This window comes from Pectinophora gossypiella, chromosome 1 (genome assembly GCF_024362695.1).
Source record: "Pectinophora gossypiella chromosome 1, ilPecGoss1.1, whole genome shotgun sequence".
In the NCBI taxonomy this organism is placed as follows: domain Eukaryota; kingdom Metazoa; phylum Arthropoda; class Insecta; order Lepidoptera; family Gelechiidae; genus Pectinophora; species Pectinophora gossypiella.
This window is the reverse complement of record NC_065404.1, coordinates 17606912-18183627: the sequence shown is the minus strand read 5'-3', so window position 1 is coordinate 18183627 and position 576716 is coordinate 17606912. Positions and strand designations below refer to the sequence as shown.

The window sequence follows — 576716 nt, the reverse complement described above, 5'->3', positions numbered from 1 at the left end:
TATTCAATGGTCCAAGAGATTTTGGATGGATTTAGGACGGAAATGGAAATACACTTTACAAATGGAATAGTAAGTCATATCGAGGTGCAATAGATGAACTAGGCATGGTATAAGAAAACCAGGTATATGCTCAATTCTATGACAAGCCGCCATTGCTAGCCCATTGATGACGTAAGTGTTACCACTGTGTTACCATTAAGTTGTTTTGGGGTAAGGTCAGAATAGTGAGTAAAAACTCCAATTTTATAATCACACTGTATATTTTAAACTTCTCCAACTCTCGTCACACTGTATTTGCGAACTTGGACATCCGACACCGTTCGAAGCCACCATCCGAATGCCCGTACAAATTTGCTCGTGCAAGATGGCCGACTCATCCTTTGATCGTATTCCGGTATAAACTTTGACGGACTTTTAAATATTTAATACGTTGACTAAACTTAAAATATTAATAAATAATTTAGTATATTTGTAAAATTGTATATAACTATAATTAAATTATGTAATTTAGTATATTTCATATATTATAATCATAAGTAATATTCAATAACCCTAACAGTTCGGCCATCCTGTTCAAAGCGTGTCCTCGCGCTTTTAGCATACTTATTACAATATTTTACTTACGACTACATTTATCATTTACAGAATAGAGATGTATAATTCCTTAAATTTGATTAGTAACTATTTATCCTATAAGAAAAATAAACATAATGATTGTTCGTGAATTACTATTTGTAAATTTGATTTAGAATCATTGTCACAAAATACATATACCTAAGTAAGTATACTAAATACATTATGTAAACAAAAGCATTGAAATAAACCAACCAATATAAGTAACAAATGTTCTCATGGATATGCATTCTATATTACACTTTTTTAATCATGAATAATAATGTATAATTTAAAATTATGATTTACACCTTTACTTCATAAATTTGATTACTTATTAAAACATTCAGCAAACAAACAAAAATGTACTATAACAGAGATTATTATTGCCCTTCATTTTCGCTAGAGCTACAAATAGAGTCTTCTTCGGCACTACTCTCAAAATTCCTGTTAAAAGTCATCCAAGGCTGAATTTTATCTATTGATACTACCGCTTCATATCTTCTACCGTTTTTACGTGATATAGGGGTATCTTCTATCATAAACCTATCATTCGGGAGCACTTTCATTATGCGATATGGTCCTTGGTACTTAACCACGAGTTTTTGGGATTTGCCGTCATGTGGGATCTGCCGTTCTACGCGCACCAAGTCGCCCTCATTATATTGCCTCGACGGCTTCCTACGCTTCTTATACCTCTCTGCGTCTTTGATCTGTTGTTGTCTAATTTTCTCACTAGCTTCGAGCCTTACGTCTTCCAATTCTTCAGGAGGAATCTGGTTTAAGGTTTCATTAATTACTGAGCTTAAGATCCCCTCTGACCTACTTGTTATATTGAATCCAAATAGCAATTCAGAAGGACTTTTCTGGGTCGTTTTGTGTTTTGTAGTGTTGATTCCAACTTGTATATCAGGGATATAGTCGTCCCATGATCTATCATCCTTCCCGTGGCCTGAGGTCGAAAGAGCGTCTAGAATGGTGCGGTTGAATCTTTCAACTTGGCCATTAGCTCTGGGAGTTGCGACAGCATTTATGACATGTTTTATGCCATAAAAAGTAATTAGATCTTTAAACGTCCTGCTTGTGAAGCTTGAACCTTTATCAGTGATGAGGCGGGTTGGTACGCCAAAGTAACTGATATGCTCTTTTATGACTCGAACAGATGTCGCAGATTTAGTGTTTTTAACCGGTGTTATATTAATATATTTAGTGAATCCATCAATCAACACAAGTAAGTAGCAATTACCTTTCTTACTTGTAACGAAAGGTCCTAAGTGGTCCGCATGGACTGTGTGAAAAGGTACGCTTACCTTTTCTATTGGATGGAGTTCACCTTCTCGTCTGCCGCCGGGGGTTTTGTGATGGGCGCACTCAAGACAGGAAGAAACATATTTCTTTACGAATCGCCGCATCTTCGCAAACCAATAGTGCCCTTGAATGCGCTGTAAAGTCTTCTCAAACCCTTGATGACCAACATCATCATGGTTCATTTTTAGTATCTGCCAACGCACGGCTTTCGGAACCAACCACTTGATTCCATCACCTACTATACGATAGACACGGTCATTCTTCAATTTGTAGTTTTTTAAAATATCTACTGCCTGGGATGATTCAGGGTCACTGAGAACATCTCTAATTTTTTTGACTTCGTCATCAGCCGATTGAACTGTAGTGATCCAGTCCTGCTCGATGTTTTGTACCGGTAAAACATCTAGCACATGTGTCTCTGTAGGAACCGTATCTACAGGATTTCGACTTAGTGCGTCCACGTGCGACATGCGTGTTCCAGGTCGGTAGTCAATGGTACAGTCATACTCTTGGAGCTGCACCCACCAACGAGCGATTCGAGGCACTAAGTCTCGCTTAGTTAGCGTAGACCTGAGAGCATTACAATCCGTGAGAATTTTAAACGGCACTCCTATTAGATATACCCTGAAACGGTTTAAGGAAGCTATAACTGCCAGCGTCTCAAGTTCGAAGGAATGAAATTTGCGCTCGTCCGCGCTAGTTTTGCGGCTGAAGTAAGACACTGGTTGTTGTATGCCATTTTCATTCCGCTGAAGTAATATCCCAGCTACTCCTTCCTTACTAGCGTCTGTGTGCAACTGAATCTCGGCTTTGGGGTCGTAGAGTGCCAGTAAAGGGCGCTCCGTGAGTAGGGTTTTAAGTTTTATAAGAGCCTGTTCTTGAGATTGGTCCCATTTCCAAACACGGTCCTTTTTAAGAAGATCTGTCAAAGGCGCAGCAATGATCGCGTACCCTTTTATAAATCTTCTGAAGAATCCAGACAAACCCAGGAATTGACGCAACTCATGCTGGTTAGTAGGCCTTGGGAACTGTGAGACTGCTTCAGTTTTCTTGTTTCCGGTCGGATCCCGTCGGCACTAACTTCAAATCCCAAGAAATCAATAGAGTTGAGGAAAAAGTTACACTTGCTCAGTTTAAGGGTTAACCCTCCCTCTCTGAGAAGCTTTAGAACTTCTTCCAGTCTCTGTTTTCCTTCAGCAAAGTCCTTGGAGGGGATCAACACGTCATCCATGTAGACTATGGCATATTTAATCTTTGCCTCCCTTAGTATTTTATTAATAGTTCTCTGAAACACAGAAGGCGCGTTGACCAGACCAAAGGGCATGCGGTTGTACTCAAACTGCCCGTCTGGCGTGACGAAAGCAGTTTTGCATCGGGACTCTTCCGAAATGGGAATCTGATAATAGCCAGAGGCTAAGTCTAGGGAGGTAAACATGGTGTTACCCGCCAGCAGATCCAATTGATCCTCCACACGTGGCAAAGGATAATGTTCCTTTTTAGTTTTTCTGTTTAAGGCACGGTAATCCACACACAGGCGTTTGTCACCGGTCTTCTTTTGGACTAAAACGATTGGGCTCGCATAGGGAGATGAGGATTCTCTTACTACCCCGCTTTCGATCATTTCCTGTACCATTTCCCTGACTAAGGATCTTTCGCTAACGGACATGCGATAAGGACGATAAACGACTGGTTCTTTATCTTCCAATTCAATAACCATCTCTGTGGCATTTGTATACCCCAGATCATTAAGTCCGCTCGAGAAACAGTCGTTATAATCAGACAATAACTGTTGTAGCTCCAAGCGTTCGTGTTGACTCAAGTTAGGGTTACACTTAATCGTCTCATCAATCTCAGTTTCTTTAAATGACACGCTACAAGCGTCCAACACGTGGACAGGAGTTGTTTTATCCATCTGAAGAGCACGTGTCAAGAGGGTGCCTTCGTCGATCTGGATCGTCTCTGGTGAAGTATTATGTATCAACAGGGCACCGCGGCCGTTCTTAACCTCGTATCCCCCAGGGAGGAGATAGTAGTCCTTACCTTCAGCACCCCTTAACGACCCATTAACGTACACATCGGAATTAATTTGAACGTTTGCAGTAACTTCAATAGCTCGCAGTGTGTTACTCGGGATATCATTACTAACACTAGCAATTAGGTGTACTTTATTTTTCAAAATTCTTTGAAATATAATTTCATTCGGTGTTTTGGTTATCAAAATGTCGGGTTTCTCTGTAAAAGAGTGTCCTAATAACATGGGGTGGTTCATAACATAATCATCCACTACGTACACGTCTATGATTTCCTTTAAACCCTGGACTTCTACCGTTGCATTTACTACTCCTAACGGCCGGATCAAATTGGCTCCTATACCCCTAAGTACAGGTAAGTCATCACGTGAAACAATTTTAAGACCTAAGGTTTCAGCGTCGCTATACCTCAGCAACGAGCACTGACTACCAAGATCAACATGACATTCAATTGGTAATTCATTGACCTTTACTGTCAATATATACTTGGCATTCATGCCGTTATCCGTGGTCAACTCCGATACTTGCTTTTCATTGCGGTCTCTATCTTGATTTTGATCTTTGTTTTGTCCCATTGCAGTCCTGTTTTTAAAGCAGTTAACAGAAGTATGTCCCATTCTATCACATGTCGTACATTTAATTAAAGGTTTATCGCATCGGAAACTAGGATGCCCAATCTCGTTGCAGTTGTAGCAACGGATGGCACTATTGACCGCGCTGGTCCTAGATGTACCAAAACGATTGGCTATGTGTATCGGTTTACGTTCGTTCCTATTACGCGACGGCGCGTCCTGGCTTTCCCGAGTATGGCCAACTTTGACGGTTCTAAAATATTTTAGGACTTGTTCTGGTTCAGTAAACTGAGCCGCCTGAGCTCCCACCTTCACCGCGCGATCCTCCACTCCGTACAGAATACAATCCACAGCTGATTTACCATAAATTTTGCATCGATTTAGCAGATTGACCTTAATATAATAGTAGTGCTCCAGAGACTCTCCATATTTTACTCGTTTAGCTAACATTTCGATCAAAAGCTCAGCATAGTCCTCGCGACACGGAAAAGACTCGATTAGCTTTTTCTTCCATTCCGTCCAAGTGCGGAAAAGAGTAGACAGACCATGATACCATGTTTTTGCAACCCCACTTAACTTAGGTAACGCATAGTGGATGATTTCCCTATCTTCCCACCCATAAATGTCAGCACACTCTTCTACTTTAGTTATCCAGGTAATTACGGTCTGATCTTTCGACATTGGGTCAAATTCTGGTACGACGTTAGTGTTAAAATTCAGTTTGGACTTGTCTGAGCTTTTGACTTGATTCAAAATACTAAGAAATTTATCTAAAATTACATTCGTATCAATCTCCGTACTCCTTGCTGGTGATCTCCTGCTCCTGCTCCTAGCTAGTCGGCGCATATCATCTCCTGACCCGGAAGAGGGACGGTAGCGCCGTCTCCTTCGCCTAGGTTCTTCACTAACTTCTGTTCTGTGTCTTTTATCACAATCGTCATTGTCACCGCTATCAGAATTGCTAACAACGCGACGTCGTTTTCTACCACGGTCTCTCCTTGATTCCCTTTCATCATCCATTCCATTCAATGGCTCTACCCTATGACCATATCCTTCCCTTGAACTGGATGCCCGTGGCACATGTATGCTATCAATAGAACCTTGACCCTCTAACCTGGGTACTCCTTGGTCGATTGCAAGCGGCAGTCCTTCCTCTCGACTGCTCGCAAGCTGCGCCAGTCCTTCCCCTCGACTGGTCGCAGGCTCCTCAATGTCGCTCAACCCTGATCCTCGGGTTATCCTGCGACTATGCCCTCCACCTCGGGCGTCCATTCCATCATCCATTTCAGCGGACTATCTGAAACTTGACAACGCGCAGCTTAGAAAGTGTTTATAACAGATGAACATTATGAACTATAACGAAGTATAGCTACTGTACCTACGTGATAAATTAATTTATAAAGACATCTTACGGAAATAAAAATAAGGTAGGAAAGATTAATATCAACCTATCCCAGTGGTACCAGTATTTTCATATCAAGTCAAAACAGTCCCCGGTAGTAAATTGATATAGGTACCTACTTCTACAAGACGGAAACAAAAGAAGAGTAAGAAATTGTAATTCCTATAATTGTTGTAATCTCCAATTGCACATCACTATAATTGGTTACCCCAATTCGGTATGCAGTCATAAACTTATTATGTTGTACCGAAACTAAGTTTGAATATTAAAAGATACCAATTACAAAAGCTTGCCTACTTATAAGACTTCCCCACGCATTCGAAATTCCAAATATATCATAAAATCATAGGGTCTTTTGTGTATTTATCGTATGTAAAGTATTATACGACGTTTAAGGTCGTTATATTTCGAAATTTGTGGCAAAATAAAACATTCCGTATCGACAGTACATGCCACAAATAACAATAACAACAAAAAAAAAGTACGTATATATATTTTTTTTTTCTACCGTAATTACAATCTGGAATTTCTTAAATTTTGATAATTTACGTAGAATGATAGCAAAATAACGGTACTTACGTTTTATGTTGTGTTTGTGGACGTGGCGAGAACAATTTGGTTGTTCTCGTTATCCCACTTCTGACCTTTTGGGGTAAGGTCAGAATAGTGAGTAAAAACTCCAATTTTATAATCACACTGTATATTTTAAACTTCTCCAACTCTCGTCACACTGTATTTGCGAACTTGGACATCCGACACCGTTCGAAGCCACCATCCGAATGCCCGTACAAATTTGCTCGTGCAAGATGGCCGACTCACCCCCCCTCCTTTGATCGTATTCCGGTATAAACTTTGACGGACTTTTAAATATTTAATACGTTGACTAAACTTAAAATATTAATAAATAATTTAGTATATTTGTAAAATTGTATATAACTATAATTAAATTATGTAATTTAGTATATTTCATATATTATAATCATAAGTAATATTCAATAACCCTAACAGTTGGTATCTGCAATATTCCAAGGACGTAAATTTTACTATAAAATTAAGTGAATTACTGAACAATGTATTTAATTACTATTACTTGTCACATATATAAAAATCATTAAAACTGTAAGTAAATCTTTTACTTAAACTTCGAAAATTCTTTACAAAGTAAATATAATAACATTGGTTGTGGGTAATTTATTTTTTAGGAAATGGTAATGCTGGGCTAACCTTGAAATATAAGCTGTCAGTTTAGTTAGAACATACCTGGTTTTCTTATACCATGGAACTAAGTTCCTGTAGGTGCGCGAAGTGCGCGTGTCTCACCGAGCTTTCTGTTAAGCAAACATGACAAGTCTACAATGACATCCCTCTCTGTTCATAGAATATTAATTCAAATGTTGTAAGATAGGCTGGTGGTATCTCTCGGGCTTGTTCGTGTGAGACTGTGACAAATATAGTAGGTATTGAGGTAAACCGAGACGATGTCACCGTTGAATGCATCATGAGAATGTTGGAGTGATTTCCCTGGAGGATTTGAGACGTTGCAGGATTCAGGTGACGTCACAAAGGTATACACTGCTCAGTCTGCGTTTGTGCATGTGCAATTGTCGATACGGGTTGCGTAGTTTACTTACCTTACATTAACACTCGGAGGTACAATCGCATAGTCATATCACATGGCAAGGTACGGGTTGAGGACCCCTAAAGTCACAAAAAATAGTAAAATTTTAGTTCAGTGCGGGACGTGTAACACAAGCCTGACTAACAAACACTTTATCTGTTTTTATTATTTTTTGATTCGTTTTTTCGTGTATCTTTTATCTTGTTATTTTTTTTTAAATTCGAAGCAATAAAAATAACACATAAAATCACCAATTTCCAAAACCACCAGGAAAACTTACTTAGAAATTAATCATTCCCAAATTACTGCGCTGTGAGACAAAACGTGAAACACCCATATTCTAAGATCGACTGCAAAGGTTTTAATATTTTGCTTTTGTCGGCGGTGTCAGATGGCTTTTCCTTTTTTTTATTGTCAGTTTTCCTTGTCCACTGTCGGTTGGTATTGTAAAATATAATATTCAATTCTAAAAATATCGTGTTTCCATCTTTCTCACAGTCCACACGTTTCCCTCGCTATTGTTTTGGCACTCGAGCCTTCCTTGAGCCCGTCCTGAGTTGAGGTGACCTCGAGGAAGACCTCAAACTCAGCTCAAATTCGGTGTTCTTAGTCACTCAACCTTATCTCGAATCTACTCCAGTGAAGTTGAATGGAGGTATGACGTCATACTTTTCGTATTATTTTGTTGGTAGTATGATATTCTCGACTCCAGTGAGTAAGGCTACGTTTCTATTGACGCGGAGCTGTGCGGAGATGTGCAGGAATCGAGCAATCACCGTGAGGGAGAGAGTGACAGAGCGTCTTCGTTTTTCGCTCGCTCGAACGCTGTGGTTGGTCAAATCCGCACATCTCCGCTCTTCTCCGCGTCAGTGGAAACCCGGCCTAAAGTCCTCACGCTGAGTCGAGTCGAGCCGAGAACGTAAATGTCAATCTAAAATACCAAAATCCTTGGGTTATTTTTCATTGAGTATCACCAAATACTGCCTTTTCAGGCATACACACAGATTATTTAAAAACAATAACAAATAATAATATCAATTTTACAAATAATCTACACACTTAATACATACTTTCAATTATACACTTAAAACCTGTTATTTGTAATCTAAATATTCTTTTACGCTGTAAAAGTCGAAACTTATTGAGTTTGCAGTCTTTGAAAGTATCCGGTAATTTATTAAATATTTTTATACACATGGGAAAGCAGTTATTAGAGGCAAGCGTTAATTTTGACAATGGCTTATACAACTTATGCCTGTATTGAGACCGCAGAACACGAGTACTGACCTCTTGGCATTGTTGAAAGAGACTTTCGTATTTATAAACAAAAATACAGAATCTAAATGTAAAGACTTGGTAAAGTTAGTAATTTATATTGTCTAACATGAATGAATCGTTATTAATACGAAGGTAACTTGTGAAGAGGTAACGGATTGACACTCTCAGATACCTTAACCCATAACCTATTACGAGGAGTGTACCCGGATATGGCCTAAATATTGCTCCAGTACAACTGTGAGGGATAGTTGGAGGGCCTGCCTTCAAGAGTGCAGGGTCGCGGTGATGCCCTCTTATCCCATTTGACGAGGGTCAATGTGGAGGTACGAACGTGGAAATAAGTATCTTAAAAGCCTCTGTTACCTTTGTCAGAAGTTGGAAACTTTCGAAGATTCCATAACAATACTTAAAGTAGGTACCTACATAATCCGGCCAAGTAGTTAATTCCGTCTGAGGCAAACCTACATTAAGTCATGTCAGAAAAAGAAAGTACTCATCTCTGATGTTAAGTGTTGTGTGTGTAGATGTCCTTAGAAAAGGTTCAGTACGATCTACTCTGAACAGGCGTGCGTGTGGAGGAAGCAAGAGAAGTGTGTCAAGGTCGAAGCAAATGGAAGTCCATAGTCTCTGCTTATCCCGGTGGGAAATAGGCGTGAGTTTATGTATGTATGTGTTATGTTAAGTCTTCAGACGGGAGTTACTAGCTTTACACGACATTTGTTCTGCTACTTTTAAGACGGGATCTATACACGTACAGCACACAACTATTGTCTGCCACACACTCGTAAAAATATCAACTTACCTATATGCGTATACCAAAACAAAAGCGTCACACAAATAAAAAAAACACGAACGGATCGTTCATATACTTTGACAGATGGGAACACGTGTGCTTGGGAACTCCCGTCATAGAATCTTCTCTAAATATATAAAAGGGAAAACTGACTGACTGATATATCAACGCACAGCCTAAACGGCTACACGTAGGCACTTGAAATTTGGAAGGGACGTAGCTTAGGTACCGTAGAGGTGCACTAAGAAACGAATTCCCGGAATTCCCACGGGAACGGGAATTAGCGGGAAAATCCTTTTGTATGAAAAATCTAAACCGCTTAAGTTAGACGCTTGAAATTTGGCATGCAGGTACCTTAGTTAACTTAAAGCTTAGTTGCAACAGGATATTGCAAAATTCCCACGGAAACGGGAGTTAGCGGGAAAAAAAATTGTATGAAAAAATCGAAACCGCGTAAGATAGATGTTTTCAATCTAGCATGCATGCATACCTTAGTAAATATAAAGTTTAGCTATGGCTGTATTTTGAAAAATGGGAGTTAGCGGGAAAAAAAATTGTATGAAAAAATCTAAACTGCATAAGTTACATGCTTGAACTTTGATATGCACTCCCACACACACACAAAGATCTCTCTTTTATAACACGCCACGCGGACGAAGTTGCAGGCAAAAGCTAGTAAGGAATAATAGGTACTACGTATAGAACGGCATCTCCGCTCCCCACCAGCTTCTGAGCTAGGTTTACCTCACCCCCCTCGAACATAGTTTATACTTGAATCGTACGGCGTCAGACGTCACACACAGATGCGCGTGTACGATAACGTCAATGTGTGTTGTCTGTGTAAAACGAGGTTGTTTGTATGAAGTGTTCGGGTTGTGCTCCCGTCTACAATTGCTCTGAGGGTTAAGTCTGGCAAAGCTATTATTAATATTCAAAAATATCTTTATTCAATAGGTAACATAGTTACACTTTGAATCGTCAATTTTACATAACGAACGTCTCATCCGCCTAAAACTACTACAGCTTCTCACAACCTGTATAGCCGGGGAAAAGAAGCTGCAAGAAAAACCTCGGCACAGGGCCCTATCGTACTTTTAAAAAAAAAAACAAAATATTTTAATACAATTGATTAATTTAGCTGCCTAATATCAGTTCTCAGGCAGTTAATCCCATGTATTCATATCTTCTAAATAATCCCAAACCTTAATAGCGGAGTACAGCTCTCGACACCCTGAGCTACTCCAGTCGTATGAGCTAGATAGGTTGTAGATAGGTAGGCTGCTTATTTTAGCCATGTTTAACATTGGATGAGCAAGCGCCATAGTTCTCCAATACTCAGAATTCCGGTCCATAGCCCAGTACCCTTTTTTCCCATAATCTGCTATAGTCCTACTCGGACCGGGGGTTGTCGTGCTGTACTCCCATAGTGTTGTGTTGTGTTGTGATGTAGGTTAGGTACCATCACATTTACATTAAAATGTTTTAAGGGGCCTCTACGTGTTGGCTTCGGCCCCACACACGCCTTCCAAACGTCCGGGACTCTATAGTCCTGGGATATGAAAAAACATTACAAGTAGGTAATAATAAAGGTGTTTTTTTCTGTTTTCTTTGTATGTTCCTTGTGTCTGTTTTATTGTGTAAAAATAAATGAATAACTTTATTTCAGAAAAAAATCCATAAGTATGTACAAAATACAACACACGTAAAATATCATCATCATTAATATTTAAGAGCCACGCTCTTGTCGGTGTAGCATTTTGTCTTGCTACTTTTACACAAACAAACATCAACATAATTCGTGGATAATGTGGTTGATTGTACATGTACTTATGTGAAAAAATCATACACCTGTTGTTAATATATCATGTATAATTGTTTATTATCAAATGAAAATAAATAAATAAACATAAAATATACAAAAATAAAATTAACTCGTATTGTCTTAACGTCCTAAAATTCGAAGTAATTATAATATTAAATCCCCATCGTTAACTGTTGGGTCTGTAATTTATATTACGAGGTACAAACCCGATTTAAATAAATAATTTGTCGTCAAATAACATACAGAAGTGTTTATTTGATGTAGGTAATGAATAAACTTGTCAAACGTGTTTAATCAAATCAGTGCTGGGTGGTTTAACTTAGGAGAATGTATTTAAACATAAACTCGGTCCGTAATGCTATTGGGGTGGGCAGGACCACATACAGGGTATTAGTGACATCGTAACGAAAACTTTACGACGCTTTCACTCTTGGCGGAAGGCAAGAGGAAGAAGGGAAACCACTGCCCTATTTTTTCCTAAAAAAGTAGCATGGAAAATGCTGCACCGACAAGAGCGTGGCTCTTAAATTGATGTTGATGAACGAAATCTTTGAGGGATAATTCAGACTATGATTCTGAGTTAATATCAAGTGGAATTTTCCATCGCAAAAGTATAGAAATGAAAATAATTAAAAAGAAACTAAAAAAAAATCATGAATTTTGCGATGGAAAAATTCCACTTGATATTAACTCAGAATCATAGGCTGAATCATCCCTCAAAGTTTTCGTTACGATGTCACTAACACCCTGTATAATCAGAAGCCTAACTGCAACCACTTGTGATACGGAGTTCTAAGATGAATATGATGAGAGATGATCAGTCCAACGCCCATTAATATTTATAATAATTCAACATTTAGAAAGGAGAAGTAGTCTGTCTGTTTCTACGACATGCCCGAAAAGACAAGTTAATCGCTATTAACCTCACAATGAGTGTATAAACGTCTACTCGTTATTATGACATAAATTCTTCCGCAAAAAGTTTTACGACGAAAATAATCGTTTCATTGTAAACGCTATGTATAATGATACGACGACAAAATGGCTGAGGAGACATTTAACAGGGCGCAATTTTACGCCCGCCATAAGTTGGGTTACGCGTTCCGAACGCGCGGTTTTATAGCCGCGAACGTTCGTCTCTTTCACGAGCGTATTTTAGCATCTGGCATAGCAAAGAGAAGACAGTAGGTACATTCCATAACGCCGTTTTGACGTTCGGCTATACAGTGCGCCTTTTAACTTGTACCAAAACAGTGCAGTTTAATTTTCAACTCGAACGAATACCAGGATAATTATATGCAGGTTAGATTACAATACATGATTCCTAATGTGTTTTTCTCAGCCGTGTGAATGTCCTCATGCTATCCTTTACCACATTTAAGTACTATAATTACGCTCCATAAAATTATTCTTACCGTGTGCAGCCTAATCATGCGCAGCCTTACTGTGTGCGGCCTTACCGTGTGCGGCCTTACCGTGTGCGGCCTTACCCTGTGCGGCCTTACCGTGTGCGGCCTTACCGTGTGCGGCCTTACCGTGTGCGGCCTTACCGTGTGCGGCCTTACCGTGTGCGGCCTTACTGTGTGGGGCCTTACCGTATAAGTACGAGTGAGACAAACGGTCTGCGCGCGCTTCCCCTTACTCCTTAGCGGTTTACGGCCATTTAATCTGTAGTAAGACGATACGAATTGGTGCGGGCGAACAGTTACCGATCTATACGAGGTGAAGCATCAATTTCTGATTACCAGACTATCGGCTCTAGGACTATTGTTCTTCATATACTATGTCATCTTTCCCAGGGACATCTTTTATCCCGTAGTATAAAGACCTGCTTTAATTATAAGTGGGTAGTCAAAAAACCATCTGCATTGTAAGGTCAGTTTTGTGGCCCAAGTTTGTATGACTTTTAATGCTTCTTTTATTTTGTCCTTACATTGTTTCTGTTTTAAAAGTCACAGAGCAGAGAACCTAACAGTCTTCGGATACTGTTAGAAACAGAATTAATTTATGGTTTTTATATTGAGGCCCACAGTAAATTATTAATTTCCCAAAAATACCTTATGTATACATTGTGGTTAGCAGTCTAACGGCCTCCGTGGGCCCATGATTGAGATCACGTGATCCCTAGTTTAGTTAGGACATTACAGGCTGATCACCTAATCAGATGATGAATCAGGTGATAACGCCGCCGTTGCCGTAGCCGTTGGTCCCGGTTACTACCCGGTTACTACCTTTAATGATTTAAATATGTAGTCGTTACATGACCCACGTCAGGGGCCTTTGGCGGCTCAGTAGTAATCCTGACACCAACGCTTATCTGCCCTGCCAATACCTTACCGCACCGCACCTATCTTAGGATTTCAGTTGCAAGTCAAATCAAATCAAAGTAACTTATTCGCCTTACAACTCACACGAGGGAAGAATAGATATAATATATACATGTAAGTACGTAGATACATAACTGATGCCCTTCAGACAGTATACAAAAAAATCCGTGGAAATCTAGCATCCAACAAAAGAATACCTTCAGACTACAGGTAATATTAATATTAAACGCCTAGACATTATTCCAAGAAAGCTATTATGATAACGTGATCAAATTACCCGTAAAATATTGCTATGAGTATTGAATTATGTCATATAACTTTACGTAATAAAGATTCCAAAGTACGTAAAATACTTACCTACAATAAAAGTAAAGGAAAATTACTAAGGTGTTAGCGCCATCGTCATCTACCGCCACTTATCTTTGATTTTCCATAGTTATTAAATTTAAGTATATACGTAAATTAATGTACGAATACTACGTATTTAGTTACTTAGTTATTTTATATTTCAGTTGTTTAATTGATTTTCTAATATGCGAATTGTATTGATGGGTAATTTATTTCTTTTGCTCTGGTAACACTTAAATTGGGTTATATCAAGTTTATAAAAGGCATGACATTTGGTTATTCGCGTTCAGGACCCTGATACCGACCCCGCCGGCGTGGTCGACGATTTCCCTCATTCAGCGCTTATCGCTATCGACCCACTAGGGTCGATTAATTCTTTCAAATATTTTTCCTCTCAGACGACGCCCTGAGCCGAGGTTCGCGCCCAACTGGGCACCCTCAGGCCTGTTGTCTTAAACGTTGTACCGGGTGAGAGCCTTCAGCGCTCCCCATTTGTCCGGCCAAGAAGTTAATGCCATCTGCGGCAAATCTACAATAAGTCACGACAAAAAAAAAAAAAAAGGTTATTCGCGCTCATTCTGTTTTTGTTCTACCAACGATATAAACCGCAAGTTCGTGACAACTTCGTATTTTATTTCTACTACACTTGGAATCCCTTCAACAAAGGCCTGCATGATTATTTTTTCAAGAACAAGAAAAAAAGTGGCTGTGACATACGGACGGACAGATGGACAAAAAGACATGACGAATCCATAAGGGTCCATTTTTGCCATTTCGCTACGGAACCCTAAAAAGGGCAATATCCAAATTTTAATTGCCTTTTCATTTTGAATCATAGATAATTGATAAATAACGGCCTCCGTGGTCCAGTGGTTGAACGTTGTGCTCACGATCCGGAGGTCCCGGGTTCGAATCCCGGTGGGGACAAATCACAAAAACCACTTTGTGATCCCTAGTTTGGTTAAGACATTACTGGCTGATCACCTGATTGTCCGAAAGTAAGATGATCCATGCTTCGGAAGGCACTTTAAGCCGTTGGTCCCGGTTATTACTTGATGTAAGCACGTAGTCGTTACATGAGTCATGTCAGGGGCCTGTGGCGGCTCAGTAATAACCCTGAAACCAGGGTTGACGGGGTTGGTAATCCACCTCACAATCCACACGATAGAAGAAGAATTGATAATCATGTGGTTTCCACGATTTATGCCCGGTAAAGAGCAATAGGCTCGCCCATTATTACATGGGATATACACAGCAGCATGGGATATGACAGCCTCCGTGGTCTAGTGGTTAGAGCGTTAGGCTCACGATCTGGAGGTCCGGGTTCGATTCCCGATGGGGACATTGTCGAAATCACTTTGTGAGAATGTCCTTTGTTTGGTAAGGACTTTTCAGGCGTGAATCACCTGATTGTCCGAAAAAGTAAGATGATTCCGTGCTTCGGAGGGCACGTTAAGCCGTTGGTCCCGGCTATTAGCCGTAAAAACACCTCCACCAACCCGCATTGGAGCAGCGTGGTGGAGTATGCTCCATATCCCCTCCGGTTGATTGAGGGGAGGCCTGTGCCCAGCAGTGGGACGTATATAGGCTGTTGATGATGATGATACGCAGCTGGCGAGAAGTGGGTGTATATACTGCACTCTGCCTACCTCTTCGGGGATACAGGCGTGACTATGTTATATGTTATTGTGCTAAAGTCGATTGTCCTAACATGATCGTCCTTGACCTAAAATTCCATAGTGCTAATTATTTTTTCCTACATTATTAAAGGTCCTAATGGTTCGTTCTACTGTTATTGATCTTATAAAATTAAATATACATACAGGGTGTTAGTGATATCTTGTACGGGGTGTAAGTGACATCGTAACGAATACTGAGAGGGATGATTCAGCTGATTATGCTGAGTTAATATCAAGTGGAATTTTCCATCGCAAATGTATAGAATTGAAAAAGAATAAAAAAAACTAAAAAAAAAATTTTGCGACGGAAAATTCCACATGATATTAACTCAGAATCATGGTCTGAATCATTTCCTGAGTATTTGTTACGATGCCACTAACACCCTGTATATTATCATTGGTAGATTGGTGAAGGCACCAAAACACCTTGGCAAAACACCCATTCTAATCTAATATAATTTATTATGTATGTCTACGTCACAATACAATTAGTTACATTAATTCACCTCGCTTTGAAGTCCCCTTCGGAAACCATAACATTGTTAGCGACAATGCAATCAGCTGTAATAGGATGATGCCGACATCGATTGAGACGTAGTTAGCCTGTTACAGAGTAGTAATAATTAAAGCAATTACTTGTGGTGTGAATTGGCAGTTGCACCTCCGTGGAGCAACTTTGGTAACTGCTGTCACAGTTGAAAAATATCAGAATGTCCGAATATCAAAATGAACGCCATTTTGAAAGATCACATCCGGATTGATTTTTGTCACACAGAATTACAGTTACTTAAAAAATAAATGTTAGAGTACGAATATTATACTCTGATCCCAAGGTAACAGTGACCTTTGTGGAGGACGCATAGCGCCAGTTAAACAATGGCTCACTGTCACGGATTACTTTTATTGGATGTTCTCTGTACGGAGTTCGACACAAGAATGGTACAACTCGTGCGGCTCGCCTTCTTATAAGGGTTGTCCCCACTACCGTACCTTGCACGTGTGTCGTAAACAAGTGCAGGTGTTGTTTGTTTGCTAGCCGCACGTGTTGTTTACAGTTAACATAATATTTAGATTTTCAATATTTCGCTGTCGCGCTATCACGGCCATACTGATACGCAGCTCGTGCTCTGAGCTTGCGTTTATTCTGAAACAAGGGTATCTTTTAGTTCACTGTAGTAGCATATTCAATTTGTAACTAAGTATTTGTGCTGTTAAGTCAGTTGTTGTAAGTCTATATCGGTGCATCGACACGAGCCTACAATTGGCAAATTCAATAATAATCGTTTCATTCTTTAAATTGCATTGTTACGCCCAGTTGTAAGTCTATATCGTTCCATCGATACGATCTCACAAATTAAAAAATAATAGTTTCCTAGTCCGTTATTTGTTCAAAGATCGGATTAAAATGGGTGAAGATGTTAATCAACCAAATAGTTTTTACTTTTCGCCAGACTCAGAGGCTTAAATTTTATAAGCTTGTTCTGGCTGAAGGTTCAGTTGACAAACTCAGCGGCCAAAAATATAGCTTGTTTCAACAACATCACGGTGAAAGGGACGTTTGCCAAACTCAGAGGCTTTAGTTGCTTGGATTAGCAGCAGTTCCAGTCTCAGAAATATTCGATGAACTCAAGAGGCTATTTTGTGGCTTGTTTTGACAAGTGACCTTTACAACCATTTTTTTTTTTATTTCTTGTAAACTGCTATCACGGATCATTCTAAATTCAGGTTTGGTATTAATCTGAGATGTTCATGAGCTATTGTAGTATTTTTTTGGCCAGGACTTTGTATTTCGTATCGATCATTGCCAATAATTTTTACAATTTGATATGGCCCTAAATATTTAGGACCTAGCTTGTTATTAGACCATTGGGTATCTTTACAAAGCACAAAGTCTCCTGGATGAAATAATTTTACTTTAGCACATTTGGAATCGAAACGTTTCTTGCTTTCTGAAGATTGTTCGGTCATTCTGATAATCTATTAAAAGAAATGGCGGTTATTGGCAATCAAGCGCCAGCTTAGTATACAATACGCTGCCACGAAGTCACCACCACACGGTACACACGCGGCACGGCTGCCACGCTCAGACTGTGTCATGCTGTAACGCCTTCGTCGTTTGTCATTCACTCGTCGTCATGTAGCAGTGGTCACATGAAACAAAATAACTAGGTGTATTATCACATTCACATGACTCTTTCAATTGGTTTATAAAGATTTGATTAATGACGGTAGATTAAAAATCACGTTGTAATTTAACGAAAGTTCATTTCTTTATTGCTTGGAGTGAGAAAATACAGCTTAAACCACGCAGCGTTAGCGTGTCTGCACCAAAAAACATTTTTAGACCAAAATACCAAGATTTGACGATGATGAAAACCGATTTGAAAACGCGGTTTGAATTATGATTGACACGTATTGCGGGAATATGTCTCGTCAATTTTGTTTTAAAATTGAGAGAAATAGTACTTTCCAAGTTAATTTGAAATCAATTTCCTCATTATTAAAAATTAAAATACACCCAGCAATGAAGTCAATAACAATAAAGTTCCAGTATGAAAACGACTCACCGTAACAATAGTATTCAAATGCAGGTAGGCACCATTATCCTCGATCCTGACAGTACATAGACATTGTGATGAATATGCCACGGCTCAAGTCCAGGTCCAATTTTTATATTCAGGTCCAATTCCAAGTTTAGCCTTAGTTTTAATTAATTAAACACCTGACTCCATCCACGATTATTATCTTATTAGGATAATACGAGTATTTGAAACTTAGTTTCATCCTTTGTGGCCGTCTTTTTCAATATAATGGGTGGGCAGCAGGACGATCCCACTTCTGATGTTAGAGTACGAATATTATACTCTGATCCCAAGGTAACAGTGACCTTTGTGGAGGACGCATAGCGCCAGTTAAACAATGGCTCACTGTCACGGATTACTTTTATTGGATGTTCTCTGTACGGAGTTCGACACAAGAATGGTACAACTCGTGCGGCTCGCCTTCTTATAAGGGTTGTCCCCACTACCGTACCTTGCACGTGTGTCGTAAACAAGTGCAGGTGTTGTTTGTTTGCTAGCCGCACGTGTTGTTTACAGTTAACATAATATTTAGATTTTCAATATAGTCAAGTTTCGGGAGCTAAGAAAATGTTTTTTTTAAAAACTAATTAAATTAAATGTAGAGTAAAAGAACCGAACAGATTTAGATGTCGTTTATTACTGATTCAAAAATACAGTCTTAAAACTAACGCTAGGCTTATCTTTCTGCAAGCGATGCATCCGCCACCCGTACTGCACATTCAGCCAGACAGACCACCCTGATATGCTGATGTGTCACAATCTTACGTTTACTATACGCTGTGGGGGATCCATAACTCCTCCCTCCCTAAGTTCAGAATTATCGTCTAAATTAGAAGACCGATAATTCTGCCATTTTCTTACTATACATTCTTTAAATTTAACTATGACTACTATTACTACGAATATTAAAATTACATAGAGAATTATGTCACTTAGGCTAATGTAATTGTTTTTCACTTTCACTGCACTGTAATCTTTCACTTCATCACTGATTGACGTTTCCTTTTTCAATATGTATGATAGATGTTTTAAGTCATCTAAATTTATTCCTTTCAGCTGTACTATCTTTTCAGAGGTAAGTTCCGGTTCCTTCAGCTTCAGCTCCGGCAGGGTTATGATTGGTAAGATTTTGAAGTTAACTTTTCCGGTCAAATATTTGTGGCGACGTAATTTTATGTTTTCCAGGTAAACTACACAACCTTCTTCGATAGATAAAAGGTACGTTCCTTGAAGATTCTGCCTCTCGGTGTCATCGGCACATCTGCTTTCCAGAATTATGTTGTTTCTGGTGTGCAGAATCCAGCTAGTGGGGCTAATTTTTTGCACTTTTATGTTCTCTACCTCAGCAGCGTGTGGTGAGCATAAGCTTAAGTTCTGATCGAATTTCATGAGCTGTTCTGCACAGGTGAGTTCTGGATAGGACGCTACATTCTCTTCTGTACACAGGAATTGGCTGGAACTAATCTCGTTACACGGCGTGGCTACCGGCAAGTACTTCGAACCTTTCACCAGCAGGTAAGGATATTTTGGGATAATGATTACTGTTCTGTTTTCTGATATATTAAACATAGGCAGAGGATACAATTTAAAGTAATTATAAGTACCGTTGTCCGTCAAAGGGATTTCTATAATGAAAGTTATTTGGCAATCCTTGATAAAAGCTTTCACAGTCATTATTCGTTCTAAATTAACAAGATTATCGATCGTTGCAGGATATACTAAGTTATCGGTTTTACTTATGCATTCTAACAATTGTAACAACTCCGTAGAATTTACTATAGATTGATGTAATACAGAAATCTTAGTAAAAGCTAATGCAGTTTCCAGTTCATCCAAAATCAAATAAATTGTGCGGAAGTTGTTAATAAACATACTATACATACCTAATATATATGTAGTGTATATGGAATTATTTTCCTTAGTGGCAATATTTTTTACAATTCTTTCAACTCTTTTGAGCCTTTCGTCTAATATCATGGTATTTTCGTGGAGCGATTCGGAACTGTTTATAAGGTTATCCAGCATTTGGGAGATCAAAGTCACCTTTCTGTCTATATGGAATTGCTTGCCTTCCAGTTTAGATATCAAAGAGTCATACTTAATAGCGTCATCGTGATCCAAGTTTCCAGTAACAATTTTGATTAAGGAACCTAAAGGGTTTAGTAGACCTCTTTTTACTCTACTTGTCGGTACTAGTTGCGTGAATTTCTCAGTTGCCATGTCTTGAACATATTCTACTTGGGACTTCAGACTTTGGAATTCATTAACATAGGGTTTATGGATATCGACTAACTTACAAAAATCTCTATATTTTAAAATATTAAATGCTAATTCATTTTTTAAAGAACTTAAATCTAACACCTTAACTATCAGCCACCTATCTTCTTGACGGTAAGCTTGCCCTTCTTTTACAGGAAGGATGCCAGGGTTCCTTTCAATCCTTTGAAGTTGAAGGCCCCGGGCATGGTTCTTCAGCACCACGGTCATCATGACCAAACTCCACCTGCGGGGGACGTTTGACATTTTTAATAGGCGCTTTCGTATCCCTAATGCCAATCGTAATGGGTACAGTGTTTTTCTCTACCTTTCCGCGTACTTTTGCCTTGTGATACCTTGCTTTGTCCTTGCTTTTCCTAGTATTAATATCTTTCACAAATATAGACTGGCCTTCCTCGAAATCTATATCAACTTCGCCTCCCCTCTTTTTCCTAGCTTGCTCCTTTTGATCTAACATTTTATCCGATATATATTTATAAAGATATTTAGTGCGCTTAGCATGATCTGAGATTAACCGCTGCATGTAAGTTTTTTCGAAATCTACATCGAAAGATTTACCTGAATCTGTATGACCAAAACATACCTCAAAGGGTGTTAAACCCGTGGCAGAATGTATAGAATGGTTATAGGCCATAATTGAGTACGTCATGGTAGAAGAGGCATCAGTACATCGTTTTTCATATTTAGCCAATCGGTATATTTCTATAATAGTTGAGTGGAACCTCTCAACAATGCCCGTGGAATTAGGGTTATTTGGTGTCGTTATATGTAAGTTTATTTTATAGAAGGATGTGAGCTCTCTTAAGAGTTCATTATTAAATTCGGTACCCGGGTCGCACGAAATCTTTTTCGGTATGCCATAGAAAGAAAAGTACTTTATAAGGGCGCGTACAACCTCCGGGGTGGAACGGTTTGAGATCTCCAGTGCCTGCCCGAGCTTGCTAAAAGCATCCACCAATGTAAGGTAAGTTTTCCCTTCTATACTAAAGAGGTCTATAAATATTTCTTGGAAGGGTGCATCCTGAGACTGGGTCAACTGTAATACAGGTTTCAAGGGTTTCCTATCATACTTCATCTTTTTACAAGCCTCGCATCCATTAATCACTGCCGCTACGGTTTCTTGCATATTTTCCCAGTAATAATTCCTACGCATTTTGCAAGTGGTTTCCTTAATTCCACGATGGCATTCCTTTCCTTCGTGATGTTTCAATATTATGGCCCTTTGTTCCTTTTCATCCTCTACGTACATTACGCGTTCCGTACATTCATAAAACTGTATTGATCCTTTCTTGAATAGTTCAATAATTATTTTAGAAAAGTCTCGTCTATGCTCTTCATTCTCGAAGTAAATGAAATATTTTATATTGTTCCTTATGTATTCTTTTAAGAATCGTTTAATCAAATCTTCGTTATTTATTGGTAGGAACACCTCTAAAATTTTCTGTTTTCTGTTCGAAAGGTTCTTAACCTGTAATTCGTTTCTAAACCAAGAGAACACTAGAATTTGGTTAGGTTTAGTATCTATTGCTTCTTTTAGTATAGGGATGCCAAGGGATTCTAACTCTTGAGCCGAATGAGCTGTCTCCGTGCCGCTAGAAACTGAAGGCACAGGGTAAGTTGATTCTAGCTCATAGGGGTCCGAAATAGACAAGGTAGCTTCCGAGTCTGATATGGTTATCGTATCAGAATTGCCTATAGGTTTGTTGTTTTTAGCTATTTGGGATATGTCTTGTACTAAACTGTCTATATACTTTTGTAATTCTTCGTCCTTCTTGTCCACATGGACTTTCATTGATACATCATCATTTTCAGAGTCAGATCCAAGAGCATTTACCTTAATTCGAGATAGGGCGTCCGCATTAGTGTTCTGATTGCCCTTTTTATAAATAACTTCAAAATCGAATTCTTGTAAGCGGAGGCGCCAGCGTGTTAATTTGCTATTTGGCTCTTTAAGAGAGTACAACCATGCTAAAGGTCTATGATCTGTATAGATGTAAAATTTATGGCCATACAAATAGGGCCGAAAATGTTTCACAGCCCAGATTATTGCTAGTAGCTCACGTTCTATTGTGCTATAGCGACTCTCCGTGTCACTGAGCGTACGGCTGGCGTACGCGACTGGCTTGTCCGATCCTATCGTGCCCTGGGACAATACGGCACCTAAAGCCACTGAAGACGCATCGGTAGTAAGTATGTATGGTTTTTCTGGGTCAGGATATTGAAGCAAAGGTACAGTCGTTAGCAGTTCTTTACATCTTTCAAATGCGTTGGTATAGGCTTCGTTTATCATAATTTTATTACGTTTCTTCAAACAAGAAGTTAGGGGTTGCGTGACCTTAGCGAAGTCTTTTATGAAGCGACGGTAGTAGCCGATCAGTCCTAAAAAGCTTTTTATTTCTGTTGTAGTTCTTGGTAGTGGATAGTTTAATATACTTCTTATTTTATCGTCGTTAGGCTTCAGTCCGTCTTTGGTAATTGTGTGACCGAGATAAAGCACTTCTTTTCGTAAAAATTCGGATTTGTCCAGTTGCACCTTCAGATTAGTCTGTCTAAGTCTGTCAAATACCAATTTCAATTTTTCGATATGTTCCTGTAAGCTACTGGAATATATTATAATATCATCGAGGTATACTAAGCAGTGAATGCCTTGCAGCCCTCTCAAAATATTATCCATTGCGCGCTGGAAAGTTGCAGGCGCTGTTTTAAGCCCAAATGGCATACGGATGAACTCATAGTGTCCACTAGATGTACTAAACGCTGTTTTCTGTCGGTCGTCTTCGTTGACTTCGATTTGGTGGTACCCACTAGCGAGATCAAGTGTCGTAAAGTAGGAACTCTTCCCAAGCTTGTCAAATAAATCCGTGATGTTAGGAAGTGGGTACTTGTCATCGGTCGTAATCTCGTTAAGCCTTCTGTAGTCGATCACCATGCGATATTTCCTTTCACCTGAGGCATCCATCTTCTTGGGGACCAAGTGTACAGGTGCGCTCCAAGGAGAGAACGATTCCTGTATGACGTTATCATTTAATAGTTTTTCTACCTGTCTCCTGATTTCTTCTGTTTGGGCAGGCGGCTGTCTGTATGGTTTAGTATATATTGGGTCCTCATTTTTTGTACGGATAAAATGTTTCACTTGGTTCGTAAAGGTAAGGGGTAGTTTGTCGCAGTAAAATATGTCTTTATATTCTTCACACAGTTTGGATATACATTGACGCTCTTCAACGTTCATGTGATCTAGTCGCAATTTTGATAGATTTTCTGTAAGTAATTTATCGACTTCTATCTCATTCAGATTAGTTATGGTATTAATTTGACAGTCGGTTTCAGGTTTTTCAGCTACTTTAAAAGGTTTAGTTATAGTTAGCGTCATTTCTTGGTCTAGGGTATTCTGAATCATAGTTGTCGCATATCCATTATTACATGTGACTAAAGCGCTAGGCATACGCACACCTTTACAAAACTGAGTGTAATTCAGAATAGCCTCACCAGAATACAAATCAGTAGGTAACTTCACTTTGAGTTCAGTTCGCGGGGGTAATACTATCGTTTCATTGGTGCACTCATGTATGATAGGTATAGTTGTAGTGTTGGTACGGATTATTAAATTTTTCATATCAATAACAGCTTCCAATTGTTTCAGGAGATCGTTACCTACGAGTCCGTCGTAACGTGAATCTACATTATATATATAAAATTTATGCCACTCAGAGCTGTTAAATGTAGGTGGTAGAGGTATCTTTACCACGTGATCATGGTCACTACTTGCGTGGGTGCTGATAACTTTAAAGGGCTCGTAATTTATTTGAGGTGCAAAGTATTGTTTAGCCTTCTCCGGGCTAAGAAACGAGCGCGTGCTCCCTGTATCAATCATTAGTTTCGCGTCTATCTCCGGTACATAGATATATGGTAATCGTAAGTTCGCATTACAGTTTAGCTCTATGATATGTCTCTCTCTGAGGCCTGTATCTGAAAATTTCCGGTAGGCTCAGCTGGGACATCGTCTCGTTTAGTGGTTTCTATTTCAGACACCGGTGCAGATTGCATATTAACCATCTCGTCGTAAATAGGGTAGTACTCGTAATCACAAGGATAATAATCATTATAACACGCATCGACGTAGGCATACGGTTCATTTTCTTGTAAATCTAGTTCGTTCAAGCGGAACCCCTGTTGAGGTCGCGCTGGTGGTGCTGTTCTCATCGATACGTCCTCAGACACAAAAGGTCGCTGGTTATTAGGCGTATTTGGAATGTTAAAGTTACGTTGCATTCCGAATTGCTGAGGGCGCATTGGAGGTTGTGGTTGGAGGCCGACAGGTCTGTAACCAAAATTCTGGGGGCGGTAACCAAACTGGGGTAACTGTTGTGGGCGATAACCGAAATTATTTTGAGGTTGGTTCTGTGGAGTCGGGTTATTCGCTTGTCTATTCGGAGGAATACCAAAGTTAAACCGTGGTTGTTGTACTGGTACATAATTAGGGATGAGGAACGGTTGTTGCACCGGAGGCCTAAATGTCAAATTTTGCGGAATGGACGGTGGGAGTCCGAATTTAAATGTTGGGGTTACTGGCTTTTGTGTAGAGTTAGAGGGGTTGTGTTGCGACATTTTATTCCTCGCTTGATATTGATCATGGAAGTTTACTTCTTCTAACACAATACCAAGCGCTTCTTCTAAGGTGGTAGGTCCCTTTAGCCGAACTATACGTACCATACTTTCGGGTAAATTGTACAAAAAGACGTTTAGAGAAGTGTGTTCGTAAATAGTCTTTTTACTTGCTCTCATGTTAGGGTCGGCAATCTGATTGACTTTTGACATCAAAACCGAACGAACCGATTGAATTCTATTACAAAAATCCAAAAAGCTTTCTCCTGCACGTATTTTTAAAGTCTCTAGCTCTATGTTTATACATTCCTCGCTCCTTGGATCACCGAAATGCTGGGTAAGTAAAGCTCTTAACTCGTCCCATGTTTCGATGTCTCCGCGTTCACTGATAAGGGAGGCTGCGTTCCCTATTAATCGACTGGTCAGTGTTTGCATTACATACTGATTTTGAGCCTCATTACCGCGAAACCTATCTATTATGTACTCACATTTTCGAATGAACAGGTTTAGATGACGCTTTTCGCCATCAAATAATGGGACGAGTTTAACCATTTCATTAGGAATTAGTCTGATAGATTCCATCGTGAATCAAGTTTATAACTACTAAGCACTAAACACTAAGAATATAATAAACTACTATTAATTAGATAGATTTAACACTCAATAAACGTATATACGTATAAATTTACACTTACTAAGTACCTATACTTAACACATAGGTAGCCCTAATAAAATTAATAAAGAGGAGTATTTATTAATTTTCAAAGATTACCAAATAACGGGAGAAGTTTAATCCCGGGAAAACAGAACACAGAGGCAGGGTAAGGAAGGTGAAAAGTTCTACTCACCAGCCGGCTGCTCGCATGTTCCAATTTTCAGGTCCCAATTTTCGACAAATTTATTTGTTCGCAGGATTCGCTTAGTCCGTATTAGCTCACGCAGTCTTCACAGCATCAGACGATTTCAGTCCAATTTTCGCGAATTATATAGCACGAGCCGCACGGTATAGGAAAGCGAATCCTACCGGCTGCGCCAGTCAAGTTTCGGGAGCTAAGAAAATGTTTTTTTTAAAAACTAATTAAATTAAATGTAGAGTAAAAGAACCGAACAGATTTAGATGTCGTTTATTACTGATTCAAAAATACAGTCTTAAAACTAACGCTAGGCTTATCTTTCTGCAAGCGATGCATCCGCCACCCGTACTGCACATTCAGCCAGACAGACCACCCTGATATGCTGATGTGTCACAATCTTACGTTTACTATACGCTGTGGGGGATCCATAACTATATTTCGCTGTCGCGCTATCATAAATAACATACAACTCACGCCTATTTCCCACCGGGGTAAGCAGAGACTAATGGAATTCCATTTGCTCGCCGGTTTAAAGTACTCTTGACCCGGACTTTCTTTAAAACATAATTAGAACATAACAAATTAACAACATAACGTAAGCTCAAGACTATATCCCAATTAGGGTAATCAGAGACATCCATCGCAAAATGAACTAAGTAAGTACACCTCACCGAACTTTCTGTAAGACCAGCGCGAAAGGTGTTGAGCCGTATCGCCGTCTATAAAAGTCGAGCCTACTGTATTAGTTTAAATCTGATTAGTGTTCTTTTTATGAAATTTTAAAATTACAAAAAAAAAATACTTTATACATTTAAATTTTAAATTAAGCGATAATTTTGTTCTCTCATATGGCATAGAATAAAGAATGATTTGGTCCACTGGTTATATTCATGCTATGCTCTGGTCGTGCTGGCCAGCATCTTACGTGCTTGTGACATGTAGTTTAATGTTGCTAAGACAGGTGTGCGCAGTTTGCCTGAAACGGAACGTTGGTGCTTCCTCCAGCTGCAGACGGTGCAGTTTGCACGTCATCTGCAGCGTCTTGGGATATACATCATAAACTTACACGCCCACAATCCTAATTAAACTTACCCAGGAAGTTAAGTAAAGCTCTCGATCATGCTTACAGTGATTATAGGTATTTTCTTAATGTCTGTCATCAGCTGTAGCATTTCCGAATACAAAGAAATGCTAATCTTCATTTTCATCAATGATTACATACATCAATGCAAAAGCTAAACTTTTTAGTTTTCAGCTACTTTTATTGTAAGTATGTATATTTTTCACACAAAATCCTTAATACAAGGTGATTCAGACCATGATTCTGAGTTGATATCAAATGAAATTTTCCATCGCAAAAGTACGAAACTGAAAATAATAAAAAAAAACTAAACTTTTTATGAATTTTCCGAACGAAAATTCCAATTGATATCAACTGAGAATCATGGTCTGAATCACGCTGTATTATTAAGGATTTTGTGTTGAAAATAAACATACATTTTAATAAAATTAAAGTAGCAGAAAACGAAAAAGTCTAGCTTAATTTGCATTTGCAATTCGGTACAATGCCACTAATACCCTCTAAGTATATAAAACAGAATATAAAATGAGCCGAAAAACATTACATACTTTTTTAAGTACTGAGAAATACATATATTTTAGTTTGAAATCACAGCCGATTAAGGTAACATACAGACGAACAACACATTTATAATATTATATATTAAGTAATGTTCTAATTCCATTCAATTAATTCTCGTTTTTGAAAAGTTTCGGGTCCAGAATGTTCCCAATACTGACGGTCTCTAAGCGTGAAAACCTTAACGTTATCTTCCAAACGAGCCTGAACAAAATTCATACGCAAACCATTATGGAAATTAGCAACGATATGACGCCACATATGTTTACACCAAACAGATTTATAACGACGTGAACAGCCTTCATAGCCGCTGATTGATCACCCTCCCTTGACAGCCTAAACAAAAACGCTAAGAGCCTGAGCTAGGCTTTAGAGGATTTTTCTTCTGAGAGAGAGATTTTGTTGGGAATTAAAATAAAACGTTTGTGAAAAAGTACTTAATTCTTTTTTGTGATTTAAGACAGTGACAGCCTTTTAAGTGGCGTGTCAGCGTAGTTAGTAGAATTCTGTAGTCTCTGCCTACCCCAATAAGAAATAGGCGTGGTCTTATGTATAGTTTTTTTAATGCTCACTACCTCCGACCTCCGTGGTCCAGTGGTTGAGCGTTGGACTCACGATCCGGAGGTCCTGGGGTCGATTCCCGGTGGGGACATAAAACAAAAAATTACTTTGTGGTTCCAAGTTTGGTTAGGACATTGCAGACTGATCACCTGATTGTCCGAAAGTAAGATGACCCGTGCTTCGGAAGGCACGTATAGCCGTTGGTCCCGGTTACTACATACAGATGTAAGTAGTCATGTCAGGGGCCTTTGGCGGTTCAATAGTAACCCTGACACCAGGGTTGATGAGGTTGGTACTCCACCTCACAACCCACACGATAGAAGAGAAGAATGCTCACTCCGCTGGTACGAGCTGCCGGCTTTTGCCGGTGCGGTTTTGCCGACCCCGATTGTGATTATGAGCGCAGATTGCATCTGTCTCTGTCATCAGAGGTGTTATTAACTCTTGGAGTGAGAGGCACGTTATCCTAGGATTATGGAGGGAAATAAATTAAAATGAGCCGTTCCTGTCGACGTTACGGGGAAAAATTTTATAATTACATTCTCATGATATAATGTGATATACTGGTTTTATGTACTTAGACTTTTCATGTGATTTGATGAGAGTGAAAGAAGCGAAAGTCATGAACGTAGTAAGAGTAATCGTGCTCTCTGCCAACCCCAAAGGGATATAGTCGTGAGCTTATGTTATGTTGTTATTATTACTGTTCAAAATGTATTCTGCCCTGTCCGGTCACGAGCATTAATATGTATACATTTTGGTACCATGTCACATTAACTTTTTTGACAAAATGAACTGTAAGTCTCACTAAATGTCAAATATTTTAGTGCGACAGAGTCCTAAAGTGGATACATTATATTGCTCATGACTGTCCATAGGTCGCTGGTTCAAATTCGGCTCGAAACTAGTAGAAGTTTAGTAAAGAGCTAAGAGGTAGCTAGCTAAGGGGTGGTGACTCCGAAGAGAGCTGAATAAAACCGAACCCGTCGAGTGTTGATCGTACACTGATTTATTGTTTCCACCAATTGAACAAAATGCAACGTATGACAAATTGCACGCTACGCTAAATTAAATTATAATTAATTCTAATTTGTAAAGTAACAAAAAATATGAATGTGCGTGCGTTAGATCGTACATCCCCTCCAGATGTAAATCAAGGCATCTACTCTTGTTTTTGCCGCCTCTAAAAAGTAAGGTCGCTAAAACTGATTTATGCCGAGCCGTACGAATATATCGAACAAAACCAGGCGTATCCAACTTCTCTAATATGGCGACGAGAGAACAAAAAGAGTACAAAAGTTGTTATCTGTCATGTAGTGTTGCTAGTGTCCGGATTTTTGTGGGACATTCCAATTTCCAGGAGACCTTTGTCCCGTAGAACCGACAAAAGTCCGGTATTCACAGTTTATAGTCACTGTAGTGTTATTCAAAGTTTATACAAGATTCAAATTCAAAAATATCTTTATTCAATAGGTAACATAGTTACACTTTGAATCGTCAATTTTTACATAACGAACGTCTCATCCGCCTAAAACTACTGCGCTTCTCACAACCTGTATAGCCGGGGAAAAGAAGCTGCAAGAAAAACTTCTGCACAGGGCCCTAGACGTTCTTTTTAAAATAAAAAAGGTGCGGTTATAAATTAAAAACCACCTACTATCAAGTCGTTAAGAAAAAATCTTAAAATCATTTCTCATAAGCAGTGTGTTTGCTAAAGAATGTTAATAAGGTATGTTTGTTTTTTCTTTGACTGTGTCGAGAAAACAACTTATGTAACAAATTGTATTGAATAAAGAACTTTACAAATAAGTCTCTTATTATTTCTTTTTATTTTGGTGCAATAAAGTGTATTTGAAGCACATAATAACAGGTTCTTACCGCGTTTAAATGGGGATATGAGACTCCCGATATTAGTAATCCTTTAAAGGCGGTAAGAACATGACAATAACCGCGTAAACTTAAAACAAAGTGTATTTGTATTGTATTGTATTGTATTGTATTGTGTTGTGTTGTGTTGTGTTGTGTTGTGTTGTGTTGTGTTGTGTTGTGTTGTGTTGTGTTGTGTTGTGTTGTGTTGTGTTGTGTTGTGTTGTGTTGTGTTGTGTTGTGTTGTGTTGTGTTGTGTTGTGTTGTGTTGTGTTGTGTTGTGTTGTGTTGTGTTGTGTTGTGTTGTGTTGTGTTGTGTTGTGTTGTGTTGTGTTGTGTTGTGTTGTGTTGTGTTGTGTTGTGTTGTGTTGTGTTGTGTTGTGTTGTGTTGTGTTGTGTTGTGTTGTGTTGTGTTGTATTGTATTGTATTGTATTGTATTGTATTGTATTGTATTGTATTGTATTGTATTGTATTGTATTGTATTGTATTGTATTGTATTGTATTGTATTGTATTGTAAGTCACTGTAGTCCTGTGGCTGTGGCTTACTTCACAAAAGTGGAGCGCCAGTTCGAACCCCGGTACCGGACGTGCACCAATGAGTTACATAACTGCAGTTTTCACTAACACAGTTGGCTTCGACTTTTACAGGCTCAATACCTATCACGTTGGTCTGACAGAAAGTTCAGTGGGGTATGGATACTTAGTTTATACGTAGTTCATATTACGATATGTAAGGATGGACGATCGGGAGAGCAAAAGAAACAAGTGTTCGGGACTACATCTGATTTATTACTACCCCAAAATGGGTACACAGTATTCATACATAATCAGTACATAATCTACTCCACACTATACGACCCACCGAATATTAAAAAAAAAAAGGTTACAATTAAGTTTTTTTTTTTTTTTAAGTATAACCTAATATTCTTAACTAAAATACATTTTTGTTCTGTTTTTATGAACAGTTTTTTCCCTATTAGACTTATCTAAAATTATAACATTTGTTCCACAATCTTTAACTACTTTAAATGGTCCAATATAAATTGAATCTAACTTACTGGTACAAGCTTCATTTTTCAATAACAAAGAGTCTCCTGGCTTATATGTAATAGGATTAATATAATTATCATAACGCTCTTTTCTTAAATGTTTACTTAACTCTAGATTTTTCTTTGCATCATATTGCGACACTTGCAACTTATACTTCAATTGCAATGGGTAATCAAATGCATTGTATAATGGATCAATAGTATTTGATAGGTTACTTGGTATGGTACACTGTTTACCAAATACCAACTCATAAGGCGTGTATTTGGTTTCAGTATGAACAGTTGTGTTATAAGAGAAGCACCAAAAAGGTATCCACGTGCTCCAACTAGTTGGTTGGTTTTGTGTTTGCATTCTTAGAAACGCAACCAGATGTTTGTGACTGTTCTCTAATGCGCCGATTGTTTGGTGGTGATAGGCTGTGGATGTTAAATGGTTAATGTTCAAGATGTTACATACCTGTTGCATGGTTTTTGAGACGAATTCCTTTCCTCTGTCTGACACAAGGTCGTGTGGGATGCCGTAGCGTAAAATAAAATTATTGACAAATGCCGAAGCTACAGTCTCTGTATCCTTCGATGGTAGTGGATACGCTTCGACGTATTTGGTTAGGTCGCATTGCAAAGTTAAAATATATTGATTATTACTATTATCCCTAACTAACGGACCCACTAAATCTATATACATACGTTCAAATGCTGAGTTACCACAGTTGGTGATGACCATTGGCTCTTTGACGTACTTACTATATTTATGTCGTTGACATTGGTCGCATTTTTTCACATAATTTGTGACGTCCTTTTCAAGTCCTGGCCAGAAGTAGTACTTACGTATATTGCACAACATGCGTCGGATGCCGGCGTGTCCGCTTGTTGGCAGCATATGGAAGTCATTCAATATAATACGTTGCATATCTTTATCTGTAATTTTCCTTACCCCTTTTACAATACATAGTCGTGGACCGGTCCATGTATCCATACTTGTAATCATTTGAGCTAGCTTTTTTATTACTCTGTCGTTCTCTTCATTTTTGAGAACGTACATACAGGGGATTTTTATTTTTTGACATAACAAAGTTAATTCCCTCACGAAGACATCTCGTGTACACCGTGATGGGGTAATTAATTTTGTGCGTATAATTGACTTATCAGGTATATATCCTAAATGTTCCGTTCTTTCCGTCATTTCATTCTCACTCTTCTTCCATTCGCTTTCTTTCATGAAAACTAACTCAGTATAATCCTGCGGCAGTTTAGGCATTTCTACAACTCTTGGGTGATCAGTCCAATTGTTGGTTGTGACCTTGACTGGCGGGGGATTATAACTACCATCCATCATCTTCTTCCGTTGTGCCCTAGTTAATACTGACACTATATGCTCATTCATGTTCTTTAAATCATCGCTTGTAATACGTATACGGGACATAGCGTCAGCAGTCACATTCTCGCTTCCTTTCACGTAATGTATTTCAAAATCGTATTCCTCTAATAGTAATCTGAATTTTGTTAAGCGACTAGAAGGATTCGACATGTTAAATAAATAAACAAGGGGTCTATGATCAGTTTCAATTTTAAACTTTCTTCCGAATAGATATGGTCTGAAATATTTAATTGACCACACGATTGACAACAATTCTTTTTCTATGGTCGGATAATTTTTCTCTGCTTTATTTAGCGTTCGACTTACGTACGCGACTGGCCTGTGATCTTGGTTACATAGCACGGACCCAATTGCAAAGCCCGATGCATCAGTCTTTAATATGAATGTATTGTCACTGTCCAATTTTGGATACTGAAGTACTGGCGGGGACGCAAGTGCATGTTTGATTTTAAGGAATGAATTTTCGCATGCTGTATTCCATTCAAATACTGTATTTTTTCTGCATAAATTATTTAAGGGAATCGTTATTTCGGCAAAGTGGGGAATAAATTTTCTATAATAATTAGCAAAAGCTACAAATCTTTTAACATCATCGGAATTTTCGGGAACGGGGTACTTTTCCAAAGCAATTATTTTATTCGGATCAGGTTTCACACCTTTCGAAGAAACCACATGACCCAAATAAAGTAACTCTTTTTTCAAAAACTCGCATTTAGATGGGTTCAATTTTAAGTTCACTTTCCTTAAACGTGAAAATACATCCATAAGATTTTTGTTATGTTGTTGAAGATTCCTTCCGTAGCAAATCAAATCATCTAAATAAACAAAGACTTTATCGTAATTTAATCCGGCCATAGCAACTGTCATCGCTCGCGAAAAAGCGTTGGGGCTAGTTTTTAACCCCATAGGTAGTCGTTTCATTTGATACTGTCCTGAAGGAGTTGTAAATGCGGTGCATTTCCTACTTTCTTCATTCAATTGTAACTGATAATAAGCCTGGTGTAAATCTAAATGAGTAAAATACATAGCGCCAGAAAGAGAATCCAAAATATCCGTTATATTAGGTAAAGGAAACTTATCGTCAACTATTCTTTCGTTAAGTTTCCGGAAATCTATTACTAAACGCCATCTTTTGTTGACACCCTTGTGTATTTTTTTTGGAACTAAAAGCAATGGACTTGACCATTCACTTCTAGTGGGTTCAATGACGTCATCATTAAGCATTTTAGTCACTTGTTTTTCTAACTCGTCTCTCTGTGAGAATGGTAATCGATACTGCTTAACGTATACAGGGTCTGAATCTGGTTTTATTTGAATGTTTTGTTCGTACAAGTTAGCAGTAGTCAATTTATCGCCAGAAATATAAAATATATCTGAATATTTAGCGCAAATATTTTGGATCCCGTTTCGCTCCTCGTCATTTAAATGTTTTAAATCTAACTCCGATAAGACTTTCTTTACTCTATCAACATCTATGTAATTGGTATCAAATTTACAAATGTCGTAATCTGATAATCGCTCACATTCTGGATTAAAATAAGTTAAGTTTACTTCATCTTCTCGTGTATTTAAAATTTGTATAGCAATTTTATTATTTATTGGTGTTGCTATAGAGCATGCTAAGAAAACTCCATCGCACAACTCTTTTGGTACTACGACACATGTCTCATTCACACTCGTATCGATGTGAAATATTTTTTCGCATCGAGGTGGTATCGATAAATAGTTAGTTAAACAGAATCGACCTAATTTTAATGGGATATTAATTTTGTATTCATCAGACAGAGAGACCGTGTTATTCTCATAATTAATTTGACAGTTATATTTCCTAAGGAAATCTTGCCCTAAAATCCCGGCGTTTTCGCATGATAAGCCTTTTAATACGTGGAACTTATGACTCAGTGATAGGCCATTTATATCAAAGTCTATGTAAACAAAACCTTCCGTTTGTAACTTTCCACCTATACCGTTGATATTAATTATCTCCCTATGAATATATAGATTCCACTGTTGGACAATATCATATTTTATAACACATAAAGATGCGCCTGTGTCAATCAACCAATCATATTTTTTGTCATATATGTTGAGCTCTATCGAATTATCATAATTACAAGAAAATACCCTATTAACCTCGAAAAAAATTAATAGTGTTACCAGTGTCTGAAGTTTCTTCTGCGCTTTCTGGGTTGTTCACGTTGTTGTCACCACTGCTTCCCTCAAGAAAATATGCATGGTTGGAGTTGTTGTAATTACCTCTACCTCTGTAGTTATTATAACCGCGTGCAGGGCGGCCGTATCCATAGCCTCGCGCTCTAGGCGGCTGGCCACCACGTGTCTGATTCTGGTTTCCGTTATGCTGACCATTTCCCCTATATCTCTGACCTTGATTATTTCTCCTGACAAACCTACCTCCACGTCTATTGAAATATACATTACCGTCCGTTTCAGGGCGAATCATCGACATTTCTTCGTCCTTTGCTGCTCTGATGACATCCTTAAGTGAAGAATAGTCACGTGCAGCTAAAATAATACTTAAATTGCGATTTCGCAACCCGTCTGTGAATCGTTTGATGGCGAGTTTTTCATTAATGGGCTTTAGGATTTTATACGCCTCATCATTACCATCAGCTTGCGAAACCGTCAATCTAACAAACAAATCTTCGACTAGCTTACCGTAATCCTCGAGCGTTGCGCTGCTCTGCGTAGCGCGTAGTAGTTCATTTTGTAGCGCTGTGCTTGAATGTTTTGTTAGTAAATGATTTCTCATATCTGCAAGTAAAGCGTCAATGGATACGTAAGCAGGCGATAGTCTCAACTTTGCGCTTTGTGTAAGGCGCGTTTTCAAAACAAAATTAATCAACAGATTATGCTCTTTTTGGTCTATCATGGAACTGTACAAATCAATGGAATCTATCAACTGCTTCGTAACCTCCTCATCACCATTCAATTGGGGCAACAGAGAAACAGCCGTTTTTAAACTAAATTTCTCCATGATGTTTTCAATATCTTCTTGGCTACCTTCTTTTATAACACTACTGTCTTGCGAACCTGAACAAAAAGTTGTTATAGACAAATACACTTTTCTTATGTTACTACTAATCTCTCTGATTGTTTCTATATCAGATTCACTTAAAGTTCCTGCATGTACTGCTTGATGTGCAGTTTTTACTAAGGTGTTAAATTCCTCATAGAAAGTATTAGCTTCTTTTAATTTATATTGAAAATATTCTACCGTTCGTCTTGCTAATGGCAATTTTTTCAAATTTGTGTCAAGTTTAGTTAATTCTTGCAAAATACTTTCTAGAGAATTTATCATTACTAACTAATATTATTAACTATATACGATTATATTTTTATATTTTAGGTATATGTGTCACTTACGCATCTTTTGTATATATTTTTACGTTACGTGACTCACTAAATAATCACATAAACACTCACTTGAATAGATTACACTGACGTCGTGGATCATAGAAAGTGTAGAGTACACGTCGTTTCTTTTTGATCTCAAATGGTGCACTTCGGCCTCGATGGTTCTAGTCTAACGCCCATGTCGCGATCTGGTTCTCGTCCATACTCACGTCGTCCAAAAGATCTACGGAAAATTGCTCTTCCAGCCTCAAAATCTCTTCTGATCTCAGTCCGCATCCATCTCGTATGACATATCTTATAGAGATACGTAACTCCGGCTATAAAAATTATGGCCAATATAATCACGATGACCATCAGCAGTAGGTTGTTGTGCTCCACATGTTCACTTAGCTGTTTCACCGACGCAGTATTAGAACCCGCGGCGTTTTGTGTGAGGAAAACTTCCTCTTTTTCTAGTTTAGCTTGGCACATTTTGAATGTTTTTGGATAACTTTTTCCGATAAACCAATTTCACCACCGCACGAACAAAGGCGTAGAAAGTATATGTCTGTCATGATTGTTCCAAAGTTCACTTCCCTAATACGGAACCAGCGCGTTATCCGACACTTAGCGACAACGAACACGCGACTGGCAGGGTCGCCATGTAAGGATGGACGATCGGGAGAGCAAAAGAAACAAGTGTTCGGGACTACATCTGATTTATTACTACCCCAAAATGGGTACACAGTATTCATACATAATCAGTACATAATCTACTCCACACTATAGATAGATGTACCTCTGACTACCCCAATTGGGATATAGTAGGGAGCTTATGTTATGTTGTGTTAATATCGGGTAATCTAATGCAGTTCTAATAACAATACTCAATATAAAACCAAACACACATTATTTTGACTTAGAACTACTTAGTTTTTTTACGCGGTTATTATCATAATTAAAACACATAATAACGGGTTCTTACCGCCTTTAAAGGATTACTGATCCCGTGATCATGGCACTTGCAACAGTGTCGAAATATCGAGAGTCTCATATCCCTACTTTAAACGCGGTAAGAACCCGTTATTATGTGTTTTAATTAGAACTACTTAGACGCTCACATCTTGGCTTTTTACCCCACTCCCCTTTTTCACCTCCCGGTCCAACTGTCCCGAATTTTAACTCATTATAGACAACACTACGTGACGCAAACTCCCTGACGGAACGTGACGAACTTCACCAATTGGCCGGATCGTCGCGGGCTTAGTGCGACATATTGGAAACTTTCTTACTTTCACAATCTTTTCACTATACAACTCTATATGTATTATATACGAAATATGTTCCAGGACAGTGATGAGGAGGACACGAACAGACATACCAACCTAACACTCGTAATTGTAACCTGTTCATTAAGATAGGCGTAAAGGAACGAACTCGTTGTTACACTCCTCTATCCCGGACACTTTATACAAAAATTTCATTCTTAACGCATGGGCCGCCTAAGGCCAGGTTTCCACTGACGCGGAGATGTGCGGATTTGATCAATCACAGCGTTCGAGAGAGCGAAAACGAAGACGCTCTGTCACTCTCTCCCACGCGGTGATTGGTCGATTCCTGCACATCTCCACTCATCTCCGCACAGCTTCGCGTCAATGGAAACGCAGCGTAAGGTCTCACGCGTAAGTGTGAGCGACACACAGGTCGCGCGCTCTCCCTCTTTTTCTTTAGTGGTTTACGGTCATTTAAGATTAAAGCATGACCCAGAGGGGTGAGGTCGGGGCTTGATACGAATTGGTGCGGGGCGGAGAGTTACCGTTCTATACGTATATAACATAAATAACCTATTAACGTCCCACTGCTGGGCACAGGCCTCCCCTCAATCAACCGGAGGGGGTATGGAGCATACTCCACCACGCTGCTCCAATGCGGGTTGGTGGAGGTATTTTTACGGCTAATAGCCGGGACCAGCGGCTTAACGTGCCCTCCGAAGCACGGAATCAACTTATTTTTTTCAGACTATCAGGTGATTCAAGCCTGTAATGTCCTTACCAAACAAAGGACAGTCTCTCAAAGTGATTTCGATAATGTCCCCATCGGAAATCGAACCCGGATCTCCAGATCGTGAGCCTAACGCTCTAACCACTAGACCACGGAGGCTGTTTCTATACGTATAAGGAATAATAATTCTTTATTCTATGACATGAACCATATCATACTTCTGGCACCTCACACCTTCACACCAGGAGGTCGACGGACCCATACAACAAAAAAAAAAAGAAACATTTAAAAATTACATTCTAACTCAAACACCAACTTAAAAATATCTTCAATATAAAATTACTAAATCAATGAAGTCGAATAATACCTAGGTATATATAAATTATTAGGTACATGTTAAAGCACGTATTTATATAGTAGGTATTTAGAAATATCTTTCTAATATAATTTGTACGCCAGACACCTACCATTTAATTTCAGGACCACAAAACATGAAAACCATTTTAGTGAGTTCTAGAGTAATGTTGTTCTAGATTATAATATAAACCTTAACACTTCTGAGACATTCTACAAGAATATAATAGTATTTTATGCAACAGTTGTATAAGAAGGGTCAAAAAATGCGAGTGGCGTGAGTTGCGATGTGAGCCTTGGCGAACATCGCAATAAGAGACGCCACGAGCATTTTTTGACCTAGTTATACAACGTTGCATACAATACTTTTTCTACGACGACGTAATTTTAAATGAAACAAAAATTTTCCAATTTATTTTCCAACGCGCGGGAAAATGGCGGCAAATGTATACTTTTTTTTTATAGTATATCTATGGCACCAAACAAAGTAAAGGTGCCAGTTTCCAGGTCAAAAAAAAAAAAAAAACAACAACAATGCTTTTTTGGCGACATTATAGTACAGTTACACTTTGTAAACAATGCTTTTATAGGCCATAGAGCATACACTTTTTCAAAGAGTTTAATTATGTATGTACTTATATTAGACTTTTTGGTTATTTAAATGCCAGATTAAAGTAGAGGAGTAGAAAAAAAATACAATAGACAACTTCAGACTTAGTTGAGATGCTTAATGAAGTGCAAACTTAATCAATCTAAAAATAAAAGTAAGATGATCAAAAGTCAATTTCATTTTTCTTTTGGATTTATTTTCGAATTTGAATTACGAACGAATAATGGCCGCTTTTATTGATGACGTCACAGGGACAGTAGACATTTTCATACAAATTTAATAGAAAATTTTTAGACGTTTTGTAAAAAGGAACTCATCTGGTTAAGTTGTAATATAACCTTTTGTACGTATCTTGAGTTTATTTTATTAGGGACAGGTACACTTTTAATCTCACGCCCGTGCTACACTAGTAACGTGTATGGTGACTGGTGATCAACCCACTGCATAATATGGTCCGTCATATTGAAGTGGTGTCAAAGAATAGGCTATACTAAGTATAGAAGTGTGTCCCATGTCACTCATCCCCACGTATACGACCTTGGCTCGAGCTTGATTTACCTCACTTTATAGATAAAATGATTTAATTTTAATATGGCCTTTTAGACCCCCTGTTTTAACTCCCACTCAGCAGTCATCATCATCATCGCCCTAGCGTTATTTTGTTGTTACAGGGTCCGCTTACTTAACCTTAAGTTTGACAGGTCCGGTTTACAAACCTAGATGGGTACTGTTAGGTAGAACAGAATCGATCGGCTTAATCTCGACTGACACATCACTATGCTAATGAACGTCACAACACTAACTTCTGTACTTTGACGTATCTAACTCTTACCGCGTACATACATACATAAACTCATGCCTATTTCCCACCGGGGTAAGCAGAGACTATAGAATTCCATTTGCTTCGATCCTGACACACTTCTCTTGTTTGCTTGTTTTTTTTTTGTAAAACTTTATATATCGTCACTGAAAACGCAAAATTACGTAAGCGCCAAAATGCCATTTCAAGAAAAAGCCTTTAAAGAATTTTTTTTTCGTATTATAACTTTTTACCCGTTTATTTAATTTAGATGACGTCAACGTAAGATTACATTGTTTTCTCAATTTATAATAATATGTCTAGCAATAGAAATCATAATAACATAGATTACTATTTTAGGATATTTTGACACTTATGTAATTTTGCCTTTCCAGTGACAATATATTGAAATACAATCACTAATTGTACCGATCTAGATATTCTCTTTATTAGTACTAACCAAATAACTTTTATTTTGGTGCCTATAGTGTTGAAAGCTAGAAAACGAACCATTTTTATCATTTTCTATTACTCGACTGAACCAGCCTGCACAGTGGCTCGAGTACCGGGCAAACTAAGGCGGAATAAAGGCGGAAAATCACAATTACCCGGCCGCGGCACAATAACCGTTTATTGAGAGCTCGCGTTTACAACTGCAGACTTGGAAACTGCAGTTAAATTTACTATCCGCGCATCAGTTGACTGCCTTTTGAAATGAAGACAGTAGGTGATTACATATTTCGGAAGGCACGTTAAGCCGTTGGTCCCACTAACCTAAACACCTCCACGAACCTACACTGGAACAGCGTAGTGGAGTATGCTCCATACCCCCTCCGGTTGATTAAGGGTGGCCTGTGCGCTGCAGTGGGAGGCATGTAGACTGTTTATGTTATGTTTTATACTTATACGTTATACGTTATCGTCGCCTTATAGGGAAAACCACATAAGCGTATTTTTTAAAAACACATTCTGATGTGATTGGCGAGTATTTTATGGTCTCAATGTTTACCCACAATTAAATTAACTGAAAAACATCGCGGTCGTCGATGGAATTCCATAGTCTCTGCCCCGGTGGGAAGGCGTGAGTTTTACGCACGTAAATCGGCGGTCGTAGCCGAAATAGTTAAATAGTATGATTGATTGATTGAATAGTAATCACGTAAGCGCCTTTTTGTAAAATCACATTCGAATGTGATTTTTGTTAACAAAAAGTCGCAATAGACACAATCCGGGTAAAGAGCTCTCTATTATTATCCGGATTGAAACTAGCTTGGCGAAGTTATGTAAATCAAGAGTAGCAGATACAGATTCGTCTCTTTTTTTTTGACGTGACTTATTGCAGATTTGCCGCAAATGGCATTAACTACTTAGCCGGACAAATGAGTGCTCTCTCACCCGGTACACCATTTAAGACAACAGTCCTGAGGGTGCTTCACTGGGCGCGAAACTCGACTCAGGACGTCGTCTGAATAAATATTAAAACCTGGACTGTATAAAAAGTACACACTTACGTCCAGTTAGACTCAGAGGGGGTGAGGTAAATCTAGCTCGGCACCTGATACCATTTAGTGCGGGGGCGGAGAGGTACCTATAGTGTAGTAAGTATTTCTCTTTATTCTATGTCCCAACATATTTATACAAATCTCTGTAAAAAGAAGATCCTTTTCGACCCAGCGCCGGCCATACAACTAATAATAACGTGGAGAAAATATTAAGACATCTTTTCTTAGGGTAGTGGTACCCATTGAGGGATTACGTTCATAAATCTGTGCTTATACCGCACAGTGGTGTACCTGTGACGTAGACTTGGGACGAAACAGATTATATTGTTATCCAAGCTACCCAACCCGGATTTACTTGTATTAAATAAGATTTGGAACAATGAAATAACATTTAAGATTGGATAGATTAAGTATCAAGTTACTAGCTCTCAAGCAAAAACGATAAACGCTACGGTACAAGGTTTTTTATTTATTTTTATTGTTATTTGTTTTCGAATCCATGTTTGGATCATAAATGCTTGGATCACGTGATCAGCGGTGAAGGAAAACATCGAGAAGAAACAACCCACCCATTTGTGAGAAATGCGTTTCGCAAGTATGTAACCTAACATGTGTTGGGCTGGTTTTCCCTTGGGTTGGAAGTTCAGACAGGCAGTCGCTTCTATTGAAAATCGGACCTGTCGAATCCAGGTTAGGTAAGCGGACTCTATGAGCAACGGGACTAACGGATCTAGGGACTAGTTTGCCCTTGTGCGATATTAATAGATACCCGAAATGAAATGCCACAGAATATTTAATTAGTACTACGACCATTATGTAACTAGACGGCCTCCGCGATCCGGAGGTCCCGGGTTCAAATCTCGGTGGCGGTATCACAAAAATCACTTTGTAATCCCTAGTTTGGTCAGGATATTATAGGCTGATCATTCGAGGGAAGGAACGATTAAGGCACGTTCAGCTGATACTCCTGGTTTCTACTTACTGATGTAAGTACGCAGTCGTTACAATTGAGCCATGACAGGTGCCGTTGGCGGCTCTGTAATAACCCTGACATTAGAATTGCCGGGGTTGGTAATTCACTTCAAACCCCACACTACAAGAGAAGAATTATGTAAATATTTAATAGTCTGTGCCATTACGACTACTGCTAGTCATGCAGAGAAGTTTCTATGAAATAATATAAGCGATAGTGGGAATAAAGTGGGATCATCTCGCGTCGTGTCGCGCTGTGTAAATACTGCAGGCTCCTGCAACGACAGAGGCTGATAAAGTGAATTAACCCGCCAATTGGAGCCGCACTATTGCTTCCTTCCTCTTAACTGTCGGATTTGTCGATTGAACGGGCTTGGAACAATCTCACGACGGCCCACGCTACGAAAAGTAGACATTTGCGCGAGATTGCCTCTAACTCACATAAAACTACGTATTTATGTCTCGAACTGAATTTCCGTTTCGCTGCTAAAACGTCCAGACAGCAACCAACATGCAAACAACAATGTATTTTAAGTCACTCTGCTCCCAAGCGCTCGAAAGTGTTGACTGATGACGTCAAAAGCTCTCCCATCGCGCTGAAAGCCCCATAAACCTACAATTACCCGGCATTTGGCGTAATGATGATCGTGCCTGCGACTCAATCCGCAGCAATAGCGACGAATGAATTTGCCAATAATTTATCCGCAGGCGTTTAGCCTCGCGGCGTTATTATCGGGCCGTTCCGCTAATTTATGCGGCCATAAAAATTTTAATGCATTCTCCGAGCCACAATGCCGCTGTTGGACTGTTTGCCGGCGGCCTGTTGACACTAGAGCGGAGTGACGTAGGAATATTTTATAAAGTTTTTTACCTTTTAAGTGACTTAACTGGCTGGAACATCTTTCTTTAATGTGCAAAATCAGCGAGTTTCAAAGAGTTCTTTGAGTTCAGACGAGTGGCTCACAATTTCCTTTCTAAGCGCTTTTCAATGGGGTGGCCAAATTTTGTTTTCAATTAAGAGTTTCGGAATCAGTTGGTAAATCTTGCAATTCGGGGAATTTATTGGTGATCCGTAATGTAGTGGATTCCGGTGGCGTGTGGGTGTGCAATCAAGGGTAGGATGGGAGATATCCGCACACATCCGCGCCGCGGTCAGGCGGTCGGGCGGTCGGCCGGACAATCCGATTAGTCGGCGGCATTGTCCGGCGAGCGTGTAATCTCAGATATGGAGTTAGACGGGCCATCGAGCGATGCACGTCACGTACACACGTCCAGGAAAACCAATACAAATGAAAAGGACAATTTTAAATCCAGCAGCACAGAATTTCTATTATTACAGGAGGAAGAATCACAACCTCAACACAGGTGGAATACAGTTCCTTAACAGTATTGTGTTTTGTTTGATTGTAAGTTGTGTGTTACTCCGTGTTTTAAATTATATATTTGTTATTTGTTTTGTATTTGTTACTGTGGTGTCCCTTTATAATAAAGGTTTCTTTCTTTTTCTTTATTGAGTCAGTTATTCACACATTAATTGAAACACACATGACATAAATAAAATACCTCCTCCAATGTGTTACGTCGAGGCAAGGTAGTTAAGCGTCCAGACTGCCTGGAGAATGCGCCACGTTGCACATTCACCAAGATAAGCTCATGAAGCGTCTAGACTGCCTAGAGAATGCGCTACGTTGCATAAGATAAGCCGTGATGAGATCAGACGCTTGGTCCCTTCCCATTAGTTTTTAAAGTAGTCTTAAGCTGAACTTCTTTTAGACAATACGTGTGTCTTATTCTAAATAAATAGTTTTAAATTCAATTAAATTGTCTTTTTAAAAACAGTCCTCTCACCCCGGGTGATTTATCTGGCGCAGCCGGTAGGATATTTGCATTAAGGCTGCACCTGAGGACTAGAAAATCGGTCGTCGGGTCAAAAAGTCGCAGATATCCACGAACCAAATAAATAAGTTAAACACAAGTGAGTGAGCGGACAGAGTGAAAATCGTTTTCACATAATACGAGAGACACATAATTCTACGAAGTTCAGTGCAGCTTTATCGTGGAGGATATGGCAGTAAGCAGCTTGTGAGTGACTAATTCGCATTCCACTTCTTATGCTTATCTATTCCTGTTAGTTGCGGGCTCAATTATTAATAAGTGAACTCTATAGCTCTATATAGTTTGTTTCAGTTAACTTCACTGAGATAAAGAATATCTGATTTTCACATATCGCACTAAAATAGGTGATAAGTGAACTTTTAAGTATTTTATTACTTTTGTTTGTTACATTTATTTTATTTTGTGTGTGTTTCGTTATAAAACTATAAATATGGCTCAAGTAACGTTAGTTCCCAAAGAAATGCTGTGTTTGATACCGAAGTTTAGTGGTCAACCTGAACAGCTTAATTTATTCTTATCTAAAGCTCAATATGTACTAGATAGTTACACGATACAGGGTAACCTTGCTCAGAGCACATACCTTTTCCATTGTATAAGTAGTAGGCTTGTAGATAGAGCAGCTACCCTTATCAGTGAGAGACAAGACATAACGTCCTGGGATGCATTGAAATCTGTGTTACTTCAGCATTTCGGTGACCCACGCTCAGAGGAGTGCATTAGTATTGAACTCGAGAGCATGAAAATAAAGTCGGGGGAGTCCTACAATGAGTTCTGTAACCGCATTCAACATGTTCGCAGCGCCTTATTTGCTAAAGTAAACCGGTTGACCGACGAAGGCGTAAAAGCAGCCAAAATGATCATTTACAATAACAGCGCGCTCAATGTTTTTCTATATAACCTTCCGGAAAACCTAATACGTATTGTTCGCCTAAAAGGTTGCTCCACTCTCGAAAATGCGTTAGGCATCGTAACTGAAGAGGTGAATTTCCAGCACCAATATAACTCTAAACACAAACAGTTAACTTCAACACATAATGTACAACCACAAAATTCTCAAAATGTTCAACCCCAGAATTTTAAATTTAATATTCCACAAAATACACCTGTCTTTCGACCAAGTGCTTTACAACAGTTCCGGATGCCATTACCTGGAAATCCTCAATTTAAATTTGGGATTCCACAGCAGATGGGCTATAAGCCAAACCTGACCCAAAACCAAAATAATTTTAAACCAAACCCTCAATTTAAATTCGGTATTCCCCAACCTCAAGGTTTTAGACCCAACTTCAATCAAAACACACAGGGTTTCAAATTCGGGATTCCCAATCAGTATCGGTTCGGGATTCCACCCCAGCCTCAGGGATACAGACCCCCTGTAAACAACTCCAAACCATTGGACACTGATGTCTCTATGCGAACAGCAACAAGACAGTACATGTTAGATGAACCTGAAGGTAATAATAACCTTTTCTATAACTACGAACTTGCGGAAACTTACTGTCATCCAAATGAAGGAGATTATGAAGCATATTACGATCTGTATGAAGAGCCGACCAGCTCGGAAACAACCGAAACTACCCCGGATTTTCACGAGCCGGCCGCACCCAACAACCCGATATAGTAAATCTTAATTGTGATAGCTTATTAAAATTACCACACATTAACTTACCTGAGATAAATGCTCGTTTTATGATAGACACGGGAAGCACTCGATCGTTTATCAGCCCAAGGAAAGTTGACGAGTTCTTCGCCAACTATAAGTTCTTCGAACCCTTCGAGGTTGTAAGCACTCACGCTCGTAGCAGACACGACGAAGTCATCGTCATACCCCTTCTGAAAACTTTTAAGAGCATGTTACAACATAAGTTTTATGTTTATGACGTCGATAATCGCTACGATGGCTTGATCGGTTCCGACCTTCTAAAACAACTAGGCGCCACAATCGATATGCAGAATCAAGTTCTCCGAACGAAAAATGTAGAAATACCAATAATATATAACCCACCATACGAAGTGCAGCTTCAACCACGTACTGAAACACGCGTGACGATTCCTGCGGACCTGAAAGATGGAGAGGCGATTATTAATTTCGTAGATTTCGGTAAAGACGTGCGTATGCCGAGCGCAATAGTGACATGCAAAAATTATTTCGCGACAACTGTAATACAAAACGCCTCTAGAGATATCGTCACATTAACTTTTTCTAAACCGTTGCACGTCGAAAAATTCGAACGAAATGAATGCAACATCAACTTTACCACGACTAATATCGAGATTGACGAATTACTGAAAGACAATTTAAAACGACTCCGGCTTGATCACATGAACAAAGAAGAAAAGGATAAAATATTTAAATTATGCCATGAATTTCGCGACATCTTTTATTGTGAACAACTACCGCTAACTTTTACCAACGAAGTAAAGCATAATATTCGTACAAAAAATGAAGATCCCATCTATATTAAACCATTTAGACAACCACCAGCTCAAAATCTGGAAATAGAAAAGCAAGTGCAAAAACTCCTCAAGGACAATGTTATACAAGAATCCCATTCACCATGGAGTGCCCCAGTCCACCTCGTCCCAAAAAAAATGGATGCCTCAGGCGAGGTCAAATACCGAATGGTAATAGATTACCGTCGCCTGAATGACGTCACCACCGATGATAAATATCCACTGCCCAACATTACCGATCTATTCGATAAGCTGGGAAAGTCTACATATTTCAGCACAATAGACTTAGCAAGTGGATATCATCAAATAGAAGTTGCAGAGCAGGACAGACCGAAAACAGCCTTTTCTACACAATCGGGACATTACGAGTTCACTCGCATGCCGTTTGGACTCAAAACAGCTCCGGCCACGTTCCAGAGGGCCATGGATAGCATTTTAAGAGGATTGCAGGGTATACACTGTATGGTATATCTTGACGATATCATTGTATACTCATGTAGTCTTCAGGAACACATAGAAAAGCTCAGGAAAGTTTTCGAACGGCTCAGAGCAACTAACCTTAAAATAACCCTGGATAAATCCGAGTTCCTCAGGAAGGAAGTTCTCTACCTTGGCCATGTCATTACAAAGGATGGACTACAACCAAACAACGATAAGATAGAGGCTGTTCTCAATTTCCCATTGCCTAAAACACCTACCGAAATTAAGAGTTTCCTTGGCCTCGTGGGATATTACAGGAAATTCCTGAAAGATTTCGCCAAAATTACACGACCCCTAACAGTCTGTCTGAAAAAGAAAAACAAGGTTGAAATCACCGATGAGTTCAAAGCAGCTTTCGAAAGATGCAAAGAGCTCCTCGTAAGCGCCCCTCTACTTCAGTTTCCGGATTTTTCGAAACCATTTGTGTTAACCACCGATGCTTCCAACTTTGCCATCGGTGCAGTACTTTCACAGGGACCAATAGGAAGCGACAAACCCATTGCATACGCGAGCAGAACTCTCAATGACGCAGAAACTAAATATAGCACCATCGAAAAAGAGCTTTTGGCCATTGTATGGGCCGTAAAACACTTTCGTCCGTATCTGTACGGCAGAAAGTTTACAATATACACAGACCACCGACCCCTCGCATGGTTGAATTCCATGAAGGACCCAAATTCCAAATTAACAAGATGGAAGTTGCGACTTTCAGAATTCGATTTTGACATTATATACAAAAATGGCAAACAAAATAGCAACGCGGACGCGTTATCCCGTATAAGGCTAAATGCTTTAGGTAAAGACGATACTGAATCCATGCAGGTGAATGTAGACGAATCTGAAAGACGATTACATTCTTACTTGGATGATGTGGTTTCTGAAATTGAAAGGTTAAGTAACGCGCAACCAAATCGGGAAGACGAAGTAATATCAATAAGCAGTGGAGAGAAAGAAGAAACAACAAAGCATGAGTTAGAAACTGAGTACCCTATATTATCGCCTTCTGAAAGCACCATTACAATACCAGAAGGAACGATGAGTAACATGTCTCTATCACAAACTGTTCATTCGGCACCAGACATGGACACAAATGGCATACCTATTCTAAACGAAGCCATAGACTCTAAACCTAATCAGATGTTAATTTATACATGGAACAGAAACGAAACGGCTGTAAAGAATATCTCTAGTAACAATCAAAAGATATTAGAAGCACATTTACCAACAAATAGGCCAGATTTGGTCACTCAATTCCTAAAAGAATATGTAAAACCGAAAACTAAGCATTTCATATATTTTGAAAATGAAATTCACCGTAAACAGTTTACACAAGCGGCTATAAAACTTTTTAGAAAAGGGACAGTCAAACTATTTGAATGCACTAAAAGAGTTATACATGTAGAGGACGAAGAAGAGCAACGACAAATTGTTTTAAAATACCACGAGAGTAAGACATGTCATCGAGGAATCAACGAAACTCTCATGAAGCTGAAACGCGTATACTACTGGAACAATATGAACATAACAGTCAGTAGCGTGATAAACGCGTGTGAAATTTGTAAAGCAATGAAGTACGACCGCAAACCATACAAACCTGAATTGCAGTTGACACAGACGCAGACAAAACCTTTCCAAGAATTGTTTATGGATTTGTTCTCAATAGAAGGGAAATACTTCCTGACCATCATTGATGCGTTTAGTAAACTAGGACAGGCTTTCGAAATTCCTAATCGCTCTACACCGGAAGTAGTAAGAGCTCTGATAAAATACTTTTCATTCTACGGTGTCCCTGAGAAGATAAGCGCTGATCCCGGATCAGAGTTCAATAATACATTAATGAAAGAAACGTTAAAATTTTATAAAATAAACTTACACATAGGGACACCTCATAACCCGAATTCTATGGGCATGATCGAAAGATTTCACTCTACCATCCTAGAAATTTATCGCCTTGCGAAATACGAGCAGAAAATTACGGACGCAACTTCGATCATGACATACGCAATAATGGCGTACAATCACACCATACATTCGACAACAGGACTTACACCTTTTGAAGTCGTATTTGGACATACCGACTGTACTAATGCTTTTAACGTCGAGTTTGACAAATATTACACGCAAAAACTGGTAGCCGAACACGCGAGACGAACCAAATATCTGTATAAATATATGACGGAGGAAATGCTAGAAAAAAAGGAAAAGGTTAAAGAAAGACGGGGAGGAGAGACAGGGTTTAATCTAGCAGAAGGAGACACGATATTTATAAAAGGGGTAAACACAAGACGCGGTAAAGATAAGCCCCGGTTTCAAAAAGCAGAAGTGGTTGGAGAGATAAGTAGGAATGTAGTACCTGTCGATGTTAGGAACCGTAATACCAATGTACCTATTAAGGACATTCGTCGTCCTCCACAGGGTCGTGCTCCTGCTGGTGGTCCAGTTGAGCCAGAGCCAGGAGGAGGCCAAGCTACAACGGATTGAACACAATCCCGGGATACTTCCTGTAAAAGAGGGAACTGCTATTATAAGTTACGATAAGTGGATAATAATTAAGAATCTAGATTTAAGTTTAGTATACGATGATATAGAGTTTAATTTCAACCGCTATGCGAACCTCAACAAACACGTCCTAAACCATTTTGGCAAGAATGTTTTTAATTTCGAACTCGCGAATGTCAAAAGTCAAACTGATCACCTAAAACACATAACTTTCACTAAACTCAGACAATTAAATCCATCAAAAAGAATAAAACGTGGACTACTAAACCCTTTAGGGTCACTTATAAAAGTAATAACTGGCAACTTGGACAATGAGGATGCTGTGAAGTATGATAAAATGTTAAATGAACTCAAAACTCGACAAATTTCAGAATTAAAGAAAATGAGTCTGGTCACTGAAATGTTGGGGACATTTACGAATAACAGCAATGTAACAAAAAATAATTTCATCCAATTGGATAGGGAAATTTGGGACATTAGAAAAATACTGAATGAGTCAATGACAAATTTTACAAACAATAGATTAATTCATATTTACAATTTATTTTTACATAACTTCCAAATGTTGTATATCAGATTGGATGAAATAGAAACAGCAATAGCATTTAGCAAAATGGGAACTCTCCACCAGTCAATATTAGACACTGACGAATTTGTAACTGTTTTAGGAAAAATTGAACGTAAAGAGAGCCTTGCATATCCCGTAAATTATGTAAATTTAATTAAAATAGAGCAGTGTGTAGAGATTAAGGCATATATCAAAGAAAATCAGATAGTCTTTATCATCGAAGTTCCCTTGGTCAAAAAGGGAATATACGATTATTATCACGTCTTTCCTCTACCTATTACAAACAACCTAAATCAATCCGTCCTAATTATCCCAAAACAACCTTACCTTATTGCGAATGGTTCGAACACATTCTCACTCACCAAACGCTGCAAAGAGTTGGAGAGAGGCTTCTTTATTTGCTACGAAGAACACATTCCCCCAAGATCCATGGAGGATACCTGTGTGGCGGACTTAATGAAGTTTACTATGAATATTACCACCTGTTATCCTATCCTGGTGGAAGTGAAGACAATTAAAGTAGAGCCCATACAACCTAATCGATGGATTCTCTACTCTAAAGCCAACATCCTTTTGAAGACACGCTGTGGAAGTGAGATGAGCAGAATCTACATCAGAGGTACTTACCTGGCTGTGATCGATGATAACTGCGAACTAAAAATCGATGACGTCACACTGAGGCATCATAGTTCCGAAGCATCTCCAATACTATATCCCAAGTTACCTCTTATAAATTTTCCGGAAATCCCAACTTCAGCAGCAGCATCGCCCTGGAAGCCTATCAACTTGGATGAGGTCGACCTGCGACATCTCCAAGTGTTGTCGTACGCCCTAAAAAAAAGCTGACAGTGTTGTGCTAAGTGAAAGTGATAAAAGTGTAAGTGCGGTAAATATAAATAGCATTAGTATAGGAACTCTATTTTTATATATAATCTTAGTTTTAACAATTTTTATCGGTATCTTCATAACTTTAAGAAGACGTCGAAATTCTCAGTCTCAAAAATCATCCCCTGAGAATTTCGAAGTTATGGAGGGAGGAGTTAAGCGTCCAGACTGCCTGGAGAATGCGCCACGTTGCACATTCACCAAGATAAGCTCATGAAGCGTCTAGACTGCCTAGAGAATGCGCTACGTTGCATAAGATAAGCCGTGATGAGATCAGACGCTTGGTCCCTTCCCATTAGTTTTTAAAGTAGTCTTAAGCTGAACTTCTTTTAGACAATACGTGTGTCTTATTCTAAATAAATAGTTTTAAATTCAATTAAATTGTCTTTTTAAAAACAGTCCTCTCACCCCGGGTGATTTATCTAGGTACCCCAGCAGCTGGCAGCATTGCCTTTCCGAATTGCCAAAACTAGATAATGACATCGTAACAAATACTGAGAATCATTCAGACAATGATTCTGAGTTAATATCAAGTGGAATTTCCTGTCAGAAAATCCATGAAAATTTTAACGTCTTTTAAAATATTTTCAGTTCCATACTTTTGCGGAGGAAAATTCCACTTAATATCAACTCAGAATCGGAGTCTTTACGATGTCACTAATATCCTGTGTGCTTAAAATATTACACTAACATTTTACTACGCATCGCAATTGCCTTCTGAGTGATTTGTGATTCTGTCTTACTTTAGTGTTTATTTTATATTAGGTATGGCTAATAGCCCACGCCTCATCGTACAAGGAGGCCGAATCGCAAAGGATCGACAAATTTGGAGCTCTAACCACAAGAACCTAGCTCTTACATTTTGAATGAATGTTCTGTTCGTTATAAAAATGTGAAGCGTCGGTCTTTCATCTCTGTCTATACAATAGGTAATTAATTATATTTGCGAATATCTCTGCTAGCAACAACAACACAGGTTCCATAATTCGTCGTTGTTAGCTGACTACAACAACTTAATTTCACATTCACTGCTACAGAACTTAAAGTTGAAATTTTAATTAACTTGACTAAAAGTTTAAAACTTGTTTTGTTTCATCGTCTCTCGTCGCAGACGAATGTCACTGGATCTTGAAATAAACACTGTCTGTATTTAAATGAGGTTTTGTACGTAAGATAAATATTTATATTGTGCGTTATTATCGATTTTATATACGATATGTTTGTAGTATTTTCATCACCGATTATTTAGGGGCTTAGAAAAGAATCGATTATTAATCACAGTCGATTATCGGGCAACACTAACTTATCTATTACGTTCGTTTTCAAAACGAAATAGTAGAAAAAGATTGGAAAAGCTCTAACGCGCATTTTGTATGAGAACAGCTGTCGCCGGTTCAACCCCGCTCTCTTTTACTACTGCTCCTGCAAACAGATAACTACGAAAGCTTCTCAAATTCCATAGCCACTTTACCAGCAATGTATGTTTTATGTAATACGCTGCAATTTTATCATTACTTTTTGTAAGATACTACAAACAAAAGTCATATTTTTGATAAATTTTGCAATCCTGTGATAAGGAGGGGGGGATCTCCTTGCATGATAGTCGATATTAGATTTTTTTGCCCTGCAGGTTATAATGCTCAACACGACCTTTTGAGATACTACCGCGGAGCTTTGTAGGTCGTAAAGTTTGCTGACGAGTGGAGTGAAAAGTTGAAGTATGAACTATTTGCTCATACTTGTATGGCGCGCGTTTCGCGATCACTTGGTCCATTCCACCCTCCTTTCGTATATTCCGTGGTTTGCAACATACACCCGCTATTATGACTGCGGCTCACTTTATAACTTGGAGGTATATTGAAAACAACTTGAGATACCTCCAAGAACTTTGCAGGTTGAACATTCCTTTCGTGTATAACATAATGCATATTATTTGCAACAGTACAGCCGCCACTCTGACCCACACACCACCACAAAATGCTGCCGTTTTAACGACATTTTCGTCTTCTTCTTCTCTCGTTTGGGTTGAGAGGTGGATTACCAACCTCATCAACGAGAGACATGACTCATGTAACGACTACTTATTATACTTGTACAAAATTTTCCTGTACCCAAAGGTTGCCTGGAAGAAATTGCTGCATGAGTAATAAGGCCTCTGTCTTTCTGTATATGTTGTCCTTATCTCTGTAATTTGTGTCCATTGTGCTCAATAAAGTATTTTATCTATCTATCTTACTTTACTTTACATCAGTAAGTAGTAACCGGGACCAACGGCTTAATGAGATTTTCGTTACATCTAGCGGATTTTTTACGTATTCAGCTACTTTAGTCTTCTGTTTATCTCTAGAAAAGGAACTAGTAATACTATTTTTAGTTATTTTTACTTGTTTATATTTCTGGAACATATTTTCGCGTCGCAGTATACCATATTGATGCTACATTGATGCGATTACACATAATACTCGTAGCTGCAAGCTGAGCCGACAGCTCAGGCATTGAAATGAATTCGCATTAACATGATACAATACACAAACCATTGTTGTACTGTTGTCCGCCATATTATGACTAATTCCTTCATGCTTCATTAATTATAAAAGTATTATTGGTACCTAATAAGTATAGAACAGATTCTATGAAACATTATGCTTTTGTGTAATTTTTTAAGCTTTATTTTATATATTTTTTTGTTTTATTATATACGGCGATACGGCTAACCACCTATCACATGGGCCTAATAGAAAGTTCGGTGCGGTGCGGGTACTTAGTTCACCTTGCGATTAATGTAGGCCTCTGACTATCCCAATTGGGATAGGTCCTTGTGCTGTGGCGTCCTCGCATTATAAACATTCTTTCTAAATTCATATTCATGAATGATAAAAAATTACAAAAGTGTGTCTGTACAATAATAATTTTACTGACGATTTTGTCAACTGATGCCAATAGGGTGTCCCTTTATTCGTACCCAGTCCAGAAGAATTGTCTTCTAGTTTAGACTCTATCCATCGTAATAGGATTTTCTGTATTTATTCATCCGTAAACATATATGGAATCTGAGTAATACAGCAAAACGGCCACAAATTACTAGAACCCCTCCCACCAAGTTTGCAAAACGAGAGACGTCCAAACTCCGTGCTAACTTGATAACGTTGATTGTTACAATATTTCAGGCTGGGGGAACAATAAAAGAAAACTCGCAAGAGTTTTTTATGGATGACATGCCAAGAGTTGCCGCTTGCTTCTCTCGCGGGAGCTCAGCCCGGTCACTCCATACAAAAAACTCGTTCTTCCCGTATACAGCGTTACAGAGACGGACGGTCCGCTCTCTCTTTCACTCTTTAAGAGCTTAAAAGACTAAAATTGGCGTCCGTTGCGGGGAAGAGGTAAATTAAGTTCGCTCTAAGCTGGTATTGGTGCGAAACGGAGTGTCCTGTCTGTACGAAGTACACTGAAACCTGGATAAGTGAGAAACCTCTGTAGCTGGGACTCATACTGAAGTCCATAGACTTATAAACCGAATTACTTATCTCTGTTAGCGTGATACCTCTTTATGTGAAATCGTTTCTTTAGGTTTTACATTGATAATTATCTTTATGATACTTAAGTTTTCGTTTTAATTTAATAATTTCTTTGAGAATATTACAATAATCATCACCTTTTGACCTAGATCTTTTCCGTTTTGGCATGATAAACGCGAAATACAATATAATGGTGAGCGAATTATGTGTGAACTTGATGACACAAAATCACGTAATGATCGGGACGCATGGGCCGCTAGGCGAGGCGGGAGCGAGACGGGAGATCATAGTTTTCTTTCTAGGCTTATACTCTAAATGTGTGATGAAGATGGTACATGCTCATGTACTGCTGCAAGTAAATATGTAATCGTCTTCGGTTGACACCCTCGCATAATTGGAATCAAACATCACTTAACAGGTAAGTTCGTTTGAGTCCTAATTATCTTTATGATTGGGACAACGATGATTTGTTACCTCACTGGGCATTATATTTTAGGTATTTGAAGGTTAAATATAAATGTATATTTTACTGAATAAATAATTTTAAAAAGTATTATTTATTCTATGCCCACGCGTCGTCGCGTGAGTCCACGAGCCTCGCGGAAGCAAAAACAACCTACCTTATTTATGTTTGTTTGCCCCCCGATAAAAGTGTACAAATATTATGGCAGCAGGGGTCGAGAACAAACACGGTGGACAAACGGTTGTATTTGCACAGCCGCCTTTACGGACGGTGTCCGGTGATTTGGCTTTTAACTGACATATTGGGAGTCGTGATGCTTGCGATGTAAATATGCGGGGTAAGGATCCTGTGTCGCCGTAGGGCCGCGCATTGTACGATAGCGCGGTGGCTGACTGTAAACCAGCCGAAGATGATTTCCCCCGCTGTCCGTTGTTTAAAGTCCTTATTACATTACGAGAGACATCAGACATGCATGATGCGTCGGGATCAGGCGCTGTCATTATTACAGCGGCTGTAATAATGGGCGTGGCCCAAATATCGTCGTACATTTAATCTAACTATGCGACGCATCGTACCCGATAAATCGCGAAATGTAATAAGGCCTTCAGTGTGCGGCGTAAACTGTGTCTATGCCTGTCGCGCGACTCAAAGGCCGTATCGCAGCGCAATCTTATGAAATCTCCCTCCGAGTATAACTCGAACGCTGGAGGTGTGTTCACAATTTTTCCTTGCTGTCTCCCAAATGGGACATTTCATAAATTCCCGTCGCTCCCTCCCGGTGAAATATCACGTAATTCCCCGGTTATGAAATCACTCTGATGTATCGTTCACTTCATTCCTGAACCTTTGTTCGGGTTTAACGAGCCTCCGAGAGTAACGGCAACTCGCTCACATCCTGCCAGTAAGTACTCCAGCTGCCGATTACTTTCCAAATATACGGTTCAATAATTCAGCCGGCGAACGTTTTCTTTTTCTCTTAGCACGCGACAGTCGATAAATTCGGGATTAAAACGTGAAAGTTCTTGCATTTTTAAATCTACTTACAGCGAGCATACGCGCGCTCAAACACGCAAGATATATTGGCGTCGCGTCGCCGTGGTGCAAGCCACAGACTGCATGCACTGCCGCTTGTATCTTTTTTTCATTCAGTCGTCTTCTACAAAACATAGCAAAACATTACATCGCAGCTAGTAAACCAACAGGCGGCCATAACTCGGTCAACACCGCAAACAGTCGACGGGACGACATCGTTCGAAGGATTCCCGCCATTACGCCGAAATATTGAAAGGCATAAATCTGGTACCGGGGATACAATATTTTCATGTTGAGTTATGTTGCACTAAAGGAGAAACCCTCCCTTTTACACCCGGTACGAACTGGCAATTGATTGTAAGCTCAATGCACAAGTACCGAGCGTTTCAATGGGTTTTGTAGTAATTTTCGAGTCTTTGTGCATTTGTTCATACAGAAAATCCACACAAAAACGTGTTATCGCGGTTTCATGCATAGGTACTAAAGTAACCATTTTTTTTTTCAAATATGTACTGACTCACCACCTACTTGTCCGGAAAACTAAGATTATTCCGTGCTTCGTAGGACACGTTAAGCCGTTGGTCCCGGTTATTAACCGTCAAAACTCCTCCACCTACCCGCAGTGGAGCAGCGGTTAGAATGTATACCATACACCGGTGGATTGAGGGGAGGCCCGTGCCCAGCGGTGAGACTCCCGTTCTTGCGTTGGAACGCTGTTCCCAGCTCCTGTATTGGCGGAGACTTTATTTTTCCTCTCCGTTTCTTCTTACACCACACTACGAGTCCTTAATTTTAATTTCGTTCTATTCTGTAACACCTGCTTGTCTCATTGAATCGCAAATGTGCTAACTGCTAAGTAATTTTTAACGTCAGTATTCATTATTTCACGTTTCTTTCCGTCCTTTTACAAAGTAAAATCTCTGGTTAGGTATACGTTTTTTACTAAAAAAAAACTGGATAAGTAGTTAGTTTCTTAATTAGTTTCACTTCGACCCTATGGATCTTGAATATTTCTAGAAGTACATACATACATAAACTCACGCCCGTAATCCCAAATGGGGTGGGCAGAGCCACAAGTAATCAAAGACAACTTGCAGCCACTGTTGATTCGAAGTCCTAAGATGGATATGATGAACCTTATGGTGATAAGGGATCAGCCTATCGCTCATAACATTAGTCCATCATGTTAGAGGACGCAATCCCTCTGTCGGTTTTTACGACATGCCCGGGAAGACAAGCAGCTGAACGTGTGCTATGTTTTTTATTTGCTCCCAGAACAGCATAGGAGCACATGAAGAATGCACATGATGTCTAGAAGTACATGTTTCTTCCGAAGCTTTATTGAATTTCCAAGTCACTGTGGTTTTGTGTATTACCGGCTTGCTATTCAAACGGGGAGCGCCGGTTCGAACCCAGTACTAATTTATCTTTTGTGTAATTTTCACTTACACAGCTGACTCGACTATCATAGAGGACGATACGACTCATTACCTATCATCTACGAATAAATAATTATCATATCTGTATATTACTGTGATGTGTGTTACTGGCCGTGAGTTAGTTTATGGTCGGTTTATTTGAATTTTCATATTTGGAATTCTTTCAGAGGAGTCGGTTGTTTTGCTGGCTGACTGAAGCCGTCGACGCCCTGGACACACAGGGCGTCGACGCCTATCAGGGCTATTAAATTATCTTCTGAGGTCTGTCAGACCTTCAGAAGAAGTTTGTTCCCCTACGTCTCCGGTCTCTTATTTTATCTGAATACGTCCCAATTGGAGTTAATTCTTAGGTACACGCAAAATCCATACACGCAATGTTACATTACCTACGAGCTCATGGTCACGGGTTCAAATCCCGGTAGGAACATGTGACAAAAATCACTTTGTGATAACTTGTTTGGTTAAGGCATTACAGGCTGATCACCTGATATCCAAAAGTAGTTCGCTGGTGTTGGTTACTACTTATTGATGTACGTAAATACTTACGTAGGCGTTACATGATATATGTTAGGGGCCAATGGCGGTTCAAAAATGCTTGGTGGATTACCACCTCACAACCCACACGATTGAAGAAAACCTGAAGCTTATATTAGTAATAATATAGCCTATGGCGGCTCAATGATGCTTGGTAATCCACCTCAGAACCCACACGATTAAAGAAGTCCTACGAAAACTTATATAGTAATAATATAATAATAAAAACGTTTATTTTGGACAAACCATTACACACATATACATATACTTAAGTAAATAATTTCATATAACAAAATATAAATGTAGTTGGGTGCTGCAGTCCACCGAAAAAAGACCAGGGTTCAGCGATTATTTGCCCAGAGGGCACACTGACTTTCAACCCTCATCCATTATCGGAGAAACGCAGGTACCATAACAAAATTTTTAAAAAGGTGTTCTCATACCAAAGCGTTCAGTTTTCCTATGACTTCGACTAGCGAACAGGAACACCTAGGAATAGTTCGCGGGCGAGGCGTCTAGTTGGAGACACCGCAACTTTCACGCCGCCATAATGACGCCGAGTTAGCGAAAACGAATGTGCACCGCTCTATACCCACTCTACTTACCAGGATTAAGTTTTACCTACCAGGAGCACAGGAATCACTTGGTAACCAAATAGACGCCTAATCTTTGAATTTTTCGCATAGAATTTGTTCACTGTATTATGAACGACATGACGCAATAACTTTGAAACTCATCCAATATGTGAGGCATATTCTGTCTTTGCCGTAGTGTATCTTATGTACATAAATTCCAATGTGTTTATCGAAAAATAACATTGCACGTGAGGGGTTTATATGTACGTTATCTATTTTCAGTTACATAGTGAACGTGTTAAGAGTACTAACACTGAACCGGCGAGCATGCATGAAGACATTGATGAGAGTGGAAGAAGAAGGAAGAAGCGAAACCGGTGTATCAAAATCCTAGTAAGTGGAATTGGATAGTATCCTAGGTCAAAGATAAATTAAGAAATAAATATACATCTTATACTGACGAAAAATATTTTCTAATTAACTTTTTTAATGAATTTTAATCAATAAAAACGTAATTATAAATGCGACATTTTATCACGTTTCCTCTGACTTCCCAATGTGCTTTTTCATACAAATTCCATTGTAATTTCATGTTTTGACGTTTAGTAAAAAATAACTGGTTTGAATAATTGAAAACTAGCCCATTCCGTGGTCTCTGCCTACCCCAATGGGAAATAAGCGTGATGAAGTAAGGTGAAGATGAGGGCAGTGCACTGATTGGCTCACTCAAGATCCTACTTACGTCCCGGTCACGGAAGCGGTCGCGATTGGTCGAACGTTTCCGAGCGACATCTTATAACTGACGTATTTGTCTGTTGACAGAACTCGTTAATCAGTAATTAGTAGGTAGTCTAGGCGATATGTCGTCGATGCTAGGCACGAAGATAAAACGCTTCAACTCCTGCATATCTGTGTGGGTAACGAGATAATGTCTATTCTCGAAATAGTTTCTACAGATTTATGCGACCCGAACGAATGTAATGGAACTTTATGCCCGTTTGATATATCGACGGTGATAACTGAAAACAATAGGATTTTGTGATACCATATGACGTATTTTCAGTGTTTAGGAATTGGAAATATGCTTTTAAAACTGGTGCTAGTACCTATCAGGTTCAGTTAAATCGATATTTATTTCACATGTTTCGCTCGCAGTTACGTAAGGTAAGATTATTGTTTGTTTGTTTGTTTGGTATCAACCGGAGAGGGTATGTAAATGTTCCATCCATACAGCCTCCGGTTGATTGAGGGAAGGCCTGTGCCCCGCAGTGAACCGTATATATGATATTTTTGTTATATTAGATAATAATAATAATTATAACGTGCGATCTACACGAGCTCATTCCACCATCCCCTTTTTATCTTCGGACTTTCAGACGTGCAGCCGGGTTCCATCCCTATTTGGTGGATATCCCAACTTTTCGCACAAAGGGCTTCGCATCGTCCTTCTTATGCGCACTGTTACGGAGTGGAATTCTCTGCCGTCTTCTGTATTTCCGGGTGCTCTCAAGGCCAGAGTGAACAGGCACCTTCTGGCGAGCTCCATCTTAGACCTCGTCAATGCCTTCGGGCAAGTCTGGGGCCAAAAGCAAACCCATCAAAAGTGAAAAAAAAATGATATCTTGTGGTATTCAGGATCTGTGCTCGGTTAATGGAAATAGGCCCGCCTCCTATCACATGGGATTTAAACATAGTTGGCAAGGAGTGGATGTCTATACCTACTCCTTTGCCTACCCCTTCGGGGCTACAGGCGCGATGCTATGTTATGTTATAACCGTGTCAAGAACAAAAATCTTGATAGAAACAAAAAGTTATGAAGCTTTGTTTAAAAATAATCCAGACTAATTTATTTTTTGTGTTTGACTTGTGAAGCGGGCCGTTCCGCTTCTCGGAGGAATCTTCAATTCTGTGTAACCTCCCTCTCAGTTAGAGGGCTTCGTTTAATATTCCCAGTAAGTACGTTTGAAGTTATTTATGGCTTGAACGCTTGTCACTGCCGTCCGGGTGTCAGTTGTTGCCAGCTACTACTGGACGGTACTGTAGAGTTAGCATCTTATTGATCGCCTCGGCAAAATTAGTTTGAAGCGACGCTTAGCCTTTTAAAAAATATACTTTTTTTTACTTGATGTGTCCCCTAAGGGGTAGGCAGAGACGTATAATATGTACAGTGCAATACAAAACGCTTTACTGCACTTATGTGCACTTATGTGCACTGTTTATACACAACGCTAAATAAACAATTACAGAGTAACAAGAGAAGCAAAATCGCCGGCCTTACTGCTAAATGGCAATTAGTACTTGCTAAATATTGAAGTCGGGGACGGGGCAATAGAGGTATAAGCAAATGATGTATAGGGTAAATTAACATAAATCTATTACATAGGTACCAATATAAACATTTATTTATTTAAAGAAAGAAAGAAAGAAACATTTATTACTTCGGGACACCACAGACACAGACAGACAGTACATTACATTTAACACAGGACAGAAACCACACGGAAATCAATAAGTACACAGACAAGAAAAAAAAATACTTTACATTACATTTACTATTTATTTATTTATTATATGTCCTAGTAATTATCTCTACAGGCTAAACCTAATGCGATAATTACATATTTATGTTATTAATTTAATTGCATTGATTCACTTTTTACATTTCCTTACATAAATTATAAGTAAGAAAGTTGAATTCAGTTGTTTAGGTGTTATTGCAGCACTAGTGAATACCTTAATGATACTGATGTTACAATTTGAAAAGCTTCCTTCTCACTTCTATTTTGTTGTGCCCGAAAGGGTCTATGATGTGAAACTCATATGTAACTTACAAACTTGTACACCATCATAGCATGCAAGTAAAGAATATTGAATTTACAGAGTGTAAGTGACATCGTAACGAATATTGAGAGGGATGCATTATTTATTTTTATTTTATTTTTATTTTATTATTCTGTGTTAATATCCAGTGGAGTTTTCCACCCCGTACAAGTACATACAGATAGCTATGGCTATGGCAGGTAGGTATGGCTGTTCGTGACAGCGCGGCAGCGTAACGAAAACTGTGAGGGATGATTCAGACCATGATTCTGAGTTGAAAGTTCCTGTCAGAAAAATCATAACAATAGAAATTCATGAATATTTTAGAGTTTATTTTTAAATTATTTTAAATTCCATACCGGAAAATTCAAATAGATATCAACTCATAATCATGGGCTGAATCATCCCTCACAGTTTTCGTTACGATGTCACTAACACCTGTATAGGTCCCGGGCTGGGATCCAAATCCGTCACACTATGATCGGCAGCGCACACCATAGCTGCCAAACTGGTGACTCCGACGTGATTAATAAATACCTACTTTGTAAAAAAGCCAAAATATTTTTTGGGAACACATAAAATATGAATGATTTAATCTAGAACAGCAATTTTATTATCCAGGAACACGCTTTCTTGGAACAGGGTTATCACGGTTGCACGGATATCAGGTTCAGGTTATTTCAGTTCTAGGAATAGCGGAATATAACGTAAATCCGAAAATATATTGTAAGTGGGTAGTTTGCTCAAACGCAGCTCATATTCAGTTCAATAGCGAGAATATAGTGCATATTCTCATATCCGTTTGTGAAATATTTCATTTTACAATTTACGAGGCAAAGCTCGAGTTTCCTTCAAAGTTCAAAGAACTGTTGTTGCTCGTTTGAAAGTCTACGTTTCTTAGGAAATATGCATATACGGTAGTTTCAAACTAGAACAGAATATTTATGTGTTATTTAAAGTTATTTCGCTAAGGAAGATAATGATTACGAGTACACATACATAAACTCACGCCTATTTCCCACCGGGGTAAGCAGAGATTACAGAATTCCATTTGCTTCGATCCTGACACACTTCTCTTGCTTCCTCCACATTCATCAATCGCTTCATACACGCACGCCGGTTCAGAGTAGATCGTATGAAACCTTTTCTAAAGACATCTCCAATTTGGTCATCGTAAGTCCTTCTAGGTCTTCCTCTGCCAGCCCTACCATCAACTTTCGCTTTATATACCGCTTTTGCAATTCTATTATCCTTCATCCGCTCTACGTGTAGCGTCTCTGCGTGTGTGTGTCTACGAGTATAATTACAATAAATACATTAACACAAAAACATAGAACACTTTCAGCTGCTTGTCTTCTCCAGCATGTCGTGAAATCCGACAGAGGAATTGTGACCCTCCTAACAAGATGGACATTTGTTATAGGCTTATCTCTTGCCACCATAAGGTTCATCATATCCATCTCAGGACTTCGTATCCACAGGCCTACAAGTTCTTTGATTACTGCGCGAGTTTATGTATGTATTTAATAAATTAACACACTATCTACATCGATATTAATTAATATTAATGCGAAAGTAACAGACAGGACAGACTGTCTGTTATTTTATCACACTTAAACCACTGAACCGACTTAGATTAAATTTAAGGAAAGCCACTAGTATTAGGAAACTCACTGAGTCCAAGCAGAAATGAATTTATTCGCTATACACACGGTACAGCTACCGCACAGAGCTTCGTTTTATAACTCCGTCACCGTCACTTTATTTCACGACACTCGAACACAGCACGAAACACTACACTAGCACTGCACTAACACTGCGCTTAACACTACACTTGACACTGCACTTAACACTGCTTAAAACACTGTCTTTCACTTTCACATGAGATCACGCATATTTCCCTTTGGTAGGCAGAGACGATTGACTACGATCCTGACACACCGCTTTCGCTATGACTCGTAAGAAAAAAGGCATTTTACAGAAAATCAATAAATCTGACCATGATTGGAGTAATAAGGGACTGATGAAGAAGTAGTTTTGAACAAGCATAACATAAAATCACGCTCGTTTTCCTATCGGGATGGGCAGATATAGTAGGCTCGTCAAAATATTCGTCCGAAGATGCCGATCAAACATCCGGTCACCATGACATTGATCGGGTCAACATCCCTTGCTGAAATATCCACGGGCTAAAGACGTCTTTATAAAAGCGATTGCCACATGACCTTCCGACCGGAAAGGGAAACCAGGCCAATTGCAGGTTAGGTCACACACTGGAGAAATATTTTTCCTCGGATATGGAGGTTTTATCACGCGATGTATATGTTTCTCTTTTTATATTCTCTATTTATTGAAAAAATATATAATATAATAAATAATATATAAATATATATATATAATATAAATAAATAAAATAAAAAACCGTATATACATTACAGGCCTTCCCTATGGACGGATAGGGAGATCGGGCCTTAAACCACCACGCGGGCCCAGTGCGGATTGGTGGTTATTAACGACTGCTAATGCAGCCGTGACCAACGGCTTAACGTGCCTTCCGAAGGACGGAGGAGCTCGAGATGAAATCTTTTTTTTATGGTCACCCATCCTAAGACCGGCCTTTGCGAAAGTTGCTTAACTTCAACAATCGCAGACCAAGCGCGTTTACCGCTGCGCCACCGAGCTCCTCAACATACATACAAATATATAAATAAACACAAGTGTAAAAATATATCACTTTTTCTCTAACAAACATTTTTTTTTACTTGCTTATCGTTTTCCAATGTCATTCACAATGTACAAACACTCTCTGTCACACACACACACACACACACACACACACACACACACACACACACATACACGCACACGCATACGCACACGCACACGAACACGGACACGCACACGCACACGCACACGAACACGCACACGCACACATACACGCACTCGCACTCGCACACGCACACGCACACGCCCACGAACACGCACACGAACACGCACAGGCACGCACACACAAGCATTTCTCCTTTTCATCCACCTTAACGTAAGGACTCTTCATCACCACAATTACTTTACTACTTTTTATTTTATTGTTATTTTTATTTTTTATTTATTTTTTTGTTGAATCTCACACATACATAGCTTAAGACCATTTATATTTACCTACAAACTTGTAATATTTTTAGTAAGACCTAAGGGAAGTAGCGGGACATTCCCAACTCAAGTATCCTCATTACTTACTGGGAAGTCCTATCCACGAACAACTGTTAAGTATGTGCTTTCAGAAATAAATGACTTTTTATTTTTTTTATTTATTTTTATTATTTTTTTCCACTGCCGAGCAAAGGCCTCCCCTCTCGTCTGCCACACCTTTATAATCAAAAACGAATTTATTATCTTTGAAATATTAATCACACAAGAAATAAGAACAAAATTGAATTCCCTAGAGAATAGGTCTTTTACACTTCGAGTAACAGATTGGATTACGTTGCGCAGTGTCGCTAATTAGACACGGAGTCTCTATTACTAATTAATACAGTTGCTTAATCTTATTACTATTCCCTTTGCCGATCTCAAGGTCAGCTGGGATCTGACCCTTGTTTAGTTGAGGTCAATTGATGTAGACGACATTCCTAGAATTATGTTCACAGTATAAGATAAGCTTACGACTAAGTCAGAGGTACATCTATCGCTTGATGAAAAGGGGCCTAATTGTAAACAACCCTAAGCCGAAGGAGTTGGGAGTACCCACACCTCAACGAGTTTTCTGCAAGACCAACGTGATAGGTGGTGAGCCGTATCGCCATCTTTAATGGTCAATCCAACCCGGTGTTTTAGTGAGAACTGCAAAAAGTCAAAAGAAAATGAGATATAATTTTGGGATTGTGTCCTCTAACATGATGGACTAATGTTATGGGCGATAGGCTGATCCCTTATCACTATAAGGTTCATCATATCCAGCTTAGGACTTCGTATCAACAGTGGCTGCAAGTTGTCTTTGATTACTTGTGGCTCTGCCCACCCCATTAGGGATAACGGGCGTGAGTTTATGTATGTATGTAAGTAGATATAATGATTTAAATGTATCTGATGCATGTATATATTGTAGTGACTGTTATTATTATTAATAGCCGTCAATGTCCCACTGCAGGGCAAAAGGCCAGGGAGGAGTGGAAGAAGGGAAGAGATTCTTCTACTCCTCCCTGTCCCCAGCTTGTTCGTGCCACCGTTTCGAAAAGCGGTCTAACTCGTCGCGCCATCTTTTTCGTGGCTTCCCCCGACGTCTGACAGCATTTGCAAGAACCCACTCTGTAGCTTTTTTGGTCCAGAGGTCATCGGGCATTCGGGCAACATGTCCAGCCCAGTAACATTTCAGGCAGGCAGTAACTGTTGGTGTGCCAAATAAATAAATAAACTGCACTTCAGATAAATTAATTGGTGCAACTCTGGTATCTGGCTTAGCAACCCGTTTGAGAAGCAAGCCGGTGACCACACTGACCAAAGTATTTTTTTTGGATTATGGTGACAGAATAAACAATAATACTAATACCTACCAGTATAGAGGGGATACTCTCCGCTCCGCACCAATACGAGCTTGGAGCGAGCTTGATTTACCCCACCCCCTCACTTTTATTTAGACTTCTTCTTCTGTCGTGTGTACTGGTATCAGGGTTACTATTGAGCCGCCAAAGGCCCCTGACATGGCTCATGAAACGATTACTAACTTACATTAGTAAGTAGTAACCGAGACCAGCGGCTTTACGTGCCTTCCGAAGCACGGATCATCTTACTTTCGGACAATCAGGTGATCAGCCTGTAATGTCCTAGCCAAACTAGGGATCATAAAGTGATTCTTGTGATGTGTCCTCAGCGGGATTTGAACCCAGGACCTCCGGATCGTGAGCCCAATCAAACTACTGCACCACCGAGGCCGTTTATTTAGTTTATTTAAGCCGTAAGCCAACATGATCGCATTGTAAAAGAAAGCTTACTTATTATTTTTATAACCTTGTCTCCTATAATACCTCTATAAGTAGATAAAATATTTCGAGTGTCCGCCCTTGACAGACGACGTGCCAAAAGTAATATGCAGAAGCTTTGCCTTGAATGACATACACGCGGTCTCAGGGGACGTCTGAAAAATAGACGCTCGTCATGACGTCATGACCCTACTCAACCAGGGTTGCTGGGGCCGATGTTAATTTTCAATTAGGTAAACATTTTCCGGCTAAGAATAACCCTTGAGCGTCATGTGACGTCATATATGTAAAGTGATTTGATTATCAAAATGCTCCGGCCCGCAGAAGTCCGTGTTGCTCTATGTCAAAATGTTACTATAATCAAATCAAATCATTTATTCACGTAGGAATGAATCCTACGGGAATAAATTATAGAATTATGATTTGATTATAGTAACATTTTTTTTAAAGGTTTTAAAAACAGTTGGTAGGTTTTTTCGTTTTGAGTTTGGAAACCCTAAAAAGGTTAAAGTGACGGGTAGCAACAATAAATAATAAAATCCAGCCCAGTTTGAATCGTTCTCGGGCCCATCCCAAACCCAATAAAAGGATATTTTATTCGGTAAATACATAAGTACCTATAAGTCTAAAATATCAATACATTTTACCAAATTCAGTCATGCAGCTTCGCATAACAACCGTTATCATAAAATAAAATGTAACTGACACATAATACCTTATTAATATTCCAAAATTAAGCGTGTATTTAGAAAGTTTTGTAGTCAGCTAGTAATATCTATGCAGATAATATAAAATAATATTGCGTATTCAGGACACGATCGTACTGAATAACGTTAGATAGGGGGGAAATGTTATAATATAATTACTGGAGAATGACGTAACATAGAGATACTTTTAGTGGTGAAATGTACCAACGGACACTGTATGTTACGTTAATTACTTAATTAGGACACGTATTATACTACATTTGCTAGTCCATTAAATGATAAGCCGTAGATAGCGCCCTAGGTTTTGTTTGGCACACAGAAGCGAGTACCGAGGCACATAATATACAATATTACTACTAATAAAAGAGTACTACTTATAAAAGCCGTGATAGCTCAGTTGGAAGAACTCCTTGACTCTAACTGTGAGGTCCCAGGTTTGAATCCCAATGATTTTCGAAGTGGTTTTCGAGTACATGTTGGACCTGAATAATACGTATTTATCACGTGCTCAATCGTGAAAGAAAACATCTCAGAGAAAAGTCAGACAGGCAGTCGCTTCTTTATAAATTTGGACCTTCAAATCTTCTGGTTTGGTAATAATAATCTTCTGCCGACCATGTAGACATATTCACTCTTTTATGAAGGACCCCACACGATACACATTTCAACGTAAACATAAAGTTACAGATAAAATAGTTGACAACATTTTAGTCGTACTATTCGACATCAAAAAGGACCCTGCTCATTTTCATTATCGCGAAAGTATATTGTCGCGTCTAGCCTCCCAATCTGTCGCCGTATGTTTCCCCTTAATGGAGACATGAAAGGTGCTTTTAGGTACAAATTAGGTTCTTTATGTGGCAAGCCGCAGCCTCCGCTAACGAAAACGTCTGGGCCATTGTGTCGCCGCGTTCAAGTCTTGTCTATGATAAAATAACTTTATTTCCCGCGACACTTTGAGCAAGAAGTGCCTTCGATATATGAGTCGTTTAATATATAAGTACTTTTCTTCTATTTTATTGTTAAGTATTATTTATTTAGGACTGTTGTCCAATTTGATAAAGATACGCGGAGGTATTTGTGTCAAGTATTGTGAGAGGTTTCTTTATCAATATGATATTATTGTAAAGAGAGCGAAAATACTAATAATGATTATTATACCAAAACGGAGAAAACCAATCTACCATTTCTATTGCCTTGTAGATAAACATTCGTGGATATTCTCCTCGGTAAGCGATCACTCACAGACGTCTTAATCGTGTCCGTTCAAGTGGTTTACCTAATGTTTTCTTTTTTTGCAATGTTCGACGGTGGCCTTTGCGCATAAGAGATGGCGGGTGAACTCATTGTGAATGAGTTTTTAGCCTTTGTGCAGAATAAGGTGGATATCTTAGACGAGCTCGCTATAGTGCAAATTTGTGCCTCGAATTACACGGATGCCGAGATTGAAAATGGTAAAACCATACTGTTTGACGCGTTCCCCGAAGTGAGACGAACTCAGCGTAAGGGCGAGGAGAAGACAAAGAAGAACGTTAAGGATGTAATTAAACAGCTGAAGGAGACTCCTGTGACACAGCAACCAGTTTTCGTTGCAAAAAACCTCAATCGGCTCCCTCCGGTTTGTTTCGACTATGTTGACGTCTCCCGTCTGTTGAAGGACATACTTATCCTGAAAACTGAGATGCAGAACATCCGTCGCGACCAGGTGAAGATGGAGGATATCGACGCCTTAAAAACCAATTTTGACTCTGAATTGTCTGATCTTCGTTCCGAAGTTAAAAAAATTGACGCATGTTCAACGAATAACAAGTGCCAAAACCCTTCACGTGGAAAGTCATCAACTCCTAAGCATGTAAACAGCAATGATACATTGTTGCTACCGCTTGAGTTTGTACCACAAGACAAGGCTATTGTCCAGTTGTCGGAGCCCGAGCGAACACTATCGTATCGTGATATTGCGAATGCATCCCCGCCGCAACCTAATGTGCGTACCGCGACTGTGACCCGTGTGACTATAGCTCCGACAGGCGATAATCATCTGAATAAAGGACCGGACAACATAATAGGCAAGAAGGCAAAACGGAAGCGTATGAATGTGACTGAGAACGATGGATTTACTACTGTGTCATATAAGAAAAAACTTGTGCGGAGAAATATGCGTGGCTCAATGGAAAACACAGAAACATGTCGCATTAAAGTTAGTTCGCCCAAATTGTCCATGTATCTTTCTAGGGTACAAAAATGTATGACTGAACAAGACATTTTAAACCATATCCAGGACATGGGTGAAGAATGCTTTAGTGTGGAATTGTTAAAACAATTTCGTGAGGTTGACTTTCATTCATTTAAAATTGTGTTTGACAGTAGCAAAGCTGAAAAGTTTTTAGATAAATCATTCTGGCCTAGGGGTCTTGTCTTTCGTATTTTTAAGGAACGTACTTCTACCGCAACTTCTAATAAATAATTATGGATACCAAGATTAAATTAAATATAATTTCGTTCGCTTCATTTAATTGCAAGTCTATAAAGCGGTCATTACATCATGTTAGGCAAATATGTAAGCTAGTAGGTATCGTAGCCCTACAAGAAACATGGCTGCTCCCTTGTGATGTGAATTTTGTAAATGAGATTGACAGTGACTTTGCTTCGTACTCAAAATCTTCAGTTGACACGTCGCTAGGGGTATTAAGGGGGAGACCATATGGGGGCCTAGCCTTACTGTGGCGTAAGTCTTATTTTAAAAATGTCACAATTATTGAATGTAACCATGACCGTATTATATTATATAAAGCTACAAACCCATGTACTGACTGACTGACTGACTGACTGACTGACTGACTCACTGACAGGGTTGTTCTCCCAGAAGGAGCGCCGGGGGGTAAATATGATGTATGGGAGATGTGATCAAGATGTTCCGATGAGTATGGGAAAACTTCCAGATCTTGGAAAACTGCTCCGCATCAGGGAGACACCCTACCGTCTGGCAAAACTATCGCACCTGGAACGATTCTTTTTTCACGAAACCTATTAAAATCTTGGTCAAATTCTATCGTGGGTGAAAAAAAATCAAAATGGCGGATAAACAAGATGGCCGCCATACAAATTTTTGTTTTTCAAGAAAATGTCTTGGGGGTAAAAACTGTGTACGGAGGTGTAACCGGAACGTCTTGTTGAGTATGGAAATACTGCTAGATCTTCGAAAACTGCTCTGCATCAGGGAGACACCCTACGGCCTGGCAAAACTATAGCACCTAGAACTTTTTGGTTTTCACAAGACATATTTAAACCTTGGTCAAATTCAATTGGCAGTGAAAAAAAAAACAAAATGGCGGAAAAACAAGATGGCCGCCATACAAAATTTTCGTTTTTCTCGAAAATGCCTCGGGGTGAATGTGATGTAAGAGTGATGAGATCAAAATGTCATATTGAGTATGGAAATACTTCCCGACCTTCAAAAACTGCTCCTCATCAGGGCGGCACCCTACGGCCTGGGAAAACTATCGCACCTGGAACGATTCTTTTTTCACCAAACCTAATAAAATCTTGGTCAAATTTTATCGCCGGTAAAAAAAAATCAAAATGGCCGAAAAACAAGATGGCCGCCATACAAATTTTTGTTTTTACAGAAAATGTCTCGGATGTAAAAACGATGTATAGGGGTGTTATGGGAACGTCTTGTTGAGTATGGAAATACTGCTAGATCTTCGAAAACTGCTCCGCATCAGGGGTCACCCTACGGCCTGGCAAAACCATAGCACCTAGAACTTTTTTGATTTCACGAGACCAATTCAAGTCTTGGTCAAATTCTATCGCGGTAAAAAAAAAAACAAAATGGCCGAAAAACAAGATGGCCGCCATACAAAATTTTGTTTTTCCAGAAAATGTCACGGGTGTAAAAATTATGTCTAGGGGTGTGATCGGAACGTCATGTAGAGTACGGATATACTTCCAGGTTTTCGAAAACTACTCCGCATCAGGGAGACACCCTAAGGCCTGGCAAAACTATCGCACTTGGAACATTTTTTTTTCCACTTTACCTACGTAAATCTTGGTCAAATTTAATCGCCGGTGAAAAAAAAAACAAAATGGCCGAAAAACAAATTCCTCACTGGTACAAATAATGTATTGGGGTATCATTAAAACATCAAGTCGAATATAGAAATACTTCTCTATTTTCGAAAACTGCTCCGCATCAGGGAGACAACCTACGGCCTGGCAAAACTATCGCTCTCGGAACATTTTTTTTTCCACTTTACCTACGTAAATCTTGGTCAAATTTAATCGCCGGTGAAAATCAAGATGGCCGCCATACAAATTTTTCGTTTTTCCTGAAAATGCCTCGGTGGTAAAAATGATGTATAGGGGTGTGATCGGATCGTCATGTTGAGTATTTCAATACTGCTCGATCTTGAAAAACTGCTCCGCATCAGGGAGACACCCTACGGCCTGGCAAAACTATAAAACCTGGAGCAACTTTTATTTCGCATAACATATTTAAATCTTGGTCAAATTCAATCGCTGGTGACAAAAATCAAAATGGCGGAAAAACAAGATGGCCGCCATACAAATTTTTGTTTGTCCAGAAAATGTCTCGGGTGTAAAAACGATGTAAAGGGGTGTTATCGGAACGTCATCTTGGAAAACTGCTCCGCATCAGGGAGACACCCTACGGCCTGGCAAAACTATAGCACCCGGCCTGGCAAAACTATAGCACCTAGAACTTTTTTGATTTCACGAGACCTATTCAAGTCTTGGTCAAATTATATCGCGGTAAAAAAATGGCGGGAAACAAGACACGCGAGCAGCTTGCTGCGAGCGAACCACGCGACATCTAGTTATAGCTATAAAAGTTAATTGTAATAATCGCACCTTCTTGGTTTTTAGTGTATACTTACCTTATGATAAAAATACGGATGATAGTCTTGTGGAGTTTTCGAATTGTCTAGCCGATATTAATGCAATTATTAATGATAGTGGTGTTGAAGCCGCCTACGTGCTAGGGGATTTCAATGCAAATCTTGGTACGCGCTTTGCTAGCCATCTGTCCGCATTTTGTAATGAGGAACGGTACGTGTGCGTGGATGTGGAGCAGCTTGGGGCGGGGTCCGGCGCTTACACATTCACGTGTGAAGCGACCGGGGCCCGCCGCTGGCTGGACCACTGTCTCGTCACGGAGGCCGCTCTTTCCTCGGTGTGCAGTGCCAGGATTCAGAATGAAGTCTGTTGGTCTGACCATTACCCATTATACGTGGGGATTAATATAGATTTAGTTATAGAAACAACTGTGATACAGGTGTCGAAAACTAAAAAGAGCATGTTGTGGAATAACGAGACTTGTCTACGATATGGTAAATTGTGTTTTGATAGATTTAAGGAGGTAAGCGATGCTAGTCAATGTAAAGATTGTACTTTAGATTGTAATTGTAAAGATGACCATTTTCACAAACGTTTTATTAACGATTTATATAGACTCATAATTAATATTATTGACAGCGTTAGCTCAACGTGCTCCCGTCCTCGAGCCGGTGTATGCAAGGCTCGGCAGGTGCCTGGCTGGAACCACCACGTGATGGAGGCACATGAGATCGCCAAGATGCGCCACAGAATATGGATAGACTGTGGCATGCCTACAGACGGGCCCGTATTTATTGATATGCGTGACAGTAGGAAACGGTTCAAAAATAAAGTAAAATGGTGCCAACGTAACGAAGAGCAAATTAAGTGTGATATCTTAGCTCTGCACCATTCCAAAAAGAACTTTCCGAAATTCTGGAAGACGACGAAAGCAATGAATTCTAGGGACGTTCTCCCTGTGGCTGTAAACGGGGTGCAGGATCCGTTAATGATAGCGGAGTTGTTTGCGAGCCATTTCAGGGTGGAACCTGTGTTGCTGGTGGAGGGTGTGCAACGCGCTGGTTCATCGTCAGACCTGCCGGCTGCTGTGCAGGTTGCCGTACGTTTCACCTCTGAGGACGTGTCTAAGGTGGTGCGCAGTATGGCGCACGGCAAGGCACCGGGTCACGATGGGCTCACCGTTGGGCACATCCTCTTTGCGAGTGATGAGGTTTATCGTGTCCTGGCATTGCTTTTTAATTCCTGTCTGCGGTACTGCATTTTACCCGACGACATGATGAAGACCGTGGTGGTTCCAGTTGCCAAAAATAGGACTGGAGACTTATCTAGCACCAGTAACTATCGTCCTATCTCTCTTGGCACCACTATTGGAAAGATATTTGAGCGTCTGTTGCAGCCCGAACTTGCAAAGAGATTGAAAATTGACGACGCTCAGTTTGGTTTTCGACCAGGGCTGTCAACTGATTCCGCAATAATGAGCTTGAAGTATGCTGTCGACTATTATGTTAATAGGGAGACGACGGTATACGCATGCTTCTTAGATCTTAGCCGCGCCTTCGACCTTGTCAACTATAGTCTCCTCTGGGATAAGTTGGCCAAGGCCGGTATTCCTAGCGATGTGGTAAATCTTTTGAGGTACTGGTACGGGAATCAAACTAACAATGTAAGGTGGGGTGACACGCTGTCTAGCGACTTCAGGTTAGACTGTGGTGTTCGCCAAGGTGGGCTGACCTCTCCGGACCTTTTTAGCCTTTATGTAAATGACCTTATTGAGGAGTTGAGAGGTGCCGGCATCGGTTGCCATATTGGTAACGTGTGTGTTAACAATTTGAGCTACGCAGATGACATGGTACTTCTCAGCCCCTCAATAAATGGTCTCAACAAACTTTTGGGAATTTGTGAAAATTTTAGTAAAATAAATGGTCTTGTCTATAACGTTAAAAAAACCGAAATGATGGTCTTTAGGGCTGGAAAGGGACCGGAGAGGGTTTTGCCAGTTTTTCTGAACGGGTTGCCAGTTCGGGTTGTGAAGAGGTTTAGGTACCTCGGCCACATAATAAACGACAGACGGACAGATGATGATGACATGGAACGGGAGCGCCGGGCTCTCGCGATGCGCTGCAACATGCTCGCTCGCAGGTTCGCACATTGTACAGACGCGGTGAAGGTGACCTTGTTCAGAGCATTCTGTCAATGCTTTTATACGTGCCAATTATGGACAAGGTACACTAAGCGTTCGTATAACGCATTACGGGTGCAATATAACGATGCTTTCCGGATCTTGCTGAAACACCCCCGTTTTTGTAGCGCAAAAAGCATGTTTGCGTCTGCCAGGGTCCCGGACTTCTTTGCAGTTCTTCGCTCTCGGATTGCGTCACACTGGGTCCGGGTGAGTGGTGCCAAGAATGAGATATTGTCGCGTATTAATGATGACCTCGATGAGAGGTTTAAAAAACACTGGTCGAGGGTGCACCGGCTCGGGAACGGTAGATGATGGTACATAATAACCAATTTTATAATGATTTTATAATGATGTTATATTTTTATTGTATTTTTTTATTGTATTTATTTTGTTGTAATGTGGATGATGGGTTTTTACCTAAATAAATAACATATTATATTATTATTATATTATATTATTATAGGTCCTCGTTATTATATTTTTTAAATAGTTTGTGATATTGTATCAGCAAGGATAGGTACTTACTATAACTATATTACTTACATTTCTAACTTATTACCACTATCATTATCCTGTTTTCACAATTTGACCGATTCGGTATGAATCGACTGCCCTCTGCCCTTCCAACCCTAGCCCAATACAGGCTAGGTCGCATACTCCGAAACGCATTTCTCTAGAATGTTTCCTCACGATATTTCCTTCAGTTTTGAGCGCGTGATAATCATTTTATAACTAGACAGCTTAATTGCTGGCGGCTGTTGTCGGCAAGGAGGGTAAGTACCTATTTTAAAATGAAATTAAAAAACAGAAGGCAGTCTGAAGGCAAGAGAATGAAGACAAATTGTTCTAGTAATAATGATGTAAGGGACGGAAGGATGCATAGTGTATAATAAGTTTTAAAAACCCGTCTCCGGTTGACATGAAGTCCCATTATCGATTTCCGTGGTCCAGTGTTTGAGCGCTGGTCTCACGATCCGGACGTCCCGGGTTCGATACCGGTGCCTCCTATTAAACAGCCTAGTAGCAGCAGCTGGGCTATTTTCAATGTAATTCCAATGTAAATATAAATTATACATTTGTACGTGTATAATATTTTTTTTTTTTTATATATATAATTTGGAGAACTTACAGACTAATTATACATTAAATGAACTAAATATACATGAGACAATGCTAATAACAAGTTCCCGCCAATAAATGAAAAGGTAGGAGAGAAATTAAAATAAGATAAGAAAAGTGGCTAGAATGATACATAAAGATAATAGCTAACAAGGAAAAGGAAAACAAAACCCTAAGTCAGTTCGAATGCAGGTGGGTTAGTATACTAATCCAATTTAACTTAACCATTATTATTTTATGAGTATAATTATAACATGAGTAAATTTATTGAGTCTCAAAATATTCTTGTGTTAGAATTCGCTTAATAGATGCAATACTAGTGTGGAATAAATCTATGCTGTTAGATGATTCATTAAAAGAGTTGCTCGCACGTATGAGAAACGCATTAGATCTATAGTTAGTTCTCGATCGTTGTATGTGAAGCAATGGACGCTGCCTTAAGCCTAGAGTGTTAGTCCTCAAATATATTGAAGACAGGAGCTCAGGACTGTCGTACGAGCCATTCGCCAGCCCGACCAGGTAACATATATCACTGATCTTTCGCCTTGTGTGTAGGGGTAAGAAATGATAGCGCCTACAGCGATGAGAGTAGCCAGTAGACCTTTGTCTCGATTTAAAATCTAAGTAACGCAGAAACCTCCTCTGAATGCACTCTATTCTATTCCTATAAACGTCGTATTGCGGATTCCATACGAGAGAAGCATACTCGAGATGACTTCGCACAAACGCACAGTAAAGTATCTTTATTGTCTTTAGTTCCCGAAAATTGGCAGATGTTCTCATTAAGAACCCCATGGCTTTATGTGCTTTTGCTGTAATACTTTCGATTTGCTTATCAAAAAGTAACTGAGTATCAAATATGACTCCCAAGTCTCTGATTGTTTCAGTCTTAGTAATGTTTTTATCTTTTAAAATATATCCCTGATTAAAATTTGTTCTCTTCTGCGAATATGACATGTAAAAACATTTACGTATATTTAGGTCATATTCACATATAAGCAAGCTAGGTACCGTGCCTGCTCAAACTGAAGCACGGAAGAAATTGTTCCTAGCTATTGGCAGTGAGTGGAGGAGCGTGGTGGAGTGAGTGGGATATGGAGCACCGTGCCCCCTGCAGTTGGTTGAGGGCAAACGTATTCTCAGCAGCGGGACGTATCAGCATTAATTTAAGAGTTACGCTCTTGTCGGTGTGTAAAACATTATGAGGAAACTCACATTCACGAGAAGTGTATTTTCGGAGGTATGTGATCTAACTTGCATTGGGCTGGTTATCCTTTCGCGGGTTGGAAGGTCAGACAGGCAGTCGCTTCTATAAAAAGCCGGACCTGTCAAATCTTCCGGTTAGGTAAGCGGACCCTGTGAAAAACGGCATAGTAAAAAAAAAAGATAAAGATGAGTAATATAAATACAGATGACAGTGTTCACATTAAACGTTCTTCATGTTTGCCTTGCGGCGAACAAAATTTTAAGTATCTAGTACATTGTCTATTTAAATACATCATCACCATCATCATCATCAATTTAAGAGCCACGCTCTTATCGGTGTAGCATTTTCCATTCCAGTCTATCAAAGGCCAATTCCATTTAAATACATGCATCATGAGAAATGCGACAATAGGTATATGGAAAGTTATGAGCAATAATTGCAGAATACTTAATAAAAAAAAATGCTAATGCTAGGGAGATGATGCTCTTGTCTGTGCAGCATACCTACTCCTTGGTCATTCTTGTCTCATCATCATCAGCCCATTAACGTCCCCACTGTTGGGGCACGGGCCTTCCCTATGGATGGATAGGGAGATCGGGCCTTAAACCATCACGCGGGCCCAGTGCGGATTGGTGGTTATTAACGACCGCCAATGCAGCCGGGACCAACGGCTTAACGTGCCTTCCGAAGCACGGAGGAGCTCGAAATGAAAACTTTTTTTTTGTGGTCACCCATCCTATGACCGGCCTTTGCGAAAGTTGCTTAACTTCAACAATCGCAGACCGAGCGCGTTTACCGCTGCGCCACCGAGCTCCTCATTCTTGTCTATCGAAGGCCAATTCCTTATCTTCTTTACAAGCCACGGCGTTCATATTATCTTTAGTGGAACGTGAGGTTGTTTAAGAAGCGGATAAAGACTAGTCTATTACATACTCACGTAGTTTCTTTTTATGTTATAACCTCATGGCGGGTAAGATTCCGCAACGGAGAGAGTAGGTATACCTAATATACCTAATGGTCCCTCCGTGGAACAAAGAACTACCTTTGTTGGTATTTTTGTGTTGCGAGCCGTCATTAGGCACGCGATATCACAGATTACTTTTCCTTTTCTTACTTTTTTCTTAATGTTTTCCTTTCATTATTGAGTTCACGAAAAGTAAATGTTGAAATGCGAAAGAGAGAGCGCTATGGAACGACGTGGTCTCATCAAGACCCTCATCTACAGAGCAATAAATATACCAATGTACAATCAAAGAGTAACTAAGCCCGCTAATCTCAGCGAATGATTTGTAAACAGTGGTGAAATTATAAACCATTAAATAGTTGTCATAACTATAAAATTTATGTTTATATAGGTTTTTTTGGACTATTACAGAAACGACTCCTCTCAGACGACGCCCTGAGCCGATATCGCGCCCAACTGGTCACCCTCAGGCCTGTTGTCTTAAACGTTGTACCGGGTGAGAGCCTTCAGCGCTCCCTATTTGTCCGGCCAAGTAGTTAATGTCATCTGTGGCAAATGTATAATAAGTCACGTCAAAAAAAAGATATCACCAATTTATTTTCTTGATGTATTTTCTTGTTTTGAATTTTATTTACAATACATATTTTTGTAAACAAATAAATAAAATGCGGCGTATGCGTCTTATAAATGTCAAAATGCAAAAGTGTGACCATAGAGTAAAAAACACCTCTCGCAGTACGAATATGGTAAATATATTCATTCTGATACTCATGTTTTGTATGTCCAATGTGTTTTATGTCAATAAATGATATCTATATATCATTTATTATATATTCTTCTGATCGTGTGGATTGTAAGGTGGAATACCACCCTGATCAACCCTGGTGTCAGGATCATTATTGAGCCGCGAAAGAGCCCTGACATGATTCATGTGACGACTACATACTAACATGAGTAAGTAATAACCGGGACCAACGGCTTGTGCCTTTTGAAGATCACAAAGTGATTTTTGTGATATGTCCCCACCGGGATTCGAACCCGGAACCTCCAGATCGTGAGCCCAACGCTCAACCATTGGACCACAGAGGCCGTCTATGCACATGTTGAGATATGGCCCTTATCCGCACATCCTCCCAGATACATATTTGCGTCTCTTTCCATGTAAGCAACAGAAAGCATATCGTTAATTATCGTAACGGTGTTTGCGTAACATATTGATATTATCTTAAGACCCGTATTTGCGCTCATATGAGAGTGTTTGTTTGTCTGTTTGTACAGCTATTGGGATTAAGGGCGTAGTGATTGAACGCATTGGAAACCTATGCGCGACTCATCGATGTTACGTAAATATTAATTCGTTTCTATTGAGTAGGTATTCTAAAAAAAATATCGTTCTTTTACGTGCACAGAATTAAAATCATTTATTCAAAACTTCACCAGATCGTCGGTCCACCTTGTAGCGGGCCTACCCACTGAGCGTCGTCCGACACGTGGTCGCCATTCTAGAACCTTTCCGCCCCATCGGCCATCCGGTGGACCGACGATCTGGTGAAGGTCGCGGGAAGCTGCTGGATGCGGGCAGCGCAGGACCGATCGTCGTGGAGATCCTTGGGGGAGGCCTATGCCCAGCAGTGGGCGTCGTACGGCTGATGATGATTCAAAACTTGTTGAACATTTTTGAATCTACGTCATTTCGCAACAGTAGGATAAGAGAGAGATGTGGTGTAAAAGACGATATAGTCACTAAGATTAAGAAGGGAATGTTAGGCTGGTTGGTTTAGCGGATGAAGGATAGGGTTACGAAAACGGTATATAAAGCGAAGGTTGCTGGTAGACTTGGCAGAGAAAGACCCAGAGAAAGACTTATATTGACCAAATTGGAGATGTCCTTAGAAAAGCTTCAGTACGATCTAGTCTGAATCGGCGTGTATGAAACGATTGATGATTGTGGAGGAAGCAAGAGAAGTGTCAGGGTCCATGGAAATGGAATTCCATAGTCTCTGCTTACCTCGGTGGGAAATAGGCGTGAGTTTATGTATGTTATTTCGCAAGGTGTTATGACTGAGCGAGAAGACATGACAAGAAACTGCAACAGCAACACATCTTTTAAATCAATGTAAGTATACATTACAAGTAGTTTAACAAATACAAGCATTATCCTGGGTCCGCTAACCTAACCTAAAAATTTTGACAGGTCCGGTTTTATACAGAAGTGACTGCCTGTCTGACCTTCCAAACCGCGAAGGGACCAGCCCAATACAGGTTATGTCACATACCTTCGAAAATGCATTTCTTGGTTATGTGGGTTTCCTCACGAAACAAACAAAAAAAATACTATCCATAAATAACTTTCTTTTACTTTTTCTTCTTAATATAACTGAATCAGTCTTTAAGCCTTGTTCACTGAATCAATAAACGGCCTCTTTGTTTGAATGGAAATACCATATAATTGACTTTGTGATTCCTAGTTTGGTTAGGACATTATAGGCTGATCATCTGATCGTCCGAAAATAAGATGATCCGTGCTTCAGAAGGCACGTTAAGCCGTTGGTTCCGGTTACTACTTACTAATGTGTGTGCGTAGTCGTTGCTTGAGCCATGTCAGGGGCCTTTGGCGACTCAATAAGAATCCAGACACCAGGAGTTGATGGGATTGGTAATCACTTCACAGCTCACACGATAGAAGAAGACTGAACCAATTTGAATTCAAAAATATCTTTATTCAGTAGGTAACTTAGTTACACTTTGAATACTTAGTATTTTTTACATAACGAACGTCTCATCCGCTTAAAACTACTGCAGCTTCTCACAACCTGTATAGCCGGGGAAAGAAGCTTCAAGAAAAACCTTGCTACAGGGCCTTAGACGTCCTTTAAAAACAAAACATAAAATATTGTTTTACAATTTAGTAATTTGGTTGCCTAATATCATTTCTCAGACAGTTAATCCCATGCATTCATATCTTCTAAATAATCACTAACTTTATAATAACCTTTTTTGTAAAGTTTTTGTTTAACTACTGTCTTAAAGCAGTTGAAAGGCAAATTCTGAATGTCAATGGGAATCTTATTGTAAAAACGTATACATTGCCCCTTAAAAGATTTAGTAATCTTATGTAATCGACTGACTTGTAAAGCAAGTTTATTTTTATTCCGGGTATTAACAATGTGCCGATCGCTATTTTTTGCAAATAATCCTATATGTTTTTTTACATATATTAAGTTTTTAAAGATATATTGTGATGCCAAAGTTAAAATATTAATTTCTTTAAATTTATTTCTAAGTGACATAGAACATAGAAGGATGTTAATTACAATGATCATAAGGTGGTGGTGGACGTCCTGAGATTCACGTCTTCGAAATAATCTTTAACCTTATAACTACTTATCGATAACTTTATCGATAAGATAAGTATATATAAATTGTATCGATATCGACCGCGACTCATCAATATACCTTCATCGTACTCGTACTTCTGCCTACACTCGTAATGGCAGAGCGCAAGTATCATCCACACAGTAAATAGCTGCCCACTCCCGGATTAATTCCAGGCAATTGAATATCATCATTACAGGCACGGATTAAGACACATTTTGGAGAGAGACACTAGTGCTAATTCCTGTCGACACCATCTAATTTTATTTTAAGTTATACCTGTCATTTTCTTATCGGCCGAAAACTTTTGCAATGGAAAAGTTCACTTGATATTAACTGAGAATAATGAGCTGAATCATTCCCCTCAGTATTCGTTACGACGTCACTTGCACCCCGCAAAAGTACGTAAAGGTAGCCATACTAGTAAGTATGGGTGTTAGACAGTTGGTGACACCGTAACAAATACTGAGGGGGATAATTCAGACCATGATTCTGAGTTGACATCAAGTAACCTGTCAAAAAAGGCCTGAAGTTAGTCAATATTTAAGTTGTGGCGGATTAAGGTAGCTTCCTAGTTATAACCTGTCAAGGGCTATAGGTAGATAAGAGTTAAGAGTTGCCGGCCACCCATAATTCCCTTTTAGGTCCATCCCTGTATCATTACCCATCAGATGGAGTGAGCTGGTGAAGTATTAGCAATCACGCTTTGCTTACTCGTAGCTAACTGATGGCGGATAATGTTTGCCTTCATAATTAAAATACTAATGAAGCTAGAATTAGCTGCCAACGGCACTTAGACCGGGCTTCGATGGCGTTTTTTTTTTTTCATTATAATAATGCCCAATGTATCTTATTAGTTATACCTTAGTCACCATTCACCAGGTTTACGTTGACTTCGATCATCGGTTACACAACCCACACACGAAAGAAGGAGACACAAATATTACTTATTGACTCAACACCAGAAACAATTAAACATTCATAAGAAACAACAAGAAGCGGCGTGGTGGAGTATGCTCCATACCCCTCCGGTTGATTGAGGGGAGGCCTGTGCCCAGCAGTGGGACGTATATAGGCTGTTTATGTTATGTAAGAATCAACAGCAAAATTTGCGGGATTATTACGTATTTATTTTAAAATAAAGAAAAAAGATAATAATGTCATACCTATTTATTAAATATAAAAGCACTTTACATACGAAAAGTAAGACAAAACTTTAAAAGATATCTTTCAGTCAACCTTAAGAAAAAGAAACCAAAAAGCCGTCCAATCTTTTACTTTCCCATTTCATCAACACATAGAGTTGCAATAGAACGCAATTCCACCCGGGAACCGCGAAAGGCTTCGCTTGGATCCCGGATAACCCGGATAACTCGGCTTCAACCGGGCACGCTTACCTTCATCACAGAGCGATGAGATTCGTACGATATCAAAGCAATAGGGGAGTGGTAGTCATCTTTTTCTGTCGTATGGGTTGTGAGGTGAATTACCAACCTCATCAACCTGGTATCAGGGTTATTATTGAGCCGCCAAAGGCCCCTGACATGGCTCATGTAACGACTACTCACTTACATCAGTAAATGGTAACCGGGACCAACGGCTCAACGTGCCTTCCGAAGCACGGATCATTTTACTTTCGGACAATCAGGTGATCAGCCTATACTGTTCTAACCAAACTAGAGATCACAAAGTGATTTTTGTGATATGTCCCCCACCGGGATTCGAACACGGGGCCTCCGGATCGTGAGTCCAACGCTCAACCACTGGACCACAGAGGCCGTTATGTGGTGGTGAGTAATGGTGGTTATGACTGATGATAAAAAGATCGACAAGTACCTATAGCAATTGTGACGTTTGTCAAACTCGCCGGCTATAACAGGTATGAACATCAACGTGTTAAGTAATGGGTTGTGTTTATGACGACGTCAAAACGTGGTCACACGTCGCGCGTTGAGCTCTTATTGACATACTGGTCATCATCATCATCAGCCCATTAACGTCCCCACTGCTGGGGCACGGGCCTTCCCTATGGATAGATAGGGAGATCGGGCCTTAAACCATCACGCGGGCCCGGTGCGGATTGATGGTTATTAACGACTGCCAATGCAGCCGGTACCAACGGCTTAACGTGCCTTCCGAAGCACGGAGGAGCTCGAGATGAAAACTTTTTTTGTGGTGACATCCTATGACCGGCCTTTGCGAAAGTTGCTTTACTTCAACAATCACAGACCGAGCGCGTTAACCGCTGCGCCACCGAGCTCCTCAACACATACTGGTTCCTTACTCTAATATCGCAGATCGGTGCGATGTCGAATCGCTTTGTAAGGAAACCCGCTCACAGGATTCCCGGAAAGACTCAAAGAGGGCTCACGCGCGAACGAAAGCCATCCCCTTGCATTCCACTTCAGTGAACTATTTCCAGTCAAAAGAAAAGTTTTACCGACGCAAAAATGTCTTTTTACCGACTTTCAAAAGCAGGTTTGTAAGACTAATGTGAATAATAGTCGTTGGATAAATGTCCTGCGATGATTCATAATAGTTTCCAAATAAACAGCTGGGGGTGTGTAAAGGCCAAATTGAAGCAATGAGAATAAAATCTAAGTACCTATTTCTCCCTATTTGAGGAGCTCGGTGGCACAGCGGTAAACGCGCTCGGTCTGCGATTGTTGAAGTTAAGCAACTTTCGCAAAGGCCGGTCATAAGATGGGTAAGCACAAAAAAAAATGTTTTCATCTCGAGCTCCTCCGTGCTTCGGAAGGCACGTTAAGCCGTTGGTCCCGGCTGCATTAGCAGTCGTTAATAACCATCAATCTGCACTGGGCCCGCGTGATGGTTTAAGGCCCAATCTCCCTATCCATCCATAGAGAAGGCCTTTGCCCCAGCAGTCGGGACGTTAATGGGCTGGTGATGATGATGACCTATTTCTCCCATAACGTGTCGCTATTTGAGTAAACAAACATAATATTGTTTTGGATATATTTTTACACTATGATCCATTGCGCGGCGTTTAACTGCAAAATCATACTAAGTGTTATATTTATTCCCTAAATATTGGACGGAAAGAACTCAGGAAACCTTATTTTCAATCAAAACTGCCTTTTTCCAATTAATGGCTTTTCTTTTACGTAACTCATTCTTCAGACAGAATACACTCCACGTTGCTCCACATTTTATGACAATTTATCACGAACTTTAGCTGGACAGTATGATGAACTGTCAAAATTTAGGAACACTCGACAGTGCTGCCACCTACATTTGAACTTCTAGTGTTTATATCCTCATTCATAAAAAAAAACAATATTGCTATTTGACATTTGTTGACGTTGCGCACTTACTACCGGGTGAGAGCCTTCAGCGCTCCCCATTTGTCCGGCCAAGTAGTTAATGCCATGTGCGGCAAATCTACAATAAATCACGTCAAAAAAAAGAAGCGCACTTACTTTCATATGCGGAAACGTCAAATTGCAATATTATTTTTTTAGATTTTGCTTCAATTGTATAGTGACTAAGATTGAGAAGGGAATGTTAGGTTGGTTTGGATACGTAGAGCGGATGAAGGATAATAGAATTGCGAAAGCGGTATTTAAAGCGAAAGTTGATGGTAGGGCTGGCAGAGGAAGACCTAGAAGGACTTACATTGACCAAATTGGAGATGTCCTTAGAAAATATTTAGTACGATCTACTGTGCGTGTATGAAGCGATTGATGAATGTGGAGGAAGCAAGATAAGTGTGTCAGGATCGAAGCAAATGGAATTCTATAGTCTCTGCGTACCCCGGTGGGAAATAGGCGTGAGTTTATGTATGTATTTATAATGGCAGAAGCATATTAACTGGCAGAAATTGCTGTTTAGCAATAAGGCCGCCTATTGTGCTTATTTTTATTCGTATGTTTGTTTCCTGTGTATATGTCGTTGTGCAATAAAGTATTATTGATTGTATTTACGTGCTTCAATACTGCCGTTTTAGACTCCTTAAACGCGTTATTTGCTTCTTCTCTGCTAGTTTATCAAAGGAGAAATGCTTAGCTTGTAATATGTAATAAGCTGAACAGGGTATTTCATTTTTATTATTTTACTTCAAAGACCCGGTTAATACTCCTCTAAAATATGAGAAGGGAATGCTTCCTGTGCTTTTATCGAAAGAGAATATTACGGACCGTACGATGTACAAGAACAACCGAATAACCCGGACAAAGTGAACCGGATAACCGTATGCCATAATGCACGTGTACAATCATAATATCAATCCTGTAAGGTTGGTTCGTTGCGGAAAAGCTACTGAAATCTCGCTCATAATAGTACCTTAAATACATGCAACTCAAATTCAAAAATATCTTTATTCAGTAGGTAACATAGTTACACTTTGAATCGTAAATTTTTACATAACGAACGTCTCATCCGCCTAAAAGTACTGCAGCTTCTCACAACCTGTATAGCCGGGGAAAAGAAGCTGCAAGAAAAACCTCGGCACAGGGCCCTAGACGTTCTTTAAAAAAATAAACATAAAATATTGATATACAATTGAGTAATTTAGCTGCCTAATATCAGTTCTCAGACAGTTAATCCCATGCATTCATATCTTCTAAATAATCACTAACTTTATAATAACCTTTTTTGTAAAGTTTTTGTTTAACTACTGTCTTAAAGCAGTTTAAAGGCAAATTCTTAATGTCAATGGGAATCTTATTGTAAAAACGTATACATTGCCCCTTAAAAGATTTAGTAATCTTATGTAATCGACTGACTTGTAAAGCAAGTTTATTTTTATTCCTGGTATTAACAATGTGCCGATCGCTATTTTTTGCAAATAATCCTATATGTTTTTTTACATATATTAAGTTTTCAAAGATATATTGTGATGCCAAAGTTAAAATATTAATTTCTTTAAATATATTTCTAAGTGACATCTTGGGTCCCAATTTGTAAATCGCAAAATTCAACAACATTCATATTATAACGTGATGCTCGAAGTAAATAGCTAATCGTTCCGTTTCATATATTCTATAGAGGTACCTCTCTACTAAAAAATCGACTCAAGTTTCCAGACATATAGACATAAACAGCCTATACACGTACCACTACTGGGCACAGGCCTCCCCTCAATCAACTGGCTAAATGAAAAATTGACATTGTATTTTATTGTAATTACTTGAATGTAATTTTATTTCATACATAAATAATTTATTACTCATATTAGCCATGACATTGTATTGATTTATTATCTTTTGACATTTTAATTTAATTTATTGCCTTCTGATTTCATGGATAACAGACATACTCGTATGCATATTTTATCTTTGTTTTTGGGTATATAATGACCCTTGTTATGCCACCCAGGTACAACACATCTTCCACCCATTATTACTCTGATCAGAATTAAGAAAAACAATATAGACAGCAACATAATTATATACACTGTCAGATCCAACTATTAATTATTAAAAGCATAATTATAGAGGCTTCTGCCATTACATTATATCACAGATCATATAATGATTATATTTTTGAATAATTATGTATCCTGAGCAATAAGAAAATATGTAATTTTCTGTACAATTTTCGCATAACATAGCCTGGAAAGTCCCTCATTAATCCACAAATAAGGATTTTCATGCTTGGATCTTCATCATCATCATCAATTTAAGAGCCACGCTCTTGTCGGTGTAGCATTTTCCATTCCAGTCTATCACAGGCCAATTCCTTGACTTCCCTATAAGACACGACGTTAACCTTTTCTTTAATCTGTTTCATGTAAGCTCTTCTTGGTCTTCCCCTTCCTCTCTTTCCTTCCAGCTTTCCTTATACATGATTTTTGGATCTTCATATCTAAATATATAAAAGGAGAAACTGACTGACTGACATATCAACGCACAGCCTAATCGCCTAAACGTAGGCACTTGGAATTTGGAAGGGACGTAGCTTAGGTACCGTAAAGGTGCACTAAGAAAGGAATCCCGGAATTCCCACGGGAACGGGAATTAGCGGGAAAATCCTTTTATATGAAACTCTAAACCGCTTAAGTTAGACGCTTGAAATTTGGCATGCAGGTACCTTAGTTAACTTAAAGCTTAGTTGCAACAGGATTTTGCAAAATTCCCACGGAAACGGGAGTTAGCGGGAAAAAACATAATATATGTATGAAAAAATCGAAACCGCGTAAGATAGATGTCTTCAATCTAGCATGCGTGCATACCTTAGTAAATATAAAGTTTAGTTATGGCTGTATTTTGAAAAATGGGAGTTAGCGAGAAAAAAAAATGTATGAAAAAATCTAAACTGCATAAGTTAGATGCTTGAAATTTGATATGCACTTCCACACACACAAAAATCTCTCTTTTATAACACGCCACGCGGACGAAGTCGCGGGCAAAAGCTAGTACTTATATAATATTTTCGTTTAACTTCTCATTAACAGATTCCCGGTGAGGTGTGGGTACTTAGATCATCCTGCGATGGATGTACCTTTGACTACCCTAATTAGGGTATATAATCGTGAGCTTATGTAATATTGTCATTAACAGAAATCTCTACAGTATTTAATGAAAAAGGAATTACTTATCTAGTTTTTTCACTAGAACTTAATGGCTTGGCTTCTCGGCTTAAGCTACCAGGGGAATAATAGATAGAGTAAGTCTTCCCATTTGGCTCAAGCCCAAATCGTGTTCCTTCAATATTGTCCGCTACTTTATCTACCTGCTTCGTTATATTATAGACAGTCATAATTTATGAAAGTTTTCCTTCTGTTTGTTTACGTCGCGAATGAGAAACGATTCAGTAATAGTATAATATTATGCAATTGTTTTATAGTATAAAAAATAATGTATTCTATAAATGTATATAATTAACAATATCACGTAATATAGGTATATGTACTGACAGAGAAGTATCATTTTAAGTTTACGGTAATGTTAAATCAGTTTTCTTTTTAATAAGAATCAATAAAATGTATTTTGTTTTTTTGTTTATTTTTAAGCTTTGCCTGCTGCCTTTACAGCAGTAAATAGGACCTTTCGTGTGTAAAAAACATACACACGTCAATAAACTCACCCGGTAGGAACCGGGGTAAGCAGAGTAAGTGTTACTGAGATTGTACATCACTTTTTAAACATTTTGTGCTGTAACTTTTCTTCAACTATACCTAAACATTGAGAAGCTGCAATAGTTTTAGATGGAAAAACGTTCAGCAAAAAATATTTACATAAAATAAAATACAATTCAATGAGTAATCGTGTTACCTTCTAAAAGTAATTTTTAAATTGAGTACAATGAGAACATTATGTCATAGTAGGAATTAGGGTTGCTATCCCTCCAAGTTTTCCGGGATTTGTCCTAGTTTAGAAAACGTCCGGGTAGCGTCTGGACTGGGTTTTAATTGTAGTCCAGATTACAAAAAAAAAAAATTGGAATCACCGATGTGGCGCGCAAGATACGTTGCATCTCACGTCTTCAAACTCACGCGCTATCGCTTTCGCCCAAAAGTAGGTAAAACTGCTATTTTTTGTTGTGATGTTGATTTTTTTCTTTTAAGGATAAGAGTAGATATAATTTAACGAAATATTCAACTTGTCCCAGGTTATTGTATGAAAATTAATATAAACTTGATAACAATATTAAAACTTATGTTTTATTTTACTGAGCAGTAGTATCTACGTAGTTGTAAACTGTGATCAAATGTTAGGGTTGAAAGCTCCATAATCCGGGGTTTTCACACTACTTGCCCTGGTTGATTTTAGAGCAGGCAACCCTGGTCGGAATATTCACGTCTAATAAATAACTCATCTACCTAACTTCGTCCGCGGCGTTTACAACCCGCATTCCTGATGCTGTGCAGTGTGATGTAGTTCGCTCACAAATAGGTAGGTATTGGATATTGGTGAATCTCTAACATTGTGCTTTGATAAACCAACGAGAGGTTTAAACATAAACGGCCTTACAAATAAAACTGGTGTAACTTTTTATACCGATCATAACCTAAGAATAAGCACAATCTACAAATAAACTCGGTGTGCAAGATAGCACATCTTTTTATAGAGCTTTACCTCTTTTATATATATATATATATATATATATATATAGTTTATTCTTGTTTTATCTTTGCTTTTGATAATGACTTTTGTTCTTTTGTGCTTCTTGTAAAAAAATATTATATTTCTGTTTGCACGAGAACCGTTTTTAATATTGGTCGTCAATACCCGGAATAACAACAGAATTAACAAATACAAATTCTAGTCTTTAAACCAGTCATGGACAGCAAAAAACAAACATCCAATAATGAACATAACATAGTCAAAATTTAAGACAACGGGCCTGAGGGTGCCCAGTTGGGCTTTTTGAAAGTCAGATGACCCTTGCTTCGTATGGCACGTTAAGCCTTTGGTCCCGGTTACTACATATACTCGTATTGTACGTAGACGTTGTATGACATGCCAGGGGCCTTTGGTGGCTTAACAATAACCTTCATACCAGAGTGATTAGGTTGGTAATCCACCTCACAAACCACACGATAAAAGAAGCAAGCAATTTCTATAAAACTTCATCAAGATTATTGAAGTGACATTCAACTTCTGTAAACTGTAATAACTAGTAATTAAAGTCGTCTTTTAGATTATAAACCAGATTCTAACGCCCGAGATAAACAATCTAACACTTCACCAGCAAGGGATAGACAAAAGAATGGAGCCATTATTCTCGATGCCCCAACACTCTGATCCCACAGGAACAATATCACAAGACGACACGAACACAGTTTGAAATTGAAACAACAAGAGACATAACTGCTACAATGTCTTCACAATATCATTCAAACACCGAGTTATATAGCTAAGAAAGAACAGTAGGTTAGCTCCTGAATGCTTGTAACGCGTGTAACATAAATCAAAATTCTAAACTATCTTCTTTCAGTAGGTAACTTTTTGAAACGTCTCATCCGACTACAACTTCTGTAGCTTCGCACAACATGTGTACCCGAGAAAAAGAAGCTGTGGAAAATCCTCGGCATAGGGCTCTAGACGTTCTTAAAAAACATAAAATATTGATATACAATTCAGTTTAGTTTACATTATATTTTGCGTTGAGACAAACTCATGTCTGGCTTAACAATGCTTCTTAGCGTTTAAGGTATTATGTTTATGTTAACAGCCTCCGTGGTCTAGTGGTTAGAGCATTAGGCTCGGTCCGGGTTCGATTCCCGATGGGGACATCACTTTGTGAGACTGTCCTTTGTTTGGTAAGGACTTTTCAGGCTTGAATCACCTGATTGTCCGAAAAACTAAGATGATTCCGTGCTTCGAAGGGCACGTTAAGCCGTTGGTCCCGGCTATCCGTAAAAACACTTCCACCAACCCGCATTGGAGCAGCGTGGTGGAGTATGCTCCATACCCCCTCCAGTTGATCTAGAGGAGGCCTGTGCCCAGCAATGGGACGTATATAGGCTGGTTATGTTTATGTATGTATGTTTATGTTATGGTTGGTGGAGGTGTTTAGGCTAGTATGTACGTAGTCCAGTGGTTGAATGTTAGGCTCACGATCCTGAGGTCCTGAGTTCGAATCCTCTTGGGGACACATAACGAAAAATATTCCACGATGATCCCTAGTTTGGTTTGGTTATGATTTTGCAGGATTGTCCGATAGTAAGACGGACCGTGCTTCAGAGGTCACATTAAATAGCGTCCCGGCTACTATTTACTTAAGTAAGTGTACTTATAGTTTTTACGCGAGCCATGACAGGGGCCTTTGGCGACTCAGTAGTAGCTCTGACACCAGGGTTGACGACATCTGTCACTGATTTCATAACCCGCATAAGAGAAGAATTTACAGTGAATCTACTGTTCTTTTTATACTATGCTTCAAGTTGTGTGAAGACATTGAAGACAATACACCGACACAATATACAGATACGTGCAGTCATACAACTAAGGTACATATTACAATGGAATGACTATCGCTCTGTGGAGCACGTGAACTGATCAAATAAGACAATTTGCTATTATGTTGCTCCACTGATTTGGAATTATTAATTAATGTGTACATATAAATCACATAGTAGACCCGCATGGAATCTGTCTGAAATTTTGTCATCTAAAAGTTCAATACAAGCGGCCTTTTACACATTCCGCAGTGTTCAGACATGTATCATGTCCGTTATTCTTATTGGGGTAGGCAGAGCCACAAAGCAGTAGAAAACAACGTGCAGTCACTCATGGTGTCACTATACCAAGAATAGCTGCAAACGGTTCATCATTTCCATTTCAGGATAACTATCATAAAATGCTTATAATGAACCGCTTCATTAAAGGTTACCAGCCCATTACCCACAGTGGATAGTCCATCATGTTGGAGGGGAGTAATCCCTGAGTTGACTTTCACGAAATGCCTGGGATAATAAGCTGAACACTTTCTATGATTTTTTTCTTCACTCCCAGCACATCAGAGTAGTAAAAGTAAGTTCACTGTGCTATGATAACAACGAAATAATGTCCAAGTTTGACATTTCTATCCAGTTACTTTACTACAAACATTTGTTCCAATATAACGGTCTTACCCCGTCTAGTAAAGACAAAGCAGAGAATAAACTAACATCTCGTATCTATGCTGAAGGTTTTATCCGAAGATAAACTTGAATGTCATCGTCGAGTGCCAGAGAGGTGGTATTGTCCTCTAATTCCGCGGCACGAGACACAATATCTACGTAGATGCGATAGGTTTCGCAGGTTTGGACTAATAAATGCTGCGTGTTTGCCTTATAATACCCGTGCGATTTAAATTTATTGATTCGACGCAATTTCCAAAAAAATATTTGAAAGAAAAAGAAGAAAATAGATGAATTAATATATTGGACGCCGAATGAATCAATTCACGTACGGACGCAGTGTCTATCTACTAGAATACACCTTAGATTAAGATAGGAGGTTAATGCTAAAGCGGTTAAATGTGTGTGTATGTATGACAAATATTACGAGACTCCGGGGACGGACGCAACTGATGTATTAGATACTCGTAACATATGCTGCGTTTATATCTACTTATTAAATCCCATGATAATTATCGCGTCTACGTCGATGTCGTGTACCGTGCCGCGAGAGCTGATTCTGCAGGTATTATGCAGTTATGTACGTGCAGTGCAGTTTATGTAGTCGGGAGCAGGGGTGCAGTCAATTGACGACAACATCGCATCGATATCTTCTAGACTTTAACCAGGGGCGCTTATGTTACGGCCCGGACAAAAATACTATACTTATTTTATGAAATGTTATAATTACTTATTATACTTATTTACATACTGAGTACGAGAAACTGACAATTGATGCAAATGACAATTATTCAAAGTGATACATTTAAACTAGGAGAGAGCAGATTCAAAAGTGTTAAATTAAAAATACTTGCAAAACTGCTACTAGTTACTTACTTTCGTAATTATACTAATTTAAAATGTACTAGTCTGTAGATTATATTAATATTTTATGTCATGGGATAAAACCCGAGTTTTACTTCACCACGAACCTTTTAAATGCTCATTACAGCAAATAAAATCCAAAATCTTGAGTCATTAGGTGTGTTGTAATATTTATGTAGAAGCAAATTGAGTTTACAAGGGACTATTTCGTTACAGTATTATAAAATACGACAGCTATTTTATGAAAACGAGAATGATGAGTTAATGGTGCCCGACTTATTGCCAAATATTAGTAGTTGATTAATTAGTATTCCTCCCATTTTCCTCTAGACGTGTCCACGTCTCCATGTCACCAAAGAATAAAGAATAATACTACGTATAGAACGGCAACTCTCCGCTCCCCACCAGCAGCTGAGTAGGTTTACCTCACTCCCCTCGGTCTTACTTTAGTCTTCAATCGTATGGGCGTCAGACGTCACGCAAACAGATGCGCGTGTACGATAAGGTCAATGTGTACTGTCTCTGTAAAACGAGGTGTGCTGGGAGGTTTTCTGGGCACGTCTTCTTCTGAGCGATACAGCTTCCGATGTGGTAGTAGTTTTACAGCTAGTTACATAATCATCATCACCTGCCCATTAACGTTCCCACTGCTGGGGCACGGGCCTTCCCTATAAATGGATAGGGAGATCGGGCCTTAAACCACCACGCGGGCACAGTGCGGATTGGTGGTTATTAACGACTGCTAATGCAGCCGGGACCAACGGCTTAACGTGCCTTCCGAAGCACGGAGGAGCTCGAGATGAAAAAAAAGTTACATAATATGTAATTTATTTTTTGACGTTCAAAAAGCGCTGACTCTGTAAGCCAATTTTGAAGAAAGTGTTTTGTATAAAGTGTCCGGGGTGTGACGTCACGGCGCCGTGGAGCACGTTACCAGTGACGTGCGCTCCGCGTAAATAAAATTATGACGTCGTATCGTGGAGATGTGTACACGCCGTTAATTACTTATTAATAATACGCGCCTGTTAACAACTTTTATATTTTACTTTCCATAATAATCACTGAATCGTGACTATTCTTTGAATATCATGATTATGTAACATTTTAAGTTTACACGAACTTCGCTAACATTATAAAGTTTATTTTGGCTATTGATTTGATCTTTGAAAGTCTGTAAATAAATTTCTTCTGTTAAAAATTATCTCTCCGTAAAGTTTATAAATGATGTAAAAATAAATCGAAATTCTCGATACATCAGTCGTTTTTGTTAATATTATTTTCCTACTAAAAGAACGATGTAACGCTAGGGAGTTGATGATGATGTGTGTGTGTGTGTATGTGCAAGTTTTAAAATGTATTTTTTACTGTTGCTTTCTGCAAAAATAAAGAATTTCCTTCTTTATTTGATCTTCAGTGGCCCCAAGATTGTGAACTGCAGACTCCCTGGCAAAGACTGTGCTACCTTAAAACTGCGGCGTACAATGGCAGCGCTATCGGGACATCGGCGCCGATTCGGCGCGGTTAAGGAACAGAATGTAGAAATCTTAGGCATAGATCACGTTCTGAATCGCTCTGGGAAAGGTACAGCCACAAAAAAAAACTTGTATTTACACTTGTGACCAGGGATGTTAGGGAGGAAACTATCGAATATCCGATATAAAAATCATCCGTAACCAAATCTGAAATAAATAAGGGGCGGAGCCTAATTGAGACACGTTATGACAATTGTTTTGATCGGCCGGCCGCTGCCAGTGGCGACACACAAGCCGCGCGCATTGTTTGTTTTTTTTTCTCTTTTGTCGTTTATAACTATATTACTTGTCGTTATGAATAATACCACTTTATTACCTATTTGTATTTTAGTTTGGAATTCCTTAAAAAAATAATATCCGTAACCGAAATTATCCGAAACTAACGGATAATCCGAAATAATGTATTATCCGTATCCGTAACCGGTATAAAAATCATTCTTAAATCTGTATCCAATCCGTATCCGAAATTTCATATACATAACATGGTGCCGTGGTACACAGGCTTGCTTCTCAATCGGGGAGCGCCAGATCGAACCCCGGTACCGGACTTGCTCCAATGAGTTATTAATTCATCGTAAGTGCAGTTTTCACTAATACAGTTAGTTAGTTAGTCAGTATTATAATGACTTACATTTAATTTTAGTAACACAAACTCATTTTGTTTATAACAAACTTACTGTTATAATAATTTGTATCAAACGAAATTCGTAGTCACTTTTATGAATCTCCGTAGCGGCGTTACGAAATGCTACGCTACGGAGCGTAGCTTTTCTTTAATGTAGAATCTAGAACTTTCCTTTAGAGCAACGATAAGTTTTGCTTTAACTTTCCACTAGTATGCTCCTTAACACTGCCACTTGTCTTTGTTGGACGTATATCCCCGGGTATCGACCCCCGAGGGGTGAGGGATACCTACTAGGGGGGAGCCTATCGATAGGGCGCTGTCGATAAAATATTGATAGTCGATTGCAATAATATTGTTATACAGAAATAGCTACTACCGATTAATAAAAGAAAGATAAAGGCAAAAGTCACGCCCGTTACCCCATCGGGGTAGACAGAGACATATCTCAATTGTCGTTTTTTTTAATGAAGTACACGAAAGATTACGGGTACATCGTTCACATATGTAGTTCACCTTGTTGAAATTTTTTACGGTACAGTAATACTTAAATAATACTGTTATCGATATAATATCGGATATTGGTATCGAATTAGATTTAATGAGTTTCACTTCATGGTTGGATCATAGATTTTTTTTATTGTTAAATTGGCAAGTACAATTTTATTTCTTACAATATTAACCCGCCAAACTGCTACGTTTGATGGCGAGATGCGCTTATCTAATAAACATAAATTTCTACTCACCTAGATAAATAATAAAATAGAAAAACCATAACAATCAAGGTAACTTACAATATATAAGGTCCAAGAAACCCATCGCTCAGCTTAGATGCCATTCTACATAGTTCGAACATAACCCAACAAAAACGTTAGGTACTAAATTAGAGAAGTTCTCCGCTAAGCAGTGTGTCCCTTAGCCTTGACTTTAACATTCCTACACTTAATTTAGGATCCTCTCTTAACAATTTTATTTCGTTAAATATTTTCGGCACCATGTATTTTGTGGTTCTTTCCCCATAATAATTAGTCACTCTAGGTTGAATAAGTTTACCCTCTCTTACTCGTCTAGTATTATATTTATTTTCTACATTTGTTTTATCATATAATAATAAATAATTGATATCATAGGTTTTTGCACGGTGAATGGGAATAGGCCACATATTACATGGGACTTAAACATAGCTGGCAAGGAGTGTGTGGCCTAAGTCTTGATGCTAAGTTATATTATTGTAGATTTGGAATCAAAAGTGGCTGCAAATTATCATGTCATAATTATGGATCACGGGGGCAAGTTCGTGTACGTGGATCTTCGATATATCGATAACTCGACAGCACTGCCTCCTCCCTATATCTCCGGTGACTCGTTAGATAAACTGCATCTTTAGCTGTGAATCAAGCAGCTCGCTAGAACTCCTCACGTCCTCCGCGCACCGCGGGGAGGTAAGATGACACTTAGCGCGACAAACAGGACCATAATATCGATGGATTTTTGAAATTCATACGTTTGAAGCAAAGAATGACCGGAGAAATGAACAACAACATAAGCTCACGACTATATCCCAATTGGGGTAGTCAGAGATGGATCCATCTCAAGATGAACTGCTACTCACACCTCACTTTCTGTTAGACCAACGTAATGTCCAGGCGGTGAGCCGTATCGCCGTCCCTTTGGGGCACACTATCTCACACAATACTTTTGTCATTATTTTTTTTTGTGTAAATGTTTGTAGCCTATAAGTGTTATTTCAATGTTATGTTTTGTGTGCTGTTTGTTTGAATAAACGTTTTCTCTCTCTCTCTCTCTCTATAATGGTCGAGCTAAATGTGTGAGTAAAAACTGCACTTAAAATTAATTAAATGTATAAAAACATAAATTCACGTCTGTAATCACTAATTGGGTGGACATAGCCATGAGTTACTAACTTACCAGAAGACAACTTATACAGGGTATTAGTGACATCGTAACGAAAACTTTGAGGGATAATTGATGAACGGTACGGTGGTAAGTGATCTCACCAGCTATATTTTCGTCCCGTGCAATATGCCTATTGCCATTAACCGGGCTTTTGTGCCCAAGAAACCAGGGCATATTTTGAAATACCAGACTAGAGTTATGAAAAACGTCACATTAAATATCGAATCCAAAGCTACGCAACTGTACTGAACCAGACATTATATATAAACAAACACTATCAATATCCGTTAATCCAAACGTTTCACTGCAGATTTAAAAGCTACAAAAAATACACCAACGAAATGCAATCTCAACCTCGCTTCTAACGCTAAACTGCATATACCACAGAGCAAGAAATCTTACGCTCTATTGCTACTAGAAGCGAAATCTGTATTTAGATACATTATAAGTTTTTTTGAAACTAGAGGAATCCATTTAATATCAGGCATTTTTATAATTTAGGCAATCATTAGTTTAAAATAAGCTTTTTTACATAAGGCAAGCTTCATATGAGCTTTAAATTTATCTTCTGACAAATTCACAATATGATCTGGTATTTTTTATTGTAAAAATGTGTACATAACCCTAAAAAAGATGAACTAATTTACCTAATCTAGAATTTTGGATAGCCATTTTATTTGTAGACCTTGTATTATTCGTTCTAATTATTAGTATTTCTAATTAGTTCTTGTATTGTATGTATGTTTGTTGTATTGTAAGTGTTTTATTTTCATGTTATACAAAGTATTTGATGTACTCGTATTGTAATTATCTCCTTACACGCTGTAAGTACTGGTGATAAAAAGCACCTCTGATAGCGGCTGGTCGAATTAATTCCTTGCTCTGTGGACCATGTAGAACCATGCATCAAGCATAGATAGCTCGCAGCCCCAACGAGAGCAACAAATTAATCCGTCAAAGAGCATGGCTAAAGTTTTAACGCGGCCGAGTGCATAGGCGCAGACTCTCGTGGTTCCGCGCAATTCGACAAAATTCCCCGTAATTCGCGCGATTCGCTGAACTTGTCCGTCGACCTGTGCGCCACAGTCTACATAATAACAGTAGAGATTCGGCTCAATTGCAAACTGACTTTTCTGCTGAACTGAGATCACTTAAATAATATAACACTAACAATACTAATAATAGCATCACGCCTATATCCCCAAATTGGTAGGCAGAAGTGTACGTATAGTATATAATACAACCACTTCTCGCCAGCTACGTGTACATCGCATGTAATAGGGGACGAGCCTATTGCCAACGGATACAGATCTCGGAAATCAATTATTTATGGTCCAAACATAAATTCAAACTAAAACACATAATAACGGGTTCTTACCGCGTTTACGATATGAGACCCAATATTATTATTTTTTTTTATTCAAAGTAAAAAATTTGTACAAAAAGTTACTTAAAGCTAAATATGTCGCCAAACTGCAGTGCAGTTTGTTGGCGACGTATGCACTCAATTGTGACATTACGCAATTTAACAAAGATGGCGCAGACCACAGAGTCCCACTTACTACGATCCTAATACACCACATTCAGTTCCGCCACTACCCAGCAAGAACGATTTTAATTTTTTTCGAAGTGCGGTGCTACATAATTTGACATCCTCCCTTAACCAGTCTATTTCATTAAAGATTTTTGGAACCATATAATCTGTGCATTTCGACACTGTTGCAAGTGCCATGATCACGGGATCAGTCATCGCGGTAAGAACCGGTTATTATGTGTTTCAATTATGATAACAACCGCGTAAACTTAAAACAATGTATAAATTCAAACTTATTAAGTCAAATTCAATGGTTTATAACCCGTGACACCACGGTGTATGGCTGAAAGTAGTGACTATTAAATATGTGGGGAAGATTCACTGTCCCTCCTCTATATTTCTATGCTATGCCGCAAGTCTCTAGTGCTATGACTGGCCGCAATAAAACGACGCGCGCGCCGTATGGCGGACCAATCCGCCGAAATCCGACGCCGTTTCCTGCTGCTGATGAAATCAAGTTTCTACTCTATTACAGACTGAGGCTGTGAAAACAACGGATAGTAGAATAAATCTCCCTCACATGTACTGGGAGGACAGACAAAAACATATAACGCGTTCCTCCTCTGCGTGTCGTAAATACCGACTCTGTGATTATGTCGTTTCTAACTCCAAAATCTCGCTGAAAACCTGTAACTACCTTAATAAGCTCTAGCGTCTTCTCGGAAAATAAAGTATTCTAGAATGTTCGCATACAAGTGTTTTCTATTCCAGTGATATGAACAAAGACTTTGTCAATGTACTGGTGAAATATATCAAGATATTACCCGTCGATTTCTGACTTATTTGTCACTTTTATTAAACAGGGTATTAACATAGTTACTTATAAGAAAAACAGTGGCGAACTGTCGATGTGGTCGATAACGGCCTCTGTGGTCCAGTGGTTTGAGCGTTGGGCTCACGATCTGAAGGATTCAAATCCCCGTGGGGACATATCACAAAAATCACTTCCCTAGTTTGGTTCGGACATTACAGGCTGATCACCTGATTGCCCTAAAGTAAGATGATTCGCGCTTCGGTAGGCACGTTAAGCTGTTGGTCTCGGTTACTACTTACTGATGTAAGTAAGTAGTCGTTACATGAGCCATATCAGGGGCCTATGGTGGCTCAATAGTACCCATGACACTAGGGTTGATGAGGTTGGTCATTCACCTGACAACCCACACCTTCAAAAGAAAGAAAGATAAATGACCTTCTTTTTCTTTACTGTCAGTCCAGTAGAAAGCCCCTGCGTAGTAGAGTAGGTATAATAATTCATACACACAATGCATAATAGTATTACACCACTGCCCTATTCCGTTCAACCGTGCGAGGCGCCAGCTACAGAAGATGGAAAATAAACGCGGCGCCGCGTGCATTCAATTTCCAATATACCTCCTACATCGACCATACAACCAAATAGACTCTAACCTCCCTAACACAAAAAGAAGACTAACGATGCTTAATATTAGATTTAAAATTCATAGGAAGCCCGCACGAAATAAGTGCACGGATGTTAATGGAACTGTTTCTTGACGTGATTTATAGTATATCTGCTGCATATAGCATCTTTGTATGCAAGTAGGTACTTGGTCGGAGGAGCTAATTGACCGACCAGTCGTAATAATTCTATGCAGAATCTGCGACACATCTTTCGTGATGCGGACTATCTTTTAGACCGGTTATTATCTTTCAGTCTTCGTTTTGTAATAAGGCTGATAATGTTTGATTTTTCACATGGAATTCATTCTGTCAGCTAGCTCAAGGGGGATGAAGATGAGATAACCTAAACACATAAAAAGGTCCCGAAAGTCGTCGGGATTGTTCGAACGTTGACGGGTGGTATTTTATATCAGATATTTGTCAGATGTGTTACCAGAACCCATTCGTCTGTTACAAGGTGACTAGAGGTTGTATCGTCGATCACCTATTCCAATACCTACTATATGCAGCGTATGGTCCCGGCGCCCACTTCCGATACACTGCTGCACTCTCGTGCAATAATATCACAGCCACTTTAGATCGCGCAGTCGACGATAAAACAAATTTACGGAGCTTTTAAAAGTGAACTTATGAAAAGAGTTATAACATGCTTTTTTCGTGGACCATTACAAACGGCGATACGGCTCACTAGCCATCACGTTGGTCTAATAAAACTTAACGAAAGGTACTCACTTACACGTGCGATTGCTGTACTTATGACTATACCAATTGGGCGGTGAATTACTGTTCTATATGTAGTATTATTCTCTATTTTATGCTTTGGTCGTGCTATAGCCTAACAGACAGCTCCGTGAAGCGTAGGTACAAAGCTCATCTTATGATGGATGTAACTCTGAATTGCCCACTCTTTGCCTAGTTTTGTAGGTAATGTTATATTCATCCTGAAAATATAAATAGATACGGAAACTAACTTGAAACATTTAGCAAAAGACCGTCGTCAAAATATCCAAGGATTTAAAAAACGAAATAAGAACAACAGAAGGAAAGGGTCCCCGTTAAATGTTTCAATTCTTATTCTCAAATAAAATGTACTAAAGAATCTTAAAAAGCTTTCTTAGGGCAGTGATTTTGTACAAAATCCTGATATTACGAAACCCTTTCAGGTTTCATGTTCTTTATGTATATTTAGAGGTCAAAGGGTCTTGCAAGGCGGAGATAGTTTGTGGCGCCTCGTGCGAATATAATCAGGAATTTTGTTTCGATTATACAGGGTGTAGTGAGAGGTAGGCTATCGCATGATGTACTGAGCATCCGCTTTTCACCGAGCTTTATTAGAGAAACGTGAACCACCTGCACCTTTTCTCGCGGAATCGTTCGTATTGCGTGTCTGTTTAACTTATGTCGGTTGTTTTATTCCGTCATCTTATACTGTCTTCAGTATGTGGTCTTCCACATAAGTGCCTTTTTGGAAATAACAAAATCGGATGTGTTTTTTTGTTTAAAACCCCGCAATAGACAAGCTAGTTGCAATCCAGATTAAAATTTGTGGTCTCAATTTAACTAGAAAAAAAAATTAAAATATGGAGGTTTTGTTGCAGAAAATCACATCGAAATGTTTCAAAAAAGCGCTTCCGTGGTATTCACTATAAGGCAACGATATCACTTCTCACTTCTCTTACCGGGGGGAGAAATACCGGTTCAATTGCTTATATCATCAAGTCTAGGCATAGAATAAGGAATAATACTAGTGTAGATAGAAGGGACACTCCGCCCCGCTCCGACACCAGCTTGGAGCAGGCTTTATGTAACCCCCGATCAAAACGTCCACCAGAAATGTAACGACATTCAGACGAATGTACGCGGTGAGGGAGCACCTTAAAGCATTGAATAGGCAGGAAGGAAATGTCTGAATACGGTCCCAGATTTGCTATTAAACATCCTAACAGAAGTCAGATTTGCTATTAAACTAATAGCAGATTCAGTGCAGACAACGGAAGGTATTAAATCTAACCTGTTCCGAACAGAGTCCGAAATGAACCCAATCCCGAACCGAAGTAACTAAGCTCAGCATTGTACGGTCGTTCGGACCGAATACCGAATGTCCATATTTAGTGTAGTGTAATCAAGGATTTTGGTCCAATATCGACAGGAATTAGAGGTGGAATGACAATTTCTGCAGCCGCGCTTGAACGCGCGCTGAATAGAAAATATCACTGAAATAACATTGCACTCCCAGTACGGGAGTACTGATGTTACATAAAATAAAAATCAATACCTGAGCATTCAAACTAGTTCGTGAATAGAGAATGTTATGGGACACTGTTCCCGGGCACGTTATGTGGACGTAATCCCAGTCAAACTGATATTTTCTCTTTCATACCGGCCTTTGCAAATAGATGTTTAAATTTAGATGATGGTTACGAAAGGTAGGATGTATATTATGAAAGTTAACGCCACGTCAACCCTAGTTTGAACATGAAATAGGTATTTACAAAACATAATTGAGTAAATCAACACGTATACTAAACACAGGCGCACAGGCAGGTTCGGGGAGACAGGCGGTTACTATACTTACATAATTATAATTAAAACACATAACACCTGGTTCTTACCGCGTTAATCAGGGATATGAGACTCTCGATATGATTAACGTGGAAAGAACCAGGTATTATGTGTTTTAATTATGATAATAACCGCGTTTACCTCAAACAATGGATATGTCGTGGCCAGATCTTAGAATTGATCATTTCATGATGTGTTCGACCATCAGTTTACAAGTAATTCGTTGCCGTGGGCGGACGTGTCGCATGTTGTCATATCGATTCTTTAATTTTGAATTTTAAATTTATTAATTTAATTCTTGGGCCTAACAGGATAACTTAATATAATTTATAGACTAGTTCACCGCAATTTGCAACGGAATATAATATATGTTAGATACATCGGTGGAAACTGCTTTGGCTTAATGTGTTTAATTATAAGTTTATATCTTTAAGTATCTATTGTGTAAGCTGTTTGTTTCCTTAATAAAGAAAATAAAATAAAATAAATTAATTTCATGAAATGGTCATATTTCATTAAATATAATATCATTCGTTGGCCACATCATGATATAATATTAATGTTAATGTGTGTATATTTTACTGTTGTAAATGTATATGTGTGTCGTAGATTTTACCTAAATAAACTTTTTTATTATTATTATATAGTTTGGCCAGATCAATGAACACAAAAAGTTTAACGATATGAGCAACTAAATGTATGATTACTTCATGATAGATGAGTTAACTTTAACGTTACTATTATGCCACCACAGGCTCTAACATTGACCATGTATTCAGATAAAAAGCTATGGCCGCGTAACCAAAGTAGAACATCTTAAAAACGTAAAAATATCCTAAGCCGCATGAAACACGTGAAATTGTGTCTAAAGATACCCTTTATATAAGATCTCATACTTTGGGAAAATATTGAGAGTTATTGAGAAGAGGCAAGATGATTGGACACTTGATAAGACACGATGAATTTATTAAAAACATCATAGAATGCCTTCTATGACGTAGCTTCCCAGCTACAAGGAAAGAGAGGAAGGGGAAGACCAAGAAGAGCTTACATGGAACAGATCAAAGAGAAGGCGAAAGTCTTGTTTCATGAGGAAGTGAAACAAGGCCTTTGATAGACAAGAATAGAGAATGCTACACCGCACCGACAAGAGCGTGGCTCCTATTATTAGTGATGACTTTGGGGCGCCGTCTGTATGAGAGCGATAAGTTATATAGATAATGGTGCTAATTCCTGTAAACACCATCTAATTTTATTTTAAGTTATATCTGTCATTTTCTTATCTGCCGAAAAGGAAAGGGACGGGTAGTCGACAAGCATAAAATTTATGGAACACACGTCAATTTTAAGCACAAATTTAAAACAACCGTCTAAAAATTTTACATTGGCCAATAACCCGACAGAATTAAGTTGACAGCACACGTCAAACGGTTTGCATACCAGCGAGATGCCTTTTTGATTCGCTCGGGTTATTCATTCATTTACTCATTTGATGAAAATTGGGTATTATTTGCGTAGAATGCTTGTCAAAGTTTAAGTAAAATTCTAAATGGATTTGCCAAGCACATTACTTGCGCCGGTCTGACAGGGCCATTCATACTCGAGAAATAGCCTCAGGGAGGCATCTGGTTACGACCTCTAATTTATGTATAATGTAGGTGTGTTATATTTATCATTGGGTGGCTCCAATTGCTTGGGGAATATGAATCCATAATATAGTTTAATCCATCATCATCATCTCCTTAGGGTTATCCCACTTTCACAGCGTACGTCCTTCACCGCTGAGTACGCAATGTTAATTTATTATCCAAACATGAATTCAAAAACGAATTTGATAATAAGTTAGTTTCTAACTAAACTTCAAAGCACGAATTATTGTGGAATTTGTATGAAAAAGCACATTGTGACGTCATAGAAAAACGTGACAAAATATCGGACTTATTATTACGTTTTTCTTGATTAAAATTCATCAATTAATTACGTAACAAAAAAGAAAATGTTTTTGGTTAGTTTTAGATAACCTAGACACGACCCAATTACTGGTAAAGAGCCGTGCTGGAGATTCGCCGATCACACAATGAGAGTCAAGCGTTCAGTCATGAGTCATGAGCAATATAATGTACCCACTTTAGGACTCCGTCGCACTAACATATTTGACATTTAGTGAGACTTACAGTTTAATTTGTCAAAAAAGTTAATGTGACATGGTACCAAAGTGTATACATATTAATGCTCGTGACCGTACATCTGACCAGGCTACCACGGCGTGACAAAACCGAGTGATTACTTATATATATAACTTTCTAGTATAAGAAAATTAAAGAGCTTATACTTTGTAAATAAAAAAAATCTTATTCACCATACCTTTTATTCAGCGAAAGAATACTTAAATTTAAAGTCACAACCGCTTTATTTAAATTAAGGTTAATTGTTATACTTATGTGTTTTTTTTTTGTATTTAAAATACCATTTTTTTATTTAGATTTTTTTATTTTTTTTTTTATTGATTTATTAAAGATTATATATAAAGCATGTTCATTTAATTATAAATTATTTAATAGTAATATTCGCACGCTATATGGTTGAGTGACAGACTTTTTTGTTACAATATATATTTAAGATTTTTGGTACCACTCTAGAGCGAATAAATATTATTTCATTTCATTTCAAAGGGTCCACAAGTCTGAGTCCGCCTCTGGAAAGCACGTGCGATAGGACAGACATACGAGCATTAATTGCGAGAAAGTTGTTAGCGGTGTTTTGCAAAGGAATTAATTACTGAGTCAAAGCCGACGGCTCTTTTGTGGCGTTAATTGAGAGGCCGCGGCCTAGGCCCCGGGCGGGGACGTTGGGCGGCTCGAGACGCTGGCTGCTGAAAGATACAGAGAATAATAGTCAGATAATGACATATACAAGCGAACATTCAGGTACGACGTACTGCTGTTATACGTCACTGGTTAAATGAAGATTCATCGCGTAATGAAGTAGGGAATGTTTGTAAATCTTATGATAGTTAAGAGGCTTGGGCAAGAGGACAACCTAATCTGAGATACTACTTACGATATGTCAGTTTCTGTGTAATTTGTATAGAAATACCCACGTATGAGGTCATCAATAACCGTGGTCATAAGTCAATTAAACAACCCATAAATAGTAATACACACCCACTTCTCGCGAGCAATATGTTACTCCTTTGTATCTTTTGTAGGGAAATAATTTATCTTATTCTTAATTTAAATTTGTAAAGTGTTCTAAAAGAAAAATGAGATTGATTTTTTAATTATTTAAAACTCGCGTCTATTTCTAGAATAACATTTTATCATTTATTATTGACCCAGTCACCTTACCGTTACAGTTTTTCCTCTCAATGTCTGAAATGACGATTTTGAACCAGAATTAGAATTTACCTAGACTATAACTCTTTCCATTACATCTCGCTGGTCCCGCGGCTTGTGAGATCACTATCAACTTTATGGCACCAACTACAGATTGCACTGAGCCAATTGCCCCCCTCCCTACCCTCAATCCCACATTAACCTCCCAATTTTATCTCTTTACTCCAATCGCTATGCAAATGCAAGAAATCGACTTTTCCCATTTATTTGAATTGAATTTTCCCTAATGTACGCCATTGATAGCCAACCATATTTTCTGGCGAATAATGCATTCTGAGTATTGAAAACTTCATTTTTAATCTCAGTTAGTTGGAAACACTGGTTAGGAAGGAATCAATCAGGAGCTCTAAAACGCCACATTGAGGCAATTCCGCTTAAAAAAAAAAACAATATCGCTATTTGACATTTGTTGATTTGTTGACATTGCACACTTAATGAAAACGGCTAACGCAAAGCTTTATATTTCCTTTCCTAGACGTATTGCTTCATATAGTATAGCTTCAATGTGGCCATTTTAGATCTCCAGAACACTAATAAGCATAATATTATGGCTTCCTTTGCATAAACAGAATTAAGGGTTATGTGTGTAACAGTTTTGAGACAGACAATAATAAAGAGACGTACGAGAGATTAAGTAGGACCATACGAAGTTGAGGTAGGTTCAGTTACTATTTACCATTCTGGTACGGGACCCTAAAAAACAGTTTGTTTCGAAATTGGATAAAACGAAACTTTTTTATTCAAAAGCCTTATCATTTCGACGCGCAACCTGTCGTGCGTAGTTATTGCTATGGTAATAGTGGCAGGCGCTATGTTATTTCCGTGATAAAATCTGAATGTTTTCGCGATGTAAAAGCTAGGGGGAGGCATGGAGGATGTGACGTGATCCCGTCATATGAACAACACGGTGTCAGCTGTCAATAAATCACGAAGATGCTTCCCGTCCGTGCTGTGCTGATGTTCTCTAAACTCCGTGGTGGCCACGAGTTGTGGAAAACTTGGACGTAAGCATAATTCGCTCATTTATTAACCGATAATTTAAATTATATAAAGTGTCAACTTTGCCTGTGCGAGCTGCGGTTCGTCTAACTGGTACGCCAATCAAAAAAAAAATACTGTCTGTCTGTCTGTGGACGTTATTGATCTACCAATATGCCAATTTTATCTAAGTTGATAAAGCAATTTGTGTGTAAAAAAGATTGCAGACAGACAGACTTACTTTCGCGGTTACTTACTTAATATAGTATTGAGAGAAAGAGAGAATTGCGATTTTTACAGTTCCCAAAAACCTCAAACCGCTGGCCACCCTACAGCTAGTAACGAAGTGTCACCCTAGATTTATGAGTCCACAGTGATGCGACGTTTGTTGCCTTCGCCTCTATCACCGCGGAATAAGGTCGGGATTGCTAGTTGATTGGTTATTGACTGAGAGGCTACAAGAGGAAAGGTTATTGTTAGTGATGGTGTCATGTTGCTAATGGGGTGATGAGTAATTACTTTACGAAGAAAAGTGTTGAGGTATGGTAATAAGAAAGAAGATTCTTCTCTAAAATGGGATTCTGGGACTTTTTTTTTTGACGTGACTTATTGTAAATTTGCCGCAGATGGCATTAACTACTTGGCCGGACAAATGGGGAGCGCTGAAGGCTCTCACCCGGTGCAACGGTTACAACAGGCCTGAGGTTGCCCAGTTGGGCGCGAACCTCGGCTCAGGGCGTCGTCTGAGAGGAAAAATATTTGAAAGAATTAATCGACCCTAGCGGGTCGATAGCGATAAGCGCTGAATGAGGGAAATCGTCGACCACGCCGGCGGGGTTGCTATCGGAGTCCTGAAGTGTTTGGTGTCGCGAGCTGATTGGCCGCCTCTATGGCTAGAGTAATCGGGTCGTCGGGATCGTATATTACGTCCGTCGGACGCCGATACTTTTCAGTACCGTCCCTAAGCGGAATGTATTCGGAAGGGGATACTGGGAGTAGGCAAATAAAAAGCATTGTAAGCGTTGATTGTAAAGAAAACGGCCACAGTGGTCTAAAGGAAAGAGCGTTGGTAGGAGCGCCGCTCTGTTTTGAACCCAGGTACCGGACTTACGCGAACGAGTTATTAATTATCTTTAACACAGTTGGCTCGACCATTGTATAATGACTATTATAAATAATAAACAAGATTTCTGCGGAAACAATGTTGTTTTAATAAAAAAATAAAACTAAAGAATATACAGCTCTGTTGTGTCTCGGTTGACATAAGAAACTTACTTTTTTTTTAATACTTTCTAAACAATATTAATGACGAAAGCAAAGGCAGATTTGCATACAGCCTTGTTACAAGATAAAAAATCCAATATTGTAGACGGCGATACGGCTCACCACCAATTACGTTAGTCTAACAGAAAACTCTTGGGTACTAGTTCATCTTGCAATGGATGTACCTTTGACTACCGCAATTGGGAATATAAACGTCACCATAATATTCATCATGTCTATTTTACGACTTCGTAATATTATTCCGACTTACATAAAGTCGGAATAAAACCAGTGACACTACGTTGTAATCATAATCATAATTATAGCGATTAATATAAACGCGCCATAATTATATAACTAACAGTGCAAGGTGTTTTTATTTGAAGGACGGCTATATAATAATCATAAGAATTTATTGATAAGAATTATTACACGTCACATATTTTTTACCATTAAAGTTTCGACATATCAAAAAAATCACTTTGTGATCCCTAGTTTGGTTAGGACATTACAGGCTGATCACCTGATTGTCCGAAAGTAAGACGATCCGTGCTTCGGAAGGCACGTTAAGCTGATGGCCCCGGTTACTACTTACTGAAGTAAGTAATTAGTCGATGTCATGAGCCATGTCAGAGTCCTTCGACGGCTCAATAGTAACCCTGACACCAGGGTTGATGAGGTTTGGGATTTGGGATTATGGACGGAACTTAATGTATGTATGTATATCACGTTCAGCTGCTTGTCTTCCCGGGCATGTCGTAAAAACCGACAGAGGGATTGTGTCCTCTAACATGATGGACTAATGTTATGGGCGATAGGCTGATCCCTTATCACCATAAGGTTCATCATATCCAGCTTCCGACATCGTATCAACAGTGGCTGCAAGTTGTCTTTGATTACTTGTGGCTCTGCCCACCCAATTAGGGATTACGGGCGTGAGTTTATGTATGTATGTATATAAATAAATATTCATAACTTTTTCAAGCTAATGTATAAAAGGTGTCCGTACATGCACATGGAGTAGATAGCCCACGTTCTGGGCTGACATGTTGTGGTGCAGTGAAATTGCACAGTTTTGCATAAAACTGCACTTTGCTATGATGACGTGGACATGATAGCTATGACAGACATATTTCTATGTTAATATTTGTAGCTGTTTTCACAATGTTTACAAATACATACGGCGAATTTGAACTATGAGCCATTTGTAGTTGTTTGGCGACCGTAAAATGTTACTATAGCAACAAACAGGGTGTTAGTGCCACAGTAACAAAAACTTTGAGGGATGATTCAGACATAAAAACCTCGGTCAGTCAATATGTCACTCATGCTTAATGCCAAGTGCCAAAGAAACATGTACTTTCTGAAATATAAAGCGACAGTTGTTATTAGGTACCAATGGAGTCGAAAGTTCTAGAAGGCCGAGAGTTATTTGTAGTCGATCTTTTAGAATAACACGTTCAAAGTGAAATGAAATAAAACATAAAAATTTTCGATAATTTGAACCCGTCTTCCCTGTTGAAATTTTTATGTTTTATTTCATATTTCATTTCACTTTGAACGTGTTATTCTAAAATATCGACTACAAATAACTCTGTCCTCACGTTTTTTCACCACATTAGGCCGTTTCAAGCTTTTTTTTGTAAAAAGGACACAGTGAGTGCGGTTTGTCGTAGTGAGTTTCGTGCGAGTTCAGATGGTTCCGAACATTCCGATATCAAAAGCATAAACAAGCGGCAAAGAAAGAGGGTAGACAGATATGTCTGCCCGTAGAAAATTATGGATCTACCTACTCCACTCCAATTTCATCAGTCATCCCGTGATCATGGCACTTGCAACAGTGTCGAAATATCGGGAGTCTCATATCCCCATTTAAACGCGGTAAGAACCCGTTATTATGTGCTTTAATTATGAAATGAAATATGCATTTCGGAGGTAGGTAGGACCTGTATTCGGCTGATTAAGTCTTCGCGGGTTAGAAGGTCAGTTAGTCCGGCCGGCCTGTCGAATCTTCAGGTTAGGTAAAAGGACCCTTCTTCTTCTATCCAGGGTTGATGAGGTTGGCACTCCACCTCACAACGCACACGATAGAAGAAGAGAGCGGAGACTGTAAAAACGGGATAACGCTAAGGAGATTTTTATTTTACATTGTTTTAAGTTTACGCGATTATTATCATAATTAAAACACATAATAACCCCATATTCATAATCATATCCCTATTTAAGCGCGGTAAGAACCCGTTATTATGTGTTTTAATTATGATTTTTATTTTATTTATTTTATTTTATTTATTTATTCGATGATGATGATGACGCTCAAAATGAGCCACTAGTACGTTTCAAAAGGTATATCAAATGTTTAAAGTGATATATAAATTAGGTGAGGTGGTGTTCAGGTTGAGGAGGATCTGTCAAATACCTACATTTAAAATACGTCTGCACCAAATTATCGTTAGTTCAGCTGTTTAACTACAACTAACTGTTTAATTCAATTCAATTATTTTGTAATCGTTAGTGAAGTTTTAATTTGTTATAAAGTTTTCAATATTAAGATAGTAACTTAGTGTTATTTTTATTGTTTAAGTCAGCGTTTGTCTTTGTACTGTCTTAGGCATCTGTGCATGTCTTAAGACCTTGTCAGTGCGCTCAAATTTTAAGTTTTAACATTTTTATTCCGTTTTATATAGGTGGAAACCTGTTATTGGCTTAGTTTTTAAGTATGATATTTTTGCTATAGTTGTTAAGAGCTGTTGGTCTCCCAAATATTAAATAAATAAATAAAACAATTCACATAACTTCTGTATAATAGAAAGCAGAACCATTAAGGCTTCCTCGCGGCCAATAAAAAGTCAATAAAACTATTGAGAAGATATCGGCGCTCACAATGATAGGAGAAATTGACCCGCAATGGAGCCGGGGTGGTTATAGAATTTATATCGACCGTGGGAAGAGGGTAGTTTAAGCTCACCCTGGACACTCCATAGGAAATCTCGTTCATACCGTCTGCCGCCTTGCACCGTGAGTGCGAGCGAAACAGACAATCCACACTCGGTCCTTTACTGTTTAACGGCCATTTTGATTAAAGTGTCGGCGATCATTTGTCCATAAGTAACTTTCCAGGCTACGGTCACCAAAAACAATACAGATGGGGTAGTTCAGTTTAAACACGATAATTACCTGTTTTCTCATTACTCGAGTATATAGGTAATCTTCTTCTATCGTGTGGGTTCTAAGGTGAATTACCAACCCCATCAAACCTGGTGTCAGGGTTAGTATTAAGCCACCAAAGGCCCCTGACATGGCTCATGTAACGACTACTTACTAACATCAGTATGTAGTAACCGAGACCAACGGCTTAACGTCCCTTCCGAAGCACGGATCATCTTACTTTTTGGACAATCAGGTTATCAGCCTACCTACTCCACACCAATCTCATCAGTCATCCCGTGATCATGGCACTTGCAACAGTGTCGAAATATCGGGAGTCTCATATCCCTGCTTTGAACGCGGAAAGAACCCGTTATTATGTGTTTTAATTTTATAGTATATTATAAGAAACAGCTTGGTGGACGAACACAATTTGAGAATTATATTTTTAGAAAACGAATATCACATGACCTTATGCAAACTGTTTGGCGGTAAATTTTCCTCCTCAGTTCATTGCTGGCACTTCATTCAGACAATGGCACTAACTGGCTCCATTACAGTACAGCACATAACTCTTGAGCGAAGATTCTCTGACATTCGGGACAAAGGCCCATTCTGGACGTCGGCAATTAAAACCGAATTTAGAGCGTAACAAATTTGAGTGAAGGGATCCTCGGATTGTGACGGGGAGTGAGGAAGGGAAGGAGATGAGGTAGATAGGTCATTGGGCTCGTAGCCTCTAGAGGGGTGGTTTCTATTTTTGCTTGTTATTAATTGCCTTTGGAAGGTATAAAAAGCACAAAACTCGAACTTAACTACCGAGAAACAATGCCGCTACGTAATTGACTAAAATTAGCTTACGCGAACTTCTTTTTTCTTTTTTTTTGTGTTTCGGACTCTAATAACTTCATTTTTAAAATGATATACATTATGACATATGATTATTTATGTAGACTAAGTTATTCAGCAAAAAATCTTGAGTCGATTTTTGTCGACCACTGCATTTTATCACATTTTATCCAGGACAAACATGGTAGAAAAAGAACCCCGGGACAGAATCTGATAGAATTTTGCTAGGGAAAGCATAAGCTTTCATTACATGCAAGTCTCATCAGTGGAGATTCTTGGACAAGTTCTCGTCCATTCTCCTTTGTGTGCAATAAGTTTTATTATAATTATTTAGTACCAGGACCGACTGCTTAACATACCATCCGAAGAAAGAATCATCTTACTTTCGTTCGATCGGGTGATCAGCCTGCAACGCCCTAACCGACCCGTCGACTGCGTTGTGTGATGACCACTTTACTACCGCCTTAGATCTTCGATTCCTGATTAGGTATTAAACGAGGCATTTGCCTCATTGTTGAAGTATTTAACTATCTTTGAGCATTCCTCTCGCTTCATCAATTCCTTTGTCAAGTTGTTGTTTCAATAACGTCATAATAACATACATAGCTGAAGTTTACACCCGAACAAACTTCCGATAGGATAACATTCGATACAAATTTACGGTTATTTGATCGTCAAAGGTAATTTCGATCAAAGTGTGAAAGGCGAGGTATGCCGAAGATAATAGCACTTTCTTACATCTCGGAACCGAACCCAGGACGTTTCAGGGCAGTAACCGTTACCATCCGATATTGTTATTGTACTTCCGATAAATATGTCCTTTATGCCACAGACTACATGTCACTAGATGCCACATTTTAAATATTATTATATTATTATTATATTTGTTTATGTACACTAGCAGCTCAGAGCTGATGCGTGTACTTCACTGCACTTGTTTTTAAGATTGTTATTTTCTATTGTAAATGTCTAGTCTGTGTTTAAAGGAGTTCACTGATGGTGCACTAACTATTGATTCTGGGAGCTTATTCCAAGAGTCCACAACGCGATTTGGCAGGAAATTATGTTTTGGGTTACTAGCACACAAAGGCTTGTACAGCTTTAATGAATGTCCTCTCAGATTCACATTTTTGCTGAGTTTAAAGATATCCTTTAATTGTTGCACATCGTAATGGTCATGTAATATTTTATATGTCTCTATAAGATCGCCTCGCTTTCTGCGTTGCTCAAGTGTAGTAAGGTTTAGAAGTGAGAGTCTTTCTTCGTAAGTTTTGTCACGCAGTGAACTGACCATCTTAGTTGCTCGTCTCTGAACCTTTTCAAGTGTAATTATGTCCTTTTTAAAGTACGGACACCATATTTGAAATGCGTATTCCAATAGTGGACGAATATAGGTTTTGTACAGTTTTATAAACAGTTCCTTATCTATAACATAGAATGCCTTTCTGATGATATATAGTAAGGAGTTAGCTTTCTTAGTTATATTCAGTATGTGTTCATCCCATTTCAGATTATGTGTAATAGTCACGCCAAGATCTCTTTGCGATTCCACTGGCTGAATATTCGTAGAGTCAATAGTATAACTAAGTTTAGGATTATTACTGCCTATGTGCAAGACAGTGCACTTCGTAGCATTAAGTGTTATAAGCCAATCCTTAGTCCATTGGGAGATACGATCCAGGTCCCTCTGAATGACGTTGTGACTTACAAGAGGATTTGCAATAAGTTTAGTGTCGTCAGCAAATACCGATAAGTTCGAATTTATAGCACTCTTCAGGTCAGTAACAAAGATACCAAATAAAATTGGCCCGAGCACAGATCCCTGCGGCACCCCGCTATAAACATTATGGGCATCAGACAGCGCTTCTCCTACTCTTACTTTGAATATCCGGTTGGTCAGAAAGTCAGTAATCCATTGTAAAAGTTTGCCCCTGATTCCAAAGTGATCAAGTTTACTTATAAGCCTTTTTATAGGTACTCGATCAAACGCTTTCTCATAATCCAGATAGATGACATCCGTAGGTTGCCGCATGTCCCAGTGTTGTGTCCATTTGTCCATGCACAGTAGTAGGTTGGAAATAGTTGACCTTCTCGGGACAAAGCCGTGCTGTTCTTCAATGAGTACCTTTTCCGTATGAATAAATGTTCTGAGTTCCTTTGCTATTATCTTCTCCATTGCTTTACACACAATGCTAGTTAGGCTAATAGGCCGATAGTTCGCAGCAAGGAATTTGTTACCTTTTTTATAGATAGGTGTGACGTGTGCCTCTTTCCATTCATGTGGAAGTTTCCCATTTATGAGTGATAGGCTCATAATATGCGCCAATGCCGGACTCAAAATGCCGCTACATTTTTTTAACAATATTGCTGGTACATTATCTGGCCCCATTGAAGTTGTGTCACTAAATGTTCTCAGAGCTTTGGCAACAATGTCTGGTGTGAAGTCCACCGATTCTATGGAATTTTGCACTCTGGTCGTAAGAACTGTAGGGATTGGTACATTAAGTGGTTCTAACACAAACGATTTTTCAAATTGTTTAGCGAATAGGTTGGCTACTTCTTTCTGATCGTTTGTTATGTTATCTGAATCATCCTTTAAACACGGCGGTATCGAAACTGTAGATGTAATCTGTTGTCGAATATATGAATAGAAAGACTTTGGACCACTACTCGCTATCCCTCTTTCATATTCCATTCTTGACTTCCGCACCGCAGCTACTAGTTGGTTATTTATTTTCCTATATGACTTGTAGGTTGTGTCTAAGTTGTCGACTTGATATATTCTCCATACACTCAACTTTTTTTCTATCATTTCTAGTATAGTAGCATTAATCCAAGGTTTGTTTATATTTATCCTTTTATTCTGTCTTTTTAATGGTACATGTTGTTCTATTACAGCTTCCGTCTTCATTATGAAGTCCTTCCAAGCATCATCGCTATTTGTATATTCTATGTTCAAATTATTTTTTGAAAGAGCCAATGATATGTCTTCAAAATTAGCCTTAAAGTAATTTCTTCTAGGCAATTGTTTACATTTCTTGTCAAGTGGCTTTGGTTGAATTTGCAATGTTGCTACTATTACCTGGTGATCACTCTTACCTATATTTGGATAGTGTTCTATACTGGTACATAGGTTTTCCTCGCTACATAAAATTAGATCTAGAAGTGACTCTTCTGCATTGCGTTTGCGTGTCACTTTTTCCACAAGTTGGTATAAATTGGTATCGACATACATTTCAATAAATTTTCCGTGTAATGTATTGTAGTTGCCCACATCTAAGTCTTTCAATGGCCATCGCAAGTCTGGCAAATTAAAATCTCCCGCTATGAATAACAAACCATTTTCTTCGGATGCTTGTTTAATAGTTTCAAACAATAATCTGTCAGTTTCCTCAAAGTTATAATGAGTTGGGCGATATACACCGGCTATTGTCAGATTAAAGGTTCCATACTTCAAATTAAGCCATAGTGATTCGACCTGTGCATTCTTATTGTATATTGGGTGTGGTGTAACTTCAATTGGGATTCCATATAGCTTATGACTCACATATATAGCCACACCACCCCATCCTGTTCCCTTAAGTCTGTCATGCCGGTAAACAGCGTACCCTTTTATATCTATTAGACTGTTACTAATTGTAGGTTTTAGATGAGTTTCAGAAATAATAATACAAGTTGGTTTCAGTCTATTAACCTCAGTAATAAGCAAATCTCGTTTAGCCATAAGCGATGCCAAGTTCGTGTAGAAAATCGTAAATTCGACAATTCCGTTGTTAGGTACTTTTTAAATCTTTATTATTGGTACTGACAATTTTTGGTGAATTGTTTATGTATCGAATAGTTAAGTCACTCTCCCCATTATCAATTCTTAGTTTCAGTTCCTCTTGTACGTGCTTTAGGTATTCGCGCTGGTAGAGAGTCAGATCGTTTTTGGCTTTAAAATTCGATGGCAATTTTTTAACATTTTTCAGAACATTCACGGCAGCTTTTTTATTTGAAAAAATAACCTTAATCGGACGAGGAAGAGAATCTTGTTTAGGCTTACCAAGACGAATAACGGTGACCGGTTTTTCCGATTGCGGGATGTTGTTCAGAATTTGTTGTACCTGTGACTTATCGTGTAAAATGCGTTTCTCGCGGTCTCGGTCGACGTCGCCTGACTGCTGCTGACACTCACTGACACCAAACATTATCACATTGCAACTACGCTTTTTACGTTCATTCAACTCCATCAAAATACTTTCCATGTTTACATTATTATTATGCTTCGATTTCAGCGCCTCTATCTCCATTTTAAGGTCTGTAACTGTGTTTCTCAGAGCGGGTAACTGGCGCACTCCCAATTCACAATCAGGACATAGGTATTTCAACGTTGGAGACTGAAGCACAACAACTCTCAACTCTGTAGCTAGCAACCCACTGCATTTCACACAAATTTGTCTATCGCAACCGTAACACTTAACTGCGGGGTTTTTGTCATCAATTTTCGGTACAGGTTTAGCACATTTTAGACAAATAGGCATCTTGAATGTATTATACTTTTAATATTTGTAGGTTATAAATTTTCGCGTTATCACTGATTTACTAATTCGAGTTTGTTTTCGAGAATTACAATGTCACTGTCGGTTCAGATATTGAGTATCATAAATTCACGTTTTTAACTCCGTAATAACTATTCTAACACAGTATTCGTAAAATTGTTAGACTATTTCACTAGAACACAAGTGCACTTTCCAAGTGGCGGTAGAAGAAAAAAAATACCTTAAAGTATAGCATGATTATAGTGACGTATCTGTCGTTCTTGGAATAACATAAACAGCCTATATACGTCCCACTGCTGGGCACAGACCTCCCCTCAATCAACCGGCGGGGATATGGAGCATACTCCACCACGCTGCTCCACTGCGGGTTGGTAAAGGTATTTTTACGGCTAATAGCCGGGACCAACAGCTTAACGTGCCCTTCGAAGCACGGAATCATCTTACTTTTTCAGACAATCAGGTAATTCTAGCCTGAAAAGTCCTTACCAAACAAAGGACAGTCTCACAAAGTGATTTCGACCATGTCCCCATCAATAATCGAACCCGGACCTCCAGATCGTGAGCCTGACGGTCTAACCACTAGACCACGGAGGCGTTCTTGGAATACTTATTGTATATTTTGCGCTTAAGGATACTCAGATTTCGAAGTAAAACACTTTCTAAGTGTGTCTCTTACACATGTTTATTTTGTTACTATCAGGTGTTATTGTATTACGCTAGTACATGGGACGACGGCTTTTGATGGAATGTGGCTTGTCGCTGCGCACGCAGCGATTCTTCTTCTATATTCAAATTTGACTTCCTCGCGCATGTGGCCAGTTCTCTGCGTACTGGCACACAGGCGCTCGTCGAAGGAGTCTTTATTCAACACTCGTCTCTTTCGGTCTAAGCTATATACCGTTAGTGCCGAAAGAAACATATATTTTGTCTATTTCGCGTTAGGTGATTTACTATATCTCTGGCCTGCTGTCATTCTAACCATGCTACGTTTTCATCACAGAAAGCAAAATTGCTATTTGACATTTGTTGACGTTACGCACGCGAGAAGACAACTTGCTTTTGGAGTCCACTCATGCATACACAAATAAACTCACGCTTACGTCCCACCGGAGTAAGTTGAGGCTATGGAATTTCATTTGCCGTACTTTTCTTGCCTCCTCCACATTCGGGAATCATTTCTTACACGCGCACCAGAGTCCAAATAAGAATATTATAATTTATTACATGGTATCTATTGAGTTTAATCTGTGTATGAAGCTGTTACCATTGGCCAAACTTCCCGGACCAACTCCAGAAACAGTGAAAACGATAAATAATACAACACAGTTTGTAAAACATGAAATAGCAGTTGAAAATCCGTTATGCTTTAACTTCGTCGAGTCGTTTAGCTCGATAAAGTACAATCACTTTATTACGTTTCTCGCCGGTCTCGACGACGTATTTGTCGAGACAATTTAGACTTTTCGAGATAAATTCGAGACTCGTTACCCCCGTTTGGAGGAAATGTAACGTCCATGTACACTACAGACAGACACACAGTGGTTCTATTTTATTAATGTCCCTTGGCATCATCACATTGTCGGATACAAACGAATGCTAATTTCCCAATCAAAACACAATAACAATAACGGACTTCTAACCCGGGATCCCGGATCCCAGTGAGGACTTATCACAAAAATCACTTTGTGAGTTAGTTCCTAGTTCCTAGTTCAGTTAGGTTAGGTTAGGTAACATCACAGGCTGATCACCTGATTGTCCGAAAGTAAGGTGATCCGTGCTTCGGAAGGCACTTTAAGCCGTTGGTCCCTGTTACTACTTACTCATGTAAGTATGTATGTATTATTATTATGTAGTCGTTACATGAGCCAGTAATAACCCTGACACCAGGGTTGATGAGGATAAGAAGAATAGACGGACTTCTGAATTCAAATTCCGATAAATCTAATAATTGATGATCATGGAAATGATTAGTATAATGTTTGTATCCGGAATTGACTGTCGAGAGACATTAAGAAAATAGAAGCACTCTCACGCCCGTAAACTCAAGCGGGCTCACACCCTAGCGGGGTGGGTCTCTAGAGGGTAATCTGTATCCACACTTAATGTTGAAGCCCTGAGATGGATATTACGAACCGCATTTTACCGTCACTAGGTTACCGCAAATTAATCGCAAAGCCGTGGTAGCCCAGTTGGTAGAACGCTTGCCTCTCACTTTGAGACCACAGGTTCGAATCCAGCACAGGCCGAATTTGTTTTCGAATTCATGTATGGATCATAAATGATTATCACGTGCTCAGCGGTGTAGGAAAGCATGGTGAGGAAACCCACAATTCCGAGAAATGCATTTTGAGAGGTATTGTGACCTAACCTGTATTGGGCTGGTTTTCCCTTCGCGGGTTGGAAGGTCAGACAGGCAGTCGCTTCTGTAAAAAAGCGGACCTGTCAAATCTTCAGGTTAGGTAAGCGGACCCTGTGACAAACGGGATGACTAGAATATCGCAAATTATAGTCCATCTTGTTGAAGAAGACATACATACTTCGACTTTTAGGACAAGCCAAAAATGATGAACGCGTATTAAATTTGTTCTTTATTAAAGTATTTAAGAGATTTCAAATGTAACTAACTGCAGAATATTCCTCTGCCTACTCCTTCGGAGATGTAGGCGTGATGCTATGTTATGTTTATTCTTATAATATTCTGGAAAAGCTGTCCTTTCATCTCTCACTGTCATTAGATTATTTTACATTAGGGCTGTGTTTTATCTAAGGCCCCTATCACACTAGGACGCCATGCGCCATGGTGATACAAACAAAATGTATGCAGTTGACATTTAGTGTGTTGTTGGTTGCGCAACCAACGAGACATCAGACGAGATGGCGTTTATACAAGTGGATACATTTTACAAGTGGACGCAACTGTGGTGGCGAGATGTGGCCCTAACAGTCAGTCGATGGTTGACAAAAGTTTATTTAGGTAAAACCTACGACACACATATACATTTACAACATTAAAATATACACACATTAATATTTAGTTGGAAAACATAAAGGTATATGGGTGCCGCAGCTCACCAAAAAGGCCAGGGTTCAGTGAAAATTTACCTACGGTATTTAAGGCACCTGACTCCCGACTGTACACAGCAAATTGTCTTCCTATTTGTTGAACACTGCAGGTGGTGAAATATTGGCAAGATACTGGGTTATATATTGTTCAATCTGTGCAGTTTGGAATTTGGCTAAACGGCATTATGTAATCCTAGGTAGCTAGGTATACAGAAACGTTATAAAATTGATTGAATGTGATATCGCGTATACGGTTGATTTTATAACCATAATATTTTAATGATTTTAAATATTTTTACTTAAATAATTTACTGCTTTCTTTCTGTGTTCTTGTTTCCTTGTCACCCCATAAAGAACCCAATAGTACTCCGCTATAGTGACCAAAATTCATTAAAACGCGTGGAATCCCCGCCGCTGCAGTGCACAAATAAAACGTCCGCTTTAATCAAATTTTATAGCAGTTTTAAAAGAATAAAAGCGATTCAATTTAAGTAGAAAGTGTGTCAAATTGCGGGTAGTAATCTATGGTTTCCCGAAAACGGCGTAAAACACATTAGGGTAATATATGGGGAGCAGAAGACATTTATTCAAAGTAGTTGTTAGTGGGTTGCCACCGCAGGGACGCAATCTTTCTTCTACCTGTGTTTGATTTGGGTAGGAATTTCGTTCCGGCACGAGAAAATCTAAACTTTAATACAACAACCATGGAGTCCGCTAGCTCACTTCACTCACTAAATGCTCTATCTCACTAGGATACCACATAAATATACGAATATGTCTTTAATAATACCTTACATGATTGCGCAACTTGTTTTTTGCATATAAATCCTGAATAATTTCCAACCATGATGGTGATAATTCTTTTATTTCACTCCCACTACCACCTTATGATCATTTCGACGAACATTGTTTTAGGTTTATTGTTATTTTGTTAAAATTTCAACCCACTAAGACCAGAATTATATTTTCAATTCTATATTTTTGCGGCGGAAAATTCCACTCATGGTCATCCCCCTCAGTAACGTTACGATATCACTAACATCCTGTATACTTAGGTTAAGGCGTTTACTACACAGGCCTTAGTAGCCTGAAATAATGGTTATTTTTTATTATTATAATGGAATATAGGCATGACAGGGGTTTTTTTAAATATACTACTTACAGCGCTAGTGAAGCAGTTAAAATTGTTTAAGCCCTCTCTTTTAAAAATCTATTTGGTTGACCCTGAAATCTGTCATGTGAAGCCTATGTAACTCCCCAATTTGTACACCATAGAATGCAAATAAAGGAAATTTAATTGAGCTTATGTATGTACGTAAAACCCACATGTATCTAAGCCGTCCATTACAGCCTAGCAAACGGAGACGTTCCCCGCTGCCGGCTGGCCGGAGGCATCCCGGCGAAATCTTGAGAGCCCCTAAGTGCAGCCCTGGCGTCGGCAGAGATTAACGCGGCCGGTAATGGCCACACTGATTTACTCAACACAAATACTATAGCCGGCTGCAAATGCCTCCATGCTGCTCCGACAGATGGAAACTTTAACGTAATCTGTGGGTAAACTTTGTGTTCTATTACCTTAAGTTAACACATTTTTCAACTGGTCTTTGGAACGTATCACTACATAGTATAAAACAAGTCGCTTTTTCTGTCCCTATATCCCTATGTACGCTTAAATCTTTAAAACTACGCAACGGATTTTGATGCGGTTTTTTTTAATAGATAGAGTGATTCAAGAGGAAGGTTTATATATCTAACAAAATCCATTAAATACTGGAGAAATGCTGTTATTTTTGAGGTTTTTAATGTGATGTCGTAAATAACTTATTTTTTCATCATTGCACCCGAGCGAAGCCGGGGCGGGTAGCTAGTCTTTTATAAAATAAGTAGATAACTTTGTTTTATTATCTTGCACTGTCATATCACCCAAGCTAGCCTGGAAAAAAATGACGTATTTAGTTTAAGTCTTACTTGCTTTACATTTTTAGGGTTTCGTAGCCAAATTGCAAAAACGGGACCCTTATGGATTCACAATATTAAAACATTGATCAAAATTACAACCAACTACAAGCACTTTTATAATATGTTACATACTGCTACGGAACCCTTCATGGGCTAGTCCGACTCGCACTTGGCAGCTTTTTGTCAATAAAAAAATTTACAATTAAAATAACATGCATGAATTTTTAAATGTGACTCATACCCTAAAACCTGATGTGGTTGGCAGAACCACAAGTGATAACTCAACCTGCAGTCACTTTTGATACCAAGTCCTAACATTTTATTATGCTTGTCATTTTCTTATCTGTCAAAAAAGGCAGGCTACGGATCACACGATAATACATTGTTTTAAGTTTACGCGGTTATTATCATAATTAAAACACATAATAACGGGTTCTTACCGCGTTTAAATGGGGATATGAGACTCCCGATATTTCGACACTGTTGCAAGTGCCATGATCACGGGATGACTGATGAGATTGGAGTGGAGTAGGTAGATCCATAATTTTCTACTGGCAGACATATCTGTCTACCCTCTTTCTTTGCCGCTTGTTTATGTTTTTGTTATCGGAATGTTCGGAACCATCTGAACTCGCACCAATGTCATGGCACTTGCAACAGTGTCGAAATATCGGGAGTCTCATATCCCCATTTAAACGCGGTAAGAACCCGTTATTATGTGTTTTAATTATCACACGATAATGTTAGACAGAAATCGGCGTACTTGCAACCCGACAGAATTAAGTTGGCTGAACACATCAAACGGGTTGCATTATGCATATCAGCGTTTCATTCCAAATAACAACAAACACAGCATCACATGTTTAAGTGCCAAGTAATTTAGAGGGCGAACTTATTGCCATTGCTAGGCACAAATCCTGGTAACCACGTCATATCAATTATCAATGATCCAAACGCGAGCTGGGATTCGAACCAGTGAGACTAGGGGCCTGTTTAATAAAACTTACAATTGTAACTTACAGTGACAATTTGATGTACATTGCGGAGTTCGTGATCACAAATATTTTGTAGTTTCATATTAGCTACGTAATGAACACCAAATTGTCGTTGTAATTTACAATTGTAAGTTTTATTAAACAGGTTGTAGGATGTAAGTCACACGTTCTCAAAACAGGGCTACGAGAATAAACAGTATGTCGTCCACGTTACTGTATTGGAAGTCCTCGCGAAATAAACACAGTCCAGCAACGCAAAAAGTTTCCGTAAGATATTGAGGGAGTAAAAAACATAATGTGGACCGCAGTGTAAGAAGAACAGTACGTCATTTTCATACTTGCGCCTGAGTAACAGCACATTAGAGAGGTCGACATTTTCCCTCCATCTGCTTACCGTCACTGGCCACTTCTGATCCCTCTTGATGAGAACAGCGAAGGATTGGAACTGTCTGCCGTCGTCTGTTTTTCCAACTCGTTATAATCACGGAGTCATCAAGGTTAGAGAATAGGCAATTGCTAGGTAGGCGTGATCCATCCTAAACCACATCGTCACTTACGGTTAGATTGTGGTCTAACGCGAGACTATATTATAAAAAAAAAACCTAAGTACTGGGTTGGTTCAAAAAGCCACATCAAAGCAATTCATCAAAAAAGCAATATTGCTATTTGACATTTGTTGATATTGCATTGACATTTACATGCGCGAATTGTTTCAATGTGGCATTTTAACCTCCCTATTGTAAAACTATTAGCATGCCATCAGTTCAGTCCGGAATTGAACCAATAAAATCAGTTAATTTAATGGGTAACCGCAAGCGTTGGTTCATATACACGAACGCTCGCTGTGGACACGTTACATAACACCTCGTAACACCAGTCAGTACCCACCTTTACAACCTCGAGCATCTCAGAGACGAAAAAGAGGCAAATAGTCAGCCGCTAACTGTGTGCTCATCTCTCATTATTATAATGAGATTGATACTATTATTTAGAGGCGAGTCACAGGGACTGTAACCTGGAACCTGACAGACGGCAGCAATAACTGTCAGTACTATTCAGCGGAGGACAGGAGTCCTTGTACACATGCCGTCACATTCGCGGGACAAAAGGCAAGAGAGAAGTCCCTAAAAAGTAGCATGGAGAATGCTACACCGACAAGAGCGTGGCTCTTAAATTAGTGATGTGACTATTATTTATTTATATCATAACTACAACATTTCATTAATTTGTCAAGCTTAAAATGTTACAAACCAATATAGACCACGTCATAGTCTGATAACAAATACTAATCATTCTCAATATAAAGTCGTCGCATGGCGCGCGTGACGAGGGCTCTATGCTACGGCTACTGATCGGCGTAATCGCACGGAACACATCCAAAGTACGTCTGTGAACAAGATCTACCCAGACCCTTGAACACATTGGCCCCGATTCCTGCAGACACTGCCTAATTTTATTTTAAATTACTTATATCCGTCATTTTCTTATCCGACGAAAAGGAAAGGGACGAATGATTGTCAATAAGTTAATTTTAAAACGAATGAATAACCCGGGCGAATAAAATAGGCATCTCGCTGGTATGTTATCCGTTTGACGTGCTGTCTACTTAACTCTGTCGGGTTATTGGCCAATGTAAAAATTTTAGACGGTTGTTTTAGATTTCTGCTTAAAATTGACGTGTATTGCATAAATTTTATGCCTGTCGATTACCCGTCCCTTTCTTTTTGAACGGATAAGAAAATGACAGGTATAACTTAAAATAAAATTAGATGGCGTCTGCAGGAATTAGCACCATTATCCACTGTTTCCTGTACACTGTACCATAGAGGCGATCGCAATATGTTCCAAATGGACTAGCCCCTCCCCATACACGTGATATTGCTCTCAATACAACCTCTCTCTACACCGTCTACTCATCGATCCTTTCCCCACTTGGCTGAACAATAAAATATTACAAGAAATAAAGAATGAAAAAGAAGGAAGGAGAGGGATTACCTAAACGCTTCGGGTTTCAGATGATGAGGATGCAAAAATAAAACTGTATTCAAAATATCCGAAAATGTTTTTGTAATTAGACAGTTCGTTGAGAAGTGTCGGACCTTATCATACCCACTGGCGATATGCGAGCTATTTCAAAGCGAAGCGAGCGATAACGCTGCGGGCCGCAACGAGCCCGCTGCGCACTCGGTTCGCTTTCAACACACTCGCAAATAGCCAGTAGGATAACGCCACTCGGGTGAAGAAGTCAGTTTGGTAGCTACCAAACTGTGACGTCCCTTTCACAGGAATGTTCTCATGAGGCAATGTTGCTGTTGTAAAAAAATAATGGTAAGGACACTGGCTGCTTTTTTTCCAATTGTTTCTTTCTGTCTTTTTGTACTCCGATACTGTCAGCCTAAAGGCTTCGTGCATCGCTGCGTGTGGTGCGTATGGTCACGAGCATTAATATGTATACACTTTAGTACCATGTCACATTAACTTTTTTGACAAATTGAACTATAAGTCTCACTAAATGTCAAATATGTTAGTGCGACAGAGTTCTAAAGTGAGTACATTATATTGCTCATGACTGTACGCGCCGCCACCGTCTACAAAAGGGGGCACTCATGTTCTATTGTTATCACGGCGTAGGTCGTAAGTGAGGACATGCGCCAGACCATGAATTCAAGGTCCATGTTCCCCCAGATCCGAGGTTTACCACCGAAGTCCGTCGCCGTGATTCTCAGGTATGAGCATTTGTCATCTTTGTGCGTGTACATGTTGTAGCATGATGTCTGTTTGGAAAATAGAGAGTTGTTTTTTAAACGGGTTTTTAGTCTGAATGCACCAAATTGAAAGGACCGCGGTCGGGAAAGATGTTTTTATTTTTTCCCTTTCATTCTTGACTGTACTTTTATTTTTAAGCCATTGAATTTGTTCACAAAATTTTAACGGTCCTTTAATTGAAATGTAGTCAGTTTTCGTTGACGTCATAGACCGCGGACCTGTCAATTTGACTCATACAGACTAAAAACTCAGTTTGAAGCATCTATTTTTTATTTATTTATTTAGATAAAGTACCTACCACAACAACTGACATGGTGGCATATTAAAATTGTAATGACTGCTAAATGATTAGCGTGATGGAATAGAGTTTGCAGTTGTAATATAGTTGAAATACTTGATAAGCACAAGTTACACTGGGTCCACATTTCTTCCACCAGTGAATACACAACACAAAACAGTTTAATCTTCTATCGTGTGGGTTGTGAGGTGAATTACCAACCTCATCAACCCCGGTGTCAGGGTTACTATACAGCCGCCTAAGGCCCCCGACATGACTCATATAACGACTACGTACTTATATCAGTAAGTAGTAACCGGGACCAATGGCTTAACGTGCCTTCCGAAGCACGGATCGTCTTACTTTCGGACAATCAGGTGATCAGCCTGTAATGTGTAATGAAATACATTGAATAAAGAAAGAAGACATGGAATTCATTCAACCGCTCATCTTTTTCTTATGTTTAAGTGCTTTTCATCATGAATTTAGCGTGTAGGCATAGATTAAGGAATAATACTACGTATGCAACGTCAACTCTCCGCTCTCCACCAGCGGCTGAGCTGGGTTTACCTCACCCTCGGTCACTTTACGATAACGTGTCTGTGTAAAACGAGGTGTTTTGCATGAAGTGTCCGGGTGTGGTGTAGATAAATATTGTTATCAGGGACTTACGTCACTTTTATTAAGATGAATAATATCCTTCCCCGGAGGCATGAACACTAATTTTGGATTACCGTCCATTGTTCTATTTCCTGGAAGAATTTTATTTTGCCGTTAAAGACATTGTGTCATAAAGTAATTAAAGAAATAAAACCATCTTCAAAATATGTGCAATAAAGATTAAGAAATAATATTTTGGGTTTTACTGGTCAAATTGATAACCTCCTTCTTTTTTGAAGACGGTTAAAACCAGAACAAGTGTGATTCAGTATTATATATAACTATGCTGAAATAACATACATAACAAAGCATCAGTATGTATTAACCGGGACCAACGGCTTAACGTGCCTTCCGGAACACGGATCGTCTTACTTTCGGACAATCAGGTGGTCAGCCTGTAATATCCTAATCAAAATAAGGATCACAAATTAATTTTTGCGGTATGTCCCCACCGAGAATCGAACCCGGGACCTCCGGATCGTGAGCCCAACGCTCAACCACTGGACCAAGGAGGTCGCCATGGAATTATGGTGAAATAGTATGAAAAATTATCAGTACCTTCTTCGTATACGGTTGTGTATAGATCTTGTGCGTGTAACGGCACGAGCACGAGCAGAGCGGCGAGCATGCTGGCGAGCATGTTGGTGAGCAGGCAGCGAGACATGGTGTTAGAGTGGTGAGCGCACGCGCCGCTCCCTCTATATACCCCATCTGCAGCCACCCGGATCATTACCGTGAACATTGCTGTTACTAATGCGTGTTAACATAATTATAATAAAAACAGTAGCGAACTGTCGATGTGATCGATGCCGAAATCTGTGGTCCAGTGGTTGAGCGTTGGACACACGATCCGGAGGTCCTGAGTTCGATTCCCGTGGGGACATATCACAAAAATTACTTTGTGGTCCCGAGTTCAGTTAGGACGTCGACAGGCTGATCACCTGATTATCCGAAAGTAAGGTGATCCGTGCTTCGGAAGGCACGTTGGTCCCGGTTACTACTTACTAATGTAAATAAGTACTCGTTACATGAGCCATATCAGGGGCCTTTGTCGGCCCAATAGTATCCCTGATACCAAGGTTGATGAGTTGATGAGGTTGGTATTCCACCTCACAACCCACACGATAGAAGATGTGGTCGATAAATAAAGCAATCTGTGTCCGACTGACGTACAAATCGGTGTGTTGACGCCCCAGGTACAGAGTTGACAACATTGACATTTTGAGAGTCTGCATAACATTGTTGTCAGAAATGGACGAATGATTGATTGTTGCAGTTGGACGGACTTCTGACTTAGTGCACGAACTGCTGGATATCGACTGTCGAATGAGGTTTTAGTCGAGCGATTCTCTCAAGTTTGAACAAAGAGTGGTTCCTAAACGTAGCACCGGGGCTTAAGTTGAAGATATTGTCTAACAAGGCATCAAACATTCTGAAGCGTTAGTTAAACAGTAACGGACTTAAAAATAAACCTGGTGTAGCTTTTTATGCCGAGCATAAACTAAGAATAGGCAAAATCTCTACAAATAAAATCGGTATAACTTTATACCTTGGTGTAATATGTCGTACTATCGCTAAACCAACCCCTACCTTAGTTTAAGTTCCGAATAACCTAAAACTGACTGACTTTGCCAGATGTGACGTTTGATTTGTTGGATCACGGTATTTAAAACTGGCGATATTTTGTAATAATTTGCGATGGCTCTAAGAGCAATGGGTGAGTGGTAATCCCTCCCGGGTAATGAGTGTTGGGCTCACAATCCGGAAGTCCCGGGTTCGAATCCCGGTGGGGACATATCACAAAAATCAGAACATTACAGGCTGATCACCTGATTGTCTAAAAAGTAAGATGATCCGTGTTCCGGAAGGCACGTTAAGCCGTTGGTCCCGGTTACTACTTACTGACGTAAGTAAGTAGTCGTTACATGAGCCATGCCTTCGGCGGTTCAATAGTAACTCTGACACCAGGGTTGATGAGGTTGGTAATCCACCCATACGACAGAAGAAGAATTTTGATATCGTCCTTACTTACCACGAAAAGTTGCCTGATGTCACGAATAACCCACTGATGAAAGTCATGTGCCTTTCTGGTTTCCTCAGAAACATCGTAAGGTATGCTACTATATCTATTTGGTCTACCGCCTAAATGCGGCCCAGGTGTGACGGTGCGTCTTATCGAACAGTAAACAAGCATAAATTCAGTTGATCACAATTTCAGCTAATGGTAAGTAAAGATTTTCCACGCATTTTATCCACGGATATGCCAGTACTTTTGTCGGCAGATTTCTTTATAACTTCATAAGTCTTTTTGATTTAAGTGACCTTCAATTAATTCTAGCACACAGTGTGTTAGTGACATCGTAACGAACTTTGATGGGTGATTCAGACCATCCTCCACACTTGGCTGAAGAACAAAATATTATAGGAAGGAAAGAAGAAAAAAGAAGGACGGAGAGGGATTACCTAAATGCTTTGGGTTTCAGGTGATGAGGATACAAAAATAAAACTGTATTCAAAAAATCCGAAAGTCGTTTATTTCGTGTTTTTGTAATTAGACAGTTCGTTGAGAAGTATCGGACCTTATCATACTGGCGATATGCGAGCTATTTCAAAGCGAAGCGAGCGATAACGCTGCGGGCCGCAACGAGCCCGCTGCGCACTCGCTTCGTTTTCAACACACTCGCAAATAGCTAGTGGGATAATGCCCCTCGGGTGAAGTAGTCAGTTTGGTAGCTACCAAACTGTGACGTCCCTTTCACAGGAATGTTCCCATGAGGGAATGTTGCTGATGTAAAAAAATAATGGTAAGGACACTGGCTGCTTTTTTCCAATTGTTTCGTTCTGTCTTTTTGTACTCCGATACTATCTGCCTAAAGGCTTGGTACATCACTTCGTGTGGTGCGTACGCGCCGCCACCGCCTACAAAACGGGGCACTCCTGATCTATTGTTAACACGGCGCAGGTCGTAAGTGGGGACATGCGCCAGACCAGGAATTCATGGTCCTTGTTCCCCCAGATCCACGGTTTAGCACCGAAGTCCGTCGCCGTAATTCTCAGGTATGCGCATTTGTCATCTGTGTGCGTATACATGTTGTAGCATGATGTCTGTTTAGAAAATAAAGAGTTTGTATAAGGCATTTATTTAAAAATATAATAAAAAAATAATAATTAAAAAACAATATTATGTACATGTAGATAAAGTATCTAACAACAGCTGACATAGTGGCACTTTAATACGAGTATTATAATCGAAGGACGCACTAGCAGATGATTAGCGTGTTGGAATACAGTTGAAATACAATTTTTTAACAGTTGGAATAATAAGCGCAACTTATTTACTCGACTACCACATGGGGAGGTCCCAAGGCCATATCAAAGCAATTCTTTTAAAAATAAATATTGCAATTTGACATTTGCGGATATAAAATAATAAGATGTTGCTTGTTTTAGGTGAATTGCTTCAATGTGGCCTTTTAACTCCCCTGGTCTCTCTTCTACCAGTTAAATGAGCGGTTTATTGAAGTAAATGTAATAAATAAATATTGTTATAACTTTTCTTTCTTTTTTAAAAAAAAAAAGACGATATAGTGACTAAGATTGAGAAAGGAATGTTAGGTTGGTTTGGACACGTAGAGCAGATGAAGGATAATAGAATTGCAAAAGCGGTATATAAAGCAAAAGTTGATGGTAGGGCTGGCAGAGGAAGACCGAGAAGGACTTACGATGACCAAATTGGAGATGTCCTTAGAAAAGGTTTAATACGATCTACTCTGAACCGGCGTGCGTGTATGAAGCGATTGATGAATGTGGAGGAAGCAAGAAAAGTGTGTCAGGATCGAAGCAAATGGAATTCTACAGTCTCTGCTTACCCCGGTGGGAAATAGGTGTGAGTTTATGTATGTATGTATGTCTTAACTTTTCTGCTGAACTAAATAAAACATAGAACGCGTTCAGCTACTAACTACTAACTTCCACCTCCATGGTCTAGTGATTAGAATGGTCTCTCGATTTGAGGAATGTTTTTTTTTTTTTTATAATATAGTTTTGCGGTTGACCACAATCTAAATTGATTGTAAGGGACGATGTGGTCTAGGGAAGATCACGCTTACCTAGCAAATGCCTGTTCACTCTAGCCTTGAAGACTCCCAGATTATAAAGAGTTGGAAAAACAGACGACGGTAGACATATTTACGGGATAAAAACTATCTATGGTCTTCATAGGTATAAAACTATCTCTATAACCAAATCTCATATGTGAAAAGGTAACAGACAGACAGAGTTACCTACCTACTTTCACGTTTATATTAATGTGGTCCGGTGCTGATTCCTGCAGACACCTTCAAACAATGAAACTAAACATTATTGTAAGATCATAATCTCTAATTTAAGAGCCACTCTCTTCTCGGTGTAGCATTCTTCATGCTACTTTTCTAGGGAAAAATAGAGTAGTGATTTCCCTCTTGTCTTCAGCCCCGCAGTACTCTATTTGACGCTAGTGGGATGGCGCCCAGAGTAGTCGGATTAGTAGTGGTAGAGTAGTATTGTAACATAAATGCCTTCAAATTTTATTTAAGTTACTTACCTGTCATTTTCTTATCCGAGGAAAAGGAAATAACGGATAATAATTAATAAAGCGCGTAAGTACTTCTAGTTTAAAATAAAATTAGGCGTCTATAGGATTGCACTAATATCTGCCTTCGTAAATTGTCTTTCATTATGAATTAATATAAAATTTAACAGGTCATATTTTTTTTATAATAATACAATTTGTCGCATAAACAGAAACATACGTAACTTCGTCACGTCCAACTAGGCGTTTAAGTGTTCTGAATCTGACCTGATCCAAACGAACCCATCACACTAGCGGCATTGCCTCGTTGCACAGCCACTGACAGGCGTTGGACCAGGTAAGACTCAGACCTAGAGTCACCCTCTCTGACTTTGAGTCTCCGGCCGATCTCCCTGATCAATTTCCTCGCCTCACTACCCCAAGGACCTGCAGTCTCAAAAGCCACGGGCACAAACACGTATGCAGTTTTCAGTTCCGCGTATCATGAATGTAGTATGTGGGTATAGGAATATTGTTGCAAGTGACTTACATCGGATTTATTAAGGTAAATAACTCCTTTCCCCGGAGGCACGTACACTAATTTTGGTGTAGTCTTCATTGTTTTGGTTCCTGAAAAAAAAAACATAACGAATATTAAAAGCGCTATGTAAAAAAACCGGTCAAGTGCTAGTTTAACTCGTGCAACGAAGGTTCGGAGGTTTCCGTATGGTTCGATTTGGTAATGGGCCCTATTGTAATAAAATCTTGGCTATACTAGCCAACCTAGCTCCTTCCAGAAGCTTAGAAGCATCCTGAGGCCGTTTATTGTCTCCATTAGCGCGATTAGTTTACCAACTGCAAATAATTTTGTAATAGCAAATAAGTACATATTTTTTGTGATTGAACGACTTTACAAGTTTTGGATGTGTCCCTTTACTTGTGCTGTAAGACCTTCCCTTTGGCTAAATTTCCATGACTCTAAATCTATGAGAAGTACCCCATAGCTCCTCTTACGAAAACTTATATGAAAGTGAGCTAAAAATCACCGTATAAGTACGATTTGCGTTGGTTGATTTTGTACAGCTTCAAGGGGCCACTGGTAATTTCAACTAGATACGTCCACGCCTCCCCGAGAAAAAGGGCCTTGACTGACAGGACAGACAACAACATACATAAACACACGCCTATTTCCAACCGGGTTAAGCAGAATCTATGGAATTCAATTTGCTTCGATCCTAACATACTTCTCTCGCTTCACATAAGATACACAAGACAGACAATAAGGGTACCTATTTTTGAAGTTTTGGTTTTTATTTATGAAATTCAGAACCCTAAACACAGATGAAATGCGAATCAGTGAAGTTGTACTTAGTGAAATAACATAATATCCATAACAAAATATCACGCTAGTGTCCCCGAAGAGGTAGGCAGAGGTGTAATATTATATAAAATGAAATGCAATATATATTTCGGATATTTATCCATATTTTGTTAGTAACAGAATATTATACTTATCGAAGTTAGCAAAATTTATAATAGCCTCGGGAGCTATGTTTAAGAAGAAACCACATGATGTCAATTAATTATCTATGATTCAAACATTAATTCAAACTCATTAACTCGAATTCAAAGTTTTGGCCACGCGTTTTATGAACAGCTAGAGCTGTCATGGATTAATGATGAAATGGCAAAAATAATCAGTACCTTCTTCGTAAACTGCTGTGTTCCATACATCTTGAGCGTCCAACGGTAAGAGGACGAGCAGAGCAGCGAGCAAGCTGGCGAACAGACAGCGAGACATGGTGTGAGAGTACCGAGCCGCGCGCCGCGCTGCCTATATACCCCCATTTGCTGCCATCTCGATCATTACCGTGAACATTGCTGTTATCAATGCATTTTAAGATAAGTAAAGCAGTGGCGAACTAAGGCCCAAAATTAGTGCTTCGAGAGGAGCTCGGTGGCGCAGCGGTAAACACGCTCGGTCTGCGATTGTGGAAGTTAAGCAACTTACGCAAAGGCCGGTCATAGGATGGGTGACCACAAAAAAAAGTTTTTATCTCGAGCTCCTCCGTGCTTCGGAAGGCACGTTAAGCCGTTGGTCCCGGCTGCATTAGCAGTCGATAATAACCACCAATCCGCACTGGGCCCGCGTGGTGGTGTAAGGCCCGATCTCCCTATCCATCCATAGGGAAGGCCAGTGCCCCAGCAGTGGGGACGTTAATGGGCTGATGATGATGAAGTCAAATTCAATGGTTTAGAACCCGTGACAACACGATGTATGGCTAAAAGTAGTGACTATTAGATATGTGGGGAAGATTCACTGTCCCTCCTCTATATGTATTTCTATGCTATGCCTTTTTTTTTCTTGACCTGACTTATTGTAGATTTGACGCAGATGGCATTAACTACTTGGCCGGACAAATGGGGAGCGCTGAAGGCTCTCACCCGGTACAACGTTGCTATGCCGCAAGTTTCTAGTGCTATGACTGGACGCAATAAAACGAAGCGCGCCGTATGGCGGACCAAATCCGCCGAAATCCGACGCCGTTTCCTGCTGCAAAATTAGTGCTTCGTAAGGCGTCACGACTACTAAGTATTAAGTCCACCGCCTACATTCGGCCCAGACGTAACGGAGCGTTTTATCGAACTGTTAACTCGCATAAATCCAGTTAGATCAAACCAATTATTGCGTATCTTTTTTTTTATAAAATAGGCTTCTGTTTGACCATAACCTCGCCTGATAGTAAGTGAAGATTTCCCTACAGTTCATTCATAGATATACAAATACATTAATGTTTATTTATATTCATCTTCTCCCTAGCATTATCTCTTCATTCACAGGGTCCGCTTACCTAACCTGAAGATTTGACAGGTCCGGTTTTTTACAGAAGCAACTGCCTGTCTGACCTTCCAACCCGCGAAGGGAAAACCAGCCCATTACAGGTTAGGTCACATACTTCTGAAAAATACATTTCTCGGGAATATGGGTTTTCTCACGATGTTTTCCTTCACCGATGAGCACGAGATATCAATTTATGATCCAACTACGAATTCGTAAACAAATTCGACAATCATTGGTTTAGGCCTCTGCTGGATTCGAACCTGCGACTTCAAAGTGAGAGGCAAGGGGTCTACCAACTGGGCTACCACGGCTCGTTTAATGTTTATTTATAGTCTGTATGTTCATTCTTTTTCTCATAAACCGCTTAAGGAATTTTCATAATTCTTTGGGTAACATAATTACTCTTTGAAGCGTCAATTTTGGAACCTTCCACACCGCGAGAAGAAAACCAGCATCAGGGTAAGTCACATACCTCCGAAACGCATTTCTCGGTAATGTGTGAATGGGACAACTAGAATTAAAAGACAATAATAACGACCTCCGTGGTCCAGTGGTTCATGATCCGGAGGTCCTGGGTTCGATTTCCGGTGGGGACATATCACAAAAATTACTTTGTGGTCCCTAGTTTGGTTAGGACATTACAGGCTGATCACCTGATTGCCCGAAAGTAAGATAATCCGTGCTTTGGAAGGCACGTTCAGCCGTTGGTCCCGGTTACTACGTACTGATGTAAGTAAGTAGTCGATACATGAGCCATGTCAGGGGCCTTTGGCGGCTCAATAGTAACCCTGACCAGGGTTGATGAGGTTGGTACTCCGCCTCACAACCCACACGATAGAAAAAGAAGAAGAAGACAATTTGCAGACGAAATTAAAATAGAATAGAATTCTTTTAAAAATTCTTTCAACTTTGTGACTATAAACACAGAACTGTTTACAAACCACTTAGAGAACAGTTCCGCTATAAATACTGGAACAAACTGAACACAAGTCGGCCGCGGTCGCAGCTGTGGACCCAAGTGTACACAGAGCAACATGAACACAAACAGACTTGCCGACGACACCCGTTACTGTACTTGTTTGAGATACACTATAGGTGATAGTTGGGGAGGAGCTCGGTGGCGCAGCGGTTAACGCGCTCGGTCTGCGATTGTTGAAGTTAAGCAACTTTCGCAAAGGCCGGTTATAGGATGGGTGAACACAAAAAAAAGTTTTCATCTCGAGCTCCTCCGTGCTTCGGAAGGCACGATAAGCCGTTGGTCCCGGCTGCATTAGCAGTTGTTACTAACCATCAATCCGCACTGGGCCCGCGTGATGGTTTAAAGCCCGATCTCCCTATCCATCCTTAGGGAAGGCCCGTGCCCCAACAGTGGGGACGTTAATGGGTTGATGATGATGATGATGATAGTTGGGCGACCAACAAAATGTATGAAATATTTATTATTTTCGGACATAATATTACGGACAGGTATTAAATTCAAAAATGTTACATTGACCTTCAACAAGTTTATCCATGATAATTACATTGAATAAATGATTCTGATTTCTGGTACATTAATTTACGTTAAGCCATTGATCCCGGTTACTACATACTGATGTAAGTACGTAGTCGTTACAAGCCATGTCAAGGGCCTTTGACAGCTCAATAGTAAACCTGACACCAGTGTTGATGAGGTTGGTAATCCCCTCACAACCCACACGATAGATACACAAAGAAGAAAGAGTCCACAAAAAAAAATAATAAACCAAAATCATTATAAAATCGGCCCAATCATCTGATGTATGCAGTTGACACCAGCCGACTTGTTACAAAAAACGAAGAATAACAATAATACAAAATAATTCATAATTCATAATAATTTATTCGCAATAAAAATGGTATTACAATTACTTACTCTAACGGCTTAAATAGAATAAAGTAGCCCCCATCGAGGTGAGGTAAACAAAGCTCGAGTGGGGTCCGTTACGATAGGTACCCTAAAAACATTGAATACGTTCAGCTGCCAGGCACAGGTATCATAAAAGTCGACTACCCCCGAAGTCCTTCCAAACGCGATAGTCAACTAACGCGTTGGTTTAAAACATGATAATAATTTTCATTGACTACATGACTTGCTACGGCGTAGCGTAAGCCTACGCCAGCTACGGTTGCCATGGTAACCTTCTACAGTATCTAAAATAAGTAACTTTTTCGCTTTTTCCCTCTTGACTGTATCAAATGCGCTTGCGCCATTATTCTGCTTCCAAGAACACAAAAAGAGACATTAATATTTCAACGGTCGAAGAATTTAATAGTAATATTTCAAAGGAGCTCTTTGTCCCTCGAGTCCAGTTGAAATAACTGCAGATTTGAGCAGCAACATTAAATAAAGGCTGTTTAAGCGATGGCAACTACAAATGGCCGGCGAAATATCGTAAGTAGAAAATAATGACGTCGTTAGGCGTCCGGCGACCACTCGGAGATATTACAGGGTGGAGGCGAATAATTGGAAATTATTGGCAAACGAGAAAACTGAATGCTCTTGAATATATTATCAAGCTTTATAAGGCACTGGCGGCGTGGAGGAGGCACTCTGGGAGGCTCTGAGTAATTGGACAGTTTTATACGAAATTCGCTGTCAATCACTTTCTGTATTTCCTATACGGGTGGGCAGAGCAACAAGTAATCAGCAGTCAATAGGCAGCCATTCCCCAGTACGAAGTGCTAACATGAGAATCATGTACCTGGTGAGAGTCAACATGTTCTTCTTCTATCGTGTGGGTTGTGAGGTGGATGACCAACCTTATCAACCCTGGTGTCAGGGTTACTATTCAGCCGCCAAAGGCCCTTGGCGTGACTCAAGTAACGACTACGTACTTACATCAGTAATAACCGGGGCCAACGGCTTAACGTGCCTTACGAAAAACGGATCATCTTACTTCTGGACAATCAGGTGATCAGCCTGCAATGTCCTAACCAAACTAGGGATCACAAAGTGATTTGTCAGCCGGGATTCGAACCTGGGACCTCCGGATCGTGAGCAGTACGCTCAACCATCGGACCACGGAGGCCGTGAAAGGACACAGCCCATGTTTCGGTTTTTACGACATATCTGAGGATATATAGCTCAACGCATGTATGCTTTTCTTCTCTTCCCTCGTGTGGGTTGTGAGGTGGACGACCAACCACGGTGTCAGGGTTGCCATTGAGCCGCTGAAAGCCCATATAACGACTACATACTTACATACATACATATAACACCCAATACCACACCCCCACCCACAAAAGATTCCATGGCGATATATCTCAAAAACATATTTTCATAAGTCTTCCAGATAAGACAGAAATAAGAATTGCCAACCGTCTGAAGACTATCTAAGGTCACACTTCGCAGACGTAATATTATCTGAACAAACTCCTGATACTGGCAAAACAAAACACAATCCACTCGGAGTCAAAACTGCTTCATAGACGCACTGGGAATAAATAAAGACAATGCCATAGAGGTGAACTTCTGGAAACGTGAAACCGTTAAAGAAATGAAATGTAAAAAAGAAAAGAAAAGAAAAGAAAAAAAAATTCGAAGGCTCGAAAATTCGCTAAGGAGAAGGAATATAAATTCGTCTGGGTTAAGTTTGGTCAAATATACATACGTAAGAACGAAGGCAGTGACGCTACTCGTATCAAGAGCCTAGAGACACTTAAAAAACTAAATTAACTTAATTACCTATATTCAAATGTTCAATTTATAATTTTTCATGTTAAGTCTATCATTTCCTTTAAAAATGGCATCATTTAGAATAGGTTATCATTTGTTTTATATTATGGTCATATTAGCATGTTTCAACTATTTCTTTTGTGAAATAGTTCCTAAAACTGTGTCATTGTTAGCTCGGGTCGAATTATTTCACCATGTTGTGTTACTGGCAAATGTTTTTTCTAATTTTTCTCATTATTTATCTATTGCGATCATTATAAACATTCTTTTACGTGATCTAAATCACCTTTTTATCTCTACTAGTAAATTAACAGACATAAATATTTTTTACCAATTAAATTTTGCTGTATTTACAATAATGCGGCAATTTTTTGCAGCGGATCTCTTGGATAGTGAACTTTACCTTTTATTTTTATTTCAAATTTATTTTCAATGCTGCTCTGAATACTCAGTATGTAACCTATATAAAAATGCTGCCTTCCAAACTCGATAACCTTAAAGTCTTTTATCAAAATGTTAGAGGCCTTCGTACTAAACTGTTAGAATTTTATCACAATGTTCTTTTATCTGACTCCGATATCATATTAGTTACAGAGTCTTGGCTTCATGACGGAATACTGGATTCAGAGATTTGCGATGGCCGTTTTGATCTTTTTAGAAGTGATCGAATAACAAACACTACGGGAGGAGGTGTAATGATGTGTATTAAAAAATCGCTACAAGCACGAGCACGCCCAGAGTGGTCTTGCACCCCAACCGAGTGTCTATGGATTACCATTCCGCGGACTTCTATCGGTCGTATCCCTCATGACCTACATATATGCCTCTTATATATAGTTGGTGGTGGTCAATCACAAGATGAACATATATACAGAATAATAGACTCCGTCTCCGAAGTAATATCATCTAGTCCCAATGACCTCTTTATGATAGCTGGCGATTTTAATTTACCCGCTCTTAAATGGACTACTACTTTACCATATGTCGAAAAACAGGGCTATACAAGGACACAAGACGCCGCTAATCGTCTTATTCAAGACTTTAAACTGTTTGGTCTCGAGCAATATAATATATTTGTTAACAATTTTGGTAACACTTTGGACCTAGTTTTTTCCAATTTTTACATTGTATGTAATCAATCGTCACATCCGTTGGTTAAGGAGGATATTTCACATACAACTTTAGATTTAGCAGCAAAAGACATTTTCCTTCCACCTTTACCGAAAAATAAATCAACGAAATATCGTTATCATAAGGCAAACTATTCAGTCATTAACATGGAAATACAAAACAATGATTGGTGTTCAATGCTTTCCACCGGTACAGTAGAAGAAGCCGTCGCTACATTTTACAACAAAATAAACGAAATAGTTGCACGTCACGTCCCGGTTTCGGTTGATAGTAGTAGTCAATATTACCCCACATGGTATTCACGTGCATTAATCAAAGTGATACAAGAAAAATCTAAAATGCACCGAAGGTGGAAGACGTTCAGGAACCCTAGGGATTATGATGAGTTTTCACTGTTACGTACGCGGCAGAAGAACATGCAAGTTAATTGTTATAATAAATTCATTCAATTTTCACAACAAAACATAAAACGTAACCCCAAAGAGTTCTGGACATATGTTGGAACACTTCGAGGCAGGCGTGGTAACTCTGGTTACCCTAATAATATGTCGGATGGGTCCACTATTCTAAAGACGGGAATGGATATTTGTCAGAGTTTTAACAATTTCTTTCGTAGTGTCTTCAGTGTCTCAGATGGTGCGCATACTTATGCTAATGTCAAACCAGTTAGTGACAGCGGGTATGTTCACACTGTTCATTTTAATAAAGATCAAGTTCTAAACCTTATTAAAAAACTCGATGTCACTAAAGGCGCTGGTAGTGATGGTTTGCCGACTGTTTTTATAGTTAATACAGCTTCTAGTATATCTGAGCCACTGACGTTTCTCTTTAACCGCTCAATTCAGGAAGGGGTTTTCCCTAATATTTGGAAAGAAGCTCACATTGTGCCAATACACAAAAAAGGATCCAAATCTATTATACAAAATTACAGACCTATATCTATTCTAAACACAATCTCGAAACTTTTTGAAAAGCTAATATATCAAACTATTTATCTCAGCATAACCTCGAATATCAGTGAGGCACAACACGGTTTCCTCAAAGGTAGGTCGGTCCATACGAATCTCTGTGAATTCACCAACTATGTTTTTAGGACTATGGATGCTCGTTCTCAGGTTGATGTGATTTACACGGATTTCGAAAAAGCTTTCGACCGTGTGGATCACATCATCTTGCTTTCTAAATTATATCATCTAGGTATTCGAGGAGATTTGTATAGATGGGTTAAATCTTATATATCTAATAGACGACAGGCGGTTGTCATTGGTGGACACAAATCTGACTACATATATATACCGTCGGGGGTACCCCAGGGTTCCCATTTGGGGCACCTTTTTTATGTTGCGTATTTATATGATATTGACAAATGTTTTAGGTCTTCCAAACATCTGCTGTATGCGGACGACAAAAAGGTATTTTTGAGAATTGACAACATTACGGACTCTGTCAAGTTGCAAAATGATCTTGATTTGTTATCCGAATACTATAAAGAAAACAAAATCAGTGTTAATATAGCTAAATGTTTCCAAATAACTTTTACTCGCAAAATAAAACCTATTAATTTCAATTACAATATAAATAATACCAATCTACAAAAAGTAAATAATGTAAGGGACTTAGGGGTACTTCTTGATTCCAAATTGAGTATGACGGATCATATTGACCTAATTACTAATAAAGCCTATAAAAGTCTCGGCTTTGTCATGAGATCTTGTAAGCCTTTCAAAGATATACAGTGTATCAAAATGGCATATTATGCATATGTGCGTAGTCAGTTAGAGTTTGCTAGCATAATTTGGAATCCTCTTTATAGTGTTCATATTAACAAGATAGAACGTATTCAAAAAATATTTTTAAAACATTTAAATTACCGCGTAAATGCCCGTTTCGATTCATACGAGGAGGCCTGTGGGGGACATGGCCTTGTTACTCTGGCGGATAGACGTATGTTGTTGGATATGTCTTTCTTACATGACGTGGTTAACTCCCGATTGGATGACGCTACACTCACATCTTTAGTCTCACTACATATTCCTCAGCGCCGGCCTAGGTACGCTATCCACAAAGTTTTTCATGTTCCTCAAGGTCATTCCAACTATGGACGAAACGAATTCGTTTCTCGATCAACTTCTAAATATAATACACTTTTTAGTGATTTAGATATTTATGCTTTGTCTAAAACCTCATTTAAGTCACAAATACTGAAAAGACTTTTGCCAAGAAATTAACTAAACTACGTTAAAATTATTAAAATAATCATTTATTTTTAAATAATATTTATTTTTATATTTATTTGTGGTCACGTAAACCAATTTTAGTCGGTGCCTGCTTATAGTGACAATAGTTTATAATATATAGGTTTAAGTTTATAAACAATCTTTTTGTAACATTTACAGTCTTTTTTATAATGTGTGTTTTTTTTTTTTTTTTTTATAATATATATATTTTTATATAAGTACTTTAAGCCTAGCATTGTATCGTTAGTTTTGTTACTGTTCTCATCAAGTTCTACAATTTGTTTTATTTGTGGTATCCTGTGATTGGCGAACAAACATTGTACTTACTGTAATTATTCTTAGTTAATTAATAAGCTGTTGGATATCCTCAATAAATAAATAAATAAATAAATAAAAGAAAAATATTTTAATTATAATAGGACGCCGGACGATACAAAAACATCAGACTTAAAATACACAAAATGACAATTAAAAAAGAAAAATAATGATGCTGATCTGAATGAACATATGAAAATAATTTACAACATAATATTCAAGAATAACGAGCTGAGCGGTGTGTTAGCCCAGTTGGATGGATTCTATTATCTATTACCCTATCCAAAACAATTATCTGACAGATAATAATACTTCTATAACAGCCTTAATAGGCTGTGCCGGCAGATATATGCTGCCAATCCAGTTTACAGCAAGTTATTATTATACATCATACTTTTTTGACTACTTTTGAACCAAACAAATCACTCAATATATCTCATCTTGTTGTGATTACTGTTTGTTTATGTGCCTATAAAATTAGATAAATAAATAAACCAAAATCCTCAGAATGATCAACATATTTTTATGTATATAATAATCACACAGAATACACAAAACTGGTCATAATATAACATCAAAATCTTCACTCCAAAAATCGCGCCTGTCGAATCTAGTGGAAAAACCAATTTAAAAATATCTCTGTAAGTTGCAATAAAAATATTTGTCGTTCAGCACAAGAGGTAGCGAGAGGGCAGACGAGTGTGGACGGTAGAGATGGAGGTTGTATTGAGAGCAATATCACGTCTGTAGAGGCTAGGCCAATATGAACATGTTGCGATTGCCTCTATGGCGAATAGCGTAGATACCTAGTGAAAACAATACAGTAGGTAATCTTGTCGGCCGCCAGACTATACATACATATAACAACATATATGTAGTATTCGAATTACTTATCATAAAAAGCAATATTGCAATTTGAATATTATAAATTTCAATATTGCTTTTTGTACATTATAAATTACAATTTGTACATTATAAAAGTAACGACCTCCGTGGTCCAGTGGTTGGGCGTTAGGCTCACGATCCGGAGGTCCCTGGTTCGATTCCCGGTGGGGACATATCACAAAAATTACTTTGTGGTCGCTAGTTTGGTTAGGACATTAAATGCTTCGCCGCAGTCGGGTAAAAATCAAATCACTCACTAACTGACTGACTCACCATGAAATCTCAGATCTTACAAATGCTAGGACTCTGAAATTCTGCACGGAGGTTCCTTTTAGGAAGTAAGCGCCCACTACGACGGAATTTTGCGAAATTCAACCCCTAAAGGGGTAATAAAGGATGGTAGAGTTTGTATGAAACTTCTATAGTTTTAATGGTTTCACGCGAACGAAGTCACGGGAACAGCTAATACAATCATTTATCGTGCATATTAGTCACGTAAAAAAAATAATAATAGATTGAGCTATTCCGAAGAAACCTAAAGATAAATAAAATATGTCCATGGTTAAACGGCGTGAAAATTCCACGTATTTTATGACCACCTAATCACGGTTTTTAGGTAATATCTAACAACAAATCACATTAAAAATTAATTAAAAAGAAAAATACCCTCGATAACGCACCATAAAACATTATAAATTTTATGTTAAAAAGAATCATAATGCAAGTTAAGTACTTATTGTACGGACGTAATCAATATCAAAGATTAAACAATTAAAACGCGTCGTAAATTAAAGCGCCTTCTGGTTGTTTGGAAGAAATCGCTTTAGCGATAAGGCCACCATTTGTTATGTACCTAGTTAAGTTTCTTTACACATCATCAGCCTATTAACGTCCCCACTGCTGGGGCACGGGCCTTCCCTATGGATGGATAGGGAGACTTTATTTTGGTACAGTAAAGTATATTTTAATTGAATTGAAAATTTAAAAACACAAAGAGGGGCATCGTCAACCACGCCGGCGGGGTCGGTTTTACATATCTACTGAACGTATTTTCTTTTCGGACAATTATTAATGCCATTTGCGGCAATTCTACAACAATTCACGTCAAAAAAAAATATTTTCTTTACTCCTACCCCGGCACAGACGTTGTGGGAATCCCGAAATAAAGTTCCCACACAACTCCCCCCTTTCACCCCTCCCACCCCTGATTAATTAACGCGGTCCCAGCAGACACAAGAAGCGTTTCCCAACTGACACCCTAATTGACAACCTGTAAAAACTTTTGACAAGTTACAAATCTCTAAACTGTTTCCGTTGTAAACTTTGGTGACGCAATTTTAATATAAGTAGATTTACAGAATTTGTAAGCTTGGTTATCTTACTTTTTTTTATTGTAGATTTACCGCCTCCATGGTCTTGTGGTTAGAGCGTTCGGCTCACGATCTGGAGGTCCGGGTTCGATTCCCGATAGGGACATTGTCGAAATCACTTTGTGAGACTGTCCTTTGTTTGGTAAGAAGTTTTCAGGCTTGAATCACCTGATTGTCCGAAAAAGTAAGTTGATTCCGTGCTTCGGAGGGCACGTTAAGCCGTTGGTCCCGGCTATTAGCCGTAAAAACACCTCCACTAACCCGCATTGGAGCAGCGTGGTGGCGTATGCTCCATACCCCCTCCGGTTGATTGAGGGGAGGCCTGTGCCCAGCAGTGGGACGTATATAGGCTGGTTATGTTATGTTGTGTTAGATTTACCGCAAACGCATTAACCACTTGGCCGGATTAGTTACCTTACCTAACACTCTTCTTCTTGTCGTTTTGATGTTATTCAGATTTTTTTCAGCCCAGTATTTACTCATACCTAACACTAATTTGTAGGCATTTATAAGGTCTTCCTATTCTATCACGTGGTGGGTTACCAAATTCAAATTCAAAAATATCTTTATTCGGTAGGTTACATAGTTACACTTTGAATCGTCAATTTTTACAATACATAACGAACGTCTCATCCGCCTAAAACTACTGCAGCTTCTCACAACCTGTATAGCTGGGGAAAAGAAGCTGCAAGAAAAACCTCGGCACAGGGCCCTAGACGTTCTTTAAAAAAATAAACATAAAATATAAAATATTGGTATACAATTGAGTAATTTAGGTGCCTAATATCAGTTCTCAGACAGTTAATCCCATGCATTCATATCTTCTAAATAATCACTAACTTTATAATAACCTTTTTTGTAAAGTTTTTGTTTAACTACTGTCTTAAAACAGTTGAAAGGCAAATTCTGAATTAACCAACCTTATCAACCCTGGTGTCAGAGTTATTATTGAGCCGCCAAGGGCCTTTGAGATGGCTTATGTAACGACTACGTAGGTACTTAATATGTAGTAATCGGGAGTTACAGCTTAACATGCTTTCTCAAGCACCGATCATGTTACTTTTTGACATTGGGTGATCAGTCTGTAATGTCCTAACAAAACTGAAGATTACAAAGTTATTTTTGTGATATGTCTCCACCGGGATTTGAATCCTGGACTGGATTTAGAGGTAAAACTAAACTAGTAACTGTGGTCCTGAAGTTCAAGATCCTCTTATTCAGAGAGTTCCGGTTCGATTCCTGATACCAGACTTCCATCAATGATTACGACTATTAATTTATCTTAAGTGCTTAGAAAAGGTTTAGTACGATCTACTCTGAACCGGCGTGCGTGTATGACGCGATTGAAGAATGTGGAGCAAGCAAGAGAAGTGTGTCAGGGATGAAACAAATGGAATTCTATAGTCTCTGCTTACCCCGGTGGGAAATAGGCGGCAGTTTATGTATGTATGTGTTAAGTGCAATTTCATTAAGTAACTCAGTTGACGTTTATGTTGGACTGAATAACTTGGTTTAATATACAGCCTTCACAATTTGAAATATAGACGTATACAGGATGTTAGTGAAATCGCACCGCATCCCCCGATGATTATGACCGTGATTATTAGTTCATATCAAGTGGAATTTTCCGTCGCATGTATTTTTTATACTTTTGCGATGAAAAATTCCACTTGATATTAAATCAGAATGATGAGACGAATCATCCCCTCAGTATTCATTACGATGTCACTTATTACCATGTATAGGTGCTTATAGGCACCCACACAAGTGCGTGTGGGTGCTAGTGATACCGTAACAAAAAAATTGGGACATGATTCCGGACCATGATTCTGAGTTGATATCAAGTGGAATTTCCTGTCGGAGAAGAGGAATATACATGGAAATTTTGGTGTTTTTTAAAACTATTTTCAAATCCATACTTTTGCGACAGAAAATTCCACTGAATATGATATCAACCATCAACTCAGAATCATAATGTGTCACCCTCAAAGTTTTTGTTACAATGTTACTAACACCCTGTATTTTAGTGACCTCTATTTTTAATTATTAAGCAGTCGGCATTGATGGAAAAATCCGCGATTATTATTCACACATAATCAAGTAAATAGCAAAAGTAATGGCCATTGCCACGTAAATAATCATACCTATTACATCTAACGGCTAACCTTCAGGTTGGAAGGTCATACAGGCAGTCGCTTCTTTAAAAGACCGGACCTATGACATTTTCAAATTAGGTACTTAGGCGGATCCTGTGAAAACAGGATAAGGCTAGGGAGATGATGACGAGGACTTCGGAGGGCTTTAGTCGTACAACGTTTATCTGCGACGATGGCATTCGGTGAGTCTATTGGTCGAAGCCCTCGATATAAATCGCGGCGCGCGCGGCGTGGTTGCTATGCCGCGGGGGCTATAAAGCGTTTGTTACCATGACCGTCTCTATACGCCTATAGCTTGAGTAATTGGGTCAGGATCGTATATTATCTGCGTTCTTTAGACGCTGACATTTTCTGGGATATACCATGGAAATTCTGAAAATACGTGATAAGAATTTGAATTTTGTGATGAAAACGATAATTAAGACGGCATAAAAGAAGTTTGAGTACCATGACCGTCTCTGACTGTTGTTTCAATTACTCTGCAGCCGGCTTGGAAGCGTCACAATTCTTTCGTTTAACTAAAGTTAATAAGTAAATGAAAACCGCCGGCGAGCGAATTGCACCAAGATTGTACGAGTAGAGTGGAGTATCTTTTCTTAGTATTTTCTTTTTCTTTAGTAAATAAAACAGATTGCATTATCCGTAAATAAAGAAAATTGCGTTATTTCGCGAGAGCTCTCAACGCTGCAACTCGAGTGCTGTGTGTTAGTGTAATTTGTATAAAACATAGTTACGGATTAATAAAGAGTGGCGCGACTGGGGTTATAGATGAGCATAGAACACACACACACACACACACACACACACACACACACACACACACACACACAATCACCTATAATTTTTTCACGCATTTTGTTACCTATAGTATGTAAGTTACTTTTGGATGTTTGTTTTACTTATTTGTAGTACAATGTGTTTTCTCGGGAAGAGCGGAGTCTCCTGATACAGGCGCTACGCTTAAAAGGAGGCTCCAATCACCTATAATAGTGTATTGGTTGCCTTTTTTTGTATTTGTATAGAATAGACAGTAATACTACGTGTAAAAGGGACACTTTGCACCCAGCATAGGTCCGAGCTTGAAGCGAGCGGAATTTACCTCACCTCGTATGTCCAGTTTACCAAATATAATCTCCTATAACGTTTGTATAACAGAAAGCTCGATGAGGTGTGGGTACTTATTTCATCTTCCGATGGATGTACCTCTGACTACTCCAATTGGGATAATGTCGTGAGCTGTTATAATAATGATAATAATAAGTCATTTATTTCAGGCAGAAAAAACCCAATACAAAAATAAAAGATACAATAAAATAAAATAAAACTAAAATAAAGCTATACAATAAAATTATATAAAATATGAAATACAATAGTTAATACAATATTATTATTATGTTCTCCCAGGCCGGTGTAGGGACGTCCAATGTTTCGCAAAAGGGTTTGCGAAGTCTTGACTGATAGTCATCAGGATACCGTTCTGGCTGTTACGGAGCCGGTCCCAGAGTTATGTTAACTCCTAATTGTCTAGGGTGCTTTTCCAATTTTCTTATTACTTATAATATTATTATTTATATAAAATAATATACCAAAAACTGGAACGATTGATGAATGTGGAGGAAGCAAGAGAAGTATTTCAGAATCGAAGCAAATAGAATTCCATAGTCTCTGCCTGCCCCGGTGTAAAATAGGCGAGGGTTTATGTATGTAGCAATCTAATCTCTCCAGGCTACGTTCCACAAAAATAATATAGATGGCGCTGTTGAGATTTAACGTGATAATTACGTATTTTCTCATTGTTTAGGTACATAATTATTCAAAAATACAATTTAATGGCAGAAGCATTGTGTAAAAATAATTGTTGCTCCATATTTGGAATACATTAAGTATAGAATTATGTCGTAAAAAATAGCTAGTTGATAAGGAATTTTATGACTTGAATGAATATTTTCAACAACAATGATATTTAAAATTGACAAATTTAATGTTTATAATATTACCAATTATTAGGTACTTACTTAATTCCTTGATGCTTAATACTGACATTATTTGTAATATTATATGTCCGACATGGACATGCTGTTGAGACAATTTAATAATGTTCGACACCTGCATGTATGTGATTCAGCTTCTCAATATTTTTTTTCTTGTTTCTTTGCTATTTATATTGATTCTCTTTATTTTATTCAGAATAATAATGGTTGGAAGATGTATTTGTGCCTGGGTGTAATAAAAAGGGTCGTCATTTATACCCAAAAACAATGTCTGTTAACCGTGAAAATAGAAAGTTAAACGAAGGAAAATATTTACAGCGCCATCTATATTGTTTTTGAGGAACGTAACCTGGAAAGTCGCTCATTAACACTCATCATCATCAGCCCATTAACGTCCCCACTGCTGGGGCATGGGCTTTCCCTATGGATGGATAGGAAGATCGGGCCTTAAACCATCACGCGTGCCCAGTGCGGATTGATGGATGACTGCGAATGCATCCGGGACCAACGGCTTAACGTGCCTTCCGAAGCACGGAGGAGCTCAAGATAAAATTTTTTTTGGTCACCCATCCCATGACCGGCCTTTGCGAAAGTTGCTTAACTTCAACAATCACAGACCGAGCGCGTTTACCGCTGCGCCGAGCTCATCTATTAACACTCGAGATGTAATATTGTTTCTAATGTATTTTCACAGAACGAAGTATAAAGTAAATACTTTATTGTTTACATTTACTTGTAGGTACAATAGCCCAAATGAAGAGTGGATGTTTAGGGCGCAGTGGGATATGAACATTGCATCGACGGTACAACCAACTAGACGCCTAATGCTTGAATGCCAACTAGATAAGGTAAAGCGCTTATTACACAACCCTTACCATAGAGTCCGATGCGTCGGTATCGGGCATTATAATCGCTCACAGGTAGGCGGAGCCACGATTTTGTCATACATTTTATACCTATACCCGATGCATCGGACGCGTTGGATCGGGTAGTGTAATAAGCCCTTAATGGGAAGTAGAGGAACGGGACAGGTCGTAAACAGGTCACAACGTAAACGTAAACAGGTCACAGAAGTGGTCGCGATTGGATGACGGTATAGAGCATACCAGATATATTAGTCAGATGTGGTGACAGAAGCCGTTCATCTGTTATTCAAATTCAAATTCAAATTCAAAAATGTCTTTATTCAGTAGGTAACATAGTTACACTTTGAATCGTCAATTTTACATAACGAACGTCTCATCCGCCTAAAACTACTGCAGCTTCTCACAACCTGTATAGCCGGGGAAAAGAAGCTGCAAGAAAAACCTCGGCACAGGGCCCTAGACGTTCTTTAAAAAAATAAAAATAAACATAAAACATAAAATATTGGTATATAATTGAGTAATTTAGCTGCCTAATATCGGTTCTCAGACAGTTAATCCCATGCATTCATATCTTCTAAATAATCACTAACTTTATAATAACCTTTTTTGTAAAGTTTTTGTTTAACTACTGTCTTAAAACAGTTGAAAGGCAAATTCTGAATGTCAATGGGAATCTTATTGTAAAAACGTATACATTGCCCCTTAAAAGATTTAGTAATCTTATGTAATCGACTGACTTGTAAAGCAAGTTTATTTTTATTCCTGGTATTAACAATGTGCCGATCGCTATTTTTCGCAAATAATCCTATATGTTTTTTTACATATATTAAGTTTTCAAAGATATATTGTGATGCCAAAGTTAAAATATTAATTTCTTTAAATTTATTTCTAAGTGACATCTTGGGTCCCAATTTGTAAATCGCCCGAATGGCCCGCTTTTGCAGAACAAAAATGCTGTTCACATCTGCAGCATGACCCCACAGCAAGATGCCGTACGACATTAGACTGTGGAAATAGGCAAAATAAACTATAGGAGTCTAGAGGTTGCATCGACCATGGAACATTGTTTGTCTGAACAATCGCACGCCGCGGGCAGATTGTATTTTTATGAAAATGTCCGGGACAATCCAACGCGTGACAGCGGGACCAGATGCCCCGGCCGGGACGTCCCGGTAATATGTCGCGGGTTCCGAACACACGCTTTAAAAGGGCATTATGAATTCTGTAAAATGTTTGAAAAATTACGGTTATAATTTACTAATAACATGGTGTGTTATGATTCGTTCCATTTTGTAACGTGACTGCTTTATTTTTAAAAAATAACTTACTTATAAGTAAAATTCAATACAAAAAGTTACTTCACACACATCATAGAATAAGCAATAATACTACGCGTAGAACGTCAACTCTCCGCTCCCCACCAGCGGCTGAGCTAGATTTACCTCACCCCCTGTCGGTCTTACTTTAGTCTTTAATGGTATAAGCATCAGATGTCACACATACGATAACGTCAATGTGTAGTGTCAGTGTAAAACGAGGAGTTTTGTATGAAGTGTCCGAGGTGTGATTTTGTTTTATTTTTTTACGGACAAAAGAAGTAGTTAGTTTTCTATGTCTAGAGTTCGTTAGTCCCTTTTTAAGCCATTGGTCCCGGTTACTACGTAATCGTTACATGAGTCATGTCGACGGCATTTGGCGGCTCATTAATAACCCTGATACTAGGGTTGATGAGGTTGATAACACACCTCACAACTCACACTATAGAAGCGAAAACAAAATCCAGGACAGAAGAATTCTGTCAAAATTACATAGTACACGTGCAACTGAGTTACCTATAAATATTTATAATTACAAACGAAAGCAAGTGCAATATCATTATTATAATATTTCTACTTAAATCAAGAAAAACCCGGAATCACCTTACACGTCCTTCAAGAGGTGGTGTCATTATATATATAAACTGCCTATATACGTCCCACTGCTGGGCACAGGCCTCCTCTCGCACAACCGGAGGGGGTATGGAGCATACTCCACCACGCTGCTCCACTGCCTGGTGCACTGTCTGGTGGTGTCATTATAAAACATAAAAGATTTTACCTACCAATGGATAATATTCATAAAACCCGTACTTTTAGATAAACATTGTGTCAAAATGTTGCCCAAAATAATACTGTATTTTGTGTGGAGTTAAAGCCAAGCGAAGCATGAAATGTCACAATATGGCACGTATCCTCGGATGGTGGAGTAAGCGGCGATAAGACAACATTGTTTCATCCTTGTTACACTGTGAATTTCATGTGGGAACAACCAGAAATAAACTACACATATTGCTTACATAAATGCGTACTTAATTCCTCACCTGGGAATCGTTGGAAGAACGCTTTCAAGAGAACGGTTCCCCAAGATACAGGCACAGCCTAGTTTGGGGACCCCTGTTGAACTGCCGCTGTTTTTACTTAAATTGTAAAATTGCGCATAATTGCTGTAAATTTTAACAAAAATATCTTTGTAATGTGTTTGTGCAATAAAAGTTATTATTATTATTATAAGAACTCTCACTGTGTGAGATCACAGGTTCGTGTCCGCACGTGCCAAAACCAATGATGATGTTTGGATCGTAAATATTATCACTTATCCAGCGGTGAATGGAAACATCCCAGGAAATAAGCATTCCCGAAAAATGCATTTTGGAGTTATGTTACCAACAGTATTGGGCTAGTTTGAAGGTCAGATAGGCAGTCGCTTCTGTAAAAAACCGGATCTGTTACATCTTCAGGTTAGGTAAGCGGACTTTATGCAAAAAGTCGGTTTACAGACTATATATCTCTCGAGTAAACGAGAGAGTATTAGGTATAATAAACATTAAAGGGACATCACAAAGGCAAATGTACCTAAATCAAATGTTCTATTTCGGTAACTAAATCATAAATATGTTATATCTACGTAGTCCAAACTAGACTTCACAGACATCTTTGTGAACCATTTACCCATCATCAGTTCTTAGTCGTTTAATTACTTGTGCTGAGTTGCTCAACCATCTATTCGACACTAACGCAGTTACAGAGGAAATAGTTAGGTCTGGAATCTGAATGGCTCGTGGATGGATCGCTTAACATAGCTGTCGAGAATTACGTGAGTACATCGTGTGCTGTCGTCCTCTTGGTTCTGGTACCGACTCTTAAGTTATGTATATACTATTAAGTCTAGATTTCAAGAGTACCTATATTGGTACATAAATTGGAATGTAAAAGTACCTTATAATTCAAAATTCTGTAGGGTTATTATTGTTATCAAATACGTAATGTGCTTTTTATTTATAAATACACGATGTCCTACTTAAAAATATTAACGGAGATGGGAGCCATCGGTGCAGCAATTCAGGACGGAAGAGGCGAGTCACAGGGACTGTAACTGTCCTGATAGAGGGCAGCAGTGACTGTCAGTACTATTCAGAGGCGGAGGAGGAGTCCTAGTACGGCTTTGAAATAGACTACCAACGCGTCAGATAGAGCGCTAAAGTTTGTAGTTTGTATTTATTGGTAAGTTGTACTTATAATTTGTACCCGCAATCTTTCAATTATTATTATTTTTACATTTTTCCTCACCTTATGGCTGTCTGGAAGAAATCGCTTTAAGCGATAAGGCCGCCATTTGCCATGTACTTAGTTAAGATACTTTTTGTAATTATTTCTTTTTTATTTTGGTGCAATAAAGTGTATTTGTATTGTATTGTGGTGCTGCGGGGCGGAAGGCAAGAGCGAAACCACTTTTTTCCCTATAGATTTCCTAAAAAGTAGCATGGAGAATGCTACACCGACAAGAGCGTGGCTCTTAAATTAATGATGACTAATATTATAAGTGCGAAAGTAACTCTATCTGTGTGTCCTCTCTCTTATATTCCATGCTTAACACCGCTTTATCGCCGTGCTGCGGCATCGTGTGAGAATCGCCTAACTGGGCACAAGTGTACCCATGTAGGCACTAACATAACTCAACGTGCCCTACATAGCAGCGCATCGCCGCCGCAACCCCCATATCTCATCAACATCTATCAACACCCGTCACACAGCGCCAGATCCAATCTCTTGGATGCCCTATAGTTACACACACACACACACGCACACACTTGAGTAAGTGAAGTGTAGTTTATGTGAGTACATAAACTCCAGCCAATAATAATGAGGTGAGCAAAGCCACAAGTAATCAGACGACAACATACAGCCAACTTTTGATACCAAGAAAACATACAAAAACAAAACACAACACACACACATTTTTAGGGTTCCGTAACTCAAAAGGAAAACACAAGATATCACGATTCGTAATCCCAAACGTTAGAAAAGACACAATTCATCTGTCGGTTTTTTAATACAATACCCAGAACATCATATTTCAGCAATCCGAAGGACGTAATATACGATCCCGACGACCCGATTACTCTAGCCATAGAGGCAGCCAATCAGCTCGCGACACCATACACTTCAGGACTCCGATACCGACCCCGCCGGCGTGGTCGACGATTTCCCTCATTCAGCGCTTATCGCTATCGACCCACTAGGGTCGATTAATTCTTTCAAATATTTTTCCTCTCAGACGACGCCCTGAGCCGAGGTTCGCGCCCAACTGGGCACCCTCAGGCCTGTTGTCTTAAACGTTGTACCGGGTGAGAGCCTTCAGCGCTACCCATTTGTCCGGCCAAGTAGTTAATGCCATCTGCGACAAATCTACAATAAGTCACGTCAAAAAAAAAATATATTTCAGCAATTATTTCCTCTGCATAAATAAGCTTCCGTGGCTAGTGTTCTAGAGGTCCGGGTTCGATTCCTGAAGGGGACATCGTCGAAAACACTTTGTGAAACTGTCTTTTGTTGTATATATCTACTTTGATATTTTTATCTGTCTGTGACGTCACAGTGGCGTTATTACGTCACGCAATCAATCTCGGGTGTCGCGTCGTGAAATTATTCAGAAACACAAAGCATTTAATCAACAGCGACTTTCCTGCAGGTGAAAGGAAATGAAAACGTACCATTTTCCTCGTTGAAATATATTGATATCAGGTTTCTTTTTCCTTAGATTAAGAAGGGGAAGTGGAACGTGACCCGTTTGAGCTTTACAACAGATGTTTTTAAGTAAAACATATACCTACATACTTATACAATTATATATTTAATCTAAACCACAGAATTCGACTTAAGTAAATGAATTTGTATTCATGTTGAGATCGTAGATAATTGATTATGATTACTAAGGTACTTATTAATAAACTAATCTCAGCTGAGACTGCCCTCAAGATCATGCTTAAGTCCCTGTTTTTATACATATAAGAACTGTCACATTGGCATGATTTTGAGGGCAGTCTCAAAGCTGAGATTAGTAAGATTCATGTGGTAAGGAGTGGGTACACAAACACATACTACACACCCCTGCCTACTCCTTTGGGGCTACAGGCGTGATGCTGATGTTGTATAAGTACCTACATAATAATTAACTCGAAAAGGATTAAATAGCACTTGGATGGCATCATTTTCAGACATTCTCCATTTACTTAAAACAAAACTGTCAAAAAACGTACGCTCCAAACCCCCTGCGGTTGATTGAGGGTCTATGTCCAGCAGAAGACACACTTATAGGTTATTTATCTAAATTCTAAATCTAAATATACAAAAGGAGAAACTGACTGACTGACATATCAACGCACAGCATTAACGGCTTAACATAGACACTTGAAATTTGGAAGGGACGTAGCTTAGGTACCGTAGAGGTGCACTAAAAAGGAATTCCCGAAATTCCCACGGGAACATCCTTTTGTATGAAAAATCTAAACCACTTAAGTTAGACGCTTGAAGTTTGGCATGCAGGTACCTTAGTAAACCTAAAGCTTAGTTGCAACAGGATATTGCAAAATTCCCACGGGAACTGGAGTTAACAGGAAAAAACATTTGTATGAAAAAATCTAAACCACGTAAAGATACGAGTAGATGTTTTCTATCTAGCATGCATGCATACCTTAGTAAATATAAAGTTTAGTTATTGCTGTATTTTGAAAAATGGGAGTTAGCGGGAAAAAAATGTTGTATCAAAAAAATCTAAACTGCATAAGTTAGATGCTTGAAATTTGACATGCACTCCCACACACACAAAGATCTTTATTTTATAGGTAACACGCCACGCGGATAAAGTCGCGGGCAAAAGCTAGTAATGTATGTAATGTTATTGTTATTAATTTCATTGTTAATATCAATGTGTTCCCACTTAGCGAACATGCAACAGTGTCGAAATATAGAGATTCATGTCGTGTTATCTAAGATACACAGTGTGGTGTGTTTGTGTGCGTGCATGCGTGCGTGCGTGCGTGCGTGCGTGTGTGCGTGTGTGTGTGTGTGTGTGTGTGTGTGTGTGTCTGTAGTGCAGTGTGATATAAACGACCGCAATTAAGTACACAATTGAATCCTTGTTCTCATGTAAGTCATTATTGTATCTTTAATAAGAATAAAATCTCTTTAAACGTAAAATTCCCGGGAACGGAACAAATCTACCGCAAAAGCTGAAGTAATCCGATTATCTCTTTTCTAAAGCTCGATGTGCATTATTTTATGCCGTGTATTGTATGTGTAATCCTTTCCAATGCATTTCCCTCTAGCCACTTGCAAAGGTCCCGTCTGGCTCATCTCTTGACTGCGAGCTAAACTAATAAGTTTACCATCTCATCGTGTGTCCTATCTTCAGTCGAGATCGATTCCCGTCGTGATCGTAATCATCTTGTACGGAGGAAATGACAGCGAGATGTGAATGAGACTGGGTTTATGCCAGTCACAGAGTTTATATTCCGTCTCACATCTTCAGTCTATTAGTCTCAAATCTTTTATTTACAGAGTCATGTCAGAAGTTCCAGCCAAGTAGTTAATACATACACACATACATGCAAGGAGTGGGTGTATACTATACACCTCTGCCTACCCCATCGTGGGACAGACGCGTGATGCTATGTTGTTGTTATGTTGATGATAATTCACAATCGATTTAAATTGAAATTCAATAATATTTATTTATCAAAATTGGCTTACAAAGTTAGAGCTTTTTGAACGTCAAAAATTAAATTACATAATTATGTAACTGACGATCTGGTGAAGGTCGCGGGAATGCAGGCAGCGCAGGACCGATCGTCGTGGAGATCCTTGGGGGAGGCCTATGCCCAGCAGTGGGCGTCGTACGGCTGATGATGATGAATTATGTAACTAGCTGTAAAACTACTACCACATCGGAATCTGTAACGCTGAGGGAAAGACGTGGCCTACTGTTTCGTGTTTTCCTTTCTTTTACAGCTATAGCAACTCAATTCAATTTCAATTTCAAAATATCTTTATTGGCATAATTAATATACATAGTACAATACCAGTGTAAATAAAATTAAGGTCCTAGTAGTACTATACAAAGAAAGTTAACATCGTTTAATGAGTACGTACACTCTTCAAAAACTTTTAGCCGGGATCATATTTAATAGTGGAAATGGAAGGATTTAGCCTGTATGCTAGTCAAATTAACATCAGGATTTGCGACATTATGTAGGTGGGAACAGATGTACCATTACATTTGTAAAGTAGTGATTACAATGAGTTACGAAAACCGGGCGACAGTCGGACAATGATATACAAATACCGTGTAATAGAATTCGCCAGGAAACAGCAAAAACACATCAAAATACCTTCAATCACACGAGCTCACGGGAGCGAGCCGCAGCGACGTGCGCCCACGCGAGTCCAACCCGATACCTAGTGGTAATACGGGCGAAAGTCGCGCGGGCGCCCGCCACAACGTACGAGCTAGCCGGTCGGTGTGCGAATGACTCAACCTATGCATCGCGCGCTAAGAACAAGTGATGGGGCAATTTGTATCGATTATAACTATCGATATAGGTAATATCTTAAATTTTAGTTTGGCATATGTTTTTAATTAAAATGTTTTTGTTGTTGGGAATAGAATGTAAATAGAACTTTTCAGATAATTTATAGATGAATACGTCAATTTTAGGCAGCCCTATTTTTCGATGCAGATGATGCAAGTTTGTCCGAAAGGGAGTATTGAAAGCATACTTTAGTGCTTTATTTTGTATAACTTGGAGTTTATTTATGTTCGATTTGCAAGTGCTGCTCCACACGGGACATGCATACGTGATGCAGGGGCGAACCAAAGTTCGGTATAAGCGAAGTTTTGTGTGGCTACTAAGACATGATCGTCTGTTTAAGAGCGGGTTCAGGGCGTTTAGTGCTTTAGCCCCTTTGATGGAGAGTCTTAAAGTATTTTCTGTCCAGTTGAGCTTAGCATCGAGAGTTGACCCCAAGTATTTCAAAGAGCGACTCCAGGGTATAGAGTAGTCGTTAATTTTTAATTTTCGAGAAGGGAGCTTTCTTTTCGTGGTAAACATGATGGCTTCTGTTTTAGAAGCGTTAATTTTCAGTTTCCACTTTTGGAAATAGTTAAGCAAGAGTTCTAGGGATAATTGTAGGCGACCAATGATTAAATCAATGTCTGTGGAAGAAGTGAGCGAGGCCGTGTCGTCTGCAAAGCAAGCTATACTGGTGCGTGGTTGCACTGGAATGTCGTTCAGGTACAGTAAAAACAGGTAAGGTCCCAAAATTGAACCTTGGGGAACTCCTGCAGGCACGGGCATGGGCTGAGATAAGTGACCGTTGACGTGAACAATAAAGCTGCGATTTTTTAGATAGGAGTCTACGATTTTGACTAGTGGCATAGGCAATTTTATGGAAATCAGCTTATGAAGGAGCGCATCGTGCCAAACCGTATCGAAAGCCTTTTCAATATCGAGCAAGAACATCCCTGTCGAGTGCTTAAGATTAAGGTTATGCGACGCAATTTCGGCTACCCTAGCTAGCTGCTGAACCGTTGAGTGCCCTTGCCGGAAACCGAACTGCTCATTTATCAAAAGATGATCGGATGCACTTAACAACCGTCGATATATAATTTTTTCAAAAAGTTTTGCTAGGCATGGAAGTAAGCTGATCGGTCTGTAACTAGTAGGGTCAGCTGGGTCCTTGCCAGGCTTATGGATCGCGATAACTTTTGCAACTTTCCACTTGCTTGGAAAATAATATTGAAGTAGACAAGCATTGAAAATTTTTGCAAGGAATACTAACCCTTTACGAGGAATGTTCTTAATTAGGATGTTAGTGATATCATCAATGCCCGGGGCTTTTCGAGGTCTCAGGTCAGCGATGTATTTTTGGATTTCACGGGGATGAACTAAGCTAATGCTTTCATTGAAGGTTGGGGAGTCTTTGAGACTTGCTACGGAGAGGCCAACAGAAGGTTGCTCATTACTTTGCCATTCGTGGGTAAGAAGCATGTTGCTTAGGAAAGCATTAGCTAAGGTGTCGCATTGAGATTGCTGATCAGTACTTAGGGAACCATCGGACGAGCGCAGAGCGGGCATAGCCCCTGCTGCTGGGCGCAAGGTTTTAACGAGTCGCCAGAGATCATTTCCGGGGTTATCAACCTTGTTTAATTTGCAATTCCATACTTGGTCTTTATGTAAGTTAATAAGAAGGCTAATTACACTTTTCAGTTGGTTAACTTTGCTATTAAGAAATTTGCGTAAGAACAAATTACTTTCATTTGAAGCATACCTGCGCAAACGATTCTTGACGTTTATTATACGCCTGATGCGCCTTGGTAATGAGCTACTGGTCCATGGTTTTAGTAATGAAGTTGGCACAGCCAGGTCTCTGGCATCTAGCAGAAGGCGCTGCAAGTGAGAAATAGCAGTGTCAATATCTTGCGGAGAAGTGTAAACTTGGGAAGTAAGTTTGAGATTAGAATTGATGCACTTACGGTACTTCAACCAGTCTGCTTTGGCAAAGTTAAATTTAAAAATTGGTGTTCTCGTAATTTTAGTGCGAAATGTGACAAAAACTGGGAAATGGTTAGACGATAAGGCTTGGATTGTTTCTATACTTAGAGGAGGGTGAAAGTTTTTGTTCAGTACCAGGTCAGGAATCGATGGGGAATAGTAAGCGCAGTAATGAACCAGTGTGACATCTCTAGGTGCATGAACGACATATCCGTTATCAAACATGTGCTCGTAAAGGCTCTTGCCGTGTGTATTGCTGGGACCAGGAGACCAAAGAGGATGTTTTGCGTTAAAGTCGCCCATTGCAATTACTTTGGGGCCGGAGTTCATGATTTTCTCGATGTCGCTAAGCCTAAGCGGGAGGTTGGGGGACTGATACACGGAGTATATCGTAATGCTGTCGTTAGCAAGCGGGACTGTAATACCGATAGCTTCTAAATTGTGAGTATCCAGGGCTGGAAGGAGATTATGTGGAAGGTCAGTTCGAACAAGGATAGCTACGCCCTGTCCGTCACCATCACGAAGCCTGTCCTTGCGGTAGCACACAAATCCGGGGATATGTAATGTAAGTCTGTTGGTAAGTCGAGTTTCGCATAATGCAATAATATCTACGTTCAGTCTATTCACTGCTAAATCGGCAAGCTCCTGCTGTTTCCTGGAGACGCCATCAGCGTTCCAATAAATTAAGCGCAAACCACTGGAGCTACACATAATGTCCAAGATGATTAATTATAAGTATTACTTTTTCCATGAATGAATTGCATTTGGAAAATTCTTGCTTTATAGTTTGGATCGTTTATTATGTGCATAAACCACTGAATCGATTTGGATAACATTTGGTAGGAAGATACTTTTAGACACAGGGAAGAACATAGGATAGTTTTTGTGAAGGAAATCACTCTGCTAGGGATTGAAAATGTGTGGAAATAAATTACCAAACTACTCACGTAAAACTATAGGTAGTAAGTTCAATATACAATGCACTGGCTGGTTTTTGTTAAATTATTTATATTTTTACAATACAATACAAATACACTTTATTGCACCAAAATAAAAAGAAATAATTAAAAAAGTCTCTTAACTAAGTACATGGCAAATGGCGGCCTTATCGCTTAAAGCGATTTCTTCCAGACAACCATAAGGTGAGGAAAAAGGTAAAAAAAAAAATTGAAAGATTGCGGGTACAAACTATGCATACAACTTAACAACAAATACATGCAAATAAATATATAACATACTTACAAATATAATATATACCTAACCTATACATAACCTAGCATATATACCTACTTATATAAATAGTACACACAAAATACCTAATAATAAGCAACTCAAGAGATTCAGACGATGACACTTCATTATAAAAACAGAACCATTAACAATTCTTCCTTTAAAAAAAAAATAAAAAAAAAAGGATATAAGAGTAACCTCGGAGTACATTCAAGACAAAAAAAAAGGAAAATAGAAAATCTATAAATATACATATATAAAAGCAGTAAATAATTTTTAATTTTTTTTAATATAGTTTATATCTTATTTTTCTTATTCACTTGATTGTGTGCATGCTGTGACTACTTGTAATTGAGCAATCTTAATCTTTTTTTATTGTCTGTAACTTTCCATGTGCAGAGTGTAGCTTGTGAGTCGTCCATAATATAAATGAAATAAATAAATATGATGTCATGTTTTTATGACGTCACAAGTTGTGTTTCCATACAAATACTGTAGCTGAGGTGTGTTTTTTGTTTAAAGCAAGTTGGAAACATTCAGCGAATTTAATTTCAAGAATTAAGAGAAGGCCGCGCTAAAGAATTTATTTAAAATCCCCTATTACTTAGACGAGCAATATTAAAGTAATAAAAATACTTTTTGCTAAAAAGACGGAATATGAACCTCTTCATTAATTAATTCTGAAAATGTTTTACCTCATTAAGTTGAGGATAAAATAATTATGGACTGATGGTTACCGGGGGGAACGTTTTACTGGGAAAATATTTATTAATCTTTAACCTGATGTTTAAAAGGAACAAAAATCCGGGTAATGCGACTAAATAATTAATTATTAATTCGATTTTCTCAGTCCCTTTAGTAATTGAGGCCTCTAGTATAGGATCCTACTTAGATCTACTCCAACTTTGACTGACTGTATGATGATGACGTCATCCAATTTCGGCTATGACGACTGCTTGAACTCCGAGACATCCATGCGCTCGCGTGTGGCGAAAAAGTCGTTAAAAAAAAGATACTTACTTACTTGTAATTACAACCCAATGATGGTACACGTTTAACAATTAACAGCCTCCGTGGTCTAGTGGTTAGAGCGTTAGGCTCACGATCTGGAGGTCCAGGTTCGATTCCCGATGGGGACATTGTCGAAATCACTTTGTGAGATTGTCCTTTGTTTGGTAAGGACTTTTCAGGCTTGAATCACCTGATTGTCCGAAAGAGTAAGATGATTCCGTGCTTCGGAGGGCACGTTAAGCCGTTGGTCCCGGCTATTAGCCGTAAAAACACCTCCACCAACCCGCAGTGGAGCAGCGTGGTGGAGTATGCTCCATACCCCCTCCGGTTGATTGAGGGGAGGCCTGTGCCCAGCAGTGGGACGTATATAGGCAGTTTATGATATATGATGGTACAGGTGTATGAATATTGGACACTGTCCCATCACTTAATAGGTACGAGTAGTGTCTGCGCAAATGGGTCACCGAATACCAGTAGTGGCACCGACTAGCAGTTGACATGCTTTTTTTAAGCGGCCAGTTGCTGTACTCTCTAGGAATACTAGACCGCACAACCCACAAACAACCAGTTTACAAATCTGCGATACAAGCTGTGCAATCCGTTTGTAGTTTATGTATGCGTTTCTTTTTTTGTGTACTAATTAAAATAGAATAGAATAATTTATTTGCCAGAAAACAGTATTTACAGATGTTATTGTATACAGTAGTCCGTGTTTTCAGCTTACAAGTAAGCATGCATTATGCTGTTGTGCTACACATGCATCTACAATTACATAAGAATCAATCATAAAATAAAAGAAATTCATTAATACTATAAAAGCAATGTTGAAGCAACCATTTTGTCAAATTATTAAGAGCAGCTTTGGTCATATTTTTAAATGCGTTGGGAAGTTTATTGTACCTATTCTTATACATTTACATACATTTTTTAGGTGGCGCAAAAGTTTTAGCGATTGATCCACCGTGGTGTCATACTGAGAGAGAGCCCCAAGAGTCATCCACCAACTTCCTTGCTTCGAAAGTTATCGAAGTGAAAATACGATTATGTTCCGCAGCTTCGATAATAGGAACCCTACAAGTTCAGGCAAGTTAAGACAAAGAGTGTCGTCTACTTTTCATGGTAATATTATATGCCGCCCCCCCGAAGGGGGCGCTAGGAGGTACGAAGAGGGGTAACTGCCTCCTAGAGGACAATAATTCGTAAAAATTTTGGCTTTATGTCCCGCCGCAGTTTATGGGACGCGAGACTGCCTCGCTTCGATTATATCTCTCTTCTGAGGATACTGCAATCTAAACTTCGAAGGTCCTGGTTCGAGGCCCCGGTTGATATACATCTGAATTTGTTATAACGAATAATAAGTAATTTAATTACAACTTCCCGCTGGCCTGGGAATAAAATTCTTGCTGCACACAAAATCAGGAAGGCGGGCGGGAATACGTCATTCTACGTCAAGAGGACGTTTTGCGAATATGACATTGGTGCTAATTCCTGTAAATACCATCTAATTTTATTTTAAATTATATCTGTCATTTTCTTATCCGCCGAAAAGGAAAGGGACGGGTAATCGACAAGCATAAAATTTATGGAACACACGTCAATTTTAAGCACAAATCTAAACCAACCGTCTAAAAATTTTACATCCGCCAATAACCCGACGCAGTTAAGTAGACAGCACGTCAAACGGATTGCATACCAGCGACGTACCTTTTGATTCGCCCGGTTTATTCATTCATTTACTCATTCTTCCTAAAATTAAGAGCTGTGAATCATCCGTCCCTCTCCTATTCGACGGATATGAAAATGACGGATATAACTTAAATAAAATTAGGCGGTGTCTGCAGGAATCGGGGCCATTATGCGTCTAAACCGTTTAGAACGGTAATCCTCGGCCCGCACCAATGCGTATCGGCCTCTGAGCTATATTTACCTCACCCCCTCTGAGTCTTACTTTGGTCATAAGCCGCTAAAGAGTAAGGGAGAACGCGCGCGGAATGTAAATCTCGCTCACACTTAGGTACGCAGTAAGGCGACTCACGTTAAGAATACTAATATTTTTTTTATTGAGTATCCGAGGTGTGGTCAAAGAATAATAAATACTACGTATAGAATGGACACTCTCCGTCCCGCACCAATTCGTATCGGTATCGAACAAAATTTGTCTCACCCCTTCCGGGTCTTACTTTAATCTAAATGGCCGTAAGCCGCTAAGGCCAGGTTTCCACTGACGCGGAGATGGGCGGAGAAGAGTGGACATTTGCGGATTTGACCAATCACAGCGTTCGAGAGAGAGAAAAACGAAGACGGTCTGCCACTCTCTCCCTCACGGTGATTGGTCGATTCCTGCACATCTCCGCTCCTCTTCGCTTCACAGCTCCGCGGCAATGGAAACGCAGCTTAAGGAGTAAGGGTGACCGCGTGCTCAGTCTGTCTCGCTCGCACTTTTGCGGTAAAGCGGCACACTGTATCGATGAGTTTTTGTAATAGTGTCAGGGATGTCGAGTTGCTTACAAGTTATATTCTGATGACTTCTGGCTAAGCCCACCTCACTAGTATTACCTTACAGATTTAAGTAGGTATACTTAGTACATGGGAGGGTTGAAGTAATTTGAAAGCCTTCTAACAGGATCCAATCAAAAGTCACAATACATTTTATTCTATTCAGTCTATTGGTGAAATTGAATAGAATTGAAGCAGACTTCAGACAGCTAAGCTAGGTCTTTGAACGTTTTAAAGTCTAGATTTCTATTCTTATTTGAACTAAGATAGATAATAAGATTTGCTAAAGGAGTCGAGTGTCTGTGTCCTTTATTTTTCTAGAAATGGTGAGATTATTTTCTGCTTTCAACAATGCTATGGAATTGCCTTTGTGTCAAAAATAACAGAAAAATATTAAGATAAAGCATATCTAGGCACTTTCAATGTTATTGTTTTTAACGTAAACTTTTCACAGCAAAGAGAACGAAATATAAACGTATTATATCAATCCTACTATTAAATAAAAATACGATGAGTAAACGAAGATTGTTTTAATAAAAAAATTATTTTATTTTGAGTTCTGTTTTTTGTTTCATATTTTTCAAATATTTTTGTTCTGTAACTGTTTTGTTTATGGTGTAAATAAAGTTGTATTCTTTTTATTTAATAAAATTAAAAATGGTACAAATTTCGAAAACAGTTTTATGTTTCACATTTTTAAAGCGGTAACTTTTTATTTAAAAATATTTTTGCCATTCAAGGAAAAAAACCTTTTTTAGAATTTCGTACTTCATAGGTAATTTCTAGCTTCCAAATTGTTTTTCGAGTAACATTTTAAAAACTGCGCTACGGCGTTGTTTTGTATAGTTTAAATAAACGTTTACTAGACGCTTTTACTTCGTAATTTACTTTTATTTGAGTATATCTAGGTGCTTAAGTAAGTATTTAGAATAATTCACGTTGTCTAATTAGTACTATTTTTTCACTTACTTTGTAGAACTTTGTGAATCTTTTGATAGTTTCTTTTGTTGTTTTCACGTGACTTCTTTTAGATATTTGCCGCATATAGCATTCACTTGGCCGGACAAATGAGGAGGGATCCCACCAGGTCTCTTGCTAGTCCCATCATAACTTACATCAAAGCATTGATGTAGGTATATTATGTTACTATATTAATCATTGCATTAAAAACTAAGTTATCATCATCTGTCAAGATGTTGGCCAATTATGACGATGGTATAAACAAAACAAACAATAAATGTTGTATTTACCTAAATAGACCCACTGGCAGCGACGTGCTCAGTCTCGTACCCCAATCAGTGGGCCCCAATGCGAATAATTGAAAGAAAACAAATTAAACCCTCCCGCTGGCGGCCCGCGACCTCCATCCAATTAATTACAAAATTCAAACAAAAAATAAAGGAAGAAGTTTACGTAATTCGATATGTAAGGGGAAAAAGTTACGATAATTCTAAACCCATTTCGAGATTTCGTCTTAATTGGCTTTATTTCTTTACTTTTAGCGCTCAAATTAGCCGGATGGCGTTTATCAATAACCATGTCTCATAGTCAGGTATTTATAAGACCTATATGTGGCCTCTAAAGGTAATCTGTTTACTCAAACTGTTGTTGCCAAATTCCTTTTATAAATAAATAAAATATAATATAATCTGTAGTCATCACTAGGGTAAGCTGTCCTATGAGTGTGCCGTTAACAAACTTAATAAGATAACTTCAATAATAATAAGGATCACTAACTCCTACTATTTTTATTAGAAGCAGAAACTATGCAAACTAAAATAAATGAAAAATTAACAAATTGTTTTTTATATCCATCAAATTGAGTGCTCTTAGGGGCCGCCCACAATTTGGGCACATTACCCTAACACAATGTCAATATTAAAATTTTTATGCAAACTAAGCAAGGTCAAAAGTATGAACGTCATTCAGTCTACTTTACCGGATATTTTTAACAAGTTGTATTTTTATAAAATTAACAATTTCAAAATATAAAAAGAAATACATACCTTCAAAAATACCTTACCTACTCAATTGCAGTCAATGTTGGCCGCACGGTTGTTACGGTCTCACTTGCGCTCGCATATTCTACCATTTATGGGATTATTCTATATTCCCCCGTAATTGTTGCAACTGCGAAAACCCTGTGAAAATCAAATAATGCTAGCGCACCCCGAGAGCGACGAAACAAAACCGCGCAATAGACAACATTGTGGCCTCAACTTTTACCCGGAAAGAAATTAATTGAAAGAAATCGATATTATGAACTCAATCAGACACAAACAATTTTAAATTAGCTGTCCAGTTCCTAAACTAGCTCTTTCTCATTCTTGTAAGTACTTAAAATAAGTAATTAAAACGGAAAAAAGATTTGTTCGCGCGAATCAGGACCAATTAAATGCATAAAACAGGCGAAATGTTATAAATAATGATGTCTGTTTAAATCATGAATTGTAATAATGTAAATATATTCTTGTGCAACTTGTAAAATATTAATCCCAACCACTACAAAATTGTTTAGTTGGTTTAAAACTCTGTTATCGAAATTCTAAATTTACGAAAATTCAAATCTGTTTTGCAGACCGACGCGCTTTTAATTACAACGAACTTAATCTCAGCGTTTATTTTGGTATTCTCTTAGAAAAGAGAAAATATAGGTATTGAGTTATAAAATCTTTCTGCAACAGTTACTTTGGTGATCAAAAAAAAAACATAGCGAGGATACAATGCCAAAAAAAGTTTCTATGATAAGATTTTAATTACAACAATAACCGAACATATCATTACATAGAGTATACACACCCACCCCTCGCCAGCTATGTTTGAGTTCCATATATGATAGGAGACGAGTTTTTAATCACATAGCAGATTAATTAATTACCAAGACGATTCATACTTAAATAAATTGAGTTTACGACAACATAAAAATACTAGTTTTTTTTTTTGTTTTTTCTAATGGGAATATAACGAGTCTCCTTTTAAAATCCAATCTAAGCGTATTGTATCAATACTGTACCTGGGAAAATACTTTTTCTAAACTAAGTAAGAGCGGACCGTATTTAGCAATCCCGGCTCATCTGGTAGCAAGATGCTAGTGTTACGAGGATATGTTGTTTCCAACCTAAAAGTTAGCAGAATGTCTTCGGTTCATAAGCAGTTTTATTTATGAGCTCAACACTGGGGTTTTGTTTCTTTTCGGCAATATATTCAATGCGCGGGTCATTCCGCGCGGCGCCGCGGGGCAGGCCGATAAATCTCTCCAATATTGTTTCTCCCTTTTTGTCGAACCCTTCCTTCTCATCTTTCACAATTTGCGCGCAATTTCTACTTGATGGAACGCGGTGGACACCCTGATGCCTGATGTGTCAAAGGGATTAGGAAAATTGAACATTCAATTTGGAAAATAATCTAAAAGCTACGCGACAGCTGTCTTTCTAAAAATGTGGTGATCCGCTTAAGATGATTCAAGGGCCAAGGTCAAATGGTTAAAAACTGAAAGAGTAATACCTACCTACGGTTTGATATGTATAAATTTACTGTGGAAACCGTGGTAGCCAGTTGGAAGACTGAATCCCAACAGGCCTAAGCCAATGATATTTGATTATCACGTGTTCAAAGCGGTGAAAGATAACATCGTGAGGAAGGCACATTTTTGAGAAATGCGTGTTGGAGTTATGAGACCTAACCTGTATTGAGCTAGTTTTCCCGTTGCAGGCAGTCGCTTTAGTAAAAATGAGGATCTGTCAAATCTTCAGGTTACGTATTATCAAAGGAAAAATGCATTAAGGACTATGGAGATTCATAAATTACTTATTTAGACATTTTAGTGGCTATTCCGTTACCCTGAAAGTTTGGGAACCGCTGGCCGAAATGATTCGCTTCACGAACATTCGTCGATAATGTAAACACAGCACGGGAGCCACACGGTCCCGTGTAAAGAGTTGAGTTGTTTTAATTGTCTCTTTTGCTCTGTGTCCCGGTTCGTGTCCCGCACTTACGTCTCGTTTCCTGAGAGTGCTCGTAACGGGACAACGTGTTCGGATGGTTCAGAGCAACAACGCATCAGCGATATAACCGCTAGACTCCTAATTGTTATAAGGAGCGGGTTCTGTCAACATATCTGACTAAATATATCAGATATAAAGTAATTTTTGAAATGTATCTTATTTTCTCTAATGAGCACAAAAACAACATGACATAAGCTCACGAGTATATCCCAATTAGGGTAGTCAGAGGTACATCCATCACAAAATGAACCAACTAACCACGCCGGCGCCGTATCGCCGTCATAGAAAGTCTGAAATGAATGATTTATTATTATTCCAGGCAACTACGACCTATCGCAACCACTTTCGAGGCCCTTCCCTTGCACTGTAGCTTATTTGCGCTTAAGGCCGGATTTCCACTGACGCGGAGATGGGCGGAGAAGAGCGGAGATGTGCGGATTTGACCAATCACAGCGTTTGAGAGAGCGAAAAACGAAGACGCTCTGTCACTCTCTCCCTCACGGTGATTGGTTGATTCTTGCACATCTCCGCTCAGCTCCGCGTCAATGGAAACGCAGCCTTAGGAGCATCACGGTTATAAGTAAAGACGATTTGTGATTCTCACGATTATATATACACATCACATTGTATGGTTTATTATAACATTCTTGACGCGAGTGTTCAGTCTGGCGGTTCTTGATGGAATGCCTCTTGTATTTGCACGCAGCCATCAGTCTTCTATATTCAAATTTGACAACTTGACTCGCGCTGGTGGCCAGTTCTCTGTGTACTAGCACATAGGCACTCGTCGAAGGAGTCCTTATTCAACAATTTAGACGTGTTTAGGATCTTGAGGGAGTCAATCAGAAAACAGCGCCCAGCGGGTCGCTGAGGTAGCAGAATGCTCGTTGACAGACTTACTTCTAAAATATCAAACATTAGGCGTCTATTTGGTTGATGCGTCGATTCAACAACGAAACGGTTTAATCGAAACATTTTGAACGGGTTCTCATCCCTGTTTATTAAGTTTAACAATGGTCTTAGCGTTTTTTATAGCTGAGTGTTTTTTTTTTATCTAATTGAAGTGAAGAGAAATTTCGACATCTTTTACTAACAACGACGCAACACAGGGGGTGAGGAGTGTTATAAGTTTCTCTGTCTGCGCCATCGTAAAATATTTTTGCTTATTCAAAGATAAAAGAGAATCGCATAACTCAACACCAAGCGTTGCTTACTTCTCTATCAACTAAAGCAGAGATTCCCAAAGTGGATTTCACAGAATGTAGAATACGCAAAAAGTCATCTGGGCAATGAAAATTGTTTCGCAATTGACCGAATTGCAGATGTTTTCAGAAAAGGCTTAGTACAATCTACTCTGAACCGGTGTGCGTATATGAAAGGAATGAATGTGGAAGAAGCAATAGCGTGTAAGGGTCGAAGCCAATAGAATTCCATAGTCTGCTTACCTCGGTGGGAAACAGGCGTAAGTAAGTAAAATGTTTATTTTTCATAAAAAATACAGAAAATTTTATTACAATAAAAACCCCGTAAGTTTATGTATGTTTCGCGTTTGAAATATTTCTAACAAAAATTTTCGTTTTTTTTTTTATTTACATTACGGAGTCTTTGATTTGCAATCATTTGATATGGGGTTCCTTAAAATGAAGAATGAAGGATTTTTTAATTGGGCGTTTTCTTAAAAGTTTGAGTACCCCTGTCTATGAAGTATATGTGATATAATAACTGTCTCATTCTATTCAGCATCATTTTATTATTATTATTTTTTTTTTTTATTTTTTTTTTTTCATTTTGTTCTCATTTTATTCCCTTCAGCAGATTATTATACAACTATACTTTAAGATATTCTCGCTGTGAAAGTAGAGAAAGAGCTACTAGAAAATTCCGTCGCAAGTTTAATTGAATTTTTAATTATACCCACTTTGAAACAGATTTCTAACTTGAAGGAGAGAGGCTTAAATCACTTATAATGCCATCAGTAGATCTGGCTTTAATATTTATTAAGTAAGTTATTAAACAGAATGTCAATTTTAGTACAGTTACTGATAATATTTCAATATACTTAGATAGGGATACCTCCCTATCCATCCATAGGGAAGGCCCATACCCCAGCAGTGGGGACGTTAATGGCCTGATGATGATGATGATGATGCTGCTTAGATAACAGCCTCCTTGGTCTAGTGGTTAGAGCGTTAGGCTCACGATCTGGCGGTCCGGGTTCGATTCCCGATGGGGACATTGTCGAAGTCACTTTGTGAGACTGTTCTTTGTTTGGTAAGGACTTTTCAGGCTTGAATCACCTGATTGTCCGAAAAAGTAAGATGATTCCGTGCTTCGGAGGGCACGTAAAGCCGTTGGTCCCGGCTATTAGCCGTAAAATCACCGCCACCAACCCGCAGTGGAGCATCGTGGTGGAGTATGCTCCATACCCCCTCCGGTTGATTGAGGCCTGTGCCCAGCAGTGGGACGTATATAGGCTGTAAATGGTATATTCATCAGAGCGCTGATTTATAAGTAAATGTAAATAAATAAATAAATAAGTACTAACATTAAATGTGAAAGTATCAGCAACAAAAAACGTGTGTGGTATAGATATTATCGATTATAACTTACTTACCTACCCAGATCTGAAATAAAACTGTCTTAGGAAAGCACGTCGATAGAAACTTGTGAGAAGTTTCCGAAGATTCCTTGTAATTAAGGAGGTTCATATCCAATACTTGGTAAGTTCAAACGATGGAGATAATCAACTTTCTTTTTGTAAGACTTCTGCCTGAGTTCACGAGGACTTACTAGAATACTATCTGGAAGAAATCTTTAGGTAAGTACTTACTTTATTATTTTTAGAAGAAGGAAAAATGTTTTTTTTTTCTTCTTTCTTTCTACTTTGTTATTTTATCAAGTGCAAAGTTAATGGTAATTGACCTTCAACAAGTTTATCTATTATCGTTGATTTAAAAGATGTGTTGCTTTTTCTTGTCATTTCTTCTCCTCAGCCATAACACCTTGCGAAATTATGTAAATTCAAAAATGTTACATTGACCTTCAACAAGTTTATCCATGATAATTTATCCAAGTAATAGTCTTAATCGGTTTACGGGAGTAGGCTTGTTAATGTCGGATGAAATCCACTGAGGCCTAGATTAAAAAAAATAAATTGTTTATTGTCATAGAAAAAGATCGACACAACATTGGATACTACAGCTAGGACACACAAATGCTACAGAAGTATAACCCTGCTACTTGAACTAGGAGACCTGTATCTCAGGAAGCAGTGTTCAGCAATTACATCTTTTATAACATCGGTTTAGGCAGACCATTGTTAAACTGAATTTATTTGACAATAAACTGTGCTTAAATAAGAACAAATAAACATGCATTTTGTATGTTAATTGGGTTTGTGTGAGATAGTAAGAGTGATACGTAGTAAAACCTTTAGTAATTAGAGAGAGAGAGAGAGAGAGAGAGAGAGAGAAAACGTTTATTCAAACAAACAGCACACAAAATTACTTTATAGGGGACCTTTATAATTTAATAATTGTCCTAGACGTATAGTATAGACCTAATCTAATATACCTAGCTAGTATTGTAGTTTACTCTATAATCTGGATTAGAAAGTTAAGTGACCTACTCATCTTAACATACGACCTCCGTGGTCCAGTGGTTGAGCGCTTTGCTCACGATCCGGAGGTCCCGGGTTCGATTCCCGGTGGGGACATATCACAAAAATCACTTTGTGATCCCTAGTTTGGTTAGGACATTACTGGCTGATCACCTGATTGTCCGAAATTAACATGATCCGTGCTTCGGAAGGCACGTTAAGCCGTTGGTCCCGATTACTACTTACTGATGTAAGTAAGTAGTCGTTACATGAGTCATGTCAGGGGCCTTTGGCGGCTCAATAATACCCTGACACCAGGGTTGATGAGGTTGGTTCTCCACCTCACAACCCACACCATAGAAGAAGAAGATCTTAACATAACAAGCTCAAACCTAGGTATATTCCAATGAGTTTTCAGAGGTACATCCATCACAAGATGAACCAGAGTACCCACACTTCACCGAGCTCTCTTTTAGACCAACGTTACGGGTGAGCCGTAACTGTGTTAGTGGAAACTGCACTTAAGATAAATTAATAACTCATTGGTGCAAGTCCGGTACCGGGGTTCGAACCGGCGCTCCCCGCGCCATAGAGGCAGCCAATCAGCTCGCGACACCAAACACTTCAGAAACCCGATACCGACCCCGCCGGCGTGGTCGACGATTTCCCTCATTCAGCGCTTATCGCTATCGACCCACTAGGGTCGATTAATCCTTTCAATATTCTTCCTCTCAGACGACGCCCTGAGCCGAAGTTCGCGCCCAACTGGGCACCCTCAGGCTTGTTGTCTTTCTTAAACGTTGTACCGGGTGAGAGCCTTCAGCGCTCCCCATTTGTCCGGCCAAGTAGTTAATGCCATCTGCGGCAAATCTACAACAAGTCACGTCAAAAAAAAAATGCGCTCCCCGCTTGAAAAGCAAGCCAGTGTACCACAGGACCACAGAGACCACTCATCTTTCATATTACATACATAATATATAAATAGGTAATGGGGTAGGTAGAGACATGACTACTTACAGCCAATTTAGATAAAATGTCATAAGCGAATAAAGTTTTTTTTTTGTGATTACAATCTGTTAGGAATAACGAAGTATCGTGAGATGTACTTGCCATGCGTGTATTGGAACGTAATCAGTTGTCAACCATTACCGGTGCCGTCTACTGTTGCTACTTATTATTGTGATCTTTTCTCTAATAATAAACGTATATAAAATGCTTAAAACCCGCGTTATTATTCACGATCCAACACAATCACATTATTTTACCTCTCTGAACTGTCTATATGAGATATACTAACCAAATATTAAAAGGAAAAAGCAGATCCGGTTAATCTTCTCGAACAATGTCAGCCCTAAAAACCGTTTGGCTATTGACATTTAAGTACTGTGCTCACGTCCAAAGTGACTTAGCACACTGATCGCGACGAGCAGCCGAAGTCGCGGGATTAAACTAATCCCCCCCAAGCCATACTCCATCACGCCGCTACACCCACCTCGAATCATAATTTACTTCGTATCCGCAAGAAATGAAAGTTCAGATAGACCTCTTACGGCGCGATTTGGGACCTGAATTGATAGGTACTGAAACAAAATTTATTACTTATATCGTAAGGAACAACTACCGAGCAGGTAGGAACAATATCAAAACGGGTATGATATTTTTAATTAAAAATAGAAAACAATATCGCGGTGGTAAATTCTGTACAGCTCGATGAATAATGCCGCCGTTGTCGTAGGTCTTGAATTATCGTCTCCTCTCAAAGCGAGCCCCAACAGTACTCCATCCGATACGAAATTTAAGAAGGAAATTTAATTTTATTTTGTGCAAACTCACGCCGGCCGCGGTGAACTGAACGTGCGTAATTTACGATACAAATGAATTTTAAATTTTATTTTGATACGAACTGCCAGCCACAACAGCAATAAATAAATTCAGACAAGTTTTCAGCCCAAACAATTGGTTAAACCCGATTTAAAACTGCATTTGCCTCCGACGCGAATTTCATATCAATTCGTACTTTTGTCAGTAACTTTATTATGGTCCACTGCACGTGTTTACCGTTTAAATGTTATTGCTCTTGACTAAAAACCCATTTTACTGGATTTGTATCGAATCAGTCCGCTTAACGTTTCACTGCACCATGCGAAATATAATTACTCGATGTCGACGCAGCATAGCTGTAATACAGTTTTCCAATAACTTTACGTCTATTCTTTAACGACCGCCTCGATAAATACTCACCTTTACAAATTAAAAGGATTTTTTGTGCGCAAAGTCATTTTTCAGGCACACTCCGCGTCCTCCGAAACGCATTAGAGTCGGCCCAATAAAGTACCTCGTGAAACGCGCGCGTAAAGAAAAGACGCAATGGGGGCGCAGGGAAATTGTGGCCTTACACACGTACACATTTACAGCTGAGGCGGATAAAATTGAGCCTTGCTATAGAGCGTGTAAGGGCCCGACGATGGAAGCAAGATGGCGCGGATGCGTACGACATTTGGCAAGGGAATTGGGGGAAGTACTCTTGCCTGCTTCCGTCGGATGTGTTAACGGCTCACGACCGCCGCTCGCAGCGGCGGGTAAGATATGGCCTTTATTTTTGCGCACATTGAAAAATCTGCGCCCCGTAATACTTTATGGCACACTAAACCCATGTAAGGAATGTTCTCGCGAAATCGTTTTACCGTCGAAACTTTATTGGAATATCAAAGTGTATGGGACGCTCATTAGGTTAAACGTAACATTGTTTAGTGCGAACATTCAATGAGATAAGGTACCTAATGCAACGTGTTACATTTGCGGTGAAAAACTGCGTCTCATTTGCATGTCCCGCCCGCCACGGCCGCCGGACAAGCACTGCAACTCACATTTGTATTCATATATTCACTTATCGTAAATTCCACATACATATTTTTACCTCTACTCGACCATTTATAAACATGCGGAAAAAGAACCATTTATCTTGATCCGATATTGTATCTGAAGTATCGGACTAATAGCTCGACTGGTGGGAATAAAGTTCCATCTCGGTCGAGAAGTTTGAGAAGTAGTTACTGACTTTCAGTTACTTTTCAAGGTTATTTAACGACTCGTCCTTCTTTTCTAGATTGGAAGAAAATACGTACTACATTTTTTATTAAGAATAGGTTTGCATTTAAAATAACAAAAAAGAAATATTGAGAAAAAAGGTACCTACAAATTTTTTACATAATCAGGATTACATATTTTAGTGTAAGTTTACAATTTTACTGAGTTCACGTTTTTCTGAAACAATATCTATGATTTTTACACTAGGCAAAGTCTGTATCGTAAGAATCGTGTTCATTACGTTTCTATTCACAACATACATACTACCTAAGTCTCCGCTCAGGACAAAAATGGAGACCAACAAATAAAGTTAAAACTAAATTGAAATGTCTAAAATATAATTAAAATAAGTAACAACCGATAAAATACCCTCTGTAAGAGTTCACTTAGAACGAAAGTGATAAAGTACTAGAACTTAAAAAAAATATAGAAAACTACAGTTACAAAAGATCGTTAATTAAAGACATTTTTAAATTTCAGTTAAAACTATAATTAATTACTTGCGCAAAGGCATGATTGGAGATTAAACATCTGGTTGAAACTAATCATCGTTGAGCTAGACTCGTTATTATAATAATTATGTTTCATAAGCGGAGGAGAGGAGCGAGAACTTTCAATTAAAAAGTTTGCAACTATCTCGTAACTGCAGCGAGCTGGCTTAGAGAGCTGAAGTTTTGAACCCGTAGACTTGAAGACACCTCCGTACCGTACGTACTTACTTTGAAGGGAGGTAACTCAACGCACACTGAGGCGGTTCAGCGTTCCGTTTTTTTTTTACGTAACTTTATTTTTTGTCTGAAAATACAGGGCGTTAGTGACATCGTAACGAATACTGAGGGGGATGATTCAGACCGTGATTCTGAGTTAATAACAAGTGGAATTTTCCGTCGCAAAATTCATGATTCTTTTTAGTTTTTTAAAATTATTTTCAATTCTATACTTTTGCGATGGAAAATTCCAATTGATATTAACTCAGAATAATGAGCTGAATCATTCCTCTCAGTATTCGTTACGATTATTGGGCTGGACATGTTTGTCGCATGCAGTTCTTGTGATATGAATATTGTTTGTAACGCAATGGATATATATCTGTAATGTTGCAAATGTAGTGTAATATTTAATAAATAAATAAATAAATAAATGCACCCTGAGCGGTGGGCACGGATCTTCATGGGTGCCTCATGACGGGGATAAGCGACGTGGTAGACCTCGAAAGAGATAGGGTGACGGCTTGGACGCTTGAGTAGATTAGATTAGAAAGGTGACCGGCCATCCTGTTGTCTGGTGACAGGCACTAAGCGGCGCTACCGACCAGATTCAGAACCGCCGGTCGCTCACCGTGTAGGTACCCCGACAATCACCATGATGCTAAATGAAATATTCACGCCAGCAATTGGATATTCACATTTTAATTTAACAAAATGAATAACAAATATAACTGAAAATTGTCATAATATTTCATACAAACGAGCGAGTCATTCGTTTGGGCAATTTATTTTATGAGAAGTGTTGATATGAAAATCGTCATTTTTATTGACACTTTCATGTTTATAACACAGCATCACGCCTGTGTCGTCGAAGGGGTAAGCAGAGTTGTTTAATGTACACCGAGACCAAATCTGCTGGTGTTGGCATTTTAATAATGGTAAGACATCCTATTAGTACTTGGCTGATCGAAATCTAAAGAAAGAAAAAAAGAAAGAAAGAAACATTTATTACTCCCGGACACCACAGACACAAAATGAAAGGTGGTGAGCCGTATCACCATCTACATTAATGATCGAGCCAAGTGTGTTAGTAAACACTACACTTAGGACAAATTAATAACTCATTCGAGAAGCAAGCTCGTCTACCACAGAGGCTTTAAAGAAATATATAAGTACTTACTTAATAAATAACTATCAATTTCACTGAATAATGTCCTTATAAATAGCAAGATAAAACTCTAGCCCTCGTTTAACTTTCGCAAGATTCTTTGTTTTCAGACAAAAGGTGTTTTTTTGTGTCGCTCAAAGTGTCCGCCAGCCGTGAAAGGGAATGGTCGCGCCATTTACATCAGATTATACCCTTTGAAGTTTATTCTCACTGTTATTTACTTTGTCCTTTGTCGTTTAGCCTTTTATTTAAATTATAGCTTATATAGGGATCTCTGCCCGTCTAAAATGAAAGAGTGATTATGAATGTTGGCCTGGTAGTAACCAGCCTTGGTTCTCTAGGTAACCTCACTTTATTACCCGGTTACGACGCGGTCGCGGTTGCGGTGAAGGGGTAATTTTTTTTCTAGAGTTCCGAACCTCAAAAGGAACAACGGAACCCTTCTTGAATCACTTTATTGTCCGTCCGTAATCAGTAGTCCGTTACTTATTGTAGTTACTTATTTATCGCGTTAGACAGAGTACTGCGGGGCGGAAGGCAAGAGGAAAACCACTGCCCTATTTTTCCCTAAAAAAGTAGCATGGAGAATACTACACTGATCAGAACGTGGCTCTTAAATTAATGATAATGATGATTGAAAATTTACATTCACTACTTGGCCGAAAAAGCGGTCGCAGTAAGGTAGTGTGTACGTGTAAGCCGTTGAATCTTATCACACGAGCACCGCCTCACCAAGCGGATGACAATTAAAAAAAAAATGGATGTAAATTACTCTTTTCTAGTCATTAATCATCATCTTGCTTTTCCTAGCGTTATCCCGTTATCACAAGGTCCTCTCACCTCACCTGAAGATTCGATAGGTTCGGTTTTCTGCAGAAACGACTGCCTGTCTGACCAAATACCCAAGAATTCCAGCATCATCAAACAGTTTTTTACAAAACCACCAATATACCTATAGGTACTATGGTGGTTGTGGACTTTTTGGACTCTTCTCTTTTACACCTTTTCAACTCCATAAGGGATTATTACGCAAATGAAAACTACCCTATGTTATTCTTTAGGTTTCAAAATATCCATATCTAATTTCATCAAAAACGTGTAAGTGATTAGTTGAACCATGCCAGGCTTTTGTCAGATTAACAAGAAAAGGTAAGGATAAACAGAGTTACTTTAACATAACATAAGCTCACAAATGTATCCCAATTGGGCTTGTTAGAGATACATCCATCGGTCGCAGTAAGGTAGTATTGACTTGTATCTCTCTCTATTTAAGAGCTGCGCTCTTGTCGGTGGAGTAATCACCATTCCTGTCTTCTTCCCGCCAAAACCTTCACCTCCCGATACGACACGACCTGCACCTTCTCTTTTATTTGTTTCATAAATGTTATCCTAGGTCTACCCCTTCCTCTCTTCCCTTAAATTTTTCTTCTATAATGTTTTTTTATAAATGAATCGTGTCGTATCAGGTGGCCAATCATATTTCCTCTCCGGTTCTCTATAGTCTTCAATATGGTTCTCCTTTCTTCAACTCTTTCCAGCACTTTTTCATTTGACACCATTGACTTGATTGATTGATTGACTTGTATGTATGTGTAATTGTATGTACCGTCGAATCTTATCCTACGAGCACCGCCTTATCGAGCGGATGACAATTAAAAAAAATGGAATTAAATTACCCTTTTCTAGTCACTAAATCATCATCGACCTAAATACCCCCACCTCACCGAGCATTCTATTCAACCAACATAGAGGTACTAAGAGAACTACTTTATATAATAATAGTATAGATAAACTACTAAGTACGGTCACAAGCATTAATATGTATATACACTTTGGTACCATGTCACATTAACTTTTTTGACAAATATGTTAGTGCGACAGAATCCTAAAGTAGGTACATTATATTGCTCATGACTGCGCCAGCCGATTTTCATAATTACCTAACCTAGTAATTCCTTGCAACTATATCTCAGACCTCAGGGTCAAGCCAAGACGGGCAGTGGGCGCTGGGGAAATCACATCGCCCTCACAGCCCTCACTGCATAGATTACCGCTAATACCTCTCCCTCCTCCCTCCGATTGTCACAGCATAGCCAGAACAGTAGATAGCAGCAAGAGCACGTGACGAAATAGCACCTGACCTATTTATTCTACTTTGAGCACTTGATATTTTTCGAAGGTGCTATAAAGCTTGCTTGCTTGCTATAAAGCTATAAGATGCATTGTGCCCTGTATGTATTCATTTATGATCAGTATTCGGATATTCGGGCGCTGATTTGCCTAAACTTCATAAAATGCTGGAAGAAATCTCTTTGTTTAGAGATAAGCTTACCTGTACTATCTTATATTCCTTGTGTCTGTTTTATTGTGTACAAATAAATAAATATATAATTAAATAAATAAATGATGTAAAAGTATGGAAGCAGCTTCTTAAAACTTTTTTTTATAAGTAAATTAATTCAAATTCAAAAATACCTGAAAGGGCGTGTAAATAGCCCAATCTTGGGTGGGTGATTTACCCTAGTAAATTTTTTGAAGATTATGTGGATTGCTTCAAGTAACACAAACAGACTCCCGTGCAAGTACAAAGCCACTCACTCACCTGCTTTGACAAAGTGCCGCCTTCTAGCTGCAGGAGGCGAAGATTCGACTCCTCTTCAAAGTAATTTTAAAGAAAACTCGTCGCACAGTCACAGCGAGTCACAGCGTGGAAGTCGGTGACGAAAAAGTCAGGAAGATTGCGAGGTACCTCGTATAATAACACTTCACACACACGAGCACAAGTTTATAAAGTTATTTGAAAGAAATCCGGTGGCTTTTTAGTCAAAGAACACTAAAAATATTTATTTATTTGACGGAGCTAAAAATTATAATATGCAGCCGCCATGAAGCCGACGAACAATTCGAGAAGGGGCCGCGTCGATCACGACCAATCAGCACGCAGTTTTTCATAGGAAAATGGTGTAACTAGCGCCACCTCTGCGAGCCATCCAGCAACACTCGCTACTCACGGTCAAGCGAGCGCCGTGCACAAACAGCGGGAATCTCAAATGTTTTTACTCGAAGCAATCACAACACACATATTTAATAATTAAATAAATACAAACTTAATGGTGCTTAACCAATACCTTTATTCATTAGGTAAAATAGTTACAGCTTGCATCGTCATTTATATTTATAACGAACGTGGCATCCGCCTAAAACTACCGCAAAAAACGAAGTCGCAGAATAGAATATAGCGTTACGAAGATATAATATTTTTAACTTGATATTGTGGTTACCATGGTTACTCCCCACCAATTCGCTCGAGATTGTGGTTTCCATGGCTACGACTCGCTGACTATTCGATCTGATCGGGAAACGGGAGTTGGTGGGGTAGTTGGACAGGTAGGTGTAATATAAGCATTATGGTGAGAAACTGACGATATTCTACGATCTAAGTACTTCGCTAGCATGATAATCAGCTTAATGCCTTTCATATTTAGGCCCAATCCTTTTTCGAAGTTTACGTACTGATCTCTCCCTACTACATTCCTACCAACTTAAGACGTATTAAATACCTACTAACTACTAAAACGTCAATGCCCTGTACAAACCCATTACGACATCTCAGTTGGAATATTAATGACAAATTCCATTTTATATCTGTGGCTTTCACTTTTAATATTGTCTGTCACTAAGTAAGAGCTATAAAGAGGGACTTTCCAGGCTACGTTCACCAAAAACAACATAGATGGCGTTGTACAGCTTTAAGGTGATAATTACCTACTTTCTCATTACTCAGGTTTAAAGAAATCTTTATTCTCAATAAGAATATATAAATTCACGTATACGTACAAAAGCATTTTGAGGGTATATGATAAATAAGAGCTACAATAACACATTTTTTATTCGAATATGGCATAGCTTGCATCACCAGTGTATTCTGAGTTGAGACATTGCGTTCGCAGCATATTAAATCACGCGGACACATTCCAATATAAACTGGTTGCCCGGTTTGTACAGAGACTAGTATCATGGATGTCTTAAACTGCGATTTGTTAGATATGGCATTATATATTATTACGTTTTAACTTACTCGGGTAAGTTTATAATTAATCCCAAATACAATGTAACAGCCTCCGTAGTCTAGTGGTAAGAGCGTTAGGCTCACGATCAGGAGGTCCGGGTTCGATTCCCGATGGGGACATTGTCGAAATCACTTTGTGTGACTGTTGTTTGTTAAGGACTTTTCAGGCTTGAATCACCTGATTGTCCGAAAAAGTAAGTTGATTCCGTGCTTCGGAGGGCACGTTAAGCCGTTAGTCCCGGCTATTAGCCATAAAAACACCTCCACCAACCCGCAGTGGAGCAGCGTGGTAGAGTATGCTCCATACCCTCTCCGGTTGATTGAGAGGAGGCCTGTGCCCAGCAGTGGGACGTATATAGGCTATTTATGTTATGTATACAATGTAATAGCAGAAGCATATATATAAAAATAATTGTTGCTTGATATGTATGGTCACATTATGTATAGAATTATGTTGTTACCTATATTGCTTCTCTTTATTTTGATCAGAATAATAATGAGTGGAAGATGTAATTGTGCCTGGGTGTAATAAAAAGAGTCATCAATACCCAAAAACAAAGACAAAAGATGCACAATATATGTCTGTTATTCATGAAATTAGAAGATTAAACGAAGGTAAATCTGTACAGCGCCATCTACAAAGTCCCTTATTGTCACAAATTATTTATTAACTTGGTAACAGGTATCTCATTTCAGTTATTACACGAGAAATAATAAAATATAACGCGTTACTGAGTCCAATGACTTTATAAAAGTAAGGTAGGTACCTATTTCATTTTACACAAGAGTCCAAACAAAACAATTATAAGTACTTAACTAGCTTTTGCCCACGACTTCGTCCGCGTGGCGTGTTATAAAAGAGAGATCTTTGTGTGTATGGGAGTGCATATCAAATTTCAAGCATCTAACTTATGCAGTTTAGATTTTTTCATACAATTTTTTTTTTCCCGCTAACTCCCAATTTTCAAAATACAGCCATAACTAAACTTTATATTTACTAAGGTATGCATGCATGCTAGATTAAAAACATCTATCTTACGCGGTTTCGATTTTTTCATACAAATGTTTTTTCCCGCTAACTCCCGTTTCCGTGGGAATTTTGCAATATCCTGTTGCAACTAAGCTTTAAGTTAACTAAGGTACCTGCATGCTAAATTTCAAGCGTCTAACTTAAGTGGTTTAGATTTTTCATACAAAAGGATTTTCCCGCTAATTCCCGTTGCCGTGGGAATTCCGGGAATTCCTTTCTTAGTGCACCTCTACGGTACCTAAGCTACGTCCCTTCCAAATTTCAAGTGCCTACGTTTAGCCGTTTAGGCTGTGCGTTGATATGTCAGTCAGTCAGTTTCTCCTTTTATATATTTATATACTTAAATAAATTAAATAAAGATGTACCTACTCTCAATCCAATAAGTAAATGGAGCTATATTAAGAAATATATATTTCCTTAACAGCGAATATAGTCCCGGAAAAGAATATAAGTTTTGTACGGGACACCGCTGGACGATAGGGAATTACACGCAAGATTCTACCTCAAACATACTAAGTATGGAGGTTTTTCGAACATATTACTTCAGCAGGTTTATATGGCAACCATTAACTAGCGCGAGCAGGATACACCATAAGACACCAGTTTAGTAATACGCAGCTGACACCAGGGTTGATGGGGTTGGTAATCCACCTCACAACCCACACGATAGAAGAAGTAACGCACCAATTAGACTAACACAAGACAGACTTTTTTGACGTAACTTATTGTAGATTTCCTTTTTTTTTATATAAACAGAGATGGGTCTACAAAACACAGTTTTCCTTTCACGTAACTTCGATCTTAACCGACGTTAATAAAGGAGGTTATCAATTTGACTGTATGTCCCACAAACTTGACTGACATTCAACTGTAAACCCACATTCTCGAGAAATGCATATTCGGGGGTTCGTTTTCCCTTCGCGAGTCGTAGGGTCAGGACAGGCAGTCGCTTTTGTAAAAAACCGGACCTGTGAAAAATTGGGACAATGCTAGTGGGACAATTTGACTGTATCTGTGTATTCTATGGTCTAAATTGCACAATATTCGCATTTTACAATATTAAATCTCGGAATAGGTAGACCAACTGAAGCATTCTGTCTCAACCACATGATGTCTTAATTTGGGAGTGTGACGTGCATCGCTCCTGAAGCCGCGTCCGGCCCGGCCCGGGGGAAATCACCGGATGCCGGACTCGACCGCCGGACCGCCGTAATTACACTCACCACATGAAAGGACATTTTTCTTGCTTCCAAATGCTTTTAATTAATACGCCATTGCTACAAATACCTACTTACGTCCCATAACAGTAATTAGAAGCAATGTCCAAGGAACATAACTTTGGAGGTGAGATGGTCTAATATATCATTACTTACACGACTAATTAAGGTACTTAGAAGTACATCCAACTCACGATGAACTAAGTATCCGAGATTTTTATTCAATCAACGTGGTGGTGAGCCGTATCTTCGTTTATAAATAGTCCATAGCCAACTAAACAGTAAAAATTGCACTTAACATAGAATCAGAATCATTTATTCAACGAAATTATCATGGATAAACTTGTTGAAGGTCAATGTAACTTTTTTGAATTTACGTCATTTCGCAAGGTGTTACGGCTGAGGAGAAGAAACTGCAATAGCAACACATCTTTTATATTATTATGTACCTATTATTATGTATGTGTTGTCTGTAAATGTTGTCCTTATCTCTGTATTTTGTGTTCATTCATTGAACTCAATAAAGTATTTTATCTATCTATCTAACTATTTAATTTATTTACAAGTCTAGTACCGGGAATCGAACAGGCGCTCCGCGTTTGAGGAGCAAAAACAACACAACCCGCACTCCGTACAAAAAACAGTCCGCGAGTGCTCCCTCTTACTCCTTAGCGGCTAACGGCCATTTAAAACTAAAGTAAGTCCCCCCGAGGGGGTGAGGTAAATCTAGCTCGGCGCCCGATACGAATTGGTGCGGGGCGCAGAGTTATCGTCCTATAATTATAACACATAATAACGAGTTCTTACCGCGTTCAAAGCAGGCATATGACACTCCCGATATTTCGAAACTGTTGCAAGTGCCATGATCACGGGATGACTGATGAGATTGGAGTGGAGTAGGTAGATCCATAATTTACATACATACCGGTCTACCTTTTTTCTCATCAGTCATCCCGTGATCATGGCACTTGCAACAGTGCCATGATCACGGGATGACTGATGAGATTGGAGTGGAGTAGATAGTTCCATAATTTACATACATACCTGTCTACCCTCTTTCTCATCAGTCATCCCGTGATCATGGCACTTGCAACAGTGTCGAAATATCGGGAGTCTCATATCCCTGCTTTGAACGCGGTAAGAACCCGTTATTATGTGTTTTAATTATGATAATAACCGCGTAAACTTAAAACAATATTCTTCAAAACAATAGTATTCTTCTTCTTCTATCGTGGGGGTTGTGAAGTGGATGACTAACTTCATCAACCCTGGTGTTACGGTTATTATTTCAAGTACGTAGTTACTCAAGTAACGATTACGTACTTACATCAGTAAGTAGTAACCGGGACCAACGGCTTAACGTGCCTTCCGAAGCACGGATCATCATACTTTTGGATAGTCAGGTCATCAGCCTGTAATGTCCTGACCAAACTAGGGAGTGATTTTTGTGATTTGTCCCTCTGGAATTCGAACCCTGGACCTCCGGATCGTGAGCAGAACACTCAACCACTGGACTACGGAGGCTGTTATACGTACATAGTATTATTCTATTATGAGATATTATTATTATTATATACTCTATGAACGGGCCTTCCCTAAGGATGGCCCGTGCCCCAGCAGTGGGAACGTTAATGGGCTAATGATAATGACGATACTCTATGAACACAGTGACTAACCGTTGCTTTTTTTATGAGTGAGCGGCATTTATTTTTTTTGACGTGACTTATTGTAGATTTGCCGCAGATGGCATTAAGTACTTGGCCGGACAAATGGGGAGCGCTGAAGGCTCTCACCCGGTACAATGTTTAACCCTTTCCACCCGATATGAAACGATTGTGAGTTTAAACTTTAAAAAAATCTGTACACAAAAATACTTTGATTTTCCGAACGCAACCGACGTCTTACGATCGTTGCGCTAACTAAAAACGCGGGAAAAAATAGTGCAGGCCCCTGCATGCGAGTTTGTGCCTGTCAGTCGCCCGGAGGCTGCGTCAGGGATGGCTGCGTTTTTTGACCGTCAGACCCGCTCACGTAAGTACCATATTTTTTGTGAAATTATATACATTTTTGTGTTGTTTTTACATTAAATGCACTTATTAATCATGCCTGTATATAGAAACATGCTTATTTACGTACATTTTGTGGTATAATATAAGACAAATCGAGTTTAAAAATGCACTCGCACGATTATGTGGCTTCGGTTGTTAGGTGCATATTTGGTTACTTCTATGTGTATTACCTTTTTATGGTTATAAGGCTTACAAAATACATTTTTTTGTTTTTTAAGGGGGTCATATAACTGACAAACTGATAGCGGCAGTATTAGAAAACGAAAACCTTTCGGATAACGAAGATTTAGATGATGATGACCTCGATTTAGTACAAAACCATCTCTTTAGGGAAATGGATAACTTAGATCTAACAGACGAGGACCCTGAAGAGTAAGTGGTAGTAGAACGATCGCCTGAACCGGAAAATATTTCAACAGTATCTATCGAAGCCGAGTTCTCCAATTTTACCAGGGTCATCAGCTAGACCAACAACAAATTTTCGTCAAAAAGAGTCAGCCTTCGCACCGAGCCGTATGAGCCCAATTAGTCTGTGCCCATCTATTGCAAGTGCACGAGAAAACGTGTCAGCATCCGTATTACGAGGAAGAAGGCCTGCATCAACAACAAGAGGAGGAATGTCCACGCGTGCACTAAGAGGAGAAAGAGGAAGGTCTGCATCTATTATACCTACAGTTCTACGGGGTAAGTAGGTCTACGTTGCGAAAAAGGTTGTGGAAGGAAGCTCAGTTCCAGGATAAATCCCATGACTATCCGACTCTGCCAATAGAACCAGTAAAGCGATCCATTGATTATTTTTACGAATATTTCAATGAGGACTTTCTGGAGGAGATTAGTAGCTGTACAAATACTTATCTATTATTTACGTTCTAATGGGCGTGAACTAAAAACTACTGTCGCTGAGATAGCAAAGCTATTGTCGATTCATATAATCGTGGGCAGCATTCCCTACCCTAGATTGGCGTGGCTTTGGAGAGCTGGTATCAAACTTGATTTAGTTATAGCGGCGTAATGACCAGGGATCGATTTTTAACACTCCGCAAAGCAATACAAGAAGCAAAAATAAAACTGCTATTCAAAATTCTAGATTAAGTAAATTAAATTCATCTTTTTTGGGGTTATGTACACGTTTTTACAATAAAATACCAGATAATATTTTAAATTTGTCAGAAAATTTTAAAGCTCATGTGAAGCTTACTTTATGTAAAAAGCTTATTATAATATTAATGACTACCTAAATGATATAAATGTCTGGTATTGAATGTGTTCCTCCAGTTATTAAATAACTTGTAATGTATATACCTATACCCTCATTGGTTTTTTAAAAGATGTGTTGCTGTTGCAGTTTTTTGTCATTTCTTCTCCTCAGCCATAACAACTTGCGAAATAACGTAAATTCAAAAATGTTACACGAAGACCTGTATTGTGTTACATTTTTCTTAATAAGAAGTGGTCTAAGACTCATTTACTATAACTATAAAACAATTTTCTCATACCAAATGTGTTTTATTTCCACAAATAGGATAAAATATTATGCAAGTCGCATAGACTCACGATCGTGCGACTTACAAATTATTCCTACGGCTCACAATCGTGAGGGTCTGATTGCTGAAGACCAGCTAAGCTGGGATTTTTTTTTGTATTTTTCCCGGGGTCTTTGCATGGCATAAAAAGCTGTCACTAACATTTTATAGGCCTACGAAAGATTTCGTTTCTTCGGTTGGAAAGGGTTAAGAAAACAGGCCTGACGGGTGCACAGTCGGGCGCGAACCTCGGCTCAGGTCGTCGTCTGAGAGCAAAAATATTTGAAAGAATTAATCGAAAGATAGTAGGAAATCGTCGACCACGCCGGCGGGGTCGGTATCGGGGTCCTGAAGTGTTTGGTGTCGCGAGCTGATTGGCTGTCTCTATGGCTAGTGAGCGGCAGTGAACTGATGTGTGCTGTACGTGTATACACAGATACTTACATAGTAATTAGAGGTATTCTCGAAGTATTATTAGAGCACTCTCCCGTCGGGGAAGATGGTTTATGACTTACTTTATTAGAAATTCGGTATTAATGGGCTACGTGATTCATTAGGAAACTCTCAACTTGTTTATGTGCGTTAGGTAATAGTGATGTATTACGAAACTGGAGACGCACAAATTGAAGGAATAGGCCATTAGACTTAGTCAAAATTAGATATTTTATGCGAAAAGTCAAAACAACAATTTTCGGAACGTAAAACGAAAAAAATCAAAAGAAACGAGTGAAAAAACGAAGCGATCGAATTTGAAACGAAATGACGACGCTTTTTTTAAAGGATTTGTTTTTAATACACCCCTGGTCCTCCATTATTTTACGCAATTGGGAATACTTATATCGAAGTAAAGTATGTCGCGTCATGCGGATTGCTCGCCGGCTTGCAAAAACATAAAACCATAAATATTTAAACATAATTTCGTGTTCAAATGGACTGGGAATAAAAAATAAATTTTGCGGGTTGGTCTCATTTGGTTTTGACGACACGGTCCCTCAAATTCGACAAAAAAGATCAAATAAATTAGTCCCGCCATGAAAAATAAACGCGGAGCAAGCGCGAACGCAGCAAGTTAATGTGGCGCCCATAGTGATGTGGTTGATGCGAACAATTACACATTCTTCTTACTTCTTCTAGATTAACATTTTATCTTCTCTCGTGTGTGTTGTAGGGTGGATTACCAACCCCATCAACCCTAGTGTCAGGGTTACTATTGAGCCGCCAAAGGCGCCTGACATGGCTCATGTAACGAATGAGTATAATAAATGTGAGTATACACCCAAGAGGAGCCGACGGGGTCAGAGAAGAGGTATATACTTGCCTACATCACTCGTCATCGTCGTCTGGTCATGGTACAGAGTTACTTGCAGTTCAGAGAGTAAGTAAATGAATTAAAACCTGGCTATCGAAATACCTAGGCCATTGTTCTCGGAGAACTAGGTCAAATTATGAAACTGTAAATCGAATATCACAAACTTTTTGTATTGTTTAGGGCGGAAATTGTGGCATATCAGTTTCATGCCTTTACGCTACATGAAGAAAACCGTTATTTAAAGACAAATGGCGAATCCTAGAATTCAGGATATTGAGGTTCAGGATTTAAAGTAAATCCTACGCCTCCTCCAAAGCATCACACCGAGGCAAAGTGCCCAAAAGACTGGCAACATGTCCCCTTTGAACTGCTAAACTAACGCTTTGACAAAAATAGCTGCCAACCCTACAAAAAACAATTTAAAAAAGAAATACAATTTCAAAATAAGAAACAGAAAACATAACATAGCACGCGCCCAGAGCCTATATCCCCAAGACCACGTGATAGCAATTATCTAAGATCCTAACATGAAGTCAAACTTATAAAGTCGACTTCAGTGGTTTAGAGCCTGGGCCGGGATCCAAACCCGTTACATTACGATGTAAGTCACGCGTTTTCCGAATAGGGCTGTCATGGATTAAGAAACAAAAATAAAATAAAAAAAATAAAAAACCCCTACCAGAAAAAAGTACGCTAACAGCAGAGCAGCTCAGTGGTTCCAGAAGACATTGGTGTTTCAAATGTCAGATCCCACGTATGCTTGCAAGACAGATCTTCATCATCTTCTTTCACCCTAAGGTTGCCTGGCAGAAATTGCTGTTTAGCAATAAGGCCGCCTATTGTGCTTATGTTTTATTCGTATGTTTATGTCCTTTGTTTTGTTGTTGTGCAATAAAGTATTATTGATTGATTGATTGACAGACACATACACATTTACACACACACACAGACACGTCAAACTTATAACACCCCGTCGTTTTTGCTTCGGGGGTTAAAAAATGGATTTAAAAAATATCATATGTGCACATCACTAGAGGAGTACGTTCGTTAGCGAGCGTGATTGCGTCGCCCTAATGGTATTAATAATTTGCAGATCATATGCAGGCCAGCGTACTTGATACAGCCTCCCTTCCAACGAATATATTTTGTGAATTTCACCTCTGTGGTTTCCAAATTCGGTCAAAATTATGTAAAATAATCCCTAGATTTTAAGCCAGACGTTAATTTATTCACCGCTATGACGGATATGCATATGACGCTACAATTGCTCGTGGACACACTCCCGTTGTCTCTATATCGGTCTTGTTATTCTACAGTGGATCAGTGAAATAGCCCTTTTGGTAGAACACGTGACTTAGGTACATCGTAGTATCACGGGTTTGAATCCCGGCTCTGTCCCTAAACCACTGAATTAGACTTTATGGCATTGAATTCATATTCCATTTGTCCTCATATACAATACATCTTTTCCTAATAATTTACACAATTTCTATGAAGCACTTTAATGCCTTCTGATATCCTCACTAAAGCGTTCATTTGCATTATAGATAATTGATATCACGTGGTTTCCAAGATTTTATAAGGCTTAAACCTAGCTGACGAGGAGTATGTGTATACTATATACATATCTACCTAGCCCATGGGGAGACAGGCACGATGCTATATTATGTGAGCTCACATTGTTTCGAGGAAACGTTTCCTATAAATTGTTAAATAAAAGTACTCTTGGTCGCGACCCCCGCTCCGGATCATACCTGGTACAGCACATCTCGCTGGCCATCCAACGCGGCAACGCGGCCAGCGTGATGGCTACATTTGAGCCGGGTATGCTCCGAGGCGGGCTATTTGACTAACTTTCATCATCATCAATTTAAGAGCCACGCTCTTGTCGGTGTAGCATTTTCCATTCCAGTCTATCAAAGGCCAATTCCTTGACTAACTTTAAGTGTAATTAATATCTAGTTTTTAAGCAATGACATGTGTTTTTTGTAACACTTATTTAAAAGTACAGTATAGAAAAATAATATAAAGGTGTACACCTAACTTACATTTAGCTCAGAAAGTTATCCGCTTCGAAGATTATCCGGATCCAGCTTAGTAAACTTCTATACTTAACGTACCATTTTCTGTACACAACATTGCGACATAAGAGACTGTAGATAGGTACCTACTTTAAACGACCTTAATGCATTAGAATTAGGGAGGATAAACGAAAAACTTCCTTAACGCCCTAGCAGGACTATAAAAGCTAGAAAGTTCCTTGTTAGTGAAAATAGCAGTTTTTCCATTCAGCGCACGGCAGGCGCAACGCCTAACAAAACAGCCGCCTTCGCTGCAATCCTTTACAACTTCAACGTAATCTCTAAAGCGGTCATAAAATCTACTTATTCCACGTAGATACCGCCACGAGAGTCCACCAACGAATGGATTCAGTCCGTAATGTCTGCTAACGTAATTATTAGCCTCGCCTTTTATCTGATGGCTGTGGAACGTTGATCTAGAAAACGATATTACCATTTGATACGGAATCGCGTTTGTCGTAACAGGCTTTGGTTAACATTCAGCAAGCTATTAGCCCTTTTGAGAAGAATCTCTTTAACAAATTCATAGGGAAACGGTCCCAAATTAAACGAGCTCTTTGTTTGGGTATGAACGCTGCCGCTGAAATATTAATGAACTCTATACATACTCCCACCCTTGCTTGAATCCGTGATAGCTCTGTTCGGAGAACGAGTAGCTTACATCGTAGTGTCATGGGTTTGTATGTCGGCTGGGGCTCTAAAGCAATAAATTCGACTTTTTGCGTTTGAATTCATCTTTGGGATCGTAGATAAAAATATCGCGTAGTTACCAGGATTTGTGCCAGGATAATGGCAATAGGCTCGCCCCCTATTACACGGAACTTAAACATAGCTGGCGAATTCACCCATGCCTACCCCTTTTGAATTAAACTTATGCGGCAGATCGCAGGCAATACCAAATCAGCTGATCTGAAAGCAGGCTTAGTGTTAGCAAGTAGAGCTAATAACAAAGTAGGTGAGCGCGGCAGTTCCGCACGAGTTCAACGACGACGCCACAGTAATGGCGGCGGCCGAATTCCCGCCAAAATAAAAACACCCGCGTTCGTTACCGCCGGTAATCCAATCGGGCTGATTCCCACCCTTCCACCAAGACCCCGTATTTATTTTTTACAAGACAACCACTACACTGATAGAATAAAATATCTAACCCGATTTTTAGATTCTGATTTCGATCTATGCTACCTCAGCGTCACTCGCTACATCAAGATTCGGTCGCACTAAATAATTCTGTTTGTTCCACAGTATATTTGGCACAGAACGTCTTGCCAAACTAGAAACTGGCAATCACTTCAGGACTGTGCAATTATTAACTATGTTTAGGATTTGTTCTATCTGTATTTGATCCTACATTTTCCGAGAACGTTTTCGCATACCGCAACCCGTAAACACGTTAGGAGAATTCAATTATTACTTAATAGAAAAATATGTCAAATCGAATGCTCTCTTACACTCGGTACGGGCTTTGAATATAGGCAGGTATAAATGGGTGCCGCGGAATAACTCCATTTTTCACGAGACCCCGAAAAAGTATGAAATAAAAACTGGCACACGAGTGTTTGCGGCGCGCCGCCGCCGTAATGAATTTACGCGGATTTTACCAATTTGTCCCCAAATTCCGGGGACGGTGATTAATTCTGCTTGCAGGGGAGTGTTCCCAAATATTATTGGACCTCGGAATTATACGTGCATACGTGATTACCAGGTAATTTATTCAGCCCCATCCATCAACCGCCATGGACACTGTACGCAACTTGGACTGAACAGTGAAATAACTTCCTGCCACAATTTACCAGACTCACCTACTTCCCCGAATCATCCCGGCTTTGCTAACGACTCATAAATTAGGTCCCGGATAAAACGGGCCGATGATAATAAATCAATTAAAATCAAACTTCCCTCATTGTATCCATCATAATGGCTGTCATCAATTATAGGTAGGCGTCTACTGACAGCCAGTCTATCACCAGCACAATTACTAAAACAGTTCCTCCAACGTTCATTTATGTAAAGTTGTAAAGTTCCTCGGCGTCTAATGGGTCTTTTCACTATGATAATGAATAGTTTTCGCTCGGCGAGTGGTTAACTTCAATACATCCATGTTTAAGCTGCGAGCTTGCTGAATACTAACAATGTTTTCGCATTTCCAACTACGCCCGGTTACTACCGCGGGAAAACCTTCACCGCAAGTATCTGTACAATCTAAGCGAGGAGAAACAGTTTTCTATGTACCTACCTGTAGGGACATTTTCGCACTACAGCTAATCCGACGGATACGGATAGTAGAAAAATATTTAGAGATCAGATGACAGGTATCGGATGTAGTATGTAGTAGTACACATAGTTCTACCACTACGGATCCGTTATTCGTATCGATTTCGGATCGGATGTATTGCGAAAACACCCTAATAATAAGTTTCTACTATTGCGCTACGCCATTCTTACGTTAACACGTAGCATATTGCTACGCAGATAATAATCCCTACGCTACGACAACGTTACGCAGTACATTGTTCGTTACGCTTGAGTAAAAAATACATTATAAACAGCATTTCTTAACGTTTCTAGAATGTCCTATTAGTATGACCAATGAGAATAGTCATTGTTGATACTACTACTACTATTTTGGCTGATCGCAATGACGTAACGTATTTTTATTATTTAAGGAAACACATTTCCCGACATAAGTCACAATATTTAATTAAACGTTGCTAGGGCCAATTAAAACTGAGATAGACAAAAAAATTATAATTTGATACGTTTCAGTTATTACTAAAATTGCACAAAGTTTCATGTGATGGTGTGTCTAGTATTAAAGACGTTGAATTTTGTAGAACTTTGTATTTTTGTTTAGTAAGTACTAACACCAACGAAAACAATACATAATAAATTGGCTATTCTATGTAAAATTATGACCCACCTGAACCTCTTGTGGATGTATTTTCCGTGCAAAAGTAATGAAATTTGCACTACGCCGGCCGCCGCCGCCCGCTTCACGTCCGCACTACATTTTATTCCGAGGTGCGAAGCTTTTAAAGTCACACAGAGGTTTAATAATGTTTGAATTTGAATATTTAGGTACTTAGTTACTTACCTTCCTTCCTAGAATATTGTAAAGTTATATTTGTACTGTAAACAAACGAAAATTTTGTCAGAAGGAAAATACGAATTTATTACGTTTCACTAATTATTAGAAACAAAAAAGTTACAAAAATATCTATAAATATTAACTGAAGGGAAAAAAGAATGTTGTTTTCAATTTTTCGTATTACCTTTAAAGGGAAATGTCTTTCATAAATTAAATACAAATTATTAATAAAATACAAATTACCTACCTACACTTCGAAAAATATTAAATATTGAAATTAATTATCAAAAGGTGCTTAAAAATAAGACCTCCATTGTCTTTAGTTGGCAAAGCAAAGGCAAGCACAAAGGGAAAAAGTTGCAAACGACAATGCATAAGGCTGAATAGAGTCGGAAACACGTCGGCGAGTGAAGTGGCTGTGCGCGGGCCGAGCCGCCGCCTCTCCAACGCAATAAGACGAGTAAGAAGTGCCGGTTTTGGCGCGAGTTCAAAATGGAACGTTCAGAACGTTGGACGACGCCCATTCCTTTTACTACCTCCTTATTCTGTTCGAAACTAATAAATATTGCGCCATTAATACGAATTGTAAGATAAAAGTCAGCGATAACAATAATACTGCAGTGCCAACAGCTCTTATGTTTCGCCAACTGCTTAGATGTATGTGGCTGCCGCGGGCTATCGCAACTACTTCTGCTGCTAAGTATAGTTTTGTATCATGTGCATGAAACCCAGTTAGGTATGTGCTGTACCCGGGAATGTTTCCAAAGTGTAAAAACTCTTTGACAGAAAGCAATGGCTGTCGTACTTTCAAATTGTTCTTTCTTGTACTCTGATCCTATCTATTTAAAGGATCATAGAGCTATTTTTACATTACTTTCACGCCTTTTTACGACCGAGAATATTACCAAAGTGGGAAAATTCCCGGGAAAATACCACCATATCCTTTTGTTTTGCAACTATCCAGTTAAAACTTACGAATGTGTATGTCGCTAACTTACGTTAGTTCTGGATATCAGCAAAATAATACAAATTCAAAGATCCTAGGATATTTTTGCGTTGACGGTAATGACATTAATGAATACTAAGAGGGATGATTCAGACCATAATTTTGAGTTAATATCAAGTATAAATTCATGAAAATTTTAGTGTTTTTTTATTATTTTAATTTCCATACTTTTGGGACGGAAAATTCCACTTGATATCAATCAGAATCATGGTCTGAATCATCCCTCAGTTTTATTTACGATGTCACTAACACCCTGTATACCACCCGAACAAAACTTGAAAGAAATTTTATTTCTATAAAAGTAAAGACGTGTGAAATCAGCAATCGTTTGAGAGAATAATACTCTTCAATAACAAATAAACTCGTGTCTCTGTGCAGTCGTAAGTTCGCACGGCCGGCGGTCCTAGCACCGCGCAACACCATTAAAAATTGTAGATAAAAGTCGTTTATTGCTGCAAACAACTGCAAAGGAACAAAAAATAAACATTTTAAAGAACGCTGGGACACGCAGCGCCAAGTCTTGTTTGAATTTATTTTCATTTTACGTTTTCTCAATAGTACTTATGCAGTGTTTTACATTCTTAAATATTTAACTTTCATATTGCATTTAAGTACTTTAAGTATTAATGCAACGAAAGGCTTTTTAACTTGGCGTACTTGCCGTGAATAACTCAGGTCCTTACCTTACATACATTAATATTCTACGATCTACAATAAGAAATTCTAAAGTAGGTTCCTGTTTAACGTAGTTCTTGTCGTCGTTAATTTTTAAGCAAAGTCTATTGCCCAACTGTGTGTAGGTCCATGAATTATGTTGTGTGTACACGATTTGGAGTGGACACACTAAACTTGTCGACTCTTACGAAATGCTCGGAGTGTAAAGCAGCTGAATGCATTCATTAGGTAATTGTTCCCAGTTCGTCAAAGAAGACTCTACCTATTATATTCTATTGGTAAACACTATGTTGCTGATGTAATAGAAATCGCAAAAGAAATAGTAAAAGCGTAGAAATATTTACAATCATATCTGGGTGCTAGAAATTATTGTATGGAAGGTATAAATAGACCAGTAAAGTTAAATTTTATGATGATTTTGTAAAATATAATTCTGTACCGTCGGTGAAAAGTAATACAACTCGAGTTGTATCACTTTTGAGTTATTAGCACACACTTCATGTTCAAAAAATTCTCTTTCTTTCTGTCTAATTCTCGTAACTGTAGCTATTATAAATACGGAGATAATTTTTGTGTCTAGTGATATAAGTACTGTTTGTGAAGGATTCATGCTGTTATAACACGTGTAACATAATTCATCTTAACTTGCATTAAAGTGAAATGAAGATTTTCACTAAATATTTTGGTGTAAGTAAATTCAACTCAACATATATTAAAATACACGCAATCCTTGAATTCTCACAGTCCATGTTTAATGATATAATTTTAGTTGTAACATCAAACACCAAATTTATTTTTTCGTGAAAAGTAATATAAATTAATATATATCAAAATATTTCAGAAAATGCGATCTTAGATATCAATAACGTGTCGTGTATAATGATACATACAAGTTCGATTCCATGTGCCACCAGTGTGTATCCTAGGGTGACCTCCGCATAAACCTGTCTATGGGAAGACCTTTTGTCTAGAACCACAGCAAACCATATCTGATCCGCATTGCGAATGGGTATAGGTTAAGTTAGTACTTCAGACCAAACCGTGTTTTTTCTCTTTCTGCTATAACCACCTTGTAGTACTTAATTACAGTACCTCAATAAGTTGTGGGTCCTGATCGTGGCGTCGTTATCACCATGGCAGGGTTAGTCAAGAGGTATTTGAGATTTGTCATAACTGTCGTTAGTCTCCTTCCCTTAGCTCGAAGCATAGCTGTTTTACATAGTTTTCTTGATTACATGCAGGTTAAGCGGTGGCAGATTGAACGCTGCCTTCATTGCTAAGGAGGTTGTAGACGTGAAATAATGGCTCCAAATATTATCGAGCTCCAATTAACATGCAAGCCATTCAATACACGCTAGTTAGATCTTTTATGCAAGCGCCGGTAGTGGTATTTTTGAACCTATACAGCCGTAGATTACAGCTCGGCATCGGCAGCATCGGGATCTGCCACATCTTCTCAAGAGAAGATTACCAGTTTCTCAAACACGTTGAATGGTGTAAATTTGTCGAGCTTCCTCATTTTTATAAAGGGAATAACTGCTCTGAACTCTTGAGCACCACAAGTAATATTTGTTTTCTGTATTTTGATTACATAAGAGAGAATTACGCACAGGACTGTGAAAAATGGAAAGAGGAAGGGGAGGCCTTTGCCCAGCAGTGGGATCTTGTAGGATAGATTAGATTAGAATAAATAATTGGCAACACTACGGGCACAACCCCTTAATTAAACCAGGTCACAAAGTTTGTAAAAATCCCAGGAGGTATTTGAGCTTCTGAAAGGAGTTAGTTGGCTTACATAGTCAATAAAAGCACGCATAATGGACCACTTGTGTTTATGCGGAAAACTGAGCCCATTAAAATAACATTACATATGGGACATTCGAGTATTCATTGAGTCAAGTCAGGGGCCTATGGCGGCTCAGTTATAACCCTGACACCAGGGTTGATGGGGTTGGTAATTCACCTCACAATCCACACGATAGAAGAAGAAGAAGATGGGATATTTGCCCATACATGTTGTGCCGACCCCACCTAGAGTGAGATAAGGGCAGGAGGATGATGATGATATAGTGGGAAGTTTGCCCACTTCACAATAGTGGTCCATACGCGAGGATACGCGGAAAGTTCCCCACGTGTGCTTACGTGTAGAGTTTTGCGGAAACGAGCTCATTTAGCTTAACCATAACAGACCATGGTCCATGGTGGTCATGGTCATGGTCTGAGGATAGCCCTGTGTAACCTATAGGTTTGGAGGTGAACCAATGATCTTCATTTTCACTACCTATTCTCATCATCAACATTGATTCGACTCCGTTTATCGATCTGTCAATGTTGCGGGCTACCATTAGACCGGGAATTTTGATAATTCGAAATATCGAATTTTACTTTACTTTAGGGGATTTTGATTGTGGAATGAGTTGTGATCTTTTAAATAGTTTCAGCAAGAAAGAAGTAACACTTACCGGTTTGTGTGATTTTGGTTTAAAAGTACGTAGGTACAGCACCTTTATCTCCAGGCCATACTGCCAGGCTAGCCCGAAACATTCCTAATGACTAGTCTTAATATGATTCCTCTTACCTTCATTTGTTAGGGGTGGAAATATTATCATAATTGAATTTGTAAGATTTTGACTGCAAAAATGAACCAAAAGTGGTTTTGATTAGGGGCGTAGTGTAGTGGACAAAATGTGTTTGTAGTGGGCAGCAGTGGTGGTTTTGACCGGTTATTTATGAGTTTTGAGAGTAAAATCATAACAAAAATATCTTATTATCGTCACCTTACACTATATATACGTGTACCATCTTTATATGTATTTATTATTAGAAATTCGTAAAAACATGTATCATTTTACACAATAAAACCGAAAAAATAAGTCATGTTAAACCACTTGACACAAATTCGTTATAGTTTATCGTTTGTGTCAATTGATATAAGTTACGTTTCTTTACTTTTTAAAGAAAATAAATAGAATTTTGCCTTTCTACAACATTATGAAATAAACTTTCTTCCAAGACATTTTGTTTTTTGTAGAATAAGACTGTAAAATTAATAATTGAAATATGATATATCAACGATGACTTTTTTATAGTTATGTGTGTAAAAAGGTATAAGTAGACTTGTATCAATTTACACAATATAAAAGTTGGTGTCAACTGATACATGTAATTTATTTTGATCCTCTACCATTTCTGTTTAGGTTCTAAATATAACTAAATATTAGAAAAGAAACCTTCCATCATCACCTATCGACACATCTAACTTCTGTTCCATTATTCCTTATAAGTCGCGAGCTAGAATGTTTTTAACTTTAAACTCGATTTTCTCAAAACTTGAATTTTGGACTTGTATTACTTTTCACCGACGGTACAGAATTGTTTCAAGGTTTTTGCAAATGGTTGGGAGCACATTTTCTTAGTTACTTTGTAAACATAATTGCTAGTTATTTATTATCTGTGATGTTATTTTTACAGCAGAGGTTCATCGTCATCACTTTTCATCATTTCATTAATTTAATTATCATCAAGAAAAATAAAATAAATACATAAGACATGGCTGAATGGGCATAGCTGTATAGTTTCCTTTGCCTTGCGCTTCGGGGAGAACAAAAAAACATTGCCAGCTGACATTGACAGCATTTTGTGTTCGATTTCTATTTCGCAAACAATACGCAAAACGATGGCGCTTAGCATTTTTACTGAGAGCGAAGCGCCACGGGATTTTCGTGTTTCATCTACTGAGAGTGACGGCCATTATAAGAAATGCCTTTTGTGCTATACAGTGAAGAAAAACTTCTACTGCCCGGATTGTATACGAACTGGGAACTTCGTGCACTCTTCCATGCCTTACTCGGACAGGTGAGTACGCGTATTCCCGCGCTCTTCCGCAGTAGATATCATTGTTTTGATGACTCACTATCTATCTCGTATGACCTGCATAATATTAAGGATAAACACCGAGATTTGAAAGTAAAACAGACCCGCTAATCTCGGGTAAATACCACCATATGCGTGGTATTTTTTATTGTTTATTACCAGCGATATCCAGCAATGAAAACATGTTTACAATAAAACTAATGAATATCTTTTAAAAAAATCACATTAACTATATCAGATAACCATTAAAATGGCATGTTGATGATAAAAAGAACTGGAATCAACATAATTTAATTAATATTTATATAACCCCGATGACGAAACGTCCACCGCTCATTACAAGACATTATGGCAGCATCTTTATCCTATTTTTGAGTTTTAAACAACAAAACTTTACTTACTTTTTTTACTTTCTGATATAAACTTTGATTTGTTTCAGATTTTCAGAAAAACAAGCAAAATCACTTAGGTTAAAGGCAAACAGAAAACATGTTCTTGAACGTTGTGAGAAACTATTGGCACCAAAAATAAAACAAGATGCACTCTTGACAGAGGCTAAACAATCCAGAGATAAAATAGATTTACTTAGACTAGCAATAGAACAAAGGAGAAACAATATAGATGAGAAAAAGAAGGAGCTATCAGAGTTGACAGTGTATAACAATGAGTTACGGTTGAAACTGCCTCGGTACCAAAAGAGGGTGACAAGTTTAGGTAAACACGTGCATAACCAATGTATGGAGTTGCAGAATAAAGTGAGCATGTACAATGACCAGGCGCAAGCGTTGGCAGCACTACGGAGATCTCGGATACGACAGCTCACTAAATATATTTTTCCTGTGTATATGACGTATGATTCTAGGTAAGTGTATTATTTTTAAAAGACAAACTACGTCAACAAATATCTATAAGTAACTAAAAGTTGTTGAAGTTCAAGATTACTTTATTACACTCATAGAATAGTTATGCATGATGTAATTTTTACCTCCACCTACTCAGTGGACCAACGTGGTGGAGTACATGATGTAATTTTGAGCAATAAGTGAATGCCATTCCTCTCTGATGTAGTAATATGTTTAAAATAGTTTTTTGGTGCAATACAATAAAAAATCAAATCAAATATAATTAACGAATTATTTACAACACAAAACGATACATAATTATTATTATACTTAAGATAATACAATCTGTCACATAATCAGAAACATACGTAACTTCGTAATAAAAAATGGTATATTTTTAAAATGAACCCCTGTCTTCAGTGATAGCATAGAAGACATGGAGTTTGTAGGGGATGACTTAGATGAGGAACCGTTGAAGAAGGCGCAGCTGCATATTGTGGCGCCCTGGATCAATGCCGACTGCGACTTCTCCCATCTAGAGGACTATGGTAACATTATTTGCTACTGACTTAAAACTGAATCTTCTTCTTATCGTATATTGTTAAGGTAACGACTACATACTTACATCAGTAAGTAGTAACTTACCATCTTTTAAATCAATGAGCTATAAACTGCTTATCCTTCCCATCATGTTGTGACCGCTGACAAACGAACTGTCTCCTTTCTTGCATGATGGACTATACGGGTCACGGGCTGAAATCCTTACAACATTCAATACATCATCATCACCTTATAGTGAAAACCACGCAAACGCCTCTTTTGAAAAATCACATTCATATGTGAATTTTGTTAACGACACAAAATTTGTGGTCCTAATTTACCTGGAATGAAATCGTGGTTTTGTTGATGAAAAACACACAAAAGGAGCTTACATTGTTTTCACTATAAGGTGGCATTATTCATCTTTAGGCTTTGTATTGAACGCTATGTTGGCACAAAGCGAAATATGCAGGAAATGATGTATATAGCATAGATACAGATTGATTGATTCACTTGGGTGTAATGAGAAATCTCTGGGTAGTCCAGGTTTGATTCTTGTCATATGTTCTGGATGTTTCCAGCTTTTCTAAAATTATTTAAATTACTATTCTTGTAGTATCCCACAATAAGGACTCAGGCAGCGGTCCAGGCGCCGTGACGGGGCCCCCTATCCCGCTGGTCCGTTGGGCGAACGCGCTGGGTTTGTGTGCGCAGCTGGTCGCGTTAATCGCGTACACGCTGGATGCACGGTTGCCGTATGCGCTTGCACTCAAGTTAGTATGCGTTTTATTGTGGGGTTATGTTCGAATTGCAATATTTGAAATAAGGTGATGAGTATAAAATTAAAAAGCTACTTTGTGTCACAAGAGAATAAAACGTGCTTTTAAGTGCATGTTATAACGGTTCGTTGTTAACTGTTAAATACCATGTGCCTGAATTTTGAGTAAAGGATTATTTTTGTGGCTATATCACTATAAAGAGTTTAATTTATTAGTATTTTTGGTACTATTGAACCGATTTTGACAATTCTTTCCTAAGAGAAAATTATATTATTCTTGAGTGTTATTGAACGATGTTAACGACATTAACGAAATTAACGTTATCAAAACAACAATGTTAAAGATGACTATGACGTTAACGATATTAACGTAGACGATGTAAACGATGACGATAACTCTAACTAAAATAATGACGTCGTTGTCAAAATTAACAAGAGTCGTTAACGAAATTAACGATTACATTAAGTTATTTAAGAAATTGAAGCTGACGTTAAAGATGTTAAGATAAAATTAACGAAAGTAACGATCGTTAGTGTTGACGATGTCGTAGATCATATTTGCAAACTAAAGTCGCCGCTTCCCCCGGCAGCGAGTACCTGCTGTGGCGCGGGTCCGCGCGTGCGCTGTCGTGGCGCGCGCGGCGCGTGTGCGCATGCGCAGCGGCGCTGTGCGCGCGCGCCGCGCTGCCGCCCGCCGCGCGGCGCCTGCACCGCCTGCACGCGCTGTGCGCCGCCGCCGCCGCCGACGCCGCGCCGCTGGGACGGTGAGTCGCTGGCACACATCCCGTTGGGCCCCCTTTGGACCACGATCCACCCTAACCTTGTCATCGTTCCAGAGTGGAGGGCTGGATGGGCGCCTCCCTGTCGGAGGCGTGGGCGGCGTGGTCCGAGGCGGCGGGCGAGGAGCCGGCCGCGGAGCCGGAGGACGAGCCGCCGGAGCATCTGCACTGGCCCGAGCCGCAGGAGGTAAACATACTCACATAACCACTAAGAAACTAGCGGACACTTATTGCGTAGTCCTAAAGCAGATGTGATGCTTTCGTACAATTATGGTCCATTTAGTATTGCAAATTTTAGAAAAGAAAATATACTCCCTATGTTTAACTTTGAGTTCTAATTTCTAAATTACTTTTTTGTTTTTTAAATTTTCCACCATAACTAAGCCGAACGTATTTATGATGTAGATGGAGGAGATGAGCAGCTCCCCGCCTGCGCCGGCGCCGTCGCTCGTGACGTCGGCCGCCGCCTCGCTCGTGTCCATGTGGCGCGGGTGGACCAAGTGACCATACATTATACTCAACATTACGTAATAAACTGTCAATATATACCTACTACACATCACAAGACAAAACCTGACACATCGGAATGGCGCATACAGGGTGATAGTGACACAGTAAGGTGATTCAGCTCACGATTCTTATGAGTCTTTAACGACGTCGTTATTTTTCTTAACTTTATCGTCATCGTAACGATAACGTTATCGTAAACGTTCGTTAATATCGTTAACGTCATTGTTAAATTTGTTAAAATTATCATTATCGTTAACATCATTAACCTCTTACCTGGATAGACCAACCGGTAATGCTTGTTAAAATTTTTGTAATTACAATAATTTTTAAATAACGACTAATCTAATTATTGCATTCTAATAAATTAACTAGATAACTGATAATGTTGTCAATATTCTATCTTCAGATACGTATATTAATATTGTTTCTGACTTATTCTCTTACGTTATTTCGTTATCTTAACACTTTCACTGACAACGTCTATAGCCAATGTCCCGATCCTATAAATGAGGTCAATGACTTGTGATCGACATCCGTGAGTGTTAAAATAAAATATGATACAATCAGTGCCCGTTTCTTGCCACTAAAGTTTTCGCACTACTCCGATCCGAGTCCGCCAAATTACCGTAGAACTATTTGTACGGTAGCTTACGAACTACATCCGTCATCTATCCGATATATCAAATTTTCTACTGTCTATTCTCGGACTTGGATCGGATAAGAATCGAGGGCCTTATTTTTGAATCACTCACCTTTAAATTCGAGTTCGAAATATATGCCCATTGTCGCGTACCATACGTAATCATGTAAGATCACGAATTATCTGAATTCTGAATCACACTGTTATTTCTTTTGTGATCTTGGGGGTTAAAATGGTCACATCGAAGCAATTCTTCTAAGAAAGCAATATTGCAATTTGACATTAGCGCATATAAAAGTATGTGCGCAATGCAAACAAATGTCAAATAGCAATATTGCTTTCTTAGATGAATTGTTTCTGAATATTGTCTGTTTTCCGTTCTCTGCTCTTAATGCACTTTCATTTGTTCTCTGAAAATTATTTAGTTTTTTCGTAATGACAGCCCGCCTTAAGCATCAACTTTGTTATTGAAAAGTAAATTGATTTAAAATAAAAGCGAGAACTGATTACAGTTCAAGACACCCATTTTACGTAGCACATCAGAACTTGTCATTTGCAAGATGAGACAGGTATATATTTTCCCACGCGAGTTGAAGGCGAGTGATTCAAAAATAAGGCCCCGGATGTAGAGCCAAAACATTAACGCTAAGAGAACAGGGGGGTTAAAAAGGCCACATCAAAGAAATTAATCTAAAAAAGCAATATTGCAATTTGACATTTGCGCATATAAAAGTGATTGCGCAATGCACACAAATGTCAAATAGCAATTTTGCTTTTTTAGATGAATTGCTTCGATGTGGCGTTTTTAATCCCCCTGAAGTTAATAGACGGACTGTACAGCTGTTATAGACCGAGTGAAGTCCGAATCAGGAATCATCTTTGTCGTTCTGTAGTAGGTATTATATTGTGCACTTTTTTTAATATTTGTGTATATCGGTGAAATTATAGAAGGGAGTTGCCAAGCGCACACGGGTTACGTGCTGAATCTGCCTAAGATAGATAGATAAAATACTTTATTGAGCACAATGGACACAAAATACAGAACCAAAGCCTAAGTACATGAGCGATCGTTCGTATTTTGTTACTTGTGTGACTTCTGATTTCGTATGCGTTTATAGACGTTATTCTTTTCCCTTTAGTGGTAGAAGTCCGGTTGCCTGAACTAGCGCAACTTTTTAGTTCGGTTGGTTCGGTTAGTAAGAAGCACCAAATTTGATACTTATCAAGAAGTAAACCGGACTCGTAACCGGACTTCTGAAGGTTCTTTTCTAACGAGTGTGCGGCAGTGAGGAGATATTGTGTGATGTATATGTAAATGTATACCTCACTTCCCCCGGTGGCAGAAAAATGTATTGTAATTTGTACAGCTATTCCAAAGCCAACTCCCGTCTATAATTTTCTCGGAGTCTGTGATTATAAAATAATGTTCCCAAGTACGAAGTATTATGCGAGTTGTGTTCGAATCGCAATCATACGCGTTTTATCTTATGCGCGTGATTTTCATTTCTTTTTTAATAAATAAATTAGTTTTGTATGAATAAGTTTTTTATTTTCTGCGTTGCCTCACATTTTAGATTGCATCTTACATTGTAGTTCCAATTTAAGATACACTTCATTTACCATCACATAGTACAACTACAATCCGGCGTATAAGTTGAACAATGATCAATGCGCAGTGACAAATTCAATAATTTGTCTCGTCAATTCTCGTATAACTTGGACAAAAAATGGCCGCCGTCCCGCAGGTAGCGTCTCTGGTTGTCATGCTTATTATATGGACCTTGAGACCCTTGCGGTATGAAGGGGACGCGAGGGGAAGTGTTATTATATGGACCTTGAGACCCTTGCGGTATGAAGGGGACGCGAGGGGAAGTGTTATTATATGGACCTTGAGACCCTTGCGGTATGAAGGGGACGCGAGGGGAAGTGCATAACCCTAACCATGACAACCAGAGACGCTACCTGAGGGACCGCGGCCGTTTTTGTTCAAGTTATACGAGAATTTACGGGATTATACCTCTGCTCTAAGCAGGCAAAGGACAATTTCAAAATGAAACAACAAAAATAGTCAACAAAACAAAATTATATTATGTATTAAATTAAATAATGAATAAATTAAATAAATTAGTTATAAAACTACAATACGACTAGCAACAATACTGTTACAATTAAATGCATTATAAAATAAGTCTTTGAGGCAGTATGCAGCGTGTCCATTGCTATGTTTTGCGACCATTTTTTAAATGATTTTTGAACAATCATGTTTCAATTTAAATACTTAAAAACTAGATCATTTACCACTTGTGTTTTCTCTTGTAAAAATGCGTGGGTGATGAGTACGATCCATAAGGGTTCCAGGGTTGATGAGGTCGATTATTGGTGTCAAAACCCATGAGAGAAGAGGATCCTTCGAAACTTTCAGTTTTCTCATAAACAAAAGAAATCAAAGCCATCCAGTGACAAATACGGAGGTATTTGTCACAAAATTGGTGAAAAAAAATATAATTTGTGTCGAAAGACGGACCGTAATATCTCAACTTGATTGTGTTAGTATTTGACGAGAATGGAAAAGCTCAGTGGGATGACTGGTGGTTGGTCATTGCCGGAAAGGATGGTGCAAAATGGAGGATGCCCAACAGTGGGATGATTGATGATAATGCCAGTGTTAAAAATCTGGATTTTGGGAGTTTCTCCTCAGCCATACCGCTCAGAGTTCCGAAGCGCTGGTAAGTGATAGAACGGCTGCATAGAATCTCAATATTGCCTTTCATTATGCTTTATCTACCGTCGTAACTTAACAGCCAATATATCTATAAGCCATTTTGAGAATAGTTCGTTTTAAGAATAAGCCATTGTACGAATAGGTCCTTTTTTAGGGGTAAGGCGTTTTACGAATAAGTCCTTTGTCTATTAAACCCTCGGCCCAGCATTATTCCTATTACTACCTTACACCTTTCCTATCAGTACCTCCAGCACACCCCGAACGTTCTATACAAAATCTCGTGTTTATCAATAGACAGCGAGACACAGTCTTACGTAACGGCTTACGGCCATTTAGACTAAAGTGAGACCAAGCGGGGGTGAAGTAAATCTAAGGTACTGATACGAATTGGTGCGGGGCGAAGTGTCCGTTCTATACGTATTCTTTATTCTATGCGTCCAGTAACCATTATCCTAGTAACCAATCTTATGTAAACATCACGCCATCACCGCGGCGAGGTAGGCAGCTTGGTGCGGGACCACCGTCGTTGACCGTCGGCCAGGGCTTCCGATAGTCGCTCGACGCGGTCGAATAGTTCCTCCGTTGGTGACATCGCTCCCTGTAACGTGAAAGGGTTCGTTGAAATACATAAACAGCCTATATACGTCCCACTGCTGGGCACAGATCTCCCCTCGTTGAAATGTTGTTATGGAATTGATTAACATGTGGGGGGACTTCATTGATACCCATCCAATAGTAAGAACTATTGGGATTCAATTGCCACTTTCTAAGCTTGATATGCATTATTATGTATGTGTCTTGGAAAGTATACTATATATGTAAAAAAAATCAAGCTCGCATGAGTTTCGGAGACTACCTCCTACATCTAAACTTTATTAAGTTCGCGATAGAAGTTATGATGTAGTCCGATTATCGAACACAACATTATCTACATGAAATCCTTTTTAGTTAAGTAAATGGAATTCGGTAGTTACTACCTAACCCAACAGGAACTAATAAATTTTGTTAAAATTCAAAAATATGTATTCTTTAAAATTGGTTTACAAAGTTAGCGCTTTTTGAACGTCAAAAAGTAAGTAAGTCTTTGTTTAAAAGTAAGTAAGTGTAGATACCCACGTTGAACCTCGCAGAGGCGATCCGCGCCACCCTGGCGGGCGCCACCCTGGCGGGCGCCACCCTGGCGGGCGCCGCGCCGGCTGCGGGCGGGCGGGCGCCGGCCCCCGCGTGCGCCCGCGCCGGCTGCTGCACGCCCGCCTCGCGGCCAAGGCCCGCCGCGCCCTGCGGCGCACACGGCGGCCGTTACTCCGGGGACTCGACAACATCAGCAGGTTGGCGAAGTGATCACGAGAGAACGGTGGACGATGCTTGGAGAGCCGTGGGAGCCCACTTGGAGGAACACTTGACTCTCACTCCCACACTCCCTTAATTTAAGAGCCACGCTCTTGTCGATGCAGCATTCTCTATGCTACTTTTTAGAGAAAAATAGGGCAGTGGTTTTCCTCTTGCCTTCCGCCCCGCAGTACTCCCGTACTCTGTCTGACGCGAGTGGGATGGTGCCCAGAGTAGTCTATTTCAAAGCTGTACTGACAGTTGACAGGTGGATGGCCAACCCCATCAACTGGTGTCAGGATTATTATTGAACCGCCAAAAGCCCCTGACGTGGCTCCTATTACTACTACTTACTTTCAAGTAAGTACTACTTAGCACTTAGGGCAGCTGATTCAGCATGTAATGTCCTAACCAAACCAGGAATGTTGAACATATCCCCACCGGTATTCAAACCCGGGACCATCGGCTCATGACCCCAGCGCTCAACTACTTGACCACGGAGGTCATTAACCCACAATGATTTGGGCTAGTTTTTCTTACAAGTTGGAAGAATAAACAGGTAGCTTCTGTAAAAAATCGGACCTATCAAATTAGGTAAAGTGAGCGGACCCTGTGAAAACGGCATAACGATGATGATGAGAAGTCAAGAAGGGATTCTCAAACCGCTTTAAACTCTAGTTAGACCAAATTAATTGACTCTCTGCTCTGCTGGCCAACAAATAACAAGCGACTTACAAAGAGATGTGTGCCCCGGCTGATGCAACTGGCCTTCCGTGGCGGGCGGCGCGGCGCCGGCGTTGCCTCGCGCCCGCACTCGTTGGCTGAACTCTCCGGGGTGGGGCTCGTGCTCTGAGGGTGATTGCGATGTTTGATTAGGTGCTGGTACACGACCTGTGTCAGGTAACTTGATTAACATGACGTATCTTTTGTCTCTTTCGTACTATGCTGTATATCGTTAGTGCGAATGAGACACATCTCTCGTCTCTTTTGCACTTGGCTATGTACTATATCTCTTTTATTTGTATATGTGTGTATCGGGGGTTGGAAGATGAGACAGGTAGTCGCTTCCGTGAAAAACCGGACATGTCAAATTTTCAGGTCAGGTAAGCGGAATCTGTGTAGTGAAAACGAGATAACGCTAGGGATATGACGATGATGGTGAAGTAATCAGGATCATACCACGGTGGGACTCCTGGGGGCACACTTGGAGCATCCCACTTCCACCCGGGACACGTAGCTGTTGGAGCAGGGCCGAGGCCCGCACGGTCGCTCCGCAAGCGACTTCTTAAGACGGACTATGCAAGCCTCTTGTTCTTTTATCTTCTCTTCTTGTTCACTGGAAAAAAGAACCATAACATTACCTTACGACGACCATTATCGTATCGTAACAGAGGTACATCCATGGCAAGATTTAAGTACCCACCGAGCTTTCTGTTAGACCAAAGTGATAGGTGGTGAGTGGGGAATGCAATTCCGATCTCGTCTAATTTTTCGGGATCAATCCCGAAGCATAATATGACGAGATCCCATTCGAGATTGACGGGATTGGGCGAATCTCCTTGAGTTATACTTTTTGTTTTGATTATGCTGAGATCAAAAGAAAACCTAATTATACTTAGTTAGTAATATTGAAGAAATGATCCCGTCTATGTCCTATCAAAAGCAGTCTCGTAAACATACAACAGCAGTACTCACCAGGGGTCTTTGGCGGCTCAATCATAACCCTGACACCAGGGTTGATGAGGCTGGTATTCCACCTCACAACCCACACGATAAGAAGAAGAAGACTCACCAGTTGGTGGCCCGCATGCGCCGCACCCAGCTCCTGACAGCGCTAACGACGCGGCGCGCCTCGGCGCTCAGCTCAATGCCGCGCGCGTGCGCCTCCTCCAGCTGCTCCTGCAGCGCCGCCGCCGCGCGGGCCTTCTCCCTGCAACCGTCACGTACACGTAGACTAGACTACAGATACACGTTGCCAAACAGTCTTCCCAAACTAAAACCCATGAATTCACCAGTTGCATTATCACATTACTGTATACTGAAAGTACAGCATGATGGCAAATCAAATGCCAAAGAATATGACATTCCGTCGCTACAGGTCTTGATATTTCAGCTGCTGCCGCCTGACGCGCAATTTAGACGCGAAAAACAACGTGAATCAAATTAAAATTACCTACATATCTTTTTTTACCAAGTTAGTATGTTACCTGTAGCACTGGTCAATGTTCCTGCAGTGGTCGCGCGCGCGCAGCAGCTCGGCCTCCACGCCGCGCACGCGCGCCTCGCTGTCCGCCAGCTGGCGCCGCCACAGGCACACCTGCTGCGACAGGTAGCTCACCTCGCTGCGCACGCGGCAGTTCTGCAAGTACATGAACACCTCGCTGCTATTATCCTTAAGTAAGTATGTAGTCGTTTTATAAACATGTCAGGGACCTTTGCCACGTACCGCGGCTCAATAGCAACCTCGACATCAGGAGTAGGCCAAGGAGGCAGAGGGTCAACCATATTTGACAAATTATACGATAAGATGAGATATATTCATTACATTCCTGATGTTATTACAGAGAGTTCCAAGGTCAAGTCTTGGGTTGGGGCTCTCTCTGAGAAGATCATATCGAAGAATAGAAGCGACCGAAAATGAGCCCCTGATATAAGCGACAAACGTTGGAAGACAACATCTAATAAATAGGACTAGAATAAGTAGATCACGTTGGAGAAATCATACATTCGCAAGGCATCCCGTCGTATTGTAACCCAAATAAACAGAAAATCGATTGAATTAACAAATACCTCCTTAATGATCTGGTCGGCTCTCTCCAGGTCTTGGCGCAACTCTCTGACAGTCTCTTCCAACTTGTTGCACTGATCTTGCATACGGCATAGCTCCGCGCACTTCTCCTCCAACGCCGCTAGAGTTTTGAGAAATATTAACTACAATTTAATAACAAACTGACGGGAGTTACCAGAAGAACTTCCATCTTTATCTCGTTGGAAGTTCTCGCGTTTGCGCCCAGCATCGTTATCCCGTTTTCACAGGGTCCGCGTATCTAACCTGAAGATTTGACAGATCTGGTCTTTTACAGAAGCAACTGCCTATCTGCCTTCCAACCTTCGAAGTAGTAACCAGACCAATACAGATTTAATACGGTGAAAATGACAGGTCACCATTTCATCGTTCGTTCGTTGTTGTCCTAGTCTCTCTTAGTTTTTATTTTACGATCGAGTCTGGATGATAGACAACTGAGCGCAAAAGAAATCGAAACCTACTTTACAGGGTGTTAGTGATATCGTAACGAATACTCAGGAGGAAGATTCAGACCATGATTTTGAGTTGATATTAAGTGGAATTTCATTTGGAATTCATGAAAATTTTAGTGTTTTTTAAATTATTTTCCATTCCTTACTTTTGCTACAGAAATTACCACTTGATATCAACTCAAAATCATGGTCTGAATCATCCGTCAAAGTTTTCGTTACGATGTCACTAAGGATTTCTGTATACCAAGGATTTCTCAACCTAGACTCCATGGGCCTCCACAAATCCCCATATCTAACCCGAAAAATAAGATAAATGTAAATAAAAGTAACATTTTGATGGTCCCCGGATCACGGAAAAATGCTGCTAGCAAACACTTTCTTGAGAAACGTTGAATGGTGAAGGCATGAAGATGACATTACAGTGCAATAACTCACTAGTGGCTTCCTGTAATTTGAGCTGCAGACATTGACACTCCCGCTGTCTCTCCTCTTCTCTCTGATGAAGACACTGTATCTCCTGGCGCAGGCACTGCATCTGTTACAACAAACAGCTGCTTAACGTGCCCTCCGAAACGCGGAACATTTTAATTTCGGGCAACCAGGTGACCAACCCGCAATGTCTTAATCAAACTAGGGATCACAAAGTGATTCGAACCCCGCTCAACCACGGACGCCGTTATTGATGAGGTCAGTCATTGACCTCACGACCCACAGGACAGAAAAAGAGTAGAAGAAGAAAAAGAAGGAAAAAAGAAAGAAAGTAGTCAAAAATGCAACTAACCTGTTCATTGTTTTCATCTAGCTGCTTTTTAAATTTCCTGATGGCGCCATCTTTCGACTCCAGCGCACACTCCAGCTCGCATGTCTTGCGCTGGTGCTCCCCCACCTCGCACTTGCGTTTGGGAATACATAACAGAAATACATAACGGATTACAAAATGTAAAATAAACCGACGCGTTCTTGTCTGGAAGATGATTTAAAAATGGAATTAAAGATTTATTCAAAAAAAAAAATGGTGTTTTATAAAGTTCACTAAATTTTGTAAAGAGAAATAATTTTATTGCATTTGATGCGCTTTGGATAGAACTAAGTGCATTAATGCGCTTACTTGTAACGCTTACTCTTGATCTTCATGGGGGTGGGCAGAGCTACAAATCATCAGAAGACAACTTGAAGTCACACTTGGTTGTGGACTCCTAAGATGGATAGTTTCTTTTCTTTCTATTTCCAGATTTTTTATTTCTTTTATTAAAAGATTTGAGTGCGTTTGACCACGATTCTGTCTGGTGTTAAGCAGCGTCTAAGGCAGCGATGTGGTCTAAGGTGGAGCAAAAAGTGCCTAGATTAATATATACTCACTTCTAAAGCCTGATTTCTTTCTTTCAGCTTCATGTTTTCTTCTTGGAGCCCACAGTTGCAGTCCGTCTGAAAAAAATAATCATTAAATAGTATACTTACTGCATTGTCAGCCAAATCCAATCACACCATGCCGTGACACAAATAACAGACATTCCAAAAAAACATAAAAGCCACACATTGGAACATATCTACTACACACGTACATACTAAATCTTAAAAAACTGCCAATCACAAGCGATATGCACTATATATGTATAAACAAAAAAAAATGTTTGTTCCACAGACCACGAGTTTAATTCATTTAAAATTAAAATTTAAAACATTAACAGTTATTTATTTTTATTCATTTTTATTTTTCGTATTTAATATTATTCTTTACGAAACAAACATGCGACTCTTTTTGATGAAAAGTATATTCAGGACTAGTTGCTAAGTACCTGTGACTTCATTCGCTACAACTAAGTACTTATAGAAGTCTTGTACAAACATTGCCACCTCTTTTTACCCCGTTAGGTGATGAATTTCGCAAAATCCCGTCTTTATGAGCACCTACGTCCTAAAAATTCCCACCCATGCAAAATTTTAGACTCTTAGCATAAAATTTGTAATTTCTGAGATTTCGTGATTTAGTTCAATAAGATTGGAAATTCAGAAAAAGAACGCACTACCACAATTAAATCACAACAAGCACAAAACACCCCATGCATCTGATCTTGATCTGATCTGATACATATCAGGAGTAGACAGTGCACTCCTTGTGTTGGGCATCTAGGTGTTGGAGATGCTCTTCTCGATGGAATAATACAGCTGAACAATGTTATTAACGGCACTTTTATTAATTTTATATTATAAAGTTTACCACACGATACATGTTATTATGCAGATTCTAGAAGTAGAAAAAAGCAAGTAAGTACTGGTGCTAATTCCTGTTAACACCATCTAATTTTATTTTAAGTTATATCTGTCATTTTCTTATCCGCCGAAAAGGAAAGGGACGGGTAATAGACAAGCATAAAATTTATGGAACACACGTCAATTTTAAGCACAAATCTAAAACAACCGTCTAAAAATTTTACACTGGCCAATAACCCGACAGAATTATGTTGACAGCACACGTCAAACGATTTGCATACCAGCGAGATACCTTTTTGATTCGTCCGAGTTATCTATTAATTTACTCACTCTTCCTAAAATTAAGAGCTGTCAATCATCCGTCCCTTTCCTTTTCAGTAGATAAGAAAATGACAGGTATAACTTTAAGTAAAATTAGGAGGTGTCTGCTGCAGGAATCGGGGCCATTGCCATACTTAAATATAAAATATAATTTTGTTGGGGATGCCAACACTCCTGCTACCTGCAGCAGGTCCCGCAACTGCCGCAGTTGCTGCATGATATCCTGCAGTTCCTCGCCCACCTCCCCCGCCACAGACTGCTCCCACATACCCTAGGATACAATAATAATGCTTTCACAATCAATATCTACATTTATTTATTCATTTAAAAGAACTAGAGCTACTGACAATCTTTGTTCTTCTTTATCTTCTTCATTTTCATACTGATGACGTACTGATGTTCTTTAGAATTTGAATAGCCATGAAGAAGTTGTAAATTAGCCGGGATACTCATTTGTTTGTCGCTTGTTATGTTTATTGGCGACGAGAAGAGTCGATTTATTTAAGGTGTTAGTGACACCGTTCCGAACACTGAGGGAGATGATTCAGCTCATGATTCTAAGTTAATATCAAGTGGAATTTGTAAATGTTTGTTTCCTTTTCTTGGTTGCCTGGAAAAAATTGCTCTAGAGCAATAAGGCCGCCCAAATTGTACTGTATTCATGTGTTTTGTCTGATTGTTGAAAGTTTAGTTCTGTGCAATAAAGTATATTTGATTTGATTTGAAGAGTCAATTTATTTGGTCGAACTGATAAGGTGTTAGTGACACCGTTCCGAATACTGAGGGAGATGATGCAGCTCATGATTCTGAGTTAATATCAAGTGGAAGTTGTAAATGTTTGTTTCCTTTTGTTGGTTGCCTGGAAGAAATTGCTCTAGAGCAACAAGGCCGCCCAAATTGTACTGTATTTATGTGTTATGATGTCTGATTGTTGAAATTTTAGTTCTGTGCAATAAAGTATATTTGATTTGATTTTGGAATTTCCGTTGCAAAAGTTAACGGGATTCATATTCAAGGGAGAGTCCTCATCATGTCCCAATCGTTATCCCGTTGTCAAGGGGCCCGCTTACAAAACCTGAAGATTTGACAGTTTTAAGCATGGTTTAGTTTATTAGCAGATATAAAAATATTACAACAAAGTACCGAGTCGTTGTTGGAATTGTTCAAGAAGTTTGATATTTCCAATTTTAGGTTCTCCACTTCCATCGCAACATCCTGGAAAGAAATAAAACACTTTTACTGCTAGAACTTTACAGTGTCAATTTTGTAGTCTAAATGATGATGACCAGAAACACATGGGAGGTATTTGGAAGGTCTTTTTTGTGGATAAATTTTTCGAGCTAATTCCCAAATAAATAAATAAATTACGAACCTGGCACCGCTCTAGTGACCACTTCTGCGAGTTGATCACGTTCTGCAGCTGGCCAATCTGATCAGCTTTCTCTTTCTCCATTAACCGCACGTCGAGGTATGATTTGCGAAGGTTCTCTATTAATTCCTCTTGTTTTGCTGTCTGTACGTAATAAAAAGGCAGTTGGCAAGTATCAAAACATAACATAAACAGTGTATACCCTCAATCAATCGGAGGGTGTACGGAGCATACTCCACCACGCTTGGCCGGTACCAATGGCTTAACGTGCCCTCCGAAGCACGGAATCATCAAATTTTTTGGGACAATCAGGTAAATAAGTTAAAAGGAAAAAAAGAGATCGTTTTTCGTAATCAGAATTTCATAATTTATCTTTGACCCAGGATAGTACCCAATTTTATGCAGATACTGCGAGGCCATCGCCGCGCCGCGGGACTAGTATCGTGGCGCGGATTCTAGACATCTCTAGTTAGAAACACATGCATGAGATTAAAAATACGTGGGCAAATTAAAATAAAAAGCTCAACAAACGCCAACTTACCTCATAAAAGCATTCTCTGTACAACTCCTCTATAACTGTCAAATTGTTCTGTAATGTTATCACCATGTTTTTCTGGTTTTCCACTTCCTAAAATGACCCCAAATTTCTCAATTACTTCTATAAAAACCATTTTACAAAATACTCTTTTTAGAATTTTAATTTTATGAAACACAAAATCTCCATTAAATATTGAAGTATCTTTTTAAATGTGTACTTAAATAAAAATAATTTTGAGTCGTAACTCTTTTTTATTAATAAATATAGTTACTATTAATATTATCTGTTACTTTTATTTTAGTTTTTATTAAAAATAAAATATTTAGTAACACTGTCAGTGTTATTCTCACCTGTGTCGGGGACTGCGTGCCATTACACACCCCAGTGCGATTAGCATTGGAGGGACAGGAAGACTTGCGCAGAGCTCGTAACTACAAACATAAAGAAAAGATAAATTAAACACATACATAAACTCACGCCTATTTCCCACCGGGGTAAACACAGACTATAGAATTCCATTTGCTTCGATCCTGACACACTTGTCTTGCTTCCACCACATTCATCAATCGCTTCATACACGCACGCCGGTTCAGAGTAGATCATATTAAACCTTTTCTAAGGACATCTCCAATTTGGTCAATGTCCTTCTCGGTCTTCCTCTACCAGCCCTACCATCAACTTTCGCTTTATATACATGATCAAACCAACCTAACATCCCCTTCTCAATCTTAGTCACTATATCGTCTTTTAGACCACATCTCTGTCTTATCACAAATCACAAAAAACACATTGTGATCCCTAGTTTGTTTAGGACATCACAGGCTGATCACCCGATTATCCGAAAAAGTAAGATGATTATTCTGTGCTTCAGAGGGCACGTTAAGCCGTTGGTCCCGGCTATTAGCCGTAAAAAACACCTCCACCAACCCGCAGTGGAGCAGCGTGGTGGAGTATGCTCCAAACCCCCTTCGGTTGATTGAGGTGAGGCCTGTGCCCAGCAGTGGGACGTATATAGGCTGTTTATGTATAAATGTGTCAAGTACCTCACAAGCGTTCCTCTCGAGCTCTCGTCTCATCTGCGCAGCCCGCACGGTCAGCGTGGCGATGCGCTGCTCTGCAACGGCAAGGCTCTCCGCCTGCACGCGTACTGTCTCCTCCTTGTTTTGTAACTGTTCAATCATAACAGGGTATTTCAATGGGTCGTAAATTATAGACCGCGGTACGGCTCACTATCACGTTGGTCTAACAGAAAGCTCGGTGAAGTGTGGGTACTTAGTTCATCTTGCGATGACCTCTGACTAGTAGTATGTCATATGTCAAAGTTTAATTATAAAGTGTTAATGACAATGCCGTAAGCGTGGCCAATTACTTGTCAGCAAAAAATTTATACCGATCGCCATCGACTCGCAAAGAAGAAGTGTTAATGTAGAACAGAAGCCTGTCTAGGATGGTCAAAAATCAGTCTTATTTTTCTTTTAGATTGAATTTAGAATTTTAATTACGAAATAAATCACAATGAGTCATGATGGTCGACTGATTTAATTGATGACGTCGTTAAGGCAGTATGTCCATTCAAATTCAATAAAAAAATCACTTTGACGTTTCGTAAAAAGTATCTCATTTGACTAGGGTGTTGTAAAATAGCTTATTATGTGGGTTATTTACAATTAGGTACATTTATTACATGGAGCCGGTTACCCAGATGTAGGTACGAAGTTGTTGGTCCATTCTTACATCGATCAACAAAATTAAGCAATGTCAGGAGGGAGCAGTTATTGTAGGTATATGGATGACCGTTTAAATTAACGACACGCTATGATGGCTATTGACATAAAGTACAGCAATTCGTTCCGTCAGTATAGTTATAAGTTAATACGAAACTTGATAAACAATAATATTTAGTTATTAATTTCCTCTAATGATCATGTCTTCACATGCGCTCTCTGGTGAAGTTAGAGTACCTAATAAGAATGAATGAAGCAGGTACTCACAACTTGCAGCGTGGCCAGCAGCTTGCTGTGGTAGTAGTGCGCGCGAGCCGCGTCGCAGGCGCCGACGCTGGCCGCGCTGCCCGCGCTCGAACACGCGCCGCTCTCCTGCGACCCACGGATAATTGAACTTGGCTCAAAAGTCACTTTACGAGACTGTCCCTAGTTGCTAGGACATAAATCAGGGTCAATAATCATAATTTTCGAAGATTCTGTGATTTCAAAGGCATGCTGGATATTGATAATCAGTCTTTACTAATCCCCAAACTCCATCATCTCTTTAACCCTGTTTGAAAATGTCATTCCTCTAGTTGGTATCCCTTGTTTTCCTTGAATGTATATAGGATATTATAGTGCAAGAAAGCAATAGACGTAGTATTCTCTATTTTATGGAATTAGTTGGGTTAGACGGCGGCGCCATCGCTAGCGACCCATTTCGCGCGTTTTTTTCTATGACGCAACTTCCTCCGAAGGCAAAAGAATTTGGACAGAATCCAGTCGCTTCTTATTTCTGGTTAAACCGTGAATAAGTTCCCATTTTTTGTCGGGTCACATAGGATGCCATCTGCGATAGTCTACAAACAAAGCTTCATCAGAATAAAGCTTTGCTCTGAGGGGTTAAAAACCCACATTGAAGTAATTGGATTCAAGATAAATATGAAATTCTGATTACTAAATAAAGACAGATCTAAACCTAACGAAACACATTTCCTTTTTTTTCTATTTTACTTATTTATAAATTTTGACGTTTAGTAAAAATTGATTTAACTAGTTGGAAAGTAGCCTATTCGTCTAAAAAAGCAATATTGCTATTTGACATTATTTTGTTGACAATGGTGCTAATTCCTGTAAATACCATCTAATTTTATTTTAAGTTATATCTGTCATTTTCTTATCCGCCGAAAAGGAAAGGGACAGGTAATCGACAAGTATAAAATTTATGGAACACACGTCAATTTTAAGCACAAATCTAAAACAACCGTCTAAATTAACGACACGCTATGATGGCTATCTTGACATAAAGTACAGCAATTCGTTCCGTCAGTATAGTTATAATAAGTTAATACGAAACTTGATAAACAATAATAATTTAGTTATTAATTTCCTCTCATAATCATGTCTTCACATGCGCTCTCTGGTGAAGTTAGAGTAATAAGAATGAATGTAGCAGGTACTCACAACTGGCAGCGTGGCCAGCAGCTTGCTGTGGTAGTAGTGCACTAGTCCAGTATTTGTAAATAGGTTAAGTTATATGTAAAAGTGTTTTTGTCTGTTGGCAAACCTAATAAAATAAATAAATAAAATTTTACATTGGCCAATAACCCTATAGAATTAAGTTGACAGCTCACGTCCAACGGTTTGCGAGCGAGCGAGATACCTTCTGATTCGCCCGGATTATTCATTCATTTACTCATTCTTCCCAAAATTAAGAATTGTCAATCATCCGTCCCTTTCCTTTTCGGCGGATAAGAAAATGACAGATAAGTATAACTTAAAGTAAAATTAGGAGGTGTTTGCAGGAAACGGGGCCATTAAGTACTTATATATGCGCAAATTTCAAATAACAATATTGCTTTTTAAGATGAATTGTTTCAATATGGCCTTTTTATAGCTCAAGGGGGTTGAGTTCTGAAAACTGTACTTCTTGCGGGTTTTCACGATACTTTGGTGTTTTATAATCGATGATATTTAAAATAAGTAGGTATTTCGTGCTTCATTAGTTTGGATATCGTTTTAGAACATTAGTTATGTTGATTTATGTTAATTACAAGGGCTAATAAAACAGGTTGTTAATCTACAAACTGATACTGATACAAATGACTGTTAGCTTACAAACTACTTTTTGATAAACAAACGAATACTTAATATTCTAGAAGTAATTTGTAAAGTCTTCGAGTGAAAGTGAAAAACTAAAGTATCTAATAAGTACTATTTGGTACGTAAATTAAAAAAAGCTTGTAAAATTATTTCAAATAACATCGCGAGCGTAAACCTCTTTCATACAGATATAATATCATGTCTCAGTCATCATGTCTTAGTTAAAACATCTGCTCAGCTCAGTTACTGCAGTCACAAAAAACCTCGAAAGTCGTCGGCATTTCCGTGCCTACATAAAAACCCACAAACAAATAAACATTCCTTAAAACTGGGCCAATGATGATTTACCCAACTTATAAATAAACAAAACTTACTTTTGTAAAATCACTTGTATCCGAATCACCGTAAGTTAAAAGTCCGTTGAACATCATTTTGAGAAAAGCTGGATAATTTGTTTACTTGTTTTTATGGTGTCCATAAACTACACAGCACTAGACACACGAGACGTCTTTACAGGCATATTTACTAGTAAGTACTCCAACTTATAAATAAAGTGCTAATGTTTACTACGTCGGCTGTAAACAGGTCCTCGCTAGACGCGTGCACGTCGAGAGTGCACCAGTGCAGTGTGGGGTTATTTTTGTCGACTAAATATAGTCATTTTGGAAGTGCCGGAAACGTTGCCGCCCTATTTTACCGCGTATTCTTATAGCAAGCTAACCTGACGAGTAAAGCGTGATTTGAATATGGTTAGCTTTTTGAAAGGATTCATCATCATCATCATCAATTTAGAGCCACGCTCTTGTCGGTGCAGCATTTTCCATGCTACTTTAAAAGGGTTATGTTACCTATATTTTATTCTACTTTTAAGATATTGCTTACGTATGCAAGAATTGCGATATCAGTGTCCAATTTCAGTTCCTTTATTTTTATATTTAATAATTTTAATTTTTAGAGCTCTAAACCTCAAAAGGAAAAACGGAACCCTTCTTTTTCTTCTATCGTGTGGGTTCTGAGGTGAATTACCAACCTCATCAACCCTGGTGTCAGGGTTACTATTGAGCCGCCAAAGGCCCCTGACGTGACTCTAGTAACGACTACGTAATGTACGGAACCCTTATTTGATCACTTTCTTGTCCGTTTGTCTGTCTGCCTGTCAAGACCTTTTTGTCCGGAACGCGTGGAGATATAAAGTTGAAATTAACATCTAATACATATACCTATGTTTGCAGACTCTTGAAGCTGTAAATAATCAATCTTCTAAATCAACGAAATCCAAAAATACGGCCAATTTAGACTTATTTTCATACATTTCGTAAGGGAATCAAAACCTATGGGGCACTTCCCATAGACAGAGAATCATGAAACAATAAGGAAGGTCTTATAGTACAAGTGAAGGAAAAAATCCGAAAATCGTTAATTTCTTATAATATGTTTTTGTGATTACAAACTTATTTGCAGTTGGTGCAGTACCTACGAGTATATCGGTGTCAAAGCATACTACGAGTATTTCGCGTATCGAGGTGCGCGAGGCGGACGCAATGGACCGGGTTTTTTTTTTTTTTAATGAAAAAGTTCGTAAAGCAAGCACCCTGTATCACGTTCATTAGAGGAGAGATCAGAGAGCGGTTTCCGCCGCGTTTCGTCACACGGCGCCATTAACGCCGTCACATAACAACAACAGACACTGGGTGGGACTCCTCTACATTTTGTAAATACATAACATAAACTCACGCCGTAATCCCTATTGGGGTGGACAGCATAACATATAACATGGCATCACACCTGTCGTACAGGCAATGTCGCGGACTCTTTAATTGGGCGACTGGCTGGTCTCCGGCCTGTCGTGTGAATGACATTTTTCAATGATTTTTGTTTTTGTAGCACTTACCTGTGCTTAGGGAAACTTATAAATTAAGTTGGTTTGGACAAGCGGTATATAAAGCGAAGGTTGATCGTAGGACTGTCAGAGGAAGACCTAGAAGACCAAATTGGAGATGTCCTTAGAAAAGGTTTAGTACGATCTATTCTGAACCGGCGTGCGTGTATGAAACGAATGATGAATGTGGAGGAGGAAATGTGTCAGGATCGAAGGAAATAGAATTCCATTGTCTCCCCGGCCCCGACCCCGGCGGGAAATAGGCGTGAGTTTATGTATGTATGTACACTTGTGTGCCCAAAGGGGTAGGCAGGGGTACATAGTACATACAATACACCCACTCCTCGCCAGCTTTTTGGTCTAATTACCACAAATATATTGCGTCTACCTCTAAACAAACTCTAGAATTTCAACTACAGTACCACAATAAAGAATACTCACTTACTTGTGGCTGGAGATCTAAGGCCGAAGGACACGGTTCCAACTTCATATCCCTGTTTGACAAGACAAATACTAAATTGCCAAACTTATAACAGACAGACATATAATTCCCAAGAGAATACGCAGCCACACATAGTTTTAAAGACTAAAGATGTATATGATGAACCTTATGGTGACAGTACTAGCATCCATACCCTGTTTTTAAGACTTTCGAATATACTCCAATGTGGACAAGACAGAGGTTTATTCACGGCGGCGCGAATTGCTGCGTCTATAGGTCGAGTCGAAACCCTCTAATTCGCGCGGTTGCGTGTATACCCCGTTGCATGCCTTAGATGTATAACTTATCCTAAGTACGTTCCTTGAATGATAATCAGTACGAAATATCCTAAATATTTCGACATATGTAAAGTTAAAACTTACTTGATAAGTTGGGCACACGGAGGTGACGATTGCTGAAAACAAAAAAAAATATAATCAATAAATTCATAATACCTAGTATTTAAATTCCAAAAATATTGTTAACGATTTTACCTTATCACATTCGTCACACAAGTCACTGAAAAGAAAACAAATGGTAAGAATTTAATAGTTAACAACACACTATTCCATAAATTCCAAAAATATTTTGTTACATTTAGCGACTTTTAATTTAAGTATAATAAATAAAGCCGTGCCCAGATGTCACTTGGTAACGAATTCAGTTAAATTTCGAAGAAGCATTACTTGACCCATACTACATAAGACTAACCAATCGACAGAGGCATCGCTCTTCTTGAGCTCCTGGTTGAAGAACAGTTCCTCAAGATCACGTGCGCAGGAGCGCGGCTGCGGCAGGAAGTGCACGCAGCGGCGCACGGGCCGCGGACACGGCTTAGGGCATGGGTTTGGTGAGCTGAGGGATAGAAGAGACATTAGGTATAGCAATCTATGTCTACAGCTCCTCAAGATATGCGCAGAAACGCGATTGCGGCAGGAAGTAAACGAAGCGGCGGGATGCGGATTTGGCTTCCAAGAGCTTAAGGACAGACATACAATGTCCTTAGTCTGCATAAAGTGACACAAATTAACAGCAAAATCCTCCAACAAAGTACTTGGGCCCTAAGACCTTTTTCCTTATTCTATGCCGTAGGCTTGGGGCATATTGGAAACTCTATCAAGTGTCTTATACTAATGGACTGGTTTGTATCGGAGGCCTAAGTTTAAAGCTATTTACTTGAAGCACATTTTTAGAACTATTAAAAAACCCACCTGCAGCTTTTATCAATTACTTCAATTGTCGTACAGTCTTCTGGTTGGCACTCGGCAGGGCCTGTTGCGTATGAAGCAATCTTGCTGACGATGTCCATCAACGTGGAGGCCACGGACGACTGCTCCGGAGGGTCACGGGGCTCACAGGGGGACGGGGGCTTGGGGCAGCACGAGGGCGGCGGCTTGGGGCAACGAGGCAGTTTGAGACTACAGGGGGATGCTGGCTTGGGGCATACTGATCGCGTCATCAGCGAGCCACACGGAGACCGCGGCCGCGGAGAGCAGCTAGGACTCTTAGCGGGACAAGGAATCTTCGAAGGAGGCGTCTTACAACAAGTCGACCGTGGAGAAGCCGCACAAGGGCGCCGCGGCGACCCTGGACATGCAGGCTTCGGAGAACAAGGACGAGGGATCCTCGAACAAGGAGACCCGGGGGGTGATCTGGGAGGTGACTGCGGAGGAGACGAACATAACCTCAGACGAGGTGACCCCGGACAAGGTGACTTAGGAGGAGTTTTACATTTGGATTGCTTTTTTTTACTAGGAGAACCAGGAGGAGAATTTTTCGGACTGTGAGACCTCGAGAAAAAGGATTTTAAACGACTGCTACTCGACCCACGCTTCGGAGATAAAGGCGGGGAAGATTTTCCTCGAGATTTACGAGGACTGCCCTTTAAAGTGGAACACTTTAGTGGATCAGGAAACTTTTCAAGTAATTCTTCTAAGTAAGATGGGCATGGACTGGGTAGACTTTCAAAAGAGTCTCTCAGGGAACACTGCTCTTCGCACAGTTTGCGGGAGTCGACGCACGGTTTCGGGAACTTGGCGGCGGGGCAGGGAGGGGGCTCGCGAGCGGGGCAAGAGGGTATTAATGCCGGACAGGGCGGAGTCAGGGCCGGACATGGTCCCGTAGTGGTTAAAGCGGGGCAAGAGTCGCGTGACTGTAGCGCACAGCGCGGCGGCGTCAGCGGTGGCGTGCACTCCTCGTCGCATATCCTTGACGAGTCGACACACGGCTTTGGAACTCTGATAGCGGGACAAGGTGGAAACTTCGAGTGGCAGTTGTGCGAGCAAGGCGCTATTCCCGGGCAGTCTGGTGGCCGCTGACAGGTGGTCGCCTGGAACTGCCGCAGGAACGAACTCTCCAGGTCCGCCAACGACTCCGATATCAGGATAGGGGATGAACATGTCTGCGGAAGACGGATCTGTACATTATTGACGAATTATTTCAGAAAACGATCTGAGAATTCTAAACCATCTCCTACTTCATCGTTCGGGCTCGCGCAACATGGTGAGTAGCTATAGTTGTCAATATCCAACTGCAATGCGTTTCCTCTGGACATCCAAATTGCGTTGGCATCCTCTTCAATTGATTGTCAATGAGAAAATTTTATTATTTCGTTATTTATTGACCAAGTGTGACAGTACGTGACGGCCAAATTTTGTACTGTGACAGAAAATAGTTTGACTCAGCTGCCACGGGAAACAAAGAGGTCTCTCTGTATATTATTTCGGCCATAGCAATATTCTGCAAAACTCAGAGCATACTCTGAGGCCGTACGCTAAACCTCGTGAAAGTGAGCATGAGCAGCGTTAGACGGCGCGGGCGCATGCAGCGGGTGCACGGAAAGGTCGTAAGGCGCGTTTTTTGGGAACGACACTCATCAAAGGCCTGCTTGTGGTTTAGCGCAGGAAGAGCCAGTCGATCGATACTATATATTTTTTAGCGATGTTAGTGGCCAAAACAGTTTATAAGTATAGTATGGAAGTGTTGTTCGTAAAATAAAATAAATAAAGTCACACACACGTTCTATGGTCGAGATATCCGGGGTTTCTAGACGTTGGTTCTGCAAACAAGACGCATTCGGGGTAGACGTCTGTTGGCAACACGTTACTGCCTGCAGCGCCTGCGCAACCACAAACGAGACAAACAAGACAACATAAAATCGTGAGCTGTTCGATTTTATCCCAATCGGGGCAGTCAGAGCTACTTCTATCGCTAGATGGACTAAGTACCCGACCCGAGTAGATGATCCGTGCTTCGGAAGGCACGTTAAGCCGTTTTTCGCGGTTATTACTTACTGTTGTAACTACGTAGTCGTTACATGAGTCATGTCAGGGGCCTTTGGCGGCTCAATAATAACCCTGACACCAGGGGTGATGGGGTTGCACTTCACAACCCACACGATAGAAGAAGAACTAAGTACCCACACCTCATCTAGCTTTCTGCTAGACCAAAGTGATAGGTGGCGAGCTGTATCGCCGTCTATAATTGTCGAGCCAACTGTGTTAGTAAAAACTGCACTTAAGATAAATTATTAACTCATATAAAATCCTTACATAACAAAATAACACAGATTAATTCTAATAGACACCGCATCGAGTTTTGTTCTGGTTTGATTTTCGAAAAAATATTGAATAGTAAAGCTAGGAATATGAGGATTGTCCAAAAAATATAGAGCCATTTTTTTATATACGAGGCCGAGGGCGGCGTGATGCGGTTCCTGAATGTACGCTTACATGTTTATCTACAATCTCACCAGATTTTAAAAGAGATTTGTGGTCGAGCAGGATGGAAGACACTTCGCCAATCCGATTGAGCGATTTATTTTTTGCAATTGAATGAAAGGTACGCGCTGAGGTGTCTACTGAGGGTGATCTGTGTACTGCAAACATTGGTCCAAACACAAACAAAATTATAACAAATACTCAGTAAAAGTAAAGTATTTACCTTATGCTTCGGTCTAGGTTTCGGTTTTGATTTCGATTTGGATATTTTACTGATTAGCATGCTACGTCTTGACTGTTGAAGTATAATTTGTCAATAAGCCAACTAGATATAGGTAAAGGTGTTTAAGCTAAAGAAAAAAGGGAAAAATCTACCAATTATTTATTAATACTTAAACACTTTCATATCCAGAGGACGAACAAAGAAATGGCATAAGATATCAATAACAACAGTCACGAATAATATTAAAAATTACATTACTAAACATAAAAATTAAACTATAAAATTAATAATTATTTAAAAGAATACCACCTTTAAATTAGTTAGAACCTCTCAACATAACGTGTACGTTAGAAAAGCCTACGAAAATATTTCATGCAGAGTTAAATACTCTCACTAAAATTGCAAGTCGAAAATTGCATGACAGGTATTCCAGCTGCTTCTAAAATCTCCTGCTAATAAGGCGCCAGCCAGAGCGAGAGCAGGTGAATGATGCGTTTCCACTACAACTAAGCGGAGACTTGTAGATATGACCAATCACAGCAAGCTAGAGAGCTAGAGACAAAATAATTTCAATAAACTTTGTAAGGAAGTTGATCTTGACTTGTTTAACACCGGTTTTGCAGCGGCGAGGAGATTACTCAGTCAAAGGTTTTTTGATGCCTAATCTTCTTTTTATGTTCTTTATTTTAACTTTAATTTGCCTGTGCACAACTCTCTAATATCATATTTACTAGTTTAGGATTATCAGTGGAAACCTGTAATTAGTTTTCAACTGTTATGTTTTTTGTCTACTTTCTGTATTTTATAACTGTTGGTTTTCCTTAAATAAAATAAATAAATAAAATAAATAAATAAAAGAAGAGTGGGAGACTAACGGTGATTGGTCGATTTCTGCACATCTTCGTCGAATAGAAGTGGTCTATAAAAACACCGGAAACCAAGCGGTTTCATCCAAAACTCTAAACAAAACTAGGCTGGCAGGCTGGTTGCTAATGGTCGGGGAGTTTAAAGTCATAGCCATAGCCCACTTACACGACTCTGCTAGCTTTCGCGGCCTTGCGATTTAGCTTATGACAACATAAATCTCTCGGTGTCACCAAGCTTCCCGCCATCAGACTGCTCGGTAGTTGATCGCCAGCAGTCGTTTCAGTTTAGGGCGGTGTTGGAGCAGACTCCTGTAAGTGGACTATGACCTTTAGGACTAATACATTAATCGCCTCGATCAGACAAGACATCATCCCCAGAGCCATCCAATCGTGGACTACGGCAGTCATCAGAATCGGGATGTAGCGGCGAGTCCACCTCGCGGGCGCGAGTGAACGCGGCGTGCGACCGCCGCGGTTGCACACAGTGCACCGACTCGAACGAACGGCTTGAGTTGCGCAACTTCTCGCCAGCGCCGAAGTCGTTGTGGCTCTTCGAGTTGGAGCCTTCGGATTCCTTTAGCTGAAACAAAAGGATATTAGTCTGGATATTCTTAGTTTCTTCAACAAAAGCTATTAAACCAATGGTTGGTGTTTGGGTGAAGCAATACAGGATTCCAACCAACCGTAGTCAGGCTTCAACTGTTACGACAAAGTAATATAAATGTTGTGTTCAACAACCAGTCAGCTTCACTTTCGCTTCATTTATTCTCATGAAAGTTTACACGTATTATGCTCATCAGTTTAGTTAGATTACATTGGATTTCAAGACATCGACATTCAGACACAGTAACTTTCCAGGCCTGCCCTCCGGAGTATATCACTCACATTTCCCACATTGTCTGTAAATATATGACAGCGTACATACATATATACATACATAAGATCACGTTTATTTCCCATTGGGGTATGTTTCTTTCACTCTCATCAAAATATTCATACATGCTCGAGTACTCTTGACCTGGCCTTTGTTTAAACTATCCTGAATATAAGCGTAGTTTTCATTAGCCTTACACGCAACGTCACCTTGGCCTTGGCCTGCTTAAGCTGCCGCCTCATCTCTCGTATGATGTCATCTTTGAAGGACATGCGAGTAGAAGCCGCGCGGCACTGCTCGTCCAAAGCCGCGCAAACGCGTCTTAGCGCGTGCAGCTCTTCGCTCAAAGCTACGTTCACTTTGCGCAGTGCTCGGACGCTGTCGCTTGAACTCTGGAATGGATTAACTGGTTCGTCAACCTATACCTTTTGCGTTATAGCATGGTGGGACAGCTGTCGGAATGGTCTTTTTCTCACTAGACTGTACATGTATTCAAGAACAACACAACAACAATAGCAACAAGTACTCGTAGTAGTATATCTATCTTTCTTTCCTGCTGTTAAACGCACCATGCGAAAACGCACATACTATAGACGTCACCATAATATCCAAATCCATATCTTATTTAAACACTAATAACCTTCTGAGGACTAGATTATCACAACAATAGATAAAATATGGATTAAGCTATCTAAGCCGTAGCTTGAGATGTTCGGCAGGTTATCAACAAAATGGGCTAAGTGCCGCAATGAAGAAGTAGTCTGACCAACAATTTCTGAAAATATGAGTCATATGCCAGTACACATTGGCCGAGCCAGTTCGCCAACGATCCGCCGTCCACGGTCAACGGGCTCAGCCAAATGTTCTGAGAGCAATAGCCAACCTTAAGGTTCGTCTCCATACTACGGATCCTCTCCTGGTACTTGGCAGCGTCGTCAGCGAGCAAGGTCCCGTAGTTGACCGGCTCCAGCACACCGCACTGCGGCGCCGCAAACAGTACGTCAGGTCAGGTCAGGTCAGGTCCCACACCGACTCTTTGCTACGTACAAGAACCTTCGCCTACTTCGACATTGAGTCGTAGTTACAATGAATTTGAGCAGTCACGGTACCGAAGGGGACCCCTATTAGTTTTTTTCTGGATACCATTCAAAGAGTAAGACTCAGATATCCCTTAAAGCCGAAATGATAGAAGCTTAATTTAGAATTTGGCCGTTTTAAGTCCCGGCTAACTGAGATTTAGTGGTTTGAAATTTCGCGTAACTCTGAAAGCAACCTCACGCACTAATGATGTGGAAATAGTAGTATTAGTAGTACGTAGAAGGAGTACGTATTGCACGCTTAGATATCACATTGTTAAAGGAGGATTTTCCCTTAAATGCCTGCAACATAGTTGTGTAACAAAACTATATTATCTATTATATTGTCAGTTTCTCGGAATGCACGATAGTAACAAATCAACAGATCTTGTTCTTTATATTGTGTTTGGACCAATGTTGAACAACTATATTAGTAGTAGTACTAGATAAATAGCGCGTTACCTCAGACGCGAAGCACATTCCAGCCATCACTTCGGCGTCCTTTTTGGGACATTCTCTGTAAATAAGTCAATATTTATCTATGTTTTCAAACCGCACGAAAGTTAGCGCTTTTTAACTTTTGTAAAAAAAATAGGAACTACATACGGTGCACGACAGTTGATTGTAGTCATCTCTGACCGCAGGTTGACTATCGTCTGTTCGTACTTTTGCACGTCCCTGTTCAGTCTTCTTATTTCCCTGGAAGTAGACATTAAAAAAAATATAACTACATATACGTCGTGTCTTTTTCGGGAGTATCTTGCGCTGCATCCTCTCAACCATAGCACGTCCGAATCGATAGCAAAAATATCGAACTGCTACTTCAATACTATTGTACAATACTATTCAATACTGTTCACTTCAATACTACTGTATTGAAGTAGCAGTTCCATATTTATGACGTCGTAACGAAAACTTTGAGGGATGATTCAGACCATGATTCTGAGTATCAAATGGATATTTCCGTCGCAAAGGTTTGGAACTGAAAATAATAAAAAACAACACTCTCATTATTTTTTCTTATTCTTCGGCTGCTGATGATCCATCAGTCGATCACCAAAGACTTCATTCACAAAATTAGCAGAGTGCACCACATTCCACATCACCCATACATAAATTCCAGTAAAGTTTTTCTTACCTTTCCTTAGCAATGTTTTCCTTCTGTAGTACGTCGTTTATACTCATCAAGTCCTTTGAGCTGCAAGGTCGTTTTCTCTAGAAGAACATACTGTTGCTTGATTAAACCATAGACTGTTACAACTTATAGAAGGGTAACACTCCGCCCCGCATCAATTCGTATCAGGCGCCGACCCCACCCCCTCTGGGTCTTACTTTAGTCTAAAACGGTCGTAAGCTGCTAAAGAGTAGTGGGGAGAGCGCGCGGACAACATAGTTTTGATAAGAATACCACTCTTTAACCCCTGTTAGTATCTTAGAATTAGCTGTTAGCTTTGGTATAATTATATGAGACAATTCTGAAAACGCATCGGATTTTTCTAATTTTGTTTCGGCATTTCACAAAACGCCTAGTGTTTGGAAACTGCCAATTATTTAAACACGTTTTATAAAGAATAAAACACTAGAAGAGAAGATCAAAAAATCTGAAAATGTATTCAAAAACCAAAACTGTATAAAATGAATATGTTCAGTACAGAGCTTTGTAGTGCAAGTTTCGTTTGTTTCTGCTCGACTCTCGTCCAATGCTTGAGTCTTCCTTCACCCGCCGCGTGTCTCCTTGGTCTAGCTTTTGTTGGCGCCTGTAAAGGAAATCACTCATTTAAGACTTTTTCACGGCCACCGTGGTCCAGCGGTTGAGCGTTCTGCTCACGATCCGGAGGCCCCGGGTTCGAATCCCGGTGGGGACATATCACTTTGTGATCCCTAGTTTGGTTAGGAAATTTCAGGCTGATCACCTGATTGTCCAGGAGTAAGATGATCCGTGCTTCGGAAGGCACGTTAAGCCGTTGGTCCCGGTTACTACTTACTCACACAACCCACACGAGCGAAGAAGATTGGTAAAGTATAAGTCAGGGGGTTTAGGCAAATCACTACACAATCAATTTAAATCTTTCTTCAGGGTGCCAATACTCACCACTGAACGGACCCGAAGATGTCGGATTCAGTGACTTCAAAGAAGTGTATGCCCTCGAGCGTGCAGTAGTCGAACTCTCGCAGCCTCCGCAGCACTTCCACCAGCCCCCGGAGATCTGACTCCTTGCGGGCCAGCCGCCGGCGCAGCGCCGCTACCTCTGCTCGGAGCTCCAGCTCCATCTGGATATGGCAGGGATTTTTAGGCTTGACCAATTTATTTTGACCTTTAGAAGTCAGGTTGGTTAACATTGTCATTGTTTTCACGTAAATCGTCTTTAGAAAAATAAACTGACATTATGAGTCTTGATTTTACGAATCTCTTGGATTCTGTGTTTGGAAGAATGAAATGGGGAACCAACAAGGGTATGACAGACATGGTGACTCTTAGGTTTAAATAGGATTTTTTTTTAATAAGTAAACGATTTCTTCCTTTCAGTTTCATTTGAACAGTACACGATTATTTTTCAATCATACATGTCATAATATGTAATATCTTCCATTTCACGTCTCATCTTCCATTCTATTCGTTGTCGTGACGCTTCTGATCTTGCACTCTGTCTTTCCAAACTTCACCATCCTTCAGTCATGTTAAAAGTCGGCTTTACACACTCCAAAAGTTTCAATATTTTGCTTACATATTGCCAACAGGCAACAGGAGTCTTCGTTCTCGCTCTTCATTCTGATCCTCACTTCAATTCCAGCGAAATAACAAACTCTACGATACACTAAAACACACCCGAGTATAAATATAAAATTCGGAAAAAACCAGAGCAATTCGCTCATAGACATGAAAGTGTATACGTACATATTCGTCTTATGGCAACTTATGGCATTTCGCTATTAGGCGTGATTCCTTTGCCAAATCTAGCAACTGGAACAGTGCGGTTCACATAATCATTATTGAGTACGTAAAACCAAAAACCAAAACCAACCAAAACCTAGCTTGCTAGCTTTCGGTCCGCAGCGTTAGAGGCCTTGCTAATGCTGATGCCGTTCCTACTGCTCTCCGATCGTAGCGGCTCTCCGTTCCATTGGATACAGGGCGGTAGGGGCAAGAGTGCACCTGTGTTCGCGCGTACACTGTCAAACCATTGTTTCGTGCACTATAATATTTCCTGCGCAAATGGCTCCGCTTCTGATAATGGACTCCGATTATTAAAAGTTCCGCGGCGATATACAGAGGTAGAGAGGTCTGGTTTGATGCAACCGGGCTTTGTCTGATGTCTGCACGCGGGCGGTTCAGAGAGAGTGGTCGCTTCAGCGTAATTGAGTACGTATAGTGAATTTGTGATAGTATTAGGCCGGTTATACCTTGGACGCGTTTTCGTAGGAATTCGACTCGTGCTTACACGTTCGTACACACGAGGTACAATTCCAACGTTACAAATACTATGGAGGCGCACACACTGGATGCGAGTTGGTCGTCGTCTACCATACGTACTATGCAAATTCGTATGCGACAGTACGACCAGCCTAATGCCAACTCCAACGTCATCAACTGCAATGGCTTACCTCTGCATGCCTGGTCCGCTCGAGCAGCAGCCGGTTGGTGGCCTCCGTCTCGAGCTCCTGCACGGCGCGCGCCAGCAGGGTGTTCTGCCCCACCAGGTCGCCCACCCACGCCCGCAGCACTTCCACCTGCATCTGTACCACACATACATAATAATTCTAAAGGTGCTCTGTCTGAGAATGATAGTTGGCACATAAGTACAATCAAAACCCAGGGATAGACCCTTAGACCATATAACCAAGGGTAGGGGTAGGGAGTTACTAAAATTGCCCTAGATATGTTTACGCGGACGAAGTTATAATAGCTCTACTAATACATTCTACTTACTATAGAACTCGATTACTAATTGTTAACAATACTCTGCACTGCCCTCCCCCGTACGAGTACAAGCGTCAGGCAGCTTCAGTTTTTAATATACCACGGCAGAGCACAAAGCACAGTTCGTCCCAAACTTTGTCAACTTCTGCAAATTCATTCTCCCTGCAACCATTTATATTTTTCGACTATCAATCTATAGTAATCTGCCTACTAGCCTGCAGTTTCCTGGCGCCTCCAAGCCGGTCGACGACCTCCATCCGCTCCTCATACGCCCGGTGCACGTCCTGCAGCACCGCCAGGGTCGCGGGTGGGTCTGCGCTCCTGCACCCCGCCGGGCACCGCGGCTCACCCTCACACTCCACCATGTTTGACTCCATCTGAGTTATTGAGGAAGCATAGACTAAGGCTGCCTATCCACCGGAGCAGAGGCAGCGGAGCAGAAACGGAGAAATATATATTAACCAATAGAATTGCACAAACTAGTTCGTAACGTCCTGTCTAATATTTCTCCGTTTCCCCGCTTCGCTGTCTCTTTCCGCTCCGCTGAACAGGCAGCCTAAACCAATAACATGTAACAGAAGATCCAGCATTTCTTGTTTTTAAATATCGAACCGCACTTCGAATATGACTCTGCCGGAAAAATGGGGAGCGCTGAGGACTCTCGAAAGGGTACAAAATTTAGAAGGTAGGAGCGAACTGCTCAAGGCGCATACAGTAGTTTTTGAGAGAAGCATCCCGAATGGGCCAATAGCGATCGAAGGTTTTTTATCACAAGACACATAATAGCCTGTATACGTCCCACTGCTGGGCACAAGCCTCCCCTCAATCAACCGAAAGACAAGATAAAAACATGTTCAAACACAGCGTCGAGCACTCACAATGTTACATTACATGGAAATGTATTTAAAAACTAAGCTTTGACCTGTATCGTATGTATCATTCATACGATCATAATCTCCCTAGAATTATCCTGTATTTCACAGGGTCTGCTTAGCTGACCTGAATATTTGACAGGTCCGGTTTTTTACAGAAGCGCCTGAAAACCAGCCCAATATAGGTTAGGTCACATATCTCCGAAAATGCATTTCTCGGGAATGTGCGTCTCCTCACGATGTTTTCCTTCACTGCTGAGCACGTGGTAATCATTTATGATCCAAACAAATTCGACAATCATTGGTTTGGGCCTGTGCTGGATTCGAACCTGCGACCTCAAAGTAAGAGGCCAGCGTTCTACCAACTGGGATCGTTACGGAAATTTAATGGATTCCAGAAATCTACTATCCACTTACCTTTACAAGGTCCAAGCCTATCGACCACGCTTCATCGCACTTTAAGATCAGCTGTTCTTATAATCTTGCTTATTTGATATACTTGCTCTACGTTCTTCTTTTAAAGAAGTTGATATTATCCCAGAACAATAAATATTAGTTGTTCCAAAGTTGTTCCAAGGTACTGTCGCTCTGGCATTTCATTGACATGCGTTTTACTTCTTCAGTCTTTGATTTGTGCGAAGATTTTAATCAATTAAGAAGTCTGTAATCTTCTTGGACAAAACGACGCCAATGGATCCGTCTTCCTCTAAGTACAATAATCTATCACATAAAACATACATTGCCGGTAAAATTACTTTGGAATTTGCGCCACAGTAACTATTGTAGCTATCTATTTGCACGAGTAGTAGTAAAAAAGAATGGGATTAAGCCGCGGCGAGAGCGGGTCTCAGACAAAATGCGCACTATTTTCAAACAAGGGTAAATAGCAAGCACAAAAATGAAACGTCCTAGTCAACAGTGTATAATTTATTAGTTTAGTAATTTGGCTAATTCTTTGTACATTACATGTTTACATTCACAGTGCGCCTACACTATAAGCATTCTACGACCTTGTATATTTAAAACTCACACACTTAGGTTTAATAATAAGATATATAAAATAACCATGGACCAGGGGATGTCCATAAAAAAGTTCGTCAAAGAGGCACACAGGCAAAGCATCCCTGGTTGCTACAACGAGCCCAGAGCGCGGGGTTTCGTATTTTCATCATCATTATTGGATGTCATAAAAATCTCGCGCCTGGACTTTCCCGAAGACTGTGTGCATATTTCACTGTAAAACAAACCTAAGTGCGTTGATCTTAAAGTCTACTATACTACTACAACATTAGTGGCGACGGCATTAAGATGTTAAGGGCAAACCACACCTATGTGTTTTACCCAGACAAAATAATTTATTTTATCTATCTATCAAGTAAAGCTGCTGATATACAACTTTGTGCTTTGTTTAGTCTACGTAGCGTAAATTTCGAAAGAGCTAAGCCCGAATGGACCGTATCTAAATGAACAGCTCCATAATTCATTGGAACATAGATGCTAGTAAAAGTTGTACCTAAGGGGTTAAGCCCCGAGGCTCCCCGCACCTCCAAAATTTCGAAGCCTAACGGACACATAACGGAGTCTCATAACATTTTGCTGAGCTGATGTCCCCTTCTTAGAGATAAGGTTTAATTACTTATTATGTCTGCTCCCACTGTGTATCTATCTACTTATAGCTAAAATAAATTATTTCTTTCTTTCTAACAATATGACCAAAACCTCAATGTCGTCGCCAAGAGCTATGCTCTGAAGAAGCCGTCCTATGATCACTATACTTACACTACCCTAACTATCCTCCCCTACTGAGATACAATGTATAAAAGCAGGAACATATTACAATTTGGCAGAGTCCCTGGTAGCAAGACGGAATGGTAATATTATAATTCGCAGGGCAGTTAGTACGTCCATAATCGATGTTCAAAACATAATCATATTTAAACGGACATCGTTAAATTTTCATACAATGTTCGTTCCACAGCGGAGCCTCTGTGTACGGTCACGAGCATTAATATGTATACACTTTGGTACCATGTCACATTAACTTTTTTGTCAAATTGAACTGTAAGTCTGACTAAATGTCAAATATGTTAGTGCGATAGAGTCCTAAAGTGGGTACATTATATTGCTCATGACTGTACGGGATAAGTCTGCGTTTTGCGAGGAATGTGTTTGTTAACAACCAACTGACTCGCTTTTAGCTAGCCTCGCTTAGCGCAGCTCCACTTTTCATGCACCCTTGCATATGGAAACGCAACTTAAAGGCGGGAGGGATAATCTTGGTCCCAAAGCGTAAAATACCAGCCAGTGAAAAATGCACTTCTTACTTTTGACTTTGGGACCAAGATAATTGAGTCCAAAATCTACGACGTCCTCTTATTTTTTTAGTAAACCCGATCGAAATACCCAGTTCTTTACTTAAACAAATCTATACAATTTCAATGTTATCTTCATCTATCTCTTTGTGACTCGGAAGATCGCCACAAAAAATAAACCGATTCAATCGGCAATAGCAACAATATTAGTAAACTAATCTCTAACAAAATAAATATTAATAAAAGCAATAGGAGCCTTATAAGGTCGTCGAAAGCTTCAGATTTCAGTAAAACATAGCACGAGTTTGAGAAAACAGCGAATGTCTATAACATCAACAATAAACGTATAGAAAAGCCCACAGCAGGCTGAGATTATAATTATATACAATTGTCTACTTATTCTAGGAGGAAGCAGTCACCAGTTTAGAGACTTCACAATGAGATATTTCTTTGCATTTTATACTGCTCCGTGGTTGCAGTCGACTGAAATTGTCACCTTTGTAAAGCCCCTAACAACATTAAGTGGAACTTGAAAACGTTATCAGATTTCTACTCTACCTACATTTAACTTGAGGTAAGTGAGCCCCAACGCTCCTCAAATGTCTGGACAAGTAGTAAATGCTGCCTGCGACAAATCTACTTCACTCGGACTCGCCTTATTTAGGACCAATCGGGTGATCAGCCTTCAATGTCCTACCAAAATAGGTTCAAGTCATCTGTGATATCTACCACCAAGATATTCAAGGGCCTTTGGCGGCTCAATAATAACACTAATCCAGGGTTGACGAGGTTGATTATTGAAGAGAAGAGAAGAAGAAGAAAAAAAGGAGAGAAAAAAGATACAATAAAAAGATACTCAGTTTTCAAATTCCACGCGAATTATATCGAAATAAAATACGCTTCTATAATTATAAAATAAATAATTATTTAACATGACTGCAATTTATTTCAAGATCAGCACCTTAGGAACTAGTCGGCACTAGGTGCCTTTAATCTCAATGATATGTCAGCTCCACACTTCATTTAACGATTAAGTATCTATTTAAGGAGTTTCGAACGGAAAACGGGAATAAACACGAAAATCGTACCGCGGGAGACGGGGCTTCAAACTCATACCGTCGTATCTGGCGTTTATTGCTCTGTGGCATAAAGGTATAAATCGGCGCGCGCCAGCGACAAAACAGCGTAAGCGCGTTTTTCTTTTTTAATTTTAGTTTACGATTATTTTGCTAACTGTGAGTGTGTTTTGTGTGAGTTTTGGCGTCAATAATGCCTGAAGACTGCTTCCATGTTCATTTCCGTTCACCGCTTTCGATATATTATAATATGAGAAATATTTACGTAGCATAACATAGTATAACGCCTGTATCCCTAGAGGGGTAGGCTGAGAGGTTTTTCCAACCATTGCAAAGTATAATGTGCTTACAAGTCATATACAATTCACAACATAGATTCAATATACAAGTTTATAATTATAACAATATGAACAACTAACTATACGTATAAGACAGTCAGTTCTTAACTAGACTTTACGGAGATAAAGTCTATATTTGAAACAGGTTAGATTCTTGAGAATATATTTCCAATTGATCAAAATTGGCTTTGGACAAATCGGCTGAAAAACCCGATTTTATGCCTTTTTGACTGCCCAATAACATTATTAACAGAAACAACGAATTAACTAATAAACAAGAATCGAAATAAATTATTCCAATAATTTAATCAATATAATTAGACTGACATATCTCTTGTTCCCTTCGCACTAGGTGATGTACTATATCTCTGTCCTGCTCTCATTCTAATCATATCACATTTTACAGTATATTAAGACCCATAGTACTTAAGCCTAATGACTGTACACCTTGCACACAGATCCGGAAAATCATTCTGGCCTCAAAAAAGATCCCGCGCCCCAACCCACCTGGCACGCTTTCAGGCTTTGTTTGTATGTCGATCTAAGCTGCCAGTAGTGCCAACCTTCCCAGGCTAACCGAAGGTACATTATATTTCGAGTCGTCATCTTTTTGGTAAATAATCGATATAAATGCAACGTTATGACGTCATCCGAGTGGCGGAGATTATTCTACTACTTACATTAAGCTCGCGTGCTCGCTGTCGACTTTGAGTCGACAACCTGGAATGTAAATATTTTGGGGTTAAAAAATGAGATTTTATTTATAAAATAATTGAAACAATTAACGATCAAAGCAGTTTCTGTCTTCTTATGGTCCCTAAATAGACACATAAAAATCTATAGGCTCCTCCAGGTCTCTTGGAAGAGATTGTTACTTCAGCAATAAAGTCGCCTTTTGTATCACCTCATTGAATTGAAATTATTTATGTTAATGTTTATTTTGTAACCCCACTGCTGGGCACAGGCTTCCCCTCGGTCAACCGGGGGGATATGGAGAACTCTTCACCACGCTGCTCCAGTGCGGGTTGGTGGCGTTAGGACCAGTAGCTCGGGACCAACAGCTTAACATGACTTCCGAAGCTCGGAATCATCTTTTTCGACCAATCAGCCTGCAATGTCCTCGCAATAGACAAGCTCACAAAGAAATTTCGACAATGTTCCCATAAGGAATCGAATCCGAACTTCCAGATCGTGAGTCTCAGGCGTGGAGTTTTTACTAACTTACTTAACTCAGAGTGTATGAGTCCAACTCACCCATACAATACAATACACCCATCATCATCATCAGCCCATAAACGTCCCCACTGGTGGGGCACGGGCCTTCCCTATGGATGGATAGGGAGATCGGGCCATAAACCATCACGCGGGCCCAGTGCGGATTGATGGTTATTAACGACTGATAATGCAACCGGGACCAACGGTTTAACGTGCCTTCCGAAGCACGGAGGAGCTCCAGATGAAAACTTTTTATTTGTGGTCACCCATCCTATGACCGGCCTTTGCTTAACCGGCGAAAGTTGCTTAACTTCAACAATCGCAGACCGAGCGCGTTTACCGCTGCGCCACCGAGCTCCTCAAAACCAACTCACCCATTCGTTCAGAAATCATCCAGATCATTCTATCCACGATGTCTGGTTCAGTAGAACTGCTTGAGCTGCTCGTACGTGATGAAGAAGATGATGTTCCACGGGCCCATGCGCAGCCACGTCGGGATGAAGCCCTTGTATAGCGCCAGGAAGCCTTCCGTGCGGACCGTCTGTGGAGGCACAGAAGACATAGACAACATAGGACACACGAAAGACAAGTAATAAGGATAAAAACTAGAAGTTGGTGTATATGTGTGTCATAGATTTTACCTAAATAAACTTTTTTTTTAAGTTCAAATGTAGGCGGCAGCACTGTTGTTCAGCTAAAATTCGTTCTAAATTGCTATAAAATGTGGAGCAACGTGGAGTGTATCCCGTTGAAGGATGAGTTGCGAAAAAGAAAAGCCATCAGTCGAAAAGTCAGTTTTGATTGAAAATAAGTTTTTCTAAGCTTTCTTCTTTCCTTTGGGAATAAATATAACACTATGATTTTGCAGTTGAACGCTGCGAAAAGGGTTTTAGTGTAAAAATATAACCAAAACAATGTGTTGTTTACTCAAATTACTCAGATTTGCACACATAGCAACGTTGTACATACACTCACACTACACAGTTACACGTCTCCATAATTTACCTATTATAATGTATTCTTTTATTTTAGTAGTTTTGTTATTATAAGTTTTATTCATTTTGCATATATATTTTTGATAGGAATAATATCTATAATATCAAGTATAAGTAATGCATTATAATCTATGTAAGCATCATAGTATGTTTTCTTTATTGTATATAAGTAGGTACGTAATTGAGTTTGTTGTGTCCGTGGCTCACGTTCGATAGGTCTCCCATAATACCAGCGCCGCGGCCCGTGCTAAGCACGTGTCACGGCATTATGCTGAGGGAGATCCTTTTTTTATTTTGGGCGCCTCCATTGTGTATTTAATGTCTGTATTATTTGTCTTTTTGTCTTTGTTTTTTTTCTATTTTTTTTTTATTTCTGTAATATAAGTTTGTAAATGTGGCGTCCAATATGGAAATAAATATTTTCTTTCTTTCTTTCTTTGTTTCAAATAGTATGGGAAACTGTCAACATTTAACACTCAACAGTAGCGACACCTGACGGAAGAAGTAGGCAGTTTTTATCCTCATTCGTGGAGTATATAGATAAGATACGTGGAGAAAATAAGTCTAAAAATAATATGAGATTGATTTATGATCATCTTAGACTGGCTTCTATTTGCAGATTAGCATTTTATAATTTATCCTTGACCTGGTCAAGTACCCAATTACAAGGTTTTTTACTAATAATAGTTGAACCACATCTGTTAACACCTCATCGCACTCTCCTATGCTTCTATCCTTTTCTGTCACTCAGTTCCATCATTTGCTAGGGCGAGAGAGAACTACCTCACGCGGCAAAATCGACGAGGCGATAGCGTGCGTAAGCGTGCGGTCTCTCTCTCCGACGACCCGATTACTCTAGCCATAGAGACAGCCAATCAGCTCGCGACACCAAACACTTCAGGACCCCGATACCGACCCCGCCGGCGTGGTCGACGATTTCCCTCATTCAGCGCTTATCGCTATCGACCCACTAGGGTTGATTAATTCTTTCAAATATTTTTCCTTTCAGACGACGCCCTGAGCCGAGGTTAGCGCCCAACTGGGCACCCTCAGGCCTGTTGTCTTAAACGTTGTACCGGGTGAGAGCCTTCAGCGCTCCCCATTTGTCCGGCCAAGTAGTTAATGCCATCTGCGGCAAATCTACAATAAGTCACGTCAAAAAAAAAATGGTCTCTCTCTCTCTCTCTCTCTCTAGATTAATTACTTACCCGCATGAAACAGTCGACAGTTCCCTTGTATATCGTCTCGTGTGATTTCGCTAATTGTCCCTTTATTTTTCTTTGGTTCATTAACCGCGTCTGAAACAAAACACATAATCTATTAATATCATTGCTTATCTACCTCGTTGTTATCATACCATTGACCGATTACCCTTTGAGTTGGAAGGTTACTGTACGGTCTACAACCGCACATTGCACTTTCGGCACTTTTGCCACGCTTTGTAATATTTATTTAACGAAATTATCATGGATAGTTGTTGAAGGTCAATTTAATATTTTTGAATCTACGTCATTTCGCAAGGTGAGGCTGAGGAGAAGAAACGACACTGCAACAGCAACACATCTTTAAATCAATGCTTATAAAAAAAAAACAAACAAACAAATTAATACCAGGCATCTACGTAGCCAGGCATTTTTATCATTTAGGTAGTCATTAATCTTATAATAAGCTTTTTTACATAAAGTAAGCTTCACATGAGCTTTAAATTTATTTTCTGACAAATTTAAAATATTATCTGGTATTTTATTGTAAAAACGTATACACAACGCAATTTTATTTTTATTCCGTGTATTGTAAGTATTTAATCAGTTCATGATTTTATTGGTGATAGAGATTGTGGTAGACTAAAACGTGATTAACGACTCCCTTGCAATGTTATACGGTATTTTTATTTTTTTTACTTTTAATTAAAGCACATAATAACGGGTTCTTACCGCGTTTAAATGGGGATATGAGACTCATATCCCCATTTAAACGCGGTAAGAACCCGTTATTATGTGCTTTAATTTTTTACTTTTGTTTTCCTTTCACGTTTTATGGTAATATTGTGACCTAAAATTGTAAAATTACTTATGACTACTTATTCTGTGGCATTTTTATCTAATATTCTTTTATTTTTTATTATGTTAAGTTCATTTATTTTTTGATTGCTTGTTAAAGTTATTTTTTACCATTCTATTTCAGTATTTCGAACACAATTCTTGTAATTGTTATGCGAATAAATACTCATACTCAATCATCATCTCCCTAGCATAATCCCGTTTTTCACAGGGTCTGCTTACCTAATCTGAAGATATGACAGGTCCGGTTTTTTACAGAAGCGACTGCCTGTCTGACATACTAACCCGCGAAGGAAAAACCAGTCCAATACAGGTTAGGTCACATACCTCCTAGAATGCATTTTTCGGTTGTGGGAAATGTTTCCTCACTATGTTTTCCTTCACAGCTGAGCACGTGATAATCATTTATGATCCAAACATGAATTCGAAAACAAATTTGACAATCATTGGTTTAACCCCTGTGCTGGATTCGAACCTGCGACCTCAAAGTGAGAGGCGAACGTTCTACTAACTGGGCTACCACGGCTCCGCTAACCCTAACTGTCATTAATGTATTATAGGTATGTGTTTAAGTTACGTACCCGTATAACATCAAGCGGCGTGCTGGCAACAGCGCTCCCCAGACTAGCCACGAGACTAGACACGAAGTGGTTCAGCGGAGAGTCCCCTAAACTGGCCATCAGTTTCTTCTTACACGCGTCGTACACTGGCAGCTCCACTGCGGCTATGACGGCGGCGCGCTGGGAGGTGGGGCCTACGCCCCGCCAGAGGCCCCGCATGCCTTCCAAGCGGTAGATGTCGATGAAACAACGGACCAGGTTGCGCTTTTCTGAACCTACCTGCAAGGAGATTCATTACGAAAACATTGTTTAATATAGTAATACCTAAAAGGACATCATCATCACTAATTTAAGGGCCGCGCTCTTGTCGGTGTAGCATTCTCCATGCCACTTTTAAAAGGACATAAATTGACTAAATTGCGGGTGTGCTTCCCGAACCGGCGTGGATGTATAAAACGATTAACGAATCTGAAGGAAGCAAGATAAGTGTGTCAGAATCGAAGCAAATGGAACTCCATAGTTTGTGCTTACTCCGATAGGAACTCTGCTATATTTTATTAGTCGAATGGTAGCAGAGTCGCGTAAGTGGGCCTATGCCCACAGTCAGCTTTCATAATCATAATCATTTACTTGCTTAAAACATGGTATTTTAACATGGTAAAAAGTGTAAATAAGTACATCATGTTTTGCTTATAAAAATAGGCATGCAATATTGGTAGTGCGACGGGTAATCTTAACAGTTTTATCGCATAAAATCTTCAATTTTATATTTTTTTTTCATTGAGTCATTTATAAAACTTTGTCTTAAATTGAGTTAAATGTAATTGTTTTATGTCAGATGGTAATTTATTATACAGGGTGCTAACACCCTTTATAATCTTATACACATACACAAACAATTACGGTTATATTTTTCTGTCTATGGTACATCAAAAAAAAATCAGTCTATGGTGATTTCGTTGGCTTCTTGTGCTTACATCAGCAGCTTTAATAAATAAATGCAAGTGTTTTTTTGACAAAAATGCAGGCGTCATATATATATATATATACACTTCTCATCAAAAAAATCGAAACACCTTGCAAGTTTACGTTTTGTCAGGATTATCAGAAAAATGTGTACATTTAGGAATAAATGTTAAATGTCGTTTAATAGTGAGTAATATGAGCTTATCAAATCTTAATGTTAATGTTCTAAATTTAAATGAATTTTTCATAGGTTTCGTATTTTGTTAAATGAGTCATTTTTATTCCGTATGGAGTATAAAGGAAATGGATAAAACAACACACGTAAATGAAAAAAAAAAGCTAAAAAACGTTTATTTAATAACTTGTATTCCCTCCCCGAGCTCTAATTACTGCTTCCATACGGTTCTTCATCGATCGGATGAGAGTCACGATCACATGCTGTGGTATATTGTCCCATTCCTCTTGGATTGCATCTTGCAGCTGGCTAAGTGTTTCTGGGGCAGGATCTCTTGCTCGAATTCGTCTCTTTAATTCATCCCACAGATGTTCAATGGGATTCATGTCCGGGCTTCTTGCTGGCCATTCCATAATAGAGATATCGACTTCGTTAAGATAATCTCGTACGACGCCCGCGGTGTGAGCCCTAGCATTGTCGTGCATGAATATGAAGCCGTTGCCAATAAAATGTGCATAGGGCATCACATGAGGCTCGAGACACTCTTCGACGTACCGATGACAGTTTAGTGCAGGCAGACGTGGCCCAGACACGAAAGCAAGCTCTGTCTTACCGTCGGCGCTGATTCCTCCCCAAACCGTCCACGAACCGCCACCATAGCTGACCTTTTCTTCAATGCAGCATTGTGCATAGCGTTCTCCGTCTCTTCTGTAAACCTTGTTCCTTCCGTCGTTACCATACAGCATAATTTTACACTCATCAGAAAAGAGAACTTTGCTCCACTGTAGGTATGACCAATTTAGGTGCTCACGTGCAAAGTTAAGGCGCGCTCTTCGATGGTCTGCAGTTAATTTCGGCCCATTTGCTGGCTTATGCGGTACCAGTCCACGATCCTTCAACCTTCTTCTAATTGTAGAGTCACTTACAGCCACCCTTCGTACAACACGAAGCCGCTGCTGCAGTTGAAAAGCGTTAAGGCGTCGATTTCTTAAAGAAGTTGTTACAATAAATCGATCATCTCGCTCAGAAGTGACCCGATTCCTGCCAGATCCTGAACGGCGCGTGAACAAACCAGTCTCCCGATAACGTTTATAGACTCTATGAACAGATGACAGGCTTAGATGCAGTCTTGCAGCCACAACACGCTGACTAAGGCCAGAATCCAGCAATGCCACAACTTGGGCGGCTTCTGTGGGCGAAGTATCCATACGTTTTAGAAAAAAAACCTTTTTTCAGACGTCCCAAAGTCACAGTATTGAAATAAAAAACAAAAAGTTTAAGGATAGGCGCCAATTTTTAGTTTTTAATCGCTAAATGTACTCCAACCCTAAACACACATTTGTCTCAAAACAGTGATTCATTTCGTTTATAAGATAAACAAATGAAATTCTAATTATGAATTTAGAATTTTCGCTTATTACTGTAATGGCCAAACTGCCAGCTATACATTTATGTATTTTTTTTCATCGTATGAATTATTTTTTGTGTTAAATTCGGACAGAAACAATGAAAACGGAAGTGTTTCGATTTTTTTGATGAGAAGTGTATATATAGACACGGTAAGGGTAGCTTTAGCACAGAAAATATATAAGTTTATATACTGTAGCTCTAATCGCTAGCGTTTTATGTTTCTTCCATAGTAGACGTTTACTATAGGTCGCCGGTTCAATGCGAACTGCAAACACGCTTGACACACAGGTCGTGACTTTTGGCGCATGCCTTACGTGACTTCGGCCTTCGATTGACAAAACACATCGACGACACAACGGTTAGACTCCTAATAACAGACGAACTGGTTTTATCAACACATCGAACCTCCGTGGTAGGTACAGTGGTTGAGCGTTGTGCTCACGATCCGGAGGTCACGGGTTCGACTCCCAGTGGGGACAAATCATTCTGTGCTGCTGATCTGCAGGCTGATCGCCTGATTGTCGAAAAGTAAGATGATCTGTGCTTCGGAAGGCACGTTAAGCCGTTGGTCCCGGTTGCTGCTTGCTGATGTAAGTACGTAGTCGTTACATGAGTCATGTCAGGGGCCTTTGGAGGCTGAATAATAACCCTGACACCAGGGTTGATGGGGTTGGTAATCCACCTCACAAACCACACGATAGAAGAAGAAGAAGATGATGATTAATGTGCAAAATGTGTAGTTCTTTTTATCTCTGACCATGCATGAGATTACGGGCAATTAGAATATTCCACTTTTTTACCGTATAGGACTTCCCAATTAGTGGCACTATAAAGATTAAATTTTATCAAATGACGTAGTAGATAAACTGTTATACTTCTTTAAATAGTTAATTTTATTTTTTTTCCTGGCTATATCTGCAATCAGTATCTTATTATTATTTTTTTGTTTACTATGAGCAGATTTGGTATAAGTGAATTGTTAATTAAAAATGTTTTCTTATCTTTTTCCTTGTTACCAGTTATTAGCTTAGGCTTAACAACTTGTAGTTATACGACAAATGCTTAAAATAACATACCTATGCGATGTGTAATTAATTTGTCATCGTCGATACAACCAGGTAGACGCCTAGTGTTGGATTTTTCGCATAGAATTAATTCTGTATGACGAACGGTTTGGATTGGGTGTCCTATAAACCTCTACCTACCCTTTCACGACAACAAGCGTGATGCTGTTATGTCATGGATTTCACCTAGTATACTAACATATTAACAAAACTATTTTTTTACATTACAAAACAAATCTTACAGCTAAAATAACAATTTTACAAATAATAATTATATATAAAAAAACAGCACATTAAAAAATGGACTTATTATTTGCGCCTAAAACAGACATGGCAATCCCTTTTTTATTAGGCTATTTATACATACATACATAAACTCAGACCTATTTCGCACCGAAGAAAGCAGAGACTATGGAATTCCAATTGCTTCGATCCTGACACTTCTCTTGCTTCCTCCACATTTATCAATCGTTTCATACACGCAAGCCGGTTATCTATCCTTTGGGAGAAACAGAAGAATGCTATCCGATATTGCGCAATGCAATCAAAGGTCTGGTGGGTTAAAATGGCCACATCGAAGCAATTCATCTAAGAAAACAATATTGCTATTTATTTGACTTTTGTTTGCATTGCGCACTCACTTTTATATGCGCAAATGTCAAATTGCAATATTGCTTTCTTAGATAAATTGCTTCGAGGTGGCCATTTTAACCCCCCAGATAAGAAAATTACCTATCTATTCGTTATGTCTGGCATGTTATTAGTTAGTTGTCTGTATACTTATGATTCTGTCCACATCATTATGGATTTGTCTGACCATTCATGGAACATAATATTGGTTATAATTACAACAGACTTATTTACGTAGTTATTGTTCGAGTGTTATAGATAAACATGTTTTCGATCTCTAAAACGAAACAAACAAAACACGATATTTAAAATAGACGCAATGTATTACAGCAATTGCTATTGAATCAGATATGCAGTCAGATAATAATAGGTATACTATGTTATCTTAGTGTAAATGCATAACATTTAATGACACTAATTTAAGCTTCTTGCGATGGATGTACCTCTCACTTGCCCAATGAGGGACTTCCCAGGCTTCCTTTGTTTAACCTTTTAATTTCATGGATAACAAACAATGATGACCAGTTTTACTATTCACACAGAGACGGGTTTACAGTTTCATACAAAATCCCGCGCATCGGCCCTATTAACCCTGACACCAGGGTTGACGAGTTTGATCATTGACCTCACAACCACACGAGAGAAGATCAGCCCGCTTGATACGCTTTCTCGATTCAACTCGTTCGCCCCCAACTCATCACCTCCCACGTTATCCCCTTTTTCACAGCGGATAAGAAAATGACAGGTATAACTTAAAATAAAATTGAATCGTGTGAATTAGCACCATTGTCTTTTTTTGTTTACATTTTAGCTTGTTAATGAGGCGTTCAATATGGAAATAAATGTTTTCCTTCTTTCAAAGCCAGGTTAGCCTAAATTCTGGTGGCTACATGATGAAGGATATCAACATTGTAAAAAAATAAAAGGATATCAACGTTGTAAAAATAAATAAATGCAGGACGTTTATCCACTTTCAGCGTAGATAAACGTTCGTACGTCTTTTGCTGGAGACCAGCGTTGTTATCCACATCTCGCATGCAACTGGCGTTGCAACCAACTCACCTGCATCCTAACTTTAAGCACATCAGTAGGGTTGGCAATGGCGCTGCTCAGCCCACCCGCCAGCGCCGCACACACCGTGTTGGTGGGCAGATGCTCCACCGAGCCCCCGTCTGCGCGCCGGAGCGCCACCCATTGTTTCAATGAGTAGTATGTTCCAAATTTGATGGTGCCGTATGTCGCTTGCCGGAGCACTGCCGGCCATATTCTGTGGAAATATATAATATAACATACATAAATAGCCTATATACGTCCCACTGCAGGAGGTATGGATCACGCTCCACCACGCGGCTCCCCTGCGGGTTGATGCAGGTGTTTTTAGCCGGGACCAACGGCTTAAAGTGCACTGCGAAGCGCGGAATCATCAGTGGAAATGTTATTATTACTGAGAAGTAACTGCAAGTCCCCTGGTGAAAGCCCTCTGCGCTCCCCATTTGTCTAGCCAAGTAGTGGGCATCCGAGGCGAATCTACGTCATCATCCTCCTACCCTTATCCCACTCTAAGCGAGATCGGCACGACACTTCTTCCACCCAACTCTGTCAGGTGCGATTCCGTAGCGGAAGTCCGTGATGCTGATTCCGATTCCGTAGCACGATATCGGGTGTAGTACGTAAGCTGTCATACAAATACTTGTACGGCCAATTCGGTTCCGTCATTCACGAAATATGACCACGGATCGGAAGTGCTAAGGGCGTCGAAGAATGACGGACAGTCGAAAATTACTTTGAGATATCGGATGACGGATGTACTATACAAATAGTACCACTTCGGATCCGTCTGAGTATATCGGATCGGAGTAGTGCGAAAACGCCGCGTTAGGTCGAATAACGATTAGGACTCTTTATGTCTGGGAATCCCTTGGCATTATGCCATTTTTGACACCCTGTAGTAGTTAAGCCGCATTCTAAGAGTGAAAATACTTTAACGAGTCCTATGTAGGTATTATAGTTCTTGTCAACATCCACTCACGATGTTCTGGCAAACGTTCTGAGATTTTATTTTGATTAAATATTGCAAGAATGCCAAATGCGCCACGTAATTTTGAGAAAAACGTGGGCACTGTTTACATTCTAAGGGTCTTTCGGTGTTCGTTGTTTATTGACGTAGTAGACAGTAGTGTTGCCGAAAAATCGATAGTTTTACTATCGATAGTAAACAACCAAAATCATCTACCCAATCGATAGGCCTATCGATAGTATCGATAGTATCGATAGCTCTTTTTTGGCGATACTATTGATAAGCAACGATAGTATCGATACTATCGATAGTATCGATAGTTAAAAGAAGAAAAACTATCGATAGTATCGATACTATTGATAGTATCGATAGTTGAAAAACGAAAAACTATCAATACTATCGATAGTATCGCTCTTCGATATTGCGCAAGCTATCGATACTATCGATAATATCGATAGTATCGATAGTTTTGTACGATCGATAGGGCCCTTAATTTCGATAGTATTGAATGTAGCATTGTGTGGAACAATTCACACCATTTAAAGCTCGTATTTAATATATTTTATGTTACGTGGGTGTTTTTGCAGTGGACGTTTGGTTTTGAAGTAGGCAATTCTCTAAACTTTAAAGAGACACTGTTAAGTTAGTGGATAGGATTTTTTTTACAATACTATCGAAATTAAGGTCACTATCGATCGTACAAAACTATCGATAGTATCGATACTATCGATAGTATCGATAACTCGATACTATCGATAGTATCGATAGCTTGCTCAATATCGAAGAGCGATACTATCGATAGTATCGATAGTATTTATAGTTTTTTGTTTTTCAACTATCGATACCATCGATAGTATTGATACTATCGATAGTTTTTCATCTTTTAACTATCGATACTATCGATAGTATCGATACTATCGTTGCTTATCAATAGTATCGCCAAAAATGAGCTATCGATACTATCGATACTATCGATAGTATCGATACTATCGATTAATTATCGATACTATCGTTTTTTGGTAAACTATCGATAGTTCGATCGAAAACTATCGATCGGCAACACTAGTAGACAGCTTGCGTCGATGCGCGCGATATTTGTCGCGTGTTGTTTATTTATTGAGAATCATCACCAATCTATACATAGTATAACAACGCAGTGCACCTAGTATGAACTCTTATCTTTTTATGTACGGAATAATCTCGATAACCAATGAATAAATCATACGGTTTTTTTCACCTTTCATGGGTTTGCTCTTGGCCCCAAACTTGCTCGAAGGCATTGACGAGGCCTAAGATGGAGCGAGATCGCCCAGAAGGTGCCTGTTCACTCTGGCCTTCAAAGCACCAGAGTTATATGCATTCGGAAATACTTTTACTGTTAAGCGGACCCCGTGAAGGACTAATGCTAGGGAGCTGAGAACGCAGTATGTGTGAGGACGTAAAATGCGCTCCCTAGCCATTGGTCCTCTGACCTTCCTCTAAAACATTTTCGTGTTCAACTAAAGCTATGGCTGAGAGAGAGGGATTTATATTCTTTGAGTGTGCTATTGCCTCCTAATAATATTACGTAAATCCGATGTAAATATACAGATACCTAAAATTAGTTAATTTGTAGTAAGATTTATAATAATTATTGCATGTCAGAATATGACTGAATGTGCTGAGCCATAATACATACTTCCATCACAATGTATGAGCATATTTACTACAATTAATTTCATTTCATTTTATTTAGATAAGATTAAGATGAGGTGATTCATCAGGGAATGTCAGATTTACAAGACTATTACAATACAAACATAAGGATTACCACTTGTAATCTTTTATGTGATGTTATATGCTGATAACTTTCTGTCAGAAGTTCAAGTCACACATGGATGTTGGACCAAGAGTATAGTAATTATTGGACTGATTCTAAGATAGTACATTTTACATAAAACATAACATACCTAACATATTTTGCTTCTATGCTGTTCTGGGAGCATATAAAAAACATAGAACACGTTCAGCTGCTTCTCTTCCCGGGCATGTCGCAAAAACCGACAGAGGGATTGAGTCCTCTAACATGATGGACTAATGTTATGGGCGATAGGCTGATCCCTTATCACCATAAGGTTCATCATATCCATCTTTGGACTTTGTATCAACAGTGGCTGCAAGTTGTCTTTGATTACTTGTGGCTCTGCCCACCCCATTAGGGATTACGGGCGTGAGTTTATGTATGTATGTACCTAACATATCTCACTACTGGATACATGCCTCCCCTCAATCAACTCAAAGGGGTATAGAGCATGAGTAATGAATTGAGTAGTTTCCTAGGTCAAAGATAAATTAGAAAATTCTAATTACTAAATAAAGACAGATCTAACGGTGACGAAAAATGTTTCCTTTTTTCTATTTAACTTATTTATGAATTTGAATAAAGAAAAATTTAATTATAAGTGCGACATTACGTCACTTTTTCTATGACATCACAGGTTGCTATTTCTTACAAATTCCATAGAAATTCCGTGTTTTGACGTTTAGTAAAAAGTAACTGATTTGACTAGTTGGAAACTAGCTTATTCTTACTAAATAAAGACAGATCTAAAGGTGACACAAAACCTTTTCTTTTTTTCTATTTAATTTATTTATGAATTAATAAAGAAAAATGTAATAAAACGTGCGACATTTTGTCACATTCTTCTATGACGTCGAGATTGCTTGTTTTTTTTATTCTTATTTTTAACGAGGTTTTGAACACCCTGTGTGATCATGCCAGCCTCATAGGTGCTTTCGTGTACCTATCCCTTAGACAAGGGATTGGTCAACCAGATAGTATAAACTAAAAGCGTTATTTGATAGTGGCTCTGCCAACCAGCAATTGACTTCTCCGTTGCCAAGAGAAATCACACCTTGAGAGCGAAAAACCTTTCTTCTCACGTCTATATTCCGGGCACATTCCAACAAAACATGGTAGAGGTCATCGACCCCGAGGTTGCTTTTTAATACAAATTAATTCCATAGAAATTATGTGACGTTTAGTAAAAAGTAACTGATTTGACTAGTAGGAAACTAGCCTATTGGTAATTAATTTAAACAGGCAATCTTACCCACAGTATAAGGCCTTGACCCCCTCTTGCTGAGAGGTCTTGACGAAGCAGTCCACCATGCCTGAGTACCGCAGCTCCACATGATGCGGGTCGATCTTCTGACCTTGCACTTGCAGGCGGGTCTTTGTGGTGTCGATAGGGAATGTCCCTGGTGGAATAGAGGTAGTAAAGTTGGTGAATCCATATAGCAGAATGTTTTATAAGTATGTTTTTTGTAATGATCTAAATTTAAAATAAACAATTATTAATAAATTGTATTATTAAAGTTTCTAAGATTAAATAAAATATTTTCCGGCTATTGTGATTTAGGTGGTTGGAATATGTGATGACTTACTGTTTTTAATTTATTCTTACAGCAAAAAGTTAAAACATGCTTGTTCATTCTTATTGAAATATAGTTGCCTTATTACTCTATATTATCCAGTCTATTTTAGATAAAAGGTACATATATTTTATTATATTTTAATTACACAGTTATAAGAGTTTTTATTGATAACTCATAGGCAGTATCTTTACATAACCATTGCATCATAATCATTTATACTAGACATTGTAATAAGCCCCATATACGGTACTAAACAGTTCTGGGCAATTACCGACAATGTAAATAATCTACATCATACCGCATAATAGGAAACGGGAGAGTCCCCAGTAAAGGAAATTTTTAGCTTAGAGGTTAGGAATTCAATAACTGAAAAATTATAACAAAAACACTCGCTAGGCTTACCAAATTCAGCGACGATCGACGCTAAACCGCCGTAGATGAACGGTCTCCAATCGCTTTCTCCCATTACATACGAAAATCGTCCGAAAAACAAGTATAAATACGGTAAACACAATTTTAAGCACTGGAATATAACCTCGCTTCGTAAACAAGACACAATCAAGAAATCTACACCACACAATACTATGAGAGACGCGAATCAGCGACTGATCGCCAGATTCGCGGAAAATTAAATGAAATTCGAAATTTATCCGTCGCAAAACTCGACACAGATCTCACTATCATGTGTAAACAAGAAAGATAGAATTTGGAAAAGAAAACACATTCCGCACTATATGTGCAAAGTACGTACGTAGTCTTGAATTAAAATTCTTATCATTTCAAACTAATTTCTGACGTCAAAACATCTGTTTGTGCAGTACGCCGGTAATTTTCTATATTCTTCAACGCACCCAACCATCTTAGTTCTAAAATTGTTTCAGAGATGGCAGTAGTAAAAATGTAGAATTTGATTTTGCTAACGATTCCTAAGGCTTTAAAAAAACTTGAATTTATTATTGATATACATTGATTGTTTATCAAAAGAAATATTCGTCAGTTTTATTGATAATACAGCAATGTACTATACCCATGAATTTACTTTGCAACAAAGTTTTTCGTACGTTATCATAATCAGAGTTTTGCTATTCTGTTATACGCAATATTTTAAAGAACTTTTCGCTATTAGAATATAAGAATTCTGAAATAATGGAATGCGATAACGTGATTATTGTCAAAATTCCACGTCCATGCTGAAGTATGTACGAAGGTAGGTGAGAGGGTGACAGGGAGTGAAACTGAGAGCCGTGATTGGTTTCAGTCAAGTTTGACATGAAATCGCACGATGTTCGCATCAGTTTGAATTTCTATTTTGTATTTTTTGCTAGCGTATGGTGTTGTGTTGATTATATTATTTATTTTGTGTTTAGATATTACGGAAAACTTAGCTCCAACAAATTATAGGACAGGAAAACGTATAGTTTAACTGTGCGCGAAAGACTCATGAATAGTGTAAACAGATTTTGTTGTTGAAATTGGTCAGAAGATTTTTCAATTTATAAGAGACTTTGGGTGTGTGTGAAGCGAGTTATACCACCTGTTTGGGTTGTGTTGAGCCTGTTGAGTGCTGCGACCCTACCGGCGGGATATTTAACCTCAATTAAAGGACTACATGACGTCATCGTTCCTCATCTAGGATTAACATTATCTAGGATTTGCAGGTATGCGTATCGAATTCTATGTATATCCAATTAACATGTCGTGGAGTGGTGTGTAATCATAATACTTTCTTGTTTACCAATTATTTATGTACATAAAAATAGTTTATATTACGATGTATGTATATGATTTTATAACATACCTAATTCATGAATAAGTTAAGTTGAATAATAGAATAAGAAACAGTGTCATAGGAGAGAGATATATTGTAAAAGATGATCCACTAATTAAGATAGAGAAGGGAATGTTAAGATCTGATGGATGGACGGACACACAGAGCTGATGAGGGTAATAGGATTATGAAAGCCATATATAAGGCGAACTTTGACCAAATTGGGGATGCCCTTAAAACATGGAGGAAGCAAGAGAAGCCTGTTAGGATTGAAGCAAACAGAATTTCATAGACTCTGCTTACCCCGGTGGAAAATAGGTGTGACTTTATGTATGTGTATGTGCTGCTTAAATAGTTGTGACTCATTTTAGCTAAAAGCTAAGATTTATGTATGGGTGTGTGTGTGTGTGTGTGTGTATTAACTTGTTTGCAACATTGAATTCTTGGGACACCTTAGATAACATGAACCTTATTGTTTAGTTCTTAATAGGTGCTGTGCCTTATCAGTATGTAACCATTAAATATAATGACAATCTATAAATATCATTTTCTACCATATTACTTTGATTTTGAGATGCACTTTTTACTTAATGTTAAAACATTAAAACTGGATTTTGTATGAAAAAGCACACTGAGACATAAAAAAATGTGATAAAATATCAGACTTATTATTATGGAAAAAAGAAAATGTCTTTCATCTTTGTCTTTTCCAATTTGCTAAATACACCATATAATTTCAGATATAAGTGACAATGTTTGACAACTATGGACACAGCCAGCCGCAGACTCCGTCAACTCCACCGGCTCCACAGAAGGTGCTGCGGTTTGACAAGGGCTATGTCACCACTATGCCGGGAATCCTCAAAGTTGTACAGCTGGTAAGTTATTTTTTTTTTAATTTAATTTTTCATCTTTCTTTTTTTTTCGTTTTTGTGCCCAAACATGCGATTGGTCGTAATTTTTCATCTGATCAGTATTATTATCAACAGCACAAGGTGTATCTATAGGTATCCCATACCTAATAAATATAAACCTAAAATCTCAGAAACTACAAGTGCTAGGAGGTTGAAATTTTGCATGGGGGTTCCTTTGAATCCAAAAAGTAAGTGCTCACTATGACAGGTTTTTTTTTAAATAAAATAGGCTCACCTTTGACCACATTGTCACCTGATGGTAAGTGACATTATAATCTAGGATGGTTCCACCCTTACCTACCAAATGCCTAAATGGATTTTGAGAAATCTAACCCCTGAGGATGTAAAAAGGCATGGGAAAGTTTATATGAAATTTCTATAGTTTTAATAGTAGGGTTTCACGCGAAGGAAGTCACGTAACAGCTAGTAATATAATGGTGCTAATTCCTGTAAACACCATCTAATTTTATTTTAAGTTATATCTGTCATTTTCTTATCCGCCGAAAAGGAAAGGGACGGGTAATCGACAAGCATAAAATTTATGGAACACACGTCAATTTTAAGCACAAATCTAAAACAACCGTCTAAAAATTCGCCCGGGTTATTCATTTATTTACTCATTCTTCCTAAAATTAAGAGCTGTCAATCATCCGTCCCTTTCCTTTTCGGCGGATAAGAAAATGACAGATATAACTTAAAGTAAAATTAAGAGATGTCTGCAGGAATCGGGGCCAGTAATGATTTAGATTATTCAAGTAGTAGATAGTACCAAGTTTTTTTTTTAAGTAGTACCAGACATATATGTACCGAACCAATATACCTACCAAAATGTGCATTTGTTATCATTAGTAACAAGTTAAATTGTTAATTAAACACACACTTATGTGCTTATCAAGGATATTGCACTCTTTAAAAGAATTTTAGAAGTGCTTTTGTAGCAAAAGGGGCACTCCCTACCTAAAGACTTATAAAGTCATAAGGCGCAATGTCGTTTTAAAATGTAAACACCATTATTTATCTATTGCATTTTGAAATCTTGGCTTTACAAGGATATGTTTCCAGTTATCTGTCGTGTTAGGTATGGATACTGGACCATCAGTCGTTGATCTCCCAACCGCCATCTCTACTTAAAAATGCCAATTATTATTATTTATTCCTATTGCATATCTTGCAGAAAACAGGTATATCTGTAAACATTTTTATTATCCTCCTAGCATTATCCCGTTTCTCACAGGTCCAAGGGGACCTGTAAGGTAGGTAAGGACCTAACCTGGCGATTTGACAGGTCCGGTTTTTTTATATAAGCACCCCGCGAAGGGAAAACCAGCCCAATACAGCTTAGGTCACATACCCCCGAAAATGCATTTCTCGGGAATGTGGGTTTCCTCACGATGTTTTCCTTGTATTTATGATCCAAACATTCGAAAACAAATTCGGCTATCATTGGTTTGGCCTGTTCTTGATTAGACCCTGCAACCTCAACGTGAGAGGCAAACATTCTACCAACTGGGCTCCATGGCTCTTCTTTTATATCTTTTTTTTTTTCTCTCAGGTATATCTGTAAACAATAAATACATTATACAAGTGGATGTCAGCCACTTCAACGCTTCGCCGTTAAGGATGATCAGGGGCTTTAAAAAGCCGCATCGAAGCAATTTATCTAAAAAAATCAATATTGCAATTTGGCGTTTGCGCATATAAAAGTAAGCGCGTAATGCAAAGAAATGAAAAAAACTTTTTTTACCCCCCTGATCCGGCTTTTGGTGTGGTAAACGCCAATACACTTAAGCCTTATAAATTATTGGGCACTACTCATTACAATGCCAATGCAGTCTATCACAATCTCCTTTTCATTGTATTTAAACCCAACCTCCACCTTTCCAGCTATGCAACCTTATTGGTTTCATCTGTATAAAAGTGGCATGGGGCGTGTGGGTGTCGTCAATCTTCTACAACCTGCTGTACTGGATCGGCATCATCATCACAGGATTCATACTCCTGGCTTACACCTTCCACATGGTGGAGAAGTATGACCGCTGGCCGTGGCTGAAGCTGGAGTTCTTCTACTGCTGCGGTGTCGCTCTGAGCTACATAATATTGAGTATATTTGCCACCACTATCGGGGAAAGCGTTGGATATGCAGTCGGGGTAAGTTTTTGTAGATTTAACGGTATTTTAATACAATACAGACATCCTATCTGGAGAAGACAGCTAGGACAGGTCTGGTTAACATAACATAAGCTCACGACTATATTCCAATTGGGGTAGTCAGAGGTACATCCATTGTGAGATGAACTAAGTACCCACGCAGCACGGAGCTTTCTGTTAGACCAATGTGATAGTGAGCCATATCACCGGCGCGAACCGGCGCGAACTAAGCCCGTGAACCACAGGACCACAGTGACTCCCTTCCCATCTAAAATTTGTAGACTTCGGCCCCCACTCAATGTCCGTTAGAATATATAATAAATTACCTAAATTCATAACTGAAATAGACAAAATACATCTCTTTAAATTGTCGTTAAAAAAATACTTAACTGAAAAAGCATTCGCTGCATGAGTTTTTTAACGAATCTATGAAATACTGATAATTGTAAATGTAGCTTTTATTCTTATTTTATTTTTTAACATAATTTTTACAATCTTTTCTTTGTAGTGCCCTTACAGGGCTCCTGTTTGTACTTTCTTTATTCTTAAGACCTTTGTAAAACATCAGGAATGCAATAAATATCTTATCTTATCTTCTACATCTGGTTACCAGCTCCATATCCCATAATACCTTGTCGGTTTTTACATGTTTGGTAGCCATAAACAGTCGAGTGCATTCCTTGTTTTTTCCACCTATATTTCCAGTCCTAGTCCGGCGGAGAATTAAGGGTTGAACGACATCTGGCCGCACTGCATGGCACTTTCCTATGCGTCTATCCTTTTCTGTCACTAGTAGGAATGGACGTGGCGGAATCGACGAGGGACTCGGCAACTATAGAAAATGCGAAGTGGCCGCAAGCTATGCTATGAGCAAACCAAATGCCTAAAGAACGCGGAAGCTCGTTATAGCGCATGCGGAACAAGCACAGTTCCGTGCTGCCAGATGTCGTGGTCTTAATAGAAAAGAACGAGAACACAATATACGGACGAATACTGAGGTGGATGATTCAGATCATGATTCTGAGTTGATAACAAATGGAATTTCCTGTCTCAAATTTGTTTTCAAAGTTTCTTTAATTATTTTCAGTTCCATATTTTTGCGACGTTAAATTCCATTTGATATCAACTCATGGTCTGAATCATCCCTTAAAGTTTTCGTTACGATATCACTAACACATTGTATATGTTGATCTCCTTATTTTCAGTTCTTCGGTCTCTGCGCGATCATAGCGTACGGATTCGATGGTTTCCTCAAGTACAAGGCATGGAAGCGAGGACTACCACCGCAGTAGACTGCTACACTCTCACCAACCTCACCGAACATACCACATCTAGGATAGCATTAACTTAGGGTAAGGTGAACAGGCATATTCTATGGTCCTGCTTAGATATTGTTATTTGTTTTTAATTTTAACACCATTCTGCCTCTTAAAGCGACATACCGTCCCCTTATTTGAAAAATCACATTCGAATGTGATTTTTGTTAACAAAACCCTGCAATATACAAGTTAGTTTCAATCCAGGTAATAATTTGTGGTGTAAATTTTTACCCACATTGTAATTAATTTAATGAAATCGAAGTTTTGTTGAACAAAATCACATCAGGATGTGTTTATTCAAAGAGGCGCTTACGAGGTTTTCACTATAATGCTACGATAACATAGAATAAGGAATAATAACTAACGTATAGAACGGCAACTGATCCGGCGGACCCCGTCACACGTCACACACACACAGATGCGCGTGAACAATAACGTCAGTGTCTGTGTAAAACGAGGTGTTTTGTATGAAGTGTCCGGGGTGTAACGATAAGCAGCCTTTAATAAACGTCTGACTGCAAGGCACAGACTTCCCCTCATCAAATGAAAAAGTTTGTTGGGGAACCAAACAAATAAAAAAAGACATCAAAATCGCTGAAATATAATATTATTCATGTAGCAATTTCGTTATAATGTTAGCTAAATATATGTAAGTAGGACCATATAAATATGTAACGTATTTGCAACATATTTTTTTAGAGATGTCGGTAAAATATGAACAATCTCTGTTATCTAGGCATGTGATCTACGTTCAAGGTGTAGTAACGCTTCGTATCCACTAGGCAACAGTTGACGGTCAACATGTACGGCAACGTTGCACAACAGCACGCAACCAGCCAGATGAAGCGCAACAATGTACGGCAACGTTGCACAACAGCACGCAACATGCCAGCTGAAGCGCAACATGTCGCGGGGCTTGTTATTTGTTTAGTGAGCATCTTTAGTTGAGCAGCAATTGTTGTCGAGTGGAGACGTGACGCGCAACTACACTAGTATCTCCGGCGACATGTTGTCGACGACAGACGTGTATTAAATGCGTAGACAACGTTGTTAAACAAAAGTTACGCGCTGACTTTCAATATAAGGCGACTATATTTATATTGGCCCTGATTCCTGTAGATACCTCCTAATTTTACTTTAATTTATACCTGTCCTTTTCTTATCCGCCGAAAAGGAGACGGATGATTGACAACTGTTAATTTAAAAATGAATGAGTTAATGAATAACCCGAGCGAATAAAATAGACATCTCGCTGTTTGACGTGTGCTGTCAACCGAATTCTGTCACGAGGCTTTTTTAAATTCCTGCCTAAAATTGACGTTAGCTCCATAAATTTTATGTATCCCTGTCGATTACCCGTCCGTTTCCTTTTCGGCGGATAAGAAAATAACAGATATAACTTAAAAGAAACTTAGATAGTGTGTACTGGAGTCAGCACCATTTGCTACTTAAATATTCACAATTTAAATGATAGAAATGTGTTTTAAGTTTACGCGGTTATTATCATAATTAAAACACATAATAACGGGTTCTTACCGCGTTTAAAATAGGGATATGAGACTCCCGATATTTCGACACTGTTCCAAGTGCCATGATCACGGGATGTCATCCCTATTATACTCGCTCCTTGTTCGAGAGGTTTTTAACAGTGTAGTCTACGTCTTATGCTCCAGCATCGTCACAATTTTCAAAGCTCATATCCAAAGCTAAAAAAAAAAGTTAGTTTCCCGCTTCCGAGCGCACCTGTCAACTAATGTCATTACGGTTTTTGTGCACCGGCGCGTCACTTCGCCTCCGTAAATAAACTAATTGAAAACCAATATTTAATACAAAAACATGATTGATATAGTGCGAAAAATCTGTTACTTACATAATCAAGTGCTTTTTTCTCTAAAAAAGCTAGAAACAGTACCAAAGAAAAAATGTGGATGACGACGAGCGTAAGTTCTTTTTGATAAAACAAAATGTGGATTAAACTGGTAAGTCCTAACATTATCCATCTACTAAAACAAGAGAAGATATAATTATGATCAATTCAATTTAATTCCTTTTATTGTCGAAAACAAATTACTTTTTTGAGGTTATAATTTATAATCCTAACATTCGAAGAAGTAACTTAAGTTGGTACTTATTACTAATAAAAGTAACTAGTTTTATTAACATAAATAATAATATTAAAATTGTATCGTGTTATAACAGTGATTTAAAAGTTATACTTTATTCCGATGTTGATGTTGTTTAAATTCGCCTTATATAAGGCAGGCAAAGATCTGAGGACTATACAGTCTTGACTTTAGTAATTTAATATTCGAAAATCACGATCAAAATAGGCCTAAGCCTTGTCTTCAGTCCCTGATTGCCGCGTTTTTATTTTCATCTGTCAAAAAAAAAAAATTTTTTTTGTTTCTTTTTGTAATTCGTATTCTTGGCTTATGTTGCGGTTGATAACTTACTATCAGCGAATGAAATGAGCAGTTTTATTATAAAACAAAGAGAACCAGTGAAATATAACCGCAGAATGGCATAGAAAAGTAAATAATTAACTCGGAAATAATTTGACAAGTTCAGATAATTAGATGACAGAAGCACTTCATGTTTACCCTGTTCATCAAGAAGTACCCATGACACAGTAGTACTCGATATCACAGAGGTCATCTACACCATTGGTAGACAAGATACATAACTTATTCAAGATAACACTTAAAACATTTAGAGAATTATAATTGGTTTACTACAGGATAACCATACTTAAAAATGATATTATATATATTATAACAGTACATAATCCCTTCTCACAGTCTCTGTTAAGTGGTGTTAATAATGTTATCTTCTCCGAATGATACTTACAATATAAGATGATGATAATATACCCTAACAATAAAAACAGAAAGAGTGTTAAGAGAGTACAGGCAAAAGATAGCCTTATTATAGTAAGCAATTTCTTCCAAATTACTCTAATCTTATTATAATTCAAGCTTCCAACGTATGGGTGATGATTATTGGTACCAACCTAACCAACAAGAGAACACCACTTGGAGAGTCACCTAGTTAAGCACTAGTAGTGAACTGTCTGACTAGAGAATAGACAGACTATTTGTTTCCTTTTAGAGCTATCACAATAGAGGATAGACAATGGACTTGATGTATCAACCCTATTAACATAAAAATCAACCACTAAGACTGTTGCAAAGCGCAAATATACCTATGCCTTATTTTAATACCTAGAGCTATCATTTAGCGGATGGACAGTGGACTTGATGGTACCAACTTAATGTACATAAGAGCTATCACTAGGAAGTTTGCCATTGCTAAGCGCTAATATACCTATTTTACATTTCCATACCTAGAGCTATCACTTAGAGGATAGACAATGGACTTAAAGGCACAATGCACATAAGAGCTACCACTAGGAAGGTCGCCACTGACAAGCGTCATACCTATTTGTCATTTCCATACCTAGAGCTATCACTTAGAGGATAGACAATATACTTGAAGGTATCAATGTAATGAACATAAGAGTTACCACGGAAGGTCGCCACTGACAAGCGCTAACATACCTATTTCTCATTTCCATACTTAGAGCTATCACTTAGAGGATGGACAATGGACTTGATGGTATCAACCTAATTAACAAAAGATCTAGCACCAGGAAGGTCGCCATTGCCAAGCGCTAATATACCTATTTATCATTTCCATGCCTAGAGCTATCACTTAGAGGATAGACAATGGACTTGAAGGTATCAACACAATGAATGTAAGAGCTACCACTAAGAAAGTCGCCATTGACAAGCGCTAACATACCTATTTCTCATTTCCATACTTAGAGCTATCACTTAGAGGATAGACAATGGACTTGATGGTATGAACCCTATTAACATAAGAGCTACCACGATTATGGTCGGCATTGACAAGCGCTATATACCTATTTCTCATTTCCATACTTAGAGCTATCACTTAGAGGATAGACAATGGACTTTATGGTATGAAGCCTATTAATATAAGAGCTACCACGATTATGGTCGGCATTAGCAAGCGCTATATACCTATTTCTCATTTCCATACTTAGAGCTATCACTTAGAGGATAGACAATGGACTTGATGGTATCAACTCAAATAACATAAAGCTACCACTACAAGTATCGCCTTTTGCTAAACGCTAGTAGATAGCAAGAACATAGACCAACTATTTTTATACTTTTATTTCCATGTTTGGTTTGTCACTTGAGGAATCGAAGATAAACCATTGAATTGTCGGGGCTTACCTACCCATGTTGAAACTCAAGATTAGACTAATGCTGAGAAACAATAGACTATTATGTCAAATTGATTATTATAAAATAATGAGAGTACAAATTCTGAAGCATTAACCGACAATTCAAAACCTAAAAGCCTCTGTTCTATTAATCAACCTCATCATCACAGGCCTTTACATCTTTATCAGATAATTCAACTGTGCTAGAAATCAAAGTATTAATAGTATGTAATGTCAGAGATTACTTTCAAAAGAGATAACTGTACACAAGACATGGTTAGAGAATACTGCTATTAAATTCTTTCAACCAACATCATAAAATTCAAATAGCACATAAATAATAATGAATAACATTGCCCGAAGAGTGAGTAAACGAGATAGCAACAGGATCTGTGGAACAGACAACAGTATCAGCAGGCAGCCCCACAGCCAACAGCATGAACAGAAAGCCCACAAGGAACAGTATCAGCAGGCCGCCCCACAGCCAGCAATAAAAGCAGTGATGCAACCAGTCATGATCAGCAGTGCCATAACCAGCAGTACCAGCAGCCCTACAGCCAGCAGTAGTAGCAGAGCTACAACCAGATGTATTAGCAGTCTCACAGCCATTAGTATCAACAGTGGCCCAGGCAGCAAGGCCGTTTAAGAATAGTACCTCATGAGGAGGAAGAATTCCCTATAAAGTTATAATGGGAAAATTTGCACAAGCAAATATACCTACCTTTATGATATTTACTTTTTCAAAATTCTGGTAAAATTAATTCCGAATGTCTATCACTAAAAGTTTTAGCATTATCATTAAGACATGGGATTCAAATCCTGTCTTTGTTAATCAGGAATAACAATACTAATCTCAGTATAAATTGAGGTACCTACCTGATAATATTATAACTTCAATGAAAATTTCCTTCAAGTATTACATTCGAAATTGTAAAATATTGATACCTAGTTCGGTTAGATAGAATAGTTGCCCTTTTTATTATTAACTCATAGGTGAAAAGGAAGGAAAAATAGTTCATTATTAACATATAACTTACATCACCATTAGCGTTTTCTCTAAATTATGTTGTTGTAGATTTATTATGTTGTTGCTGATCAGCCCAAAACACAGTTTACAATTAATATAAAAATTACAACAATAATGTCCCTCCACTTAATCAATCGGAACCAAACTGCAGTGGAGAAGTAACAATAATATTTTCATGATAAATATATGTTTATCCTATTTTTCCAGTAAATAATAGGACGTTACTATTACTGTCCTAAAACAAATTGAATGAAAGAGATAGCTGCGTAAACAATGTTATGTGTGTTAATGTATTGTGTGTACGTTGTTCTATCATCTGATTGGTGGGTGAAAGGTTGCATAGAGGAATAGGAAAAAATTCCACAACAAGTTTTATTTATTATTACCACATAAAAAATTATACTAAATGTTATTACCAAGCCCATATGGTCGATATTAGGTAATACACAATAACGTGGGCTCAGGTAATCTATTTTAATAAAAACAAAATCTTAATTATTCCGAAGATAATTATCACACAAGTACATAATGTAAATGCACTTCCCCTCTTTATACTTTCAGCCTCATTTAACAATATCTTATAATAAAGAGGAAAGTTTAGTTCAGTGGTTCTGAATATTTTAATGAAAAAGGTCATTTGAATAAATGTATCGAAATTCTTACTTGCACTTATATTTGTATTTTCTCTAATCAATTTGACATGTTGTCTTAGGATTCATTTAACTACTCAATGTCGACAACAATTGCCAACTTAGCACAGGATGTTACAATCAATCTTGTGTCTGGGTGCCCTCGTCATTACCCGTTCTTCTTTATGTATTTCTTCTTCTTTTATGTATGTAAACAAATAATGTGTAACTTTGATAATTATTGTAGCCCTTGGTGTGCCAATGAAAAATGAGTGTTATACTATATGATGAAGTCTCACAGTCCTTTCGACTATAACTATCGTTGTTGTTCAAGAGCTTCGGAAATGTGCTCTATGGTGAGGTCCCTGTGAGGCTCTTATAGCCAATCTTGATGTTGAGCTCCATCAGAAATTTATTCTTGTGTAGTTATTTTGTTGTGAAATTGATAGTAATGTGAAATAGGTATTTAATGTACTTGCTCAACTTCAACTTTATTATTTAGAACTATGTATCTATTCTAGTACAGTATAGTATAACCATATATAACATACATAATATCGATTCCATTCTTGAGAACTGGTGAAACTTGTTTAGCGAACAGTTATTATTCTTATTGTTTTTTACATGATAATATCAAAACGTTTGGTGGAACGCAGCGCTGAGTTTATCAGGAGACGGCTGTGCCTCTGACTGCCTTTATTGGGATTAAAGTCATGGGCAGCTTAATTAGCTTTTGTGATAACAATGTATGTACTTTATTCATTAATGAATAATCATATTATTGGTACTCGTTTCAATTTAAATGTTTCATTCCCAACTAAACTTTGAACATCTACACTGTTAAAAACCTCTCGAACAAGGAGCGAGTATAATTATGAGATTAAACGAACTTACCTGTAAGTGAAGTTCTATCTCAATTATACGAAGCTCCTTGTTCGAGAGGACTCCCTCCCTTCAATTTTAATATCCCGCCCTAAAGCTTCCACAGGTGATGGAGTTGTCCTTTTTTTTTTTTTTGGTTTGGTTTTCCCCGAAGGGTAAGGCAAAGGGAACTATGCCCATACAGCCATGTCTGACGTATTTTTTTTCTTGATGATTAATGAAATGGTGAAAGGTGATGAATGATGATGATGAAACCTAAGCCCCCACCCTCGGAGTAGTTTCCTACTCCGAACCCCAAACGAATTAACTCAAAAGTCCGCATAAACTTTTGAGCTATGAAGCGGCTTCCTAGCACGAAGCGAAAATAGGCAGATACACTTTGTTTATTGAATACTCCAATTTAATAACACTCGCGAATGTCTTCCGACTAACTTAATGCGATCATTAACCACAAAACACCACTTCGTATTAATTATTTAGATTATTCAATGAAGAAAGCAACTGTCCCGTTCCCGTTTCCCGCTAAAAAAACGATGGAGTTGTCCATGAAACATGCTTTAAACATAATGACATTAGTTGACAGGTGCGCTCGGAAGCGGGAAACTAACTTTTTTTTTTAGCTTTGGATATGAGCTTTGAAAATTGTGACGATGCTGGAGCATAAGACGTAGACTACACTGTTAAAAACCTCTCGAACAAGGAGCTTCGTATAATTGAGATAGAACTTCACTTACAGGTAAGTTCGTTTAATCTCATAATTTTAAACGCGATAAGAACCCGTTATTGTGTGTTTTAATTATAGAAATCTGCTTCAAAACTAGCTGTAATGTGTGTGCCTTATCATGAATATTTGCGACCATTCTGTGACTGATTATTGAATAGTGTTTACCTATGCGAAGCATTACTGATTCCTGTTATCAACAAACTACTGTTTAATACTAAAATCTTAAAGTGATATAATGGCAGATTTTAACTTTAAAAAGTGTTTTTATATAAAGTTTTGATTTTTGGATTGTTATTATAAATTCTGGACGTTCAGGGTGTTAGTCACACCGTACCGAATACTAGGATGATTCAGCTTATGATATTGAGTTAATATCAAGTGGAATTTTCGTTCGGAAAAGACATCATCATTAATTTAGGAGCCACGGTCCTGTTGGTGTAGCATTCTTCATTTTACTTTTTTATGGAATAATAGGGCAGTCGTTTTCTCTTGCCTTCTGCTCCAAAAAAGCCAAGCATAAGTATGGAACTGAAAATTATTTTAAAAAGAACTATTTATTTTTAAAGTTGTCCAACGGAAAATTCCACTTGATATTAACTTAGTATTCGGTACGGTGTTACTAACACCCTGTATATTGTGCTTTGCTGATGATTTCTTTATATATATTATAAAGTATATTAGCTACTGCATGTTTTAGGTACATAATCTGTAGGTACAGGCCTCCAAATCAACCGCACGTGAGAGTATATTTACCACGCTGCTCCACTGCGGGTTAGTGGAGAAAGTAAAGATTATACAGGGTGTTAGTGACATCGTAACGAAAAAAAAAATGGAACGCCTATTTGATTGTACTAAAAACGATGGTGGGTGTTTTTCTTGTCGCAAATGTCTAATTAAGATTTTCAATTTTTACTGTGCCGCAATGTAAGTCGAACAACGCGCCACACAGACGCTAAACCTACGCGCGGCTACGTTACGCGTGCGTAATACGATGTTGATATCTAGGTAGGAGTTTTCATTCTCTTGTATTTAGATGTTTAGTGGTTCAACGTTTAAAAATTGTTGAGTTTGTTGAAGTAGAACACCTACTACCACGATTTTTCACACATGGTACCTACCTACCAGTTATTAAAATGTTCCTAACTTATTAACAATAAAAACCCTACTCTTACCTTACCTTAATTGTTATTCCTTCGGATGAAGTATCTAGGTAGGTACCTACCCTAGAACATATCACGTCACGTAGGTATGCAACATCGCGTTTCCTCCGCGGTAGGTAGGTATCACACGCACTCACAAACACAAAACCTTGCTCTTTAATAACACATCAACAATCTTCCATACTTTTGCGCAGTAAATGGTGATCCATCATCATAGTCGGCACTACTCATTTACAGAATAAAACAAACACAAAACACTCACAACCACGAAAAAAAATATCCTCGAAAAACATCACGCGATTCGGGTCTAGGTTAGTATTCGACTGAACGGAAGTTTACGGAAGCGCGCGGCGTTAGCGCAAAGCATCAAAGGCGCCGACGACGCGCCGGCCGCGGCCGAGTCGAGCCGACGACTAGAAAGAGAGAGAGAAGTATGTTTATGGCGCAAGTGACAGAGAAAGAAATAGTATCTGTTCGGAATGCCTACTTTATTGGCGCGCGTTGCCCTTGACCCGTGCGCCGGCTATTCACCTGTGCATAGCTGAAGTTGTAGATACGTTATTATTATTATTGATGACATTGATAAAATTTAATAATTAGTAATTTTTATTTGTTTATTTTAAGTGTGGGTTCTATGCAGCTTAAAACACAATATGGGACTGAAAATATCTAAAATTTTTATGAATTTTGCGACAGGAAATTCTACTTGATACCTATCAACTCAAAGAAATACCTAGTATCTGTTCGTAATGCCTACTTTATTGGCGCGCGTTGCCCTTGATCCGTGCGGCTATTCACGGCCGAGTATTCATCAAGATAGATCAAACAAGCCCTAACTCGGAGGTCTTGCGTCCCAGGATCCTTTACTTATGTCTTAGAACCTTCTTGGCCTATGTGGTCCAGTGGTTGAGCGATGGGCTCATGATGTGGAGGGTCCGGGTTCCTATTCCGGTGGGGACATATCATAAAAATCTGTTTATAAGGCCGTTGGTTAGGACGTTACAGGTTGATCACCTGATTGTCCGAAAGTAAAATGATTTGTGCTTCGGAAGGCACGTTAAGCCATTGCTCCCGTCTACTACTTATGTAAGTAGGTACGTAGCCGTTACATGAATAGGTATTGTACACAGAACAGGATAGGTTTAATTAGTTCTTTACTGATGATTTAACAATGAGATTTAAAACCACGAATAACTTAGTACTTATTTACCTCGGTACCAACATGTAACAAGAAAAAATAAGGTCACTCCTCTTGGACAATTTTTTTCTTTGAACATGCCGACATTGCCTACGCGGCGGAGTTGCCGAACTATCGATAGGTAGATTATCAATTGTTGAACTTGAAAATTGTCTAAACTATCGAAAGTAGTGATAGTACATTTAGATCGATACTAGCGATAGTCGATAGTCTTGCTTTGTAACAATAATGGTAGGTATTGATATAAGAGATCTATCGATAGGTACCTACTATTGTTTTTTTTTTAACTAGGTACCTATCGATAGAATATCGATAGGCAACACTCTGGCGGAGTGTCCGCCCAATTCTAGACGCGACCTCGCTCGATTTTTGTGTAGCGAGGTTTTGCGTAGGTACTTACATACTGAGTTGGTGGATGATTGACGTAGTAAGTAACTAATTACCTAATCTGTGGTGGTTGTGTTAGTTGGTTGTTAGGTATTCTAATGACAACAAAGAATACAATTATTTACTGTTTCAACTGTTTTAGGTAGATAATGGCCCCGATTCCTATGAGTAAATGAATGAATAACCCGGCCGAATCAAAAAGGTATCTCGCTGGTATGCAAACCGTTTGACGTGTGCTGTCAACTTAATTCTGTCGGTTGTTTTAGGTTTCTGCTTAAAATTGACGTGTTGTGTGAATTTTATGCCTGTCGATTATCCGTCCATTTAAGAATAAGAATAAAATAAATTTATAATTTACGATAGACAGAGAAAGAAATAGGATCGGTTCGTAGTGCCTACTTTGTAGGCTGCGCCGCCGCTGCGCCGCCGCCGCGCCGCTGCCGGAGTGCGGAGCGGGGCGTGCGGAGTGGGGCGTACGGAGCGGGGCGCACGGCGCGCGGTGCGTGTGGCCGTTGGCCCGTTCGAGCAGCTGATTACGGATACCGCAAAATTGTTGTCTCCATTACATTGAAAATTTTCAAAAATTTGTCATTATTGTTTTTTTTATTGAAATTTGGGTTCTATGCAGCTTAAAGCACAGTATGGAATTGAAAATAATTAAAAACAAAACTCAAAATTTCATGAATTTTGCGACGGAAAATTCCACTTGATATCAACTCAGAATCATGGCCTGAATCAACCCTCAAAGTTTTCGTTACGACGTCACTAACACCCTGTATTTTGAGATTTTGAAATCGTATTGGAGGTTATTCTGTCTATGAGCTATACGGTTATCAACCATATTTTTCTTATTTGATTATATACAGACTAGCCTATCAAAAAAGTATATTTTTACAATGTTTTGTGAAAATGATGTAAAATGGACTACTTAAAGAAGTATAATTTATAAGAATGATTCCGGCAGACATCTACTTAATTTTTAGTTTGGCAATTCTTAAACTAGGTCTGTCTCTTTCTTCAAATATCGTTAGAGAAGGATAGCACTATTATAAGGACTGTCAAATTAAGTTTTATGTGCGCCAGGCGAGCATTTCTAATACCTATTTAATATTTGTAGTAAAACATATTTTATTACTCTATCATATTATTCTCCACTTTTAAACTTTATAAGTGTTATTACAAAACAAAGCCTAAAAGATGAACTAGGTTTAGAATATAGTCCCTGTCGCGAAAGATCCGCGATCGCAGATTCTGCATAGAACAATTATGACTTGTCAATGAGAGTAAAAACTAGTAGCTCAAATGTAGGTGCCAGCACTGTTGAGTGCCCCTAAATTTTGAACATTTGCAAAATGACAGTTCTCCATACTGTCCAGCTAAAAGTCGTAATAAATGGCTATAAAATGAAAAGCAACATGGTGAGTGTATCCCGTCTGAAGTAGGTATGAATTACGAAAAAGAAAAGCACCCATACTTTGAAAAAAGTAGTTTTGATTGAAAATAAGTTTATTTTCTTCTTTTCGAACTTAATGTATAACACTATGATTTTGCATTTAAACGGTGCTCAAAGGGTTATAGTGTAAAAACCAAAACAATTTTTTTGTTTAGTCAAATAGTATAACGAACTGTCAAAATTTAAGGACACTCAACAGTAGCGACACCTGACGGGAGAATTAGGTAGTTTTTATCCTCATTAGTTTTATTAAAATACGTCGACTTCTTTCGTAGCGCGGATAATTACTTTAAACCTAGTTTATCTTTAGACTTTATTTTGTAATTAGGCGGTTATTCTTTGTGAATCTTTAACTGGGTTTATGGGTCCAACCCTAGATACATTTTATACCATTTTACTTACCTATTTATAATCATAATTTGTGGTTTATGTACATAGTATTACTATTTTTATCTTAGTCATCTGAATTAAATTTTCTAACATTATTTAAGATTTTTTTGTGTTTAAGTATTAATTTAGTATAAGTTGTTTTACTTTTTCTTACAAATATACCTCTAACAGGCACTGTATTTTTAATTATTTAATATTGTTACTATAAGAAAAAACGAAACTGTTGAAATTTTACAGAATAAAACATCAGAATCACAGTTAAAGCATTTTATTTAACTTCGCAATAAAATATATAAAGTTAGACAAACAACATCTATCAGTGATTATATTGATTTCCAATGTAAATATATCCAAAGTGCTAAAAGACAGGCACAAATGTAAAAATACTTTGGAAAAGACATTGATTCATAATTGAGCTAAGAGCCATTTAATTAGCTTGCTATCTACATATTTAAAAATGAAGACCTGTTCTTTAGTCCCTCTAAATCTCGAGAACGGCTGTACCTGTATCTGGCTAATTTATGTCTTGAAATATTCGTTAAAGTCCAGGGATAGTTTGAACGGTGAGAAAATATGGAAAAGGGTGATACGAAGTTGACCGGGTCATCTAGTAAGTTTATAGAACAGATGTGTAACCCTTTCAGAAAGTTATCAGTAAAACGATTTCTCAAATCATTACAGTGAAATTGCCAAACTAAGTAGGTGAAACATATTTGCATTTACAATTCATTCCAGTCAAGACAAACAACCAGTTACAACTTTTGACATTTCTTGTGTTCATAATCTGTGTATACCTTTTAAAGGGTTATGATTAGAGTAACATATCTCTCGTCTCTTTCGCGCTAGACGATGTACTATATCTGTCCTGCTGTCATGCAACTGGTATAAATAACCAATGCTTCGAGGTTTGACCACTTAACAAAGAGTGTTTTTAATTGTACTTATTCTACTTATTGCATTTTTAGTAACTATAGTGAACTAAGTATATTTTATTCGATTGATGTACATGTTGCATAACATCATCATCTCCCTAGCATTATCCCGTTTTTTTTTTACAGGATCCGCTTACCTAACCACCGACTACTTAGTGTTGTTGTGGCTTGCTTAGTGCTATGTTACATAACACTAAATAATTGTAAAAAAATGGTTTGTATGAACACCATAGGTTGTTTTTTTTAATTTGACACAAACATGAGCATTTCTAAACAAATTGGACGGAAATAAATTCCCGTAATATGAGCCATGCTTTGAAACATTTTCTAAGTAGAATCTTTATGGGCCCCCCACACTAACGTTTTTCGTGCATGGTCTTCGTGTCAGAGTGCGTTAGTATAGGGGGATAAATAAATAACTTAAGACTAAAATATCGCAATGGAAAGTAAAGTTATTTACAAGATGTACATACAATAAGTTAATGCTTATGTTACTATCACAAGTCTATATCAAGGGTTAAGCTTAGAGCTACTGAGCGGCATTGAACAGTTGAGCCAGTGACGTGGTAGAGCTATTTCCGTAGATTATATTCTAAATACATGTGGTCAAAAAGAGAAAGGATCATATAAAAGATAAATAATACATACAATTGGGTGACATTTATGCTGGACAGTAAAAACAAAACAAAGATAGAGAATTTGTATTACACTATAACTCTTCTTACTTAACATAACATAACAAATACTTTATTGCACAAACAGGAAAAAACAAAATACAAAACAAAAGAGAAATAGAATTAGTACAATAGGCTTACTTATATACTTCTCATCAAAAAAATCGAAACACTTTGGAATTTTTGCTCAACAAAACACGAGCGTAATTAAATTTGAATTTCGAAAAAGCTCTATAATCATTGTAAATTATATATTTTATTCCTAATTCTCGTAGGTATTTAAAATATTTAAATAATCTTTACGAAAAATAAACTTGTGAACTGTTTTCTTTTTATTGTTGATAAGATTTTTTATAACTTACTACATTCTATACCGCCGTCACTGCCTCCTAATATACAATCCGCTTTACACATAAGTAAGTACACTTTGAGGTACACATGATAACATAAAGGTGGGTGTACAATATATAACATATTTAATACAAATGCTGTGATGTGATGAGTGGTTAAATGCACACAAATGACTGCATTCACTTAAACTTACATTCACTACTTACCAGTTAAGTATTGCATTGGTGCTAATTCCTGTAGACACCAATCAAATTTATTTTAAGTTATACCTGTAATTTTCTTATCCGCCGAAAAGGAAAGGGACGGATGGTTGATTTTAAAATGAATGAGCGAATGAATGAATAATCCGGGCGAATCAAATATCTCGTTATATTCAACTCGTTTGCATGTGCTGTCAACTTACTAATTCTATCGACCGATGCAAAAATTTTAGTTGTTTTAGATTTCTATCTAAAAGTGTCGTATGTTCCATAAATATGCCTGTCGATTCCTCTTAATAGCGGATAAGAAAATGACTGGTATAACTTAAAATAAAATGAGACAGTGTGTACAGAAATTAGCACCAATACTTATTCAAATTATTCGAGCCTTCTCTGGCAATGTTGGTACTACGCTTCGCTTCGACCACTAACACTGACTACTTAACATAGATTTCTTTCAGAAAGCATTGTATTTACTTTATTGCCCTCGGAAAATCATTAGTATGGAATTGCCTGTCACAATATTCCAAAAAATACAAATTGGGAGAATCCTTCGACCATGATGGCAAGTCAAATTCCAAGCCATCAGCATGTTTAAAAGAAGAAGCGTAGTGAGCAGAATCGCTTGTATATCCTAACGCGTTCAAGCCCTGGCTTTAAATGTTCCGGGACAGTACACCTACAGGCTTGGTCCTGATTTCAAGTGTCATACTATTATGAATGGAAGGTCAATGACCTATGATTTGTGTATCTGAAAGTTTTAAATAATCACCAGTGCTGAATCTCGCACCACTATTATTTTTCGCTTCGTAACTCACTCGCTTGGCTTGGGCAGACGGCAAGAGGGAAACCACTGCCCTATTTTACCTAAAAAGTAGCATGGAGAGGAATGCTACACCGACAAGAACGTAGCTGTTAAATTAGTGATGATGAACTCACTCGCTATCTACTTCACTTTTTTGTATCTATCTACTCAGCCTGTCTTACAAAGTCTTTATTAGCCTCGAACACTTCCACCATCAGTCTAGTCCCATCCGCCGGTCAACAGTGTGCCCGGTTGCTATGGCAACGCGGGTGGCGTGACCACTTGTTGTTGTTGCACCACGGCGCGCCGCCCCTGCGCCACCTCTCCTTCCCTCACCGCTTTCACTTTTAGGAACGCATCGAAACCGTATACCACCATCGCTATGTAGCCGAAGAACTGGAAAGGAATGACATGATTAGCCAGATTTTTTGACGATTTTCATAGTTTAAAGAATGGTAGGTATGATATCTATCTCAGCAACTAGGTCTATCAACCTCAGCAACCCTGGTGTCAGGGTTGTTATTGAGCCGCCAAAGACCCCTGACACCTCAAGTTACGACAACGTTGGTAAGTAGTAATCTGGACCAACGGCTTAACTTGCCTTTAGAAGCACGGATCGTCTTACTTTCGGGCAATCGGATGATCAGTCTGTAACGTCCTAACAAAACCAGGACACACAAGAGTAATTTTTGTGATATGTCCCCACCGAGATTCGAACCCGGGACCCGGATTGTGAGTCCAATGCTCATCCGCTGGATCAAGGAGGACTTACAGTTCAATAGGTACATACTTCACACAATATAAACGAAAAAAATATTCTTAATAATTATCTGACTTGAGTTTACTCATTTATTTCATTTATAATTAGTCGTAATTGTATTTTCCTTCCCTCAAAAGATATTCAACTCACAATTAAAAACACCTATTCAATGAACGTGTGAACCAACTACTTTGGATCATAAAATTACAGAAACAAAACAAAGGGACATGATCTTTATTTTTGCACTCATGTAAGTACCTATTCGTATAACACAGAATATATAACATATATTATTACTACGTACCTAAAGTATAATATAGTATTAGTCACGCGCTATAAACACCTGCGCGATAAGTCATTAACGTTGTTCTACTGTTTGAACAAGAAAAGGAATGATGATTGCATTGACGTGTGTTGTAAATTGTAATGCGTTTTACACCCACATCTAAGAACCTACACCTCACCTCACCGAGCCGAATCGCCGTCTATGATGGTCGAGCCAACCGTGTTAGTGAAAACTGCGCTTAAGATAAAATTAATAACTCATTGGTGCAAGTCTGGGGATTCGAACCGGTGCTTCCCGATTGAGAGCTGGGTACACAGCACCACAGTGACTTGAAAAGAAGTAGGTACGTAAGATTAGATGGCACTAAGCTGACCCCTATTACATGGCACTTAAACACAACTGGCGAGGAGCGGGTACACTTCTTTTAGACCAATGTGATAGGTGGTGAGCCGTATCGTAGTTTGAGATCTTATTACTTCTTCTATAGTGTGGGTTGTGAGGTGGAGTACCATCGTCATCAACCCTGGTGTCAGGGTTACTATTGAGCCGCCAAAGGCCCCTGACGTGGCTCATGTAACGACTACTTACTTACATCAGTAAGTAGTAACCGGGACCAACGGCTTAACGTGCCTTCCGAAGCACGGATCATCTTACTTTTTGGACAATCAGGTGATCAGCCTGTAATGTCCTAGCCAAACTAGGAATCACAAAGTGATTTTTGTGATATGTCCCCACCGGGATTCGAACCCGGGACCTCCGGATCGTGAGGCCAATGCTCAACCACTGGACCACGGAGGCTGTTATCTTATTACTAATAATTTATGACAAACTACATACCCCAGCAGCGGAATATGCAGCAGAACCAAACGCCACAACGATAGTCGAAGCAATCAGGTACAAAAACGTCAGTAGTACATAAACCACCAACTCAATCCTCAACCATGGTACATTATGGTACTTCTCCACTATATGGTACAGGTACAGTGCCAGCATGATGCCAGAAAACCACAGGCCTAGATGGGCCACTATGTTGAAGTAGACTCCGCGGCCGTTAGACCAGAATGCTGAAGATTGGATGCAGATGAAGCCCAAGAGATCCAATACCTGGAAGTAACACAATTGGCATTATTAAGGGACGGTGAAATGAACCACTAAATTGATAAACGTCTTTGTACCAGATTATATCCTCGGCGGATCGATAAGACGGCAAAAACAACAAATATCCAAAAATCAAACAAACATTACATTTAATGACAGCCTGAAGACCAGCTAGTCGCTGCCCAAGCAAAGAATCCGCGAAAATCTCGATGACCAAGCACACCCCAGACACTTTACACTAAACACCTCGTTTTACATAGACATTACACATATTATCGTGTGCGCATCTGTGTATGGGACTAATGTAGAACTGAAGGGGGATGAGGTAAACCTAGCTTGGCCCCTGATGGAGAGCGGAGAGTTTCCGTTCTATACGTAGTATTATTCTATGCCTAAAGCCTCGTATCCACTAGGCGACAATTAACGCGCAACACGTAAAACGCTCAACATGTACGGCAACGTTGCACAACAGCACGCGACGTTGCCAGCTGACGCGCAACATGTCACGCTGCTTGTTGTTTGTTTAGAGAGCATTGTTAGTTGAGCATCAATTGTTGTCGAAGGCAGACGTGACACGCAACAACACTAGTTCCTCTGGCGACATGTTGTCGACGACAGACGTGTAGTAAATGAGTAGACAGACGACGTTGTTAAACAAAAGGTCCGCGCTAACTTTCAACATGTCGCGCGTCAAATATTCGAAATATTGCCAAGAGGACACGCGGCTTAAACGTTACGCGAAACTTATGAGACTGGCTGAAATAATCGATCATCCAGGGTATTTGCAAAGCCCCATTAAAACAGTAGAATTATTTAAAAAAAAATTAGACAAAATTGTATGAATGCATTATTTATTACAGATTCTGAATGAAATTCAAAAAAAGAAAAATTCAAAGGAAGGAAAGAATGAATTCTGAATCACTACTTAACTCACCTAATTCAAATAATTATATATTAATGTTAGCCTATTTAGTAGTATTGTAACATCACTACCTACCTACTCAGGAGTGTAATATTTCATTATTTGAGTTAATTGTTATTAAATTTCAAATAGGTATATACATAAACAAATTCATTTAATAGTAAATTCATTATTTTCCTTAAACTATTTGCTTGATTTAGTTAATGTTGTAATTGTTCCTGTATTTCTTGCCTAGAATATGAATACCTACATCAGTATAGTTCCCTGAAAACATGCGTGAGGTCATAATGGTTATAGTCTATAAATAAATTGATGAGTTTTCTATGTAACATGTTTACAGAGACTATGAGTTAACAGCATTGGAGCAGTGTGGTGGAGTATGCTCCATACCCCCATCGGTTGATTGAGGAGAGGCCTGTGCCCAGCAGTGGCAGTGGGTAGGCTGTTTATGTTATGTTGTTATGAGTTAACAGTGGTGGCCCGGTGCCTTCAACAAACATCTGTTCACACTAGGTGTCACAGACAGCCCCCTGTGCAGAGCCTGCATGGAGGCGGAGGAGACAGCGGCTCACGTTCTACTGGAGTGTGGAGGAGTCGCCAACTACCGGGCCAGGCACCTCGGCCTGACGGGGTGCCTCCCCGAGGTGGTCAGCAACGTCAAAGGACTGTTAGACTTCCTTGGGGAACTAGGCTGGCTGGAGTAATCCAGCCGCTTCAGGTATCACGCAAAATAGGCGCACAGACGTCGAGTTGCGGAAACCGGCCCGCGAATACCAATACCAATACCAATACCAACAGTGGTGGCCTTAGCAAAATATTTAGGTGGTGCGAGACCACACAGTGGTGCCCCTCAAAATACAGTTTTTTTTTTTTTGTGATTTAATTAGTTTACGGCCACCAAAAAACCTTTCTTAGACTTTCTCTAGTGTGGGTTGCATTTCATCAACCCTGGTGTTATAAAGTTAAGAGGAATAAAGTTTAGATGGTTTAAATGTACTTACAACAACAGCAACTTTAAGCATGCCAGGAATGGTCTTGACGTATGAGGGGTCAAACCAGGGGTCAATGATGAACACAGTGTTCTGTGACCCCATGGTCATTGGAGGCGCTTGCTGTGGAGACCCCATATTGCACATCTACCTGAAATTTTGCTTTAAGGTGTGAAAAATGTTGCAAGAGAATTGGAGAGGCCTTTGTTCCATAACCCCCCTTTTTGCTTTGCTGCAGTTGGGTAAAAAATGAAGCATCTTACAACCTACATTTGCTAAGATAAGACAGACAGGAGTAGTACCAACTATTACTAATGATTTTACTTTCTGTAATAAACTTTAAAGTGCAAAGGAAAACATTTTTAACTTGTTTTAAATTCCCAAATCAGGTGGGCACTCTGACAGTCACATTCACTAGAAAACTACCTACTAATAGACAAACAGCCTCTGAATTAAATTATTAATTAATTTGTATAATATATTATAGAGATTCTTCATGGTTCATACAATAAACAAAACAAAAACATTATGAAAATGTAACAAAAGGTGGGCTAATCTCTAAAAGAGATCGCTTCCAGGCAACTCTATGCCAGATCTTGTAGTGTTATACATAAACAGTGAATGATCTACCCGATTTGGGATACTGGGCGTGTCTTTGCGCTAATTATGGGTGCGAAACAATAGTTATTTCAAAACCTACTTGTTAACAGCCTGATGTACATTTATAATTAAATCATAAAAACTCACCGTGAATCTAGAGATAAACACTGCGTGGAATGAAACAATGAAGCTGAGAACAACTGAACTGATAAAAGATTGGTTTCCGGCTTCCAGATAAGCGAGGATGCTAAGTGCAACGCAACGGTCACCTCTCCTTGACACCAAATTACGTTCTGAACGGCGATAAATGTGTCAGTGAGTCATATTTACTAATAGCAGACCGAACTTCGTGTGTGGTTCTCCGACAGACGACCATCGCTGACCACCGGATTTGTAAACTAATTACGTCTATCAAAAGTTTTTCACACTTGCACACTTCATTGTCTCACAGGTACAACATTTATTACGCGGGAGTTAAACGTTGAATACATAAATAAAACTACGTTTTCTGTTAGTTTTTGATAATAAACGATAACAAAGATAAATAATGTACGATACGATACGTTAACTGTAAAATGATAAGTACGTTCCAATTTTCATATCCAAAAAGTTTTATTCAGCTAAAATCAGTAAAACCGCGAAATATGTGGGAATTACTTTTCTAGAAAAGTTTATGTTTCTGTTATTTGTTTGTAAATTATATAAATACTCTGAATTCGCTAGACAGGTCGCAACGAGTGGCACGATTCCTAAAACATATCGGCGTAAACTGGAACGTAGTCAGATTTCGTTCAGAAAACTCGTAAAAAAAAGCAAGTACAACAAGTATTAAAAATTAAAAAATATTAAATATAACATTACATACATCACTCCTGTATCCCCTAAAGGGTAGGCAGAGTGTATTGTAGAAGAAAAATGTAATGTTATGTAGTGCAGAATGTAGAAGAAACTAAATAAAAACATCAAAAAGAGGAAAATAAGTCAAAATAATAAACGTGGCGCGAAAGAAGAACCGTGGATTTTAATGAAACTTCAGCGACGCTGTGCGGAACTTTTTTCGTCTGGCTCACTCTAGGAAAGTAGTAGAGTGCGTGATGAATATTATTTAACATTGAAAAATATTGTTTGGGCTTGGTGAGCCTTAGAATTAGAAGGTTTGAGCAAAGTACTTCTTTAATTTTTGTATCGCACACGCACACATTACAATCTTGCGTTTTATTGCAACATGAATACGGCGGAGATAATACTAATTTCAGAACGTTAAAAAAGTGGGTGGATGTGTGTGAATGTCACTTTGACATTTTACTTTCAGTCTGTGGGTCAAAGACCTTGTATAGAATAGACGGATAATATTTTAGAGTGACGATCAAACTATCACAGCTCTCTTTCTTCCCTATGGCAACAATCTCTGTGGAAAAAAGAAACAAACATAGACAAACACCGCTGTCTAGAACGTCAGTGTTTACCGTTTTGAGATGTTGTGGTAGTCAGCTGGATACCAAACCTGCCGTTAGTTTTTTGGTGTTTTGGGACATTATTTTAACTTTTTGTATAAACAATCTGTGAAATAGTTATTCATTATGAACCATGGCTTGCGTAGCTATTGGTTGTGAGAGTAGAATGGGTGTTATAATGGAGAACGATCAAACAATGTCTCACCATGGGTAAGTTATCGACCACATAATACATGTTTGTGTGCAAGAAATACATTACCTGGTCTGGTTTTTGTAAAGTTTATTGAGCCCTAAACACGATGCAGACGCATATTTTCAGCAAAGCCGTCACATTTGTACAAATAATTGATTTCACATTTTACGTTAATCAGCTTTGACAGATCATGTACCCAAAGTATTATAAGTAGTGTTGTCCTTTGATATCGATAACATAATATTATGTTTGAATGTAACATCTACATGTTGCGTTATTCTATTCACATTTAATTTATTTTTCGACCTGTTTCCGATTTGGACGAAGATTACATAAAGATATTGTATTTTCCAGATTTCCTAAATATCCTAATTTACGAAACAAGAAATTAAGAAACAATTAGATTCAGACCATGAAACGAGATAATTCTCTCTTCTGAAGGACGCCTTCTCCTTATTTAAGCCTGTGCTAATTACATTTCGATGTATCTTGCTTTCTATCGAGCAGGATACCAAACAAAAATATTACATAGAGATGCAGTACCAACAATATTCACTCACATATCTCACATAAGGTGAGTTTAAGTTTAGTTATAAGTTTATAGATAAATTTGCAGCTATTTCGTTTTTGTATTCTACATTAGCATGGAAAAAATATTTCAATACAATACAAATATTCTCTATTGCACAAAATAATTAGTATGAATAACTATTTTGGTAATTACCTGTGATTATTCCTTCTATAAATAATTAGTATGAATAACTATTTTTGTAATTACCTGTGATTATTCCTTCTATGTGCAATGTGTAAACATGCAATGCTTGTGTATTTGTGTGCTCCACGTTAATATGTGCCATTCTTGCAGGTAAAGTTATAACGACCAGAGCCGACACTATACACTTCTAAAGAAAGTGAACAAGAGGAAATATTTTTTTTATCACCAAAAGTCGGAATTGTTCAGTGCTTCGTAGTCATTGTATTCTAACTATATTGAATAAAAATTTTATAAAGAAGTATTTGCTTTTATTCTTTAATCGCATTGAGATAATCCCCGAAATATACTAGAAGGTCGTCTACTTCTTGTATCGAGAGCCGATTCGATTTCCGGTCAAGTCAATGAAAAACGTGTATTTAATTTTTATAAAAGGGTAGGTATGTGATTTATAGCAACCAAAGGGTGGCCGCAATGTCGTATTAAAATGATACTATAGTATATGTGGACTAGATGGACCGTCCTCGACCTCCTCGGCCATAACACCTTGCGAAATGACATAGATTCAAAAATGATAAATTGACCTTTAACAAGTTTGTCCATGATAATTACGTTGAATAAGTGGTTCTGAATCTGTCACCGCAACGTACGGTTCTTCTTAGGTATCTTTCTATCAGGGTACAAATAGGTATCGTTTTAACTAATTTACTTGTGGTTCTACCCACCCAGGTATGGATACTAGGTCGTTATTTCTGTATTTAATTAATCATTCAATTTGTAATGTATATTTTTTTAGATCTTGGACTAACATGAAATATTTAGCCAATAATAATGTCGATAAAGACATGGAACGGCACTAGTGGTTCTGATACAAAAACATATACTATAGGTACGTTTCTATAACAAACCCGCTACACGAGTACAAAAGACGTTACGACGATAGTATATTTATCTCTTTTTAACTTATGACGGCTCACATGAGTGCGAAAGACAAAACCTATGTTTTTCTTTCGTCTTAAATATGCTCCGTCTATTCTATACAAGGTCTTTGCTGTGGGTCGACTCTATCATCTGTTATTTTACTTTATCATTAGTTTTTATAGCTATTTAAGTGATTACTAGTGTGTGAACAGAACATAAGTTTAAGTGTAAGAAATCTGTGAATATTGTAATAAACAGGTACGAATTTTTAATTAACTTTGTTGCATTCAATGGCTGTGTTTATTTCTGAAGTGTCCTGTGTCCAATAATCGCTATTTTCGGTGATGACGGTGGGCATGGGGGAGTTATAGTATCACATATTAATCGTGTTCGCTGAATTCACATATATTTGGTCCAACAACCCTACATGTAGGTGTTTTATGCCAGTTTTCATCCGTTTCAGTTAAAGCATATTTATATTACATAAAATACCAGTTTTATTGTAATCTTTCCCGCTTCAACACATACATCAAGTGGGCAGTACTGAGATGATTCAAGTGTATTAAGTAATCACTTGGTACATATTAGCTCATGAGGAGAAATTGAATTTCTTACATAAGTTGGAAAGCTGTTAGGTTCCCAGTTATTGTTTGTACAATTTATTTGATACTTATCGGCGACTTGTGAAAGTAACCAATGTCCAAATGTGTCTATCAAGGATGGATCTAGATTCTAGATGAACTGCACACCTAGATCTTTTCTCTAACTTAAGGACATTTCTATTAGATGTTACCTCATTACTATTCTATCCACAAACAGCTCTACATTTACTTATAAAGAGAGTAAGTAACCTGACTGAGTAGTATTTTCTCTAATATGCCTAACTTTTATGTATCAAGGGCAAATTGTAGCTAAACAGTTTATTTTGAGTCTCTCTCTGTCTTTCTGTGTTTGCCTTTGAAATGTGGTGTTGGAGGAGGATGGGAAGAATAATTTGGATAGAAAGGGTTAATAATGAGGAAGTAAGAGTAAGGGAAAAGAGGCAAGATGATTGGACACTTAATAAGATATGAAAAAAATATTAAAAGCATCATAGAAGGGAAGCTACAAGGAAAGAGAGGAAGGGGAAGACCAAGAAGAGCTTACATGGAACAAATTAAAGAGAAGGCAAACATTGTGTCTTATAAGGAAGTGAAAGAATTGGCCTTTGATAGACAAGAATGGAGAATGTTACACCAACAAGAGTGTTGCTCTTAAATGAGTGATGATTAGTTTATTTTGGTCTTATATAGGTGTAGCAATTTTATATACATATAATAAAATAACACAATTAGATAAAAAAACATTCAAATAAAGATGTCATAAAATTACACTACTTAAACTTGCATAGCACACAACAACAACACAACTTGCAAAGTCACACAACTTCCAAAGTCTTAAAATGGATATGATGGCCCCTATTGTGACAAGGGATCAGCCTATTGCCCATAACATTAGCATTAACATTGTGATGTAAATACAACAATGAAAAAACAAAAGTTTTTGTTAAATTGCCCTTATTATATTTAACTTATTTGTTCCCTGATCCTGATAAAGTAGTTATGTTCCTAAATGTAACTTAATTGCATTTACAAATTATTATTTTTTGTATTAGAATAAATTCTCTGATATATATACATTATAAAATGTATTAGTAATTTAGACATCCAAAACCGTTTTTTAAAAATCCTCTAAAAGCAAAGTTTTGGGTGTGTAAATCACTGGTTTATCATTTCATTTCAGATTTACGAATTGTATGAATCACCCTGTTATCAAAGAATTTAATACCTACAGTGTCTTTATCAGAACAGAGCATGTACCATACATTAACTAGTCACTTTGATTTATATTTAATCTGTGAGTCTAAAACAAAATATTACTGGAGTCATAATTAGGGTTGCCACACATACTATATTAATGTAGTTTCATACTGTATTTTTGAGTAAGTTGTCCTAAAAAATAATATGTTTTATTGTCAATCAGTAATTTTCCCAATGAATTGCCTGAATGTGAATTCAAAGCACCCAAATGTGAAATTAGTAATCAAAAAATAAAAAGTAACCAAAAAGAAATATGAGTGGGTATTCTATATTTATCTGCAGTTTTGTAAAAAAACGGTATATTTATACATTGTTTTAAGTTTACGCGGTTATTATCATAATTAAAGCACATAATAACGGGTTCTTACCGCGTAAATTATGGATCTACCTTGTCCACTCCAATCTCATCAGTCATCCCGTGATCATGGCACTTGCAACAGTGTCGAAATATCGGGAGTCTCATATCCCCACTTAAACGCGGTAAGAACCCGTTATTATGTGCTTTAATTACGGTATATTTAGACCATTGTCAAAAAAATACTATGTTGTCCCTTCAAAATAGGTGGCAACCCTAACTGTAATTGGCAATTGACATTCTAGATTACGATTTTTAAGAAGTCTTCGAATTAGGGAAGGTGGTATAGGAGATCTGCCCAGCAATTGGAATCCATCGGCTGTATTAGATGATCTACATAGGCTTAGGAAGAAAGGTAGAAATCGGCCATAAACACACGAGTATAGTCCCATTTGGGCTAGGGCACCCTACCCATGCGTAATTGATCTTTCTATTGTAGTAACCGGGACCAACAGCTTAACGTACCCTCTGAAGCACGGATCATCTTACTTTCGGACAATCAGGTGATCAGCATATAATGTCCTAACCAAACTAGGGATCACAAAGTGAAAATCCACCTCACATTCCACATGATAGAAGAGAAGATCAATAATTACCTTTGGAGATTTTATTTAATTTTAGGCCTTAGATCAGAGAGGTTATAAAAGCACGATCTTCCTCCTCCAGACGCCAGTAATTCAAGATGGCGGAAGTGGGGTTCCCGGGTCAGCACACCACCACCACAACAGTCACCTCGAGCACAACCGTGCAGACCAACATACGCTTCGATCCGGTCTACGCGCGCACCATTCCTGGGATACTCAAAGTTGTTCAAGTTGTAAGTAATACCTTATTTATTAATCATCTCCCTGCGTTATCTCGCATGTATGTCAGTATTACAGACTGCACTTCGGGAAGTGTGCCCGCGATCTACACGAGCTCATTCCACCACCCCCCTTTTATCTTCGGACTTCCAGACGTACGGCCGGGTTCCATCCCTATTTGGTGGATATCCCCACTATTCGCACAAACCGCTTCGCATCGTCCTTCATTACGCGCACTGCTAAGGAGTGGAATTCTCTGCTGTCTTCTGTATTTCCGAATGCATATAACCCGGGTGCTTTCAAGGCCAGAGTGAACAGTCTGGGCTAGCTCGCTCCATCATAGGTCTCGTCAATGCCTTCGGGCAAGTCTGGGCAAACCCATTAAAGGTAAAAAAAACTCGTTTTCACAGGGTCCAGATTGGCAAAGTCACAAATCGGCAGAAGACCTATTTAAGTTTTTTTTTTTGAATATGACCATATGGGGACAAGTTACCAGCTTTATCCCGTTTTCACAGAATCCACTTACCTAACCTGAGATTTGACTTGGTCTTAATGTCTGAATGAATGAATGAATGTTTATGTTATGGTATTCTTGATTGATTTCCCCAATACAGTCCCAAACACGTGACCTATAACAATACGCTGATATGATGGAATTTAATCAAGTCATTGCCTGGACGATAAAGAAAGTGATAAGATTATAACAACACTATAAATAAGACTCCGACGTGGGTATATGTATTTGTGTTTATGTAGGTATTGACATTGTTTGTTATTGGCGTACTGTATATATTAATGTTGTAAATGTATATGTGTGTCGTAGCTTTTACCTAAATAAACTTTTTTTATTATTATTACTATATTGTACTGTCATAGTCTTCTTCTAAGAAGAAGAAAAAAAAAAGGAGAAGAAGCAAAAAGAGAAGAAGAAGAGAAGAGGGGAAGAGAGGAACGGGTAGCCCTACGACAACATTTATGAAACAAATAAAAGATAAGGTGCAGGACGTGTCGTATCAGGAGGTGAAGGATTTGGCGGGAGCAAGAGAGGAATGGCGATTACTCCACCGATAAGAGCGCAGCTCTAAAATAAAGAGAGAGAGAGTCTTCTATCGTGTGGGTTGTAAGGTAGATTACCAACCCCATCAACCCTGGTGTCAGGGTTACTATTGAACCGCCAAAGGCCCCTGATATGGCTCAAGTAACGACTACTAACTTACATCACTAAGTAGTGACCGGGACCAACGGCGTAACGTGCCTTCCGAAGCACGGATCATCTTTCTTTCGGACATTCAGGTGATCAGCCTGTAATGTTATATAACCAAACTAGGGATCACAGTAACTGTTACCTAATCTGTGTTACTGACGGTGGTTTCCAACTAATCTAATCAATTACTTTTTACTAAACATCAAAACACGAAATTACTATGGAATTTGTATGAAAAAGCAACCCGTGACGTATGTTTTTTATTCATTCCCAGTCCAGCAGTTATACTATTTATAATATTAATAAAATACGTACATAACATACATACGTATAGAGCCGTGGTAGCCCAGTTGGTAGAACGCTTGTCTCTCACTTTGTGGTCGCAGGTTCGAATCCAGCACAGGCCTAAACCAATGATTGTCGAATTTGTTTTCGAATTCATGTGTGGATCATAAATGATTATCACTTGCTCAGCGGTGAAAGAAAACATCGTTAGGAAACCCACATTCCCGAAAAATGCATTTTCGATAGTATGTGACCTAAGCTGTGTTGGGCTGGTTTTCCTTTCGCGGGTTGGAAGGTCAGACAGGCGGTCGCTTCTGTAAAAAACCGGACCTGTCAAACCTTCAGGTTAGGTAACCATGTGAAAAAACGGGATAATGCTAGGGAGATGATGATACGTACATACATAACATAAACTCACGACTATGATTCCCAATTGGGGTAGTTAGAGGTACATCTATCGCAATATGAACTAAGTACCCACTGGTATGCGTAACGCATTTTTACATTGGGAAATGCGTTACGCATACCACGCCGCCCGGGGGGGGGGGGGGGGGCGTGGTTATGTGGGACTCCCCGGGTGTCGCCACCCGGTATACCCATTAAAACCCAACGGTGTTCCTCCTTGCCGCCGTGTGGCGGGGATACGGAAACGCAATTAATTGCACACAACCGCGTCCCCGCCGGCGGATGCCCTTTGGGGCCGAGCGCCCATGGGAGGTCTAACAGTCCAACGTGATAGGTGGTGAGCCGTATCGCCGTCTATAATGGGCGACGCAACTGTGTCTAAGTCTTGGTTTTTAATGCTTCTTATTAGTAGCTTTTATACCACAGTTAATTCGTTTCTGTATCGATTGAAGGGTTTTATCGCACCTTGAATCGCGAACGCCGGCGTAAAGTGACGTCATCGACTTGGGTATTACGTAATCTTTGCCGTTTGAAAGGTCAAATAAGTCTTACAACTATGGGCCTAGACCTTATATTAATGTTTTCCTGTTCGGCGCGTCTTTGCCGCGGGGGTGGGCGCCTCTTACTTCAGTAGGCCGGAGTGAGATGGTAGCCGAGTTCGAATAGGGACCCAGATCTACGGGGTATAAGTAGAACCCTTGCCCAGGGACACGGGTGAAGACCTCAACGGTTGCAGAGGCGAAAATGGGAGCCATCGGTACGGCAATGCAGGACGGAAGGGGCAAGTCACAGGGATTGTAACCTGGAACCTGACAGAGAGCAACAGTAACTGTCAGTATAGCAATAGACTACTCTGGGCGCCATCCCACTTGCGTCAGACAGAGTACTGCGGGGCGGAAGGCAAAAGGGAAACCACTGCCCTATTTTTCCCTAAAAAAGTAGTATGGAAAATGCTGCACCGACAAGAGCCTGGCTCTTAAATTGGTGATGATGATTATTGTTTTATTAATATATGAGTCACTATTGTCCTATGGTACATCTGTTTGCTTCTCAAACGGGGAGCGCCGCCGGCGCCGGTTTGAACCAACGCCCCGGTACCTGACTTGCACCAATGAGTTACCTATTAATTTAAGTGCAGTTTTCACTAACACAGTTGTCTCCTAACCTATCACGTCGGTCTAACAGAAAGCTCGGTGAGGTGTGCGTACTTAGGTCATCTTACGATGGATGTACCTCTGACTACCCCATTGGGATTTAGTCGTGAGGTTACGTTATGTTATGGTATACCTAGGCGTGGTAATCGATATTGGATTAACATAACATAGCATCACGCCTGTATCCTTAAAGGGTTAGGCAGATGTGTACAGTATATATACCGATTCCTCGCCATTGCATTGGTAGCTTTTTTTTGACGTAACTTATTGTAGATTTGCCGCAGATGGCATTAACTACTTGCGCTGAAGGCTCTCACCCGGTACAACCTTTAAGACAACAGGCCTGAGGGTGCCCAGAAGGCGCGGACCTCAGCTCAGGGCGTGGTCTGACAGGAAAAATATTTGAAAGAATTAATCAACCCTAGTGGATCGATAGCGATAAGTGCTGATTGAAGGAAATCGTCGACCACGCCGGCGGGGTCGGTATCGGGGTCCTGAAGTGTTTGGTGTCGCGAGCTGATTGGCTGCCTATATGGCTAGCGTACCTAATCGGGTCGTCGGGGTCATGCATTGGTAGCGACAAGATAGAAACCATAGGTATATAAAAACACATGTTTAATTTGTTTTTAAAACGCTTAACAACTCGGTAAATGGCTATAAAACTAGCTAATAATAGTATCAAACACTCGCATAATGTTTGTTTAACCTAGATTTCCCGTGACAATGTTGCGTCTTTCCCACCATTAAATGTAGAGTCAATGTTGTTTTATAAAAAAAAACTTCTTTACTATGGTTTTCACACACTTGATTGTGTAGTGGGTACCTACATATATAACCTACATTGTTTTAAGTTTACGCAGTTATTATCATAATTAAAACACATAATAACGGGTTCTTACCGCGTTTAAAGCAGGGATATGAGACTCCCGATATTTCGACATTGTTGCAAGTGCCATGATTGGTTGGTTGTTGGTTTGGTGGTGGGGTGGAGTGGATCCCGTGATCATGGCACTTGCAACAGTGTCGAAATATCGGGAGTCTCATATCCCTGCTTTAAACGCGGTAAGAACTCGTTATTATGTGTTTTAATTATATATAACCAACTTTGAAATTCGTAACACATCCTTAAAATGTGTGGCTACGCGTTTCACGATCGTTTCATCACGTGGATGCGGTATAAGATGAAGAAATAAATCCTCTAAGGAAAATCTGTACAGCGCCATCTATATTGTTTTTGAGAAACGTAGCCTGGAAATTCGCTCATTCGATCTGTAATTCTACTAAGCCACGCGTTTTCTGAAGAGGGTATCACGGATTTCTAAAGAGTAACGAAAACTTTGAGGGACGATTCAGACCATGATTTTGAGTTGACATAAAGTGGAATTTTCTGTCGTAAAAGTATGGAACTAAAAATTTAAAAAGGCACTAAAATATTAATGAATTTTTCGAGAGGAAATTCCACTCGGAATCATGGTCTGAAAGCTTATCAATTTACACGTCCCGAAATTTCGACACGATTCGTGACATTCTTAAATTGAAGTGTAAATATGTCTGAGTGATCTCATCAATTACCTCCAGACCTCTTATCAGCCATCAATTTTAGGTCAATGTCTCGCATAGTCGGTGTTTTGAACACGCACAATTACCATTAATTAAGTGAGCTATGTATTTGTTATGTTTTATATAAAGTTATGAATTACAAGAAGCACAACAACAATTAAAACACCGCTCACGGCGGCAGCTGCTGCTGTCAGATGTTTGTGTATTGTTACCTCCTTTTATTTAATATAAAATATAATGTATACATTGTTTTAAGTTTACGCGGTTATTATCATAATTAAAACACATAATAACAGGTTCTTGCCGCGTTTAAATCAGGGATATGAGACTTCCGATATTTTGACACTGTTCCAAGTGCCATGATCAGGGGATGACTGATGAGATTGGAGTCCACTCCAGTAGGTAGATCCATAATTTTCTACGGGCAGACATATTTGTCTACCCTCTTTCTTTGCCGCTCGGTGTCTCATATCCCTGATTTAAACGCGGTAAGAACCCGTTATTATGTGTTTTAATTAAAACATAATTTCTTTCTTTTCTTTACTTCTTTCACAGCGATAACAGCTTACAATTATTTCGTCCACAGGTAACCAGCCTCCTCGGGTTTATCTGCATCCAGTTCTCAAGTCTGAGCTACTACTCTAAAGGCTCGTACTTCAGCTGGATATCTATGATTGCCTTCTGGTTCACCGGCATCCTCCTCGGCCTGTACCTGTTCCATATTGTGGAGAAGTTCTATAAGATCCCCTGGTTGAAGATCGAGTTCATTTTCTGTGCGGCGTGGAGCTTCCTCTACATCATTGCTGCGAGTCTCGCGTGCACTGTCAACGATAAGCCGCATTCGGCTGCTGCGGTGAGTTTATTTGTATTATGTTGATATCTAATCTAGCCTACAAGATCCCATCACCAGCCCATTACCGTCCCCACTGCTGGGGCACGGGCCTTCCCTATGGATGGATAGGGAGATCGGGCCTTAAACCACCACGCGGGCCCAGTGCGGATTGGTGGTTATTAACGACTGCTAATGCAGCCAGGACCAACGGTTTAACGTGCCTTCCGAAGCACGGAGGAGCTCGAGATGAAAACTTTTTTTTTGTGGTCACCCATCCTATGACCGGCCATTGCGAAAGTTGCTTAACTTCAACAATCGCAGACCGAGCGCGTTTACCGCTGCGCCACCGAGCTCCTCAACAAGATCCCACTGCTGGGGAAAGGCCTCCCCTTCCTCCAGGACCAAAGGACAACCAAACCACCAAAGCCACCAAACAACCTTCCTCCAAAGGACTTGGACGCTTGCCGGAGGGACTGGCCGGAGTACGCACAGGACCGCGAAAAATGTAAAGAGGATTATGTTGATATATACCACATTAAATAACTAGTTTGATTGAATGATGGCAGAACATAAATAGACTGTATAATAATTATTAATAATATGTATGTTGTCATTCTAACCATAACCAAGCTATAGGTATCTAATGATGTATAGAAACATTGATTTGGAAATTAGGTTGGTATTAGTAGGATTTAGAACCCTGGTGTGTTTTCTGTTTAAATAAAAGTCAACTAGGTTTTACAGATTCTAAAGATAAACTTAGTAACCTTTAGAAGCGTATAAACTTCTAGAGTACTTTTAGAGTTACTAACTAATAACACTACCTAGTGGGTATCAGAAATCAACCAAAGTTTTACATTACATAGAACATCTTCGAACTTAATCCCAATCAAAATAGGATCAAAGGAAGGACTTCCTTTGCCATCATATAAACCTTATTGAACATCAGATTCTATCTTTCTTTACATACATTCCAAGCAGTTTTTAAAATCTGTACCAACTGTTTCTTTTCCAGTTCTTCGGCTTCGTAGCAACAGCTGCGTACGCAATCGATTGCTTCTTAAAATACCGCGCGGTGAAGGCGGGTGGGCTGGCGCAGGGCACTAGAGTGGTGTCCAAGCAGACCACCTCGGCCGTGGAGTCCCCGCCGCCTAGAGAGGGGTATTAAGGACTCAGGAAGTCGTAAGATCATGTAGTACTATAGATCAGTGGTTTTCAATCAGCACGTTACTTTTTACTTATTGTAGATATGCCGCAAATGGTATAAACTACTTGGCTGACAAATGGCGAATTTGCATAAACAGCCTATACATATATGTCCATCTGCTTGGCACAGACCTCCATAAATAAAATAGAGGGGATGCGGAGCACATTCCACCACGCTGCTCTTCTAGTCTCCACTATTTTATCATTACGGCTATTGAGAACCACTCCCGTAGTTAATTTAATTTCTATTCACATGTCGTATTTACGTCACATTTCTATTTAAGTGTATGTTGTGTTCATAGATAATACAGCCTAATAGATTCTTTTATACATGCTATAAAAGGACCGCCATGTTTGTGTTATGCGCAAGCGCAGTCTACGACCACATTAGCGAATTGGGGTCTCTTTTCGGAAATTGCTCTGTAAATTACAAAAAAGATACTACATTTAAAAAAAGTCTATTGGGCTCATATATCTATCATCGATCGTTCGCGGTTAGAATGTTAAAAATGTTAGAAAACACATACTTATATGGTGTTAACTTTGCATATCAATGTTTACCGATATATTTCAAGTTGTATATTCGAACAGGGTGGTTTATAAACATGAATGATGAATTTAGATGATGCACTAATACAATACACACAAACACAAGACACAAAACTCGAAATATCGTCCGTCACCTTATAGAGAATACCACGCAAGCGGCTTTTTTGAATAACTATAAACTACATTCTATTTTTTTTTATTCAACAAAACCTTATTTTTTTTTAATTTAAATTAATTGTAGGAAAAAATATACCACATATTTAGACCTGGATTGAAACTAGCACGATCATGAATGAAAATTATGGATTAATTTTACATCAATACAGTTGTGATAACATTATCAGATATTCAAATTCCGTATTTTATCGATGCAATCGATCAACTGTATCGCTAAAAATATCACTGTGTCTAAAAACCCAACAAAACGCCTTTTGAATTGTTTTATTATAACAGTCTCTATTAATATGGTAAACGCGAAAGACTAACATATCACTTAGAATATTTCAATTATAGATATTCAGAAATACGTTGTTTGAGGTTTAAACGGTTGATATTATAATTAAAACACATAATACAATCATGATAATATGATCATGTGCCGTTCCCGAGAATGTTCCCAAAGCGGTAATATTTCCGTTGTAAAAATTCTTCAAATTCAAATTCAAAAATATCTTTATTCAGTAGGTAACATAGTTACACTTTGAATCGTCAATTTTACATAACGAACGTCTCATCCGCCTAAAACTACTGCAGCTTCTCATAACCTGTATAGCCGGGGAAAAGAAGCTGCAAGAAAAACTTCGGCACAGGGCCCTAGACGTTCTTTAAAAAAATAAAAATAAACATAAAATATTGGTATACAATTGAGTAATTTAGCTGCCTAATATCAGTTCTCAGAAAGTTAATTCCATGCATTCATATCTTCTAAATAATGACTAACTTTATAATAACCTTTTTTGTAAAGTTTTTGTTTAACTACTGTCTTAAAACAGTTGAAAGGCAAATTCTGAATGTCAATGGGAATCTTATTGTAAAAACGTATACATTGCCCCTTAAAAGATTTAGTAATCTTATGTAATCGACTGACTTGTAAAGCAAGTTTATTTTTATTCCTGGTATTAACAATGTGCCGATCGCTATTTTTTGCAAATAATCCTATATGTTTTTTTACATATATTAGGTTTTCAGCTTCAATAGTTAGGTCACTGACTGCTTTTCTTTTTCAAATTGTTCTTGTATTATGGTATAATCTGCCTAAAGGATAGGTAACAAAAGCTCTTGTTACGTAAGTTTTGCGCGTTTTTCCTGCCGGGAACGTTTCCAAAGTGGGAACATTCTCAGGAACAGCACATCACCCGATCATGATCATCATGGTATAATGTCTCACATTGCTGATTTATCGCGATAACACGGTATTATGTGTTTTATTTATGTAGTCATAGTCAAACACTTTAATGTTAATATTAACTTAGTACCTATATTTATTCAGAACAAAACTTGTACTTACTTATGCTACTAATTCCAGTGGATAATGCCCTTTGCAAACGGTGAAAACACTATGATATATTCATCATCATTGGCCTTATACGTCTGTTTCAGACAATTTATGACGTCATTGTCTCGAAGAAATGCACTTTCTTTCATGGCTGTATATGTACATGGCGTTTTGTAGATTAACGCACGGCAGCTCTCATTTCATTCAAAGCCGTTCCAAAATCACGCGCAGACCGTGCCTGTATTCCAAACAAACGGGAGATACTTACAAGCAAGCGTTGCGTCCACGCGCTACGCTGCATCATGCGGGGCAGTGTGAGAATCGCCTAAAATATTATGTTTTTTCACCGTGTGTAATCGGTATGAATCTATAATTAATTTTTATTTAGTTAGGAAATGCTTATAGATGATCTAACAGAAAGCTCGGTGAGGTGTGGGTACTTAGTTCATCTAACGATGGATGTACTGACTACCCCAACTGGGATTTAGTCGCGAGCTTATATTATGTTATGCTTTATAGAGTAACCAAAGAAACGAAGTACCTATGTGAAGGCTCAAGTTAAAGAATGATCTGAATTTGGATGAAGACATGACAAAAATGAATTTATTTTTATTCTTGAGGGACATTAAGAAAATAGAAACACTGTACTATGAAGGATGTTTAGTATAATGACAACGATTAAACCACAATATTTTATATAAAAAGTATATGTTTAAAAAAAATTAACGATTTTTTAAGAGCCATTAATAGCAACGAATTTATTAACTCTATTTTATATCGACAACTTTTATGTACCTACTCTTAGGTTAAGTATAGTTTAATTCAGTTAAATATGTTTATTCATTGTTCTATGTTTATTGCGTCACATTCTGTGTTAAGAAGGCAACATATTTTTTACCTGATTGCTCTAAAAAGAGAGCGTGAAATGTCGCAAAAGGTAGGGATTTTGCAAAATGTCCCCTTTATATTTTTTTCTCAAATTATTGTTTTGGATTTGTTGTAAGTTTATTCTGAGTCTGTGTTAAGAAGGCAAAATATTGTACCCGATTTTTTCAAAAAGAGAGTAGTTGAATTCGTCGCAAAAGTTCGGGAATTCGCAAAACGTCCCCTTCACAAAAGTATTAAATAGACAGTGCTGGACAAAATATCCTAAAGCGTTTGTAATGTAAAGAGGACATTATACGAAAGAGCCCTTTTGCTCGTACGACTAAATGCTGCTTGTTCTACGGCTATTACTTATGGAAATATTTTAAAACTAAGTAATCAATATTATACAAATTCAATGCAAGTTTTAATCTACTCAATGTAAAGGAAACTTGTTTAAGCGACATGTTATTAGTATTTAAGTAGAAAGTATGTTTGCTTGTGTGTTGCTAGTATTGGATGCGATTTTGTCAAACAATTAGGGCGTTTTTGCACTACATCCGATCTGATCAAGTGGCTTTAACTACTTGGCCAGACAAAAGAGCGCTGAGGGCTCTCACCCGGTACAAAATTTAAGACAACATGCATCGGGTTTGTCATTCACGGAATCTTGTGTTAAAAAAGTCCACATAGAAGCAATTCATCTAAAAAATGTGCAATTTGGCATTTGCGCATATAAAAGTTAGTGCGCAATGTTAAGAAATGTCAAATAGCAGTGTTGCTTTTGTAGATGAAATGCTTTGATGTGGCCTTTTTAACCCCCCAAATCGGATTTGGATCGGACGTAGCGCTAAAACGCCCCAATGGGTTATATTTGTTGTCATTTCTATTACTTTATAAGTACATAAAACCTATACGTTCTGAAAGTCGACCTTTCGAATGATAAATGCAATGTTATCTGTATGATGAGAACAGACAAACACCAAAACTATTTAAAAATTGATTCGATTTGTAAAAACAGCTTTAGCGGTATTTTTGCTGTTGATTTAAAAAGAAAACTTGCCCAAATTCTAAATTCAAAGTTGGTGTGTAGAGAAATAGAACTTATAAAATACCTACTTTTTAATTTAGTTTTTAAGAACTTAACCACCTGCCGTTAATTTAGTTTTAAATGTAAATCTGTATATTTCTTTTTTTGCACATACATTAATTAATTATATTTTACAGCCACGACTTCTATGATTATTTTAAAAATATTTACATACAAATATTTTTTATCTTTATATTTTATAAATTTTAATATCGTGTTTATACTAATGTGTTGTCTTTGATTGTACTAATTATATATTAAAGATTTTTTTAAACTTGTTTTATATTCAGGGCTATGGTGCTAATTTGGGCGGACACAAACTTAATTTTAGTTTAACAGTTCTTAAATTAGCTCCGTCCTTCACTTACAATACGTGCAAGAGAGAGATGGAGCCAATTTGAATCCTGACAAATTAAGTAGATGGCTGCCCAAGTCTGCCTCACTGTCACACTTGTAGGGATGATTCAGACCATCATTCTGAGTTGAGTGGATTTTCCATCATAAAAGTATGGAACTCAAAATAATAAAAATAAACCACTAACATTTTAATGAATTTTCCGTCAGGAAATTCCACTAGATATTAACTAAGAATCATGAGCTGAACCACTAACACCAAGTATAAGAAATGAATTTATAAGTCAAAAAATTATGTACGTTATCAATATTTTTTGCCAATTTATCTGATAGATGTGAAGTAATTTTTAACTACTGTTGCATTTTATACAATTTATAACACGCTTTAAATCTATATTTTATATTTCTTGTTACCGTTAAGTATATGTGTACACTGTAAATGTCATTTTTAATATCATAGTGCCTTAGTCGACCACATTACACAGATTATTATCGATACATAAATCATGGATGCGGATTCTGGCAGACATAAAGTTTACTACATTCGATCCTAGTCCACGAATGACGGATAGCAGAATATTACTAACACGTTTATTCTAAGATGTTCTCGAAATTTCCTCCACTCGACTCGGCCTCAGCTGAGCATTTTGGTATTTTAAGGTGACATTGAGGTTGACATTCACGTCTTCGACTTGAGGAGTTTACACTGGAATCGAGCATATCATACTGCCAACATAAAAGTACGAAAATAATGTCATGCCACACCACATCATGTGAGGTTAGGTTGAGGAGATTTTGAGCTGAGTTTGAGGTCTTCCTCGAGGACGAAGTCAAGGAAGATTCGAGGTAACATCTCAGAATACGGGTATAAGAGATATCGGGTGTAGTGCGTGAGTTGCCATACAAATAGTAGTACGACCACTTCGGATCCGTCATTCATGGATAGCCGTTGGTCCCGGTTACTATTTACTGCGGGCTTAGCACCGTAAGCGCGCGACTCTTTCTCGCCTCGACATACGTCACCCGTCACTCTCTCACAGTACTGCACTGAAAGAGACAGACGATCTCTGTCGAGGCGAGAAAGAGTCGCGTGCTTGCGGTGCTAGGCCCGCTGATGTTGGGTGGCCTTTGGCGGCTCAACAATAACCCTGCCACCAGGGTTGATGAGGATGGTATTCCACCTCACAACCCACACAATAAGAAGTTTCACGGATTGTGCGAAAACGCCTTAACCAATCTTTTTCTTGCATTATTTGAAATACAATACTATTTTTTGAGCTGTCAAACTAGGCTTTTGTCCTCCAGACTCCGCAAAAATAAAACATAACACGCTGCATTTTATACTATATTGTTCAGTATTTACACTAATTGTATATTTTAATAGGAATAAAGTTTTATTATGATAATTCTTTTTATTTTTCCGACAGAGGGATTGTGTCTTCTAACATGATGGACTAATGTTATGGGCGATAGGCTGATCCCTTATCACCATAAGGTTTATCATATCCAGCTTATCATCATCATCATCGCGTCCAAGCCGTGTCCGGCGACGGCGACTCCTAAATGTCTATCCCAGGTCGTTTTTATGATAGGCTCTAATGTGGCTAGCAAAACCGAACTCCCATCCAGCTTATGACGTCGTATCAACAGTGGCTGCAAGTTGCCTTCGATTACTTGTGGCTCTTCCCACCCCATTAGGGATTACGGGCGTGAGTTTATGTTTGTATTCTTTTTATTTTCATTTCATCTACACATTTGGCTCGACCGTTATTACAGGTGGCGATACCGGTCACCACCTATCACATTGGTCTAACAGAAAGCGGTGAGGTGAGGGTACTTAGTTCATCTTGCAATGGATGCACTTCTGTCTACCCCAATTGGGATATAGTCGTGAGCTTATTTTATATGTATGCCATTTCACCTTTCGTTAACACCCTTTTAATTACGTGCCGAAGTTTCACCGGTACAGAACTTACTCTATACTGTTAAACAGCTGATGAGGAGTTGGTGTATATACTATATGTAGTACATCTCTAAGGTGTACCTCTGCCTACCCCTGCGGGGATACAGGCGTGATGCTGCTATGTTATAATTATTACCTACTTAAACCCCATTGCTGCGTAGAAACCGCATGTCTTTTTGTGCGAGCTCCGTCTTCTCTTGAGTTTTAGAAAAGAAAATGCGTAAAAACGATATATTTCAATAATTATTATTTGATAACTTTGTTAAATAAGGTGTACATTATGGACTATAGTATTACATGGAATATATTTATCTTACAATGTAGGAATATCTTCGGATCACAATTTCAGGCGCTTTATATCTTCCATCTTGAAATCGGTTCTGAAAGGAAAACGTAATATAAAAATTAATATTTATAATTTTCCACATTTTTCTCACGTACACACCCTCTCATTCACACGCACACACCCTCTCACCCACACGCACCCTCTCACTCACACGCACCCTCTCACTCACACGCACCCTCTCACTCACACGCACCCTCTCACTCACACGCACCCTCTCACTCACACGCACCCTCTCACTCACACGCACCCTCTCACTCACACGCACCCTCTCACTCACACGCACCCTCTCACTCACACGCACCCTTTCACACGCGCCTTCTCACTCCCACGCACCCTCTCACTCCCACGCACCCTCTCACTCCCACGCACCCTCTCACTCCCACGCACCCTCTCACTCCCACGCACCCTCTCACTCCCACGCACCCTCTCACTCCCACGCACCCTCTCACTCCCACGCACCCTCTCACTCCCACGCACCCTCTCGCTCCCACGCACCCTCTCGCTCCCACGCACCCTCTCACTCCCACGCACCCTCTCACTCCCACGCACCCTATCACTCCCACGCACCCTCTCACTCCCACGCACCCTCTCACTCCCACGCACCCTCTCACTCCCACGCACCCTCTCACTCCCACGCACCCTCTCACTCACACGCATTCTTTCACTCACACTCACCCTAATTTGGAACAAAATTTCTGGTCAATAAGTGAAATCACCGGAACTGTTATACATGGTGTTAGAGAGGGATTATTTATTATTTTGAATTGCTATCAAGTGGAATTTTTCATCGCAAAAGTATGATCCGAATCGTCCCTCTTATTATTCAGTATGGTGTCACTAACACCCTGTATAAGGGGAAGGTTATTTTCGGAAGGACTGGCTAGAAGGACGTACACTGATCAAACTATTGATATACTTAGAAAAGGTTTAGGACGATTTACTCTCAACTGGCGCACGTGGAAGAAACGATCAATGAATGTGGAGGAAACAGTCGAGTCAGGATCGAAGCAAATGGGATTTCATGGTCAGCTAATTCCGGGGGAAATGAGTTTGTGTATGTAGGAACGGTAGTCCGAATGAAACGGGATATTAAGGTGCGTGAGAGAGTGACGAGGGAGCGAGAGCGGAGGATTGGGGAACGAGGAAGATGGCGGCGGGTGAGAAAACTTTGAGCACGATTTAGAGTCCACCACCCTACCACCGTTAGGTAAGCCGGCACCCACCTCCGCTTGAGGATGTCCCGCACGTCGGGCGGCGCGAGGCGCGCGGCGGGCGCCAGCGCGTCCCTGGCGTGCGCGGGCCGCTCCAGCGCCAGCAGCGCGGCCGCCTGCGTGAGGCGCGCGCAGCGCTCGCGCGCGCCCGGCGCGCCGCCGCCCGCCCACGCCGCCACGCGCCGCGCGCGACGCTCCACACACAGCGCGCGCGCCTGCGCAACAGCACACCGTGCATACACGCTGCTTGCTATACCACACCGGCGACTAAGGCGAGGACCGAGAGAGCTGACCCTAGTACCGGCATACTCAAATGTGCGCTATTAATACGCGTTATAAAAAAGACTGAATTTGATTGCACAACATATTGACATTTTGCATTGTTCGTGGGCGGATCTCTTGAAATATTGTACAATAATTGATTGAACAATTTTATTTATTTACTTTAAAAATACATATTATAGTGTGACAAGTTACCGAAAGTTGTATTTGTCTCATCGTTCTGAGCAACCGTAATGATAATGTGTAAAGGTAATTAAAGCACATAGTAACGGGTTCCTACCGCGTTTAAACGGAGATATGAGACTCCCGATATTTCGACATTGTTGCAAGTGCCATGAACAATGTATATGTAAAGGTGTTGTAATCATTAATAAATAAATAAATACATAAAATTCCAATCAATCCGCGCTATTGAAAAATCAAAGCCCTTACGAAGTGACTGAACACTGCGTCATAGAATAAGGAATGATCCTACGTATAGAACGATAACTCTCCGATTCCCACCAACGTCAAATTTACATACCCCTCGGTCTTACTTTCATTTTCAATCGTATAGCGTCAGACGTCACACAGATACGCGTGTACGATAATGTCAACGTACAGTGTCTGCATAAAACGAAGTATTTTGTATGAAGTGTTCGGGATGCGACTGCGTCAAAGCTGCATCATCATCATTAACTACATACAAATTCTACAGAAACATTTTAACTTTCGTAACCGTCAACCATTGCGATGTCGCACAAATTGCATCGCATTGTAGAGAAGGTTAAAGACAGTCGACCAGACACAAAATTAAGCTGAAAAAAAAAGAACTCTGTTTGAACTATAGTCGGTTATGACCCTCACCCTATTGTAGTGATGGTGCAGCAAGCGCGCCTGCGCCCTTACACACAGCTCGCTGATCACGGCGCCCAGCAGCTCCTCCCCGGCGGCCGGCGACAGCTGCGCACGCGCACTCTCGCTGAGAATGTCCAGCGCGTGCGGCAGCTGGTCCGCGTCGTCTTCTAGCTCGTCTAGAGAGTGGACATGTCGTGACCAGATCATAGAATTGACCATTTCATGAAATGATCGACCATTTCATGAAATGGTCGTATTTCATGAAATGGCCAACTTCAACTGACCATATCGTTGAAACGTCAGCGTTTAATGATATTTCCATCCACGTTTGGCCATATCATTAATGTAGGGTGTCCATGATAAGTGGTGTAATAAAAACGCGAAATAAGATAGGAAATAATGTATTACTCTAGTACAAAGTACAAAAATGTTGAAAAGTCAATTAAAAATTAAAAAGTCGTTTTCGATTAACGGAGTGTTGATGTAGTTGACATATACGCCGTAACTGCATCTCGCTTTGAAGTCGTCGTCATATTTTTTGACACTATTTCATGCCATTGGTCATCATTCAGTATACTTTTCGTGTGTAAGATAAACATACTGGCGGCGTAGGGGTGGCCCAAGGGCCACCCCCGCCGCACCCTAACCTACTGTTATGCCTTGTAAAAATTATAAAAAAAGGATTATGATAATTTAAATTATGACAAAAACATTTATGCGTTTTAATAGAATCCCGTTTCAAGTAGTTAATGCCATCTGCGGCATATCTACAATAAGTCACGTCAAAAAAAGAAACTTTACGGACAGTAGGATCGTCTATATTTTTCTTTTTTAAAATTAATATCTCTTCATTCGCAGTTTTAATTATATCATATTTTGAAATCCAATAATAGTCCATTGATTTACGTAGCGTGGTCACTCGACCTTCATTATTTGCCATATAACCTAAAAATAAAAATAAAGTTGCTGTCTACTGTTAATACGAGTTTTTCTTTTCACTTTAGTGTCAAAACATTGCTTCAATGCACTTTTATCTTGTATTTGCTCATTATTATTCGTATTATTCGCGTTCACACAAGAATAATTATTGTCCGCCGCCATTATGCAAAACATAAACAAAGCGACACCAGCGCCACTACCGGTGGATAATGTTACTATTTTACGATATGATCGCTAACGTTTGGCCATATCATGAAGTAATCATGCATTTAGTTGGTCATATCGTTAAACGTTTTGTGTTCATTGATCTGGCCAAACCACATCATGATGTGGCCAACGAATGTTGTTCTATTTCATGAAATACGACCATTTCATGAAATGGTCGATCATTTCATGAAATGATCAATTCTATGATATGGCCACGATAGACATATAAGGTAGAACCTTTTGGAATTACCGTTAACATAAACAGTCTATAAGACCCACTGTCGGGCTGGCAGGGGAAGACCTTGAAGGATGTACATTTACCAAATTGAAGAGATGCCCTTAAAGGAGTTAAGAGAGTCTACTCTGAACCGGTTATATGAAACGATTGTGTACTTTACTCACGGGAGGTTCTTACTAATGACATAACGTAGCATATAATACATAGCTGGCGAGAAGTATGTGGACTATACACCTCTGATTGACTAATCTTGCACTCCTACTACCTTGGAATGGACTTCCCATTGAAACTACTCCCGATAACTCGATAAATACAGAAAGTCATTGCAACTCATTTGGAGGCATCATAATGCAGCTTTAGTAGTATATGATTTATTTATTCTTTGTCTATGACAGCGTTCTATATTGCTCGTGACTCTTTCCATGAATGGCGAAAAATGATGTGCTGTGTACCTACATAAGATCATGCCTATTTCCAGTTGGAGTAGGCAGTGACCACATAATTCCACTTACTACAATCCTGACATACCACTTTCCTTCATCAAAAGCTTCTTTCACTGTCATGAACGGCTTCATGCATGATCGCAGGTTTATGCCGGATCATGTACAGTGTGTGAAAAAAAAAATGAAGAGCTGATCCCATTTTTTATGGGTTAGGATCTTTAAGACCACATCTCAATATTTATTTCCATCCTACAACTTTTACTAACCTTCTTCAAATCCAGGATCAGCAAGGAACTCTGCCCAGGCGATGACGCGATGCTTCAGAGCCGCTTTGATCCCTTGCAGCGCCAGGTCGCTGGCGGCGCGGAAGGCGGCGGCCGCGCTGCCCAGCCCGCTGGCGCACGACACCAGCTTGTCCCGCTCGCTGGCGGTCCGCAGCAGCGGCTCCGCCTCGCGGCACGCCTCCGCCGCCAGCCGCTCCGACCACTCCGCGCCCGCCTCCGCCTCGTTCATGTGCGCCTGGTTCAATAAACAACCCTCCTTAGCCATCTATCCCCCTAGCGTTATCCCGTTTTTCACATCGGGCTGAACTAAGCTTCTGGTGTCATTCAAGTGGCTAATGTCAAAAGCTTCTAACATAAGTCATATAATGACTAAGTTTTTAGTCCTGTATCTATCTGGTAACGGGAACCAACAGTGGTTTAAATTCAATACGGAAAACACCAAAAACTTAGCCATATCCTTACCCAACTAGGAAAGTCTTCACCGGGATGCCAAACGAACTTGAGCCGAACTATCAACCACTAGACTGTAGACACCAAGACAACTCACAATAAAGAGCAGCCGCTGCGCATCGACGTCCCTGTTGAGGCGCTGCGCCAGCGAGCCCACGGCGTCCATGGCGGGCGCGGGCGCCGCGGGCGGCGGCAGCGGCAGCGGGTCGGGCGGCGGCGCCCGCAGCCAGCGCCGCAGCGCGCCCGCCGTGTCGCGCTCCAGCAGCGCCGCCGCCTCGTTCAGCACGGCGCAGGCGCCGTCCACGCTGCCTGTTGACAAGCTGCGTCTGGGGACGGAACGAAAGGGATTTTTGGACCAACAGGTTCACCTCTCTACATGGTCGAACCATCATCTTCTATTATGTGGGTTATGAGGTAACGGCTTGTGTGATTCAGTGATTGAGCGTTGAACTCACGATCCGGAGGCCCCGGGTTCGAATCCGGTGGGAATATCACAAAAATCACTTTGTGATCCCTAGATTGGTTAGGACCTTACAGTAAAGTAAGATGATCCGTGCTTTGGAAGGCACGTTAAGCCCTTAGTCACTATATAGCCAAAGGAGGGTAATTAATTCAAACATTTGACGATCCAAAATCAATGAAGTAACATAGTTACACTTTGAATCGTCATTTTACAAACGAACGTCTTATCCGCCTAAAACTACTGCAGCTTCACACAACGTGTATAGCAGGGGAAAAGACTCTGCAAGAAAAATCTCGGCAAAGGGCCCTGGAGGTTCTTAAAAAAGGAACATAAAATTTCATTCAATTCTCAACTGATGATAAGTGACAATGTGGTCGAGGTTGAGACATGATGCTTATCTAGAGTGTCTAACCTGAACATTCTTACCTGATGACCTTTCTAGCGATGAAGAAGACATCATCTACTAAGCTGGAGGTTGTGGCACCATTCTGCGGTGCAGCCATCTTCAGTGCCTTGTTCACGCTCTCTTCCAAGAAGTACCTTGTAAACAAACGAATTATTTTTCTTTTAAACACTTTTCCGTCCTGAGATTTCATTAGAGGAGCGACCTTCCAAAAGTACGTTCGGTGAAGTGTGGGTACTTAGTTCGATGTATCTAGTCTTCTCTTCTTATCGTGTCGATGGCAAACTAAATAGGGTCGGCCCAAAACTTGGCAACAAGTATGGCGCTATCTGCAGCGCTCATTAGATCCTTCTGCGTGCAGGTGTTCGTGCACATAGGACACGATGTAAGATGTTCCATCGTTTGGGGAACAGTGCCGCACTTGCACTTTAAGTCCGAGTCATCCGAGTAACCCCACCTGAACAAATTATCCTTACTTCGGCCCACCTGAGTCCGAAGTCTATTTAGAGACTTCCAGGTAAGCCAAGGCAAATCAAGACCTAGATGTATCTAGTATAACAGCAACACTATGTTCTTCAATAATACTGTTCGATGTATTTACTATAATAGCTGGACATCAATTCCAGGGTTTCATGCTTAGGGCTACAAGCCACACTGCACTTCCCCAGTCTTCCCGGCTACGTGACCTGGGGGGTTAAAGAGGCCACATCAAAGCAATTCACCTCAAAAATCAATATTGATTACCTAAATGATAAAAATGTCTGATATGAATGTGTTCCTCTAGTTATTAAATAACTTGTGATGTACCCTCAATGATTTAAAAGATATGTTGCTGTTGCAGTTTCTTGTCATTTCCTCTCCTCAGCCATAACACCTTGCGAAATGACGTAAATTCAAAAATGTTACATTGACCTTCAACAAGTTTATCCATACATTGTTTTAAGTTTACGCGGTTATTATCATAGTCTCATATCCCCATTTAAACGCGGTAAGAACCCGTTATTATGTGATTTAATTAAGTTTATCCATGATAATTACGTTGAATAAATGATTCTGATTTCTGCTATTTGACATTTGTTTGCCTTGCGCACTCTTTTATATGCGCTAATGTAAAATTGCAATATTGCTTTTTAGATGAGTTGCTTCAATGTGGTTTTTTTAACCCCCCTGTTGCGAGCCGCCATCTCAGCACTAACGAGAAATTTTATCAAAACAAGGAAGTGATGGTAGTGGGCATAATAAAAGTGAGTAGTAAAATATATACCGTTCCAAAGCCAAGTAGTGTCCTAGAATGTCCTGCGCAGTTCGTGTGAGATCACAGTCTGTTATGATCTTCTCTATGGCGGCCATTGCTGCCTTCTTCTCTTCTTCTTTCAAGGGAGCTGCGTCCAGCTGGTACAGAAACACAAGTTGTTGATATCATGTCGTGGGAGATAAAAAGACCACATTGAAACAATTCATCTAAAAAGACACTTGACACTTGCGCATATAAAAGTAAGTGCGCAACGTCGACAAATGTCAAATAGCGATGTTGGTTTCTTAGATTAATTGCTTCAATATAGCGTTGTCCCCCCCCCCCCCCCCAGATTATAGAAATGGCTACTTGACAACCTAGTCAAATGAGAGTGAGCATCAGAATGACTGCCCAATGCGACAGATCAGTTTTAAAATATTACTAACATCCAATACCTATTAGCTACTATTTAATACCTTTGTATAGATATTTTCTACCTAATTAATAAATAAGAAAATTTATTTAAAAAATGGCCAGTCATTCTGATGTCTGAATGACCACCCACATTTAGAATCTCCACAAAAAGACTCCGAAATGTAATTCCGCCTATACACAAATTTAGTACCTATTCAGTACCTACCTAAACAAATATTTTTTTTTAGATTTTTAAAACAACAAATAAAAAAATATGAGCAAAAAAAGTTTTAACGAAAATGTTAATTGTTTATTGTTTACAACTCAATTATGCACATAATACAAATTATAAAAAAGGAACGTATTAATCTTTTATTGCATTTGTTCCTTTTTTTCAAACATCAGAATGACTGGCCATTTTTTAAATAAATTTTCTTATTTATTTAATTAGGTAGAAAATATCTATACAAAGGTATTAAATAGTAGCTAAAAGGTATTGGATGTTAGTAATATTTTAAAGCTGATCTGTCATTTTGGGCAGTCATTCTGATGCTCACCAAATGAGATACATCTGACGAAACGTCAAAACGAAAGTTTTCTTTGTAATTTGTATGGAAATACTGTCCTGTGCCGTCATCAATAAAAGCGGTCAAACGTCGTACTCATTGTCACTTAATTCATAAGCAAAATTCGAAAATAAGTCGAAAAGTAAGATGAGATTCTGCTTCCATCGTGTGGGTTGTGAGGTGGATTACCAACCCCATCAACCTTGATGTCAGGTTACTAGTGAGACGCCAAAGGCCTCTGACATGGCTCGTGTAACGACTACTTACTTACATCCAGTACATACATCAGTAAGTAGTAACCGGGACCAACGACTTAACGTACCTTACGAAGCACGGATCATCATACTTTCGGACAATCAGGTGATCAGTCTGTAATGTCCTAACCAAACTAGGGATCACAAAGTGATTTTTGGGATATGTCCCCATCGGATTTTGAACCCGGGACCTCCGCATCGTGAGCCCAACGCTCAAACTTTGACAAATTGATGTTTGATTATCTTAGATGGGCTTCTATTTCTATTAACATTTTACAATTTATCTTTGACTCGGTCAAATACCATTATACAGTTCAAGAACCTACTAACCTCAGTCTTCCTCCTCAAAAACCCAAAGTACAACTTAAGTCTTGAGTGCGCCAATGCTAGTTCAGCCAACACGGGCTCTGCTGCTAACGGGTTAGGCAGTGAACGACGAGGATCCGAAAGGTCTAATCGCCGCGCCGCTATCAGCTCCGTGTACACACGACGACCTCCTGCGCATATCTAGAGAATGGTATGGTAGTTAGATACATTATGGCCCCGATTCCTGCAGACACCTCCTAATTTTATTTTAAGTTATATCCGTCATTTTCATATCCGCCGAAAAGGAAAGGGACGGATGATTGTCAACAAGTTAATTTTAAAATGAATGAATAACCCGTGCGAATAAAATAGCTGGCTGGCTGGTATGCATTCCGCTTGACGTGCTGTCTACTTAAATCTGTCGAGTTATTGGCTGATGTAAAATTTTTAGCCGGTTGTTTTAGATTTCTGCTTAAAATTGACGTGTATTCCGTAAATTTTATGCCTGTCGATTACCCGTCCCTTCCTTTTTCAACGGATAAGAAAATGACAGGTATTACTTAAAATAAAATTAGATGGCGTCTGCAGGAATCGGGGCCATTGAATAAAAAAATAAGTATGATAGTGTAGAGCACGCTAAGGTAAGGTAGAATCGGGTAAGTTTGAAATGTAAGGTTGGTTGAGATAAGGTAATGGTATGGTAAGTTAGAGTAAAGTAAGGTAAGATAAGGTAAGGTAGAGTCGGGTAAGGTAAGTTAGAAATGTAAAGTTCGGTGGGATAAGGTAATGGTATGGTAAGTTAGAGTAAAGTAAGGTTTTTTTTTTTTTTTTTTGTATTTTCGTCAGTGTGTCCTCCGGCATGGGGCCAGAGACTTTGTACATCCGAAAACTTATGAGACATTCATTTTTTACTCTGGAGAAGCAGATCCATGTTACACTATTGGTGTAACACTTCGTCAGCTTCAGGGTGTGTATTGTTTTTTATTGAAAGTGTTGTGTGGATGTAGTATAAGTATATATGTATATATATATATTGGTATATAACACATTAATATAAACAATGAGCTTACTCTACTGACAGCATAATCTAGGATACTTTTTTTTTTTTTCCTTTTTTTTTATTATATTTTTTTTTTTGTTTTTTTTTTTTTTGTTCCTGTTTACGTATTACATATTTAGTTTTATATCTAGTTAAGTCTACAATACAATTATATCCCATGATATATTTCATTGTAGAGTTTCTTATACATAATTTCTATATTGCTTAATTTCTATTATATTCTATTTAACCTATTTCCTTAATTCTATCATATTTACTTATAATGCTATACCATTCAGCGTACTCAATACACTTATCGGCATACGTTCCGATTATTTGTTTAACGCTGCAATATATTTTACTACGGTCGTACAAAAGTTTGTAAACGGAACTCTACTACTGCTATCCATAAGAATTGCGTTAAGATTCTCTTTTTTGAGATGCATATCTATCTGCATCTCCAAATCGAATCTCTTCCTACCAAATTTTGGGCAATCCAAAAGGATATGCCAGATGTCCTGCTTTGTGTCTGGGTCGCAGAAGCATCCCGCTTCGGTCCTCAATTTAAATCTGCAGAGGTAGTCCGCAAAGCCTCCATGTCCCGTCAGTGCTTGCACCATTGTCGGTGTGAACCTAGCCTTCCTCACGAAGCGGTACGCTGTTTTTGCATCCGGGAGGAAGACCTTCGTGGTCTCTGCTGTTTTACCTTCTTGGTATCTCTGGTCCCACTTCGCGATTGTTAAATGTTTTATCTTATTCTTCACGAATGAGGTAGGGCATCGGTCGTAGTGGGACTTTACCTTCAGTTTGAGCGCAGCTTCCTTGGCCAGCTCATCTGCCCGTTCATTTCCCGCTACCCCCACATGAGCCCTTATCCAGAAGAGTTTTACTGTCTTATCCTTTGCGCGTATTTCTCTTAGAGTTTTCCGTATTTTGACAGCTAAGGGATGGAGCTCTTTCCGGTTTTTCAGGAGTTCAAGGGAGGAGCGGGAGTCGCTGAGGATGTTAGTTACCTCGTGAGCTGATGCCATCTCCACTGCCCTCCACAGCGCGAAGAGTTCCGCTTGAAATACGGAGCAGTAGGGCTCTAGTTTAAATTTTTTGTGCTCTACTTCTCTGCCACCTAGCCAGCGAGAAAGAGCCGCCCCTACCTTACCCCCAATTTTACTTCCATCGGTGAATATCATACTTCCAGTTATATGGTACTCTTCCAATGTCTGGGGGTCGGTATTTTCGAGGCATTGGAATTCTATGTCTTCCTCGCTGGCCGGATGCATGACCTTCAGGAAGCACTCCTTTTCTTCGATTTCCCTATCTGCCAGGTACCCGCCGTCCAGGTGTTCTAGGGGTCTCCCTCGCTTCGCCTCATAGAGTTTCGCCGCCTCTTGCACCCGAAGGTCCAAGGGGAGGATGCCGGCTATAATTAGGGCTGCGCTTAATGAGACCGTGCGGTAACCCCTGCAGATTTTTTGTGCAAATCCCCTTTGTATTGCGTTCAGTTGTTTTTGCACTGTTATTTTTGCCGCCGCCGCGGCCCAGACACTTGCTGCGTAGAGTATGGTTGGCTCAATTACTGCCATGTATATGGTCCTGATCACCTCCGGGTTCAGTCCCCATGATATTTTTGCTGACCTCGCCAACAACTTGTAGAGGTTTGTTGCTTTCCGGCAAATATTTGCAACATGCGTGTTGAAAGTTAATTTGTGGTCTATAGTGAGACCCAGTATTTTTATTTCCTCTACAAGCCGTATGGCGGTGTCGCCCATGTGCAGGGATGGGATTTCAAACTTCATCTTGTTGGTGATGATGATTGCGTTGGTTTTATGTGGGGCAAATTTCAGTTTATTACGCTGTCCCCATCCCTGCACATGTAGTAAAGTAAGGTTGGGTAAGATAAAGTAATGGTGAGGTAAGTTAGAGTAAATTAAGGTAAGGTAGAGTCGGGTAAGTTAGAAATGTAAAGTTGGGTGGGATAGAAAATGGTATGGTAAGTTAGAGTAAAGTAAGGTTGGGTAACATAAGGTAATGGTGAGGTAAGTTAGAGTAAAGTAAGGTAAGATAAGGTAGAGTCGGGTGAGATAAATTATACTAAAGTAAGGCAAGGTCGAGCAAAGTAAGGTAAACTCACAGCGGGCTGTATAAGCCGCACCGCCCGCGGCAGGTGCCCGGGCGCGGCCAGGCTGGCCAGCACCCTGGCTCGCTCTATGCAGGCTCCTCCAGCTTCCAACACCCTGGTCAGGGCGTCCGCGAATACAGCTTCGTCTGAACTTGCGTTCTGGACTATACAGGCGCGACGGATCGATGATTCAGCCTGCAAAAAATATTTTTTATTAATTGAATAATTAGAACATATTAATAAATAGAAATATGTATATTTCTAGATAGCGTTATTACTAAAGAGGCAGGGGTTTCGATGTCGCGCACGACGCGATTAAATACGCAGGTTTTGACTACTTAATAGATGCAGTGAATGTCTACGTAGATAAAAGTCTTGCGCACCCGGCAGTAGAAATATAACTTAACAACACGACTATAATCCATTTGGGGTAGTCAGAGGTACATCCATCTCAAAATGAACTACCCTCATATCTCACCGAGGTTTCTGTTAGACCAACATGATAGGCGGTGAGCCGTATCGCCGTCTATAATGATCAAACCAACTGTGTTAGTGAAAACTGCACTGTACTGTTCACACTGTAGAATATATGCTATTAATAAATCAAGGAAATCACCTGAGTAGCAAGATATTTGGCAAGTAGATCAACTCCCTCGTCTGCGCGTCCAATCTGCGGGAACAGTTTGAACAACCTCTCCACGCTCGCTTCGTCCTCCTTACGGGCAGCCTCTTCGAACCTATTGGGTTTAAATTGATAGCAAATCAAGGGAGTATTTCCTGATTGAAGAAAATTCTGATCTGTATATTTCTTGTTAGTAAGAAAAGTGATCCCTAGTTCGGTTAGAATATTGCAGGTTAATGCGCGATTGTCCGCAAGTAAGAAGATCCCTGCTACATTAAGCAGTTGGTCGACGTCAATTGACAACATTTCAAATTTTTAAGCCGTGGTTTTTTTGTGCTTTTTCGAAAGTACTTATTTAAATAGAAGACACGTATTTTTTCTTTTCAAGATTTTTCCACTAGAAGTTACAAAAAATATTTTTTGAAAATTGGATTCTGCCATTGATAGAATGAAGGCAGTATAATGTAATGTACCTTTGCATGCGTATTTAAAACAAGTCGCAAACAAAGTGTCATGTTATGTATGACATTTACTTTTTTTATAATTTTTATGTAAAGGTCTGAACTTATTATGCCTTCCTCTCTGACCTCGTGGATTTTTCAATATATTTCTATTATTACTGAATTAAAAAATCTGAAAAAATGTGTTTTGTGTAAATCATAGAAATATCTCGAAATGGTTTTCGATTTAAGGCACCTTAGTAAAAATGAAATGTTGTCAATTATTTACTTAGGCAAGTTTGTAATCCTAAGATTTTATGAGTGTAGAATTCATGTTTCGATCGTAGATAATTGTTATCACGTGGATTCTAGGATTAATATTCGGTTCATGGCAATAGATTCGCCCCCTATTACATGGGACTTAAATGTAGTTAGTGAGGAGTGGGTGTGTTACCATGTCAGCTTTTGGCAGCTCAATGACCCTGACACCAGGGGCCTGTTTAATAAAACTTACAATTGTAAATTACAACGACAATTTGGTGTTCATTACGTAGCTAATATGAAACTGCAAAATATTTGTGATCACAAACTCCGCATTGTACATCAAATTGTCATTGTAATTTACAATTGTAAGTTTTATTAAACAGGCCCCTGGGTAGATGACCCACGCGAGAAAAGATCGAGCGCCTGGTTTGTTACTTTTTAGTAGTATACAAGTAGCACTAACTTCTAACTGCGATTACATCCAGGATGTTTTAAAGAAACGCCCGGCCAAGAGTACCCTAAACCGGCGAGCACGCATGAAGTGTTTGATAAGAGTGGTGTGTCGGGTAGTAAGTGGAATTTCGATTCGATTTTTGTTGTTTTTGTTTTTTTTTTTTGGGGGTGGGTATTAATGTGTGTATATTTTAATGTTGTAAATGTATATGTGTGTCGTAAGTTATACCTAAATAAACTTTATCATTATTATTTAGAACTAGTCGTGATGGTATGCACTGACTTGCCGACGAGGTGTTCCCGCAGCGTGTGCGCGGCGCGCGTCATGGCGGCCCTGGGGTCGGGCGCCCCCCGCGCCCGCGCCGCCGCCACCGAGCGCGGGTCCATGCTGAGGAACCGCGCCACGTGGCCCGCGCCTGCCGCACACCCACATACACATCTAATGTATACCTACACTGATTTAAAACATGCGTTGCTGGTGCACTTTCTTGGCACCTTACGAAATGACGTATATTCAAAAAAGTTGAATTTACCTTCAACAAGTTTATCCATGTTATCTACTTTGAATACATGATTTTGATTTGATGAGCAATCACTTTTGTGAGGTTATGATGGAATTAACTTTCGTGTGTATTTTTGGAAAATACATAACATAGCATAGCTTATATGTGACTCACAGCTGGGCACAAGCCTTCCCACGAGGGAGTATGGAGCATACTCTCCCATGCTGCTCTACTGTAAGTTTTTTAAACATAAACATTGACTTTATTCTATTCTCTAGCAGGGCCATCTTCAGCCATTCACTTACTATAAAAGTAAACAAAAGTGATGTAGTAGGTATTAGATTTATGATTTATGCATTACAGACATTAAGTGCCTTTTCAGGTTGGTTACTACATTAATAAGAATATTATGGTAAACAACCATAGAGTTTGAAAATGATATTTGACTACACAATTTATCACAATTGATTGCCTTATTTACACTCCAAAGTAATTTGAATATTATCTGCAAGAAACCTAACATAAAGTTGAACATGATAAAAGTGCAAAAGTGCAGAAAAATTGCTGAAAATATTTGACAAAATAACACAGACTACTACCATAGAATAAAGAATAATTCTACACATAGAATGTTAAGCTCAGAGAGGTTACCCCCTCTTCCAATTAGTATGGAGCGCCAACCTCATCCCCTAAACTCCCTTGTTTTTTTTTTGTTTGAAGTGTCCGGATATATAGAATCTTGTAACAACTTACCGGTCTCATAGTCATGAGCTTTAATAGCAGCTTCAACCCCTGCACTACACAGTTGAAGGTCAATCAAGTCGTGGACACGGCGCTGACATTCTGCCACACGAGACTGGTGTAAAAAGAAAACAAATTTTTACTAAAATTTAAAAAAATATTGTAGAAATTATAGGTAGCTGGTAAACTTTTTTTTAAATTTTTGTGCCCTAACATGCAGGTAGGGCATAAGCAGCTATTATGACTATTTTTAGTGGTGTGTAGGACAGGCCCCCTCAGTCTCAGTGAGCTGCCTTCACTGAAGTGTTACTAAATTTTCAGCACTAGATATCCTATCCCACGTAGAGTGTCTCATTTAAACTCCGATATAAGAAATAAAATGACATTATACCTATCAAAACAGAGAATATTTGAATTTTGAGCACTTACTCTGGCTAGATCAAGCTGCCGGACTTTAGCACTGACGTCTCTGGCCAGCGCCGCTGTCTTGTCCACCATGTCAGCGGCAGTCTGAGCGTCATTTTTCACCTCCCCTAGTCGAGTATACGCGTGACTAGCAGATCGGAGACGACCCTCCAGTGTCACCGCCCGTGACAGGGCTCCTGACAACGCCTCATTTACTTCTTGCTGACATTGAAAAATATAAAATTTTGTAACAAGCTTACCTACTTTATAAACAAAGATTTGAACTTAATTTCTAAAAATTACCCAGTTATATCAGTTGATTAAGTTTTCATAGAGATTTGATTTAATAAAAATACACATTTAGCTTGAATTTATCAGTAATAACAGAGAAATCAGACTGTTAAATAGTGTGGTGAGTTGGCACCGAATGAAAATATTCATATTATTCAATATACTTCACCTCTTCCTTGTCAATCTCGCCAAGGGCCTTCTGCAACCCTTCTTCCGTCGATACGTCATATTTCTCCAACAGGAGAGCAAGAGACATTTTTGCAATTTATTTATTTTATTTACAATAACAATCTCAACTGCTCCAGATCTGACAGAATTTTGACACTAATGATACGAGAGCAACGCTACTACTAAAACATGTAATCGCAGAGGGCTTTTTGGCGGGAGGCGGGAACGGGACAGTTGCTTTCTTCATTGAATAATCTAAATAATTAATACGAAGTGGTGTTTTGTGGTTAATGATCGCATTAAGTTAGTCGGAAGACATTCGCGAGTGTTATTATATTGGAGTATTCAATAAACAAAGTGTATCTGCCTATTTTCGCTTCGTGTCAGAAAGCCGCTTCATAACTCAAAAGTTTATGCGGACTTTTGAGTTAATTCGTTTGGGGTTCGGAGTAGGAGTCTACTCCGAGGGTGGGGGCTTAGGTTTCATCATCATCATTCATCACCTTTCATCATTTCATTAATCATCAAGAAAAAAAAATACATAAGACATGGCTGTATGGGCATAGTTCCCTTTGCCTTACCCTTCGGGGAAAACCAAAACAAAAAAAAAAAAAAAACATGTAATCGCAATGCATGCTTAAACATAAACCTTATCAAAATGGAGTAAAGTTTAAATTATTACTTTTTGACAAACTAGCGTTCGTACTTGTATCTTTACCACAGGTAAGAAAAAGAAAACTGTCAATCAATACCTTATTTTACACAGGCAACATAAGTATTCGCTATTTATGAAACTATGAGAAAATCGAAATTGTTTCAGGTTGAAAAGTTCTTTCATCGTTTTGTATTTTTACAAAATATAACTGGGTAAAGTTGTAACTTGTAAAACTGTTATAAGTTTCGCAACAATATTTTTTGTAATTATTTCACAACTTTTATATGTGGCAACACGATTACATTTGCCCTAAAAACGCACTCTGAAACTTCATGTATTATATTCAATTACTTTGACTATGTTAAAACATTTTATAAAAAAAATAAGTAATACATCTAAAAACAAAGTGAATCAAGAAGTAAAACTATTTTTGTTAATTTGCAAACAATTTGGTTTGTTGTGTGTGTAGAAAAATATTTCTGTGTAGTTTACATGAAATCATTATAAGTTTCATTTGGAAATATTTAGAACGGACGTTTAAAAAATTAATAGTGAGTGAACAAAATCGGGACGATGCATAAGCTTTTGCAACAGTAAACATAAAAATTTCTTTCATTAGAAAATCAATGTGGCGTTAATTATTATATAGACAGTGTCCTCAGGGCGTAATTAACATTATCCACCCTTCAGAGGACAGTTTTCGTGGTACAGTTTATCAAAATCGTCAAAGGTAAGTGAGGGCGAGAGGATTGACATTTACATAAATTATGGTGTATTGGCAAACAGGGCCAGTTTTTGGGCTGTACAGGTGTTTTGCTAGCTTTGCGGTGTGAGCAGAGGGTTGTTTGGTTGCAGATTGACTCCGTGTGGGGTTGGGCTTCGCCCCCGCTGCGTTTGCAGCTGGGAAACGCGCGCGGACACAAGAGGTGAGTGAACTTACCGATCTCGTAATTTTTTTTCAAGTATTCGTAATGTCTGGGTAGTGGAATTTGTGAGTTTTCCGTATATTATTATATTTGAGGTCGTAGTGATGTCATTGGCCGTTTGGAGACATTGTTTTATCAACACAGCTATAGTACTATTGTATGAAAACAATGGAGGTGGTAGATCAGCTGACTATATAATATGGATGTAGTGATAAGATTTGCAAGTACATTTTATTAGTCAAGGCATGATTTTTCCTTTTACCATCTATTTAGTCACCATTGATAGCTATTACTAGCTAATATGTATATTCGACTGATAGCATAATTAGTGTTGTTTAATATTCAGTTAATGACGAAGGTACATATTGAGCATTCCTAATATATATTAATGGAAAAGAACAGTAACAAATTATATGGAAATTTCATTCCATTTGTGGGCAGTGTGTTTGTGGCATATGTTACCGTCAGTTAGCAATATGAGTTTCAAGGCTAACACTTTCAGCTTTGTGTGCTAATCAATTAAAATTCAAAATCACTGTACATTCTAGTACAATCATGTACAATAATTGGGTTCAACATAAATTATGAAACTCTGATTACTAAATAAACATAGATCTAAAACTTAGGAAAACATTTCTTTTTTCTTTTTAACTTCTTTATGAATTTTAATCAAGAGAAATATAATAATAAGTCCGACATTTTATCATGTTTTTCTATGACGTCACAGTGTAATTTTTCATACAATTTCTGTAGTAATTTCGTGTTTTGACGTTTGGTAAATACTAACTGATTTCACTAGTTGGAAACTAGCCTATTTGTGTTGAAATATGCCTTGTTGTCATAGTTATAAGATGTTAACTTTTATACACATGATAATTAAAACTGTTTATTTATTTACTAATATTCCTAATAATGTCGTTATAAATAGCTTCCGATTGCATGATATGGAATTATATACTGTATTTCTTTGTAAATAAAAGTGTTATTACAAAATGGAATAAGTAGATATGGACATGACTTTGTAAAGGTTGTGAGTCTTTTTTGCCTATTTTATGTTGTTTCCTCGTTTTCAAAATATTTCATGATTTAGTAATAACAAGGTACCTAATGGGTACACTAAATATGGTTCAAATATCTTATTCAAATCGTCATTATATTTGCTTTTTGTTGTACTCAAGATGAAAAGCTATTTTAATACTATCAGTATTCAGTATGTGTATAGGCTGAAAACACTTTTGTTTTATGTATTTGTGTTATTACAAAACCATGTAGTTTTCTGATAAGATTTTTTTACATCTCTTTATTTATTTATTTATTTATTTGTACACAATGAAACAGACACAGGAAACATACAAAGAAAACAGATAGTACAGGCAAGCTTATCTCTAAACAAATCTAAAAATCTCTTTAAATTTTATTCTAACAAGATTTATAAGCTTTATAATAAACCAGGCTGTCTTGCTTATAAACTGACTGATGATGCAGCATACTCAACAAACCTATAGATATAAATCATCAAATTCACATATTCTTTCCTTTACGTGGTGGAAACCACATATTATACAATGTCATGATATATCAAATGATTACAAAATAATTACCTATAGTAATATTATATTATGCCACACAGCTTTTTATTATCATTTTATTACACTATTGTCCTTTTCGTTTGTAATCAGATTATCCTCCTGCAGTCCAGATTTCTGGACACAATAGTTAAACAATTTGGATTTTTAAAGGATTATAATAAGGACTATATGACTTTAAGGACTATAAGGCCATTAAGGGCTTTTAGTGGAGAAAATGTTGTTCTTCAATGCGAGGCAGATAAGCAATTGGATTATTGCACTACTTTGAAAGTCCCCTATATTTTCAATATGTATACATAGAGATAACTTTGATGGCATGAGATAGTTAGTGTGATACTTACACTAAAAAACTACTGCTATAGCAGCAGTATTATTTCAAAGGCAACTCCTATGTATAATTTCTCTGAGTCATTAGATATCATCAATCAAAGCGTCTAAGGTTTGACACTTCACCACGCCGTATAAAGCGTATTCTTACTATATCCCATGCGAATTACCTAGGTATCTTGCATCACCTCCACCTCAATAAACATACTAGCGAGGTGTGCAGTTGTTTTAAGTTTACGCGGTTATTATCATAATTAAAACACATAATAACGGGTTCTTACTGCGTTCAACGCAGGGATCCGATATTTCGGGAGTCTCATATACCTGCTTTGAACGCGGTAAGGACCCGTTATTATGTGTTTTAATTAGGTGTGCAGTTAATTCGCACGGGTCACATGGATGTCTGTACAGGATGGGCGAGGGCGGCTCGCCTGGCGGCGGCGGCGGTGGCGGCGCGCGGCTGTCGCATACCTCGGAGAAGCACCCGCGCGCCATCTTGGGAGAGCTGTCTGCGCTGCGCCGCCACCGCGAGCTCTGCGATGTCGTGCTCAACGTCGCCAACAGGAAGCTCTTCGCACACAGGTAGCTAGCAGCTGTCTTTGCACTGCAACGACTTCCTTGGTCCAGTAGTTAAGCGTTTTCCTCGCAATCCCGAGGTCCAGGGTTCGAATCTCGGTGGGGACATATCACAAAAATCACTGTGATCCCTGGTTTTGTCCGAAAACCCGATTGTCCGAAATTAAGATGATCCGTGCTTCGGATCGCACGTTAAGTCGTTGGATTCGGTTATTGTTTACTGATGTAAGTACGTAGTCGTTACATGAGTCTTGGCAGGGGCCTTTGGCGACCCTGTTCTCAATTCCCCTTATTCTTGGCCTGTAAGTGTCTTCAATAAATTGTTTATTTATAAACACCTTCACACCTCAACGCCTCCTTCCCACAGGGTGATCCTGTCAGCATGCAGCCCGTACTTCCGCGCGATGTTCACGGGTGAGCTGGCTGAGTCGCGCGCCACCGAGGTGACCATCCGCGACGTGGACGACACGGCCATGGAGCAGCTGGTAGAGTTCTGCTACACCGCGCACATCGTCGTCGAGGAGAGCAATGTGCAGGTAACTCCTACAGGAAGCTTCTGACGTCCTATTTTCCTCTTTCTTCATCCTTCGGTGCCGTCTCCTACCGGAGGTTGGCTGTCTTCTCTTTGACGAAACAAGAATCCAGCGCTCACCCCGAAACATTCCTGAGTTTCTCTTTATCTTCAGATTACCAGCCACAATCATATTTTTCATCAAACAGACACCTCTAGGGATACAGCCTGATCTCAGGATGGTAAGCAGCAGAATAAATTCTTTTTTTTGTTTGCCACTAAAGATATGAACACCTGTAGTGCCTGTAGGTCAGCTGGGATCAATGCAAGGAGCGAAGGAGCTCGTTCACAGTACACCCGCACTGCTTACAGTGCATCTTGATGCCGTAGAGTTCACCAATACGAAGATCCACCAACAGTGGTTGTCAGATATTGTGTAAAATGTTCATGAAACATGATGTTTAAAAATGTATGTGTAAAATACTTTAGTTTCTGTCCACAGACATTGTGTTCTCCAGTTATCTACTCTAATAATCTATAAAGACACAGTTACAAGTATATTATAATCATCATTTGTTTCAATGTCGCACGAATCGTATTATTCTGTGAGGAAAGTCCCTGATGTAATACAACACAACAATCTAATATCTACGTGTATTAAACTGTGTCCCGCACTATGTCCTGTCAACTAAGCCAATAACCACCAATATCCCTTCCAGGCGTTACTTCCAGCAGCGTGTCTCCTCCAGCTCCAAGAGATCCAGGACGTGTGCTGTGAGTTCCTGAAGCGGCAGCTAGACTGTTCCAACTGCCTCGGCATCCGCGCCTTCGCCGACACACACTCTTGCCGCGAGCTGCTCCGCATCGCAGACAAATTCACGCAACAGAACTTTCCAGAGGTAGTCTTCAGCTGAATTTCGAGTCATGACCCAAAAATTCAAAAAGTAGTCATTATTTAGACTAACACCCGTAATCCAAGATGTCAACTCGAAACTTCTTCCACTCGACTTGGCCTCTAAGTTGACATTTACGTCCACGATTTGAGGACTTGACTCGCTGCAACACTGGAGTCAAGTATATCATACTGCCAACAAAAGAATACGAAAACAATGACAACCCTACTGGCGTAAACTCGAGATAGATTGAGGCGATGTCAAGAATCCCCGTTTTGATCTGAGTTCGAGGTCCCCTTTTAGGTCGTCTCTACTGAGGACAGAGTCGAGGAAAGGTCGTGTTAAAATAGGTGCTCAAGTGATCCATGGTTTGTTCTGAGTTATTGAAGCGGCAGTTTGACTGCTTCTCAAGGTCTCTTATCGGTGGCAGACCATGTTCGAGTAGGCTGGCATGACCAGGAATCAAAGTTGGGACTTATTATTTGGCGGTCAAATCCAACTATTACACCACAGCTGTTGTGATGATGCAAGTAAATATTGTATTTTGAAACCTCATCCCTCTCCCCAGGTGATGGAAAGCGAAGAGTTCCTCCTCCTCCCAGCGGCACAGCTGATCGATATCGTGTCGTCAGATGAGCTCAACGTGCGCTCCGAAGAGCAGACCTTCCAGGCCGTCATGTCCTGGGTCAAGTATAATGTCGCTGAGAGGCGGCAGCATCTTGCACAGGTAAGGCAGATTTTGGAAACATTACTTTACAGAATAGGATTATTGTAGACAAAAGGACATAATCCAAATTGCAATCTTTATTTGAAGTGTCAGTTCAGACACAATTCGTCAGAAGATTTTTTGCAACTACATAAATATGTTTATATATTATTTAGGTATATATTCTGGTACCATATCGCATTAACTTTATTGACAAATTGATGCGACAGGGTTCTAAAGTTCATGATATTGCTCATGACTGTACGTGCATGGTATTAAAATCCTATTTCTTCTTCTTTTTATCTCTCAGGTCCTCCAACACGTACGGCTCCCGCTCCTCTCACCAAAGTTCCTAGTGGGGACAGTATCAGCCGAGCTGCTGGTGCGGGCTGATGACGCCTGCAGAGACCTGCTGGACGAGGCCAAGAACTACCTGCTGCTGCCACAGGAGAGACCGCTCATGCAGGGCCCGCGGACACGACCGAGGAAGCCTACACGGCGAGGTATGTGGACAATCCACAACACCTCTCTCTTCCAATCTCTTCTAAGTCGTACCCAGTGATGTGGCATTTGATGGAACATTCCCTGCAGTCTTCTTCTCTCGTGTGGGTTGTGAGGTGAAGTTGTGAGGTGAATTACCAACCTCATCTACCCTGGTGGCAGGGTTATTATTGAGCCGCCCAAAGGTCCCTGACATGGCTCATGTAACGACTACTTACTTACATCAGTAGGTAGTAACCGGGACCAACGGCTTATCATGCCTTCCGAAGCACGGATCATCTTAATTAAGAAAAAAACCTGCAGTAAAAGGCGCAAAAGTTACGTAAAAAGAGTTTCGTTACCTAACCTTTAGGCAGATAGGATCAGAATACAAGGAAGAACAATAGGGTAGTTTCCAACTAGTCAAATCAGTTACTTTTTACTAAACGTCAAAACACGAAATTACTATGGAATTTGTTGGAAAAAGCACACTGTGACGTCATAGAAAAACGTGATAAAATATCGGACTTATTATTGCGTTTTTCTTGATTAAAATTCCTCCCCCAGGCGAGGTGCTATTCGCAGTAGGCGGGTGGTGTTCAGGCGACGCGATAGCGTCAGTGGAGCGGTTCGACCCTCAGTCCGCCGAGTGGAAGATGGTCGCGCCCATGTCCAAGAGGCGCTGCGGCGTGGGCGTGGCCGTGCTGCATGACCTGCTGTACGCCGTGGGCGGCCACGACGGCCAGAGCTACCTCAACAGCATCGAGCGATACGACCCGCAGACCAACCAGGTGTGGCTTATGGAGATATTGGGTTGCCTAACCTAACGGCGCAAAATCATACAGCACAGTTCCAGCCATGGTATAACAAAACCAGGTATGCTCAAAAGTGACAGCTAACATTTCAAGGTTAGCCCCGCTGACGTCATCTCACGCTGCGTTGCCATTTCGTAAAAAATAATTTACCCACATTCAATATTTTTAATTTACTTTGCAAGGTAATTTTGAACTTTTAGTAAAAGATTTACTTGCAGTTTTAATGATTTTTATTTGTGACAAATGATAGTAATTAAATCGGTAATTCATTTAATTGTCAATAATAAAATTTACATCCTTGGAATGTTGGAGATATGAGCATACCTCGTTTTGTTATACCATGGCTCCAGCGATATAGGTATATCCACAGGTTTTTTTGTAGAAGCTCGCGTTCTTTGGCACTGGTGCAATGAAGGTCTAGTCAAATGACAAGTGTTCCTATTTTCTACTCTCGCTAATGTATAACTCGCGTGCTTGTCTCGCCAAAAATCTAGACCGCCTGGGTTTTTTTGCGCGGGGAAATTTTTTTATACATACCTACCGTATGGTTCCCTATTTTGTTGCATAAAATTTTATGTCATAAATTCGCATGGCATATATATTTACTATTCCTAATAATCGTTACGCATAAAAGGCATTAGGCATAACTATTTACACGTAATATAATAAAGCACAAACACTTTCAGCATAAATTCATATCTATTTAAATAAACATGTTGGCGGCCTAGGGGTGGTCCAATATTACAAAATGGTATCCGAGTTAAATGTGATAAACCTACAAGAATAGGGCAAACATCATTAGGCTTAACAAGCATTATGCTAAGTAAAATAGTATGACAAGTAACCATTATGCCAAAAGACGATTATGATTAAAAAAATATGACTAACCGGTTATGCCTAATTAAAGGACAAACAACATTATGCGAATAAAAGGCTCTATTTAAGAGCTGCGCTCTTGTCGGTGGAGTAATCGCCTCCGTTATCATTACTCCATAGATAGGGCGTGTAGAACGGTGGTTGCCCCAATCGCCTTCCGTTCCGCAGTACACCGAGCAATTTGTCAATCGGTGATGTTCTAGCTAGAGCCGTAGCAGAATCCATTTCCTCGGCCAACCAGTTCTGAGTAGTGGGTACTGTCCCCTGTAGTGCTGTATGCATTGTGGCTCCATGTCCGGCAGTGGTGCGGCGCGGTGGCGCCCACGTCGTCGTGCCGCACGTCGGTGGGCGTGGCCGTGCTGGACGGCGCGCTGTACGCCGTGGGCGGCCAGGACGGCGTGCAGTGCCTCAACCACGTCGAGCGCTACGAGCCCAAGGAGAACCGCTGGACCAAGGTAGCGCCACCAGACACTGCTTCTGCAAACATAACATAACACTTTTTATAATACAACATATTCTTCAGGGTGTTAGTGACACCGTAACGAATACTGAGCGGAATGATTCAGACCATGATTCTGAGTTGATATTAAGTGGAATTTCCTGTCGGAAATTTCATTATTTTTTTTTTATTATATTACGTTCCACAATTTTGCGACGAAAAATTCCACTTTATATCAACTCAGAATAATAGTCTGAATCATCCCTCAAAGTTTTCGTTACGATGACACTAACACCCTGTATATAAGCTCACGACCCACACTCCCGAGAAATGCATTTTCGAAGGTATGTGACCTAACCTGTATTAGGCAGTCGCTTCTGTAAAACTGGACCAATTAAATCTTCAGGTTAGGTAAGCGGATCCTGTGAATAACGGGGTAATGCTAGGAACATGATGATGATGTAAGATCTCGACTATATCAAAATTCAGGTAGTCAGAGTTACATCTATCGCACAAAGAACTCAGTGTCCACATCTCAACGAGCTGCATAACATAACACATAACATAACAACTATTTATAAACTCACTACTAGGGTATTAGGGTTGAGAATGAAGGATTTTGAAATGAATTCAACTCGGTACAAATTTTCCGAATGTTTGGAATGCATAATTTCAAACTAATCGCTTTCTAACTGACAACCTCCGTGGTCTAGTGGTTAGAGCGTTAGGCTCACGATCTGGAGGTCCGGGTTCGATTCCCGATGGGGACATTGTCGAAATCACTTTGTGAGACTGTCCTTTGTTTGGTAAGGACTTTTCAGACTTGAATCACCTGATTGTCCGAAAAAGTAAGATGATTCCGTGCTTCGGAGGGCACGTTAAGCCGTTGGTCCCGGCTATTAGCCGTAAAACACCTCCACCAACACGAATTGGAGCAGCGTGGTGGAGTATGCTCCATACCCCCTCCGGTTGATTGAGGGGAGGCCTGTGCCCAGCAGTGGGACGTATATAGGCTTTCTATGTATGTATGTATGTAATCGCTTTCCGTATGCACCATGCGGTCACTAATCATTCCTTCAACGCGTTTCATCACAATACAGAATTTTAACAAAATTCAAAAATATTTCTTTTTCAACAAACCCGACTAACCTAATCCCTGCTTCGGTTTACAGGTAGCAGCGATGACAACCCGTCGCCTCGGCGTAGCAGTGGCAGTGCTTGGCGGGCACCTCTACGCGGTGGGGGGCTCCGACGGACAGTCTCCCCTCAACACGGTGGAGCGCTACGACCCGCGAGCCAACAAGTGGACGCCCGTAGCCCCCATGTCCACAAGACGCAAGCACCTCGGCTGCGCCGTGTACGATGGACAGATATACGCAGTTGGCGGCCGGGATGACTGCACCGAGCTTTCTTCTGCTGAGAGGTGAGATTACATCCTGAGAGTGTAGCAGAGTACAAACTCGGCACATACTGGCCTTTTCCTTCTTACCGTCAAGGTTAGGTTACACAATGCGAGCAGCTGATGTGACAATAGACAGCTACCTGTGTACTCGGATGACAGTAGCTCGACTCGCCTCCCACGGTCACACTATGCAAACTGCTGGCGTCGCAGAAGACAGCTACTATACCAGTCTTCTTCTTCTTGTCGTTTCGATGGCATTAGATTTCTTCAGCCCAGTATTCCGCCACTCGAACAGCATCCTCGGTGGCACTCATCAGCCCCTCTCGCGTGCAGGTATCAGACTATACCAGTGTACTGGTATAATTCGTTTGTATCATGTCGCCCAAACAAGAAACACTGCCGGCGTGGGCCCGAGCGTACGAGCTACTGTCATTTCGAAAAATCGTGCGAGTTGACCGAGCGGCGTGCGAGTGGTGTGGTGGGGGGAGGCATGTAGCGAGTAAAAACAAAAATGTTGAAGTAAATCGAACGCGAGCGACTGTCCCACTCGCACATGACAGTTTTTCTTTTAATAATAATAATTTTTATTGTCAAAAAAGTAGGTACAGTTCTTTCCTTAAAATACCTTAGTCTTGGACACAGGTATAAATAGGTAGGTACCATAGCTGACTAAGTATATGAATACTTGTATTACAGCCTATGATGCCTCTCTCCTGGATATTTATGTTACTTAAGCTAGCTAGTATACGTGCTTATGTTACCAAAACAAAATAACTCGTATGATGCGGTCACACGTGCGTAGTAGCTGCACCTCAATAACTGACTCGGTCAGCTCGCATGTTAGCTCGCACTGTGTAACCTAGGCTTCAATCATTTTAAATTTCGAAATTCTCATTCCATTTCACAATTCCTTTCATTCTACGCTGACGCATTGCATCCCCGACCTTGATAAGAGCAACACAATAATATACTGCTTAGCTCTGGCCGTGCCCACTAATTTCTTGTTTGTAAAATGCTAATTAATAAACTTTGTATTCCTGTTGATGTTACTATTTTCGTCGTTATTACTACTCAAAAGTAAGGTGATCCGTGCTTCGGAAGGCACGTTAAGCCGTTGGTCCCGGTTACTACTTTCTGATGTAAGTAAGTAGTCGTTACATGAGCCATATCAGGGGCCTTTTGAGGTATGATTCAGACCATGATTCTGTGTTGATATCAAGTGGAATTTTCTGTCCCAAAAGTATGGAACTGAAATTAATTAAAGGAAATTCCACTTGATATCAACTTAGAATCATGGTCTGAATCATTCCCCTTAGTGTTCGCTACGGCGTCACTAACACCTATACCTACTTGTATGGCTACCTGTATGTATTTGTATGGGGTGTAAGTGACATGTCACTAACACTCTACATACTAATTAAAACACATAATAACGGGTTCTTACCGCGTTTATAATATGAGACTCCCGATATTTCGACACTGTTGCAAGTGCCACAGTGATCACGGGATGACTGATGAGATTGGAGTGGAGTGGTTGATCCATAATTTTCTACGGTCAGACATATCTGTTTACCCTCTTTCTTTTTAAACGCGGTAAGAACCCGTTTTTATGTGTTTTGATTATGATAATAACCGCGTAAATTTAAAACAATGTTCCCTGTATGCTGTTGGTGTAACTTTTATAAATATAAAAATAAATACAGATACGAGCCGGCGACGGATACGTGGTCGCCGGTGGTGGCGATGACGTCCCGGCGCTCGGGCGTGGGGCTGGCCGTGGTCAACGGGCAGCTGTATGCCGTCGGAGGCTTCGACGGGACAGCATACCTCAAGAGCATCGAGGTACGTAATAATTGGTCGACATCGATAACGGCCTCAGTGGCCCAGTGGTTGAGCGAGCGAATGTTCTGGAAGTCCCAGGTTCGAATCCCGGTGGGAACATACCACAAATATCACTTTGTGTTCCCTAATTATGGTGCCATTTTACATGCGCAAAGTGAAATATTGGTTTTTGGATGACTTGCTTCAATGCTGGCTTTTTAGATCCCAAATCATCTTAGTGAACAACTTTAGTTCCGAGGATTATTTTTTTCAAATACACGAAAGAAAACCATATAAAGTGTTCAGCTGATTGGCTAAGTTTGTATAAATATTCTTACTTATTATACGAGTATTTCTATAAGTTGTCCGATAAAAATTGCTGTAGTTTGAAGGATAACTGGAGTAAATTCTCTGTTGTAGAAGATATTACTGTGGAGTAACCATATAGAGGGTCCCTCACCATACTAGAAAAGTTGCCGCTAAATTGCCGTACGGATCTCCGGTGGCGAAAATTTGTACTAACTGTCAATGTTCAGAATGATACGACACACTGTCACTAGATGGCGCTTATTTCCATATGTCAGCTTATACGGTTAGCGACATCTAGTTACACCACGAAATAAAGTAACTACGGTACGGTACAAAAAAGTGCGCCAGTAGCTAAATCAACGGAAAATGTATGGAAGAGACATCACATCACTAATTTTAAAGCCACGCTCTTGTCAACATCCTCCATGCTTCTTTTTAGGAAAAAAAATAGGACAGTGGTTTCTCTCTTGCCTTTTTCCCCGTAGTACTCTGTCTGACATCAGTGGGATGGCGCCCAGAGTAGTCGCAAAGGAAGGAAAAGAAGGGAAAGCAAGGAACGTAATATAACGTTAATGATTTGTGTATGTAATCATGTTTGTGGTGCAGGTGTACGACGGGGAGTCGAACCAGTGGCGGCTGTGCGGCGCCATGAACTACCGGCGGCTGGGCGGCGGCGTGGGCGTCATGCGCGCGCCGCACCACGACACACACTACATATGGTGAGGGCGGGACGTCAGTGGGTCACACAACCTTGACAATACACATCGCGTCAAGGTGTATAATAGCAAGTAGTTGACAAGTTAGTTCCACCCATATACAACAGATGGCGCTTATTACTCAACGCAGATAGCCTAGAACGCGCTAACGAAGTTTTCACAGCGCGATGGACTTATAAAACTTCCAACGTAATACCGTAGGATCGTCGATCTGTAGTCACACTACCAACTAGTGGGTAGCGAGGTACTATGCTCTGGTCGGTACCTCGAAAACACGCTGTCAAAGATACATTCGAATAGCCGGGTATTGATATAATAATAAAAAAAATCGAATGCGATTTTTGTATGGAACGAGGTATGCTATTGGGCCCAATTCACCGACTACAACGACCTCTCCTCTGTGGTCTAGTGGCTGAACTTTGGGCTCACGATTCGGACGTCCCGGGTTTGAATCCCGGTGGGGACATTACAGACTGATTACTCAATTGGGCACCGTTGGTACCGGTTACTGCTTACTGATGTAAGTACGTAGTCGTTACATGAGCCATGTCTGGAGCCTTTGGCGGCTCAGTAATAACCCTGACACGAGGGATGTTTGCTAATGTTGGTCATCCACCTCACAACACACACACGATAGAAGACCGACTATGTATTCTCATGTCTAATAGTAGTTTATACATTGTTTTAAGTTTACGCGGTTATTATCATAATTAAAACACATAATAACGGGTTCTTACCGCGTTTAAATGGGGATATGAGACTCCCGATATTTCGACACTGTTGCAAGTGCCATGATCACGGGATGATGAAATATCGGGAGTCTCATATCCCCATTTATACGCGGTAAGAACCCGTTATTATGTATTCTCATGTCTAATAGTAGTTTGTATATTGTTCCAGGAACAGAAAAGACTCGGTGGTGTGAGCGCACGGACCCTAGCGTAGCTGTAAAATATTCCCCCTCCACTCGTATCAGTTAAGTCGTTACTCATTTTATTTTATTGTTAAACTATATATTAATTGATTATTTATAAATAAATGATGAAAATACAAACTTTAGAATATACACTTCAGTCGATTTTATTTCATCTTTATTTTGTTTTAGAGTTCAATAAATAAATAACATACATAACATAACATAAATAGCCTATATACGTCCCACTGCTGGGCACAGGCCTCCTCTCAATCAACCGGACAGGGTATGGAGCATACTCCACCACGCTGCTCCACTGCGGGTTGGTGGAGGTGTTTTTACGGCTAATAGCCGGGACCAACGGCTTAACGTGCCCTCCGAAGCACGGAATCATCTTATTTTTTCGGACAATCAGGTGATTCAAGTCTGAAAAGTCCTTACCAAACAAAGGACAGTCTCACAAAGTGATTTCGACAATGTCCCCATCGGGAATCGAACCCGGACCTCCAGATCGTGAGCCTAACGCTCTTACCACTAGACCACGGAGGCTGTAATAAATAAATTAAATTTAAAAAATGTAGTCGTTACATGAGCTATGTCAGGGTCCATTGGCGGCTCAATAGTACAGTCATGAGCAATATCATGTACCCACTTTAGAACCCTGTCGCACTATCATATTTGACATTTAACGAGACTTACGGTTTAATTTGCCAAAAAAGTTAATGTGACATGGTTTCAAAATGTATACATATTAGTACTCGTGACCGTACTCTGGCACCAGGCCTGCCTCATCAACATGAGGCCGATCATTGACCTCACAACCCACTCGAGAGTAGAAGACGTGACCTATGTGTTAACAACTAAGTAATGAGGAACTTTCCAGGCTACGTTCCCCAAATAAATGTAGATGGCGTTGTAGTTTTAATATGAAAATTATCTATTTTCTCATTGCTCGGGTACATAGTTATTCAAAAATACAATGTTACACTACAATTGGATATACAATGAACTGGCTGATCCCAAAAATAATACAACCGCAATTTACTTGAAGTGTGTATTTCTTACAGATGGTAAGCATCAGACGTCATATATTCAGAAGCCTTTAATTCCTCTTTAACCGAATCCAGTACAAGTTGTGTGTGTGTTAAAGTAAATTGGCTCCATAGTTCGTTCAAAGTCTCTAATCTCGTCTTAAGATACGACTGTGAAATTAGTCGCTCCTTCGGTGATTTTTTAAAGTTTGATCTAGCCTTTTTTATTCTGTCAAATAGGTCGCTTTGAACACAGATACGTGACTCTATTTGCTACGTTGCTTATGTTGCTACCTATATTACTTCTCTTTATTTTGATCAGAATAATAATGGGTGGAAGATGTAATTGTGCCTGGGTGTAATAAAAAGGGTCATCATTTATACCCCAAAAAACAAAGATAAAAGATGCATATGTCTGCTATCCATGAAATTAGACAGTTAAACGAAGGAAAAACTGAACAGCGCCATCTATATGGTTTTTGAAGAACGTAACCTGGAAAATGCCTTAGTAGAGACGTATTAAAAGAATACATTTAGTGAACATTCAAATAAAACATCAAAATCAACATAGAATCCATTTAATCTCTCCAAAGCACCAACACTAATGCGGCGTGAGCGGCGGCGGCGACGTGGCCTTATCCAGCTGCTCTTCCCCTTCTTCCCCCTCCTCCCCTTCGTCCCCCTCGCCCTCCCCGCCGTCTTCCCCTTCTGCCCCCTCCTCCCCTTCACCTCCGTTTTCAATCTCCACGGATTCGGATGGAGGTGCGTCCGTGCTGGAGTCCTCGATCGCTTCTTTGGTCTCGTGACGCTTCTGAAAAGGGATAGTTATCACGATCAGCATGGCATTTTGCTCGTTTGTTCCAGAAAGTTACAATTAGTTAGTTATAGATTTTAAAACAGCCTCCGTGGTCTAGTGGTTAGAGCGTTAGGCTCACGATCTGGAGGTCCGGGTTCGATTCCCGATGGGGACATTGTCGAAATCACTTTGTGAGACTGTCCTTTGTTTGGTAAGGACTTTTCAGGCTTGAATCGCCTGATTGTCTGAAAAAGTAAGATGATTCCGTGCTTCGGAGGGCACGTTAAGCCGTTGGTCCCGGCTATTAGCCGTAAAAAACACCTCCACCAACCCGCAGTGGAGCAGCGTGGTGGAGTATGCTCCATACCTCCTCCGGTTGATTGAGGGGAGGCCTGTGCCCGGCAGTGGGACGTATATAGGCAGTTTATGATAGATTTTAAAAGCCTTTTCTTATTTTGTTAAGATGGTTCTGATCCAGGTCTAGAATTAGATCTGTAATTGATATCACGAATTATTTAGAACATACTTTTCTGGAGCGTTTATTTACATGCATTCCGTAGGTCCGTCTTTTTTTCCCGGAGTCCAGGTTCCGACCCGGGTACCAGAGATACACCAATGAGTTGTTTAGTTGACTCGACCATTACATTACAGCAATACGGCACACCACCTACGATGGTCTAACAGAAAGCTCGATGAAGCTCGGTAAGGCAGAGGACTTCCCCAATTGGGATATAGCTGGCTTATGTTGCTGTTCTTTACTTATTACCTAGTCCTCAAAACCAGGAGTACCAGAGTCTTGATGAATCCAGCATCATAAGTCTATTCACAAAAGTGCGACAAGAGTTCAATTCAAAACCGGAACTAAGTGTTATTGTTAGAGTTCAAAACCCCACCTTCTTCTTCTTCTTGGCCTTGGGCTTAGCCTTGACTTCTGGCTCGTTGTATCCTGGCGGGAAGAACCGCGCGCATTCTTCCACGCCGACCACGGCATCTTCACTCACGTGTAGCGGGCCTAGTGCTAGAAGCGCCGCAGGGGGACCCTCGGGGGGTACCTCATGGGGGTCAGCTAGAGCAGGCTCGGCGAGACCCACTGCTGCTTGCACTACTATTGTCTCGCAGCTGCAGAGAGACCAGATTGAAAGGTGTTTACATTGACATATAAGTAGCGTTGAACATGAGCGCTCACGAAAAGTGGGATGAAAAGTTAGAGAAGGAATAGCGATGCATGCTCTGCAATCCCATAATACTAACATCTGGATTTGTATAACCCGACCGCGTTACGAATCACCACGCGCTATAGCTGCTAAGCTATAGACGCGTTTTATCTTCGGTTATGTATCAATGGGTGTTTGACGTTTGTTTGTATTTATTGGTTTTCAAATAAACATACATTCTCATGATCTATTTGTGGACAACGGACCAGATTTTGAATGCTGAAGCTGAATGAAGTAACCAGCTTCTACGCGGTTCATCCAAAAGTGGTTGTTCAAATGACGTCGTTGATAATTAGGTATTATACGTTCCATTTTAGTCCATTGGGTTGTGGTAGGATGACAGGAATCTTTAGTTTGAATGCCTTATATCTTAACATTGCGCACTTACTTTTAATATAAGTACGCAAATGTCAAATTGAAATATTACTTTTTAGGTGAATTGCTTTTATGTGACCTTTTTAACCCCCGTGTACTTACTAATCCTTCTCCGGCCTCAACTCATACTGATCGATAGTCTTGCACAACAACTTCGGCTCGTCAATATTGCCGTCAGCGAAGAACCCGTAGTTGAGTACGCGAGGAGCCACACGCGGTGCAGCGGCGGCGGCCAGCACCGCGCGCCGCTGCCACGCGCCGAACACCAGCGCCACGTGCGGTGGCTGCACCGGTGGCGGGGGCTCCACTAACGTGCTCACCAACTGCCGAGGGACATATCATGTATCATTTTAATTATTCTCCAAGCCACTATTACTGTACTAACATAATTGGGTCTAACTGGGTCAAAGATAGATTTTCTTCTTGATTTATTTTCGTTATGAATTAAGTGACAATGAGTACTACGAACCAAACCACACTCACAGTAGCAAAATAGTCGTACACTAAATATAATTAAAAAAAAAGTTTTATGTCACTATTTGTCTGTGCTCAGCCCCTTATGCCGTTTTGTAAAGTTGACATACCGGTAAGAGACGAAAGGCGCGCCTATTTATACCTTCATAACATAACACAGCAATAAAGGCCAGGTACGACGGTTTGATTTTAAAGATTTCCGTAGCGTCATTTTGAGCTACAAGAATGCATCCATGTCTATTTCCGTTCACCGGTCTTCACCTTGGGGAACAGCAGATCAAGCGCAGCAGCTCTCTGATGGCGGTCTACCGGCACGAACACTCCCGGCATATTGTCCAACCAGAGTTCTTCAGCTACAGTTTTCTTCGGAGTCTCACCTTCCGGCACCTCTACGCCGTCGCCGAACAAAACGCGACGGGTTATCTCTGAAATTGTAAGTATTATGCCAAGTTATCTCTGATACCAAGGCATATGATGTAATATTTTCTGACGCGCTTAACTCTCACTGTGAAGTCGGAAGTTCGAATCCTAGCAAGAGTCTAACCTAATGATTTTGGAATTCATCTTTGGATCACAATCGTGAAGAAAGCCACAAACCCGCGAAATTCGTTTCGGAGCTATGTGACCTAGCCTATTTTGGACTGGTTTTCGAAAAACAGGATAATGTTAGTTAACACACATACGGTTCTTTTTTTTTAGAAATAGTAGTCCACGTGATGGTAACTGAAGCCCTTACTGAAGCCCATGGACATTGGCAACCCCAAAGCGCAAGAATATTTCAGGTTGCAAATGCGTTGCCAACCCCGGAGGACAGTGCTGATAATGCCTCTTGTGCCCAATCATTTCACCGTCGTTTCACACAAATGGTTCTGAAGTAGTTTTAAAATGTTTTAGAAGCAGAAATATCGTGATTTTGTCCCGTTTTGTTTGTATCTAGCAAATTAGATCCTGGGATAAAATCTTGACGTATAAATTGGTTTTTTTTTTATTACTTTACAAGTGACTGCAACTTCTCTTCTGATGCTCATCCAATGGTGTTGGAGTTAATGGTTACGGTAATGGTACTTTCATAACTTGTTTTCATATTTTGCCTCAGTTACATATTTACCAATGACGTCACCCTCTCGATCAGGTTGTTTCTTCAACAGCAGCGCAAGCGCAGGCCTCTCCGCCAGCACGGCCGTGATCTGCTCCGACCCCATGCTCGGGTCCTCCATTGCTAAGCGCTTCGCTCCGTCCTTGCCCATCACTGTTGGTATCTTGTCTGCTATTATTACTCCTGGAAGATTGATATAAGTATGAATGACACTTGGGATTTGGACAACGGGTATTGTATTTTTTATTGGGCAGTTATTCTAGCAAGATCAGATTATTGTTCAAATGGTCAATCACACTTCCTGTCTCATAATTAGCTGATGTAAGACACTGATTCCCAAGATACAGGCTTAAGCTTAGTTTGGGACTCAGGGTTTAACAATTAATTTGTGCAATCATGTGTAAACCCAAATTGTAAACCTAAAATTGTACAAATCAATTTTATAAATAAATCAATTTATTTATTATTTATTTATTTATTATTGTTTCTTTAAGGGCCAGGAAAGATAAGAATGAACATTTAAATTGCAACTGCCTTGACGCCAACATATATCAAATTATTTAGCAAGGGATATACGTTGTAAGTTGCTAACCATGAGGCTCTAGAGCATCAGAGATCTTCCTCAAGTTCTTCTGCGCATGCGGCGTGACGAGCGCGGGGCACACGTCGAGGAAGTGCGACTCGAGGCGACGCGCGCGCGCCTCCCTCCGCGCCAGCCTCGACGCCTCTGCTGCTGCCTCCTCTTTGGCTTTCCGCTCTGCTTGGAGTTTAGCTTCTCGATCTGCTACTTCCTACAAACATGTTGTGAATAACTTTGTGTTACAAAGGAAAATGAAATGGGCTTCAGCAGCGCGTCAGGGATGTTTGCTGAGGCGCGGGTCGACTGCTTCTACACCACAATGCGTAAACGATGCACATCACTGACTCGTAGGATCCGCGCCAGCCTCAACAGTATCCTGAGCATGATTGTAAGTAGGCTAGACTGTCCGTACATGACTCATTGCTCCATGAGTCACTTGTACAGTAGCAGTAAATAAATGTCTTATTATTTTTATTGTGTATGTGTGTGTATTGTGTATCTGTGTAAGCGAAAGTTGATGGTAGGGCTGGCAGAGGAAGACCGAGAAGGACTTATGATGACCAAATTGGAGATGTCCTTAGAAAAGGTTCAATACGATCTACTCTGAACCGGCGTGCGTGTATGAAGCGATTGATGAATGTGGAGGAAGCAAGAGAAGTGTGTCAGGATCGAAGCAAATGGAATTATATAGTCTCTGCTTACCCCGGTGGGAAATAGGCGTAAGTTTATGTATGTATGTATGTATTATTTATTATAATTATTTATTCTCTGATGGATAGTGTCACACCCCGGACACTCCATATACGAGAGAATGAGGCTCGCAGTGCGAGCGAGATGAATAGCCCGCACGCTTCTGTTTACTCCTTAGCGATTTACGGCTATTTAACACTGAAGTAAGACCGAGAGGGGGGAGGTCGGCGCCCGATGCGAATTGGTGCGGGGCGGAGAGTTACCATTCTATACGTAGTATTATTCAAGAGCAACCGATGTAATTTAGTCACAATGCCATAAGTGATGATGTTAATATTATTGCTAGTGTTGATGAGGTCGGACATTGACCTCACAATCCACACAAGGAAGGAGAATGCCAGGAGATCATATCCTACCTGTTCAGGTGGCGTGAGCTCATGTGGAGCTCGCTTCGGTCGTTCAAGCTCTCCTTTCTTCACGAGCTCTTCATTCTTCAACTCTTGTTCGATGGTGCGCGCGATGCGGGGTGCGTCTGCGCCGAATATCACGTTCACTAGCTGACCACCCTGGATTTGGAAGTGAAGGTTTTTGGAGTCGTTTTCTTCTACCTTCGTTGTCTAGTGGTTAGATCATTGGGCTGACGATTTGCAGGTGGACATTGTCGAAAACCATTTTATGGGACTGTCATTTATTTGGCTAGGAGATTATAGGCTGAAAGATCTGATATGAAGGTACATTAAGCCGTTGGTTCCGTACTACAATGCCAAACACTTTCACTAACCCCCGCTGGAGCAAAGTGGTAGAGTCCATACCCCTTCTGGTTGATTGGGGGAAGCCTGTGCCCAGCAGTAGGACTTATATAGACGATTTTTGTTTTTGTGTATTTTTTCAGGATTAGGAGTAGGGATTTTGGTTGGATAGAGTTTTTGGCAAAGAAAATGTTTGTCTACACTACACTACGTGGTAAGGCGGTATGCTGTAAGAAAGAGATTTTTGTGTGAAGTATCGGGCGCTGCTCCCGTATAGAACATATTTAACGATGTCTTCAATCCATGAGTCTGCTATACCTGCTGTACAATTTATTTTTTGGATCCCATAAAAAAGTGGTTTGTAGCGTGATATTACCAGTTTATTACATGAAATATGCCTTTACGGCAAAGTGCGGGTTTACCGTCTCTTAATCGTATAAGTCACGAATTGCAGCAATGATATGGTGCAAGTCGCGTTCAAAACAACAGACGACGAAAGTTTTCGACTTCCAAACTATGTGGAAACGGCTGGTTTACCGTTCCAACGCTCATGTTTCAAAGCTTGAGGCACACAGAGTGTTGAAGACGGGACAGCCGACAGGGCGCGAGATTTTTTTCGGAAACACCACATAGCTTTGCGCCTGTACCCAGGAAACGTTATGCAGAGGTATAGTACACCCAATTCTCGCCAGCTATGTTCAAATCCCATGTAATATTACCATTAACCGGGCACAAATCCAATGAAGCTTCAAGATTTTTGGGTTTTGTTCGTGATAGCCGAGTTGAAAGGATTCGTGTTAGCCGAGTTGGAAGAACGCTTGAATCTCACTGTGCGGTCGATGATTCGAATTCAGTACCGGTTAATCAATGATTTTCGACTACAGTGAGCTGGTTGTCTCTTCGGATAAGACAGGCAGTCGATTCTGTAAAAATCCGGACCTGTAAAAATCTTCAGTTAGGTAAGCGGACCCTGTGAAAACGGGATAAGGGAGTAGGTCTATCTATATCTATGCATGAATTTCTCCAATTTGTGGACCACAGACAAAACCTTTATACCTATTGTGTTTATTTTTTTTATTCGTTTTTCTCGCTGTCTCGGCTCTGTGTGTAGTATCAAAGTTCTCGTTGCATGACTTTAATGTAATATAGTAAATCCTATCAAATTGCAGTATAAGTATAATTTCCAAACTTTCCTTTGTTTATGGTAATCTCGAATCTTGGCATATAGGAGGTTGGCAAGATTTCGTTAATGTTTACGAAGTAGGTTTGAGCTTATAGTTTAGGACAAGTTAAAAATGAGTAATTATAAGGATGTTCATTAGAGTTTGTAATAATTATATATATAAATAGCACTATTATTCAATATACAATCATATTATATATTGATATAAAGTTTCACGCATTTTACACTCTTTTTACCTTAATTTAATTTTTCGTTGTAATAATTTTAGCCAAGTATGCTATGCTATACTATCTACTCTACTATCTAGGTACAATAAGATTTGCATAAGAAAATAAAAATGGCGGACAAAAAAAATCGCTTTGCTGTTGCAATAAAGAAAGTAAAGGTAGCTATTGTCTGGATGTGGTTGAGACAGTCAAGAGTCGTTTGGTCGATATCCACATTCGTACCATTCCAACACAAAGCCATTTTCTACACATGATATATCTACATATATAAAGTGTGTGTATATGAAAAAACTTAACCTCCACACCCAATCAAAATACGACTTACAACTGTTGACATTCGGTCGAAATTTCAAGTTAACTTCGAATGGAACTACTACTAAGCGTGGAGGGTGTTTTTCATGTCAAACTTTATAGCGTTTCGAACGCGTGAATAATTCGAGTTTTATTCGTGTTTAACTGTATAATTGCTTTATTAATACTCTAAATACAGTAGTTGGCATGCAAATATACCGCTATGAACATCCACGTTGGTTCGCTGCGATTTCTGAATCTCTTCAAACATTCTATCGTGTCTGCTTTTGCCTACAAAAGAAACATTTTTATATTATATATTATTTGAGGTTTACGGGCTTATTATCATAATTAAAACACAATACCGGGTTGGTTTATGAGCCATCCCGTGATCATGGCACTTGCAACAGTGTTGAAATATCGGGAGTTTCATATCCCTGACTTGATAAGAACCCCGTATTATGTGTTTTAATTTTTATGTTCCTTTTCAGTTGTTCAGTCTTGGTACTGCGGATAAACCTGTCTGGTAAGAAATGCAAGATTGGAAGTACTTTAGGGGTAGAAGTCGATTTCCAGGATTACTGAAGGTTCGGATAACCATTCGTCAGACTTTGTTCGGATATGTCTTTTGGTCTTCCACTTTCAGCCAGATCTGTTTTAGTCTAGAGGGTGGTAATCTGCCACGGGCGTGCGCCGATGTCCACTATCGATATGGTTTCTAATAGTCCCACCCTTAATACCATTTGTTCTAAGAGTAAAGATTAAAAACAGGTTGAGAATCTTGGGAAATTCTACTTTAGAATGCAAAGTTCGATTATGTTATTGACAGCGAAGCAGAAGAGGAAGATAGGCTGGTAGAGGTCAGAAATAAATTATGAAACGTTAAAGGAGGTCTTATGTGCAACCTATTAATTTATTACTTTGCAAGAAACTGATTGGACTTTTGCAGCTTATCGTACCTCTGGACTATTGAGCTTATGTTATGTTAGGATGATGGAGTATCAGTTATCTCACCACAGCTAGATGCAAGTTGTCTCCACCGATCTCCACCTTAATCTTCTTGAGGTTTCCCACCATACCGATGCAGGGACCACACCACTCCGTGTACACGTCCACTACTGGGGAACAAAGAAAAATATGGGATATTTGAAGTGGTCAGGAAGCGAAAAAAAAACCTTCAAATGTAAGTACCATGATTTTGCTGTAGATGGTGATCAGGGCGTCTAAAATGGCCACACTATTTGAAATTTGTTGACAATGCGCACTTACTTTAAAAAAAGTGAATGTCAAATTACAATATTGCTTTCTATATTAATTACTGCAATGTGTAGTCGTTACATGAACCGGCTCAGTAGTAACCCTGACACCATGGTTGATGCGGTTGGTAATCCATCTATTCACAACCCACACGACAGAAGAAGACTGCAATGTGGCCTTTTTTAAGACTCCAGATCTCTATGCCCACTTCAGATACCTACCTACAAATCGTACATCATAACGCATGCTCAGAAAAAAGTCCAATTAGTTTTAAAACAGACAAAAGGAACATACAAGTACAGGTAATTTTATGTCTAAGGGTTGAGAATTACGATGAATATTTTTAAATTCTCGCTTGAAGTAATTAGCTTGAGGGGCGGTAAGCAAGAGGGAAACCACTGCCCTATTTTTCCCTAACAAGTAGCATGGAGAATGCTACACAGATAAGAGCGTGGCTCTTAAATTAGTGATGATGATGAGAGATAAGCTTACCTGTACTTGTATGTTCCTTCTGCCTGCTTTATTGTGTACAAATAAAATACATTATTATTAGTCTGTATGATCCCCCACAGCTGGGCAAAGGCCTCCCCCATGTCTTTCCAAGTATCCGGTTCTGTGCGAGATCATCACGCACTGGGTACGGTCACGAGCATTAATATGTATACACTTTGGTACCATGTCACATTAACTTTTTTGACAAATTGAACTGTAAGTCTCACTGGCAAATATGTTAGTGCGACAGAGTCCTAAAGTGGGTACATTATATTGCTCATGACTGTACCACAGGACTGGCACCGTAGACGTGGTAGACCTCGGAAACGATGATCTCGACGGTTATCGAAAAGACTGGATAGAGCTCGTACAGAAATAAAATTAGAAATACTATTTACATGGAAAGGAAGCATATCTATGCTTAAAAGGTGGCTCCAAACCCAGTATAAACTATGTACCAAACAATACTGCTTTTTTTTTTCTTTTTTATAAAATGCACTTACCAAGCAGCCCATCTCTCTGGATGAACTTGTTCCACTCCTCGTCAGTATTTAGTTCCGCCTGCAGTTGTACCTGCGCAGCTTTCTTGCCTTGGCCGGCCGCGGCGGCGGCGGCGGCGTTCGCCACCGCACTCGTCAGTGACATGTCGCGAAGTGCCGCGGGTGCCGCGATGTGCCGAGCATGTGCCGCGGTGTGTGTAGCGTGGGGACAACGCGGCCGATGGATGGTGCCACAAATGTGATGAACGTGTGTGGGAAGTGTGCGAAACAGGCGTGGTAGGTGAAGCGGATGATATGTCCTACTTATCATCATCAGCCCATTAACGTCCTCACTGCTGGGGCACGGGCCTGCCCTATGGATGGATAGGGAGAACGGGCCTTAAACCATCACGCGGGCCAAGTGCGGATTGATGGTTATTAACGACTGCTAATGCAGCCGGGACCAACGGCTTAACGTGCCTTCCGAAGCACGGAGGAGCTCGAGATAAAAACTTTTTTTTTGTGGTCACTCATCCTATGACCGGCCTTTGCAAAAGTTGCTTAACTTCAACAATCGCAGACCGAGCGCATTTATCGCTGCGCCACCGAGCTTCCTCATGTCCTACTTATACCATGCGAATTAATGATGGAAAAGAGAATCGAGAGACGAGGAGCTGGCGAGTAATAGGTGGAATAGGAGTGGGGGAGCCTTAGAGAATCGTGAATAGGCATTTTGTGTGGTTTTAAAGGTGTCAATTTCCAACAATTGATCTGCTATTTTAATAAGCAGACTGGCCATTACAGCGAAGTTGGTGACTCTACGATTATGATTGGTTTTTCCATCTCATGATTGGGTGTGAAAACAATTTGCCTTCCGAGTACTTGTGCCTCCGCCCACCCTGCTTGGGTTGCGAGTGTGAGCATTTTCAATAATTATAATTGTGCTACTAAAGAGACTATAAATAATCATACAGTGACATCTGTACATTTCGTCTTGTACTAGGTAAGAATGAAAGAAGTAAGAACTATTCAACGTAAGGTGGCGCTGTCGCGAATAAACTTGTTTTAGTTTTACTACCCTCCCACAGATGGCGTTTTCTACTAGAATTATGTTAAACGTTACTTAATACAGATGGCGCGCGTGTCTAAAATATAAGTGTGGTTGTGTTGTTTTTGTTTATTACATACATAATTCACGCCTGTTGTCTCTATCGGAGTGGGCAAAGGCAAAAATCATCAGAAAATAACTATAAGCCACACTTGGTGTGGAAGTTTCTTGATGGATGGATGAACGATATGGTGAACCATAATACGGTCATGGGATACCACAATCCAATCTTCTTCTATCGTGTGGTTTTTGAGGTGGATTACCAACCCCGTCAACCCTGGTGTCAGGGTTATTACTGAGCCGCCATAAGCCCCGACACGACTCATGTAATGACTACGCACTTACATCAGTAAGTAGTAACCGGGACCAACAGCTTAACGTGCCTTCCGAAGCACGGATCATCTTACTTACGGACAATCAGGTGATCGGCCTGTAATGTCCTAACCAAACTAGGGATCACAGTGTTTTTTTTGTGATGTGTCTCCACCGGGATTCGAACCCGGGGCCTCCTGATCGTGACCACAACGCTCAACCACTGGACCACGGAGGCCGTCCAATAGCATCGCCCGTTTAAACCCCGAGTCTACTTTTATAACAGGTGGTGTTATCCTAATAATAAGTGATCGTAAGTTATCTACTTATTAATCTTAAGTATCTCACTGTCTACTGAAATAGTATTACAACATTTTCATTTCGAGGTTTTTCTTGCAGCTACTTTTCCTCGGCTATATAGAGAAACTGCGGTAGTTTTATGTATATTAGATGTTCGACAAAATACCTACATATTTTTAATTATTAATTACATAAAAAGGCGATTCAAAGTGAGTGTAACTATGTAGTGAATGAATTATTTTTGAGTTTGACTGTATTCGAAAATAGTGTCTTGATAAATCATGGGCACTGAAAATCTCCAAAAATGTTCAATGTACGTGACTGCAAACAATTTCTCAAGGTATTTACTTCCCGTCCTAGAAATAACTAAATGACAAATGAGTCGGATTACCTAATCTGTGGCATGGCTAAAGGCTAAAGCTAACTGGAGCTAGCGATTTGTTACCGATTACACTGAGTCGAAGCAGTTTACCTAATTTAGCCATCATGGAGCGAGCTCTGAATGTTCCGCAATCTGTTGTTCGCATGACGAGAATAAAAATTCTACAGCGAGTGTGTCGCGCTGGGCCGGAATCGGGGACCCCCATAGCCCATTACAAAAAAAAAAAAAAAACAACGCCATAAAATATTCACGCACTGTATGTATACATAGACAGAAATAAAGCAGAATCCATTTTGGTCGAGTCGATATGTGATTAAAATTACGTGAAAACAACTAAGTACCTTACTTTCTTTTCCGTAAACTTAAAACCTTCCTTGTTTTCCGTGACGTTTCGGTCGCGTTGCAACCACCCTTTTACCCGTGGCCCACCAACATGTAAACGTGGACCACGGGCAAAAGGGGTCAGGAAAAAAGAAGATGTTTGTGTTTACCGAGTGAGCCCTCAGCGCTCTCCATTTGTCCGGCCAAGTAGCTAGTGCCATTTGCGGCGAATCTACAATAAGTCACGTCAAATAAAAAAAGATGTGGAATCAAGTGATAAACAAATTCATATCGAAATCTTGCGAGTTATCTGTGGATACTAAGTGTTGTGTGTCGACAAAAAAATGTAGTGAAATGAGGGTAGTTACAGCTACACTTGCGCAAAGACCAGCACTCGCTTCGCCAGTTATCTCGTTACTACCGACGCTGCAACGCGGCCGATACGTCGAGAAACACAAATTGATAAGGTAAGTAATCATACACAGTTACATATTAAGTGTCTTTTGTGTTGTGTGTAGACAGACACGAGCAGTATTAGTAAGTACTTTTGAGTGAGTTTTGGTATTTTGCAAATACCTAAAACCAGTTCTATGTTAGGAAACCGACAGCGATTCTTTCCAAACTCTTTCTTCTCTTCCGTGGTAGACTACTTAGGACTACTATCCTTAGTTATCCAACAAAAGTGTTAATCCGGGTGTAGGTACTCTGACCCCCAATCCTAAGTCCCTCACCGGATCACACAGCTTGTAAAATTTTACGTCCAAACCAGTGAATTAATAAGCGATATTAAATATGCATGCGGGCCTGTGTAATACAGTCCTAATATGAACGGATTTAGTCCGACCGCCAGCTTTTACTATGGATTCCGTTTTTTGAATAAATAATGTTAAATGCTATTAAGTTTGAAACGCGGAGTCCATTATTTTGATAAAATTACCTACTGTAGATACGCAACCGACCTGGAGGTCTGGGTTCCATTCCCGATGGGGACTAGGGAATGCAATTCCGACTCGAGATCCCGCGGGTTTGGATATATCAGTCTCGCAAGATACCGAAATTTTCGGGATCTCGTCTGGTTCATAAAAAAATGTAATGTTAGGATGGCTGAAAACGATGAAAACTACTTGTTTGTGATAGTGAGATTAACCTCTTAAGGCCGAGATTGCCAGACACAATAGTTAAACAATGAAGTTTGGATTTAAAAAGGAGTTTCGGTCTTACGACTTTAATAATAACAAAATATTTTTGAAAGAAAACAAAAGCCTTTATTCTTCAATATTACTAACTAAATGATTAAGTAGTTTTGAAATCATCATAATCAAAACTAAAAGTATAACTCAACCGTCAATCTCGAATGTGAGGATTGATCCCGAAAAATTTGACTTCTTCTATCGTGTGGATTGTGAGGTGGATTACCAACCCCATCAACCCTGGTGTCAGGGTTATTACTGAGCCGCCATAGGCCCCTGACATGGCTCATGTAACGACTTAAGTATATCAGTAAGTAAGTAATAACCGGGACCAACGGCTTAACGTGCCTTCCGAAGCGAGGATCATCCGTTTTTGGACAATCAGGTGATCAGCCTGTAATGTCCTAACCAAACTGTGTGTTTTTTGTGATTTGTCCCCACTGAGATTCGAACCTGGGACCTCCGGATCGCGAGCATAACGCTCAACCACTGGACCACGGAGGCCGTTGAAAAAAAAGAAAAATTAGACGAGATATTATGAGATCATACGTTCGTATTTCGCTTGATAAAATATAAGCCTGCTATTTAATGGCATGTCTATCTGGAGTCGAAGTAAATCGTCCATCACATTCGATTACCTATTATTATAGGAAACGTTCTAATCTAGCATTTGTATTCAATCGGGTGCGTTCACACGCACGCCTACGTCACATCGGGCCCGTTCACACACGCGATCCGCCCGATTCCGCATTGGGACAAATTCCACTCATTATTGATTTAGTAACTCATCTATAACCCGTGATGGTGTACTAGACAGAATGCGCGGTTGTAACTCTAAAGGTTCCAGGTTCGAAATCCGGATTTGGCGCTTATTTTTATTCTAAAAAAGTTCACGTACGTACATGTATCATCAATTTAAGAGCCACGCCTTTGTCGGTGTAGCATTCTCCATTGTCTATCAAGGGCCAATTCTTTCACTTCCTTATAAGATACGACGTTCGCCTTCTCTTTAATTTGTACCACGTAAGCTCTTCTTGGTCTTCCCTTCCTTTCTTTCCTTCTATCTTCCCATCTATGATGTTTTTAATAAATTGGTCGTGTCGAATCATCTTGCCTCTTCTGTCCTCAATAACTCTCAATACTTGTCTCCCACTCTTGCTTAGATTTTTTGACGTGACTTATAGTTATTTGCCGCATATGGTATTCACTCATAGGCCGGAAAAAATGGAGAGCGTTGAGGGCTCTCACTCGGAATACTTAGTAAATGCCTATTCACTGGAGTTTTGAGGAAAAGTAAATACGGACAAAGCAGCGGGGCGAGGTTATAGCGTGTTTTAAACAAATGAATGGTCGTGGTGTAGAAGTTACAAATTGTTTATTAAAGTGTTAAAAGTTTTAACGAGAATTTGACTAGAGTTTTAGAGATGGAGCGCGATTTGATTTGGGTGAGATAGACAGATGTATAGACGGAAATAACTAACGCCTTATGGGGGTGGGCTGATCATGTGTAAGCGGGTAATTTTACTCAAATTCATAATCATTTTTATTTGCTTAAAAACATGGCGTTTTAACATGGTAACAAGTAAATCAGTAAATTAGTAGTTTTGCTTATAAAAATAGGCATCCAATATTGGTAGAGTGACGGGTGCTCTTAATCGGTACTGCACTTGTATACTTAAATTAACACTAACGAACTCACCCTCCTAATATTCAAAAATATCTTTATTCAGTAGGTAACATAGATACACTTTGAATCGTCATTTTTTACATATGGAACGTCACATCCACCTAAAACTAGTGCAGCTTCTCACAACCTGTATAGCCGGGGAAAAGGAGCTGCAAGAAAAACCTCGGCATACGGACCTAGACGATCTTTAAAAAATAAACAATATATTATAACACAACACAACATTATACACACGTTCTTGCACACACACACTCACTTTGTTGTGTGTAAACTCACTATTTTGTGGTATTTAATAAAACTCTACTTCTGACTTTTTGCAATCACAAAGTGATTTTGTGGTTATATAGTGTTATACATAGGACGGGAAAACAGAAATACACTTATCGATCGCTATAAAATGGCTTTTTGCGTGTGAGCAACCGAAGAGCGTGGTGCGCGGCGTAGAGGTTAGCCAGAGAGAGAATTTTTAAATCAAAATCGAAAAGAAGTGACGCGCAGGCGCGGCGAGCGCCATCTAGCGCCGAGTCGGTTGCCCGCACCAAATACTTGCCGCTTTATTTTAAAATGTTACATGGCAATTCGTGTCGCTAACATGCCCCACCCCAGTGCGTCAGCACTCTTCTGTCTGAATTCTAGCGACGCGCGTTGCAGACCTCTGAAGGATACCAGTCTTGGTATTTATCTCGACAACTCTGACTCGTCCGTCTTTGCCAGGCATAACTTTCTGAATGCGTCCTCGTGGCCAAACGTTACGAGGGGAGGTCGGATCCACAATCAGTACTAGGTCTCCTACTTGTAGCTGTCTCTGATCTTCATGCCATTTTCTTCTCGGTCTCATTTCAGGCAGGACCTCCTTCACCCAGCGTTGCCAAAATAAATCAGCAAGGCGTTGCGAGGTTCGCCACTGCTTTCGGAGATGTACATCTGTGTCGTCATAGGTTCCGAGTACAGGTAGCTTAGATGATGACCCGAGTAAAAAATGGTTTGGGGTCAGAGATTCGTCGCTGTGGGGCTCTACTGATACGTGCGACAGTGGGCGGCTGTTCACCATCTGCTCGACTTCAGCCATCAGCGTGCTCAATACTTCGTCTCGGGGAGCTCGCTCGCGTAAAACGACTTTAAGCGATTCTTTTACGCTTCGAATCATTCGTTCCTATGCCCCACCCCAGTGTGGGCTGATGGGAGGGATGAAATTCCATACAGTGCCATAGTTGATGGCCTCTCGTTTCAACATGTCCTCGTCGAGTTCTTTAATTGAGCGTTTCAACTCCGTGTCTGCACCTCTCAGGTTTGTGCCATTGTCTGAAAACAGTTGTACAGGCCATCCACGTCTAGAAGCCCGAAGCTCGAAGGACTTTGTTATATATAGGACGGGAAAACAGAAATACACTTATCGATCGCTATAAAATGGCTTTTTGCGTGTGAGCAACCGAAGAGCGTGGTGCGCGGCGTAGAGGTTAGCCAGAGAGAGAATTTTTAAATCAAAATCGAAAAGAAGTGACGCGCAGGCGCGGCGAGCGCCATCTAGCGCCGAGTCGGTTGCCCGCACCAAATACTTGCCGCTTTATTTTAAAATGTTACATGGCAATTCGTGTCGCTAACATATAGTTTTACGGGATTCGAACCCGGGACCTTCGGATCGTGAGCCCGACGCTCAACCACTGGACCACAGACGCCGTCGTTACATGAAATCATCGTTTTACGTCATGGTTATAATGAAGGTAGTTAAGTTGGTCGAACTTTAAAACAAGTTGATGTAAGGCCCTCTGCCCCTCGGCGAGGTACTAATAAACTAAGTATCCTACTCTCTTAATCTCGTGCTATGAACTTTAAAGGTCACTTAATACATTAAACAATTCAAAGTTCTCTTGTAAGTTTACAGTAGATTACATTTTTAAATTCTCGAGTTTGTTTTGGGAGTTTTTTGGAAGAATAAAGTAAGTATGTATCTACTTATCATGGCGATGCTCTTGGTATTCCGGCGAAGTAGTTATTGCCATAGTATAAGAAGACCAGGGAGACTAAAATGGCCACTTTAGCAATTCATTTAAATACAAATAATTTCCTGAATTCCAAGCAATTCTGCTATTTTTGGTAAAATGGTCGCATTCTGAGGAGCTCGGTGGCTCAGCGGTAAACGCGCTCGGTCTACGATTGTTGAAGTAAAGCGACTTTCGCAAAGGCCGGTCATAGGATGGGTGACCACAAAAAAAAAAATAGTTTTTATCTCGAGCTCCTCCGTGCTTCGGAAGGCACGATAAGCCGTTAGTCCCGGCTGGATTAGCAGTCGTTAATAACCATCAATCCGCACTGAGCCCGCGTGATGGTTTAAGGCCCGATCTCCCTATCCATCCATAGGGAAGGCCCGTGCCCCAGCAGTGGGGACGTTAATGGGATGATGATGATGATGGTCGCATTCTTAAGGCTACTCCGGGCTACTAAAGTAAGTGGCGCCCACTCCCACGGCAAGGACGCGCCGAACAGGAAAGTTGAGCTGGATTTTTCACTTGTTCATAATTTCGTATTGGTTTGCAAATTGGTACCTACGTAGGCCTACCTAAGTAATCATCAAAACATTACAGCAAAAGAAAAAACAGTTTGTGATGGGTAGTTTTTTTGTTTAAGAACATAAGTCAAAGCGAGGACGCTTTGAACTAATACAAAATACGACTAGAAACTTAAACAGCTGCCAAAAATATTAAACAAGATATAAATTCTAAAACTTAACATGTTTGTATTGTAAAAGTTTGTGTGACAAAGTTTTAATGTTCAAAAATTTGGCTTCGTAACTGAATTATATTTAAACACGCAACACGTGTAGGTCGGTTGAGAACGAAAATAAAACTAAAGAATGTTCCAACAACCTCCGTGGCCTAGTGGTTAGAGTGTTGGGCTCACGATCTGGATGTCCGGGTTTGATTCCCAATGCGTTCACAGTCGAAATCACTTTGTGAGACCCCTTTGTTTGGTTAGGACATCGCAGGCTTGAATTATCCGATTGTCCTAAAAAGTAACAGGATTCCGTGCTTCGTAGAGCACGTTATCACGTTGGTCTTGTCTATTTGCCATGTTGGCTTCGGCCCTACCAAAAGTCCGGGACTACATATGTCCGAGATATGGAAACGACATAGAATTAAAGTATACCTGCTTAATTAAAGCACATAATAACGGGTTCTTACCGCGTTTAAATGGGGATATGAGACTCCCGATACGAACCCGCGGTAAGAACCCATTATTATGTGCTTTAATTATGATAATAACCGCGTATACCTGCTTACCTAAGTACTTATAGGGAAAGTTCTCCGTACCAAGTCCGTCTGAAAATCCGTTCAAAACACCTTTAAATAATATAGTGGGCAGCATCCCTTGTATAATTAAGAGGGTCATTAGCCCATGATCCGTCCTCCCCGGGGACCGTTTATGTACCTCACAACAATCCACACGGCATTTATGCTTTAACGTTTTTCTTTTTCGAATGAATAATTTCGGAACATTTTTTTCCTTGAGCCTTTGATGTAGGTATTAGTGTGGGGCTGTGGTATACATGTCGTGGCCAGATCTTAGAATTGATCATTTCATGATGTGTTCGACCATTTCATGAAATGGTCACATTTCAAGAAATAGCCAACTTAAGTTGACCATATCGTTGATATTTCAATCAACGTTTGGCCATATCATTAATGTAAGCTGTCTCCATGTGGTGTGATAAAAATGCGAATAGTCGGTTAATTTCTTAGGTTCAAAATGATTTACCTAATCAATACTGTCGATATGGAAAATTGTACAATTACATTGATTCATTGATTATAATATCGATCAAGTTTTAAATATATTCGACACCAGCGCCACTACCGGTGGATAATGTTACTAATTTTACGATATGATTGCTGACGTTTGGCCATATCATGAAGTAATCATGAATTTAGTTGCTCATATCGTTAAACGTTTTGTGTTCATTGATCTGGCCAAACTACATCATGATGTGGCCAACGAATGATATTCTATTTCTGTCGAGTACATCATGAAATGATCAATTCTAATATCTGGCCACGACATAGACATTTTCGCATACCTTCGTGGTATAAACATGGTATTACCATGATTCACTGAATGACAATGAAACAACGAGGTGGTACGCGCCATGACATAAAAAAGAAATAAACAAAATTGTTTTTTTTTTACAAAATATCTCGCAACAATGACGACGCGTTTCCACAAATCGTTTAAATGCGACGGCAAATTAGATCGTCTTTTAATTCAATTTGTCACTGGTTTTCCATACTAAGTATGTTACGTTTCCGGTACCATAGAGTAGTACTGTGTCACATTAACTTTTTTGACAAATTGTGCTGTAAGTCTCACTAAAATGTCAAATAAGTTTATGCGATAGGGTTCTAATTCTAAAGCGGTACAGTCCTGAGCGATATCATGTAACCACTTTAGAACCCTGTAGCACTATCATATTTGACATTTAATGAGACTTACGGTGTAATTTGTCAAAAAAGTTAATGTGAAATGGTTTCTAAGTGTATACTTAGGTATTAGTATTCGTGACCGTACATGATACTGTTCATGATTGTACCTTGTAGGGGGATCGTATCACTTCACTACGTTGGTACAATATCTTTTTGTCTCTCTGGCTGAAGATTATAATGTAATAGTCGGGACGTGGGGACCCACATAGGACCTGGTAAGGGGCTCGTTACCACGATATGTGGGACCTTGTAGGAATGGCACTAATTTCTAACCGTAATCGGTTCAAAAGGTGTTAGGAATATCTCATTTTGAACTACGACCTCTAAGTAAGTTATTTGAGTGGCGCGTTTAGATTTGAGAGGCTCACGATCTGGAGGTCCGTATTCGATTGCCGGTAGGTACATTGTCGAAAGCACTATGGGATTGTCCTTTGTTGGCAGGTTGAATCACCTGATAGTCCGAAAAAGTGGTTCCGTGCTTCGGAAGGCATGTAAAGCCGTTGATCCTGGGTTACTAGCCTAAATGCCTTCACCAACCCGCAGTGGAGCAGCGTGGTGGAGTATGCTCCATACCCTCTCCAGTTGGTTGAGGAGAGGTCTGTGCCCAGCGTCCCGTATATAGGCTGTTTATGTTTGTCATGTTGGTGTTGAATTCAGCAACTCCCTAATTTTATTTCAAGTTATACCTGTCATTTTCTTATCCGCCGAAAAGGAAAGGGACGGGTAATGCATGGAACACACTGCATCAGGTTTGGACAGAAATTATAAACAATCGTTTAATAGGCATGTTATATACGTGAGTTTATATACCTGTCCTGGCCCTTAGAATTGATTATTTCATGATGTGTTTGAACATTTCGTGAAGTGGTCATATTTCATGAAATAAAATATCACTCGTTGGGGAAATCATGCTGTAGTTTGGCTCGATCAATGACACTGACCACGACATATCTATTTGCTATGAATGTGTGAAATTTATTGATTGAGATAGTACTTAATGCTTAGGTTTAATATTATACCGGCGAGCATGCATAAGTCTTTGCTGAGAATGAAAGAAGCGAAAGTGGCGTGTCAGATTCGTAGTAAGTGGAATTGTCTCTGCCTACCCCAAAGGGAAATAGGTGATCTAATCTAGCCTACAAAATCCCACTGCTGGGCAAAGGCCTCCCCTTCCTCTTTCCATTTTTCGCGGTCCTGTGCGTATTCCGGCCAGTCCCTCCGGCATGCGTCCAAGTCGTCACGCCATCTTTTTCGAGGTCTGCCACGTCATGAGGCACCCAATGCGTGACGATCGGTGCCCACCGCTCAAATAAAGGTAAAAAAAAAAGAAATAAATAAATAAGGAAGGAAATAGGTGTTAGCTTATATATTGCACATCTAGTTCTTTAAGGCCATAAATGTAATTTTTTAAATTTTACAGTAGAGCGCTTTATCGACTTTTGTTTTGCCATATCTACGTTAATTACTAAGTTAACTCAATTTCAGATATTTTTTGACATTTATGACTTTTAAGAATTAGATGTGCGAAATTATAATGATAGGATATCGAAGCAAGCAGTGTATCTATGTATATATGATCTATAGCTACGTGCATCAATTACAAGCTACTTGCTACTTCACTGACGAGAGAGGCGCATTGTCACCGGCGTTTGTTATCACTTCACTATCGCATTGGTCCTGAAAAGGGGGGGGGGGGGGATTTATCTATATGTGCTATATCTTACCATCATCATCATTTCCCTAGCGCAAAGTTACTCCGTCTTCACAGAGCCCGCTTACCAAACCTGAACATTTGACAGGTCCGGCTTTTTATAGAAGCCACTGCCTGTCTGACCATCCAACCCGTGAAGGGAAAACCAGACTAATACAGGGTCACACACCTCCGAAATGCATTTCTCGGGAATGTGGGTGTCCTCACGATGTTTCTCTTAACCTCTTGCGGCATGTTGGGGTGGTGATTGGAGTCCTAACGTGCCGGCAGAGTAGTAGCAGGAGAATATGATGAGTAGTCTCTTCTTCTATCGTGTGGGTTGTGAAACCTCATCAACCCTAGTGTCAGGGTTATTATTGAGCCGCCAAAGGCGGGCTTCCCTTACGATATTTTCCTTCACCGCTAAGCACATCATAATAATTTAGGTATGATCCAAACATGAATTCGAAAATCATTGGATTACTCTTACTGGGATTCGAACGTGCGACCTTTCGTCTGTGATCGTCAAGTGTTCTTCCGAAGGACTACCGCGGGTATGTGGTGTGCCACACCATAAGAACCCAGTATACATTCTGACGATTTGTGGTAATTACCTACTGCCCACCTCTTTAAGTATCTAAGTATGTTTAATTGTTTAGGTGTAATAGTATGTGTGTTCCTGTTCAGTCATGAGCAATATAATGTACCCACTTTAGGACTCTGTCGTACTGACATATTTGACATTTAGACTTGAGACTTACAGTTCAATTTGTCTAAAAAGTTAATGTGACATGGTACCAAAGTGTATACATATTAATGCTCGTGACCGTTCATACCACTTATAATTTTAGACACCTAAGATAAATCGTTTAAACGCGTGAATAAAGTATATAAAATACATTTATTCAATTATTAATTAATCGTAGACAATTCTCATAACAATTAAAACTTTTTGAACGATTTAAATTTAAACACTTTAGTTTTATGAAGTTTAAAATTAAGAACTTCCTTGGAACTTTTGCTTGTATCGCGATTTATGAACAAGTCTTGTTGTTATTTTAATTTTATTTAACACATAACTATTTGTTAGGTAAGTAGGTAGTTATACATGCTTATTACACGTGTTTGTCACTTTAGTATTAGGTACCTACTTCTATATAACCTAACTACTACTACTAACTACTATAACCTAACCTAAACACTGTCTTCCTACTTACATGAATATAAACACACCAATTTATTTATTGCAAAACAGTTAAACATTTATTTTCAGTAAGTTTAAATAATATTAAACATTATTTAATTTTTTAATTGTAAAAAAATATATCTAGATTTAATTTTTTAAAATTGAATATTAAAATTTACCGAATATTTCCGTTTGTCAAGCCATGTCGGCTGCAGTGAGTTTCGCCGGTTACTGCCGGCTGCCGGTTGCTGGTATACGCCGTCGCTCGCCAATTAGCTGTTACCGAACACGCGATTGTCGGTGCCAGAGCCCTGCGACGTCGTGGCATTACCGGTTGTTGAATAAATTACCGATTGTTAAATAAATTATAATAAATAATCATTTATTTCGGAATCATAATCTTCCATAGTTTGTTAGTATTGACAAAGAAAAATTACTTGTATATCTAGTGTTAGTAAAGCATGTAGTTTATTTTACAAATTACCGATTGTTATTTATTTATATTTTCGTTAATAGTTAGCTCGTGATAGTCGCCAATTATTTTCCAATTTTATTTTAATACCAAACGACAGATAAAATTAATAGGCTGCGAATAAAAAAAAAATCATTAAAACTCCAAACCGAAGGAATTAAATAAATACCCGACGCAATTTAAAAACGTTTAACGCGAAACCACGGACTGCAATTAGCGGGTTCATAATATTCATTCAACCATTTCGGTAAGCCTATTATACCAATCGGGAGATCCAACCTTTTATGGTGGCGCGTTGTCAGTGCGAGCATTCGCTACTGATGATCGTTTGACGCAGTGTGGTGACAGTTGTTTTTTTTTTATAACATATGTTTACGACTATATCCTAATTGGGGTAGTAGGTAAGATGAACTAAGTACACATGCCGCAACAAGCTTTCTGTTAGACCAACGTCGTTATCCATAGTGGTCGAAGCAACTATGTTTGTCAAAACCGCAAAACTTAAGATAAATTAATAACTCATTGGTACAAGTCCGGTACCAGGGTTTGAACTGACGCTCCCCGCTTTTATTATTGCTTTGTATATTACTGATCAAACTATTTAACTGATTACTGCATCCAGTAGTAAGATTGATTTTATAGATTGAGCGATAATATTCAGGGCTTTATGAATATTAAACGCGAGGTGAGCATTCGTTCACAGTTTTGAAAAGTTCCTTTACAAGCAGTATTTTTTACCAGAGACTTCTAGTAAAGATTTAAATTCTGTTGCTCGCTTCGAATTTTCGTTTTAAACAATCTCAGTGGTTCAAAAAAGAACTATAATATTCATTTCGCGAACAAATACTTTCGTTTACTTGCGTAAGCTCGCGAACGAATTTTTCCAATGAGTGCGATCCGTAATACAGTGGCTGAAAAACTGTCGGTCCGATGGTCTGTCCAATTAGGAGGGCCAACAGCCCGCCTGCATCCGAGAGGACCCCGCATCACACTCTGTCAGCGGCAGAGATTAGCGTCCCTCCGGCAGGCAGGGACGGACGCGGTGTGTCGGGGTTTGCTTGAATAAATTAGATAGACAACCATTTTTTTATATAGCGTCTTTTGGTTTTTATTGTATTAATCATTTTCGCAATACTTGCCCATGCTACGAAAACCTTACAAAGGGGAAAAACAACGATAAATTCTGATCTCGGATGGGATCCAAACTCGTGAACTCTATGAGTCTTGAATTTTTTATTTTATTAATATTTTATATTATTATATATTTTTTCTGAGTAGGTATATTGATGTTGGAATTATCTCTACTCTACATTAAATACATAGTTAAACGTAAATTTACGAGTAGATAAAATATACAGTAGGAATATGTAACAGTAAGAAATAATTGCATAATTATATTCTTCTCTTCGTACCTTTTCACTTCTCGTATAAGATTCATTATTTTGAATGTAGAATTGTTATAGTATTTCTTTCATTGGCTGTGTTTTAATTCACAAATTGTTTTAGTTACAAAACGGGGCCACAAAGTAATCGTAACTCCACCCCTGCGCCATCGTTTCCGTCGGCCCAAGCAACATTAATCACGACGGGACGTGGACCAAATTACTGTTTAGATGCACGTTCCCTGATGAACTATTGTCGCAATCAATATCCTCACTACAGCTTCTACCTTGAATGGTTCAGGCCTATTGGAAGTGCTGCTGCTTCGAATTCGTGTCAGCGTTCGATCAATTTGTGATTCAATGGGGGAATCGCAAAGTTTTATCTTCGGTTTCTCTAGTCTTTGCTCAAGGATGGCAAAGATTCTGATTCTGCTTCAGAGATAGTTAGAGAAGTAATTAGTACTGGTAAGTAAATGTTGGGATTGGCATCGTTATGTTAAAAACATGCTTTAGTATTTATATATTTGCTTCTTTTTTCTGATGAAATTTTGAAAGTAATACTATCAATACCAGGTAGCTACTGCTGCTGGAAATACTCAGATTTTAATTTTAGATAAGTTTATTTCAGGCCGCAGTATTCGGAATCTGCAAAAAAAAATTCGATTGTTTCCTAAATATAAACTTGCTGAAGGTCAAGTTTTGATCTTATAATTTTATCAAACTTCTTGTCGGATACTACTTAATGACATGACACATTTTCTCAGTATTGCAGACTGTAAGTTTCACTGTAAGTAAACAAGATATGGTATGAACAATAGTATGGAAGTAAATGAAACAAGGAAACAATGAATATGTTTATATTCAGCCAAGCACAAGACAGATCACGTTACAGCCACAGTTTATATACCCGGTACTTACAGCTACTTAATATTTAGTGACTAACAACTTATAGAATAGGATAAAGAAACTATTATGGTATCGATATTGAAGAAAATGACTTATGCTAATGGTTAAGAAATCATTTTTGTGTAAGAAATAGTTTCTTTATGAGTATCGTAAATATTTTGAAATGTTGATCTTTGTTATTTTATATACTGAGATAGGTTAGGCAAGTATTTAACAGTAGATTTAAGTCGTATCATAAATCATTTTATAAACATATAAGATAACAATGATGACGGCTTTAAGCTACGCTAAATGTAATTTGGAAAGATGTGTGAATTAAGGATGTTTATAACTTATTCTTTATAAAAATCAAATTAGCTAACTTTGGCCTAATAATTCTAATGTAGCAGTACTAAATTACCAGACTTCTTTCTTATATTACAAAATAATTATTGATTACTTAATAAACTCCTGTTACATAAAATACTAATTTCACTAACCATAAGATAGATTCAGTCGCAATAACTTGAGTATAATTGAGATTATACTTACCTAATTATAAACTTACAGTACTAACGACTCTTTAGACGACTTTTTATATGTTTGAAAAATAGATCTCAGTATTCATCATACTTTTTAGATACTAATTGATATAGTAACACTTTGTCTCTTTTTTTTTCATTAACAATGTTTATAATCTCCGGGTCAAAATTATTAAAATAATCGTCATCTGGTCATGTACAATAAAAGCTTTATAATAAACACAAAACTTGTTGTATATCTAAGTAATAGACTGCTGCTACATTTAAAAACCTTCGCAATGAACCTAATCTTTGTTATTTTATTTGGCTATAACAGGAAATAATTTTCGATGTTATTATGAGTAATTGTTTAAAGTGGGCTGTCCCAGCGTAAAGGCAGAAACAAACATTTGGAGAAACACACGCAGTGTACTTTTATATCCTTGATTAGGCATATGGTACGCACGTATAATACATAGTAAGGCGTGCCCTCTTCAGCGAGCGGAGCACATGCTTAGCAATCACGGAACATAGAAATAAGGGAGGACCCTCAGCACTAAATTACATCAGTCGGCATGTCGCCTGTTAACTGACGTCGGCGCGTGAAGCGGCCGCACCAAAACATGTCTGGGTGGACAGCCACATCGATTTACCCCTCATTCATTGCGTAGTAACACAAGTGCGGGTTGTATTTGAGCGATACCAAGAAAGGAATGAATGATATGAAAAGTTTTATAATGCGATCGTTGCCTCGTATAACATGCTCGTTTTGTGCATATTTCGGTCCAATGGCTATGCTCCCTCGGCATTTTGTTATAATAACAACTCTGCTTCTTGCAATGGTTGTAACTGCCTATCTGGAACGTACGCTTGCTCAAAATAGACTTAAAAAGTTTGTAAAAATATAAATTACTCAAACTAACAGGTCTGGTAAACAACCTAGTAACCTAAAGTCACTTCTCACCAGATATAACAAGTACTTATTATATGTCGTAACATTGGTTATCGCTGACATATCTCGGTCACCTTTGCGATGTCAGAAGTCATCTCCTGCAACAAACAAACGGACACGTTTCTTTATAAAATTCTATATAACATATACTTAGTAAGTGAGACTGCGTACCCTAATGGGAAATAGAAATAGAATGAAACACACACATGCATACATGATTGTTATCCCCAGCAGAAGACTATTTACAGTCGCAGTCACTTTTGGGATTAGAGTTTTATCGCTTTAGCAATTAAAATAATAATCAAGTATTTGACAGCCAAACAAAGTTCAATCGAATTATTTGGTAATTGAATTTGATTTTGCTTGGCTGTCAAACTATTGTACATACGTTTATTTTCTATTGGTAAGACGGTTAAGGTGAATGATGAGGAACCAGAATACCCCCAGTCTACTACCACCCAATGGATAGTTTATCATGTCGGGGAGGGAAGTCCTTTTGCTGTTGTTAATACATTAAGTGCGATTTATGAGTCTCCTGTTAGTGTTAGACAGGATTCTAAGTTAACTTCTAGGGAGATGAAAAACTGTTAGATACTAAAAATATATTTATTTTCTACATTCAGTAGCCGGAAGAATGAAAGGTCGATCAAGTTATAAATAATATCAGATAAGATTCTACCTACATTTATGCAGTCAAAATACAGAGTTCATTTATCAGTTTAATAAGTACACGTTTAATAGATTATTTAGGCGTACCATATCGGTCACGTCTCATGATTCGTTTTTGTATTTCTTATCTTTATTGTTCACATGTTCTAGATTTTGATAAAAATCTCAACTCAATAAAGCCCGGATATTACTTGTAAATTATTTAATTTGATTCCATTTCTACATATATATGGATTTGATTCATATGTAAGCTACATTTTTGTAGAATTGCCTTAGATGAATTTAACTGCTTGGCTAGACAAATGAAGGCGCTGAGGGCCCAATAGTATAAAAATGAAAACCCTGACACAAAAAAACGTGCCTTTATAAAACGAAAAATAATGATTGTCTACTTATGCTTACCAGAGTATGTGTTTATTTGCGCAACGGGGACCATCGAGAGCTGATATATATAGTATAATGACAATTAATTATGAATTTGGTGCGGTGGGCGAGCTATTTGATAACTCGTCTATATTAATAAGTACGTCCCTTCAATCAGTCAAAAAGAGATAAATTGACAAATTGATTTGAAAAAAGGTAACCTTTGCAAGTCGTCAATCATGCTGTTAAAAATGCGAGGAGATCGGGGTCCCACAGCGGTGTTTAATTAGCGCGATAATTGAGGTCGACCGCAGCGATTAATTAGTTCGAGCTCAACACAGGTGACATAGCACCGGTAACCTGTGTTTATGTGGAGCTGTGATATTAATTGTTGATGCTAGTTTTCTGGGACGAATTTCTTTATAGCCACCTCTTGGCACTTATTTTGTGTGACCTATTGAATTGTTGTGTTCTGTTGTTGTAAAAAAGTAAGTACATTAAAAAAGAAACAATGTTCTTTTAGCGTTATTTTTTAATTAATTTCAGTTCCAAACTTTTGCGACGGAAAATTCCGCTTGATATTCACTCAGAATCATGGTCTGAATCATTCCCCTCAGTATTCGTTACGATGTCACTAACACCCTGTATATATGTTTATTTTTTAATTTGTTTACATTTAAGAGTCATTTTATTAACGCCATGGGCAACTATAATGTTGTAAATAATACATTAATAAATTCCTAAACTAAGTGTTGCGTACGGTCACGAGTACTTGAAACCATGTCACATTAACTTTTATGACAAATTAAACCGTAAGTCTCATTAAATGTGAAATATGATAGAGCGACAAGGTTCTAAAGTGGGTATATGATATTGCTCATGACTACTCAGTACAAATATAACGCGTCAGATAGCGTGTTAAAATGCCGAAATCTACGTACCACATTGATAGATACGAGCAAAATCAAATAATGTTTTTATTTATAACCTTATAAACACACGTCAAAATCAAATGGTAAAATCAAATTATTAAACAAATATTTATTTCTTCTCCAACTTGGACTGTCCTCAAGAACCGGTTTTCCTATAAGTATTTTTATAAAATTGCGGAAATTAAATTCATGAATCATTCAGCAGTTTCATCGTTTATCGAATATATTGAAAATCCACGAGCGAATACTAATAAAGAAACAGATCAGAGGGGTTAAAATAACCACATCGAAGCAATTCGTCTAAAAAGCAATATTGCAATTTGACATTTGCGCATAAAAAGTAAGTGCGCAATTCAAACAAATGTCAAATAGCAATATTGCTTTCTTAGATGAATTGCTTCGATGTGGCCATTTTAACTCTCCAGATCAGAATACTTATATGAAAATATTCGTCTCAGGTAAATAGTGGGGTTATATTGCTACTAGGTTTTTTTAAACAATATAGGCTCGTGTTTGACCACAATTTCACTTGATGGTAAGTGACGCTGTGGTCTAGGGTGAATCACCATCACATCATCACCACTAATTTAAGAGCCACGCTCTTGTCGGTGTAGCATTCTCCATTCTTGTTTATCAAAGACCAATTCCTTCACTTCCTTATAACCAAACCACCAAACCTACCAAATACCTATTCACTCTAGCCTTGAAGACTCCCAGATTATAACGAGTCGGAAAAACAGACGATGGCAGACAGTTCCAATCCTTCGCTGTTCGCATCAAAAAGAGCCAAAACGTATATTTTCCTATTAATGTAATTAATAATTATCTTCGTGTCGGCATCACACAAATGTATATATTTATTGGTCACATCATATGTTATATATAATGTTTAATAATCAAAATAAAACAAGATCAAAAAATAACAGTTTCATTTCGGAAAAAAAAATATTACCGAAAAAACCGTACCTTGCAGCGCAGGGCTCTAACCGGTTGAATTTCGTGATGGTTTGGTAAGACCGTGCCCGGTCGGTCCCGTAACCGTGCCGGGCCCGTGACGGTAATTAGCGGGTCGTACCGTCGCTGTACTGCACATTTACATAACTGAATCTGTAACTCTGTCATTTTTGAATTTACTTTATTGTTTAGAATTAGGACGCTCAATATTATTTGTTGTTTAGCTTTCTGTTTGTAGACGTTCGAATTTAAATTACTTTCAAGTTATTTATGATTTGATATTGTTTTGCCTTTTGGAATTGTTTTAGAGTTAATTTGAATAAATGTAGGTATAATAATAATTCAGAAAAAATATCAATAAACTTTACTACATACATAAACGCACGCCTATTTCCCACCGGGGTAAGCAGAGACTAGAATTCCATTTGCTTCGATCCTTGCACACTTCTCTTGCTTCCTCTACATTCATCAATCGCTAAACAGCCCTAACCTCACTTAATTAACGGAAAAGGCTTACAGCCTGGTCACCCTATCACTACAGTGTCCATGCGAATTTTTCGATCTAAGTATATCGTCATAATTGCGTCGTCCCGTCTCGTCCATCAGACATTTTCGATTTAATTTTCTCTTTTCCTAAATACAGGTGAGTGATATATAAACAAAATTCTCAAAATAGTGTTGTTTTTTAAGTCTTTTATTTTACTGTAGAGTTACTTACATAAACTGCCTATATACGTCCCACTGCTGGGCACAGGCCTCCCCTCAATCAATCGGAGGGGGTATGGAGCATACTCCACCACGCTGCTCCACTGCGGGTTGGTGGAGGTGTTTTTACGGCTAATAGCCGGGACCAACGGCTTAACGTGCCTTCCGAAGCACGGAATCATCTTACTTTTTCGGACAATCAGGTGATTCAAGCCTGAAAAGTCCTTACCAAACAAAGGACAGTCTCACAAAGTGATTTCGACAATGTCCCCATCGGGAATCGAACCCGGACCTCCAGATCTTGAGCCTAACGCTCTAACCACTAGACCACGGAGGCTGTAGAGTTACTTCTGACTCTACAATCTACAATGAAGTACTTTCCAGACTACGTTCCCCAGAAACAGTACAGATGGCGTTGCACAGTTTTATTCAAAAATAGAATGTAAATGACAGAACCATTATAAAAATAACTGTTGCTTAATATTTGGATAAGATTATGTACAGAATTATGTTGCTACCTATATTGTGTCTATTTATTTTGATCAGAATAATAATGGGTGGAAGATGTAATTGTGCCTGGGTGTAATATAAACAAGGGTCATCATTGATACCCAAAACCAATGATAAAAGATGCATAATTATGTCTGTTACCTATGAAATTAGAAGGTTAAACGAAGAATAAACTGTACAGCGCCATCTATATTATATAATAATAGATAATTAAATGAGTTGAACCTGAGTAGGCCATCTACGGGGGCTACAGATGGCGGATAGTGGAATGGCCATCAGATATGAGGGTTAGCTGCGAATATAAAAAATACACACCAAACAACGTGTGGAAACCCAAATTCTCGAGAAATACGTTTTCGGAGGTATGTGACCTAACCTGTATTGGGCTGGTTTTCCCTTCGCTGGTTGGAAGGTCAGGCAGGCAGTCGCTTCTGTAAAAAATCGGACCTGTCAAATTTTCAGGTTAGGTACGCTTACCTAACCTACCTAACCTAAATTTGACCCTGTGACGGGATAATGCTAGAGGGATGATGATGATATGTATGTAAAAAAAAAACCTCAAGCATAACCGCATGAGAGCTTTAACTTCGCTAACCTTTTGACAATACATGTTTATATTGATTGTGGCAAAGTTGCCGTTTAACCGCCAGCCCGTAAAAATTGGGTTAGTTACGACAATAATTTGTAGTTTACCAAGTTCACCTTGTATTTGCGATGTTGCGACGTGTCCTAATATGATTGATGCATTTCTTTATAACGATGTAAGGGTAATTTATGCAGATATTTGCAGAAAACTGCGCAGATATTATGATGTTTTATGGTTTTATAGGTTAACGATTAGTTTTTTTTAGTTGTGAGCTCTGAAGGTCGCATTATAGGTACCCTAGCTATTGCCCGCGGATTCGCTCGCGTTAAATTCGGGGTAACACGATTCTCCTTTCCTAATGTACTTTTTTTTTTTTTTGACGTGACTTATTGTAGATTTGCCGCAGATGGCATTAACTACTTGGCCGGACAAATGGGGAGCGCTGAAGGCTCTCACCCATCCTAATGTACCAATTTTTAGTTTCCTACCTTGAAAACTGCGAAAAGCCCATTATACATTTTTTCCCCATCTTTGAAGGGATTAGGAGCAGATATCCGCAAAATGATGTACGATTTTTTTTGTTAGTCGCAAATTGTTATTAGTTTTATGTATTATTTTTTAGGGGTCTGGCTGAAAATCGGCGTCGTATTGTCCTTCATGTGGGTCGACACGACATTAGCCGAGCTAGTACCCTTTTTAGTTTAAGTCTTACATATTAAAAAGTTTATGTAACGTCTTAAACCTAAATAAAGATTCTATCTATTTATTCTGTGGCATCGTCCGGTCTACTGGAACCGCCAGCACATAATTTATACAGAGAGCTTCCTAACACTTAGTATGGGTGCGGCGTGACGCGACAAATCCTACGATTTATACCGAGGACATGACCCTCACCACCTCATAGACTGTCTATCCATCCTATCTACAGCACTGGTGCCAGTAAAACTCGTTAACTGCAGTTTAACACTACCATCTGTTTAACTACTGGTTTCTAGATAGCAAACTGCAGTTTTGAATGATACTTATAATAAGTAAGAACAACGGCCTCCGCGGTCCAGTGGTTGAGCGTTGGGCTCACGATCCGGAGGCCCCGGGTTCGGATCCCGGTGGGGACATATCACAAAAATCACTTTGTGATCCCTAGTTCGGTTAGGACATTACAGGCTGATCACCTGATTGTCCGAAAGTGAGATGATCCGTGCTTCGGAAGGCACGTTAAGTCGTTGGTCCCGGTTATTACTTGTCACGTCAGGGGCCTTTGGCGGCTCAATAATAACCCTGACACCAGGGGTGATAAGGCTGGTATTCCACCTCACAACCTACACGATAAGAAGATAAGTAAGAACTAGCTACTTTACCCAAAATCCGTAACAACGAGTTTGGAGAATGTGTGACTAGCATCGTATCACGCCTATAACCTGGAAGGGGTAGGCAGAAGTGTAATAGTATATAATATACACCCACTTCTCGCCAGCTGTGTTTAAGTCCCATGTAATAATGGGCGACCCGCACCAACCCGCAGTGGAGCAGCGTGGTGGAGTATGCTCCATACCCCCTCCTGATTGAGGGGAGGCCTGTGCCCAGCAGTGGGACGTATATAGGCTATTTATGTATGTATGTAATAATGGGCGAGCTTATTGCCTATATTGTAGTTAACAGGGCACAAATCTTGGAAACCACATAATCCAAGCATGAATTTAAACTCATAAAGTCGGAATTCAGTGGTTTAGAGCCAGCCAGGATTCGAACCCGTGACACTGAGATGTAAGTCATGCGATCTCCGAACAGGGTTATGACTGATTATAACGGTATGTTTTGGTGAGATATAATTATTATGTGTTTCCAGAGATCACATACTCCATACCTTTACCTCTATCCCTTTCTTGCACTTATTGTAAGTGCAAGACGGCACTCATTTGGGAGCTGTCGAACTGAAATTGGGTTGGGTTTGTGTGCACCCGAATGGGCACCAATGTATTTTATTTTATTTCGTGTAATTTCATTTTTATTAATAATATTAATTTTATTTGATTTTTTATTTAATTTAATTTTAATTTATCTAATCTAATCTGATGTACTTACTTATAATTATGGATATTAATCTGAAAATAAATCATTTGAATTTGAATTTACCAACCACGCAGTGGAGCAGCGTGGTCGAGCGATACGGGTTGATTGAGGGGAGGCCTGTGCCCAGCAGTGGGACTTATATTTTGTTTATGTATGGTATATTGTTACCTGAGATCAGACAACGTAACTCCTCGCAGGATCCCGCCTGCCCAGCGCGAAGGGCCACTTGCGCGCGTTGTGCGCAGCATGCACGTTCCCGCGCAGCAGCGCCACCACGTCGTCGAGGTAGCGCACCGCGCGGGACTCTGCTCCCAGCGCGCGCGCTGCCGCCGCGCAACGCCCGGCGCGGGCGCACTGCAACTGAAATGGACACAGTAAGAGGTTAGTCAATTTGAGTTTTACACCCGTGACCTGTGACTAGTTTTCCCTCGCGGGTTGGAAGGTCAGACAGGCAGTTACATGAGCCACGTCAGGGACCTTTGGCGGCTCAGTAGTAACCCTGACACCAGGGTTGATAATCCACCTCACAACCCACACGATAGAAGAAGAACGTAATTATCACGGATAAACTTGTTGAAGGTCAATGTAACATTTTGAATTTACGTGATTTCGGTGTTATGGCTGAGGAGAAGAAATGACAAGAAACTGCAACAGCAACACATCTTTTAAATCAATACCATTTACCCGTATACCCATACATTACAAGTTACCTATTTAATATCTAGAGGAATATATAAATATACATACTTAGTCCCGGTATTTTGTAAAGTGGGATAAGGGAAGATTATATTTATGTAGATTAACATAAGTAATAAGATTAACATAACAGCCTCCGTGGTCTAGTTGTTAAAGCGTTAGGCTTACGATCTGGAGGTCCGGGTTCGAAAAAACACAAATTGTCAAAATCACTTTGTGAGACTGTCCTTTGTTTGGTAAGGACTTTTCAGGCTTGAATCACGTGATTGTCCGAAAAAGTAAGATGATTCCGTGCTTCGGAGGGCACGTTATGCTGTTGGTCCCGGCTATTAGCCGTAAAAACACCTCCACCAACCCGCATTGGAGCAGCGTGGTGGAGTATGCTCCATACCCCCTCCGGTTGATTGAGGGGAGGTCTGTGCCCACAGTGGGACGTATATAGGCGGTTTATGTATAGATTAACATAACATGGCCTCACGCCTGTGTCCCTGAAGGGGTAGGTTGAGTTGTCTACTATATTCATCCAATTCGTCATCTATGTTCAAGTGCCATATACCTATAGGGGGCGAGCCCTGTCTATACTGTTTAGGGTTTAAGCCTTTAAGTGCGTAAATTATGCGCATTATACTACCATTTTAAGAAGGAAGATGGACTGCCGTGCATTCTAATCTAGTCCATTGAAACCTTGACAAACAGGAAAATAATTATTTTCCTCGGTATTTGTTCCTATTTTAACGCGGTATGTAAGTACGCCTTTGTAATAAAATATTAAGATTAATTAATATTGTTATTCAGTATAATAAAAACCCGCAACCCGCGGTGGAGCAGCGTGGTAGAGTATGCTCCATATCCCTTCGCGTTGATTGAGGGGAGGCCTGTGCCCAGCTGTTGGACGTAAGTATATAGGCTGTTTATATGTATAATAAATGCCCTCCGAAGCACGAATCATCTTACTTTCGGGGAATCTGGTGATCAACCTGCGATGTCCTAACCAAAGAACCTAGGGATCACAAAGCGATTTTTGTGGTAAGTTTCAACCGAGATTTGAACCCGGGACCTCCGGATCATGAGCCCAATGCCCAACCACTGAACCACGGAGGTCTTGGTGACTTATAAGTCACGTTGTAAGAGTTAATTATTATTACAATATAATTTCGCACAGCTGTCATCACTAATTTAAGAGCCACGCTCTTGTCGGCGTAGCATTCTCCATGCTACTTTTTCAGGGAAAAATAGGGCAGTGGATTCCCTCTTGCCTTGCGCCCCGCAATACTCTGTCTGACGCGAATGGGATGTCGCACAGAGTAGTCTATTACAAAGCCGTACTAGGACTCCTGTCTTCCGCCTCTAAATAGTACTGACAATTACTGCTGCCCAGGTTCCAGGTTACAGTCCCATACACACACATACACACACACACACACACACACATACGCACGCACGCACGCACGCACGCATGCACGCACGCACGCACGCGCGCACACACACAGGGCACAGCTCTAGGTCCTAATTAATAACAACAACAAAGTCATAAAAAGCAGTAACACTTAACTAATGACGCGGCAAATGACAACACATTGTAATCACCGCGATAATTACGAAATAACCCGTAAACTTATTACTGTAATTAATTAAGAACTCACTGTGGTCCTGTGGTGCATCGGCTTGCCTCTCAAACGGGGAGCGCCAGTTCGAACCCTGGTACCGGACTTGCACCAATGAGTTATTAATTTATCTTAAGTGCAGTTTTCACTAACACAGTTGGCTGTACCATTATAGACGGCGATACGGCACACCACATATCACGCTGGTCTAACAGAAAGCTCAGTGAGGTGTGGGTACTTGGTTCTTCTTGCGATGGATGTACCTCTGACAAGCCCAATTGGGAATAGAGCTCTGACTAGCCCAAGTGAGCTTATGAGCTCAGTAATTACTACAAACATCACGGTGCAAGGAAGAAGTGGGTGCCGAGACAAACCTCTGTGGTTTAACGGCATCATTCAAACCATGTATTTAGATTAAGGATATAATGAAAATAAATAAAAAAAAGTCATGACTATTTTGAGAACAGTTACCTACATAAAGGACACCACCACCATCGTTGACCAGTCCATACACTCAATTATTTGTATTTCTCGTGTATGTTGTTTTTATTATGTGTTTTGTTTGATTGTAAGTTGTGTGTTACTCCGTGTTTTAAATTATATATTTGTTTTGTATTTGTTACTGTGGTGTCCCTTTATAATAAACGTTTCTTTCTTTCTTTCTTTCTTACATACATATATAAACAGCCTATATCTCTACGCCCCACTTCTGGGCACAGATCGCCCCTCAATCAACCGGAGGGGGAATGGACCATACTCTACCACATTGCTCTACTGCGAGTTGGTGTTACGCGCCGAATTCTTCTGATGCCATCATCAGAATTTCAAATTAAGAAAATAAGATTCTACCTTATGCTTTCTGATATATCACTTAGTGATTAGAAAATCATAAAAAACTGAAAATTGAGTAGTTTCCTAGGCCAAAGATTAATTATGTGATTACTTACTAAATAAAGACAGATGTATAGATGACAAAAAACGTTTTCTTTTTTCTGTTTAACTTAATATCATCATCATCATCATCAGCCCATTAAAGTCCCCACTGCTGGGGCACGGGCCTTCCCTATGGATGGATAGAGAGATCGGGCCTTAAGCCACCACGCGGGCGCAGTGCGGATGGGTGGTTATTAACGACTGCTAATGCAGCCGGGACCAACGACTTAACGTGCCTTACGAAGCACGGAGGAGCTCGAGATGAAAACTTTTTTTTCTGTGGTCACCCATCCTATGACCGGCCTTTGCGAAAGTCGCTTAACTTCAACAATCGCAGACCGAGCGCGTTAACCGCTGCGCCACCGAGCTCCTCAATAAATAAATTATTTAATTTGATTTAATTCCTATGTGGATTTGATTCATATGTAAGCTACATTTTTAAATTAAATTGAAATTAAAAAAGAAAAATGTAATGATATGTGCGACATTTTGTCACGTTTTTCTATGACGTCACAGGTTGCTTGTTTATGCAAGTTAGCAGTAGTAGTTTTATTAATTACGAAGTTAGTTTTGGAAAATCATTTTCCGTTCATCAAAATTCTTTGGTTACATCTAGGCACGTCCCTCTAAAATATTAACCGTACACCCATAAAACTACTTTGCTACAAAAAAATAACTCTGCCAATAAATTATGTAGCACCAACAAGTTCAAAGCTAGCACCAAAATTTAACACTTTATTATTTATACCTCGCAGAAAATATTAGAATATTACAACAAATATATTATTCGTGCACTAAACATACTAATCTTGCACCAAATATTCCAGTTCTGTTCTCAAATACCCAATGTGTGTCCTAGAATTTTATATTAAATAATATGTTATATAAATAAAAGTACATTAATATTTAATTGGTGTCCGATTAGAATATACTTAGAAGTAAATTGTTTGATTTGAAGCAAAAATATTAGGTGTTCCTTCAATATTAAAGACTACATTTAATTTTTACAAGAATTCATTAGTTAATAAATAGGTGCTCGTTACGAACTATTTTAGTTATCATATTTTGGTGCACAATTAGTATTTTAGGTGGAACAAAGATATAATTTGATGAAGATAATGGGAATAATTTGAGGTACGGTTAAATACTTACTATCCGTTAGTTTTTATGAAAGTCCATAGTAATTTCGTGATTTGACGTTTAGTAAAAAGTAACTGATTTGACTAGTTGGATTGGAAACTATAGTCTCTGCTTACCCCGGTGGGAAATAGGCGTGAGTTTATGTATGTATGTATTGGAAACTACCGTATTCTGACAGCGCGCACGATCCGGGAGAATATCCCTTTAGTCAACTTGTAGTATGCTTTCTGTTTCATTGTTTAGCTGCGTTTCAGCTTAAAAGCCAATGAGTAGCTGTATTTTTTTTTAATAATAAAATATTAGCAACAAATAACAGCATAACATAAGCATACGCCTATATTCCTAATTGGGTTAGAGGCTCTTACAATAAAATAATATTATTGTAATTATTTATAGAACAAGGGCAGGGTAATGAACTTAATATTACGCCCGCTGTGATAAGGCCCGTTAATGACTCCTTATGATAAAAATGCATTTCAATAACATAATAATATACATAGATACATACATACATACATAAACTCACGCCTATTTCCCACCGGGGTAAGCAGAGACTATAGAATTCCATTTGCTTCGATCCTGACACACTTCTCTTGCTTCCTCCACATTCATCAATCGCTTCATACACGCACGCCGGTTCAGAGTAGATCGTATTGAACCTTTTCTAAGGACATCTCCAATTTGGTCATCGTAAGTCCTTCTCGGTCTTCCTCTGCCAGCCCTACCATCAACTTTCGCTTTATATACCGCTTTTGCAATATACACATATATACATAGATATACATACATTATATATTATTAACGTCTTGTAACTTAATATACAGAGAAAACTTCGTAAGCGACATTTCGACTTGCTGTCAGGTTTTAATTAATCATCATCATCAGCCCATTAACGTCCCCACTGCTGGGGCACGGGCCTTCCCTATGGATGGATAGGGAGATCGGGCCTTAAGTGCGCATTGATGGTTTTATTAACAATTGCTAATGCAGCCGGGACCAACGGCTTGACGTGCCTTCCGAAGCACGGAGGAGCTCGAGATGAAAACTTATTTTTTTGTGTTCATCTATCCTATGATCGGTCTTTGCGAAACTTGCTTAACTTCAACAATCGCAGACCGAGCGCGTTTACCGCTGCGCCACCGAGCTCCTCTTTTCGTTTTAATTAATATCACGTGGTTTCTAAGATTTATGCCCAGTTTGTAGCAATCAACCCTATTAGGTACATGGGAATTAAATATAGTAGGTATACACCGCTGCCTATCCATTAATGGGGATAATATTCATCATCTCCCTAGCGTTATCCCGTTTTCACAGGGTCCGCTTACCTAACCTGAATATTTGACAGGTCTGGTTTTTTACAGTAGCGACTGCCTGTGTTACCGTCCAACTCGCGAAAGGAAAGCCAGCCCAATACAGGTTAGGTCACACACCTCCGAAACGCATTTCTCGGGTATGTGGGTTTCTTCACCGCTGAGTACGTGATAATCAGGTTGTGATCCAAACATGAATTCGAAAACGATTTTGTAAATCATAAGATTAGGCTTGTGCTGGATTCGAACCTGCGACCTTATATTGAGAGTCAAGCGTTCTTCCAACTGGGCTACCCCGGCTTAATAAATGGGCATAAATATTGTGTTATGTAATTCAAAATATGAAGTAAAAAGAAATACAGAGTAATGCCCGAAACAGAAACGTCACATCTATCAGGAATTCCGCAAGTGACTTTTTTATTTGCATGTCATGCCTTGGTGAGGCATTTTGACAGCTATAATTACTTAAGTATGAGTAACATCGCGTCACGGTATTTTAAAAAAATACACAACTTTATATACCTACTTACTTATACAAGGTATTAATGACACCGTACTGAATACTGAGGATGATTCGGCTAATTTTCCATCGCAAAAGTATAGAATTAAAAATTAAACGCAATAACGTCATGAATTTCCGACAGAAAATTTCACTTGAAATAAACTCTGAATCATAAGCTGAACACCCCCAGTGTTCAACAAAAACTTTACAAAAAAGGTTATTATAAAGTTAGTGATTATTTAGAAGATATGAATGCATGGGATTAACTGTCTGAGAACTGTTAGGCAGCTAAATTACTCAATTGTATACCAATATTTTATGTTTATTTTTTTTTAAAGAACGTCTAGGGCCCTGTGCCGAGGTTTTTCTTGCAGCTTCTTTTCCCCGGCTATACAGGTTGTGAGAAGCTGCAGTAGTTTTAGGCGGATGAGACGTTCGTTATGTAAAAGTTGACGATTCAAAGTGTAACTATGTTACCTACTGAATAAAGATATTTTTGAATTTGAATTTGGTCCTAACATCCTGTATATAAAAAACTTTGCCCTCTATCAATAAAGTATGTTGTAAATCACTACGATTATAACACATGAAATAATTAAAAAAAGAAATCGCTCGTTCGTTATGCATGATAGCTTCTGTTATTTATAGGTGACTTTTATTTGCTGATTGCAAAGACGGCAAACCAGAATTCCGTACCTATCTCCTTAAACCACTTTCCAATTTTCATTCAATTTCACAATACGTATTGGAATAGACATTGTCGATACGTGAGGTTTCGCACAAAAAACGTTACAAGCATCGTCCACACTACTGGAAACTTGAAAAGATATTGAATTAGATTTAGGTGCAAGTTTAGGTGATAAAGAACCAATGCATATGTTGATTAGACGTGGGTAAGTTAAATTGTAGGGCAGATAAACGGCGATGAATACTGCGTTTTATGTATTGCAATAAAATGCCCGGTATGTCTTGGCACAGCACATGCATTGGTTCGTCAAGAGTGCAGTGCGGTGACGCTAGGAGGTACGAACGCGTCAGTCGCGGCGCGCCACGCGCCGGGCCAGCACCTGGATGTCTTCGTGTATGTTGGCCAGCTCGTCGTGCAGCTCTCGCGACTCCGCCAGCAGCGCGTCCAGCCTCCTTGCAGCCGCTGACAGCCCCCCGCACTCCTCCCCTTCATCATCCTCCACAGACAGCGCCAGCTTCCCCAACCGTTCCCGCTCGAACGCCTCCCTTATCCCTCCCCCTCGTCTCCTGAACTCTCTCAACAGATCCCGGCGTATACTCCCCCCTGATCGCTCCTCCTCCTCAGCTTCTCTCAACTCGTCAGCTAGAGATCTCTCCTTCGAGTTCTGATTGTTTGCTTGCCGACAGTCTTCATCGACGTTGTCGTTCTGAGCTTCAGTTCGTTCGGTCCGTTCGCGTTCGGAACTCAACTGTGTGTGCACTTGTGGTTCGGGAGTGGCGCCGTTCGACGAGTTCTGTGGGCTCGGCGAGAGGAGCGCTCGCTGCAGGAAGCGCCGCGCGTCCTCGTCGAGGGGCCGCGCGAGGCCGCGGCGCGGCGCGGGCCGCACGATGGCCTCCAGCGCGGCCCGGCCTGGGTCCGTCGGCCGCACCAGCTCGAGGATCCTCGCCCGCGGGGGCGACAGCGAACCCCACACGTCAAACTTCGACACTAGCTTCCCCTTCGTCGGCGAAGTATGAATATCACCGGTCGGCGTGTACGCGCGTAGGTTTTCACTCAACAAACGGTAGTTGCGCAATTTGACGTTTCCTTCAGGCGGAAGGGAAGCGAGGCAGTCCTCGGCGGCGGGCTCTACTATTTCGATGCAGTTAGCGACGCGCGCCATTGGCAGCGCCTGGTCGGCGAGTGTGCGCGCGTCCATGTCGCGTCGCGCTCGGCCGCCGCGCGCGCACTGAGGAAAGCGGCACGCACGCGACGATAAGTGATTAGTAATTGTCGAATCTTCGTTACGTATAGGGAATGCGATATGGTTGTTATGATTGCAGTTAAGCGAGACGTATGCCCGGCCGCCGCGCCGGGAGTGCAGGGCGGCGCGGCGTGGTAATCCAATTGTGTGGCTTAGAATAAATCAGTTGCAACTCGAGCGCGTTCCATTTTATAAAAGGCTTTTTGTTGTGTGGAACTGGGTTGTTGCAGTAATGTGTTGGTATCCGGAGCGTTTCTCTCGTCGAGTGAGCGCGCGTTGTTTCACTTTTATTGAGTTCTATTCACCCAAATGCATTTTATCGAGCATTGTTCGGATGCTACGTCGCTCTTACACGTCATTTTGTTGGTTCACTTGAGATACTCTTGACTTTTATTTCATTTGGATTTTCCAGTTCGCATGCTTTGTTTACAGGGTTCTTTTGTGTGTGGAATTAAACAATACAAAAGGACCTGGTCTACTTTGCACATTATTACTTACTACATTCTTTTAAAAGTGTTGCTGTTGAGGTTGCATTTCTTGTAAGCTCCTCAGATTCACCTTGCGAAATGACTAGAGTCAATTATACCTACCCACTTACTAATTATAACATGCCCTCAACAACAATTTGATCCTCGATTATTAAGTAGACTTTTCATTTATCCTATGAGTAGTGAGGTGGAGTACCAACCTCATCAACCCTGTTGTCAGGGTTACCTACTATTGAGCCGCCAAAGGCCCCTGACATGGCTCATGTAACGACTACTTACTTACATCAGTAAGTAGTAACCGGGACCAACGGCTTAACGTGCATTCCGAAGCACGGATCATCTTACTTTCGGACAATCAGGTGATCAGCCTGTAATGTCTTAACCAAACTAGGGACCACAAAGTATTTTTTGTGATATGTCCCCACCGGAAATCGAACTCAGGACCTCCGGATCGCGAGCCCAACGCTCAACCATTGGACCACGGAGATCGTTCGGAAGTAGACTGAATAAATGTTTTGGATTAAGTATGTTCTTTTGTGTAGTTTACCGTTTAGCAATCAATTTATGACGCCCATAATATATTATTTCGTGTCTTTACAACTATGGTGTTTGCAATTTTGGTGTAATCTGATGCAACATTACAACCGCTGGAATGTGTATTGTGTAGGTGTAACCAAAGTGATTTGTGGTCAACCAACTCAATTAATAATAGCGGCCGCAATATGTTCCACAGTAGTACTGCTAATGTGGAAGACTAATTGCTTGTTCCGAGGTTCCTTGTTAATATCAATTATTTGAAGATAAGTTCGAAATCCACACTAATTATTATACAGGGTGTTAGTGAAATCGTAACGAATACTTTAATTAGGTATAATTAAATATTTTAAAAATGGCGTTTACGGCCGCCCATTAAATGTATGAGTTTTAAAGAAAGAAAGAAACGTTTATTATAAAGGGACACCACAGTAACAAATATAAATCAAATAACAAATATATAATATAAAACACGGAGTAACACACAACTTACAATCAAAACACATAATAAAAACAACTTACACGAGAAATACCGACCGACGATCTGGTGAAGGTCGCGGGAAGCCGCTGGATGCGGGCAGCGCAGGACCGATCGTCGTGGAGATCCTTGGGGGAGGCCTATGCCCAGCAGTGGGCGTCATACGGCTGATGATGATGATGATGACACGAGAAATACAAATAATTGAGTGTATGGACTGGTCAACGATGGTGTGGTGGTGTCCTTTATAAAAGGGCCTTATTCAGCATAAGCCGTGGCGCGAGCCACGACGCTGGTATTCTATGGACCTTGCTAAGTGAGGCAGGCTAAGGTTTTAGGTCCAATTCACAGGGCAGGTGTGCCCAATCCAGTTACTCCCCTGTAGTTCTGGGGATGCCAGCCAGGGTGGTCCCATCTTGACTGATTTCGGCGCTCCCCCTAAACTGTGCCTATTTATCAGACCAAGAAGTCAATGTGATTTGAGGACTTTACAGTAAGCCAATTAAAAAACGGACGTATAAAACGAATCACAGAACATTAACGTGATTAAAAGAACAGTCATAGAAATGTGACGTATAACGATTAGCGGGATCGCTTCGAGCGTTTATCAGTGATAGCACGATAACGCGCGAAACAATGTTGATATCTAGCGATATGCCGAATAAGACCGAAATTTCGCCGCTTTTTTATCATCAGCGGTGGTCTGGGGTACCTACGAGAGCCCACCCTTTGCGGCTGAATGGTATTCGAGACCTCTGCTGATCCTGAAGGTTCATGCTTTTTATCTTCAATCCCCTTTTTGCAGCTAATCTTGATTGATTTGAGCAATTAATCGACTGATAAACGTAAAGAGAACTGGTTTATATAATTTTCAATGTATTTGGTTCATTTTGTTGCGATGTCTTTTTTTGTCAGTGATGCCTCTGATATCTCGGGTAGATTAGGTTTGACCTGTTTTATGGAATGGGGGTTGTTGGTATTAAATTGTATTGATTATTACCGTATATTCATGTAACTGTACGTTTATGATATAAAGATTGTTATGATATGTTCGTTGTTGAACTAGTCATTCCTGTACAAAGAAGATAAGATAGTTTATGTAATAGTCTTACTAATAATCACTATTACAGAATAGATAACATCGATTTTCGTATTCCTAATTTGAAAAAATCTGATGACGTCAAATGAATTTGGCGCGCATTGCGAGTAGTGATGTGCAGTTCTTCCCGGCGTAACAAGGCACAAACAAAAAAAGCCTTTTTACGTAACATTTCAGCAGAAAAGACCAAGAAAGAACAAATTGAAACAGAAAAGCAGCCAGTGTTCTTACTATTAAAGAGATTTTACAACGGGAACATTCTCGGGGACGGACATCACTTATTGCGAGCCTATACTGGCTGCCTATACCCCGATTTTTCAAATTGACAAAACAATAAATAAATTAATAAAGTTTTGAATAATAATCGTTATTGCAAATGACAGCTGAAAATGCATGAACTTACGTACGCAAATAAAAATTACCATTATTGAATTTTATTTATGTCGATTCGACGATAATCACAGAAACTATGGTTCTCAAACAGTGTTTTAATAACTGCTATTTGACGAGTAGGTCTATAGAGAACCGGAGGGGAAATATGATTGCCCACCTGATACGATACGATTCATTTATAACAAACATCATTGAAGGAAAAATTAAGGGAAGAGAGGAAGGGGTAGACCTAGGAGAACATTTATGAAACAAATAAGAGAAAAGGTGCAGGTCGTGTCGTATCGGGAGGTGAAGGTTTTGGCGGGAAGAAGAGAGGAATGGCGATTACTCCACCGACAAGAGCGCAGCTCTTAAATAGAGAGAGAGACGTGTAGGTAAGTGTAGTTGTCAAATACCTACACCTATTCTAAGATGCTCAGTCGACTCTTCTTCCACTCCACTCGGCTTCAGCTGAGCATTTTGGTATTTTATGTTGGCATTTCCTCGACCTGTGGATTTTACTCACTGGATTCGAGCATAATACACTGCCAACTATTAAACAGGACGACTAATTCAGTACAATAAGTGATTATAATTCAATAAGATAACATTTTACAATAACCTCATTGCGCGGTAAGAATCAGATCTGTCAAATCATGGTAAAAGAAGACCAGGTATGCTCAAAAGTGTCAGCTAACATTTCAAGGTTAGCCCAGCTGACGTCATCCCACCTCGCGTTGCCATTTCGTAAAAAATAAATTATTGTTTTTATATTTACTTTGCAAGGAAATTTTGAACATTTAGTAAAAAAGTTACTAAATGATTTTTATGTGTGTGACAAGTAATAGTAATTAAATGGGATTCTCTTAAAATGCATAAATGGTTTTGTCATAATTTTAATTATCATAATCCTTTTCGCACAACGTTTTTAAGCATAATAGTACTTTCCTATAATAACATCTAAGAATACTGGTTTGTTAGGTATAACTTATTTTTGGACTAATATTTGTTGGTATAAATTTGATTCGCATATAAATAGGTATTCATAATTATTTTTTAGAATATTAGTGTTTTATCATAACAGTAGGTTAGGGTGCGGCGGGGGTGGCTCCTGTGCCTACCCCTACCCTTTATCTTACACACGAGAAGTATTCTGAATGATGACCAACAGCATGAAATAGAATCAAAAAATATAAAAAGTCACAATCATGAACCAAATGCAGCCAAGGAAAAAGTAAGTTTCGGAAGTGTTCAAAGCTGTGCCAAAACTTTTCTTATTCGGAGTATAGTTTTTATGCTTATAATAATTATGCTTATATGTCATTATTGTCATTAATTATTATGCTTAAAGTAGTTATGAGTTTCAAAATTATGCTTAAAAATAATAGGGCGTAACTAATAATAGGACAAGTAACATTATGCCATGGTAAATTATTACATAAAAATTTATGCGTAAAAATAGAGAACCTAATTAAATACATTCGTCAGTAATGTCCTTATTTTCAATAATATTTACGTCCTTGAAATGTTGGAGATACCAATTTAATGAGTAAAATCATCAAAGGGCTAGCAATGGCGGCTTGTCATAGGATTGAGCATAGGTTTTCTTATACCATGTGTACGTCCGCTAGTGTTGTTACGTTCATCATCAGAGTGATGATCAGGTAGATCGATTCTTCTGTATCCAACACAACATAAATACACGAAAATAATGACGCAACCGCGATAATAACAGCGTAAACTTAAAACAATGTATAATAATATAAAAAAATAAAATAAAAAAAATGACCACCATAAGGTTCATCATATCCATCTTAGGACTTCGTATCAACAGTGGCTGCAAGTTGTCTTTGATTACTTGTGGCTCTGCCCACCCCATTTGGGATTATGGGCGTGAGTTTATGTATGTATGTATGTAAAAAAATGACGTCATGCCATACTAGAGTAAACTCGGGTTAAGGTCCAAAAAAATTCGCAGTAGTACCATCATGGGACTAAGCAATGGAACTAATGCGAACGAAGGCAGGCGCCGCGCCGTCTAAGAATACCGATTTTGTGCTTAAGTTCTTGGTAGAGCTTTGGGTTCGAGGTAGGCCGTGACGTCACCATAACTGAGGCTGGAATTCAGGATGGTTGGAGTTAACATCATCACCATAGTCTACGTATCATGTCACCGTAGCCTAGGTTTACCTGAAAATTTTACACGATTTTTTTTCACAGAAGCTACTGCCAATTTGACTTTCCAACTTAAAGTAACCCTTAAGTAGTTAAAGGCCCAATTCCTGACCTAAACAATATAAAATCTATTCTTTTTTCGGTTAGAGTAGGCGACGAGTACTTACTTAGGTTACTAGATACACCTCTGCCTACTCCCATTGGGATACAAGTGTGATGCTATGTTAAGTTGTTTTTCTCGGTTTCCATCTTGTACAGTCATGAGAAATATAATGCACCAACTTTAGAACCCTTTTGCACTATCATATTTGACATTTAATGAGACTTACGGTCTAATTTGTCAAAAAAGTTAATGTGACATGGTTTCAAAGTGTATACATATTACCTAGTACTCGTGAACGTACACACAAATGGGATGTCTTTCCATACGATTAATTTAGGACAACCCTCACTTAAAAACCGATGGAAATCCTTTGAATGCAGATCAACCAGCTAATCCCACCCTTTTTGTCGTGCTATAGGTAAGACTTGTCAAAAAGATACCTTTATGGCTGAAGGGTACTCCAGTTGTGGAGTGGCACTTGTGGCGAGTGCGCGTGAGTGGTGTGGGGGGGGGGGGAAGGAACCTTCCTCACGGCGCGATCGGATATCGGATCGGGCAAGTTGTCTTAAAGCTTGTACCGGGTGAGAACCGTCAGCGCTCCCTATTTGTCCGGCCAAGTACTTAATTCTTAATTCTTCTTCTATCGTGTGGGTTGTGAGGTGATTTACCAACCTAATCAACCCTGGTGTCAGGGTTATTATTGAGCCGCCAAACGCCCCTGACGTGGCTCATGTAACGATTACTTACTTACATCAGTAAGTAGTGACCGGGACCAATAGCTTATCGTGCCTTCCGAAGCACGGATCATTTACTTTTTGGACAACCAGGTGATCAGCCTGCAATGTCCTAACCAGACTAGGGATCACAAAGTGATTTTTGTGACTCCACCGGGATTCGAATCCGGGACTTCCGGATCGTGAGCCCAGCGCTCAACTACTGGACCACGGAGGTCGTTCATCGGACTGTGTTAGTGAAAATTGCACTTACGTGTAGACCTTGCCACTCTTGCATTGGCTTCATCATCACCAGCCCATTAACGTCCCCACTGCTGGGGCGCGGACCTTCCCTACGGATGGATAGGGAGATCGGGCCTTAAACCACCACGCGGGCCCAGTGCGGATTGGTGGTTATTAACGACTGCTAATACAGCCGGGACCAACGACTTAACGTGCCTTCCGAAGCACGGAGGAGCTCGAGATGAAAACTTTTTTTTTCTGTGGTCACCCATCCTATGACCGGCCTTTGCGAAAGTCGCTTAACTTCAACAATCGCAGACCGAGCGCGTTTACCGCTGCGCCACCGAGCTCCTCAATTGCATTGGCTTATAGTCATGAAAAAAGTGCCTTCTAGACACTATAAGTCGTCTGAATAAAAGATGAATGAGATCGAATCGGCGCGCCCCGTTTGAGATCCAGTGACTCATAAGGTCACAGTGACCTCTATGTCCGACGTCGAACTTATTAGTTTTTTTTTTGACGTGACTTATTGTAGATTTGCCGCAGATGGCATTAACTACTTGGCCGGACAATGGGGAGCGCTGAAGGCTCTCACCCGGTACAACGTTTAAGACAACAGGCCTGAGGGTGCCCAGTTGGGCGCGAATCTCGGCTCAGGGCGTCGTCTGAGAGGAAAAAATATTTGAAAGAATTAATCGATCGGTCTATAGCGATAAGCGCTGATTGAGGGAAATCGTCGACCACGCCGGCGGGGTCGGTATCGGGGTCCTGAAGTGTTTGGTATCGCGAGCTGATTGGCTGCCTCTAATGCTGTAATCGGGTTTCGGACGCACTTATTGGTACTTACATGTAATCTCCAGCAACCTTACTTTAAAATCGCATATGCATGCGATAACCGATCGCGCCATGAGGAAGGTGCTTAGAAGGCAATGGGGAGCGGAGGGGGAGGTGTACGCTGCAAGGGAACGGTTCTGGCGTCAACTTGACAAGTCGGTCTCAGTCGAGCAGACCTAATGATCCCTGGTTCGAGACCTGATACCGACTTTAGGGTAACAAGTCACTCTTATCTGAGTACCACTTTTTGGATTTTTAACTAGCGTTTGACATATTTTGGCACGTATTGCGGAATCCTGCGAAGGTTTTTCGGGTTTCTGTGTATAAATGTTTTACACACATACATAAACTCACGCGCGTATTCCCTAACGGGGTAGGCAAGGCAGAGCAAAACAAAAGTTGCAGCCAGTTTTGATACGAAATACTACTACTAAGTAAGTACTACACAACAGATATGATCGTGGTATAAGAAAACCAGGTATGTTCAAAAGTGACAGCTAACATTTCAAGGTTAGCCCAGCTGACGTCATTCCACCCTACGTTGACATTTCGTAAAAAAAAAAATTAACCACGACCAATGTTTTTAATTTACTTTGCAAGGCAATTTTGAACTTTTAGTAAAAGATTTACTTACAGTTTTAATGATTTTTATGTGACAAGTAATAGTAATTTGATACTCTCTCTCTCTCTCTCTATTTAAGAGCTGCGCTCTTGTCGGGCTTGTCGGTAATTTGATACATTCATCAGTAATTCACCTAATTTTAAATAATAAAATTTACGTCCTTGAGTGTTGGAAATACCAATTTAATGGTAACACTTACGTCATCAAAGGGCTAGCGATGGCGGCTTATCATAGAGCATACTTACCTGGTTTTCGTATACCATGGATATGTTCATTGCGATGACAAGGGATCAGCCTATCGCCCATATAACGATCGAACATTTTAGAAAGGACAAATCCCTCTGTCGGATTTTTCGACATGCCTGTTATGACAAGCAGCTGAACGTATTTTATCTTAAGATATAATCTATTTTTTTATTCGCTCGCAGTCCAGTATACTCGTAGATACTTTATTAAGTAAGTAAGTAAAATGTTTATTGTTCATAAAAAAATACAGAAAATATTGGTACAATAAAAACCCAACAAAACCAATTCCTCGGTTTGTCTGTGGGAGTGGAGTTCGCTTAGTTATTATGTTTTAAAATACTTACAGTTAACTTACAGCTAAGAGATCTTTTGCATAAGATGTTTAAATAAAGATTTACTAAATTTATTTATATTGCACTCCTGACGTATGTCGACCGGCAGCATGTTGTACAGATACGGTATTCGTTTACGAAGTGTTCTGTCACCGAAGTACTTGATAGTAATATTCCATTAAAACATTAATTATAGTTTGGTCTGGTTTCCAGGATTTCTGCCCGGTTAATGGCAATAGGCTCGCCCCCTATTAAATATATGTATATGGGACTTAACACTTTCAAGGACAGAACGTCTAATGACGTTCCGATTCCAAGGTGTCATACTATCTGTTATGAACCATCAATGACCCATGGTCTCTGCACGTGAAAGGGTAAAGATAGCTGGCGAAGTGTGGGTATACATTATACCTCTGCTTACCCCATCGTGTACAAGTATGATGCTATGTTATGTTATAAGATGCAGTACTTTAAATCGATCCGATTTTTCACAAGGCTCCATTACATTATCTCCCAGACGTTGTATACATTCGTCTCAATTTTGCGCGGCCTTAGAGGTCGGGTCGTTGGCCTTTCGTCCTTAGTCTACAAGCGATGCATATAAAGTAGCTACGAATAAAACTTTAGAGTAGACCTTCACGAATTCGCAACCTACGCAAGGTTGTAATAGATATCTTAAATGTGGAACGTACATAGTTTGTTTGAGGTTTACGCGGTTACTATCATAATTAAAACACATAGTACTAGGTTCTTACCGCGTTAAAATCAGGGATAACGAGACTCCCAATATTTCAACACTAGTTTCGCACTTTACGCCTTACTTGAACACTGCAGGAACTTACCACTTCTGACCGTCATCATGACACCTGCACCAATGTTGAAATGTCGGGAGTCTCATATCCATGATTTGAACGCGGTAAGAACCCAGTATTATGTGTTTTATTACGTACCTACATTGTGATCAGACATTGTAAGAGCGCACTCGCCAACCTGTTTTGGCGAGAGAATAACTTTTGTAAAAATGTATAAGTTTTGCTTCAAATAAATTAAAAATAAACATAGATTTATGTAGCTCCAGGGCAGCGGTTCCATAGGTCAAACTGAAAGCCTTAAGGCGTTATTACATTACACGATTCATCGGGCTTGACGCGCCGTGTCGTATAAAATGTATAGCGAAATCATGTCCCCGCTTACTTGATGAACTTATTACACCATCCGATCTCTGCACATCGTGACGATGACTTCAAAATGTAGATACCATGCTGCTTTTCTTACGGCTATTTTCTACTGGCGTAAGCGGAGATTATGATTCCGTCTGCTTGGATCCTGCTTGCCATTTTTTTCACCCAATTCTAAGAAAGCACTTCGCATTGTAGGAGAAAGTACCTCAAAAGAAAAGTGCACTAACCGGCGAGCATGTACGAAGATTTTGATTAGAGTGAAAGAAGCCGATAGTGGTGTAACAGGATCCTAAAAAGCGGCTGAAAATACTCCTACACACATAAACTCACGACTATATCCCAATTGGGATAGTCAGAGGTACATCCATCACAAGATGAACTATAGGTAGGTACTCTTCTACTCAACTCTGTTTTTCTATCTTCTGTTTATTTGTTTATGCATGATTGTTCAGATTTTATGTATGAAACTAGGCCGCGTGGTGGTACTGGGTACCAAGGTAACAGCATTGATTGAGAGGTGGAATTAGTGCATTCATTCAACCAGGCCACGCGAGGAGTGAGTGAGTCATCAGACGTGTGTACGCTCTACGCTGTACTACCCGGGGTTGCAAACTTTGGGGAGAATTTACCCCAAAATTTTATTTTTTATCAATTTATTGGCTATTTGAGGTCTGGGGAGATTTTACTAGAGATTTCTTTTCATGGGAATTTTTGGGAGTACTCGTTTTCGATTAGGGTGTTATGTTTAGCATTGGAAGAGTTGGATCAGGTTGGTGTTAATAGATCGATAGTTCTAAATATTGTTATTATGTTTGTTTGTCATTGGGAAGATAAATATATTATTTTCAACTTGATTAAGAGGTCTGGTTTGAACAACGCAGCGCAATGAGGTTAAACGTGATAACAGTAACCTATCCTTTCGATAAACTTGACATTGATGTAAACAAAATTATTTCACAATATTTGCATTATTTGGCAGGCCCGGATTGACCTTAAACCGGCTCGGGCATTTGAGAGACGATCGTTGGCCCAGGTCAGCTTTTTCAGTTCAGGTCGGCTTTTTACGTGGGAGGGTGATAGCCAGGCAGCCTTTTCGGGGGCGACCCTACCACCGTGGTGGGATGTTCCAGCTAATACCACAAGCATGAACTAGTGGTGACCTAAACCACCCCAAAACTGAAAACTTTTACTGAAATGAAGTAATGACGCGGACGGATTAGTTGCAGTTTTTTTTATAATAGGTAGATATAGTAGAATAGTCGATGGTCAAATGAGCCAGCATTCAGACCAGCTGGACGGCGGGGACCGGCCCTCCGGGCGTCCGGTCCATCGAGCGTCTGCTTGATCTAGCCACCAATAACAGGCCAGGTTATAGCTAGTCTCTGAGAGAACCGCTATCTCGAAATTTCATTAGATGCTGATTACTTTTTCTATTTATGATCTTCCTAATTATTAGGTAGTAGTATGTGGGTATGTACACGACTCCATTCACAAGCATCATAAACTCGCATCACACTGGACTAGCTGAAAGCTCAAAAGCTCCCTAATTTTCGCGTCGCTGTTGTTGGCAGCAACCCTCAACCCTCGGTGGCGTGGGTCCGGCGGCGGCGCATGCGCGCTGCGTGCAGGCGCGGTCGATAGGCGCGCGGGCGGCGGCGCGCGGCGGGCGGCGGCAGTCCGCGGCGCGCCGCGCCGGAGACAGCCCGCCGCGCCATGAGGGCGCGCGCGCTGCTGCCACTGCTCGCGATCCTCGCCACCGCCTCCAGGAGCCATGCCGAGAAAAGCAAGTTCTGTAAGTAACCTTTATTTTAACTCCCCCTTGTCTATTACTCCGTTTCCAAAAAAATTAAACTACGAAAATTTGAATTTAGAACACCGGCTCGCCGCGTCAATGGCGGTTTTAACACACGCTACTTTACGACGTCTTAAACCTTTTCAATTTTGTCGAATTTCGCCCCTTTTCACTGTTTAGACGAAAATATTATCGAGTTTTGTCATCAAGTTTGTAAATTCCGCGGGTTTGATGGCTAAACCACTGTTTAGCGCGTCCTATTTTAAAGTGTCGATCAATTCGGATATTAACCGTGTTGTTTGAACGTGTGAGTTGAAGGAAGTCGTCGAAAACGATCGTTAGCATATCGTAATTTCGCTGGTACTGCTATTACGTTTGCGTGTATGTAATCTGTTAGTTTCCAGAACTAGGCTGTGCAGGTAGGTTATGTAAAATTTTCTCTTATTACGGCCGAAATAGGTCAGGGAGACAATAGTGGAAATAGCGGGGAGGGAGTAGGTAATTCCGTATTCAATTCATTATGTCCTAGTTTGGGGTTCCGTACGGTGGATCCGCGGTGGCAATCTATACTAAGCACTTGTAATAAAGCTGTTACGAGCCTTTCTCTAGTGGCGCTAAAGAAACATTTCATGGAGAGTTTCTTACGCCTTTCTATACAGCCTATACATTCAGGAAGAAGCTTTAGTACTTGTAATTTACAACACTTACAGAATAATAATTATTAAATTATAATACTGACGTTCGATAAGTGTCCGATACGGTGTTCTGTAATGTTAAATCTTATATTGAAAATAAAAGTTCTTTGCCTGTGGTAGTTTTCACTACTCTGTAATCTATAGTAATAGGTATTTGGGCGGGACTATCTGTAGATATATTTGATAACTTTCATGTCTAATTTTTGTCTGGATACCTATCTATAGTCTCGTCTGAATGAAGACGAGTTTAATTTATTTATTAATAACTAAGTAAACTTTTTTCTTTAAAAAAATTGTCTTCGTTTGTTAAACATTTTTAAAATGAAAGTTTACTTTTTTAGGTAGGTACTCAAATACATGTATATTCAAAAACAACTTATTAAACACTGACAAAACTACTACACACTACTTACATCTAACAACCTTACTCTCTTAGTGTCTAAGTTTGGACCTTAAGTCCGAACCTAGATGTCCTAGATATTACTAAAGTACTTATTCAACTTCTGCTGCACTGTGGGACGCCGGAGTTGTGGAGTTAAATAAGAGACGTGTGTCTTCTAAGACGGTCGTTTATTGTCTGACTGTTGGATCTGATATATAACACAGATATGTATATAACATAGGTGTGGAGGTACACACTACACCTCCCTCCTTTTAGAGAAAAAAAATTAATACAAGTTATTTTTTTTTACACATTCATACTTATATAAAGGCAAATGTTACTATGACTTACAAATTTAAGTTCAGTACAATATATATTTTTTCTAATTTACCTTTTTTTATAACCTCATTTGTATTATTGTCACCTAAATTTCATTTAACAAATCACAATATTATGCAGTATTACGTGTATATTATGAAAGTGTATTTTTGTTCGTACATAATCAATTCTAATTCATTTTATAAAAATAATCCTTAGTAACGAAAACAATAATATGATATCGATGATAAGTATCATTTTTAAAAATTACACATACAAAGCAATTACTTAAAGCAATTTTAATAACTGTAATGACAACTGTTTCTTATGAAAATTGTATTATTATATTTGTTTCCATACGATACATTATGCCTATAAAAACTTTATCTATCATTAAGACCTGATTTTGTTTAAAGTAAAATTAACTGGTCTATCGGAAAAATAATGGAAATGTCCTTTAACCGCCTTAAAATCTTAACACTATCATAATTATCTTAACATTTGATTACAATAATATTCTTACAATGTAATAATAACAACAATGCATAGGTATTTATTTTTATTTATTTTATTTCTAATGGTGTTTTTTTATTTATTTATTTAATTACTATATTTTTATTCATATTTATCATATTGTTTTCATTTTAATGTATATATACTTATTAAGATTATAGTACTTATTAGGATTACAAAAGACGTAGGTACGTACCGTTCATGATCTGTTAATTTATTTTGTCAAATCTAAAATCAGATTGAACACTTTTTCATTTTAAACAATTCTCTTATTCTGTCCCTTGCTGCTTATTCAACTTTTTCTTTCATTTTTAATATTCATTATTTACTTAATACTTCTTTATCGCTACTTTATGCATTATCGCAACTTGCACAGTCTCTCCTTCTAATGCAGTATCGCACAACCAACTCACACAACCTGGCCTTTTAATACAGTTGGCAAATTCCACAACCTCGCCTTCTAATACAGTATCGCAACTCACACAACAACCAACACACACAACTTACAAAAACAACTTCCAAATGCCTTTTAATGATTCCTATCAAAACCTTTTAATGTAATATCTCCTCCTACCAAATTCTTTAATGCAATATCTCCTCCTACCAAACCTTTTGATGCAATATCGTTACTTACAATACCTCTTTTGATGCAATATCGGTACACTTAATACCATCCCTTTGGTATTTTATTTTGAGTAGCCGGCTACTTACTCTTATTATATTTATTCATTTATTTATATTAATATATTTATATGAGGTACTCTTCTTTCATTTAATATAATTATTCATTCATTTATTGGCAACATAGTGCTCAATATGGATTGTGCGCACATCCTTATTTACAATTGTGGTCATTTTTAAGTCTCATTTGGACACCAACTTATCTCACGGAGAATACTCGATTACACCATGATCGAATGGAAGGATCTGACCCACAATGTATTATCTATAGGGTCAGAATTAAGACAACTATATAAAGGTCTCCAACAGTATTCTCAGAGGAAGCCCGTTCACACTGTGACAAACAGAAGGACCTGAACCCTATGTACCTCATACGTGTACCGCATATTGAATATCACTTACTTTCTTTTTACGTTTTACTCTCATTCCTATTTTGAGCTTTCAATTTCATATCATAACTTTTTTCAATACATTCTTTCCATTAATTTTAAATAACGCTTTGGCTAACAAAACATTCGTGTTGCATTTGGGTGATCAGTCCAGTTGCTTACGTAAGCTTATCTACCAAAGTTACCTTTAATACCACTTTTTTTTTTAAGTTTTTCATAATTCCGCTTATATTTTGTGTGAAAACATATACATTCTTAAATTGGTAAAGAATCTCTACTAATTGAATGGACGAACGGTACCTACTAAATAAACACAATAAACATTCAAATCTAAAAAAAAATTAAATATTATATATATTATCTACTGATCACGAATACACATCATGATTACGTTCCCAGTTACTTGAGCTGGAGCGAAGTAGAAATATTTGAGATCGTCAGCTAAAATCAAATTGCGACGTTACTAAGCTCTATCCTTTATACAGGTGAGTAATTGTACATATACAATACACACTAAACTGATATATTCTTACTTGTAGACCTTCTTGTCCTGACTTATGAATTTGATAATGCTGCTCAGTTCGAAGTGAGTACCATTTTTTACAGAATATTAATGGATAACTAAATCAACTAGTTAATTGAAATAATTCTTTAAGTGTAAACATTTAACTAGAAAAAGTAACTGTTCTCAAAAATGAAGAGCTGAAAGATAAACGACACTGATCAAATATAATAATTATTGACTGTGAACAGGAATCGAACCTGTAACGTGTAGCCATTTGCAGGGCTATTTTAATCAACCAGCCATTCGAGCTTCTATGCAACAACTGCAACGTAAGCGAATTGTTCTATTGCAATAACAAGTATCCAGTGACGCTTTAAGCAGAATGATAAACGATGATATATTTTTGTATCATTGTACCTACTTATCATGTTTTTTTTCTAATTTTACGACTTTTACCTGCTTAATAGTTTTATTGTTTCCTAAGGTTCTTCTTGCGTTTTATTGCTATACGTGTTTAATTAATAGATCAAGTTATCTACGTATGGTTTTCTGTAGTTAAAATAATAATTAATGGATAAGTTAATAATCAATCACGAAATAACGTATATAATATTATTTAATGTAATAAAGTGAAATTGAATTTATCTATTCGTCATGTTTAAGTTTACATAATAGATTTGTTTATATCTACAATTTTAACTGTGAATCAGAAAATACTGGATAGCTCCCAATAGTAGTAGTTGTATGGAAAATTAGGAATGTTTTTATATTGTTTCTATTATTATTCGCTACTAAAATAATAATCATTAAACATTGTATCAAAACAACACTCAATGGTATAAAAATGTAATTGCATATTATTGAAATTATTTACTTCATTACGAATTAGAAGTGAATGAAATCTATGTGTGCTAAAAAGTTATTTAGTCACATAAAATATGTTAATATATTTAGGATAACATTTATTAATCGTCACTTATAAATGAAAATGCCAATTCTAAACAAAATGATGAGCAGCTGAATATCTACTGTTTACACTTACCTTTTCAGGAAATACTGTTAGCCTGTAACTTAAAACACAAGATTACATAAGTGATCAAATCAATGTGCCTAGACTGATAATCTGATAATTGATAAAACTCTTTCCTATATTACTTACTCCACTGCTAATTGGTTCTGAATTGGTATTACTTCGTAAATTATCGAAATTGAGAGAGAGAGAAAAAGAAAATACAGTCATAATTATGTTAAAATATTCAATTCTGTAGTTTACGTTTTGAAAGTAATTCCATACTACGTGTATATATTTATTAACGTGTAACGATTGTTAATTCTATATAAAGTTTTACCGTTTTTAAACCGCCTACAAAAGCAAATAAATCGTCAAATCGTAAAGTACATATTCGAATTGAGTTTCTAATATCTGAAAATAAAATGAGTTAAGACACTGAAAATACATATAAGTAAGTACAATTATTAACGAAAAATAGATTTATACTTAGATAGTAATAGCATAAAATTTTAATAACGTTATGAATTAAAACTATGCATTGTTATTATAAACGCTAAGCACGGAGGCTTATAGTACGTATTAGACTTATATTTAAAATAAGAAATGATTATATGAATAAATGCAAATTAGTCTTCAAATGCCCTTAATAGGGTCAGGTGCGCACCTATTTAGATTAATTTTATAAATGCTTAAAAATAATTCGATTAACTTCAAGCTTAAACATACATTACATCATATTTTACTAAGTGAGTTAAAAAAAAATGTTCGATAATAGTAGTGATTTTCAAACCAAGAGTCACTTTCATATATTTTTAAAATAAATCGTAAATAGCTAAATACCTTTTTTTTCATTCTTGACAAAATTTAAAATAATGTGGTAGCCGCATCTGAACCGAATTTTTAAAATGTTGTTAACCACCTTTCCGTAATGACAAACTCTCAAGCCGATGATTTCGCACAACTCCCGGCTGCCTCCTCATCAGACACCATCTACACCATCACCCGGCTGCCTGCATCTTATCTCCTCTTATATCCGAACTATTCTCCGCTGGGTGGCTCTTTGATCTTGCTTAATTCCATCTTCCATCACCATAAGTTGATTACCGCACCACATTTTCACTTGTTATATTTATTTAATTTTGCCGATAGTCCAAATCTTCTTGTATTTATTTGGTATTTTAACGCTTTTCATTATATTTAATTTCTTGATTAGTAGCTATGTTATTTGATTTTACGTAATTTAAAGTATTAGTATCCTATATTATCTTACGTATTAAAACTTAATTTTAAGTGCACTTTATATTTTAATTGTTCTTTGTGGGTCCCATATTTGTTTTTTCTTTTTTAATATTTAGTATTTACTATTTTATGTTTTTTTTTTAAGTCCTTTTTTCTTGCACAAATCACTTTTCTAACTCGTGCGCAGCGCCGCCGTAAGGCAGCACTGGCAGGGTCGCCATGCACTGTGGGACGCCGGAGTTGTGGAGTTAAATAAGAGACGTGTGTCTTCTAAGACGGTCGTTTATTGTCTGACTGTTGGATCTGATATATAACACAGATATGTATATAACATAGGTGTGGAGGTACACACTACACTGCCACCCTTCGTTCAGCTTGTTGGCTATCTTATCGACGGGGCCTGGCCCACCACAATGCCTTGGAGGTCCTGCCAGAAGCACAGTCTCTCCTGAAGCCAACTTGAGGGTTTTCTCTGTAGCGACATGGGAGCCAATAGCAAAGCTGGATCCTGAGGAGCTAGCTGCTACGGTCATCTCTGGAGGGATTCCCGGGATCCTCGTCAGTTCCACATCAGTTGGTGCTGTAGCCACATTGGCCACAGCTAGCAGGGACCCTGTGTTCCCCCATCTTAGCACTGCTACGGCATCGTTTAGGCGTTTGATCTGGAAGAGACATCAAATTTTACGCCTTTTATACGTTACTTTGGTCATAGTATAAGGAATAATACTACGTATAGAACGGCAGCTCTCCGCTCCCCACCAGCGTCTGAGCGGTAATGAGCAGTGGATTTCGCTAATCATTCTAGTTACAAACCTCTGCGTGAGGCCCCATAGCCGGCGACTTCCTCATAGCTCCAGCGATCCTTACCACGCCAACGTGACTGATATCATTCGCGAACTCTGTCTTCGCATTCGCGTATCTATAGTTTGGTGTCAACGGCAACCAGGGTTCTCCAGTGGAAAATCCTCCATTGGTAGTATCATCCCAGGGGAACGGGGCATATGATGGGGTTGCAGGATTTGGCCAGCAGCCTGATGTAGCCCATTCAAGGATGGTATCAGCAGCTCCAAGTTCGTCTCCCTGGTTGATGATCGCCGCTCCCGGCAGCATCAAGGTCAGCAGGTTGATCGCGTCAACCATGTCTGTTCCGTAGCGGGATGTGATCCGGGTCTTATCTGGGATGCTCGTCTGAAATTTATATGACATTGGTAAGGACGCATCTCCACTGTCCATTCCATCATGATGGATAAAAAGTGCTGATAAGTGACAATACAGTTAATTGAGATCCCTTTCAGACTTTCAGTGCCAAGGTATTTTTTTGACTTATCGTAGGTTTGCATCAGATGTCATTAACTACTTGGCCAGACAAATGGAGTCTGGTGTCTTGTGTTTCCTATCAGTTTGTCTTTGTAAAATGGCTTCATTATCACTTACCACCCAAGTTGGCACAGTATCTTGAGGGGCGTTCAACAAGGCTGCTTGGAAAGCCAGAGCCAACCCTGCAGCAGACCTTCGAGTGGGAAAGGTCATGGCATTGCTAATCACACTGGTGGCTCCCATATTGCCATCAGCATAGTACCTCGCTGCCGCTTCTGGGCTCAGGGACGACTCTACTAGAATGACCCTGAAACGAGTTGTCCTAATTTTTGACACATACAATTTTTCCATGAATAGAATAATAATCATCTCATATCGCGTCTGCGGTGTTAAATTGAGAGAGAAACAGAGAGAGATGTGGTGTAAAAGACGTTATAGTGACTAAGATTGAGAAAGGAATGTTAAGTTGGTTTGGACACGTAGCGCGGGTGAAGGATAATTGGATTACGAAAGCAGTGTATAAAGCGAAGGTTGGTGGTAGGGCTGACAGAGGAAGACCTTAAAGGACGTACATTGATCAAATTGGAGATGTCCTTAGAAAAGGTTCAGTATGATCTACTCTGAACCGGCGTGCGTGTATGAAACGATTGATGAATGTGGGGGAAGCAAAATAAGTGTGTCCGGATTGAAGCAAATGGAATTCTATAGTCTCTGTTTACCCCGGTGGGAAATCGGCGTAAGTTTATGTATGTATGTATGTACCAGCTGGAAACCCTCATAAAGACAAAGGCATTCAAGCACTAGTAGGTACTTTATCAAATTGATTTTAAAACCCCTCAAAGACCGGTTGAAACCCTTTCGAGTAATTAGGTGGTTTTGTAAAAATTGTACCATTTTTTTTAATCAAGTGATAATAGGAACGGTAAAATCATTAAAAAGTATAACATTTATACCATTTTAGAATCTCTAATAAACAAAGTTGTAAAACATTCCGCACATCATGCATAGCACGTTATTTTTTTAACACATAGGTATGGCTAAAAGTTGGGGCTTGGAGGCAATTTTTTTTTTGGTCGGATTATATTTGACAAACTGTTTTTTTTTTAAATACAAAATGTAGTATTATTAGAAATTTTCTAAACATCACGTAGGTATTTAGGCGCTAACGCAGTTATACAAGATAAATTATCAAAAAAGCTAATCCCGAAAAACTTTTCATTTGCAGATCGCATGTAAAAAATCGGGCGTGCAAAGATATATTTTTTTTAAAGTATTAAAATAAATATATCTCGTAATCTTTAAATCTTTATTGAGGCCGAAATCTCGTAATTAGTAGGTAAAGAGAGTTAGTTATCCATGACTTATTAGGTGTATGTACTTATTAGACAACATTGTATTGCTTGTATATTTTAGTTCCATAAAAATCCGCCGGATGTCGCTGTTCGAGTTGCTACATTTTCTACATCGCGGTGTTAAGATTTGCTCTCCGTCTGGTTGGGGTAAATTATTTCGCCAAGTTGGTTAACTCTGGTTTCCCTTCAAAACGTATAAATCTTTCGCCTTTTACTAAAGATTTCCGTGGAGGGGAACACTCAAATGAGTCTAAAGACTATTTTTTAACGCTTTGCTTCGGCGGAGCTTTATAAACACCATTGCAAAAACGTAGGAAGTTTTCTACCTTGTGCTGAGTTAACGGGTGCAGGACAGCCAGGACATCTTGTTAGGTTCAAGGTTGTGTAATTGTGCCAATTGCCAGTTTATCTATAAGCGCCATGTGTAAGTATGATTTATGATACATAGTAGTGTTGCCGAAAAATCGATAGTTTTACTATCGATTGTAAACAGCCAAAATCATCTACCCAACCGTTAGGCCTATCGATACTATCGATAGTTGAAAAACAAAAAACTACTATCGATAGTTTTTCATCTTTTAACTATCGATACTATCATTGCTTACCAATAGTGTCGCCAAAAAAGAGCTATCGATTAATTATCGATACTATCGTTTTTTTGGTAAACTATCGATAGTTCGATCGAAAACTATCGATAGGGGCGCTATCGAGCGGCAACACTAATCCATAGTATATAAAAAATCAGAATGCTACTCACGGCGTTTCCAAGTTAGCTGCTCTCGCACAGCTCACGGCTTCGGAAGCCATTTTCTTCAACAACTTTTCCCCGCACTCTTGATTAATTGGAAAATCTGGATATAGCAGTACTCCTGCCACTCCTCGACTAAGCCAAGCACATTGGGCTGAGGATAGTGCAGCGGCCACGGCATCTGAGCACAGGTTTAGGAGAGTTTCGTTGTTCCTAACGGCGTAGAAGGCACCTCGGTCCTCATTCCATGTCCAAGTGACATCGTCTTCTGCCTGTAGGTAGGAACGGTTTTCTATATTTGTCTAGGTGAAATGACCTAATAGCTTCTGATGTCCTGGTACTCCTGGTAGTAGTGATAGTAGCTTTACGATATTTGATTACTATTTTAATTGACGAAATGTTAACAATACGTGGGGTTATATTTAAAATAAATCTCTTCCAACCAATCCCACATGGTATGAGTGACTTTAGATGGGAAGGGTCTATATTCCAGAGTCGATTCTGCAGATTAGTAAGGAGGGATATTCCAGGCTAGGTTCCAAAAAAAAACTATAGATGGCGCTGTACAGATTTGTCTTCGTTTAACCTTCTAATTTCATGGATAACAGACATTTGCATCGTTTTGCTTTGTTTTTGGGTATAAATGATGAACCTTTTTATGACACCCAGGCACAGTTACATCTTCCATCCATTATTATCCTGATAAAAATAAAGAGAAGAAATATAAGGAGCAATATAACTCTATACGTATCTGATCCAAATATCAAGCAAGAATTGTTTTGTATATTTGATGTCTGTCGTTATAATTGTATTTTTTAGTATTTTTGTGAAAATTTCAAGTGATGTTTTTGTTCTTTTATCGAGTGGATTGTGAGCTGAATTACCAACCCCATCAACCCTGGTGTCAGGGTTATTACTGAGTCGCCATGACTCATGTAACGACTACGTACTTACATCAGTAATAACCGGGACCAACGGCTTAACGAGCCTTCCGAAACACGGATCTTTTAACTTTTTGGACAATCAGGTGATCAGCCTGTAATGACCTAACCAAACTAGGGATCACAAAGTGATTTTTGTGATTTGTCCCCACCGGGATTCGAACCCGGGACCTCCGGATCTTAAGCACACAACGTTCAACCACTGGACCACGAAGGCCGTTTTTTGTTTTTGTTTGTAGCATGCTTTTATAGTAAACAATGTCTATTCTATTCTACAAATTATTCGTGATTTGGTTGTCGGCAACATATTGGTTGCGCAACCAAGTTAAGTCCCCTTTATGCCACCATGGTGTACATTAACTCTTCAGTAAGTACTAAGTGTGGCTACAATGTGTTTTCTGGTGTCTCTTGTCTCTGCCCAGCCTGGTAAGGCGTGAGTTGCATGTTTACTATACAGACGACCTAAACCATCTAAAATGTACACCTAAACTGTAGTATAACCGTTTACATTACAATACATGGTTTAGCACTCGGACAGAGCAAATGTATTTATGTCCTCCAGCATAATATATATTTTACTTTTTTATGTATTTTTTTAATTATCTGTTTTTTAAATTTTATTATTTAATTTTCTAATAAACGATTACGCTGTCCTACTTTGCAAATGTTGTGTGCACCTATAATTGGCTTATGTAACAGTCTAATTCCTGATGTAACTTTTATTTTATTTAATGTTTTATTATATAAGCTGTTGGTGTACCTTTTTTTATAAATAAATAAATAAATAAATGTATCTACTATACAGGGTGTTAGTGACATCGTAACGAAAACTTTGAGGGATGATTCAGACCATGGTTCTGATATCGAGTGGAATTTTTCGTCGTAAAAATATAATATAGAATATAGAATTGAAAATAATTTAAATAAACACTAAAATTTTCATGAATGTTTCCGACAGGTTTCACTTAATATTAACTCAGAATCGTGGTCTAAATCATCCCTGTCTGGAATTGAAACTAATTTAAACAAATTCAAATTTTATATTTTCAAAAGTTTTGTCACTGAGAATTCCACTTGATATTAACTCTGAATCATCCTCTTTAGTATACGTTACGATGTCACTTACACCCCGTCCTTTTTTTTTTTTTTTTGACGTGACTTATTGTAGATTTGCCGCAGATGGCATTAACTACTTGGCCTGACAAATGGGGAGCGCTGAAGGCTCTCACCCGGAACACCCCGTCCCAACGTAAAGGCACATATGGGTGTTAGTGATATTAACTCAGAATCATGAACTGAATCACCCCCTCAGTATTCGGTACGGTATCACTAACACCCTGTATAATATAGACAGGTCACGCTAGATCTGGGTTAAAAGCTATGTCCTAGTTACTCCTTTTCCTCGGTTATGCAGGTTGTGGGAAGCTGCACTTGTTTTAGGCGGATGAGACATTCAATAAAAAATAAGTATATTATGTAAAAATTGACGATTCAAAGTGTGAATAGAATATCATCATCATCAGCCCATTAACGTCCCCACTGCTGGGGCACGGGCCTTCCCTATGGATGGATAGGGAGATCGGGCCTTAAACCATCACGCGGGCCCAGTGCGGATTGATGGTTATTAACGACTGCTAATGCAACCGGGATCAACGGCTTAACGTGCCTTCCGAAGCACGGAGGAGCTCGAGATGAAAACTTTTTTTTTGTGGTCACCCATCCTATGACCGGCCTTTGCGAAAGTTGCTTTACTTCAACAATCGCAGACCGAGCGCGTTAACCGCTGCGCCACCGAGCTCCTCAAAAGAATAGAATATAATAGAATATAAATAGGTTTATCAATAAAAGGACGCCACACACAAATACAAGACAATAACATCAATTACATTTTCCACAAAACAATTACATTAAAGCAAAAAGGATGTTTGTCAGAATCATGGTTGAGGAGCTCGGTGGTGCAGCGGTAAACGCGCTCGGCCTGCGATTGTTGAAGTTAAGCAACTTTCGCAAAGGCCGGTCATAGGATGGGTGACCACAAAAAAAATGGCCCCGGCTGCATTAGCAGTCGTTAATAACCACCAATCCGCACTGGGCCCGCGTGGTGGTTTAAGGCCCGATCTCCCTATTCATCCATAGGGAAGGCCCGTGCCCCAGCAGTGGGGACGTTAATGGGCTGATGATGATGATGATGGATGTTTGTCGAAATGATCATAAGGTGGTGGTGGACGTCCTGAGATGAAAGGGCCTCACTCAGCACTAGTCGCGGCGTGAACTACGACGCTGGTATTATGTGGACCCTGCTGGGTGAGGCACAAACGTCGTGGTCCATAAATATCCGTTAATAGTGTACATAGATTACATGTAACTATTACTAATGAATAAATATTTTTTATGAGTTTGTTTTCGAGTTCTATCGTTACGGGCTAAACGAGTAACTAACAGCTTGTCAGTCTATGTATATACTTACTCTTACCTATGGGCAGTTAGGCTACAGAACGTAACTTTAATGGCCTATTATACCCGAACATGGCCAAGACTCCATTATAAAACTTTCGGAAGACATTAAAACCTTTACGACCCCTCAAAGTTCATGAGATGGCCTGATTAAAACCAGCAATAGGTGTACGTTTTAAATATTGTTACAATCGTCTCTCTAGACCTATCTAGTCTTTTTCTGTTTTCCTGGGGTCCGCTTACCTAACCTGATGATTTGACAGGTCCAGTTTTTTTATAGAAGCACTTATAACAGCTTTTATCGCCGGGCCAGATTACGTACCGTACGATTTACATAATTGACACATGGATTACCTACTGAATTTTGTAATGGACATCTTCGCAGCCGGACTTTATATAAGTTATACGTTTGTGTAAAATTACGTCTGATTTAAAAAAAGAAATTCATTTCGTACGAGATAGTTTTTTTTTTTTTTGACGTGACTTATTGTAGATTTGCCGCAGATGGCATTAACTACTTGGCCGGACAAATGGGGAGCGCTGAAGGCTCTCACCCGTACGAGATAGAAGAGTCCAATACTTGTACGTAATATTCAGAATTTCCCCATTGTTAAGTTGAACAATGACCATCACGTTTAAATTCAAAACTCGTGTTTCTTAAGAAGTTAATTTGTGTGGTGTTTCTTTATGTTCCAAGGTTGTTAGGAAAAAATGTTACTTGGCAACAAAGTAACCTTTTGTTTTCTTGTTTTATCTGAATTTGTTTGAGAGAGATTGTCCTTTATTTTACTATCACTAGCTTACTGCCTGCGACTTTTGAGGGGGTGATTTCCGGGGTAAAAACTATCCTATATTCTTCTCTAGGACCCAAACTATCTTCACAGCAAATTTCATCTAAATCGGTTCAGCAGTTTAACAACATGTAACAGACAGAGTTACTTTTGCATTTATAATATTAACGTGGATTGGTAATACACAGATAACATACATAACATAAACAGCCTATATTCGTCTCATTCTTGGGTGGATAGAGCTTTCGCGGATTGGAAAGTGGACAGGCACTCGCTTCCCAAAAAAGGGGACTTGTCAAATTTCGTGGGATCGTGAAAACGGAATAGCGCTAGGGAGGTGATGAGGTTATTTTACCATAGGTGGGTTGTCAGCGCTGCCTTCCCTCCATAGTATTCTGTCTTCGAAGCCGGTGACTCTCCCAACGCTGGATTTGAACCATTCTGAAGCTGCACTCACAGTCTGGAGAGGCAGCGTAATCACCAGCTTTAGTTCTGTTAATGAGAACTTAAAATAATTATACAGCTCGAATTGAGAACTTTATTTTATTATACGACAGGACAAGTATTACATAAAATAACGTATTATGACACCTGTATCCCCGAAGAGGTAGAAGAGATATACAGGTGTTAGTGACATCGTAACAAATACTGAGAGGATGATTCAAGCCGTGATTCTGAGTTAATATTAAGTGAAATTTCCTGTCGGAAAATTCATGAAAATTTTAGTCCTTTTTTTACTAATTTTAGTTCTTTTTGACGGAAAATTCCTCTTGATATCAACTCAGAATCATGGTCTAAATCTACCCTCGAAGGTTTTGTTACGGTGTCGCTAACACCATGTATAACCCTACATTTGCTCATTTAAAACACATCATGAAACTCACTTTTATTGAAAAACAAAATATAAACCTCCTTTTTTTATTTATGTCGGTAAATTATGTGTATATTTCTCCTATTTTTTCTTTTTAATTTTTTTTTTCATTTTATTGTTTTGCACCATCCCGCGCTCCAATGCAAAAACACACTCACTCACACACTCACTCACACACACTCACTCACACACACACACACACACTCACACTAACACACTCACTCTAAGGTTGCCTTGCAGAAATTGTGTTTATTTTATTCGTCTGCGCATGTCCTGTGTTTCTGTTTTTGTGCAATAAAGAATTATTGATTGATTGAAACACCTCACCCAATTTCTTAGCTTTCTCCAGCAGCTCATTAAACTCATCCAGGTTACCAAATCTCTTGTCGACCTCGGTGAGGTCAATGACCCCAGGTGTGGTACAGTCTGGGCTCCTGGCGCTGATAGGAGACAGGATCACCGCATCAGCTCCCAGGGCCTTCACGTAGCTCAGCTGTTTTGTTAGTCCTGTTAGGTTAATGATGGGAAATATCCATGTTAAATAAAAAAAAACTTTGAGAATAAACTTTTTACAATTCTTTTTTTAGTATGATGTTAAAAAAGTATTTATTTATTTATTATGGTGCATCAACAACAGTACATACACAAACACACAAAATAAAATACAGATAGGAAATGTTCCGGTACGCCTGCCTAAATTATAGACGCACACTGACTAAAAAAAAATATGATAGGAAACATTTTTTGTATTATTTTTTATTTTCATTGAAAAGTACCCTACTGTACGTAATATATTTTTTTAATTCTCATTTTTTTTTGATTAACTTTACGAAAGATAAACTTCCGAGATGTTTCTATTTTTTTTTATGAGAAGCTTATTCCCCTCATCCAGTGCAAATAATGTACCACCGCACTCCTGGTCGTTTTAATCTTCTCAGGCAGTGCCCTGACAAATTGCGTTCAACCTTTGATGGGTTTGGTCTTGGCCCCAGACTTGCCCGAAGGCATAGACGAGGCCTAAGATGGAGCTCGCCCAGAAGGTGCCTGTTCACTCTGGCCTTGAAAGCACCCGGGTTATATGTATTCGGAAATACAGAAGACGGCAGAGAATTCCACTCCTTAGCAGTGCGCATAATGAAGGACGAAGCGAAGCCAACCAGGTTATCGGACCCTTTGGAATACGGGTTTTAATGCTAGGGAAATGATGATGCTTGCTCTCCATTTATCCAGGCAAGTAGCGAAGAAGACATTATACAAAAAGTGACGTTCTAAGAAAAAAAAAAGATTTTTTTCCTAATAAAACAAATAGCCTAATTTAATATTACAGTTCTGAGTAGCAAAGTTTCATTACGCCTATTAGGTCACGATCAATAATTCATATCAAGCCCAAAAACTAATATACCCTTAATATTTTTTTATATTTTTCTTGGTCTGCATGGGTGTAATGGCCCCTGTCATTACCTTTAACATCCCCAAGTCCGTCACCATCGCTGTCCTTGAAGGAGTCCACAACGATCCTGTAGTAGACCGGCGACCCGCCCCACTGCGCCGCACCACTGTGCACCACTGTTACCACCGCGACCACAGCCCACCACAACATCATGCATACTGATGCTAGTATGGTTTTTAATGGTATTAGATTAGAGATGGGAAGATACTAACTAGTATTCTACGTCAATATAAAATGTCAACCCTATTGTTATCTTCTTCTATCGTGTGAGTTGTGAGGTGGACTACCAACCCCATTAACCCTGGTGTCAGGGTTACTATTGAGCCGCCAAAGGCCCCAGACATCTAACCTAGTAACCGGGACAACCGGCTTAACGTGCCTTCCGATGCACGGATCATCTTAGTAAACGTATTAATCGTTACATGAGCCATGTTAGGGGCCTTTGGCGGCTCAATCATTTATTTATTTATTTATTTGTACACAATGAAACAGACACGAGAAACATACAAAGAAAACAGATAGTACAGGCAAGCTTATCTCTAACATAATATCTCTAACATAATCATAACCATGACACCAGGGTTGATGAGATTGGTATTCCATCTCACAAGTCACACGATAAGAAGATTAGCCCATCGTTTTTATAATGACCCATTTATTTTTTTATTTATGTATATTAAGAAACAAACGGTCATTTACATGAAAGTATTACATTATGGTAATTAGTTTAGACCTATAGTTTCCTTAATTAATTATAATTAACAACAATGTGGCCTGTAACTTAAATTACTTACTACTTCCATTTTAATTTATCTAGGGTAGTTTACTTTAATAAAAAATAATAAACATACAATAACAAAAGATTAAAGAACAAACAATATGGATGATTCCAAGGTCAAATATAAACATTAAAGATGCAGATTACTGAATATCAAAATTGAAAGAGCTCAATCCCTCAAACGATTTTTAGCTGAAGATATTTCTTATTCGCTCTCAATCCAGTATCGTCATCTCCCTAGCGTTATCCTTACTTTCACGGGGTCCGCTTACCTAGCCTGAAGGTCCGATCTTTTACAGAGGCGACTGCCCGTCTGTGCGAAAGGAAAACTGGCCGAATCAAGGTTAGGTGATACATCATCATCACCAGCCCATTAACGTCCCCACTGCTGGGGCACGGGCCTTCCCTATGGATGGATAAGGAGATCGGACCTTAAACCACCACGCGGGCCCAGTGCGGATTGGTGGTTATTAACGACTGCTAATGCAGCCGGGACCAACGACTTAACGTGCCTTCCGAAGCACGGAGGAGCTCGAGATGAAAACTTTTTTTTTTTTGTTGTCACCCATCCTATGACCGGCCTTTGCGAAAGTCGCTTAACTTCAACAATCGCAGACCGAGCGCGTTAACCGCTGCGCCACCGAGCTCCTCAATGTTGATACATATCCTGAATTAATATTACTTAATAAATAATGACATAGTAATTATAATTAAGTGCCATGATCACAGGATGTCAGGAGTCATCCCGTGATCATGGCACTTGCAACATTGACGTGTCGAAATATTGGGAGTCTCATATCCCTGCTTTAAACGCGGTAAGAACCCGTTATTATGATAATGGTGCTAATTCCTGTAAATACCATCTAATTTTATTTTAAGTTATATCTGTCCTTTTCTTATCCGCCGAAAAGGAAAGGGACGGGTAATCGACAAGCATAAAATTTATGGAACACACGTCAATTTTAAGCACAAATCTAAACCAACCGTCTAAAAATTTTACGTCAGTCAATAACCCGACACATTAATTTACTCATTCTTCCTAAAATTAAGAGCTGTGAATCATCCGTCCCTTTCCTTTTCGACGGATACGAAAATGACGGATATAACCTAAAATAAAATTAGGCGGTGTTTGCAGGAATCGGGGCCAATAATCGCCTAAACTTAAAACATACATAGTAGGTATTCTATGTCGATCGATTCGTAAATGTTTTATCACTTAATTATATTGTCCAGTGTACAAATAAAGTAATAATAATCGTATATTTCTTCGTCTGCCATACAATAACAAACCCAATTCTGGTTGCTTTGCCAGAATTCTTCCCGTATAAGATTTATCAGCGCCTGCTATTGGCATGTTAGCAATTTCTCCTCAACGTAGTAATGCTATTGTCAAATTAATAGGTATTTTGATTCGAAGCTTTCCGCGCCGACTGAGTGAACAATTTGAAATGTTACTTGCGGTAGTAGCAAAACACTTTGTAGGGTACGTATTTAATTACTCTTTCGTCGTACGCTTCATTGCAAGTGCCTTTAATGGATAGGTTTAAAATATAGTCCGCACCACTATAGAAGTCCACGGATTTTAATGGAAGTGAATATAATAGTTCTATGCAGAGCTATTATGTATTCTATTATGTATTATACTTAAGTGGCGACGATTAGATTTAAATATAGTTTTATCTTATTATTTAGTTTTCTCACGAGCTGGAGGTCCGGGTTCGATTCCCGATGGGGACATTGTCAAAATCACTTTGTTAGACTGTCCTTTGTTTGGTAAGGACATTACAGGCTTGAATCACCTGATTGTTTGAAAAATAAGTTGATTCCGTGCTTCGGAGGGCACGTTAAGCCGTTGGTCCCGGCTATTAGCTAACAGACGTAAAAATACCTCCACCAATCCGCAATGGAGCAGCGTGGTGGAGTATGCTCCGTACCGGTTGATTGAGGGGAGGCCTGTGCCCAGCAGTGGGACATATATAGGCTATTTATGTTTATGTTATTTAGTTTTCGTTTCGTAATAAGGCTGCTAGTGGTTGTTATATGATAGATATGATGAACTGTGCGGCAGTAGGTAGTCAGCTAACCGCTTAAATAGATAATTCGTTTTTAAAATAGGGCCGGCCTATAGGGCATTGGACTGAGGCTATAATTTCTTATTCATCAAGGTTGTTATTGATTTTCTTGATTACTTATTTAAATGACCGCTATCAATACTGGTGACTGGCCTTCAAGGAGTCAAAAGTTCGAACATGTCCTATTCAAAGTATTTAAGACAGTAATTCAAAAGAAACTTTGCAAAAAGAGTTATAATAATAACCGTCTGGGAACCAATTTTAGGCAGTCAAATTAATTAGGTACTCTTTTTAAGAACGTCTAGGGCCCTGTGCCGAAGAGGTTTTCTAGCAGCTACTTTTCCTAAGCGGATGAGACGTTCAACAAAAAATATTATTTACTTATGTAAAAATTGACGAGTCAACCTCACCTGGTACAAAGTTTAAGAGAGTTTGAGTTTACTATACGCAGCGTGCCATCAACTCTCTGCGCGTCCAGTATAATAATGCTTTCAGGATTCTCGTGGGTCTTTCTAGGTACTGCATTAGGGATGTTTGCGGCAGCGCGTGTTGATGGATTCACGCTATCATTCGCAGACGAATCGCTTCCCTGATGCGCAGAGTGAGATGTAGCCCGAACGGCATTCTGAAGACATTATCAGATAAGCCAGATTGCCCTTTTTGGGGGCACTGGAATGCGATCTACGTGGCCTTTTAATTGTTTTTTTTAATTGATGTGTTTTTTTTGTCTGTGTGTATGTTGTCTGTGTGTAACTTTTTATGGGCATCGCCTGAAATAAATGCTTTTTTTAAGACAACAAGCCTGAGGGTCATACATAATGTAAAAAATATATAATCAACTCTGCAACAACCGCATTTCTGCATTCCCACTAGTATCTAGTATCATAAATAACAGTGAAATATCCATTTTATTAGGCAGTTAACGTTACCAAAAACGCGATCCATCACTAGCGGATGTGACGTCACCCATTGTGGTTGTACTTTTCGAGACAAATTACAGAATGCACAGTTTGTAATTAGAATGTGAATCGTATGGATTATATGTCAGTGGTAGTATGGATAATAGGTTGGCTATAATGTGCTGTAATCTCTGGTATTACCTATTGCTCATTACTAGGTTGTTTCTGAAGGCCTAGGTCATGAGCAGGGGTGCTCAAACGTAGTATAGTGACGGGCAATCACTAACAACAACAACCACTAAGCGCTCTTCCTGCAGGCATAACTTGGAAGTGTTTTTCTTATTCTTCTTATATGTAATATGTAAATGTATATATGTGTAAATATATGTGTGTATGTATGTGTGTGTGTCTCTCTCTCTCATCATCATCATCAGCCCATTAACGTCCACGCTGCCAGGGCACGGGCCTTCCCTATGGATGGATAGGGAGATCGGGCCTTAAACCATCACGCGGGCCCAGTGCGGATCGATGGTTATTAACGACTGCTAATGCAGCCGGGACCAACTGCTTAACGTGCCTCTCTCTCTCTCTCTCTGAAATGCTGTGTCTACGCTTACGCCATCTATTGTCGTCGAAACGTATATAGAATAAAAGCAACGTAATTTTGCAATTTGGTTTTTAATTCTAATTAAATGTTCCAAATTCAAATGACAATGGGCACTTTTGTATGAAACTTGGTCCAAGAACCTCCACTGATGAGACTTATATGTAATGAAAGCTTATGCTTTCCCTATGATTCTGGCAAAGTTCTATCAGATTCTGTCCCGGGGTTCTTTTTTTACGGCCATGTTTGTCCTGGCTAAAAATGTGATAAAATACAGTGGGAGCTAAAATCAGCTCAAGATTTGTTGCTGGATAACTAAGTCTACATAAATAATTATGTATCATATTGTATATCATTTTAAAGAGGATCTTTTCCAGAATCCTCTTTAAAATGATTACATTGTAAAATTATAACCTATAATAGGAAAAAAAACATAGCATCACGTTTGTATATCTAGAGGTGTAGGCAGAGGTGTATAAATAATAAATACACCCCAAAAAATAGTACATAACAAAAAATAAACACACGCTAGCCATCCTTAATGGTGTAGGTAGAGCCGCAAGCAGACAAAGAAAACTTGCGGCCTTAAAAAAATACAAAATACTATGGAAAATTCTCATTCATTCATCAAAATATAACATTCAATAGACAATAGACAAATTCAATAGACAAAAGACCTAAATAATTTAGTACACCGACAAAACCCACGCTCGTTGTCATATTGAGGTGAGCAGAGCCACAAGTCGCTTTAAACTATTAATTAAGCCCTATTAACTTATGTAGGTGGAGCCTTTAGTACTAGTGCCTCTCCCGATTGTAAAGTTATACTGCCCAGGGGTATCGAGGTCCTGAAAAAAAAAAGTTAATATAAGTAATAATTGCAAACACATTGAACATTGCAGTCTGAATCAATTGGTTGTATGAAAAAGTAATACGATTCCGTGCTTAGGAATGTTAAGCCCATGGTCCCGGGCTTAGCCCAAATGCCTCCTTCAACCCGAGCGAGATACAATTCAAATTCAAATTCAAAATTCAGGGAGGGCCCTGTGCCGAGGTTTTTCTAAAGACGGTCTAGAGAGACCGTCTTTAAAAAAATAAAAATAAACATAAAATATTGTTATACAATTGAGTAATTTACCTGCCTAATATCAATTCTCAGACAGTTAATCTCATGCATTCATATCTTCTAAATCTGCGCGTTCTCTCCCTTACTTAGTGACTTACGACCATTTGAAACTAACGTAAAACCAAGGGGGTGAGGTCGGCGTCCAATACGAACCGGTGCGGGGCAGAGAGTTACCATTCTATACATTCTACACGCCTTTATTCTTTGCCACGATCACTATGAGTGAAATATTACAGTCCTATCCTTAACCAGCGAAATAAATTGACATCATAAAGACCCCCATAATAATCGCTATTCCAACGATAACAATAATTCTCGAGATATTTATGATAAATATTATTATTATTATTTTATCAGTCTTTTGAAGTCATTGGCTATTTTCAAATCTAAATTGCACTATTATTTCTTGGCTAAATCATCGTCTTGCAACTAATATTGTATTTTTACTTATATGTATCATTGTATGTATATATTTATAGTGATATATATATTATATATATATATATATATATATATTTTTATTTATTTATTTTTTCTTTCTCTTATTTTATTTTACTTTTTTGCGCGCTACACTGCAGCTGTACAAGTGTACTATATCCTCTGCCGAAGGTTGTCTGGAAGAGATCGCTCTTAGCGATAAGGCCGCCTTTGCCCACCTTAGAATAAGTTTATCCTGTAAATGTTTTGTGAATTTGTGTGCAATAAAGTGTTTTATTATTATTATTATCAGTCGTAGGTATACATGATATTTGTTATTTTTTTATTGTACTTTGGACGTTTATTGATACTATTTTGTGTTAAGCAGGATCATATAACATTATCTGATAAAACAAGTTCAATTAGACCACCATACGGATGTATGAAAGAGCGATGTCATGGTGTTATTTTGATAATTATACCTTTAATGATTCATCAATTTGTGTTTATAGACATACATATTCAGTAATTTAGCCGTGGTAGCCCAGTTGGTAGAACGCTTGCCTCTTACTTTGAGGTCGCAGGTTCGAATCCAGCACAGGCCTAAACCAATGATTGTCGATTTGTTTTCGAATTCATGTTTGGATCATAAATGATTATCACGTGCTCAGCGGTGAAGGAAAACATCGAGAGGAAACCCACATCCCGGGAAAGGCTGGACAGGCAGTCGCTTCTGTAAAAAACCGGACCTGTCAAATCTTTAGGTTAGGTAAGCGGACCCCGTGAAAAACGGGATAATGCTAGGGAGATCATGATGACATATTCGAAATTTGTCGTGTTTTGCAACATTCATACATAGAACTATTTCCCGTTGGTGTGGGCAAAGACCACATAATTCCATTTACTACTATCCTAAGACCACTTTTGCTTCTTCCACTCTCATCAAAGTCTTCATGCATGCTCGCAGGTTTAGAGTACTCTTGTCCTGGCCTGTCTTTAAAACATCTTTATCTGGTTGGTTAAAAAGGCCACATCAAAGCAATTCATCTAAAAAAGCAATATCGCTATTTGACATTTCTGTGCATTGCGCAATTACTTTTCTATGCGCAAATATCAAATTGCAATATTGCTTTCTTAGATGAATTGCTACGATGTGGCCTTTTTAACCCCCGTTATCGCGGTATCTACGCGTTGGCTTTCCTCTTCCAACTCTACCACTTACATCCGCATCATAAACCTTTTTCGTGAGTCTACTTTCTCTATGCATTGTCTGAACCAGATGAATAAAAATGTGATGAATGAATGAGTTTCTTGTCATTTCTTCTCCTCAGACATAATACCTTGCGAAATGACGTAAACTCAAAAAATGTTACATAGACCTTCAACAAGTTTATCCTTGGTAATTGCGTTGAATAAATTATTCTGATTTCTGATGAATGGATAAATGGATGGATTGATGATGGTTGGTCGATGGTTGTTAAGAGAAGCATCCCTTTCTCCATTCTCGTCCACCGCAACACTCTTTTACCATAATTAAAACACACCAACCAACTCTTTTACCATACTATTTATCATTCTATCCTTCACAGTCACCCCACTCATCTCAACGCTTTCATTTGCACTGCATTTATTCTACTCTCATGTTTTTTCTGAAAAACCTCTGTTCTATCTACGTGTAAGCTTAATTACAACATAAAGCGCTTAATGTTGTTTTGAATAATTGTTCATTTGGCATTGATATGTCGCAGTGACATACTAAATTGGTTGTTATGGCCGGATTCCAATTAGACGTCAGTTTCTGTGTGACAACACACGACAACCCTAATACGACTCGCAATACGGATTTCATAATAGGTATTTGGTTTGGTCTGAAATACTGTCTTGTCATTTTTAGGGTATTTAGGGCTTTGATGTCATTTGGGAGAAGCCCATGTCTAGCTGTTTGTTAGAAGAAAAGAATTTGATGAAAATGTCAAATTCAATAATCGTTTTAGTATCTATCTAAAGCGTCCTATCTCCTAACTCACTGAGATAAGTACCAAGTTTTCACCAACAAATTGTCTGCAGTTGTATGAACGGTAACTCACCTGGCATCATCTGCTGATGTCAGTTGTGTACATTTTGTTGGTTATGAGACCGTGGTGGCGAGGTGGACCATTATATTCATTTTATAACTTCGAAATTCGAAAGAACTTTGGAACATATTACATCATAAGATAAAGAAAGATATCTTACCCGGCAACTCTAGTAGAGTGCACACTTGAGGTATATACCTCCAAGGGTTCATTCAAGTTGTGGACGGTCGACAAGTCAATAGTATCAGCAACCGTCCCCACATTGAAGACCAAGGCATACGTGTCGTAAGTAGCCAGGGTTCTGGCCAGAACCAATGTGTTCTCTGTCAAAGCCTGGACTCTATAGTCGCCATGTGAGAGGGTTGGTTCATTCCTCAGTTTGGTTATTGACTGGTAAACCTGAAATTACAACAGAAATCCTATGATTTTTGGACTTACACAGGATAGAGAGGTTTGAAGAATGAATCCATTGTAATTTTGGATTTATCCATCTAGGTTTTGGTAAAAGGCAAACGTTTTTTTATGGGTGATTCCTGGTAGTTATTTGTTGTATAAATTCTGTATGTTTTGTTTCTGTGCAATAATATAATATTTGATTTAACACTTAGCACTTAGAATGCTTCCTTTAGTGTGAAAAATATCATAGTCCTACCTTATAATGGCTCCTCGCATCATCCTTCTGCTTCTGCAGATTAATCTCCATGTAATCTTGAGCCATTGGCAACCAGGTCCTTGCACCGGTAGAGAACCCAGCATTGGTTGAGTTGTTCCAATGATACGGGGTCCTGCACGGGTCTCTGGAGAATTCCAGATAATTATCTTCATTTCCCTGATTGATAGCATTGACATCAACGGTGTCTTCCCAGGAGACGAACCCGTCCCTCATGCCGATCTCCTCACCCTGGTAGGTGACCGCCACTCCTGGTAGCAGCATGTTCAAGGAATTCAGACCATCCACCATGTTGTCACGGAAGCGGGACGGCATTCTGTTGTTGTCATGGTTTCCGAACTAGAAGAACAGGGTGGAATTATGATTTTTATTTCTCTAAGATATTTTTTAATTTATATAAATTTCACGTTACGTAAAGTTTACTTATATAAAATAAGGCGCCAAATTGCGGATCAGCACGCCTATTTCCCACCGGTGAAAGCTCAGACTATGGAGTTCCAATTGCTTCGAGATTGATCTGAACTTTTAAATAAAGGTACTCAAGGATCTACTCACCACCCAGTTAGCGGTTTTTCCACGAGGCATATAAGTCAGCCATCTTTGGATGATGAAGGCGAAGTCTCGAGCATTGGAACCGCCCCAGAGGCTGGTGATGAAGTCGAAGTTGAAGGGGAAGTGGGCTCCGAGCCTTCCGCGCTCGTCACCATAGTACAACATCGTCATTGTGATGTTAGCGTACGCTTCTGCCAGAAGAGCCCTAAAGGAAAATGTCAAAATTAGTCTATCATCCTTTGGGATGCCACAAGGTATAGCAGTTTCTAGGTTACGGTTATAGGTTACGTAGATTTATATAAATACGAATATACTTTGTTGCAACAAAATAAAAAGAAATAATTACAAAAGACTATAACTAACGATTTCTTCCAGACAACCATAAGGCGAGGAAAATGTAAAAATACTAGCTTCCGATCACATTTTTTTTTGCTTAAGCTTCGAATAATATTTCGAATAATGCTATAAGTGAACTAGTTCAACTAATTAGTCCCAAGAAAGGACCCTAAGGCACTGACTACGAAACAGTATGTCCATCTATGGTGTTCAATCTATCTACGTGATAATTTTCATTCCTATCGGCTAAGCCGTGAAAAGAACAAACATATTTACCTTAGCATTCAGGTATAATAATACTAATATGGATGTCACGTTATGTATCAGATCAATTATTTTCACATTGTTATGGTTTCTGCCAAATGTCCACGATAGACTTTCAGCATATGGATAGAGGATTCAGAGTTACTCACTTTGTATCTCCACCGTTTTCTCTCTGCCATTGATCAGAGAACGTTCTCCACTCGTATACGACATCATACAGCTCAATCAGATCTCTGACGTGAATTTGAGTCGTGTAACCGGGCTGGTCAGGAGTCAGCCATAAATTCCCACTCAAGGGTTCATCAGGGTAACGCCCTGAGGCGTCAGGTTCGGCTTCCATAAGATGGGGAATGGCATCCAATCTGAAGCCATCGACGCCCTTCTTAAACCAGAAGTCCAGAATGTTAAGCATCTCTTGACGAACTGCTGGATTTCTGAAGTTGAAGTCAGGCTGTTCAATAGCGAACTGGTGGAGATAATATTGCTGACGGATGTCGCTCCATTGCCATACTGTACCACCGAATTGACTTATCTGTAACAAGCAGATGTGATAACGTACAGAGATAGCTGGTCATCTTTATCTTGAGACCTTGCTTTAAAGTTTATGTCGTCCGATACCTCTACTTTGCCGACACTTTTTAATCTTTATTTAAAGGAAGGATTTATTTCTTTGCTAGGGTTTATTTTCTTTATCTTTCTTTATTTTATCACCACTGTGTCGCACTGTAACAACTACATTAAGACAAAATTAAGGTTGAGTTTAGAACTCCGTTGGATCATCGCAGTTTTAAATTAATCCATCTTTATGTTATTACTCCTATATTCTTCCTACTTCACCGGACTTTGTATAAGTCTACTAAACCTTTCAGCAAAAATTATATAAAAATATCTACTGCGATACAGGGAAAACCCTAGAGCCCGCTATTAACTGTTTTTTCACTTTTATTTGGTTAATAAAACATTTTACTTTTTTACTCTAATATAACGTGCAATACATCTTCCACGACACTCTGTACAATTTGTAAATTCTATTTTGAAATTGCCGATACTTGCCGCTAGTTGTTTTCGAATCGAAATATCATCAACTTACCCAGTTTGAAGGCACCAGTGTATTGGAAGAGTTGTTGGGATCTTGTATACCGTCAGCCCAAATATACCAATCGTCGTAGCCATCCTCTCTTCTTTCCGATTTAATGAAGTATTCAGCCTGATCGCTGGAGTGGTTTGGTACGTAGTCAAGAAGGACTTTTATACCTGGGCAAGAAGAAAATACATGAGAAAGTAAATAATAATGGCATATTAAATCATAGAGAAATTATAAAAATTGTCGAATTCATCATGAGGCACCCAATGCGGGACGACCCGTGTCCACCGCTCAGGGTGCATGTGACGAACTTCTCCAACTCAATCCCATTTAACTCTGGCGACATTACGTTTTTGGACTCACGATTCACATTTTTGAACAGTAGGTATGCTTTGGGTATAATTTCTTACCTAGCGAATGTGCTTTGGCAATCATTTCCTCAAAGTCTTCCATGGTGCCGTATTCGTCTTGGATATTGTAGAAGTCACTGACGTCATAGCCAAAGTCCACCATGGGGGATTTGAAGATCGGAGAGAGCCAGATTGCTCCAGCACCACAATCCACAAAGTGCTCCAGTTCACTTGTGATCCCTGGTGAAGGGAAAGTAGTAACTACATAATATGACATAAGTATCCCCGAAGTGGTGTACCTATATTGTACGCCCACTCTTCGCCAGCTATGTTTAAGTCCCACGTAATAAGAGGGGAGCCTATTGCCTTTAACCGGGCACAAATCCTGGAAACTGAGGTGTGGCAGTAACTGCACTTGTATCTCTGCCACCTCAATAGATTTCATAGGCGTGTACACCACACCACGCTGCAGTGGTCTAAAATCAAAAATACCTTGATCTTTGAAAAACGTTTTTAAGCATCATTATTATGTGGTTAATCTGTAATTATATGTATGTATTTAGTTAAAAACTTCGTATTTTTAAAACCACTGACTTTGTTTTCACTAAAAACCTTGATGTACCCACGATCAATAATACCACTTAACTAGAAATAATAGCTTCTAATTATTGAACCAACAACCCCATATTTTACACATAAATAATTTAACGTGTCTGTCGACCGGATCCGTTTTAGCTTTCATAACATTTATGTTGTTAATTTCTATATTTGTTTTTAGTTGGTCTACATTTTCTTTATATTTTAAAGATTCGACAGCAAGATTTTAGCTTTTGAGTGAAAATTAATTTGAGTCATTTTAGATTTTGATCGAGGGATTAGGTCGGTTCTCTATTTTTACTCATAAAATTTTATGTAATAATTTACTATGGCATAATGTTACTTGTCCTATTATTAGTTACGCATAGTATTAATTTGTCATAACTTTTTAAGCATAATTTTGAAATTCATAATTACTATAAGCATAATAATTAATGACAATAATGACATATAAGCGTAATTATTATAAGCATAAAAACTATACTCCGAATAAGAAAAGTTTTGGCACAACTTTGAACATTTCCGAAACTTACTTTTTCCTTGGCTGCATTTGGTTCATGATTGACACTTTTCATATTTTTTGACTCTATTTCATGCTGTTGGTCATCATTCAGTATACTTTTCGTGTGTAAGATAAACATACTGGCGGCGTAGGGGTGGCCCAAGGGCCACCCCGGCCGCACATTAACCTACTGTTATGCCTTGTAAAAGTTATGACAAAACACTATTATTCTAAAAAAGATTTATGGATACCTATTTATATGCGAATCAAATTTATGCCAACAAATATTAGTCCAAAATTAAGTTATACCTAACAAACCAGTATTCCTAGATGTTATTATGGGAAAGTAGTATTATGCTAAAAAACGTTATGCAAAAAGGATTATGATAATTAAAATTATGACAAAACCATTTATGCATTTTAAGAGAATCCCGATTAAGTAGGTCTTGTCTAAAAAGTGTTGCCTTTAAGATTCTTTTGCTGAGCTAGAAGCTCTCCATCCTTACTCCAACCTTCTCTTTTGTCACTTTTATACTTTCACGCCCGTGACTCAAACATACTCGCTAATACTACGCAAAGACCTGTTAAAAAATAAGTAGTGATCACTCTCTCTGGTTGAAAAAGTTGTCACACTATTTCTTTCACTATTTGAGCAGCGATATTCCGTTTCTGGGAATGTACCCGAAGTGGGAATGTTCCTACTCTTTAATATTAAAGGACACTAGCTGTTTATTGTTTTCAAATTGTACTTTCTTGTACTCTGATCCATCTGTCTAAAGGCTACGTAAAAAGCGTTTTCTACATGATTTTACACGTCTTTACTGCCGGAAATATTTACAAGGAAGGAATATTCAAGAGAACGGCATATCACTGGTCCAGAGGCATTCATTACACCTACCACTCAGGCTGCATTAGACATTATTAAAATATGTATTTGCAAATATAATTATAAAATTAATGAGATTAAATTACCTTTCAAGTCACCTATGCCATCACCGTCACTATCTTTGAAAGACCTTGGGTAGATTTGGTAGAGTACTGTGTACTCCCACCAGTCCAGGTCTATGATTTCTGGTGGCTGAGGTGGGTCTTCTCTGCTGGCTAGGATCGCCCAGGTCAGACTTCCCACCACCAGACCAACCACCAATAGTGCCCCTATGGTGATCCCAGCTATCTTGCAAGCCGACGCCATTTTGACTGATTGACTGACTGATTGGATACACTAGGTGGTCATATAAAGGCTTTTTATCTGCATTTATCTTAATTGATATCGAAGTTGTAAATATCTATTGCCATTTTATAATTTTGCTGTCTTAATGCATGCCGGATTCGCATGATTCTTACTAGTTGCTAAGTACCTATTTAGTTCATTGCATTTCTCTTATGCAATAGGCATACAAATATTATCTTTATATCATCTTTAACAGATTTCTGTCACCATACGGTTTGTTATATCCATTTCAGGCCTTTGTATCAAAAGTGGCTTCTTTAGGGGACTGAGTTTATCTATTTATCTCAGGCCTTTACATCTTTATCAGACGATTCAAACAGCGTTTCTGTGGAAGCTTTTAAAATGGCTGTAAAGTCCGAAGCGAGAGCGACAGTAGCGGCCGCACGACTGGCATTGTAGTTGAGGGTTATTAGATGGTACAAGTGGTTTATCTATTATTATGTCAGATATTATAGTGGACAATTAATTTTGGTGCTCATGACAATTTTTTATTTTATTCGGGGAGCTTACAGAATTATTTACACAATCAAAATCTTAATAATAAATAAAAGCTAATTACAAGCTACCACTGGTAGTAAAAAAAAGTTTACGGAAGTGAGAACACTACATAATAATTATATAAACAAAAGAAAAGACAAAACAAAAGCATCTACTAGTACATTATCATTAATGTATTACTAAATGTAGTTGGAAACTATTCCAACTAGTCAAATCAGTTACTTTTAGTAAACGTCAAATCACAACATTACTATGGGATTTGTATGAAAGCAACCTGTGAAGTCATAGAAAAACGTGACAAAACGTCGTATTTATTATTAAACCACGAATACGGATAAGTTAAATAGAAAACAAAAAAAAATCGTATAGATCTGTCTTTATTTAATAATCAGACTTTCATTAATTAATATTTGACCTACGAAACTACCTAATTCTTGCGCTAAGTGTGACGAATTTCCAACTATAAGTAGATCATCACATTAACGTCATCAATTCAATAGTTTTTTAAAAAACATAATAGTTTCAATACTAGATTGAATATGATAACGAGTTACGTATTCAGATTAAATTAGGCACAATATGATCACATTATGTTAACATGATCATGAATATGCAAAACATTCGTAGATGTTTGTTTTTTGTATTATCTTATAGATAAATCGCAAGCCATTGATAAGGCTATGTATGTGACATAGCTGATTGCGTATCCCTCTTGGGTTGCTTCACAACATAACTATGATGTGATTCACTAACGGTGCGTACAGATTGGTGAAATGTAACATGAAATGTAATGCTCGTAGTTTTTTTTACTTTTGATGGGTTTGCTCTTGGCCCCAGATTTGCCCGATGGCATTGACGAGGCCTAAGATGGAGCTCGCTCGCCCAGAAGGTGGCTGTTCACTCTGAACGCACCCGGGTTATATGCACTCGGAAATACGGAAGACGGCAGAGAATTCCACTGCCTGTTTATGGCACAGTACGTACACGCAAGACGTTCACTAACAAATTCCATAGTGTCGCCTTGTGCGCGTGAGCATTACTTACAAGTCGCGCATTAGGACGAACACAGTGTCCACGCTACCGTGAACATGAAATGAAAGGCAAAAAATTACATTTCACAAATCTGTACTCACCAGAAGGTACTTCACTAACGTATGGTGGGTGACGTTGTCGACGTTGACAGGCGTCAGTTTAGCTCACTTCAACAATGCGTCTGAGAGTCCCAAGTCATCAGAAGGCAAATTCTAGTCACTTATGAAATCTGTATCCACAGACTTATGTATAGGAACAGATAAGTAGCCTTCAATAAGTTCTTTACATTAGACAGAAGTAATATCAGGAGCCTTTTGCGATTCATTATTGTTGACACTAGATTTTACAATGATAAAAGACGTATAATTATGCCGCATATGATCCTTTCTTTGGTTTCTACGACATTTCGTTGTATGCTCTTCTTTTGGTCTCTTGTAAGAGATCACAATTTTCTGTGAACGCAATTTTGCTAAATTTTAATAACCAAAGACGTATTTCGTAATTTCTTTTAGAAAACATTGTAGCTTGATGCTGTTATGATGTTGGAAATATAAGTCGTAATATTAAGTTAATGAGCTCAGAAATGTATTGCAATGCTTGCAATTGGTGCTGTGCCAATTGCATCCGACATAGGATCCTCCAATATCATTGCCCCATTTGGCATTCGGTCCAAACGATCTTCTTTATGGCTCTAACTTTGATATTTGTGTTGCGAGTTTATTAGCCTCATAAACAATCATTGCTGCTGGGAAATGTGCATGTTTAGTTGACAAAGTGTGGAGCTCTATTTGGTAGCCTGTTGCAAGGAATGTTTGTATCTTTTGTGACGTGTGCTGGCTGTAAAGACGAGTGTTTATGGTAGAGTTTTAAACAGGTGTTCTTAATTTTACCTTTCGGAAGACGTCTTTTGTCATCGGGCAGATCTTGGTTTTCGTCTCGTTGCTTTAAGTTATGCTTGAAGTTACAACGTTTTACATAAGTACCTACATATAAGCCTTTGGTGGATAATAACTCTGACATCATATTTGGTGTTCTCGGTTATTGAACTTGAAACTTGATTCAAATCTCGTTTCAAGACAGCAGCTCTTATTTTCACTGTACACAAATATTAATTTTCATGCATTATACCTGAATAATACAGAAATAATGGTGCTAATTCCTGTAAATACCATCTAATTTTATTTTAAGTTATATCTGTCATTTTCTTATCCGCCGAAAAGGAAAGGGACGGGTAATCGACAAGCATAAAATTTATGGAACACACGTCAATTTTAAGCACAAATCTAAACCAACCGTCTAAAATTTTTACATCCGTCAATAACCCGACACATTTAAGTAGACAGCACGTCAAACGGATTGCATACCAGCGACGTACCTTTTGATTCGCCCGGGTTATTCATTCATTTACTCATTCTTCCTAAAATTAAGAGCTGTGAATCATCCGTCCCTTTCCTTTTCGACGGATATGAAAATGACGGATATAACTTAAAATAAAATTAGGCGGTGTCTGCAGGAATCGGGGCCAATAGCTTCTAATTATTAAACTAACAACAGCACATTTTTCACATTAATATATTAAACGTCGACCGAATCGGCTTTAGCTTCCATAACATTTATGTTGTCAATTTCTACGTTTGTTTTCAGTTTGTCTGCATTAAATTGGTCAATAAGTAACTTACATTTGCTTCTGCCTTTATCCGATTTTTAGTGAGATCAGTTCAACATGGTTTCTACTTCCATTCATCTTTGTCAGTCGTCATCTCAGTCTTCATACCTTTCAGACATGTTTCTTCATACAATCCACACATTATTATCCCCTACAATTTCCACGTTGACCATACTCATCACTTTTCTAGTCTTCTATCCCTCCGCATCACATGCCTTTATTGCGCTATCGGTCTTTTAATGAATAATTTCAGGGACCTCTGGCGGCTCAATAGTAACCTTCCAGGGTTCATGATGTCGGTCATTGGTCATACAATCCACACGAGATAAAATAAATCATTGACATAGGTACCTAATAAAAAAATAAATCTGCATATTGCATCAACTAATTAGCCAGAGACACTTTTGTGTAGGCTTGACTTGTAGAATTGCCTCAAATGGCATTTAACTTGTTCGGACAAATGGCGAGCGATGAAGGCTCTGATCCGGTCATCTTTCTTCGTGTTACCTGCCAATTTCTTGTGTATCTTATATTTTTAAGCGATACTTTGTAATATACCGTTTTTCCAGTCTGCGCGTGTCACGTATTTTGGGTTTTCATGTCCCGTTGCGGTTAAACTGAAATTGGTCGCAGCTTTAGCTGTTGATTTCCAAAATTGTTTCCGAGGACAATTAATATTGTCTCTCAGAATGAGTAAAGAAAAAACATCTGGGTTCACTTGTTTTTCACCCTGAGCGTGTTGTTAAATAATCTTCTCCAATACTGGCATTTTTAAGCGCCTGTATAAAATGCCATAGTTAATAATGTTTGTTTGAAAAATACAAGTGCATACATTTTTTGGTGACGTGAGAGTGGTTGCACCCCCATTGTGATCCAGTCAGAGTGAGATAGACCCTTCTTGGCGATAATCTTAGACAAAAAAGGTATGGATATATTTGCCATTACATGTACCTATCAGCAGTATAAGTAGTTAAGAGCTACATATATTATTGGTTTCAATTTTTGCTTTACCATCAATTTACACAATAAAAAGCATCGAACGACATCGCCATAATTGCAACTGTCAGGATTAACGATTTAAAAATAACCCTCCATTTTGATTAATATTCGAGAATCCATTACAAAACGACCATTCAGCGGCGCGATGACGCGACAATTCCGCGCGTTCATTGGCTGCCGAAATCGAATTACCGTCCAATGAAAATTCAGCGCGTTAGCATGCGCGTCCGACCGCTAATTTGAAATTGTGATGCGATGCCTCAATTGGGTGAAATTGTCTCCTTTACCGAATTGTCTCTTTAGCGCTAAGGGTAAATTACTAAGCCGAAACTCAGAATAACATTTGCCAACAAAATAGAATGAGCCTTTGAAGTCGACTGGAATGTATTTTAATGTTGGCGATATTGAGAATATGTGAACATTCGGAGCTAAAAGGGTTAAATTATGTGCGCTATTGAATCATTGTCGAACTCAAAACGTTTTCATGTTTTGTATTGCCATTTGTGAACGGCAGTGCTAGTATAAATTGTTTCCATCACAGCATTCACAGCTTAAACTCGTTACTGTCGGACATGCGTTATGATGACAAAAAAATGTTGCATAACGAGGAACTTGATGACATTAAATACCTACGGTAAAAATTTTGAGTTAAAATTATATTCCCACTTCTTTTTCATCGTAATATTCATTAATTTAACAGTCACGCTATTGGCGGTTAGCGGTTAGCCTTGCTACTTTTTTAGGGAAAAATAGGGCAGTGGTTTCCCTCTTGCCTTCCGTCCCGTAGTTTTCTGTCTGACACGAGTGGGATGGCGCCCAGAGTTGTCTATTTTAAAGCCGTACTAGGCCCCCTGTCTTCCGCTTCTGAATAGTTCTGATAGTTACTGCTGCCCTCTAGCAGGTTACAATCCCTGTGACTTACCCCTTCCATCCTGCATTGCCGTAGATACCGGCTCTCATCTCCGCCTTTGCTACCGTTGAGGTCTACACCCATTATCAGAGCAAGGGTAATATTACACTTTTCATATTTAAATCGAAATAAGTACATCGAAACTTTACATTATCTAGGAATTATAAAAAAAAAAAAAAATTAAGTACGAGCAAGTCAAAGCAAGTAAAAGTACTTTTTTTACTGGCTTTTATAAGATCCAAATTCAAATTTAATTAAACTCGTGATTTGTTGAACAAAAATTGGAAAGTTTTTCGATTTTTGGATGATAAATATTTAGTGTTTGAAATCATAACGGTAGAGGATTAGAAATAACAAATTCACTAATTAAGATTCATTTATATTTTATTTATTAAACGGTTTTATAAATAGCTTATAAATTATCACTGAACACTAAACGTAAATTAAATAACATATTTACAGAATGCTCTACTTACATAGAAAATTATAATTTTCCGAAAAATTTTGAAAGATTTTTTTTTAAATATATATAAAGTCTTCTTTGGGGTTGTTGAAAGTTTTGAAAGTAGACCATTTTTCTTAGCCTCGATTTTTATTCTAGTACCTACTTATTTTATAAAATTACATCTAAACTGGTGGCGCTCTCAGCACCAACGCTTCTCCAGATTGCAAAGTGAGTTCACTGTTTTCTATTACGGCCCTGTAACATAAATTATCTTCAATGAGATCTTCAATCATATCGTAAACATTAACAACAGAAAAATAGGTAATGTGCTCTACATTTAAAAATATATATAATGCCAAATGTGTTAGCCGAGAGGGGTTAAAAAGGCCACATCGACAGACTTCGCCTGAAAAGCAATATTGCTATTTGATGGTTCCGCATACAAAAATAAGTGCGCAGGCGCAAAAATGACAAATAGCAATATTGTTTTCTTAGATGCATTGATTCAACGTGACCCTTATAGTTCCTACCTTCGCGATGGACGTGAGGTATTACGTCACTATGATATTATGATCCATCATTAATAACTTACCCTGAATTCCTCGCTGAATGAATACTAGCCACATACACAGTAGCTGGTAACGTCAAATGCGTCACTCTCCCCAAGTCTATCGTATCACTATCTTCAGACACATTGAATAGAAGTACCAGGGTATCATGAGTTGATAGGCTCCTCACGAGGAACAGAGTCCTTTCAGAAAGAGCTCTGATGTCGTACTCCCCGTGTGAAAGGGTTTCTTCTTTGCGAAGTTGTGTTAAGGCTTGGTAGACCTGGAAATGTGCAAGGAATTTGTTAACCAGGTATTGAAATTGATTTAGTACAAACGAGCAGGGTTCAAATTGGGATCATAAATGATTATCACGTGCGCAGCCATGAAGGATAACATCGCGAGGAAACCTACATTCTCGAGGAATTAATTTCGCAGGTATGAAACCTGTAACGGGCTGGTGTTCTCGTAGCATGTTAGATGGTCAGACAGGCAGTCGCGTCTGACAAAAAACCGGACCTGTCAAATCTTCAGGTTGGGTGGGGATCTTGTGAAAACGGGATAACGCTAGGGAGGTTATGAGTAGCTGCAGCGTTAGAGTCCATGACTAGTCTCTTTATAGGACAGGTGAAGAAATACTTGTTCTGTGTTAATGTCTTAACACTTTTACGGACAGCGAACACGGCTCGTTGACTTTTCATTCATAATAATATGACACTTGGAATAATGACGTCGCCTGTAAACGTTCTGTCCCTAAAAGTGTTAATATAACAATACAACGTACCATTATTTTATCACATACTGCCGCGCTTAATGATAGTTCCTATAGTTTACTTGCCAAGGTCTATTGTAGGCCAAGGTCTGTTTTTCGATGTGGAAGACTTCCTCGACTTCATAGTGTCAGTTCAGATTCTCCCACCCGCTTTTGCCGTCCCATTTTAATTTTGTTTCGAGTCAATGAAATGTGTCATGATATCTCTAAGCCACCGTAGTAGATCCTCAACCCTGAAGATAAACTTCAGAAATAATAAACATGTTGTCTTCTCTAACCTTATAATGACTCCTATCATCAATCTTCTGCTGAGCGAGGTTAAGAGTGACGTAGTCCTCGGCAACTGGTAACCAGGTATCCTCGCTGGTGGAGAAGCCAGCACTGGTGGAGTTGTTCCAATGGTAGGGCGTACGCGCAGGGTCGCGGGAGTACAGGTGGTACGTGTCTTCGTCTCCTCTAAAAATTACATTGGTTTTTTTTTGATTACATTGAAATTAGGTAAAGGCAACCTCATCGAGACAACTTTTGATAGAAATATGTTGTTTCTTTCAATGTTTAAGATATTTGTATTGTAAATCAGTTTTCATAATTCTACCAGATCAGGCGGTTAGCTAAACGATTCCCATAATGTTTGCATGACTTCTTCTATTGTCATATGAGAGTAATGGGTATACTCCATTACGCTGCTACATTTCTAGATATTTGTTTCAACATTGATGTTATCAGGGATATACATTTTTATGTGTCGTTCAATATTAAAGAGTATCTTCTGGAAGATTTCTAGATATCGAAATAATTCATCTGCAGGTCTACAATAGGATTAATTGATTACGGTATTCTTGAGACCGGCCTTGGCACTAGGTCAGAGAAGCTGGACAGAAAAAGAGAGAATGAAGATTACCTGTTGCAAGCTTCAACATCAACGGTATCTTCCCAAGAAACATATCCGTCCTTCATGCCGATCTCCTCGCCCTGGTAGGTGACAGCCACTCCTGGTAGCAGCATGTTCAGAGAGTTCAGACCATCTACCATATTGTCACGGAAGCGAGTCGGCATTCTGTTGTTGTCGTGGTTTCCAAACTGTGAAATTGGGTTCGTGCTGTATAATTTGAAAAAACAACCGCATTGCTTTTCAAGTAAAATCACGGACGATATTTATTGTAGCTTTCCTTCGGATGGTGTTCGCTACTTTCGCTTCACAAGTATAGGGAGCTCTGAGGGCTCTCGGGGATTCACATCAGAGCACACCACTATAATGAACACAAAGTATTAAACATAGAGATATCTTTGTTGAATATCCCAAATGAGATGGCGTGTCCAGATCTCCACGTCACGGCGTCGTTAACGTGGTAATTTACGATAACGGTGACGATATCGATGAGACGCCAGCAGCTATTAGTCAGCCATCCACCAAGTGAAAAGAATGTTAACACTTACCACCCAGTTAGGAACGCCTCCATAAGGCATGTAGGTGAGCCACCTGAGAATAATATAGACAAAGTCTGGAGCCGTGGAGTCTCGAGACAAGTCCGTTATGAAGTCGAAGTTGAAGGGGAAGTGAGCGCCGTTAAGGTTCCCGCCAAGACCGTAGTACAGCATCGTCATCGACACGTTGGCGTAACCCTCAGAGAACAACACTCTGAAATGGAGAATTATCCGATATAAGATGAGGATATTTTTGTTTCTTAAGACTAGATAGTCTTAATGGAACATGAAATTTAAATATAGCATAAAGATTACTCTCGTAAATAGGAGATAGTTCGTTGTAATAAGATGAGAGTTTTAGAATTCTTTAGATTTTTACTATTATGATGCACAAGAAAGGAGGGCTAATACTCAGAAAGAGGCTTTAAGAAAAAAATAATAACAGAACGTCCAATTCCATACCTAGTGTCTCCTCCATATTCTTCAAGATACTCGTCAGCAAAGTCTCTCCACTCACAAACAACATCATACAATTCAATCAGGTCTTTTGTGTACAGTGGGATTGTATACCCTAGTTGATGAGACTCAAATTCTGTGCGGCCACTTAGTGGGTCATCAGGATATCTGCCTCCGTGATCAGCTGGGTCTGCTTCGATGAGGTAAGGCAGCGCATCCACTCTGAAGCCATCAGCTCCTTTGTCAAGCCAGAATCTCATTATATTAATCATCTCATCCTTCACGGCTTGCTTTCTGAAGTTGAAGTCGGCTTGTTGAATGGCGAATTGATGAAGGTAGTACTGCTCACGTTTCTCGCTCCATTCCCAGGCTGAACCACCGAATTGGCTTACCTAGAAAAGGGTAAAAATATACTAAAAAGAAAGAAAATAATAATACGCTTTTGAGCATTCTTCTTTTCTATCGTCTGGGTTATCAGGTCGTATTATCCCTTGCTATAGGTCTCATGGCGTATTTAAATGCAGGACACGCGGTTGTCTTTTAATTTTTACATATTTCCTCGTCTTTTCGTTGTCTGGAAGAAATGGCTTTAAGTAGTAAGGCCGCTATTTGCCAAGTACTTAGTTAATAGTCTTTTGTAAATATTTCCTTTTATTTCGGTGCTGTAAAATATATTTGTATTGTATTGTATTGTATTACACATGGTACCAGCAAGTATTGTCATGTAAATTTTTTTCACTATCCTCACTTACCCAATTGGAAGGTGGAAGTATATTGCTCTCATTATCAGGATCAGGCAGACCGTCCGCCCAAACGAGGAAGTCTTCATACTCAGGATCTCTAGCTTCAGACTTTATGAAGTATTCTGATTCGTTGCTGGCGTGGTTCGGAACGAAGTCCAAAAGGACTTTAAGGCCTGAAATATGAAAAAAAAAAACAGTTAAATGACTCTAGAAAAGAGCCATAAACGGATGATATATAACATAGGATAGCATTATTGTACGCGGTTGCCTGAAAGAAATTGCTGCATGAGAAATATTTTATCTATCTACGTGATACTTTTTCTTGCAGCTTCTTTTCCCCGGCTATACGGTTGTGAGAAGCTGCAGTAGTTTTAGGTGGATGAGACGTTCGTTATGTAAAAATTGACGATTCAAAGTGTAACTATGTTACCTACTGAATAAAGATATTTATGAATATGAATTCTATACGCGATGAATCCATGTGTCCTTCCTGCTTTAGTGCGAGCGAGACAGGCAAACCGCGCTCACCGCCTCACTCCTTAGCAACTTGCGGCCATTTAGACAAAACACTCCCCGGACACTTCATACAAACAACCTCGTTGTACACAGACACTACACATTGACATTATCGTATACGCGTATCTGTGTGTGTGACGTTTGACACCATACGATTCATACGATACGGAAAGTCCATCATTATAAACACGCATTCGATCAACTAGAAGAGTCCAAGTAGTCCATCCGATCAAGTAGAAGGACTAACATTGATCGAATTGGAGATGTCCTTAGAAATAGTTTAGTACGATCTACTCTGAACCGGGGTGCGTGTATGAAGCGATTGATGAATGTGGAGGAAGCAAGAGAAGTGTGTCAGGATCGAAGCAAATGGAATTCTATAGTCTCTGCTTACCACGATGGGAAATAGGCGTGAGTTTATGTATGTATGTGTAGCGGACCCAACTAGTTGGCCACCTAGTTCCGCTCACATGCAACAGATGGCGCCACATTCAATAATGCAATCTTCAAGCGGTCGCGAAACGCGATATCGAAGTTTACACAGCAAGACGCATATATCGACGGGGAAGAAGCAAATACTCCTATCTTACACAGACGTAACTGTAAGATAGGAGTATTTGCTTCTTCCCCGTCGATATACAACTTCCAACACAACACTGTTGGATCGTCGATCCCTAGTCACACTACCAACTTGTGGCTAGTGGGGTACTATGCTCAGTTCGGTACCCCGAAAACATACTTTGGCGGCAGCACACCCTCGCCGCCAAATATGTATGTTATTCGAATTAAAATTTACGGCAGACGTTGAAATTTTAAATTTTGATAATATCAAACAGTGGGCGGTATTTAATGGAGGAGCCATTATATCGTACATACCTAATGGTATTATAAATAGTGATGAACCAAATAATGGACGCTGAATTTTTGATAACGTGTCAGTACGTTGATCGGGAACAGTGTTGGTTTTACTCTACGTATTTATCCTTTTATTAACTATTGATTGTATAGCTTGATTTACATTTTATACATTGTTTTAGGTTTACGCGGTTATTATCATAATTAAAACACATAAGAGTCGGAAGTCTCATATCCCCGATTTAAATGCGGCAAAAACCCGTTATTATGTGTTTTAAGTATAATTTACATTTTATTTGAAATTATCTGTTCTTCATCAATCAATGAGTACTTCTATTATTTATTATTATTATACCAATTTATTATACAATTACTAACTTCCACCCATTATTATTCTGATCAAAATAAAGAGAAGCTATAAGCAAAATAAGGACTTATTTTAGATTTGCCACAGATGGCATTAACTACTTGGCCGGACAAATCGGGAGCGCTGAAGGCTTTCACCCGGTACAACGTCGTTGAAGACAACAGGCCTGAGGGTGCCCAGTTGGGCATGAACCCGGCTCAGGGCGTCGTCTGAAAGGAAAAATATTTGAAAGAATAAATCGGCCCTAGTGGGTCGATAGCGATAAGCGCTGATTGAGGGAAATCGAAGCTATATAGGTAAAAACATCATTCTACACATAATGTGATCCAAATATCAAGCAACAAGTATTTTAATATCTGCGTCTGTCATTAGATTACATCATCATCATCAATTTAAGAGCCACGCTCTTGTCGGTGTAGCATTTTCCATTCCAGTCTATCAAAGGCCAATTCCTTGACTTCCCTATAAGACACGACGTTAACCTTTTCTTTAATCTGTTCCATGTAAGCTCTTCTTGGTCTTCCTCTTCCTCTCTTTCCTTCTAGCTTTCCTTCTATGATGTTAGCATTAGATTACATTTTGAATAATTATGTACATAAGCCGTGAGAAAATAGGAATATATCACGTTAAATATGGACGGCGCCATTTTGTTTTCTGGGTAGCCTGGAAAGACCCTCTTTGAAGTAAACGTATTAGGGGAATCTTCAAAAGGTTTTCAAAGACCCCTGCATTCGCCTAATAGACGCATGTGAAGCTAATATTATTGAAGTCTTAGCTGATTGAGGGCGGATTTTCAATTAATGGGTCCTGTGCTTCTAAGGCAACATCTGAATTGAACTATCGATAGAAATTGCAAAAGATATTTATTCTCACGTGTGCGTTGTGAAGTCAACGATCGTTGTCATCAACCCTGGTGTCAGGGTTATTATTGAGCCGCCAAAGGCCCGTGACATGGTTCATGTTACGACTACTTTCTTACATCAGTAATTAGTAACTGGGACCAACGGCTCATCTTAGTTTTTGGACAATCAGGTGATCAGTTTGTAATGTCCTAACCAAACTGGGGATCACAAAGCGATTTTTGTGATATGTCCCCACCGGGATTCGTACCCGGGACCTCCATATCGGGAGCCCAACGCTCAACCGCTAGATCGCGGAGGTCGTTCCACTGGACACGGTTCACATATTAGCACCAATCGACAAAACGACATAATTATATCGTCAGAATCGATAAAATTACCGTTAAAATCGATAACATTTTGTCAGTCTTGTCACCGCGATGCACTACTTATCACATCTACGCAAAAGTACCCGTTAAACACGAACCACGAGTTCACGGCAACTTTACATACATACATACATAAACTCACGCCCATTTCCCACCGGGGTAAGCAGAGACTATAGAATTCCATTTGCTTCGATCCTGACACACTTCTCTTGCTTCCTCCACATTCATCAATCGCTTCATACACGCACGCCGGTTCAGAGTAGATCGTATTGAACCTTTTCTAAGGACATCTCCAATTTGGTCATCATAAGTCCTTCTCGGTCTTCCTCTGCCAGCCCAACTTTACGATCAGATAAAAAAGACTACCTAAAATGAACAAAACAAAGACTTTCAAACAAGAATTTCGAAGGTATCACACGACTCCAACTTGAGATTCCAAAGTTGAACTCTCAATATCACGTGTTGTGTTAGAAGTTTTTGATTTACGATCTAAGAATTCGTCTGGGGAAGGATCTTTTTCAAAACGTTCTGGGCTCTCAGAGGTAAAAATAATCAATAACTAACATAGCAAAACTTAAGCTCACGTGTATATCCCGATTGGTGTAGTCGAAGGTACATCCATCGTATGATGAACTAAGTACCCACGCCTCACCGAGATTTCTTTTAGACCAACGTGATAGGTGGTGAGCCGTATCGCCGTCTATAAGATCTTTTTTTTTTGACGTGACTTATTGTAGATTTGCCGCAGATGGCATTAACTACTTGGCCGGACAAATGGGGAGCGCTGAAGGCTCTCACCCCGTACAACTTTTAAGACAACAGACCTGAGGGTGCCCAGTTGGGCGCGAACCTCGGCTCAGGGCGTCGTCTGAGAGGAGTCTATAAGATTGAGCCAACTGTGTTACCTACTTAAATATACTTTTATTGCACTTAACAACTAGTTACATCACAAACAAGAAATGGACGTTTACAAGGGTGGACTTAACAAACTTAAGGCGAAGTATTTTAAAGAGAGTCATGATTTTTGAGGTATTATTTTTAAGACCTTTATTCATACATAACATACATAAACTCACGCCCGTTATCCCTAACGGGGTGGGCAGAGCCACAAGTAATCAAAGACAAGTTGCAGCCACTGTTGATACGAAGTCCTAAGATGGATATGATGAACCTTATGGTGATGAGGGATCAGCCTATCGCTCATAACATTAGTCCGTCATTTAGAGAACACAATCCCTCTGGCGGATTTTACCACACGAACGTGTTGAACGTGTTCTATATTTTTATTTGCTCCCAGAACAGCATAGAAGCAAAAAAAAAGCATTAATTCAATGAGGGACTTTACAGGCCACGTACCCCAAAAACAATATAGATGGCGTTCAACAGTTTTAATATGAAAATTACGTATTTTCTCATCGCTCGGGTACATAATTATTCCAAAATACAATACATATAATGACAGAAGCAGATATAAAAATAATTGTCTTGATATTTGGATCAGATTATGTTGCTACTTTCTTTCTCTTTATTTGGATTAGAATAATAAAGGGTGAATGATGCAATGGTGCCTGGGAGTAATACCCAAAACCAAAGATAAAAGATTCATATGTCTGTTATCCATGAAATTAGAAGGTTAAACAGAGGAAAATCTGTACAGCACCATCTATATTGTTTTTCAGGAACGTAGCATAGAAAGTTGCTAATTTTAAATATCTGATCGTTACACAGTTGTTATTATTACTACGTATGGCAGACAAAAATAAAATATCCTGCGTGGATCATATATCCAGCTTCATAAACTGCCTATATACGTCCCACTGCTGGGCACAGGCCTCCCCTCAATCAACCGGAGGGGGGTATGGAGCATACTCCACCACGCTGCTCCACTGCGGGTTGGTGGAGGTGTTTTTACGGCTAATAGCCGGGACCAACGGCTTAACGTGCCCTCCGAAGCACGGAATCATCTTATTTTTTCGGACAATCAGGTGATTCAAGCCTGAAAAGTCCTTACCAAACAAAGGACAGTCTCACAAAGTGATTTCGACCATGTCCCCATCGGGAATCGAACCCGGACCTCCAGATCGTGAGCCTAACGCTCTAACCACTAGACCACGGAGGCTGTTAAAGTTATATCCAGCTTAAGCTCCCCTAACCAAGTCTCTGCCGCATCCGTCACACAATGCAGCCCGGCTATGCCACCTGGGAACCAGTGCAGAGGGCACTCGTTCACTATGTGAGATATGGTTTGATCTGGGTGACCACATTCACAGTACAGTCATGAGCAATATGATGTACCCACTTTAGAACCCTGTCGCACTATCATATCATATTTGACAATTAATGAGGTTTACGATTTCATTTGTCGAAAAAGTTAATGTGACATGATTTCAAAGTACATACATATTAGTACTCGTGACCGTACACAGTTACACTTAGTTACACAGTTCTGTAACTAATCTATACCAACAACTTATCGCTATAATCAAAAATAAAGGTATTATAATAATTCGTAATAGGTAATCAATAACAATATTAGTATTATGTAGGTAACATTATTTACCTTCTTCCAAATGTTTAATAATCGATACAGGAAAAAATATAGGTATTTGATAATATTTTGATATGAAATGCTTAATTGATTATAATTTACCACCTAGACGCAACTACAAGGACGTAGAGATAAATGTGAGTATTGGAGTATTTGTTTTTAACATAACATAACATGGGATTGTGCTTCTATGCTGTTCTGGGAGCAAATAAAAAACATAGAACACGTTCAGCTGCTTGTCTTCCCGGGCATGTCGTAAAAACCGACAGAGGGATTGCGTCCTCTAACATGATGGACTAATGATATGGGCGATAGGCTGATCCCTTATCACCATAAGGTTCATCATATCCATCTTAGGACTTCGTATCAACAGTGGCTGCAAGTTGTCTTAGATTACTTGTGGCTCTGCCCACCCCATTTGGGATTACGGGCGTGAGTTTATGTATGTATGTATGTATAACATGGGATGACCATGAATCCTATGCGAATAAATGATTTTTTAACGCCTAGTACATCCATTCCTCGCCAGATTGAGTCCTTGTGATTAATGTGTGGTGAAGACCCTAGGCTATATAGAATATGGAAGAAGAAAATGCAATGAGAAACTCACCAAGCTCATGAGCCTTTTCCAACAACTCTTGGAAGTCCTCCATGGTGCCGTATTCATCATGAATGTCGTAGAAGTCGCTGATGTCGTAGCCGAAGTCCACCATGGGCGACTTGAAGATCGGAGACATCCATATTGCATCCACTCCGGCGTCGACGAAATGCTCTAGCTCGCTGATGATGCCTGAAATGGTGATGGATTTTGACAAAGGACGAAAGAAGAAAGAAAAGACGCGAAAAGCAAACCCCACCATCACGTGGGAATAATGCAGCGGATAGAGATGTAAGAAGGAAGAAAAAGGATTATAGAATATCCACAGGCTAATTACACTTACGACTTCTGGGTACGTGGGAGCCACATGGCAAATAATATTTATTATGACTGACTGCACGTCACTATTGACAATCGCCCGAATAGAACGATCTCCGTGGTTCTGTGGTTGAGCGTTGGGCTCACGATCTGCAGGTCCCGGATTCGTATCCCTAGTTTCGTCAGGATATTACAGGATGATCACCCGATTATCCGACGGTAAGATGTTCCGTGAAGGCATATTAAGTCGTTGGTCCCGGTTACTATGATAGTGTAAGTACGTAGTCGTTACACGAGCCATGTCGGGGCATATGGCGGTTCAGTCAACCCTGACACCAGGGTTGATGAGGTTGGTAATCCAGCTCACACAATAAAGTACAGCTCTTTCCTCCTTGAGGAGATAATACATTATTTGATGAGAGGATACACGTCAAATCAGCCTGGGCCTGTGCCCAGCAGTGAGGCGCATATGCCTCCCCATAATCAACCAGAGGGGGTATGAAGCATAATCCAGCACGCTGCTCCGCTGCGGGTTGGTGGACGTGTTTTTACAGCTAACAGCCGGCACCAACGGCTTAACGTGCCTTCCGAAGCACGGAATCATACAACCAGGTGATTCAAGCCTGAAAACGTGCTGATAGTTTGACATAAAACTCTGCTTTGTATTTGATGTCAAAAATATTATATTGAAAGCGGTGTTAGTCGTGTTCAGGAGTAATGTTTACGTTGCGACCGGAAACATCACCAATTATACCACATACCTGTCATTGGAACCGTACAGCCATTATAAAATCATCATCATTACACCCATTGATGCCGTGATAAGCAAGACTGACCTTATGGGAATTCTACCCGGCAATAATATGGATTTTCAAATTGTATAAGTTTTTAGAGTTTTATGAATTATAGATTAATAGCGATCCGCCTCCGGCTTCGCTCGGGTAGTGTGTTATCTGATTTTGGAATCGACAGTTTAAGAAAAAAATATTTTCCAATGAAACTTACACCCCCTTTTTCACCCCTTTGTAAGGGTTGTTTAGTAAAATAATTTTAATATTAATCTTTAAATAATAAGTATTTTTTAGTAATTTGGAAACCCTTCTATTATATATAACTATAGAAGTTTCATACAAACTTTGCCACCCTTTTTATCTCCTTAAGGGTTGAATTTCCCGTCTTCTTTTTGTACTCGCAAATAAATTGATATGATTTGATTTGTACTCTTTGCTGTCGATTTCGAGTAAAGAAACTCAGATGGTCCATCATGTTCCAACATCATCATCTCCCTAGCATTTTTCCATTTTTCACAGGGTCCGCTTACCTAACCTGAAGACTTAACAGGTCCGGTTTTTACAGAAGCCGCGAATGGAAAACCAGCCCAATACAGGTTAGGTCACATACCTCCGAAAATGCATATCTCGGGAATATGGGTTTCCTCACGATGGTTTCCTTAACCGCTGAGCAGGTGAAGGAAAACATCCATATCCATGTCTGCTGCCATCAATTATTTGGTTTTTGGATTAAGACTGCACTGACCTTGCAAATCACCAATACCGTCGCCATCACTGTCCTTGAAAGACCGCGGGTAGATCTGGTACAGGACGCAGTGTTGCCACCAGTCCAGGGGGATCAGCTCTGGAGGGTCCGGTGGAGGGGGGCCTCGGGACGCAAGTACCCCCCAGGTAATTAACCCTGGATGAAGAAGGGTAATCATTATGGAACACTTAGTGAGCACATATTAGCAACGTATATACATATGTATACATATATATGTATGCTCAGTGAAGGAAACCCAGTGATACTTCTAATCCTCGTTTGCCATAATAATCTAACACAGGTTATAAGGGAAAAAAAATACCATTGGCACACCCCGGACACACATACAAACAACCTCGTTTTACACAGACACCACACATTGACGTTATCGTACACGCGCATCTGTGTGTGACGTCTGACGCCATACGATTCAAGTATAAACTTCGAAGGGGGTGAGGTAATCCTAGCTCAGACGCTGGTGGGAGGCGAAGAGTAGCCGTTCTATACGTGGTATTATTCCTTATTCTATGCCATTGGGACGATTGATCTCTCGACCGAACGGAAACAGCCTTTAAAACTAACATTATAGCATGTCCTGAAGAGAATAAAATATTCAGTAAACAAGTTAGTTTACTAAGTTATTTTCTGAGAATTACAATCATGAACTGCAACTGTTAATAATTTCGAACAATTTTATATAATGAGCGTAGTTAACTCTCTGGATAATGAAATGAACGAGGTGAGACAGTGGATTTTGTATAATATGCCTGCAAAACTAATCTTCTTTCGTGTGGGTTATGAGGTGGAGTACCAACCTCATCAACCCTGGTATCAGGGTTACTATTGAGCCGCCATAAGGCCCCTAACATGGCTAATGTAATGACTACTTACTAACATCAGTAAGCAGTGACCGGGACCAACGGCTTAACGTCGGGTTTGTAAAACTAATTACACTTTTAAAATTGGAATAACTTTTTAAGTAAAAAACAAATTAAACTTTGAATTGGTCAGGATCGAAGCAAATGAAATTCCATGTCTCTGCTTACCCCGGTGGGAAATAGTGGTGAGTTTATGTATGTTTATTTGTACTTCTATAATTTAGAAAAAAAAAATATTTAGTTCCGCAGGCCTGCGTAGTATAAATTACTTTGACTTCAAAGTACGATTCTATGAAAATTCATAACTTGATTTGGTTCCATAGTTTTTAATATTAATATTAATAATAAAGCTTTATTTCAGAAGATACCATAACTTCCTTAATTCTATCGTGATTCTTGTACGAGTGTCGGCATTAACAATGGCATTAAGTATTACACTTAATAAAAATAAAAATAACTTATTTAGACGACTTAAAATTCCCATGTAAAAATATAAGTAAGAAAAATAATAAATAGGAATATAATAATTATTTTTTATTTGAATTTATTATTACTTTTTTGTTTAAATAAGTAGTAAATAAATATAAAAATGGATAATATAATCTTAAATAGACTAAACGTCCCACTGCTGGCCTTCCTTCCATCAACCGTAGGGGCTATGGAGCGTGGTGAAGACCACGCAAAAAAGTATAAAATTAAATAATAATTTAATTTAATTTCTTAATTATTTTATTAAGTTTATTATTAAATAACAATCCCACCTGCAATCAAGCCTAGTACGGCGACCACACCGACAGTGATACCCACTGCTTTCAGCATCTTCTCTGAGACTGCGCACACGCAACTCAAATGACCACACGTGTATAATTATATCGAGGATTAAACTCTGGTTGTTATATATCTAGATCTCTATCTTGTATACCTCAATATGTTATTAACTTTTGATATAGGTATATATATGTACCTACCTGTTTTGCTTATTCATACATATTAATTTATTATTAACCATATATATTTAATATTGACCATAGTTGAAAATATATTATAGCCGGACTGAAGAGAAAATAACTTACGCTTATTTAGGACAAACTTAAAATTCAAAAATATCTTTATTCAGTGGGTAACATAGTTACACTTTGAATCGTATTTTTTTTTTACATAAAATATATTTTTTGTCGAACGTCTCATCCGCCTAAAACTACTGCAGTTTGTCATAATCTGCATGGTGGAGGAAAAGTAGCTGCAAGAAAGACCTTGGCACAGAGCCCTAGACGTTCTAAAAATATATATATCTTAATAGTACAGAGTCAATAAAGTAAAACTTTCAAACTACTTAACTTCTTATAAAAATGAAATACTAAAATTTATTTAAAGAAATATATTTAATTTAAAAAAATACGTTCCAAATATAAATTATTATATATTTCAAAAACTTCTTATTTGCCAGTGACACGGTAATACTATCATACAGTATTCCAACTCCATACAAACGGGCGAAACGCGAGTTATACCTACGTGCTCGGATCTCAGCATGCGCTCGGCATGCAACCAGTCGCGAATGTCGCACAGTGACGAACGGACGGTGTGTTGTATTTTAAAAGATAACCGCGCGATTTTTCATTAAACTTAAAGTTAAAATAAGTACAAGTGCATATTTAATATGACGAGTAGGACATATTGTGCTGTATTTGGTTGCATGAACTCATTTCAGGCGCAAATATTTTTCGGTCGCAAATTTATAAGACAAACATATATTTTTTAAATTAAAACTAAGAATAAAAAAAACATGCATTTTTATTAAAAACTTCCTATTCCAATTACAAAGTATTTTATTTGTTTAAATAAAAAATCATAATTTACAATCACAAAACTAGATAGAAACTCAAAGTAGGCAGATGTAATTAAAATTCTGTAGGTGGGCAGCCCTATCGCATGTTTACGTACCGCGCGGGTGTAGGCATTTATTTCAAGGACACGGCCGAGTTACAATACTGTATGATAGTATTACCGTGCCAGTGACAAGTCCGTTTTCTCGGTAATTTGGCTGCCTACTATTGATAATGATGACAGCGCATTTGTAATGGGTTAGACCCAGCGCTTTACATTAGTCTACTCAAGTAGTTAACGCCATTTAAGGCGAGCTTAAAATAAGAAAAATTAGCTTAAAACAGATAAAATTTTGAACTGTTAGCGAGCTGGAAATTGCAGTTTACAGTCGAATTCTATAGCTGTCGAATTGCTCATACTCAAACACAAGTTGCGCTTGTAATCTACAACGGGGTCCACAGAGCCACAATCACAAATCAAAAATCAATAAGTAACGTCAAAAGGACATCTCGCGTTCAACAAACAAACTAACGTATGAAAAATTTCATAGATATTTTACATGTAAGTACTGCAATCCTTATCCAAATATATTTATCATAGCTATCATATCGTTAGACCTGCTATATCGCGTATTTGGGTGCAGAGAGATAAAATTAATTAGTGATTTCCGTTTTCAACGCAAACTGCAGTCTATTTCGCGTCTGTTATACCCCGGACACCGTACAGTCATGAGCAATACAATGTACCCACTTTAGGACTCTGTCGCACTAACATATTTGACATTTAGTGAGACTTACAGTTCAATTTGTCAAAAAAGTTAATGTGACATGGTACCAAAGTGTACTTATACATATATTAATGCTCGTGTGCCTAACGCGTAAGTGCGAACGAAACAGAGTCAGCGCGCTCTCTCACTTACTCCTTAACGGCTTACGGCCATTTAAGACTTAGATCTTGTTCAGAAGGCGCGATTCATACCACAGAGTAATTTGATTATATTATAGTGTGATAATACTACTGCTCTCAGGTGGGGAGGTGTTCGTCGTAATCAAACAATTCAGCAATTCTCTTGAATAATGTTGTATTTTCATAAACAATGTTAACTCTCCAACTGTTCATAGCAGATGCCGCAACCGAATAAAATTCCCGCCACCACCTTTCAAAATTCGAAAAAGAAGAAATCAAAAATAAAAACAAAAGAAATAATATGCCAGTTCCAAATTAAAAATAATAAAGTCGTGACACCTAGTCTGTTATTAAGTTATATAATCTTCATGGATAGGGAGAATAGTGATTGGGGGGTGGTTAAAAAGCCACATCAAAGAAATTCATCTAAAATTGCTATTTGACATTTGCTTGCATTGCGCACTTATATACACACACACATAAACAGCCTATATACTACGTCCTACTGCTGGGCACAAGCCTCCCCTCACACACACTCACACACACACGCACACTTATACACACGCACACTTATACATGCACACGCACTTATATTTATTTATTTATTTAACATGGGGTCCTTTAAATCACGGTGAGTAGGCATTTTCTGGAGAAGCTCGTTCCACCGTCGATCTCTTCTTCTCCTCGTGGAAGAACGAAGTCAAGAGCAAACCCATCTTAATTTAAAAAAAATGCGCAAATGTGTTGCTTTTTAACCCCCCTGATGTCCTAACCAAACTTAGGGATCACAACTAGCACTGATTGTACATAATATTTACCTACATATACATGTTTAGGCTCTATCCGCTTCTGTCGGGGGGCGCAACAAAATTGATTTTTGTTGAGTGTTTTTTCGTGAGAGCATTAATCACAGACCCTGGGGTTAATTAATCATGTGGTTGGGCAAAAAGGCCCGCTGTCGATAGCAACGCCCCCGAATATCAAATCTCGACAAAAACTGAAAATACGAACAAATTCTTGTTGGTTTTCTTTAGAGCCCTTTCAGGTTGCTTGTTGGTTGTTTAAGTGCGGGACATTTTTGCTTAGGTTCAAATGTAATTAAACTTCATAGTAGCCCTACGGCAGTGAGACGTAGCCGCTTACTATGGGTCTCGTGAGGAGGCTCGGTGTCGCTCAGCGGGCAATGGAGAGAGCTATGCTCGGTATTTCCCTACTCGATCGAATCAGAAATGAGGAGATCCGCAGGAGAACTAAAGTCACCGACATAGCTCGAAGAATTGCAAAGCTGAAGTGGCAGTGGGCAGGACACATAGCGAGGAGAACCGATGGCCGATGGGGCGGAAAGGTTCTGGAGTGGCGACCACGTGTCGGACGACGCTCAGTGGGTAGGCCCGCTACAAGGTGGACCGACGATCTGGTGAAGGTCGCGGGAAGCCGCTGGATGCGGGCAGCGCAGGACCGATCGTCGTGGAGAGCCTTGGGGGAGGCCTATGCCCAGCAGTGGGCGTCATACGGCTGATGATGAGTAGCCCAGTTGGTGGAATATTTGACTCTCACTCGTTCGGTGGCTGGATGTCGATAGCCCAAGATCGTCGGAAGTGGAAAAAAATGGAAGAGGTCTACGTCCAAAATTGGATATGAATTTAGGCTGATATAGATAGATAGAACAACATGACATTGGATCACGCCTCCATCTCCAATGGGTTAGGCAGACGTGTCTATTGCCACTAACCGGACACAACCCGTGGAAGCCACGTGATATCAATTACCTATGATCCAAACATGAATTCCATGGCTTCCAGTAATATACCTACGTAAACCCATTACTAATTAACGATTGTAATCAGTGATGGGTCGTTTGCCGGAATATTCCCACTTTGGGAACATTCCCAGCACTAAACAAAACTTATGTAAAAAAGAGCTCAGTTTAAAGATATTTATTTCTTAATAACGACAGTTACAATGTCTTTTACTTAAGAAACAAGCGGTAGGTAAATTAGGTTTTTTAGTTCGCTTACACTATGAGTATGTAGGTATGCATTTGCGTTTGATAGGTAAGTACAATTTTTAGAAACATCTGTTACCACAGTAAATATCAATAAAAACAAAAACACATTAAACTCACTTTTCCAGAATATAACTAGCTAATTTCGCCTTAAATGACCCAAAAGACTCAATACTTTTAATATTAGCAGGTAGGATATTGTAAAGTTGCACTCCCTGGTAGGTAAGCATAGTTTTACCGATGTTTGTACGTGTCTTTGTAGAGCTTCGTTTCGTAACCTTAACACAGATAAGTCCATAGTACAAGAAAGAACAGATTGAAAAAGAAAACCAGCCAGTATCCTATTGAAGAGTATTTAAAAGTGGAACATTCCCACTTTTGTAATATTCCTGGCCGTAAACAAAACTTATTAAAAAAGAGCTTCGTTACGTTACATTTAGGTAGATAAGTCCACAGTACAATAAAGAACAATTTAAAAAAGAAAACCAGCCAGTATCCTATTGAAGAGTATTTAAAAGTGGGACATTCCCACTTTGGGAACATTCTCAGCACATAATCCATTTAATCCCTTTAACTATTGTCTATCTGTAAACTAAATCTTATCTGAATTATTCATCTATTTGTTGTTTTAAGCAAAAATACAATTATCTATCTTCGAATAACTTATCAAAATTCGTGATATGAAACATAAATTATTATTTGCGTCAATACACCATCAAAATGACGCATTCATAATGTTACTGATTCATTACAAATAAAAACAAAACCATTATCAAATTCAGACTGTCTTATTAATAAACTAGGACTAAGATAATACCTGGTGCTTTGGCCAAGTTGCCAAGCCCAAAGATAATAATACCAGGTTAAAAATACAGTCCGTAGAACAAAACAGTCTACTGATTTTCATAATCATATCATTTATTGCGTTCCACATGGAAGGAGGTTGGTAATATAAGGTGAGTAACACATGACCCGGATTGGGCACAGCATTTTGAAGGAGAGTTACAGCATATTTTTTAGGCTTAAACATAATAAATGAGAACAAGTATACATAATTTAGACATAAAAGTAAAAGAAAACTACTAATCATTAAAAAACTCCTGCAGACTATAAAACTTTCGTCGGTACTGTTTTAAACTTCTTTTGAAATTATTTAAATCGGTGATGTCTTGCAACAAGGCTTTTGGAATATTAATATATGTTGTTATTTATTATATATTTTAATAGAACTTATTGACAAGTCATAAATAATTCTATGAAGAATCTGCGACAGTAGCGCCGCGGCTGCAGGGATATGAGACTCCCGATATTTCGACACTGTTGCAAGTGCCATGATCCCGTGATCAGAACACGGTACAAACCCGTTATTATGTGTTTTAATTATGATAGATCATTTATTTGCATGAACACAGTACGATGGTCTTAATAGGTAATAAAATGTTTTAAGTGTATTCCTCTGCTTGCAGGCGTGCAAATATTCATTTCCAATAAAAATATAATAATCTCACAACAATTGGCATGCATTCTAAACATAAAACATTCTAAAATCCACAACATTAAAATTTAAATGTACAAAAATTTCGTGTCCAAATTAATATTTAAAAATGTCAAATTACTATGTAGTCAGCAGTTAATAATAATATAATTAATTATCTTTATAATTTAAATACTTTTTTACACTATAGAACCCTAAATCACTTAACCATTTTGTTAGAGATGTTTTAATTTTTTTGCCCTTTAATCATTTAAGCGAGTTAGGGAGCTTGTTATACAAGTTAATGCTCAACTGAACCCCTTATCATATTATTACAAATCGAACACACACAAAAAAAATAAGGCGAAAAATAAACAATCCGAATTCCCGTGACTTTTCCGTGGAACCTCCAGCTTCCACGGAACCCATTTAAGGGACATGTGAATCCAACTAAAAAAAGACATTATTTAATCATTCTAATAAAACAAGAAAGACTCGGGTCACTGTGACCACTCAGTTTCAGTTAGAGTTTCTTCTGGTAAACTTCGAGAGGACCACAGAGCACGGAAGAAAATTACGCTAGGCTGCTAGAAGCGGCAGTGACAATAATTGTCCTATGACACTGCACTCTTGGGATGTAATTGTGGACACAAAAGAAATCTAAGCTTTGAATATACTTACAAATCATGAAATTTATCTGAATTACCTAGGTATTTCGCGTTTTTTTTTTGTATTTAATGGAAAATTTTGTCAGAAACAACTTAATATCATTTTAGTTTGACTGTTACAAAACTGGCCTTATCTCTTTCTCGCACTTATCAAAATAAAAGCAAAGTAAGGAACGTCAAAACGATTAAAACTAATACAGTTTCGTAAAATTATTATTTTTCTTATAATCATCATGCAAGATTTAAAACTAAAAAGGGCGCTACCTCGGCCAAAGTCTTATTGAAACATTTAGAAGTTGATTCGACCCCGATTTGCAGCTGAAGGGTCCTTTTTATTAGAGATGTATTTCTCCTAACCCGCAGTGGAGTAACGTCTTTGATTTAAATGAGGCCTGTACCCAACAGTGGAGCGTATACATATTGGATGTTTATGTTTAAGTATGTGTTTAAGGCGATCGAGCGAAACCCAATTCCATGCTCTATGTATAACACCGTCATCCGCAAAAACTTGGCCCTCCCCTGTTTATAAAGAAATTAGAGGGCGCGTGTATAATCGATGTTCCCTCTCTCTCACACTTGCTAAGTTAGAACGTGACGGTAACAAGTGGGATTTATTTTGTTTTGATACTGTTTATTGTGTGTATTGTGGGGCCAAGTGGAGTGTGTCGGTCGTCGTGCGTGATCGCAATACATCAACGATACAGGCAATAATTTATACTATCTGTTCCGGCTTTAGATAAAATTGTAGTATAATTATTAATGATTATTGGATGGTCGGTGAGATTTCTATATTATTTAATGAATGATGTCATTAAGGCTGCATAACTCCTGCAATAGTTTTTACTCAAAACATTTTTTTTTTCGTTGTTAATACTGCAACACAAAGCCAAAAAAAAATTAAAAGAAAAATCACTAAATCGATATTTGTTCGAAACTGGTACATCCTAGCACATCCAGTAATCAATAATAATCATCATTAATATTGAACCACAGAAGCATTCTAGATAAATCCTTATAGTTTTGTCACAATTTTTTTTTAAATGCGGGACCTAAATTAAAAAAAAACTTTAATTTGAGATTTTTTCGAAACTATAAAAGCGAGCTCAGTGGGAGTTTTTATCTTATATTTGAAATTAAATGCACTATTAAATTCCTATTTACAATCAGGATGTCACTTTTTCGGGTAAAAAAAAAAACACTGTGTGACGGGTAGAACTGCATGTACGGTCACGAGCATTAATATGTATACACTTTGGTACCATGTCACATTACCTTTTTGACAAATTGAACTGTAAGTCTCAGTAAATGTCAAATATGTTAATGCGACAGAGTCCTAAAGTGGGTACATTATATTGCTCATGACTGTACTATTGATCCAATTTGATGGATAAGATTTTTGAAAACTCCGTACCACACGTCAACACTGCGCAAATTTTATCCAAGATAATACACTTCTCATCAAAAAAATCGAAACACTTCCGTTTTCATTGTTTCTGTCCGAATTTAACACAAAAAAGAATTCATACGATGAAAAAAAATACATAAATGTATAGCTGGCAGTTTGGCCATTACAGTAATAAGCGAAAATTCTAAATTCAAAATTAGAATTTCATTTGTTTATCTTATAAACGAAATGAATCACTGTTTTGAGACAAATGTGTGTTTAGGGTTGGAGTACATTTAGCGTTTAAAAACTAAAAATTGGCGCCTATCCTTAAACTTTTTGTTTTTTATTTCAATACTGTGACTTTGGGACGTCTGAAAAAAGGTTTTTTTTCTAAAACGTATGGATACTTCGCCCACAGAAGCCGCCCAAGTTGTGGCATTGCTGGATTCTGGCCTTAGTCAGCGTGTTGTGGCTGCAAGACTGCATCTAAGCCTGTCATCTGGTCATAGAGTCTATAAACGTTATCGGGAGACTGGTTTGTTCACGCACCGTTCAGGATCTGGTAGGAATCGGGTCACTTCTGAGCGAGATGATCGATTTATTGTAACAACTTCTTTAAGAAATCGACGCCTTAACGCTTTTCAACTGCAGCAGCGACTTCGTGTTGTACGAAGGGTGGCTGTAAGTGACTCTACAATTAGAAGAAGGTTGAAGGATCGTGGACTGGTACCGCATAAGCCAGCAAATGGGCCGAAATTAACTGCAGACCATCGAAGAGCGCGCCTTAACTTTGCACGTGAGCACCTAAATTGGTCATACCTACAGTGGAGCAAAGTTCTCTTTTCTGATGAGTGTAAAATTATGCTGTGTGGTAACGACGGAAGGAACAAGGTCTACAGAAGAGACGGAGAACGCTATGCACAATGCTGCATTGAAGAAAAGGTCAGCTATGGTGGCGGTTCGTGGACGGTTTGGGGAGGAATCAGCGCCGACGGTAAGACAGAGCTTGCTTTCGTGTCTGGGCCACGTCTGCCTGCACTAAACTGTCATCGGTACGTCGAAGAGTGTCTCGAGCCTCATGTGATGCCCTATGCACATTTTATTGACAACGGCTTCATATTCATGCACGACAATGCTAGGGCTCACACCGCGGGCGTCGTACGAGATTATCTTAACGAAGTCGATATCTCTATTATGGAATGGCCAGCAAGAAGCCCGGACATGAATCCCATTGAACATCTGTGGGATGAATTAAAGAGACGAATTCGAGCAAGAGATCCTGCCCCAGAAACACTTAGCCAGCTGCAAGATGCAATCCAAGAGGAATGGGACAATATACCACAGCATGTGATCGTGACTCTCATCCGATCGATGAAGAACCGTATGGAAGCAGTAATTAGAGCTCGGGGAGGGAATACAAGTTATTAAATAAACGTTTTTTAGCTTTTTTTTTCATTTACGTGTGTTGTTTTATCCATTTCCTTTATACTCCATACGGAATAAAAATGACTCATTTAACAAAATACGAAACCTATGAAAAATTCATTTAAATTTAGAACATTAACATTAAGATTTGATAAGCTCATATTACTCACTATTAAACGACATTTAACATTTATTCCTAAATGTACACATTTTTCTGATAATCCTGACAAAACGTAAACTTGCAAGGTGTTTCGATTTTTTTGATGAGAAGTGTATTTTATTCTTCAAGTTGTCCTCTTTCTTAGCTAAGTGTTCAGCCGGCCCACTTTTGAGGCCCCGTTCGGACTCCACACACGCAGGTACCCGGGGTCACGTATCGATTGCCGGGTGATTCACGCGTGACCTCTCAGCGCCGGATTTAGGGACTCAAGGGCCTCATAAGTTATACTCATATAGTGTTTTTTATGTAGTCGTTACATAAGCCATGTCAGGGGCCTTTGGCGGCTCATCAGCCCTAAGGGTTGATGAGGTTGGTAATCCACCTCATAACCCACACGATAAGAAGAAGAAGAAGAAGTTATACTCTACTAGGAATACGTAACTGGGTAGTTTTCTAGGTCAAAGATAAATTATGAAATTCTGTTTACTAAATAAAGACAGATCTAAAGGTGATAAAAAATGTTATCTTTTTCCTACGTAACTTATTTATGCATTTTTAATAAAGAAAAATGTAACAAAGTGCGCCATTTTGTCACGTTTCTCTATGACGTCAAAGGTTGCTTTTTTATACCAAATCCAATTCCAGGACGGAAGGGGCAAGTCACAGTCAGTACTATTCAGAGGCGGAGGACAGGAGTCCTAGTATGGCTTTGTAATAGACTACTCTGGGTGCCATCCCACTTGCGTCAGACAGAGTACTGCGGGGCGGAAGGCAAGAGGGAAACCACTGCCCTATTTTTTCCTAAAAAAGTAGCATAGAAAATGCTGCACCGACAAGAGCGTGGCTCTTAAATTAGTTATGTGATATTTTAAATACACAAAAAACAAATTCACGTTAGAAAGGACACAATTTTGTCAGATTTTACGACATGCCCGGGAAGACTAAGCAGCTGAGCTGACCTTTAACAGCTCAACTGCATACATATGAACACGCTTACTTCCCATTGGGTTAGGCAGGGCTGTCTTTAAAGAAATAAGGCCGCGCCTTATTCCCTGATTCCGTCTCTGGCCGCCGTAACGCGTCAATGTACACGGAATCAGGCCCATGTAAATGACGTAAATACGTGTACGTTATTGTGAGCCCGTGACATAGTGCTTTTCTATCGTTGTCGGGTAGATAGTGAGCATGGAGGGCGGTATTTATTGTTATAGAGCGATGCGAATAGGGTATTTGACCGGGTCAAAGATAAATTATAAAATACTTAACAAGAAATAGAAGCCAGTCTAAGATGACCAGAAAATTCGTTTTACTTTTCGAATTTTATTTATGAGTTAAATAACAATGAGTACGACGTTTGACCGCTTTTATTGATGACGTCACAGGACAGTATTTCCATACAAACTCCAAAGAAAACCTTTTGACGCTTCGTAAAAAGTTTGACTAGTTTGTCAAGTAGCCTATTGAATTGATGAGCAGCTTATAATATTTACCATTTACCAAATTCATAAACTCAAGCCTATTTCCCACCGGGTTGAACAGAGACTATTGAATTCCATTTGCTTCGACTCTGACACATTTCTCTTGCTTTCCTCCACATTCATCAATCGGTTATACACGCACGCACGCCGGTTCAGAGTATATCGTACTAAACCTTTTCTAAGGACATCTCCAATTTGGTCCTAACGGCCTCCGTGGTCCAGTGGTTGAGCGTTGGGCTCACGATCCAGCTCCGATCACGATACGATCCGGAGGCCCCGGGTTCGAATCACGGTGGGGGATATATCACAAAAAACACTTTGAGATCCCTTGTTTGATTATGACATTGCAGGCTGATCACCTGATTGTCAGAAAGTAAGATGATCCGTGCTTCGGAAGGCACGTTAAGACGTTGGTCCCGATTACTATTTACTGATGTAAGTACGTAGTCGTTAGGAGTACATGAGTCACGTCAGGGGCCTTTGGCGGCTCAATAATAACCCTGGCACCAGGCTTGATGAGGTTGGTAATCGACACAATATACCTAGAAGAAGATTTGGTAAATGTACGTCTTTCAAGGTCTTCCTCAGCCAGCACTACCACCAACCGTCGTTTCATATACCGCTTTTGTAATCCTATTAGTTTCATGATAAACAATAATTAATTTCAGTAAAGATACACAATATGTATATAAAAAAGTCGCTGCTTAAGTAAAGTAAGTGAATCTTATCTGTATCTTAATAATAATTAATTACATACACAAACAGCCTATATACGTCCCACTGCTGGGCACAGGCCTCCCCTCAATCAACCGGAGGGGGTATGGAGCATACTCCACCACGCGGCTCCACTGCGGTTTGGTGGAGGTGTTTTTACGGCTAATAGCCGGGACCAACGGCTTAACGTGCCCTCCGAAGCACGGAATCATCTTACTTTTTCGGACAATCAGGTGATTCAAGCCTGAAAAGTCCTTACCAAACAAAGGACAGTCTCACAAAGTAATAAATAGTAATTATTTATGAAATAGTAATCTAATTATAGACTATAATGATCACAAGAACATCTGAACTAAACCGTTATCGTTTGAACAATGTTTACCCATCCGGAAATCGAACTCGGGATTCAGATGCTTGCTCAAATGTCTGTATACAATTTAACTATAACATAGCATCGCGCCTGTGGCTCCGATTAGGTAGTGCAGAGGTGTATATATGTTACAGTAAAAGCTCGAACTACGGTAAATCTTAAGATTTAATTGTAAGTCTTACGATTTACCGACATGAGTTGGTAAATGTAAGTATTTCTGAAAATACAACGATTTTTTCCAGCCATTTGAATTCAGTATATGCTAGGTTTTACCACTGTCAGCTGGTAGATGTTGGTTTTAGGAGTAAAGAAGTAGAAAGAAAGAAAAAACAGAGAGTGAGTAATGCTTAATTATTTACTTTAATGAACTATTAGACAAAACAGGTACATAGTATTATAAAGTTTGTATACATGGTATTGTTTTTCAACATTTACCGTGCCATTAATGTAAATCCTAAGATTTACCAACGGAATGGTGGTAAAAGTTCGAATCGCAAACCTTTTGGGACATTTACCATTAGGAATTGGTAGGTCTTAGGTTTTACTGGAATATCTTAGGATTTCCTACAGTTCGAGCTTTTACAGTAATATACAGGGTGTTAGTGACATCGTAACGAAAACTTTGAGGGATGATTCAGACTATGATTCTGAGTCGATATCAAGTGGATTTTTCCGTCGCAAAATCATGTATTTTTTTTAGTTTTTTTAAATTATTTTCAATTTTATACTTTTGCGATGGAAAATTCCACTTGATATTAACTCAGAATAATCAACTGAATCACCCTCTCAGTATTCGTTACGATGTCACTTACACCCCATACAAGTACATACAGTAGCCATACAAGTAGGTATGGGTGTTAGTGACACCGTAACGAATATTGAGGGGGATGATTCAGACCTTGATTCTGAGTTGATATCAAGTGGAATTTACTGTCAAAAAATTCATGATTTTTTTTTTTGTTTTTTTTTTTTTAAATTATTTTCCTATCCATACTTTTGCGACGGAAAATTCCACTTGATATCAACTCAGAATCATGGTCTGAATCATCCCTCAAAGTTTTCGTTACGATGTCACTAACACCCTGTATATAATACAAATTCTCCCCTCGTTAGCTATGTTTATGTTCCGTGTTACAGGGGGCGAGTCTATTATCTTTAACCGGGTATAAATACTGGAAAAACGTGATAGCAATTATCTGTAACCCAAACACGAATACAAAGTTATAAAGTCGTATTAAGTGTGACTTCGGTAAATTGTTTTATTTTTGTAGGGGTTATTATAGCCTATGGCAAACAAAACTGAAATATCCTGCGTGGATCATACATACATACATACATAAACTCACGCCCGTAATCCCAAATGGGGTGGGCAGAGCCACAAGTAATCAAAGACAACTTGCAGCCACTGTTGATACGAAGTCCTAAGATGGATATGATGAACATTATGGTGATAAGGGATCAGCCTATCGCCCATAACATTAGTCCATTATGTTAGAGGACGCAATCCCTCTGTCGGTTTTTACGACATGCCCGGGAAGACAAGCAGCTGAACGTGTTCTATGTTTTTTATTTGCTCCCAGAACAGCATAGAAGCATGCGTGGATCATATATCCAGTTTAAGCTCCCTTAACCAAGTCTCTGCCGCATCCGTCACACAATGCAGCTCGGTTATGCCACCTGGGAACCGGTGTAGAGGGCACTCGTTCACTATGTGAGATATGGTTTGATCCGGGTGACCACATTCACAGTATGACGACTCCCTTAAGTTTTTTGTAGGGATATGGGTTTGACATATTCTTCTAGGATAAAATACCTGAAATTAAATTAAAAATTAATGTCAAATTCAGTTTCGTAGCGCACGCTCGTGTCTTCATGAGGGTAGACAGAGCGCCAAATCATGAACAAGACAAGTCGCAGCCACTGATATTATTTCTCGTAAGATTGATTATGAATTTATTATGAACCGGAAGAAAAATATAAAATATAAATGTTTCCTACTTTACCCGGTTAGGAATCGAATCCAAGACGTCCGCAGACCATGCGTCTCTGTCTACTCTGGCGGGAGTTATGGGCGTGGCTCTGTACTCCACAGTTAAAACTAAAATAGGTCACAGTACTTTCCTTAGTTCGTGAAAGTTTAAAAAAATTAAAAGACATTTTTTTTCCTGTTTTTTCTGTCATTCGTCGTTAACACCGTTCGTAAGATTAGTGAAGTTGTACTGCGCTTAGGAATATCCTATCAGTTTTACATTAAAACGCGCTAAAAGTAAAAAGCTCTATGTATTTAAGTCGAAATTATCCTTGAAATTTACTTTCTTACAAACACCCAATTAATACTTTCAAACGGTTTTTTTTAAACCTCTCCAAGCCAAAACTCATAAAAGAAATACAATCAAAACTCTTTCGGCAACTAACGCATACTATTGAGAATATAAAATACCGAAAGGGCTCAATATCGCTCCAATGTAAAACAGTAAAAAATAAGAAAAAAATATTTTGTTTTCGGCTACGACGCTACGCGAGTCTACGCGGGTGCTACGCGGCTACGGAGGGCCTACGCGGGGCGCGGGGTGAATGACCGGGAGTAATGGGTCGATAGTCTCCCCCTTCTACCCGGCGGGGGGATGAGGCAAGATGCTCGGAGACTAATCGTCTATTCTTGCTAATGCACTTTGGGCGACATGCTTTATAAAATGTGTGGGACCATGACGTCACAGTTATGAAATAGGACCTTTAACGGTCTATGAATACTGACATAATTCACGGTCGATAACCCTATGGGAGCGAACAGAGTCTACTATGGGTTGTGAGGTGGATGACCAACTTCAGGGGTTATTATTGAGCCGCCAAAGGCCCCTGACGATACTCATGTAACGACTACGTACTTACATCAGTAAGTAGTAACCGGGACCAACAGTTTTACGTGCCTTCACGGATCATCTTACTTTCCTAACCTAACCTAACCAAAACTAGGAATCACGGAGTGATTTTTGTCGATATTTCCCAAACGGAATTCGAACCCGGGACCTCCGGATCGTGTGCCGAACTCTCAACAGCTACGAGTGATTAGTTTTTATAGCCACACTTCAGGCCATAACTCATGCCCAGGAAGAGAAGCAGCTGGACAAGTTTTATGATTTCAGTTCAGCATAGAAGCTTAATAGATATTGACACTGGAATCATCTAGAATATCATCATCTCTATCATTATCCCGTTGTTCCAGGGTCCGCTTACCTAACGTAAAGATTTGACAGGTGCGGTTTTTTACAAAAGCGACTCACTTTCCAACCCGCGAAGGGAAAACCAGCCCAATATAAGTTAGCACGTGATAATCATTTATGATCCAAACATGAAGTCAAAAACAAATTCGACATCATTGGTTTTGGCCTGTGCTGGATTCGAACCTGCAACCTCAAAATGAGAGGCAAGCGTTCTACCACAACCACTAGGCTAGCACGGCTCTTACAATCTTGAATTTATTCAATAGATTTGTCTTCACTACGACATAATATTACATTTCTAGCTATAAATCTCATGTAACGGGGAAAATGGGTGATTTGGAATATCACCAGCCAAAATTCACTTTGAATCGTTTACCTAAAGTAAGATAGATTCATAACCATATTATGATATAAAGTGTTAGTAACATCGTATGGAAAACTTTAAGGGATGATTCAGACCATGATTCTGAGTTGATATCAAGTGGAATTTTCCGTCGCAAAAGTATGGAATGGAAAATAATTAAAAAAACACAAACATTTTCATGAATTTTCCGACAGGAAATTCCACTTAATATCTACTCAGAATCATGGTCTGAATCATCCCCTTCAGTATTCGTTACGGTGTCACTAACACCCATACCTACTTGTATGGCTACCTATACGTACTGGTAAGGGGTGTAAGTGACATCGTAACGAATACTGAGGGGGCTGATTTAGCTCATTATTCTGAGTTAATATAAAGTGGAATTTTCGATCGCAAAAGTAAAGAATTGAAAATAATAAAAAATTAATAAAAAAAACATGAATTTTGCGACGGAAAATTCTACTTCATTTTAACTCACAATCATGGTTTGAATCACCCCTTCAGTATTCGTACGATGTCACTAACACCCAGTATATAAAGTGTTAGTGACATCGTAACGAAAACTTTGAGGGATGATTCAGACCATGATTCTGAGATGATATCAAGTGGAATATTCCGTCGCAAATTCATTCTAGTGTCACTAACGCACACTTGTATGGGTGTAAGTTTATATGCACGACGAAGTAGTTTTCTCTATAGGCACGTCTTCCTCAGTAACTAATACAAGACTACATAATGTCTATGACGTCACAAACACAGTGACGTAACAGCAGCAATCATAGGCGTCATACAAACTAGGTTACGAACAACACTCAATATAAATAGTGAAACTTCGTACAAGGGGAGAAGGCGCTATTTCAAACGTAAGTAGGTGCTTGGAACTCATATTGCCTTTCAAATAGGTTTGTTTGAACACGGAAACGAAGTACTGAACGAGAATGTATTTGAATGGTTTATTTTTGTTTAGTTCGATAGCAAGTGTGGCTGTAATTTGTCTTTTTCTGGGGTTTGCCTTGCTTATACCTATAGGTTATTTAGCCTTTTTTTAACGAACTAATAAGTACGCACAGATTACAATGTATACCCTTTTTAAGAATGACAGCAGGACAGAGATATAGTACATCTCCAAGTGCGAAAGAGACGACAGATTAAAAATAGCATGTAGGTAAAAATAGTATAAAACACATAATAACGGGTTCTTACCGCGTTTAAAGTAGGGATATGAGACTCCCGATATTTCGACACGCAAGTTCAAGTTCAAATGCCATGATCACGGGATGACAAAAAAAAACAATGTATAAATATAAGTAAAAGTATAGTTGGTACGTCATTTTGTATAAGTTTCATTTTTGATTTCTTTCTATAGTGTTTAGTAGGTATTACGACTGTGGCGTCTTCTAGTAATAGATACTTTTCTTATAAGAATAGTTTGTTTTTATTGATAACGTCACTAGGACATTACTTCCATATTTTTCTATTTGACGTTTCGTAAAAGTATTCGTAATCTCGTTTGACTAGGGTGCAAAGTAGCTTATGGGACCTATCGTTGATGAAAATAATACTAGTACATTTGATTTTGATTTACTGATGTAAGTAAATAGTCGTTACATGAGCCATGTCAGGGGCTTTTGTCGGCTCAATAATAACCCTGACACCAGGGTTGATGAAGTTGGTAATTCACCTTACAACCCACACGATAGAAGAAGAAGAAGAAGTACGTTTGATTCATAAAATAACGAACGAAATATATAATATAATATATAATGAACGAAATGAATGAACACCGCGATAATATATTTTTAAAACACAAGAAAACTGTGTTCCAGTGATTCAGTTTTATAACCCATAATAAATTACACTTCATTACAATTTTTAATTAGCGAGAAACGTAGTTGTTCATTTATTACTTTAATGCTCGCTCCTCTGGTTTCTTTTGCTTATTTACCCTGTTTTTCTTGTGAGAAGTGGACAAACAAGAGTACCTCTTTTTGCTTATTCGCGCTAAGAATAGTACGAAACTTGTTATTCCTTTGGAGAGTGCGATGCCTGCGATATATCAAGAAGGAAACTACTTTATTTACACATAACATTTATATTTTATTTTCTTCATTTTTATTTTCTTCAGAAAACCATCAGTATAAGAAATAATAGATTATGTTATAACTATACAATAAGCTAATTATAGGTTTTCGCAAATAACAACTTATTTTTTTTTTGACGTGACTTATTGTAGATTTACCGCAGATGGCATTAACTACTTGGCCGGACAAATGGGGAGCGCTGAAGGCTCTCACCCGGTACAACATTTAAGACAACAGGCCTGAGGGTGCCCAGTTGGGCGCGAACCTCGGCTCAGGGCGTCGTCTGAGGGGAAAAATATTTGAAGGAATTAATCGACCCTAGTGGGTCGATAGCGATAAGCGCTGAATGAGGGAAATCGTCGACCACGCCGGCGGGGTCGGTATCGGGGCCCTGAAGTGTTTGGTGAAACAACTTAACCTCTCATATGCCGAGATACCAGACACAATAGATTTTACATTGTGTCTGGTCGAGATCCGCGTTCCGGCGTTCGAAAGATTAATATCTATATGAGAACAGTAAACTCGCCAAAAAAATTCACGCCCCACAATTTGGAACCCGCTTAGACTACTCAGAAAAACCACAACTCAGCTGGTGCCTAATATGTTTAGGCCTAATATTAAACAGATCCAAATCTGCATTACGTGACAATTCATTGAAAGATTTACTAGCTCTGCATATATAAGAATTTTGACGGTAATTAGTTGAAGCAATGGGAAGGAACAAAGGAGCGTTCAATCTAAGACGTCTACTGGGTACGGTCACGAGCATTAATATGTATACACTTTGGTACCAAGTCACATTAACTTTTTTGACAAATTGAACTGTAAGGCTCAGTAAATGTCAAATATGTTAGTGCGACGGAGTCCTAAAGTGGGTACATTATATTGCTCATGACTATACTCGGAGGTTAATGCGATATACTAATAAGCTCATATAAGCTCACGACTATATCCCAATTGGGGTAGACAGAGGTGCATCCAACGCAAGATGAACCTAAGTTCCCAGACCTTACCGAGCTTTCTGTTAGACCAACGTGATAGGTGGTAAGCCGTATCGCCGTCTATAATAGTCGAACCAACTGTGTTAGTGAAAACTGCACTTAAGATAAATGAATAACTCATTGGTGCAAGTCTGGTTTCGGGGTTGGAAGAAGTTTGAGGTTATTTAGATGACAATATTTCATTTTTGGAATGATTACATTATTACCACGCGTTATTGGTTTCACGAACTGGAGGACCGGTTTCGATTCCCGACGGGGACATTATCAATACCACTTTTTGAGACTGTCTTTTGTTTTGATAGGAAAATGCAGGCTTTATCCCCTGAATGTTTGAAAAAGTAAGACAATTCCGTGCTTCGGAAGGCACGTTAATGCTCTTGTCGATGTATCATTCTCCGTTCCTGTCTATCCAAATAAGACACGACGATCGCCTTCTCTATATATTTTTTGCATTAAGTTCTTTTTGGTCTTCCCTTTCCTCTCATAAATAATGAACGATTGTGACTATATGCTTGGTCTTCTTGCCTATAAAAGTTTTAGAAAAGCAAACTAACCATGTTTTTTTTATTTTTCAGGTAAGTATTCCCATAAACAGTTGGATGCCGGAAAACTTGCGGGTAATCTATACTTATAATAAATCTGTAGAGAGGTCAATTCTGTACATTAAATATTTTTTCAAAATAACTATCAGGGGGTGATAAGTGGTCGATACTAATGCCAAAAATGCAATCAGTAAAATTTTTGTCTGTCTGTCTGTCTGTCTGTCTGTCTGTCTGTCTGTCTGTCTGTCTGTATGTTCCTTATAGAAACAAAAACTACTGGACAGATTTTAATGAAACTTGGTACAATTATTCTTCACACTCCTGGACAGGTTATAGTATACTTTTCATCACGCTACAATCAATAGGAGCAGAGTAGTGAAGGGAAATCCTTTTGTATGAAAAATCTAAACCGCTCAAGTTAGACGTTTGAAATTTGGCATGCAGGTACCTTAGATACCGTAGAGGTGCACTAAGAAAGGAATTCCTGAAATTCCTACGGGAACGGGAATTAGCGGGAAAATCCTTTTGTATGAAAAATCTAAACCACTCAAGTAAGACGTTTGAAATTTGGCATGCAGATACCTTAGATACCGTAGAGGTGCACTAAGAAAGGAATTCCCGAAATTCCCACGAGAACGGGAATTAGCGGGAAAATCCTTTTGTATGAAAAATCTAAACCACTCAAGTTAGACGTTTGAAATTTGTCATGCAGGTACCTTAGATACCGTAGAGGTGTACTAAGAAAGGAATTCCCGAAATTCCCACGGGAACGGCAATTAGCGGGAAAATCCTTTTGTATGAAAAATCTAAACCACTCAAGTTAAACGTTTGAAATTTGGCATGCAGGTACCATAGGTACCGTAGAGGTGCACTAAGAAAGGAATTCCCGAAATTCCCACGAGAACGGGAATTAGCGGGAAAATCCTTTTGTATGAAAAATCTAAACCACTCAAGTTAGACGTTTGAAATTTGTCATGCAGGTACCTTAGATGCCGTAGAGGTGTACTAAGAAAGGAATTCCCGAAATTCCCACGGAAACGGGAATTAGCGGGAAAATCCTTTTGTATGAAAAATCTAAACCACTCAAGTTAGACGTTTGAAATTTGGCATGCAGGTACTTTAGTAAACTTAAAGCTTAGTTGCAACAGGATATTACAAAATTCCCACGGGAACGGTAGTTAGCGGGAAAAACATTTGTATGAAAAAATCAAATCTAAATAAAAGGAGAAACTGACTGACTCAGTGACTGACATATCAACGCATAGCCTGAACGGCTAAACGTAGGCATTTGAAATTTGGAAGGGACATAGCTTAGGTACCGTAGAGGTGCACTAAGAAAGGAATTCCCGGAATTCCCACGGGAACGGAAATTTGCGGGAAAATCCTTTTGTATGAAAAATCTAAACCGCTTAAGTTAGACGCTTGAAATTTGGCATGCAGGTACCTTAGTTAACTTAAAGCTTAGTTGCAACAGGATATTGCAAAATTCCCACGGAAACGGGAGTAAGCGGGAAAAAAACATTTGTATGAAAAAATCGAAACCGCGTAAGATAGATGTTTTCAATTCAATTCAATTCAATTATTTATTGCATTCCATGTAGTACAATGGGGTGTTACATAGGCATAGGAACTAAAACATGGACCCTGTAGGGCACAGCAACGTTGAAGGGAAGAGAGGAAGTGTGTATTAAAATTAAAACTCAATGAACAATCAATTAAAAAAAAAATCAATTCAATCAATTGATTCAATCTAGCATGCATGCATACCTTAGTAAATATAAAGTTTATTTTTGGCTGTATTTTGAAAAATGGGAGTTATTGGGAAAAAAAATTATGAAAAAATCTAAACTGCATAAGTATGCACTCCCACACACACAAAGATCTCTCTCTTATATAACACGCTACGCGGACGAAGTCGCGGGCAAAAGCTAGTGTAATAATATTTATTTTCACCTCTCAAAAGGGTGTTTTACCTTCGGCTGAGAGTCCTCAGCGCTCCCCATTTGACCGGCCAAGTAGTTCATGCCATTTGCGGCAAATCCACAATAGGTGACGTCAAAAAAATGGTGCTTTACCCGCATGAAGACAGTGTGGAAATGTGAGTTTTATCTACTTAAGAGATAAAGTTGATTTTCTCGTTAAAAAAGGCAAGAGACAACCAGCGAATATTTAATCATACCTATAGCACACCACGGACACTTCATACAAAAAACCTCGTTTTACACAGACACTACACATTGACATTATCGTACACGCGCATCTGTGTGTGTTACGTCTGACACCATATGATTCAAGTCTATGATCGAGGGGGGTGAGGTAAACCTAGCTCAGCCGCTGGTGGGGAGCGGAAAGTTTCCGTTCTATACATAGTATTATTCCTTATTCTATGACTAACGTAAGACACGGAGAGAGTGGAGTAAACCTAGCTTGGTGCTCGATACGATTTGGTGCGGGGCTTTTCTATTATATGTACTGTTCTATACCAACGTACATAAACTCACACTTGTTTCCATTTGCTTGGATCCTGACACACTTCTCTTGCTTCCTCCACATTCATCAATCGTTTCATACACGCACGCCGGTTCAGAGTAGATCGTACTAAACCTTTTCTAAAGTGTGTGAAGTCTGACACCATACGATTCAAGTCTAATCTATGTTCGAGGGGGTGAGGTAAACCTACCTCAGCCGCTGGTGGGGAGCGGAGGGTTGCCCTTCAATGCGTAGTATTATTCCTTATTCTATATCTACACGGCTTTCAATTCCAAGTAGAATTATACATACGTAATATGTTATTGAAATACCGATTACAATACCGGTTTTTCGGTAAATTAAACAGATTTCAGATCTGATTTAGTGATTACAATAATTACTTTCACATTACGATAAGAACTATTTTTATCAGAACTGTATTACGATAAAGGTACATGGCTAAAAGTCAATTATCCATTTATTATAGAGTTGAATTTATGAAAGAAAATACATATTTGAGGTCTTTGATCGCAAATGAATGAAAAATGGATATTAATGAACCGTCACATCCGTAGTCCAGTGGTTTGAGCGTTGGGCTCACGATCCGGAAGTCCCAGGTTCAAATCCCGGTGGGGACATATCACAAAAACCACTTTGTGATCCCTAGATTGGTTAGGACATTACAGGCTGATCACCTGATTGTCCAAAAAGTAAGTTGATCCGTGCTTCGGAAGGCACGTTAAGCCGTTAGTCACGGTTACTAATTACTGATGTAAGTAAGTAGTCGTTACATGAGCCATGTCAGGGGCCTTTTGCGGCTCAATAATAACCCTGACACCAGGGTTGATGAGGTTGGCAACCCACACGATAAGAAGAAGACACTCGTCACCTGTTATATTGATCTTTAACTAAAAAAAAACTACTTTAAAAAGAATACTTACTTTTCTTTTATTACCACCTATTTTTTTCGTAATTATATTTTTCATTAATTTTGAGTCTCTTGCACGGAAGTGCCCCCGCCAAGTCGAGCCCAAACATTACTTCCCTACTATCCTTTTCACGAAGCCAGTTATTTCCTGTAGGTATCTTTATTCTTCCTTCTGATTTGTTGTGTTTCTTTTTGGAATCTTCTTTGCGGAATAATAAGGATAAAGTTAGGAGCTTTACTGTTTATGCTGAAAGCAGATGAGTAGAAAGAGAGATAAAAAAGCAGAAAGAGTTTTCCGATCCGTACAGAATTATACTCACTAACGTATAACAGGTAAGGTCGATTTTTGTTTGGATCATTTTGAGAAACTTTGTGTGTAATGTCAAACACAAACTGCGCAAATCCATATAAATCTGATAATTCTGAAAACTTATACAATTTGTAAGAATCTTGATCTGATTTCAACTTTAATCAGCATTAGAATGAACACAAACCCTCTGTCGGTTTTTACGACACGCCCGGGAAGATAAGCAGCTAAGTGTGTTCTATTTGCCCTCAATCCAGCATAGAAGCAAGACATATTCCTTCGCATTATTTATATAAATGCTTCCCATTATCCTATCTCCCTAGCATTATCTGTTTTTTACAAGTTCCGCTCACTTAACCTGAACATTTGACAGGTCCGGTTTTTAACAGAAGCGACCGCCTGTCTGACCTTCCAACCCGCGAAGGGAGAACCAACCCAATACAGGTTAGGTCACATACCTCCGAAACGCATTTCTCGGGAATGTGGGTTTCCTTTACCACTGAGCACGTGATAAGCAAACATGGATTCGAAAACAAATTCGAAAATCATTAGGCCGATGGTGGAATTTGAACCTGTATCCTCACAGTGCGAGTCAAGCGTTCTTCCAACTGAGCCACCACGGCTCTCTGTTTAAATCATCATCATCAATTTAAGAGCCACGCTCTTGTCGGTGCAGCATTCTCCATGCTACTTTTTTATCAGAACTGTATTACGATAAAGGTACTTGGCTAAAAGTCAATTATCCATTTATTATAGCGTTGAATTTATGAAAGAAAGTCGATCGCCATCGACTCGCAAAGAAGAAGAAGGGAAGAATAGGGCAGTGGTTTCCCTCTTGCCTTCCGCCCCGCAGTACTCTGTCTGACGCAAGTGGGATGGCGCCCAGAGTAGTTTATTACAAAAAAAAATGCTCCATTAAAAGTTAAAAATGCTTCTATATCCTTCATATTTTCAGGTTCATTACTTTACGACGCTCCCCGCCTTGTCTGCAAGTCCATTAGGGCGTTATTAAAACTGTAATTTGGCTTCAAAGTGTCCCTGCCGTGGGCCCTAAGTCGTTAGAGTTGAAATTGCTATGACACGATCGAGATTTTTGTTATTATATTCTTATAGGACGATTATGTTGTATTATGTACTTATAAGCATAATAACAACAGCCTCTGTGGTCTAGTGGTTAGAGCGTTAGGCTCACGATCTGGAGGTCCGGGTTCGATTCCCGATGGGGACATTGTCGAAATCACTATGTGACACCTTTCTTTGGTTAGGACTGAATCGCCTGATTGTCTGAAAAACTAAGATGATTCATACTTTTTCAGGCAATCAGGTGATTCAAGCCTGTCCTTACCAAACCAAGGACAGTCTCATAAAGTGATTTCGACAATGTCCCCTTCGGTTCATATAGCGAGTCCAATGTTCTAACCATTAGCCCTCGGATGCTGTCAAGTTGGGGGTCTATAAAAGCCACATTCTATCAATTCTTCTAAAAAGCAATATTGTAATATGAATTTTCGCATATAAATTTACTTTCTTATGCGAAAATATGCTGTCAAAAAAATTACAAATAGCACTATTCCATTTTTAGATGAATTGTTTCAATGTTCGGTGAGTTAGTTCATCTTGCGATGAATATACTTCTGACTACCCCAATTTGGATATAGTCGTGAGCGTTTTAATGTGCCCTTTTTAACCCCCCCTAGATATTACGCCATTACCTACAATATGCTCAATGCGTGCAAGAAACGGGTTAACTACCCGCTCAACACTTGCATCCGATTTGGCTAACGACCCTGTGATACCATAGGTACTAAGTACCTATATAGCAACATACAGGGTGTTAGTGACATCGTAACGAAAACTTTGAGAGATGATTCAGGCCATAATTCTGAGTTGATATCAAGTGGAATTTTCCGTCGCAAAAGTAAGGAACGGAAAATAATTTCAATAAGCTCTAAAATTTTCATGACTTCTCCGACAGGAAATTCCACTTGATATCGACTCAGAATCATGGTCTGAATCTTCCCCTTCAGTATTCGTTACAGTGTCACTAACACCCATACCTACTTGTATGGCTACTGTATGTACTTGTATGGAGTGTAAGTGTCATCGTAACGAATACTGAGAGGGATGATTCAGCTGATTATTCTGAGTTAATATCAAGTGGAATTCCATCGCAAAAGTATAGAATTGAAAATAATTTAAAAAAACTAAAAAAATAACATGAATTTTGCGACGGAAAATTCCACTTAATATTAACTCAGAATCATGGTCTGAATCATCCCTCTGAGTATTCGTTACGATGTCACTAACACCCTGTATAGAGAGTCAAACAAAACAGCATCACCCCTGTTCCCCGATGGTGTCGGCAGAGGTGTATTGTACCAATGCACCTACTTCTCGGCAGCAGGTGGGGGCGATGGGAATTATCTAGAAACTTCGATTCCAGTTACTGGTTTCTAAAAGTTTTAAACGAAAATGTAAATGTTTCCTAAATTCACTAACACAGTTAGCTCGATCATTATAGATGGCGATACGGCTTTGTCTATTGGTCTAACAGAAAGCTCGGTAAGGTGTGGGTACTTAGTTAATCTTGCGATGGAGGTACCTCTGACTACCCCAATTGGGAGATAGTCGTGAGCTTATGTTACGTGTAAATTCACTGAAAAGTAAAATCTTCCTATACAGGGTGTTAGTGACATCGTAACGAATACTCAGGGGGATGATTCAGACCATGATTCTGAGTTAATATCAAGTGGAATTTTCCGTCGCAAAATTCCTGCTTTTATTTTTTTTAATTATTTTCAATTCTATACTTTTGCGATGGAAAATTCCACTTGATATTTACTCAGAATAATCAGCTAAATCATCCCCCTCAGTATTCGTTACGATGTCACTTACACCCCGCACAAGTAGGTATGGGTGTTAGTGACACCGTAACGAATACTGAGGGGGATGATTTAGACCATGATTCTGAGTTAATATTGTCTGAAAATTCATGATTTTTTTTTGTGTTCTTTTTAATTATTTTTAATTCCATACTTTTACGACGGAAAAATCCACTTGATATACTCAGAATTATGGTCTCAATCATCCCTCAAAGTCTTTGTTACGATGTCACTAACACCCTGTATACTTACATAGGCTTTTACGGAGTTTATCAACTTATTGGAAGAAGCGGCCGGATATTGCGCAGAGTCAAGAAGACTGGAAGAATCAAGGAGAAGCCTTAGTTCAGGAACAAATAGTATCATTATATGTATGTGGTAGTATTGTGTGTGTGTCTGTAATCTGTGTGTCCTAAAATAATAAATAAATGTTTCTTTTTTTCTCGTAATTAGGGTTACCATCAGTCGTAGTCAGGACTGGTCCGGACTTTTCGGCTGTTAGTCCGGACTTTTTAATTTGTCCGAATTTTTCATTTGCCTCTGTACGCATCTGCACCCCTGTGTTACGCATGGACTATTATTTAATCTATCTACCAAAATTGTCCGGAATTTTTTAAACGTCCGACTTTTGTGACTTTTTAAATCTCGAACCAGCAACCCTCGAAAGTGGTCATTTATTTTATCTCTCATTCTAACAGCACCTCTCGCAATCTACACTGTAAAACCTTTTGTAAACTGTCGGCGAGTAATTAAGGCGTTAGAACGAGACGGCATGTTCCTTCCCTCTCAAACCCGTCTGTTTCTTTGCTGACAGGCGATCTGATCACAGATTTAGCTTTTAGCAATCTAAACCGTCATTTTACTTTTATTTTTGTACCATTTTTGAGATTGTTGAACGGGGTTTGGCGGAAATTGTAGCCTGGTTTGAGTAGATTTGTAATTATTTAATATTAGTATACATACATAAACAGCCTATATACGTCCCACCGCTGGGCACAGGCCTCCCCTCAATCAACCGGAGGGGGGAGTATACTCCATCACGCTGCTCCAATGCGGGTTGGTTGAGGTGTTTTTACGGTTAATAGCCGGGACCAACGGCTTAACGTGCCCTCCAGGAATCATCTTACTTTTTCGGACAATATTAGATATTAGTATGATTACGCTGAAATTTTGCCTACCTAAAAACAGAATAAAGCCCGTTGTTTAGTATTGTAACTAAATTTCTAAACGTAATTGTCACTATCATATTATTATATTGCTTTCTCGCTTTCCGTCTCTCTCTTTTTCCGATCTTCTCACGCACAAGGTTTTACTAATTATTAATTGGATATTTTGGAAAATACAGTGCATATCGAAGTAATCTGCGTTTAAATTAGTAAGACATAGTACCAATCTCAAGAAATATATATACAAAACATAACACCCGAATCATAATATGTATTGGTTCATAGAATAGAATACTATTGAAATATTTACTGTACGCCCAACTCGTCACGCCATCTCGAGGTCTACCACGACGCCTGAAAAATATTAAACAATATTATTTTTTCCGAAATTCTTACCTAAAATGCATACATACGGTCACGAGTACTAGTATGTATGCACGTTGATACCAAATCACATTAACTTTTTTTGACAAATTGAACTGTAAGTCTTACTAAATGTCAAATAATGATAGTGCGACAGAGTTTTAAAGCGGGTTCATTATATTACTCATGACTGTATATAAAAATGACATGAATTCAGAAATTAATGGATGAAGAATATATTATGTTGTGTCGACCCCACCTACATAAGGACTGGGGGATGATGATGTCATAAACTCATGCTAATTTCCCACTGGGGTAAGCAGAGACTATGGAATTCCGTTTGCTTCGATCCTGACATACTTCTCTTGCTTACCTAGTCGTGTAAAAAGCACGTTTAAAACGGCACGCGTATAACAAAAACCCACTCATACGTGACAGAAAGTCAAACCAAGCGTTTTTGTAGGAATCGTTTAAAAAATTCCAATCTATCGGAGCGAATCCAATCACGGGAATGGAATAGACCCGTTCGCGTGTCACGTGACGTGTCAAACGTGTCAGACGTGACGTGACGTGTCAGAGGGCTCATGTGGCGCCACGCGTGTGAAGTGGAATTTAAAGACTATAAAACATGTGAAAGTGACAACCTGTTCCTTTTTTGAAATCCGTTAAAACTTTTAGACGCGCTGCATAGAGCAACACGGACCTCCGTCGACCGGAGACACGCTGAGAAAAACTGTTTGGTTTACCTAGAAGTTTTTCACAGAAATCACCTGAAATTCAGTTCACGTAAAGGTTTTTTTTTATGTTGTCATGGTGGTAAAAAATATACAAAGTCATTCTCAACAAATTTATTATGAAAAAGTTATAAACATTACTCGTCATCACTTACTTTAGTAAACTTAACTAATTATTTTTTAAATAAAAATAATACAATATTTCAGTCACGCGCAATTGCTAAAACATTTTCTTCAGGCGCTTTCACAGAAACATTCGTACATAATCTTTTAAATCTTAACACAGTAAGTACACTATTTTATACATAGTTTGTTTAGGTTTTATCTTTCATTTGACAGAGGGAAAATATTACAAAAATAAATACAAAGTAATTTATGGCAATTTATACAAATTAAAGTTTGAACAACCCCTTTTTGGAAGCGGCGCGACGTCCTCTCGCGCAGCTAACTCGTAAAGCGGTAAAATAGTAAATGCGGAGTCCACACGAGTTATATTTTATGTTAGCTGGCCGTCATAAACAGACAGTCGGATTGGTATAGGCTGTGACGTAGTCATGTGATTTAGGGCCACAGGGCTTTAGACTCAGTCCTTGCTATCTTTTTTTCGCGTTTTTATAATCAAAAATTTACAGTAAACCTTCTCATAGAGCCGGGAAAGCGCGACAAGTCGGCCAAGCGTGTCGGGATGTAACATTTTGTTTACTGGTTATGATAATCAAAGAAGTATCGCACGGGACTTGAATTCACAGCTCTTATCAAGCCGGGAAGAGCGTGGTAACAACCTTTACACCACCGGGTTCTCAACCTACCCATACGATTTTTTTGAAATATTGGTTACTTTTTGGGTCATCATCTCCCTAGCATTATCCCGTAACCCGTTTCACAGGGTCCGCTTATCTACCCTGAAGATTTGACAGGTTCGGTTTTTGATAGATTTCTTTTTGGGTGAGTGCTATAAAAAGATATCCTTTAAAACATGTTTAGGTGTCCCACTTTCCCGACTTTGTGAGCAGTAAGTATTCATTGAGGGCCCAGTGAGTCTATAAAGGTCGTTAAGCATACCACCTGAAAAGCCAATTTTGCTACGTCATCATTAATATTATTTTTTCAGATGAAATGTTCAATGTGCCCCCTTTTTTGATCCCCAAATCTGCCTCGTTTCGGCCCTGGCTAACAACAGCCCCGATCTATTTCACGTTTAGTCCGGGTCTGCAGAGACGTGCAGCTTTTTGTAAATGCACACAGAACGCTGAATATGAGTCCAAACCGTGGCTAAAATGAGCCGAAGTTAAACCGCCTGCTCCGGACAGCCAACAGACATGCTCTGTGCACTAAGAATAAACTTGTATGTGATTCTGTTGTAGTTTTAGTCGTACAAGAAGGTTTATTTGCACTTGTAATGTAATCTTGTTTCATCAAATTAAGCATGTTTTGTCATAATAACGAATTCCTTCAAATAAACATGTTTTTTTTTTTTTTTTTTGACGTGACTTATTGTAGATTTGCCGCAGATGGCATTAACTACTTGGCCGGACAAATGGGGAGCGCTGAAGGCTCTCACCCGGTACAACGTTTAAGACAACAGGCCTGAGGGTGCCCAGTTGGGCGCGAACCTCGGCTCAGGGCGTCGTCTGAGAGGAAAAATATTTGAAAGAATTAATCGACCCTAGTGGGTCGATAGCGATAAGCGCTGAATGAGGGAAATCGTCGACCACGCCGGCGGGGTCGGTATCGGGGCCATGTTTTGTCATAATAACGAATTCCTTCAAAAAAAGAAGATTTATATTACCAACTGTTAAATAGAACAGAATCGATCGGTCTAATCTCGACTGATATACATCACTATGCTGATGAACGTCACAACACTGGCGTCTGTTGTTGTTGTTGTTGTTTAAATTTGCCTTATATAAGGCAGGCAAAGATCTGAGGACCATACAGCCTTGACTTTAGTAATTTAATATTCGAAACATAACATAACATAACATAACATAAACTGCCTAAATACGTCCCACTGCTGGGCACAGGCCTCCCCTCAATCAACCGGAGGGGGTATGGAGCATACTCCACCACGCTGCTCCACTGCGGGTTGGTGGAGGTGTTTTTACGGCTAATAGCCGGGACCAACGGCTTAACGTGCCCTCCGAAGCACGGAATCATCTTACTTTTTCGGACAATCAGGTGATTCAAGCCTGAAAAGTCCTTACCAAACAAAGGACAGTCTCACAAAGTGATTTCGACAATGTCCCCATCGGGAATCGAACCCGGACCTCCAGATCGTGAGCCTAACGCTCTAACCACTAGACCACGGAGGCTGTTATATTCGAAAATCACGATCAAAATAGGCCTAAGCCTTGTCTTCTTCTCGTACCGCGTATTGAAGTTATTGGCATCTAATTTTATTTTAAGTTACATCTGTCATTTTCTTATACGCCGAAGAAAATGGACATATGATTATCATCTCTTTTAAAATGAATGAGTGAATGAATGAATAACCCGGGCGAATCAAATAGGTATGTCGCTTGTATGCAACCCGTTTGACGTTGACATGTGCTGTCAACTTTTTTTTTAAATTTATTTAAATGAAAATTTTAACGGTAAATTTACAAATCATCCCCACCAAACTTATGAAGTTTGGTGGCGAGTATTCTGTTCAGTTACTGGCCGATGTAAAATTTTAGAGGGTTGTTTTTGATTTCTGCATAAAATTGGCGCGTGTTCCATAAATTTAATGCCTGTCGATTACTCTTCCCGTTCTTTTTCAGTGGATAAGAAAACAACAGGTATAACTTAAAATAAAATTAGATGGTGTATACAGGAATTAGCTCCAGTGTAAACATTGTATTGAATGATCACATGTTTAATAGTATCTACATTTTATGTATGCCTTTTCAATATTAGCAAAACAAAAACATACCTACTTTCTCAATATTATATACACACACGTACGGTCACGAGCATTAATATGTATACACTTTGGTACCAGTACATTAACTTTTTTGACAAATTGAACTGTAAGTCTCACTAAATGTCAAATATGTTAGTGCGACAGTCGTAAAGTGGGTACATTATATTGCTCATGACATAATAACACAAAAACTTCCGTAATATTATGTAACACCTTAATCTACCACGTTTTGAGCAAATAAAAATATTCTACTTATTCTATTGTATGTCAAAGAATAGAGCTGTTTTTATATAGGTTTGATATAACATACCTAAACAAATCTTAAATAGGTTGTTATAAGCTTGTTTCCCTTCAGTTAACCGGAGGAAGTATGGAGTATATTTTATATAACCAATTAATCATAACTTTTCCTCAATTTCCCGAGAAAGTCTTTAATAAATTGATATTGATATAAATATAAGTAGTTATGTCACTACAAAGCTCAGTCGGTGCCTTATCATTGTCTAATCCGAAAATAGACTGAAAGTAAGGCTGAAATTGACGCGGAGCTGGGCGGAGAGGAGCGGAGATATGCAGGAATCAACTAATCACCGTGAGGGAGAGAGTGACAGAGCGTCTTCGTTTTTCGCTCTCTCGAAAGCTGTGATTGGTCAAATCCGCACATCTACTCCGCTCTTCTCCGCCCTTCTCCGCGTCAGTGGAAACCCGGCATATGGCTTCATCCCGGGGAAGTGACCAAGATAACTAAATTCAGTACTCGCATATCGCGAGTATTGTCTAGTTTATTAAAGAGTTACTGTAGACGTAGACCTATGTGTCACCGGCTTCATCATCATCACCCTAGCATTATCCCGCTTTTTCGATCCGTGCTTCGGAAAGCACGTTAACCCTTTGGTCACGGTTACTACTTACTGATGTAAGTACGTAGTCAGTACATGAGTCATGTCAGCCCTTGGCGGCTCAATAGTAACCCTGACACTATGGTTGATGAGGTTGGTATTCCACCTCACAACCCACACGATAGAAGAAGATCCCGTTTTCACAGGGTCCGCTTTATCTAACCAGATTTGACAGGTCCGGTTTTTACACAAGCGACTGCCTGTCTGACCTTCCAACCCGCGAAGGGATAACCAGCCTAATACAGGTTAGGTCACATACAGTCATGAGCAATATAATGTACCCACTTTAGGACTCTGTCGCACTTACATATTTAACATTAAGTGAGACTTACAGTTCATTTGTCAAAAAACTTAATGTGACATGGTACCAAAGTGTATACATATTAATGCTCGTACGTAATGCTGTACGGACGAAAAAACTCAAAATCGATTTGCGCGGATCATGACGCCGCCGCTGCCGCCTATACCAATCGATGAGTTATGAGTTATTGAATCAGTGAAAGTAACACTGATTGAATCTATGGGGCTTAGAAGTTATATAACAAAATTGTAAAAAAAAATACTAGAAATGGGCGGACGATACACACAAATCATCGTCGATCACGGCTGTAAGCGAGTTATAATGAACCCCATGGATTCGATCAATGTTTACTTATATAATAACACACTATGACTCATTGATTGGCACTACGTACTTTCAGGTTGATCGATTAACAATACGTTTCTGTGTTCTTTTTGAGAATTTTCCTTTATCTTAAGGGCAATTTTCATTAACACAGTGGGCTCAACCATTATTACACAGACGGCGATACGGCACACTACCAATCAGATTGGTTTTCTTCTCGACGTCCGCGAATGTAGCTCTCGCTGCCCACGGCGGGCAGGAAGTCCAGGATGGTACTGCCGGCTAGTCAGCTCAACGGGTGAGACCCTGTTGAGGAAGGCCCAGGAAGTGACTCCAGCCAGGCGGTACGTGTCTGTCAGGGTAGATGGCCTGCGAGTTTGACCTGAAAGTCGGGGTCAACTCTAGCCGGTATGGTCAATCCGGTGAAGTCAGTCCGGTGAGTCCGCCGGCAAGGTCGAAACCGTCAATAATAACAGTTGTCCTCAAACCACCGGGCTGGTATCCTCGTCGAGCACACCTGCACATCTGCCAACTCACGAGGATACGGCTTCCAGTCTAGGGGGCGCGCGTGGTTGGTCTAATGACTACCCCAGTTGGAAACATAGTTGTGAGCTTACGTTAAATTTGTACTTAACTAGTATCGCAAATGGTGGATTCTTCTTTGACGCCATTCTTCTATACTGGATTCTTCTTCTCTTCATCAATTAGTATACACCTCAATATTACCTTGACTATCCGTGTGAACGTTCACAACCAACTGAAGAGACCCAGTACCCACTCCAGTACCCCGAACTAGGTCCATAGGTACCTCTAGACCTCTAGTATCTCCTGTCACTATGGTAGCCAGGTTCCGAGTGAACATGACCTTCCTGGCAACCGGGGCTGATGATGTATTTGCTATGAGGATGGCCAGTAAGGCTAGGAACGCCACGCAGCCATTCCTGTAAACAAAATAAATAATTTACTTAATTGAAATCTTTTTTCTATTTCTTTTTTATGAGATTGGAGTATGCGAAGGTGGTGCGTCATCATCGTAGTAAGTGGAATTCTGTAGTCTCTGCTAACCCCGGTGGGAAATAGGAGTGAATTTATGTATGTATGTAAGTACATCGTCAAAGGATAACCACAACTAAAGTTATTGTATAAGTTTTCAATCATCATCATCACCAGCCCATTAACGTCCCCACTGCTGGGGCACGGGCCTTCCCTATGGATGGATAGGGAGATCGGGCCTTAAACCACCACGCGGGCCCAGTGCGGATTGATGGTTATTAACGACTGCTAATGTAGCCGGGATCAACGGCTTAACGTGCCTTCCGAAGCACGGAGGAGTTCGTATGAAAACTTTTTTTTTGTGGTCACCCATCCTATGACCGGCCTTTGCGAAAGTTGCTTAACTTCAACAATCGCAGACCGAGCGCGTGAACCGCTGCGCCACCGAGCTACTCAAGTTTTTTCAATACAAAGTTATAATGATCTCTCACTTATACTTTCATGAAGCATGTTTTGTAAACAAACTGCCGAATCACGGATCCATTTAGCGGATGGAAAGTAAAACATCTATTCAGGAAAGGGTCTCAAAACCTTGGGGTCCCAAAAATTTTTCCTCGGACCCCTAAAGTTGTAAGATCGACCCTGACATCGGCGGTACAGCCACTAGACACCTTACAACAAACGAACGGGTACTTTTTAGGGTTCCGTGACACAAAATGGCACAAACGGAACCCTTATGGATTCGGCATCTCTGTCTGTCCGTCCGTATGCCACTTTTTTTCTTCAGTCGTGTGGGCTGTGAGATTAATAACTGATCTCATCAACCTTAGGTTACTATTGAGCTGCTGGCCCCTGACATGACTGTTAATTCAGATTCAAATTCAAAAATATTCAGTAGGTAACATAGTCACACTTTGAATTGTCATTTTTTACATTACGAACGTCTCATCCACCTAAAACTACTGCAGCTTCTCACAACCTATATAGGGTGTTAGGGATGATTCAGACCTTAATTTTGAGTTAATATCAAGTGGAATTCTCCGTTGCAAAATGCATGCATTTTTTTGTGAATTAAATTCATGTAAGTATACGTACATATTTTTATTTCTATACTTTTGCGATGGAAAATTCCACTTGATATTAACTCAGAATAATGAGCTAAACGATACCCCTCAGTATTTGTTACAAATTCACTTACACCAAGTACAAGTTATACAAGTAGATAGGGTGTTAGTGACATCGTAACAAATACTGAGGGGGATGATTCAGACCATGATTCTGAGTTGATATAAAGTGGATTTTCTTGTCGAAAACTTCATAAAAAAAATTTGGGCTTTCCTTTTCAGTGGATAATAAAATGACAGGTTTAACCTAAAGTAAAATTAGGAGGTGTCTGCAGGAATCGGGGCCAGAGTCATCGTTTTGTCTGTGGCGTCTATATGGTTGTACCGACGATGACGTACATAATATTGGGGATGAAAAGTTGTCTCGAGATTCTTTGTAGTCTATGACGTATAAATAACACATTAAGGTGATCAGGTGGGGTATGAGATCGGTTGTGTTGATTTAGGATTATGGCGTTCTTATTGGAGTTTGGTTTATACCCTATTTAACGTAGCATAGCGTGACATATCTTTCGTCTGTTTCTTTCTAAACTGCATTCTTTTATTGCGTAACCGGGTGAGAGCTCTCAGCGCTCCCCATTTGTCCGGCCAAGTAGTTAATGCCATCTGCGGCAAATCTACAAAAAGTCACGTCAAAAAAATGCGAAAAAAACATATCTTTTGTCTCTTTCGTACTAGGCGTTCTGCTATATCTCTGTCCTGCTGTCATTGTAATCATAAGTATAAGTATCTTCACTACGAGTACCTATCTGTTGTCGGAGACGCCATTCGAAAAGAAAATGCCAGAAACATAAATAGGTAAATAAAGCTTGGTGAGGATAATTAGTTCATCTTGCGATGTACCTCTGACTACCCCCAACAGGGATATAGTCGTGTTTATAGTCTGGTTTAAGGATGTCCCACCTTGATACTTAATTTTACCAAATATTTTGTGGGAATTACAACCGGGCTACAAGTCACAGATTAGATTTAAAACTAAATACCTTAAAAGCCCGCTATTATTACCCGCTTTTATTATACTTATACATTCCTGTGCCCAAAGGTTGTCTGGAAGAAATTGCTGCATGAGGAATAATGCCGCTAGTTGTGCTTTTTCTATATATGTTGTCCTTATCTCTGTATTTTGTGTCCATTGTGCTCAATAAAGTATTTTATCTATCTTTAAAAATATATATAAAAAAATCGTACTTCATTAATACGAGTAACAGTTATAAATAGGTACTTACATGGCCAGCGTAGAGACAATCCACAGAGTACACAAAATACCAGGCTCGTGGCTACACAAGATCTGAGCCACATAAGATAAAACATCTCCTCCATTGATAATCTTAATCTTTATCGTGGCAACACCAACTAGGTCGGGCACAAATTGGAATTTATTTCCTAGTACATAAAGTTTACGGAAACTTTGTAGGTTTTGGATGTGAAAAACGGATATCTTGGAATGTACGTAATTGAAAAGATAGTGGACGTTGAAATGTGCGTTGGGAAAGACGCGGTAGGCGTAGGGATGATACCACACCGCGGACACTTCATACAAACAACCTCGTTTTACACAGACACCACACATTGATGTTATCGTACACGCGCATCTGAGTGTGTGACGTCTGACGCCATACGATTCAAGTCTAAACTTTGTTCGAGTGGTGAGGCAACCCTAGCTCAGATGCTGGTGGGGAGCGGAGAGTTGCCGTTCTATACGTAGTATTATTCCTTATTCTATGACGATACCGAAAAGTATCGGCGCCAAAGACGTAATATACGATCCTGACGACAGCAAACACTTCAGGATCTCGATACTGACCCCGCTAGCGTAGTTGAAAAAACGCGGTTGGCTGTGCTGTGAAGTAATCCGCAAGGCACTGTATCATAGAATAAGGAATAATACTACAGATCGGTAGTCCTCCACCCCGCAACGATTTTTATCCGGCGCCGACTTCACCCCCTCTGAGACTTACTTTAGTAACACACCGGACACTCCATACAAAAATCTTATTCTTACAGTGTGCCGCCTAACACGTAATTGCAAGTGAGACAGCCATCCCGCACGCTCCCCCTTACCTTAATAAATAAAAATGAAGATAAGATAAGATATTTATTGCATTCCTGATGTTTTTACAGAGGTCTTAAAAGTAGAGGAAAGTACAAACAGGAACCCTGTAAGGGCACTACAACAGCTTAAAATTATACACAATGAAAAACAGAAGACCAAGAATATAAATAATAAAGATTATGTTAAAAAATTAAAATAAAAGATACGTACATTTACAATAACCAGTATCTCAAAGATGCGTTAAAAAATGTGTAAATATGAAATATGTATAAAAAGTTTACACGACGAAAAATGGCGCTCTAAAAAATATGAAACAAGAAAATTCTAAAGCACATCTAATGAAAAGACAAGACAGTACTAGTCGGGTACTTAGCCTATTTGTATACTTGTCTTTTTATTAGATGTGCTTTAACTAGAATTTTCTTGTTTCATATCTTTCAGAGCGCCATTTTTCGCCGTGTAAACTTTTTATACCTATTAACTTTTTATTTGTTGATATTTTTATTTGTTTGATATGGTGTAAAAGATGACATAGTGACTAAGATTGAGAAGGGAATGTTAAATTGGTTTGGACAGGTAGAGCGGATGAAGGATAATAGGATTACGAAAGCAGTATATAAAGCGAAGGTTGGTGGCAGGGCTGGCAGAGGAAGACCTAGAAGGACGTACATTGGCCAAATTGGAGATGTCCTTAGAAAAGGTTTAGTACGATCTACTCTGAACCGGCGTGCATGTATGAAACGATTGATGAATGTGGAGGAAGCAAGAGAAGTGTGTCAGGATCGAAGCAAATAGAATTCCATAGTCTCTGCTTACCCCTTATGTTCATTTGTTTATAAACTTTATGAGACTTATCTATTGTTACTATCTGTTTATGTCTGTGCATTTCCAAAAATACAACATTCTCAAGTTTGATCACAAGTTTTTTTATCCTTATGACGTCTTAGCGAGAGCTCATAAAGATAAATAAAAATACCATTCTAAATTAAATACATTTTATTACTTAGGATCTTATCGAGGTCCCGTTGTCAATAGTATATGATCCACCTGTGATACCTTTAGCTTTGTCACTCGCCAGGAAAAGTACCAAATCTGCTACTTCCTCAGGGTCTGATATTCTTCCTAAGGCAGTTCCCTTTTTCATGATATGCCATAGTTTTTCTTCCTCAGCTGCATTTGCTCCCATATTCTTCATAATATCGGTATTGACTGGCCCTGGGTTTACACCGTTCACTCTCACTCCTTTAGCTGCAAGTTCTCCAGCTATAGTCTTCGTGAAATGGTCTAAAGCAGCTTTGGATGCGTTGTACGCGAATCCTGTTGTCACATACGGGCGAAGACCGGATACACTGGAAATGTTGATGATGTTACCCTTCGATTGGATTAGATGTGGCGCGGCTAGGTTGGTAATATTGACAATGGCTCTTAGGTTGGTAGCTAAGACTCTGTCGTACTCTTCTAAAGCATTTTTGGCGAGTATACTTCCAACGTTGGCGCCTACTCCGGCGTTATTGATTAGCACATCTAATTTTCCAAATCTGATTATAGTTTCGTTTACAATATTTTGGACGTTGTCTTCCTTAGTGACGTCTCCGATTAGGACTAGTGGTTTGGCGTGGAGTTGCTCGCATTTCTGGGCTACTGCGGCCAGTTTGGCTGAGTTTCTTCCAACGATAGCGACGTTAGCGCCCTCTGCAGTCAGCCTAGCGGCAACTGCTGCGCCTATTCCTGAGCTGCCACCGGTCACAAGAGCCACCTTATTTAAAAAACCCATTTTGTTCATTATTATTGACACTAACACTGTTGGTTGTAAACCGTTCACAATCCACAACACAAATGACAATGAAACAAGTTATCTTATCACTGACGCCGAAAATAATATTATTATGTTTATAGTTATGAGTTACTGTTGATCCCGTGGCTTATTGGCAGACATTATTGTATAATAAATACATAAATTATTCCAAATATATATCTAGAAGTGATGATGGAAATACTTGACATGGTCCTGTAGTTCTGAACATTTAAAACAATTGGAATTTTGGTTATTACATTGTTATAATGTCGGGAGTCTCATATCCCTGCTTTAAACGCGGTAAGAACCCGTTATTATGTGTTTTAATGTTGGTTATTAGCTTTGAAAACGTCATAACGAATATTAATCGAGTAAATAAAATATATTTTTTAGGGGTATCCGTGATAGCTCTCTTCAGAAAACGCATGACTTGCATCGTTGTGGCTGATCATAATATATAATTTGTATCACGTGGTTTCGAGAATTCGAGCCCGGTTAATGGCAATAGACTAGCCACCTAGTACATGGGACTTAAACATAACCGGCGAGGAGGGAGTATATAATAATAAACATCTCTGCCTACCCCTTCGGGGATCAGTCGTGATCCTGTTATATATATTATATGTTGTAACTTACACAATATGATCGATATTTACGTGTATGATATAAGATAACATAACTTATTATATATTTAGTGGAATTTGAACCTGTGAAATTGAATTTATCTTTATCGTTTAGGACTTTATTTCGTTATCAAAGCGACATGTTATCAGTTGACAGTCGATAATAGATAAAAAATACTTAGAGATCCGTAGTTAAGTTGTATAAAGTCTCATTACAATGATATTTCTAAAATTATGTTAGATTTTAAAACCAATGATTTTCAATGTTTTGAAATCAAATGAATAGTAAATGATTATCGCAAGCTCATCGGTGTAGGAAAACATCGTGAGGAGAGGTTCTCAAACTCATGTTCACCGCTTGTATATTTTTATTGGTAAGGCGGTTAGGTACATAAACTGCCTATATACTTACGTCCAACTGCTGTGCACACCCCTCCCCTCAATTAATCGGAAGGGTAAGGAGCACGGAGTAGAAGAAAGGGGTTGAAAGGCTCTAACGCGCATTTTGTATGAAAATGCTGTCGCCGCTTCAACCCCGCTCTCTTTTACTACTACGATAGCTCTACTGCTTCTCAAATTTCATAGCCACATTACCAGCAAAGTCCATTCTACAATTTTATCTTTTCGTAAGATACTTCATACAAAAGTATATTTTTCATATATAGCCGATCATACTAAAATTTTTAGCCTTCCTGTGATAAGGAGCGGTCTCCTTACATGATAGTCGATAGTCACTTCTTGCCTTGCAAGTTATAACGCATAAGACGACCTTTTTAATATATTTTAGCGGAGCTCCGTGTGTCGTTAAGTTTGCTGACAAGTGAAGTTTTTTTTTTTTTGACGTGACTTATTGTAGATTTGCCGCAGATGGCATTAACTACTTGGCCGGACAAATGGGGAGCGCTGAAGGCTCTCACCCGGTACAACGTTTAAGACACTAGGCCTGAGGGTGCCCAGTTGGGCGCGAACCTCGGCTCAGGGCGTCGTCTGAGAGGAAAAATATTTAAAAGAATTAATCGACCCCAGTGGGTCGATAGCGATAAGCGCTGAATGAGGGAAATCGTCGACCACGCCGGCGGGGTCGGTATCGGGGTCCTGAAGTGTTTGGTGTCGCGAGCTGATTGGCTGCCTCTATGGCTAGAGTAATCGGGTCGTCGGGATCGTATATTACGTCCTTCGGACGCCGATACTTTTCAGTACCATCCCTAAGCGGGATGTATTCGGAAGCCGCAACTACCAGGGGATTCGGGTTGACGAGTGAAGTGCAAAATTGAAGTATGCACTAAATTCTCAAACTCGTAAAGCGCGTTTTCTATTCCGTGGTATGGAGCATACTCCGCCACGCTGCTCAAGCTGCTCCTACTACTGGTATGGGGATTATTGTGTAAAATTATAAAGATCGTCTATTGTTTTTCCCCGGCCAAGTAGGTACTTATACCCATCCAAGTATCTACATCTACCTAAGACTACTAACAAACTTTATTTACACCATAAACAAAACAGTTACTTACATAACTAAAATATCAAACAAAACAAAAATAAAATTAAAACAAATATACAAAACTACCTAAGTGAAGTCAAAAAATAAATATAAAATGGAAATATTCGTCGTCCTTGAATTATAACGCTATTGATTAATTCAGACAGATAATAATTTATTATTAATGATGAATATTGATGAATGTTACATACACCACTCACCTCCCACTAAACAATTTCGACATGGCCGTGATGGAAGTGACCATGCAGCTTGCGAGGGTTACAATACAAACAATAATTTGGGTATTACGTAGTAGAACAAATTAGCAGTGAAATGAAAATGAAATTCGGAAACATTATTAGCATTTATTAATTATTACTTTTCCATGTTTGTCTATTTTGTTATTTTGTCTTGACCGTGACTTTCTGGGGGTGGAGGCCTTGACTCTTAAAATACATGTTCTCCTACAAATATTATCCTGTATTTTTGTTGAGAAAAGATTTTACTTAGTATTTACAAATATTGTTGTGTGAATATTCTTGCATGGACTTACGTATGTGTGTGTGAACGTAGGTGTGACGGATGTGTTTGTGTGTAGCAAGTATTATCTCTCAGAATATATATTATCTAACAATTTCAGAAATTAAAAGAGCGTTCACGAAGTCCAGTTGCACTGGAACCACCGTCACAGTAGGCTGATTTGTAATTGACTGTTTTTTATGTTCTGCTGCAGTCGTAATAAATCGAACAGTCTGAGTAGCCGTGTAAACATGAGTTTGAAAAATAAAGTGGCTATAGTGACAGGCGGGAGCTCTGGCATCGGAGCGGCGATCGCAGTAGCATTCACCGCAGAAGGAGCCAAAGTAGCCATCGTCGCACGTAATGAGACGAAACTAGCTGAAGTCGCTAAAGAATGCGAAAAAAACGGCGCCGAACCGCTAGTCATCGTTGCTGATGTTAGCAAAGAAGATGACGCTCAGAAGATTATCGAAACCACTCTCAAAAAATTCGGGAAATTAGACATATTGGTGAACAACGCTGGCATTGCAAGATCAGGCAGCATTCTCGACAAAGACTCCTTGGCAAAGTTTGACCAAGTGCTTGCCACAAATCTGCGTTCAGTTGTCTATCTGACGCACCTTGCTGCTCCTCACATTATTGAGACTAAGGGTAATATCATCAACATGTCCAGTGTAGCCGCCATTGGTGTTTTTGCTCCGAACACTTTTATCTACAACACTTCGAAAGCAGCTTTGGACCACTTCACTCGGTGTATAGCTCTTGAACTGGCACCTAAAGGTGTACGTGTGAATAATATCAACCCTGGGCCAGTGAAAAGTGATATAGTGGCGAATACTGGTGCTGACCCGGCAATGCAGGCTATGTCGTGGGAGATGATGAAAGGCAAGACGGCTCTAAAGCGGATAGGGGATCCCGAAGAGATAGCTGACCTGGCTGTCTTCATAGCTAGCGATAAAGGAAGGAGTATCACCGGGTCTTCTATTGTCTCTGATAATGGAACCCTTCTCCAGTAGACAAAGAACTTGAAGATACACGTAATAACTTTACGATTCTGTAAATTGAGAACGTACTCGTAAAGGAGTGAACAAACTGTGTAAAAATAAAATTTATGAAATAATCAAAGTATGTTTTTATCACAATTTCGTTATCTACTGCGTTTCTATCGAAAAAATACGAATTTAATCACGTTGACAAAGATTTAAATCGGTTTATTTTTGATATAAGCAAGTGTCAAACTTTAAAAACACTTGTTTTTATATTCTATAGATTCTGTAAATACATTCTATTCTTAGTGTGCACATTTTTGCAGCTTTGTTTTTAATTTTAATCCGGCACAAAAGAGTGTTTTCTGGAAAGTCACTAGATTCTTCCAAATGATTAAATCTTTATAACATCACATAACTCAAGCATTATGACTATATTCCAACTGGGGTGGTCAGAGGTACATCCTTTAGAAGATGAAAAATCAATAACTTATAAATATTTATAATGCATGCTTACATAAAGTTTTGACCGTATTTTTATCGAAATGGGCAGACGAAGATATCAATAGTCCGGAACCCAAAGTCACTTTTGATATTCGTTTCATCCCAAGATGGATAATTACGAGTCACATCTTCTTTTAGCCTTATGGTTACAGCTTATCGCCCAAAGAGATAGTTCATTGTAATTATGGGTAATAGTTATAAATACATCTCTTATTATGTATTTACATTTCGATGCCGTTATCTTGGAAAGATAGTGCTTATGTAAATAACTACAATCTTTACTTAAACTAAGAGAAAAGATCCGTAATGCAGTTGAATAAGAACCGTCATCATAGTAAGTCGATTCACACTGAAATTGAAGTTCTAAACTTGCATAGAATTTCTTGTGAAACTAATGCAATAGGTACTGCAGTAGCTAAGGAGACTTTCCAACATGAGTCTGAAAAATAAAGTGGCTTTAGTGACAGGCGCGAGCTCTGGCATCGGAGCGGCAATCGCAGTGAAGTTTGTCGCAGAAGGAGCCAAAGTAGCCATCGTTGGACGTAATCAGAAGAAACTGGCCGCTGTCTCAGAAGAATGTCAAAAGAACGGCTCCCAACCGTTAGTCATCGTTGCTGACGTCACCAAAGAAGATGACGCTAACAGGATTATTAACGATACCATCAAGCATTATGGAAAGTTGGACATACTGGTGAATAACGCTGGCATTTGGAATATATCCAGCATTTTCGACAAAAATGTCATGGAAATGTTTGATAAAGTCATGGCTACAAACCTGCGCGCTGTAGTATATCTGACGCATCTTGCTGCCCCATACATCATTGAGACTAAGGGTAATATAATCAACATGTCCAGTGTAGATGCTATGTTTGTGTATGAAAATTCATTTATCTATAACACTTCTAAAGCGGCGTTGGATCACTTCACACGGTGCATGGCTTTCGAGTTGGCTCCTAAAGGAGTACGTGTAAACACTATAAACCCCGGACCAGTGAAGACTGATATTTTGGAAAATATAGGGGCGGATCCGTCAACTCAGGCATCTATTTTGGAAGATTGGAGGAATGCCACGGCTCTGAAGAGAGTGGCTGATGCCGAGGAGATTGCTGACTTGGCTGTGTTCGTCGCAAGTGACAAGGCGAGGAGCATCACGGGAACTGCCCTTCTGACTGACAACGGAACTCTTCTCAAGTAGAATGACGAATCTGTTACTTTTACATTGGGGCTATTAAAAGTAACTTTGGGTAATGATAACATTTAACGAAGCTTTACGCAAGATTATTTTACGCAAGAACAGACTTGTTGACCGAAATGTATTTCGTAGATTAGATAGTACTTATCTGAATGACAATTCAGTAAATAGACAATCGATAAACCAGTTGAACGAAGACTCTAATCACAGTAGGCTGACTAATATCAATATAATATACTCACCAGAGTACTGCTACCAAGCAGTACCGTCTAAACATGAGCCTGACAAATAAAGTGGCTATAGTGACAGGCGGGAGCTCAGGCATCGGAGCGGCGATCGCAGTGAAGTTCGTCACAGAAGGAGCCAAAGTAGCTATTGTCGCACGTAATGAGAAGAAACTAGCTGAAGTCGCGAAAAAATGCGAAATAAACGGCTCCCAACCGCTACTCATCATCGCTGACGTCACCAAAGAAAATGACGCTCAGAGGATCATCGAAACCACTCTCAAGAAATTCGGCAAATTGAATATTTTGGTAAACAATGCTGGGATTGGCAGATCAGGCAGCATTCTCGACAAAAATTATCTGGTAATTTTTGATGAAGTCATTGCTACAAATCTGCGATCTATTGTATACTTGACGCACCTTGCGGCTCCTAATATCATCGAGACTAAGGGCAACATCATCAATATATCCAGTGTTGCATCTATGGGTATCCTTGGTCCAACATCAAGCATCTATAGCACTTCTAAAGCAGGATTAGACCACTTCACACGATGCGTGGCTCTCGAATTGGCACCTAAAGGTGTGCGTGTGAATAACATCAACCCGGGGCCAGTGAAGAGTGATATACTGTTAAATGCTGGTTTTGAATCAGCAGCAGAGGGAATCATATGGGAAGAAGCGAAAAATATGACGGCACTAAAGCGAGTGGCAGATGCGGATGAAATAGCTGATCTCGCTGTGTTCGTAGCCAGTGATAAAGGGAGGAGTATCACTGGTGCTTCTCTTGTTACTGATAATGGTACACTTCTCCAGTAGAAAATATACTTGCCTATATATTCCTGCCTAACCTAAATATTTGACAGGTCCAGTTTCTTACAGAAGCGACTGCCTGTTTGACCTTCCAACCCGCGAAGAGAAAACCAGTCCAATACAAGTTAGGTCACGTATCTCCGAAAATGCATTTTTCGGGAGTGTGGGTTTCCTCACGATGTTTTCCTTCATCGCTCAGCACGTGATAATCATTTATGATCCAAACATGAATTCGGAAACAAATTCGACAATCATTGCTTTAGGCCTGTGGTGGATTCGAACCTGCGAGCTCAAAGTGAGAGGCAAGCAAGAGAAGAGGCTACCACGGCTCGGTTATATATTCCTGCTCTGTAAACGAAATTTTCTGTTATTGTGTTGATTAAATGAAAAATAAATGAAAGTACTATTTTTTTTTGTCATTTTATTACATATTTGTTTTCACAATCGTTCATCCTTTTACAGTACGCTTATCTAGAAAGTAATTTGTCGTGAAAGACTTATTTTAATGAAGTCCAATTAACTTTTTATTACATTATCTTCATAATTGCATCTAAACAAAACGAAATTAACTTTCCTTGGCAATTAGAATGAAAATGAAATTCTGTAAAAAGAGCATTTAAATTAGGAAACAAAAGGCAATATTTGTAGGTAGGCACTTCAGAAAATAAAATAGGTGTCAATGTTGATAGAGAGATATAATAATGTGTTTGCTTACCAGATATTTTTTATTCAAAGAGCATGAATCTCTAAAAGCAACTTTTGTTGCAAGTATTGGTTATATCGAAGTAATGAACTGACCTCGACAACCTCAACGTTATCATAGGTCAGTGCGTCTCGTCCAGACGCTATTTATAACTTAAGTATTTATTATTTTCTGTTAAGTAAAACAACAAATCATATTTTTTAACTGGTTCCTAGTATTCGTGTTCGGTTGATGGCAATATGTAGATTCGTCCTCATACTCGAATATGGCAGTTAAACATAGCTGCCGAAGAGTGGGTGTATAATACCATACACCTTTCGCGATACATGTGTGATGTTATGTTATGGTAAAATTTTAAAATATCAAATAGCGCCAAGCGTGAATTCATTCTTTAGTTCTCATAGTTATACATGACGTTTTCTACATTTCCTTCGTAAGGTTCGCTCACTCCTGGGTTGGAAAAAGAAGGCTTCCATTGTCAGTAATGAGAGCAGATCCCGTGATACTCCTCCCCTTGTCACTTGCAACGAACACAGCCAACTCAGCAATCTCCTCGGCTTCACCTATTCTCTTCAAAGCTGTCCTAGTCTTCAAAACCTCCCACAACGATGCTTCCGTTGCTGGATCAGCGCCAATATTCTCCAAAAGATCAGTCTTTACTGCTCCAGGGTTTATAGTGTTTACACGAACTCCTTTAGGCGCTAGCTCTAAAGCTACGCACCGTGTGAAGTGATCCAACCCCGCTTTAGAAGTTTTATAAATAAATGCATTACCATAAACATATCTTGCTCCTATACTGGATATATTGATGATGTTTCCTTTAGTCTCGATGATATACGGGGCAGCAAGATGTGTCAAATAGACTACAGAACGAAGGTTTGTGGCCATCACTTTATCAAACATTTCCATAACATTTTTGTCCAAAATAGTACATATATTGCCAATACCTGCGTTATTCACCAGTATGTCCAACTTTCCATAATGCTTGATGGTATCGTTAATAATCCTGTTAGCGTCATCTTCTTTGGTGACGTCAGCAACGATGACCAGCGGTTGGGAGCCGTTCTTTTGACATTCTCCTGAGACAGCAGCTAGTTTCTTCTCATTACGTGCAACGATGGTAACTTTGGCGCCTTCTGCGATAAACTTCACTGCGATTGCCGCACCGATACCAGAGCTTCCACCTGTCACTATAGCTACTTTATGTTTCAGACTCATGTTAAATTTAAAATGAATCAAGTGTTGCATACACGAGTGAGCGAGGAGGGAATTTATTCAACTGAATGCAGCGAAACAACATGTACCAAACTAGATAAGAACAGTGCTATCTTTTTATAGATAGCAAAATTTTGCAGCAGACTTTAGAACCATAAAAATGAAGTTGGTATCAGTGTAATTATATAAGTCAGCCATATTTGATTTGGCTGCAAGGAAAATGACTATCTAGACTAATTCACTACGTACAAACATTTTATACTTGAGGTAGTTGGTAAAATACCTATTTATAATTCCACGATAGATATTCCATATCAAGTTAATGATATAAACATCTCTATCTAAGAACAAAAAATCAAAGTTTTAAACTTGTCTAAATGACTTTATTTTTATATTAAATGGGTTCCTTGCAACAATAAATATGTGAAATATTATTTACAAGTCCGCAACTACAATTTTCTACTTGAGAAGAGTTCCGTTGTCAGACAAAAGGGAAGCTCCTGTGATGCTCCTCCCCTTATCACTTGCGATGAAAGCAGCCAAGTCAGCAATCTCTTCGACTTCACCTATTCTCTTCAGAGCGGTTCCATCCTTGAACTTTTCCCATAGTGATGGATCAGCTCCAATATTGTCTAAGATATCAGTCTTCACTGGTCCAGGGTTTATAGTGTTCGCGCGTACTCCTTTAGGTGCTAATTCGAGAGCCACGCACCGTGTGAAGTGATCCAACGCCGCTTTAGAAGTGTTATAGATTAATCCATTTTCCCAACAACACTTTGCACATACACTGGACATGTTGATAATGTTGCCCTTGGTCTCGATGATATACGGAGCAGCAAGATGGGTCAGATAGACTATGGAGCGTAGGTTTATAGCCATCACTTTATCAAAGTCGTCCATAACATTTTTGTCGAAAATGCTGGTGTGATTGCCAGTGCCAGCGTTATTCACCAGTATGTCTAACTTCCCAAAATGCTTGATGGTATTGTTAATAATCCTTTTAGCGTCATCTTCTTTGGTGACGTCAGCAACGATGATTAGCGGTTGGGAGCCGTTCTTTTGACATTCTCCTGAGACAGCAGCTAGTTTCTTCTCATTACGTGCAACGATGGTAACTTTGGCGCCTTCTGCGACGAACTTCACTGCGATTGCCGCACCGATGCCAGAGCTCCCGCCTGTCACTATAGCCACTTTGTTGTTCAGACTCATGTTTGGACGGATCTTCAGATTATCTCCCTTTAAAACGAGAAACGTGAAAGCTAGCGTTGAGGAAACTCGTTCAAATAAACTTCAACTGCAACTAATGTTGATATGCAAAAATAGATAAAATTATTATCTGTTTACAGTCGGGTACTCCGAAGATTTATGTTATCTTGAAAAAGTGATAAGAACGTTACATAACATAGCATCACGCCTGTACCCTCGAAGGGGTAAGCAAAGGTGTATAGTATAATAGACCCACTCTTTGCCATTTTTGTTTAAGTCCCATGTAATAGCGATCCTATTGCCATTAACCGGGCACAAATCCTAGAAACCACACGATATCAATTATCTAAGATCCAAACATGAATAAGAGTAATAAGTATTTATTATTTTAAAAAAAGAGCATATTTTAATAATACAATTTGTCGTATAATCAGAAACATACGTAACTTCGTCACGTTCAACTATGCGTTTAAGTGTTCTGAATCTGACCTGGTCCAAACGAACCCATTACACTAGCGGCATTGCCCCGTTGCACAGCCACTGACATGCGTTGGACCAGGTAAGACGCAGACCTAGGGTCACCCCCTTTGACTTTGAGTCAAAAAGAAACATGAATTAAAATTCATAAAATCGAATTCAGTGGTTTAGAGCCCGAGCCGGGTTTCGAACCCGTGACGCTACGATGTAAATCGAGCGTTCTCCGAACAGGACTATCACGAATTCTAATTTATTTACCTACCAAGATTAAGTTAAATATTCTTCTTTCCAGATTACATGGACTCACTCTGCAAGGACCACTTCTTGCAGCGACAGTACCGCAAGTTGGACGGCGGCGTGCTGTGGTCGCGTAATGAGCGCAACCTGGACTGCACGGTGACCTTCCAGACGCACAGCATCCTCCAGAGGTTTATGCTGCATTTCGACCTACTGCAGCTCGACTGCAACGATCACCTCTACGTGTATGATGGCGCGCATGCCACTGCGCCGCCTAAGGTAAGATAAAATCTAATCTAGTCTACAAGATGTTCCTGCTGGCTGGCAAAACCCCCGACTTAACCCAATTATTATGTAACGAAATATTATAATAGACTTAAAAATACTTTCTAAAAAAGAGTTGATATCTCGAGAAATCGGTAATAGATATACTTAAGTACCTAAACAATGAATATGGATGTTTACAGTTTTTTCCTAACGTAACTGTTACTCGAAGATATACTTAAATGTACTTAGCGATAATAATTTTACCATAATACATAACCGAGTAATATCCGTCGGGGGCTGCCATTAACCCAGCTAAAGTTTTTCTAGTGACGTGAATACAATTATTGAAGAATTGTAGATGTTTAACGACGACATAAAATACACTTATGAAAGTGATTAAATATTTGTTGAAAGGAGATCATCGGCTCTCCATACTTTGGCCGGCCCAAATTTGAAAGTGCCGGCCAGAGAAAAAAAATGTGTCGAACCTTTCGAGTAGATTGCTCTGATCATTTTTTACTATGACACCAAACGTATATGACCATTAGTTTGGCTTTAATTGGATTTTAAAAATCACGATTTTTCATACATTTTGTAAAAAAAAAAATATGATGTCCGTTTGGAAAAAGGGGATACAGGCGTATTACAAAGGACCGTTAGAACATTTATTAGTATGGCGCCAAACTTCTATGACCATTATTTTGACGTTTATTAGACTTTCCGTTTTGGTTAATATGTTAAAATGCCGGCAATCGAAACGAATACGTCGAATCTGTCTAATAGTTGCTTCTCAATATTTTTTAATATGACATCAAACATCTATGACCATTATTTTGACTTTTATTGGAATTTACGTTTTAGTTCAAATGTGAAAAGTGCCGACCAGCAAAAATACCATGTAGAGAGTATCGAGTAGATGCATATTAACATTTTTTTCTATAGCACCAAACGTGTACGATCATTAGTTTGGCTTTTATTTTATTTTAAAAATCTTGATTTCTTATTTATTTTGTTTAAAAATAAAGTGCTTTGGGCAAAAATTGCGATACGGCGGATTACAAAGGACCTTTAATACAACTTTGAATATTTAATAATCTGGCGCAAAACATTTTTGACCATTATTTTGAGTTTGGCTTTTATTGGACTTTTTAAAAATCTTTATTTTTTTTATACATTTTAACAATGACAACAAGCAGAGCTTTCCCAATGACTAGTTATTAGTCAGATAAATACTTTATGTTTTTGTTTTGTGTGTTGTTGGGTGAACTTCAATATTAATACTATCTAATCTTAGATATGATGTTGGCTGTAGTTTTTGCATTCCACTCAACGTTACGGCCTAAGTTTAGTTTGAATTATTATGACCGTAGATGGTTGCCACCCTGCAAAGATAAGCTTGCCATCTAGTGACAAAACTCGTATTTTGGTATGACGTATGAAGTAGCTGTTAGGGAAGACAGGAGTCGGGCAGTTGTACTTTGCATGTATGCCGATCACAATGTCCTGGTGCTACTCGGCCAATAACGTAGTACCTCTATCACCCCACTGTATTTTCCTTGTATACACACTTTTCTTAAAAAAAAAGTAGCTTCTAAAGCGTAAACGCAAACCTATATTTAATTTACAAAAATGTGTCAAAAAGACGACTATATTACGCCTTTAGCAAGATAGTTCCATTATCACCAGATAAAAGTTTTTTTCGCCAAAGTGTAGGTATCTATGAAAACACCAGATTTTTGAAAAATCGAATTAAGTTCAAAATAGTGGTCATAGACGTTTAATTCCATTTAAATAACGCGCCTGTTATATTTTTTTTTACAAAATGAATCCAAAATCAAGTTTTTTTTTAAATCCAACAAAAGCCAAACTAATGGTCATACACGTTTTTGTCAAGTGAATAATGTTTACAGGTATCGTCTCGATAGCTTTGACATATGTTTTTTGCTAACCGGTACTTTTCACAGAGAAACTATAACGTAAAGTCCAACAAAAGTCAAAATAATGGTCATAGACGTTTAGTGCCCTAATAATAAATGATCAAACGGATAAGTTATAACGGAGTATACCAATATTGTTTCTTGGCCGGCACTTCACATTTTCACCAAAAATGTATGAAAATTCATGTTTTTTTAATTCGAATAAAACCGAAAATATTGACCCTACAGCTTTGGTGCCATAGTAATAAATGCTCAGACGGATAAGTTCTAAGGATATATATCATTATTGTTACTTGGCCGGCACTTTACATTTTGACCAAAAATGTATGAAAAATACAGTTTTTTTAATTCGAATAAAACCGAAGATATTGACCCTACAGCTTTGATGCCATAGTAATAAATGCTCAGATGGATAAGAACTAACGGAATATAGCAAAATTATTTTTTGGCCGGCACTTTGACTTCTGGGCCGAAATCCGATGATCTCCTTTCATATAGAAAAGGCACTCCCCGACGGATATTCCTCGGTTATGTATTATGGTAAAATTATTATCGCTACATTTAAGTATATCTTCGAGAAACAGACACGTTAGGAAAAAACTGTAAACATCCATATTCATTGTTTAGGTACTTAAGTATATCTATTACCGATTTCTCGAGATATCAACTCTTTTTTTAGAAAGTATTTTTAAGTCTATTATAATATTTCGTTACATAATAATTGGGTTAAGTCGGGGGTTTTGAGTTATATTTTGTAGCAGCTAGTTCAGCAATACACAAGTTTACTAATAAATTAGTTCACCTGTTAAAGTTATACTAAAGTTCTTAATGGATTTGATTTATAGGTAAATTCAACCTTCACTGTTTCGGATTACGTTTATTTTTATAGGACAGTGGTTCCTAACCTTTTTAATTTCACTACCCCTGTGAACAAGTATGGAAATTGAGTTTACCCCTAATTTAAAATAATTAAAACCACACAAATTCGAACGAATATATGTTTATTATGTAAGTAAGAAAATTCACGTTTAGGTAACTAGTAAAGTGATATATAAATCTCGGAGTTAACTAGTGTTAAGATTGAAATTGCTTTGCATTCGCAGGTTTGACAATATTAGGTTCGGTTTCACTCAACGCGCATCTCATGTCATGCTCAACATTCAGACGGTTTCTGGCTTTTGTTTTTAATGTAACAAGAGTTATAATACTATTTCGTGCCATCCTGTGTTACCCTAGAATCTCCGTTTTACCCCTGAAGGGGTAATTACCCCCAGGTTAGGAACCACCGTTATAGAGCTTTAGCTGAGTAAGTAACAAATAAGCCTGAAGGCCTCAATACTTTAGTCGGGTTTTCCTTCAAATCTTAAACACTCAATGTCACGTGTTTTCCATGCCACGTTCCGAAAAAAAATATAGATAACGCTGTACCCGTTGCCGTAAATCGGGGAGCGTCGATTCGAACCCCGGTATCGGACTTGCACCAATGAGTTGTTAATTTATCTTAAGTGCAGTTTTCACTGCCACAGTTAGCTCGACCATTATAGACGGCGGCGATACGGCTTAGGTACCACTCACGTTGGTCTAACAGAAAGCTCGGCGAGGTGTAGGTACTTAGTTCATCTTGTGATGGATGTACTGGCTACCCCAATTAAACAAAAACAAATAAGCATGCAGGCCTTAATAATCGGGCACAATAAGGTTTTCGTTCACCTCCAGTGAATTATTTGTAAACAGTGGTGAAATTACGAACCATTAGTCGTTATAATTATAAAATGTATGTTTTGTAGGTTTTCTTCTATCGTGTGGGTTGTGAGGTGGATTACCAACCCCATCAACCCTAACCCGTGATATCAATTACTTATGAGCCAATTACGAACTCGAAAACGGAACCACCTGATTCAGATTGTACTTCTGCATAGGGTGACTCCGTTTTCGAGTTCGTTTGTTTCGTTACAGCGAAACCTATGCGATTATTTTTTTTTTTGACGTGATTCATTTTAGATTTGCCGCAGATGGCATTAACTACTTGGCCGGACAAATGGGGAGCGCTGAGAGCTCTCACCCGGTAGAAAATTTAAGACAACAGGCCTGAGGGTGCCCAGTTGTGCGCGAACCTTGGCTCAGGGCGTCGTCTAAGAGGAAGATTATTTGAAAGAAATTAATCGACCCTAGTGGGTCGATAGCGATAAGCGTTGAATGAGGGAAATCGTCGACGCGGGGGGTTTCGGTATCGGGGTTGTGAAGTGTTTGGTGTCGCGAGCTGATTGGCTGCCTCTATGGCTAGAGTAATCGGGTCGTCGGGATACCACGTACTTTTTGCAGTAGAAACCATATTTTCTGACAACCATATTGTAAATGTAAATAATACGGACCGCGTAAACTTAAAACAATGAATAATACGGACCATTATAAAGATACCAATCATTATAAAATACAAATTCCTGATATTTTTGCATAAAATCGTGATATTGGATGAGCTCTAATTTGGCGACATTCCAAAACTCAGCAATTATCCGGCGGTGCAGGGTTCGATTCCTCGTTAATTTATTAAAGATGCCGTCAGTATGCTAATGAGTCTCCTGGCTTACAGGAATCCTGAACAATGCGGTACGTTCGGGAGAAGTATTTTGTTTTTTAGTAAAATTAAGTGAAGGGAATATTAAGTTGGTTTGGAGTAGTTTGGACACGAAACCGGTATATAAGACATAGGTAGAGCTGGTAGAAGAAGACCTAGAAGGACGTACATTGTACATTCTTAAACATTGGGGATGTGAAAAGGTTCAGAACGATCTTCTCTGAATTGTCTTGCGTGAAAGAATGAATGTAGAGGTGACAAGAGAGGTATGTTAGGATCGAAGCAAATGAAATTATAATCTCTGCTTACCGCAGTAGGAAATAGGCGTGAGTTCATGTGTTTTCTTTATAGAAGTCATATTTGTTATTACTTATCTTAACTCACAAACTGTACCTACCCCTTGGGAATTGCGAGACATTCCCGCCACAAGTATCCTAGGATTATTCCCGCCACAAGTATGTCTCGGCCACGATGTAACTAAAATTTGTGAAATAAAGAATATTTTATTTTTTTTATTTTTATTTATTATTTAATTTACGTAGGTATTTATTTATATGTATTTTTATGTGTATTTTTATTTTAATGTATAGTTTATTGTGTGTTTATGTATAGTTTATTTATATGTATAATGTATTTTTTTCGTGACTGGTGAGCAGTGGTGACTTTTGTATTCTAAATGAAAAAGCGCTTGACAGGAGGTGGTCAACTAGGTTATTCCTCCATAGACTTCGATGCTTTTCGCACTTACGCGGAGAGTAATTCTATTGATGAGCTCGGTGGCGCAGCGGTAAACGCGCTCGGTCTGCGATTGTTGAAGTTAAGCAACTTTCGCAAAGGCCGGTCATAGGATGGGTGACCACAAAAAAAGAAAAGTTTCCATCTCGAGCTCCTCTGTGCTTCGGAAGGTACGTTAAGCCGTTGGTCCCGGCTGCATTTGCAGTCGTTAATAACCACCAATCCGCCCTGGGTGGTTTAAGGCCCGATCTCCCTTTCCATCCATAGGGAAGGCCCGTGCCCCAGCAGTGGGGACGTTAATGGGCTGGTGATGATGAATTCTATTGATAACTTCTTAAAGCAACAGCGGAGGTAGTCTTGCTCGTGCATTGAGCTTTGGTATAGGTACTTTTATGAAAACTCAAAAGTTTTAAACACAAATATTTTAATGTTCAAAAGGGATTTGAATTGTTGGCAGCGAATTGTAATCTTCTTTTGGCCACAAATAGGTTTGCTTACTTAACCGACGAGCATGCATGAAGTATTTGATGAGAGTGGAGGAAGCGAGGGTGGTGTGTCAGGATCGTAGTAAGTGAAGTTCCGTGGTCACTGCCTACCCCAATAGGAAATAGGCGTGATCTTATGTATGTATGTATATACAGAGTGTTAGAGACATCACAGAACATGATTCAGGACATGATTCATTTCATGATCCTGAGTTAATATCAAGAGGAGCTTTCCGTTGGAAAATTCATGACATTTTGGGTATTTTAATTTTGTTTTCAATTCTATACTTTTGCGATGAAAATTTCCACTTGATATTAACTCAGAATCATGAGCCGAAACATCCTTCAAAGTTTTCTTTATGGCATCATTAACATGTAGTTGCGGTATGAAAGTAATGAATTAAAGCGTAACCATTGAATTGGAAATAATGAATTCAGATGAAAGAAATAGTGAGATCTTAAAGGCGGTAAACGAATTTAAGAGTCAATAGGCAGACGACAGGTGTTGCCAACTTCTAAATAATTAACACACAAACGAAGGCAGAACCATCGCCATTTTAAATGCAAATTCCGAAAGTTTGGTCAGAGTGGCCCTCGAACAAAGATCTGAAACTTCGGTTCAGTTATTGTCTTCTGAGTTTGGGCGAGTTTTGTTTAATCGAGACTTGTTTTGTATTATTTCGGGTTTCCTCTTTATTTGAAATGGTATTGTATTAAAATTATGATTATGTGAATTGTTCAAGTGGAGTTTCGGCTCTGGTAAAGTGGTTGATGTTGAGATTAGAGATAAAGAGAGATTTATACAATTAAGAGACTTTCTAACTCACATGTTTTTGTTACTATCACATTAATATCACATTACATTGTTTGCTATAATATAACTGATTCTTGACGCGGGAACATGGGACGACGGCTCTTGATGGAATGCGGCTTATCGCTGCGCACGTAGAGATTCTCCTTCTATATTCAAACTTGAAGTTCTCTGCGTAGATGGCCAGTAATTCTCTGCGTACTGGCACACAGACGCTCGTCGAAGGAGTTTTCATTCAACACTTTTAAAAACCAAACCCCACTGTTTAACTATTGTGTCTGGAAATCTCCGAATTACGATATTATACTATAGATATGCCTGGGGTGAACGATAATATACTTTTTATAAATGATTCACTTATTATTTCCGATCATGTAGTTAATATAAACGTTATGTAGAGTTAATACTCTTAACTTAAAATTAAGAAAGATGGTGGTGGATGGACTTAACCTATATGGCATTAACTACATGATCGGAAATAATAAGTGAAAGATTTATAAAAAGTATTATTGTCGTTTACCCCAAAAATAATATTGAAAAGAACCTATTAAGATTCTGTTCAGTATTTTTTTTCTCTTTTAGAAAATATAAACGGATCGTTTTTTGTTTTACCTTAAGGTGAACTGACAGAATAATATAGTCGTCGTTGTAAATCTTACTGAATAATAAATCAGTTTCAAAAAGGTTTCAAATCAACAGTCATCTTCGCATATTTTCTTCAGAATATTTAAGAGTCGATGTCACTGGCCAGCTCTCCAACTTGTCACCTCTCAATGTTGCCAACATGACAAGTTGAATTAGTCTCAAACGTTCTGCCAACTTTCAAGTTCCAACTCAACTTATTCTGAGACGGGAGCTATTTGAAATGGAAATCCGTAATTGTGGATTGGATGGAACTTGCTTATCGGGATATATATGGGCTTCTCTGAGAGATTCGGAACTGGAACTTTTTGCACTTTGAGAAGGAATTATTTAAAAGTTAAGTTGAAGTCGCACGAGGTGATTGGGCGTGGTTCTTTAAGGATTATTCACACATTCTAACCTAACCTGGCTGGTTTGGCGGGCTGGTTTTCCCTTTGCGGGTTGGAGGTCAGACAAGCAGTCGCTTCTGTATAAAAACTTGAGTTGTCAAATCTTCAACTTAGGTAAGCGGGCTTTATGAACATGGGATAACGGATGATGATTATAATATTGAATTACTATTCACTTGCTAACAAAGACAGAGCACTAAGCAGTCCTTGTTTTGCTTGCCTACTGAATCTCAGTTTCCTTAGCCAAGATACGTTGCGACACGGTCGATATTGCCGTCTCCAACTGAATAGACTATTAGCGATTTCGCCTAAAAGAGAAAGAAGTCGACGTTAAGCAAAAAATATTTGAGACAGGATTCTAATCTTTTGATGAGAGCCCGTTAGCTCGGGAGCATCGTACCTCCATTTGCCTTAATAGCACAGAGTATAATATCCAGTATATTAACTATTCTCAACTATTCCCAAAGCACGTTGTTCACCTGCTCCAACAAAGTTGTACAACAAACTCTCACCTTCATAACAACGTGTAAATTCCACCGAAAATGATCACACGCCGAAGTTGTATCGAGTTTAAGTTGGTGACCACAGGACGTCGTAACTATTGCTGTCATCGCTTGATGAATGTTCGCAACTAGCGAAAGCTTCGCAACTAGCGAGTACTGCGCAACTAGCGCATAGTTCTCAACGTACAGGTGCCCACAACTTTGCCCTTTGTCGCCGAGGCAATGAATCCGCGAATAGTTTCGCAACTAGCTACATATGACCACTGTTTTCCATTTAAGTTTGCCCTTTATTGTGGACGTACGTGGAGTTGGTTAATTCGTCGACGGATTGAAATGTTTGAATTAAACATGTTCTCATGTTATTTGCGACTGTTTGTTGGATTTCCCAATTTAGACGTAAGTTTTCGTTTTAATTGGCATATGAGGTGTGGTGCAGGAATGTTAACGGACAGAAGTTTGTGCTGGCTGATTTCATTTAGTGCTGATCCATCACTTATTTGGTTATTGTATCCATCGTACTCATGCATTGTAGTGCATGTCGTATGTACTTACCTAACTAATTTAGTAACGTGGTCTAAGTAAACAGGGCTGATGGCAAATATCTTTGAATTTCACCATTATTATGATCTTATTTGTCTTCCAATTTCAGTTGATATCACAATTCATGTCAGCTCATCTCTCTAGTGTCATCCTCTTGTTCACGGCGCCCACTTACCTAACCTGAAGATTCGACCGGTCCGGTTTCTCACAAAAGTGACTGCCTATTTGACCTTCCAATACGCGAAGGGGAAACCAGCCTAATACAGGTTAGGTGACACCTTCGAAACACATTTTGCGTAAACATGCGTTTAATTATGAGCATGTGACAATAATTTATGATCCAGACATGAATTCGGAAACAATTTCGAAAATTGCTTTAGGCCCGTGCTGGATTCGAACCTGCAACCTCACGGTGACACTCAAGCTTTCTTACCACGGCTCTTAATTGGTACCAAAAGCCTTTGCTAATTATCTTTTGATAACTTAACGATCCTGTTTGCCTATAGGGCTCCTTCAACCGATTTTACATGTCTCATTGAAACAAACCATTCTATAGTCAATTCAAACACGAATGACTCATCGCCTTTCAGCCAGTTCATCAGATCGCAGACGGTCCCATTTCAATCCTAGAGATAATCTGCAGCTAAGTGTGGCGTGGAATTTTTAATATAGACCGGCCCGTCTTTATTAAACTCTACATAGAGAATAAGAGCGGAGAGTTCAGTGCAACGCCTTTGAATTGTGCAAGAACCCCCTCTAGGGTGAGGAGGGGGGTTAGGGGGTGAAGGGGGAGAGGCTGTCTGTCAGCGAGATCTAGTTGCAAACGCCGTGAAAGATGGCTGAATTTTCACTAAGGCGTAGAAAGGGAGATTTACGTGTAGTGGTTGGAGACGCCTCTTCAGTAATCAGTAATACGTTCATGTTAATAAATGTTCAGGGGAAACTCCAGCTAACCAATTGTTACTTCAGATATTATTGGAATTGTTTGGGGAGTTATTTGTAATCAAATCACGCATGAATCGAACAAATTGTTTTTTTTTCTTTAGCAAATACATTAGATACTAATGGGACAGACAGGTGATGAACTGGGGGGTTAAAATGGCCACATCGGAGCAATTCATCTAAGAAGGCAATATTGCTATTTGACGTTTGTTTGCATTGCGCACTTACTTTTATATGCGCTAATGTCAAATTGCCAGTGATCAGACGTTTTTACGACATGCCTGCGATCGTTTTTAATTCGCTCCTACTCATTACAAAATGAGATAAACTCAAACACATTAAATTTTTTTTAATTTATTTAATGGTATCTTTAAATATAAGCACACCCCGGATACTTCATACAAAACACCTCTTTACACAGACACTACACATTGACATTATCGTACACGCGCATCTGTGTGTGTGTGACGTCTGACGACATACTATTGAAGACTAAAGTAAGACCGAGGGGGGTGAGGTAAACCTAGCTCAGCCGCTGGTGGGGAGCGGAGAGACGGAGAGATGCCATTGTATAGTAATGCTTCGGAACGCACGTTAAGCCGTTGGTCCCGGTCACTACTCACTGATGAAAGTTAGTAGTCGTTACATGAGCCATGTCACGGGCCTTTGGCGGCTCAATAATAACTCTTGACACCAGGGTTGGTGGGGTTGGTAATTCACCTCACAACCCACACGAAAGAAGAAGAAGAAGAAGTAGTATTATTCCTTTTTCTATGATATAAGTACCTTATTACAGTTTTTTACCACGCTATACTAAAACTAGGTACACCAACTTCATCTACACAAATGCAATTTTAAATTATTCACTAAAATCAGCAGAAATCGTCATAGAAAACCGTCAATAGGTACGGTCACGAGTACTAATATGTATACACTTTGCAACCATATCACATTAACTTTTTTGACAATTTAAACCGTAAGCCTCATTAAATGTCAAATATGATAGTGCGACAGGGTTCTAAAGTGGGTACATGATATTGCTCATGACTGTACTACTACGCCTGATGTATGGACACGTAGACCTTAAAATCCCAGGGTTTGGTCACGTCGAAGCGATCACTCAGTTTGAAATATGGCGGGTGTAATACCTCATCGCTCACTAAGCCTTTGCGATGAACGAAATATTGCCGACGCCTGCTTCCCGACCTCCGAAGGCCACCGGAACTCCGGTGTGTATCTATACAGCAATGTGTAGTGCATTAGGATCGCTTGCGTTCAACTTGTATGTGAAAATATACAGGGTGACCCAGAGAGGTTCACGTTTAAAATGAAAAAAATAGGTAGAGGGGCTCATTCTTCTTGTTATCGTGTGGGTTGTGAGGTGGAATACCAGCCTCATCAACCCTGGTGATCTCTAGTTTGGTTAGTTAAGCGGACCGTGTGAAAAACGGGATAATGTTAGATAGATGTTAGATTAATAATGTATCTATAAATCTAAGCTCTTGACACGTCTCATGATCATAATATTCATCCATCGTTTCTTTTGGAGTTTCCATTATTTAAGGTGTGTAAATGTGCTGAACGCCCACTGGTTGTTGCAGGCGGACCTCTCCTGCCGCAACACGAAGCAGCAAGTTGGTGCCCTCTTCACTCGCAGCAACTTCGTGACCCTCAAGTACGTCACAGACAACTGGGGCACCGACGCCAACGGGTTCAAACTCGTCATCACTTCCGTTAAAGACCCCAGTGAGTACATTTGACTCTTTACTGTTTTTTTGACGTGACTTATTGTAGATTTGCCGCAGATGGTTATATAGACTCTTGTATGTATATATAATGAATATTTGAAATGTGCAATCAAGCCCTTTCATTTAACACCCGATATATTTTTTTCGTCCTCACTTTATGTCCTCACGAGGGCGCTATTTTAAATTTCGCGTGACGTCACATAGTCTATAACCACCGGACTATCAAGACGGTTCTAGTGACACCTCATTTGTTAAATTCTGACAGGTGGATTAGAAGTTAGGTTAGAACTGACGTACATACATAAATACATATATAGCGGTTAAACACATAACCCTCCTTTTTGCTTACTAGAGACAAAAATATACTTTTTATATCAACGCATTAAGTTTTTTCTTTTTTAGAAATGGGTACGTTTATGTACGTGCGCAATAAAAAAAATATAGGTGTTTTTTGTTATTGGTTTACTGGGATTTTTTTTCTATGTATCATGTATTACACGATAGAGAGAGAGATGTATTACATATTAAAAGAGTCACAAATATAAAAAAAATAAACCTTAAATAAAAATTATCAGTGCAAGAGTGCAAAAACACCTGTGACTACAGGATCCGAACATTTACCGCCTATGTAGTTACTTTATTTTATTTATTTTATTTTTATTTATACTTTCTTTTTACAAGGCAATTAATTTCAGAGTTCTTAAGGAACATTGAATATAAAATATAGAATACGTATTAATGCATACAGGAAATATGTAGGTACTTACTGAAGTTTCCGACCCCTAAGGCCAGAAGATAAGGTCGAGGGTACTTGTGTTTTCCGCTACGTATTTGTCAAGATAAGGTTGTATATTATACAATGCGATACACAATATCATCATTGTCAGGGAGATTGACATAGTATCACAGAAGTGTATACAGGGTGTTAGTGACATCATAACGAAAACTGAGGGATGATTCAGACCATGATTCTGAGTTGATATCAAGTGGAATTTTCCGTCGCATAAGTATGCAAGTCAAAATAATTCAACAGAAAACTTTTTTAATTTTCATAAATTTTGTCAGGAAATTCCATAATGCTGAATAATAAAAAATGTAATATTAAAAGAAAATGTAATGTTTTAATAATTTTATTATTTTTAATTTAATTTTATTTTATTCAAAAAATAAATTCAAAAATATCTTTATTCAGTAGGTATTAATCTGACATGTTATATTTGTAACACAAATGAATATGGGTTACATGTCTGTAGTATATAGATTTTTTTTTTTATAAGTAGACAGTAACGTGTGATATCCGACATGTATATAGCACACTTAATATAAGTCCACCCATCCAAACCAAATCCTCACTCCCCTATTTGTTCCAATTGGCACAATATTAACACGGAAACGGGTATCACCTCACCGGAAGACGCCGAACATCAGCGACCAGGGCAAAATTGATTTTATTTCCGTCCCTTGAGGGGAGAACTCCCCCGGAATAGTTTAATAAAATTAATTATCCCGGATAGTTATGATTTCTGCGAAAACTCCCGATCCGTTGCGGCAAAGTTTAATTAAGGGCGTTTCTTCTTTCGTGTGGGTTATGAAGAGGATTACTAACCTTATCAACCCTGGTGTCAGGGCTATTATTGAGACGCCAAAGACTCCTGACATGGCTCATGTAACAACTACGTACTCACATCAGTAAGTAGTAACCGGGACCATCGGCTTAACGCGCGTCCCGAAAGACGGATAATCTTAATTTCGGACAATCAGGTGATCAGCCTGTAATGTTCCAACCAAACTACCTGGGGATCACATAGTGGTTTTTATGATGTCCCCACCGGGATTCGGACCCGGGATCTTTGGGTCGTGAGCCCAACGCTTAACCACTGGACCATGGAGGTCCTTAGAGTGATTAGGCATGTAAACTAAATTACAGGCTGATCACCTGGTGTGCTGTCAACCTGAAGTAAGTTGACAGCACACGTCAAACGGTTTGCATACCAGCGAGGTACCTTTTTGATTCGCCCCGGGTTATTCATTCATTTACTCCTTCTTCCTAAAATTAAGAGCTGTCAATCATCCGTCCCTTTTCTTTTCGGCGGATAAGAAAATGACATATATAACTTAAAGTTCTAATCCCGGTGGGGACATATCACAAAAATCACTTTGTGATCCCTAGTTTGGTTAGGACATTACAAGCTGATCACCTGATTGCCCAGAAAGTAAGATGATCCGTGTTTCGGAAGGCACGTTAAGTCATTGGTCCCGGTTACTACTTACTGATGTAAGTAAGTAGTCGTTACATGAGCCATGTCAGGGGCCTTTGGCGGCTCGATAATAACACTGACACCAGGGTTGATGAAGTTGGTAATTCACCTCACAACCCACACTATAGAAGAAGAATTAAATTACTAAGTATTCAACGTACAACGTACACTCCATTAGGGAATTCGAGTGAGTTTCTGTATGTATGATAAGTAGTTACAATTTCGTCGAAAATCCCCTTTCCAACTGACTTCGTCTCGCCTAATTTTAATTAAGGCGTAAGAAACTATCCGTTTTTGGAATTTGCATCGCGTAATTAATTTCCATTGTGTTAAATATGATGCCGTTGTGAGAGTTGCTCAAATGGAAAGACTTTGTGATGTTTGTAATTGATACTGGGATGAGATAAATGTGGATGAGGCGAAGTTTTAATGCACTGTGACCGTGATGTATGAGTTTTCGTATGTGGCGAGAATATACCCAGTCGAGAATTTTGGTTAATTTTCCGTTTTTTTCTCATCTTTATTACTTTTCTGTTAGTGACATCGTCACGAAAACTTTGAGCAATGATTCACACCATGACTCTGAGTTGATATCAAGTGGAATTTTCCGTCGAAAAGTATGAAACTAAAACAAAACATGAATTTTCCGATAGAAAATTTCACTTGATATCAACTCGGAATCATGTTCTGAATAACACCCATACATACTTGTATGGTACGAACTTGAACATGGTGTAAGTGAAATCGTAACGTGTACTGAGGAGTACGATTCGGCTCATGATTCTGAGTTAATATCAAGTGGAATTTTTCATCCAAAAAGTATAGAATGGAAAAAATATAACTTTATTTACACCATAAACAAAACAGTTTCGGAACAAAACTATGAAACAAAACAAAAATTAAATTAAATAAAAATAAACTAAAACAGATAAATAAACGCCTCCAGATAAATCCGATTGTTTAATGTATCTCGAAATCTGGGTCGCTTGTGGTTATTTATATTTTCTTAATATCTATATTAAACCATTGAGTATTTTAGAAAACCCTCAAAAAGAAAGAAAGGAAAAAAGGATAGAAGAAAAGAAGGAAAGGAAGGAAGGAGGAGGTTGTAAGGATCGGCTATCGGGAGATCGAAATAAACAAGTGTTCGCGTACATCTGATTTATTACTGCCCATAATTGATATACAATAATACAATATAATTATGATCTACTCTATACTAGAGGTACACAAGTAAGTACCTTACCAAAATATCTACCTTTTGTTGTTAACAACCTCATACTTGTAAAACATAAAATGAATTTCGGAAAGTTATAGGTATTCCGGCAATCCCGTATCCTGAACATGCGACCCCGACGGCGAAAGTTGGGCAAAAATTCGGTCCCGCTTCCCGATATGCGATGAACGTGTCATGGGTTGAATAGGTATTTCATTAATTATATTTGGAATTTACACATTACTCGTATGCGAGGAGGTATGTCGGTTGCGATCAAAAGTTATTGTTGGGAAAATACTTCACAATGTAGGTACTGTTGTTCGCACTTTGGGAACGTTCTCGGCAGTAAAAAGGTGCAACACTAAATGTACTTTAAAAAAATACATGATAAATCTCGACAACAACAAGCAACTTTCGCAAAGGCCGGTCATAGGATGGGTGACCACAAAACAAAAAAATAAATCATCTCGAGCTCCTCCGTGCTTCGGAAGGCACGTTAACCCGTGGGTCCCGGCTGCATTAGCAGTCGTTAATAACCACCAATCCGCACTGGGCCCACGTGGTGGTTTAAGGCCCGATCTCCCTATCCATCTATAGGGAAGGCCCGTGCCCCAGCAGTGGGGACGTTAATGGGCTGATTATGATGATGATGATTTGAATAATCTGATTTGATCGATCTACTCTGAACCAGCGGGCGTGTATTAACTGTTGTGTATTAAATGTTGCGCGGTCAGCGTTATACGGAGCAGGCGCACGTTACTTTGCTCCGCGGTTATTTTGCCAAAACTAGTGCTAAACCTTCACTTATAACCATAATATTATACCAAAACCAAGTATAGTGTACAGTTATAACAGTGCAGCAAACAGTTTTGAATTATCTCAGTTACTTTTTAAACTACAACAAAAAACGTATTTAAAGTGAATATTGCAACGGCCGCGGTACTGACCTGCGCAACATCGTCGCATACCGAGTGCACCTGTGAGTGACCAGTCAGGCGCGGGGTCAACGAACGACCGCGTGTGACCCTTGCTACGACGGAGGCGTCTACGCACCATCTACGCGCCACCTACGGTTGTAGCTGCAGCTACGCGTTGCACATTCATCGCGCGCCGTGTTCGTGGTAACCAGTCACTGTGAGATACCTACGCAACTATGAGTACGGTAAAGTGTGCGGGTTGTATGAGCGAAGTTGATTGCAGAAGGCACTTGCTTTGTAGTCTCTGCAATGAGACTTACTGCCTGGATTGCGCCAATATTAGTGAGGAGCGCTTTTATGGCACTATGACCGCCGAGCGCAGAAGTATTTGGAAGTGTCAGGCCTGTTATTGCAAGCAGCCAAAAAATCTACATGTTAATGTGGACACCCCTGTGGCGCGTCATGCAGGCCTTGATGATGAAAATGTGACCATACGTCGTGCTCCCGTGGCCACCCAGAGCTCACCATATGCATGTATGGACAATACATTCATCGAAGATTCTATGAATCCTGGAGGGCTACGAGAATTCATTAGGGAAGAGTTAAGTACCGCGTTATGTGACAGATTAGCTGATAAAATAAGCGACACCATAACCAACAAGATTGCTGCCTTGTTAAATAATGCTGTCAGTAATTTAACCAGCAAACTTAGTGCCATTGAGGACAGGCTGTTACTGTTGGAGCGAGCTGACGTTAGCTGTGGGGAATCCCATTCTTTGAATAGTCAAAGTTTTATACCAGTGACTAAGAAGAGCAAAACTGCAGATATCGTGAAGAAAGGCGGTGAAGGTCCCCGGCAGTCGCTGAAGCAAGGTCCTCCGAGCGGCGGCCGCTCGACTAATGTAAGCCCAACGGCTACCGATTCTGTTCCTGTTGCGTACACTGAGGCCCCATCTCGAGACACCAACTCTGGAGAGGAAGGCACATGGACTACAGTGACTAGGAAAAGGCGGTCTCGCGTCACTTATGGTTCCGCCACGCCCGGTAAAACACAGCTTGTTGCCTCCGAGCGGACCCGCCAACTGCACCTGTATTATGTGAAAACGGGGACATCGGTAGATCAAATACGTGACCATCTGGACACCATATGTGGCCGTGCTGAAACCATCTCAATCGAGCCTTTGAAAGCCAGAGGTAACTATGCATCCTTTAAGCTTACTATAGCGTCTGGCTCGGCTGATAAAATCATGGCACCTGAAGCTTGGCCACAAGGCATCTGTATAAAGCCCTGGTCGCTGCCCTTTCGTAAGGCCCGCGATAACAACAGTAGCGAAACAAAGGGTAAATAGTCGTTCGAGTATTAAGTTCAGACTGGCAGCTTATTATCAGAATGCACGTTGGTTGAAATCAAAGTTGTTTACATTCCGAACAAACCTCTCATTGCTGGTTGATGTTAATCTTGTTGCGATAACTGAGACGAACTTGGACAGCTCAATTCACGACGCGGAGCTCTGTACCGGGGATTGGAAGTTATTAAGAAGAGACCGGGTGATGCGCGACGGAGGAGGTGTTATGCTAGCCGCGCGCTCCCCATTACACCTTGAACGCATTCAGTCTTATGAGTGTGAGCGGTGTGAGGACATCTGGGCTAGATTCTCGATAAACGACTCCTATGTATATGTCAACGTTTTCTATATCCCGCCTTCAGCAAGTGACGAGTGTTATTTCGAATGGTTCAACAGTGTTGAGCAAGTGTGCACCAAACACTCAAGTGCAAAAATATTAATCTTAGGCGATCTAAATTTGTATAGTGCCAGCGATTGTGTCAATAATTATTTCCACTGTTTTTTAGCTATGTGTAACTTTTACCAGTATAATAGCGTGATTAATAAGAATGAAAGATGTCTAGATGTGGTGCTGACCAGTGAAGAAATGGCAGGTGCTGTTCAGGTATGTGCAGCTTCCCCATTAGAAGTACTCACAAAAATCGATCCTCATCATCCGCCACTGATTGTCAAAATAGAGTATGCGAATTGTAGGGCGCCTAGAATTGACCCATCAAACGTGGACAGGAATTTGGATTGGAACTTTTCCAAGGCAGACTATTACCAATTGTACCTCCTGATCCAATCGGTCGACTGGCAAGCTTTGTACGATATCAAAGATACGGAACTCGCTGTAAAATATTTCTACGACACTGTTTTTAATATTTTTGATAGCTGCGTCCCTAGAAAGGTGCGAGATGAATCCAATGCCGTCAGATCCTATCCGGTTTATTATACACAAGCCATAATTCATGATATCGGCTGTAAAGCCTATTATCATCGCCTATGGAAAATGACTTCTGAGCCCACGTATTATAGGGAATTTGCACGTCTTAGATGTAGAATCAAAGAAGACATAGTAAAAGCCTATAAAAGCTACATGCACAGGATCTCGGATCAAATACGTATGAATCCGCAACAATTTTGGTCCTTTGTAAATGGATTGCGAAACAGTGGTGGTATTGAACCCAAGGTTACGTGGCGTGGTGACGAGTTTAGTGGAAAGGGCGCAGCTGCAGCATTCGCTGAATACTTTGGCTCAGTGTTCCTCTCTAATGAACCCTGTTTGGACTGGGAATCAGCTGGTTCCATTTATGACTCTGGCTCTAATCGTGTCCATATAAATTCTATCACAGAGGCGGATGTACGCGCTTCCATTAAAAAGTTAAAGCCAGCTTCTTCACCGGGGCCAGATGCCATGCCTGCATTCGTAATTAATGGTTGTGCCGATGCGCTTCTCAAACCTATTACTTTCTTATTTAATTCAATTCTCGACACTGGTGTTTACCCTAGACGCTGGAAACAATCCCGCGTCATCCCTATTCCTAAGTCTGAATCGAGGCTTGCGGTTGAGAATTATCGTCCTATCGCGATTCTATGTTCTCTTGCGAAAGTATTCGAAATGACGATGCATGCCCATCTATTGCCCCAATGTCAACCACACATTTCTGATGCCCAGCATGGTTTTTTGCCTCGTAGATCGGTTTCTACTAATTTGGTTCATCTTGTGGACTACATTTCAACCGAAATGGATAGCGGGAACCAGGTAGAGGTTATCTACCTCGACTTTCAGAAGGCATTTGATAAGGTGGATAACGATGTGTTGTTGGCGAAGCTGAGCATTTTGGGTTTTTCACCGAAGCTATTAAAATTATTCGCGAATTACTTGTCGGGGAGGGAGCAATTTGTAAAATATGGACCGTTTGTGTCAGATAACTACCGGACACCATCTGGTGTGAGTCAAGGCTCAAATTTGGGCCCCCTGCTCTTTTTACTCACTATAAATGACCTTCCAGACGTAATTTTAAAGTCAACCGTGCTGCTGTTTGCTGACGATATTAAATTAGTCAAGTCCATCAGCGGTGATGATGATTTAGTGGCCCTTCAGGAGGACCTTTGTCGAGTATACGATTGGAGTGTAATGAATAAATTATACTTCAACGCCGCCAAATGTGAGGTGATTAGTTTTACACGTTCGCCACGCCCGCGTGAGTTCACCTTTAAGTTGGGAGATGTCCCGATAGTCAGGGTGACAAGTGTACGCGACCTCGGAGTACGTTTTGACCAGAGGCTCACCTTTAAGGACCACATCGAGTCGATCGCGATCGCAGCTTACCGTCGCCTAGGGTTTGTACTTAGGAACGCCACCGCCCTCTCAGACGAGGCGACTTGCACTCTATATACGTCGCTTGTTCGGAGTATATTGGAAACGAGCTCTGTTGTATGGATCCCATATGAGAGGAAATACAACCTCATTTTGGAGCAGGTGCAGAAACGTTTTCTGCGTTATTTGTACAAGAGGAGGTGCGGGTATTACCCATACATGTATCCAACGCTCTTTCTCCAGGGTCGCTTGGGTTTTGACTCATTACAACTGCGGAGATACCTAGCACTTGTCAGATTTGCCCTAAGTATCATCCGGGGTAAAACTGACAGTGCCTACCTGATTGAGCGCTTGGTGCGTGTGTTTGTGCCGACGTGGCGGGGACATCCGCCGCGCCGCGCGCCACCGCTGCTGATGCAGCCCGCTGCGCGCACGCAGGCGCACCGCCACACGCCGATATTACGTGTCTGTGCTCTTCTCAATCTCGTTCTCGCGTCCGCACCACATTGCGACTTGTTTGTGAGTGCGATTGGATGTTTGTTGAGTGAATGTGCAAAAGCATTTGAAAAATTGATGCCTGTCAGTAGCATAAGTTAAATAATAATTATTTTATTGTTATGTATTGTCTCAATATTATTAATTGAATTGTTTTGTTATTATTTTGTGTATCCTTCCTTTATTATTGTTCAATTTATCATTATAATATTGTAAATTTGTTTTAGGCCCATAAGAATCTTGTTTGTAACGCAATGGTTTATACTGTAATGTTGCAAATGTCTATATAAATAAATAAATAAATAAATAAATAAATAAATAAATTAAACGATTGAGACATGTAGAGGAACAAAGAGAAGTGTGGCAGGATCGAAGCAAATGGAATTCCATAGTCTCTGCTTACCCAGGTGTTTATAAATATATGTATATTTACCTTTAAACTCTGAGTATAGGAATTAACGCGAAATAGTAAATCTGAGTATAAAATAAGTACATTCCTTCCCTCTTTCCATCCGTATGATTTCAACTACTTACTTCCGCTTCAGGGTGTTATATAACTTCCACAATAACCATAATTTCCACTCAAAGAATCCACAGGTTTCTATTTCATATAGAATTTTCTTACTCAAACCTGCTTCCACCGTTCTTGACTCCGCCGACCATAGATCACAGAAACAAGGGAAATATGCCCTTGGCACTAAATAAGGCCGGGTTTCCACTGACACGGAGATGGGCGGAGAAGAGCGGAGATGTGCGGATTTGACCAATCACAGCGTTCGAGAGAGCGAAAAACGAAGACGCTCTGTCACTCTCTCGCTTACGGTGATTGGTCGACTCCTGCTCATCTCTACCCAGCTCCGCGTCAATGGAAACGCAGCCTAATCCGCATGTCGCATGTTAACTCACGACTGCGTGTGAAGCGGCCGCACGAAGGTATTTCTGTCTGGACCGCTACATCGCTTTACCCGACGTTCATTGCGTAGTTACACAAACGCTAGTTGTATTCGCGATACCGAAGAAGCTATGATGTGGAAAATTTTATAATTCCGTCGCCTCATATAATATGATCGTTTTTTGATGTGCCGTAGAATAGCGCGAAACTTATGTAAAAAGAGATTTGTTAACCTTTAGGCAGACAAGAACAGACTACAAGAAAAAAACAATTTGAAATAGAAAAGCAGCCAGTGCCCATACTATTAAAGAGTTTTTACTACGGGAAAATTCCCATTTTGAAAACATTCCCATTTTGGGAACATTCCCATTTTGGGACCATTCTCGGGAACGGCACATCCGTGACTTCGGTCCCACCGGCTATGCTCCCGCGGCTTTTCTCTATAATAAGAACTCTGTGCCGTCGACCCTTTTCCATCCTTTTCTGTCGTTGTTTTAATTTGGCCCAATGTTTGTTTACTCTTTCGCGGACAGCCGTTTAGGTAACACATTCCACCCTTTTTATTATCTGTTGGCTACTCGCGAAGTATCAGGCCTAAATGGGTTGGGAAATTCGTTTGTTATTAGACGGACATTTTGGATTCCAGCTATTAAGTGCTATATCAGGTTAAGTACTGAGTTATGTTTGAAATATGCACTATTTTTAACTAGCTATTTTTGTATTAGAATCAGAATCATTTATTCAACGTAATTATCACTTAAACAAACTTATTAAAGGTCAATTTACCATATTTGAAACTACATTTCGCAAGGTGTTATTATAGCTAAGGAGAAGAAATGACAAGAAACTGCAACAGCAATCTTTTAAATCAATGTGTATATCATCATCATCATCATCAGCCCATTAACGTCCCCACTGCTGGGGCACGGGCCTTCCCTATGGATGGATAGGGAGATCGGGCCTTAAACCATCACGCGGGCCCAGTGCGGATTGGTGGTTATTAACGACTGCTAATGCAGCCGGGACTAACGACTTAACGTGCCTTCCGAAGCACGGAGGAGCTCGATATGAAAACTTTTTTTTTTGTGGTCACCCATCCTATGACCGGCCTTTGCGAAAGTTGCTTAACTTCAACAATCGCAGACCGAGCGCGTTTTCCGCTGCGCCACCGAGCTTCTCATTCAATGATGATAAACTTATATTATACTGGGTGTTAGTGACATCGTAACGAATACTCAGAGGGATGATTCAGACCATGATTCTGAGTTAAAATCAAGTGGAATTTTCCGTCGCAAAATTCATGATTTTTTTTAGTATTTTTTTAATTATTTTCAATTCTATACTTTTGCGATCGAAAATTCCACTTGATATTAACTCAGAATAATGAGCTAAATCAGCCCCCTCAGTATTCGTTACGATGTCACTTACACCCCGTACCAGTACATACAGGTCCCAAACCCTAAACATTCATATCACGTGGTTTCCAGGACTTGTGCCCGATTAATGGCAATAGGCCCGCCCCTTATTATATGGGACTGAAACAGCCCGCAAGGAGTGGGTGTATGTTGTAACGCCTCTGCTGCCATCTATGCCGCCAAGCCGGAAGCCAGCCAGCCAGCCAGCTAATCATATCTTACCCGGCACCCGCCTAGCCAAACTTTTTTTGCTAACATTTTGTAAGGGGAAACTCTGCCTGTGATTAAATAAGAAGACTGAGTATAATTTTTCCAACTCTTTATAATGTACGGTCACGAGCATTAATATGTATACACTTTGGTACCATGTCACATTAACTTTTTTGACAAATTGAACTGTAAGTCTCACTAAATGTCAAATATGTTAGTGCGACAGAGTCCTAAAGTGGGTACATTACATTGCTCATGACTGTGCCCTCTAAAGCACAGATCATCTTACTTTCGGATAATCGGGTGATCAGGCTGAAAGTCCTAACCAAACTAGGGTTTTTGTGATTGTCCTCACTGGGATTCGGACCTAAGACCTCCGGTTCCGACTTATCTTCCGCTCGGGTGCAATGCTGGGGAAAAAATGAAATTATTTACGACATCACATTAAAAACCTCAACAATAACAGCCTAGTATTTCTCCACTATTTAATGGATGTTATTGTACATATAAACCTTCCTCTTGAATCACTCTATCTATTAAAAAAAACAACATCAAACTCCGTCGCGTAGTTTTAAAGACTTGAGCGTACATATATAGGGACAGAAAAAGCGACTTTGTTTTATATTATGTAGTGATAGGTAGGTATGTTTATGTGATTCTTACGAAATAGAAATCATTACATTGCGTACCATTCCGGCTCATTGGAGAGGAGGAAACGACAAGTATTTAACGCATTTCGGAAATCGCTTTTTACCCGACTAAAGCATTCGAGGAAGGGTATTGTTACAAAATGTATACCTTCACATATGAAGGAATGAAGGATGTGAAAGCAAGGGAGAATTCAGGGATCGCGAAGTACGAAAATCCCGTGAATGTATAATGTAGATTTTAACAAATTCTATTCGTTTTCCTTCTTACTTTTTAGGGGAGTTCGGCACTTAAGGTACATTTTGTCGTTATTTTTTTCCTTGTGTCGAAACATATACATTAGGCTTCGGTGCTGTATAGTGAAAGCCACGTAAGCGGCTTTGGTTTTTACGGCTTGTAGCCGGGGCCATCAATATAATGTGCATTTCAAAGATGAAGAACAAATGACACATAACACATAAGATCTCGTCTTTTTCCTATTGGTACGGTACGTATAAATCTAGGTACATAAAACAGAAAAACAGAAAGTTTCAACAGGCTGCCTCATTGCTCAAACAGCAGTTTCTGAATCATCCCCTAAAGTTTTCGTTACGGTGTCACTAACACCCAGACGTACAGTCATGAACAATATCAGGTAACCACCTTAGAACCCTGTCGCACTATCATGTTTGACATTTAATGAGACTTACGGTTTAATTTGTCAAAAAAGTTAATGTGACATGGTTTCAAAGTGTATACATATTAGTACTCGTGACGTTGAGTGAAGTTGTACTTATAGTTTGTACCTGCAATCTTTCAATTTTTTTACATTTTTCCCTCACCTTATGGTTGTCTGGAAGAAATCTCTTTAAGCGATAAGGCCGCCATTTGCCATGTACTTAGTTAAGACTCTTTCTGTAATTATTTCTTTGTATTTTGGTGCAATAAAGTGTATTTGCATTGTATTGTATTGTCCCTGTGACTCGCCTCTTCCGTCCTACATTGCCGTATCGATGGCTTCCAACTAACACGAGTATAGTACTTACCTACATAATTATATTATTTATTCGAGTATACGTTATAGCCTCGTATTTGTCTGTCATATTACGGTTTACGGCGGAAAGTATACCAAAGTCGCATGGTTACATTGAGCGTATGATTGGAGTATGAAATATTATGGCTTTCTGGAAATGTTATGGCTTTGCTATGTTTGCCATGGCAAGAAATAACTTCAGTCCATCGTGTAGAAACGGACACTATCCCTTACTTGACTTTTTAAAATGCCCGGGATGATAGGCTTGTGAAAGCCTTTTATAATATTATAAAAAATAAAAAAATATATAGAACTTTTGGCATTAACTTGGTCGGACAAATTTTTTTTTTTTTTTTTTTTTTTTTTATTTATCCTAGATACAATTTAATGCTACATTTTAAATAGGAGCGCTAAGGCCTACAAAATTTAAGACAACACCCCTGAGGGTGCCAGTGCGCGAACCTCCGATCAGGGCGGAGTCTGTGAGGATTACATTCGAAAAATTTACTCGACCCTACTGGGTCAATAGCGATAAGTTCTCAATGAGGGAACACATTTACCACGCCGGCGGGGTCGGTATCCGAGTTCTGAAGTGCGCCTCTATGGCTAGAAAAATCGGGTCGTCGCGATCGTATATTACGTCCTTCGGGCGCCGATGCTTTCAGTAAACTATATTGCTCACAAGTATATCCCTATTGGGGTAGCCAGAGGTACATCCATCGCAAGATGAACTAAGTACCCACTCCTCATCGCTTTCTGTTAGACCAACGTGATAGGTGGTGAGCCGTATCACCGTCTATAAAGGCCGAGCTAACAGTGTGAAAAAGTGCACTTACATCTCTCTCTCTCTATTTAAGAGCTGCGCTCTTATCGGTGGAGTAATCGCCATTCCTCTCTTCCCGCCAAAACCTTCACCTCCCGATACGACATGACCTGCACCTTCTCTTTTATTTGTTTCATAAATGTTATCCTAGGTCTACCCCTTCCTTGCACTTACATACTTAACATAAATCCAAATGTGTTTTTTTTAAAAAGGCTTTAAAAAGGCTTTTCGCTATAAGGCGACGATACACAACAACAATTTCCTCATTCAAGTTACAGCTGTGTGTAAAGCCTTTACTTGGCAAATCCTCGGCTCGTGTTTTTCCGCCCAGTGACGTGGAAAATTTAACTTTCTGCTCCTCAGAAGATGTATTCAAAGAGATGGAGAATACAATGTTTGATGTTATAAGTATTGTTTGATGATAGGCTTGTGAAAGCTAGGATTTTTAGGATTTTTTAACAGCCGTTTGGTTTGGTTTGAGAGTTAAGCTTACCATCTGGATGTCCGAGTTCGATTCCCCATGGGGACATTGTAGAAATCACTTTGTGAGACTGCCCTTGTTTGGTAAGGACTTTTCTCACCGGATTGTCTGTAAAAGTAATTATGGGTCCGCGATTCGGAGGGCACGTTAAGCCGTTGGTTACGGCTATTAGCCGTAAAATCACCTCCACCAGCCCACAGTGGAGCAGCGCGGTGGATTATGCTACATACCCCCTCCGACTGATTGAGGGGAGGCCTTTGCTCTTTGGTGATTTATAGTGGCCTGTAATATTCCTCCGTGGATCAGTGGTTGAGCGTTGGGCTCACGATCCGGAGGCCCCGGGTTCGAATCCCGGTGGGGACATGTCACAAAAATCACTTTGTGATCCCTAGTTTGGTAACGACATTACAGGCTGATCACCTGATTGTCCGAAAGTAAGATGATCCGTGCTTTGGAAGGCACGTTAAGTCGTGGTCCCGGTTACTACTTACTGATGTAAGTACGTAGTCGTTACATGAGTCATGTTAGTGGCCTTTGGCGGCTCAATAATAACCCTGATTCCAGGGTTGATGAGGTTGGTATTCTAGCTCACAACCCGCACGATAAGAAGTCATCACAAATTTAAGAGCCACGCTCTTGTTGGTGTAGCATTCTCCATGCTACTTTTTTAGGGAAAAATAGACGGCAGTATGTACACTCACATATGTATAATTTTACCGTTACGTCATCTGTTTTTTTAACCGACTTAAAAAAAGAAGATAGTTTTTTTTATTGGAACCCAACTTTTGACTCACGAACTAGCCACAACTAAACCGCGCTCAATTATTGAAAGCTTCTCTGTCCCAAAGGAAGGGGACCTCAGATATGAGAGGGGGCGGGGGTAATCCTAAATAGCTGGGGGGGGAGCTGTCTCAACTCCGAGGGGGTAATCATATTTGCAAAGTTTGCGCTCAAGAGAAAATAAAATATTTTGTTGTTCGTTATACGGTTGTTAGCGAGACCTCTCGATAGATCCATGATAACAGTGTTGCTACAATGTTGTTAGAGCTAAACCAGGTCATTATTTCTTCACAAAGAGATAACGAGTATTCGCGAACAGTTCTTTTATCCGAGTTGTTGCGAACTCCAAATGAGTTGCAGAGATTACGTAGTTGTTGCATTATGAACTGTAGTCTCTTCCAGTGCTTTATTCTTGGTACAAATAATAATCGTAATCATTTATTACAAGTGACAGTTTTACATAATATTTATTTTTATTTATTTATTTTAATTTATTTTTATTACTATTAGCTAAAACATCATCATTACAGATTTCACTTAACCTAATGCGATAATGATAGCGATATTAGAAGGAAGAACAACATGAAAAACAATCACAACAACAAACATCAATCACAACAATAACTTAGCATCAAATAAGTTCGACCAACGTGATAGGTGGTGAACCGTATCGCCGTCTAGAATGGTCAAGCTAACTGTGTTAGTGAAAACTGCACTTAAGATAAATTAATAACTCATTGGTTTAAGTCTGGACAATGATTCTGAAAATATAAAATCTCTAAATATTATATCGTCCATGGAGAGGCAAAATTTATCATCATCAATTTAAGAGCCACGCTCTTGTCGGTGCAGCATTTTCCATGCTACTTTTTTAGGGAAAAATAGGGCAGTGGTTTTCCTCTTGCCTTCCGCCTTGCAGTACTCTGTCTGACGCAAGTGGGATGGCGCCCAGAGTAGTCTATTACAAAGCCAATACTAGGACTCCAAAATTACGCAAGGCAAAATTACGTAAGCCAAAAGGCAGTTTCAGGAAAAAGCCATTTAAAGTATTTTTTCGTGTTACTGTCATATTTTTTAACCATTTGTCCAATTTACATGACTTTAATGTAAGTTTAGGTAGGTATGTTGTTTTTGTAATTTTATTTGTTTAGTAGAAATACATAATTATTATTATCACATGAACTGCTACTACTGCGTTTTAGTATATTTTGGCGCTTTGCCTTTCCAGTGACGATATAAATTAGTACTCAATATTATAGATAGGATTGAGGAGGTCGGTGGCGCAGCGGTAAACGCGCTCGGTCTGCGATTGTTGAAGTTAAGCAACTTTCGCAAAGGCCGGTCATATCTATAATCATCATCATCACCAGCCCATTAACGTCCCCACTGCTGGTGCACGGGCCTTCCCTATGGATGGATAGGGAGATCGGGCCTCAAACCACCACGCGGGCCCAGTGCGGATTGGTAACTATTAACGACTGCTAATGCAGCCGGGACCAACGGCTTAACGTGCCTTCCGAAGCACGGAGGAGCTTGAGATGAACTTATTTTTTTTTGTGGTCACCCATGTGGTCACCCATGTGATCCATCCATAGGGAAGACCCGTGCCCCAGCAGTGGGGACGTTAATGGGCTGGTGATGATGATGATTATAGATAGATGGTGCCGGCGTTATCTTAATGACGATACATAGATTGAAAGAATTTCGCATGGACAGGATGAGGATCCGGTGGTGTAATGGTTAACACGCTCGTCCCGGCTTGACAAGAGCTGCGGGTTCAAGTCCCGTCCGAGTCAGATATTTTTTCAATTTAAATTTTCTCCTTTTTTTTTGTTCAGGCGGGGCTCGCTTTCCGGAGGGCTTTTTGACGTTTGATATGGGTTTTTTTTTCAATATTTATGTGTTTTGATGTATTTTAGTGTAGGTTTTTAATTTGACTGTTATATATTTTATTAACATTTTAACTATAATGAATTTTCTCCTTGTGAGATTTCCTAAGCACGGGTAAGTACAATACTTAATAAATAAACATTATAGGTATACAAATTAACTCGATTAACCTTCATCTATAATTATTAGGTACATAAAACCCATATGTTCGAAATTTAAATGGCCATAAACGATCCGTTATATAAACCCCATCAATAATTAAATGGGTCTCGAACTTCCGCCATATATGTACTTCCGGTATTTAATAAACCATTTCGCATTTTACCAACAATGGACCAAATGCGATAAGCGTTTCAAAGTAGGCATTTTGCGTTATCTTTTTTCGATGCGTGCATGTGATGTTTGACTTTGATCCTTGTCAAAAACAATTAACAATTTTAATTTTATTGTGATTATTATTTTCTTTTACGAGATCTTTGACAACCCACAAGTAATTAATTATTCATACATACATACGGAGGAGCTCGGTGGCGCAGCGGTAAACGCGCTCGGTCTGCGATTGTTGAAGTTAAGCAACTTTCGCAAAGGCCGGTCATAGGACGGGTGACCACAAAAAAAAGTTTTCATCTCGAGCTCCTCCGTGCTTCGGAAGGCACGTTAATCCGTTGGTTCCGTCTGCATTAGCAGTCGTTAATAACCATCAATCTGCACTGGGCCCGTGTGATGGTTTAAGGCCCGATCTCCCTATCCATCCATAGGGAAGGCCCGTGCCCCAGCAGTGGGGACGTTAATGGGCTGATGATGATGATGATGATGATGATGACATACATACATAAATTTACGCACACCTTTTTTTACGTGACTTATTCTAGATTAGCCGCAACGTAACATAAACATATACAGCCTATATACGTCCCACTGCTGGGCACAGGCCTCTCCGCAAACAACCGGAGGGGGTACGGAGCATACTCCACCACGCTGCTCCACTGCGGGTTGGTGGAAGTGTTTTTACGGCTAATAGCCGAAACCAACGGCTTAACGTGCCCTCCGAAGCACGTAATCATCTTACCTTTTCAGACAATCAGGTGATTCAAGCCTGAAAAGTCCTTACTAAACAAAGGACAGCCTCACAAAATGATTTCGACAATGTGGCCATCGGGAATCGAACCCGGATCTCCAGATCGTGCGCCTAACGTTACCGTTGAGCCTAACATTACAATATATGATAATGTTTTATTAAACAAAGGACAATCTCTCAAAGTGATTTCGTATATGTTCACATCGGGAATCGAACCCGGACCTCCAGACCGTGAGCCTAACGCTTTTACCACCAGACCACGGAGGCTGTTAGATTTGACGTAAATAACATTAACTACTTGGACGGACAAATGGGGAGCTCTGAGAGCTCTCACTATTTACTACCGGGGTAAGCAGGGGCTGTGACGAAACAAAGAACGCATTCTTCGAACAGGGTTATCACGCATTCTAATAATAATCCAGTTAATTAATTATTATATGTCATTTTTTTAATACCGCTACAATAATATAATTTATTACGACTTCTAGGAATTAAGGTTCATTCATCATATCCAGCATACATCGTATAAACAGTGGTTGCAAGTAAAGTTGTCTTTGGTTACTTGTGGCTCTGCCCTCCCCGTTTGGGGTTACGGGCGTGAGTTTATGTATGTGTTCAAGGAACTGAAGAACTTCATATTCATAACCAGTTTACAAGGTGAGCTTAACGGTCAAGTCGAGATGATTCCGGGACTTCCAAACTGCCATTACGACCCCGTTCACAACCCTCTGGGATCACCAACTTTCTCAGGGAAAGCCAACTTTTAATCTTTGTTATGTTTGTTGTTTGATTCCTGTAAGTGACCTACCTGACGGCACAGAACAGCATAGAAGATAATAAGTTTGAGATAATAAAAAAATAGGTATTATTAAACACAAAGTCTAGTACATTAAAAAAACAGCCTATATGCGTCCCTGTCTAGGCACAGGCCTCCATTCAATCAACCGAAGGGGGTATGGAGCATACTCCACGACGCTGCTCCACTGCGGGTTGGTGAAGGTATTTTTACGGCTAATAGCCAGGACCAACGGCTTAACGTGCCCTCCGAAGCACGGAATCATCTTACTTTTTCGGACAATCAGGTGATTCAAGCCTGAAAAGTCCAAACAAAGGCTGTCCTTTGTTCCTCCCTCCTCCCTCCCTCTTGTGAGGCTGTCCTCACAAAGGGATTTTGACTATGTCGTCATCGGGAATCGTATCCGGATCTCCAGATCGTGAGCCTAACGTTAACGTTGAGCCTAACATTACAATTAATGATAATATTTTAACGCATACGCATACGTGGAGGCTGGAGTGGAACATGTTCGACGGCACAAATTCGGACCTTATTCAGGATCCCTCGCGGAGGGTCCCTGGCTTTGACTCCAAGCGAAAAATCTGAACACGACTGAACCGGTGTAGGACCAACCATGGAAAGTCAAACCATCACCTATATAAATGGGGCTTAAAGGAGTCGCCATACTGTGAATGTGGTCACCCGGACCAAACCATATCTCACATAGTGATCGAGTGCCCTCTGCACCAGTTACCAGGTGGTATAGCCGAGCTGCATTGTGTGACGGATGCAGCAGAGACTTGGTTAAGGGAGCTTAAGCTGGATATTTGATCCACGCAGGATATTTTATTTATGTCTGCCATACGCAATAATAATAACGCATATTTATGGAACACGACCTTAGTGCCTCACCCAGTAGGGTTCCACATAATACCAGCGTCGTGGTTCACGCAGCAACATATGCCAAGTGAGGCCCTGTTCTCTTAAGACGTCCACCACCACTCTCTCTCTCTCCTTGGCATTTATTATTCCCATCTGATGGTGGGGTCTGCCTTCTTCGTACTTCTCTTCCACTTCGCTCTATCGGACGTGTCGTTCTCGGAGACATTGCACATACACAGGTCCTTTTTGACCACATCCGCCCATCTTGTTTTTGGTCGTCCTCTTGGTCTAAGCCCTGGTATGTTTAGATTGGCTGTAACGTTACCCACATAATCTGGAGGTCTTCTTTTTACGTGCCCAAACCAACGGAGCCTGCTCTCTAGTAGCTTTTCGGAGATGTCGCGTACGCCGAGACTGCCGCGCAAGTAAGACGTCCACCACCACATTATGATTATTCCAACGAACATCCTCTATACCTTTTTGTAATTGTTCTGTTTTTCTGGCTTCCTTTTATAATAAACAATTTCTATTCTATTCTACTTTACAATAGCTACAATGCGCGGTTTGAGTAGATCAGTCAAAGTACAGAAGCCAGTGATGTGGCGTTCATTAGCATAGTGATGTAGCAGTCAAGATTAAGCCGATCGATTCTGGGGCCTGTTTAATAAAACTTACAATTGTAAATTACAATGACAATTTGATGTACATTGCGGAGTGTGTGATCACAAATATTTTGCAGTTTCAAATTAGCTACGTAATGAACATCAAATTGTCGTTGTAATTTACAATTGTAAGGTTGTTTTTGTAATTGTAATTTACTGTTTTATTAAACAGGCCCCTGGTCTATCTAACTGTACGTTCTTTCTCTAAGTGCCAGCCGAGCAACCTGGCACGGTAAAGTACTTCTGTCTCTCTTCTTATCGTGTGAGGTGGAATACCAACCTCATCAACCCTGGTGTCAGGGTTATGATTGAGCCGCCAAAGGCTCCTGACATGGCTCATATAACGATTTCTCACTTACATCAGTAAATAGTAACCGTGACCAACGGTTTAACGTGCCTTCCGAAGCACGGATCATCTTACTGTCGGACAATCAGGTGATCAGCCTGTAATGTCCTAATCAAACTAGGGATCACAAAGTGATTTTTGTGATATGTCCCCATCGGAATTCGAACCCGGGGCCTCCGGATCGTGAGTCCAATACTCAACCACTGGACCACAGAGGCCGTAATTTATTACTATACTTAAACAGTGGCGTTCTCAAGCCTTTTTCACCTGAACACAGATGAAATGTCTGCAAAATGACAATTAATATTCCCGTCGCAACGTATCGTCTCAAAAACCCATGCATCTTCTGCCTCCCAATAAAAAAGCTATTTTATCACAGAAATATCGGTTCTTGCGCTCACGAACCAGCCATTGGCGTCCGAGCAACTAGCAAAATAACGTGGCTAATTTAAAAATTCTCGACGCGTACGAGACTTGGCTCTTCTCGGCTCGAGCTCGAGACACAAAGGGCGATATATATGAGCGCTTACACGCCATTGAATTATGCAACAAAAACGCGCGACGACACCACCGCCTATGAAACTTTAAACAATGCATGCCTCTGTTTATACCGGCGATGCCACACGAGTCGTACCTGCGCTGTGAATTCTCCCCGAACAAAACATCCCTCTCAAGAACGAGATCAAAAGCAGTATTACTCCCCTCTCCTTACCCCTCTCTCTGCCCTTAATATCCTTTTATTTCTCGAAATTATAAAGGCTTTACCGCATTTAGAATTTTTCACGAGCGCAATTAAACTTGTGACAGTTGCCACCAATGCGTATCAGGCGATCTCATTTGGGCTCGTCAGGGCGGCTATTGTTTGCGCTTTTTTCAACAAGATGAATTTCAGATTTTCCCCGCAGGACTCAGCGGTTTAGTTGTATGGTTTTACAATTTGTGCGCGTCCCGGATTAAAATTGGGACGCCATTAATGAATGCTTCACTCTGAAAATTATTATCGATGATCATTTACTTAATCTGAAAGCAAAATTGACCATTGTTGGACAGTCTCAACCCCTTCCTTGTCTTTTATCTATAATGTTTTCCGCGTCTTTTCGGTAATGTAATTTGTAACCAATTTGTAACGCGCTCGGTCTGCGATTGTTGAAGTTAAGCGACTTTCGCAAAGGCCGGTGATAGGATGGGTGACCACAAAAAAAGTTTTCATCTCGAGCTCCTCCGTGCTTTGGAAGGCACGTTAAGCCGTTGTTCCCGGCTGCATTAGCAGTCGTTAATAACCACCAATCCGCACTGGGCCCGCGTGGTGGTTTAAGGCCCGATCTCCCTATCCATCCATAGGGAAGGCCCGTGCCCCAGCAGTGGGGACGTTAATGCCTGCTTCCACTCGACTCGGCCTCAGCTGAGCATTTTTGTATTTTAAGTTGACATTTTCGTCCTCGACTTGAGGACTTTACACACTGACGTCAAGCATATCATACTGCCAACAAAAAAAGTGATGACATGCCTCCACTGAACCTCACTGGTGTAGGCGAAATAAGATGGAAGCGACATTACTTACCGATTTTAGCTGTGTTCGAGGTCTTCCCTAAAGTCGCCTCAACTGAGAATGGAGTCGAAGAAGATTCGAGTTAAAATCATATACAATACATCACTAATTTAAGAACCACGCTCTTGTCGGTGTAGCATTCTTCATGCTGCTTTTTAGGGGAATATAGGGTAGTGGTTTTCCTCTTGCCTTCCGCCCCGCAGTAGGTACTCTTGTCTGACATGAGAATAAACTAAAACTCTAAAACCAATAATTTAATAATAGTGAATTGATCCAAATTGGGTGTATAATAATAAATACCTATTTGATTATTTGTATAAACTCTATTATTTTTATAACTCTATTTTTTTATATACTCCTCAAGATATATATTGAAAATAATGTCTGTCAAATCATGATTAAAATTCTTATTTCAAAAATGTTATCCCACTTGTTCCAGAGCACGGATGCAAGGAGTTCCGTTGCAAGCAGCGCGAGTTCTGCGTGAGCGCCGACCTGACGTGCGACGGCGTGGATCACTGCGCAGACGGCTCCGATGAGGACACCGCCTCGCTCTGCCCCGGTCAGTTCAGGGATATTATCTATTCATCTCTAATATTTGCAAGAATCAGTGTGTCAATGATTTTAGAAGATTTTTGGGTCTTTCGTACAAGGAAAGCAACCTGAAAGAATCTATTTTATTCAGGATTTTATTTGGAGCGTATTCATCTCATTTGATATCGCGGTTGACTTTGCTAACTGACGTATCTGTAATTTTTTGTTAAACAAATTTTGTCAATAAGGCAAAAAAAAATTGCTAAAAATTGCAGATACTGTACAGTTTGTACAGTACGTATCTGCAATTTTAATTTTTTTTTTTTTATAGATTTGCATTTTAACGCAGTACCTTTATTCTTTACTACTGGTGTGGCTAGTGGAAATAATTTACTAACAGTGTTGCCTTTGTAATATTTCAGAGACGGGCGGCGGCGGCGCCGGCAACGCGTGGGTGGTGGTCGGCGCAGGCGCCGCCGCGCTGACGGCGCTCGTGGCGGGCGCGGCGCTGTGCTGCGCGTGCCGCCGCCGCGCCGCCAACCAGCGCACGCATCTACACTGTTAGTATCTCCCTTCCTCTTCTGTCGTGTGGGGTGATCCATACTCCTGAGGGGTTAAAAAAACCAATTCTTCCAAGAAAGTAATAGGTATTTCAATTTGACATTTGCGCTTAAAGTAAGTGCGCATCAACAAATTTAATGTCAAATAGTAATAGGTAGTGTTTTATCCCATTTTCACAGAGACTGATTACCTAAAGATTTGACAGGTCCGGTTTTTTTACAGAAGCGACTGCCTGTCTGACCTTCCAATCCGCGAAGGGAAATCCAATCCAATAGAGGTTAGGTCACATACCTCCGAAATGCATTTCTCGGCAATGTGGGTTTCCTCACTATGTTTTCCTTCACCGTCACGTGATAATCGTTTATAATCAGAAGAATTTGAAAACAAATTCTAAAACCATTGGTTTAGGCCCGTGCTGGGATTCAAACCTACGACCTCACATGAGAGTAAACCGTCTCTTCCAACTGAGCTACTTCATTCTATTCTTAAATTCATACCCTTACCACCTCACAAATAAAAAATAAACCAGGGATGAACGTTGGTATTACTATTACTATTAAATACTTATATTTGACAGCCAAGCAAAATTCAGTCGAATTGTATGATAATTGTCAAATATTTAAACCCACGTTCATCCCTGGTTTAGTTTTTATTTGTAAGGTGGTCAGTGAAAAAGCTAGTAAATATCATGATTCGTGTATGTTTCCTGCAGTACAACAAATGGCGAGTAGCAACGGCGCCGGCGCATGCAAGCCGGCGCCTGGCTCGCCCAGCGGCAGCGAAACGAGACTGCCGGGAAACTGGGCGCACCCTGCGGGCCCGCGCGGGTACAGGTACTTACACACTATATTTTATTTTTTATTTTTATTTATATACACACTTTTTTTTATTTATTAGGCAATTACAGAAGTGCACAACTTATGTAATTAACATGCATGTAGAATTTGATTAGGTAGTTAAAGAACAAAAAAAAAAACGGAATAACAAAAGGTATTAAAAGTTACAGCCAGGCAACACTACAACAAAAAAAAGAAGAATAGGTACAAGAAAAAAATACTTTTTTGACAAAAAGGGAACCATGTAAACTAACGGTCATGACTAGATGATTGCACAATGAGTTTCTTGAACTATACCTACTTACTTATAATACCAGATAGGCACCTCTCCACTGCAGGGCAAAGGCATCTCTCTTTCTTCCACTCCTCCCGATCTACGGCTTTCTCTCTCCAAGATGTCAAGACATCACGCTATCTTTCTCTCGGTCGGTCACGACACGACGTCTTCTTCTTCTATCGTATGGGTTGTGAGGTGGATTACCCCATCAACTCTGGTATCAGGGGTGTCTGGTGCCTCGACGTCGAGATAGATAGATCACATTTAAAAAAATCGACACAGACAGTAGTATAGCGGCCCGTGCACAGGGCAGCCAAATAGTTAATGCCATTTCCATAATCTTCTTATCGTGTGGATGGCAAACTAAATAGTATCGGCCCAAAACTTGGCAATTTCCATAATTAAAACACATAATACCGGGTTCTTATCGCGTAAAAATCATGGATATGAGACTCCCGATACTTACCTATTTATTTTTGATATTATATACAATGCCATTTCCGGCAAATCTACAATAAGTGTATCAGATTTTGAATTTAGAACTGAGTACTTTATTATTATTATTCTTCACGCGGGAATCAAAACAACAATCTAGTAGGTACATAGTTCCGAAATAATGGTAAATGTGAAAAAGACTAATGTATTTATGTTTTACACTAAATGCGCTATATGTACGGTCACGAGCATTAATATGTACACACTTTAGTACCAGGTCACATTAACTTTTTTGACAAATAGAACTGTAAATCTCACTAAATGTCAAATATGTTAGTGCGACAGTCCTAAAGTGGGTACATTATATTGCTCATGACTGTACGCCATCTAGGTAACGGATTAAAACTGGCTAGGGTGTCAACACCCTTAAAAGTATTTGGAAATGTGATGATTACCGATCGTAGTATTGGCCCCGATTCCTGCAGACACCTCCTAATTTTACTTTCAGTTATACCTGTCATTTTCTTATCCGCCGAAAAGGAAAGGGACGGATGATTGACAGCTCTTAATTACAATGAGTAAATGAATGAATAACCCGGGCGAATCAAAAAGGTATCTCGCTGGTATGCAAACTGTTTGACGTGTGCTGTCAACATAATTCTGGCGTTATTGGCCAATGTAAATTTTAGACGGTTATTTTAGATTTGTGCTTAAAATTGACGAGTGTTCCATAAATATGCTTGTCGATTACCCGTCCCTTTCCTTTTCGGCGGATAAGAAAATGACAGATATAACTTAAAATAAAATTAGATGGTGTTTACAGGAATTAGCACCATAAAGATACCCTGGCAACCAAACCTGACGTTCCGGGTTCAATTCCCGGTCGGGTTAAAGGAAACTGAAGCTTAACTGATTCGGGTATGGATGATTCTCCTCCAGTCTGAAGTAGTGTGTAGCAGCGTTGAAATGCCGTTCGTTCGATTCCAAGTTCAGTTTAATTATGTATTATAACGCAGTGGCACTTAAAAGATGCATTATAATGTATATAACTATCAACCTTGCACCAACACAGTTGGCTCGACTGCTACAGACGTTGTTCCAACAGAACGCTCCATGAAGCGTGGATACTTAGTTCACCTTGCGACGGATCTCTCTGACTACCCAAATTGAGAATATAGCCTTGAGCTCATGTTAAGTTGTCTGACGCAGTATTGGTGTGTTGCAGGGCGGCGCGCCCGGGCCGCCTCCGGGGGCGGGCGTCGCGCTGAGCGCCGCCCCGCACAAGGACGAGTGGTTCGTCTGAGGACGAGTGTTCGTCTGAGGCGGCCCGGTCGGGCCCGCAGGGGGGGGGGCGCCGTACCGGCCCCCGATCTCCGTTCGCCGCCGCCATAGCGCCCCGCCGCACCCGCCTTCAACGCAGCGCCACCGCACCACCCGCGCTTTGAGCGCCCCCGACGTACCCGCAACACAGGATCACACACCTCGCCGTCTTTTACCCCATCAAGCGTTACATTATTACAATGACTGTGGAGTCAGTCACTGTCACTGTGCTCCTGTGCTCCGGCTTGCCTCTCAAACGGAGAACGCCGGCTCGAACCCCAATGAGTTATTAATTTACCTTAAGTGCAGTTTTCACTAGCACAGTTGGCTCGACCATTATAAACGGCGATACGGCTCACCTATCACGTTGGTCTAACAGAAAGCTCGGAGAACTGTGGGTGCTTAGTTCATCTTACGATGGATGTACCTTTGACTACCTTATCGTGAGCTTATGTTATGTATTCGAATGACAGCAGGGCAGAAATATACCATACAGCGGTTAGACATATCTCTCATCTCTTTCGCACGCAAGTGTATACTATATTTTTGTCCTGCTGTCATCGCGCTGTCATTGTAATTATGTTACGTTTAATGAGGTTTAGCGACAAAGGCCGGTCGCACTTTTGACGCGTTTCCGTACGAATTCGACTGTTGGCGTTCCTCTTTCACAAACAGTTATGTAAGAGCTTAGGAATATGCTTTATCATAACTGGTTATGAAACTTTTGTAACTCCGGTCAAAATAAGCCTCGTCAAAAAAGAAAAGAAACTTTCGTAACGGACGTGGCTGAAGCACACTGGACCAACTTTGCACCCAGTGTACGTGATAACATTTCGATTGGTCGGCAGGTTCGTACGACGCGCAAGTTGAATTCGTATGTAAAGTAGTATAAACTGCCACCGGCCTAAAGCTAGGACGGCGTTCACTAGATTGGGTCCAAAAACTTCAAACTTGGTAATCGATGTAACTCAAACCGAACTATGCAGGATTCCCCAATATACCTACACTAACTTCGAGAGGAATATGCGAAGTTTGAAACGTCAACAAACTGAAGATTGAGTGAACTTTGGTGCCGCAAGAAACTCATTAGACTGGTTCACAGAATGGTTCAGACGTTATTAAGTATTTGGAATATGAAGCGTGGTACTCCGCGCTAAGAATCAGGTTGCAATATCGATGTGAAGGATGTGTTCATACTGAAGTAGACAATAGTACCGACTTAAGTGGCGTCGACGTTGAAGAAGGTTCGCGGAACGGGGATACACCGGTGATACGAATTAGTAATATCATGAGACTCAGTGATGTGTATCACGTAGTAATACTACAGTGAATGCCCGCGACAATCGCTTGTCGCGCGCAGATCACGCGGGCGCGGGGCGGGCGTCGTTTCCGTGCGTTACAATACTAGCCTAATACGGTGTCGCACACGCGTGTCGCAAGAGACGCGTGTTCGACGTCGATGTAACTTTTATAATAATTTGTTAACGACGTCTTCAATACATAGCTCTAATAGTGAATAAGGAGGAAACGGCGGTCGCAGCGCCGCCCGCGCATAGTTTTTCCACAAATATCAACTGTGACCTGCTACGCATATCGTGAAGTATCTCGCGACGTAATGTATCAGTCGCGTCGCGGTATATGTCGCGGTGCGCTCGCGGCCGCGCGCGCTCTCGGCGCACAGTGCGCATGCGCGGCAGCGACCGCACCCTGTATTATAAAGAATCTATCCGAACGTATCTATGTATGTAATACCTAATTTTAGCGAAGGTTTTTTTAGGTGAATTTTTACTCGTTTAGTGGAAGGCGCTCGCGCAGGCGTGCGCCACACGCGTGTCGTGGGTGTCCAGTTTTTGGTGTTACGATAAACGCAATGTAAATTTATCGATATGACATTAAACATTTTTGGCTTATTGTTCGTATGTTATTGGGTTATTATTATCTAACAACCCGACCTCGTCCTTTATCCTAATTTAAAAAAGTAGGTTCTGTGGTTTATCGGCTTGTTTCGCAAACGGGGAGCGCCGATTCGAGCCCCGGTACCGGACTTACACCAAAGAGTTTTTATCTTAAGTGCAGTTTTCACTAACACGTTGGCTCAACCATTCACCACCTATCACGTTTGTCTAACAGAAAGCTCGGTGAAGTGTAAGTACTTAGTTCATCTTGCGATGGATGTACTTCTGACTACCCCAATTGGGATATAACGACTGATACATCACTATGCCAACGAACGTCACAACACTAGCTTACTTTAACAGATTTAATCCTTACCGCGCATTGAAGATATTTGTAAAATATTATCTTTATTGAAATATATTCACTAATTGTACCGACAAACTGGTCGTTCTGTTTAATCATCATCATCAGCCCATTAACGCGTTTAATACTAGGGCAGAATTGAATATACCGAACTAAAATATCGGGTTCGAATCCCGTACGTGGTGGTATTATTGTTTATTTCATGAACCCTCCTTAATTAATTGATCAGCTATTTATCAACGAATCCGTCCCATGAGCATAGAGTTGTAAGCATTTGGAATTCTCTTGAGCAAAAGGAACTTATTCTAGTTAAAATGCCACATGCACTTAAGGCACTATTAGAAAGAAAGAAACATTATTTTCGGACACCACAGACAGACAGGTATATTACATTTACGCAGAGCAGAATCCACACAAAAAGAAAAACAACCCAAAATCATAATAAAAATTTTAAACAATAATAACAAGTATTCAAATTAGCGCAATGGCAGTTTAGTTACTATAATACTAACATAGTGCTTCTTCTCTCTGGTTATTTTGTAAGATCAATGTCCGACTTCACCAACCGAGATTTCCGGCCAAAAAATCCTTTGGTTCTAACCAAAAACTCAATCTACCCTCAGTCTTTAAAGAAGAAAAAAAGTTCAGTCGGGTCATTGCCGTCGCGCGCGTGTCTTTGTAACAATATTTAAAATGTGATGGACCTTAGTTAATGACCTAATCATCAATACGTTGAAAAGTGCAGCAGCAGCTCTTCCAGTTTAGCTACCCTGGGGTCACGAGTACGGAAGAAATCCAGTAAGTACCCTTCTAGTATTTTATTAGTGCGAATGCAGGTTTATCTAAATCTTAGTTCTCCAATACTTTTTATAACATGAAAATAATAAATACTGCAAAAAAACAGGTTTATTTATTTATTTTATTAGGTTTGCCAACAGACAAAAATACTTTTACATGTAACTTAACCTATTTACAAATACTGGACTAGTGCTCGTCCAATTATAGGCAAACAACTTTATTAACGCTACAAAGGAAGTTGCAGTAGTGCAGGGTTGTTATTATTACTGTTAGTGATAAACGTACATAATTATACAACAACGCCATCTAGCGTCGAGTAGCAGAACTACGTACTTATTCGTAAAAAGCTCAAACTTAGGAAGGAGCTTACAGAGCGGGTCGTGACGTATTATAAAAGTCCCATAGATGGCGTGAGGATCGAAAAGCTTAAATTTATTTTTTTATGTTTTACTTAATTATAAAGTAGAAATAATTATGCTTTTTTAATTTTGTAACTATACTATTATAATTTAAAAAAATGTCTAAATAATATCCTATCTTACTAACTTATCGTTTTTAAGCAAGATTTTAAGTTTTAAAGCGCACACTTGCAGCGTCCGGCGCGGCGGTGTTCGGTCAACCGACAAGCAAGCTTTTTTTTAAGCTCGCTCGAGACGGAGGCAAAGAAACTTGTCAGCCTCAGTTATTTTCTGACCGTTGAGCGTGTTCCGTGTGCGTCACTTTCGCTCAACTTTTTCGATCGCGATCGTAATATCGTGTGTGTTTTTAATTAAATGCTTTTTTTATTATTTTTAAACTTTTAGCTTGTGATACAACGTCGTGTGTGATTATAATAAATAATTTCGATTTGAGTGTTCTCGATTTGAAATAACGTAAAATTCGAAAATCAAATCTTAATTCTAGTGTGCGTGAGATTTTAACGATGTGTATTTAGTGCAATTTTGGCGTGATTTTTTAGGAATTAGTGTGTGTGTGTGGTGGTGTGTGGTATGTGGTAATGGTGTTGTAACATGCGCTGGCGGTGGGTGCTGGCGACGCTGCTGGTGGCAGTGGTCGCTGGCAGGAAGAAGCACCGGCATCATAAGCCAGGTTTGGAAATAAAAATACCTACCTAATATTAATCTGATAAACGTAGTGAAATGACTGATTGAAAAAATATATTAAAAAGTATGGTTTCAGTGTTGGTACTGGTTGGTATTTACCACACGTCTCTTAAGCTGTCTACATTAAAAAAATAATGGAATTATTTTAAAACTTAAACAATTTTAGGTAAGAATCGTCAAATAAAAAGGTACCTACCTAGGTAGGAAGGTAGATTAAACGGCATAACATATTAATCTGATGATTATATTCTCAATGAGGGAATTTCCAGGCTATGTTTCCCAAAAATAATATAGATGGCGTTGTCGAGATTTAACGATTTAGCCAACGCCGTAGTAATGTGGTATTTTAAAAGTGATGTAACCTCAAATGAATTACCATTGCCTACCAACCTGAGCAACCCTGATTAGTAGCCCTGTTCGGATAAAGCGCGACTTCCATCTTAGTGTCACGAGTTTGAAACGAACAAACGAAAAACTAATAAAAATAAATCATCATCATCATCATCATCAGCCGTATGACGCCCACTGCTGGGCATAGGCCTCCCCCAAGGATCTCCACGACGATCGGTCCTGCGCTGCCCGCATCCAGCGGCTTCCCGCGACCTTCACCAGATCGTCGGTCCACCTTTTAGCGGGCCTACCCACTGAGCGTCGTCCGACACGTGGTCGCCACTCCAGAACCTTTCCGCCCCATCGGCCATCGGTTCTCCTCGCTATGTCGGTGACTTTAGTTCTCCTACGGATCTCCTCATTTCTGATTCGATCGAGCAGGGAAATACCGAGCATAGCTCTCTCCATTGCCCGCTGAGCGAACCGAGCCTCCTCAGGAGACCCATAGTAATAAAAATAAATATAACTAACTAACTATATATTCGTTTGATAAACTAATTTGAATTTGACCATTAAATTCGATTTCGTTAGTTTGAATTCATGTTTCGACCATAGATACCTAACTGATATCACGTGGTTTTCAAGATTTGTGCCCAGTTAATGGCAAATAGCTCGCCCCCTACTTATACTTAGGACTTAAGATACTTACAGGTAAGATTAATTTACGTACGTTAGGCATCGTAAACTTCTTTTCCTACCCGCAGCGCAGTGGAGCAGCATGGTGGAGTATGCTCCATACTCCTTCCGGTTGACTGAGGCCTGTGCCCCCTGTGCTTAGTTTCCAACTAGTCAAATCAGTTACTTTTTACTAAATGTCAAAACACGAAAGTATTATGGAATTTGTACGAAAAAGCAACCATTGACGTCATAGAAAAACGTGACAAATTACGCATTTATTATTACATTTTTCTTTATTAAAACTTATAAAAAAGTTAAATTATAAAAAGGAAATGTTTTATTTTATTTTTTTATTTTTTAATTCTAGGAGAACCAACAGTTATCAAAAACAAGTTAAAGACTGGAATAACAACATCAGAACCAATTAAAGGTTCTCACAAATAGAATTAGAATAATTAGTTACAAAAAAAAAATTTTATCTATCTATTTATCACGATGTGTTTTTATTTAGTAATCAGAATTTCATAGTTTACTATTTCTTTTTGTTTTGGTGCCACAAACTGTATTTGTGTTGTATTGTTTAACTTTGACCTAGGATACTACCCAATTATTAGATATATTTAGTTTATTTTAATAATATACTGTATTATATATCTTTTGTACTGAAATAAATAATTTTAACTTCTTATAGCTGACGAGGAGTGAGTACAGTCATGAGCAATATGATATACCCACTTTAGAACCCTGTCGCACTAACATATTTGACATTTAATATGATTTACGGGTCAATTTGTCAAAAAAGTTAATGTGACATGGTAACAAAATGTATAGTACATATCCACTCTGCCTATTCTGTTCTTATGTTAGTTGAACTTAAATGCACACAAATACCTATCGTCACTTCCTGGTGTACAATTTGCGTGTACTGACGGAGTCTTCAAGCGACCGGACGCGCAGGCGCGGCGATAGCATCGCACGCGCAACGTGCAGCCAATAGAACGTAATACTATCTGTTGAGGTTCGGGTTGGTTTACAGTTTACACTACCTTATTGTGTATAAACAATAAACCTAAAATATAGCATAGGTTGCCTGGCAAACATTACTGTTTAGCAAGAACTGATGATGATCTCCGACCGATTTCGGCCATGGCGACCACTTCGACTCCTAGTCGGCACGACGCTGATGCGCCCGAAGATGGCTTATGTAGCCTATCTTTACAGTGAACTCCCGCGCACAGTGAGGGCACGTGAGCACACCGTTTTGGTAATTATAATGAATAGCGGCAGGTGGACGGGCCTTCAACTCATCACGTTTAGCGTCGAGGTCTGCCGTGCGCTGTTGCTCGAACTCGTGTACTCGCCTCATCACCAGCCTGCGCTATTCTGGGCGCTGTGCTGCCAAACCCTCCCATTGAGAATGCTCAATGTTGCATCTTCTCATATGCCGCTTCAGAACATCTTCATACCTAAGGAGTTGTCCGCCATGTTTTCGCTTACTCTCCTGAAGCTCAGTAAGAAGACTTCATCCTAATATGTCTGTCGTGAACCATACATAATCATGTAAGGTCACGAATTATCTGAAAATACACTGTTATTTCTGCTCTGATCTGTTTCTGAATAATCTGAATGTTCACTTATTTCTGTTCTCTGTTCTAATGCACCTTCTTTTGTTCTCTGAAAATTATTTAGTTTTTTCGTAATGACAGCCCGCCAAAAGCATCAACTTTTTTCTGGCCAGTGTTGTTATGACATATATAACCTACAAATCGATTACTCACTCGAGTAAAAATAAAATCGATATGATGTATTTTAATATTATTATGAATTTGATTATTTAAATTCGAGAACTGATTACAGTTCGAGACACTGCCCCGACGCGAGAATTATGAAATACACCTGTGTTTTGATTAAGTTTAGCATTCTACTCTGCTGTAGGTTTTGAGTAGATTGTGTAAGTTGCTGCACTATGGTCGGAACAACTTGAGCAACAGCAGTTTGCTGAATTAGACTCAAACTCTGGTTCATTTCTCTGTCTTGTTAATTTAGCTGAAGCTGTTGTTGATTGTGAGACAGCGCACTGACTGAAAATTTGGCTGATGTTTTTGATAAAAATAAGCAGATACGTCTATTCTGGGTAACTGGAAAGTAACAGTAACATCACAACTTAATATATCTAATATCACAACTTTCTCCAGATGATGTTGGTATGTTTGGTTTGTGCTGACAACTAACGACTGAAAAAGGTCTAAAAATCGGAGGCATTCCAATTTGTTGCTACTAAATAGTACTGAAGGTACGGCTTAATAGAGGGCAATTAGGCTCTCACCTGAATATCCTGATCTGCGACTGAAGAGATCGAGGCTGCTGATATCATTGACAGCTCCCTGGTATGCGTCAGCGTATGGTTTACCTCATTAAACTGCTGTTTAATCTTCTCCAACTCCCGAAGCTCGTCAACAAGAAAGAACTCTTAATTGTACTGAATAATAACCTGGAAGGCATCCACTAGCTGTGGAAAATGACTCCTGGATTGCTTCTGCGCCACTGATAGCACGATTGTTGATTCATTTTCTATAACTGTTGTATATGAATTGGTTAATATATGATATTTAATTGAAAACTTGGTCTTAACTCTTAGCAACTGGTTGGTATTCCTTCTAATGACACGAACATGTTTACACTGAATTTTTGCAATATAAATTGAAGTAAAACATAATAAAATTTGTACCCCAAAAACATAAAATCAATGAATTAATACTTTTCGAAACTCGTAAATAAACTGACTGACAACAAACTTAACAACTCAATTCAACTGATCTGATTTCATGATCTGATTTCTGATTTGTTGATAACTGGTATGGTCAATCTGATTTAATGTTGATAACTGGTATACTCAATCTGATTTAATGTTGATAACTGGTATAGTCAATCTGATTTAATGTTGATAACTAACATGGTCAATCCAATTTGATGTTGATAACTGTTATGGTCAACAGTTACATGATCTATCCGATTTGATGTCGATAACATTAACAACTGGCTTCGTCCTTCTGATTTATCAAATGATGTGGTTGATCTGATTCGCAAATAATCTGGTCAATCTGCTTTGACAACTGATTTGGTCCATCTCATTTAACTACTATTATTGGCCCATCTGATTTAAGTCAACTATTATTGGCCCATCTGATTTGAGTCACCTGATTTAACAACTGTTATTGGTCCATCTGATTTGAGCCAACTGATTTAACAACTGTTATTGGCCTATCTGATTTGAGCCAACTGATTTAACAACTGTTATTGGCCCATCTGATTTAAGCCAACTGATTTAACAACTCTTATTGGCCCATCTGATTTGAGCCAACTGATTTAACAACTGAATTGGTCCATCTATTTAGGTCCATCTGATTTGATGTCAACTATTCTGTATCTACTGATTTCGTACTGGGTATCATAACACTAAATTACATGTTCAAGATATCCCAGCATCTCCACCATGTCGTGAACCATACATAATCATGTAAGGTCACGAATTATCTGAAAATACACTGTTATTTCTGCTCTGATCTGTTTCTGAATAATCTGAATGTTCACTTATTTCTGTTCTCTGTTCTAATGCACCTTCTTTTGTTCTCTGAAAATTATTTAGTTTTTTCGTAATGACAGCCCGCCAAAAGCATCAACTTTTTTCTGGCCAGTGTTGTTATGACATATATAACCTACAAATCGATTACTCACTCGAGTAAAAATAAAATCGATATGATGTATTTTAATATTATTATGAATTTGATTATTTAAATTCGAGAACTGATTACAGTTCGAGACAATGTCATCATCCTCCTGCTCTTATCCCACTCTAGGTGTGGTCGGCACAACATGTATTCCTCTTCCATCTATTTCTGTCAGTCGTCAGCTCAGTACTCACACCTTTCACACACATATCCTTTACACAATCCATCCACACTTTCTTGGGTCGTCCCCTACCCTTATATCCATCCACATTCATACTCGTAATTTTCCTCGTTATATGCCTTTCATCCCTACTCATTACATGCCCATGCCATGCTAACCATTCTATCTCTCTCACTTTATTTAAGAGCTGCGCTCTTATCGGTGGAGTAATCGCCGTTCCTCTCTTCTTCCCGCCAAATCCTTCACCTCCAACCATTCTACAGCAATGTTATTTTTTATCCATCCACACTTTCTTTGGTCGTCCCTTATCCTACTTATTATAATGTGCAATAAATAATTATTAATGAATGTGGAGGAAGCAAGAGAAGTGTGTCAGTATCGATGCGAATGGATGAAATTCGGTTTCTCTCTATATATATTATTTAAGAGCTGCGCTCTTGTCGGTGGAGTAATCGCCATTCCTCTCTTCTTCCCGCCAAAACCTTCACCTCCCAATACGACACGACCTGCACCTTCTCTTTTATTTGTTTCATAAATGTTCTCCTAGATCTACCCCTTCCTCTCTTCCCTTCAATTTTTCCTTAAGTATATAATGTTTGTTATAAATGAATCGTGTCGTATCAGGTGGCCAATCATATTTCCTCTTCGGTTCTCTATAGTCTTCGGAATTCGGTTTAAAGATACTTAATTCTCAAAAAAGACATACAGTCACTTACATGAGAAGAGAACTTATAATTTAACTTTATAACTAACTTATGCAGTGTCGTACGCACCGCCATACTTAATAGGTATCGCTCAATATAACTGCTTAGAACAGAAACTACCGCGTCAAAAACATCAGAAAAACCACATAGCCATTCGCTTATTTTCTAAAATATGCTTAGCTAGTCGGCGTTTGAATATGTTGAAAGAATTACTATTTTTATAAGTGTGGGTAAATTATTGTACAGTTTAGCTCCATCATACAGAATTAATAGTCGATTCTTACCCTGGTGTGAAATAGGCGTGAGTTTATATGTGTACGTGTGTGTACACATCACAACATTGTTATTTAAATTATTTTACCACCTTTTTTGTATTCTATGTGTTCTCGCAAATAAATTGATTTGATTTGTATGTAATAATTATTGAGTGATTGATAAATAGTATAATATATTATGTCCCAATGCTGGGCACATACCTCGCCATAATCAGCTGGAGGGGGTACGGAGCATACTCCACCACGCTGCTTCAATGTGAGTAGGTAGCGGTGTTTTACAAATAATAGCCAGGACCAAGCAAGGAGAGCTGCAAGTTTTCTTTGATTTTGTGGCTCTACCCACCCATTTAGGCATTACGGGCGCGTTCATGTAGATGTGATTATGTACCCAGGACCAATGGATTTACGTGCTTTCTGAAGTACGGATCATCTTGCTTTTGGCCAACCGCGTTTTCAACCTGCAATCTCCTAACCAAACTAAGAATCATAAAGTGATTTTTGTGATGATATCCCCACCGGGATTCGAACCCGGGACCATTAAGCAGCTGAATACTACGGAATACTTTTTATTAGCTCAAATCATCATCATCAATTTAAGAGCCACGCTCTTGTCGGTGTAGCATTTTCCATTCCAGTCTATCAAAGGCCAATTTCTTGACTTCCCTATAAGACACGACGTTAACCTTTTCTTTAATCTGTTCCATGTAAGCTCTAATACATATTAGCTCAAAAACATTGCATAAATAGCATCAAAACCAAATAAAGTCTATCTAACATATCACAAAGTCGGTGTAATTAAAGGATCGGGTCTCGGGAAGCGGGCATCGAACACTGGACCGCGGTGTCGGGTGTCGGCATCACGCGCGCATTCCACCGCCTTCTCGGAACCGCTGCAACCGCCGCGTGCGCAAGCCGCAAGACTGCTCAAATGAGTAATACATGCAAGCGTTCATATTGCCTTCGGGACTGTCAATGCGATGGGTAGTAAAGTGAGTTTGTGATACGCCGGTTCGAACCCCGATGCTGGACTTGCACCAATCAGCCATTCATTTATCCTCTAAAAAAAACATTCATAAACATACATACATATATAGCCTATATACGTCCCACTGCTGTTCACAGGCCTCCTAAAAAAAATAAAATAAAAAAAAATATATATTCATTTGCAGCAGCGATTACATTATTGTAGGTGCAGGTGTCCCCTATTAAGTTAATATAAACCTGTGTCAGGAGACACCGCTCTTCTACTTAGACATGTACAGTTATATAAAATTTTGAAACTAAAACCAAACATGCTGTGTGTGTGTGTGTGTGTGTGTGTGTGTGTGTGTGTGTGTGTGTGTGTGTGTGTGTGTGTGTGTGTGTGCGTGCGTGCGTGTGTGTGTGTGTGTGTGTGTGTGTGTGTGTGTGTGTGTGTGTGTGTGTGTGCGTGTGTGTGTGTGTGTGTGTGTGTGTGCGTGTGTGTGTGTGTGTGTGTGTGTGTGTGAGTGTGTTAAACGCTCTAGTTATTAAATAACTTGTAATGTATACCCACATTGATTTAAAGTGTTGCTGTTGCAGTTTCTTGTCAAGTTTTCTCCTCAGCCATAACACCTTGCGAAATGATGTAGATTTAAGAATATTAAATTGACCTTGAACGAGTTTATCTATGATAATTGCGTTGAATAAATGATTCTGATTATCTTAAGTGCAGTTTTCACTAACACAGTTGGTTCGACCATTTTGACGGCGAGACGGCTCACCACCTATCACGTCGGACAGAAAGCTCGGGGAGACGTGGGTATTTAGTACATCTTGCGATGGATGTACCTCTGACTACCCCGTTGGGATATGGTCGTGTGCTTGTGTTATGTTTTGATACGTTATTCTTGACAGCCAATGTGTTTCACGGGCAAAGGAACACAATGGGCGTATATTTTGAAATTGGAAACATTCCCACCTAATGGAATGAGTGTAAACCAATTGAAAACCAAGCGAGCGCTCCAACTGTACAATTACAATTGCTTCGAACCTGATAAAATTGCGGCGTTGGGTCTTTTAGCTCGGGAGGGATTTAGGTGATCATTTAATTAAATTCCCGTTTTTAACTTCTTATTTTGTGTGGGTTGTAAATGGTGTCTGACTCATCAACACTGTGTTACTACGAGCTACTAAATACCCCTTAAAAGCCCCCAAAAGCCACGATACTTTTGACTAAATACTTTTTAACTTATCTCTTTTGCCGCAACCACTATGGACTCTCTCTTATTGTAGAATTAACCATACTACACATTAAAAGGTAAGCAATAAACTCAATTTAATTTAACGGCCAACGTGGTCCAGTGGTTTGAGCGTTGGGCTCACGATCCGGAGGTCCCGGGTTCAAATCCCGGAAACACATCACGAAAATAACCTTGTGATTGTAGTTTGGTTATAGGACATTACAGGCTGATCAACTGATTGTCCGAAAGAAACATGATCCGTGCTTCGGAAGGCACGTTAAACCATTGGTCCCGTTTACTACTTACTGATGTAAGCTAGTAGTCGTTACAAGAGTCATGTCAGGGGCCTTTGGCGGCTCAATAGTAAACCTGACACCAGGGTTGGTGGGGTTGGTAATCCACTTCACAACCCACACGATAGAAGAGACTTTAATTTTTAATAAACACTGAAAACTGTATGGAAGTACTGTGTACACCTCTGCTTACCCCTATATATCGATATGTATATATATCGGGAATCGAACCCGGACCTTCAGATCGTGAGCCTAACGCTCTAACCACTAGACCACGGAGGCTGTTATAAGTACTATTATATTTTTTTTAAAGCATGTAGTTTTTCAATCCGTCTCTGTGCATTGTGCAGCTCAGTGGCGATGGAAGCAGTACGAGTAGTTAGATGATGTCTAACACGAGTTAAAATTAACCCCCGAGGGTGACTGTGAACTCACACGTTACTGTGGTGTGGGAATGTGTGAGGTGCGTGGGAATGAGGGAGTGAGGTGTGTTTGTGTGGGTATGTGTGATTTTCCGCTGGACTGGAAGTAAAGAAATACACAACTTTATTCTACAGTTATATGCTGTTGATTTTTGTAATTTGATTTATTTACGTACTTTCAAGTAATTGTATGATCTCTCTCGTTATTTATTATCGGCGTCCGAAGGAAGTAATATACGATCCCGACGACCCGATTACTCTAGCCATAGAGGCGGCCAATCAGCTCGCGACACCAAACACTTCAGAACCCCGATACCGACTCCGCCGGCGTGGTCGACGATTTCCCTCATTCAACTATCGCTATCGACCCACTAGGGTCGATTAATCCTTTCAAATATTCTTCCTCTCAGACGACGCCCTGAGCCGAGGTTCGCGCCCAACTGGGCACCCTCAGGCCTGTTGTCTTAACGTTGTACCGGGTGAGAGCCTTCAGCGCTCCCCATTTGTCCGGCCAAGTAGTTAATGCCGTTTGCGGCAAATCTACAATAAGTCACGTCAAAAAAAATCTCTTTATTTAATCAGGAGGTAAAGGATTTGCCGGAGAGAAGACAGGAACGGCGATTGCCCCACCGACAAGAGCGCAACTCTTGAATAATGAGTGAGAGAGAAGGAATGTGTAATACCATAGCTGTAGGCAAACAGTTTACAAGTAAACTCACGAGTCGGTAGATCGCTATCTTCGTGACTATCATGAAGCTACAAGTATGGTTATTCCGGAGTCGATATTTGGTAGGCGATACTAATAAATTTTCACAAAGTTTTGTAAAAGGCGATGCTGAATTAAATACAAAATAGTTTTTATGTGTATAATTGAGCTATTATTTGTTTAACAACTTTTTCAATTGCCGCCATGTAAACTTACAACAGAGAATCTACTCTTTTCTTTTTAAAACCACAGACTAAAAATGTACCGAACGTAACAAGTTTAAATTATGCCTGTATCAATTTAATATTGAGCCTCCTTTCTAGATTCTAGACTATTATTATACCAACTATAATCCACCAATGAGTATCATTTTGATTGTTAAATAAAATAATTGCGTAATAATAAATAACAGCTCAGCTCAGCTTAATTTCTATCAGCACATCACAGCTCAGCATCGGCACAGCACACCACAGCTATACAGCAATCAACGATCTCTGCCCGGCAGTTGTAACACATTTTTTTAATAGGAGTATCCATACATAGTTCTTGACTGTACTTTACTTTTATAAATTATGGGATGGTTTTAGGACAGATTGGTAAATGACCACGGGTATTACTTACCTAAACATCACTATTCGGAATAATATTCCTGTTTCATACTTTTTAAAGCGCGATTTTTTCGTAGTCGTGTTTTAGGAATATTTTGAACATAAAAATAATTATTTTTTGTAATAAGAATAATTTTCAATAATCTTGTTTTCAATTTACCATTTCTTTATTTTTTTTTTTTAATTGTTGTACGCCTGCATGCGGGCTGAACACATCACAACATTGTTATGTAAATTATTTTACCACCTTTTTGTATTATACGTCTTCTCGCAAATAAATTGATTTGATTTTATTTTTTAGTTTTAAGCTTATATTTTTAAGTATTTTTAAGGATGTAATTCGAAATACGTATAATGTTTACTTTGCTATAACCGAGGCAAGGATTACGCGAGATAAGTTTTGTATTTACAAAAATTTAACCGTCGCATCTTGCGTGTGCACGCCTGTTGTATGCGTTTCGTTAATGCATCGCGTGTTTATTAATTAGGTACGTGTCGAGTGGTGTCAAAACGTTTAATTTACGTTCCCTTTTAGCTCGCCGCTAACGATACGCGGCGAATGATTGGAAGATTTTTTATTAGGAAGTTAATTCCTTAGTGACTTGCTTCTTCTTTACTTAATCTACTTACAGTGCGATATTATGCCGCTGCTTTTTTCTGCTGCGCGGCGAAAAACTCGGAAGTGCGCGCCTGGCCTAAAGCGTTTTTGTATTGTATTGTAAATAACAGATTTCTGCTGACAACAGCAAATATGATCAACAGCCATAATGCTGTTGACCGCTTTGGCTTGTTTTATAGTAGTACACAAACTATCAAATGCTACTGCATAAAGAACCAGACTTGATCTTAGCACTTAGGGTGGTATTAAAAAACTAATCTCAGCTTCGAAACTGCCCTCAAGATCATTTCAATGTGACAGTTCTCATATAAAAACAGAGACTTGAGAATGATCTTGAGGGCAGTCTCAGCTGAGATGCGTTTATTAATACCACACTTAGACTGGCTTCGACTTATTATGTTTTTAAATAGTTTTTCTTTTCATTTATTGTAGCTTGTTGATTGGCATTTAAGTATTATAAGACAAAACATTTTGTAAATTAGGCTGTAAGCTCCCAGAAAAAAAAACATCTTTCTATATTTCTTCATTATTCCAACGCGTCATTATCAATACTATCTACTACTGAACGGCTTTAATCCTGATTCGATAATGTAACAACCTGTCCATATACCTTTAATACAATTTGTGAATACAGACCGGTGACAGTTATCTTAACACTGGCAGGTAGAGGCGGCAGACATTAGTAGCGGCGCGTGTGATCCTGCAGACGGCGCGCGCGCAGGTATTTATAGCGACACCGCGGGAGATAGCGTGCGTGTGCACGAATTCTGTGACAATTGCTGTTTAGTAGCCCAGACACTTAGTATAAAATCCATTCCAATCCATTTGATTTATTATATTATATTCAGAAAGGGACGGGTAATCGACAGACATAAAATTGTATGGAACACACGTCAATTTTAAGCACAAATCTGAAACAACCCTATAAAAAAATAACATCGGCCAATAACCTGACAGAATTATCTTGAAACTACACGTCAATCGATTTGCATACCAGCGAGGTACCTTTTTGATTCGCCCGGATTATTCATTCATTTACATATTCTTCCTAAAATTCAGAGCTGTCATTCATCCGTCCCTTTCCTATTGGGCGGATAAGAAAATGACAGGTATAACTTAAAGTAAAATTAGGAAGTGTCTGTAGGAATCGGGGCCATTGTCGTATTATTTAATACTTTTACGGAGCAGTCCACTAAACCGAATTAAAAACCTTTTGTAACGCCACAATCTGCATTGAGGTGTGAAATGTAAACACTCCAATGACTTTTTCAATGGATTGTAACGGCTCACGGCTCCGCCGTAGAACCAACCAGATTTGGCAGTGACTTGTCAAAATAATAATTGCATTGTGTTGGGCCAAGGTACGCAGTTAGGGAGGCTACACACTTAGCGGATTGGAAATAATATAACTTAATTGAATAAACATAAATGGACTCATGAGTCTTGTCAGGGGCCTTTGGCGGCTCTATAGTGACCCTGACATGATGACCTCTCAATCAGAAGAATGGACTGATATAACCTAGCTCAGACGCTGGTGGTGAGCGGAGAGTTGCCGTTCTATACGTAGTATGATTCCTTTGTTTTTATTGTTTTGGCTTTAGGCCTAGATTACCATAACAGACGCAAATATTTGTCAGCAACAAAATTAAGCTAAGTTGCTCCCACCTGCCGGGTCCGCATGACAACCGCGCCGAACGCGGCGCGAATTACATAGAGCGCTTGGACCAATAAATGATACGAATACTATCTACGTTGATAAACGTCAAACGGCTATTGGTTGAACGCCGCGATATAATTCGCGCTGCGCGCGGCTCGGTTATCATGCAGATCCGGCCGGTGTAACCTCCTACCGATGCAGTGTGGATTCACCCTAACAGACCAGGTAGGGTAGGCGGCCAGGTAGTCACCTTCGCAGAAGGGCATTGTTTTTCGTCATCGACGGACACCCTTACAAATTTAACACGTCTAATTTAACTTCGATGTGGCTTGTAAACATAATTTTAAGTGAGTTTTTTCGAATCGCGCTTATTTATAAATCTAAATAGCAAAGTGTACATAAACCCCTTAATCTTCTTCTTCTATCGTGTGGATTGTGAGGTGGATTACCAATCAACCCTGGTGTCAGGGTTATTATTGAGCCGACAGGCCCCTGACATGACTCATGTAACGACCACGTACTTACATCAGTAAGTAATAACCGGGACCAACGGCTTAACGTGCCTTCCGAAGCACGGATCATCTTTTGGACAATTAGGTGATCAGCCTGTAATGTCCTAACCAAACTAGGGATCATAAAGTGATTTTTGTGATTTGTCCCCACCGGGATTCGAACCTCTTAATAATATCCAATAGCAATATAACACTCAATTAATTATACTTCGTCTTCCATCGCGGTGTCCATTACGCATGACAGCTGTTTGACGTGCGTCGGACAGTGCGCAGCTCACTGACATGACAACATTTATGTCAATACTGACATCGCAAGAGTGCGAGTGAAAGAAATCGATTTTTAAAAAGCCATTCAGAGAATGTAAGTGGGATTTTAACTGACCTTTAAAAAAGGAGGAGGTTGTGTTCTAATACGTACTTAATATAATGTAGCATCACGCCTGTTTCCCCGAATGGGTAGGTAGAGGTGGTTAGTTAACACGCAAACTTATCTAAATATTTGTATCGGGTATTTGACGGGGTCAAAAATAAACTATAAAATGCTAATCTAGAAATAGAAGTCTGCCGCCAGTCTTCGATGTTCAAAAATCAATCTCATTTTACTTTTCGACTTATTTTTGAACTTTAATTACGAATTAAATAACAATAAGTACGACGTTTGAGCACTTTTATTGATGACGTCACAGGATGGTATTTTCATGCAAACTCCAAAGAAAACTTCCGTTTTCACGTTTCGTAAACAGTATCTCATTTGACTATGTTGTCAAGTAGCCTATTATATTAATTAAACCAACTGACTTCTGAACACACACTTTAACGAACAGAAAACATAATGTATGTATGTGTGCGTGTGTGTATGTGTGTGTGTGTATGTAAGTGTCATCATCATCATCAGCCCATTAACGTCCCCACTGGGGCACGGGCCTTCCCTATGGATGGATAGGCAGATCAGCCCTAAACCATCACGCGGGCCCAGTGCGGATTGATGGTTATTAGCGACTGCTAATGCAGCCGGGACCAACGGCTTAACATGCCTTCCGAAGCACGGAGGAGCTCGAGATGCAAACTTTTTTTTTGTGGTCACCCATCCTATGACCGGCCTTTGCGAAAGTTGCTTAACTTCAACAATCGCAGACCGAGCGTGTTTACCGCTGCGCCACCGGGCCCCTCTCGATGTATTTATGTGTAATGTGTGTATAATGTAGTGCAGGTTTATCATATCCAGCTTACGACATCGTATCAACAGTGGCTGCAAGTTGTCTTTGATAACTTGTGGCTCTGCCCACCCCATTAGGGATTACGGGCGTGAGTTTATGTATGTTTATGTATGTAGTTCAGTCAGCAGAACAAATCCGCGAACGTGATCCTTACAGTTTTGCTCAATGAACGTTAAAGTAGGGGGCAGGAATAAATAGTACGAGAGGCGGAAGAAGGGGCGCGGGGGAGGGGGGGAGGGGGTTCGGCACAGATATAGTCCTAAATAGTCTCTGTAACGAAACGACACAACTGACAAACTATGAAACTAAATAAACACTCTTAACTGGATAGAGATATGGTGTCTAGTATGTGGTGAAGTCTGAAGTCTGAAAGCGTCGTTGTGAGTCACCGGTCACTTACCCTCGCTGTTAGAAAATAAATTTTAAGATAATTATATTTTATTGCAATTTGCAGTGATAATGTCGGCTAGTGTTAGGCTAGGTTAGTAGATAACGGGACAGATGGTCTCATAAAAACATCAGGACGTGTGGGCTTTTACGCCGGATCAAAATCTAGACACGCGGTAGTGTGTGAAGCCAAGTTCAAGGAACAGAACTGGCGAGTCGCACCGTGTGTCTGACTTCTGCCACATGTGACTTCGCCACATGTGACTGATGTGGCGAAGACAGCCCTTAGGCTACAATACATTATCTTATGTTGTAAGAAGATATGATATGTTATACTGTTACTTATATAAATAAATTTCAGGACTGACCATTGAACTTGGCACCCATTTAGATCTCACTTCTTTTGTCGTTGAAGTCAACAACCAAAACATTTATCATAATATTGAACTTGGCTCTTATTTCACATTTATGTTTTTGATTGGATTCTATTTTACATTCTCTCTAATCAACCTGTATCCACTACTGCTGGGTATAGGCATAGAAGAAGGAATAACACTATCTATAGAACGGCAAGTCTGCTCCCCACCAGCGGCTGAGCAAGGTTTACCTCACCCCCTTCAGTCTTTAGTCTTCTATCGTATGGGCGACGTCACACACACAGATGCGCGTGTACGATGACGTCAATGTGTAGTGTCTGTGAAAAACGAGGTGTTTTGGACAACTGGTGTGTGGTATAGGATTCCTCTCTTTCACGCCATTCTTTCCGGTCCTGTGCAAGTCTCATCCATTGAATTCCGGCATACCAATATTAATTTTACGTTAAGTAGGTATATTATAATATAAATTACGAAGTCGCCAATGAGACAATTAGCATACTATTTACTAATCCTGTTATTTTGTCGAAATATCGACCGAAATTCGAACTTCTTGACACTATGATAAGTCACGTGTATAAAAACAATAGAACAGAGAACAATGAATATGACAATATATTTAAAAAAACCTTAGGACGACCAAGGAGGCTGTCGTTAACACGCTGTCTTCGGCGGGACGGGTCTTAGAACCACTGAAAGTCGGGACATTCCTCACACAACTGGCTATTATACAACACTAGTTCTGATTTAGCAGGTGGCCAGTTATCTTGCAGGTTTATGGACATTTTGTCCAGTGATTCCAACAATGTTGCCGGCAAGATGCGCAGTGACACACAGTCAGCTTTCGTTTTGCGTTTTATGAGGGAAAATGAAACCTGAATGCGGTGGATGTACTAGTGTACTACATTTCCTTGCGTTAATTTTACTATACTAAATATTACTATCTTAACGTGCCTTCCGAAGCACGGAGTTAATAAGTTATCTTAAATACAGTTTTCACCATAGCACAGTTAGCTCGTCCAGTACTGACGGCGATACGGCTCACCACCTGTCACGTTGGTCTAACAGAAAACTAGGTGAGGTGTGGGTACTATGGTTCATCTTCTAATGGATGTAGTGATGTCGTGAGATTATGTTACATTTATTAACATTATTTTATTAACATTATTAACAACAACAATTCACCAGTCGGAGACTTCTCCTGCAGAGTGTGCGGTAGAGTTTGCCGCTCTAGGATTGGCTTGCACAGCCATGATAGAAAGTGCATTTCTTCGAGGTAATGACGTCATAAATCGTCTAAAACACGCGTATAAGGCCAATGATGATGATGATGATGATGATGGTGTTTTTAACGGTGCCCAGTGAGGTTATACATTGTGAGGAGCGTTTTTGTTCTCAACCTCGCTTCTAGAAAAAACAAAGCTGCTTTGTGCTTCTGTATCCTCTGAACCAAAGTCCCGAGCATCTGGGCATCCTGAGATACCCATCCGTACGGCGTAAGGTAAAGCTCGCGCGAGTCAGACCATCTTATGCTGGATAATTCTATAAATTTGTTAATCGCCCAGTGTAAGTTGATTCGTCGCGTGCGATGGTCAGTGTATCATCTTTATCCCAGGTAAATCTATGAGTCACTTAAAAAAAACTGTTCCGGTAGCACAACCAGCTCACACTCCGACGTCGGCGATTGTTTCGCGGGCGACTATTTATAGGCTGCGTACGCGCAGAATCGGGACGCGGTGATTCACTGTCACCGACTGTCTCGCGAAATAGGTCTTAGGTGTTATCGGCCAACGCCCCGTGGTAATGCTACATGTTACTATGCAGCGAAGATTACTACGGTAGTATTTGACACAGCCAGACAAACATCAAATCTGTGAAACAGCAGAAAATACGCAGGTTAAAAGGCAAATCGGGTGTAACTTAAACCTGGGGAGTTAAAAAGGCCACATCGAAGCAGTTAATCTAAAAAGCAATATTGCTATTTGCCAGGGACCCTCCGCGAGGGATCCTGAATAAGGTCCGAATTTGTGCCGTCGAACATGTTCCACTCCAGCCTCCTCGCTTTTTTTAGATGAATTGCTTCTATGTGGCCATTTTAACCCCCCAGGTTTAAGTTACACTCCATACAAAAATCTAATTACCGCAATTGATTTACCCACCTGATGTTTCTCATTTTGAATAACATAATTAAAAGAAAATCAATCATCAAAATTGCACTTTTCCCTCAAAATACAGGTTGTGAGAAACTGTAGTAGTTTTAGAAGGATGAGACGTTCGTTATATCAAAATTGATGACTCAAAAGTTTAACTATGTTACCTACTGAATAATGATATTTATGAATTTCAATCAAATTCTCAGACCGAGAAGAGCTTACATGGAACAGATTAAAGAAAAGGTTAACGTCGTGTCTTATAGGGAAGTCAAGGAATTGGCCTTTGATAGACTGGAATGGAAAATGCTACACCGACAAGAGCGTGGATCTTAAATTGATGATGAATCAAATTCTAATAAATAACAAATGTAATGTTTTGTAACGCTTAGTTTTAGTTTCATCCATAACAGTAAAATTACATTCACTTCCAGAGAATTTCCGTCAAAAATTAAAAAGTTCAAACCCCGAGAATTCCGAACATTGTCAACTTTCCCAATGACAAACAGCAAAGCGTCTAAACTCGCCTAAGTACGGGGCCTGTTTCCTGGGGGAACCGGTCCTGGCCCAATTATCTCCCCTCCCTCTCTCCTCCATTCTTCTCCCTCTGGCTAATTGGTTGGCTACCAACTTATGCTATACAGACAATAGTTAGACGCCTGCCTTTGTGAGTTTTGTCGCGAAGGAACCTTTGGTTTTACTTTTAAATCGTTATTTTACGTCACAGGTTTTCAGATCAGGGGGATTAAATATGTATATTATATTGCGTATTTATTGTGAAATTAGTATTTTAAATATATTATTTTTGAAAACTTAATATATGTAAAAAAAACATATAGGATTATTTGCAAAAAATAGCGATCGGCACATTGTTAATACCCGGAATAAAAATAAACTTGCTTTACAAGTCAGTCGATTTCATAAGATCACTAAATCTTTTAAGGGGCAATGTATACGTTTTTATAATAAGATTCCCATTGACATTCAGAATTTGCTTTTCAACTGTTTTAAGACAGTAGTTAAACAGAAACTTTACAAAAAAGGCTATTATAAAGTTAGTGATTACTTATTTAGAAGATATGAATGCATGGGATTAACTGTCTGAGAACTGATATTAGGCAGCTAAATTAATTAATTGTATAAAAATATTTTATGTTTATTTTTTAAAGAACGTCTAGGGCCCTGTGCCGAGGTTTTTCTTGCAGCTTCTTTTCCCCGGCTATACAGGTTGTGAGAAGCAGTAGTTTTAGGCGGATGAGACGTTTGTTATGTAAAAAATTACGATTCAAAGTGTAACAATGTTTCCTACTGAATAAAGATATTTTTGAATTTGAATATTAATATTATGTACGTATAGAGTATCGACAATAACAACAATAATTTGCTTGTGAACAATAATAACGTTATCAAGTTAGACCGTACATTATGCAACAATAGTCCAGACAGGACGCGACATATCGTCTGCTACATTGACCATGAACCGACGGCTGGGTGATGAATCTCTGCTCGGGCTATTAATTACTGACAGATTTATTAATTTGAATTAATATTTGGATCATAGATAATTGATAATACGAAGAAAAAAAAATACAATAAAGTATCACTCTTGCCTATCTTTCGCGGCTTAACAATCAAACGATAATACAAACAGCTACTTTTGACACCTAAGAAGTATTAAAATTCATAATCATGAATACATTTTCACTCATCATTGTTGCTAATCGTTTTATTGCGTGTTCATATATACGAAGTTTCCAGGATGGCACTATGGTCGCGCCCTATTACATGGGACTTGAACATAGCTGGCGAGGAGTGGATGAATATGGTATCTCTGATACGGATGTGATGTTATGTCATCTAATGTCAACATATCACCACATAAGCTCCTGATTATATCCTAATGGGGTAATGGGGTCCTATGGGGTGAGGTATCCTAATAGCACAAATATAGATAACTTATTTATTTTACAAAAAAAAAAATGCCTTAGAATAATAGTAAACATTGATTCAATGACAAGCTGCAGACCCTATTTTACAAAACTTAAACTCTTAACTCTAACATCTTTATATATTTATCAAGTCAGTATATTTGTCAAAAATAATCTACATTTATTCCCGCTTTACTCTCGCTCCCAAAACCTACAGCCTCACACCAGACTAGCCCAACCTTTTAGTAAATAGCAAATTATTCTCTCAGGTCCATTCGCTATGTCTGTTAAAATATATAATAAGATTCCAAAAGCCTTGCAAGACATCACCGAAATAAATAAAGTCAAAAAAAAGTTTAAAACAGTATCTAATAGACAAAAGTTTTTATACTCTGCAGGAGTTTTTTAATGATTAGTTGTTTACTTTAGTTTTACGTCTAAATTATGTATACTTGTTATTATTTATTATGTTTATGCCTAAAAAATATGCTTTAACTGTCCTTTAAATTGCTGTGCCCAATCCAGGTCCATATGTGTTACTTACCTTATATTACCAACCTTCTACCATGTGGAACGCAATATATGATATGATTATGATTACGGGGTATCCGCACTGGGCCCGCGTGGTGGTTTAAGGCCCGATCTCCCTATCCATCCAGCAGTGGGGACGTTAATGGGCTGGTGATGATGATGATGGGGTAGAGGTATATCCATCGGAATATGAACTAAGTATACCCACACCTCACCGAGCTTTCTGTTAGACCGACGTGTTAGGTGCAGAGCCGTATCGCCAACTGTTTTAGTGAAAACTACAGATTTCCCTCATTCAGCGCTTATCGCTATCGACCCCCTAGGGTCGATTAATTCTTTCAAATATTTTTCCTCTCAGACGACGCCCTGAGCCGACGTTCGCGCCCAACTGGGCACCCTCAGGCCTGTTGTCTTAAACGGTGTACCGGGTGAGAGCCTTCAGCGCTCCCCATTTGTCCGGCCAAGTAGTTAATGCCATCTGCGGCAAATCTACAATAAGTCATGTCAAAAAAAAGTGAAAACTACATTTAAGATAAATTAATAACTCATTGGTACAAGTACGGTACAGAGATTCGAACCGGCGCTTTTCCTTTGAGCAGCAAGCCAGTGTACCATGGGACCACAGTGAACTAAGTTAATTATCTTTAAATGTTGAGTTTGACCTTTATCGACAGGATGGCCGAATGCTCCATTTAAAACACGAGTTCTTATCTAAGTTATCTAGATAGCCTTTACAAAAGGGCTGTTTCGTAACTCGTCCAGTTCTCACGGCAATTCACCACGCTGGTCAATCTTCAAGCACAATGTCTGGATGTCGAATGTGGTTTGGTTACTTACCACATACCAGAGCTTCGAGTTTTTGTGGTGCAAGTTGTAGGGGGTTGGCGGAATGTTAAGGTTCTTATGGAACAAGGCAAACAACGGGATACTTTGGATGTTGTGGATTTAAAAGTTACGGTCTATTTTGAATTGGGAGCAGATAGAAAACATAGCACGCGTGTAGATGCTAACCCTTTAAATGACGTTTGGTCAGTATATAAATTACGTAGCCGTCTTATTACCCGCATTGGAGCAGCGTGGTGGAGTATGCTCCATACCCCTTCTGGTTGATTGAGGAGAGGCCTGTTCCCAGCAGTGGGACGTATTTATTTATTTATTTATTTATTTTATTGGAAGACCAACAGCTAATATTACAAAATAATAGTTCATACTAAAAAACAAACAGCCATTTACAGGTCCTCACCAATAGACACAACTTGACTAAAAAGAAAAATGCTATAAAGAGCACTTACAAAATAGGTAAACAAGAAATAATAATAATAATGTAATTAATATGGTAGAACACAATGCAAAAGGTTATTGATTTATTCAACGAAGAAACTCTGACTTAAGAGACGCCTTGCCGCAGTGCAACTAGTATTATCAATCAATCAATCAATCAATCATTTATTTGCCAGAATACAATTTACAAAAGATGGTAAGTATAGTATTACAGTAGGTCATAGTATTCAACCTTAACTAGGCATGCAAATATTTTAACAATTTGAAAACAAAACTTCCAATCATAATAAATTTAAAATTTTACGTTTTAAAAGACAATTAATAATCGTTTAAATCATAAAAACAATTCTCCAACAACCAATTTGTCCAACCAATTAAAAAGGTCAATGTCTAGATCACCTGCCAGTCTGTTGAAATTCCTACTCGCACGCCACATATAGGTATTCTGCCTGTAGTTAGTAGACGCAGATGGGAGGTATAAAATAGAATTGTACCTAAGAGACGTCGTCGGCACTCTCAAATAGACCTGGGATAATAATTCTGGGCAGTCTACGGAACCGGAAGCAATTTTTAAAAGAAATACTAAATCCGCGACCTCTCGACGCCTCTCTAAGCTATAAGTATATAAGCTGTTCATGTGTTATGTATGTATGTCTTATTACAAAACGAAGAAAAAAGATGAATTAGACTCCTCACCTTTTACTGGTAAAGGGGCTCACCTCCCTAGCGTTATCCCGTTTAGACAGGGTCCGCTTACGTAACCTGAAGATATGACAGGTCCGTTTTACAGACTGGTAAATAGCTGGCAAATTCTCTTGATGACGTCATGTGAATGAATAAAATAATTTCACCTCGTCTTTTCTGTAATAGTGATTATAAAGGGGGGTAGTTTCCTATGTCATAGATAAATTATTAAATTCTAATTACTTACTAAATAAAGACAGATTTAAAATTGACGAAAAACATTTTCTTTTTTCTATTTAATTTCTTTTTTTTTATAACGACGAAAGTTTTAACGAAACACACACATGACACATAACACACACACACACACACACACACACACACACACACACACACACGCACACACACATACACACACACACACACAGACACACACACACCCACCCACACACACACACACACACACACACACACATACACACACACATACACACACACACACACACATACACACATATATGTTATGACAACAAAAGAAGAAAAAACAATGCGCGCGTGTGTCAGCACTGGCAGCGGCCAGCCAATCAAAACAACTTGTCATAACGTGTCTCATTTAGGCTCCGCCCCTATCCGATATTATCCGAAACTTTTATTTCGGATTCGGTAACGGATGATTTTTTATATCGGATATCCGATAGTTTCGGTTACGGTTACGGAGCTCCCTAACATCCCTGATTTAAATAAACCTTGTTTTCACAGCGTAAGTACCGGTTATTTTGTATATCTGACATTCTCTCATGGCTTGCACCAAGCGTTTCGCTGGTGTGTTTAGTAAGCAAATACTGCACGCTCGATGGCTTGGACACCTTCCTAAACTATTAGGACCTGGCCATCAATCTTCAGCACGTCAGACTACTCAGACTGGTTCTCTTTTATTGTCGACTAATAATTATAACAATTTATTTATTTATAGTGGTAGTAATTCCTGTAGACACCACCTAATTTTATTGTAAGTTATACCTGTCATTTTCTTATCCGCCGAAAAGGAAAGGGACGGGCAATCAACAGGCAAACAAACAATTTATTGAAAAATCGTCAATTTTAGGCAGAAATAAAAAAAATTGATAAAAAAATTATTCATTCATATTATTTTTCATTTTAAAATAACCCTCCCAAAATTTTATATTGGCCAATAACCCGACAGAATTCCACTTGATATTAACTCAGAATGATGGTCTGAATCATCCCTCTCAGTATTCGTTACGATGTCACTAATATCCTGTATGTGACAAGTAATAGTAATTAAATACATCAGTCAGTAATGCGCTTAAGTTTCAATAATCAAGTTTACGTCCTTGGAATGTTGGAGATATCAATTTAATGGTAACACTTACGTCATTAAAGGGCTAGCAATGGCGGCTTTTCATAAGATTGAGCATACCTGGTTTTCTTATATCATGATAGTACTTATAACCTTGTCAGGGGCCTTTCGCGGCTCAATAACAGCCTTCAGGGTTGATGATAGATATAGAGGCACCGAACGCCTTTACCACCTTCTGCAGGCACCAACGAAGGTTGGTGAGGTCGGTCATATTAATCTCAAGATCACTTCCTTGTTCAATTTGTCCAAAAGAAATAATTGTCGATATCCCCCCCCCCCCCCCGGTTGTTTGAGGGGAGGCCTGTGCCCAGCAGTAGGACATGTGTAGGCTATTTATGTATATATATGTATCTCTAAATATATAAAAGGAGAAACTGACTGACTGACATATCAACGCACAGCCTAAACAGCTAAACGTAGGCACTTGAAATTTGGAAGCGACGTAGCTTAGGTACCGTAGAGGTGCACTAAGAAAGGAATTCCCAGAATTCCCACGGGAAAGGGAATTAGCGGGAAAATCCTTTTGTATGAAAAATCTAAACCGCTTAGACGCTTGAAATTTGGCATGCAGGTACCTTAGTTAACTTAAAGCTTAGTTGCAACAGGATATTGCAAAATTCCCACGGAAACGGGAGTTAGCGGGAAAAAAATTTGTATGAAAAAGTCGAAACCGCGTAAGATAGATGTTTTCAATCTAGCATGCATACATACCTTAGTAAATATAAAGTTTAGTTATGGCTGTATTTTGAAAAATGGGAGTTAGCGGGAAAATAATGTTGTATGAAAAAATCTAAACTGCATAAGTTAGATGCTTGAAATTTGACATGCACTCCCACACACACAAAGATTTGTCTTAAAACACCCCACGCGGACGAAGTTGCGGGCAAAAGCTAGTGTCGATATGTAACTAATAACTATGTATTTCCGTAGAAACTTTCATCGCTAAGCTGTTATCCCTTGCACCTGCCTACACTGTTTGGTCAGCAAACATGCACGTTTCGGCTCGAACGCCTGCCCTCGTCTAATTATCGACTTGTGTGGCCATTCTGCAAACACCCTCCTTTTGGGAGTTAACACGCGCGGTTAAGGGCTATTACCTAAGTCGGTGGAATTTTCGAAATACTTCTTTTAGATAATTGTTTAAGCTTTAGCCAGTAATAGGAACTAGTAAACATTCACAAAAAAAGAAGTTGAAGTTAAGCAACTTTCGCAAAGGCCGGTCATAGGATGGGAGACCACAAAAAAATAAAGTTTTCATCTAGAGCTCCTTCGTGCATCGGAAGGCACGTTAAGCCGTTGGTTCCGGCTGCATTAGTAGTCGTTAATAACCATTAATCCGCACTGGGCCCACGTGATGGTTAAAGGCCCAATCTCCCTATCCGTCCATAGGGGAGGCCCGTGCCCCAGCAGTGGGGACTTTAATGGGCTGATGATGATGATGATACATTCACATATACATTCACACCCGTAATCTCTAATAAGATGGGCAGAGCAACAAGTAATCAGAGACAACTTGCGGCTGCAAGTTGATATGAAGAACTGGTGTTATGACGTCCGTAGATGGATATGATGATCCTTATTTTGTTAAGAAATCAGGTATCTATTAATCCCACCATACGTCTGTCGAATTTTACAACATGCACGGGAAGACCGTGTTCTATGTTTTTTATCGATTACAGGCCCATATAAAAGCGCCCAGAACAATATAGAAACTCAAAGAACAATATAGAAGCGCCCAGAACAATATAGAAGCGCCCAGAACAACATGGAAGCGAAGTGACAAAATTGAAAATCCCCACTCGGTGCGTTCCTGGTCCCGCCTCTATGTGTCTTGAGCTTTAAGATTACGATCATGATATTTGATAAGCGAATAAACGTGGCATCACAATATCGCGGACATTTCTTTCTGCGCCATTATTCGTAAGATAATATTTGTTTGACGTTGACTTTTTTTGTGGGCAGTTTGTAATCCTGGTATCAGGTGTCTGGTGTAACTGGATTAGAAGGGCGCTGGTGTCTTTGACCGTATCATGTCGGATTGCTATGGATTGGGCGGTCGATGGGTTTGCGGTTTTCGAATATGTAGTTATTTAGTATTAGGTCTTATGGATGCTATAGGAAAATAAGCCAGTCTAAGATGATTCAAAATAGTACTACGTAAGTTTTGTGGTTGTGTAGTACAATCACTACTTACGTAGTACTATTATTTATTATGTACTACTAAACTCACTACTGGTACTTTTCGACTTATTTTCGAATTTTATTCGTGAATATAAGTAATAATGAGTACGAGGTTTGACCGCTTTTATTCACGACGTCACAGGACATTATAAAATTTCAAAAAAACTTTCGTTTTGACATTTCGTATTTTCGGCGTCATTGGTGGTGAACTATTAACAAAAAACTCGGTGAGGTGTGGGTACTTAATCCAGGCACCTCTGCCTACCCCCACTGGGACATAGTCGTGTATTATAGAGATTGAAACTGATATAATTAGCATCCAACCAAAATGACATCTCTGTTTCTCCACAAAATTATTTAATTTATATCTCATGATTCTTATTAATTTGCTTTCTTGTATTATAGAGTTTGAAACTGATATAATTAGCATCCAACCAAAATTACATCTCTGTTTCTCCACAAAATTATTTAATTTATTATCTCATGATTCTTATTAATTTGCTTTCTTTAGTAACTCGACACCCGCTGCGATAGAGGACTCGTGTCATCATATGATAAACGTCCCCAAGTAATTATTTATCTGGAACTCTTATTTATAACTTTATTTCCCATAAAACACTCGTAAATTTTTAAGTTTGATGTACCGTCGACAGGGAAAACTGAGAATTATTTTATAGCGTAAAAAGTGTTGATAAATTCGTTCAAAACAGTTCTTCTCGCGTGTGAATTCTGATTGTGAGATTAGTGACGAGCAATTCATCATTAACAAAGTATTTTCTTTTTATTTCAAAGCGGAATACATTGTCGCTAGCGAATTAAATGTGTGATGCTCTGTCGCGGGGCCACCACCTCCAATTCAGTTGAAAACGATATAGATTACTGTACGTACCATGTACATAGTGTACGTGAAAAGATTTTATGTGTACGTGCTATAATTAGAAAGAAAACAACAAATTAAAGTGGCTTCGCTGGAGAGCATACTCCCCAGCGGAGCCACTCAGTTTGCATACTTCGAGATGTTTTCTTCCTGTAAATTGAAGTATAGTTTGATGTACGTACTACGTACATAGTGTACGTGAAAAGATTTTATGTGTACGTGCTATAATTAGAAAGAAAACAACAAATTAAAGTGGCTTCGCTGGAGAGCATACTCCCCAGCGGAGCCACTCAGTTTGCATACTTCGAGATGTTTTCTTCCTGTAAATTGTAGTATAGTTTGATGTACGTACTACGTACATAGTGTACGTGAAAAGATTTTATGTGTACGTGCTATAATTAGAAAGAAAACAACAAATTAAAGTGTATATGACGGCATTAACAAAACGTGAAGCGCTGAAGATTTTAAGAAACAATCTCCTTGCGAGAACTTTTTATCTATGCACAAACTACTAAGAGAACCTATTTCAGACGAACGTCTCTCATACAAAACAAAGAGCCTCAGAATTTAGAGTATGACACTTGATTTGACATAAATATAAAATTATATTGCCACACGCAAAAATAATTGTGGGGTTGCCATAGTAATGATATGGCACGGCGTGGCAGTAGTGATAGCTTTAAATTATTTAGATTACTTTAAATTTTGATGACAAGGTTTATAAAAAAAAGACTGCAGTTTACTTGTATAACATTTATTTTTTAATTTTGTTTTATATTTTATGGATTTTTTTTCTGAAATAGAGCTTTATTATTATTATTTTAAATATGCCTTTTTGCATTAATGGCAAACTTTCCTCTAAACTCTCTAATCTAGAGACATCTGTACCCTTTAATATTTTGTTTATAATAACACTGCTAATCTTGAGAGACCCGGAAAGTTTTTAATAAAAATGTCTTTGTGCAATCCGCATGGCAAACACAATTGTTCCCAGTAGTCCTAAGCCTTCGCAAATTGTCATCACACAAACACTGTAACTTCTGCACTTCTAGAGTTCTTCCTAGCTCACTTTTAGGAAACTGGTGAAATATAGCGTCTTTTCGTCTTTTCGCTTACTTATCTTACACTCATACTGTATGGATATCACAGTTTTCTAGTTGAGAGGCTAAGTACGGAATTTATTCAACGCAAATTTCACTCGATCACTTACATTTATAAAACTACAATGAAACAATGATTGATTTTGGATTTTGTTTGGTTAGGACGCCGGGCGGGCAGCGCTTGCCCTTGTGTCTATGTTTATATCCTAACCTAAGATTGTCCCAAGATGGCGGAAGATCGCAGAGGGGTGAAATGAAGTAGGAGAGGGGTGAAGTAGCTGTCATTTTCTAAACTCGGTACATTTGCGCTATGGTACAATTTTTTTGTATGAACATTTCCGGCCGTGTATCTATGACAGATTTGACATAAATTGTCAGTGCCGTACCGATCCGTCACCAAACCTTGTCATCAAAATTTAAAGTAATCTAAATAATTTAAAGCTATCACTACTGCCACGCCGTGCCATATCATTACTATGGCAACCCCACAATTATTTTTGCGTGTGGCAATATAATTTTATATTTATGTCAAATCAAGTGTCATACTCTAAATTCTGAGGCTCTTTGTTTTGTATGAGAGACGTTCGTCTGAAATAGGTTCTCTTAGTAGTTTGTGCATAGATAAAAAGTTCTCGCAAGGAGATTGTTTCTTAAAATCTTCAGCGCTTCACGTTTTGTTCATGCCGTCATATACACTTTAATTTGTTGTTTTCTTTCTAATTATAGCACGTACACATAAAATCTTTTCACGTACACTATGTACGTAGTACGTACATCAAACTATACTACAATTTACAGGAAGAAAACATCTCGAAGTATGCAAACTGAGTGGCTCCGCTGGGGAGTATGCTCTCCAGCGAAGCCACTTTAATTTGTTGTTTTCTTTCTAATTATAGCACGTACACATAAAATCTTTTCACGTACACTATGTACGTAGTACGTACATCAAACTATACTTCAATTTACAGGAAGAAAACATCTCGAAGTATGCAAACTGAGTGGCTCCGCTGGGGAGTATGCTCTCCAGCGAAGCCACTTTAATTTGTTGTTTTCTTTCTAATTATAGCACGTACACATAAAATCTTTTCACGTACACTATGTACGTAGTACGTACATCAAACTATACTTCAATTTACAGGAAGAAAACATCTCGAAGTATGCAAACTGAGTGGCTCCGCTGGGGAGTATGCTCTCCAGCGAAGCCACTTTAATTTGCTGTTTTCTTTCTAATTATAGCACGTACACATAAAATCTTTTCACGTACACTATGTACATGGTACGTACAGTAATCTATATCGTTTTCAACTGAATTGGAGGTGGTGGCCCCGCGACAGAGCATCACACAATTAAATCCCGACTCGAGATCGCAAATTCAAGATCGCGCGGCATTGGAAATATCGAGATCCCGATATTCCCGATTTCCGGGTATTGATATTTTGGGGTATTGATATTTCAAATGCCGCGGGATCTCGAATTTCATGAAATAATTAAAGTTACGATGGTTGAAAATGATTAAAACTGCTTATTTGTGATAGTGAGGTAAATTAAAACAAAATATTTTTTTAAAGAAAACAAAAACCTTTATGCTTCAATATTACTAACTAAATAATTAAGTTTTCTTTAGAAATCAGCATAATCAAAACAAAAAGTACTTATAACTCAAGGAGATTCGCCCAATCCCGTCAATATTGAATGGGATCTCGTCATTATTATGCTTCGGGATTGATCCCGAAAAATTAAACGTGATCCCGCGAGATTGGCTAGTGAAATAGATTTCTTTTCTATACTTTCAGTTTGGTTAGAAATACTTAAGTATAAGTATATTGGTTTATTTATATCAAAGCCGGTTACGTCGTATTCCACTATTTAAATTCCCAGCGTAAATGTTCGCATATCAATTTGCTATCGAAGGGAGCAAAGTACGCTCCAATGACACTGCATCAGTAATAGCGACAATCGATTTGGCCAGAGTTGATGTAATTGGCTATTTTACAAATACAAAAATACAAATACAAAATACTTTATTTGTAGAAAACCAATACACTATTGTGATTGGAGCCTCCTTTTAAGCGTAGCGCCTGTATCAGGAGACACCGCTATTTTAACATAACATAACAAATAAACAGGAAAACACAAAATACACAACAAAAGAGAAATAGAATACCCTTTTTGTTTTTGACGTGACTTGTAGATTTGCCGCAAATGGCATTAGGTAACTACTTGGCGGGACAAATGGGGAGCGCTGAAGGCTCTCACCCGGTACAACTTTTAAGACAACAGGCCTGAGGGTGCCCAGTTGGGCGCGAACCTAGGCTCAGGGCGTCGTCTGAGAGGAAGAATATTGAAAGGATTAATCGACCCTAGTGGGTCGATAGCGATAAGCGCTAAATGAGGGAAATCGTCCACCACGCCGGCGGGGTAAAATACACTACAACTTACTTTTACTGGGTCTACTAAAACTTTTTTTTATACCGTACATTTTCTCTCTCATTAATCTCAAGTCGAAATATTTTGATGATAAACGACCTCCTAATGCACTTTGTATGGCATTCAGCGCCACCTGTATCTCTTTTATGTTAAGGTCAATATTATAATGGCCTAAGAGCACACGATGTTTTGAGTGTTAAAAAAGTTCACATCGATATTTGACACTTGCGCTCAGGTATAAAAATAAGTACTCAATGTCAAAAAAATGTCAAAATATTTTTTTAGATACACACATATCTTCCTAGCATTATCCTGTTTTTCACAGGGTCCGCTTACCTACCTAACCTGAAGATTTTAGATTACGCCGCCAAAGGCCCCTGACCCAATAACAACCCTAACACCAGAGTTGCTGAGGTTGTTAATCTAGTTCACAACCCACACGATAGAAAAAGACCATTCCGCCTCCACCGGGATTTGAACCTGGGACTTCGTATCGTGAGCCCAACGCTCAACCACTGTACCATGGGGGGCTTCTCATTATACTCATTAACGTTAACGACTGACGATGATTTAGTATGGAACTAGTAAAATATATCCATTCATGGATTCTTTGGTGGAGTTCGGTGGACTCGTAAAGAAGCTCGTAAACGAACAAAGATACTCACTTTCACTACTTACTTAAGTTTTTATTGAAAGACAAGGCTTTAAATCGTTTGGAGATTAGTTAACTTGTCAACGAATTTGTATGTCAAATTCAACTACAACTCTCTCTCTCTCTCTCTCTCTCTCTCTCTCTCCTTGGCATTTATTATTCCCATCTGATGGTGGGGTCTGCCTTCTTCGTACTTCTCTACCACTTCGCTCTATCGGACGTGTCGTTCTCGGAGACATTGCACATACACAGTTCCTTTTTGACCACATCCGCCCATCTTGTTTATTAAATTCAACTACAACATAACATAAATATATGTTATATCCCAATTAACGTAGTCAGACGTACAATCAAAGAGCAAAAGTGCAGTCACCAAATTATTTGTAAACAGTGGTGAAATTATGAACCATTACTTGTCATAATTATTATGTTTTTGTAGGTGCTTTTTGTTCTATTACAGAAACAGTTAATTTATTACTTTTCAAGAAACTGATTGGACTTTTGCAGCTTATCGTACATGCATCACAGAACTACTCGTAAGTACCCACGCCTCACCGATCTTTCTGGTAGAACAACGTGATAAGTTCAGCCGTATCGCCGTCTATAATGGTCGAGCCAACTGTTTTGAGCCAAATTAACAACTTATTAGTGGAAGTGCCTCTGTCCAGTGATTGAGCGTTGGGCTCACGATCCGGAGGTCCCGGGTTTGAATCCCGGTGGGGACATATCACAAAAATCACTTTGTGATCCCTAGTTTGGTTAGGACATTAGGTACAGGCTGATCACCTGACTGTCCGAAAGTACGATGATCCGTGCATCGAAAGGAACATTAAACCGTAGCTCCCGGTTACTACTTACTGATGTATCTAAGTCAGTAATTGTTACATGAGCCATGTCAGGGTCTTTTGGCGGCTCAATAATAACTCTGACACCACAACCCACATGATAAAAGGAGCTTTTAATAGTAAAGATATTACAAAATTGTTTTTACTTCAAAAGAGTGAAACGTCAGCACCCTAGCTAATCATTTAACATAGTAATGCGAGTTCATAATAATTACTATAAGGCACATTTCACTAATAAGCCCCGCTGAGTTACAAGCGATGGCTATCGACAACCGGTCTTCGACGAGATGCCGATAATTTTACGAGCGGACCCGGGTGACTAGTTAGTATTGTAAGGCGGGGGAATTAGGCCTAGTAAGGGGAAGCCTCTCAGAGACATTTGACAGGTGTCACTTTAAAGTTCAGAGTATTTTTATTTACTTACTTATTTGACAATTTATTGTGTTTAGGAAAAATACACAAAAACAAAAGGCAATTTTACTTTAAAAAAAATATTCTACTAAATCAAAATAAAAATGTTTTATTATCAGAAATAATATAAAAAAAAAACAAAGAAGGCATATGTTTGAGGGTACAATAGTTATAAAAATAAGTTTTACAAAATGAACAGAGGTTCCCAAACTAGGCAGAACCTGTATCTTGGGAAACCGTGGACAATGGGATATACTGATATACGTCTACAGTTTTGTTACTTTTATCCATACTTTTATGTCTACCCCGTCGGGGATACTGGCATCTCTCTCTCTCCTTGGCATTTATTATTCCCATCTGATGGTGGGGTCTGCCATCATCTGTCGGGGATACTAGCATGAATATGTTATATTATTTATAGTTTTAAATTAAATCTTCGCACAAGTCACCAGACGACAAGCTTCTATTTTCTTAATGCCTTGGCAATCATCACATTTCCAAAAACCAAATGAATGCTAATTTACCTATTCATCAATTACTAGATTATTATTTTTTTTGCAAGGCAAAGGGAACTATGCCCATACAGCCAAGTCTCATGTATTTTTTTTATTGATGAAGATTAATGAAATGATGAAAGGTGATGACAATGAATGATGAAACTTAAGCCCCCACCCTCGGAGCAGACTCCTACTGTGAACTCCAAACGAATTAACTCAAAAGTCCATATAAACTTTCGTGTTACGAATCGGCTTGTTGACACGAAGCGAAAATGGATAGGTACACTTTGTATATTGAATATTCTGATATAATACACTATCGCGAATGTTTTCCGACTAACTTAATGCGATCATTAACCACAAAACACCACTTCGTATTAATTATTTAGATTATTAAATTAAGAAAGCAATCGTCCCGTTTCCGTTCCCGCTAAAAAGCTTTATTAGATTATTATTATGTCAAAATTTTAATTTCGAACTAGGTTTTTTTGTTTACACTAGAATCAGAACTGCAATAAAGAACATAGGTAGTTCTAAATTCAAATTCTGATACACGATAAATCAACGATAAATCCAATAATTTTCGAAATTGACGAAAATCATTAAAAAGAATAGAATTTGAACATTAAGGACTTTAAGACATTGCATCTTTATAGACATTAAAGTTCTTCTTAATGTCATTTAAGAGCAATAGTAAAGTGGTAGTCTTAGAGTAGGCACTCTCATTCACTTAATCTATGAGCGATCGGGCGGTCCAATCACATCGTTTATGACAAGCGCGGCGCAGGCGCACAGACGCGCATTATACGTAAACAGCTCGATGTACTTAAGCTCTGTTTACTACTTGCGTGCTGTCACTACACAACACATGTTTGGGTTGTAATTTATATACATGGCAGCGTGGTGGAGTATGCTCCATACTTCCACCGACTGATTGGGGGAAGGCCTTTGCCTAATGGGAAAGCAGCGCTAAAATCAAGATAATTCGCAGATAGGAGCTAAGTTTTTTTTAGAGGGAGTTCTGAATTGCATTTTATATAAAAATGCACTTTATGGATGAGCCCCAAACCTATTATAGTGGTGCATCATGATGACTTTCTACTGTTTTCTACATTCTGAAACCAATACTTAGACGTACAGTCATGAGCAATATCATGTACCCACTTTAGAACCCTGTCGCATTAACATATATTTGACATTTAATGTGACTTACGGTTTAATTTGTCAAAAAAGTTAATGTTTCAGTGATATGGTTTCAAAGTGTAAGACGTTCGTTATGTAGAAAAATGATGATTCAATTTATAACCTACTGAATAAAGATATATTTGAATTCCTTCATTCTACGCACTTTGGTCTTCTTACTCATTTTTAGCTACCTACCTATACCTGTTGTAAGGCGATGAATACACGGAATGCAACAAATTATTGAGTATTGAGTGTGTAGGTACCTCTATTTATATGTATATCTATGCTCTATGCCATTCTGTTTGACAAAGAATAATAACGCCCGACTTAGAAGTGAGGCGTATTTGATTCACTCGACAAATCCTGCGTCCCATAGTGCACGTAACTCATCTTTGACTCGGAAAACTAACTACACTCGCTTTACACAGTTTTTACCTACATTAGTAAAATTAGCCCGTCACTACACGTGTTTTAACTACACCATAAAATCTTAGCAAGATACTTATGTTTAACGGCGACTTTAACAGTCAGAAATAAAGTCTTAATTTTATTAATCAAGGGAATGACGGAGCGATAGAGTCGTATGCACATCACAAAAGGAGAAACTGACTTCTTTTTCTTCTCTCGTATGGGTTGTAAGATCAATGACTGACCTTATCAACCCTGGTGTCAGGGTTGTTATCGAGCCGCCAAAGGACGCTGACATGGCTCGTGTAATGACTACGTACGTACTTAGGTAATAATAGCCAGGACAGACTGCTTAACGTGTCCTCCGAAGACAAGATAAATGCAGTATTGTTCTGGAATATTTTATCGGCGATTCAATCGAGTTAAGCTAAGATTAGTTTATTAATACCACCCTAAATTTCAACACTCAGACATAACACATGAATACAGTACAATTTGGGCGGGCTTATTGCTCTAGAGTAATTTCTTCCAGGCAACGTTAAACAATACAATAGTTAAAAAAGTGATTTCGTAAATCACTGTCTCCATCGGGACTCGAAACCGGACCTCCATATCGTGAGCACAATGCTCTAACCAAAGAGGCTTCACCATACCACATTCATTACATAAGACCCCCCGAAAATTCCAACCGATCCGTTGCGATCTCGTTAAAAGTTGCGCAGAGTCCGAAATGCCTTTATAATGACGTTGTAAAATATAACGGGGCTTTAAAAAACTGATTAAATCAAAAATGGACAGGATCAGATGCCCACCCACCAGCGACAGGGTTAAAAAAGCCACATCGAAGCAATTCATCTAAAAAAAGCAATATTGCTATTTGACATATTTTGTTTGCATTGCGCACTTACTTTTGTATGCGCAAATGTCAAACTGCGATATTGCTTTTTTAACTACCCAGTTGGGGTGTTTAATAACATAACATACTTAACAAATACATTTCTTTCATAAAACAAATAAAAAAAATTAGTACGCTCTACTCTGATACCGGCGCGGCGCGGCGTGCGTGTGTGAAACAATTGATGAATGTGGAGGAAGATGGAGAAGTACGTAATATAAAGAATTAAATGAAATTCCATAGTCTCTCACTTACACTGGTGGGAAATAGGCTTGACTTTATTTAATGTACTTACTCATGTGTTTAGATTTTAAAAAGGCAATTTCACGATATATTTTATGCTTTGTCCGAAAAAGTAAGATGATTCAGTGCTTCGGAAGGCACGCTCAGCCGTTGGTCCCGGGCTACTAGTCCAAATACCTCCACCAACCCGCAGTGGAGCGTGGTGGAGTATGCTCCATACCCTCTTCGCTTGATTGAGGGGAGGCCTGTGCCCAGCAGTGGGACATATATAAGCTGTTTATGTTATGTTTTTATTTTATGCTTGCGTACCTCAACATTGAACCTTTATAAGATCACGTTGTCCGTCAGTCTGTCTCTCTGTTTATCTTTCCTCATTTTTAACCCCCGACGCAAAAACGACGGGGTGTTATAAGTTTGACGTGTCTGTGTAAATGTGTATGTGTCTGTCTGTGGCATCGTAGCTCCCAAACGGATTATCCGATTTTAGTGCGGTTTTTTTTGTTTGAAAGGTATATTAGTAGAGAGTGTTCTTAGCTATGTTTGGTGGAAATCGGTTCAGATCTTCCAAGGTCATCAGGTCGTTTGTTAAGTGTGACAGGAATGTTACACGCCAGTTTGCTTACAAGCATAATAATATGTGGGACAAGTTTTTTTTTGGTTTTTGTAGGGTTTAGCATTTTTAACCTTTTGTCATAATAATTGAGTACTTACTTTTTTGGTCGGGGGATTTTTAATTTTTTTATAAATGGTTTGGAAACAAGCGAATCTGGTTGCTGTGGCTAAAACAGATTAAATCAAAATGTACAGTAGGTATACGACGCGCAGCCGCCGGCGCAGGCGTTGAGGCGTTAAAATAATGACTTTATAGGGATATCAGGGTTACAATATAATCTAGCTGGTAATTATGGGGAGGGAACATCTCCCATGATTGATTGGGTTTAAATCGCCAACGATGGGAAAGTAACTCGGTTTATGATCAGAAGCTGAGAAGTGGTAGGTACCCAGTATAAGTGTACGGTCAGCAGCTCTATTTCATTTTATTATTTTTATTTTATTTTATTTGGGGAGCTTACAGCTAAATTTACAATGTTACATACTAACTTAAATATCTAAAAGCCATTAACAAGCTTCCACAGATTGTAAAAAAAAAAGAAAAAGAAAAAAGCAGAAAATTTTACAATATGGTTGTAAGACCTTATGCAAATGGAAAAAGTCCTTAAAAATAAAAGTATCAAAACAATAGAGGAAACGAAGTCACTAACAATTGATTTTTTAGCACCTTGAGTACTGCCAGCAAGGTCCAAACTCAAGTCATGCATGACTAAGTTTATTAAATAATATGGAACATTTCAGTAAAAAGCTGTTCTAATGAGGATAAAAACTAGAATTTGATTTAAATCAATAAAGATTTAATATCAAATCAAAATAAATTATTATTCCTAGTTATTAAATAACTTATTATTCCTAGTTAACTTATGTTATTAATTGACTATTAGATATTTCATATTATTAGTAGAGACTCTTTCCTGCAGACAAACTGTTTAAACAGTTTTGCAGGGCATTGATAATTGTATTTTTAGTAATAAGATTTAAATAAATAAATAAAAAATCAATCATTTCATAGGTCACCATAAGGTTCATCATATCCATCTTAGGACTTCGTATCAACAGTGGCTGCAAGTTGTCTTTGATTACTTGTGGCTCTGCCCACCCCATTTGGGATTACGGGCGTGAGTTTATGTATGTATGTATGTTCATAGGTCGAAGGTCAAATTCAAAATATTTTTATGAGTAAGTGATTTCGCAAGGCTGAGGAGAAGAAATGACACTTTCATACATAGGTACACATACATAAGATTGCGCCTATATCCATTTGGGGTAGGCAGAGACCACGGAATTCCACTTACTACGATACTGACACACTACTTATTCATTATCATCATCATCATTATCAGCGACGCCAACTGCTGGGCATACACCTCCCCCAGGGATCTCCACGACGATCGGTCCTGCGCTGCCCGCATCCAGCGGCTTCCCGCGACCTTCACCAGATCGTCAGTCCACCTTGTAGCGGGCCTACCCACTGAGCGTCGTCCGACACGTGGTCGCCATTCGAGAACCTTTCCGCCTCAGCGGCCATCGGTTCTCCTCGCTATGTGTACTGCCCACTGCCACTTCTTGGCAATTCTCCGAGCTATGTCGGTGACACTACTTATTACGTAGCTTGTTGCTCCCTCATTCAGCGCTTATCGCTATCGACCCACTAGGGTCGATTAATTCTTTTAAATATTTTTCCTCTCAGACGACGCCCTGAGCCGAGGTTCGCGCCCAACTGGTCACCCTTAGGCCTGTTGTCTTAAATGTTGTACCGGGTGAGAGCCTTCAGCGCTCCCCATTTGTCCGGCCAAGTAGTTAATGCCATCTGCGGCAAATCTACAATAAGTCACATCAAAAAAAAAAAACGTAGCTTGTTGCGTTATTCCTTATTCTATGCTATCACATAAAATATACATTGCCGGTAAAGGTCTATGGAATTTGAGAAGCAGTAGCTGTCGTAGTTATCAGTTTGCAGTAATTGTAAAAAAGAGTGGGGTTGACCCGGCAACAGCGGTGCTCATACAAAATGCGCGTTAGGGCCTATCCATCCTCTCTCTTCTATTCCGTGGTTGCACCACTCTCAAACTATTCACCTTATTAAACCTGCAGCTCATTTAATCTCGCCCATCAGAAAACGACCAAGATGTTTTAATTAAATGGCCCTAACAATGGTCTCTACCGTTGAGGATCCGGTACCGTAGCATGACGCACGCGACGCGATATACAACGCGATCATTAGACGCAGATATGAAGTCTACGTAGATAGCATATGCTGTGTATGCTGCCATCGCAACAAATAACGTAGAAAGACATCATCTATTAATAAAAAAAAACACTTGTAACACGACTAATGGTGTTTACATAGCATACGCTTCGTTTATCACGACTCATAACTTACTTAATTAAAACATATAATAACGGGTTCTTACCGCGTTTAAAGCAGGGATATGAGACTCCCGATATTTCGACACTATTGCAAGTACATATCGGGATAGGAGTCTCATATCCCTGCTTTAAACGCGGTAAGAACTCGTTATTGTGTGTTTTAATTATGATAATAACCGCGTAAACGTAAAACAATTTATAACTTACTTTATTACTAGGTAGTTGTAGATAACATAATAATGATTAAGTAAGTGATTTTTATTAATAAAACTTCGCAATAGACAAGCTATTTTCTGTCCAGGTAAAAATCTCAGTCTCAAGTTTTTACCTATATATGTAGTAGCGAGTCAGTTTCAAGGTTTTATTGAAGAAAATCACACCAGGTGGGTTAAAAGGGGACTGAACGAATTCATCTAAGAAAGCAATATTGCTATTTGACATTATTTTGTAGACATTGCGCACTTACTTTTACATGCGCAAATGTCAAATTGCAATGTAGCTTTTTAGATGAATTGTTTCTTTGTGGCTTATTTAACCCCTCAGATCAGAATGTGATTTTTCAAAAAGGTGCTTACATGGTTTACACTATAGCGCCGCCATGCTACGGTCCGGGTGCAGTACCGTATAATGGGAGGAATGCTTTTATGGAATCTTTTAATGATGAAGGAACACCAGTGAACTTGCTTCTGAATGCTGAAATCATTATACGGCTCTCATTTCTGGGTTGAAATGTCGCTTGGTTGTATATAGTAGGTACCCACAATGTGTGTGTTGTCACCAGTTTGAGTTTTATACAGCGTGTTTGTTATTGAGATCCGTTTTGTCCGGCCAAGTAGTTAATACCTCTGCGGCTGCTAATGCACGTATTCGCACGTATATAGAAATAAATTTAAAGAAATTAATATTTTAACTTTGGCATCACAGTATATCTTTGAAAACTTAATATATGTAAAAAATATATAGGATTATTTGCAAAAAATAGGGATCGGCACATTGTTAATACCAGGAATAAAAATAAACTTGCTTTACAAGTCAGTCGATTACATAAGATTACTAAATCTTTTAAGGGGCAATGTACGTTTTTACAATAAGATTCCCATTGACATTCAGAATTTGCCTTTCAACTGTTTTAAGACAGTAGTTAAACAAAAACTTTACAAAAAAGGTTATTATAAAGTTAGTGATTACTTAGAAGATATGAATGCATGGGATTAACTGTCTGAGAACTGATATTAGGCAGCTAAATTACTCAATTGTATACCAATATTTTATGTTTATTTTTATTTTTTTAAAGAACGTCTCTAGGGCCCTGTGCCGAGGTTTTTCTTGCAGCTTCTTTTCCCCGGCTATACAGGTTGTGAGAAGCTGCAGTAGTTTTAGGCGGATGAGACGTTCGTTATGTAAAAATTGACGATTCAAAGTGTAACTATGTTACCTACTGAATAAAGATATTTTTGAATTTTGAATTTTGAAATTTTATAATATTACTGTGGATAAAAATGTAAACTATTTATTACAAGATTACAATAATATTAAGATTTAAGGCACAGTGCAAGAAACTGAGACATTGGTTTAGGTGAAATTTTAGTATGAAGATAGTTTGAGATTTAGATTTAGAAGATAGTTTTAGAAAACATCCTTGGGGGTTGAATAAACGTGCGGAAAACACACATAAAAAGTTTCGGACGGGAAAAAAAGAAAATTGAAATCACGCCCGTAATACCTACAGAGTCGGGTAAAGCCATAGTTACGCTTATTGGAGTGGACTGGACTCCTAAAATCTATGAACTGATGATGAAGTCATACATTCCTACAAATATATCCATTTTCAAATCTTATTCATGTTTTGTTTTAAAAAAATTTCTTGATTATTTTTTTATTTTTTTTTTTCCATTTGTAAAGAATTCAACATCACAACATGCGTACAGCCCATTCATTCCATCTTTTGTACCAAACCCCCTTGATCATTAAAGTTTTTTTTTATACTATACCCGTCGACAGACAAAACGCGTTAATCGTTCCCGAACATCCATTCAGCCGAGTTCATTATAGAAATATAATAAATTATAATCTTCATAGTAATAAGTACCTACTATTAGGCGGTTGTCACACGACGCGGTCGCGAGCGCGGTTAGCGGTGAAGCGGTCGCCATTTTTTATTGACGTGACTTATTGTAGATATTATATCGCATATAGATAGTCCAAATGTCGTAATAAAATCCGAACCCCCGGCCGCAAGAAACCTTTTGGCGTTAAGTACTGGGCCGGACAAATAAGGAGCGCTGAGAGCTCTTACCTGGTTCAAACTTTAAGACAACTAGCCCACTTGGACACCGAGTGTCGTCTGAGAGGACTAAATACTGAAAGAGTTAATCGACCCTAGTGGGCCGATAGCGATAAGCTAAGCGCTAAATGAGCGTAATATAAGTTGGAAGAGTGAGACATTCGCACCTCAAGTGTACTCGACTAAGTACTTACTGGGAACCGTTGGGATATGTAAACTTTAATATTTACGAAATAAAACATTACGAAATAAAATATTTTTTATTTATTTATGAGTGAATTGGAGCCTCCGTAGTCTAGTGGTTAGAGCGTTAGACTCACGATCCGGAGGTCCAGGTTCGATTCCCGATGGGGACATTGTTGAAATCACTTTGTGAGACTGTCCTTTGTTTGGTAAGGACTTTTCAGGTTTGAATCACCTGATTGTCCGAAAAAGTAAGATGATTCCGTGCTTCGGAGGGCACGTTAAGACGTTAGTCACGGCTATTAGCGTTAAAAACACACCTCCACCAACCCGCAGTGGAGCAGCGTGGTGGAGTATGCTCCATACCCCCTCCGGTTGATTGAGGGGAGGCCTGTGCCCAGCAGTGGGACGTATATAGGCTATTTATGTTATGTATGTATGAGGGAATTATAGCGGTCAGTAAGGTATTAATTACTTTTATGTAAACCGCGTGGATTCTGAACACGCGAGCACCGCCTCACAACCGCGCGGTTGACTGCGTCGTGTGATAACTGCCTAAAACCATTCATATGGTAGAAAAAAATAGTAAAGAACGTTTCTGGTTGCTTTGTCGGTTATGGTTGAAAAACAAGCTATGTACAGCTGTGGGATGAAAATGAATCTTCTAATAAGCTTGATTTAATATCAAATCAATTCAAAATCAATCATCATTTAGTACCTGGGGTCGAAGGTCAATTTTAAGATATTTTATAATATATGAATAAGTTATTTCGCAAGTCTGAGGAGAAGAAATTACACTTTCATTCATAGGTATTTCCCTTTGGGGTAGGTAGAGACCACGGAATTTCACTTACTACGATCCTAACACACTACTTTCGCTTCTTCCATTTCCATCAAACTCTTCATGCTTATTGGTTTTCAGTACTTACTCTTGACCTGATAGTTTTTTGAACATCATGGATTTGATAACCGTGTTCAGAGAACTCGCTCCTCTTAAAGTAAGACTGAGAGGGGGTGAGGTAAATCCAGCCAGGAATTAGCGCGGGCCGGAGAGTCACCGTTCTATGCGTAGTATTAGGCGGTTAGTATTGACTTGATCTAAACCATCGATTCCTAACACACGAGCACTTACCGTGCGAACGTCAGCGCGGTCGACCGCGACGTGTGATAACCGCCTTATTTTCTATTCTATACTACTGCCATAGAAGTCATCATGTGTCTCTCTTCGTTGTCTCTAGTCCCAGAATATTTCACCTCATTGTCAGCACATAACAGCAGACAATGGACATAATGGGAGATGCCGTCGCACGCGCATGCTCGTTACAGCCGCCATATTTGGCACCGGCGCACCCGGCATACGGCCTGGCATCCGTAATGGAGTGTAACTGGAAACTCGGATGAAAATGGTAGTACTTACATACATACATACGTGCAAAAACCCACGCTTGTAATCCCTAAAGGGGTGGACTGAGCTACAAATAATCACTCTTGATCAATCAATCAAATAATGTCCTAAGATGGCCATGTCAGGGGCCTTCGGCAGCTCAATAATGCCCCTGACACCAGGGTTGATAAGGGCTTCTACCCCGCAACCTGTGGGTTGTGTCGCTCGAGAGAATACCATTGAATCAAAAGTGATACATACACAAACCCACGCCTATTTACCACCGGAGTAAGTAGAGACTATGGAATTACATTTGCTCAAAAGTGATAATCTATACATACATAAATTCAAGCCTATTTGCCTCCGGAATAAGCAGACTGTGGAATTCCAATTGCTGCGATTCTGACATACTTTTGCTTCCTCCACATTCGTCTATCGTGAAAATTTAATTAAAAGTGTCTTAAAATAGTAGTGCTAAGAGGTAAAATAGATCTTATGGAACGAAACACAACACCTTTTAATTTTTCACCTCCCAAATTTGGTAGGTATTTAAAGCATGAAAATGAAGATTTTTTTCTTCCGAAAAGGGCCATTTTCGACTAGGTGTTAAAATGTATTTGAAGCCTATTTTTCGCTAATTTTCACATACTTATTTTCTTTTTTTTATGAAATAGGTGCAGACGTAACAAAGAACTCTCGTAACTTTAATACATACATATTCAATATTCTTTATTTGCATACTATGATGGTGTACAAGTTGATAAGTTACGTATGAGTTTCACATCACAGACCCTTCCGGGCATGACAAAATAGAAGTTTAAAAGAGAGAAGGAAGAGAGATAAGATCATGCCTATTTCCCCTTGGTATAAGCATTATGAGTAAATGAACAGCCTATATACGTCCCATTGCTGGACACAGGCCTTCGCTAAATCAATCGGAGAGGGTATTGATCATACTCCACTACGCTGCTGCAGTGCGAGTTGGCAGAGAGGCATATGAGTTAAGTTTTATTTCGTAAAGCACATACTTCACTCTCTCTCTCTCTCTCTATTTAAGAGCTGCGCTCTTGTCGGCGGAGTAGGTAATCGCCATTCCTCTCTTCTTCCCGCCAAATCCTTCACTTCCTGATACGACACGACCTGCACCTTCTCTTTTATTTGTTTGATGAATGTTATCCTAGGTCTACCCCTTCCTCTATTCCCTTCAATTTTAAAGTACATACTTATATTATCGAAAATATTTGACTCGGATCAAGATTCGAACCCGCAGCTCTTCTCAAGTTAGGTCAAGGGTGTTAACAAGCTCTGTTTGATAAAGCTTTGTGTTTCAAATCTCGTCTCTTCTTTTAATTTCCTTTTTGTGAGTTTCCCTAAGCATGAGTGAGTGTTATAAGATCAAAAGCCTGCGGGCGTAGCACCGTAACCGTGCGACTCTTTTTCGCCTCGACATACGTCACCCTTCACTCTCTCACAGTACTGCACAGAAAGAGACAGACGATTTTTGTTGCGGCGAGAAAGAGTCGCGTGCTTACGGTGCTAAGCCCGCTAGCCGCTATGGAAGTATTTGTAAAAGAAAATTGTATCTTGTGTTCCTAAACGTAACAAATATCTGTCTCGCTTTCTCTCACTTCTGACGTTTCATGGCCGTGTTGTATTTTTGCTTGCTCCGAATTAAATCCAACTCTATCCATATTTTTTCTTTTATGGCCATAATCCTTCAGTTTATATTATGTCAGTACAAAAAAAACAGCCAAGCAAGCCCAAGCTTTAGTTCAGCTTCTTTCCAGAACTTTCCAGAAGTCGATAAGAGTTTTCCACTCCAAACAAATCCGTTTATTTTGTCTCGTGAGTTATGACGCGTCGAAAGACATTTCTCTGCTCTGTGATTTTAATAAAATAAACCCGCAATCGTTCTTAGATATTTTATTGATCACTACAGCAAACAGGACAATTCTATTTTTTCCAACATACATACATAAACTCACGCCTATTTCCCACCGGGGTAAGCAGATACTATAGAATTCCATTTGCTTTGATCCTGACACACTTCTCTTGCTGTCTCCACATTCATCAATCGCTTCATACACGCACGCCGGTTCAGAGTAGATCGTATTAAACCTTTTCTAAGGTCATCTCCAATTTATTATTTTTTCCAACAATCATAATAATACAAGACAATTATGAGTTATTACGTCGACACCGGTTGCCACCTGTAATAGGAGGCGGCGCGGGCGCATACGTTCTAATGACGGACAGCATTCAGAGTCGTTATTTCAAATGATGTGTAGATTGTTTGTTGTCTGGTTGATACGTTTTTTTTATTATATTTCGATGTGAACTGTAATTATTCCTGACGGGACGGTGTGTCACCTACAACTAACTTGGGTGTAACAGAAAGCTCTGTAGAATAAGTAATAATACTACGTATAGAACGGAAACTCTCCGCTCCCCACCAGCGGCTGAGCTAAGTTTACCTCACTCCCCTCAGTCTTACTTTAGTCTTCTATCGCATGGACATCAGACGTCACATACAGATGCGCGTGTACGATAACGTCAATGTGTAGTGTCTGTGTAAAACGACCACGTGTTCCTAACGTTTAGAAATACTAATTTCTAATATTCCGACCTTCAGCCATTCGTACGTTTAATAAAATCTGATACGGCTAATAACAATATTATTTTATTGATTTGTCCACTGCATAACTAAATGTTTCTCTCACGAGAACCGTTTACGATTATCGGGCCACTTGAATGCTTCAACGAGTTGATATTAATTTGTGGCTGCATGCCGGCGGACCTTTGCCACAAGGGCGCCATTTTATTTTATGAAGTTATCTAATAGAGATGGGATTATGATATCAGTATACTTAATTGAGTATGGGTAACTGTTGTTTGGTTTAATAAATTACTTTAATTTTTTTTTATAGGTAAGTAGGTACTTTGCTAGTGTTTGGACAAGTTTATAGGTAGAGTTAGGCCGCAACGTTACTTACCACTGTTAGTACAATCTCATCTTCATGAGATTGTGGTCAAAAGCAAAACTATTTTTATTAAAAAAAACTACAGATTTCATTTTATCAATGTTTTAGTACCTACCTAGGTAAATAAATACAGCGTTGTTTGAACTTTTCTGTACATTATAGTGATTGTAAATGACGTTCCATGGATTCTTAATTATATCGAATTAGTAAAAGATAAGTATTCCCATCTCTAGCTATTAGGCTGTACGCGTCAAGCCCGCGTCTGGGTGGCGCGCGTGGGAATAGAAAAGAAAAACTTTTGGAGGATACCCGTTTTTGAGGTTATTTTTTTATTACTTTTTTAATTGAGATGTGTTAATTGCATCAGCTGTTGAATTAATGACGGCTTGCCACAGTTTTGTGAAAGATGACAATTTCCTGATCTTTGTTTGGGGTAGGTAATTGAAATGTTTGAATAAAAAGTTGCATGTTCGGTAGTAATAAATTCGAAACTATATTTCTCTATCTTCGATCCGTGATAGCTTAGAGTGCCTGGCTTACGTAGTGGGTTCGAATCCCGGATCAGGCTGTAAACCACTGAATTTGACTGATGAGTTTGAATTCACGTGTGTCCTGTTATGGCAATAGGCTCGCCCGCTGTTACATGGGACTTTTATTTATTTAATATTACACTTACATTTGCAACATTACAGATATATATCCATTGCGTTACAAACAATATTCATATCCCAAGAACTTAAAACTACTACACATTCATATTTATATTATTATATATCATTGGACAGTACTAACAGGCATCAAAGGTTCAAATACTTTTACACATCCACTCAACAAACATACAATCGCACTTCCAAACAAATCGCAATGTGGTGCGGACGCAAGAACAGACTTAAACATAGCTGGCGAGGAATGGGTGTAAGCAGGAACTATACACCTCTGGCTATCCTTTCCTAGTTACAAGCGTGATGCTTGGTTACGTTATGTGTTTGTTTATTTATATTCTTTCAAAAATATATTTTCTGTTTTTCATTTAGTAAATTGTTTAATGTTAACTAACGTTCAGAAAGTAATTCAATATACTTACGATATTTTCAACTCAGTGAAATAATAAAAATGGTATGGACATTAAGAGGACATAAGTACTTATTTCTCTCTCTCTCAATTTAAGAGCTGCGCTCTTGTCGGTGAAGTAATCGCCATTCCTCTCTTCTTCCCGCCAAAACACGACCTGCACCTTTCCAGGTACCTATTTAATTTTGTAGATAATTATTATGACTACAATCAGTACAATTAGTCATTATATTTCAATATCCGATAATGTTTTGCAATATCTTCAATGCGCGGTACCTACCAGTTAAAATTCAGAAGCCAGTGTTGCGACGTTCATTAGCATAGTGATGTATCAGTCGATATTAAGTCGATCGATTCTGTTCTATCTAACAATAGTAAGCAGGTAACTGTGTCGTCAAACTCAAAGAGCCGAAACAAGTCTTTGTCAAAGAAAATATTAATTTGTTTTACAGGAATTCGCCGCTGACTCTCCTCTAAGCGATTATCTCACGTGATTTACGTTTATATGAATGCCCAACATACTTGCCGCGATTTTTGACCAATTAAACTTTTGAATTAACGAGTGCCTTCAATAAAGCCGCTGCGGCTTAATTTCATTAATTCTCGGAAGGAATTTTGCTCGGAATCTGTTTTGGGGACATTTGGTTGAGGTTGCTTTATATAGTTTTTGGCATTTGTTCGATATGGTCTGGCAAAGATATTTCGCTATACTGCCTAGGGTGGAGTCACTTATCATCTGTTCTTCAGAAGACTTCGTCCGCATTATTATTAATATTATTTGTAATATTCTTTCCATACCTCGGGAATACAAAGTCAATTATTACTAGCCCTCTTGATCCCATTGTTGGACAGAAGCCTCTCTCATGTCTTTCCACAAATCGCGGTCTCGTGCGCATTAAGCTTTTTTATTTCCTCTCCATTTAGCACGGGTACTTACTGATAATTGTCAGACGTACCAAAATTATCAGAAATTATCCAGTAGACAAGCTATTAGGAACTTACCACTAAGTTGAGAAACAATCATCCGCCAAAATCATATGGTGTTGATTCGGGCAACCACCGACTTAATTATAACTTAAATTGACAGGACTAAAACGAGCTGCATCTCTTTATATTGTAAGTAAAGGACGACATTAACTAAAATTCTGTTCAAGTTTGTGTGCGCCCAAATAGGCACCATTATCAAACTTTCCAAATCCTCCAAAGAATACAGTCACTCACACAGAATGCTTGTTTCGAAACTTGTAGATCTTTATAAAACATGGCGGCTCTGCACGTGCGTACCCTCGTCAAAGATCGCTGCCGGCGCCGGCGCCCGCGGACAATACACGCGCATTGTGTTACAGGTAGAGCAGCGGGGAGAATCGATTTGTCAGAATGCGTAGGTTTGTGCTGTTGTCGGTATTATTGTTGTGAATGCACCTGTCGTATGGCATAGTTCTCTGAACACAGACGGACTGAATTATCTGTATGATTCAGTGATAGCCGGTTCGGGAAACGCGTTTCTTATATCTTAGAGTCACCGGTCCAAATCCCGACTCGAGCTCCAAACCAATGAGTTCTACTTTGTGACTTTAAATTCATGTTTAGAAGATAGATAATTGATATCACGTCGCTTCCAGGGCTTTTTATTAGCAGTACGTTCGCTCTAAGTTAAGTACATGTGACCTAAAAAAAAACGAAAAACCACGAGACATGAAATATTATGATCCAAGCAGGATATAATCATATTTTGGTGGATTGTAGCGCGAACTGGGATTCGAACCCGTTCGCTACGATGTAGCGCAACTGCGAGAGAGATCGTCTGTCTCTTTCTGTGCAGTACTGTTAGAGAGTGACGGGTAACGTATGTCGAGGCGAGAAAGAGTCGCGCGCTTACGGTGCTAAGCCGCATCACTCATCACATCACATTCGCCTATTAAATGATACATGTGCATAGTTAAGTTAAAACCATGAAAACAAGTTTCAATACAACAATACATTTTAGCTCAAGATTAATTCGAGGTCAACGACCTCGAGTTTAGTTTAGCAACGTATAAGGAAACGCATAAACATAACCGTTTAACTCGAAACATAAAGGAAACCTTGCTAGGTTGCATTAGGGGCGCCACATGGCGCGTCACGCGACGCGATGCGCGGGGTTCAAGCGTTTCCTCCGTTTATGGAGAGACGGTACGTCAAACGGCGCGTCATCTGCCGCGTCACCCACCGCGTCACTCACCGCGTCACCCACCGCGTCACCCACCGCGTCACTCACCGCGTCACCCACCGCGTAACTATGCCACGTCGCCCGCCGCGTTAATCGCGACGTCATCCACCATAAATATGTGGTGTTTTTAGTCTATTACAGAAACGACATGTACCTAACCAGGAGGTCTTAAGTGCAACCAGTTAATTTATTACTTTGCAAGAAACTGATCGGACTTTTGCAGCTTATCGTACGTTATGTTATATTTGAAATTGGAATGTATCACACGACTTGCGTTTAACAATTTGTTTTTAAACATTTAAAAATTTTACAACTGTTTCGACAATCGTATCAGTGTGGTATAATCTTTATGGATATAGAAATGAAGAGATGACGCATTTAAGGGCATTAGTCATTGGTGTTGCTGTCAATAACCCACTAAAAGACTTTTATAGGCCTTTTATAGGCTTATAGGCACATCGAGATAAGTGCCTCAGTGCATTAAAATTTGCTTCAAGTGGTCAGATCTTGTCTGCTATGGGTTGTTAGATCAATGACCAACTTCATCAAACCTGGTGTCAGGGTTGCTATCCTAAAGCCGCCATAGGCACCGGCTCAAGTTACGACTACATATTAATTTAAATTAATATTAGGCGGGATCGACTCCTTAACGTGCCCTCCGAAGCACGACATCTTACTTCCGAACGATCGGGTGATCAGCCCGCAATGTGTTAACAAAACTAGGGATCATAAGGTGTTTTTTTTGTGATATGTCCCCACCGGGAATCGAACCCATGATCTCCGGATCGTGAGCCCAACGCTTAACCATTTAACTACAGAGGACGTCAAACTTTTTTTTCTATGATCCCGAAAAGAAATCCAGCAGAGAATATCTACACTAGTGGATTGCAACCTCAAAAGCGACAATTCATTACAAATTTATGGGCGTCCTTTGTCGCCGACAAACGCCTTTAAACTCCCTATATTGCTATTTAATGGCTTTTGGCATTGGTTTTTGAACAAGCGGTGAGCTTTGTCCTGTAGAAGTCAATTTTGTTTGCCCCATGACAATTATTCACTTATTTAAAGAATGTTAACAGGCAGTGCTGTGGTGTGAAAGAGAATGTAGTGACGAGAATTGAGAAAAGGATCCAATAGTTCGGACATGTAGAGAGAATGAATGAAAGTACGAGTAGATTAACGAAAAATAATCTGATCTGTTATAATCTGGGAGTCTTCAGGGCTAGAGTGAATAGGCATTTGCGTAATCCACCCTATTGAGATTGTCCTCAAACGCGAGCCAAATTCTAATCCTATGAGATCTAATAGCCTACGCTGGTCTTTGAGTTATTATTTATTAATTTTTCCCAAGCAGTTTCACTTTTTTTTCCCCTTTTACACTAATACAGTTGGCTCGACCATTATAGACGGCGGCGATACGGCTTACTACCTATCACGTTGGTCTAGCAGCAAGTTCGGTGAGGTGTGGGTACTTAGTTCATCTTGCGATGGATATAGCTTTGACTACCCCAATAGGAATATGGTCGTGAGCTTATATTACGTTATGTTAACAGTCTCCGTGGGCTAGCGGTTAGAGCGTCAGGCTCACGATCTGGAGGTCCGGGTTCGATTCCCGATGGGGACATTGTCCAAATCACTTTGTGAGACTGTCTTTTGTTTGGTAAGGACTTTTCAGGATTGAATCACCTGATTGTCCGAAAAAGTAAGATGATTCCGTGCTTCGGAGGGCACGTTAAGCCGTTGGTCCCGGCTATTAGCCGTAAAACACCTCAGTGGAGCAACGTGGTGAAGTATGCTATACCCCCTCCGGTTGAATGAGGGGAGGCCTGTGCCCAGCAGTGGGACGTATATAGGCTTTCTATGTATGTATGTTATGTATGTTAACACCTCATCAAAAGCAATTCCCATCTAACCATACGAACATTGTACCAGATCTATTCCGAGACGGAACTCAGCCGCAATAACAAATTGAATCCGCCAGTTCCTTTTGTGCGCGTATCGTATACATCATGGATAGTTCCTTATACGTGCGGCGCGCGCGCACGCCCAGGAATTAGCCGCCGAAGGAGGGGTTGGAGAACAGCGGAGAGCGGAAACTGAGTTATACATTATTTCCAATTTAGTTTCGGGGAGTACCGGTTTGAACCCTAGTACCGTACTTGCACCACAATGAGTTATTTATTTGTCAGGGCAGAGCCTAGACTCTCCATATTTACAAATCTCGTTCTTACCGTGAGCCGTCTTCCCATAGGTGTGAGACAGACAGATAGACAGATACATGGTATAAGAAAACTAAGTATGCTCAAAAGTGACAGCTAACATTTCAAAGTTAGCCTAGCTGACGTCATCCCACCCTGCGTTGCCATTTCGCAAAAAAAAATTACCAATGTTTTTAATTTGCTTTGTAAGGCAATTTTGAACTTATAGTAAACGATTTACTTACAATTTTAATGATTTTTATATATGTGACAAGTAATAGTAATTAAATACGTTAGTCAGTAATTCACTTAATTTTCAATAATAAAATGTATGTCCTTGGAATGTTGGAGATACCAATTCAATAGTAACACAGTGGCAACACTTACGTCATCAAAGGGCTAGCAATTGCGGCTTTTCATAGGATTAAGCATTACCTGGTTTCCTTATACCATGGACATATAGTAGTCTTCTTCTTCGTCGTTCCCTCACTGCTGAGGATCGCGACCACAGGTTATGGTTTTCCACTCGGTACGGCTATATGCTGCGTAGACCGCCCTCTGCATGCTGCCGCCCACCGTCTTCTTCACGATGTCAGACCACCTCGTAGGTGCCCTTCCTCGCGCACGTTTGCCATCCATTTGCCCAACGATGATCTGCTTCTCCAGACTGTGCTTCGGAGACCGCATAATATGTCTGAAGAAGCTTATGGGCATATTGAGGAGAGCCGCGTCAGAAACATATAGTAGTAGTAGCTTCCTTACTCCTTAGGGGAAGAAAATAGACAAACAAAGCCAGATTTCTTTAGCGTCAGACGGTTGTGTGGCTTTACATGAATAACTGTGTCTATCGCTCCATGTTTGATCCCAGCCTTCTAAGCTGTAAGTTAACGGGTGTTCACGCGTCCATCTTTATTTACCCGAATGCGGCGAAGCAAAAAGGAGTGTTATATGTTTGATTGCTATATACCTAATATCTTCTTTGTATCTACGTACTCACATCAGTTAGATACTTTTTCCGAAACATTAAAACGATATATTTCTATGGTAATTATACTAACATCCAATAAACAAATGGCCTCCGGAACGGATTCCGGAGGTCCCGGGTTCGAATCCCGGTGGGGAAATATCACAAAAAATACTTTGTGATCCTTAATTTGGCTAGGACATTACAGGCTGATCACTTGATTGTCCGAAAGTAAGAAGATCCGTGCTTCGAAAGGCTCGTTAAGCCGTTTGTCCCGGTTACTACTTACAGATGTAAGTAGGTAGTCGTTACATGAGTCATCTCAGGGACCTTTGGCGGCTCAATAATAACCCTGACACTAGGCTTGCTGAGGTTGGTATTCCACTTCACAACTCATACGATAGAAGAAGGGTTCTCTATTTTAACGCATAAAAGTTTATGTAATAATTTACAACAAATATTAGTCCAAAAATAAGTTATACCTAACAAACCAATATTCTTAGATGTTATTATGGGAAAGTACTATTATGCTTAAAAACGTTATGCAAAAAGGATTATGATAATTAAAATTATGACAAAACCATTTATGCATTTTAAGAGAATCCCTAGAAGAAGACCTATGAAGATCTAAACCACCTGTCAGAATTTAATAAATTAATGAGGTGTTCGGTGGTTATAGGCTATGTGAAGTCATCCTAAATTTAAAGTGGCGCCCTTTAGAGGACGTTGACTGAGGACGAAAAATTTATTTTCTAACGTAGTGTGTTGGGTATATATGGCTAAATAATGTACATGTTACTAGCATTTATCCGTCGGCGTCGGTTTGCATGTCTTTACTCGACAATTACGTTGAATTGGTAACGTGACTGCGCAGACTTGTTCCAGAAAACTTTTATCTCTAAATCTTCCATAAAACACTACGTGTCGGAAGTACGTTATCTTAATAAATAAGACCCCAAAATATATAATATAATAGTATTTTATGCAACAGTTGTATAAGAAGGGTCAAAAAATGCGAGTGGCGTGAGTTGCGATGTGAGTCTTGGCGAACATCGCAATAAGAGACGCCACGAGCATTTTTTGACCTAGTTATACAACGTTGCATACAATACTTTTTCTACGACGACGTAATTTTAAATGAAACAAAAATTATACAAAGAAAAATTTTATTTAGCGGGAAAATGGCGGCAAATGTATACTTTTTTTTATAGTATATCTATGGCACCAAACAAAGTAAAGGTGCCAGTTTCCAGGTCAAAAAAAAAAAACAACAACAATGCTTTTTTGGCGACATTATAGTACAGTTACACTTTGTAAACAATGCTTTTATAGGCCATAGAGCGTACACTTTTTCAAAGAGTTTAATTATGTATGTACTTATATTAGACTTTTTGGTTATTTAAATGCCAGATTAAAGTAGAGGAGTAGAAAATAGTATTTTATGCAACAGTTGTATAAGAAGGGTAAAAAAATGCGAGTGGCGTGAGTTGCGATGTGAGCCTTGGCGAACATGGCAATAAGAGACGCCACGAGCATTTTTTGACCTAGTTATACAACGTTGCATACAATACTTTTTCTACTCCTCTACTTTAATCTGGCATTTAAATAACCAAAAAGTCTAATATAAGTACATACATAATTAAACTCTTTGAAAAAGTGTACGCTCTATGGCCTATAAAAGCATTGTTTACAAAGTGTAACTGTACTATAATGTCGCCAAAAAAGCATTGTTGTTGTTTTTTTTTTTTGACCTGGAAACTGGCACCTTTACTTTGTTTGGTGCCATAGATAGGTATACTATAAAAAAAAAGTATACATTTGCCGCCATTTTCCCGCGCGTTGGAAAATAATTTTTATAAATAAAATTTTTCTTTGTATAATTTTTGTTTCATTTAAAATTACGTCGTCGTAGAAAAAATATTGTATGCAACGTTGTATAACTAGGTCAAAAAATGCTCGTGGCGTCTCTTATTGCGATGTTCGCCAAGGCTCACATCGCAACTCACGCCACTCGCATTTTTTGACCCTTCTTATACAACTGTTGCATAAAATACTATTTTCTACGACGACGTAATTTTAAATGAAACAAAAATTATACAAAGAAAAATTTTATTTATAAAAATGAAGATGTAAATTTTGAATGGTATTGTGTGATATGGTAATCAATAGTTCTTCATCCATTTTTCCTTTTTATTTTATACTTTTTAGTGTTTTGAAACGAAACACAAAAATTTTCCAATTTATTTTCCAACGCGCGGGAAAATGGCGGCAAATGTATACTTTTTTTTTATAGTATATCTATGGCACCAAACAAAGTAAAGGTGCCAGTTTCCAGGTCAAAAAAAAAACAACAACAATGCTTTTTTGGCGACATTATAGTACAGTTACACTTTGTAAACAATGCTTTTATAGGCCATAGAGCGTACACTTTTTCAAAGAGTTTAATTATGTATGTACTTATATTAGACTTTTTGGTTATTTAAATGCCAGATTAAAGTAGAGGAGTAGAAAAAATATATAAAAATATGGAGGAGCTCGGTGGCGCAGCGGTAAACGCGCTCGGTCAGCGATTGTTGAAGTTAAGCAACTTTCGCAAAGGCCGGTCATAGGATGGGTGACCACAAAAAAAAGTTTTCATCTCGAGCTCCTCCGTGCTTCGGAAGGCACGTTAAGCCGTTGGTCCCGGCTGCATTAGCAGTCGTTAATAACCATCAATCCGCACTGGGCCCGCCTGATGGTTTAAGGCCCGATCTCCCTATCCATCCATAGGGAAGGCCCGTGCCCCAGCAGTGGGGACGTTAATGGGCTGATGATGATGATGATATAAAAATATAAGTAAGTTTAACTAAAACCCGACTACGGGAAAATCGGAAAGAAAGGTAGGTACATTTCTCTGATATTCTTCTTTTTTTATTATTTTTCTTATTGTCCTTTTTTATTTTATTCTTCTATTTTTCTTTTTTAATCCTTTTTTTTCTTTTTTGTTATTCTTCCGAATAGTGATGTTTAAGTTTAGACAGGCGTGGTGGTATGCCAATTTGTCTCAAGTCGACCCTGTGAAGACGAGATAACGCCAGGGAGATGAGCCCTTCACCAGTGAAAGGTGAATAACCCTCACGCTCCTTCCTAATCCCTGGCTATTCCTGTCACTCATCAGTCGTCAGCTAAGCCTCCTTCGCATCCCTCGAGCTCGTTAAGAGTATTTATGGAGATAACTTGTTAAAATAATGGCTTAATAATATGCGATGGATTGATAGTCTGTAACCATACAATTCATCAATATTTTGTCTATCTTACATACAGTCATACTCAATACTTAATCGCCAGCTACCGTAAGCCGTAGTCCAATTGGTACGCTTGACTCTCACTGTTTGGTCGCCGGTTCTAATCCCAGCACAGGCCTAAACCAATAATTTTCGAATTTGTTTTTGAATTCAGGTTTGGATCATAAACCATTTTCACGTGCTCTGGGGTGAAGAAAAACATTGTACAGAAACCCACATTCCCGAGAAATGCGTATCAGAGGTGTGTGACCTAACCTAACCTTTTTTTTTTTTGCGTTGGGAAATGCTTTACGCATACCACACCGCCCGGGGGGACGACGTGGTTATGTGGGAATCCCCGGGTGTTGCCACCCGGTATACAGATGCATATAGTTTAACTAAAGACCCACAGCCATCTATGACAGACTCGCTTCGATCAAAATGACTAAACACCTGGACATGCCTCATACAAACCTGTGAGCCTATTAGCAGTATTTACGACTGCGCCCGCGCACACACTTATTGCATTCCCGCGCATGCGCCGTAGGACGACGATCATATCGACAACTGTCGAATGCCGATCTTATGGCGATACTTTGCTATGTTAGAAACTTACTGGGTACTGTCTTAATTTGTGGATTATTTTTAACCGACTGCCCTAAAGGAGAGTATTTTTTGTAGTTTATAATTATTTAAAAAAAAAACTCTTTTGAGCACACAGGATACTGGTGGACGATTTCTCTCCATCAGCGCTTGTCGCCATCGACCCACTAGTGTTGATTAATTCTTTCAAATATTATTCCTCTCAGACGACGCCCTGAGCTGAGGTTCGCGCCCAACTGGGCACCCTCAGGCCTGTTGTCTTAAACGTTGTACCGGGTGAGAGCCTTCAGCGCTCCCCATTTGTCCGGCCAAGAAGTCAATGCCATCTGCGGCAAATCTACAATAAGGCTCTAGACAGACGGACCACATTTCAACTCAGACTACCAAATTGCAGTTCCGATGCAGTTTGAATGCAGTTGACAGGACTGCAATAGAACTGCAAACCAAACGGGCAGTCCGATTGCAGTTCAATTGCAGTCGGTGTGCAGTCGTAATCCACAGTTGGTTTGCAGTTCAATTGCAGTCGTAATGCACAGTTGGTTTGCAGTTCTATTGCAGTCGTGTCAACTGCATTCAAACTACACCTGAACTGCAATTTGCGGTTGGATTGCAGTTGAAATGCGGTCCGTCTGTCTATACGTAGACAAAATAAGAAAAAAAATCGAGCTCTAAATATTCCCATTCAAAAATCAAAATTATTCCTTACACATTCCTTACATCGTTCGTCGATCGTACCTCGTTCTTGGCCTTACAAAAAAGCCTGTCTCCCCATATTGGGCTCGTCCTAATGAGACTAATGGCTCGCTCCCACGGCTCGTACAAACCTTTTTGTCCCGACTTTCAGACGCTAACCATCCATAGATGCTGCTACCGGGACGGAATAGGAAAGGTTGTTGACTTGGGGAATTCCATCAAATTCCAAAAAAATAAATTACATAATATACTGTTACGGTTACTACTTACTGATGTAAGTACGTAGTCGTTATATGAGTCATGTCAGGGGCATTTGGCGGCTCAATAGTAACCCTGACACCAGGGTTGATGAGGTTGGTACTCCACCTAACAACCCACACGACAGAAGAAGAAGACTGGGGCACGGGCCTTCCCTATGGATGGATAGGGAGATCGGGCCTTTAACCACCACGCGGGCCCAGTGCGGATTGGTGGTTATTAACGACTGCTAATGCAGCCGGGACCAACGGCTTAACGTGCCTTCCGAAGCACGGTGGAGCTCGAGATGAAAACTTTTTTTTGTGGTCACCCATCCTATGACCGGCCTTTGCGAAAGTTGCTTAACTTCAACAATTGCAGACCGAGCGCGTTTACCGCTGCGCCAACGAGCTCCTCAAACGTTGACCTAATACGAATTAATCTTTCTGAAAGTGACTTTAGACAGTCTCCCAAAGACTGATCACCCGATGCGGTTCAAAAGGGGACCATACGGTTTATTTATACGAAGTCCTTTAACTTAGATGTATAGACAGACAGATATCTTACTGACGTGTTTATTTATAGTCCTTTGACTTAGCGAGTTCGATTCCAAATAGATACCGGGAGCTGGTGTTAAGGGGTAGACGTTGAAAAAACGTTATTTCCATGTCGTGGCTAGATCTTAGAATTGATCATTTCATGATGTGCTCGATCATTTCATGAATTAGTCACGTAGGTCGACATAGGTCGCGCTTGTTTTACCAACTGCAAATAAGTTTATAATTGCAAAAACTTCAATGTATTTTTTGTTACTAAAAACAATAAATTCATTTTTTTTCCAATAATATAGGCTCGCGTTTTACCACAATCTCACCTGATGGTGAGTGACGTCTGACGATGTGGTCTAGAGTGGATCACGCTTACCTAGCAAATGCCTATTCACTCTAGCCTTCAAGACTCCCTTTATTTGTACTTTTTTACCTTCTTTCTTGCCTTTCATGACTATAGTTGGAGGCTTCTGTTCTCTCTATTCAATCCCACTGCTAGGCAAAGGCTTCCCCTTGATTTTTACACTCTGGAATTTGCGCGATCTCCGCCCAAAGTCCGGTTTTGTTCTCTTATTAATTGTATAAAATTTTGGGTTGTTTATAGCTTCAAAGAACCGCAGACTTATTGGAGGCAATTTCAACTTGATACCTCTACGCGTACCTGAGAAAAAAGGTCTTGACAGACCAACAGACAGATACACGAACGGACAACAAAGTGATCCTATAAGAATTCCGTTTTCCTTTTGAAGTTCAGAACTCTGCAGTCTCTTAATTCGGGTAAAAGGAACGTGATTTCAACGTCACCTTTCGAACATCTCCTTAAGAGATGGTTATTCTAAACAAATCCCAACTATTAACTGTAGTTTGTTTCCCCTCATCACTTCCTTATGTTTAGAGCGTGTTTACTTGAGATCGCTTCCTTAACGCAAACAACCTAATGCATTCCTTGTGAATTAGTCTATGTGAGTTGATTCAAGTAAGGATCTGAGTCAGAAGGGTGTGAAATCATACAGAAAAATCAACAGAATATACACCTTATAAATATTCTAATAAAACGTTACTTTTATATGAAGTCATCACTATCATCATTGTCAATCGATTATAATCTATCCTAAACAGCCAGGTATACAGGGTGTTTGTGAAATCGTAACGAATATTGAGGGGGATATGTTACCTACTGAGGTAACATAATTTTCACCTTGAATTTATTTTTTTACATAACGAACGTCTCATCCGCCTTAAACTACTGCTTCTCACAACCTGTATAGCCGGGGAACAGAAGCTGCAAGATAACATTGGCACAGAGCTCTAGACGATCTTTAAAAAAAAGTAAAATATTATTATGCAATTTAGTAATTTATCTGCCTAATATTAGTTCTCAGACAGTTAATCTTCCCTTACCTTTTTTTACAAAGTAAACACAGTCTAAAAATTGCCCTTAAACTCAGAAGTGGTTGTAAACCAGGCTATTTGTAGAAGTATTCGTTATCTGCCGAGCTGTGTGTGGTCCAACTCAGACCTGACCACAGTCCGACAGATGGACTAAGTTTTATTATCTGTTCCGTTGTGGTCTTTGACCGCACTGTGGCCTACGACCGTAACGTTGACCTTTTGGAAATGTACTTTTTTTAATTATGTTGGCTCATCAATCTGTTATCCGTACTGTTCTGAAAGTAATGAATGTTATGCCATTGGTCACGGCAACTATTTACCGATGTAAGTAAGTAGTCGTTACATGTGCCATGTCAGGGGCCTTTGGCGGCTCAATAGTAACCTGACACCTGGGTTGGTGGGGCTGATAATCCACCTTACAACCCACACGATAGAAGAAGAAGAAGGAAAAACAAAGGTTTCCCTCTTGCCGTACTCTTGTCTTATGCGAGTGGGATGGCACGCAGAGAAGTCTATTTCCAAACCTGTCCTCTGCATCTGAATAGTAATGACAGTTACTGCTGCCATCTGTCAGGTTCCAGGTTACAGTCCCTGTGACTTGCCCCTAGCATAAACATACTTAATAATAAACTATACGCAATTGCATTGTTTCGAGTAAACATTCCAAGTCGTTGAATAGTTTGGCATTCATTATTACATAATTCTAGGCTCACAGTAATAATTGGTTCCAGACCTCGGTGGTCTAACCACTTGACTGGGGCCTTACAAGAGTTGCCCAGGCTTCTATGTTGGTGGTAATTACTGGTGGCCACAAGCCATCATTACGACCTGACAGGGCCCTCATTATGGACCCCCCTAGCACGACGTGTTTATTATCTGATAATGAGGGTCCCCGTCAAAACCGTGGTGAGATTTGACGTGTTAATAGTTTTAAATTTGACGGATATTTATATCGTCATTTCTCTAGCGTTATCTTGTTCGTCACGGCAAATGCCAAATGGGGGACTTTTCAATCGGCGTTCCCCAAAAACTCGATAACCGGCATCGTTGTTTTTTCTTCGTTTAAACTTCTAATTTCATGGATAACAGACATTATGCATCTTTTATCTTTGTTTTTGAACATCATTCTATACATAATGTGCTCAAAATATCAAGCTAAAATTAGTTTTATATATGCTTCTGCCATTTTTAAATAATTATGAGCTTATGTTTGGTATTTTGTTGTTGCTTTTTGGTATAAATTGCTTCTATGTGGCCTTTATACACGCCGCCCTGAGCTACCTATGTTTTTATTCTCTCCTAGTCCATTAAAAAAACTATTACATCACAAATATGATAAGATTACCTGAAATAACTATGGAGCATTTAAATAAACCATACGCCACGCGGTCGGCCATATCTTTCAGATTAAAATTGTCCATTTCATAGTTCAATGAATTTATAATCGCGACCGCAGACAATGGAGGGGTCAGGTTAGGGCGCGATCACATTGATATGAGCATAGCGCGTTTACTTCTAGAACTTCTCTAATAATAGTGTAATTATAGGGAGCGCTTATAATAAAACCCCACACAAATAATTGAATGAACTGTATTACTTAGGATATTATTAAATTACAAGATCCAAACATTAAGACGCGTTGGTTTGCTCGCGCTAGAGATGTGACTGACCATAAATGGTAGACGATTAGGTATGTCCCATACAGTAATAAGGGAGTGTTGTAGTGGAAAGAAAATGTAGAGACGAGAATTTGAAAACGGATGTTCCGATGTTTAACAATATTTTATGTTTTTTAAAGAACGTCTAGGGTCCGAGGTTTTTCTTGCAGCTTCTTTCCCCGGCTATACAGGCTGAGAAGCTGCAGTTGTTTTAGGCGGATGAGACGTTCGTTATGTAAAAAATGAAATTCAAAGTGTAATTACTTATGTTACCTACTGAATAAAGATATTTTTGCCTTTGAATTTAAGATAGGGATAAAAATAACATATTTGTTTAACCAAGCAGTTAACGCCAAAAGAAATTACATACATACATACATAACCTTACGCCTATTTCCTATCGTGGTAAGCAGAGACTGTGGAATTCCATTTGCTTCGATCCTGACACACTTCTCTTGCATCCTCCACATTCATCAATCGCTTCATACACGCACGCCGGTTCAGAGTAGATCTTAAGTAACACACAAATATGTGAGAATCTGTAGTAATTTTAGGCGTTTTTTAATTGTTTTTTTTGTGACTTATTGTAGATTTGCCGCAGATGGCATTAACTACTTGGCCGGACAAATGAGGAGCGCTGAGGGCTCTCACCCGGTACAACGGATAATACATTCATTATATAAAACATGTCGTCTTAAAGTGTAACAATGTTACCTACTGAATAAAGATATGTTTGAATTTAAATTCGGACTTGTAGATAGAATGAATGCAAGTAGACTTACGCAAAGGATTTTTGATGCGGGTGTAACTGGTATTTTTTTTTTTACGTGACTTATTGTAGATTTGCCGCAGATGGCATTAACTACTTGGCCGGAGGTAAGTGGTATAGTTGGAAGAGGAAGGCCTAGGCGTACCTACATACCGCGATTAGATCCAGGATATTTAAAAAAAAGTCAATCAATAAATCAATAATACTTTATTGCACAACAACATATACAAAGGACATACGAATAAAAACATAAGCACAATAGACGGCCTTATTGCTAAACAACAGAAAAGTCGCTCCTCTCCTCTCCATAACCACTGCTTAAGCTCGCTCGCATGCGTGCGCACGCGCTTCGCCTCACAAAGACGAGATGTTATCTGATTGTTGGCGGAAATAGTCTTGTACATACCTTACCTCTAGCTGGGCCTAGCTAGGTATCAACGTATGTATTTAAATCCTTAGAACACAGTAAATTACTCCTTACATACTCCACTTTACTCCAGGCATTAGGAGCAATTAGAGCAAATGGTGTTATTACCGTCAGCTAGGTATAATATTTCACAGGGAACGAGCTCTAGATAGTCTAGACATGGCAAAAATATAACAGTAGGTGCACTTCATAACATCAACCACCGAGCTTAAACTGAACAAATTGTTACCACACACAAATATGTAATCAGAAATCAGAATCATTTATTCAACGTAATTATCATGGATAAACTTGTTGAAGGTCAATGTAACATTTTTGAATTTACGTCATTTCGCAAGGTGTTATGGCTGAGGAGAAGAAATGACAAGAAACTGCAACAGCAACACATCTTTTAAAAACCAATGAGGATATACATTACAAGTTATTTAATAACTAGAGGAACACATTCAATACCAGACATTTTCATCATTTAGGTAGTCATTAATCTTATAATAAGCTTTTTTACATAAAGTAAGCTTCACG

General features: G+C 39.2%; 19 protein-coding genes and 1 non-coding gene across 27 annotated transcripts; 9 read left to right on the top strand and 11 right to left on the bottom strand.

Annotated features, from left to right (window-relative positions):
* The first annotated feature begins 196565 nt into the window (after positions 1–196565).
* On the top strand, positions 196566–532619 carry LOC126370589 (beclin 1-associated autophagy-related key regulator). 2 transcript variants are annotated; one of them, XR_007566895.1, is made up of 7 exons: positions 196566–196793; positions 197251–197673; positions 198074–198201; positions 198810–198966; positions 199808–199937; positions 200156–201126; positions 532607–532619. XR_007566895.1 is itself a non-coding variant. In XM_050015544.1 (6 exons), the coding sequence occupies exons 1-6, from the start codon at positions 196615–196617 to the stop codon at positions 200252–200254; spliced, it is 1116 nt and encodes a 371-aa protein (XP_049871501.1). In that variant the 5' UTR covers positions 196566–196614; the 3' UTR covers positions 200255–202441. The 2 variants fall into 2 exon arrangements, 1 of the variants encoding a protein (XP_049871501.1); XM_050015544.1 differs by lacking the exon at positions 532607–532619 and having other exon boundaries at positions 200156–202441.
* Positions 205630–230324, bottom strand: LOC126367537 (uncharacterized). Its single transcript, XM_050011114.1, has 29 exons — positions 229707–230324; positions 229176–229307; positions 227665–227843; positions 227221–227329; positions 226711–226787; positions 226179–226271; positions 226035–226089; positions 225380–225475; positions 224694–224888; positions 223990–224202; positions 220026–221215; positions 219526–219669; positions 219198–219269; positions 218779–218827; positions 214640–214744; positions 213692–213817; positions 212999–213079; positions 212652–212738; positions 212114–212254; positions 211885–211956; positions 210923–211012; positions 209569–209634; positions 208991–209101; positions 208645–208744; positions 207742–207860; positions 207159–207310; positions 206744–206881; positions 206131–206287; positions 205630–205800 (listed from the first exon to the last, which is right to left on the bottom strand). The coding sequence occupies exons 1-29, from the start codon at positions 229866–229868 to the stop codon at positions 205630–205632; spliced, it is 4482 nt and encodes a 1493-aa protein (XP_049867071.1). The 5' UTR covers positions 229869–230324.
* On the bottom strand, positions 231276–249353 carry LOC126370838 (mitochondrial uncoupling protein Bmcp). The gene is made up of 7 exons (XM_050015873.1): positions 249001–249353; positions 248274–248421; positions 244227–244431; positions 238941–239198; positions 237508–237597; positions 235679–235845; positions 231276–234809 (listed from the first exon to the last, which is right to left on the bottom strand). The coding sequence occupies exons 1-6, from the start codon at positions 249062–249064 to the stop codon at positions 235726–235728; spliced, it is 885 nt and encodes a 294-aa protein (XP_049871830.1). The 5' UTR covers positions 249065–249353; the 3' UTR covers positions 231276–234809; positions 235679–235725.
* Positions 249866–255298, top strand: LOC126371052 (plasmolipin-like). 2 transcript variants are annotated; one of them, XM_050016253.1, is made up of 4 exons: positions 249866–250256; positions 251107–251244; positions 253165–253428; positions 254634–255298. In XM_050016253.1, the coding sequence occupies exons 2-4, from the start codon at positions 251119–251121 to the stop codon at positions 254718–254720; spliced, it is 477 nt and encodes a 158-aa protein (XP_049872210.1). In that variant the 5' UTR covers positions 249866–250256; positions 251107–251118; the 3' UTR covers positions 254721–255298. The 2 variants fall into 2 exon arrangements, with proteins under 2 accessions (XP_049872210.1, XP_049872211.1); XM_050016254.1 differs by lacking the exon at positions 249866–250256 and adding an exon at positions 250813–250872.
* LOC126371042 (CKLF-like MARVEL transmembrane domain-containing protein 4) lies at positions 267102–275027 on the bottom strand. The gene is made up of 4 exons (XM_050016249.1): positions 274614–275027; positions 273879–274017; positions 271695–271961; positions 267102–270207 (listed from the first exon to the last, which is right to left on the bottom strand). Exons 2-4 carry the CDS (start codon positions 274011–274013, stop codon positions 270067–270069), a joined length of 543 nt encoding a protein of 180 aa, XP_049872206.1. The 5' UTR covers positions 274014–274017; positions 274614–275027; the 3' UTR covers positions 267102–270066.
* LOC126371035 (CKLF-like MARVEL transmembrane domain-containing protein 4) lies at positions 277877–293167 on the top strand. Its single transcript, XM_050016238.1, has 4 exons — positions 277877–278004; positions 280627–280777; positions 285958–286224; positions 287219–293167. The coding sequence occupies exons 2-4, from the start codon at positions 280643–280645 to the stop codon at positions 287369–287371; spliced, it is 555 nt and encodes a 184-aa protein (XP_049872195.1). The 5' UTR covers positions 277877–278004; positions 280627–280642; the 3' UTR covers positions 287372–293167.
* LOC126370208 (conserved oligomeric Golgi complex subunit 4) lies at positions 293950–309806 on the bottom strand. The gene is made up of 14 exons (XM_050014994.1): positions 309645–309806; positions 309209–309406; positions 308792–308894; positions 307819–307951; positions 306373–306493; positions 305769–305951; positions 302626–302802; positions 301092–301219; positions 299851–299964; positions 299059–299287; positions 298494–298746; positions 296410–296576; positions 295294–295496; positions 293950–294104 (listed from the first exon to the last, which is right to left on the bottom strand). The coding sequence occupies exons 1-14, from the start codon at positions 309729–309731 to the stop codon at positions 294062–294064; spliced, it is 2139 nt and encodes a 712-aa protein (XP_049870951.1). The 5' UTR covers positions 309732–309806; the 3' UTR covers positions 293950–294061.
* LOC126370321 (kelch-like protein diablo) lies at positions 310841–323752 on the top strand. 2 transcript variants are annotated; one of them, XM_050015175.1, is made up of 13 exons: positions 310841–311028; positions 311154–311224; positions 313552–313722; positions 314084–314252; positions 314947–315126; positions 315689–315847; positions 316137–316329; positions 316874–317097; positions 318300–318452; positions 319609–319859; positions 321542–321680; positions 322575–322687; positions 323585–323752. In XM_050015175.1, the coding sequence occupies exons 3-13, from the start codon at positions 313553–313555 to the stop codon at positions 323607–323609; spliced, it is 1776 nt and encodes a 591-aa protein (XP_049871132.1). In that variant the 5' UTR covers positions 310841–311028; positions 311154–311224; position 313552; the 3' UTR covers positions 323610–323752. The 2 variants fall into 2 exon arrangements, with proteins under 2 accessions (XP_049871132.1, XP_049871139.1); XM_050015182.1 differs by lacking the exon at positions 311154–311224.
* On the bottom strand, positions 325230–334826 carry LOC126370406 (thioredoxin domain-containing protein 3 homolog). The gene is made up of 10 exons (XM_050015247.1): positions 334556–334826; positions 333318–333421; positions 332523–332594; positions 330270–330419; positions 329176–329374; positions 328596–328766; positions 327749–327912; positions 327116–327336; positions 326318–326543; positions 325230–325439 (listed from the first exon to the last, which is right to left on the bottom strand). Exons 1-10 carry the CDS (start codon positions 334695–334697, stop codon positions 325230–325232), a joined length of 1659 nt encoding a protein of 552 aa, XP_049871204.1. The 5' UTR covers positions 334698–334826.
* Positions 349880–366321, bottom strand: LOC126370704 (uncharacterized). Of its 5 annotated transcripts, XR_007566910.1 has the most exons (5): positions 365436–366321; positions 358352–358543; positions 357472–357531; positions 355904–355958; positions 349880–351492 (listed from the first exon to the last, which is right to left on the bottom strand). XR_007566910.1 is itself a non-coding variant. In XM_050015719.1 (3 exons), exons 1-2 carry the CDS (start codon positions 366252–366254, stop codon positions 358358–358360), a joined length of 1005 nt encoding a protein of 334 aa, XP_049871676.1. In that variant the 5' UTR covers positions 366255–366319; the 3' UTR covers positions 349880–351492; positions 358352–358357. The 5 variants fall into 5 exon arrangements, 2 of the variants coding, with proteins under 2 accessions (XP_049871676.1, XP_049871697.1); XR_007566911.1 differs by lacking the exon at positions 355904–355958; XR_007566909.1 differs by lacking the exon at positions 357472–357531 and having other exon boundaries at positions 365436–366320.
* LOC126370842 (uncharacterized) lies at positions 377382–513539 on the top strand. The gene is made up of 7 exons (XM_050015918.1): positions 377382–377511; positions 474162–474385; positions 485534–485678; positions 508097–508219; positions 508614–508751; positions 509465–509585; positions 511526–513539. Exons 1-7 carry the CDS (start codon positions 377433–377435, stop codon positions 511566–511568), a joined length of 873 nt encoding a protein of 290 aa, XP_049871875.1. The 5' UTR covers positions 377382–377432; the 3' UTR covers positions 511569–513539.
* Positions 386085–386202, top strand: LOC126371407 (U5 spliceosomal RNA). The gene has a single exon (XR_007567037.1). It is a non-coding gene; the product is annotated as a U5 spliceosomal RNA (small nuclear RNA).
* Positions 398124–406703, bottom strand: LOC126370287 (maltase A1-like). Its single transcript, XM_050015135.1, has 8 exons — positions 406468–406703; positions 404457–404636; positions 404053–404216; positions 403112–403494; positions 402366–402567; positions 401793–402149; positions 401301–401539; positions 398124–398370 (listed from the first exon to the last, which is right to left on the bottom strand). Exons 1-8 carry the CDS (start codon positions 406685–406687, stop codon positions 398298–398300), a joined length of 1818 nt encoding a protein of 605 aa, XP_049871092.1. The 5' UTR covers positions 406688–406703; the 3' UTR covers positions 398124–398297.
* On the bottom strand, positions 412195–425936 carry LOC126370295 (maltase A1-like). The gene is made up of 10 exons (XM_050015146.1): positions 425826–425936; positions 424187–424342; positions 422345–422524; positions 416230–416393; positions 415484–415869; positions 415034–415235; positions 414498–414676; positions 413875–414052; positions 412869–413107; positions 412195–412531 (listed from the first exon to the last, which is right to left on the bottom strand). Exons 1-10 carry the CDS (start codon positions 425881–425883, stop codon positions 412459–412461), a joined length of 1815 nt encoding a protein of 604 aa, XP_049871103.1. The 5' UTR covers positions 425884–425936; the 3' UTR covers positions 412195–412458.
* LOC126370886 (3-oxoacyl-[acyl-carrier-protein] reductase FabG-like) lies at positions 463014–463981 on the bottom strand. Its single transcript, XM_050016003.1, has one exon. It carries the CDS (start codon positions 463916–463918, stop codon positions 463139–463141), a length of 780 nt encoding a protein of 259 aa, XP_049871960.1. The 5' UTR covers positions 463919–463981; the 3' UTR covers positions 463014–463138.
* On the top strand, positions 466684–467671 carry LOC126370860 (glucose 1-dehydrogenase 2-like). The gene has a single exon (XM_050015968.1). The coding sequence runs from the start codon at positions 466753–466755 to the stop codon at positions 467566–467568; it is 816 nt and encodes a 271-aa protein (XP_049871925.1). The 5' UTR covers positions 466684–466752; the 3' UTR covers positions 467569–467671.
* Positions 468361–469247, top strand: LOC126370905 (glucose 1-dehydrogenase 2-like). The gene has a single exon (XM_050016025.1). The coding sequence runs from the start codon at positions 468476–468478 to the stop codon at positions 469235–469237; it is 762 nt and encodes a 253-aa protein (XP_049871982.1). The 5' UTR covers positions 468361–468475; the 3' UTR covers positions 469238–469247.
* LOC126370896 (glucose 1-dehydrogenase 2-like) lies at positions 469506–470678 on the top strand. Its single transcript, XM_050016014.1, has one exon. It carries the CDS (start codon positions 469510–469512, stop codon positions 470272–470274), a length of 765 nt encoding a protein of 254 aa, XP_049871971.1. The 5' UTR covers positions 469506–469509; the 3' UTR covers positions 470275–470678.
* LOC126370868 (glucose 1-dehydrogenase 2-like) lies at positions 470670–472399 on the bottom strand. The gene has a single exon (XM_050015981.1). The coding sequence runs from the start codon at positions 472217–472219 to the stop codon at positions 471416–471418; it is 804 nt and encodes a 267-aa protein (XP_049871938.1). The 5' UTR covers positions 472220–472399; the 3' UTR covers positions 470670–471415.
* On the bottom strand, positions 472548–473481 carry LOC126370920 (glucose 1-dehydrogenase 3-like). Its single transcript, XM_050016046.1, has one exon. It carries the CDS (start codon positions 473393–473395, stop codon positions 472646–472648), a length of 750 nt encoding a protein of 249 aa, XP_049872003.1. The 5' UTR covers positions 473396–473481; the 3' UTR covers positions 472548–472645.
* Positions 532620–576716: the final 44097 nt, after the last annotated feature.

Coding starts and splice junctions, on each gene's coding strand:
- LOC126370589 (XM_050015544.1), top strand. CDS start 196,615: ATGGCGCTTAGCATTTTTACTGAGAGCGAAGCGCCACGGGATTTTCGT. Junction 196,794..197,250: donor TCCATGCCTTACTCGGACAG/GTGAGTACGCGT, acceptor GATTTGTTTCAG/ATTTTCAGAAAAACAAGCAA. Junction 198,967..199,807: donor CCGTATGCGCTTGCACTCAA/GTTAGTATGCGT, acceptor TCATCGTTCCAG/AGTGGAGGGCTGGATGGGCG.
- LOC126367537 (XM_050011114.1), bottom strand. CDS start 229,868: ATGGAGTCAAACATGGTGGAGTGTGAGGGTGAGCCGCGGTGCCCGGCG. Junction 213,818..214,639: donor TGCTGGCCACGCTGCAAGTT/GTGAGTACCTGC, acceptor ATGATTGAACAG/TTACAAAACAAGGAGGAGAC. Junction 208,745..208,990: donor TAGATGAAAACAATGAACAG/GTTAGTTGCATT, acceptor TTGTTGTAACAG/ATGCAGTGCCTGCGCCAGGA.
- LOC126370838 (XM_050015873.1), bottom strand. CDS start 249,064: ATGGGAGAAAGCGATTGGAGACCGTTCATCTACGGCGGTTTAGCGTCG. Junction 244,432..248,273: donor GTCAAGGCCTTATACTGTGG/GTAAGATTGCCT, acceptor ATATTTCCACAG/AATATGGCCGGCAGTGCTCC. Junction 239,199..244,226: donor TGCTTAAAGTTAGGATGCAG/GTGAGTTGGTTG, acceptor ATCTCCTTGCAG/GTAGGTTCAGAAAAGCGCAA.
- LOC126371052 (XM_050016253.1), top strand. CDS start 251,119: ATGTTTGACAACTATGGACACAGCCAGCCGCAGACTCCGTCAACTCCA. Junction 251,245..253,164: donor TCCTCAAAGTTGTACAGCTG/GTAAGTTATTTT, acceptor CCACCTTTCCAG/CTATGCAACCTTATTGGTTT. Junction 253,429..254,633: donor GCGTTGGATATGCAGTCGGG/GTAAGTTTTTGT, acceptor CCTTATTTTCAG/TTCTTCGGTCTCTGCGCGAT.
- LOC126371042 (XM_050016249.1), bottom strand. CDS start 274,013: ATGTGCAATATGGGGTCTCCACAGCAAGCGCCTCCAATGACCATGGGG. Junction 271,962..273,878: donor TGCTTAAAGTTGCTGTTGTT/GTAAGTACATTT, acceptor TGTTACTTCCAG/GTATTGGATCTCTTGGGCTT. Junction 270,208..271,694: donor CTGCATATTCCGCTGCTGGG/GTATGTAGTTTG, acceptor ATTCCTTTCCAG/TTCTTCGGCTACATAGCGAT.
- LOC126371035 (XM_050016238.1), top strand. CDS start 280,643: ATGGCGGAAGTGGGGTTCCCGGGTCAGCACACCACCACCACAACAGTC. Junction 280,778..285,957: donor TACTCAAAGTTGTTCAAGTT/GTAAGTAATACC, acceptor TTTCGTCCACAG/GTAACCAGCCTCCTCGGGTT. Junction 286,225..287,218: donor AGCCGCATTCGGCTGCTGCG/GTGAGTTTATTT, acceptor TTTCTTTTCCAG/TTCTTCGGCTTCGTAGCAAC.
- LOC126370208 (XM_050014994.1), bottom strand. CDS start 309,731: ATGTCTCTTGCTCTCCTGTTGGAGAAATATGACGTATCGACGGAAGAA. Junction 306,494..307,818: donor CGGGAACACCTCGTCGGCAA/GTCAGTGCATAC, acceptor TAAACCCAATAG/GTTCGAAGAGGCTGCCCGTA. Junction 296,577..298,493: donor TGATCCTGGATTTGAAGAAG/GTTAGTAAAAGT, acceptor TCCACTCTCTAG/ACGAGCTAGAAGACGACGCG.
- LOC126370321 (XM_050015182.1), top strand. CDS start 313,553: ATGGGCGAGGGCGGCTCGCCTGGCGGCGGCGGCGGTGGCGGCGCGCGG. Junction 314,253..314,946: donor TCGAGGAGAGCAATGTGCAG/GTAACTCCTACA, acceptor TATCCCTTCCAG/GCGTTACTTCCAGCAGCGTG. Junction 318,453..319,608: donor AGGAGAACCGCTGGACCAAG/GTAGCGCCACCA, acceptor TTCGGTTTACAG/GTAGCAGCGATGACAACCCG.
- LOC126370406 (XM_050015247.1), bottom strand. CDS start 334,697: ATGTCACTGACGAGTGCGGTGGCGAACGCCGCCGCCGCCGCCGCGGCC. Junction 328,767..329,175: donor TGATGCTCTAGAGCCTCATG/GTTAGCAACTTA, acceptor TCAATCTTCCAG/GAGTAATAATAGCAGACAAG. Junction 327,337..327,748: donor TTGATCTGCTGTTCCCCAAG/GTGAAGACCGGT, acceptor GTCCCTCGGCAG/TTGGTGAGCACGTTAGTGGA.
- LOC126370704 (XM_050015719.1), bottom strand. CDS start 366,254: ATGGACGCGCGCACACTCGCCGACCAGGCGCTGCCAATGGCGCGCGTC. Junction 358,544..365,435: donor ACATACACGAAGACATCCAG/GTGCTGGCCCGG, acceptor TGTCCATTTCAG/TTGCAGTGCGCCCGCGCCGG.
- LOC126370842 (XM_050015918.1), top strand. CDS start 377,433: ATGAGGGCGCGCGCGCTGCTGCCACTGCTCGCGATCCTCGCCACCGCC. Junction 474,386..485,533: donor ATGCCACTGCGCCGCCTAAG/GTAAGATAAAAT, acceptor TGGTTGTTGCAG/GCGGACCTCTCCTGCCGCAA. Junction 508,752..509,464: donor CCAGCGCACGCATCTACACT/GTTAGTATCTCC, acceptor TGTTTCCTGCAG/TACAACAAATGGCGAGTAGC.
- LOC126370287 (XM_050015135.1), bottom strand. CDS start 406,687: ATGGCGTCGGCTTGCAAGATAGCTGGGATCACCATAGGGGCACTATTG. Junction 404,637..406,467: donor TGGCATAGGTGACTTGAAAG/GTAATTTAATCT, acceptor TCCCTTCACCAG/GGATCACAAGTGAACTGGAG. Junction 403,495..404,052: donor CACTGGTGCCTTCAAACTGG/GTAAGTTGATGA, acceptor TGCTTGTTACAG/ATAAGTCAATTCGGTGGTAC.
- LOC126370295 (XM_050015146.1), bottom strand. CDS start 425,883: ATGCTGAAAGCAGTGGGTATCACTGTCGGTGTGGTCGCCGTACTAGGC. Junction 416,394..422,344: donor GGAAAAGGCTCATGAGCTTG/GTGAGTTTCTCA, acceptor TTCATATTTCAG/GCCTTAAAGTCCTTTTGGAC. Junction 415,870..416,229: donor TACTTCCACCTTCCAATTGG/GTAAGTGAGGAT, acceptor ACCCTTTTCTAG/GTAAGCCAATTCGGTGGTTC.
- LOC126370886 (XM_050016003.1), bottom strand. CDS start 463,918: ATGAACAAAATGGGTTTTTTAAATAAGGTGGCTCTTGTGACCGGTGGC.
- LOC126370860 (XM_050015968.1), top strand. CDS start 466,753: ATGTTCTGCTGCAGTCGTAATAAATCGAACAGTCTGAGTAGCCGTGTA.
- LOC126370905 (XM_050016025.1), top strand. CDS start 468,476: ATGAGTCTGAAAAATAAAGTGGCTTTAGTGACAGGCGCGAGCTCTGGC.
- LOC126370896 (XM_050016014.1), top strand. CDS start 469,510: ATGAGCCTGACAAATAAAGTGGCTATAGTGACAGGCGGGAGCTCAGGC.
- LOC126370868 (XM_050015981.1), bottom strand. CDS start 472,219: ATGCAACACTTGATTCATTTTAAATTTAACATGAGTCTGAAACATAAA.
- LOC126370920 (XM_050016046.1), bottom strand. CDS start 473,395: ATGAGTCTGAACAACAAAGTGGCTATAGTGACAGGCGGGAGCTCTGGC.